The sequence below is a fragment of the Ochlerotatus camptorhynchus genome, unplaced genomic scaffold (genome assembly GCF_037179485.1).
Source record: "Ochlerotatus camptorhynchus isolate MF236.1 unplaced genomic scaffold, CSIRO-AGI_Acam_v1.1 ptg000055l, whole genome shotgun sequence".
NCBI lineage: Eukaryota > Metazoa > Arthropoda > Insecta > Diptera > Culicidae > Ochlerotatus > Ochlerotatus camptorhynchus.
In genome coordinates this window covers 2130446-2665763 of record NW_027040545.1, presented here as the reverse complement: position 1 = coordinate 2665763, position 535318 = coordinate 2130446, and the positions used below count along the sequence as shown (strand labels likewise).

At 41.3% G+C, this 535318-nt stretch overlaps 33 protein-coding genes across 56 annotated transcripts; 18 read left to right on the top strand and 15 right to left on the bottom strand.

The window, feature by feature from the left end:
- Window positions 1-7379: 7379 nt before the first annotated feature.
- On the bottom strand, window positions 7380-34598 carry spri (sprint). Of its 8 annotated transcripts, none has more exons than XM_065239367.1 (16): window positions 34524-34598; window positions 32716-33313; window positions 32506-32650; window positions 26121-26330; window positions 25247-26058; window positions 24978-25182; window positions 24666-24920; window positions 24434-24599; window positions 23815-24374; window positions 21885-22320; window positions 21722-21823; window positions 21453-21656; window positions 9162-9607; window positions 8497-8886; window positions 8237-8435; window positions 7380-8161 (listed from the first exon to the last, which is right to left on the bottom strand). In XM_065239367.1, exons 2-16 carry the CDS (start codon window positions 33165-33167, stop codon window positions 8019-8021), a joined length of 4725 nt encoding a protein of 1574 aa, XP_065095439.1. In that variant the 5' UTR covers window positions 33168-33313; window positions 34524-34598; the 3' UTR covers window positions 7380-8018. The 8 variants fall into 8 exon arrangements, with proteins under 8 accessions (XP_065095439.1, XP_065095437.1, XP_065095438.1 ...); XM_065239365.1 differs by lacking the exon at window positions 34524-34598 and adding an exon at window positions 34322-34516 and having other exon boundaries at window positions 32716-33434; XM_065239366.1 differs by lacking the exon at window positions 34524-34598 and adding an exon at window positions 34322-34516.
- A 37167-nt stretch (window positions 34599-71765) lies between these two features.
- ewg (DNA-binding protein Ewg) lies at window positions 71766-94957 on the top strand. 10 transcript variants are annotated; one of them, XM_065239363.1, is made up of 10 exons: window positions 71766-71860; window positions 73041-73368; window positions 76766-77191; window positions 77257-77385; window positions 77539-77814; window positions 78124-78252; window positions 85992-86130; window positions 86197-86330; window positions 93223-93234; window positions 93354-94957. In XM_065239363.1, exons 2-10 carry the CDS (start codon window positions 73075-73077, stop codon window positions 93543-93545), a joined length of 1731 nt encoding a protein of 576 aa, XP_065095435.1. In that variant the 5' UTR covers window positions 71766-71860; window positions 73041-73074; the 3' UTR covers window positions 93546-94957. The 10 variants fall into 10 exon arrangements, with proteins under 10 accessions (XP_065095435.1, XP_065095433.1, XP_065095436.1 ...); XM_065239361.1 differs by having other exon boundaries at window positions 85974-86130; XM_065239364.1 differs by lacking the exon at window positions 93223-93234.
- Window positions 94958-102794: 7837 nt separating this feature from the next.
- Window positions 102795-135344, top strand: XNP. The gene is made up of 15 exons (XM_065239426.1): window positions 102795-103273; window positions 113182-114306; window positions 114475-114797; window positions 129058-129654; window positions 129716-130017; window positions 130088-130359; window positions 130423-130581; window positions 132640-132850; window positions 132915-133074; window positions 133130-133357; window positions 133423-133594; window positions 133658-134054; window positions 134117-134295; window positions 134372-134635; window positions 134711-135344. Exons 2-15 carry the CDS (start codon window positions 113257-113259, stop codon window positions 134804-134806), a joined length of 4410 nt encoding a protein of 1469 aa, XP_065095498.1. The 5' UTR covers window positions 102795-103273; window positions 113182-113256; the 3' UTR covers window positions 134807-135344.
- Window positions 135345-136841: 1497 nt separating this feature from the next.
- LOC135717446 (uncharacterized) lies at window positions 136842-140903 on the top strand. The gene has a single exon (XM_065239537.1). The coding sequence runs from the start codon at window positions 136842-136844 to the stop codon at window positions 140901-140903; it is 4062 nt and encodes a 1353-aa protein (XP_065095609.1).
- A 90-nt stretch (window positions 140904-140993) lies between these two features.
- On the top strand, window positions 140994-146369 carry LOC135717445 (uncharacterized). The gene has a single exon (XM_065239536.1). The coding sequence runs from the start codon at window positions 140994-140996 to the stop codon at window positions 146367-146369; it is 5376 nt and encodes a 1791-aa protein (XP_065095608.1).
- Window positions 146370-162348: 15979 nt separating this feature from the next.
- On the bottom strand, window positions 162349-163113 carry mRpL20 (mitochondrial ribosomal protein L20). Its single transcript, XM_065239307.1, has 4 exons — window positions 162956-163113; window positions 162643-162851; window positions 162479-162567; window positions 162349-162418 (listed from the first exon to the last, which is right to left on the bottom strand). The coding sequence occupies exons 1-4, from the start codon at window positions 163040-163042 to the stop codon at window positions 162399-162401; spliced, it is 405 nt and encodes a 134-aa protein (XP_065095379.1). The 5' UTR covers window positions 163043-163113; the 3' UTR covers window positions 162349-162398.
- Window positions 163114-163269: 156 nt separating this feature from the next.
- Window positions 163270-166218, top strand: Nsun2 (tRNA (cytosine(34)-C(5))-methyltransferase Nsun2). The gene is made up of 4 exons (XM_065239306.1): window positions 163270-163460; window positions 163527-164928; window positions 164991-165485; window positions 165659-166218. Exons 1-4 carry the CDS (start codon window positions 163392-163394, stop codon window positions 165838-165840), a joined length of 2148 nt encoding a protein of 715 aa, XP_065095378.1. The 5' UTR covers window positions 163270-163391; the 3' UTR covers window positions 165841-166218.
- Window positions 166219-170497: 4279 nt separating this feature from the next.
- Window positions 170498-172498, top strand: Mccc2 (methylcrotonyl-CoA carboxylase subunit 2). Its single transcript, XM_065239354.1, has 3 exons — window positions 170498-170751; window positions 170814-171617; window positions 171676-172498. The coding sequence occupies exons 1-3, from the start codon at window positions 170617-170619 to the stop codon at window positions 172480-172482; spliced, it is 1746 nt and encodes a 581-aa protein (XP_065095426.1). The 5' UTR covers window positions 170498-170616; the 3' UTR covers window positions 172483-172498.
- A 377-nt stretch (window positions 172499-172875) lies between these two features.
- mus101 (mutagen-sensitive 101) lies at window positions 172876-178394 on the bottom strand. The gene is made up of 6 exons (XM_065239353.1): window positions 178090-178394; window positions 176954-178027; window positions 175869-176889; window positions 174376-175803; window positions 173371-173768; window positions 172876-173304 (listed from the first exon to the last, which is right to left on the bottom strand). The coding sequence occupies exons 1-6, from the start codon at window positions 178234-178236 to the stop codon at window positions 172876-172878; spliced, it is 4497 nt and encodes a 1498-aa protein (XP_065095425.1). The 5' UTR covers window positions 178237-178394.
- Window positions 178395-181322: 2928 nt separating this feature from the next.
- CCT3 (chaperonin containing TCP1 subunit 3) lies at window positions 181323-183640 on the top strand. Of its 2 annotated transcripts, none has more exons than XM_065239351.1 (4): window positions 181323-181466; window positions 181531-181592; window positions 181677-182278; window positions 182345-183640. In XM_065239351.1, exons 1-4 carry the CDS (start codon window positions 181433-181435, stop codon window positions 183285-183287), a joined length of 1641 nt encoding a protein of 546 aa, XP_065095423.1. In that variant the 5' UTR covers window positions 181323-181432; the 3' UTR covers window positions 183288-183640. The 2 variants fall into 2 exon arrangements, with proteins under 2 accessions (XP_065095423.1, XP_065095424.1); XM_065239352.1 differs by having other exon boundaries at window positions 181325-181434; window positions 182345-183639.
- A 15414-nt stretch (window positions 183641-199054) lies between these two features.
- On the bottom strand, window positions 199055-209033 carry Iru (Iruka). The gene is made up of 5 exons (XM_065239305.1): window positions 208515-209033; window positions 208313-208447; window positions 207710-208246; window positions 207504-207648; window positions 199055-199854 (listed from the first exon to the last, which is right to left on the bottom strand). Exons 1-5 carry the CDS (start codon window positions 208599-208601, stop codon window positions 199484-199486), a joined length of 1275 nt encoding a protein of 424 aa, XP_065095377.1. The 5' UTR covers window positions 208602-209033; the 3' UTR covers window positions 199055-199483.
- Window positions 209034-211731: 2698 nt separating this feature from the next.
- On the top strand, window positions 211732-266107 carry ClpX (Caseinolytic protease chaperone subunit). 3 transcript variants are annotated; one of them, XM_065239469.1, is made up of 7 exons: window positions 211732-211951; window positions 232224-232522; window positions 261907-262867; window positions 262927-263203; window positions 264610-264759; window positions 264822-265043; window positions 265098-266107. In XM_065239469.1, the coding sequence occupies exons 2-7, from the start codon at window positions 232450-232452 to the stop codon at window positions 265311-265313; spliced, it is 1899 nt and encodes a 632-aa protein (XP_065095541.1). In that variant the 5' UTR covers window positions 211732-211951; window positions 232224-232449; the 3' UTR covers window positions 265314-266107. The 3 variants fall into 3 exon arrangements, with proteins under 3 accessions (XP_065095541.1, XP_065095542.1, XP_065095543.1); XM_065239470.1 differs by lacking the exon at window positions 211732-211951 and adding an exon at window positions 230308-230532; XM_065239471.1 differs by lacking the exon at window positions 211732-211951 and adding an exon at window positions 230310-230418.
- On the bottom strand, window positions 256569-259311 carry LOC135717306 (uncharacterized). The gene is made up of 2 exons (XM_065239303.1): window positions 256902-259311; window positions 256569-256833 (listed from the first exon to the last, which is right to left on the bottom strand). Exons 1-2 carry the CDS (start codon window positions 257325-257327, stop codon window positions 256657-256659), a joined length of 603 nt encoding a protein of 200 aa, XP_065095375.1. The 5' UTR covers window positions 257328-259311; the 3' UTR covers window positions 256569-256656.
- A 5527-nt stretch (window positions 266108-271634) lies between the features above and the next one.
- LOC135717444 (uncharacterized) lies at window positions 271635-276845 on the bottom strand. Its single transcript, XM_065239535.1, has one exon. The coding sequence runs from the start codon at window positions 276843-276845 to the stop codon at window positions 271635-271637; it is 5211 nt and encodes a 1736-aa protein (XP_065095607.1).
- A 6989-nt stretch (window positions 276846-283834) lies between these two features.
- On the top strand, window positions 283835-288820 carry LOC135717443 (uncharacterized). The gene has a single exon (XM_065239534.1). The coding sequence runs from the start codon at window positions 283835-283837 to the stop codon at window positions 288818-288820; it is 4986 nt and encodes a 1661-aa protein (XP_065095606.1).
- Window positions 288821-289399: 579 nt separating this feature from the next.
- On the bottom strand, window positions 289400-470786 carry sigmar (Tumor necrosis factor alpha-induced protein 8-like protein sigmar). Of its 4 annotated transcripts, XM_065239511.1 has the most exons (5): window positions 341123-342018; window positions 340773-341060; window positions 313780-313924; window positions 291517-291671; window positions 289400-291449 (listed from the first exon to the last, which is right to left on the bottom strand). In XM_065239511.1, the coding sequence occupies exons 3-5, from the start codon at window positions 313856-313858 to the stop codon at window positions 291036-291038; spliced, it is 648 nt and encodes a 215-aa protein (XP_065095583.1). In that variant the 5' UTR covers window positions 313859-313924; window positions 340773-341060; window positions 341123-342018; the 3' UTR covers window positions 289400-291035. The 4 variants fall into 4 exon arrangements, with proteins under 4 accessions (XP_065095583.1, XP_065095586.1, XP_065095582.1 ...); XM_065239514.1 differs by lacking the exons at window positions 313780-313924; window positions 340773-341060; window positions 341123-342018 and adding exons at window positions 301231-301939; window positions 470773-470786; XM_065239510.1 differs by having other exon boundaries at window positions 340773-342018.
- On the bottom strand, window positions 351004-372826 carry Zn72D (Zinc-finger protein 72D). 2 transcript variants are annotated; one of them, XM_065239449.1, is made up of 9 exons: window positions 372530-372826; window positions 367449-367618; window positions 363440-363911; window positions 362302-363377; window positions 362008-362235; window positions 356447-356559; window positions 352345-352440; window positions 351927-352278; window positions 351004-351858 (listed from the first exon to the last, which is right to left on the bottom strand). In XM_065239449.1, the coding sequence occupies exons 1-9, from the start codon at window positions 372577-372579 to the stop codon at window positions 351767-351769; spliced, it is 2649 nt and encodes an 882-aa protein (XP_065095521.1). In that variant the 5' UTR covers window positions 372580-372826; the 3' UTR covers window positions 351004-351766. The 2 variants fall into 2 exon arrangements, with proteins under 2 accessions (XP_065095521.1, XP_065095520.1); XM_065239448.1 differs by lacking the exon at window positions 372530-372826 and having other exon boundaries at window positions 367449-367875.
- On the top strand, window positions 376033-378473 carry LOC135717305 (uncharacterized). Its single transcript, XM_065239302.1, has 2 exons — window positions 376033-377844; window positions 377911-378473. The coding sequence occupies exons 1-2, from the start codon at window positions 376218-376220 to the stop codon at window positions 378048-378050; spliced, it is 1767 nt and encodes a 588-aa protein (XP_065095374.1). The 5' UTR covers window positions 376033-376217; the 3' UTR covers window positions 378051-378473.
- Window positions 378969-382587, bottom strand: LOC135717304 (DNA helicase MCM9-like). Its single transcript, XM_065239301.1, has 3 exons — window positions 382386-382587; window positions 380774-382323; window positions 378969-380714 (listed from the first exon to the last, which is right to left on the bottom strand). Exons 1-3 carry the CDS (start codon window positions 382475-382477, stop codon window positions 379072-379074), a joined length of 3285 nt encoding a protein of 1094 aa, XP_065095373.1. The 5' UTR covers window positions 382478-382587; the 3' UTR covers window positions 378969-379071.
- On the top strand, window positions 390926-392803 carry abo (de-etiolated protein 1 abo). The gene is made up of 2 exons (XM_065239300.1): window positions 390926-391402; window positions 391458-392803. Exons 1-2 carry the CDS (start codon window positions 390977-390979, stop codon window positions 392754-392756), a joined length of 1725 nt encoding a protein of 574 aa, XP_065095372.1. The 5' UTR covers window positions 390926-390976; the 3' UTR covers window positions 392757-392803.
- Window positions 398697-402760, bottom strand: Rheb (Ras homolog enriched in brain). Its single transcript, XM_065239299.1, has 5 exons — window positions 402543-402760; window positions 401797-401868; window positions 400704-400911; window positions 400498-400627; window positions 398697-400434 (listed from the first exon to the last, which is right to left on the bottom strand). Exons 1-5 carry the CDS (start codon window positions 402589-402591, stop codon window positions 400345-400347), a joined length of 549 nt encoding a protein of 182 aa, XP_065095371.1. The 5' UTR covers window positions 402592-402760; the 3' UTR covers window positions 398697-400344.
- Window positions 409314-412940, top strand: Mdh2 (malate dehydrogenase 2). The gene is made up of 3 exons (XM_065239350.1): window positions 409314-409475; window positions 409614-410018; window positions 412091-412940. The coding sequence occupies exons 1-3, from the start codon at window positions 409410-409412 to the stop codon at window positions 412631-412633; spliced, it is 1014 nt and encodes a 337-aa protein (XP_065095422.1). The 5' UTR covers window positions 409314-409409; the 3' UTR covers window positions 412634-412940.
- On the top strand, window positions 413804-422562 carry LOC135717300 (ankyrin repeat and SAM domain-containing protein 6-like). Its single transcript, XM_065239298.1, has 3 exons — window positions 413804-414001; window positions 414060-414345; window positions 422079-422562. The coding sequence occupies exons 1-3, from the start codon at window positions 413986-413988 to the stop codon at window positions 422374-422376; spliced, it is 600 nt and encodes a 199-aa protein (XP_065095370.1). The 5' UTR covers window positions 413804-413985; the 3' UTR covers window positions 422377-422562.
- Window positions 422754-423734, bottom strand: LOC135717299 (3-oxoacyl-[acyl-carrier-protein] reductase FabG-like). The gene is made up of 2 exons (XM_065239297.1): window positions 423127-423734; window positions 422754-423059 (listed from the first exon to the last, which is right to left on the bottom strand). The coding sequence occupies exons 1-2, from the start codon at window positions 423677-423679 to the stop codon at window positions 422842-422844; spliced, it is 771 nt and encodes a 256-aa protein (XP_065095369.1). The 5' UTR covers window positions 423680-423734; the 3' UTR covers window positions 422754-422841.
- Window positions 430181-431155, bottom strand: LOC135717298 (3-oxoacyl-[acyl-carrier-protein] reductase FabG-like). Its single transcript, XM_065239296.1, has 2 exons — window positions 430574-431155; window positions 430181-430511 (listed from the first exon to the last, which is right to left on the bottom strand). Exons 1-2 carry the CDS (start codon window positions 431124-431126, stop codon window positions 430294-430296), a joined length of 771 nt encoding a protein of 256 aa, XP_065095368.1. The 5' UTR covers window positions 431127-431155; the 3' UTR covers window positions 430181-430293.
- On the bottom strand, window positions 433104-434059 carry LOC135717345 (3-oxoacyl-[acyl-carrier-protein] reductase FabG-like). The gene is made up of 2 exons (XM_065239347.1): window positions 433484-434059; window positions 433104-433421 (listed from the first exon to the last, which is right to left on the bottom strand). The coding sequence occupies exons 1-2, from the start codon at window positions 434034-434036 to the stop codon at window positions 433210-433212; spliced, it is 765 nt and encodes a 254-aa protein (XP_065095419.1). The 5' UTR covers window positions 434037-434059; the 3' UTR covers window positions 433104-433209.
- LOC135717346 (3-oxoacyl-[acyl-carrier-protein] reductase FabG-like) lies at window positions 434354-435268 on the top strand. Its single transcript, XM_065239348.1, has 2 exons — window positions 434354-434940; window positions 435013-435268. The coding sequence occupies exons 1-2, from the start codon at window positions 434388-434390 to the stop codon at window positions 435228-435230; spliced, it is 771 nt and encodes a 256-aa protein (XP_065095420.1). The 5' UTR covers window positions 434354-434387; the 3' UTR covers window positions 435231-435268.
- Window positions 443045-451024, top strand: FASN3 (Fatty acid synthase 3). Its single transcript, XM_065239346.1, has 5 exons — window positions 443045-443702; window positions 443776-445982; window positions 446053-446473; window positions 446535-449035; window positions 449097-451024. The coding sequence occupies exons 1-5, from the start codon at window positions 443433-443435 to the stop codon at window positions 450853-450855; spliced, it is 7158 nt and encodes a 2385-aa protein (XP_065095418.1). The 5' UTR covers window positions 443045-443432; the 3' UTR covers window positions 450856-451024.
- Window positions 455150-470961, top strand: LOC135717409 (arrestin domain-containing protein 17). The gene is made up of 3 exons (XM_065239488.1): window positions 455150-455488; window positions 468585-469562; window positions 469625-470961. Exons 1-3 carry the CDS (start codon window positions 455374-455376, stop codon window positions 469774-469776), a joined length of 1245 nt encoding a protein of 414 aa, XP_065095560.1. The 5' UTR covers window positions 455150-455373; the 3' UTR covers window positions 469777-470961.
- Window positions 470962-481154: 10193 nt separating this feature from the next.
- Kdm2 (Lysine demethylase 2) lies at window positions 481155-508979 on the bottom strand. The gene is made up of 4 exons (XM_065239345.1): window positions 508174-508979; window positions 495598-495758; window positions 484333-486262; window positions 481155-484269 (listed from the first exon to the last, which is right to left on the bottom strand). Exons 1-4 carry the CDS (start codon window positions 508219-508221, stop codon window positions 482734-482736), a joined length of 3675 nt encoding a protein of 1224 aa, XP_065095417.1. The 5' UTR covers window positions 508222-508979; the 3' UTR covers window positions 481155-482733.
- Window positions 508980-515476: 6497 nt separating this feature from the next.
- Mst85C lies at window positions 515477-516924 on the bottom strand. The gene is made up of 3 exons (XM_065239295.1): window positions 516627-516924; window positions 516345-516572; window positions 515477-516286 (listed from the first exon to the last, which is right to left on the bottom strand). The coding sequence occupies exons 1-3, from the start codon at window positions 516695-516697 to the stop codon at window positions 515686-515688; spliced, it is 900 nt and encodes a 299-aa protein (XP_065095367.1). The 5' UTR covers window positions 516698-516924; the 3' UTR covers window positions 515477-515685.
- Window positions 516925-517159: 235 nt separating this feature from the next.
- Sas-4 (spindle assembly abnormal 4) lies at window positions 517160-532195 on the top strand. Its single transcript, XM_065239439.1, has 3 exons — window positions 517160-518053; window positions 529973-531746; window positions 531809-532195. Exons 1-3 carry the CDS (start codon window positions 517243-517245, stop codon window positions 532146-532148), a joined length of 2925 nt encoding a protein of 974 aa, XP_065095511.1. The 5' UTR covers window positions 517160-517242; the 3' UTR covers window positions 532149-532195.
- A 1489-nt stretch (window positions 532196-533684) lies between these two features.
- mRpL44 (mitochondrial ribosomal protein L44) lies at window positions 533685-534841 on the top strand. Its single transcript, XM_065239294.1, has 2 exons — window positions 533685-533832; window positions 533891-534841. Exons 1-2 carry the CDS (start codon window positions 533772-533774, stop codon window positions 534808-534810), a joined length of 981 nt encoding a protein of 326 aa, XP_065095366.1. The 5' UTR covers window positions 533685-533771; the 3' UTR covers window positions 534811-534841.
- The last annotated feature ends 477 nt before the right edge of the window (window positions 534842-535318 follow it).

The following is a 535318-nucleotide window of genomic DNA, read 5'->3' as shown; positions in this document are numbered from 1 at the left end:
GTACACTAAGCAGGAATGTTTTACACTTTGAAATGCTGTATTTATACTAAATGGATTGTTCATTGCCGTTATAAAACCATCATAAATCAGAATGGATGCCAAATGGTTACTGAATTGTTACTTGGGCTTGATCGCTGCCGCTGCTCTTGGGTAGTCCCGTTCATTCTCCGTTGCGTTGAAGTTCTTCACGTACTGTGACTGCGAAGGAGAACAAGTTGTACCGAAAATAGCGACGTCGGAAGCCATTGTCACCATCGGTTCACTCGGTGAGTTACGGAAGACGAACAACAGTGCACTTCGATCCTTCTTCCTGATTCCGACTTGTAGGAACATTTTCTGGATGTCTCCGGAAAACGCTACCTCGCGTTCCCGAAACTTGAAGATAACATATAGCTGCGAGGGTCAGCAGATCAGGCCCTTTGAGTAGCATCGAGTTTAACGACACTCCGTTCACTTTCGCTGCCGCATCCCAAATAACGCGCACTTTTCCAGGCTTGTTTGGATTCAGTACCACGCCAAGCGGAAGGTACCACGTACGCCGTCGATCAAAATTTGCTATTTCCTCCTTCGTTACTACGTGAACGTACCCTTTCATTTCGTAGTCTGCTGTCATAGAGCTTCGAATCCTTTTGCAAGCGCTTTTCAAGACACGTCAAACGACGCTCGGCGATTATTCGACTGTCCGGGAACTCGATGGAATCTTTTCTTCAAAGCAGCCCGGTCACGAACTTCCCACTTGCCATGCGAACTGTTGTCTCCTCGATAATTCTGCGCGCTCGTTCGTCTTCACTTCCTTCCAAGTTGGGAGCCACAGCAGCTCCAAGGCTCTCCACAGAGAAAAATTCTCGAACGTAGTCGTGGAGGTCGTGCTCCACCGTGTCAGAGCCCAGGTCAGCGCATATGTGCCAGCGCCACCCAGCCGATGCGAGCCTTTACAGCGATTGGTTTTCGCTCTTTACCTTCTCGAAGCTTCGTTGTCGTCAGCAGTCGCCGCAGATGATGGAACTACTTCGAAAATTTTGCAGCTTCCAACGACTGTTCCGGTAGTCCCAGGCTCTCGACAGTGTACACTTCAGACAGATTGAAGCGCCGGTCGCATCCGGGCTCAGAATTGCTCAACGTCTCTAGCTCTGTACTCGCAAGTTTCTTGTTAATCCCGCTGGTCCAATGGATACACAAAGAATGTGCTCGCCCGCTCAGTTCATCTGCAATGGATTGCTCGACGATTGATATAGATGAACTGTCGTCTAAGAACGCGTACGTTTTCACCGACCCGTTTTTCCCGTACAGTGTCACTGGCCGTACCTTGAACAGCGTCGAAGAAACGGGCTGACGGTGGATGGCTGTTTCTTAGTGGGTTCCGAGTGAAGGCGTTTCTCACAGATATTGATACCGCAAACCTCGCTTTCACATGGCCAACGAGTGTGGGATACGAGACATCGATGGCAGAGTTTGTTGTCCTTGACGACATTCCACCGACCGTCGATCGAAAGCTTCTTGAAAGTAACACAGCTAGCAGCCGCACGCTGGACAGATTTTGGCTTCTTCTCCTTTGCCTTTAGCGCTCTTGTTCTGTCCTCGCCGATCACCAGATTGATTGCCAGCTGCTCCTGGATCCTTCTGTTCTTGGCCTGCATGAGCGTTCACGAACGCCTTTTCCTTGGTTCTGGGTTTCTCCTCTTTCACCAGCAGGTTCTCTTGATGCAGCGCCCAGTTGAACTTGATGTTAACCGGCAGTTTAACCACGAGCTCTTGTAGAAGGATGGGGTTGGAGAGGTAGTTGTCCATTCCAACAGCTTGCAGGTGGCCACACAAGTTTTGGACCGCCAAACCAAAATAGATCAACATCTCCAGCCTTTCTGCTTTGGAAGCGGGTGTACCTCGAACTAGCGTTACTGTGCTGTCTTCCGTGTGCATGGTTGACATAGCTTGCGGCACGGTGGATGGATCGAGCGACTCCTTTAAGCGGCCGTTGTAAACGAAGCAGATTTTCTGAGTCGGTATAGCCGCACGCCATGATGGAATGGATGTAGCTACTAATAAAGAGTGGCCATTCGATGGGATCGCCGCTGAACACCGGAAGCTCTCTGGAGATAACTTGTCTCGCCGCCAACTGTTGAGGCGTCCGTCCCTGAATCACCGACTGGTGTTGAACGGGCGCGAATCGGTTTAAATCCGCGGAATTCTGTACGAATTGTGACTGCCCTAACGGATCTACTAAAGGAGGCCCTATTAAAGGTGGTGCAAAGGTTCTAGGGGGTGTTCCTAATCTCCTATCCTGGCTAGCGACAGTTGAACTAGGTGTCGATCTATTTCGATCGTTATCGAGCAAGTTTCGGTTAGATTTATTTTGATCATCATGGGAACCACTATCTGAAGCCGTTGGAGGGTTTGTACTCATGGCTACGCCTTCCTGGGTTGGTCCTCGGGAGCTCCCAAGTTGTTCCGCTGAAGCGCCCAGGTTCAACACCGAGTGATAATTGTCCGCCACAGAATGCTGTTGCGTCGCCTGACGCTCTTCTACGCTTACCCGCTGTTCCGCCGCCAAGATCTGTCCGGCCGGTCTTCAGTCGGTTCACCAGATCCAGTTCTTTCTTCCTCCGGATGTTGCATACGTTGCCTGTCCCGCTCCCGCTGTTCCTCGGGTTGCCTCAGTAAATGGATTAACTTCTGTGGTGATTCTTACCGGCAAAAGGGTGATTTTGCTGCAGAAAGGTTACCCGACCGCAACATTCTTAATGACCCCCAAAATCGCATGCTCTCTGGTGTCATATAGGGGAAATGGCTCTAATGTAGGCCTATGGATCTAAGATTGGGCCCATCGCTAAAAATCTGCTATTTATCCATTCTATCTAGATGAACGCGTCATTGGAACGGTTCTAATGGATATTTTTGGTCACTATTGAAAATTTAGACGATTGCTGAATTTATGTATGGGCCCAAATTAGGGACATTTAAGCCGACATTACATCCATTTCCCCTACGCAAAGCATTGGCCAAATGGTTAATAAATTTTCACTCAGTAGTCGCATTTATTTGTGGTCATCGATAAAGTTCGATAGTTGTTTGATAGCACAAATAACATTCTCTATTCAACTTTTGACTTTTAAAGTTGAACTCGTCGCACAATGGGTCAGGAATACGGTATTATTAAATTTCTGGAGATATTTTGATTTACCAAGAATTTGAAAAATTTATCACTATCAAATACTGAACTATCGAATGTGAACCTAAAAAAACCTCGGAAAACAAGTGGCCCAGTTTCAGCGATAAATGCTCACATCAACAAATATTTTTCAAATAAGCGGTCGATTTGAGACGCAACTTTTTAATCTCTGTTGTTCGGCAAAACTGTGGTTTTGCAATGTCATTGTTTTGCTGTTTTGCTCTGATTCGACGATTCGCCGCTGCCGTGAACTTTGCCGCTGTGAGATGATGTCATCTTCTAATTGAACACAAACAACACTTTCTTTCGATATACTCGGGATTATTTATTGATTGAGCTTACATAGTTTGTTTTGAATATCGTGTAAAAATAGATGCATCCAAAAAACTGTTTACATTCTCATTATACTCATTATTTGGCAAGATTGTTAGTTATAGTGTAGGATTCGCCCGATCAAGTTCATCCAATTAGGTCCAGGTTGTTCCAGACGACCTCCGCCACACCCTAATACTGATCACACTAAACCGTGGTGGAAGAAACGAGCATTATCAAAAATATCATCTCTCCTCTTTTCTGTTTTCATTCCGGCTCATTTTTCCAGAGCACTTCCGTTACCTGGGTGGCGGAGCCTACTTATTCCCAGCGCGTCATGGCACACTCGATCGATCGGCTGGCATTGCATTGAAATGCTGAATATATAAAGTTTATCGTTTACGATTTTTGTTTGTTTGTTTAGTAAAAGTGTGAGCATTGATTTGTATATAGTGGTTTGTTTGTTTTGATTTTTTTTTTTCTTCGTTTCTAAATGAGCAAGTACATAAGTTTATCGAGAAGAGTTGTTACAAACTAGTGAATGGAATATTTTTTTTTTTTAAATGCACGCGTTACATAAGATGAAGACACACTCCAAGTTCGAGAATCATAGTTTATAATGTGTATATGGTGATGAGATGTATAAATATTGAAATTTTGGCAAATGCTATCAATGGATTGAAATTAGATTTCGAAAGATGCACACTCTGCTTCTGTTTAATAGTTTACACAGTTGTGTTTGTCACTCTAGCAATAAATTAAAAACATGGGATTTTCCGGCTATAAATCATGGTCTAACGAACGTGTTCAACATAACGGATAAATAGACGACCCAATAAAACGATCTCGTCTGACTAGCGGAAGTTATTAAATAAACAATGTGTTCCTTTTCTTTTTCCAATAAAAACAGATTTAACGTGGTCAAAAAAGCAATGACGAAAACAGTATTAAAAGGGGGTTTGACTTGGTCCAAGGTAAGTTCACGTCGTAACATACATTATTTGAATAAAATCACAAAAACATCGATACTGCTTCGATCAGTTTATAGATTGTCGGGAGCAAAATTTCACTTAGATTATTTAAAAAGTATCGTTACAGCTTAGTTAGTTAGAATTGTTTCGTAAGGTTTTTTTGCATTTGTTAAGTTTTTGGCAACATATGTTCGCTAGAATTGTCATTTCATGACGGGAAGAGAGGGGAAGATCAATCAATGGCGCGCAAACGGAGATAATACAAGTAGGGAGTGGAGAAAACTACACCGAACCTAGTGGCTAATTATGTTTAAGTCCATGAATATATGCTTGAATAATACAACCAGAATAATTGCAAACCGTTCAATTGCTTTGGATTTGGAAAGGTCCAGACGGATTGGTTTACGTAAGTACTTTTTAGATGTGCATGTTGATGAAGAAATATGGAAATAAGAAGGGGGTGAACAAAATGGGATGGCAGCTCCACTATTTACATATCACAAAAACGAATCGACGATATAAAATAAAACAATAATGGTCAATTAAGTTGCTTCCTACTTACGTGTGGGTAGTTTCAGTATCAAGAATAATCAAGAAAAATCGGTCAAATTAGATAAAACGCAACGTCAAGAGAGAGCAGATCAAACGATCTTGAATGCAATGATTTCACTTAACTCTTTCTAAAACGTCTAAAGTACAAGCGGACTACTGTTAGTTTAATTGTTTGACAGTATTTGATGCTCAAAAATTAAACCAATGCCTGCTAGATCGTTTTCTGGCTTTGCAACTCGGAATTAGAAAGTTGCAAATTTACAAACAATGATTTGAGCCAATCGATTAATGCCTAACTCATGTTCATTGGTATTGTTGCTAGAATGTGCTTAGGTGATAGGCAGATTTTTTTAACGTCGAATCAAGGGGTATTCAACTCTGCACACCTTAATCCGTGCCGAAAGCTGTGCCCAGCGCTATGCCGAACGTGGTTTCAATCAAAATGAGCTATGACTTTTTTATTATGTTTACATTCTCAATTTATCAGATGGATCAAGGCAAGCTTTCAGCTTCCTTCATTCTCATTAGTGCGTTTGTGGGGTGGAAGAGGAAGTGGAAGCCATCAAACCTGTACGGTGTTCAACCCGTCCACCAGATTCCGGCTCGATGTCCCTGCTGCCGATCGATGATGGATGAAATTGCCACCTCCTCCCTATTCAATTATTCCCGACTAAAGTAACTCAGAATTTGAACGGGCGAGAATTCAATCCCACCCTAGGAGCAACATCCTCGGGCCAGTTTTTAATAAAGCCTCGAATCAAATTTTCAGTAATGAGCAAGGCCTTACAGTTGACCGATCGGTAGACCACCAATCGTTCTGGGGTCCCTTGATACGAGCTAGTTCAACAGAAGGATGTGGATATGCCATCGTAGCCAATATCAATTGGGACCAATGACTGCGAACGTGTATAAACTGACGTTCATTGTGTAGAGGTTTGTTTTTGATTTTCATGATCACGGGATCCAACCAGTTGGCACCATAGGTACTACTATAGCTTTTGACCAACCGTCGGTAACCAGTTTCAGCCGTCTTGACTGCCTTTCGACCGGCCATGGTGTGAATGAACTAGATTGAAGTCAATCCCGAATAGAAGCTGTTCTGGATGAAATCACGAGCCGAGTTTGCCTAGATTTAAAGGGATTCACGGTTCAGAGAATACTTACAAAAACATTCTTAAATTCTTGATTAAATCGTTGTTTAACAAGTTTTATATATGACAACAAATTCACTTTTGAGTAAACAAGGTATTCAACCGAGTAGTCAACCTTAGCAACGATTGGCAAAACATCAACACTCAACAGTGATGCCATTTTATATTATATCGTTTGTGTCCTACTAGTCAAAGTGTGCCCTATCGTACCGAACAGTGTACCGTGCTGTATTTTGGCACAGTGTGCAGAGCTGATCACCCCTTGCGTCAAATGTTTTTTAGATACCATCTTTAGACATTTATTAACTTTTGAATAATTTCAAGAATGCATCTGTGTTGATAAAAAAACCAATAGTTGTTCGATGATAAGATATAAGATCGGCAAAAATTAGCGTTTTTCTTTACAAGAAACCACTTTCTCTAAAAATATTATTTTTTATGGGACCCAAGGGGGCACCGTTGATAACTGAAGAATTTCTCCACATCGGTCAAATGAAGAGCTAGACAAATGGTGTCTTCAGAAAAGTTGCTAGAGATTATGTTTTCTTCTTTCTTATCCGGCGGATGCAACCATCTACAACCTCAAACAAAAAAGTTAGATACCGGATTTAACTTCAAATTACCAGCCTAATCAACTTTTGCAACAAAAGAGGGTCGATTTTAATTATTTGATTATTTATTTTATTAATTAAATTATATCAAACATAATGCTTGTGATCCATTTTGGGCGATCTTATCGATGCAGTTTTCACGTTCTTGAATAGAATATCAAAATTATCGCCATTGTAGAGAGCTAAATTCAAGCCCAAATGTCTCATGGAAATCCCTAAGATTATTCAGGGAATGTTAAGAGGGCTTCAAGTTCAAGTACACAGGGTATCTAAATAAATACAGAGAATTTCCAGAACAATCAAATCAGAAAACTCTGTTCGCAAGTCCATAGATTCTCCAGAATAAGTTTAGAGAACTTCTAGGTCAATTTCAAAGCTTCTTCCATCAGGTTAAATACAGAGGACGATCTTGAGTATGCCTTGCATTGGCGTAGCTAACGGGAGTCCCCTTAAGAATGATCCAAACTCCATCCAGATTTGTTAGTGGTTAAAATACCATCAATTTAAATTATTGTAAGCTTCACAAAATTCAGGAGGAGGCCTGGATCATTCTGCAGGGAGCCTACCCCCTAGGCACCACCATTAGCTACGCCAATGATGCCTTATATGTGCTAAGGGCGTAGTCCAAATAGCCTGGAGAGGAAAATCACTCCACCTACAGATCGAATCCAAAAATTCTCTTGATGAAACATGTTCCACAAATATTCAAACCTTTCTTTCGAAATTAAATCATCAAAGCGAGTTTCTTTTGAATTTGACAGTCGAGCTGATAGTAAAACCCAAACAACCAAAACAGTTGTGCTTTTCCCTCCGAAAAAAATCAAATAATGGTAAACCTTCAAATTATAGACTCATTTCCCAAACAAATTATCGTCACAACATCACTTTGCACCGCACTTTTCATTCCTACTTAAACGTCGGACCTTCCGTCACTGTCAGCTGACTCACTACATATACTACGAGGAATTCAATATGTGCACAAAGGGGAAGAGGAGGGGGTGGGGGTACTAAATGTCACTAACGCCCAAAGAGAGTGAGAGAGCCAAACAATCCTCAAAATAGACCCTTATTTGTCACAGTAGAGTTTCCCAACTACTTGGGACCCAATTTTTACTTAGAATAGTGTTCACTTTACGAAACCATATCATGTATATGTATAATGCTTGTTGTTTTTTTGTTTGGTCAAATAAATAAAAAAAAACGTCTATGTATATTTTTTCACATGCTTGCAATCGAAGACTAAAAGCTAATAATGCTATTGATTATCAGTCAAACTCGTTGGCATTACAGTAGGCCAGGCAATTTTCGCGTCCACCCGTTTGTATGCGATCATGCAGTGTTTTCCGCACGCTGCCATACGCACATCCTGGGGACACTCGTTATCTTGCAGGAGGGTTTCTGTAGATCAAAGAAGGCGAACGTTACAACCGTGTTTGCACAGCTTGCTACGATTGCAAATTTTTCAATACATACCTTCTCCGTCTATCAGTTTGAAAAGTCCGTAGTCCTGTGCATTGGTTATTCGCGCCTTGTGAGCTATGATCCGGCACACCTCCCTTGTCGTTGTATGCGGCCTGATTGGTAACGTGCGCGTCTGGATCGATCCGTTGTACTCGTCCGGTATGATTACCCTCAACACGGACGAACATTCCGGAAGAGTTGATGAGGTCCACTGATGCCAGGAAAAAAAATCGGTCATTGAATTGTGGTTTAAATTCCCAACAAGAGCTCACCTCCACCGATCCGGTAAGTCCCTCGTTATCATGCAGGGAAAAGTTCTTCAGCACATGCACGGCACTGCACAGAGCCGTCAGGTAGTATCCCGCCTCCCCGCTCAGCAGTGATGGTTGAATCAGTCCCCACATGTACTCGGCTTCGATTTCGGCTCCGATGAAGCCGCAGTGGGCCACCACGAGCACTAATACTGGTAGAAAGTCATCCGCACTCAGCTGTTGTCCGTTGTAGCAGGATGTGGCTTCGAAGATCGTAGACACGGCCGTCAGCAGAAGATCCAGCTTCTCGAGGGGCAGTTCCGTTTCTTGAAGCCGCACGAATAGAGCGGAAATTTGCCGGAGGGCACTCGGACTCGGTGGAGTAACGGTGTTCTGCAATGGAGTAAACTTCTGAAAGGTTCTGTAGAAATTCAAAATGAAGTCGCCGCTTTGAACGACTCCGAATCGTTGTTCTCGTAGTAGGCTGAGGTTGAAGGTAGACGCCAGCCTACTGTGAAGACACAGTTTTAAAGAGTAGATGAGCGAGATAATCAGTTTGATAAGTTGAATAAACAAAATTGACCCAGATTACCATTAATACTCATCGATTAGAACCGAGTCTTACGCAATGATTGATATAAGTGACATCATCCAATTATTGATGCTAGAAACCGACCAAGACTTACCTTGATTCCAAACACCAACGGACCCCGTCCGGAGGCCTGCTTGACCTTCTCCACCAGCAGCTGGATGTCACCCGATTGGGTGTAGTAATCGACAAACAGCCCATATAGATGCTCGCGCAGTGGCAAAATCACCAACCGGTGCATCACTTCCTCCAGTATCGAATCTAGATTAAGGAACTCGTCCGACTTCAGCTGAGAACGCGCCTTTTGCACCTCGTTGGCAAATTCGCCCTCCCCGTGCTTGACCAGGTAGTTCTTCATCCCGCTCATAAACTGCCGCATATTCCGCATCACGACCTGCGGGGCAGCTTTCGACTCTTTGGTGCATGATATGAAGTTTGATATATTCCGCGAGAAGGTCGACTCCGTATCATCGGCCAGCGATAGGGCATACGTTCCGATCGATTCGCCGGGACCGCTGAACACAGTCTTATTGCGAGGATGGCCTGCAAACACAGAGAGATAGACATAAACGTTTGTAAAATTCAACTTTAAATATAGCCTCTGGGCCGGACTGGTTGCGCAAACAAAGCGAGTATCATCAAGTGGATGAGGATGAGACACAGAGGCGAGGATTTTATGGGAATTTTGCCACTATCGCTTTGTTTGATTTGATAGCAGAGCGGGTTATGATTTATGGGCGGTGAGCTGACATGCCGCTAAGCGATGCGCAAACGGGTGTTTTAGGTGTGACCACCACGGTTCCGGGATAAACGCATCGCGCTGTCATCAACGTGTTCAGTGGTTGGTGAATGCTTTCAGCAAATCCTGAACAAGTTAGATAATCAAAGCTAGGACAAAAGTCGAATAGTTTGCGGATATAGTAGCATTGAAAGGAGATTCTATTCTAATACCACGTTCACATTACAGCCTATATTACGGGATATATCATAATCCATAAATCAAGTTTTCACTGGAAATAATCCCAAGGCGAACCAGCCCATGGCTGAAAGCCTTGTAAATAAAGAAAAAAAAATGAAAATAAATACGTAATAGGGGTATAAAGGTTAACTATTAAATCAACTTTCTCTTTCGTTAATAAGTTGGGTACAGAATCGTTTTTGGTCATGAGCTAGATAATAGCTTCTTTCATCGATCTGTGTGCTGAAAATAGCTGGAAATGTCTTAACATGGCCGTGAGGATGCAAAGAGAAAATCAACGAAGAGAATCTGTCAATGTTACTTACGACCTAATGCATTGTTCAGCTTGAAATGTTTATGACATGCACCCTAAAAATTTCAAACTGGAAAATCGCAGCAGGCTCGGTCACCAACGGTTCATTTTCTACTTGCGCTGTCAGATTTCGTCTTGATCCTCTACTTGTATGTGGAACATGGTGTGAGAAACAGATAAGCTTTATTCTAATTAGCTGAGCTAACAATTTTGTTAGCGATTATCACCTGCGCAAACTATTAAAACCATTATCACTTTTGTTAGCTTCCACTAAGTTTAAATTTATCGGAATAGTCCGCTAATTAATTCTCTTCACAAAAGGTTCATTCACATTAGAAAAAGTCCCGTCGTATTTATGTGTCCCACTCAAGAATAATTTTGTTTTTCCTTGATGCGTTTTCCGTCGATCTTGTTTTCCGTACTGAGTACTAATGCTTCCACACCTGGCAGCGCCGATTGGGATTGAACCCAGGCCTTTTGGGGTGAGAGGCAATCACGCTTACCACTACAAAATAATCGCCTACCGGCGCCGCTTGGACTAAAGAATTGTTGCAATGTGATCAACAAATGATAACTATATGTCGGACACATACTTCCTATGTGAAAACATGAAAGCCAAGTGTAGAGTTAGGATAATTTCCGGCCTACTAAGCGTCATTAGGCCGAATTATGAAAAGTGAAAGATTGAACTTGGAAATATTTCTTGGAACATGTATCTTTGGGAGCATCCATTAAGTACGTCACGCTCTAAGGAGAAGCAGGGTTTACAAATGTGTGACATGCAAAAAACGTGACGAAGAGGGAGACGAGGTTGATTTTCGGAACTATCAACTCTATACTTTCATCTTCTCGTCTATCGTATCAAATTATGTTAAGCAGGTTTTCCACAGGAAAACATGAGGCAAATTTACTCATCGCTGAGTTTCTACACTTTTGACGATTATTAGTGAACTAAACTCAAATTTGGGTCGATTTCGCTGTGCATCACGCACATAACGATTAACACCGGTAATTCACCACGCGTCCCCTTTACGCTCCAAAATCCCGGAACCAATCGTTTCCTCACGATGTTGACTACCACCTTCCATTGATTCCCATGCACACCTTTGAACTCCCACCAGCAAATCACTCACCTTTCGTGGCACATCGCAAGCAAATCATAATTTTTCTAACCAGCTGTTTCCACGTCGAGTGGAATCGCGTTCCCTCGTTGACTTCGTCTGCGTATTCCAAATTTTTGAAGATTTTCTGATACTTCTTCTTGTAATTCAAACACTCGCCCCGTTGCTCCTTGATGTGACCCACGTCGATTATGATGTTGCCGGCATCGTTAAGGCCAAAATGTGCCTGCACATTGGCACTGTCCTCTCGGGTCATTCCGCAAGCCGCGTGCAGCGTGTTGCTGGTTGATTCGGATTCGTTGCTAGGAACGGTATCGCTCTCGCTGTCGGGTGCTTTCTTCAACGATCGATAGAGCGGGCCCATCAACGATCGATTCAGAGCATCCAGGACATCCAGGTGGATTTGCTGGATGGCAATGCTCGGTGGCTGATCACTCTTGATGGATGATTTATGCGATTCAAGAGGTTTTACCTGATCCAAGGTCATACCATACTCGATTTTCGATCCCAGCTGTATCAGATATTCCAGAGCATTCGGTTGCGGTTCAAAGAAGACGTCTATATCCTGCTCATTCACAAATACGTACTCGCTTAGATCCAGATCGTCCTCCCGGTCGTCATTGAGGATGGTGCTGAACGAGGTCACGTTATAGTTTCGATGGTCTAGTGGTGATGCGATGATTGACTTCAGCCCATATTCGACACTACTCACGTCATTGCCGGCGGCTCTGCTATCAACAACGCCGAGCCGTGTTGCGATTGTTCTGTTATCTTTTCTCGACTGGTTACAGACTATGCAACCACCAACGTCCAGCAGCCACTGGGAATCGTTGTTTTTATCAGCATGTTTGCATTTTCGATTACCGTTAGTTGCAGCATCACTAATCTGCGAGTTGCACGGTAGGTTGTTTGGAATGGGATTTACTCTAGCATATCCACTCGCACCACGCTCGGTGCCAGTGTCCGCTGCGAACGGATCTTTTTTATTCCGGCTCGCGAACCTTCCGAGCGACAACTTTTTGAACCAATTCATGGCTTATTGAGAGACGATTCTTTCCGGATTGTACAAATCGACGAAATCTGAAGTTTCTCATCAGAACAACGCCTAGATTTGCTGCAGAAAGAATTATATTGCACCGATTCACCTATGCGATCGATTTTGTGCAAGATTTCTAGTTCGCAAACATGGCCATGGCCAATAGAAACTTCTCAAACTACCAAACGGTTCGCTAAACTACCTCCGATCGTATTAACCACAACTTAAAGACTGTTCGATCGACTTCGAAAACGCATCCAGCTAAACTACCGCTGCAAACAGCGTAGCATATTCTCTCTGTTTTGATCTAACTAATACATTACAGAGGGCATCCGTCATAGGGTCCTCTCAGAGGATGCTCTCATCAGGCAGGCAGCCAGACAGACACACTATTCACCTCGCCCTTGTATTGGTGATCGATGGTCAATAGTAATTGATAGCCACTCGACTCGATTGTTTAGAATGATCGTCGAAAGAGCAAAACCGACAGAAAACTTGCACTAACTGGATTGTACAATCAATATTCAAACACATCAGCCAACACGCACTTATCGATCTGGCCTACTACGCGCGGACCAAAACACTGCAAACAATGGGAAATGCGTCTCAGCAGTGGATCGGGATTCTTGGAACGCCACCGGAAGAAAGGAAAGGCATATGACCTTGATCGGTTTTCCCCGTCCTGCTCCTGCTCTGCTGCATAGAACTGGAACAAGTTTACCTATTTAGGGTTAATGTTCCTGATATCGGCTCAAATGTCCCTAATATTAGGCCCAAACATAAATGTCGAAGGTATGCATTTTTTTTTACAATTGTCCACAAGCAACCCACATGACGCATAAGAAAAAAATAAGAACAGGAGATTTTTATCGATGGGCCCAATCTTTCAATCCAAAGGCCAACATTCCTGCCAATTCCCCTATACATTCGTTCATTCACATGAGCTCAGTTCCCTATGGCGCCATTATACTGCAATTGTGGCCTAAGCTTTCATCATTCCGTCCTCTATTCCGTAGCTAATTTATGAAATAAAAGAATTGGGAAAATCCCAACCATTCTGCGTCTTAAAATTTACCCAGGTATAAAGGTCCTATAGCTAATGGGACCAGGTAGATTGGAACGGGAAATTGTACGTTATTTTACCTACGTACACACAGCATTCAGAGCCCACTGAAAAACATATGTGATGCTAAGCGTACACCCACGGACAATGGTTTGTGACTCAGACAACGCAGGGCGCCGTTGGCGATAACAGTGATAAACGGAAGAGTTTATTCTATGCAAGTTTGTTGCTACGATACTAATTCCTTACATGTGCATTAGGGTGGCCCAAAATAACGCTTTTTCTGGAAACCTGGAGGTTCACGCTACAAATGAAAAAAACGGCAACTCTAAAAAACGTCAGCTCAAAATGAGATTTTTGAAAAAAAAAAGTAAATTTTTCTAATGCATTGAAATTAATTGCAACCCATCCCTGCTACCAAATCATTGACATTAGATCATAAGTTAACGCAATTTTAGCTATAAATAAAATACTTTTAAGCTATAAATAAAACTAATGGATGAGATTCCATTTTTTTAAAATTGACATCCCAATGTACCTTCAATAAGCTGGAATCTTCAACGAATTTGATCTAAACACTGAGATTAATGAGCACCTTAAAATCTGAATAACTCTTTGGAAAACTCTATTTGAAAACATTTACTTAATTACTTCTCCAAATAAATCTTATTTAGTGACCGTTTTTGTTTGACATTGAAACTAAAGCGATGCCAATTTAGAATCGATACGCTTCCAATCGGATGTATCTCAGAATCTGATTGGTGTAGAATAAAACGTTATTAGAAGATAATGTTCTGTATTTATTGTAGTTTAAAAATACAAGATGGGTTTTGCGATTATTATGCCTCTCGAATAAAAATTCGAACTTTGGGCTTCATACGTGCCATCAACTACTGCACAAGCTGCTGGTCAACCTCACCGGCTGCTTTTTTCCAGTATCAGGCCATTGAAATAGCATCCTTAGTCCAAGTCAGAAGATTTTCGTCCAAGTCAGAATCTGGCCTTGTCCTTGGAGATACCCGGAACATTTCCAGATGAGGCAAACTTTATAGGACTACCATTAAACTAGTTTTTGAAGTCTCATGTGATTTGAGATGCCGCATGATTAGCATTGAGGCAAGAATCGATAATCGATTCACCGATTTAATCAATCATTTGAATCGATCTTTTGAATCGATTAATTTTTTCAAAATGGCACAAAAATGTTTCAAATATAACGGATCATAGGAAAGTTGGTGCAGATTAACGCCAAGTTCAGTCATAAGTTGATATTACATTACATAAGCTATGAGAATATAGTAAATGACTATTTTGATTTCATTTGACATATAGAAGTATTTGCTCCGGATACTTGATTAGGAGAGTGATTTAACAGGTTATAATATTCGTTTTATTGGTATTAAATGAACGATTTAAAAAACGAAAGATTAACATACGAAACAAAACGATTAGCTGGTCGGAGTGTCAACTCTGCACATTGTGCCGAAACACAGCATGGCACACTATTCGGCTTTTTACGTTGACAAGTAGGATGCAATCGACATAATATAAAACGGCATCACTGTCGAGAGTAGACGTTTTGCCAATCGTTGCTAAGGTTGACTTCTTTGTTTACTCCATTAGACTTCTATATGGGGTTCTAATTCCAAGGAAAAATTCTGTGAGTATTGCCTGCACCATGAAACTAAGTTTATCTCATCCGATACGTAGCGAAAATCCCAGCGGCTCGTGGTTTCGTCCAGAATAGCTTCACACCATGATCGGTCAAGAAGGTCGATACGACAGTCAAGATGGCCAAAATAGGTTCCCTCCAGCAACGGTTGGCCAAATGCCTATAAGATCGTCCAATACGACGGTACGGTGCGGAATGCGATCGGCGAACTGAATAAACAAAAATCCTCTGAACGACGACAATATTGTGCCAGCTGCGAAGGATTTTGGTTTTGTTTTACAAGGTTGTTATGCAGACCGAACACATCATAGGGGTTGTGGATGATGGGTTTTGTTTTTCGGCCAGGTTTGAATCCGGGATGAAAATTTTATCGTTTTCTCCTACGTTTTTCTTCAGGTATCCTTGCCAGTCATTGGTTTCAATTGGTATGGACTTCGGTGCGATAGGTGGCCTACCAATCAATCAATTATAAGGCCTTGCTCAATCTCGAAAGTACATGACACATGACGACAATAAGTAATTTGTTGATCGGCAAGATCCCATGGGCGTGCAGATGAACAACAACAAAAACAACCACAGGGTACAGTTGAACTGCAGATGTGAAGTTTATCTGGATCGTGCACCATTTCCGTGGTATGACAGATATGAAGTGGGTCGACATTTTATGGTTTTGGTGGTACCTTGTGGAAGTTATCACATATGCAAAGGATCGTGAACTTGAACGTGTGTAATTGAGTGATGGTAGGAGACATCATAATCTGCGATACGATAAGCTTGGGTGATGTCTTTGAGGTTGCGTAGCTCTGAGTCGATCAGAACTATTTCGAGGATGTTGTTTCTAGGGTGGGAGGGAACTTTCATCCGTTCGAGTTCTGGGTTTGATTTTGTCGGGGAGCATTTTGCTGGCAGCTGGTGAAAATTTCGTACGCCGTCCGTTTCTTGTGGACGGGTCGTATAGGTTCTTCTTCCACTGCCCAATCCGCTCTCATTCTAATGAATATGAAGCTTAATATTTGCCATGAACCATGGTCATGAATTAGACAAATTGAAAATGTAAACACAATCACAAAAAGCTTAACTTCAGGGTTGCCAAACTCATGGGATATTGACACCTTGATTGATACACTTCGGCCTACTTCAGAATAATCGGCACAACGCTTGGCACAGCTTTCGGCACTGCCAAAACTCTTGGCAAAGATTAAGGTGTGCAGAGTTGAATACCCCTTTGGGTAATTACAGTAAGTACCGATCCCAATAGATATCCCAAAACTCATCCGAGAAGAATCCCAAGAAAGCTAATTGACCCATGAGTTTTGCATTGAGCCGATATCGATTTTGTGTGGTTTCCAAACATATTCAATAACGTTCTATGGGACTACAATACCTTTCATGTGGCGGTTGTTGCGTTCGATTCAGTCTACTGTTTGCCAAGACACACGACTTACTTTATTTCGTCACAGAAACACATTCACACACAGAGATTGTCCGATCGTGTCTAACTTAGTTGATTGGTATATGATACTCTGCCCTCCCCTTTTTCAAGCGAAAAAGAAGGGTAAAAATTATCGAAAATATGCAAAAATACGATTACAAAAAATCATGAAGAATGTATGTATAGCTATCAGTAGTAGTCATTAGCCACATAAAAATATCATGAACAAATGGGGTATCAAAATAGCAGGCCGTTACAATTTTTCTTATATAATAGGGCCCCTAAGGAATGTGTTAAAAATATAAAAGGGTTGATGCATTAAACATATGTATGTCAATGACTATGAAAATTCGACTTTTTTCAAAAAATCTCATCTCAGGTATCCCACCTCTTAATCACGTTGCGTGTCATCCTTAGCTATCATTTCGAGGTTGAGCTCCGAGGTTTCCAAACAAAGTGTAATTTTGGGCCACCCTAATGTGCATATGTTGGTATGTATTTGTATAGGCTTTAACCTATATGGCTTTTTGTCATTTTATCGGCCCACACTACTGCACCATCTAAATCGAAGAAGTGCGAGCAAGAGGAAAACAAATTTGTGCGATAACAATGAAGCAATCCATCCCCGTGTGCTATAAAGAGTAAGAGGATTAAACGTCAAAAAGGTATATTCCCAACAAACAATTTTAGCTGCAGATTAGCTTATACAGCCAAAATTTGCCTTATGCAGCTAATTTTTGCCTGTATAAGTTAACCTGCAGCTAAAATTGTTTGTTGGGTTGGCACTTTTCGTTTCTTAATATCATTCACCCTGATTTGCTTCATGAATTGACCAAATTCCCTGTAGGAAGAATTGTGTTCAGATAAGATAGCGTAAAAGTTCGCTAAAGCACCCAAAAGTTCATTTATATTACCTTATCAATTTTACTTCACACCGCTCAATCGATTTTCATTAGTTCTAGAATTTCTCGGATAAGTTTAGAGAAGTTTAGAGAGGTAGAAGGAACTTCATTGCATTTAAGAAAATCTAAGAAAACTCAGGGAACATCCCAAATATATGTGGGTAAAATTCAGAGCTGCCTGGCAGAGGTTTGAGGAACTTCTTGAAGTTTGAATAAGATCAATGGACTTTATCAGTGAAATTTAACGATTCTCAAGAAAATCCCTTGCAGTTTAGGGATTATCAGAAAGATTCAAGGAACATCTCAAAGAAGTTTGGAAGGACTTCAGAGAAGTTTGAAAGGACTTCATTTAAGTGTAGGAGTAGTATTTTAGACATTTATATTATTCACAATAACAAAAGTAACTGTATCTCAGTATACAACATCCAAAATATGCGGAAAACTTTCAAAAATATATGAAAATCGATAACAATTTAATTTCATAAATTAATAAGCCTTTTTGTGAATCTTTCAATGGATAGGCCCTTTTTGTTAAGCCGTTGTGCTTGTCATCAGAAATGGTACGCCCTTTGCTAAGCCTTTTCGCAACGTCAAATAAATTCAAAACAAATCATCGGCCCTGCCTAAAGCAGTAGGGCCTAGCTTTGGTTTGAAAATTTTCAATCATCGGTCGTTCTATGTCACTAGGCTTATCAATTAAATGAAATAAATGAATGGTTGGCCGTTTAGCAATACGATAACTAATGATTTTAAATTGGTTCACTTCTTGACTAGCCTATTGGTCCCAAGCAAACGATTAACGTACCGCATTCTAGTCGAAATTCTAGTGCTACGCAATGTTTGTTTTGATTCGCTATGAAAGTTTGACAGATAAAATTTCCTCTGTTTCGAGGGGTGAATCGATTAGCTTGGGACCGAAAAGAGTACCAGAGCTGAGCCAAAAAGTTGAGCACGTTATTTCGGGACCTTCTAGTTTTAGAGTTACCTCTATGGTTTTAGCGTGCCTATTAATGAATCGAAAAATTTCGTTGATCGGCCGTTTCGAAAATCGAGTTATTTTTAATGATTTTTCTCGATTTTACGGAACTTACCTACACGATTAATAGCTATCAACGAGAGAGGTGACACATCTAAATCTCAAGTCTAGATGCTCAACAAATTTCACACTAGCGAATCAATCTTCGAAAAATCTTCTTTCATTTCTCGCATCTACTTGCATCGCGCATCATCTTTTCGCAGGAAATCTTCAGAATCGTCATCAATCTTCTTTCAATCTACTGAGCGTACGCACAGCTAGCCACACCAAACACACAATCTTTTCTGCATCGTAGATAGAGTCGTCCCCCTCGGCTATCAAGCGGTGCTAAAGAATGGTATCAAAACCCGATTTCTTTACGTTTTGGACATAGGCCCATTTCGGTTATTTTGAATCATGCTAGAAAAGGCAAAACTGCGTATTCGATATTTTTCAACATATCATAACTAAAAATGTCACTTCCAATCAAAATGACGTTTGAGACAAAGTTGTGTGTGTGTGTGTGTGTACAATCTAACCCCCACTGTCCGGCAGTGTTATTATGGAAGAAAACTGCTTTTTATTACCCTTAAATTAAAGCAGGTTTAGTCCGGGAGTTAGAAGGTGTTAGCTCTATTGCAGCTCCAGTGACCCATTTCAGAATGCCTGGTAATTCACGACCACTCCGAGGTCACTTTTACTTACAATAAGCCCCGCATGTTCACTCTACCTTTATCAAATGGATAATGGTATCATAAACACACTTCCAGATTCAAAAATATTATTTCCAAATCTGGCACGTTATTATTTATTGCTCCAACTTTGTCTCAGACGTCATTGGAATAGAAGTTTTTGAGTTTTGATTTGTTGAAAAAAATACGCCATTTTAAACTTTTTTACATTGTTCAAAATGGCCGAACTTTTGAAAAATGTGAATGACTTCCCATAATAAGCTATTGAACAAAACTCCGCGTAGTTTGGGATTCTTTGAAAAAAATTAACGGACTTCCGAAAAGTTTAGGAAATGTTTGAAATGGTTTGGAAACATTTATTAAGATCCAAAAAAATTCAGGAAATTTGGAGAACTTCAATACCATCGACCTTCGGTAATCTGACCTACTTAATCTGAACACTATTTAGTTTAAGTCCCGCTAATCTGCACGCCGTGCAAGTGGAACGATGTGAAACGGAACGCAGGATCAAAACAAAACAGATAATAGGTCTACCAGAAACACGCTGTTCTGATGGTCGTAGGATAGAAGTTCAAATTAAAAATGTACCCCTTTAATATGCACAAAGTGTCGTTCAGATTAACGTGGGTCCACGATGCCTACTATTTAATAAGATGTCCAGAGAACGAAACAAAATTCAAGGAACCTCAAAAATGCTTTGATATCATAACAGAAGTTCAGAAAGCTACATACAAGTTTAGGTAACCTCATACAAGTCTAGATATAGCTAGTATAAGGGCGTAACGCACACTAAAACAAGTTTTCATCTACCCGATGGCCATGCTGATTTGCATGGGCGATTATTACTTTCTAGAAATCATCGAGATAAGTCATTGTTTACTAAAGCTGTTACGCTCTAGTTCCAGCTCTATCTAGAAGTAAACACCCAAACCAAAAATTTGTTACATTCAATGTTAGTTGCATTTCCTATCATCCTCCGCAGTGAACACCGTAGAGAATGATATAAGTTGGCCATGCAGACGATCCAATGATTTGTTATCTTCTTTTAATTTCGTGTTCTGTCTTCGCTTTCGACCACCAAGCTTTTTATCTACAAAATTGTAGAACGACGCACAAACTTGCATCGATTCTATCCAATTTCCCTATAGCAGAAAAAGCATGCGGAATCAAATTATCGTACTATGAGCGCTTCTCATTCGCTTTTAGCCTATTTATGTTTTGAAGCATGTAGAGAGCAGTGGATAAAGCACAGGTCTGATAATCTCAACGATCGTAATTTCGAGTCTAGTCGGCAATTCTTTTTTTTTTTTCGTCATAATTAATTTCTCTCAGTTATCCACATTTTTCGGTCTCCAATTTTCTTGCAATCGACCGACGAATCATTTCTGTGACTAGATATCTTCAGCGAAGTTTCTCATTACAATAAGGACCCTCTGATGACAGAAACAGATTGTTCGAAGCTCGTAGATGGCACCACAATCTATCTTTTTACTCTGACATTCTGGAGACTTGACGTCTCGGACAAAGTTGTGCACACGGGCTTGGCTGGTGGTCATGATTTCGATGCTAATATCCAGCTGTAAAATTTGGCCCACAACACGTAAAGCCAATGGAATAAAGCCCGAGATTTTGGCTACTGTCAAATGCTGTAGAATTTGTAATGGTTGCCTGGCACCTGGTTGTGCACCTCTTTTAAAGATGTCAAAATCCCGCAGCCTACTGTTTCCAAATTATTTGGAAAACGAACAAAAATATTGTAGAAAAACTGTTCATTCAATCTTTTTCGATACTTTCATTGCCAACCATGTAAGTTTATATTTTTCCCATACATTCCACCGTGAAAATTTGATTTATTTGCAAATGTTTTGTGGCATTTTTAAATATTAAATGACACGGAAAAGGAATCGAGTAGCATTATCTGACTAATTTTTCCATAGTCCTTTGATGTGTTTCCTAACAGTTGATAAGAAATTCATGACATTTTTTTGAAATCATCGACTATAGCTACAGCATAGCCAACGAGAAACTAATTGTTTGCACTGAACACTCAAACAAGTCAGACGGAAAAGAATGCATGCTAGAAATTTTTCCATAAAGTTCGTACTGCTTTGTACAGATAAATCGCTCGTTTGTCGAATTAATTGCAATTGATAAGGCCAACAGCCCTTAGAAGCGAAAACTCACATAGTATCTCTCGATCCCGGCAGCTTCTGGACCGCAGTATCGTGGCAACCTTCTGCGACGTGGTATTGCACTTTTTCGATCTTCCATCGCGACGCAACGACATACTGTTATAGGACGACAGCTCATTCCGTGATCCGCATCGTTCGGATAGTCTACCACCGCCACCACCGTGGACGTCCCCCACTGGCATGGTATCGGCATTGTCTGAAGCGGAAAAAGGTAAATGTTGGTTCGGTTCTGATATTTGCTTTCTAAATTTCAAAACTTACTGTCCTGAGGTAGAAAACTGTCCCATTGAGAACTATCCCACGGTTCGGAGAATACCGTGCCGTCGTCGGACTGTGCACTGTTCAGTAGGGACGTCGCATATCCTAGTTTAGGAAATTCTCAAATCAATGGTACTGTTACCAGAATAAACATCGCATATCTTACCTGCAGCCTGTTTCTCCACATTGTCATAAGCCGATTTTCGCTGAGTTCTGGTCAGTGTACCGGTGCTATTCTCAATTAAGTGAGTCCTGCTTGACTCGGCCCCATTGCTGTTCGAAGGGAATTCTGGCAAGTCAAGATGTGGCAATCGTTTGGCTATTATCTGATGAACGGTTACCGTCCGGCATTCGTCGGGTTGCAGTATTTTCACATTCCTCTGGACCATCGCTTCCATTGGTGTCAGTTGGGGAGTTTTGGGTTTTGTTTGTTCACTCAGCCAGCGTAAGTCATTATCATAGTCATTGTTTTCCGTTTGCTCGAGCGACAGCCGCTCAAAGTTCAGCTTGTCCGTCTGAGTTAGTCTGCTATGCTGCTGTTGCTGTTGTTGTTGCATGTTTCTGGTATTTTTCAGTTCATCGAGCGATGCCGCCATTAGATTCTGTGGAGATATAGACACACAATGCAATGCAATAAATTGACTAATTCGTCCTAGAAAGCATTTGCATTTGAACGGAATGACTGTGATTCGACAATGCAGAAATTCACTGCCAGTTATGGCACTAGTGCTCCCCTAATTAGACATACGACCTAGCTCATGTTCAAAATAAGTTTATACCGTGGACCCCCAGTAATCTGACCGTTTTAATCTGAGCACGTCTAAGTTTGAACTCCGCTAATCTGCACACCATGCAAACTAAAAGTCGCTCAAATGTCATTTAGTACATGGAATGGAGTGAAGTAAAATAGAACGATCCGAAATGGAACGCAGAATCAAAACAAAACAGCAAATAAGGTTACCAGAAACTCGCTTTTCTGATGGTCGTAGGGCTACTAGCAGTTCAAATTAAAAATGAACCCCGTTAATATGCACGAAGTTTCGTTCATATTAACGAGGGTCCACAGTACATATTTTTCAACATAGTCATGCAGAACAGCATGGAGACTAACTTCTTGTGGATTTTTTAATTTTATTAAAAATTCAAGCTTTTTAGAGGATTAGTGCCATACCCGAGCAAAGTCTGATATCAAATTGAAATCTAAATTTGATGTTGTGATTTCGCTGATAATGATTACTCAGGTTGCTGTCGTTTTGGTCGTTTTAACGGTTAAAAAATCAAAATTGAGAGCATACAAATCTTCCTGTGACATCACATTGAAAACTATTTCTGCTATCAGTGAAAGCAAACGGAAAACTAAATTTGATATCCATTTTTCCTGTTGATAACAAAACAAGTATTCAATTTGATGTTATGCTAAGGCAATGAAAACAAACCCGCAACAACAAATTTTTTAAAAGCAAATGTACAGCAAAATGAAAACAAAATTAGGTATCAAAATTGTCAATTGCGTAAACTGAAATCAAATTATGATTTCAGTTTGATGTTGATATCAAAACTTGATTTCAATTTGCTGTCATTTTGATGCTGGACTTTGCTCGGGTAACCAGGCATGGAAAATCATTTACATTCATTTCATGCATTCATTTACATTCATTTGCATTTAACTTTTTTCATCAACAGCATTTCGCAAAATTATGTATGAAACTTTTGTAGGTTTTGTTATTAACTACAACTTTTGCTTGTTATTCAAATCTGTATCTCTTATGCATAACGAATTAGAGCGGGCAGAACTTATTACTGTTTTTCAGTGAATATAAAATACATTCACTGAAAAACAGTAGTGAGTTCTATTCGCTCTGTTTCGTCATGCATAAGAGATACGGATTTGAATTTTTACCAAAAGTTGTAGCTAACAACAAAACCTACACAAGCTCTATACATCATTTTGTGAAATCCTGTTGATGTGAAAAGTTAGGAGCAAATGAATGTAAATGAATGCACGAAATGAATGCAAATGATTTTCCACGCCTGCCCATAACTGGTACACTTCTCCTAGTCCCAACCGAATAACATTGGCCCAATCGCACACGCACCTTCTGCCTTATATCCTGTTCCGCCGATGCCCACATCAACGGCGAATGGGCATCGATCAGGTGCTGCTTCGGAGGCTCCGAATGCCTCTGATTGCTGGGCAACATCGTCGATCTGTTGAAGGGACTTCTCCTCACAATACTGTTCAGTACATCGGCCGGATCAGCGTAGAATGGACTGTCCTGTTTACTCGACGGGCCCGTCGCACCGCCATTGTTCAACAACGGAGGCGTCTCCGTCCGGTGGTGATCGTTCCCGTTCGCATCGTACCGATTGGGAAAACATAGACCCATCCGATATCGAGGCTCAAGCATTGGATTGTGCAGTGGCTTTTCGTGCATCGAAGTAGGTGAGAACGTTTTCAGCACATTTCGATGATTGAATTCGGTAGGGGTGCTTCGATCACTACTCGCATCCCGATGCTGTCGCAACTGAATGACATTTTCGCTGCTGCTGAAAGACGAGATCAAAGATGACTTTTGCACGTCGGTTGGAATGGTTGGTGGATCGTTGTACGGCACAATTGGCCGATCAATCACCGAAGGACTGAATGTTTCTTGAGCTACAAAGGGATAAGAATTAAAATTAACTTTGATCGAAATTTATGCTTCAAAATTCTACCTGGTGATAGCAAATCGTGAACGGTCTTAAAACTAGACATTTTATCCACTTTTATGAGTGTGGTATTCCCGTTGCTGTCCTGCGTCCACAGGTCTTCATAATCACTGATTTTATCACCCAGATTGCTTCGACAGTACACCGAAGGGGATTCCAAAATATCGGATTCCTTTAAAAACAAACAAACTAAGGTAAGCATTTATTCCAAAACATGAATTTTAATCTAATGAAATACCTGATAATGTTTCGACTCCTTCCGTTTGCTGCGCCTGCTAGTACGCGTCGAATGGAACAAACCGGAACTGGACTCCATCTTAGTATTTTTCCGAAACGATAACGGATTTCCATTGCTGCCCAACGGTGATTGAATAGCCATGAGATTACTCTCCGATGTGTCGGATGTCCTGTCATCTATTTCCTGGTTCTTGAGGAACGAACCAGGAATATGACACTCTCCGTCCGGTGGAAGACGCTTCAAGGAACTCTGGAACTGAACATTTAATATGAAATCATCGATCGTGAATTGATTCCCGAATGCAGTCCTCACCGTTGTAAAACTTTTACCGGTACCGTTATTGTTATTCTCATTAGGCGATACCAGTTCAATGATTTGCGCATTCGTGTGGTTGTCGACGCTGAATGTTACCGTCGTTGTCACGGTGATATTGTTGGAAAACATTGAATTGGAATCGTTCGGTGTACTGGCAGCACTGGGTGGCTTCAGTCGCCTAGCAGGCGGTGCCGGAGGACTTCTACAAAATAAAATTGAAAACCATGCTCAGCGGCTTAAATCACAAGACGAATAAAATTACTCACCTTATGGGTTTTATGTTCAGAGTATTGGGCGGTGTAGGCCGCGGAGTCTTAAGCTGCCGTTCCAAGGTACCGGAATTCATTGTTTCATTTATCCTAGAATCCGTGCTGCCAAACAAGTTGGCATTGAAGATTTCAATCTGCTTCTCAACATCGCAGGAAACCACGGTTGGTGAAGGCAGCGGTCGCTTCGATTTGAAGGTGCTGGTTTTCCCGATTATTCCGGTTTGATTCGGATCTGATGGAGAAACTACCACTGCACTGTCTATCGACTCCGGACTCATAAGTTGATGACCCGGTCCAATTGTGAAGCTGCTCAGCGTCGATATCGTATCCGTGGGAGTTTCGCCAGGCCCGACAAAGTTGGGATTGATACTATCCGGACCGAAATTGTTGAAACTCGACTGATTCCTATTGTTGTTGAACGTCAAGCCGATGCCGCTGGACTGTGTTGCATCGGAAGGAGTGTTCAGGTGACTAGAATTGGCTGATAGTACGGTTCGCGGTTTTGGCGATGCCATAGGGTATCGCCAGAATTCCTGCCCTAGCAATGCTAGCGAGGAAAGCTGCTGCCGGTTTCTCGCTTCTCGCAGTGCTTTCGGAAGACACAGTTGTACCGGTAGTTCATCACAACACTGCGAGTAGTGGGCTATGAGCGCTGGGATGGAGTCGAATTTGAAGCGCGAGCTTTCCAAACTCAGTAGGCCATCGTTCGATTGAATCAAGTAGTGCTCAATGTACGGACCGGTTTCCAGGGGAAGACGAACGGAGACGGCCATGGTTTTCGACTGACTGGAACCACGAACAATGAAATTCTACGGAATCAAATGCGTTGTTAGTTGAAATATAATTGTTAAAACATTTGAACAAACATTACCCCTTCCTCTTTTCCTTGCAGTAGATGAACGGCACCGGAACGCTGGATTCCCGGTAGAAACCAAACCGGGTGGGTTCGCAGTAACCGTTCGACTAGACCCAGAACACATGCCGGACTGCGTGAATTGTCCGATGCCTGCGATTCACTGGACGTTTCCTCCCCCTCGGCTAGGATGCCGCCCTCCGAGCTGGAGACCAACGATGTTTGTGACTGAAAGAATTCATTAAGGTATTTAGTTCGTTCATTCCGTGGTTGGGATTTAATTTAATAATATAAATCTATTGAAGTTTTAGCAAGAATAAATGTTTTAGTTTTGAGCAAGGACTGACTAGTTAAGATGTGTGCGCGCTGTGGAATTGGAGTGGGCAGAACCCAATAATCATATTTTAACAATCAGTGGCTTTGATTCACCACGCGACTTTTCTTCTTTCAAAAGGGGTCTTTGCACAAAGTTTCCCGCGGCCTTTTCTTTTCGAAATGGACGACCGCGCCTAATGATAGGCCGAAATTTTATTCCCCATAAGGATGGAGTAAACTAGGAGCCAAAAGCGTGGCGCGTCAATCCAATCCAATCCAATCCAATCCAATCCAATCCAATCCAATCCAATCCAATCCAATCCAATCCAATCCAATCCAATCCAATCCAATCCAATCCAATCCAATCCAATCCAATCCAATCCAATCCAATCCAATCCAATCCAATCCAATCCAATCCAATCCAATCCAATCCAATCCAATCCAATCCAATCCAATCCAATCCAATCCAATCCAATCCAATCCAATCCAATCCAATCCAATCCAATCCAATCCAATCCAATCCAATCCAATCCAATCCAATCCAATCCAATCCAATCCAATCCAATCCAATCCAATCCAATCCAATCCAATCCAATCCAATCCAATCCAATCCAATCCAATCCAATCCAATCCAATCCAATCCAATCCAATCCAATCCAATCCAATCCAATCCAATCCAATCCAATCCAATCCAATCCAATCCAATCCAATCCAATCCAATCCAATCCAATCCAATCCAATCCAATCCAATCCAATCCAATCCAATCCAATCCAATCCAATCCAATCCAATCCAATCCAATCCAATCCAATCCAATCCAATCCAATCCAATCCAATCCAATCCAATCCAATCCAATCCAATCCAATCCAATCCAATCCAATCCAATCCAATCCAATCCAATCCAATCCAATCCAATCCAATCCAATCCAATCCAATCCAATCCAATCCAATCCAATCCAATCCAATCCAATCCAATCCAATCCAATCCAATCCAATCCAATCCAATCCAATCCAATCCAATCCAATCCAATCCAATCCAATCCAATCCAATCCAATCCAATCCAATCCAATCCAATCCAATCCAATCCAATCCAATCCAATCCAATCCAATCCAATCCAATCCAATCCAATCCAATCCAATCCAATCCAATCCAATCCAATCCAATCCAATCCAATCCAATCCAATCCAATCCAATCCAATCCAATCCAATCCAATCCAATCCAATCCAATCCAATCCAATCCAATCCAATCCAATCCAATCCAATCCAATCCAATCCAATCCAATCCAATCCAATCCAATCCAATCCAATCCAATCCAATCCAATCCAATCCAATCCAATCCAATCCAATCCAATCCAATCCAATCCAATCCAATCCAATCCAATCCAATCCAATCCAATCCAATCCAATCCAATCCAATCCAATCCAATCCAATCCAATCCAATCCAATCCAATCCAATCCAATCCAATCCAATCCAATCCAATCCAATCCAATCCAATCCAATCCAATCCAATCCAATCCAATCCAATCCAATCCAATCCAATCCAATCCAATCCAATCCAATCCAATCCAATCCAATCCAATCCAATCCAATCCAATCCAATCCAATCCAATCCAATCCAATCCAATCCAATCCAATCCAATCCAATCCAATCCAATCCAATCCAATCCAATCCAATCCAATCCAATCCAATCCAATCCAATCCAATCCAATCCAATCCAATCCAATCCAATCCAATCCAATCCAATCCAATCCAATCCAATCCAATCCAATCCAATCCAATCCAATCCAATCCAATCCAATCCAATCCAATCCAATCCAATCCAATCCAATCCAATCCAATCCAATCCAATCCAATCCAATCCAATCCAATCCAATCCAATCCAATCCAATCCAATCCAATCCAATCCAATCCAATCCAATCCAATCCAATCCAATCCAATCCAATCCAATCCAATCCAATCCAATCCAATCCAATCCAATCCAATCCAATCCAATCCAATCCAATCCAATCCAATCCAATCCAATCCAATCCAATCCAATCCAATCCAATCCAATCCAATCCAATCCAATCCAATCCAATCCAATCCAATCCAATCCAATCCAATCCAATCCAATCCAATCCAATCCAATCCAATCCAATCCAATCCAATCCAATCCAATCCAATCCAATCTAATCTAATCTAATCTAATCTAATACAAATGCAGCCAGTACAAGAAAGCATCCTGGAAAATGATTAGGTTAGATAACGCGTTAGGTTAGAAGGATGCGTGGACATACCGTACCAAACGCTCCGAGCCATGTGAGAGTGAATCCAACAATCATATGTGATGCAATGAATGGCCTATACAATATAGTATAATTGAAGGATCCAACCAAATGCCTTCCAATGTTTCAAAAATTCCTAATTTATAGATAAAAATGGAATGATCTCACCAAAACTGGTCTGCTTGACTGTGATCATCAATGTGAAATATCTTGGATTAGGACATGCTATTTTAACATGTACAAATATTTGTTTGACTAGAAAATACAGACATGCCAATATCTGTATTTTCCCTGATAGTTAAGCAGCACTGAATGCTTTAAAAGTATACACATGCCAGTCAAAGTTTGGGAGTTGTTCCTTGAAGCTCGTTTGGGAGTGCATCCTTGAAACAGCTGGCTACAACTAATAGTGTTAACCTATACTGGGTACCTGGTCACTGTGGTATAGAGGGTAATGAAATAGCCGATTCTTTAGCAAGAATTGGCTCTTCGACTGATTTCATCGGACCTCAGCCATTTTGTGGGGTATCTACACCCTGCTTAAAATCCGAGCTTAGAATCTGGGAATCATCGATGATTGATTCCAATTGGAGAGCTCTTTCAGCATTACGACAATCAAAAAGATTAATTACACCTTGTAATAGAATCACACGCAGCCTACTTCGTTTGAAAAAAAATAGATCTGAGTACGCTGACTGGTCTATTCATCGGACACTGTCCAAGCAAATATCATCTTAGAAAAATAAGTAAGCTGATAGATGATATATGTCCCTTCTGTAATTTTGAAGTTGAAACTTTGGACTGTGTCCATGTAGTGCATTAATTCAGCGAAGACTCCGGTTTCTCGGTAAGGGTGTCCTAATGCCTAATGGTCTACTGAACAAAATATTGCAACGAACTTCATTAAGGAAGTTATACCTTCTTGGGGTGAAATGCATAGTCATAGTGCGACTATCACTCACATTCATAGTGATATAACGAACTGACGGTGCATATATATCAAATTGGAGTATCGCCCATCTCTCCCTCTAAATATTTCTAATCTAATCTAATCGTCCCGTGAAATTTTTTACAAAAATATTTATTCTGAAAAAACTTGCTGGGTCGTTAAAATCCATTACAAAAACTGTCATTACGTTTGTTGTATGAAACATATGCAGAGGATGTAATAAATTCAACATTACATTGTATGTAAGAGAAATTTGTTCTGCGTGCAATCATATTTGAAATGGGTCGTTGGATTTGCAATAGAGGTATCATCTTACATCTACAAGGCTAATTATTGTTAAGTGGAAAGTCAATCGAGGTAAGGTAAATCCATAGTACCTATCCAACCATTGATCTATAATTACTGTCTTTGCGAAAATGGAGCATTTTTGAACGGTTAAAAATCAGAAGAAGCCAGTTCATCCCTCTTTCTAACTCAATGGTTCCAACTCGATCGGTTTCTTCAGGATTAAATAATTGGTTTCACTACCAATGAATACATACCTAATGGACCATAATGTCCACATGGGAAGTTTCAAAATCTCCTGTGAAATGTATGTAAACTCGCTCCAAATTTAGATACAAACGGATATTTCGTTTCGATCGTGTCCAACTAGGTGACCTTTATAAGCTACAAGTAGAAGGGCAGCGTATAAGGTGAAACCCGTGGACATTTAGTTACGGAAGCTACGAGGCTCGGCTACGGCTAGATGCCACGAGCATGATGCGGATCGAAAGGTTTTAAAACTTTAATAACTTCCGATTTTCACGGTTTGTCAAGGGCGTAGCAAACCCACACTACGACGATTAATAAACGTCATTTTGAACTGCTAGAATTATTTTTTTTAATTGGGTGAACCTCTTCGTCAAGCAGTTTTAGCGTGATTTTCCACCAACGATTTCACAAAACTGGACCAATCAATTATTATTTTATTATGAAACGCACCACTTTTGGCTACTTTGATCTCAAAATATGGTGGTAAGGATACGTCATTTTAAACTGCTTGAATTAAATTATTAATTGCCCACTGTTTTCGAGAGGTTCAGTAATTTGAATGAAATGAATGCGATAGATTGGAAATTTGTAAAAAGGATAGTTCAGCTAATGGATGTAAGTAACTTTTTTTCTAATTAAATGAATAGAATGGTGTAGAGCCATTAAGCCAAATGCCATTAGAACAAAGGACATTAATCCGAATGGGTCATTATGTCAAAAGCCATTAAGCCGAATGGTTTATTAGCACAAAACTAGAAAAGTGATATATTGAAATCAGACTATTCTTTGAGACAGTCTCCAACACTCTGAGACTGTTAGGTACTGATGAACATCCCAAAATGTGAACGCACAACTTTGCACAATCCATTTGAAGTTTATATGGAACATACTATGGGAAATCCATACTTATTGTTCATTGTCTTCTAGCCTTTTTCCATATTATACTGCTAAAAAGTTCTATAGCTATTCTTATGTAATTTTTTTTTCAGCTACAACTTTGCACAGTATAGGTTTTTTAGCCAATCATCAATTTAAATAGTTATTAATTGTTTAAGAGACTGAACACATTTTGACATGATCAAGCAGCTGTTTTGTGGGCAACACTGTAGGCGCTAGAAACTCCAATTGAGCATAATCATAAGACATCAGCCATCATTAATAACTTTAGTTCCTTGCATTTTATCGAAAAGTGGTCTTCAACAAAGTTGTAGCTGTAAAATTTTTGTACCAGCAAAGGTATCATTTTTTAAAGCAAAGCGATATGGTGAATTGTTGGATATACATGAACAACAAATTTGGGTTTTCCGTATAATCTTCAAATGGTTTGTGCCAAGTCAGTTTCTCACTAAATGAGTTCAAATATTGGGAAGTTTATAAAGACCCAATTTGGAACCGTTTGAGCACTGTGAAGCGAAAATTTCAAATTTTGCATCAGTCTAGTCTCCATCTTTCACAGCTGAACAGTTCTTTTGAGTTTAAATGGGCTTAGCTGAAAAAAAATTCTTGTTAAATATATTTCATAGGAGATTTTTACTTCTTTTAAATATGAGCGGTTGTTTCGAGGTACATTGAAGCAATAATTTGTAACATCTTGGATGAAGTATGCTCCAATATATGCCTTCATTTTGCTGCTATCGGAACAATACAGCTACCAGATAATGAAATGGGAACACTTATTAAAATTACTGCCAAATAACCCATTCTCAACCCATTAACCTAATGAAACTCGGCCTAGTGACCCATTCTGCCTAATGGCATTTAGCGTAATGTCGTTCGGTCTAATAATTCATCACCGAATAGAACATTCCATTCATGGGAATTTCCTCCGGGCGATGGCTCGGCATCGAATCGTAGAAAGAATTAAACCTAATTGGAATGGAATTAAAGCTCAAAACATTTTTTTTATCCAAAAAGAAGGAATCTCAAAGCTGTCAGCAATAATATTTGCTTACTAAATCGTAACAGCCCATTAGTTCATCAATTCGAATAACGAAAGCAATAGCTAATAGCTAGGAAATCGTATTACTCCTCAAGCATTGACCATTCAGCCAATGTCGATGCCTGCTGCCTAATTTGTGCACTTTTTTTTAATTCTTCCTTCGTCCCTGAATTCCACAAGTTGCACCCACATTACCACAGTAGGCGTTGGTTGTTGGCGAAAAACCACGCAAAGTAAGCCACGATTATTGGATTACCTACTCTGACAACTTTTCCAAACAAGATTAGTATAATTGTAATCACCACCTCCCACCCAACCCCCAACTCATCCACCCCGCTAATAGCTCCATTGTACTAAACTTCCATTAACTAAAGAGGCCGTCACGACAACTTACTTGATAGATGTCCTCCTGCGACAGCTCTCTTTTACTGGGCAAGAGCGGCGCTAAATCATCGTCCATTGTCTCGGCATTTGTCGTATGCTCTCCTACACCAAAAGACGATAATCGCTGCTTCGCTAACATAAACGATGTATCCGATCTGCAACGGGAGGAACGAATCAGTCATTCTAGCGTTCAGCGCTTCATGGACCGTAGCGGACTTACCTTCGACGGTTCTTCGCAGCCCATTCACCACCACCACCGCTGCTGCTATTGCTATTGTCTTTCGTGAACTTTGACACCTCAGCATAGCGCTTCCAAAATTGGCCTTCACTTGGGCTGAGGAATGTCGTTGCCGTCTCGGCTCGCGACTGATTCAGCAGCCCCTGCAAGCTTAATTCGCCTTGAGTGTCCACTTTGCCATTGCTACTACCAACACCAGCACCATCTTCGTTGTAATTGAAACACTTTTTAATTGGTAAGGAAGCGGGTCGAATATTTCTATCACTGGCAAACGACGAGGCGCCTAGGCTTTGCTTAATGCGAATGCATTCGCTGATTTTCTCCCGGAAACTGTCTTCGTTCGCGCTGTTCAGATCGATATCGTTGCCATTTCTCGCTTCCGTAGGATTAGAACCGTCATCACCATCGTTCAACACGTTAACACTGTCCTGCATTGCTAAGCCTGTATGTAGTTGTTAATCTTTCTCTTCTCTTGTTTCTTTTTTTTTATTTTTACAAAAAGACTAATCCCACTCTTTGCGATCGCCTTTTTACAAGCACATTCTCCACATGCCAACATAGGTGGCCTTGTTGCAGTTCTCTGGAAAACAACGATTACTAGATTGAACGATTTTGCAGAGACGTCGGCAGCAATGATGACTCGATACGCTCTGATTCTCCACTAAATCAACCATTGCAATCTCCGCGCACTACTGCATAGACTTGGAAAGACAAAACACGCACATATAGTAAACATAGTCTAGATTTCTTTCTTTCTGGTCCGTCTCACGCTCGCACTCAGCGCACACGTTGTGAATCATATTACTTCTCGGATTTTTAACTGAATGGAATTCCTCCCGTCTAAGGAATCTTCCGCGATACTAGCGATGAAACGTGACTGACAAGTTTTGCGATCCATTTCCCCATAGGCGATCGATTTTTACAAGTGCTAAAAGCAGTCATAACATTAAATATTAAAGCATTAGACGAATGACGGTCCGAGACGGGTGTTCATCCCACCAGATGCCGAAATCACCAAGGAAACAATTGCAACATTTTATGCTGAATCGGGAAAAAGAAACATAAAAAAGACGACCCATCGCAGTAGTGTGCGTTGGGTGGGTAGAATACAGTGCAATGCTTTCATTCTGCTTTGCGCTGTGTGGGTGGGAAACATGTTTTGTTTGTTGTTTTAAAGCTACACACACTCTAGTACGTGCATCTATCTATCACTGCAGCTTTTGATTGAAACCGCACTCTCTTCCTCAAGTCAATGAACGATAATTTCTCGCTTCAAAACTCCTAATTTGTGACTGGAGCTACATGGAACCACCTCTGCAAAACACCGCAGACACTCTAAACTACACCTAGTAGGCTACGTTTCATTGCCACAGAGCCCAAGTGGTGGATAGTAAAATACGAAAAGTAAGATATGTACACACAAACACTTGATTTTGGACTCATCAGGGATTCACACTAATACAGATTCTTCTGTCCACTCTCTACGTGATTCACAAAACTCTTTCTGCTGCTAGCCCATCATTAATTGTCGACTAGAGACAATTTTGTCTCAAGTGCCATGTTTCACACAGCCCTAAAAATAGAACACCTGCTCGAAATAAGTGACCGCAGATTCGCGCCTACTACGTCTAAACACCGGACGATGACAACGCGACAAACGACGGACCTCAACCGATCGATCTACGGCGTTGGGACCTGATTAGGAACAGACCCTCCGGAGTGAAAGTTCTGCACTTGCGAAGGCTCCTGCAGTCAGTGTTGTAGGCTGGAGGCAGGCCATGGGCACCCACCTTTTTGGTGTGTCTTGTATACGAGATATGCCTTGCTCGTGTCGAAATCCAAATGCAACTAAACCTCGCATGGAGATTTACCTACGCTACACACAATCTTAGGTCGATCCAAGGCAAACCGAGGAGCTGTTGTGTATACATTAGGGTGGGTCAACGTTGCAACCCTCTGCTCATCACTGCTCTTTTGGTTCATTTTGAGGTTATCAAAGACTGGGCTAAATTTGAACGTGATAAAGCGATCTGGATTTACAAGAGCACTTTAAATTGTGTATGAGAAAATTTAGGGGAAAAACTGCCAAAAACTCAAACTTTGTTCAATATTGCCCAATAACTTCTAATATAAATGTAAATAACTTCAATAAACTTCTGTGCAAAAAGTTATTAACAACTTATGCTGTGTTCCATTTGGAGAATTTTCACTTAAATTTGACAGTTCGAAAATTTTTAAATAAACCTGGTATACGATACCAAATTTATTTCTGACAGACAATTTTGACAAACACCTTCTCGAAAATCAAACGATCAACAACAGAGGAAGTATCGAACATTGTAATATATTTTCGATGTGTCAAATTTAAAATTCAAATTAACCAAAGGGAACACAGCCTTACTACTGGTCAGGAGCACCGCGCATACCTACAGATGTATAAGGGGCGCACTTGGACAAAAATAAATGATTAATAAATGTTTGCACCGAAGTCGAATCGATTTGCGGTCTTCGACAAAGTTTTCCCGAATAGTTTATTCAATCTAATTCCTAGGTATGGCTTAAAGTGATCTCACAAATCCAAATCGAAACCCGATTCGTTCAAATTTGACACAGTTGTTAGGGACCTAAATACACTTCGAAATACCAATGGAAAGCAGGCGCTTCTGACTTGCCATATAAACTTGACCCACCCTAGTATACATACTGGTCGTACGGCGCACGATCCAATTGGAATGTATACCCTACACGACGACGACCACGACGGCGACGGCGAACGACGGCGAACGTGTATCGATGGATGTAGAAAGCAAAGTACACTTGAACATATTAATGGAATAGATACTAGCGCCCAGCGTTGAGGTTTGCACGTGGTGGTGTAGGGAAGATAGAGATGCACAAATCCTCTGTTGATGTTAATAGATGAAGTTAAAAAATTTAAAATTGAAAATTATTTTGATTGATACCTACTGCTATTGTTCTAACATAGTTTTATAGTTCTACAAGTGACATTGCGTCTCCATCGGTATGCCGTATTAAAACGCAGGTGCATGGTCGTAATCGCCTATTTCCGTTATTTCGAGTAGAATTTCAACGTGCACAAATCAATAATACGTTTGTTTCGCTACTACAGTTCAAATGCTACAAAACAAAGCCTATAAGAGCTTAAAGAATTAATATTTACACTCATTGTTCTCAAAAACAAAAGAAAGGCTCCTAGCGAATCATTTTTCCTCCGTATGACGAAGAAAATCCAATGAGGTTGGATGGACTTGAAACTCGTATGACGGAATTTGAATCAAGAAGCACTATTAGATTTTTAACAATATCTCAACAATTTGTGACTCTGTAACAAATCTAACGTTACGAATAAATAGGTAGCTAGTTTGTTGTATGTTCACTCTTGGCGTGACTCTAGAAAATAGGCTTTTTTTACACTTTAACACTCTTGGGTCATTCATAACTTGTCCGGGGATATGACTTGACCTCGAGAGTTTTGCGTAAGATGTATGGATGTTACCCACTATACCAAGACCGTCCTCGTGAAATTAATGTTTAATTCGCAGTTCGTGTAACTTTTCTTCGATTGGAAATTGCACTACTGTTGGTGTGATTAAAATTTCAACAAAAATAGAACAAACTGTGATGCAAAAAGGCAATAACATGCATATGAATCATTACTCAAATGGCCAAAAGTGCAAATATTGTTCCAATCAAAGTATTGATATCATATGTACACTATGCAAAAAAGTTTGTCTTCTACCATCGGATTTGGGGACGTGAAGCCAAAAAACCCATGTCCATTTGAGCAATGGAAGCGTACAATAATTATGTGCCACACAATTTGGCCAAAATTAACCGCCCCTCCTCCCTCTGTTACAAATTCTCACAATGTTTCAACCATTCCTTGAAAATTACGTCCATTATTTCCAAGTTTGTTTGACGATAAATTTTATAGATTATTAACCAAAATGTGTTCTCTTATTTATTTCAGAATAATTTTTAGAAAAAAATGTTTAATAAACGTATTTATTTCATAGAAAATTTCATTCCTCTTCCGTTCTGAACCAGATTTATGCTTCCTAGGAAACTGACCAGAATAATCAAGACTACGATGGATGGTGGACGGGAAAGTAGTCAACAGTGTGACAGTTTTGATCAACAATTTGTCAAATTTTTTTGACGTAGGACTTTGTCTGTGATTTCTATATGGGGGTACACTTTGTGAAAACCAAAAATGGAACATGTAACAAAATAATGAAAGATTTTGAACGTTAATAGCTTAGCTGCCCTTGGTCCAATTTCAATAATTTTATCACCTATCGATCAGAAATATTTCTACGCATCGATAGCATTGCTTTGCAACAAGAAACTATTGAAAAAGTGATGATTTTATCACTGTTTTCATAAAATAAACGTTCTTCCCAAACCCAGTCGTCATAATCGAGTACCACTTGGTTGCACCTCATTCGGCTTTAACCTCAAAAGATACAAAAGAGCGCTGCTGTACAGCCTAAACTCATTTTCGCTTCGGACGGCGTGAGCAGACAGCAGAAGCAGCAATAGCAGCAGTAGGAAGGTGGTGGCAGGTTAGGTTCATTCCTCTACCTAACAAGCAAAAATGACTGGTCGTGGCATAGGAGGAAAAGGTCTTGGTAAAGGAGGCACCAAGAGTCATCGCAAGGTTCTTCGTGATAATATCCAGGGTATTACCAAGCGCGCCATCCTTCGTCTGGCTCGCCGTGGCGGTGTCAAACGTATCTCTGGTCTGATCATCTGATGATCTCATCTAGTCACATAACCAACAAAGCAACTACCCCTGTGTGGAAGTAGAACAAAAGGAACCAGCAAAACGGTAGCAATCAAGCTTCTAATCCTGAAGCAACTGAGTGCCCATTCGTCGTTGAGGTATCCTTCACTGCGTGCTGCCAACCCGTCACAGCTACCTAGTCAACCCGTGTCCAGCAGCAGACGGGCCGAGACTCTTGCGAGTGCCCAATCATTGATTATCCGATCCAATTTTCTGATCCAGCTGCCTACACGTCACCATCATTTTCCATAGGCTTTAAGACTGTTCTACCATCGGCCTTTTTCAGGGCCACCAATATTTTCCAAAAGAGTTAAATTTCTGAACATGTCCCAACTAAAGTTCATATCAAAAGGTTCTTTTCAGGGCAATCATAGTCATACTAAAGAGTATAAACAGAGAGAGACCCACAAAACAAAGCTCCTGCTGCAGTTAACAAATAACATTTATTATATAAGACCACGTAGTCCTACGTCACCATTTCGTACAACTCCGTGAGGCTGTCCCTTGTAGTTTTTGATGAAAGTTACGAACAAACCCTTGACTTCATTTGAATTGGTTAGGTTGTTTAGTTGACTTAAAAAAATTAAATCTACGCAGCCATTGCCAACAAAGCCGCTGCATTTTCATCAAATACCGCCGGAAACGACAGAACTTGCCGTCGCAGCGAGGGGGACAGAGTTCTCCGTACAATCGTCAACGCAGAGCTCCCCCAGTCGCCAAGATTCACTTATACGGAGAGTTGGTAATTTCCCGCACCAAACATCGACAACCGGATAAAGGAGAAGTTCAGAGCCGGGAACAATTTCGTAGCCCTAGTAGATCGCAGCGGCTATTCTTCATGCGGTCACGGGTCATGCGGATCGTCCAATCCTGGTCCTGTCGGACTTCCACAGTGTTATTCAGACTCTTTTGTCGGAGGTCCCAGTCCACCCCTGGATCCAGGGCATCCTGAAAGATGCGCCACTAAACACTACCTACATATGGATTTCCGGACACTGTGGGATCCCAGGAAACATCGCATCGGACAACTTAGCCAAGTCAGAGCCATCTTTTCCTCGGTACTCGCAAAAGGTGCCCTTCCAAGACGTGAAGAGATGGATCACTTGCACAGTGCGGACAGCGTGGGCAGACTTCCGTTCATTAGAAACATCAAAGGCGACATCGGAAAGTGGACGGACCTTGCGAACCTGCGAGACCAGAGGATTTTTTTCCAGGCTCCGGACAGGACACGCTTTAATCACACGGGATTTCAGCGGAGGACCTTTCAGGAAGACCTGTGAAATTTTCCATATCCCTTCGACGGAGGCCTCCACAGTTTGTCCGACAGCGTACGGGACATGCTTGAAGACGTGCTCTCAGCCCAAGCAGCTGTACTGCGCTTTTTGAAGGCGGCGAAGCTATATTTCAGGATTTAGCATCATCGATTCTTTCGGCCTTCGGGACATCCCCGCTGGACGGGGGTTCTCACGTCTCTTTCGTATGCTATTTACTATGTTATTGTACCAGCTTTTCATACTTTTAATTAGGTAGATAATGAAATGTTGAAGTAGCATGACATTCAAGCAATGTGGCTGGGGAACCTCTTTCTAAGGCTTCCCACCTTTTTACGGAGATTAACTAACCTACGGTTAAAAATCTCCTAAATAAAATTGAAAAAAAAACATGTTTTGAGAAGCAGTAAATTTAGATTTTTTTTAATGTATTAGGTTTCGTAATTACCATAACTGGATTCTTTGGGGGTATTAAAGTATTTGCATATTCGTTATCTTCATTAAAAATGGAATCGAAATCGAAAAATTCATAAATTTTCAGGCACTGGAACTATTTTAAACATGTACGATTACATTGGCTTAGTGCCCATCAGCGTTACTTTATATGGGGTGAGCTGTCATTTTGTTAGTTATGTGTCAAACATGTAGGGGAAATGGATGTAATTTCGGCCTAAATGCCCCTAATTTGGGCCCATACATAAATTCAGCAATCGACTAAATTTTCAATAGCGACCAAAAATATCCATTAGTACCGTCCCAATCACGCGTTCATCTAGATGATATTGATAAATAGCAGATTTTTAGCAGTTTTAATCTTAGATCCATAGGCCAACATTAGAGCCATTTCCCCTATGTGATTATTTTGCTTTAAATCTCGATTTAAACACAGATATGAAAGGCTAAGGGAATGAAAATAAAATTCATTGTGCTCAGAAAATTAATCTTTTTTAGACGATGTATAAATACCCCTAAACTCTGCAACTTGAAAGCGTTCGGCAAAATGGCGTTCGACCAAATTGATAGATTGTGCTTAAAAATTAAATTAGAAAACAATGAGATCCACGAAATAACATTTGAATTATCGGATGATTATGATATCTTTTTTGAAAATTACATGAGAAAAATCATGGAAAGAATCATAAGATTATACTCTCATCTCTGTTGAGCGCATCGTAAATTAGAACGAAATTGCTACAAGTTGACAACCAAGAAAGAAGACCCTAACGTCCAGAACGTTGTGAAGAATTATAACAAATTTGTTCTACAGTCAAATCTCCAAGACTACTACCGACTATAGTTCCTTCTATATGAATTTTGTTTGTTCTATTACTCAATATTTCCACAAGTCGATAGTTTATCCAGTACTTGAGAATGTTACTGTAACATGTGTGATAAGCTGCTTCTAGGTAAAAACCCACAGTCGATATATTTTTTCATCTGCTATCTCAGTCAATCGGGGAAATACAACTAAATCGTAACTCATCTGCAGGAAGAGCTCCTATTGTTGTTCAGAATTTAGAAAATTAGTAGGAAAATTGCTTTTTACAAATTCAATTTATTTTCAATAATACGTCTACTCAAGCAAAAGCTATTTTAGAATGAATCTACCTCCTTCCATGTTATGCAACGCCTACATTTTATCACAAAATCACCCAGCCTGCTTCGATTCAATTTTAAATTTGAGTTCCCCTCTTCAACATCATCATTTGAAACCATATCAACAAAACATTGAAAGCCACTGCAATTTCTAATCCGCGCTAGACTTGTGTTTTGTCATTAGTTCTAAGGCTTCAACCTTCTGAAGTGAAAAACTTTTTTCATTAAAAAAATTATTTTGTCCCAAGGGAAATTAAGCAATGAACACCCCATCGTCGATTCAGAGCAACCACGCGCCTCCACCTCCACGAGATCATTTTAAAATCATCGCCTGCTTAGCCTATCCGATGCGTTCAATTCATATGTAAATATGACCGAAATCAAAAGCTTTCCCCAGCCGCCTTCGTTTTAGACTACTCGATCAGCCCATTCTTTTCCTATCTAATCTTGATTCTTGGATACGTATCACATTGGGAATCTACATAAAAATAGCGCCATTACGTGCAGATAACTGCAGCACCCTTCCGACGAAGCACATTCCAACACCAGAGACTCCAAAAATAAAAACCCATGTCCTTCGTCACACCGATACATGTACGTGCAAAAAAGCACGCCGCCCGGAAGGCATATCCCTATGTACAGCGCTACTTAACCGTCCAATGCCATTTTCCCGGAATACATATGGTCCAAGAATCCATTTCCTATATTGGATCGTGGGGGAGTGTGAGCGAATGCGAACGTGAATAAAAACAAAACAAAAAAGAAGTCCGCTGCCGCAACGTTGCGGTAAAATTCTATGTATCCGACCGACGTTGTCGTCGTGGAAATAATCGAAAAAAGCAGAAGCAGAATTAAATAAAGCTCTCAATCCATACCTCTATTGACGGAAAAAGGATTCCTCTCCGCACACATTAGTGAGGCCAAAAGTTGATCCCTTACGTCCTTTGGGAACGGATTGGACTCTCAGCAGGATAGGGAAACATATCGCTACGATTCCATCATAGAACCCAGCACAGCGGTCATCGATGAGGAAATGGGCGAACCCAGAAGATTGCGAGGGATATCTCGTTAGGCATAAATATTTCATATCGGTAAATTGCTCTTCTCTTTAGTGTCGGCAAATGGGTACCCATCAAACTCCGATGTGATAAAGTCCTATTGCTCTATCGAAAAACGATATCATGTCATGTGCAGCAATTCCACGGTGAACTATGATTGTCGTTGCGGGAAATCGACTGGAGAGCCTACCTGTCTAGTAGGCCAAGTGCAAAAATCAATTCAACTTCAGTCCAGCCATTGCTACTCGCTCAGAACTTCCTTTTGTGTTTCATTTTTCGGTCTCCTGCATATTCTGTCGTGGTTTACTACGATAGAACGCAACGATTGGAGGCACATGTAGAACACACAGCTGCGCAATAGGACCCTCGAGTTTCCGTCAGATTGCACAGAGAAAGCACGTTCTTGCACAACGAAGGAACAACTTTTCACGGGTAAAGTGTGAAAATGTTGGTCGGTATAGTGTTAATGTTTTGGAGCATCTTACATTCCGGAAGAAAGAAGAAATAGCATACAGTTGGTGAGAAAATAATAAACGATCAAATATGGAACCATCCAACTGTGGTTAATTGATGGGTGGAGTACTGGAAGGTACAGCACTTTGTTTGCGTTTTACTACGTTTACATAACTTTTGTAGTAGCATTGTATAATTAGCTCCTTTTTTAAGTGCAAAATAGGTGTTTGATTAATAGAAGGAAGCTTTAGTAATAATCCACTCTAGCTTGAAGAAAAAAACCTCATTGTTCAGTGTGATTACCGAAAAGTGTTCAAAAGTGTCGAAAAACTACTCATCTGAGAGCTGTTTGTTGTAACAAGGAAAATCGATCGTTACGTTATGTGCGATGGCATACATACAATAATCGTAACTCGGGCCAGTACATAGGCAGAAGGCACACACCGTATCGTGTTCTCGAAAAATACTCTTACATGTAACGAAAAAATAAACCACCAAAACACATCTCTTATCTGAGGCTACGATAGGCTACAAATTTCGTACAAACGTCTCGCCAAAGATGCATTGCAGAAAACATACGATTGCTTTGATTTATGCTGGTGATATTCGAGAAACGACAGCAATCATAGTTGGCAATGGAACAAATCATCCGAGCAAATGTGTGCGGTCGTGCTGCCTTCAATGATGCTGGTGATGATGATGATGATGATGATGAAGATGATGATGATTCAGAGTCGAACCGGAAGCCGCATAGTATTTACGATGAGGAGCACCGAGTTTAGTAAAGTCAAGCGAAAGAGAAATACGAGTTCGAGGAACGGCTTCGAGCGTGTAGGTCACGTATGATACGGAACCGCAAGCTTTTTTTGTTGGTTGACAATTTATGTGCAATCGGGGAAAAAGCTATCTTGCGAAAAATAGAACAACGGTCACATATTTCGGTTTTTCGACAGCGTAGAGCAGCTAAGACATGATTGAAGTGACGTCCACGGTTTGGATGGATGACCGGCGATGATGTATTTGATCATAATTTGTTAGAATTAATTTTATTAATTTTACAAAGTGTGATAAATTATTTTTTGTGCAGCATATATAATACATTTTTTGTAGCCACTGACATGAGAAAATTTAATAAATCTATTGGGGCTGTTCATAAACTACGTAGACAGATTTATGGGATTCTTAACCCCCACTCCCATTAAGACTGTTGTCCATGCACAATTTTTTTAAATATGTATGGGCCGTGGATAATTGTCAACCCCTCCCCCTTGACTGTCTACGTAGTTAATGAACAACCCCTAATATGATCTTTGCAAATTCAGGAGTCAACTAAGGGGTCATATGTAAAACGATAGGAGGGAGTACAGCCGATGAGAGTAACCCAAAATTGCGTCTAATTCGCACGAATATGAAATGTTTACTCAGTTTACAAGTTCACTGACAGACAACGATTAAACAAAAAGATCAAAACTTTTACTTGTTCTACGATTTTTGAAAACGTGACAACGTTCTAAGTCCTTAATTTTAAAAATTTCAAAAGTTTGCCTTTTTCTTAAGCCTTTTTTTAAAACAAATAATTTCAAAAATCGATTTAGATTTTAAGATTTGTTTCTTAATTTTTTCTTGAAATTACTAAAAACATTTGTTGCATATTTTTCCAAGCTACATTTTTTTTAAATTTCAAAGACGCCATTTTGAACATTTTACAACATTCAAAATGGCTGAATTTTAGCAAAAATGTGATTCATTTTTACGATTCGTCATTTGGCGTGGAACTGCTCTTTGGTGAAATCTGACACTTCTTATCAAATACAAATTCCGGCAAAAGTGCTCATATGATGTGAGGTAATAGATGAATTCTCATTTTATTTGAGGTATTTTACTTTAATCAAAAACTGGACACTTCCCCGGGGGCTCCCGGAACATGGCCGGATGTGATCAGCGTGTTTCTGGACACTCCAAATTACTACCATTGAACTGGTTTTTGAATTCTCATGGCATCGCATGATGGAGTTTGACCCTAGTCAGAAGCTGGTCACTTCCCTGGGAGCCCCGTAACATGGCCGAATGTGGCCAGTGTGGTCATGGGCACTCCAAATGACTACCATTGCCCTAGTCAGAAGCTGACCACTTCCCTGGGAGCCCCATAACATGGCCGAATGTGGCCAGTGTGGTCATGGGCACTCCAAATGACTACCATTGAACTGGTTTTAAAATTCTCATGAAAGTTGAGGTATCACATAATAGATTTTAACCACAATCAGAAACTGGCCACTTCTCCAGGGGTACCTGAACATGGCCGGATGTGGCCAGTGTGATCCTAGGCACTTCAAATGATTATCATTGAACTGGTTTTTGAATTCTCATGCCCAGGCATGGACAATCATTTACATTCATTTAGAGCAGCGGTTCTCAAACTTTATTTAGGAATTTTACAAGCTCGCGACCCGCCTAAGACCAAAATGATCTTTAAAGTTCCTAAATAGATTTAAAACGCCAAAAAAGTCATTGCATTTCAGAAATAAAAGACCTCAAAACGCAAAATGACTTTTTAAAAACGTCCTGAACTTCCTCAAAATAATCTCGAAAACACTGAAATTACATAATTTTGAAATCAGATAAATTCAGCATTCAATTTCAAAACATATGATCAACTTGTCTGAATCCTTGCGACCCATCTAAGGACAGCATGTGACCCACCGTTGGGACACGAACCATAGATTGGAAAAACGCTCTATCTTTTTTCATGAACAGAATTCTGTAAAATGAAGTATGAATATTTTGTAGGTTTTGATATTAGCTATAACTTTTGTCAGTAACTTAAATCTGTATCTCTTATGCATGATGAACCAGAGCAAACAGAACCCACAATTGCACAGTGGTCCAGAATGCAGATTTAGGTGGAAGGATATGTTTTGAGCCTGAAATTGAAATTTTAGACTAAATTTCTTTTCTACAAAGTTGTTCCTTATAGTTAGGCTCTGATTTTTATGATAATGAATTCTAGGGTGGTTCTTAATGTCATTAAAATAAAAAAATCTAACTTTTTTGTTTGAATAAATTAAGGCATACATTTTTCGGCAAAGTTATAGCTGAGCTAATTTCAAGCAATTTTGTATTTCTTAAATTGACCGATTTAGAGCTATTTTCTTGAACTGAGTTAGGGTGTCTTTAAAAAAAAACCAGTAGTTTTCTTATTTCAAATTTCTCAGCAAAGGTGTCTTCAAATAACTTTTACATCTCTAGACGGTGTAAATTTTTGCGGCACAGAGCTTGTCGATATCTTTCACCGATCAAGAGTTTTTGACGTTTTTCTACTAAAAATATACCCTTTTCAAATGTTAATATCTCTGGTTGGGGCAAACAAGAAAACATTACTGCATTTGAAAGGGCGTTTATCGAAAGCCTTCAGACCCATAAGCCTTTCCTCTGTTCTGTTGAAGACAATGGAAAAAAATGTGGAAGACTTTATTAAATCAACAAGTTTAGCAAGGTTACTTCTTAGCAAATTTCAATTCGCTTATCAATCGGTAAATCTACGATAACGGCATTACAATCGCTGGGTAATAAAATCGAGAAATCGCTTGAAGCCAAGGAAACAGCCGTGGTTGCTTTCTTGATATTGAAGGAGCATTCGATAGTGCATCCTACAGCTCAATGCGTTCAGCTATGGAAGCAAGGGGCTTGGATAACTGCATTATCAAATGGATAATGGCGATGCTCACAGATCGAGAAATTTCTGCTGATCTTGGAGGTGCGCAACTAACTATAAGATCGATGAAGGGTTGTCCTCAGGGAGGGGTAGTATCACCCTTATTGTGGTCTTTAGTAGTAGACGAACTCCTTAAAAGTTTAGTGGAGCAGCGTTTCGAGGTGATTGGCTACGCAGACGATGTGGCCAATATAGCATAGAGGTAACTCTAAGACTAGAAGGTCCCGAAGAAACGAACTCAACTTTTTAACTCAGCTCTAGTACTATCTTCGGTCCCAAGCTAATCGATGTACCCCTCGAAACAAAGTAAAATCCACGAACCCCTCATTTTATCTGTCAAACTTTCATAGCGAATCAAAACAACCAGATTGTAGTACTGGAATTTAAACTAAAATGGGGTACGTTAATCGATTTGCTTGGGACCAATAGGCTCTTCAAGTAGTGAGCCAATTTAAAATCGTTAGTTTCGTATTGATTGTTGATTATAGTGAGGGGAAAGTTTGAGAACACGATTTCAAATCGGCTACAAACTGCCCTAAACATGACCTTCATTGGTGTAGGAGAGAGGGCTTAAATGTAAACCCTTCAAAAACTGTCATAGTTCCTTTCACCATAAGGAAAAAAATATGTTGACACAGCCTACTCTAGATGGAATTCGAATTCAGTTCGCGGATGACGGGCAGGATTTATTGTATTTTACACCGACGGCTCGAAGAAGGGTGAAGATACTGAAGCTGGGGTTTTTGGCCCTGGAGTCAGTAAAATTATACATATGGGACATAGTCCCACAGTATTTCAAGCAGAAATTCAAACAATCATAGAATGTGCAATCATCTGTCTAACAAGAAAATAAAGGTTTGCCAAGATCTGTATATTCTCGGATAGCCAAGCTGCTCTTAATGCGCTCAAGGCGTTCACATGTCGATCGAAGCTAGTGTGGGAATGTATTCTTTCCTTAAAACAATTGGCCGAAAGGAACGAAGTCATATTATACTGGGTGCCCGGCCATTGCATTGAAAATGCCGACAGTCTAGCAAGACGAGCTTCTGCATCAAACTTAATCGGTCCGGAACCATTTTGTGGAGTCCCTGAGTGCAGAGTTGCGACCTATCACAATCACGATCGCCAAACAGCTGATGGTAGTAACGCTTTGTACATTCCTATCAATGTGCTCGTCGAAGCTCTCTCCATGACCATCCATCAAGTTGACGAAAGAAGTAAAAAGCAACTGGTGAATGTCGTCTTCTGTTGTGATCCATCACCGATCTGTTCATTCCCGACAATCATGACACTCATCTGTGCTCGTTTTGAAGCAGTTGCTGCTTTGCTTGCTTATGTGAGAGTGTTGGTGAGTGAGCCCAACAGCGTCCGTTTCATGTTGCCTGCTTTGTTTGTAACTCACACAGTCGCACCTGCCGAGACGAACTTGGAATGCGTAGGCATTGTTTTCATTTTATTCTGTCGTTTCGCTTTTTCTCATGATCGTACGATCGTACTGCAGAAGTCTTCACTGTTTCCGTTGTGCTTTTCATCATCAGCAGCGAGTGTAACGTTTTGCTTGTGAGCAGCGACCATTACTGGTGATTGTTGTTTGCCATGGCTCTAACTCTCACTGCGTGACAAAACGATCTGTCAGTGATAGTCGGTTGATGCCAAGACGAGTGTCACGTGAATATCATGATATTTTGCATCACTGCCTGAGTGTACTATAAGGATGAAACTAAAAAGTTGGGAAACGTCCATAGTAGAATCCAACTGGAACGCCACAGATGTATCCAGACAGGCAAAAAGATTTATAAGACCAAGTGCAGTAACAGCCCGGATTTTGCTTAATCTTAGTAAAAGAGATCTTCGGGTAATAACTGACCAGATGACTGCCCTAGCAGATATCACTTATATAAATAAAATAGGAAAAAATCCGTCTAGCGAATGTCGGTTTTGTCAATTTGAAAACGAAACTCAGAACCCTTTGAAGTTTGGCAAAGCAATCCCAAAATGGCTGGGACAGCGTGCAACGTCAACAAATGTCTATCACACCTTAATTGTGAGAGGATATGTGACTACATAGTCCCAAAAATAAAATGGGTCAGACAACAAAATATTCCTAAGTAATGGACGCAGTTGTAAAAAGGCTCTACAGATAAGTCATTTTGTGGAATAAGCCGTAGGCTGAAAGTCTCCCTAATAAAGTAACAACAACAACAATAATTTATAGAATTATGTTGATAAAAGAGTGAGAGCAAATGAATTCACGAAACGAATGTAAAAGATTTTCCATGCCTGCTCAATGGGTTTTATTCGTTTCAGGTCGGAAACAAAATTTGTCACATCGGTTGTATGGCCATATCTCAGGAATGAGTTAACTAATTATAAAAATATTCGAAACCTTTCTATGGGACCGTGATACCTTTCATTTCTAGACGAATATTCCAAAAGGTCCTATTTGCATTGATCGATACTCTTCACTTACTTTCTCTTTAGTTAATAACTCAGCTGCAAAAACATTACCTGTTGTGTTTGATGTTTTGAGCACGAAATGTGTTTGCATAACCGTGGTTATCCAAATAGAAAACCTATTAAGAGAATCAATCAAACCCGATACTTACTAACTTACTTACTTAACGATCCTGCGCACCTCCAGGGGTGCAAAGGGCCTTTGTGAAAGTGTTCCATCCTGGGCGATCCTAGCTTTGGCCTTGACCTGTACCCAAGTCAAATTTCGGTTTACGTTCTTTATTTCACTGTTTAGGCTCCGCCGCCACGAGCCTCTGGGTCTGCCTCTGCTGCGATGTCCTGCTGGATTCCAGTCCAGTGCTTGCTTGCAGATTTTGTTTCCGCTCCGTCGTAGTGTGTGGCCACTTCCGTTCACGAATTTCTGTCTCTATCGACTTCTGATGGCACAAACGATGAAGCTCGGAATTTGAGACCCAATTGTGAGGCCACCAGGCACGAATTATGTTCCGCAGGCATCGGTTGATAAACACCTGCAGCTTCTGAGTGTTCTCCGCTGATGCACCCCAAGCAACCAAAAGTTCGGATAAAAGCCCTTTTTTGGCTTAATCAGCTAATCGAAAGATTATGAAGAGAATTCTATTCAACTTACTTTTTAAGTAATTAACCGAACTTCCAAGTTCACATTCGATGTTTAAGCTTCTAACAGAATGCTGTTTCACTTTTAAAAAGAACTTGAAAGTTCACAAAAGGTTCGTTTAACCGTTGGAGGGAATGCTATTCAGCCCAAAAAGAAAACTTAAATGAAATCTACAAACCAAAATAGACAGCAAATATATCTATTATTTTGCTGCTTACCACGATCTCTTCTAATTTATTATGCGCTGCTGCGTCGTCGGAAGATAAATGTTTGAAATATGGTCAAATATTTAATTTAAATTACATGTTTTTAAATTACTTACCGCAAACCTCGAACTCGAGTCCTCCTCTTTGAAACCGAGATACATACCACTGTTCTATGTGAACGAAGTGGAATATCATATGATTTTACTCGATGTATTGATTTCATTCATAAAAATTGTTTTCAGAGTAGCCAAATCTACTTTCAAGTTCCGTAAGAACTTTTTTTGAACTTCAAAGTCTCTTTCGGCCGTTCCAGATCAATGGCTGCGGAAATCAAAAAGTGGACACATTTTGTTCTGGCCAAATGCAAACAGTTCCGCAGAACAAAATAAATTGATCCGTGACGAAAAAAGCTGCTAAAAATTGACATTTCTAAAGTTGCTTACAAGTTCCAGTCAAGGTTCAAGTCGAACTTCCTTCGAACTTATCTAGAACTTTACGCGTACTTTAAAGTCTGAAAGAAATTCAACATAGATTAATTGTGAACTTTCGCGCTGCTTAAAAGTACGGTTATTACTAAGATTGAACTTTGTGTTAGAGGTTCGAAACAAGTTCTTTATTCACTTTTTGTGAACTTCACAGTTCAAATGAACGGGAACAAGAAACTTCTGTGGAACTTTCAAGGTTCCAATAAATATTGACGGTACTTTAAAGAGCATTAAGTTCTGTTTGTACGTGTAGTGCCTTGTTAATCAGCAAGAAAGTTCCACGGAACTAAATTTGAACCAGATGTGAACTTTTGAGTTCGTTTCTCAAGTAAAATCCGAACTTTAGGTTGCTTGGGACACCATGCTTCACTGGCGTATAACAGCAGAGACTTCACGTTCGAGTTAAAAATTCGGATTTTGGTGCGTCGACTGATCTAATTCGCTCTCCATACATTTCGCAAACTGGCAAAAGCACCTCTCGCCTTCTTAATCCGTGCACCTATGTCGCTGTTGGTGCCGCCGTCCGACGCTATCTGGCTGCCAAGATATTGGAAGCTTTCGACTTTCTAGACTGCCTGCCCAGCAATGTGAAATTGGAACGGTTTTCCGTGTTGACATCCAACGATTTGGTCTTGTTGACGTTGATGGTTAGACCTGCTTCAGAGGAGCATTCCACAAGGTCGTCGAGCTTACTCTGCATGTCAGAGCGCCGTTGTGCTAATAACGCAACATCATCAGCCAAATCCATAGTAATAGGCTGCCACAGCAACCCACGGTTCGGTACACGGTCAACGGCTCCAACCATGATCTCGTCTATTACGATGAGGAACAGTAGCGGTGATAATATACATCCTTGCCTCACACCCGCGATTACCCGAATCGGGTCAGACAAAGCTCCGTTGTGCAACACTCTGCATGAGAAAGCCTCATGCTGCGCTTCGATAAGGTTGACGATCTTATCAGGGACTCCCTTGCGTCTCAGAGCGCCCCACAAGTTTTCGTGGTTTAGTCGGTCGAAAGCTTTTTCGTAGTCAATGAATACCAAGTACAGGGACTCTTGGAACTCATTGACCTACTCCAAGATGATGCGGAGCGTGACAATATGGTCCACACAGGATCTTCCAGCACGGAATCCTGCCTGCTGTCGTCGGAGGATCGCGTCGATCTTCTCCTGTATCCGATTGTGGATAACTTTACACAGAACTTTGAGAACAATACACAGTAACATGATGCCTCGCCAGTTGTCGCATACAGTTGGATCTCTCTTCTTGGGGACTTTTACCAAGGGCATCCAATCGGCCGGAAAAGTCACGGTGTCCCAGATATTGACGAATAGTTGATGCAACATTTGTGAGGATAGCATGGGGTCAGCTTTGAGCATCTCTGTTGATATGCGATCGACCCCCGGGGCTTTGTTGGACTTCATACTTCGGATGGCTGCTTCTATCTCCTGCAATGATGGAGGTTCAGTGTTGACGCGAGTAACGCGCCTCACACTTGGCGGATCATGCCAAAATGTTGATGGTTGGTTGACCGTTGAAACTTCTAGAAGTTGTTCAAAGTGCTCAAATCAACGTTTCAACTGGTCAGTGGGGTCGGTGAGCAACTGTCCAGTCGCGTCTTTCACAGGCATCCTTGGGTTCATCCTTGCCCCGCTCAGGCGTCGTGAAACATCATAGAGGAGGCGGATATCGCCAGTTGCTGCGGCTTTCTCCCCTTCATCCACCCACGCTCGCTTGTCCCGTATACAGGAACGCTTAACTTCCCTTTCTAGAGCCGAATACCGCTGACGGGCCTCGTTCTTGGCTACTTGGGTTCTTGCTCGCTCTATCGCGGCTTTTGCTTCTCTCCGCTCCTCGATCTTCCTCCAGGATTCATCGGTGATCCACTCCTTCCTCTGAGTGAGCAGCACACCCAGGTTGTTCTCGCTTGTTTCAATAAAGGCATTCTTGATGCTCGTCCACTGTTCTTCTACGCTGCCACCTTCCGGAATATTAGCTGCGTGAGCCTCGAGTTCTTCGACGAACGATCTCTTCACTGCTGGGTCTTCCAGTCGGCGTGTTTTGAATCGCCGCCCGAGTATCTCCTCCCGCCGTTAAACCCGCGCGGACCTTTTTAAATGTTCATCCAGCTTTGGTGATTTTTGCGGTCAATTCGGTTAAGTGACTTTCGATGAACACCACTTAATCTAATCTAATCTAATCTAATACAAACGTAGCCAGTAAACGGCGCCGGTGGTGTAGTGGTAAGCGTGATTACCTCTCACCCCAGCAGGCCTGGGTTCAATCCCAGTCGGCGCCGCCGGGATGTTCTGAGGCATAACATCTCTGATCACGCCTTCCTTCGGATGGGAAGTAAAGCCGTTGGTCCCCGGTTCATGAGTTGATGGGTCGATAGGTAGGGTCCAGGTGTGGGAGCTGCCTTCCTGGCACGTCGGTAGCATTGGTGCTCAGCACGGAAAACAAGATCGACGGAAAAAACAAACCAAAAGGAAAAAAAAAAAAAAAAAAACGTAGCCAGTACGAGAAAGCATCCTGGAAAATGATTAGGTTGGATGAGGTCTAATAATTTTTCTTGTCTAATTAATGTTTACAGCATATCTGCGATATTATATAAACATCAATACGGCCAGGCCAACTGCGTTGTATTTGCCGCAAAGATGATTCTTGGAAATGAATGGGAACATTTCTTGGGGCTTGGGAGGCAGTTCCTCGGCATTGCTCGTGGTTATGTTTAGTGATGTGATGGAGATCATTTTTTCGCTAAAAACTTCTAAAAATTCCGACTCGCAAAACTAAACGCAGCTTATAAATACACACACGAAATTATTGAAAAAGATTACGGGTGTATAAAATCCACCAGCAAAAGGAGTTTTACACTTTTTGCACTATATTTTCAGTAAACTCAAAACACGTTAGTTTGAATGTGCGGCCTACCTCGATTCTGGCTTCCGATGAACACCACTTAGTTCCCAAAATCCATATTTTTCAGATCTTGTTCTGGCCATATCTCCAGAACCGGATGAACGATTGCAAAACTAACTTTTAATTTGATTGGTTGTTGCATCAAATTCGGTTTAGTGGTTGCCGAAAAAACGGCTTAGTTCCCAAAATACATGTTTTTCAGATGATATTCCGGCCATTTTCAATAGAAACTGACTGATCTTCCAACATTTTCAACCCTATGATATGCAGTACTCGAAAAAAATAAAGAATACATCATAATTTTTTCTGTCTTTCCGAACAACTTTAAAGTGCTGTAATTTTCCAGTATGTGCGTCTAAATTTCAACTGCAGGATCAAATATTCATAGTTCATTTTTAAAGTTTTGAGTTTGATTGGCTGAGTTTGTACGGATTTTGAGCAGTTTTGGTACAATAATTCATATTGGACTACCACATTTCAAATTGATATTGATCTTGAAGCACAACGATCCAAATGAGCTGTATTTTGTTTTCGTGTCTTAGTCCTGAGCGCCGCGTGATAATTATAGATAGGCCACCGTTATAATTTTTGATACGGCCTCAATGTAATATGTTTTATGCTATTAAATTTTGAAAGACGTATTTCTCGACAAAAAAGGTCATAGTATCAAAAAATAATACCGATGACCCCAGGTAATCTGACCGTTTTCAAACTGAGCACTAATCTTCACGCGGTGCAAACTAAAATTTGCCTAAACGATATGTAGCAGATGTAATGGAGAAAAGTGAAATGGAACGATGCGAAACGGAACGCATAATCAAAACAAAACAAACCGTCACAACTTTAGTAACACAAGATCAAGGATTTCTTAACAACCTTAAAAATATACGTCCTCTAATGCTCTTGCATTCCGTTGAAGATGGTTCTGAAAATGATATCATAATAAAAAAGTTAGAGCAAAGCAGAAGCACCCTAACTGAATTTTAAAACAATGTACATAGAAAGATATGTAGATAAGATATAATTTTGGTTTCTTGAGCAAAGTTGCTTGAAAATAAATTATCTATAACATTGTAGAAGCAAGCATTCAACTTTAAAAATAAGTTTTAGGAAAGAGGACCACCCTAGTCACCCCCTAACACCAAAGGAAGATATAAGGTTTGTTCCCGTACTTGCCTTTGCTGTAAGTCTACGCAACGCCATTTCGCAATAGTCTTTCAACCAATTGAGCTGAATTTTTTTGCCTGTCAAGTTTGGGGTTGGCCCCTCAATTGGTTGAAAGATTGTTGAGAAATGGCACCACCCATCGTGTAGATCGGGGATTCCAGTATTATTTTCTCACAGCAACTTACAGCAAGAGCAAAAAACCAAATACCTATTTTCTTGTAGACGCACTCTTCCGAAGATATCAAACCTCTAGAGGGCATATTTTTCGAGATATAGATTTTTGTCGTGAAATTTTGCGTTTTACTGGCAAGGTTTTATTACGATGATGCGACGTTTGTCCCTTCAATCCTTTGTCCCTTAGACCCTTTGTCCTTCGAGCTTTAGTTATAGATTCCATATACAGTATAAGCCAGTAAATTTCAAACATCTGAAGTTAATGTTCTAACAGCATCTAAAAAAATATGATTTTAAGAAATTGTCCATGCAGTTTATTGATGACGAACGGCAACTTACATTCAAACTACAAGTATGAAAAGTCGTACCAAAACTCCAGTCGATGTTGATAAGAATGTACCAACTGAGGCTTTGTAATTCTTCTGTTCAAAGATAAAAAAACCATTCAGCTCTTGGAAAGATGCCTTGCATTGTTTCTACCCAGTTATCAACTCAACTTTTAAGAAAGCCAACCAACCTATCAGCGAACACATGCGGCGGGATATTTATCAGAACCGAGTTTCCTGCTGTGGTCTTTGAGTGAGTGTGAGTTCGATCAGTCAGTGGTCTGAGCTCGGTGCGGTCAGGAAGAAAAATTAACATAACTAACTAATCAGTAGCAGTACGACCGTGAGTGAGTAAAGGGTGCGAAATAGTGTTTAAAGTCGTATAAATTACTGTGGATTGTCTACAACCTAGACAGTCGAAATCCGTCGCCAGCGTCCTGAGGAGTGTGCAGCAGAATCCGTGGATCATCCCGTGCAGTTCAAGTGTGAAACTACAATTCGGTCGTTCACTGGGTCACCTAGCTCTTGTTCGAAACAGTTAGCTGCCTAGTGAAGGGCAATATTGTGGTGGAAAATCGACAAAGGAACAGAAAGGGCGTTGTACCTTAAGTGATTAGTTCAACAAGGATCATCAAAATGGCAGTTTTAATGGTAACTCAGAACACTCAGGAGGAAATCTACTAAATTTTGTATTCTCTGGAGAAACTATAGCATCATTAATTTGTCTTCCAAAACTATTCAAAAATTCAATCATGTAAGTCAAACTTAAGAAGTGATGATCTATTGCACATTTTGCACCAAAGTAGACTCCTGCACTAAAAATAATCCATCCAAATTTGTTTCGCTCAGTCCAGTAAAAATAAAAATTCATCATTTTGAATGTAACAAAAAGCTGCATTTTACAATAGAGCGAAAATTTTCTTTGCGGGATTATTTTTGGTGCAAAAGGTGCAATACTAAATTGAAAATCATGTCTTCTCAAGGCAACACTAAATAACAAACCTGATTGACAGCTCCTAAGTAAAATACCATGCGTGTCCTTATGATGACTGATTGCAATTATGCGAAACTATAAATCGACAGTGAGCATGCATAAGGGCGTATACGCGATGATCGATTCTCTTCATCGATATTCTCTTTGCATTGCTACAGCTAAGCGAAACAATTTTCTAGAATTTGTTCAATGCAGAGTTGTAACAGGTTTTATTGACTATCAAAATCAACAGCAAACGCACCGAGAAACGTTAAATCTAGCGAGTTATTAACAAAAGAGAAAATCGACGAAGAGAATCGATCGTCGCGTTTACGCCCTTATGTATTCTTACTGTCGAAATGGCCAATCTGAGACAGAAATATATTCACATTTTAAATTGTGCATTTTGCTTCACGCTTCACGCAATTGATTCTAAATTGAACCATAATCATTCTCTCAAAATATGAACTTATTTGGTTGGAACCTTATATAGTACAGCACAGGCCCTTTAGAGTTAATATAGGAATTATTATAGCTTTCAAAATTCTTTGCAGGTAAATTGAACATCGTCACTTATAAGAAAAAAAATCAGTTACAACTTTGATGAAGATCACATTTCTAATGAACGCCAAGAAAATTAGATATTGGATGATTTACAAGGTGGTAAATTTCTGACTTGATCATTCAACTTAATACTCAGGTAACATGGAAATGCAAAGTATGGACAGATAGGTTGTTTAACTTTTTTAGAGACGAACCAGCCTAAGACTGAAAGTCTTTTTAATAAAGAAACAAAACAAAAAATATTTAACTAAGCTAAGACTTGCTGAACAAATTGTAATTAAATAATATATGATAAAGTACAGAGCTACAAAGAGTCAGAGAAGTTTCAGGTTGCAACCAACTGCAAATCATATAATTTGACAAAAATGTGTATTTGATCTAACCCTTTGCTTCTATCGTAGCGAGATTGAGTAATAAGCCAAATTGATTTTTTTTTTTAAATAAATTTTAGTTTAAGTCACCCTGATCTTATCAGTCGGACGCATTTCACTTTAAGCATATTCTTCTTTGTGTGCAAGAGCTAGAACGGTCAGATAGTCCAGCATGACTCACAATTACGAGTGTAAACGAACGTTGACTTATGCCGTTTCATAGGCGTATTCTTCTTTTTCCTACATGCATTGTATAATGTGTGACAAGCACAATGATAGCCCAACTAACATTACAAAGGTTTATCGAGCATTCAACAAGTCTTAATCATGTTCTTCCTCAAAAAAACCCACAATTGCTGCTTGGGACTCTATGCTCATTGAAGTCGAGAAATATTCCTACCCGAAAGATTGTCTGGACGACACCGCGAATCGCATCCCCCGCCTCCTGCTTGATAATACCGAACCTTAAGGACTAACTGAGGCACTCAAAGACTAGTTGGCGTTTTCGCACTACTCCACTAAATGTCATCAAGAGAGTCTTGTAAAATGTTATAACCCCAAATTCAAATTATCATATCTCAGCGAATGTTCCAGGGATTTTTGAAATTTCAAATGTTTTGTATAGTAAATGTAATGTACTTTCATTTTAAATTATCAAAGTTTATCATAGGGAGAGGTCATTGTAAAACTATACCCATGGTGTAGCATATTGATAGAGATGTTCATATCACGAGATTCCAACCAAATAGGATGTTACTTTCTTCTGCAAAGATATTCAAGAATACAGGGTCTTCAAAACTATGGGTAGTGTATGACAGTATTGACTCACTAGATGACACTAAAACGAAAATGATCAAGTTGCACCATCTTATAAACACATTATATAACGCTATCCACAGCTCCTACTCATATGGATGGTTCACGTCTTAAGCAAAGTTGATCAGATGGACAAGACCTATCCTAAAAAAAAGATTTGAGTTCTGAATTCCATCACCAGGCAGCGCTAGTGTGGCATTCATTTTGAACTGTTTGCTCTTGACTAGATAGAAGGTTTCCGTCTTCGGCAAAATTGTTCAGTTGGACAACATATATTTTATGGTAAACAGTTCAGTTCAGAATTTACTCACCAGGCAGCGCTAGGCTAGAGTGACATTAATTTTTCATTATTTGTCCTAACTTAACATATGGACTAAATAGAAGGTATCCGTCTTGGGTAAAGTTGTTCAGATGGACAAGACTTATCCTACGGTATAGAGTTCAGTTCAGAATTCACTCACAAGGTAGGTTAGGTTAGGTTATCTTTATTAGCGAAACTTTTAGCCAGAGGCTGGTTCATCTCTTACTCACAAGGTAGCGCTAGTGTGACATTCATTTTGAATTGTTGTCCTAACTTAAAATATGGACAAGATAAACAGTGGTGCTCATCCAACGGCCCGCTGATTGAGTTTGTTATGTGATTTCATAATAGTCATTATGCTCAGAATTAACTTTTAATTGTCCAAAAAACTTCCTAATGATTTCTGAGGACTCACCTCAGTATTTTGTCTAAATTCGATGATCTTTATAACTTTCTTTGAAATTTTTAATCATTTTAATGGACTTCGTTTCAAAAGTTTGCTTGGAATGTTTCTGGAAGTTCTTTGATATTCTCCTTGGAATATTCCTCATGATTCATAAGATACTATCCTCCGGACTGGAATCCGCCTTAAATTTTCTTCGAAACTATTATCAGATTGAAATACTCATCAGATCTTCACCTTTTCACGCTAAGATTTAAGTGTCAGAATACCCTCGATTTTTTAATCGTTCTCGAATTTTTCATAATATGCCATTATAATTTGTTTTGCAATTCCGTTAAAATTTTCCTATAATTCCGTTATACATATTTTGAAGTTGTTTTGAATTCACTTAAAACTACCATGACACTATCCTTCTCTGTAGTGTTCACTCGGCTATCGACAGAAGCAGACCACTCTCAGCGTGTGTCACGCGATCGTCTGTTTACTCGGCAGCAACCATTGTGTGGTCCTCCTCATTGTTCTTCATCAGCAGTTCTTTCAGTCGATGCGTCGTCGACTTTGAAAAGCAACCGTTTCGTGATCAATGTGTGAGTGCTGACCACGTTTTGCGTCCATTGCTACAATGGAAGCACTCTGACCATCGTTGGCGAATCTGCCATACAAGTAAACCACTGGAAGCGGCTCCCAATCTGATGGAGGAGGCTTATTGGATGGCGGAAGATAAAAATTTTATTGTGTTGTACTTTTTGACTATAGTTTTAAGATGTATGGTATAGTGAACAAGAACCCTCGGCTCTGTAAAGTTAATTCGGTTGAGCCTTACCAAATAAATTAATAAACAAAAAAAACTATCCTTATGTTTAAAAATTAATTTCGGATAAGTGATGCGAGCTATCTACAAATAAACAAACTATAAAAAAAACTATTCAACCCTGATGATGCTGTAAGTTTGAGCTTCTATAGAATGTAACATAAACTTTCCTAAGCAACCTCTTCTTGACGCTGTCAAACATATTAAATTCTTCCAAGGATTCCTTTGGAATCGAATTAACTTCAGATTCAAACTTATTTCGAATTTCAATAACAATTTTCTTGAAAGTTATGTCAGAATTCACTTGGAGTTGTGGACCTTGAATTATTCTTATTCTCTTTGAGTTCTTTTCAGAGATTATTTGAAATCATTGGAGTTTATTTTGGAATATCTTTTAAATTATGCCAATTAGAATTACCGTTTTTTTAATTCATCCAATTTCAAGACAGATCCCAAGTTTTTTTTTTTTCAACCTCAAGGTTTCTAATAAAATGTCTTACTACAGTTTTTTTCACTTTCCAAAATTCAACCTTTTTACCCATGGCGTTCAGCATAACAACATTGAGTCTTAAGTCTTAATGAGACTTTGGAAATTTTCCGAGATCGTTAACTTCAAAATATCAACTTAATTGTAGAGTTCATAAAATATGTCACATTTGTATATGAGAAATATTGTTTTGATTCGTGGAACTAAAATCAATATATTTGAATTCACCCGTTGGCCGTTTGAGACATCTTCTTATCACGGCGCTAAGAGTGTGGCCCACACTTTACATAGAAACTTGCAATATAGCCCAGCATATGCCTCCAGCTGAGCACTACATGGCAGTACCAACCGGTGGAAACTAACGATTTTAAATTGACTCACTAATTGACTAGCCTATTGGTCCCAAGCAAATCGATTGACGTACCACATTCTAGTTGAAATTCTAGTACTACACTATGTTTGTTTTGATTCGCTATGAAAGTTTGACAGATAAAATGAGGGGTCCATCGATTTTCCTATGTTTCGAGGGGTGCATCGATTTGCTTGGGACCGAAGATAGTACCAGAGCTAAGCCAAAGAGTTGAGCACGTTTCTTCGGGACCTTCTGGTATTAGAGTTACCTCTATGGCACTACTGAGATAGAAGGTTTCCGTCTTCGGTAAAGTTGTTCAGATGGACAAGACTAGACTATTTATGAACAATAGTGACTGATATGAACCGTATTCTAAACTGATTGATAAGCGTTTTAGTAGAATAATTGTATACCGTATTCCGTTGTTATTTTTGAGAAAACGTTTTTAAATAAACCAAAGGTTAAATTGAATTGCGTATTTGTGGATGACAGGAATCTCTTGAACAGAGTAGGCAACTTATGTCCAAGATTGCTGACGAGAACGATTTTCTAATTAGTTAAAATGTCAAATGAAAGCAACAAATATAAACAAAGCTAAGCATCGATATATTGGGAGAGAGTTATATCATAGAGGTAACTCTAGGACCACTGGGTCCCGAAGAAAATCATTATTATTTTTGGCTCACTCAGTACCAGAACAACGGTCCCAAGCAGTCCCAAGCTATTTCACTCATCCCTGCATGTTCTGCATGAATTCACACACCCCTGATGTTATCTGTCATACTTTCATAGCGAATCAAAACAAACATAGTGTAGTAATAGAATTTCAACTAGAATAGGGTACGTTAATCGTTTGCTTGGGACCAATAGGCTACTAAAGTGGTGAGCCAATTTAAAATCGTTAGTTTCGTATTGATTGTTGGTTATATACTATGATTATTAACATATAATCATAGAGGTAACTCTAAGACTAGAAGGTCCCGAAGAAACGTGCTCAACTTTTTGGCTCAGCTCTGGTACTATCTTCGGTCCCACGCTAATCGATGCACCCCTCGAAACATAGGAAAATCCACTAACCCCTTATTTTATCTGTCAAACTTTCATAGCGAATCAAAACAAACATTGTGTAGTAGTAGAATTTCGACTAGAATGGGATACGTTAATCGTTTGCTTGGGACCAATAGGCTAGTCAAGTAGTGAGCCAATTTAAAATCGTTAGTTTGATTGTTGATATAATTGTTTTAGTTCATCTAAAAAACTTTTCCGAAAACCGAAACCTTCTATCTAGGCAAGCTGTCAAGTGAATCCAAAAAACTCGAAACAACGTGAAGCAACAGTGAGAACTGATGAGTAAATTCTGAGCTAAACTGTTTACCATATAATAGGGCTAGCTTATCTGAACAACTTTGCTCAAGACGCGAGCCTTCGGGACGGAGTTAGGGCAAACAAATCGAAATGAATGTTACACGAGCGCCAGCTGCCGAATGAATTCTATGCTGTACTGTTTACCACAAAATAGGTCTTGTCCATCTGAACAGCTTCTGATGAAGACGAAAACCATCTCTATCTAGTCCGTCGGATGGCAAATAATTCAAAATGAATATCACACTAGCGCTGCCATGTTAATGAATTCTGAGCTGATCTCTTTACATAGGATAGATCTTGTCCATCTGAACAACTTTGTCGAAGACGGAATTATTCTATCTAGTCCATATTTTAAGTTAGGGCAAACGATGGAAAATTAATGTCACACTAGTGCCACCAGGTGAGTTTAATCTAAACTAAACTCTTTACCACAATTTTGCCGAAGACGATAAAAAAGGAATCATGATTGGAAAATCCGTTCAATTGAGCATTTTATGAGACGTTTCTGGTTCAACTCATGAATGAACTTTGACAGGAGGCGGTTACCTAACGGCTGTGAGAAGCAATATCAATATCATCAAATTCTGGCAGGCAAACCAGCTCCTATCATCTCATAAAATGGACTATATCAGAGCTTAGCAAGGACTACAAAAGTGTTGACACTAATGGGGTGTTACATCTGTGCGGATTTGGTAGCACTAGTGTATTCGCCAACTAGCACGAATCTCAGTTGCTCCGGAAATCTCATGCTGGTAGACGGCAGGGTATGCTAGTGGGCCTTTTTTGCTAGCAGCTAGCTCATTAGTGCTATTGAAATAGCAGAAGTGTAAACACCCCATAAAGCGTGCGTGCCAGCTGTGGTTAATTTCCGTGACAAATGAGGCTGGTAAGGGAGATAGATTTGAATTGGGTTGTTTAGGGGTATTGAGGTAAATACATATTCGTTATCTGTATTAAAAATGGAACCGAAATCCAAAATTTTATCAATTTTGGTACACTGGAACTATTTTAAATAAGTACGATTATATTAGCAAAAATCAGCATCTTAGCGCCCCTTGGTGGGACTTTGTATGGGAGTGAGCTGTCAACGAATAGATTTATACCCCGTACAGACTATGGCTTATATCATGTAATATAGGCTGTCTTGCAATGAGCACTCATGCATAGGATTTCCAGTGAAAACTAGATGTATGAGTGCTCATTGCAAGACAGCCTATATTACATGATATAAGCCATAGTCTTTACGGGGTATTAGCATAGATGTATGAGTGCTCATTGCAAGACAGCCTATATTACATGATATAAGCCATAGTCTTTACGGGGTATTAGCATAGAGGTATTAGTGTCAACGAGTAAAAATTTAAATCTTGATTTAAAAATCGAGATGAATGTCTACGGGATGGATAAATATATCGCTGAGCTCAGAAAGCGAAGCTCTATCAGATGAAAAATAAAAATTGGTTTATTTTTCGATGTTAAACAACCCAATTAAAGTATGCTAAGTTGATGGTTACACATGTAGTATATCTGGAATATACTGATATCAAAAATCATGCAAGCGTTCAATCGTTATAAACATTTTAAAAAGTGACAGGTATTCCGAATCACCCTGGACTAGCAGTTGCTACTAGTATTATACCCCGTTCACAATACAGCGTATATCACGTGATATACGCTGTCTTGCAATGAGCACTCATACATCTAGTTTTCACTGGAAATCCTTTGTATGAGTATTCATTGCAAGACAGCCTATATTACTTGATATAGGCTGTAATGCGTACGTTGTATAAGTAGCTGACACATGTGGTGACACATTTCACGTGATTTGTGCCAAAGTTGATCTCGAACTTCTCGATCAACTTGGATTGTACGAGACGAATGTCTTCTGGATGTGCGATCACTGTGCGGCGCTTTTTTCAAACGGCCACTTCCGTAATATCGTGAGCCGTGACGTCAATCAGACTTCTGTGGCTCCAAACGCGGTTGATTCGATGAAAGAGGACATCGAGAAATTGAATTCGGCTGTTATTGCTCTTGCAGCCAAAGTGGAATCAAAGATCCCAGTCAGCTCAACTCCACGTTGGCCTAAAAATGACCGCTTTGATTCCGGTCGTGGCACCCCGAAACGTCGCCGTACTTCATCTAGCACTGACGACAAGCCCATACTGTGTGGTAAGAAAGCACCTATCGACTCGGTCAGAACCGTGGACCTGAACGATGATCTGGTGTGGGTTTACTTATCGGCGTTTCATCCCACTACTACGAACGATGAAATTTCATCTCTTGTCTCTAAGTGTTTGTGTCTGGAAACAGACGAGAAACCTCGGGTTGCCAAGTTGGTTCCCAGAGGAAAAGATCCGTCAACGTTAAACTACGTTTCCTTCAAAGTCGGCGTCAACCAAAACAAACGGGATGTTGCCCTTTCCTGCGATTCGTGGCCGGAGGGCATTCAGTTCCGTGAGTTCGATGATTCCCGGTCAAAGAAGGTGACCAAAATCACCCGTATTGGTCCAGCACAGTGACACCAGTTCCAGGATACTTCCTTTTCAATTACTAACGTGCTGTTGGGCGGATCTGGGACGCAACAACACAGCGCTTCGGAAGCCTCTGATCCCTCCGAACCAGTCGAGCTGTTTGTAGATCTAATCATCAGAAGTCGTCCTAGCCCTGGTTTTGGAATCGGTGACGAGGTCTTCCAGCCTGTACTTACAGGCAAGTATCGATACGTTCCAAAACCTTCTTTTTCTGAGCCACCTTCCGCTTCCAGCAGCGAATCGCAACCATCCGATCCAACCTCGCCTTCTGAAAACGACGTAGTAAGCTCGATGTCTTCTGAACTCTGGATGAACCAATCTGCTTTGCAACCGGGACGCATCGTGGAAAGCTTTATGGAAGCCCCCGGTTCCTCTAACTCAGTCGTGCTGATTCCTGTCAGCGTTCATCATAGTCGTCCTGGCCCTGATTTTAGATGTGGATTGGGGGTCTTCCAACTTGCTAGAACAGGCGAGTACATAATTAATAGCGCAAATACGATGTCTGATGCCGATCCAAATTTCAGCACCTTGAATGCCGCCGAATCAACTCTCGTACCTCGGAGCCCGGAACGCGCCGTAGAAAGCCTCGTGGAAGCCCCTGATCCCTCCGTCTCAGTCCAGCCATTTGCTGCCGCCGCTCACCATAGTCGTTCCGGACCTGTAGTCGGATGTGGAGAGGGGGTCTTCCAACCCAGTCACTATGGCGAGTATCCGCATGGTATTGTTAATGTTCATTCGCTGCCTGATGCTTCCGTGATTTCTAGGGAGAACAGACGTTCGATTGTAAGCCGCAAGCAGGACATCGTGATTTTCTTCCAAAACGCCGGCGGAATGAATTCTGATGTTGACGACTACCGGCTTGCTGTATCGGATCGTTGCTATGATGTGATTGTCCTATGCGAGACGTGGCTCGATTCGCGAACACTTTCCAGCCAGGTGTTCGGATCCGATTATGAGGTTTTTCGTTGCGATCGGAATCCAAACAACAGCCGAAAATCTACTGGTGGTGGCGTTCTTGTGGCTGTCCGTTCCGGATTGGAGGCGAGAGCAATCGAAAATGAATCGTGGAACAGTGTGGAACAGGTTTGGACAGCCATTAAACTGGGCGATCGCACATTATTTTTGTGCGCATTGTACATGCCACCAGATCGAGTTCGTGATCTTGAACTCATCGAGGCTCACTGTCAATCAGTCTTCACAGTAATGGAAAGAGCGACTCCAATTGATGAGCTATTCATTTTTGGGGACTTTAACCTAGCAGGCGTTTCGTGGAGACCATCCCATAGCGGCTTCCTCTATCCAGATCCAGAACGTTCTGTATTTCATGCAGGAGCTATCGGCCTTCTCGATAACTATAGTGTAGCAACGCTTTCTCAAATTAACTACGTAGTCAACGAGAACAACCGTAGTTTGGACCTCTGCTTCGTGAGCACTCAGGACAATGCTCCGTTCATTTCCACAGCACCTTGTCCACTAGTTAAGCTTGTTCCGCACCACCCTCCTCTGATTGTCACTGTTGAGGACAATCTCGTTCGTGATTTCGATAGTCTTCCTGCTGCGGTTTCTTATGACTTTCGAAAGGCCGACCATCGAAGCATTGTAGATGTGTTGTCAAACATGGACTGGGAGAACATTCTCGATCATGACGACGTTGAGGCCGCTGCGCAAACTTTTTCTCATGTCTTGGCATATGTCATTGACAGACACGTCCCGAAAAGAATTCAACGCAAAGACTCTCACCCTCCCTGGCAGACGATTGAGCTGCGTAGGTTGAAGTCGATCAAGAGAGCAGCATTGAGAAGATTTACGAAGTATCGCACGCTTCCTCTGAAACATCACTACGTGAGGCTTAATCACGAGTATCAGCGAGCCAGTCGTCGATGCTTTCTGCGATTTCAACGAGGTATTCAGCGTAACCTTAAACTTCACCCAAAATCCTTCTGGAACTACGTGAACGAGCAACGCAGAGAATCTGGCCTCCCATCGTCAATGGAATTGAACAGTGAAGTCGCTTCCACTCCGCAGGATATTTGTCGCCTTTTTTCTGTCAATTTTGCCAATGTGTTCACTGATGAGAGACTAAGTGACGACCATGTTTCCCTCGCAGCCAGGAACATCCCACTAAATGGTCAAACGCTGAGTGCAATTGATGTCAACGTTGAGATGATTTCTAACGCTGCAACGCAGCTCAAATCGTCCTTCAACCCTGGACCCGATGGAGTTCCGTCCGTGTTTTTGAAGAAACATATTGCTTGCTTGTTAACTCCACTTCACCGTCTATTCCGGATGTCTCTCTCCAGTGGTATATTTCCATCCTTCTGGAAATGTGCACACATGTTTCCTGTCCACAAAAAGGGAAGCAAACGAGCCGTGGATAACTATCGTGGAATTACATCGCTGAGTGCTGTTTCGAAACTATTCGAGCTTGTTATTATGGAACCGTTGCTCTCTCACAGCAAGCAGTATCTGAGTGCTGATCAACACGGGTTTACTGGCGGTCGCTCTACAACCACCAATCTGCTATGCCTCACATCCTACATTACCGATAGTATGACTGAACGGGTACAGACGGACGTTATATATACCGATCTATCCGCGGCATTCGATAAGTTGAATCATGACATTGCGATTGCTAAACTTGACAGGCTTGGGGTGAGCGGAAATCTTTTGAGTTGGTTCCGTTCGTATCTTACTGGTCGCCAACTTATGGTTGCTATAGGAGATTGCAAATCAGCTAGCTTCTTTGCCACATCAGGTATACCGCAGGGAAGCCATCTGGGACCGTTGATTTTTCTACTCTACTTCAACGACGTGAACCTGGTTATCGAAGGACCTCGATTAGCATATGCAGACGACCTCAAAATATTTTTACGAATTTGCTCGATCGCTGACTGCCACAATCTTCAACATCAGCTTAATGTCTTTGCCAGTTGGTGTACTTTAAATCGAATGGTAGTGAACCCAGCAAAGTGCTCTGCCATAACGTTCTCACGAAAAAAGCAACCGATTGTATTCAGCTATGACCTGCTTGGAACGACACTCGAACGCGTGAATCAGGTGAAAGACCTGGGTGTGGTGTTGGATTCACAGCTAACATTCAGGCAACACATTTCTTATGTCATCAATAAGTCGTCTAGGACTTTAGGATTCATCTTCAGGATAGCTAAGAATTTCACCGATGTCTACTGCTTAAAATCTCTTTACTGCTCCCTCGTACGATCGACGCTTGAGTATTGTTCTGCGGTTTGGAATCCGAATTACAACAATGGTGCCGAGAGAATCGAATCTGTTCAACGTCGCTTTCTTCGTTTTGCGCTTCGTAGACTGCCCTGGAGAGATCCGCTTCGGCTGCCCAGCTACGAGAGTCGCTGCCAACTGATAAACCTTGAACCTCTCCGGATTAGAAGGGACACCAACAGAGCTTTGATTATCGCCGACACTCTACAGGGACGAATAGATTGTGAGGCTATCCTAAGGCAAATTGACCTAAACGTGCAACCCCGACCACTCCGTAACAACCTCATGCTGAGACTGCCACTGCGTCGCACGAACTACGGGGCATATGGTGCGATTTGTGGACTACAGCGTGTGTTCAATAGAGTCGCATCTGTATTCGACTTTCACCTCACACGTGATGCGCTTCGTCGGAGATTCTCATCTGTTTTCGCCGGCCGCAGTGACTGACAGAGAAAATTAGTGTATTTCCATTTATGTTTTTTTTTACATTCTGACCATGTTGCTTTGTTTTTCTTTCTGTGATTATTTGACATGTAATTTTACTATTATTATTTTTATGATTAGTATTATTAACATCATTTGGGCTACAGCCAGCCTGTTGATGTATGGCAACAATAAACAATAAACAATAATCCGGTTGTCGAATAAAATCATAAAAAAGGAAAAAAATCTAAGAATATCCCAACGATCAATCCAAAGTTATTCCCAGCAGATTTTTAAAAGTAACCCCAGAATACTAAGGGAACAGAACTCCGAGGCTGGTTAACAAAAATGAGACTGATTCTTGGAGAATCAAAAAATATGTCATTTTTATAGGATTTTTGAATAGAAATTTAAGAAAATCTCTGGGTGCATCTTAGAGAATTCTGCCTTCCTGCACATTCGATTGCCGTCAATGGATGGCAATCGATGTCCGTCGGTGATTGGCACTAGATTGTGGAACAGAGACCGACGTTAAATAAAGGAAAGAAAGATCTTAGAGAATTCTGCGAATGGGATATTTTGAAAAAATTAAAGAATTGTGAATATGGCATGACCAAACACCCCCGGGTAACTAAGTAGCATGAGACCCCTGATCAGTGTCGCAGGGCCGGCATGTTACTGGGTATTCGGAGGGGCTACGCGGACAAAGTATGAAAACACAGTAATAATCACATTTTCTAAAACTATTTATTGCCATTTTCTGTGACGTGTGGGTGTGGGTTTTCACATATTTGTGTAGTGTGTAAGCGAGAGTTTATGAAACTATTACGGTACTCATTGTTGCAGCAGAATCTCCTTCGGCGTCGCGACGCTGGCGTTGGTCCACACGGCTGCTCCTGCATTACCGTGTTGCCGGAAACTAGCAGCGCGAGCTGCAAACAATGTTGTTGCTGCTTTGGGAGAATGGCGGATCTGGTGGCAAAACATCAGCCACATACGGCTCAGCAGGCGGTGCTGGCTCGTTTGGCTGGCAGGCGTTGACAACATCGGCTAACCGTGGCATGGTCACCTTGGTCGAGCCGAGACGAGACCCTCCTTGGCAATTAAAGCCACCGGCCTGCGGGAATCATCGCTGACGGACGATCGAGGATCATTTACTATTAGGCTCGGAAACCATCTTGACTTCCGAGCCGAGTCGTGTGAGACCGTTTTATTTACGGTACGAGGTAGGAGGTACAAGGTCCTGAACGGCACTTCACACTCAACTGGTCTACACGGACGCCTGATTACTTCTGCTCACTAGAAGTTTTTTTTTAGAAGATGGCCACTCGCATGCCTTTTGCCGATCATTCTCCATTTTTAGCTTAAGGCAACGATGTTCCTCTCTTTAGTATTCGTTCGAGTGTTTTTGCAGCGGTGCTAACCCTCTCGCTACTGTGTGTGCCTTCTGGGTTTGTTCTTAAAATACGTGAATTTTCCAAACAACAACAACTCAGACAGACAAAAATCCACGGATTGTAACCAACTGGTTACAAAGTGTTCTGAGAATAAACTTATAGAAATTCCGAGGAGAATTTCAAGGTATTGTGAGAGGAGAATTTGAAAGGAATACCAAAGATAATCCCATTTACCCTAGTAGCACGCTTGTCGCAAATCGGTGGAAGAAACTTATGGACCAACTATGGTCCCACCATCAAAAGGAGAAGAAGAGAAGAATTGTTTGTAATTTAATAATCAATTATGAAAATTATATTTCGTTCTTGGACATCGCGACTACTATTCGAAAATGGTACAAAATATTGTAAATTCAAAGTTACATATACGGGAAACGGCTCTAATGTTGGCCTATGAATCTAAGATTGGGCCCATCACTGAAAATCTGCTACTTATCTATTTTAATCGATATAAACGCGTAATTGGGACGGTATTAATGAATATTTTTGGTCGCTATTGAAAATTTAGTCGATTGCTGAAATTTTGTACGGCCCCAAACAGTGTTGACAAAATCAGAAATCAATTGATATTTTTCCGCTCTCATTGGCTCGCAATATTACGCGTGATATTGGAACAAAATATCATGCTTGATATTGATTTTATAAGCTCCTTTGATATTGCGAGACTATTCACAACGTGCAGAAATCAAGCTCTCAGCTCTCGACTCGACACAAATATGATTCCATTGCACATCGTTTTCTTAGAAAGAGAAGGCAAAGTTTGCTATCTCTTTTTAATCTTCACCGATGGCAGACGCGAAGGGACTGCTGCAAGCCGTTATGGAAGTTTCGGTTGCATTCGGGTGTACAGCAAAAATCATTAAACTCAATCTCACCACAGTTTGGTGAGATTTGCAGTTGGTGAGTTTTGTTAGCTTGATATTCCGAGCTGCGATATCACAGCTTGCAAAATCAACCGCAGTAGTTTGCTTGTTGATTTTTGTCTACGAAAATCAAGTGTGATCTTGGGCGTTGGTGAGATTTGATTTTTTGATATTTTCCCAACACTGGCCCCAAATAAGGGGCATTCAGGCCGACATTACATCCATTTCCCCTATATAACATTTTATAACATGTTATAACTCTCCATTCTGAACCTATAGCATTTTTTTTCCTTGTCGGGTATTTTCATCACTGCGACCATTTTTCTGATCTATTGTGATATATTCCCCATTTTTTTATTTTAGCTATATCAAGATGCCGTATCACTATTATTAGGAGTGATCGCCATCGTTTGACTAATAGCATTATCCCAGAACGGCATTATACTTCGAATAAAGTGCACTGCCGTACTGGGAGTTGTTCTCCAAATGTCAGCCCCTTGTCGAAGAACTTACGCCTTCTATTGAAAAATTCCGGACAGTGGCATAGCAAATGTTCCGAGTCTTCCTTTTCTATGCCTCATAAGCGACATACATCATCTTGAAGTTTTCCAATCAGCTTCAAGTGATAACGGTTAGGACAATGACTTGTTATAAGACCTGCATATATACTAAGATCTTTCTTAGATAGTTCCAGGATTTTGTGGGTCACAGAAATGTTTGGATTAATGAATCGCTTTGACTGCCTAGCAATAGAAGTGTTCTTCAAGTTTTCCTTCACTTTTGAAGATTCCCACGCTTTAAGCTCCATTCTAAGAGATGAGATGCAGCCGATAAGCCACAAAAGGGCTCTGGCCCGATGAACTTATGAGAAGATCCGAGTCTTGCTAGTGCATCAGCGCTTTCATTTCCCTCAATCCCGCAATGACCAGGAACCCAATATAAGTTGACTTGATTATGACAAGACAATTTTTTAACTGATTGAACACACTCCCAGACAAGTTTTGATGTACATGTCGCCGACTTTAAAGCATTTAGAGCAGCTTGACTGTCTGACATGACACATATATTTGAACTGTTATAGTTTCTACGCAAACATATAATGGAACACTCTAAAATTGCTTGGATGTCAGCTTGGAACACAGTTGGTCATCTGCCCATAGGAACCGATATTTCTATCCCTGGGCCAGTTACTCCTGCTCCCACTTGATTGTTCAATCTTGAACCATCTGTATAAAAAACAATCGATCCTGGACGAAGAATCGGGCCACCAAATTGCCATGAATTACGCCCAGGGTCAACTACTTGAAAAGGTCGATTGAAATTGTATCTTTTCTCCATCCAATCTTCGTTGTTTCTTACTAGAGAGTTGATACTAACAGTTTTTAGAATCCTAAGATGTCCTCTAGGGTCTCCTTCAAAGATTTTCACTGACCTTGTAATCCTTAGAGGACACTTTTCGGCTTCTAATTGAACAAATTGATGCAATAGTAGCATATAAAGCAAAGCATCCAATGCCTTCGATGGTGTACTTCTCATTGCACCTGTCATTGAGAGAGTTGCTAACCTTTGGAGTTTTTCTAACTTTCTCTGACCATTATAGCATTAACCGATATTAATCGAATCAAAATATAAATCATAACCCATTCATTTTTAACCATTCCAAGCAGACGCACGATAATCATTCAATTATAATTCCAGGATCCAAGTCAACAGTGATGTATCACTCATTTCATTATTTTTAATTATAGAATGCTAACGAATGCCGGTTGAATTTTCAGTGTAATGCTATTAATCTCGCTATACAAATCCAAAATTTCCACACCATAGAGCCACTCTCTATCTTCTCACTGAAGGTGCACTCGAGATTGATCTCAATTAATAGCACTAAACCACCAATTTTAAGATGGGTTAACTGAAAATTCAATTACGTTTAACGTAAGCATTCTAAAAAAAAATCCCAAAAGTGCGATCCATCCCTGCAAGCCCGTCATAACGAATGAATGTTTTAATACATACATAGATGCGGTATGCATTATTTGTATTGATGCTAATTCATGGTGCACGTAGAAAGCATTAGCAACGAAATAATCAAATCCTTTAAAAAATCCAACCACAGAGCAGAAACGCTAGCTCGGCCACACCAAATTTCACTCCTACCATATAAATCACGATTACTGCCTTGAGCATAGCCACCAAGCAGCATAAATCCTATAAGAATTTTATGATATCCTCATCAGTGACTGAATCACTAATTTTTCTTAATTATTTGATGATTTGTGATATTGAGTGTTTTTTATTACATGAAACTGTACAGCCATTATTTTTCTATTCAATCAAATCAAATAAATTTCGGATAAGACTTCGTACATCAATAAGAATAAATTCTACAAATTGTATGCTCAAATGAATGACACTACCAAGCATGATAATCAATGTGTTAGTGCGACGTCACATCGGTGAACGTGCCCCATCCAGCTTTGACAGCAATGAACACTGTGAACAGTCAGGGTCCCCTACCAGAGAATAAATCTCTGACGTCACGCTGATCGGATCCTTAATTCGCTTCAAAGTCAATGCTACATCGATAAAACACAACAGCTAATCGGTCGAAAATTTTATGACATCCTTTTCCAAACGCTTTCATCCAAGCAACCGGGTCCCTACACCGTCAGAGGCAGAAAATTCACCAAAACAAATCGCCATGACGTCACAGTGTCTTCACATCCTCTCTGCATCAACCCACTCCTGAACCACAAACAGCCGCAACCCACGTTCACCATCGTTCGAACGAGCCTTGGAAAAATCGATACTGGCGTCGGCCATCGCAAAGAGTGCTAGTGAGGTGAAAAAATTTCGTCTTTGCAGTTTAAAGCATAATTTACAGTGAATTTGTGCAAGAAACGGTAAGTACTAGCATTATTCGGCGTATTGTTGACATCGAGCATCATTGGCGGATAGTTTCTATTTTTGTAAACTTCACGCAGGTGCGTAACGCGAAAATTTAACTGGGCTTGCTCAGCAATAATGTTGTGTTTTGTAAGAAAAGGGCAAACTCAGAATTTTTCCTGCTGTGCGCTCAATCGCTCTCGAAGCCGCGCTCCGACTCCGTAAAATTGTGCAGAACGCGGGTCATAATTTGGTAAACAATGGTTTGTTTTGGTGCCGCGGCGCTGGACTGGGCTCCAAAGTTGATAATGGCCACAAATGGGCAGTGTGAAAAATTTTCGGCAAGATGGGGGACATTGCCATCACCGACGACATCCAAGCTGTTCTCCCGTACGAGCACAAACCGAGTCGAGAATCCATCGAACCATTGTGTAAGCATCGGAACATCTATCAACACTATCCATATGTGAGAGAAAGGACTCGAATCGGATTCGATTAATGATTATATTTTCCAATCCAGAATAATTCCCCATTTTCCGTAATTCTCAGTACAACAGCTAAGGTGACAGCCCCAGTCGTGAATGTGTGTTAGTGAACCGTATGTGAAGAAAATATGCATCATATCAGTGAATTTCCCGTAACCAAATCTCGAAAACATGAATGGGGTCCCACTTCATTAATGCCAATCCAATTGAAAAGGAAGCATGGTATCCTTGTTTGATAAAAACGCACATAAAAAAGGGGTCGCCGCATGCTTTACTTCCACAATACAGGATGCGAAAAAGCGAACGAACGTGTGTGGTAATTGTAAACACAGCAAGCATGGGCGACGAAGAGCGACGGACTCGAGTTTAAAGAGCAACCACGGCACTTGCTCTCTCGCTTCAGCGCACCTACGAGGCGAAGCAAAACATAAAGCATACATTTTCCTCCTGGGTTGCATCGATATATTGCTTCGGAGGGGGTGTTCAAATGAGGCGCCGCCATCGCTCTGGTGGCAAGCACTGGAAACAGAAATGACGCGAATTTCACCCTTGGTTTTGTTTTCTCTGGTTTTTATGTTTGCACATAAGAATATTTCCCTTTATTCGACAGGGGTGAGTGAGCTGCGCATTTTCGGATGTGTGATTCACTTGCCAATGTTGTAACTGGAGCGCAGTTCCTGTAGTTTTCTTTTCCCTCATTTACACCTTGCAGCCACTGACGACCGCGTACGGCAGACAGCATCAACATGAACACGGTGGAGGAAATGGATTTGATCGAAGACGACAACATCACCGGTGCGTCGGATGATGACGACGACGATAATCCGAGTAGCCCGGGTAGTGCATACGACGACGGAACAAACCTAATCAATGTGGCCATGGAAAACGAAGTCACCGCACAGCTCGTTGCGGCCGGGGTAGTAGGCGTGGCAGCTGCTGCGGCGATCACATCGTCCAAGAAGAAGAAACGACCGCATTCGTTCGAGACGAATCCCTCCATCCGGAAGCGGCAACAGAACCGGCTGCTAAGGAAGTTGCGGGTGAGTACAGAGCGGGGAGAGAGAAGGTGTGATTTCTGAGGCAACTACGATTGCCCGGTTTGGATCAGTTTTTCATAAGCAATCTATCCTAGTATCCGTTTGGATTGTCCATGGAAATTGAGGAACAGGATAATGTCTTTAGGTCTGCATTAGATCGATTTATTAGATTGTTTGCGAAGTTTTTTTTTTGCGGGTCAATTATAGTTCCGATTTGAGTTTGTGATTCTGGAGGAGACAGAGGGAGAGGGTGAACACCTCCCGGTAATTCAGGAACTAAATAATAACAATGTTATGAGTATGTCATACTCGGATTAGTGGAGCAAGGACAATTTTTGAAATATTTAACATGAAAAACAGGAAGAATTTCGATAAGAAGTGGGATCATTCCAAGGGTATTCTGAAGTTAATTGTTTGGGTATTCCGGAATGTATTCCTAAGGATTTTCAATAAGAGGAGAATTTCAAGGGACCTCTGAGTAGAAATAAATGCTAACTCTGAAGAAAATTGCATGGGGATTGTAAGGAGTAAATTTTAAAGAGAATTTCAAAGGAAATCGGAGCATAATTCCAAGACAATTCTGACAAGAAATCCAACGGAATTCTAACATGAACTTCAAGAGAATTATGGCAACAATTCTTATGGAATCAAATGGGAAATTTCAATAGGAGATTACTTAGGGAAGTATGAGTATAATTCTTGAGGAATTGAAGCAGTAGTAGTATAGCTCCCATGGCATCCTGACAAGAATTCTAAATGAGTTCTGATGGCAATCCACAAAGAATCTAAATCTGAGGATAGTTTCGAAGGAATTCTAAGGCCAATTCTAAGGATGGTAAATAGGACATTTAAAACCACCTGGGATCATTCCAAGGGATGCTTGGGAAGAATTCCAATGGAATTTTGGACAACACACAGGGAATGCTGGAGAGAATCCTTTCTAGGGAAAATTTCAGGTGAATTTCAATTAATCGCTGGGAGCATTCTAAGGAAATTATGTGGGGCATTCCAAACGAGTCTTGGAAGCACATCTAAGAAATGCTTATGAGAGTTACTAGGCAACACGAAATATAACTCTGAACCAAAATTTCAAGACAGGGTTTCGACTACCGGAAAAAAAAAACCTGGAAAATCAGGGAAATTCAGAGAATTCCTTTTTAGTGCTGGAAAATCAGGGAATGCCAGGAAATGTCTTTAAAGATCAGAGATTTATTTCATAGTCCCCTATGAAAAATATTACTGATTTCGCTAGTCTCATACAATTTAATTACTCGGTGCAGTTTTAGGAAATTTGTAAATTAATAAAATCTTCAATGGAACTGTGAGCTTGTGGGTGCTCAAATGAATTATTTTAATTGCTTAAACAAATCACACACATAGTCTTCTCCAGCTACATATGTATTGTATGAAAATTACAGATGCATTACTGTAAGAACTGTCAAAATCATATTAATTTACACACTAGTGTTCGTGAGATTCTGTTTGGCGAAATGAATTTTGATGATTTTGGGCCGTCCCTGTGTTGAAGTGGGATCTAGAGGGACGGTAAAAATCTATTTACATCTTTGAGTAGAGCTATACCTTGTTGGATGTGACAAAATTCATGCTCCAGGATTAGCGCGTTTCTGGGTGGCGCTGTGTTTAGTTCAGTTCAACAGAAATTAAACATCTGAAATGGGTTGGAGTGTCTTTGTGTAAATGCAAGAAAGGCAAAAAGTTAAGAGATATATTTCTGAGTACTTGTAGTTCTTGTTCTTCATTGTGTGGTTAAGAGTTGGATAAAGTGGGGGCAATCCTAAGTAACCAACAAGCCTGCTTAGTAATTGATTGATTTATATTTATTAAGAAGGCTTTCAGCCTGAGGCTGGTTCGCCTCCAAATAAGCCTGCTTAGTAATAATCCGACTAATAATGTGCCGCAGGCCTGTATTAGTGGTATGTTAGCTTTATATAGCAAAATTAATCCAAATTAACGGGCCTATTGGTTGCCTAGGTAATGTGTAATACGTCCTTGTGAATGATTTCCCACCGGAGGTATCTCGCTGCAATCAAGCGTTTTGTTAAACGTGTTATCCATAACAACAGTTCAATGGAGAACTTCTAAAAATCAAGTTTTTGAGACCTTGTTCTAATACCGATACTGAAATTTTTGCTCCACTGTGCTCAAACGGTTTCAAATTGGGTCCTGATAAGCCTTCCAAAATTTGAACTCTTTAGTAAGAAACTGACTTGGCACAATCCATTTGAAGTTTATATGGAAAATACTATGGGAAAACCAAATTTTTTTTTGTCTTATCTATCTCAAAATTCACCATTTCACTTGCTCTGAAAATGATAGTTGTGCTTGATGGAAATTTTCTCAGCTACAACTTTGTTGAAGACCACTTTTCGATCAATTATAAGGAACAAAAGTTATCAATTCTCCTTCTCCCTCTCCCCATCCATACAATTGTCATCCACTAACCTCGAGAAGACCGACAGACATTAATAATGTACAACGTAAATCATAACTTGGCTCTGTAAAGTTTATTCGATTGAGCCTGTACAAATAGAGTAATTAACAAAAAAAGTTATTAATGATTCAAGGCACTAATGGCTTATGATTATGCTCAATCAACTGTTCAGCAGGCAACATTGGTGTTTCTGGCGTATAGAATAGAGCACACAAATCATGGCTACTATGCCACACTGTAGAATACAGTGTTGCCCACAAAACAGCTGCTGGATCATGCCATAAGATCGAGGGGTGCGACACATCTAAATCTCGATTTTAAATGGTCGGAAAATCTCACTAGCAAACCAATCTAAGAAAAATCTTTTTTCATCTCTTGCATCTAAACCCATCTACTCGCATCGCTCTCCACCTTTTTGTAGGAAATCTATTAAGCGCGAGACAGCAAAGCAAAAAATTTGCTGCATCTTCAATAGAGTCGCTCCCCTTGCATAAGATTATTATTCTCTTAAACAATTAATAACTATTTAATTTGACGTTTGGCTGAAAAACGATCTTTTGCCAAGTTGCAGCTGAGAAAATTTTCCATACGAATTGTAATAGAATTTTTTAACAGTACAATATCGAAGAAGACAATGAACAAAATGTTCGGTTTTCCCATAGTAATTTCCATACAAACTTCAAATGGATTGTACCAAGTCAATATTTTACCAAATGAGTTCAAATTTTGGGAGGCTTATCAGGACCCGATTTGAAACCGTTGAAGCACTGTGGAGCGAAAATTTTAAATTTATCATCAGTCTGGTGTTTACGGCCTTCTACAAAATGTCCAGCCTCAACTGAATACTGTCTACGGTAGTCTACCTTCCGGCTTACAATAAATTACCAGCCCACTCTAGTCTGCCGTAGCTTGTCAGCTTAAAAACATTCAAATTTTAAAATACTGCAGCAAACCATCTTCGAGTACGCAACCCGCGTCGGACAGCAAGCCGTCGTACTGGTGGCCACACCGGGCAAACCAAACAACATTTTCAAAGTATTCGGCGCCAAACCTCTGGAGGACGTTCTGAAAAATCTCCGCCCGAACGTTATGGACAAACTGGACGAAGCACTGGCAGCGCAGGCACCTCCTCGAGTTCAGGACGATCCATCGCTGTTCGAACTGCCCCCACTGATCATCGACGGTATACCGACGCCGGTGGAAAAGATGACCCAAGCACAGCTACGAGCATTTATCCCTCTAATGTTGAAGTACTCTACGGGCCGTGGAAAACCGGGCTGGGGAAGGGATTCCACTCGTCCGGCTTGGTGGCCAAAGGAGTTACCCTGGGCAAACGTTCGCATGGATGCCCGTACCGAGGAGGAGAAACAGAAGGTACCGTTGATCGAAAATTGGTGCTTAATTTCAGTTATTGACTAGGTTCTGTTTGCATTTCGTAGATAAGCTGGACACATGCACTGCGGAAGATTGTGATCAATTGCTACAAATATCACGGTAGAGAAGATCTGCTTCCGGCGTTCAGCGAAGAGGATGAGAAGGCCAATGCTATCGCTACGGCTAATTCAAATGTAAGTATAACGATCACTGCTGTATGGTGTCTCCGTTCGGGCTAACTCCGGTGTCTCCGTTCGGGCTATGGTATGATACTTCGATTAACATGTGGGATTCTCTCTATCTCTATATCACTATCCATCCACCCGTCCTCGATTCCCCGTACGCAGGTTGAACAGATCAAGATTCACAACACAAACGTCATAACGACCACCACATCGGGCAGCAATTCCCTGGCAAGTAGTAGCACAAACAGCGGCCAGCAGATTGTCATTCAGCACCAACCTCAAGCCACGATCACAACCTCAGCGGCCCAGCATCAGACACATCAGACGATCATCAAGGAGGCGTCCGACGGAACACTCCAGATACAGCAGCAGAACTCACCCACGCAGACCCTGAATGCGCAGGTTTGCCTCGACTCGATGGCGCTAAACGATGTGGATGTTCGTACTAATCCCTTTGGCTACCGAAATATTGATGTTGTTGCCTTCTTTAGTAACTATTCTGCTTGAGTTTCGATGTTTCGGTTCTTTCTCCTCTGTTGCCCTTGCGATTTTTAAAGTGTGATATTTATATTTGCGTTTGCGTTTGGTTTTATTCAGCTTAATTGTTTTTAACTTTATTTAGTTGATTTCAGGAAATTCCTGATGGTATTTTTATACTTTTGTTCGACTTATTTTGATTAGCATGACGGTGTTGAATAATTTTGTAAGTTCGTTGAATTCTGATTGTCACTTCTTTTCTCATTACAGTACACGCACACAGTACTTCAAACAATCCAGAATCCCGATGGTACCGTTTCCATAATCCAGGTTGATCCCAACAATCCAATTATCACACTTCCGGATGGAACGACGGCACAAGTGCAAGGCATTGCTACAGTAAGTTGAAACCAAACCTATAAGACGTATTCAAATTGACTTCGTGTTCAGGGCAAGGTTGCATACACATTTCGGATGAAAAAAATCGGAATTATGAAGTAATTAGATGATATGATCAACTTTTTTTTATTTGTAAGATGCAAGAAGAAGCTACAAAGCATGTGTTTGGCACATAAAACCTGCCAATGTTGCTTTCTGTGAGTCGCAATCAGCGGTTTTATCAATTTTCGATCATAAGATTGTGACTCTTGGATTGCAATATTGACAGGTTGTCCCATCAAGCATTGGAAGCTGAATAAGAGCTTATTCATGAAAAATGCTTCTTCAGCTAAAAAAACTTATTCAGCTATTAACCAGTTCAAATTGTTTGTTGGGGTATGTGTCAAATACATAATTTGCAATTTCTTCTTGTAAGTTACTGGTAAAACATGTGATCATAACATCTTTTGATTTAATTAATGTGAAAAATCAGTTTTTATGCGCAATTGGAATATGCAACCTTGGTTCAGGGATGCCAAATTAGACGATTTCTCACTATTTTTTAAGACATATTTTTTATTCACTGCAGACAATCTGAAGGCAATCCAATTTTAAGTTGGCATGTGAAGGTTTTAAAAAAATCAAATGGACTTTCTAATGTCGTTTTCGTTGTTGTGACGTAGTACACCAAAAGTGAGTTATTTCGGTGTACGGTACGAAAACGACATAAGATATTGCAATATGTGAATAGAAAATCGATGATTCAGTGCCAACATTTCAAAGGGGCGTAATTGCTTTTGTAAACAATGGCTTTAGCTGTCGATTTCTCGCATCTTAAAGCTCACTCCTTCAAAATAAAAATGTTAGATGGTAGAGGAAACATTCCTCTACCTATTGGTGTCATTATTTTTCATGAGTGAGCTTTTATTCGCGAGAAATCGACGGCTAAAGCCATTGTTTACAAATGCAATTACGCCCCTTTAAATGTTGGCACTGGATTGTCCGATTTTTTTTTTAATGTTTCAGTAGATTTTGATTGAGAATTATTTCATTGATGTTGTTTGCAAATTTATTCAACCCTCTTTGCTACACACTTAATCTAACTTGGTAAAATCTCCAACAGCCGATTACCTCGTCATTTACTTTTATTGATATCTCTGTAAAATATATGTTTGTTAACTGATATCTCAGCAAAATGTTATTTGAGAACTACTCGGCTGTTGGAATCTCGGCGAAACAAATCAAGTGTGTGCATACTGCCCAAGTTATGGTTTTGAGCCTTGAGATAATCCTGTTCACCATACATTAGCCCTTGTGGATCTGAACAACTTTTCTAAATATCGAATTGGGCTGTCAAGTTGAAGTGATCAAATTAAGTCAAATGCTCAACTAGCGCCGCCAGTTGAGTGAATTCTGAACTCAATATACACTCCTAGATTTTTTTGCCGAGGTGGGTACCACCGAGCAGCTTGGCATTTTATTTTGCTGGATCTCAGTTAAAAAATTGCCGAGATTCAGAAAAATTTATGTTTGTAGCTCGGCAAAATTCCCGTTTGTTAGCTTAATCTCGGAAAGTTTTGCACTGAAGTCCAGCAATGCCAAGCTGCTAGGTGGTGCCCATCTCAATTTTTAGAGGTTGATACAATTTTACATGATGTTACGAGGCTCGATACATAAGGTCTGGCCAAGGGGTGATCACTCTACACACTTATTTTGCATCAACTTTTTTCTCAGTGTGCCGCAGCTGTGCTGGCAGTGTTTAGAGTCGATGTGCGGTATAAGAGGTGAGGAGAAAGGAAACTAGTAGAAACACTGGAATAAGAGACCAGCGGAGACAAAAAACATGAATTTGGCAACAAGATAAACATCAAAGCAATCCTGGCATTACTTGCATTTGTAACTGCTTGCAAGTGACTTCGCCAATGCACCGACGAGCGAGTTCATGAGTGCTTGTTAAACGATTTTAATACTCCTCCCTAATTGAAGCAAACCATTTGTAAACATTGCAGATTGGAACCGCTTTTGACAGTTCGATTGGAATCATAACAGTATCTCCGCTGGCTCTTATTCCAGTGTTTCTAGAAACTAGTGGACTCTTTCGTTCTCGCGTCTTCTTACGCAGCAACAGACGTGACGTCACGTCTGCTGTTGCATAAGAACTTCGTTAGAATGAAAGAGTCCACTAGTTTCCTTTCTCCTCACCTTTGTTACCGCACATCGGTTTAGAGTGTCATCAGACTGATTTTTTGTTTGTATAATGGTATGTTTGGCAACCGGGTTAATTTGACAGTTCACATGTTCTGTTGTAAAGAAACAAAACAACAAGCAGTGGAATCCTATCCCAGATCCTAATTTTTGTGACTCTCGATTTGTTGCTCCCAAATTCTCTCGGAAAAAACTACACTGAACCTAATAAGCAACGGCCTCGGCCACCGAATCGAAGCTTCGAGCGAGTACGTTCTCCGGGGGAGGCACTTCCACTTTCCGACAGGACAATAATTTCTACTGGATTTGAGTATGATGAGCACTCATATGAACGCTTCCGGGAGGACTTTCTCCCGAAAGCCATCGACTTTCGACAGTCAAAGATGCGTCGCCAGCGTTCTAGTGGGAGTTTCAACCGGAATCAGACTTCCCCGGTGTAGGTGGGGTTTAATATGTCTACACGGTCAGATAGTCCAACGATCGGACAAATGGAGAGAAGTATGATGTCTCTGGCGAAAAGCAATGTCAGCCAGAGAACACCTGTAAAAGCTGGGGCGCTGTCGATGGTTGGAAAGCAAACACCGGTGAAGATTCTACCTCCGAACATGGTCCGAGTGATCATCGAAGGCGAATTCATCACGCAGAAAAAACTATCGTCAAAACAAAAATATTTGAGGTAAATTTAAACGTAAACTCAGTTTGTTCTGGCCACAAAAATAAATTAGGTTGATTTCAAACGTATTCCATGTTTGAAGTCATGTGAAATCAATGTTTAAAATAAAAATCATGTTACGTTTATTTTAAAAATATTCATCTTGAAAACAAACGTATTTGTTTGGTTTGACAGCTATGCGAAAAAAAATAAATATTTGAATTTTAAACATGCTTCTCATGTTTAAAATTAACATACATATTTGGAAATTATTTTAATAGTTGAGTGCAGGGTAAAGCAAGATAAAACGCATTGCAAAGAAATGAAGATCTTCGGGCAGGGCATCTAAATTCATGCTCTTTCACCCTGCAATTAAGGGTGACCTGTGGGTATTGGGGTCCTGAGCCGGGATGCAGGGACTCGTTGGAGGCGGTGCCCGGGGGTTCCAGTTCAGTGGAACCGGTGAAAATTTGTTATATTAGCGTCGTTTTGTTGTTATGCCACTAGTCCTCATATCGGTTTCTTACATTTGGTGTCGGAGGAGGATCCGGAATGGATTCAAAATCCATTTCGGATTTTCGCTGTCCTTTCGAAGTCACGCGAGGAGGAGGATGATATAGGGATCGGCATCAGAAACTGAAGTTGATACTGTGGGGTTCCGCCGGTTTTGTCAAGCTGGTTTCCGGATCCATCTTCGGTTTTGCCACTTTCGGGCCGATTTTTGTTAAGTTGAGCAAAGGTTACTTTAAATAATTCATATGTTTAGAGTATAAACATTTATATTTTTGTTTTAAATGAACAAAATTTTTATCCGTGATCGATGTCAGTTACGATGAGAAACGAATCATGGAACTGATGATAATGCGTAGGTCCAACCATGATACAAATATGAATTAGGAATTTTGTTAACTATTGAAACTTTTTAGTAAAATTAATTCATGCTAATCAAGGCTACTGATATTCGCTTCATTTCTCTCATATTCGTTCATCGTGTGCGACGGTACTCGAAGCATCGGTATCTCAGCAAAACTCTTGAATGATGTGGATGCCCACATAAAAGCAAATCGTAAAGAAAGCTCGGTGAGAGAGGAGTGTGAGTGCCGATGCACCACTCAAATCGTCGTGCTGCGTGCTCTTCTTCTCTTCGTCGTTCGCATCGCGAGTGGTGTACACTGTACACAAACATCATCCTCCGATCGAATGAAACCTCAGACCATTCAAAACAAAACACCGAAATAGCTTTTTCGAATGATAGCTGCAACCGGATGACGGTTGTTTTGAAATCAGATGATTTTCCTCTCGAATACAGGATGAAACTTGTTATGAGAAGGGATAGGGCCTTCAGTTGAAATGCGTAATGCTCTCTGCAGAATGACTGTCATACTAAATGGAAATGCATATGGTATTGGTTCAGCCCCATAACGCAAATCATTCAAAACGATGATGTAAATAATTCTATCGAACGTCATTTACTGATCTAAGCTGACAAACAAGGTGGAAGCATATGCATCGCTATCAGAGCTGTTACGAACATAGGTAAAGGATGTAAACCAATGTTTGGTTAATTCGTGGTGGAGGAGGTTTTCTCCACCACGAAAATTTTTTGTATCCATAATGAAATGGCTTATTATGGCTATGCAGTATGGAATTGTAGATAATCAAATTATAAATCTAATTAAAAGCACTTGCATGTCACACTATTCTTAAATGTTTGTCGTCTGAGTGCCGTATGTTTTATAGCTAATTTTCAAAAGAAAATCATCCTGTATTTGGATGACAGTCATATGGATGTTCATCATCTGACGACGAATTCAACCATAAGAAAATCATCTGAAATTCGAATGCATATTGTTAAAGGGCTCGAGCAATGCAATAATCATTCGAAGTATTGCGGATGTTTTGGTTCGGTGTAGTGCGTTCTTCGTTTGTATGACGATGCGAATGGTTTTTCGCATCAACGCGATGATCATGCTTTGATCCTCACGAAGATGCGTTTAGTTCATTCTTCAACGCGAACGGTAGTAGTTGATTCGACACGATGCGCACAGCGCACAGCGCAAGCGAGAGAAACGACACAAGCAAGCACACAAAACCTCGTTCATGAACGATAATAGCAATGATGCTCTTCATGAAGAGGATCAATCCGGGTTCATTCTTCTACGAGTGGCATTGCCCATATTTGAGAGTGAGTGACCCATTCTCAATGGGTGCATGTGGTCACTCAGCGAATGAAGGAAAGGTGGGAGAAACAAAATAACACGAATTGCTTCGTCAATATAAGCGATCGCACACGAAGAATGAACTGCACACACATTGCATAGTCCGACCATCGCTTTAGTATCAGTAACCTTGATGCTAATTTTATGAAGTTTACAACTTTTAGTAGTACAATACTATACAAAAGTTTTGAAAATGTATAAAAACATAACTCTTGCGGACGTTCTAAAATGAGCCATGTTGATGAAAAAACTAATTAATTTTTTTGAAAATATATTTAATCAGTAAAAAAGTTATAGTTATGAGCTTTTAAAACATATGGACTAAAATGAGCACTAGTAAAAGTAGGTCCAACCAAAATCCATTACCCTACCAGGTCTTTTTCAGGAAAATCGCAGATTTAATGCTGGACTGACATTCATGAGACTAACCGAAAAGTTGTGGATCCCCTGTGCTACCATGGCGAAGAGAGGGTTAATTTTGTTCAAAGGTTGAATTTAAGATAGTGTTAGTGTTTTGATATCTGGAATTAACGCCCGTGTTAGGGATTCACAATCGGCTCACAATACGCTCGATCGTCATGACAAGCAAGCACGTGATTGAATGATTTTGGTCTGGGAGGAAGACACAGGTAGCACACACGGAATTCATTTTATAGTTTGTTCTTCTTGTTATGAATTTTTTTGCAATTAAAATAAATTCAAAATATGCGTAGCAAAATTGCCTGTTTTGCTTGGAGCGTGTAGTGATTGTTTAACGTTGTTCAGTGTGCAGTGGGGAAATATACTTCTCTGTTTTGGTTTTTATTATGTTACCAAAGATTTTGACAGAAACCTTGCTTAATGGTATATGCATATGTTTGTGTGTGTGGGGGGGGGGTCCACCCCGGCGTAGTGTTTAACATCCATATCTCTCACGCCAAAGTCACAAGTTCAAATCTCACCCCCGGACAAGTCACGAATGACCCAAGAGTGTTTAAGTAACTATAATAATAATGTTTGTGCAACGTCATTTATATGTATAACTACCCTATCCGCTGTAACAGGAAATACAAATAAACAATACAACGGTGTCTCATATGCCTCCGCCATGGCAGGACGGAAAAGCAATCGGTGTTCATTATAATTAATCAATCCGTATGACAAAAACACAACGTAGGGATCCCGCCCGTGCGCGATCATATGGTTTATTAAATTAATGAATCGAGAAAAAAAACGATAGCTCATTGAATAAAATAGCTTGGATTAATAATTTTTCAATTATCGGCTCCGTAAAGCTAACGCGATTGAGCCTTCCAAATAAATGAGCTAGATAAAAAATATTGTTTCATAAATTACTCTTCGCAAGATTTCAATACCGCATTCTGAATTCTTGTTCAACTGTAAGAAAACCATCATCAAACTGCTTGGATCGCAATGATAGCATAGAGGTAACTCTAAGACCACTGGGTCCCGAAGAAAATCATTATTATTTTGGCTCACTCAGTACCAGAACAACGGTCCCAAGCAGTCCCAAGCTATTTCACTCACCCCTGCATGTTCTGCATGAATCCACACACCCCTGATGTTATCTGTCAAACTTTCATAGCGAATCAAAACAAACATAGTGTAGTAATAGAATTTCAACTAGAATAGGGTACGTTAATCGTTTGCTTGGGACCAATAGGCTACTAAAGTGGTGAGCCAATTTAAAATCGTTAGTTTCGTATTGATTGTTGATGATAGTTCGTGACAGTTTGTGTTTGGTTCGTTTTGATGTTCATATTTATAAAGTCTGGGTCTTCCTCCCAGATTTTGGCCATACAATTTTAAAAATTCAGTTACTATTGATGAAAAAAATATAATTGTAATAACACACAAATCTTACATTCATAATACAAATCTAGATAGAACTGGAATTAGGGCGTAACAGTTTTTGTAAACAATAACTTCTGCCGATGATTTTTAAAGAGCCAAGGCTCACCCACGCAAATCAACATAACCATCAGGTAGGGGAACCCGATGGTTATGGTGGTTTGCGTGGGCGAGCATTGAATTCCTATAAATCATCGAGAGAAGTCATTGTTTGCAAAAGCTGTTACGCCCTAATTCCAGCTCTATCTAGAAATATATTCAAAGATCTGTGGGGATTTTATAGTGCCAAAAAGATAGGATGTCATTTCAAATATCTTCGTTTTTGAAACTTTTCTTCCCTGACCATCGCATTAAATATTTTTAATTTTTTGTAGACATTTAGAGAATGATTCAAATATGACGCCCAATCTTGAGTTCTACAATTTGTAACAGTAGGTTAAGGGCGGGGGGCAAGATGAGGCAGCTAGTACATTTATTAATTTATTCGTTCGTCAAAATCAACAGGTTCAATGCAATTATAATGATCGTTTGCTTTTTCAAACCAGCATTAGGGCTACATTGACCCTGTTGATATTGACAATAAAAAAATTAAATAAATCAATTAGATGACCCATCTTGCCCCATCTACTGTTAATAATAGGAAAATGCGTGACACAGGGGAGTTGAAAAAATCGAAAAACTTGTGGACGTCATATTTGAATCGCCCCTAACGATGCAGCCTTGCAAATATTATTTTGGACATTATTGAAGAGTATTTTCAAGAACCCCATCATCCCTCGTAATCATCGCTTACATCTCCTGCATCAATTTTCTAGACTAATTCCTATTTGCAGCTACAAGCCCAAAACGATGGCGGAGTCCACACGATCCAAACCATCTCGGACGGCCATGGTGAAAGTATGTCGGTGGATCTGACGGAGGCCACGCTCGGTCAGGACGGACAGCTCATCATCACCGGGGAGGACGGTCAAGGTACATTTCGCTGTGTTATGGTGCCCATTAAATCGTTGTGGTCGAAACTATTCGTTCATATTTCAGAATATACTTACTCAGGCTTCCCAGTGAGTGGTATGATTACGGTTCCGGTGTCAACCCAGATGTACCAGACCATGGTCGCCAACATTCAGCAGTTGCCGAACGGAGACGGAACGGTGTGCATAACACCGATGCAGGTACATAATCAAAATCAGACAGTGAACCTTAACAACAGAACGACTCCAAATACGCAAAACGTGACCATTTCAACCAGCAGTAGCGTATCCTACAATAATAGTCTACTATCAAACAACGGTAGCATTAATATTAATCAGTTGAAAAAGCCTCGAAACGTACAAAGTATTGCCAATGCTAGCGTAGCCAATCTCCCAAGTATAAGCCAAAGAAACCAAATCGATGAACATCATCTCCTTAACCAATTGCTAGCAAACCAAAGCAAAAAAATCAATGTGATAGCCAATAACAATAACAGCAATAATAACAATAACAATAACAACATCAAAATTAGTCTCTCGAAAGAAGCAAGCGATGGTTCGGACAAAGTATGCCATAAGTCCTCCCCCGTGCTCCCTCAGAGTATCGTCATCCAGCTCAATGGCAACATCGTTAACAACAAGGATCTGCTTAGCGATAACCTCTCGGCCGTGATCGAAAAGCAGATCCAACTGTTCAAACAGGAACGCGAGGAGGCCCAGCTGAGAAGTCAAAACAAAACATCGTCGTCGTCACCCCAGCAACGGGACGATGACGACAGCTGCTCGCCTCCTACGCCTTCCGAAACTATTACCAAAATGGAGGAGGGTGATAATGACGAGGAGGAAAATCTTTAAGCGAATCTAATCGTTTAGTAGAATTATAAGAAGAAACCAAAAAAAAACAGAAGTTAGGAAAAAAAATCCCCCGACTGTTTGGAACGATCGGACACAGACCTGGACGTACTATAAAAGGACTCTTCACAATCATAATCGCTCTTTGTTTACATTTTTTGGAAAATTTTAACTATGTACCTAGTTGAGTTTTTACACGTAGAGTTTTATTTTACTTTGTTAACTTGTGCAACAACTTTTGTTTGACATGAAAAGAAAAGAAAAATAGTCAAGTGCATGCGCGTAGTTGGAAAAACAGTTGCGTTTCGAAACATTTTAATGAATTCGTTGTGTTACGTTCCGCTGATCAAATAGGATGACTTCACGGATGCTGTTCAGCCACTGTCAGTTCAATTCAAACCTTTCAACCCTTGATGGAAGAAACAAAGTTTACGTCTTCCAACTGCGAAATGTAATCATCTAGTTGCACCTAATTGAATCGTGAAAATTGCTAACTGAAACACCATTCCATCCATTCATTCGATCTTTGAAACGTTGTTGGTAGTGGTTTGGGGAATCTATCCGAATTAGAGTGCCTGTAGGCACTCTGTAACTGAGAGAACTCACATAACTACCAATGTCGCGTAGTACAATCTCTGTGGGAATCCAAATGGGTACATTTTTTTTTTAATTCTTTATTTAAGAGATTTTTAGCCTTAGGCTAGTTCATCTCTAGTCCAAATGGGTACAGTCATCATTCGCTAGTTGGGATCGAGTGGAACGACTCTTACAGATAATCGCAAGTTTGAAATTTAACATATGATCTTCACGCCTTTAAACTTAGTTGAAAACGTCGGGAAGTTTAGAGATCTTTAGGGCAGTTTTATTAATTTCAGTGTAATTCCAGGAACATCATAAGAAGGGTAGCGAGAACTTCAGGAAATATAATTGTAGGAAGATGTTTTGAGGAATGAAAGAAAATACCGAGGATTTCGCGAAGATTTCATGGACTGACTATGGGATAATAAGGGAACTCCTGTAAAATTATGGGCATATCAGCTTCAACTTCAAGGAAACTGCAGTAGCTTTTACGAAATTCTATGACTTCAGGGAAAATCGGAAAACTTGTCAAAAAACCATCTGAGAAGAACTCTGCAGAACTTTGGGAGAGTTGTGGAAACTAGCTCTAAAGATTTCCAAGGAAGCTCAGAGATCTCAAGATATTATGTTCAAATTTTTCGGGAAATTTAAAGATCTGTAAGTTTTGGGAGAGCGTACTAAGTAGTACTAAAATCTGTAAATGTAAAATTCTATAAATTGAGGACAGCACCAAGAGCTTCAGGAAAATTTTGAGAAACTATGATAAGTTCCCTGAAAAGGGAAACACAGAGAACTGCAGTTTCATTATTTTCAGGTATGTTCCGGGGAACTAAAAATCTGTAAACATTTATGAAATTCTCTACATATCTTCGAAGTGCTAAGGATTCCCTTACATTCTCCGGACATCCTTGAAGTTCACTGGAAGTCCTTAGAACTTCTTAAAAGCTACACAATTTTTCTAGAGATAATGGAACTACCTTGAAGTTCTTTCGAAACTGTTGAAAATAAATCTGATGCTCACGGCACTTCCCTTGAAATCTTTAAATTTCCCTGAACTTTTCTGGACTCCCTCAATTTCCTGAAGATCCCACAATTTTTCTAGAATTCTATCAACGTCATAAAGCCTTAAAAATGTCCATGAAGCTTTCGGATTTTTTGTAAATTTTGTGAAATTTATGGAACCATCCTAAGTTTCTCTGATTTTCTCGGAACTTCTCCAACGTTCTTCTGAGTTCTCTAGAGCAGGGTTCTACATGGTCGAAGCTCTAAAATGAACTAGAGATTTGTCTTTTTCAAGCATCGTGTTTAACGCTACATTTATATAAAACCTAGCTAGACTATCAGCACGAAACGAAAATGAAAAAGAAGCACGCTTACAATGAATGGTTGGCTGTGGATTTTCTCGTCGTTGCTTTGATCAGCACTTTCAGTGAAAGGAATGTCGGTTATCGAGATGAAACGAAACCTCCTTATGGCTTTCAATCTCTCTCACCGACACTCTATCATAGCTCTTGCTTTTTGTTTAAAATGGGTTATATCCCATTTTGGTTACTTTGTTTTAGATAAATAAGTGGTGTGTTCAAGTGTTTTCACTTAAAAATGATTAAAATATATATTTTTTTCATTTTCCGTCATACACGTCATGAAACCTCTGTTAATATGTGTTTCATAAAAGACGAAACTATCAAAGTCAAGCGCTCTTTCACTCGTTCGATTCACCAAAGCTTGAATGAAAGACTTTATTGGCGACAGAAGAAAGCGAGACAAGCGATTGAAAATTTGTTTGTGGACGCCGACTGAGGTTCTAGAATGCTGCGAAGCTGTTCGACTTCAACCTAAAAAGAGTATCTTCGTTGCATCGATTTTATGGATTGAAGCTGATATTGTGACGCCCTACCACAGACAAACAGACATAACATTGAATATTTTTCATTGTAAAACATCGTCGCTAAAACATTACCGCCATCTGTTGAGTACACTGTGGTGGGTAGTACCAAAGAAGAATACTTAGTACGCTGAACAGATGGCGGTAGTGTGTAACGTCAAACGCAAGGGAAAAGACTATGCACGCCACAGGTGATACTTTTAAATAGACCGTTAAATGCTTGTTCGATGAACAACTTGCGAGTGTTATGTCTGTTTGACTGTGGCTCTACTATGGACTTTCATAAAGTTCCCCAAAAAACTGAAGTTTGTTAAACATCTCTGATGTTTCTGGACTTCTTAAATATTTGAGAACTTCCCAAAATTTCCCGTTTTTTTTCAGAAATTGATAGATTTTCCGTAATGTTCCCTCAGAAACGTATCTGAAGCTTACGGAAGTTCTTTAAAAATGTGTTTGCATTTCCTGATGTTCTTAGAATTTCTCTGAAGTTTTCTAATCTTTCCTTATGTTATCTGAAATTCTAGAAGTTCCCGAAATTTTCCAGAAATTGCTTAGCTTCCCTTGAAATGTTTGGAATTTCCTGAATTTTTGGTAGCTTTTCTGGAATTCCGGAAGTTCCCGCAATTTTCTTGAAATGTCTTATCTTCCCTTGAGTTCTTTGGACTTTCCTGAATTTGTTGTAGCTTCTTTACCTGAAATTTAAACGAAATAAGATTTTCACTTAAGTTCTCAACATTTTCCTGAAGCTCATTAAACAAATTCATCATCATTTTAAAATCTCCCCAATAGCGACTAACCTGATGTTTGTTGTGCTTTCCCTATGTTGTTGGGACTACCAGAAAGATCTTTGACCTTCCCCTAAGTTCCCAAGACTTCCCTGAATTTATCAATATATTTTAAAACTTAATTTAGTTGCCTTTAAGTTCCTTGATATTCCATGAATCTCAAATAATTCCCGTAGTTTTCCTTAAGTTTTGAAATCTTCACGGAACGTTGCCTAAAATTCTAATTTTTCCTGAACTTATCTGGACATCCATGAAGTTTCCAAAATTCTCAGAATATCTCATAATTCCTTGGAATTCTTACAATTTTCCTTAAATGATTGGGAAGAAGATCTCTGATCGTCCTTGAAGTGCTCAGAGCTTCCTTATATATAATGAAACTGCCTAAAAATCTGTAAACTTTCCAAAAATTCACTGATCTTCGCTGAGGTTACTGCTATTTTTGGTAGCTTTTTAAACTTTCCATGGAAATAACGGAATTTTCTTAAAATCTGTTCACAACTTCCTGATGTTCATGTTTCTTCCAAAATTTTAATGAAACTCTCGGAGCAATTGAGTCTTGACAACAAAATTAATTAAAAAAAAAACGCTTAAAGTTTTATAAATTCTCCGAGTTTTCCAGAACTTGTGTAGAGTTCCTGCAATTTCCTTGAAATTTATTTAACAAACCTTATAGGTTCTTTGATTTGTTAAAATGATCTCGGAGCATCCCTTAAGATCAGTGAATTCTCCTTAAGTTCTTGGTACTGCCCTGAAATAAAAGGAACTGTCCTACGTATCCTTTAAATTTCTCCTGAATTTTCTGGGCTTCATAGAAGTTCCCGAATGTTCAATGAAGTTTTGTTCAGTTCTCTGGAGATCTCTGACCAGAGGTGGATACGATATTTTTTTATGGTTCTCGAAATTTTCCTGAACTTCATGGAGCTGTTCTGAACTTAGAGCTTACGAAAGTCTGGACTATCCTGCAGTTCTTGGAACTTTCCTGAAGTTATTGGAACTTCCCATAGGATCTCTATAATTCCCCAAAGATCTCTAGACGTTCAAATCGAACCTAATGAAATCTGAAATATTCGCTAAAATCTATCCAGCCGTGAGTGTCTGTGAGAGGTGCAGGGTCATTGGGCCGAGGTAATTGAGGCCATGGGGGGGGGGGGGTAAAAACGGGACTGCTCTCTCTTAAAGTTCCAAAAATCATAAGAACATTAGATTAGTATTAGAAAAAATTGCTGTGCCTGCAGTGCCGAGAGTGCCAGTCAGCGAACTGACATTGTTTGCTTGGTAATAATGGCATGTTTGGCAGCCCGGTTAATTTGACAGTTCAAATGTTTTGTTTTGAAGAAACAACATAAATATCAGTGGAATCCGAATCAAGAGACGATGATCTAGAGGCACTCCAGTGGGACATGCTGAAACCGGACAATCTGGCCCAACCGAAAGATAGCGATCAAGTTCCTCCGACCGCGCAAAAAAGACACCATCGAAACGCATCTGGTGGCATTCAAAATGTACACCCACTGCAGCAAGCTTCTGCTATCGATTCAAACCACCCGTCAACAATTAGGAACGAGAGAAGCTCATCCGGGGATCTTCATTGGCTGTAAAAATGGTTGCTGATTGTGGTGTCAGTACTGTAGCCCATAGTTTGTATGCTATGTTTATATGTGCATTGACGACACGTATGCGTTAAAAATCTTATGTGAATAATCATTAATGAAAGCATAATTTATCAATGTTTGCATCAACTGTCTTAGATTGGCAGATAATCGAGCCAAAGAACCAACAACTTCGGCTTCAAGTAAAATGTTGGTGGATGACGTTTCTGCCACCGGACTGGATGAAATGGCTGGTATATTTAGGCCAAACATAACAGCTCGGTTTCATAACGAACAGCTCGTATCATCCTGGTCCTAGAATGTTTTAACATAAGTCAGTAGTCATCGGTTCGCTCATGTTCAACGCAGTATCGATGCCAATGGGTGCCAAACAGTGCCAAATAGTGTGCCCAACTGTGCTTTTGGCACACTGTGCGGAGTGACCAAACCCTTGGGCACAACTAAAAACAACACCGAGCAAATGATGACTGTATTCATTCCCATAGAAACTTTTAATTAAACTCTGAGTTGAACTCCCTATAATTCAAATCATCCGTACGCCGAGGCAATAATTGTCCTCAGTAATAAATCATTTTGTGCATGAACTTCAAATGAAGAAATCCTACGTTAGTCCATACATTTCTTCCACGATCGCAGCAGCCGTCGGAGCGGTCAGCCATTATAAACCTACCTATAAATACAAGCAAATGACAATCTAGTCGGCTGAGATGCCTTTTATTCGATCTGCGAATGCGAAGCGGTAATCCCTTATTATTATAACAGAAATCAATACGCATTAATACCTATCATTATTCTGTACCTCTGGTCGTCCGTAAATACGTGGCCTTAGATTATTTATTCGAATGATGGGACGTTTAAACGAAAAATAAACCGTGCAATTTATGTTGCCAATCGATTATCTACTTATAGGGTTAGAGAAATTTGAAACATTTATTTATGCAAAAAAAAAAGTCTTATCAACGGGAACATCGAACGTGTTTTGTCTGTTTAAGGAAATGAATGTCGTTCGGTTCTCTTAGTCAGCGTTTTTCGACGAAAACCGATTAGTTCTTAAGTTAGATTACCTTTTTTGTTAGGTTAGGTTCATGTATGTTTTTAGTTTTGTGCCATTTCTTATGTTTTAGTATGCGTGTTTGTGATTTGCCTTATTTATTTTCCATCTATATTCATATGATTTCGTGTGTTTATTAGTCATTCGGTATTGTATAAGTTGTTAGTGATAGGAAAAAAATATACATAAATTTTATTTGTATCGAATAAAGAGTCAAACTTTTTAGTTACAGTCTTTTATTTAGCCGTTTTTATCATTTGGTACGCGGTACAGTAGACCCACTTAAAAGAAATGAACATACCCTAATTGTAACTTTATTATCTCTTTCCAGATGTGTGATCTAGTGAGTAGATTGTATTTGTAAAAGTTGAGACAGTAGAAAAAGTTTGATCGTGTTGGTTACGTTTTGAATTGTGATCAAAATTTAATTAATCTCGATTGCTTTGACATTTCCCTCTCTAGGTTGAAAATGGCGAAACCATGGAGACAATAACAGTAGGTCCCGGAATGCACCAGATGATGATTCAAGGACCTCCGGGTACCGAACCGCAGGTACTGCAGGTGCTAAGCTTAAAGGATGCGTCGGCACTGACCAAAGCGATGGCAGCCATCGGCGAGGTAAACAAAGAAGAGGCAACAATCATCGAACACTGAGAAACCTCTCACCCAAAACTCCCTTTGTCATCACCATATCTAGTCGTATAATTTTATTAGACCACACAGAAACAATATCGACCATCAATGCAAGCTATGTTATCTCCCAGGAAACTGAACCAACACTTGCAAAGAGTTTGCATCAACTTTCCTCTCATTCATGTGGAATATCTCTAGTCCAAGTTTTAAAGTTAGTATTCGGTTAAGCTCTGACTGTACATAAATCGAGATTTTGACTCAATTTAAAAACAATACTAAAAATAACTTCAAAATGGATAACACAATCATCGTTCATTCAATCTAGTCGGCGTCGACGGGGAAAAAATTTAATTTTCCTTCGCCCAGACAAAGCAACCCATGTAAATAGAAATCAGTCATTTTACGATTCGTTTAGGATAATTTCTGGAATGCTGTGCAAGCGTGTAAACACAAGAAACGATCTTAGTCCGAATTTGCATTCGTGTTTTGTCCTTGTTGTTAGCTTCTGTACTTTTGACTGATATTCTTCGTCTAAGTCTCAAGGTTTAAGAAATATTGATAGTTCTACTCTAGTCAAATGACATGGTGTGCAACATTAGTTTTCATAGGTTATCAATTATTATTTATCTCAAGTACCCATTTGGTTTCAAACCCCTCGAACAAACTAATCCCTCACAAAAAATAAATTGCTGTGAATAAGTCACTCTTTCAAAAACAAAAAAAAAATACAAAATTGCAATATGAATGTGTACACTTGTAGAGTTCAGATCTCTGTAGCAGCGAATGCATAAAAAACACTAGAGGAAAAGACTGATCCATCCCGAGGGATTAGACAACAACTTGAACACTCCAAAACGAGAAACTGTGATTAATGGAATGTACTAGTTTCAGTTTATTTCCCTAAATTTTATCATTTGTTTACTCCGTTTATGAACTATTTATTATTTATAATATTTATCCCAGCTGTATTTATTGCATTATTTATTGTATTTATTTTCATCTAAAGAAATGTCAAAAATTTCCATGAAAGATTAATCTAACGTTTAGATACTTATTTGTCGGGAAAAAAAAGAAACAAACAGAAAGGGTATCGAGCAATCGAGGCAGCGTGCAAAGTTTAATCTCCCAGATGATGGATTAATTTTCACAAACAATAAAACTGATTGTTCCTTATGTAACCATATTTATAAAAAAAAAATCCGTGTAAAGTGATCATGAGAGATCATTCGCCGTTTCTGGGAGATTACCTAATGCCCACCACAAAAATTCACAAACCGTGAATTCCATCGGGTGGATATTCGTATTTGAAGATGAAATATTTCAGATTTAAAAGCAAAGGAAAAACTATTTTTGTCTCTGTAATCCATGTGCAGATAAATCATCAATGTAAAATAAGAGAAATCACCATGACAAATAAATGACATGCGCAAAAATCACCACTAGTCGAGCTGAATGGAAATGGAATATCACAGTGCCGGCCGGATGATATCCCAAGTAACACAAATTCATAGAATTATGTTGAGTAAACTACTTTTCAACCAGAACCAGTCATACAATGGTTATATAATCTGGTATAGAACATGTATGTTGCTTGGCATGCATTTACGAATATGTTCAGTATGTGAATGTATTATCCGTTTTTTTTTTGCGTGTAACTTCATGACAGTTTCATTAACTTTAGGGAACAAAAATTGTATAAAAGTTCTGAGAAATGAAGGGAAGTCCACAACTAATCAGGGAGCAATATTGAATACTTCAGGATGTTCCATGAACTTTGGGGAATATCCGAAATATTCAGAGGAATTCAAACAAAACTTCGGGTTCAGGTAAGTTCCGAGAGCTACAGAAAAGTTTAGAACTTTGAGATCTTTAAGGGTAAATTACGAAAACTACAGGGCAGGTAAATGAACTTCAGGAAAATTCGTGAACTAAGAAGACGAACAGAGAACTTCGTGAAAATTCTCTGTTAACTTCAACAAACTTTAAGGAGGTTTGAAACCTTTGAGAACACAAGGACCGTTCAATTAACATCAAAAAAAGGAACTGTACAGATCTTTCAAGAATACAGTCGAACGAAAAGAATTTTAATGAAGTTCCAAGATCTTCTGTAAAATGTTGAAAACTTAATGTTAGTTTCATAACCATCAAAAAAATACGGGAACCTTCAGTAATAAGAATTTATAGGAATTTCTAAAAATTTAAAAGAAGGATACTTCCGGAAATTTCAAGAAGTCAAAGTGCTTGTCAAAAAGTCGAAGGGCAGTCCCATTAGCTTCAGGAAAATTTCAGAAACTGCACAAAAGTGTCGACAAAAGTACCAAAACTTAGGTTGAGTTATACTCCGTTCACATTACAGTCTATATCACGTAATATAGGCTGTCTTGCAATGAGCACTCATGCATAGGATTTCCAGTGAAAACTAGATGTATGAGTGCTCATTGCAAGACAGCGTATATCACGTGATATACGTTGTAATGTGAACGGGGTATTAAAAGATCTTAATACCCCGTTCACATTACAGCGTATATCACGTGATATACGCTGTCTTGCAATGAGCAGTCACACATCTAGTTTTCACTGGAAATCCTATGTATGAGTGCTCATTGCAAGACAGCCTATACGCGATATAGGCTGTAATGTGAACGGGGTATAAGGGAAGATAAATAAGCGGTTGTGAGAGCTTTGGCCATGATTTTCTGGAAAATAGCGGAAATTTTAGGGACGTTGTAACCATGGACCCAAAAGTCAGGACCAATAGCGTGGAAGGAATTTATCGAAAAATCATGGTTCTCGGTAATAGAATGGAAGTGCACGCAGTAGTAGGTTTTTTAGATTTGTGGGTAGTTATATTTTTGAGTGCATGGGGGAATGCTGTCAACAATGCTGTCGGTATGTTTACCAACAATAGCTGACGTTTTGTTTTAACCTAACTTTTTTCCTAACCTGAACTTCAGAGATAGGATTAATGTCATTGTTGATGTTGATCAAAATGGAATCAGTTTTATGACTTAATTGTTGGGGGTCCAACTAGAAATCATGCAAGGCGGACACAGGTACGATCCTTGTGTAGCGAGGACCGAATCCGCCAGTCAGATGATTGTCTGCGGGAAGATTGTTCAAAGGAGGATTGTCCGCATGAGGATTGTTTGAAGGAGAATTGTCTGCTACCGACGAGTCAAGGAGTACGTGGAGGAAGATTATCCGGAAGTCTGAAGCTCTTTATATGTTCCAGGGGAACGATACATTCGGATGCATCTTGTATCCCCATCAAATTTATCCATAAAATTCTGCTTATATATCCAGAACATCAGTCAGAACTTTTTTTCTCCAGACATCCTTATTCGATTTTTTGTCTATTTTTCAGTATATCCTGAATATCCCTGTTGATCCTTCTGTCTATTCAAAAAATTCTTTTAATTCCACTCGCATGCCGTCACAGTGTTCCCATATCTTTTTTGAAGCAACATGCATCAGGATGAGTGTCGTTCCCCAACGTTTTCCTTGAACGTCATTGATTGTCTCTGAAGATCTTTCCTGGAACTATCTTCCTGCGGACAATCGTCCAGTGGACAATCTTCCTCTGATCAATCTTCCTGCGGAGTCCGGACAATTCTCTTCCTCCAAATAATCTTCGTGCGGACAATCCTCTTTCGAACAATCCTTCTGCGGAAAACCCTCTTTCGAACAATCTTCCTGTGGACCTTTCGAACAATCCTTCTGCGGAAAACCCTCTTTCGAACAATCTTCCTGTGGACAATCCTCCTACGGACAATCCTCTTCCGAACTATCTTCCTGCGGACAATCGTCCTGTGGACAATCTTCTTCTGAACAATCTTCCTGCGGACAATCCTCCTTCGAACAATCCTCCTGTGGACAATCCTCCTCCAAACAATCTTCCTGTCGACAATCTTCCTGCGGACAATTCTCCTGCGGACAATCCTTCTTCGAACAATCCTCTTTCGAACAATCCTCCCGCGGACAATCCTCTTCCTCCGGTTAATCTTTCTCCTCGACTCGTCGGTAGTGGACAATATTCCTGCGGACAATCCTTCGAACAACCTTCTCCCGAGCAAACTTCCTGTGGATAATCCTCCTTTGAACAATCTTCCTGCGGACAATCCTTATTCGAACAATCTTCCTGGGTACAATCGTTCTTCGAACAATCCTCCTGCGGACAATCCTCCTGGGGACAATCCAAATATATGATGTTCAAGGGCCCTGGAGCTAATGAACTATTAGATTAGATAATTAACTATTTTAACTAGTTCCGCTTTTTTTTTTGTTAGCATCCATGCCTCTCACGCCAAAGTCACGAGTTCAAATCTCAAAATGGCGAAACAAAAAGAAACGTGCTAAGGGATATGACACACCTCAAACTGACTGCCACGGCAGCGGGTACCACGCTTTTTTTTTGCTGGCGCTTTTGCTGGAAGTTGTGCTGTCTGTGTCACTTTTGACACCTGTTCTGGTACAAATTGCTGTCTTTTGCTCTAGTACCGGGTGCACCAGGTACACTAAAAAAAACAGCTAGGTGAACCAAAAAAAAATCGCGTGAAGGAGGTCCTTACCCTTTGGGTCCATGCTGTTATAGTTACAGATATAAATTCCCTCAACATTTTTCAGTTACTTCACAGCGATATAAATGTGAAAAAGGTTCGGCGTTCACCACTTTGTTCACTCTTTTGTCCACGTCAAATATACTCAAGCATTCCCAGCGATCAAGAGGTCATGAAAAATTGAATAATCAACTAAGCATTATAATACTAGCAGCCCCGAGTTTAATGCATTCCTGACGTTAGTGAAAATTACGATAGCATTCAGATTGCGGGGCTGCTCTAGATAAAGCGTAGGTTGACATAATCTATACGGACCTAAAGGCGGCTTTTGACAAAATTGATCATAATGTGTTGCTCTGCAAGCTATCGCGGTTGGAATCCTCAAATCGATTGGTGTCGTGGTTGTCATCGTACTTGACTGGCAGAACGCTGTACGTTAAACATGTATCTTATGTTTCATCCGAGGTTTCATCGCCATTTGCTAGCACGTCCGGTGTCCTGCAAGGAAATTTGGGACCGTTACTGTTTGTGTTATTTTTCAATGGCGCTGCATCTACCCTTGGCCACAAGTGTAAGCTCGTATACGCAAATGATCTAAAAATCTATGCACGGTAACTCGCAACAACTCAATATTGAGTCGAACATGCTCATTTCAGCGTTAAGTGTGGCTTCTCAAAAGTGAGTAAGCGCACTTTTACTCACTTTTGTGTGAACGACGTTCTCGCACAGAGGAGTCAAAACCACTCTGTGATATTTTCAACCGGAAAGTTTTTTTTTTATTTGCATGCAATTCCTACTCCGACACGGCTGGCATTTTTTCCAAGTCCCGGATTCGGCTGAATGAGTGGCTTTTACTCAGTTTGACATTTCTCGTTTACTCAGATTTTGACAACCTAATGCATCAGAAGAAAAATTTCCTGCATCTTAGATAGAGTCGCCCCCTCGGTTCTTCTAAAAAATACTAAGAAATTCAGAGCAGTCTAATGAGCTTTAAGGAAATTCAGAAATCTGTTAGACAGTTATAATAACATAAGAAAAGTCTAGACAATTGAAGAAGTTATTAATTGATGTAGACAAATCAAGGAGTTATTTCATGAACTTCAGAAAAATTCTTTAGTGAAAGCCATAGAAATACATTGATTATTTTGTTTTGATTCCAAGAAAATTGAGGGAGCTTAAAGAAGTTCCAGACATTTCAGAAAAACTTCGAAAACTTCACAGAAGTGCAAAGATTTTCAGAAACATTGTCGAGAACTTCACATAAGTCTACACACAAAAAACAAAAATTTTTGTAATAAAAATAATGCAATTTCAATTTAAAAGTTTCCCTAAATTCGTAGTTTTAACTACGAAAAACTCAAATTGAAAATTATTTATTTTGGTTTGACAATATTTCTTTCACTTTCGACTCGTAATTTTAAAAGCTCATTTTTGAAAATAAAAGTTGTACAACTGATACGCAAACTCCTGATGAAAGGAGACAAGGCTGAGCAGATTGTTGACACCTTGGACAAGCAAATTGGAACGAATACACTTCTGACTGCAAACAGGTGGAAGTAGCGTTAAAATTCGAAATCTTTTTTTCGCCACTGAATGACCATGGGAAGCGTTAGGAGTCCACCCGCAACACGATCAAAGTTGATCAATAATCTACTGGAAATAGTTTAAAAAGTTCCTGGGATCATACGGGCGAGCGAGCGGGCGAGACACTGTACAATGCGATGTGAAGTTTTCCCCACTCGGGAGAAGGAAATTCGACATCATATATTTAATATTGATTGTTTAAAATATCAATAAACATATTTTTGTACATTTATTTCAAATAATAAAAACTTTTAAGTGAATATTTATAAGATTTTGGAATGAAAACGGACGTAATAATGATGAAAGTATTTGTTTTTAAATTAAATATATGTTATCCTAACTATACCAAAGTTTCAGGCCAAAAGTTTATTTTGAATCAAAAATAATCTGCTTTTAATTTAAACACTGTTATGCTTTTCATTTGACAGAAGTACAATTCAATTTGAAAGTTTTAACTTTTAAAAGCAGTGGCCGGGCAACTTTTGATTTGACAGTTGGCCTATTTTTGTTTTGAAAGCGAACCGCTTTCTACCAAAAAGAACCAATGCATGCTTTTAATTCTATCAATGTATTTTTTAATTTGAGCAACGATTTTTCTTTGTGTGTATGAAACTTAAGGGAAGATCCGATAACTTCAGGAACATTCATGACAATTAGCTAAATGGAGGAAGTTTAGTAAGCTACAAAATAGGGCAAATTTCAGGGGAAGTTACCCTAATAAAAATTGTATGGTTAATTTGCTTAACAACGTGTTCTGGGTATCATCCAAACCATTTGTGGAATAGTTCAATGATTTGGGTTATCGTTCGTTTATGGTTATTTTTTATTAGGGTAAGTTCCATTAGTTTTAGAAAATTAGTATGAAATTTTAAAAAGATTCCCAGATGATGAGAACTGCAAAGATGTTCAGAAAATTATTGAGGTCTTCACATAAGTTCAGAAGTTCGCGGAAGCTTAAAAATGTTTAGGCTAGTTCAATTAAATTCAGGGAAGTACAACAAAAATCATTATAACTGCAAAAAACATTAAAGAAATTTATGTGTTTATGAGATACTAATTTAATAAATCTAAAACATCAAACATTTAATTGGTGTGCCGACTACTTTTCATTTCTTAGGTCACTTTTTAGTAACTTTTTTACAATTATAAATCACTACTGATAAATCTGCATATACAGTGGGGGAAATTCGTTTAAACGCAATGTCATTTTTGCGTTTATTTTCAACACAAAAGATCGAGACAAAAAATCAAATATAGTTTGTCATAGCCCATCAGAAGTCTCGTATTTGAGAACACAATTTGATTGGAAGTTCATAATGACTTTTGAAAAAATCCCAAAAAAGGTGATTTTGGGGGGGAAATTCGTTTAAACGCACACTAACGTAAAGCCGCATTGAGCGTACCTATGCTCCTGTTATCTTGCGCATCTGTCATATTTACACTGTATAGCCCTCGTTCGCCATTAACACGAGTTTAAATTTGCGTTGCGCGGTAGTTGTTGCTTGTTTTCGGCAAAATGGGTAAAGGAAAGTATTTAAGCCAGTCGGAGCAAATACTGGTTCGAGAACTCAAAAGTCGCGGTGAGAGCAATCGCAAAATTGCACGTGTGATCCACAGATCGGAAGCAGCAATCAGGAACCTGCTGAAAAAAGGCAAGACGTATGGCGTAAAAAAGAAAACAAAGGGAAATTCGAAGATCACCAACCGTGTCCGAAACCAAATCATACAAATGGGAGACTCTGGAAACTTCTCTGCTGCGCAAATCAAGCAAGAAATGGGGCTTTCCATTTCTAAGAGGCGTGTACGGCAGATTCTACATGGAAGTGGCCACTTAAAGTACACCAAAAAAGCAAAAAAACCCAATCTTCAACCGGCCCACATTAGCGCCAGATTGAATTTCGCTAAAAAATACATGTCTTGGACTACGGAATGGGACAATGTTATTTTTTCTGACGAGAAGAAATTCAATTTGGACGGCCCAGACTGCACCGCATATTATTGGCACGATTTTAGGAAATCTCCGCAGGTTAAGTTGAGCAGGAACTTTGGAGGTGGTACTCTAATGTGTTGGGCCGCTTTTTCGATCCATGGAAAGACCCCTATTGCCACCATTTCAACCAGGATGAATTCGGGAAAGTACTTGGAGCTTCTGGAAGATGTTTTGATCCCGTTTACTGAAGACGTTATGCCGGAAAATTTCGTATTTCAACAGGATAATGCAGCAATTCATGTCAGCAAGCAATCTTTGAAATGGTTTTCTGAACGAGACACCAGTCTTTTGGATTGGCCAGCTCGTAGTCCGGATCTAAATCCTATCGAGAACTTGTGGGGCATCCTGGCACGACAGGTTTACAAAGGCGGAAGGCAGTGAACTTGAGTCAGCCGTAAGAGAAGCCTGGAGCTTGATACCTGATACAACTCTGCAGAAGCTGGTGAAATCAATGCCGAACAGAATTTTCGAAACTATTCAGAAAAACGGAAAGCAAACGAAGTATTAACTATTGTTTATTGTTGATTTTTGAACTGTGAACTCGATTTGATTAATAAAACTAAAAGTGCGTTTAAACGAATTTCCCCCCCAAAATCACCTTTTTTGGGATTTTTTCAAAAGTCATTATGAACTTCCAATCAAATTGTGTTCTCAAATACGAGACTTCTGATGGGCTATGACAAACTATATTTGATTTTTTGTCTCGATCTTTTGTGTTGAAAATAAACGCAAAAATGACATTGCGTTTAAACGAATTTCCCCCACTGTATCATTATTCTAACCCCTATCCATTCAATACCTTGCTCTTTAATTTGCACAACCGTACCGCTGTAAAAATTGCTCACGGAAAACACAAAGTCCCCACTCTTCATGGTTGCCAATCTGCAACATTTGATGTTTCCACTTCAATATTTCTCAAAATCGATAAATGCTTTCATTTGGAATTTTGACCAATATTCGAAACGCAAATCTTTTTCTATTGATTTCGTTGAAAATATGTTTACATTTCTACCCAAAAAAATTACAAGTTCATTAAAGTCTTGCCGTATCAAACGCTTGCTAACCCAAGTCTAAACCTCACTGCCACACCAAATTCAGCTGGCCACCCTGACACGGATTGAACGCCGCTTTTTTCAAGCTGTCAGATTGTATTTAGAAAAACTCTCGCCAGACTTGCTTCTTGCTGCCTCCGATCGGAATTAAAAACCGAAATATCACTAGCTATATACCGAGGGATAGCAAAAAAAGTGGATTCTCCGCCATTACAACTGCACTCAGCGTGGAACATCCTGGAAGTGCCGTAATCCGGAAGATAAGTGTTTCGTTGCAAACCTGTGCAAACAAAAGCGCAGAACGAAGACCCCGAGCTTCTCTCCCTAGCAAAGGATCCCTCCTCCTCCATTGGATAGAAGGGCAGAAGATATATAGATATACGTGTGTGTATGGTGATTTTTGTTTCGTGCAAGTGCTACGACTCAGCGGGGAAAAGCAGCTGAGGTTGGTGCTTTTCTGGATCCAGTGAAAACGGTACCTATTTAAGAGTTTCTTCGTTAGGGATTGTTTCGGAAAAGTAGGAATCTCCTAGGGTGGGACCAGATCGCCGATCCTCGCCGTCCCAGGTAAGTCACAATAGAAATCATATTGTTTGTTAGTTTTCATGTTTCCGCACATCCGATTTCAAAATTTGGTGGGCCCGTATGCAGCTACTCCCAACTCCGTGGATACTTGTTACGTTTCTCTTTGCTATGCTTTCCCATTATGGCAAAACTTTTCACACTTAAATGAGTTTTTCAATCTCAGCTTCAATTGAGGCTTGGAAGTCAACATATTTAAGATTTTTGTTTACTTGATACATATAATTCTGCTAGTTGTTGAGCTAATAAATTAAAATTGCAAACAAAACCTAGTAGGCTCAAATTATTATTATTATTATTCTTCATTATAGAGGTTTGAACATTTCATTGTCATTCGCCGCAGCAGACTCAAATAGCCGTTTACACTACAGCCTATATTACTTGATTTCAAACGTCGTACATATTATTTCCAGTGAAAACATGAGGTATGGATTCTTTAAAACGGATTTCTCTTACAAAACCTTTTGTTTGTGCATGGGAAATCTGTTTCAAACGGATAACGGTGAAAGGCTGTAGTGTAAACGGAGTATTAGGCTTTCGCTCTGATCATGGCAGCCTGAAAATAATCAGAATCAAGAATGGAAGCAAAAATTAATAGGGTAAGCGTACTAATATTCAACTTTTCTGTTTGACAATTCCAGAACAACATGTGAAAAGGGCATACAAGCTTTTTGTAAACAAACCTTTGTAGGCCCTTTTCTCACCAACCGAGGGTCGCCCACTCAAACCAGCAATATCATCGGGAAGGGGAAAGTGTCCCCTACCCGGTGATGTTAAAGGTTTGCGTTGGTGTCATATGGGTGGCGAGGAAAGGACATAAGAAGGTTTGTTTACAAAAAGCTTGTATGCCCTTTTCACATGTTGTTCTGGAATTATCCAACGAATATTCGCAAGGTAGTAGGAGCGTCCCTTAGCTATTAAGGAAAACAATGCTGGAGGCGGCTGGGTTCGATTCCCGGTCAGGTCTTGAAATTTATCGAGTAAGGTTAGGTAGGGCAAAAGATGAACCTTTTTTTTTTTCCTCTGTTCGGGACATAAAACCACTGCGACCAGTAATTTGATCTATTGTAGTATATCCCGTGTCCTTAGTTTAGTGCCTGTCGTATTACTCCATCACTATTGAGAAATGATGAAGTATTCGGTTTTGATACAGTTGTCATTCTTGCCTTTATCGCAAGGAATCGATTCTAATTGAAAGGTCCCGCTATTTATACCCTTCGGAGTGTTGAAACACCCTCCAAAGGCGCGCCCCTTTGTCAGTCAAAATTGGATTCCTTAGCAAAAAAAACAAGACATGACACCGATAATGACCATGCATCAGAACCCTAGTCTTAACCACTTCAAACTAGGAAACAACAAATAGAAGATTAGGAATCACATAGGTGAAGACTAACTAACTCATTTTTTCCTTGTTTCAAGATCATCCTCGGTCCACGCAACCCGAGGACTTATCACTATCAACAAGGCATAAAAAGTAACAAGGACTAAGATGTGTTCCTTTGATTACTGTAAAATCCTGTTCCCCTAGTTTGAAGTAGTCAAGACTAGGAATCGGTGGTAGATCTTACATCCCGTAACGTACCACGAAAAGGTGATCTACCCACGTTACGGGGCAAAGAAAGATGGACCTTAGTTGAAAAAATAAAATATCGCAAAATTCCAAGCATTTGGAATCAAGCTAATTCCATACACGTGATCCCTAATTCAAGGGTTACAACTTAAATGCGAAGCTTTGATTAATTTTCAGTTCATTACATAAAGACATAAAGAAATCACATGTTTGTGTCCAGATATTGTCAGAACTGGGTGAACAACACAATTTACTGGAACACAGTAATTTTCCAGAATAATTACAATTGGGTTACAATTTTTTGCATCTTCAAGAAGCAATTTTGCCTTGCAATAAAATTACCCTCTCAGTAGTGGATTTTTCTTGTTGTACGCCCAAAACTTGGTACAAATGTTATAATATATCATCCCGAAACAAACTTTTGCCTATAATTCTTCGAAAACATGACCAATTTTAGTGATGTTTTGGGAAAAAGTCTGACTCTAAAAGATCTTCCAAACAAGTACCAAAGTATTAAGATTTATTTTTTACGGGCTTCGGAAAGTTCATAACGAACTGTTGCCCCACCTTACTCTATTGTCGTTTTCGTTTTTGCGGTGTAGCACTGGTGTAGTGTAAGCAGGAATAAGCGCGAGTCTTTGATAGCTCAACATCATTTGTTTGTAAACAAAGGTGCATTCTATATCTACACCCTAAAATATTTCGGTGTACGGCAGTGTAGCACCGGTGTGGCTACACCGCAAAAACGAAAACGACATATGATTGTTGAAAATGGTATAGGCTTAGGAAGCTCTAAATTAAGTTGAATCGCTGTGGAAGTTTTATTTCTCATTAATCTCATTTACACCTCACAACATACAAGGAAACTGGAAGTTAACGTGCAGTGTAGCAAACAGGGGGTTCCAATTTCATGAGCGGTGTCTCAATAGCGTCCGAGATTGGTACTCTAGAAAACTTGAAGTGATAGGGCATATCAACCATCATGACGGCCATTTTTGGAATCTTTAAGAAACCTTAAAGGAGGCCTCCCTTAGCTCAGTCGGTAAAGGCGCAGCTACAAAGCAAGACCATGATGGAGGTTGCTGGGTTCGATTTCCGGTCTGGTCTAGGAATGTTTCGGGTTGGAAAATTGTTCGACTTCCCTGGGCAATAGAGTATGATTGTATTTTGCCACACAAATATACTAATGCAAAAATAGTACAGGCATCGAAAGCTCTCAATTAGTAACTGTGGAATTACATCTAGATATAGAACACTAAGTTGAGAGCACGCAATAAGCTAAAATGCGATAAGCATTAAGCCTGAAATGCGATAAGCATTAAGCTTGAAATGCGAAGAAGAAGAAGAAGTAGCTACTGTGAAAGTGCATCTAGAACAAACACTAAATTAAGGACTGGCGTAAAGTCCCAGTAGGGAATATTTTTTCTTAGGTCAACTTTACTTAACCAAACTCCAATAAAAAACTGGTTGTTGGTTATGTCGTTTTCGTTTTTGCGGTGTAGCACTGGTGTAGTGTAAGCAGGAATTAGCGCGAGTCTTTGACAGCTCAACATTATTTGTTTGTAAACAAAGGTGCATCCTATATCTACACCCTAAAATATTTCGGTGTACGGCAGTGTAGCACCGGTGTAGCTACACCGCAAAAACGAAAACGACATTAGCTAGGTATATATACTTCGGAGGTCAGAACATTAATAAATGTAGAAAATAGTTGTGTCTAACAGCTTGATTATTCATAGGCTTCTAAGATGTTCATTTCATGTCGTTACTATGGAATATCCCCCACCTCATAAAAGGTCGTAAGGTGATAGCCATGATGGAAGCCTTCGGTTCCGAATGGGATGATCGGTAGGTACTGACACAATGTCTTCAACAACGTCCACAGGTGCTGGTATCTCATTTTGAACAACGTCTTCAGTTGGGACCACCTCTTCTTCAGTCAACGGTTCGTCACGAGCCAGAACTTCATCCAGTTGTTGTACTTCTTTATGATGAACTCTTCAAGCAGCACGGTCCACACGGTAGATGATCACATGGCGCAGTAGCTTCGTTAGCTACGTTAGCGTCCAGATAACGTTGCCTTGGTTGGTTAGTGTGAGAGCGTATAAGACGACCGTTCTCCAGAAGGACAGTGTAATTGACGGAACCTTTTCTCGCGATCACCTTTCCAGGAAGCCAGAATGTTTCGTTAAGATGATGAGTCTCACCAAATCATCAGCGGGAAATTATCTCTTCACGGTGCCATGGCCTCGGTTGAATTGCTATGTACAACTGGTGTCGTTGAATCACAAGGCTTCAGCAAATCTAGGGTTGTAGTGATAGGCCTACCTAGGAACAGCTACGCGGGTGATTTTCCATCAGGTGCACTTTGGTTGGGCGTCGACCGGTATATGGAAAGAAATGTTTAAAGGTGTTGGAAAGCTGCCATGTTTCCTGCTCTTTAGTCCTCGTTTCAGTGTGTCACAAAGCGCTCAACCAGTAATTGTTAGGTGCGTGATTCCATTATCCGACACGAGGGTTTTGGGATTACCAAACCTCGCAAAGGTTTCCTGTAACATCTCCAATGTCGCCGATGTGGCACTAGTTCGTGCGCGGAAGATTTCTGGTAATTTTGAAAACCCTTCGATCAACAGGAAGGAGTAGAAAGCTTCAATCGGACCAGCATAATCTATGTGAACTTTATCCCATGGCTTTGATGGAATGGGCCACGATTACAGGTCGTTTTTGCGTTTTGATTTAGCAGCTTCAGCTCAAAACTTACAGCATAGAACGAAATCCTCGACGTTGCTATCAATGTTAGGCCAATAGACGAAACTTCGTGCGAGGGACTTCATTCGATCCATTTCCGGGTGACCTCGATGTAATTGCTGGAGAATGGGCCTTCGAAAGCGCTTCGGAACTACGACTCTATCGCCGAACATTATGCAATTCTGCACAACTTGAAGACTGCCTCAGCGATTGAAGTATTGTTGAACAACTGGATCATCGATCGCCTTGGAATGGTTGGGCCATCCTTTCATTAATGTGGAACACCACCTATTTTAGAGCGGGATCTCTTGAGGTTTCAGCAGCAATCATTTCTGACGTCACGGGGAGACTTGAAGTACAATCACTGAGAACGGCTGTGATGTCAGCTTCCATTTGTACAGAAGCAATCACATATTCCTCATCGGTTCTTACATGGAATTTCATCAGTCGTGAAAGGAGGTCAGCGTGTCCAAAGTCTTCATTCGGCACAAACTGGATGTCAGATTTGTACAGCATCAATGTGAGAGCCCAGCGTTGTAGTCGGTTGGCTTTGTACACCGGAATCCCTTTCTTGCATCCGAAAACCTATAAGAGTGGCTTGTGGTCGGTCTGAAAAATGAACTTGCGACCGAACAACGTCTTGTGGAATCGTGTTACAGTAAAAACTAGAGCCAAGGCTTCTTTCTCGATTTAAGCGTAGTTCTGCTCTGCAGCAGTCAGTGATCTTGATACATGCGCGATAGCCTTCACTGATCCATTAGAGAAACGATGCATAATAACAGCGCCAACCCCATCTTCGGATGCGTCACCTGCTACAATAATTTCCTTGTTCGGGTCAAATATTCTTATAACTAACATATATGTTTTTTTCAATTAAATCTATCTTAACCTAACAATAATATCTTACAAGCTAAGTCAACCCCATGACGAATCAAATTACATGAGAATTCAATTACTCGTTCAACTCAAATCTAGTTCCAAGAACCACTTTGGCCACATCGGGACACATTCCGGGTGTCCCGGGGGATGCAGCCAGCATCTGATTAGGGTCAAACCCATCATTCGACACTTCAACTTACATAACTAGTTCAATGGAATTCAAATTTAGTTCCAAGAACCACTTTGGGCACATCCGGACATATTCCGAGTGTCCCGGGGGAAGTAACCAACATCTGATTAGGATCAAACTCATCATGCGACACTTAAAATTACATAAGAATTCCATTACTAGTTTAATGGAACTCAAATTTAGTTCCAAGAACCACTTTGGCCACATCCGGACATATTCAGGGGGTCCTGGGGGAAGCAGACATATAGTCTAATACCAATCAATATGGGTATTTTTGGAATCGGGATAATGCCTAGGGTTCGGAAATCGATATTCGACGACATTTTGGAATCAAAGATGGCAGCTTCCGGTTTCAGAAAAAAATGGGAAATACTGCCAAATACGCATCAATAGGGTATTTTTGGAAACGGAGTGACGTCCACAGATCTGAAATCAATATCTGACGCCATTTTGACGAGTTGGGAGAAATATCGGCAGCGGATGAGGATCCGATTACAGCGCATTGTTAAGCCCCGTAGAATAGTCGCCACAAATTCGAACAGAAACGTTGTCGGATTTCCGGGCCATAACTATCGGAGTTGCCCAGTCAGAAAACTTCACTGGCGAAATGATTTCGTTTTCTTGCAGTCGTTGAAGTTCGGCATCGACCTTTGGAAGTGAAGTGCTGCATAAGCCACAGGTCTTTTTGGACAGTACACGGGACGGACGTCGGGCTTCAAATAGAGTTTTACCTTCACTTCAGTGCACCGGCCAAGTGTGTTCTGGAACATTTCAGGAAACTTAATTTTTGGACAGTGTCTTCCGGTCTTCGTATTTTGGACTATAGGCTGTAAGCCCGTTACCCTATTCAAAAACTAGACAGAAAGTACATGTTTCACATATTACAAATTAATCTGGTTTCTTAAAAATAACCTAAGTCTAATTCGAATCTCTTCTGACGTGATATTTGTAGAAATTACATCTTGTAGTCTGTTGAATTCGTTCATAAATCTACTTGTAGGCTCATGCTGCTTTCTTGACCTCAACGGAGAATCGAACACCCTTCGGCGACCAAGAGAAACCGGGCTGGTGTTGAAGCTGAGCCGATCGTAGAGGAACGGACTCCTTGTCCGTCCGCAGAATATTATGTCGGTGATCTTGTGTCTCGTACTGACTGTGTCGAGGTCCACCAGACAGCAGAGGCCTTGGTATGCTGGCAATTGTTCTCCACTCCATCCAAGGTTTCTCAAGGCAAATTTTAGGAACTTATTCTGAATTCCCTCTAGGCTTTGAATTTGCACCGCCGCAAAGTCGTGTTTGGACCTAACGAGGCTAATGTAGATAGTTAGGATTGCATGAGGATCAGTAAACTCTCGACCGAAACGTCGCAAGAACCCATGCTTTGTTGTTGGAAACCGCTCGTTAATTCTCTCATATAGATGGGAGTAGACAAGTCGCTCGAACAGTTTTAGCATCGTTGACTGAATCGATACACCCCGGTAGTTCTCAGCATCAGAACGAAAGCCCTTCTTATGGATTGGAGTTATGTGTGAGATTTTCCAATGAGCCGAGAAATAACCATCCGAAAGCGAGGAATTGAAAAGAATAGACAGGAGTTCAACGAGCTCATCCTTGAATTCCTTCAACAACTTATTTGAAAATCTCAGTGGTCCTGCTGACTTTCCTGAGTCTATATCCGACACCCCTTGTCTCACTTCTTCACGAGATAACTCTAACGATTCATCGGATTCGTTGACTGTAGAGTAGATTTCATTTGAGTGATCGTTCCGATAAACACTCGTGAAGTACTCCGCAAAAAGTACAGCGGTATCCTGTCCATTGGAGGATTTTTTCTTTATTACCGTGATTTTTAGCCGTAGGCTAGTTCATCACGTTATACAGCAGATGGTCGTGACGTATAACTGGCTCTCATTACCCAACGAATGAGACAGACAACATTTTAAAAACTTAATGTAAAGTGAGGATTAGATCGGGGCTGTGGTGAGGACTGGGTGCGCGAACAAGGTAGAGCTCCGCCGTAGGAGACAGTGCCCCGACGGCAGAAAAAATAGAAACGTGAGGAACACACGATCAGTGCAGCCACCGACGGGGGGCTAGATTTGATCATACAAGTGGGCTTCCTTCAGAAAGGCGATCAGCGCAGCCAACGTCGAGGGGTCGTAACCAAGCGTTCACGTAGCTTCTGGAACTCCGAGCAGATACACAGCACGTGTTCCACCGAGGCGGGGATGCTGCAAATTGAACAGACCTTGCGGAAAGGTGTCCCACTGAAATTACAGGAAATCCTCGCATGGCCGGTCCGGAGTCTTGAGATGATCCGCTGGTCCTTGTACTTTTGGCTGTCCAGCCAGGAGCGTACGGTTTCATTGATCTTCATCAGGAAAGTGGTCCGCGACTGGAACCATTCCTGCTGCCAGGCTTCCATAATAGTATTCACAATCCAACGCCTGACGTCTAGGAGGAGGGGTACGTTCCTGGTGTAATGGGGACGGGATGCACCAGATCCCGCCAGTCTGTTCGCAGCCTCGTTTCCGGGAACACCACAGTGTCCGGGGATCCACGTAAAGACGGTTGAAGGTGGGGCGTACCGTGTAATGGCTTGTATCCAGGGGTGGTTCGGGGCTTCGGCTTCCAGCGCTTGGATGACGCTGTGTGAGTCAGTTAACACGAGGATCGGTTGATCTGGCGGAGTGATGGCTGCGTCTAGAATAGCTGTGGCTTCAGCGGAAAAAACGGAACACTCCTCCGGTAGACTTTGACTCGTTGCAGTGTTCGGTCCTGCCACTCCGAGTCCAACTCCAGCCCGTGACCGCGATCCGTCCGAACGTGCCGCGGATAAACCGACCTGAGAAGCTCTGCAACAGAACGTCTCAAAGCTACAGAGTTATCTCCGGCTTGGAATCCACTCTTACGCCTAGTTTTCACTGGAAATCCTATGTATGAGTGCCCATTGCAAGACAGCCTATATTACGTGATATAGGTTGTAATGTGAACGGGGTATTAATCTGCTTATCTATTTTGACGACGTTTGATCGCCAACTCTTCTCTCCATGCCAGTGGACCCTGGCCACCGGGGGGAGGTCACGGTTGGCTGCAGTGCGGAGGGCTCTATTGCCCTTGTTTAGGAGAAAGACCCTTTCGTTCCCGAATGTCTTAGCAGCGAGGGTAGCGGCTTTCGTAGCAATGAGTGCAGCAGATCGATAGCGGAAAAGGAGGATTCCGCAGGCGTGGAAGGGAGAGAGAAGGACGGATACGATGCGTACGTAGGTATTGTATACCGGATCGAGGATGTGGTTGAGCTTCTCGGTGGCTAAGCAGGTTATTTCGAGGCCGTAGAAAAGTCGACTGTCGATAACAGCCCGAGCGACACGAAGATGGATCTCACGGTTGCTGGAGCGATGCGGGTGGGAGATTACCCTGACTATGTTGATGCGGATACAACAGTTTTCTTTCACCATCCTGAAGTGCTGGTTGTGAAGCTTAGGGTGCGATCCAGTACTATCCCCAGAACACGCACTGTTTTCTTGAGCGGAATGAGATGAATTGCCACCAGGAATAGCGTTACCGCTATGACGGATCCCTGGGGCACTCCAGTTTCCTCGGGGAACGGATCCGAGCGAGTGTTCCCGACAGTCACCTGGAAGCACTTTCTTACCTTGAAATGGCAAATATTAACTCTGAAGGATTATTTTTAGTCTTCTTTGGTGAAATATGCGCAGTACAGATTATCGAAAATAAACGTTATTTAAAAACTTGTTGCATAACATTTTCTCAAGTCTTGAGGTTTTTCGGTTTCAGCAGTTGATTTTTATGATGCCTAAAACTCATAGGTTGCTCAGTTTTTTTAAGGATCTAGAAGCGAAGAGTACGTAGACCAAATGACCTGGAACAGATTGCACCATGCGTGATGAAATGGCCAAATTCCAGCACAAAGCTGGTTCATTTGTCCCTACCGAACAATTACAATTCTCGATGAACATTTCAAATGGTCCTATCTGCTTTGATCGATTCTCTTCATCGGCTTTCTCTTTTCATAACCACTGTTATGCAAACAGATTTCGCGCTAATTCTACCGTATAGTTTGATAAAGGAGGTTCTTATCTAGTGTCCAAAACGTCAAATACAACAGGGAAAGGTTTTGCAGCTGAGTTATTGACGAAAGAGAAAGTCGATGAAGAGAATCGATCAAAGCAGATAGGACCATTTGAAATGTTCATCATCCTTTATCAAACTATGTGGCAGAAATAGCTCAAAATCTGTTTATAAAGCTATGGCTATCAAAAGAGAAAGTCGATGAAGAGAATCGATCAAAGTCACTTACACCCCTTTGCTTCTAACCCCTCAAATAAGACCGATTAATCTCACATTAGATTACTAATGTCATAACAAAAAAAAATCAAAACTCATTTGCACTTGAAAAATCTAAAATATTTAAATTGTGCTCAAACTCCACTCCGAAAATCTTCCCGTCAATTTCTAACCTATCTTCATTTGTTTCAATTTCAGATCCATTGAAGTTTAAAAATACTGGTGTGATTTGAGCAATGCTCCTATAAGAAAAAATCACCCCCGTCTACAGCAATGAGAACCAAAAAGACCACTAAACCGGCCCCGAATCTTGCCGCTTCGTCAAACGGAGACAGCAAGCCCGAAAGGACCACAAAACTTCTCACCACCAATGGCAAAGCCGGGGAGAATGAAGAAGATCCCGCTGATAGTGTCATATTGATCGACAATGATTCACTTGTCAGTATCGCTGAAAATGGTAATGTGGAGAAAGCAGACGGCAGCGAGTCCGAAAAGGACGATGAAGCCACCAGTTCACACAAGGCGAATGACAAGGCTGGATCTGCTGATGACAAAACTGACAGCGGTACAAAGGAGCCCACGAAAATTATCCGGCTTGTTTCGATTGAAAAACTGATGAGGCCAAACCTCCTGCCAACCACAGAGGAAGAAACTTCAAAGAAAAAATCATCTCATAAGAAAACAACGATTGAAAAGCTCAGTAACAAGCGCGCGAAGGATACAAGTGTGATTGAAATCAGCGACACCGATAACGAAGACGATAATAAACCATTGTTCAAGAAAATCAAAACAGATGGTGACGTCGTTCAGAATCTGTTCATTGATGACAGTGATGATGAAATCATATCGATCAAGAAGAAAGTTTTTCCAAAAGCCACAAAGGCTAGTAAGAAGCTGATCGATGATGATGAGGATGAAGAGGAAGATTATCAACCAGTTGTCAAAGGACAACTCATACCTAAAGCTGCCAAGAGCAAGCCGAAGCAACACGCAAAGGTCCCAGAAGGCTGCAAGAGCTTTTCATTGAGGGTTGAGAAATTACCTTCGGACCTGAAGTCGTTCATGAAAGAGCACAAGTTGAGCGGTATTCTCGATAGGAAAAATCGTGAAATTACTACATTCAAGCCGAACACAAACCACTACGGCGATTTTATCCGTAAGCGGAATGCAAGCGGGGCAGGATCAAGCAAGTCGAAGGCGCAAGATGGCAAGAAGAGCATGAGTAGCAAGAGTCTAGTTATTCTGTCGAGTGAAAGCGAAGAAGCCAATTCCGATGAACCGATCGCGAACATGGTTTCTAAATCAGACAACATTCCCAAAAATGTAAAATTTCATTTGTTTGGACCGAGTGTTTTTTACTGTGCTGGAATCATCTGACCAAGAACCGAGAGATTCGGTTCTTGGTCAGATGAGTTTCAAGGTCTTGTACTTATTCGAGGGGCACAATTCGTTTGTGCGTCTACGTTTCGTTTTTGTTTTTTTTTCACACAGAAGACTATGTCCAAGAGGTCAACCCGTTCGAAGCGTCAGCTTAATGGAAGCGACGACGATGGTGACAGTGATGGCGATTTCGAAATTAAAACTGGGAAGAGCAAAGCCACGGTTCACGAACGGAGTAGGAGGCAGCGTGAAATGCGACAAGCCAGAAGGAGAAAGGATTCATCCGAAGAGGAGGAGGAGGATGAAGAGGAAAATGACAAGGCCGGTGGAAGTGAGTCGGACGATTTCGAGGAAGATAAACCGCAGCCGAAGAAGAAACGGTCGCGTATCAAGAAGGTCTCGTCTTCTTCGTCCGACGATGACGACGGAAATAAGTAAGTAGCCCTAGTTGACGAACTTATTTGCAATCATTTTTCGTTGATGACGTTTGAACTGATGTCCTGCGGGAACATACCTATCATTTCAACGTTAACATTTTTGAAACTAGACGACATTCTATATCCTGAAATGAAACATATTGAACGTTCGGTAACTGAACCACCGACAAATCGACATGAAACTTGAACTTAAGTTTTGATCGAGAATCCATAACGGCCGATTCAAATGTGCAGTGGGATCGCCATAGAAATGTTTTATCTATTACTTGTGTTTTGATCAGAAATTTCTTTGTAATTTGAATGATCATTCATGTCGGTTTGTCGGTGATTGAATAGTGTTTGTTTTTAAATGCCGTAGGCATTCTGAATCAACCCAAATTGTTAAAAAATAAGGCGACTCTACCTCATTTGGCAAAATGTGCTACTTTATGCCCATAACCGCATGCAAGTCGGTCATCTGTAAAAAAAACCTGGAAATGAGGAAACGGCGCGCACAAGTTTTCTCATATTACACTTATTTTGGAGGGATAATTTCAAAAATAATTGTGCAATGTGATAGGATGCATCTATTTTTAGTAAAAAATATTGGATAAAATATCGTGATTTTTTTTGTATGACCAAAATCTGAGTGGGGCTGACTTGAGATTACAATTAACGTCAATGACAGTGGCGTTTCCTTAACCTCAATCTACCTGTGCACCAACTCTCAAAACATAAGCAATTCAGTGCCAACATTTCAAAGGGGCGTAATTGCATTTGTAAACAATGGCTTTAGTCGTCGATTTCTCGTGAATAAAAGCTCACTCATGAAAAATAATGACACCAGCAGGTAGAGGAATGTTTCCTCTATCAGCAAGCAATGTAATTTTGTAGAGGTAAGATTACATTCACGAGAAATTGACGGTTAAAGTAATTGTTTACAAAAGCAATTACGCCCCTTTGAAATGTTGGCACTGAATTATCAAAATATTGCTTGCAATGGATAGATATCGAGTGAACTAGAAGATTAAGTGGATTTTTCAACCGATTCGAGTATGAATATGGCATTTAATCTGGTTTTGAAATTTGGACATAGGTAAAAACGTGAGGTTACGGGACGTCACTGGTCGATGAGAAAAATAATCGCAAGTCAGTCACAACGTAATGGCGATGCTGCTTTAGTTTAGCATAGTATTGAAAGATACCAAGATCCCATAGAACATTACTGAATGTTTTTGGAATCGTTCCGCTGGTTTCGGAGTAACGACCGGAACATATTCCGACGAGTACGGGTCTTAAGTTCAGAAATTCTCAAAACCGTGCCATCAATTCACATTAGAATTCGAAAAGAAGATCAATAAGAGTCATGATTAGTAACCAGCACCATGTTGGCCACACCCGAACATTTTCAGGTTATCCCCGGGTGAAGTGCTTACACCTTTTTAAATCAAAACCCATCATGCGACACATTACTTCACACGAAAATTCAGAGCCATAATCATTGGCGGTCATATTGAGGATCATAAGAATTATATTGGCCACATGTTCCGGATACCCTAGGGGAAGTGGACAGAATCTGTCTTGATTCAAGTCTCATGATACGATATGTTGTCTAGCATTCTTAATTCAATAGAAGCAAACCTAAAAACATAAGGAACTGTTCATAAATTACGTAGACACCTCACCCCAAAAGGCCTGGGTTCATTCTGAAGCATAAAATCTCTGATCACGCCTTCCTTCTGAAGAGAAGTAAAGCCGTTGGTCGCTGGTAGATGAGTTGGTGGGTCGATAGGTAGGGTCCAGTTGTGGGACCTGCCTCCCTCATTGCAAGACAGCCTAAATTACGTGATATAGGCTGTAATGTGTACGGGGTACTAGGTTTTAAAAACAAACTAGCAAACTGACGTTTGTCAGAAAACAAGCAGACCCAATCTTGATACCCGATCCAGGTTGGAACTGAATAATAAACGAATTCGCTATAAAACGGGAACATGCTAGTGCGAAGCAAGTGACTGAACAGGAAACACCAATCTTCGAGGTGAATGATCGGTTGCAGAAACTAGTTGAGATGCAGGAGAATTTCGATAAAATCCAATGCGAAATCGAGGACGCAGCAACGGAGGAGGAATTGCCGTCGGTGCTCAACGTGAGAGTGGATTACGAAAAACTGTATTACGCAACCAAACGGTTGTACACCTGCTGGTTGCAAGAAACACGGCAGGAGAAGAGATCGAATTTCGGCAGCAGTGACGCGACGTTCATTGAACCGGAAAGTGACCTCAAGGAAGTCGTTCGTGCGCTGTTGGAGATACAAAGGACGTTGTTGACCAGACAAGCTGCAGCTTCAACTACCGTGGAGGAGTTAGCTGGCCAGTTTCATGGAATGCACGCAGCACCAATCTACATGCAGGACATCTTCACCAGCAGTGTGGACATGAAGAACCTTACGAATGCACTTAAGCTTCAGTTTCTTATGTCTCACTTGGAAGGAGAAGCGAAAAGCCTGGTGAGTAGCTATGCAATCACAGATGTTAACTACAAACAGGTGTGGGACACTCTGGTCGAACACTACGACAAGTCGAAGTTTGCTGTTTCGGCAAGTGATAAAAGCAATGAACCTCACGAACTTGCGGAAGCTCGTATCGACATCCGACGAGGTGATATGCCAGCTAAAGGCCATTGGCTCCATGGCTCATTCGTCTAGTCTTGAAGAAGCTGGATGACAATTTGCGTTCCAAGTGGGCAACACACATCGATGACATCGACAATCCCACATTCGATGAACTACTGAAATTCCTCAAGCGGAAGTGTGATGCATTCGAAACTTGTGCTGCGTTCGGCGGTAAACACTTGGATCATGTCAAGAAGAAATCTACAAGGAAGAAAAGAAGCCGATCAAGAAGAAAATCAACAGTTTCTATCAAGACCAACAATTGAAATGGCCTTAACTCCATTTTGTAAACAAACTTTGTAAGGCCATTTTCTTGGGAACCGAAACCTACATTTGCAAACATAAACCACAATCGGGTAGAGGAGAATTTCTCCTGTTCATTATGTTGGTTTGCCTTTGCGGACTTCGGTTCCCGAGAAAATGGCCTTACAAGGTTTGTTTACAAAATGGAGTTGAGGCCTTTTCAATTGTTGGTCTTGCTATGTCGTAGAGCAGCATTCATGTCCGATGTCCGAAGACCATGGAATCTACAAGTCAGTGCCAACATTTCAAAGGGGCGTAATTGCTTTTGTAAACAATGGCTTTAGACGTCGATTTCTCGCAAATGAAAACCCACCCCTCCAAATTACAAATGCTAGCTGATACAGGAAACATTCCTTTGCGTGCTGGTGTCATTCATTTTCATGAGTGAGCTTTCATTCACGATAAATCAATGACTAAAGTCTTTGTTTACAAATGCAATTACGCCCCTTTGAAATGTTGGCACTGAAGTGTTCAATATTCAAGGAGGCTTCGGTGAAGGCAAGGCGTGAATTTGTACAGCAAGCAAGACGCTGCTTCAATGGTTTGCGTTCGAACCACTGTGCAAAATCGTGCCCGTCGAAGTCTGTGTGCCATACGCCAGATTGTAACCAAAAGCAATCGACGAAATCTGAGTTTTCCTGCATCACTTCTACTGTCGAAGCGCAAATACCAACAGTGAACACAGAAGAAGAAAACGAATAAGCAAGTGGTATCCTGTTCTGCAAACGTCAAAACAGTTGCTTCGATCGTCATCGGTACGCTGCCGACTGCTGCTGTATGTGTGAAGGGAAAAAACAACCAGTTTCATGAAGTGTCATGATCGACAGTGGTTCTAAAGCATCGCTGATTACGGAGCATTGTATCACTATTCTTGGATTGGATAGGAAAAATGCGAAGGTGGTTACTTCTGGTATCGGTACCGGTGGTGGATTTGGAAATCTCGTCGCGATTCGACTACAAGCCAGCCATCCAAACGAAAACTTACGTGCTGAGTAAGCTGTCAACAAACATGCCAAGTCTGAAGTATCTTAATTTGGTACCATTAGCGGATCCGGATTTCGACAAACCAAACAAGGTTGACTTGATTATGTTGATGTGTTTCTGTCGATTGTTGAAGATGGTAAGATGAAGGGGAACCCCAGTAACATTGAATTCCGCATTTGGTTGAATTATTGCTGGCCAGCTCGATGCTGCAGTCATTCCACAATCGTCAGTTTGTGTACCGAAATGAACATCGATAAAACACTTCGACAGTTCTGGGAAGCCGCTAACACTGGATGAACCAAATGCGGTGAATATGTATCAAGCTACTTACAAACGTGAAGAATCTGGTCGATTCGTGGTGAGCCTTCCTTTCTAAGAAACAGAAGCACCGTTGGGGGAGTCACTGCCAGCAGCCATCCATCGACTGAAGGCAATGCAGCGAAATTGTTTACAAAAGCTATTACGCCCTTATTCCAGCTCTATCTAGAGATTTGGTCAGCAATGACATTAACACTATGAAACAAAAAAAATTCTATAACGAGGTTCACATTTTCCACGCAAGACGCGTCATCAAAGTCAAGCAGCGCCTAGCCTGCAGCAGAATCGTCCTTATCTGCCTATGGATAAACGTGGAAGAAGTAGCGACGTTTGAAAACATTGCCGATAGACTACAATATGGCGGCCAAATCCAAGATGGCTACCAAAAGAAATTTCATTCCGAATGAAAGCCCTATCCTTCCTCTTCATAATAACGTGTTGTTTGCAGGACGGTTCCATATGAAATTTCAAAGATGTAACATAATAAATATAAAGAGAGAGAGGATTAGTAATTTCCATTTAATTCCACTACCTTATTTGCTTATCCTTGACAGATACGCGTATTTCGTCTACAATGTGCAGACTTCTTCAGTGTCTTGTACTAATAGTCGATTATTAGTACAAGACACTGAAGATGTCTACACATAGTAGACAAAATACGCGTATCTGTCAAGGATAAGAAAATAAGGTAATGGAATTAAATGGAAATTACTAATCCTTCTCTCTCTCTCTTTATATTGAAAAAAACAATTTTACGCGGTGATAAGCGTGTGTGAAAAGTCACTAATGACACCGGCACTACGACCCTACGACACCGAACAGCAATCGTGACGGAATTTAAAACAAGTGTTTCTTATGCAATTTGGAGGGACACTTAATGTAGTCCAGCGTCAAGCGGAAGGTCCAGAAAAGCACTCCATCAAAGAACAACAGGATGACGAAATGCAAGACCACGTCAAAGAACAGAGGGATGGCAGTATGTACGCCGGTGTGTTGGCTGAAGGTGCATCGTTAGACAGCAACGGAAATGATAGAGATGATGGAAATGGACGGGCGTTCTAGGAGCAGAAAACGAAAGCAAGTGCGAACTTAAGAACTATACGAAGGAAAACAAAAGGAACGGATTGGATACACGGAAGAAAGCTGAAGCAAACAGGAAATCACCTCTCAGGAAGAATATAAAGAACAGAATGATTCTCCAGAATATATTTGTCTTACTTTTTTATAAAATCGTGTAATATTAGCTCCGTAGAGATTTTTGAAGGCATTTGATCCTAAATAAACAAATTATTTAGTTCGAATTTCTGCAAAAATTACTTGAATCGAATTTTTATCATGATCCGAATATGCGTTTACATTCTCAAAGGCAACTTATTTCTTTCGTGGTCCCTAGAACCCCCACGACGTCCGTACTCAAACCACAGGCACCGAACCGGTGGCCATCCGGCAGGACTTTGGCAACAGCAAACTATCTTACAGTCTTGGACATGTCGCAGAATGATAGCGACAAAGTGCATCCCAAAGCCTCTTCCCCTCGCTTCCTGCCTGCACCCGAAGAATCCAAGGTGGGTTAAAAACCGTAAAACGGTTGCGCGTTATAATAGCTTTTTTTACGCAGAACCTCCGGCATGAGCGCTTCGGCTTTCCGTCAAGACATCCAACGACAGAAGTCTCCATCGGTGATAAAGCACGAGCCTTAATGACACACCCTCCGTCGGTAGTAGATCGCCCAGTAAGTAAATTAAAATATAATAGGTACCTATGATTCAAGTTCTATAATAACTATTCTTATGAATCAGAACTCGGAATTCGATAGGCTCTCCGGATCTTCGTCAAGCCACCTTGCTATTGTTAAACAACTACATCAGTATATTGTTGCCCAAAATAGGCAGATTGAGGAGCTGACACGAGAGAATCGGAAGTTGAGAGCTGCATACCAACAAGCTGTACCATCCCGGCAGCCAGTACACATTCCGGAACAACCGCGGAGGGGCCATCTGCAGTTTTACCATCAGCAAGCAAACGACTGCGTCCCGCCGTTTGTTCGTGTGGTGTTAAAAAATGTGAGGCCAAAACATTGTTGAATGAGTAAAATCAGAGCTCCGGAAATGAAATGTACTTCAATAAATTTGCATCAATGCACGACAATTTGACTATTAGCGGTTGTTTCTTCTTACCTAAGTCCGATCCATCTCGGTCCACGGTCTTCGTCGGCTTCGTATTACTAGCTTATGGCGTGCTCTCCACTTACTGTTCTAGATGCACTTCTACAGTTATTAATTGAGAGCATTCGATGCCTATACCGTTTTTGCATTAGTAGGGTAAGGTGGGGCAAGATGGGTTATCTACCTAATTTATTTATTTATTTTTATTGTTATCAACAAGAGACTCAATGTAGTTCCAATGCTCAGTTGACACCTAGCCCTTAATGTGTACGGACGAATAATACTAAGGCAGAGAAAAAAGTTGTGTTTTTTTTTTACTTATTCTGGACACCCGTCCGATGAGTTTTGCTACTCTTTTCCGAAAGGAACCAGCACACAACACAAACATGGCCAACCGCCAACTTTGCGTGATTGACTTCAGTGTCATGCCAGCAAAACCCAAACCGTCCCGAGTTGACGACTCAACAAACATTAGAAGCAGAATATGAGCTTATTCAGGCAAAAATATGCTTCTTCAGCTAATAAATGGCTTATTCAACCTTTAATCAGCACCAGTGTTGGAAAAGTTCGCGATATTTCACGAAGTTCACCAAGGGAAAAGTTCGCGAGTCACAGCGAGTTTTCGCGAACTTTTCCATCACTGATCAGCACAAATTGTTTGTTGGGGATTTCATCGCGAAAGATGTTCAGCTTGATTGGAGCAAATTGCGATGATTGCAGCTAAACAACATCACATAGTCAGTGATGCAAAATATCATGAAACTCACGTGACACTCGTCTTCGCATGAACCGACTATCGCTTACAGATCGTTTTGTCACGCAGTGAGAGTTAGAGCCATGACAAACAACAATCACCAGTAATGGTCGCTGCTCACAAGCAAATCGTTACACTCGCTGCTGATAATGAAAAGTACAACGAAAACAGTGAAGACTTCTGCAGTACGATCATGAGAAAAAGCGAAATGACAGAAGAAAATGAAAACAATGCCTTCGCATTCTAAGTTCGTTACGGCAGGCGCGAGTGTGTGAGTTACAAACAAAGCAGGCAACATTAAACGGAAGCTGTTGGGCTCACTCACCAACACATTCACATAAGCAAGCAAAGCAGCAACTACTTCAAAACGAGCACAGATGAGTGTCGTGATTGTCAGGAATGACCAGTTCGGTGATGGATCACAACAGAAGACGACATTCACCAGTTGCTTTTTACTTCTTTCGTCAACTTGATGGATGGTCATGGAGCGAGCTTCGACGAGCACATTGATAGGAATGTACAAAGCGTTACTACCATCAGCTGTTTGATGATGGTGATTGTGATAGGTTGCAACTCTGCACATAGAACGTTTTCATCAAGATGGATACAATAGAATCTGCAGAACAATTCGCTGAAGAACACAACCTCAAGCACACGATGGAGTACAAAGACATCACCTACCGTATTTCGTTCTTCATTGCCGATGGAGCAACGGTTGTTAAGCTGCATGATTTGCCATTTGATATGCCAAACCATATTATCGTGGAACAGATGACGCAGTTTGGTGAGGTGTTGTCGATAAAAGATGACTACTGGAGGAACCTTTTCAACAAGGTTCCTAATGGAGTGAGAATAGTTAGAATGCGCATTTCTAAACCCATTCCGACGTATGTGACAATATCCGCAAATATCTCACATATGACCCTCGTCACACACAAAAACCAGATCCCCACTTGCCGTCACTGCAACCCAAGGGTGCACTACACCATGAAGTGCTTCGAATATGCAAAATCATTGCGTGAGGGAAAAAAACTGAAGGCACCGGAGGCACCAATTGAAGCTGGACATCCAACAACTGCAATAAGTATTTCGAGGGACGTATCGCCAAGCGAGCGTTTCGTTTCGATTGAGGACGAAATTCCAATGCCAGTCCTCACTCCAGCCAACACCGCTTTCCTCATCACCGAAACTGCTGCTGAGACGTGCTCCGCTGCTGCTGGTCATCTCAACATGTCCAAGAAGTGATTGATGTGAGTGAGAAAATTCTCAAGTCACCTAACCGGAACCAGCGAGAGATCTCCAATGAAAATCAACGCACCCGTAACCATCATTCGGAATCTGCAGTCAAACGACCGGGATTACCCAAGACTGCCGAAAGCAAGAGGCCTTCCAGGTCTAAAAATCGTCATTAAAATGGATCTAAAAAGCTACAACATTTGTACCATCAACATAATCCAACCCCACGAAACTTGCTGCTTTGCGAACATTTATACGATCAGCTGACCTTGACGTAATATTCCTGCAGGAGGTGGAAAATATGCTGTTGGAGCTACCTGGATTTGACATGATTTTCAATGTGGATGAGCGACGAAGGGGCACGATTCTGCGTCACGATTGGACAGGATTCTGGTAGGCGCAGCCATGCGGGGATGGCTAAGGAATGCTTACTTCTGCACTACTGCTTTCACCGATCACAAGGCTTACATCGTGCGGATAGTTTTACCGGACCTTGGCACATCTGCTGGTAGAGGTGTGTGGAGTCTTTTTACGAAAGTTTTGGACGAACCTGAAGCATTCCCCGAACTTGAACGAAAAGGGATATACTAGGTCCGAAACAGAAGGCATTATGCAACATGAATGGATTGGTGGATCACTTTTTAGCGTTAGCGTTGTTAGAATATACTTCGTAGATTGGATACTACTCGACACTCACGTCTCTTCTGAAATTCTCAGTTAGACTACTTTCAGGAATAATGCTGGCGAGTAAACATTGGATCCAATCTAAACAAAAGTAAGATAGGGAAGGAAATGTTGATGTAGTACTTACTTAACGAGAGGCCACCGACTTATCGACACCCTCTTAAGTGCTACGGAGTTGGAGGGTTGGGTATGGTATTCGGTTAGGATTCACCTCAAGTTGGCGATGCAACCAAAAGTATGTATTGTTTATTTGTTGTTTATTTAATCTCTCGATAGCCGGCTATCGAAAGAACATTCATTTTGTTTAGTGATCATGATCATGATCAAGTCATGACGGAGAGCTTGGGATTAAACCCATGATTTTCTGCTCAGTATGCAAAAACGATCCCTCCAAGGTCATCGAGCATCTCATAACCATAACACTTCGCGACAAAACACGGCTACGTTTTCGCTTGATATGCAAATAGCTTCCAAGGTTAATGTTCAATATCAAATATACAAATTATGGTGGCGATTTATTGTACTGTGGAAGAGCTTGGGGTTAAATCCATGATTTTCTGCTCAGTAAGCAAAATCGATCCCTCTAGGGTCATCGAGCATCTCATAATCCACAGCGCTTCGCGTCAAAGTACGAATATATGGATGAACTATCTATTATTGAATAACTATTATTTACGAAAATTACATGAAACAAATAAAATATAAACTACACACAAAACGTGACTACTAAAATCTCAAAAAAGATATTCTCACAAATATATTTCACGCAACCAGGAATCTCAAAACCATTAGACGCTATAATGATACTCTGCACATGTTAGACACAAGAAGAGGCCAAAAAGCAAGCGTCCGACACACAAAACCCGCCAAATCCACTTGCAGTCACAATCAACGATTGGCGATGGCGGAGGATATCAATTTTCCACTTCCCCTCATCGATACCCATATTGCATGGGTTTAGATGAATATTCCCTGTCCAGGGGCCGCCATATTGGATTTTGGTCCACCATGTTGGATTCCAAAATGGCAGCGGATTTCAATTTTCCACTTCCTCTCATCCAGCCCATTCCGTAGATACCCATATTGCATGGGTTTAGATGCATATTCCTTGTCAGGGGGGCCACCATATTGAATTTTGGTCCGCCATCTTGGATTCCAAAATGGCGGCGGATGTCAATATTCAACTTCCACTTAGCGAGCCTTTTCCGCAGAATCCCTATATTATTGGTGAAGATGCTTACTCCTTGTCCGGGGGCTACCATATTGGATTTTGGTTCTTCATCTTGAATTCCCAAATGGCGACGGATGTCAATTTTCCACTTCCACTTAGCGAGCCTTTTCTGCAGAATCCCTATATCATTGGTGAAGATGCATATTCTCTGCCACCATATTGGATTTTTGTCCGCCATCTTGGATTCCAAAATTGCGGCGGATGTTAATTTTCCTCTTCCTAACACACAGTGTGCAAGTCTCTGAGCTGTTCACAAACTTTGGTGAAGAAGCAGGAGCAATTCTCAACCGAAGCCAAACTGTGGGTTTAATGACAGGCAACATCAACTTAACGGAAGCTACCGAGTGGCTCACAATTGAGAACCACGTCAAGATCCTAGGTATCTTTTATTACGAGAATACCCGAACTGCCAGAGATCTCAACTGGAATTCGATCTTATCGGGTATGAAACTGCGGATTTGGGAACAAAGTCCCAGAAACTTGCCACTTACTCTAAGAGTGACACTACTAAACACGTATGTGTGCTCAAAAATGCGGTACGTGGCCTCTATCGTGTACTTGCCAAAAAAAACTACGAAGCTCGCATTATAACTGAGCTGAGAAAGTTCCTGTGGATGGGGCACCCTCAACAGTTCAAGATCTCCTTTCAAAATCTTACGCTTCCCAAAAACTGTGGTGGTTTAAACCTACACTCTCCAGCGTTGAAATCAAAAGGTCTTCTACCGAAGCGATTGGTAAAGTCATTGGATCAACTTACACTGCTAGCCGATTTTCTGGAAGGATCTGGTAATCCACCAAACGCCCCAAGTATCCCTGCAGAATTTCAGCACGCTAGGTTGGCATTGCAGGAAATATCATATCTCTCCTCCAATCTTTTGGAGAACCTGACGGCGAGTGGTTTGTACCAACATTACCTTTCGCTGCTTCCGGATCCACCGATCTTCATCGACTCGCAGACAAATTGGAAAGCGGTCTTTAAAAACATTCACTTCAGCCTGCTTCCAGCTGAGCAACGGTCAGCGTGGTATTTCATGATACATGAGAGGATTCCCCACAACCAGCTTTTTCATCGCCAAAATCCAACAATCGACCCATTATGTGCCTTATGTCCAGGAGAAATTGACACTATCGTTCATCGCATCTTCAAGTGCACAAGGAGTCGTAATGTCTGGTTCTATCAGAAGTCTTTATTAGCTCATCTAGACCCTAGGCTTCGTCGCATGGAACCAGAAAAGATTATGTATTCAGTCTTGGATTCCTTAGCAACATAATTAAGGTATGACACCGATAATGACCATGCATCAGAACCCTAGTCTTAACCACTTCAAACTAGGGAAGAACGAATAGAAGATTAGGAATCACATAGATGAAGACAACTAACTATTTTTTTTCCCTTGTTTCAAGGTCATCCTCGGTAGACAAAGCCGAGTCTTGTCACTATCAACAAGGCATAAAAAGTAACAAGGACTAAGATGTGTTCCTTGGATTACTGAAAAATCCTGTTCCCCTAGTTTGAAGTAGCCAGGACTAGGAATCGGTGGTAGATCTTACATCCCGTAACGTACCACGAAAAGGTGATCTACCCACGTTACGGGGTATTTATCATGACAATTCAAATGCAATATCCGTTTGCACTGTTTACTGCAGAGTCAGGCTAAAGTGACCTTTGGAAAATGTCCGTAAATTGTATCTTGTAATCCATCCTCTGAAAACGAAATAAATTTAATTAGTAGTGTATGACGGATTTCAAATAAAGCGAAATAAGGCTTGTACTCGAAAAAAATGCACCTTTTTTATCCGTGGGTAAAAATTGATGAAAATCTGGCTATAACTAGTTTGGAGTGAATTGTTTACATGTGCAAAATTTCATAACAATCGGTTCAGTGGTTATTGCGATGTCATCGAAACAAGAAGAAAATCGCCGGAGAATTTTGCGCGCCGTCATGGAAAATCCGACTGCGACCATGAGATGGACCGGAAGACAACTGGGAATCACCCTCGGAATCACCCATACAACCAACAATCAATACGAAACTAACGATTTTAAATTGGCTCACTACTTGACTAGCCTATTGGTCCGAAGCAAACGATTAACGTACCTCATTCTAGTCGAAATTCTAGTACTACGCAATGTTTGTTTTGATTCGCTATGAAAGTTTGACAGATAAAATGAGAGGTTAGTGGATTTTCCTATGTTTCGAGGGGTGAATCGATTAGCTTGGGACCGAAGAGAGTACCAGAGCTGAGCCAAAAAGTTGAGCACGTTATTTCGGGTCCTTCTAGTCTTAGAGTTACCTCTATGATACAACTGTGTCTCGGGTGGTAAAATCGTTTAAGGAGTACCAGACGACCGAGTGGCGGGCTGGAAGTGGAAGAAAATCGAAAACAGCTGACCCTGTGAAGGCCCGGAAGGTGTTGGATTATTTCAAGCGTAATCCGAACCTTTCAATTCGCGACGCGGCTCTGAAGCCAAAGTGTTCCGCCTGGTTCGTTCAGCAAACCATGAAACGAGCTGGGCTTCGTGTATTCAAGAAGGCACCGAACTGGCGTGATCAACAAAACACGGCGGCCAAAATCGAGAGTGGTTAACGAAACCGATGTGTGTGGTTATGGATGACGAAACCTACATCAAGGCAGACGCAAAGCAGATACCGGGGCTGGAGTTCTACGTTGCCAAATCACGGTTTGATGTTCCGGAAGACATAAGGAAGAAGAAAGTGGACCAATTTGCCAAAAACTACTTGCTCTGGCAGGCCATATGCTAATGCGGTAAACTGAGTAAACCGTACATCACAATGGGTACCATCAACAGCGAAATTTACCGCACCGAGTGCCTCCAGAAGCGTCTGTTGCCCTTCCTGCGGTCCCACGGAGGCGAGACATTATTTTGGCCGGACCTGGCATCATGCCATTACGCGCGATCGACGTTGGATTGGTACAGAGACAATAACGAGGACAATAACGTTGTTTTTGTACCAAAAACCGCCAACCCCCCAAAGTCACTTGAGATTCGTCCGGTGGAAAGATTTTGGGCCATAATGAAGGCCAAAGTTCGAACATCTTCCAAGGTGTTTAAGAACGAGCTGGAGTTGAAGAAAGAATGGATGAAAGGTCCAAAAAGGTCGGCTCCACCATTGCACAAAATGTAATGAGGGGTCTTAAGGGAAAGGTGCGGGCTTTCAGCGAAGGAAAGGAAATTGAATAAAATAATTATGCCGAAACATAATCCATATGTATTAGTTCATTCCCTGAAAGTTTCAAGAAAATCCGACTGAAGTTAAATTTTTGGCGAACACTTTTTTTTCGAGTACAGTTGCAGTTTGCTGTTAAGGAATCACTTCTTCCACTAATAAAATCGATGCCGCCATATTGAATCACTTTTTCATACATGTAAATCACGTAATCTCATTTTACGTAAGCACACCACAATCACACAACCGCACATGGAAGTTTGATGTGAAAATGTTGTCACATTCATCATCAGCTCCAGCGAACATGCCATGATATATTTATCAATTTTACTACCATCATGTAAACATGAAAGTTGAAGCATTCGAATGAGCTACGTGATCTTTCACGTAGATTGGACGTGTATATGTATGATGATCACTTACTTTTTACGTGAAATTCACTTAGCATCAACGAACATGAAAATCACGTAAATTTTATCAAAATTTAATTTGACATTGACGTGAGCCACGCGGAAATGATCGAAGATTTTTTAGAGTGAATTGCCCAGGAAAGTCAAGAAATTGTCCAACCCGAAAAACTCCTAGCCCGGACCGGAAAACTCGAATCCAGCGGCCTCCAGTATGGTCTTGCTTTGTAGCTGCACCTCTGCCGAGCTAAGGGAGGACTCAGTCCACGGACGATACTTTAGTAGGATATACTCTGGGATTCTAATGTGACTAAAATACAACTTTCAATTGCAGGAAAAGACGCAAACGCATCAAGAAAAGCTCCGAAAGCGATGGCGAAGATGATTCGCCCAGCAAAGGTCGCAAGAATATTCGCAAGTTGCTGAAGAAGTCTGCCCTCGAACAAACGACAAAAGAGGCTGAACAGGAGGAGAAGGATCGCAAGCAGCGTATCGCCGACCGGCAGAAGCTCTACAACCAAGTATACGACGAGAAGCCCGAAGAGGTGAAGGAGATCAACCAGCTGGTGCTGGACTTTGACGAGGAAACCAAGGAACCGCTCCTGGAAGTGGATAGGAACTTGGTGAAGAAGTTGAAGCCCCATCAAGCGAACGGAATCAAATTCATGTTCGATGCGTGTTTTGAGAGCTTGGAAATGGCACGCAATAGCAAAGGTTCCGGCTGTATTCTGGCCCACTGTATGGGTCTAGGTAAAACGCTCCAAGTCGTAGCGTTGGCGCACACCCTGCTCGTCAATTCGGAAGTGACCGGAGTCGAACGGATACTGGTAGTTTGCCCATTGTCCACGGTTCTCAACTGGGTCAACGAGTTCCGAATCTGGATGAGACACGTCAAGAAGGGCACGGACGTGGAAATTTACGAAATCTCAAAGTAAGTATCTAGTTGCAAATTTGTTTCAAGTTTCTCCTAAACAATATCGACACATTTGCAGATACAAAAACAACGTCATACGTGCCAATCAGCTGATGGAGTGGCACAACGAGGGCGGTGTCATGATCCTGGGATACGACATGTTCCGGAACCTGTCGAATCAAACCACTGGCCGTATTCGGAAGAAGGTACGGGAATCGCTGCGAACGTCATTGGTCGATCCAGGACCGGATATGATCATTTGCGATGAGGGTCATCTGCTGAAGAATGAGAAGACATCTCTGTCCAAAGCGGTCAACCAAATTAAAACCTTGCGGCGGATTGTACTGACCGGTACTCCCATTCAGAACAATATGAAAGAATGTAAGACCCTTAACTCATGTCTCTTGTAAGTACGGTTTAGGTAACTGACAATGTTTCTCTACACCCACAGATTACTGTATGGTGCATTTCGTGAAGCCAAAACTTCTCGGAACGTACAACGAGTACATGAACCGGTTTGTGAACCCAATCACCAACGGTCAGTACACAGATTCCACGCCGTACGATATTCAGTTGATGCGGAGACGAGCTCACGTGTTGCACAAACTGCTGGATGGATGCGTGCAACGGAGGGACTACGCGGTGCTGGCTCCGTTCTTGCCCCCGAAGCTCGAGTTTGTCGTGTCGATTAAACTGACTCCGCTGCAGTGTACTCTGTACAAAGTAAGTGCGAGGCGACGTTCTTCTGAAAGTCCTTGTAATTCATCACCTCTCCTCGTTTAACAGTACTACATGGAGACGCAAGCCCGAAAACAACAAGGAAACGATGAAAGCAAACGGTCGTCGGTGCTGTTCTCTGATTTCCAGAACTTGCAGCGTATCTGGACCCATCCACGCGTGCTACGGTACAATAGCGACCGCTACGAGTACATGCAGCAGAAGAAGGTAAGTGTAAAAGAACAATAATATTGATCTCTTCATAAGTTTTTTTTTTTCGTTTTTATTATAGAGGCTTAACCATCATGTGGTTATTCGCCTCTTTTAAAAAAAAATATTACGGTAAACGCTCCTATAGCTGCAGTACGTTAGAAACGTTAAGTTCCTATAATTGTGTATGGAGTCTCCATACCCAAAATGAAAATTCACAATATTTTGATAAAGAATGGAATATTTCCTTCGTTAAGTAGTTTAATAATAGAGAGATCATTTTCTATTTCACTAGAGAAGGGATTATTTCTTTATTTGATTAAACCCTTGCCACTACACCACCGGCGTCGCTATCCTTATTTGAATACATTTATAAAGAAAAGAATGTTTCCATCTTTTGAATGTGCTTAAAATGCTGAAATGCGTTCCAAACCATTGCGTCTTGCAGTGAAACTTTTCCAAGCTTTCGCCTCCTACATTTCGAAGTGAGAACTACTAGAAGGAGGATAGTTTCCAAATTTTCCAAGTAAAACAGACGATTTTTGGGGCAAATCGGTCCATAAAGAAAAACTAATAATTTCTCGTGGAAACTTTTGCTTGAATCGTGTAAGAAAACGTATTTGAAAACTAATTGTTATTGTTTCGGTATGGATCGGAGATGTTTTCATGGAAAATAATGCATAACAAGTTTGCACCCACAGCGAGAGGTTACCTCCTGCGCAGCTGCATTTTTCGGAAAATTGTGAATATGTGCGATTTCCACTAAGATGAAAGTGGAAATTAAGTGAATTTACTTAGGAAGGTTGTATCATGCTGGTGGTAATGGAGAATTGGTTGTATAGGACGCCAATATTCAATAAATGTTCATTTTGGCCTTTTCTAAGCAAACATATTGATACTCACAATTTTCGACGGAAAACGCTACGGAACTTGCTTTACTCAACACGCACCATACTATAAAATGGTGCCGGATGGTTTTGAAAGTGATAACAACATGACAAATCATCTTTATTTTGAGTAATTGAGCAATTTACTTCTGTTTACATCATATTTACGATGCAGCATTGATGGAGCCGCGAAATGAAATGAATATATCTGATGAAAGTTCAACTGGAAAAGTCAAAGATGCACATCAGTCTGATGGTAAAAACGTTTTCTTCTTCAATTCGAATGTTATATTGGAAGGATTTTACACAGGCTTGATGAAAATTATGATTCAACGCTAATTTTCACGAATTTTATATGCAGTCTGTCAACATTATCATCATCATGCAGTGGCGACATCTACGTCGAGCGTTTACGGCAATCTTCCAATTGAAGAATGCTCTCGCTTTGCTTGGTGCGGTGTAGATCGATCTACAAGGACTTCATTTACTCCCCTGACGATTATAGCGAAGACAACAAATCAAGAAGACTGGCAACTTTGCCAGAATTCAAGCGACAGATATAATGGCGCTGCGCTTGAGTGAAGGTGGAAGCAACGCATTGAAAATATACAAACCCTTCTTCTGAGAATGTAATCTTTGCTAACAAATTCGTTCGAAGCATTTACCTTTGAGCGGCAGATGACGCAATTGTACCTGTCGTTCATAGCGTTCGTATGAGAAAATTAAAGAGTTGCCAGTCTTCTTGATTTGTTGTCTTCGATAATAGGTAAAGAAGTGCCGAAACCATAATTTCCCCTACGATTTTCGGTAAAGATCAGAAGGAATTCAAGGGCAAATCGGTTGCGCATCGATCAAAAGATCAGAGACCGTCAAGACTGGATCTGATCAATTTCTGGACAGAGGGTTTTGACGTATCAATCTACCGACGTATTCAGTGAAAATTAAGGGTTGTTTCAAGGTCCTTCGGGTTATCTTGTTCTTGAACTCGAGGTCTTCTGGGATCTCATAAAAATACCCTGGGCTGGATCACAGGATTCCCAAGTACCAGAACATAGTCAAAGATCAAAAGATTCCAAGATTAAAGATATTCAAGTGCAAATCACTACTTGTTCGTGGATGAATGGTGCCAGAAAAGTGATCGATCGGAACATTAAAAACATATATATACATATATTCAATCTTTCGTTAGCGTGACATGATGTCGGACGAGGACTCAGTTGGTTCGATTAAGGACTTCCTCGACGACGACGACAGCGAACAGGAAGACACGTCCGAATCGGAATCCGAATCCGGCGGTGGCAGCGACGACAGTCATAAAAAGAAAAATAAGAAGGAAGAGCAGACGTTGGCGTCGGTTGCAGCAGCTGCTCGGCGCACCCGGAACAATCCCAATGTGGAGGGTGGGTTTCTTTTATTTTATTTTTTTTTTTTTCGATTGGAATCACAATGATTATTTTTTCGCAGAAGAGGATCTTCCGGTAATTGTGGAGCAGAAGAATGAGAACCCCACCGAATGGTGGATGTCGATGGTTCCCGAGGAGGAGTTAGATAATTTGGAACATTCGGGCAAGCTGCAGGTGCTATTTGAAATTCTGAAAGAATGCGAAGCTATCGGTGATAAATTGTAAGTAGATTTGTTGTATGTCTGGCTACAAAATGGATTATCAAACTTGTTGTAGGCTTGTCTTCTCGCAATCTCTCTACGCACTCGACGTTATCGAACACTTTCTGGCACTCGTGGACGAGAATACGCAAAAGGACGAAGACGAAAGGGATACCGAGCTGGACAAATATCAGGGCTCGTGGACGCAGGGATTGGACTACTTCCGTTTGGATGGATCCACCGCCATCGAGAACCGGAACTCCGCCTGTAAGATCTTTAACGACGAGAGTAACCATCGGGCTAGGTATGGATAGAGAAAGCAACTAGCGCGGATTATGATAATGATATATTAAATCTTCCCAACCACAGGCTATTCCTCATCTCCACGAGAGCCGGTGGGCTCGGTATCAATCTCGTGGCCGCCAATCGGGTCGTGATCTTTGACGTTTCGTGGAATCCATCACATGACATACAGAGCATATTCCGAGTGTATCGGTTTGGACAGAACAAACCCTGCTACGTCTACCGGTTTCTTGCCATGGTAATATCTATTTTTGTTCGTGTTTAATTCCTGTGTACACACCATAACGACTGCTCTTTCTAGGGCACAATGGAGGAGAAGATCTACGAACGGCAAGTTACAAAACAGGCCATATCAAAACGTGTCATTGACGAACAGCAGATCGACCGGCACTACAAGGAAAACGACCTACAAGAACTGTACCGTTACGACAACATCGAACCGGAGGAGGCACGTCCAACGCCGAATCTGCCGAAGGACCGCTTGTTTGCCGAACTGCTGAAAAAGTTCGACGTTCTACTATACAAGTATCACGAGCACGATTCGCTTCTGGAGAACAAGGAAGAGGAAACGCTGAACGAGGAGGAGCGTAAAGCAGCTTGGGATGAGTTCGAGCAGGAGAAGAATCGTCCTCCGGTCACCAACTATGGCATGGGTAACGCAGCTTACGGCATGGGCATGAACATGGGAATGGGACGAGGTAAGGCATTTTAAAATCCTTCAATCAATCGGTTATCTATCAAATGTTACCCCTCTTCTTAGCAATGAACGGCCCAGTCACATCCAGCAGTATTTTCGGCTTTAGAAACGACGTTCTGCTGAAGCTTCTGAACATGAAAGCCCGTCACGATAATCCCAGCTTCAATGAGGCCAACATTGCCTCCATGATTCCATTCCTAATGCAAGAACTTTGCCGGCAGATGAAAGATGGTGATCTATCGGTATAAAGATAACAACCGCATACCAATAGATACCAATAGATTTCCCCCCCTAATACCCAAATCTTGACCTTTTCAGATGTACAAAAGCCTGCTCGAATTGTACTACCAACTTGAGGCACCGAATCCCTACACCGGCATGAGCTACAATCCAATGATGATGCAACAACCCCAGCAGGCACCACCGATGATGCAGCAGCAACACCACCAGATCCCACAACCTGTAATTATGCCTAGCAGTGTCGGCGGTGGTGGTATGATGGATGCTAATGCCGCCAACTACTCTATGGAGCAGATTCGCTTTCTTCGGCAGCAGGAACAGCAGCGCTATTCTCAAATGAATGTACGACTGATCAAATGCAATTCTCTTCATCCTTGCGATCTAACTAACGAGTACTATCGCCTTTTCACTTTTTAGGAAGCCAGTAGCAGCGGCCTCAACCGGGGTTCGATCATCACCGCAGCACAAAAGCGATTCATGACTGATCCCGAGGAAATAGTAGAACTAGACTAAGTGGGACTTCCCTCAAAAGAAAAAAAAACAACCCTCGTAATTTATTATACATCTATTACATTACTACAACATAAAAACCATAGGAGAGAAATGTAACCCCGGTCCCGTAAGGATATCCCAAAAATTAAATCAAATAATCAGATTTCGATTCATGTCAACATGGTCAAAATTGGATCTCGAATTTACATGGGTCACAGTTTTTACAAAAAACCGACTGCTGATATTAGAATTTTAACAAATCGGAACACACACACCCAACATCGTCCCAGCCAACCCAGCGGAATTTTAATCCCGTTTTGTACAACGGATCATCGGATTTTCCAGCTCTCCTTCTGACAGAAACCAATTCCTACTACATCCTCCCCCTCCCTCCCAGCTAGAAGTAGCGTGAGTATAGGTACGTATGGAAAGAAATTCGTAAATTATCCACCATTTAAGTGTACGTGGCAACAGTGACTCCATTATACACCGTCACAACACAGTAGTAGAATGACGAGAGAATGTGCAAATAAATGATGATCATTTCGACGGATTAGAACCTGCGTGGTGGCTGTTACGATTCACTTCGAAAAGTCCAGGTTTCATTCATTCTCAACTTCTGTCGAAGACTACAGCAGAAGTTGGCTACAATAAGTGGTGTACATATTTCTGGTGCATTATTGGACTCGCTTGAAACACGCAAAGGACGCAAAGACTGATACGAGAAGCGAACGGACCTCAGTTGAAATACGTAATAATGCTCTCTGTAAAATGATTGTCATCGCAAATTGAAATGCACATGGTATTGGTTCAGTCCCATAATTCAGATCATCCAAAACAATGACATAAATAATTGTATCGAACTTCATTTGTTGATCTGAAACGAGCTGGAAACATAGTCATCACTAGCAGAGGTGGTACGACATTTGTAAAGCTTGGAAACCGAAGATTGTCAATTTCATAAGATCATTGATCATTCGCTGCCAGACTGAGCAGTACAGTCGACGTTTTTGTTGAACCCCCCGGTTCGACTTGCAACGACTGAACGAAATCCCTTCAGGCAACACTGCTTAACGTCATATCAAATGTTAAAAAAAACACCAATAAATTCACTCTTGTCTGTAGCGTACTAGCAACAATCAATACGAAACTAACGGTATTAAATTGGCTTAGTTACCTCTATGGTACTAGCGTCCACATGTGTTGCCTTATTTCCTCTACTGAGCCCTCATTTCCTCTTAACCTCAACAGTTTCTCTCTCGCTCGTTTCGTCATGTCAGTAGTGTGCTTTGGTCAGAAATTTTATTGTTTTTGCTGTGGTCATTCATGTCGGTTTGTCGGTGACTGCGGTGCTGCTCACAAAGCTACAAGCAAGGCCTGCCGAAAGCGCGCCGAGTACATCGAGATCCAGAAGAAAGCATCGACGAGAAACGGTCGTAAGAAGGAGCTGGAAACAAATGACCAGAACTTCCCACCGGTTACACGACGATTGTCGATGCAGGATTCGATGAGCTGCCCACCCTGTCAACCGACGTTTCCAAAGGCTGTTAAAGCGCCGCTGCAAAAATATTGACAGACGTCAACGCTGGTGGCTCGAGCTGTCAACGGCAGTGACAGTGAAACGGGGAAGAATATTTTTTTTTGGATAAAAGTTCGCGGCGTGGTCGGTAGTGTTCCTTACCGCTACAGTTAAAATTATTTTGCTGTTATATTACTTTATTATATTATTATATTAGGGAGTGCTGGAGTTTATTAAAATCTAGAAAGGAGGTAAAAAGTTCAAACTATTAAATCTAAACTTAAAACGAAACTAATTCTAAACTCCTAGGACCTAGAAGCTAACCTAAAACTTAAAGCGCAGGGAGAGGCCCCACGCTACAAAGAATCACCAAATTTGTGAGTAAAATGAAAATTATTATAATCTAATCTAATAAAATAAAATAATTGCAGTGAAGCAAACGCTAAAGCAAAAGGCTTTCAGAAACGATTCTATGACCTTTCCCCCACCTGCGCGGACAAACTTCAAAATTTGCTGTTGCAAGTGAACTCGATCGAAATGGACGAATCGAGGTTAGCGAGAGCCGTCGGACCGGTAATGGACGAGGAGTCCAGTTGCGTAAGTTGTCAACGACCGGATCGCGCGGAAAACATGGTCCAGTGTGACCAATGCGACAGGTGGCACCATTACACGTGCGCCGGAGTGAATGATAGTGTCGCGGACCGGGCGTGGGTATGTAGCAACTGCATTACCCAGCAGAAGGATGACATCGCCTCCCTTCGAAGCGGATCTAGTCGCTCCAGCACAACGTCAGCGTTTTCGGTTTGCCTGAGCCAGCTGGTGGAAAGGCAACAAGCCGAAAGAGCTCGTGCAGAGCTAGCGCTACAACGTCGTCATCTTGACGAGCAGCAACAGCTCATTGACAACGTGCTAGGAGGAGACATAGCAGGCAGCCATTGTGGTGGCGTTTCATCCAGTGGTGCGAACATTAAAGTGGCGCCGCCCGCCCAACGTATGCGCCTTCCAACTCCACCTACCCCCGGGGCTCCCTTAGCTTCGTCTGTTCGTCGATCAACACCACTGTTGGGTACACCCAGAACTACCGTACCACCGATGGGTTCGACTGCAGTGCTGGAGCCATCCGCTTCAAGGTCTCAACAGGAAAAGGAGCATCCACTAACCGCCCTTTTGGAACTCAGGAACCGTGTTGAGCAGTGCGAAAAGCGCGCCAAACCAACACCTGAGCAACTGTCAGCGTTACGTGTACAGATGGAGGTGTGCAGAACCCTTCTGGAAGAGTTCCAGTCCGGTGAAGAAGCAAGCGGACAAGCTCAACGGTCGGATGCAAGCGATCCGGTAGGACGACGACTACCAAAGCAAGCGACGACAACAAACGAGCCGCGAATGGAGAAGCAGACCGGCGCCATTCCTAAGGCGAGCCAGACGTTGGAATCGGTACCGGAAGCAAATACTAGTCTGCAGAACCCTCTCTGGCAATTGAGGGATCCGGTAAGCCAACCCAGTTTGCCTTCGGTAAGTCAACCAAACGCTGAAATGCGTCCGAACCACGTCGAACCCCCAGGTAAGCGTCAAGCCTTGAATCATATGAACGTATCCCCTTCCTACCATTGCCCCACGACCAATGATTACGAAACAACCCGTGAGCAGCTGCGAATTGACGCGCGCCCGGGAGAACTTAATATGCCCCCCTCAAATTTTCACGAGCAGCTGCGAGAATCCCTCGCGCGCCCGAATGCCTCGAAAACCTTGACTCGAGATAACCGTCAATCCGAACAACACTCAATCGGAGAGCAAACGCGTGAACCTCCCCCGCGTACGGTTGATTCGTCTCAGCCCCCTCGTCAGTCAGAAAGTACACGAAGATACCAAGCGATTCCTTCCCCAGTGCAACACGGTGCTCCCACACAGCAGCAGCTAGCAGCAAGGCAGTCCCTGGCTAAGGAACTTCCTCGATTCTCCGGTGACCCTGCGGACTGGCCGATCTTCATTTCGAATTATCGCTACACGACTGAAGCTTGCGGTTTTTCGGATGGAGAGAATATGCTTCGCCTCCAACGATGTTTGACTGGACCGGCGCTGGAAACTGTGCGCAGTCGGTTGGTATTGCCAGCAGCGGTGCCCCAGGTGATCGAGACTCTTCGTATGCGGTTTGGACGACCGGAACTGCTGATAAATTCTCTGCTGAGCAAGGTGCGGGAAATCCCAGCTCCAAAGTCCGACAGGTTGGAAGGACTCATCGACTTCGGGATGGCGGTGCAGGCCTTATGCGACCACATTGAAGCGGCGAATGAACGCGCTCACCTATCGAACCCGTCTCTTCTGCAGGAACTCGTTACTAAACTTCCCGCGGACCAACGAATGATGTGGGCGGGATACAAGCGGGGATTCGATCACGTCGATCTAAAAACCTTCGGTGACTATATGGCGTCAGTGGTACAGGATGCGACAAGTGTGGTGACCTTTGAGCCAGAAGGTAAAAGGGGCAGTGCTCGCGACCGTCCGAAGAGCAAGGGGTTCGTGAACGCCCATGCAGTGGAAAGCGCGGGGAGTTCCGGAGTTTCATCGAGCGAATCGAGGGAATCACCCAAACAATTCGACTGCCTGAACTGCAACAAAAGTGGGCATCGAGTGCGCGATTGTGAAGTCTTCAAGAAATTGGACATCGACGATCGCTGGAGAAGAGTTCGTGCGCTGTTGCTGTGCCAGAACTGCCTGTTTAACCATGGACGTCGTGCGTGTCGAGGACGAAAGACATGCGACATTGAAGGCTGCCAGTTTCGCCACCATCCTCTCCTCCACTCCCAAAGAGGACCACCAAAGTTGTCGGCACCGACGCCGAGAGTTCAGGTAGCCGATAACCATACCCACCATCACGCAATGTCATCGAAACTCTTCCGTATCATTCCCGTGATACTCCACGGTCGTAGTGGGTCAATTGAAACTTTCGCCTTCCTCGATGAGGGTTCTGACCTGACACTAGTGGAACACGACCTGGCTACTGCGCTGGGCGTGAAGGGGACGCCTCATCCTCTATGTCTTCGGTGGACTGGCGATACTTCGCGATTGGAGAAGGAATCGCGACGGATCACTATCGAGATCGCTGGAAATGGGCAGAGCAAACGCCACAAGTTGGTGAACGCGAGGACCGTCAACAATCTCAGTCTTCCCGTCCAAAGCTTCCAGGCCGAAGAAGCGGTGAAAGTGTACCCGCACCTAAAGGGCATCCCAGTAAGCAGCTATCAGAATGCCAAACCCAAGATCCTCATCGGCATCGACAATCTGCATCTGGCACTTCCGCTGAAGATAAGAGAAGGTGATGGATCTGCGCCGGTGGCTGCTAAAACAAGGCTAGGCTGGTGCGTCTATGGTCCTCGAGGAAGCAGCAATCGTGAATCGTACAGCTTCCACGTTGGAGAATGCGCCTGTGACGAGAAGCTCCACGAGACGGTGAAAGATTTTTTCGATATTGAGAACACTGGAACGGGTCTAGTGGAAACTCCGTTGACGAAGGATGATCAACGAGCGGTGACCATCATGGAAACTACAACTCGACGAGTTGCGGACCGTTTTGAGACGGGATTAATTTGGAAGGAGGACCAAGTGGAATTCCCAAACAGCTATACGATGGCACTGCGTCGACTAGAATGCCTTGAACGACGGATGGATCGTGACCCGGAGCTGAAGGAGAATCTACATCGACAAATACGCGAATACGAAGTGAAGGGCTATGCACATAAGGCGACGAAAGCGGAAATGGAAGCAGCCGACCCAAGGAGAACGTGGTACCTACCAGTAGGAGCAGTCATGAACCCCAAGAAACCGGGGAAGGTCCGTATCATCTGGGATGCGGCCGCTAAAGTAGATGGTGTATCTCTGAATAGTGCACTACTCAAAGGCCCGGATCAACTATCTTCTCTACCAGGGGTCCTATTCCGCTTCCGTCAGTATGGGGTGGCAGTAAGTTCGGATGTTCAGGAGATGTTCCACCAACTCCGGATCCGAGAAGAAGACAAGATTTCTCAACTATTTTTATGGCGCACTAATCCATCCGACAATCCAACGGTGTACGTGATGGATGTTGCAACATTCGGGAGCACCTGCTCGCCAGCATCAGCACAATTCGTGAAAAACCGCAACGCCGAGGAACATTCCGAAGCCTACCCCGAAGCGGCAAAAGCGATCATTCACGACCACTACGTCGACGATTATCTGGCGAGCTTTAGCTCCGTGGAGGAAGCAGCAAAGGTGGCAAGCGATGTGCGCTACGTTCATGGCAACGGAGGATTCAAGCTTCATAACTGGCGGTCGAACAGCAGCACGGTGCTCAACAGACTAGGCGTAGTCCAACACGATGCCGATAAGGAGCTGGACCTGATCGAAGGCGCGAAAACCGAAAGGGTGCTCGGTATGCTTTGGAGTCCGTCAACCGATGAACTGAGTTTCTCTACACAGATGAGCGAAGAGGTGCAAACGCTGATACGCACAACTACGAGGCCGACGAAGAGACAGGTGCTGCGATGTGTGATGACCCTATTTGATCCGTTGGGGTTGCTTTCGCCGTTCATCATCCACGGAAAGGTTCCCCAACGGATCAAATAGGGTCATCACACATCGCAGAACCCTCTCTGGCAATTGAGGGATCCGGTAAGCCAACCCAGTTTGCCTTCGGTAAGTCAACCAAACGCTGAAATGCGTCCGAACCACGTCGAACCCCCAGGTAAGCGTCAAGCCTTGAATCATATGAACGTATCCCCTTCCTACCATTGCCCCACGACCAATGATTACGAAACAACCCGTGAGCAGCTGCGAATTGACGCGCGCCCGGGAGAACTTAATATGCCCCCCTCAAATTTTCACGAGCAGCTGCGAGAATCCCTCGCGCGCCCGAATGCCTCGAAAACCTTGACTCGAGATAACCGTCAATCCGAACAACACTCAATCGGAGAGCAAACGCGTGAACCTCCCCCGCGTACGGTTGATTCGTCTCAGCCCCCTCGTCAGTCAGAAAGTACACGAAGATACCAAGCGATTCCTTCCCCAGTGCAACACGGTGCTCCCACACAGCAGCAGCTAGCAGCAAGGCAGTCCCTGGCTAAGGAACTTCCTCGATTCTCCGGTGACCCTGCGGACTGGCCGATCTTCATTTCGAATTATCGCTACACGACTGAAGCTTGCGGTTTTTCGGATGGAGAGAATATGCTTCGCCTCCAACGATGTTTGACTGGACCGGCGCTGGAAACTGTGCGCAGTCGGTTGGTATTGCCAGCAGCGGTGCCCCAGGTGATCGAGACTCTTCGTATGCGGTTTGGACGACCGGAACTGCTGATAAATTCTCTGCTGAGCAAGGTGCGGGAAATCCCAGCTCCAAAGTCCGACAGGTTGGAAGGACTCATCGACTTCGGGATGGCGGTGCAGGCCTTATGCGACCACATTGAAGCGGCGAATGAACGCGCTCACCTATCGAACCCGTCTCTTCTGCAGGAACTCGTTACTAAACTTCCCGCGGACCAACGAATGATGTGGGCGGGATACAAGCGGGGATTCGATCACGTCGATCTAAAAACCTTCGGTGACTATATGGCGTCAGTGGTACAGGATGCGACAAGTGTGGTGACCTTTGAGCCAGAAGGTAAAAGGGGCAGTGCTCGCGACCGTCCGAAGAGCAAGGGGTTCGTGAACGCCCATGCAGTGGAAAGCGCGGGGAGTTCCGGAGTTTCATCGAGCGAATCGAGGGAATCACCCAAACAATTCGACTGCCTGAACTGCAACAAAAGTGGGCATCGAGTGCGCGATTGTGAAGTCTTCAAGAAATTGGACATCGACGATCGCTGGAGAAGAGTTCGTGCGCTGTTGCTGTGCCAGAACTGCCTGTTTAACCATGGACGTCGTGCGTGTCGAGGACGAAAGACATGCGACATTGAAGGCTGCCAGTTTCGCCACCATCCTCTCCTCCACTCCCAAAGAGGACCACCAAAGTTGTCGGCACCGACGCCGAGAGTTCAGGTAGCCGATAACCATACCCACCATCACGCAATGTCATCGAAACTCTTCCGTATCATTCCCGTGATACTCCACGGTCGTAGTGGGTCAATTGAAACTTTCGCCTTCCTCGATGAGGGTTCTGACCTGACACTAGTGGAACACGACCTGGCTACTGCGCTGGGCGTGAAGGGGACGCCTCATCCTCTATGTCTTCGGTGGACTGGCGATACTTCGCGATTGGAGAAGGAATCGCGACGGATCACTATCGAGATCGCTGGAAATGGGCAGAGCAAACGCCACAAGTTGGTGAACGCGAGGACCGTCAACAATCTCAGTCTTCCCGTCCAAAGCTTCCAGGCCGAAGAAGCGGTGAAAGTGTACCCGCACCTAAAGGGCATCCCAGTAAGCAGCTATCAGAATGCCAAACCCAAGATCCTCATCGGCATCGACAATCTGCATCTGGCACTTCCGCTGAAGATAAGAGAAGGTGATGGATCTGCGCCGGTGGCTGCTAAAACAAGGCTAGGCTGGTGCGTCTATGGTCCTCGAGGAAGCAGCAATCGTGAATCGTACAGCTTCCACGTTGGAGAATGCGCCTGTGACGAGAAGCTCCACGAGACGGTGAAAGATTTTTTCGATATTGAGAACACTGGAACGGGTCTAGTGGAAACTCCGTTGACGAAGGATGATCAACGAGCGGTGACCATCATGGAAACTACAACTCGACGAGTTGCGGACCGTTTTGAGACGGGATTAATTTGGAAGGAGGACCAAGTGGAATTCCCAAACAGCTATACGATGGCACTGCGTCGACTAGAATGCCTTGAACGACGGATGGATCGTGACCCGGAGCTGAAGGAGAATCTACATCGACAAATACGCGAATACGAAGTGAAGGGCTATGCACATAAGGCGACGAAAGCGGAAATGGAAGCAGCCGACCCAAGGAGAACGTGGTACCTACCAGTAGGAGCAGTCATGAACCCCAAGAAACCGGGGAAGGTCCGTATCATCTGGGATGCGGCCGCTAAAGTAGATGGTGTATCTCTGAATAGTGCACTACTCAAAGGCCCGGATCAACTATCTTCTCTACCAGGGGTCCTATTCCGCTTCCGTCAGTATGGGGTGGCAGTAAGTTCGGATGTTCAGGAGATGTTCCACCAACTCCGGATCCGAGAAGAAGACAAGATTTCTCAACTATTTTTATGGCGCACTAATCCATCCGACAATCCAACGGTGTACGTGATGGATGTTGCAACATTCGGGAGCACCTGCTCGCCAGCATCAGCACAATTCGTGAAAAACCGCAACGCCGAGGAACATTCCGAAGCCTACCCCGAAGCGGCAAAAGCGATCATTCACGACCACTACGTCGACGATTATCTGGCGAGCTTTAGCTCCGTGGAGGAAGCAGCAAAGGTGGCAAGCGATGTGCGCTACGTTCATGGCAACGGAGGATTCAAGCTTCATAACTGGCGGTCGAACAGCAGCACGGTGCTCAACAGACTAGGCGTAGTCCAACACGATGCCGATAAGGAGCTGGACCTGATCGAAGGCGCGAAAACCGAAAGGGTGCTCGGTATGCTTTGGAGTCCGTCAACCGATGAACTGAGTTTCTCTACACAGATGAGCGAAGAGGTGCAAACGCTGATACGCACAACTACGAGGCCGACGAAGAGACAGGTGCTGCGATGTGTGATGACCCTATTTGATCCGTTGGGGTTGCTTTCGCCGTTCATCATCCACGGAAAGGTTCTGATTCAGGACCTATGGCGAGTAGGTACGGAGTGGGACGAACAAGTCAGTGATGAGGTCTACAAGAAATGGCAGAGGTGGATACAGATGATCGAATACATAGCCGAGATCCGAATCCCAAGATGTTACTTCCCTAGTGCTACTCGGAGGACCTACCAGAATTCTGAAGTCCATGTGTTCGTCGACGCAAGCGAGGTGGCGTATTCTTGTGCGGTCTATCTACGCACATTCAACGAAGACGGCGATCCGCAGGGTTGCCTAATCGCCGCCAAATCAAAGGTCGCTCCTCTGAAACCTTGGTCTATTCCCCGGCTGGAACTACAGGCATGTGTCTTGGGCGCACGGTGGTCGAAATTCGTCATAGAAAACCACAACGTTCCCGTATCCAAGACCACGTACTGGACGGATTCAAGAACAGCGCTAGCCTGGATTAAAGCTGATCCGCGTAACTATCGACAGTTCGTCTCCTATCGGATAGGCGAGATCCTGGAACATTCAACGGCAGCTCAGTGGCGGTGGGTACCGTCAAAATCCAATCCAGCGGATGAAGCGACGAAATGGGGAAGTGGCCCGTACTTCGATCACGACAGCAGTTGGTTTCAAGGACCCAACTTTCTACGATTGCCGGAAAAAGAGTGGCCCCGTATTAAAGAACCAGTGACCGCTACTAACGAAGAAATGCGTGCATCGATTCTGCACCACCGATCGTTTGAACCCGCAATAGACTTCAATCGGTTCTCATCCTGGGATAGGCTGCAACGTGCAACCGCATACGCTCTTCGATTCCTGCACAACACGTCCAAGAAGCGGCCGGAATACTCCGGGCCGTTGCAACAATCGGAACTTCGAGCGGCTGAAGAAACAATCCTTAAGTTGGTACAGCATGAATCCTACCCAGATGAAGTTGCCGCACTGTCGAATAAAGCGCCGAACGAAGCGGGACAGGAGGTTATCGGGAAGCAAAGCTCCATCTATCAACTGATGCCAATGCTGGATGGTAACGGATTGCTACGCGAGCGCGGTCGGATCGAGATAGCTGAACATGTTCCCTATGGCGTGCGACATCCGGTGATCCTCCCGAGGAAGCATCGCGTCACGGAACTCTTAGTGAACCGATACCATCGCTATTATCACCATGGGAACGACGAAACGGTGGTTAACGAGGTCCGGCAGCTATACACAATCCCTAGACTTCGATTGGTGGTCAAGCAAGTGAAACGCGATTGCGCCTTCTGCAAGATTCGTCGAGCACGACCAACGATTCCGCCGATGGCACCACTTCCGGCTGCACGTCTAGCGCACCACGAACGACCATTCACTTATACTGGAGTGGACTATTTCGGACCGCTGTTGGTGAAGCTGGGAAGATCCAACGTCAAACGGTGGATCGCACTGTTCACCTGTCTTACGGTGCGCGCTGTCCATTTAGAAGTTGCCTACTCACTATCAACGGAATCATGCATTTCCTGCGTCCGCAGATTCGTGGGTCGCCGGGGGCCACCAGCCGAGTTCTTCAGCGACAATGGAACGAATTTCCAAGGGGCGGACCGAGTACTGCAGCACCAAATAAACCAAGGACTGTCCACAACATTCACCGGTAGGAACACAAAATGGAGCTTTATACCACCGGGAGCACCACACATGGGGGGAGCTTGGGAACGTTTGGTTCAATCCGTAAAGACAGCGATGGTAGAAGCGTACTCCGAGGGGAAGCTAGATGATGAAGGGCTGCAGACACTGGTCGTGGAGGCTGAGAATATGGTAAACTCAAGGCCTCTGACGTATTTACCACTCGAGTCCGAGGAGGCAGAGGCACTCACACCGAATCATTTTTTGCTGCTGAGTTCGAATGGGGTGAAGAGAATCAGCGAAGGAGGCGAAGCGGTAGTTCGGGGACAGTCGCCAGAGCTAGTTCGTCGGCAAATCCTAGGTAGATCGTGGGAGCTGATTCAACGCCAACTGGAGGCATTCTGGAAGCGCTGGTTGATAGAGTACCTGCCGGTGATCCGTCGACAAACAAAATGGTTTGAGGAAACCAGAGCACTCGAACCTGGAGATCTGGTAATGGTGGCGGAGCCAGCGAAGCGGAATGGATGGGAGCGAGGACGAATCATCCATATGATCCCGAATCCGGATGGCCGGAAGCGAAGAGCAGTGGTAAAGATTGGTGGAAAAACTCCAGTGCGGCCGGTGACAAGGCTGGCACTACTCGATGTGAAGGAGAAACGTGAAGTTCCGGAGAACACCGGACTACACCCGGGGGAGACTGTCGATGCAGGATTCGATGAGCTGCCCACCCTGTCAACCGACGTTTCCAAAGGCTGTTAAAGCGCCGCTGCAAAAATATTGACAGACGTCAACGCTGGTGGCTCGAGCTGTCAACGGCAGTGACAGTGAAACGGGGAAGAATATTTTTTTTTGGATAAAAGTTCGCGGCGTGGTCGGTAGTGTTCCTTACCGCTACAGTTAAAATTATTTTGCTGTTATATTACTTTATTATATTATTATATTAGGGAGTGCTGGAGTTTATTAAAATCTAGAAAGGAGGTAAAAAGTTCAAACTATTAAATCTAAACTTAAAACGAAACTAATTCTAAACTCCTAGGACCTAGAAGCTAACCTAAAACTTAAAGCGCAGGGAGAGGCCCCACGCTACAAAGAATCACCAAATTTGTGAGTAAAATGAAAATTATTATAATCTAATCTAATAAAATAAAATAATTGCAGTGAAGCAAACGCTAAAGCAAAAGGCTTTCAGAAACGATTCTATGACCTTTCCCCCACCTGCGCGGACAACGATCGATTACAGTGCTGCCTCCGTTGCCACTCAATCAACGATTGCCCCTCACTCTGCAGAACCATCTCGGGTTCCATTTGATCTTACAAGGAACATCGACTGGCAGAAATATGCAACGGCGGTGACAATCGGTGTCGAATCAATAGATGCGCTTCCACCATTGGAAGAATATCGATTCCTAGCCGATTTGATTTACAAAAGCTCACTGGAAGCACAAAAAATAAAAGTTCCAAGTGCACCCTTTAAAAGGAGACCAGCCACACCTGGTTGGGACGAAGAATGCACAAAATTGTATGTAGAAAAATCTGATGCTTTCAAAGCTTTTCGTAGACACAAAACCTCCACTTACTTCGAGGAATATTCAAAGCTTGAGACAAAGCTGAAACAATTAATCAAAGCAAAAAAACGCGGTTATTGGCGCAATTTCGTCGAGGGACTCTCACGAGAAACCTCAATGAACACCTTGTGGAGGGTGGCTCGCAACATGCGTAACCGCTCATCTTTCAATGAAAGTGAAGAATACTCCAACCGATGGATATTCGATTTCGCTAAAAATGTCTGTCCGGACTCAGTTCCAGCACAAAATATTCTTCGAGAAGCGTCTCCTAGCGGCGGCTCTCTGGATAGACCATTCTCAATGCTGGATTTCTCTATGGCTCTTCTTTCATCGAACAACTCCTCACCGGGAAGCGATATGATTAAATTCAATCTTCTGAAAAATCTCCCAGATATCGCTAAAAGACGCTTGCTAGATTTATTCAATTCCTTGCTAGAAAACAACATTGTACCGCCTGAATGGAGACAGGTCAAAGTAATAGCCATTAAAAACCTGGCAAATCAGCGTCTGACCATAACTCATACCGTCCGATTGCTATGCTTTCGTGCATTAGGAAATTGTTGGAGAAAATAATCCTTCGGAGACTCGATCACTGGGTCGAATCAAATAACTTGCTATCAAATACACAGTTTGGGTTCCGCAAGAGCAAAGGAACAAACGATTGTCTAGCGCTGCTTTCCACAGATATTCAACTGGCCTTTGCGCACAAGGAGCAATTGGCTTCAGTATTCTTGGACATTAAGGGGGCTTTTGATTCAGTTTCCATTGAAATTCTGTCAGAAAATCTGCACAGATGTGGACTTTCTGGAATTTTAAATAATTTCTTGTACAATTTGTTGTCAGAAAAGCAAATGAACTTTTCTCTTGGAAAACTGACAACTTCCAGAATTAGTTACATGGGCCTGCCCCAAGGCTCATGTCTCAGCCCTCTTCTTTATAACTTTTATGTCAAAGATATCGACAACTGTTTGGCAGAACAATGCACGCTAAGACAACTTGCAGATGACGGTGTGGTTTCCGTAAGAGGTCCACATGCCGTGGACTTGCAAGGACCATTGCAAAATTCCTTAGATAACTTGTCTTCTTGGGCTATGAATCTAGGGATCGAATTCTCGCCGCAGAAAACTGAACTGGTAGTGTTTACTCGAAAGCGGTACCCAGCCCAAATGCATCTTAATCTTTTGGGCAGAAACATTACTCAATCATTGTCTTTCAAGTACCTTGGGGTCTGGTTTGATTCAAAGTGCACTTGGAATGCCCATATTACGTATTTGAAGCAAAAATGTCAGCAGAGGATCAACTTTCTCCGTTCAATTTGCGGCACATGGTGGGGTGCTCATCCGGGAGACCTCATAACGCTTTATAAAACAACTATTCTCTCTGTTCTAGAGTACGGCTCTTTCTGCTTTCTCTCGGCAAGAAAAAGTCACCTAATAAAATTGGAACGAATTCAATATCGTTGTCTGCGTATTGCTCTAGGCTGTATGCACTCAACGCATAACATGAGTCTCGAGGTTCTGGCAGGAGTAACACCCCTCCAGAACCGCTTCTGGGAGCTCTCTCTCAGAATACTAATCAAATGCGGAGTGACGAACACACTTATAATTGCTAATTTTGAAGAAATTCTTGGGTTGAACACACAATCTCGATTTATGAGAATCTACCACCACTACATATCATCAGATATGTGTCTTCCTTGTTATACTCCAGACCGTGTTCACTTCACCAATCGCAGTTCCTCAATTGAATATGATCTGACCATGAAACAAGCAACTCATGGGATTCCCGATCAACTTCGACCTGTTATTATCCCACGTATTTTTACTGAAAAGTACCAACAAGTCAATTGCATGAAAAGATATTTTACAGACGGGTCCCGTCTCAATGGATCCACTGGCTTCGGTGTCTTCAATGAAAACTCTAGCGCCTTCCGCAAACTTCAGGAACCTTGTTCCGTTTTTGTTGCTGAGCTGGCAGCAATCAACTTCGCATTGGGGATGATTTCCAATATGCCCACAGACCATTACTTCATCTTCTCGGATAGTCTCAGTTCGATTGAGGCTATTCGGTCGATGAAACAAGGTAGGCACTCATCTTATTTCCTTTCAAAGGTAAGGGAGCAGATGTGTGTGCTGGTCGAAAGATCATATATGATTACCTTTGTATGGGTCCCCTCACATTGCTCAATCCCAGGCAATGAGAAGGCGGACTCTCTCGCAAAGGTGGGCGCGCAGGAAGGCGAATTGTATGACAGGCAAATTTCACACGATGAATTTTACCATTTAGTGCGTCAGAGTACCCTTTCGAGTTGGCAAACCGATTGGGACACTGGAAATCTTGGACGGTGGTTACATTCAATTATTCCTAATGTTTCTTCGAGAGCGTGGTTTAAAGGCTTGAACTTAAGTCGTGACTTCCTTCGCGTGATGAGTAGACTTATGTCCAACCACTACTCGCTAGATGCTCATCTCAATAGAATAAACCTCGTGGACAGCAACATCTGTCGGTGTGGAAACGGTTACGATGACATCGAACACGCAGTTTGGCAATGTACGGATAATGACGCCGCCAGAGAGCGACTTTTGAATACCCTCGAGGCCCAAGGAAGACAACCCTATGTACCTATCAGAGACGTGTTGACAACCCGTGATCTCTGCTATATGCAGTCCGTTTATGTTTTTCTTCAAATGTCTAGTATAAGAATTTAATTCCTTTTGTCTTTTGTCTCTCTTTATTAGTTTTTGTTTGTCTTGTCCCCCCGTCTCGATGAGTCTCATCGTCGCCCACTGGTCACCCACCATAGCCGGTCGAACTCCGGACGAAGCTAGAACAGCACTACCGTTCATACTGGCGACAACGCTCTGATGAGACAATGAAACCCTACCCCAAGCTCCTCCCCTGATCCTATCCTTGGAAAATGTACCCTTCTAACCTCGAGTAAGCCGCGAGTAATCGGCCCAACTCCTACTAGACATAGAATTAAGTGAATTTTGTTACACACAGTGAACAATGAATTATCGGCTCCGTAAAGCTAACGCGATTGAGCTTTCCAAATAAACGAACTAGATAAAAAAAAATCAACGATTGGCTGCTGCGGCGGCCGCCGTCGCTCAAGTTCAAACTGCCGGAGACTCTGCAAACTCAGGTCAACAGACGACTGCTGCTCCACAGCCGCAGGATCCCCCCACAGCCCCTGGGCTAAACTGGTGTCAGGATGGACCGTCCCTTCCGCAGCCCGATGGTTCTTGGTTCACCGCAGCGGAACTAATGATCATCTTCCTCAAGATGCACAACATTGCCAACACCATTAAGAACATATCCGACCAGCTCCAAGCTGTGGTTACCTTCATGCTCACATATGGACCGTGAGCTCATCAAAATCGCTAACTGGAACGCCTTCTCGTTCAAGAAAAAAATTATCGAGTTCGTTGACTTCCTCAAAACATCGACATCGCCATCATCACCGAAACTCAGCTGAAACCGGAGATGAACGAATTTCTTTCTGGATTCAGGATCGTGACGCTGGATCGGACAAGCTCTGGGAGTGGTAAAGTGGGATTGTACGACTTTTCCCCGAAAACATCAAAAGTCGAAAGTTTTATCCCCGAAATACGATTCCCCGAATGAACCAGTTCCCCGAAAGGAACGTTTTCCCGAAAACTATTTCCCCGAAAGAACTAGTTCCCCGAAAGATACAATTTACACTGTGCGATCTATTTAAATATGATCCTTGGGTTTGTTATAACTTATCTATATGAAATTGAGAAAAATATCTCTGCTGAATATTGATAAACAGAACAAAGTCGTTCAACACCCTAGATAAAGTTTGTGGTTATGACTTGTTATGACATTTGGCGGTTTATCAAATTGATAGCTGATTGTAATGAGCATAAAGACTGAGTTTTCATGTAAAGAAGGGAAAATTGTGTCAGTTTTATCAAATATTTCGCTGGTTAACTACTTGTTTCGAACAATACCACAATACACATATCAATGTGTGTCGAAGTAAAGTGGACCCTACACGACTGTTTGCATTGACAATAATCGTATCACAGACAAACAGACATAACACACGCAAGTTGTTCATCGAACAAGCATTTAACGGACAATTCAAAAGTATCGTAGTTGGTAGTACCACCACCTGTGGCGCGCATAGTCAATTCCCTTGCGTTTGACGTTTACACACTACCGCCATCTGTTCAGTGTAGTGCCCACCACAGTGTACTCAACAGATGGCGGTAATGTTTTAGCGACGATGTTTTACAGTGAGAAATATTCAATGTGTTATGTCTGTTTGTCTGTGATCGTATTGTCAATGCATTTTATATTGACGGCAATACATCGGTATTGACAATATATCTGTATTCACATCATCAATATTATTGTCAATACTTGTAAGTATTGACAATATTTCTTACCGTGTGGGGTTCGCTTAAGACAATAGTTTGACTTTCGTTAAAACTACATGTAAAGGTCACACACTAAGATTATGTCACCGAAATCTGTGAAATTTTACCGAAATCTCAACAGCGAACGTTCGGTAAACAGTTCGGTAATTTTTCACAGATTTCCTGTAATTGTTCACCGAATGTCTGTGAAAAAATACAGGAAATCTGTGAAAAATCACCGAACTGTTTACCGAACGTTCGCTGTTGAGATTTCGGTAAAATTTCACAGATTTCGGTGAAATAATCTAAGTGTGCAAACACTTCTGAAATCGGTGTATGGTGTTTTCTTCTTGCTCCATACAATTTTGGATTCGGCCTATAAGGAGTCGCCAAGTGACTATAGCATGTATTGCATGGGGACGCATGGTATCTTTTATTTATTAGTATGGAGTTTTTTAACGTTCGTACCTATCAAACAAACACACACATTGTATGCAATTAGCTCCATGGATCATACCATATTATACGTCAAAGAATGAACTATGATTCAAAGAAGGAAAATTTCTTGCGACAAGCAAAATTTTCCCTTCTTCGTATCACAGCTCGTTCTTTAACGTTTTGAAGAATAAATATCTTACTTATTTATAAAAGTGATACCTAATCGTAATAAAATTAAAAAAACGAGCCATTAGGGGCCATACATTAATTATGTCACGCGAAATTGAGGCAAAATTCCCCCCTATTCTGCGAGTCACGTGACTCTCTCTCACCGGTGAGGTGACAATAGTCACCTCGTGTGAGGTGACTCTCCATTTGATTTGCATGGAGAGTCACCTCACACGAGGTGACAATTGTCACCTCACCGGTGAGAGAGAGTCACGTGACTCGCAGAATAAGGGGGATTAACCAATCACAGATTTCTACACGTCCCTCCTTAGGGCGTGACATAATTTGTACATCACCCCTTATACAAAGAAGAAAAATCGTTGTTTGTTTCAAGAAATGTTCCTTCTTTGTAGCACAGCTCGTTTCTTAACGTATCGCATAATATAATATCTAATTGGTTTTATCAAAGAGATATCATTTTCCTTTCTTTGTATCACGGCTCGTTCTTCAATTTTATTACAATGAGATATCGCTTTGATAAATTAGTTAGATATTTATTCTTCAAAACGTTAAAGAATGAGCTGTGATACGAAGAAGGGAAAATTTTGCTTGTCGCAAGAAATTTTCCTTCTTTGAATTGTAACCAGCGGTTACAATTAAACGTAGCAGATGACTTTGTCACCTTGCGATTATTTTTTTATAAGGTGTTCCATCCCAATACAGAACCCTATTCCCTAAACATCACAATCATGTCTGACTCTCACTGTTTGTTGGCAGCGGTTTGAACCAGCGAAATATATCGTTTGCCGCTCCGCGGCGCCGTAAATATAAAGCATGACCACAAATGATGCCACGGAAGAAAGTGACACAAAGAACATCAAGTGACAAAGACTCGATGTTTCATAGCATGGGTTGATCGGCTCAGCCGTAGAATTGTTCGCTCTCTTCTGTCCGTGAACTCCGTAGGAAGTGGAAGTGCGCGCGTGTTCCTGAAATAAAAAATAAAAAGTTGATTTATATTTATGTGGTGTTATAAAGTTAATGGCAGTAGTTAAAATCATTTAAAAGGTAGTGAAAATTAAAAGTGATTAAAAGAAGGATATTGTAAAAATTAAAGCTAGGGTAAAGTAAAGTTAAAAAGAAAATATTTTCTAATCTCCATTAGGTTTACTGCTGATACTGCATTCAATAAGTTTTTCGTGTTATCCAACGTAGAAATTAGGAAAAAGGTAATTAAATTGTTAAATTATATAATGTAACCCCGGACAGCCTATATTGTGACGTCATAGCACTAATGGGTTGGGTAGGTCCATTATCTGGGCCTTTTTTCCTATTCGGACAAGTTCCGAAACTCTCTTCCGCAGAAAGAGCCAAGAGGAGCCAAGGATAGTGGCACCGGACCATTCGGCGAGCGTTCAGACTAGTCGCCACTTTAGTCACCGATACCAGCCAGGCGATCCACGTTAGTCAGTGGTATCGGAATCGATTTCTTCACGGACAGGAAACTCCATCAGCGTCCAGGTCCACTATCCTCATCAGACATTCTTGGAAGAATCAGCGTGGAGCAGAAGATCCGCCATTGCTCTCGACGATCAAAAAGGCCACTCGAGAATAGACGAAGGACCGCCATCTTGTTGGCATCAAGCAAGTGGCATCATCCACATCGTAACAACGATTCGACGTCGGCGTTTTCATCAGCCTCACCGCCTCACAACCGGTGCTCTGAACGGTCGATTGCGCCGATTGATCCACGTTGCCACCGGTGCTTCTATCGGCGATCACCGGTTAATCGTAGACTCAACGGCGACCTTATCATCAGCTCCGTCGGCAATTCACCAGCAATCGAGACAGCAGAAACAACGCCGAAATGTCAGCGATGTCATGCTGGTCGCTACAGCCGAATCATCGATGATCCTGCTACGAAGGTCGACCTACCCACCTACCAGAAAACCGCAAGTACCCAGTGCAAGTGCATGTGACGTCACCCTAGGTTAAAATAAAAACAGCTAAAATGTTATAAAAGGCGGCTATTTTTTAGAGAGTGCAGTCCTTTAAATTTATTCCACCACCTTTTCGTTTGTCCTCGTTTTCCCCGGACCCGAAAGGGGTCTTCAGGCCTCGTCCGGGAGTTCATAGTGCAGAAATTGGAACTTCGTTGGCTTTTGAGCTTCCCCATGTGTTTTGTGTTATTCTTTTTCAGGTGCATCGTTTGTGGTTATTGCTTACTTTTAAACAACATATACGTTCCTGCTGTTAACAGGTGGCAGTTGGATGTGAGTGTGATATTTAGTTCCGTAGGCGACCCTTAGATTTTCCCCGAGTTAGTCTAGAGGCTTACAGAATCATAGTTCATTCTTTGACGTATAATATGGTATGATCCATGGAGCTAATTGCATACAATGTGTGTGTTTGTTTGATAGGTACGATCGTTAAAAAAAAACTCCATACAAACAAAGAAAAGATATCATGCGTCCCTATGCCATACATATTAGTCACATGGCGACTCCTTAAAGGGTGATACGGTCAAAATTTGGTCAATATCAACTTGACGTATTTCTTTTAATTTTGCATTTAAAAAACCTGAACACCCCTCATTTTGAAGGTGTGTGTGTGTGTAGAATGTTGCTCCTATTTTGATTTTGGAATTCACTCTTCAGTTGTCAAAATGCCGTCCAAGCAAGAAGAGCAGCGTATCAAAATTTTGCTCGCGCATCGCGAAAATCCGAGCTACTCGCACGCAAAGTTGGCAAAATCGCTAAAAGTTGCCAAATCAACCTTTACAAATGTAATTAAAGTGTTTGGGGAACGTTTGTCGACAGCCAGGAAGTCTGGATCGGGGGGAAATCGAAAACCGGAAGCCGCTGAGACGACAAAGAGAGTTGCCGGTAGTTTCAAGCGAAACCCTAACCTCTCTCTCCGAGATGCCGCAAATAAGCTGGGTGTATCGTCTACAACCGTGCATCGAGCCAAAAAACGAGCCGGACGATCGACTTACAAGAAGGTAGTGACTCCAAATCGCGATGATAAACAAAATACGACGGCCAAAGCGCGATCCCGGAGGCTGTACACGACGATGCTGACGAAGTTTGACTGCGTGGTAATGGACGACGAAACCTACGTCAAAGCCGACTACAAGCAGCTTCCGGGACAGGAGTTTGATACGGCAAAAGGAAGGGGAAAGGTAGCAGATGTTTTCAAGCACATTAAACTGTCAAAGTTCGCAAAGAAATATCTGGTTTGGCAAGTCATCTGTACCTGTGGCTTGAAAAGCAGCATTTTCATAGCTTCCGGGACTGTCAACCAAGAAATTTACGTGAAAGAGTGTTTGAATAAACGTCTGGTGCCTTTCCTGAAGAAACACGATTGTTCCGTACTGTTTTGGCCGGATTTGGCATCTTGCCATTACGGTAAAAAGGCCATGGAGTGGTACGCCGCCAACAACGTGCAGGTGGTTCCCAAGGACAAGAACCCTCCCAACACGCCAGAGCTCCGCCCAATTGAGAAATACTGGGCTATTGTCAAGCGGAACCTAAAGAAGACCAAAAAAAACTGCTAAGGGCGAGCAGCAGTTCAAGGCAAACTGGCTTTCTGCGGCGAAGAAGGTGGACAAGGTGGCTGTACAAAATCTGATGGCAGGGGTCAAGCGTAAGGCCCGGCAATTCGGATTTGGAAAAGCGGAAGCCTAACTGAATATTTTTCCTGAATTTTATACTAATTGAACTTGAAAAAGAAATTTAATTTGATTTTTTAAATAAACGATTTCACCGATTTACACGCGTTTTCCCTTGACCAAATTTTGACCGTATCACCCTTTATAGGGTGAATCTAAAATTGTATGGAGCACGAAGAAATCAATATGTGTTGAATAAAGACAAAAGTTTGACTTTCGTTAAAACTACATGGAAAGGTCAAAAGCTGCTGAAATAGGATTACACCGATTTCAGAAGCTTGACCTTTACATTTTGTTTTAACGAAAGTCCAACTATTGTCTTTATTCGACGCACATTAATATGTTTATTGTGGTATTGTTCGATACAAGTAGTTAACCAGCGAAGATTCGCAGATTCGGGGAAATTATTTTCTGGGAACTGTTCCATTCGGGGAATTGTATTTCGAGGAACTGTTTTTCGGGGAAAAGTTACATTCGGGTCAATAACTTTCGGGGAGAGTGTTTTCGGGGGACTGATTTTCGGGGAAAAGTCGTACAATCGTAAAGTGGTCATCACTACCAGAAACAACATCTGCTGCCGGCTGCTACCCAGTTTCCAGCTGAAAATGATTAAAGCATTGGGAGTGGAAGTCTCCACACCCGTCGGCCCCGTCACCATCATTCCGGCATACTGCCGATATTATCAAGATAACACGACACCGTGGAAAGTAGTCCACCAAGAGTTAAGCTCGGACCATTTTCTGGTGGTGGCCGAGGTGGGCTCCTTCGTTAATAGATTTTATGCTTTCCGTCGGAATTACCATCGGGTAAGCTGGGATTGGTTCAAACAAGCCATCGATTGATCTCTGTTTGCCGTCGAGGAGGCGATATCCCGCGCCCGGGAACAACACGTGCCAGCTCCGTAACGCCATGCGTAGGCAGTACAAGAGAACTGGACTGCCTAAAACATCATCAGCCCTCCCCAAGCAACATTGTAAGTTTTATCAAGGATTTATAGCATTCTACAAGTCTAAATCATGGTCTACAGAACCTTCATAAAACCAGAAATGTTACTTGGGTCACCAAGCTAAAGTTACTGAAAATGTAACCAATCTTTCCTGAGGAATCCGAGATCATGGCTGACGAACTTCGAACATTAAAACCACAGACAAACAGACATAACACATTGAATATTTCTCACTGTAAAACATCGTCACTAAAACATTACCGCCATCTGTTGAGTACACTGTGGTGGGTAGTACGCTGAACAGATGGCGGTAGTGTGTGAACGTCAAACGCAAGGGAATTGACTATGGCGGCGGTACTACCAACTACGATACTTTTAAATTGACCGTTAAATGCTTGTTCGATGAACAAATTACGAGTATTGTGTCTGTTTGTCTGTGTTAAAACTTTCAAAAACATGAAGACCACAGGTTTCTAAAAACATACTGAATGTGGACCTCAAGCACTTGAGTTCCAGATTCTACAACCATCTGGCACTGATTTTCAATCAGTGTCTCGTGCTGGAAGATAGCTAAAGTCATCACCATTCGGAAACCTGTGAAGGATCCTTCCTTTCCTTCAAGTTAACGACCCATCAGTCTTCTCTCAGGGTTATCCAAGCTGTTCGAAAGGACAGTCTATCATCGGCTACTAACATCTGTCGAAAATCTCAACTTGTTACTCGAGGAACAGTTTGGCTTCCGGAAAGGTCGCTCCACCGTCCACCAGCTGACTCGAGTGTTAAACATTCTCCGACGGAACAAGACTGTTCGGAAAACTTCTGTCATGGCATTGTTGGACGTTGAAAAAACGTTCGACAATGTTTGGCACGATGGCCTGTTATGTAAATTGCAGCAGCACGGTCTTCCAATCTTCCTCGTGAAGATTGTAACTCTCGCTCGCCGTACTACAAACGACTGTTCAATTTTGCGAGTCGTAGTTATCGAAATTACAATCGTTTTCTCTTTAATCGACACGTGACACGCACGGAAGCGAACCTTCGCACGAATCCGAAAAGTTTTTGGTCGTTTGTCAAGGAAGGAATCCAGGTTGCCTTGTTCCATGTTTCTCGGGAATGACTCGGCTAATAGTGAAAGAGAAAAATGCGACTTGTTAGTTAGTCATTTCAAGCAAGTGTTCAACGATTTCTCCGCTTCGCCAACACAAGTGCTGGATGCTGCTGTTGGGATGCCACGTGATGTGTTTAGTTTCGTTATTCCGCGCATTTCAGGAGACATGGTGATAGCCGCAACACGCAAACTGAAGCTCTCGTTCGTCTCCGGACCTGACGGCATTCCGTCATCAGTTCTAAAACGTTGTGTAGCCAATCTCTGCCTTCCACTTGCGAGGCTATTCGATCTCTCGGCACAGCAATGTGAGTTCCCCTGCCGCTGGAAACTTTCTTATCTGTTCCCAGTGCACAAAAAGGAGATAAACGGAATATCATAAATTATCGTGGAATCACCTCCCTGTGTGCCTGCTCAAAACTGTTCGAGATTATCATAAATGGTGCTCTGTTCGCACGCTGCAAAAATTATATCGATACAGAACAACACGGTTTCTACCCGAAGCGCTCCGTGTCCACGAACCTGGTGCAGTTCACTTCTAACTGTCTGCGATGCATGGATTCAGGATGGCAAGTCGATACTGCGTATATGGATCTAAAAGCTGCATTTGACACGGTGGACCATAATATCTTGCTGGCCAAGCTGGAAATACTTGGCATCTCGTCAACTGCTGTGGATTGCTTCAGATCTTACTTGGTGATCTGGTGTACTATGTACATGTCAAGATTGGCGCGTCGGAATCGGATGTTTTCTCAAGCAACTCGGGAGTCCCGCAAGGCAGTAACCTAGGACCGCTACTATTTTCGATCTTTTTAAACGATGTCGCCTTGCTGATACCATCAGGATGCCGCGTTTTCTATGCAGACGATACGAAAATCTACAAAATTATTAAAAGCCTCTCGGGCTGCTGGGATCTCCAAAATATGTTAGGTATTTTTGCTGACTGGTGCTTTTTTGATGAGAAATTTGATGAGTCTAATAGTACGTTCAGACTACAGAGTTATAACATGTTATAGCGCTATCTTGATGGTGGTTTCTGTGTTGCAATTATTTGACAACCGTTATAACATGTTATAACTCTCCAGTCTGGACAGCGTTTAAGCATAGAAAAATGTAACATTATTTCCTATCACCGAAGAATCGAACCAATCATGTTTGACTATGTTCTCTACGGACGCTGTCTTGCTCGTGTAGAGCACATAAAGGATCTCGGCGTTACCTTGGACTGCAGACTCACTTTCAGAATCCACTACAATGACATCATCTCCAGAGCTAATCGACAATTGGGCTTTATTTTCAAAATTGCCGACGAGTTTCGTGACCCGCTATGTCTCAGGTCACTTTACTGCTCGCTTGTGCGATCCTTATTGGAGTCAAGTTCAGTTGTTTGGTGCCCTTTCCATGCTAGCTGGATCACTAGAATTGAATCCGTTCAACGCAAGTTTGTGAGATATGCTCTTCGTTTCCTCAACTGGCGTGACCCAACGAACTTGCCACTGTACGAGGAGCGTTGCCGTCTCCTGGGAATCGAGCCATTAGAGGTGAGACGGACGGTCGCTCAAGCTATGTTCGCTGGAAAGCTGCTTACAGGTGACATTGACTGCCCAACACTGCTGTCACAGCTAAATATGTATGCCCCTGAGAGGTCTCTTCGTCAACGCGACTTTCTGTTTTTGGAACCACGGAGCCGGAATTATACACAACACGAGCCAATTCGAGCAATCAGCCGGCAATTCAACAACTTTTTTTATATGTTCGACTTCAATGTATCAGCTGACGTGTTTCGTCATCGGCTACTTGGCCTTTTCCGTACCGTTGACCGTAACTATTTAGTTTAAGTTTTATTCATTTAGACAGTAATTGTCAGTTGAATTTTTCAATAAACAATAAACAAACAAGATAATCCAAAATTATCTATCGGACAGGACGTTCCGAGTGTCTCTGAATGGAATTTCATCGGTTGCATTCAACATCGGTGCCGGGGTTCCACAAGGAAGTATTCTTGGTCCCATTCTTTTCAACCTGTTCACCTCCGATATGCGCCGATATGCCGGCTCTTCCATAGAGGTAACTCTAAGCCTAGGAGGTCCCGAAGAAACGTGCTCAACTTTTAGGCTCAATTCTGGTACCATAGAGGTAACTCTAAGACTAGAAGGTCCCGAAATAACGTGCTCAACTTTTTGGCTCAGCTCTGGTACTCTCTTCGGTCCCAAGCTAATCGATTCACCCCTCGAAACATAGGAAAATCCACTAACCCCTCTTGTATATGTCAAACTTTCATAGCGAATCAAAACAAACATTGTGTAGTAGTAGAAATTCGGCTAGAATGAGGTACGTTAAAGGCCCAAACGCAATGTGGACGGAAGCGGAACGGAAACGGAAAGTTTGACAGTTGTCACAAATGACATCAAGGTGGCTAACCGAAGTCGATTTGGTTCCAACAAGTTTTCAATCCGACAAGTTGGCTTACTCAGATCGGGCTTTTCCGCTGCCGTTGCCGTTCCGCTTCCGCTGTCATTGCGCTTGGGCCTTAATCGTTTGCTTGGGACCAATAGCCTAGTCAAGTAGTGAGCCAATTTAAAATCGTTAGTTTCGTATTGATTGTTGGCTCTTCTCTATTCGCGGATGACACATCCATCGTATAAAAGGGTAGGCTGATCGGAGCACCGACAAACCGACATGAATGACCATAGCAGAACCAGTAAAAATTTTGACCCAAGCACACTACTGACATCTGGCTCCGTGTTCGCGGGAAATATTTAGCTAAGCCATGAACCCGCATACAAAAGTTATGGATTGGTTCGCGTCTGATCTATTCTGAACAAATTATTTTTATCTAGATCAAAAATCCTATGGTTTTGACAGTTCGGAGCACTGCACATTTAATCGGTCTTTTACGATTTTCGGGCATAAGTCAGAATTAAGTGTCATGTCGGTTTGTCGGTGATCGGAGCTCTGACTGTCCTGTCTGAATATTTCTACAGCTGGAGATCCCTATAAACACGGCAAAGACTAGCCTCAGGTCATCATATTTCCACACTCTATATCTACGAGACTTCCCACATAAATGCGAACCATTACTTGACCTTACCAAAAATGGTTAAACATTGTTTATAATCCATAAACTTTAACTGAAATGGTTATGCAACTTTACATGTTTTTTGGAAGTGAACCTTACAAATAATGGGTTGTCAAGAACCATTACCATTCCAAATTCTTGTTTTCTCCATACATTTTTGGGAAGGGAATTATATTAGAATGAGACTGGATTCACACAGTCTATTGGTCAGAGAGGGTCTAGCACAAGAGAGGAGCGGACTGGCTGGTTTTGGGCCAAACGAACTATCAAAGTCAGAGCCAATCGAGCAGCGCCTATCTTGATTGCATTGGCAGTGTTGCTATAAATCACCTACACGACACGAAAATCAATTATTTTATTCATGTGTTTCACTTATACATTTTTGCCAAAACATCAGCCTTATACATTCCATAAGACAAACCACATAGGTCCTATAAGAATGCATAAAAGGTATGTGTGACCGCTTATACATTTCATTTCCAGAACAACATGTGAAAAGGGCATACAAACTTTTTGTAAACAAACCTTCTTATGCCCTTTCCTCGCCACCCATATGACACCAACGCAAACCTTTAACATCATCGGGTAGGGGACACTTTCCCCTTCCCGATGATATTGCTAGTTTGCGTGGGCGACCCTCGGTTGGTGAGAAAAGGGCCTACAAAGGTTTGTTTACAAAAAGCTTGTATGCCCTTTTCACATGTTGTTCTGGATTTGATACATGATCTTCATAAACTTTTTGCAAAGCGTCTGCTTATTAGTTTACTTATAAATTTTATGAATAATCAGCAATAGAAATTTGCCAAAAGGCATAAGGATATCTTGCCAAGGCAGTTTGTCTTGAATCCGCTCCTCTCTTATACTAGATCCTCTCTAATTGGTACTACTCCTAAGTAGACTAGTTTAAAATTTCGACAATTTTCCTCGGCAGACTTTTGAGGTTTTCCACAGAAAAACATGAGGCAAATTTAATCACGGCTGAGCGCTGAGTAAACTAAACTCAAATTTGGGTTCTTCTCATTCGCCGTGTGGTTGATAAGCTTGTACACTGAAAAAAGTTTTCACAAAGTTTCTATTAGGAATGCACATAATATTTTTCCAATATAAAAATTAATTCTTTTTAACTGAATATCACATAACATCATACATTCCATGTGAGTAATCATATAGCTTTCATTGGACACATAAGGTTCATGTGATTTACTGAAGCAATTTCGAATTATGAGATCACATGAAAGTTATGTGAAATTTACATGGATATTTTCCACTGGTTATGTGTTTTATTTTATGAGTGTAATATAGTGGGGGTTATTCCGAGAGTGGAAGTGTGATTCTCTGTCACTAGTGAGGTGACAAAAGACAAGGCAATATTCAATATCGTTTAAAAGTTTATTATTACATTTATCTTACTATTTTACAGTATTTACAGCTATTTGTTAGACGAGGATCCTGTAAAAAAAATAAGAAAGTTAAAATTGAAAGCTGCTACGTAGTGAAAACCAAGCTTACCTTCATCATCCTCTGGGACTTGCTGACTAATTAGTGCCAATGCTTCGAACGTTCTCGGCTCCCAAACTGCTAGATCGGCCAACACTTTCCTGATGGAAATACAAATAATTCAGAGTACAAATCTGCTTAGCGATTATGTCGAACATTCAGAAATACATTTATACCTATTCAGTAAAATTTCATTTCGGTACAATCCGTTCTGGAAATCAGCAACTTGCATTCCGTGCTGTTCGCAGCCCGCGTTTATCCGCTGGGTCCACAGTTCACGCATATCCTGCTTCTTCAGCTCCCGGCCCTTGGTGGCATACGCCAGGGCACGATGCACACTTCGGATTGTAATTCCGTAGCAATTTCGTGGACGACCGATGTAGTGCTGTAATTTTGGTTTCATTTTTGATCAACAAGACTCACTTTTGGTCCCACAGTGCGCGTGCGATGTTTTTCATCGTTGTGTGATTCTGAACTCAGGAAACTTACCGCGGCTAATTTGAACATTTTGCGCTTCCTCCAAAATTCGTCCGGGCCTCGCGAACGGACCAAATTGATCACCGCCGTGAAAACCATTATTGGTGTAGAAAAATTGCTGGAACAATGCAGAAAATCAAGTAAAACTGCACTCGCGAGCGAACGTGCTTTCTCCCGTCCCGGTGGACGATCAAGCAAAACAAAGTTATGTCATCGCGCACGACCCAGGTGGCTAGTTTTGAAAATAAGACCACCGCCTGTGGATCACCCTGCATATGGATGCAGGCTGTCATCTGGCATGCTCGCTCGCACGCAGCTTCTGAAGTAAACATTCCATCACCGCTCGTTTCGTCGCTTCCAATTAGCACTGCGAAGGATTTTTCGCGTGGCTTATTCGATTTGCTTGCTTAAAAAGTGAGTGTCAAGTTGTTAAATTACTTCCTGAACAATGGGTAAGAGACGTTCCAGCAATAAGCAGAATCCGTTCGCCCGGAAGAAGCGCGAATTGAAGGAAAAGGTAGGTTGTGCGAATGGATTTTTCAAAGGTTATGTTCGGAAGTTGAATTGATATTGTTTACCACAGGAATCGGAACCGGCAAGACGTGAGAAACCGTACGAGGATATTGTCCGTCAGAATGAATCGTTTGAGGCATACTACAAACATCAAAACATCTGCAAACCGGAAGAATGGGACGATTTCATGGGGAAGCTGCGATCGAATTTGCCGACGACGTTCAGAATCACCGGTTCCAAGAGCCAAGCTCACGCACTGCTGAAGATTATCAAGGATAAATTTTTCGCCGAATACCACCGCGCGGTAGCCAAGTTCAGAGAGAGTGGTGAGGAGGTACCAGAACCGAACTGTTTGGGATGGTATCCAAATGAGTTTGCCTGGCAGTTGGATCTCTCGCGTAAGGATATTCGTCGGTCGGAAGCATTGTACAAGTTACACAATTTTCTCATTGCGGAAACGAGCTCAGGGAACATCAGCAGACAGGAAGCTGTTTCGATGATACCACCGTTGGTTCTGGGAGTCGAACCCCACCATAAGGTGTTGGATATGTGTGCCGCACCGGGATCTAAAACGGCTCAGCTGATCGAGGCTTTGCATGCCGGAGGGGATAATCTTCCCACCGGGTTCATCATGGCCAATGATATCGATAACAATCGGTGCTACATGTTGGTACATCAAGCAAAACGGCTAAGTTCGCCTTGCTGCCTGGTGACCAATGCCGACAGTTCCAATTTCCCCAATCTTAAGCTCAAAAACAGCGCTGGAGTGTTGGAAACCCTCAAGTATGACCGCATCCTGTGTGATGTTCCTTGCTCTGGAGACGGAACACTGCGTAAGAATCCGGACATTTGGGGAAAGTTTAACCTCGCCCACGCTTGCAACCTACACGGATTGCAATATCGTATCGTGAAACGAGGCGCTGAACTGTTGGAAGTTGGAGGAAAGCTCGTTTATTCCACATGCTCCCTGAATCCGATCGAGAATGAAGCTGTCCTACATTATCTGCTGTCACAAGCGGGAGACGCCTTGGAAATCGTCGAAGCGAGTCATCTGCTTCCATCGTTAAAGCACAGCCCCGGCCTAACCTATTGGGAACCGGCTACGAAGGATATGAAGTTTTACAAAACGATCGATGAAGTACCTGATATGTACCGCACAGTAATCCGTCAGCAAATGTTCCCTCCGGCAGCGGAAGATGCGGCCAAGTACAATCTGGAACGGTGCATTCGCGTTCTACCTCACCAACAGAACACTGGAGGATTTTTCATCGCTTTGCTGGAGAAGAAGAAACCGCTGCCATGGGAATCGGACGCCGCAGAAGCCCCCAAGGAAACGGCCACGAAGAAGGAAGACAGCGAACCACCGCGTAAAAGAGCCAAATACCGGGGCTTCAAGGAGGATCCGTTTGTATTCTTCGATGGGACGGAGGAAATTTTCGCCTCCATCAAGGAATTCTATCAGCTTAATGATGGTAAAATCAAATTCTCTCAAAAGTGTAGGTTACTAACTGGCTGATTCAATTCTGTGTTTCAGATTTCGAACCGAAAAATCTGCTCACCCGTTGCAAGGAGGGCAAAAAGAAGAACATCTACTTCAGTTCGGAAATCCTTCGCAATGTGATTACCGATAACGAGAATCAAATCAAATTCATCAACCTGGGAGTAAAGTCCTTTGCCCGGTGCGACAATCGCAACATGAAGTGCGATTTCCGACTGGCCCAAGAAGGGCTGCCCAGTGTAAACGGCTTCATCGGTCAGGATCGACGACTGCCCATCGGAAAGGAAGATCTGGTCAAGTTGCTTTCGAACAACGATCCAACGCGGCCGCCGGAGATCATTACGCTGACGAAGGAGATCCAGACCAATGTCGAAAAACTTGGCCCGGGCAGTTGCGTGCTGCAGTACCGGGATGACGATCTGGAGCTGAACCTCGTCGGATGGCGGGGAACGAAGAGCCTGAGGGCCTACGTCGATCAGCACGACACGGTTCACATGCTCCGATTGCTGGGCGCTGATGTGTCTAAATACGGTATGTTTTCGCAACTGCAACTAGGGCAAATGACCTATTGTCATCGGGGGGTAAACCAAAATGCTCAATTTTGACCATTTTACCCCCTTTGACGATAATAGGTAAAAGTATTGCCGAGGTCTTTACCTAATTCATAAAAAATGCTTACAAATAATCATCCTTTCCACTCATAGAAAAGAACAAGTTTGAGGACAAAAAAGAGGCGGAATCGGAAAAGGCAGCAGATGATGACGAAGCAAACTATGATGTTAAAGAAGAAAAGATGGAAGAAGAGGATGAAGCAGTAACATGTGCGGAAGAAGTGAAAACGGAAAATGGAGACGTTGTGAAGAAGGAAGAGAAGGATTCGAGTTGAATGACCGGTGCCCAGTGTTCGAAAATACTCACATCTCATGTATGAGTTTATTCGTTTGGGAGTTTTGCCTTTGATTCAAATATGTATTGCTTTATATTTTAAATCACTCCAGTCTTTGCAATGTTGAGTCGAATTCGACTCAATCTTAAGTTACTCTCATCGACCGTGTGTTACACAGTAGTAAGTGCGTGAAATGGCATGACACTCAAGGGTCAATTTGATTTTGTAGATTCACCAGCGAGTTTATTCTTTCAGGAGAGCTCAATGAATGAGATTTGAGGATGATTTTCCGAACATTGCCGGTGCCTAAAGGTTTGTTAGATTGGTGCAGCAACTTCATGTGTATGTAACATTTTAGTTCAATAAACGAAACCTTCCAGAATCAAAATAAATCAAACTATCTATCAGTATTTAGTTCTATTTCATAACCTTTCATGAAGGCACCATGAAATTATCATCACAAATCCACAAAATTGTTCATGGAAATCTTTTTCAGCATTGGGCTGGTTCGTCTCTTACCATCATGGAAATCTTTGAAACTTACTCATCAGGGCTAGTAGCCAGGCCTATTCTGCGCGGCGTGTGAGATGAGGTGACAGTGAAGTAATGGTGAAGTGACAATTGTCACCTCGGGTGAGGTGAGTCTCCGTGCAAATCAAATGGAGAGTCACCTCACGCGAGCTGACAATTGTCACTTCAGTAGTGACAGCGTGTCACCTCACCTCACACGCCGCGCAGAATAGGCCTATACACGGAGAGTCACCTCACACGAGGTGACAATTGTCACCTCACCGGTGACAGAGAGTTACGTGACTCGCAGAATAAGGGGGAGTGAAGTGATAATTCTCGCGTAACATTTGAAAAGGGCCTATGTCCAAAATGTAAACAATCCAGAAAATGAATTGTAAATTTTTCCGCCAGTATTTAATTCCTATATAAATAAATTGAAGTATTTTAGGCATTTATATTGTTCACAATAACAATAGTAACTATATCTCAGTACACAACATCCAAAACATGCGAAACGTTTTCAAAAATACATGAAAATCGATAAAAATTTAATATCACAGTAATAAGCCTTTTTGTGAATCTTTAAATGGTTAGGCCCTTTTTGTTAAGCCGTTGTGCTTGTCATCATAAATTGTAGGCCCTTTGCTAAGCCTTTTCTTAACGTCAAATAAATCATCGGCCCTGCCTCAAGCAGTAGGGCTTAGCTTTGATTTGAAATTTTTCAATCATCGGCCCTTCTACGTCGCTAGGCTTATGAATGGAACCTCATCGAACGAAAAAATATATATGTTAGGCCCGAGGTTAGGCCGTTTTAGCATGAATGATTGGAAAAATTTGGTGGATCGGCCGTTTTTAAAATCAAGTTATTTTTAATGATTTTTATCGATAATGCGGAACATTCCTATACGACTGGTAGCTAATTACCAGTGCTACAGAATGGTATCAAAAATCGGTTTGTTTACATTTTGATCATAGGCCCTATTCAAATGTTACGCGAGAATTGTCATCTCGGGTGAGGTGACTCTCCATTTGATTTGCACGGAGAGTCACCTCACCCGAGGTGACAATTGTCACTTCACAAGTGACAGCGTGTCACCTCACCTCACACGCCGCGCAGAAATTCGGCTCCTATGGGCCAAAGTTGTGTGAACCAAATCAAAAAGGGTGCGAAGAAAGAAAAATGTTTCCGATGCGGAAATGTTGGACATTTTGCCAACGATAAAAGTTGTCCCGCGAAAAAACAAAGTGTGTGATAGCTGTAAGCTAGTGGGACATTTCCGGAAAACGTGAAAAACCAAAATCGAAGGATAAAAGAAGCAAGAAGAATGCTGATGAATGTGGGCGTCTTAGTGGACTACCTGTATAAAGAGAGAGAGAAAGAATTTCCATTTAATTCCACTACCTTATTTGCTTATCCTTGACAGATACGCGTATTTCGTCTACAATGTGCAGACTTCTTCAGTGTCTTGTACTAATACTCGACTAGTCGACAGTCGACTATTAGTACAAGACACTGAAGAAGTCTGCACATTGTAGACGAAATACGCGTATCTGTCAAGGATAAGCAAATAAGGTAGTGGAATTAAATGGAAATTACTAATCTTTCTCTTTCTCTGCATAAGCAAGAAGAAGGTGTGGCAAGTTCAAGATTGCCCCGTAACGTGGGTAGATCACCTTTTCGTGGTACGTTACCGGATGTAAGATCTATCACCGATTCCTAGTCTTGACTACTTAGAACTAGGGGAACAGGAATTTTCAGTAATCAAAGATTCAAGATTCCGAAGACGAGAGGCGGCAGCGAACATAGTGACGACGACGTTCAGCACATTTACGCTACTGGAAATAAACACGATCTGGTGACCTGTTACACAGGTGATGTAAAATTGGATTGGATTGTCGACACCGGCGCTCACGTTAACGTCATCAGCCGAACTACATGGCGTCATCTGAAACAAAAGGGATGTAAATTTAGCGACGTCCAGAAATCACGGAAATTTCTGCGTAACGGTAAGCTAACAGTCCACAAGACTTTCAAAACGGAAATTACCACCTGTTCGAAGCGTGTATTTCACGACGCGTATGTTGTGGATAACGAAACAGGGGCTAATTTGCTTTGCAAGAGTACATCGTTGGATCTGGGAATCTTGGAGATCCATGCAGAGGCGTTTTGTGTGTCAGACATCGAGGAGCCTAAGGTGGGAAACGTGAAGAATATGCAGGTGAAAGTTCAGATTAACAAGGAAGTTGTGCCAATTTAACAACCATGCAGGCGTTTACCGATTCCCCTACAGGACGTTGTTGACGAAAAGCTGAATGATCTATTAAAGCAGGATGTAATAGAACAGGCGCCGTTGAAGATTACATGGGCATCACCTTTGGTAGTCACGCCGAAAGATGGAGGGAAAAGTGTACGCCTGTGTGTTGACATGCGTATAACAAAGTTATAATCCCCGAACGACATCCGTTGCCAACATTTCGACGAAATAATGCCTCATCTAGACGGTTGCAACTATTTTTTGAAGATTGATCTGGTGAAAGCTTTTCACCAAATCGAATTCGATCCAGATTCCCGAGAAATAACAACCTTCGTAACTCCGCTCGCATACTACCGTTACAAGCCTCTAATAGTATGCTCCGCTGAAATATTCCAACGGGAAATTGAACGGATCTTGAAAGGAATTCGAGTATTTATCGACGACATTCTTATATATGCGAAGACGAAGGAAGAACATGACGCCAGAGTCCAACTAGTTATAAAGCGGCTTGACGAACATGGATTGACGGTTAACACCAAGAAGTGTGAGTTTGGAAAGAGGTCCGTAAACTTCATGGGTTACACCCTGTCAAAGCAAGGCATACTGCCAATGAACGATAAGATAAGTGCCATCCAGTCTTTTCGGTATCCGCAAAACTCAGCAGAAATGCGCAGCTTTCTAGGGCTAGTGAACTATGTTGGCAAGTTCATTCCAAATCTCTCAGAAATGTCGAGTACGCTACGGCAGATGACAATCAAGGGTGCCAAATTTGAATGGACTGGAGAACGACGACAGTGCTTCAAGAGAATCAAATCTTCTCTAGCTAACCCTATGCATCTTGGATACTACAGTCCACAGAATCGCACGCTGCTTATCACTGATGCTAGGTGAAATGGTTTGGGAGCCGTCTTGGTGCAGATTATCCACAACGAACCTCGAGTGATTAGTTACGCAAGCAAAAGTTTAACAAATACGGAGCGAAAATACTCGACGCTAGACAGAGGCCTTGACCATTGCTTGGGCGACAGAGCGGTTCCAAATGTACCTAACAGGTCTGGAATTCACAGTCATGACAGACCACAAGCCGTTGTTGAATATCTTCAACGAAACGTCATCCCCAAACAAGAGGCAAGAAAGATGGGTGCTACGGATGCAGTGCTATAGGTATCGCATGATGCACATCCCAGGGAAGATCAACATTGCGGACCCGCTATCACGGGTGCCAGAAGAATTGAGAAGCAAAACGTTTGACAAAGACGCGACAAAGACAGCACTATACGCTATCGCGGAGGTTAGCATGCCGGTAGCAGTGACGATGGACCAGTTGATACAGTGCTCGCAAGAGGATCCGGAGATACAAAAGGTTCGAAAAGCTCTAATTGATGAAAACTGGGAAGGTAATTTGAAACGGTACGCACCGTTCAAGGGTGAACTATGCTTTGCAAATGAAGTACTGCTGAAAATAAATTATGATCAAGATGAATCTTAACAATGGGCCTCCGTTAGCTCAGTCGGTGTATTCTATTCCTAATCCGGTCTAGGAATTTTTCAGGTTGAACAATTTCTTGACTTTTTTTTATCCATTCATTTATTTGGAATGCTCAACCCAAGGATCGGATACATTATACGATCCAACCAACAGCTGTCCCTACTCCAACTGGTTTGCTGAAAGAAAGATTTCTGCCCTGGGGCCTCATTGCATATGTCGAAACGAAGCATTGAGGCTGTGTTCCAAATGATTGGATTATTCATACGAACAGGGGACGATGTTTTGATACAGTGTAAGTAACTTTTGAAAATTTTGTCAACACTCCGAAAATTCTATGTTATTATCCTTCAAACTGATAACGTTCGATGAAATATCGCACGTCGCTCGCGCAAACTGCCGTCGTCCTCGTCTGCGCGCTGTGCTTATAATCATTATTCATAACCGCACAGTTTCTCCAGCTGTCTACATTGTACGTACTATTTACATAATATCATCCATAGGCCGCAGAAAAGAAAAATTAATATGCTCTCGAAGGCAAGGTTTCTCGTGACGAACCTGTCCCCACTGCGGCAGCTCCAGCAAGCATGCCGTGCCGTTCATATTTCCGAAGCAAACGTCCTGGCCACGGAGGTGAACCGGCAATCGCCGGAGTACAAGGTAACGTTATAGGCTTTATTCATAGTCGCTGTTACTAAGCAAGGATTTTTCATTTCGTTCAGGAAAATTACTCGCAGATGCGCGAGTTGGTCGATGAGTTGAGGTCAATCACGGAGAACGTACTCAATGGGGGTGGACCGGAAGCGATCAAGCGGCACACCAGCAAGGGGAAGCTACTGGCCCGGGAACGTATCAACAAATTGATTGATCCCGGTTCACCGTTCCTGGAACTAAGCTCCCTGGCGGGACACGAGATGTACGGTAAGGATGTGATCAATGCTGGCGGAATTGTAACAGGTATTGGCCGGATTCAGGGTGTTGATTGTGTGATCGTTGCCAACGATGCCACGGTGAAGGGTGGAAGTTACTATCCGATCACAGTGAAGAAGCACCTCCGAGCGCAGGAAATAGCCCAGGAGAATAACTTGCCTTGCATTTATCTGGTGGATTCGGGTGGTGCAAATCTTCCACGCCAGGCGGAGGTGTTTCCGGATAAGATGCACTTCGGTAGGATTTTCTACAATCAGGCAAACATGTCGGCGCTAGGAATTCCTCAAATTGCCGTCGTGATGGGATCGTGCACGGCGGGTGGTGCTTACGTTCCGGCGATGGCTGACGAAAGCATTATCGTCAAGAAGCAGGGTACAATCTTCCTGGCGGGTCCCCCATTGGTGAAGGCAGCCACCGGAGAAGTGGTATCGGCCGAGGATCTCGGTGGAGCTGATCTGCACTGTCGCACGTCCGGTGTGACGGACCACTACGCCGTGGACGATGAGCATGCACTGTACCTGGCAAGACAGGTGGTGCAGAATTTGAACCGCCCTAGTTCCTACGATGAGAGTGCCGGTTATTCGACAAAGGCGATGGTAAGAGTGAATTAATTTGAAGGGATAAGTTAACTATCATGGCGTGTATGTTTTACAGATGAACCACGATGGGCTTAGTTTCTTGCCCGATACCGAGCCACCACGTTACGATCCAGCGGAGCTGTATGGGATCGTCGGTGCCAACCTGACTCGATCGTTCGATGTGCGCGAGGTTATTGCTCGTATCTTCGATGGAAGCAAGTTTACCGAGTTCAAAAAATTCTACGGAGAGACGATCGTCTGCGGGTATGCTCGATTGTACGGTCAGCTGGTCGGCGTGATTGGAAACAATGGTGTGCTGTTCTCCGAAAGTGCCCTCAAAGGAGCACACTTTATAGAGCTGTGTACCCAGAAGAAGATTCCGCTGATCTTCCTGCAGAATATTACGGGTTTCATGGTCGGTCGGGATGCCGAAGCAGGTGGAATTGCCAAGAATGGTGCCAAGATGGTCACAGCAGTGGCTTGTGCAAATGTGCCGAAGCTGACGCTGATCATCGGAGGATCATACGGAGCGGGTAACTATGGTATGTGCGGCCGTGCCTACTCACCAAGGTTCATGTACATGTGGCCAAATAGTCGCATCTCGGTGATGGGTGGCTCGCAGGCTGCCGGAGTGCTTGCTCAGATCACCGAAGAGCAGTACAAACGCACCGGGAAGCAGTGGACCGAAGATATCGGTAATAAGATCAAAGAACCGATCGTCCAGCAGTTCGAAAAGGAGGGCTCACCGTACTTCAGTACGGCTCGTCTCTGGGATGACGGTATCATTGATCCAGTGGACACCAGAAAAGTACTCGGGCTGAGTCTGCAAGCTGCCCTGAACAAGCCGATCGGCGATACCAAGTTTGGAATTTTCAGAATGTAACGGGATCCCCGATACGACCGAACGATGATGCATGTCTTCCATTTCGAGGGTGCAACTAAAGTGCATTTATTAGTGATTAAGATTCAAGGTTTCAGACCGAACGCATTTGCAGGGATATAAGTTTTGGAAATTTTATCAATGTTTAGATGACATTTACATAATATATTTCTACCAGAAGTTGCATTTATTGCCAGTTAGCGCTGCTCATAAACGTGATTGGAATAAAGTTTACTACACTATGGAAAATACCTTTAAGGTTATTTGTTTTCTTTTTTGTATCACAATCCAACATGGCATTCTTTTATCTGTTCTATGCACAATCGCGGGCACTGTATTCAATACAGAAACATATAATTCAAAACCCTGCCAAAAATCAAATAAACTACACCTTACTCACTTTGAAATTTCCAACCGATACCTGGCCGGATCCGGCAGCGTTTCGGATGTGAGGTACGCATTCAGATACATAATGTTCATCACAGCAATGCCTGCCTCGGCCAGCGCCTTGTGGTCCCGGGCGCTGATCTTGGCCTTCTTCAAATCGACGAAGCAATGCGTTGCGGTCAGGGCGTGTTCCGAGCTGACGAACGGTGGATCCACATCGATAACGTACCCTCCACCGGATTGGAGCAACCGTATGAACTGCTGCTTCTTGGGAGCCAACAAGAGCACTCGGAAACCGGTGAATACCCCGTCGTGCTTACCCGCCTCACGGGCGATCTTATGGCGCCAGTTGTATGCCGCATTGGCCACTTGCTTGTCCATCGGCTCTAGCGGCGGTAGATCCTTTGCCTCCGGGTTTCCCCAGGCGTACTGTTCTTCCTGGAAAAAGAAAGAATGCTATGCATATTACTTTTAATCACAATTTCAGAAATTCGTTCAACTCACGTTCAAAAAGTACCCCGCCTTGCAGCTATCGTCGATATACTTGGTGCACAGCAACCACTTTCCGGCAGCGATTCCGGACAGAATCTTCTCCCCTCGGTTGGGCTTACTGCACAGAATATGGGTACAAGCGGGATCGTACTCGTTCGGTTTGGTCGAAATATCAGCATCCATCTGCTGGATTTTCTCCATCAGCTCCATTCGGACCTGGTCCGTTACCCCGGACAGAGCAAACACTGGCGCTCCGTTGTAACTCATACGGTCCTTTCCGGCACCGGTGGTGGTCGAGGTAGAGGTAGTGGTGGCTGTAGCCGTAGCTGCAGGAGCTTGGTCATTCCCCAAACCACGAGCCATGCGGAAATCGTAACCCACCGCAGGAGCGTAGGGCCCATCCAACATTTCTGCAGTGGAAGAAAAAGAAAATGGCATTTAAATGGAAATCGGGCGTAATTAGAGAATGAACTAAACAAAGCGTAAGACCGTTCCATTGAAATTACTATTATATTCAAATTAGGGGGACCTAGGAGCATTATGGACACCGTACGTATTTTGCCAAGTTTGACTTGATAGGAATCAACACATCGCTGTGTTATTTACTACACACTTTTGTCACTAATTTAGCACATTGAAACAACAATTTGAAAGTCTGTTACATTGCATTGACGTCGTAAAGCTAGCTGGGCAAAATGGACACCCATACGAAGCAGTTTTTGACACTTTCAAGTCTACACTCCAAAAATTTATCACATATCTAATGGATGAAATCCATGTGCATCAGTTACACGTTGTCGTTTCGGACTTTGTTTAGACCTCCTTTTGTTTTCCTTTCTCAGTGGCACTCTTGCCCCCACCCGACCCTATCGCTTCTAACAACGGCAGAAACAAAAGCGACCGAACTGCTGACAATGAACAAATGTGCCACTATACAATAGTGGTTATCAAATAACAGCCATCGAGTTGAACGCTATGATCACAATAAACATCTAGAGGAAAGAAACAAACACTTACCCGAATCATACCGTGGAAGTTCAGTGTACTGCGTGTCCTCTTTGAATTTCTTCACCTTCTTCGCCGAGTTCTTGTTCATGGCAATCAAATCACTCAACCGTTTCATCTGATCATCTTCAACGACACTGGCAAGCTTTGCCACTGGTTGAATGCAATCTTCTCCACCAGCACCACCACCTACTTCCCCCGGATCTTCTTCCTCTTCATCGTCGTCTTCCACGCGGGATCTTTTCTCACTGCCTTTACTTCCACCGCTTTCATCGTTGGGCTTCAATATGGAAGTTTCGTTGATTGCATTGAACACATCCTTGCTCCGGCTGGATCCAGCCTTGGAAGTGCTCGGTTGGCAGTCTTCCACTTGCTCCGCTGGCTTTTTCTTTTCTTCGAATTCATCCTGCTGAAACGGTTGAAACTGCGTGTTCGAGTACTTGGATTCAATGTAGTCTACGTACTCGTCACCCAGGTTTTCTCTCCAGAAGCGGCGTTTGATCTCGCTTAGCGGTGTACTCTTCCGGCGTTCCTTCTGTTGCTTCGGTTGATAGAATTGTTCCCACACCAGAAGCTTCCGTTTGTGGTACAGATGGTTCTGCTGGTCGGCATCCGGTCGGAATCCATACGGTGTGACCTGTTTGGTCATACACTCCGGCAGGGAAGGTGTTTTCACGTGTCCAGCTTTTCCGGTACCGGGCGTCGCAAGCAGTTCGTTCATTTTCTTTGTCCGGGGGGAAAGGTTCTTCTCCTTTTCCTCGGCTTCTTTGAGGACCTTGTAGAGCGTATTACGGATCGGAGTTTCGAACTCCATTACTCGCTGCGTGACGCTGAGCTGTTCGTATTCGGAAATACTGGTGCTGCTATTGTTTGACGTCGGAGTGGCCGGCGAGTCGATCGCGGTCAGCGCGGAAAGGCGACGATGTCTTATGACCGGCGGTGTTTCAACGAGATGACCCGGATCGAATGGTTTGCGATGATCAATCTGCGATTTAATCAGATCTGCATATTCCCCTAGCTCCTGGGAGTAGACCATACGTTCCTCATAGGTGATCTTTTTCAGTTCCGGTGTAGGCAGTCGCCTAAACTCGTACCTAACCTCGGATGTGTTCCGGGCTTTATCGACGGAAATGTACTTGTAGCTGCCCGGTTGATTTTCCTTGAGTGGATCAGCAGCGGGAGTGGGCTCTGTTGGCTCTGGCATCGGTGATGGCATAAATACTGAGTCAATATCAACGTCGTCAGTAGAGGTCGTCGGAAGGCATGGATTCTTGGTAAAATCTGGCAAATCCGACACCCGACTGCTGCTGATCGATGGATTATCGTCGGTGATGTTCTTCGGAGAGCAGACTGATTTACCTACCAGAAAAGGTTGCTCATTAACCCGTCGCTTTTGCATGAGACATTCGCGGAGCCAATCGGCACTGAGTACGGTTAGATCTGTGAATAATTCGAAATCAGCCATCAGCCTACAATGACGTGGTTTACGACAATAACAAACTTACCCCACTTGATGGCAGCTTCGTACTTGGCTCCGATCGGCTCCTTGCAGATCACAATTGGTGCCGCTTTCCGGACCAAACGATCCTCTACTTTGGCCCCAAGGATCCCACCCAAGGCAATTAGAAAGTTTCGTTCTGCTCCGGAGTACGTGCTGATTACCATAATTTCATCCTCTAACGATTTCGGATCACTTTCACCGTACAAAATCGGCTTGAAGTAGTAATCCAATGGATGGCAAATACCGTCCTGGATCGAGGTCTCCAACCAAATGCAGTTGACCGTTTCCCGACCTTTGACGCCGAAGTCGATTTCCCCTATGCTGCACGTCGGAAGCAAAATGTAATCGACGATATCGGTGTAGTTCTCGTCCACAATCATTCCGCCGCAGTTTTCGCAATCGGAAACGATCTGCAGTGCGTCTTCGTCGGAGAATCCGTAGATGAACAGCGTTTTGCCGAACATAAATTCCGACTGGCTTTCCATTTCAGAATCCTGCATGGTGGATCCACTAGAGGGCGACGGAGCGGTTGGTTGAGTCTTCTTCGGTTCCACAGGCGGAGGCGGTAGTTGAACGGAGGTGTTCTGTTGCATATATTCCTTGAGGACATCATCTTCGAAGCGACTGACTCGGCTAGGACCCGGCTTGGGATCATCCAAGCGGAGTTTAGGCACTTCCGGACGCTTGAAGGTGCTATTCATCGATTCCAAATTCTTCTTACTAGCAGGGGACGGAGGCTCGGGACCATCTTCTCCCGCTATGTCCTTCAGGTTAGGTTGGAAGACCACATCGTCTTCTTCCGGTGCTGGTGCCTTTAGTTCGATCGACCGTACCAACCACTCCAAAGTCATAATATGAGGAGTCAGCTTCTGATTTCGGATTTCCCGGAAGTCCGTCTGGACCTGGTCACCCACGATGATGTGGCTGATGCGATCGCTGAGTTCGTCAAACCGTGTTGCCCCACCGCTGTTGAGGATTTTGTTCAACTTCTCTTTGTCTTCGGTGGCGAAACCACTCAGGTAAATCTGCGACAGGGAGGAATATCTCACATCATAACACAAAACAACTTCAAAACTTCAACCAACTTACCTTACATCCATCCAAGAAAGAACCTGCTTTCTTGGCCAGAGTCAAATTTATCTGGGCCAGTACCTCTCGGTACTTTTTCTTCTGATTTACCACAGGACCTGAATCGCCAGTAGATCCTCTGCCTCCTTTACCCACCGCTTGCGAAGTCGCACTCATCACACTTTCGTTCACGGTCACATTGCGACTGTTTACGTGCGAGATCATCGACAGCTGAGTGCAATCCGGATTAAATTCCCCGGCCACCGTTAACCCAGAGTCGTCCTTCGTTGGAGTGGAAGATTTAATCCCTCGAACTTCATATTTTTCCACCGGCAGGGCATAGCCTACTTCAACGCTGTCTACAATCCAAGCAGGGGTCAAACATTCCTTCTTACATCGAATGGCTCCCTGAAATTTGTCCGAGCCGACACAGCTTTTTTCCAGTATCAAAATGTCCGTTATCGCCGATTTGAACGCTCCGATGTACTTCCCTCCGTTATCTTCGATCAATTGTTTAACCTGATTTCGCTTTTGCGTGGACAAACCCGTCGAAGTAATCGTCAGCGAGTAGAACACCGGAAGTGTATGCTTCCCGAAAACCGTATCCGTTGCGCTGACCATCTTTCGCTGGCTTTGCTCCCACACGTCCTGCACCCAATTTGGATGCATAATCTTTAGTTTGATCTCGGCGGCCTTCTCATACTTGATCGACTTCACCGTCGAGGCCACAAGATGCGTACACTTCGCCGTCAATATATCCAAATAGTAACCTCCCATGTAGAAAACCAACCGGCTGATCTCGCTTTTCTCCTCCGGCTTAAGTCCGGAACTGCAAACCGTGAGATTCCGCATAGACGTCGTCCAAATCGGATAGTTGCCCCGCGGAATCGCTTCGTTATCAGAGAAGCAACTGATCAAACATCGCGGCCCAACTATAACGGCACTCGACTGCGTTCGGATGTGTTCGAATGCCGGGCCGGAGAACTGTTCAAACACGAATACGTGCTTCTTGGTTAATTGTTCCGCTTGCAGCCGGAGGCACTCGCTCTCGTCTAACCAGCTGATGATATCTTCCATGCTGAGATCGCGTACCGACTGAAATTAGACCCACATTTTACCGCCGCTTTCCTTATGAAAGATTAACCCCAGATACTCACACAATAGGCCATATGCATGTCCTCGGTGGCATCTTTGACCTCTTTACCATCCTGCACGACAAAGTACAATTTAATCAGCTGTTTATCGGAACTTGGAGTGCTCATTGTTTTCCCGATCGAATCCTGAAACACACTTGACTGCTGCATAAATCCAAAGAATTCCAAAATTATCACTGCCAAAAATTCTGCAGGAAAATAAAATGAACGAACGGGCGATTTTTGCTTTTGAAATTTGATAGATGCACCGTCGCGATGTGCGGTAAAAGAGGTGAGGAGAAAGGAAACTAGTGGACTCTTTCGTTCTCGCGTCTTCTTATGCAGCAACAGACATGACGTCACGTCTGCTGTTGCATAAGAACACCGTCAGAATGAAAGAGTCCACTAGTTTCCTTTCTCCTCACCTCTTATACCGCACATCGGCACCGTCGCAGTCCATTGGTGGGAAATTATTGTCGGAGTAAGCTCTAACGTTGTCGGAGTAAAAAAAAACATCGTGCCGTGGGGGAGGTTTAAAGATTACAGCACAAATCATTGTTTCGCTTTTTCACAATTCGAGCAGTTTAAAATTACTATTTTAGGCCGTTCGCAATGCTGAGTTTCAAAATTGTTTTAAACTCCTCGACAATTCTATAATTTGAAACTGTCAAAAATAAAACTGCAACACGATCAGCGCAACGCACAGTTCTAAAAGATGTTTGTAATCATCAAGTTCCATAAACTTTACTGTTTTCTATGAAGTTCATAGAGTTGTTTGTGAAGCTCTTCGAAACATCTTTAAATACATACAAAGAAATTTGAAACAGAGTTCCAACTCGCTCAGAAATAAAACAGAATAGTCGAGCAGTTGCAAATTCTGGTGCAAAATAATGCTCGAATAATGAAACTGCAACTCAGCATTGCGAGAGGTGCGTTTCTGTTCTAGTTTCAAATTGAAACAATCCTTATAAAATACAACAGCATTGCGAACGGCCAAACATTGAAATATTGTGTGTGGCAGGATAATTTCTCAAAAAGGGATTATGCCATCTGTTTTCTGATTATGGTCTTACGACTGCGCCCATTGATTAAATCACACGGCGGCTCTTTATCCAGGATTCACTCCTCAATCCACTGCCATAAAATACTATCAAAGTTACACACCTGTGTATAATCCTTATGGGCGGGGTTGCATCGCGCTTATGAGCGGCGCGCTTCGACCGTAACCAAATGAGAATTTAACATAAGCGCGACAACATAAAAAAAAATCAAGTCATCCTAAAAAAAAAACAACATTTTGAAATTGATTTTTTAGTTCGCTGGGGAAATGGCCTATAGTATATACAGTATTCTCTCACTCCAACGCAAAACCACCGACAAACCGGCATGAAACTAAAACTTAACTCTTTATCGAGAATCCATAACGGCGTATTCAAATGTGCAGAGATCCCATCTGTCAAAACCATAGAAATTTGTTATCTAGATAAAAATAATTTGCTCGAAATAGATTAGACACGAACCAACTCATACATTTAGTATGTGTGTTCGTGGCTAGGATACACATTTTTCGCGAACACGGCGGCAGATGTCAGTTTTGTGCTTTGATCAGTAATTTGATGATACTTTGTATGATCATTCATGTCGGTTTGTCGGTGGCAAAACCCCATAAGGGACTGTCAAAATGTGTGTGAACAAACGTCACTTCAGGACTGGTGTCAAGGAGAATTGTTATCCTTTCTACAATCAACAGCAAACACATCGCATTGGAATCAGTTGTGATAGATGTAGTGGTTGCCAGAAAAATTTATTTTTCACTCAACATTTTGACAACTATGTTGACACGCTGAAACAACCTTCCGACACCCAAAAACACCGAAGAAACACAATAAGCACGGACACAAGGTGGCAGAGTGACTTACCCCCTGCCCTTGAAGCATTTTTACAAGCTGAATCGCTGAAAAATATAACTTAAATAATACTACCCTAATAAAAAATAACCATAAACGAACGATAACCCAAATCATTGAACTATTCCACAAATTGTTTGGATGATACCCAGAACACGTCGTTAAGCAAATTAACCATACAATTTTTATTAGGGTAATTTATACTCATAATGAAAATACTTAACACTCCTATTTGTATAAATACAAGACGACCGAAAACAAAAAGTCAACAACAAACACATACACTAACAACCGATCATCAAAAAATAAGTGTTACTTCGATGGAAATTTATAGCTATGGTTTAAAATACTTAAAAATACCTAAGAATACTTACGCGGGATTTACAACTATTTTATTGATATTAGGTATGAAGTTTAGAGTGGGATGCCCCTAGCGTGGTTTGAATATTTGGACAGCAGAAGATCTTCAGCATTATTGTTAAAGTATTGAAAAAATATTCAGAGAAAGTTCTGGAGATCTCTGAACACCTGAAGATCTTTGGAAAAATTAGGAGTAATCTGGTTTCCTGAGGGATGTCGACTCCAAACAATAACAGAATGAGATTTCGTTTCGTCACCTAGTTTTTCCTTTGGTCATCTACCATCTGTCAGATTAGAAGCTCCACAAATACATCCATAGAAATTTTAAACAGAGTTCCATTCGTGTTCCCGCTCAGAAATAAAACAGAATAGTCGGGCAGTGCGTTTCTGTTCTAGTTTCAAATTGAAACAGTCCATATGAAATACAACAGCACTGATAATCTTTAAAAAGTCAGTTGAGACAGCGAGGCAAGATTTTTGCTAATTGGAGAGTAGCATCAGCCTATAAACACCGACAAAACGACATGAATGACCTTTCAAATTACCATGACATTTTCTGATCAAAGCACAAAACAGACATCTGCCGCAGTGTTCACGAAAAATGTTTATCCTAGCTACGAATACGCGTAAAAAATGTATGAGTTGGTTCATGTCTAATCTATCGGGGACAAATTATTTTTATCTAGATTTGAATCGGCCGTTATGGATGCTCGATCAAGAGTTAAGTTTAAGTTTCATGTCGGTATGTCGGTGATATAAAGCTAGGTTCTCAGATTCCTGCACTGTTTTGCGATTTATTAGTAGACTGAACTCAAATTTAGGTTGTTCTCAATGGCCGTGAATGATTGTCTTGATTTTCAGGCGCATATGCCCTTTTTGAAAAACAGGTCGAATTTTCCAGAAGCCAACTCCGACACTACCAACTTGACCGAACTGCGCTCTGTCATTTTCTTTTATTTTCGTCCCACCAGCTGTCAAACAGTCCCGTTCGTTCGCTTCCTTCTGGCTTGTTCTCGTGTTTCTACGGTACGTGCGGTGAAAAATCAAACGTGATCGACTCTTCTTCATCAGAACAGTGCCCAGAAAATTTTTCTCACAAAATGTACGGTTCACAGCAGCCAATTCTCGTTCTGAGTAAGTGCCATTTTGTAGTTTATCGACCGCGGTGGAAGATTTCATGTATTTTGAATAATTTTAGGTCAGAACACGAAGCGTGACAGCGGCCGAAAAGTGCAGCTGGAAAACATCAATGCCGGCAAGGTGAGTCACTTCAGTGCAAGAATTTACGCCTCCACGAACATGATGAGGTTAATTTTGATTTTTTTTTTGTTTCCTTTTGTGTAGACGATTGCCGATCTGATCCGGACATGTTTGGGACCGCAAGCTATGTTGAAGATGTTGATGGATCCAATGGGCGGAATCGTCATGACCAACGACGGAAATGCCATCCTGCGTGAGATCACCGTGCAACATCCGGCCGCGAAGAGTATGATCGAAATTGCCCGAACCCAGGACGAAGAGGTCGGAGATGGAACCACTTCGGTTATTGTCCTGGCTGGGGAGATGTTGGCAGTTGCTGAACAATTTCTGCAGCAGCAAATTCATCCCACAGTGATCATCCGTGCGTATCGGGAAGCCCTGGAGGACATGATCAAACTGTTGGAGAACGACGTCAGTATCCCGTTGGACAAAGCGGACAAGGCAAAGTTGGCCGAAGTGGTGAAGTCTTGTGTTGGCACAAAGTTCATCGGTCGTTGGTCGGACATGGCAGTGAAAATTGCCCTGGATGCAGTTGAGACGGTAATGTTGACCGAAAATGGTCGCACGGAGATCGACATCAAGAAGTACGCCAAGGTCGAGAAGATCCCCGGCGGATCGATCGACGAGTCATGTGTGCTGAAGGGTGTCATGTTGAACAAGGACGTCACGCATCCCAAGATGAGAAGGTAGGATTGAGTGTACAAGAAATTCGGCAGAGTTCTTTTGACTGGTTATATTTTCTATTGTTTTAGATACATCGAGAACCCACGTATTGTTCTGCTGGATTGCCCGCTGGAGTACAAAAAGGGTGAAAGCCAGACAAATGTGGAAATCGTCGGCGATCAAGACTTCACCAAGCTGCTGCAAATCGAAGAAGAACATGTCGCCAAGGCTTGCGCCGACATCATCGCCGTTAAGCCGGACGTCGTGTTCACCGAGAAGGGTGTCTCCGATCTGGCTCAGCACTTCCTGTTGAAGGCTGGTATCACTGCCATCCGTCGACTGCGTAAGACCGATAACAACCGCGTTGCCCGTGCCTGCGGTGCTACCATTGTTAACCGAACGGAGGAACTGACGGAGAAAGATGTCGGAACCGGTGCCGGATTGTTCGAAATCAAGAAAATGGGTGATGAATATTTCTGCTTCGTAACCAAATGCGCTGACCCCAAAGCTTGTACCATTCTGCTGCGAGGTGCTTCCAAGGACGTACTGAACGAAACGGAACGCAATCTTCAGGATGCTCTACATGTTGCGCGGAATTTGATGCTAGAACCAAAATTGCTGGCAGGAGGTGGTGCAGTCGAAATGGCCATCTCGCAAGCACTGACGAACAAGCAAATTCAAGGTCCATACCGTGCCGTTGCCCAAGCTCTGGAAATCATTCCTCGCACGCTGGCTCAGAACTGTGGAGCAAACACGATTCGTACCTTGACGGCACTCCGAGCTAAGCATGCTTCGCATCCGGCTGGTTCCGGTCCGTGTACCTGGGGAATCGATGGCGAATCCGGCCAGATTGTCGACATGAAGGAGAAGGGCATCTGGGAACCATTGTCGGTGAAGCTGCAGGTCTACAAAACTGCTGTGGAAACGGCAATTTTGCTGCTCCGTATCGACGATATCGTGTCCGGTTCGAAGAAGAGGGGAGATGACGGAACTGGTGCTGGTCCAGCCCAGATGGCGCAGGGAATGGAGTAATATTGTAGGTTTTACGTTTCTTATATTCACACACACCAAGTTTACTTATAACTACTCTATGCATACACACACACACCCACAAACTCACATCCAGCTAGTTCTAGCAGGGAAAATCGATTTCCTCAGACCGTAAGTTATTCGATACGTTTCCATTTGAGAAAGCTAACACATTTTTTCCGTCGTCAATAATGCATTAATTTACCTTTAAACATGAGAAGAGCATAACGCTACTCACACTCACATGATGAACATCTGCACCCTCGTGCGCGATGGATACGTTTATCGCTTAATGATCTAATAATGTCGAGAGCGCTTGAAAACAGTGTTGTAGGTTTTGAAGAAAAAAAATACGACTGTGCTTTAAAATATTCATAACGCGAGTTTTCCGTTGATAGTGATGATCACATTTCCCACATTTTCCGGAATTATGCTGTCCTTTAAAGTGATTCAGTAACTCGTGCGTACCTGCAGGCAGAGATGCCCTTTTGAGATAGATAATATAGAATGCTTACGTTAAATCCAGTTGAATTTTCAGTTCACTGATCTTAAAATAGATTCGTGCTATTTGTTTATTTGTTTGTTTATTTGTTATGGTTGCATCAACAGACTAGAAATAGTCCCAATGATGTGTTGTAAAGAAAGTACAGATTATACAGACGACATACATATACTACAGTTACTACAGTTACAAACGAAATTAACTTGGAAAGCATTGTCAAGTTACTAAAAATTTATAAGTCTTAAATTTTACACTTAGCTGTTGGGTATCAAGCGCCTTCGGTCAGCAAAAAAGGCAGAGAATCTTCGGCGAAGCATATTCCGTGTCAAGTGGAAATCGAACATCGACGCTACTCGGTTGAACACTAGCTGCAAGCCGTAAATAGCGCTCCCTATGCTATAATTAGTTCGAAGAAGTGGAAGTCTCAGCATAAGACTGTTGCGTAGTGATCGAGGTTGAACATTAATGTTCACTTGTTGCAGAATTGCTTCGCAGTCAATTCTTCCTTGCAGAGTATCGGCGACGGTTAAGGCTCTGAAAACATCTCTTCGGATACGTAAGGGCTCGATATTGATCAATTGGCAGCGATTCTCGTAGCTTGGAAGACGAAGTGGGTATCTCCAAGGCAGCTTACGGAGCGCGAAGCGAAGAAAACGTCGTTGAACAGATTCAATTCGCTCGGCCCCATTATTGTAGTTCGGGCTCCAGACAGCAGAGCAGTATTTTGTTTTGTATTTTTTTTGTTTATTTGTATTCCTCCATCTGACAAGGTTGTCTTAATGAAGTTGGACAGGGAAAAGCCAAATTGAGTCATGGTGAACTCAAATTGGCATAAAAACCCTGTTTCTTTTCTTAAATTAAGTACATAGAAACAGAAACTAAACATTAACAATTACACAGTTCACAGCAAAAACAATGCAAAATACAATAATTACTACAGTGTAAATTAAAAACGTTAAAATGCGGTCAGTGTCATAAAAGTGTGTCAGCAACAGTGCAGCATCGTCATTGATTGTCAAGTCCTCGTGGAAGGGTCGAAAGCAACCGGAAACAAAAATGAAAACAGGTAGCACAATTCATACAGTCGTCAGGGGATGGACAGTCGCTCACCTGCTCATAATCAATCCATGCACATAACAGCTTTACAATCGATTACTTAGGCGGCGTTGAAAAGTAGCTGCAGAAGCTTCAAAGTCGAAAAGCTCAGATACATCATTGAAGCGAGAGGCCATGAACCGTATTGGGTCGTGTTGCCCGTATCGACTGTTGCGGGATGCCAAATGCAGGAAGTTACGCCGACGAAGGGGGCGTTCAGGTACATAAACGTTGATATCGGCAAGAATGGCAGGTGCATCCACCTCACTAGTTAATACTTTGGCGACAAAAACCGCTTGCATGTCAGACCTTCGTTTCTCCAGTGTTTCAATTCCTAACAGCATGCATCGATGTTCGTAGGGAGGTAGATTTAGATGTTCACGCCAAGGTAGATAACGAAGAGCTAGGCGCACAAATTTTCTTTGAACCGATTCTATACGGTCAACCCATATACTGCTGTACGGACACCAAACTATTACAGCAGATTCAAGGATCGAGCGAACCAAGGCGCAGTACAGTGATTTCAGACACAGAGGGTCACGGAATCCATCGGCAAGTTTAAAGATAAATCCAAGCTGCCTATTCGCTTTTGAAATCACATCAGCATAATGTGTCCGGAGGTTAAGTTCAGAGTCCAATATCACACCAAGGTCTCTAACCTGATTCAGCCGTTCTAGATCATGACCAGCAAGACGATAGTGGAAGATGATCGGATGACGTTTTCTGGAAAACGAAATAGTGTTGCATTTCGTTACACACAGTTCCAGTAAGTTCCGTTTGCTCCAATCCTCAAATGACTCCAACAAACTCTGCAGGTAGGCACAGTCCTCGATGCATGTGATTACCATGTAAATCTTAACATCATCGGCGTAGAAAACACGATTTCCAGATGGTAAAACAAACGATGCATCATTAATGAAAAGCGAAAACAATAGGGGGCCTAGGTTGCTCCCTTGTGGAACTCCGGATACAATCGGGAAGGCAGTTGAATGTGAGGAGCCTAATTTAACTTTCATAGACCGTCCTGACAGGTATGATTCGAACCAACGAACAAAGGCGACGGATACTCCAAATTTCTCGAGTTTTCGAAGCAGAATAGCATGGTTCACTCGGTCGAATGCAGCTTTGAAATCAGTGTATATAGCATCTACTTGCATGCCAGCGTCCATCGATCGAATGCACAATGAAGTGAATTGAGTGAGGTTCGTTGTCACAGATCTTTTTGGAAAAAATCCATGCTGGGCACTAGAGATGTAATTCTTGCTAGCTTCGAACAAGGCATCGTTCACGATTATCTCAAAGAGTTTGGAGCAAGCATTCAACGACGTTATCCCGCGGTAATTGGAAATATCACACTTGTCCCCCTTTTTGTGAATAGGAATCATGACCGAAGTCTTCCACGCGGATGGGAATGTCATTCGCTGTAATGAAATATTAAACAATTTCACTAGCGGCATCAATAAGACACTTGAGCAATTCTTAAGAATGCATGCAGGAATACCATCCGAACCGTATGACGCAGAATGTTTAAGTTTACGTATCGCTTTTTGTACGTGCTCCTCAGTGATTTGGAAAATTCCAAAGTCGAGCCTATCTGATGGTGTGTCATGGATGGCTGCATTTAGATGCGAGGACGAAATCGACATGTCCGAGAAGGCACTCTTGAAGTGATCAGCAAACAGCTCACACTTGTGGGCATCTGTGCTAGCAGAGCGGGCACCGAGATACATAGACGAAGGTAACCCATTTTCCTTACGCTTCGACCGAACAAATGACCAGAAACGTTTGGGATGCAGGCGTAGATTTCTCTGCGTACGGTCTATATAACGAGCATACATTTCGCGGTTAAAGCTAGTGTATTTATTGCTGGCCAGAACAAAACGACGTTTCAGGTGTTGTGATCGATTACGTTTGAATTTCCGAAGAGCAGTACGTCGACGGCGCTTCAATCTACGAAGCCGATTGTTTGTCCATGGAGGTTTCAGAGTAGGACGCTGAAGTGGCACGTGAGCTTCGATAACACGACGTATCTCAGAGTTGAACGACTCAACGATGTCATCCAGATCTCGTTCGTCATCCAAAAATTGCCAATCAATCACAGAAAATGCTTCACTCATCAAGTCATAGTTGACACGGCGGAAATCAAATTGCGGGTTCTCGTGTGGCTGATCAAATCTCACTGGTGACGGCCAAGAAACGGCAACCTCAATAGCGGGATGTGCAGTGTCGAGTTCTACAAGAGATTCAACCGCTTCAGAAATGCTGCAGTTAAGTAGTGCTGTATCGTTCACCAGTACTAAGTCAAGAGTACGAGAACTGGCATTTTTCACAGAGTTGATTTGCGTCAGACCATTGAAACAAAAGGCATCATATAGAGCACCATCCGAAGTTGAAAAACGGGATATACTGGAATCTATATGAAGTCCGCCATCCTCTGAAGCAGTCCAATGCATGTTGGGGTGATTGTAGTCACCGAACTGAAGCGCAAAATCATGAGGTTTCAAGCATGATATTACTGAACTAACAGAATCGCTATGAAGCTGAATGAGGGACAGATCATCTCTACGATCAGGTGGTAGATATAATACTCCAATACTGACTGAACACGTTTGCAATTTGATTTTTACCCACAGCTGTTCCAAAGCATCACTAACTGGAGCTGAGTCGACACAGCAGCACAATCTGGTAGACACTGCAATCAAAACTCCACCGCCGCGCAGCTTTCTACTGTTCAGTGGATTGCGATCAGTCCGAAAAACAGTGAATGATCCACCAAATAGCTGAGTTGATAGGATGCAAGTGTCGAGCCACGTCTCGGTTAGAACTATCACATCATACTCCGAATCTGCCGCAGCGAGATAGAAGGCATCGATCTTCGTTCGGAGTCCACGGACATTTTGATAGAAGATACGAAGTTGAGAAGAAGAATTTGAGGGAGGCATGCCAGTAATCTGTTGAGTCTGAGCGCAGACTGGGTGGATCACAGGACTACCACTTTCAATCTCAGGAACGAGTCGGTTGCGATGAACAAAAACAGCATCTTGCAGGACAAGGTCAGAGGGCCTCGATGCTTCTGGAGAATTACCTGCGACGTGCAGCGGCAACTGGATTGAACATGGTGAGGCTGGTGTGCTGTTATTGTCAATATTAGACCACAATTATCGTGGAGCAGAGACGTAAGATGGTACTCTGGAAACCAAGATATTTACAGGCAGAGAAGTTGTTGTTTGCTGACTGTACTTGCCTACGGTTTGATTTTGGAAGACCCCCTCTCTCAACTCATGCGCAGAGCTGGGACGACTGTTGAACGCTGGCAGCTTAGGCTCGACTGCGATGAGAGGACTAACGTAGATCGTACGAGAGAGCAATAGAGCGATTTCAAGCAGTAAATGTCCGTGAAGTTCTTAGTAATCTTGAAGACAAAGCCAAGCGTTCTGGACGCTTTGTCGACGACATAAGATATATGGTGTGAGTATGTCAGCTTTGAGTCTAGAAAAACGCCTAAGTCTTTCACGCAGTGCACCCGTTCGATATTCGTGCCTAGTAGTTTGTAGTTGAAAATAATCGGTTGTTTCTTGCGTGAGAAAGTAATAACTGTACACTTAGCTGGGTTGACCACCAGTCGGTTTAGACTACACCAGTCAGCAAAGATGTCAATCTGATTTTGGAGAGAACGGCAGTCGTCGAGTGAGCGGATGCGCAGAAAAACTTTCAGATCGTCTGCAAACGATAATCGTGGCTCTGTGTTAACATGGTGAACGTCGTCGAAGTAGAGGAGAAATACCAATGGTCCCAGATGGCTACCTTGAGGTATACCGGACTTTGCGCCGAAGCTTGCTGAGCGACAAGTACCCAAAGTTACTGTCAATTGGCGCTCCGTGAGGTATGAACGAAACCATCTCAAAAGATTTCCACCGATCCCTAGCCTATCAAGCTTAGCGATCGCAATTCCGTGGTTCAGCTTATCGAAGGGTGCCGTAAGATCTGTATAGATAACGTCCGTTTGGGTCCGAGCAATCAAACTGTCTGTGATGTAAGACGTTAGGCACAGCAGGTTCGTAGTTGTGGAACGCCCAGTTATGAATCCGTGTTGATCTGTACTTAGATATTGCCTGCAATGCGCATTTAGGGACTCTATGACAACCAATTCAAAAAGTTTTGATACAGCACTCAGCAATGTGATTCCCCGGTAGTTGTTTACGTCGCGTTTGCTTCCCTTTTTATGAACAGGAAACATATCCGCAGTCTTCCAGCAAGACGGAAAGATGCCGCTGGAAAGAGAGAGCTGGAATACATATGCGGCGCAGTGGATCTAAAAGACAAGTGATGTTCTTTTTAAGAATAATCGACGGAACACCATCGGGTCCAGCCTTAGTTGAAGTCTTAAGTTTAGATGCTGCTCTAGAAATCGTATCTGTAGTGGCTTCGACCATGCTGAGCGTTTGGTTGATCAAAGGAACATTACTGGCCGCGGAAGTAATGATATTAGCGGAGAGTTGCTCGGCTACAAACACACTAGCAAATTTGGCTAAGAACAGGTTGCAAATGTCTTGTTGATTTCCAGCAGTTTCACCATTAAAAATCATGGAAGAGGGTAAGCCGACTTCCCTGCGTTGCTCATTTACGAAGTTCCAGAAGGATTTCGGGTGTGATTTTAGCCGCCGTTGAATCCTCCTTTGATAGCGTTGAAAACAGAGACGACTTAACCGCTTATACTCGTGGTTGAGTCTGACATAGTAGCATTTCAGTGGCAGTGTGCGGAGTTTAGTAAATCTTCTGAGAGCAGCCTTCTTAGTTCTTTTCAACGAGCGAAGATCTTTCGTCATCCACGGGACGCGAGAGTCGATATGGATGATCTTTTTGGAAACGTGTCTGTCAATGACATATGCCAAGACGTGAGAAAAGGTTTGTGCAGCAATGTTGACGTCTACAGGATCTAGAATATGCTCTCAATCTAGATTAGACAGCACATGGACGATACTGCAATGGTCAGCTCTACGGAAGTCATATGACACAGCGTTTGGAGTGCTGGTGAAATCATGGACAATATTATTTTCGATCGCGATAACTAAAGCAGGGTGATGATGCACTACCTTGACTAAAGGTTCGGGTGCCGTGGAGAGGAAAGGAGCTGTATCACGAGCACTCACAAAGCAGAGATCCAGGGTGCGGTTGTTTTCATTCAACAGGCCATTGATTTGTGACAGCTATTGATCTTCCTATCAAAATGTTCGCACAGGGTCAGGAAATTTTGCAACTTGATAGGGAGATGAATAGCACTAATCTATTATACGATGGGTTAACTTAAAATTTAACTGGATTGTACGTTAGCATTCTAACCGCTTAACCAACCCCGGTGAGACCTTAGTCGTATACTGAAAGGGAAGGGGGGATTCTCCTCTCTGCAGCCTATCCGAGCGTCTGTTCTTCATGTTACGGTGGCTGATCATGGTCCGCGTGCCAGCGTGGGACTCGACTCAGTACTGTGCAAGATGGTCCTCTGGCGAGACTGACGGTTGGTGCAGACCCTACAAGCCAGTCGTAAAAACGACACCGCAGAAAGCTAACCATGTAAATACGGAACGGAACAGATCCAGGTAACGAAAACGGACTAACGTAGGTGGTGGTTATACAAAATTGTGCGGAATCCCAAACTACACGGCGAATGAGAACGACTCAAATTTGAGTTTAGTTCACTCATAATCGCCAAAAGTGCAGGAACTCAGCGATGAGTAAAATTTGTCTCGTGGTTTCCTGTGGAAAACCTAAAAAATCAGCCGGAAAATGAGGAAATTGACGAAAATTTTATTCAGTCTCGGAGTAGTACCAATAGACTGATTGAATCCAACCTTTACTTTTCTCAAATTCGGGAATTTTTCCCTGGAAAAACCTGGGAAAACATGAGGCAAATTTACTCATCGCTGAGTTCCTGCACTTTTGGCGATTATGAGTGAACTAAACTCAAATTTGAGTCGTTCTCATTCGCCGTGTACGCAAAGTTTCTCTCACATCGTCGGATACATGGCCGAAAGTTATTTTGTTCCGTGAATTTGAAGACGGTTAAAAAAACATGTGTTTGAACACGCCTACCGTTACGATCTCTCCTGTTCCGCGACCTTCCGAGTTCTCAACTCCCTTCTCCGGAATAGACCCAGTATGCTGATTCAGAATTGGATGCCGCGTTGTGAATTTGAACGCTGTAAACGCACTGTCTGTCGCATTATGGGAGACCTCGAACTACTCGATCTAGTCGCGCTGGCTGTTTTCCGCCATCAGCGTCGTTCTGGACCTGTGGTTGATTTCGGTGGTGGGGTCTCCCAGCCATCGTCTTCAGGCAAGTATGCATACATAATTTACAGTAATTTGCTGTTCTCAGTTGAGAAGCACTTCTACTACTGCTAATTTACAACATCCCCTTTACTGTTCGAACAATCCTGTTTCATATCCGGGACCGCTCTTTGGAAGCTCCTGGTTCCTCCAGCCCAGTCGTGCCGTGCATAGTCGTCGTGGACCTGTGGCTGGATATGGATCAGGAGTCTTCCAGCTTGCTTCGACAGGCAAGTACAATCAATATATTGACCATTCACTTCCTGATGTCGATCAAATTTTTAGCAATTAGGGCTTTATTCGTAATTGTGATGTAACGGCCAATCCTGGGAACCCGGCCGTAGAAAGCCCCATGAAATCCTCCAATCACTCCGTCTCAGTCCTGCCATCAGCAGTCTTCGTTCGTCATAATCGTTCCGGACCTGCTGTCGGATGTGGAGAGGAGGTCTTCCATCCCACTTACTATGGCGAGTATTGAATCAGATTCGATGATGGTCAGTTATTGCCTGATGTATCTGTTAAGAGTACCGCCTAGCTGTATCGGATCGTTGCTACGATGTAATTGTCTTGTGCGAAACGTGGCTCGATTCTCGAACGCTTTCCAGTCAAATCTTCGGTCCTGACGACGAGGCCTTTCGATGCGATCGGAATCCCAACAACAGCCGTAAATCTACTGGTGGAGGTGTCCTTGTAGATGTCCGTGGTGGGTTTGAGGCAAAGGCCATCGAGAACGATTCATGGAACAATGTGGAGCAGGTTTGGATAGTCATCAATCTGGGTGATTTATACATTCCACCCGATCGAGTCCGGGACAATGAACTCATCGATACTCACTGTCGGTCAGTTTTCACAGTTGATGAGATATTCATTTTGGGTGACTTCAATCTACCTGGCGTTCCGTGGAGCCCATCGAATTGCGCATTCCTGTATCCAGATCCTGATAGCTCTACATTTCACGCCGGAGCTATTAGTCTTCTCGACGACTACAGCGCAAATTAATCATGTAGTTACGAAAATAATCGTAGTTTGGACCTCTGCTTCGTAAGCATCAGGACAGGGCTCCATTAATTTCCTCGGCTCCTTGTGCACTAACTAAACCAGTTCCACATCACCCTCCCCTAATTGTCACTGATAAGGACAAACTCGCGCATGATTTCGACGATTATCGTGCTGCGATTTATTATGACTTCCGTAAAGCTGACCACTGTAGCATCAAAGATGTATTCTCTAGCATGGTATGGAAGAACATCCTTGATCCTGATGACCTTTTTTTTTGCTTTATTAGAGAGATTTTCAGCCTTGGGCTGGTTCATCTCTTAAAAACGAGGGGTGGGGACTTCAGACGGGAGTCTCCCTGATTACAGAGCTAATAGGAAAGGAAGGTGAGGTTCCAGAAGAGAACCCCGAGGATACCGAATTAGGGGATGGGTGGGAGCTCCAGAAGGGAGTCCCCATAATAACAGAGTTGGGAATTTTCCTTTAATGCTACCGATGTTACTGTCCTTTTGAATAATCGTCGTCAAGTGGTCAAGTCCCGTGTCCTGTTCCTTTGTAGTCGCTGTGTTTAATGTTAGTGCCGTCATTCGTCCATTTCCACGTCCTTGTGCGTGCTTTGCTTGGTTCGATATCTTCGTTCATTCGTGTCCGAGTCAGTATTTGTTGCCGAGGTATAGTTTTGAGTCCATATATTGGTCCGGATCATAACCGTCGTTGCTTGGGTGTTCATAGATCAAATTTGGTTAAAATCCGGATGACGTTGAGGCTGCAGCGCAAACCTTTTCACATGTCTTGGCATATGTCATTGATAGAAACGTCCCGAAGAGCATTCACCACAAAGTGTCTCACCCTCCCTGGCAGACGAGAGAGCTACGTAGGTTGAAGTCAAACAAGAGAGCAGCATTGAAAAGATTTACAAAGTATCGCACGATTTCTCTGAAAGTTCATTTTGTGAGGCTGAATTACATGTACCAGCGAGTCTGTCGTGCATGCTTTTCTATATGTACCTCGATAGTACCGTTTTACTGTTCGCTCAATTCATCAGAAAGGAGTATTGTTCTCAATGATGAAAAAAATGTTTAATTATTTTCCCGAAATATTTGATATCTGTTATTAATTTATTTATTGTTGATTCTATTAAATACAACATTTATTAGTTTAAAAAAACTATAAAAATGATTGCGCTGCAAGCAAAACAGTAAAACATGACAAAAGTTATACTGTCATGAGGCTAATGTCATCTCTCGTCTTCACTTTATTTTTGCAAAATGTTGCCGCGCACTTAATTTTTATTCAGTTCCGATCGAACGTTAAAATTTTCTCAACAGCATTGCGGCACTGTACGACACGCACCTGGTCCATCGGCATCTCGTCCCAAATCTAGGAAATGAGCTTCTTAAATTGGTCCATAGTGCTCACTTGATGTTCGCTCTGCTTGGCCAGCATGTACGACCATACATAAAAGTCCAGGGATTAAGGTCCAGGGAGCTGGGAGGCCACAAAGTCAAATTCTCCCGACACCACGCTTGGCATATTTTCACCGTCCTGTTGAAAGACGTAATGATCCTTCCAGTAGAGGTCCCGAAGTGCCGGGGCCACAAACTTCTCCAGAACCTCGGTCTTATAGTACGCGGTGCTCTGGAATTGCGGGATGTTTATTTGCGACCGGGAGATGCTGGTAAACGGCGGCGCCCATAGCCGATCATTTTGGACATTGTGCGGCTGTTGCAAGACAAAGAGTTTCTCATCAGAAAACGAGAAACTCCTGACCTGCGTACCGCGAAAGTATGAGTTTGGCTCTGTCCAGCCTCTTCTTCGTTGTAGTCTCCGTTACCCCGTGAACCTTGCGTTTCTTGTACGTCTTGTATCCCAGATCCTTCGTCATGATGGTGTGGGCAGTCCCGATCGAAACATCCAGGTCAGCAGCGGTCTTCCGGATCGAGCGGTTCATTTTTCGACGAACCCGCTCCCTCACCACCTTGATCTCGCACGGTCCTTGGCCGAGTCCGTCTCCTGGTACCCACAAACGAAGTGACAGACGACTAACTGGCGAAGAAATGAATTAAAATAACGTGGTTCGCTGTAATAGAATTTTCTTAGATGCTTGTGCCATCAGCCACTAGATGGGCTAGTATTTTTGTTTTGATTTGAACATAGTTGATTTTGTGTGCAATATGATCTTTGACAGTGAGCAAAGAGTGTATCGTTTTGTCATTTTTTTTATGCATTTCAGTTTAGAGTAGAGTGAAAGAGATAGAACCCAAACATTCTAGTACATTTAGTGTTGCCATGTGGTACAATCTATTAGTAGTGTTGCCATGTGGCACAATCCAGTAGTAGTGGTGTTGCTATGTGGTACACTGAAAAATTGCATTAGCAGGTGCGTCACCAAAGTTTTCGAGCCGCTCCGTCTGTCACTTCGTTTGTGCTGGTACCGACGGATGGTGGTATAGATGAAATTGCGCTTCACCCCGTGGTATTTCAACAGCCGGAATATGTCGCCGGGTCGCAAACAACTTTACTACGACGTCGCGGTACTCCCATAGAGGTAACTCTAAGACCACTGGGTCCCGAAGAAAATCATTATTATTTTTGGCCCACTCAGTACCAGAACAACGGTCCCAAGCAGTCCCAAGCTATTTCACTCACCCCTGCATGTTCTGCATGAATCCACACACCCCTGATGTTATCTGTCAAACTTTCATAGCGAATCAAAACAAACATAGTGTAGTAATAGAATTTCAACTAGAATAGGGTACGTTAATCGTTTGCTTGGGACCAATAGGCTACTAAAGTAGTGAGCCAATTTAAAATCGTTAGTTTCGTATTGATTGTTGGTACTCCTTCGTCGTGCGCGGTAAACAAACAACAAATGAGGCTAAAGCTGGCACCAATACCAATACACAGACTGGTATCTATGGTTTGGTCATGTTTGGCCATCAATGCCGGTAGTCAATTAGGTCATCAACCCTCTGTGCAGATATTTTCGTTGCTTCCAGAGTTGGAACTTGAAGCTTGAAGGGTTTGAAACAGTAACGACATCTCTCGGGCTTCTAGCGGAAAACAAGCTTCCTCGCTAACTCGCAAACAATATTGCATAAAAGTTCTATAGAATGTATAGAAACGTCAAAGTTATCCGATGCCAGCGCTGCGGCGAGTAGTTCGAGGAGCTGATAATATTCAAATCAGTCGTTTAATGCGTTGTTACGTTTAGTTTTGGGTAGCATCAATTCGCTTATAGTACGTTCAGACTACGAGTTATAACATGTTATAGCGCTTTCTTGATGGTGGTTTCTGTGTTGCAATTATTTGACAACCGTTATAATATGTTATAACTCGCCAGTCTGGACAGCGTTTTATAAGCATTTGGGGTATGACATTATTGATGCCTAATCTCCCGTGAGCGTGCATAAGCAAATTATGCCACATGGGCCGCATCGCTTGAAAAGCAAAGAAAAGCGAAAATTATCTTGCCCATCATTCCGCATTGACGTTGCTGACAACGCTTCCGCACGCACACACACAAGTACCAGCACAGTAAACATCAGTGACAGCATAAAGGGAGCCAGAAAAAAGTGCATTCGCACAAGTAGCACGCAAAACGGCGTGGTCGATAATCGCGATTGCCGTGATAGTAAGTTGGCTGTGTAAAAAACTGTGTTCTCGGGCGCGAGCAGCTCTGTGCGATCGAAGAAGAACGCACCGGATGGTGGATCAACGATCAAACATCGTTGAAGCTTGCCGACGATAGATTAACCGGTAAGATAATCAAAGAAAGTGAAGGTAGGAAAATTCACACTCTCCTCTCTAAAGTGCGCTCAGGCCAAGGCAACGACGCCAAAACACGATCTCCCGGACAGACGCTATCGGTGAAGAACCACTGCCTGTGGCTAAAAAGGCCTTCAAACAGAAGTAAGTCGCTTTACTCCAACAGTCGCCACATGAAAACTAAGGGAATATGCGCCCCAGGGCCTTTTGTTCTGATTGCTATTCCGCAGGTCGGACTACTCAGCTGCACGAGGGCCAGTGTGTCTGGGCTGTGCGTGATTCTGGCGAGGTCATCGTAGACACGACGGATGAGGGTTGTCCGGACCGGACTCTAAACCACGGAACAACGGGTGGTCATTGTGCTGTGTGTGTGGAGCAAGTCAGACGGACGAGCCGCGGAACATCCGTGCGGTAATCCAGCGGCGGTAAGGGTGCACCCAGCAGCATTGAGTGAGTACTCTTAAGGAAAAGTAAGCGGAAAGAAGAAGAGAAAAGATGTAGGAAAGTGAGAGTTGCAAAGGCCGAAGAAAGATAGGAAATGAGGTTAGGCAGGAGAAAACCATGCCGGCACAATAAAATTAATGTAAACGTCAATGCTAACCCAATTTTGATTTCGTTGGTGCACATTTTCCCAGTGTTTGCGTGTTAGCCCATTCAAAGGTAGTCTGCTCTACCGCTACCTGTAAATTGCAACAGCGTGAACGAAGATACACAATGAAGAGTTACGTCTGCTTGTCTGTGGGATTGCTTTCGTCCCCCTTGAAAAATCCGTGAAGTTTGCTAATCGAGATTTGTTGGTCACCATGAAGATGGAGGAGATCTGAATGAATGTATGCGCCTAAAGTAGAGTTCGGAAGCAGTCATAAAAGAACTTCTAAGCATGCTTGGCATACACAGTTTTGGTCACGAACTGCTCATTTGGTAATAACTTTGCACACAGTTGACGAAACATAGTTCTTTTTGAAGCAGTAGATAGAATAGAGTTTAAGCTTGTTATAGATACGTGAAAAAAGTAGATTTTTAGTATATTTGTTTATTCGTTGTAAAAATGAAGTGAGAAATGCTTGCTGCACATCTCGGACTTTAAGTGTATAAATTCAAATGTTAAGATTTACCTACTCTTTGCATATCTATAGTAAACTATGATCCTAATCTATCAATTACTTTAAAGAAAAACAAATTTCAACAACGGAGTGAAAAGTTATTAACAAATGAGCAGTTGGTGTGTACAACTGTGCTTCTAAGGGTGAGAAAATTGCCAAGCGAAGGACCCCTTCCCGTATCAGTGAGTTAGAAACGGATCATGAACTTGCTGGAAACTTTAAGTGATTAGGCAAGCCTGTTTTGTAGATTTATATCGAGATCAAGGAATCAAAAATATCTCCAAATGACAAAATGACAAGCGATCAACGAACCGAAAAATAACGCTATGTCAGAAGTGGAAAGCAATAATGATATAATCTTCTTCGTTCTTTTTCATGACAAGTAGCCCGTGCGACACAACTCACTCGGGGCGGTAGAAGGAAACGAGCAAATTGTTGGCAAGCTGCTTCACGAAGTAAACCCGAAGATGATACACGTGTGAGAAATTTTTTGTTATGTCTTTTCTCGATTCATATCAAGCTTTGTCCTCATCCGTGTATATTGCAACAAAGCAGGCAAGCAATATATCATTATCCTTCTACCACTCGGATCGAGCTATGTTACAGAGCGAGGGTGATTGTACCATTCCACATTGCACTATAGTGTGCCTTCAACTGACAGTCGGACGGAACGATGCGGCCCCATGTTGCTCGTGCTGATTTTGACATTGCTTTGTCGCTAATTCAGCCAGCGACTGTAGGAAGGGTTGGTGGAAAATGACACACGGCTTGCTTTGGTTCAATTTTACATGATTTTATCCTTTGTTTTTATTGAATTTGCCATTTTTGAATTTGATACAATTTACATAACCATAAAAATATGCTCCTCCACTGCAGCGCGCGCGCGTGTTTGTATGTAACTAGTTTTTTTCTTCTTTGTCATTATCATATCTTCACCTTTCTTCTTTCTTTTTTTATTTTTATTTTGCAACAAATTTTGGTTTTTTTTTAACTCGATCCAAAGTTAGCGTGGAAAATGTTGGTCATTTGACTTGAAAAAATAATACGTTGGAATAAATCATTTTACTTTCGTTAATAATAAAAAAAAAAACAATTGTTGAATGTTCATTACCATGCTTTTGTATGTAAATTCATTTCGCTTTAGTTTTATGGTTTTTGTGTGTGCTGCCCTTTTCAGCATAATTGTCCCATTCGGTAAAGCAGCAAGTTGAGAAAAACGCTATTGAAGATTTTTTTCTCTATGGGTTCTTATGGACTACATAGTTTTGGTATTTTTTTTTCAACAAAGCAGGAAACTTTTCGTGTACATTGTAAAGTAACGGTACTTGGCAATCTGTTCTAATATTTCGCCAAAAATGCTAATGGGACTGTTATGCCGCAGAGGGCAGTGTGTTGGTATTATAATCAATATTTCAGGGAGCACAGACAAGCCTATATGGGTGTTCTTCGAATGTAACAATCAACAAATCCCGTCGGACGACTTTCTTTTTTTAATTCTTTCTGTTCCTGCCAAAGACGTGTTAAAGTAGCAGCAGTTTTCTGCCGGAGTTATGCGGAAAAAATTAGAACAAAAGCTAGTTTATACGAAAAAATAATAATAATCGCTTTCAACTGTATTTTAAAGCTACTTGTAGCATCGCAACATATTATATTACTAAAGGTTTCTGTTTCCCGGTGCCTATTTTAGGTAATGTGATAAACCTTTTTTGTTTGTTTGTTTGGATTTATGTATAAATTATTACCATTGTTGGCTTTCCTTTTACATATTTAGTGTAATTATCGTTTCTTTCAAGTAGTAGCTGTATTTTTTGCCGGGTTTGCTCATTTTTTTTTTCTTTTGTTGTTTTTAGAGTTTCGAAATTATCAGTGTCTTACGATTAGTCAGTTATTTTAGTTTTCACATCGTATTGTATTAAACTACTATAGCACAGTTTAGTTATATTCTTTTGCAAAGAGTGCTGTTGTACCCTTTGGATAAGATGTCACAGAGAATGGTTTTACCAGGCGATACAGTTCTTGAAATACCAAAATGAGATCGGTTTAAAATAACTGGAAGAGGTGCGTTTTGCAGCTATTTTTTTTTCAAACGAAACTCCACGATAACCAATCTGGTATGAAACACTATTTATTCTTGAATGAATGGCATGTGCAATCTTTCCCTAGAACAAGGTATTAAAAACAGAAGTTCTTAAAAAAAAATACATTGCCATTATTAGTTAACTAGTTATGGTGTTTGGATATTTTTGTATACAAAACGGGGGTGGAGGATTCTGAAAAATCTACAAATTACCACCGTGCTCCCTTGGGGCACCTGAAGCTGTGTGAACGGTCCGAAACGAAACGAAAAACGATAAATCAAAACAGTTTTTGGTAAAAAGCATTCCTCGCAACCACCATAGCTTCTGCCATTAATCAAAATCATAATCAATATTACCATCGTCGTCACGGTACCTGCTGTTTGCGCCGGAATTGCCCGAACTACTACTTCCGGTACCGGCCGCTGACGTTGAAGCCGCATTGTTGGCCGCGGAGGTGGATGCTGGGGACGCAGAGCTGGCATTGCTTACGCGCGTCGTGTTCAAACTTGTAGATCTAGGATTTCCTAAATTGACGCTAACACTGCCACCACCTGCACCTGCACTGTTGCCACCGCTTGCGTTGAAGGAAAATATCGGCTGGCCAAGATCGACCAGTAGACTAGAGGATGGACCTCCCTCGTCGACGGAGGAAGATGAAGAATGGCTAGCGCCACCGGGGAACGCATCCGAATGCAGTGATCCTGCAAAAATTAATCAATTAATCATTTAGTCAAGCTTCTGCGTTCATTTTATAGCTGATGCAACTGCTGTTCTTTGTGGCGACATCTATTGGAAAATATCCATTACTGTTTTTCGTGAGCTGTTCAACACACGGCAGTGCAGTCAACAAACCTAGAACTCCCTTTCACAGACTACAAAATAGAGTACCGACGCTACAAAACATGTCTGGTACCTCTACTTATGCACTTTTAATTGTCCCGCTTCTAAGAATTTCTTTTTGCTCTCCTGCTGGACATGGGAGTAGACGTTACCAAAGTGAAGGATTATTATAATATTTTCAAATATTATAATCTTCCGTAGCGGAAAATATCACCTATATGCCAAAACAATCTGAGCGGAAAGGATTAATAGAACTCCCTTGATTAAATCGTCCGTTTCTCTCAGATTAAGCAATTCTGATATGTAAATATCAGATTTGTTCTGTTAACAGAGCAGGGCTTATTAGAAACTTCTCACCAACAACGCAGTAATATTCGAATTAATTGCTATGCCATTCAAACACATTTTGCAAGTTATTTTTCATTTTCCTTTATTAGTTTTCACTTGATTTTGATCAAGTAGATTTACTTTATTGGTTAGAAGTTTCGAAGCTGAAGAAGAACATGATGCGGCTTCAAACAAAGTTCTTCAGTTTTGAAAGATCGTAATATTCTGCTGAACAAAGATAAATGCATGTTTAAAGTACGGCAAATAGTGTTTTAAGGTCATATTATTTCCTCTAACGGAATACGCCCAACGGAGGAAAAGGTGCAAACTCTGCAGAAATTTCGTGAACCTCGTTCTTCTGACGAAGTAAGAAGTTTTTTAGGTCTCGTCACGTACGTTGGAAAGTTTATCCCAGATTTAGCAACCATTACTGCACCATTAAAATGGGAACTGATATGCAGTGCCAATAGGTTCGCATGGACGAAGGAACACCAACGGAGTTTTGAAAAGCTGAAACAAATGATATCCAACGCCGATAATCTCGCTTTCTTTGATAATGCTTTGCGTACTAGGGTGGTAGCAGACGCCTCACCTGTTGCATTAGACACTGTCTTGGTTCAATTTAAAGACATAACCGACAATGATCCTCGTATAATATGCTATGCCAGTAAGAGCCTAACTAGTACCGAAAAGCGCTACTGCCAAACGGAAAAAGAGGCACTTGCTTTGGTATGGGCAGTTGAGAAATTTTCATTATACTTGTTGCGTGCACCCTTCGTGCGACGCTACACCTACTAATATACCTCATGGATGCAGCAGCGCCGCGTGGGAGCTGACAGAGGCATAATGGCCATACGGAGCTGTCAATGCGGCGGTGAAAGAAAAAAGTGCAGATCATTGTGGAAAGAAAGCTGACAATAGTGTAACACGCGTCTTTAAAAACTACAATTTACTGTTTAACTTACCTAAAATAGCACATACAATTACCTTAAAACTACTTAAACTAGTGACTTAGCGTACGGTAGGCAGTTTACTTACACAATAATGAAATAATGAAAATAACTAACATTGATACGAAACATTGCTATACGTAGGAGGATTTAATGATTATACGTACAACTGCACATTGAGTCCGCTCTATAATTCGGCAATCATCGAGGAAGTTGAGGTAAAAATAATTGAATTAACCTAGTTTAAACCTAATTTTCCTAATTCACTAAAAATATACAGAAAGATACGTCTCTGAATACCGTTACGAAGATCCGGCTTACAAATCGGAAACCCTCACAAACGTAAGAAACATTATATTTCTAAATTATTGTTCCTCACAATTTTGTATACTTATAGGGAAATTTTAACCGTTTCACCCAATTATACGAGTTAAAATTACGGAAAAGTGTTTCCCTTTTGTTGCATACGCAACAATACTTGATTGGTCGTAAATTTGAATTAGAGACAGACCATAAGCCACTTCAAGCTGAACATTGTATTAGCATAGAAGTAACACTAAGACCAGTAGGTCCCGAAGAAACGTGCTCAACTTTTTGGCTCAGCTCTGGTACTATCTTCGGTCCCAAGCTAATCGATTCACCCCTCGAAACATAGGAAAATCCAATAACCCCTCATTTTATCTGTCAAACTTTCATAGCGAATCAAAACAAACATTGCGTAGTACTAGAATGTCGACTAGAATGGGGTACGTTAATCGTTTGCTTGGGACCAATAGGCTAGTCAAGTAGTGAGCCAATTAAAAATCGTTAGGTTCGTATTGATTGTTGGTATTAGGTCCTAAGTAACATTGATCGATTCTCTTTTTCGACTTTCTCTTTCGTTAATAACTTGAGCACATAACCGTTTCTTGTTGTGTTTACCCTATTAGATGCTAGTTGAAAGCTTCTTTTATCGATCTGTGTGCTGAAAATACATGTGAATGTCTTTTCATGGCCGTGGGGATACAAAGAGAAAGTCGACGAAGAGAATCTGACAATGTTACTTAGGACCTAATGCAATGTTCAGTGATTCTATAACATTCCCTAGAATTCCATTCCCCAGAATGCACCATTCCCCAGAAAAGATGATGAAATTAGTAATTTTCACTTTTCTTTTTTTTACTATTGATAATACACTATGTTTACTTTTATGGAACTATGTATTTATCAATTCCAATCCATTTTTTAGCTCTTTATAACATGACAACCTTCAAGTTTTCGAGCACTTCGTTCATCATTTAATAAGTCAAATGTTCTATTATGCAATCCAATTCAAGCCGGAGATGAACCAGCCTGCGGCTGAAAATCTCCTAAATAGAGCTTGCTTGAGCTTGATTGACCGCCCACGGTTGCTACTCTGTTACTGCCAGATCAGCTGTAATTACACAGAGAACCAATAGACGATGCTTGGGACTAGCAATCATCCTCAATGTGTAAAAACTAGTGATCTTAAATTAGGCAATACCAGCGCCGGCCGCGCCCGAACACAGGTCAAGAAAGGAATGGGAAGGATTGTGTTGACATGACACTCGCTTTGATGGAAGCCGAGAACACCTCTGCACTTCCACGAGGAATCACTGGGATGTTGGATAAGAGGGTTGGTTTTGCAGCAGGGTTCGTTTTGGTAAACGATAAGCTGAACTGATGTCCTAACGATCATATAACGCGAAGGAGCTTGGGACTAAACCCACGGTCTTCTGCTCAGTAAGCAAAAACGTTTGCCACTAGGCAGACGAGCACCTTTTTAATCACCAAGTTGCTGTTATTACCATGTAGTCATATTAACAAATAAAACGATTGACGAATCTTGAATGTGGATGGGCTTGAGATTAGACTCATGATGTTTTGCTCAGTAAGCAAAAACGGTTGCTCTAAGGCCACCGAGCCCCTCATATCACATAATACCGTTGCTCAAATTTGTGTATCCATTCAAACCCGGAACCAACGACAACAACGAGTTTCGCAAAATACACGATACACAAGCGATTTTACCATAAATCTCTTTGATATGTAAGCAGGCCACTGTAACCGACGATCTTTCAAATCCGAAAACTAAAAACTACGAAAAAGTACTTAGGCCTTCATTAAGTTCCACTTTCACGCGACGTTCAATGACAGGTCCTATCCAGGATTACATCTGAAAAATCCAAATCTGGCCAACGCCCACCTAAACCTGTTCTAATCCACCTGAAATGACTAACGAATAGAAGACTTTGACTACCCAGCCATGCAATAGTCTCATTCCGTGCCTTATAGCAACTTGATGATTCTATTGCGCTCATCTTTTGGCACCACCCAGGGGAGACTTGGTCCTGTACCCAATGCTCAACTTATCTCCATTCCACTCAGCTACTCGCAATTTTTTGTGATATAGTGGGCGGAATATTATTATATGAGACAATTCAATGCAGACGTCTTTCCAAATTTGGCAGATCGACAGGTAATCGGTGAGTTACCACGATAGTTGCTATTCAACAACTCGACAACGTCCCATCGTCAACGCCTGCTATGAGAATTTCCCATTGCAGACGCCAACGAAATGACGTCATCGAGCTATCGATCAACTACCCTGGTTATCGCCTGGTACCTTATAGCACGATGCTAGGAGGCGAACCGGAAGAATCGATGAGCTACCTCTCCCCCCTGAAAATCTCCTAAATAGAGATAATAATAATAATAATCCAATTCAACCAGTCGGAAACTGTTAAACCTTATCGAAGAATTGTTCGACCTGAGTTGAAGAATTTCTCGTGATGGATTAAAAAACCTACATGGAACGTTGAACTACCGATTACAAATTTATAACATTATTCCACTCGTTATTATGCCGAATGGTCATTACCCCGAATCCCTTGAGAAAAGAAGGGAATATTCCCTTCTTTATCGTTTATCCAAAGAATTAATTATTTCCTTTTCTTAAGAAGGGAAAACCCATTGATCCATTAACTGCCGTTATACGCATAAGAGTCCCATGGTGCATAAGGATTGCATAGAACATCGGACAGTTATGCGTATAACGGCAGTTAAGGTCTCCCAAAACCCCTTGACCCATTAAGAAGTTTTTTTCTTCTTTTTATATAGGGGAATTTACGTATTCTCGTCAATCTAAGCAGCGTCCGAACTTCTATTAGCGATTTCTCAGCGTCACACACATACATGACGGGTTTGTTTGTTGACATTCATCTGCTGCTTGCTGTTCTACCAATTCCAATAGACAGAATTGATCAAAATGGGTTGAACATGTTTTTACAACGCTCCAAACTTCTCAGGTGAGTGTGACTATTGTCGGCAGTTTCTTTTTCTTCGGCACCCTTTCCATTTGAACTGCGTGTTAACCAGCTGTTCTATTATCGGCGATTCGAAATCAGCCGTATTTTGTAGCGTATATATTTCATTTATAGAAAAATCTGGCATAACAGGATTGCACAGTAGTAAAAGTGCAATCAGATTGAAGCTGAAAAGGTAAGGTAAAGGTTTGATGGGAAAATACAGTGAAATTAACGCTTCAATTTCGGTTGCCGAAAACAGTCAATGGGTGCCGAAGCCATAATTTACCCTACACGAAAGAAGATTCCAGGAGTGACTATAATAAACAAAAATAGTAAATCTAATAGATGTCATACTTTTCTGGGGAATGGTGCATTCTGGGGAATGTTATAGAACCTGTTGAGCTTAACTTGAAGTTATTTTTTTCTCCATCTTCCACACCCTGCACTCGCATTGAACATTGGGTCTTGAGACTACAATCCTTTAAGTTCAAGTATTGGCATGGAAGCGGAAATATCGCAGACTCTTTATCTCGATTGGTTCATTTTGATGGTGGTGCTGAAGACGTCGAGAAAGATAATAAATTTATGATTTTGGTAATCCAGGAATCTGTTGCAGTTGATGTTGATTAAATTGAAGAAGCAACCCGCGATGATCCAGAGATAACAGCCGTAAGAGAATGTCTTCTGTCTGCCAGTTGGAGTAACCTATTAGCAAACCATGGGGACACCATGATCAGAGGAAATAAACTTGTTGTTCCTAAGCAACTACGGCAACGCATGTTACAGCTTGCTCACGAAGGGCATCCGGGTGAATCGGTCATGAAAAGACGATTGTGAGATCGTGCATGGTGGCATTCAATGGATCGAGAGACGAGAATGTTGTGCAGTATGTGAAGGATGTCAGCTAGTTGGACTTCCGAGCCGACCAGTCCCAATGAGTCGCAGGCAATTGCCAACAAAGCCGTGGGGTGATATTGCCATTGACTTCATGGGCCCTCTTCCTTCTGGCGAATACTTATTGGTAGTTATTGACTACTTCAGTAGGTACAAAGAGATGAAACTGTTGAAGGATCGGTGGAAATCTTTTGAGATGGTTTCGATCATACCTCACGGAGCGCCAATTGACAGTAACTTTGGGTACTTGTCGCTCAGCAAGCTTCGGCGCAAAGTCCGGTATACCTCAAGGTAGCCATCTGGGACCATTGGTATTTCTCCTCTACTTCGACGACGTTCACCATGTTAACACAGAGCCACGATTATCGTTTGCAGACGATCTGAAAGTTTTTCTGCGCATCCGCTCACTCGACGACTGCCGTTCTCTCCAAAATCAGATTGACATCTTTGCTGACTGGTGTAGTCTAATCCGACTGGTGGTCAACCCAGCTAAGTGTACAGTTATTACTTTCTCACGCAAGAACATTGATGAATCTGGTTCTTTAGTGATGTGATGTGATGTGATGTGAATGGAACCCACCATCAGCGCAAGGATTTCCAATGTCTGCGGATACTTTACCGGTTGTAAAGTTCTGCCTGATGGTTTGTTGCAGCAGGGTGAATCAGCTTCATTGAAGACCTTTGGAAGACAGAACGACCAGATGGCCATCTGTAATCACGTGACAAGGGACTGGCAAATCCACGAACCCTCGTCCAGTCAACAAATCTTTTGATTCCCTTAGGCTGACCCCCCCAACGTAATTTAATATAATATAATGATATATAAGAATTACAGTAATGTTTCACCACATGTTCAAAAATGTTCAGACATTTGGCGTTAAATGAAGATTTCAAATACACAAAAAAATGGTATGTGTGGAGAAAACTCCATTAAGAATTTGCCAAATTTAAGAGAATGTAAATTTAGTTTAAATAGATAAAATCAGATACGATCTCACCAAGTTAGTCCAGATGAATCCACAGGTAGCATCCGTGCTATTGTTGCATTGTTGTTTCAATCAAAGACGGTTCGCTTGATGGGGATCGACATAAACTAGTCCCGTCCTATGTAGAACTAATCGTCGAAAATGTTAACCGGATTAATAACCAAATAAGCATAAAAAACTCCGAGAAAAAAAAACGAACGTCATGTTCGTTCACACGCGCAGCCAACTCTGATTATGAGCACCATACAACAAATGATGAATCTGGTTCTTTAGTAACCAGAAACTATGAAGCTTTAGAAGAAGATTTTGCATGATTTACAGCTGAGGAGTGTGAAGTTCCCATGCCTGGTGTTGAGATTTGAGTCATTAAAAAATGGACTCAACGTCTTTGAGAAGTGAAGAGATTTTGTTAGTTTAATTGATTGTAATTCGCCTTGTACCAGTCCCGAAATGACGGTTCTTCACACATATTTTGACAGTTTCATATGGGGTTTGCCGTTGGAGTGAGAGAATAAGAAAAATTCCGCCATGTTTCACACATAGACTGACAGTTACAAATGAGATTTCTAGATAGGAGTAAAGAGTTACAGAACTCTCGTCAACGCCAATATATCCTAGAAAAAGGGAGATGTGCTATTTATAGCAGTAAGTTAGTAGTAGGCTACGACTTTAGATACGTAAGCTCGAGTAGAATAAATTGTGCATCTGGAAAAGATGCTTATATCAAATAACAGACTAGAGTGGTAATTTTTATACGATAGATGAAAGTATAGAGTTGATAGTTCCATTAGAGTACGGCAGTGTGAAATTGTTTATATAGAGAGTAGAAAGCGAGTAAGGACAACTTTTATGAATTAAGGTACACATCGATTTGATCATCTCTCTTTACCAAATTCCCCCGTTGGAGAGGGATGGTGAGGGGTATTCCTTGACCTCAATTTAATATATTCAAATTTTTAAAAATTACTTGTCGCTTGATACAAGAATTTCAAAATTCCCCATGGTTTGTAAGGTAGTAGACACCCTGAATAAGCAATATACTCACGTAACGTGTTGGCAACGGCATTCGCTGCAGCTGCTAGGCCTCGCTGTTCATCCGGTTGCTGTTCCGGTGCCAGACTTTTTCGGCAAATTGGGCACGTGCCATGCAACTCCAACCAAGGAATGATACATGATTCATGATAGACGTGCTGCGAGATACAATCAGAAATTATCGAAATAACCTTTCCACCGGATGAACTCTATACTCACAGCACAGGTCAGCTTCCGGACGACTTCATTGATCTGAAAATCTTCCCAACAGACCGAACACTGTAGCTTCATTTCCACCTGCTCGGCACTGATCGTAACCTTTGGAATCTCAGCAATCTTTTCCTTCTCCAGCGGGGGTGGCCCCGTGTTGTCCATCTGATTGAGCAACTGTGTCACGATCGTGTCCAGTCCTTCCCGACCCCAGGCATAATCTCCGGGATTCCCCATGAAGAACATCGGTGTCCCACCGACTCCTCCATTGGCACCGTCTGCTACCGAAATCAAAATCTCCCGCAGGATATTGTCCAGATTGTTGATATTCTGCATACCACGGCGCCTGTTCCGGTGCCGTCCAAGGCTTCTAATCGAGCCTGATCCTCCACCACCGGATGCACCTACGGCACCCGGTGCCTCACCGCCATCATCACCGAGCGCACCTACCCCATCGGAATCGGGACCACGGGGTCCACTCGAGGTTGATAGCAACAACGGGGACAAGATGCTGTTGCTGAAAATTTCGCTGGCCAGTCTTATTGCCTGAAACATCCCAATATTGATTACCATTTATAATGAACCAAATTATTAGTCACACCCAGATCTCACCTGTGGATTGATGAAATCGTTCGTCTGCATATCGCCATCTGAGCCAGCTGGCGGGGGAGACGGTGGATTGTTACTTCGATCAGCAGCTGGCAGCTCCTCAATGAAACCTTGCGAGCAGTGTGGACAGGTGAAATCCTACAAAAAAAAGGAGCAATCAAGTTCCGTGCCATCAATCGTTCGGAGGGATGTAAATCCAACTTACCGATGATACCCGATCAATTTCCACCGAGCACGAATGACAGTAGAACCGGCAGGGAGGATTTAACGAGTTTTCGACCAGCCCTTCCATCGTCGCCCCGACCTTTCGTAGTCAGATATCGGATGATCTAAAAACAAAACCGCACACACGAATCGAAACACTCACTAGCACTTCTAGATGTAGGTGGAACAACAATAATCAACTAAAAAGAACACCAAATTGATCCACTCTTCGTTTTATTTGACAGGATTTTTTCTTCAATCCGGCTGCCGCAACAGAGGATCAATTCCTCCCGGTTTGTCTTTTCTGCCAACAATGGATATCGTATCGGTGGGTACGGGAGGGTCGCCGAGCGTAACTAGCGTTCCATGCTGCCGTGGATGTTGTGGCGCACAAAAACCCGGTCGCGAATCTGCAGATATCTTTCGAACCAGATCAAGCTTCTGCGGTGGAGTAAATTTTTTGGATGTCTTCTTCCGAGACCGAGACGAAGGCAAGAAAAAAAAAACTTTAGTAAAATCCGTGCACGAACGGATGATGACAGAAGCTCGCAGTGTCAGAGACGAAAAATAATAAACTAGCATAGAAGCCGAGCACAAGTGGGAGCAGCTGGAATTGATCCGCGCGTCGGAGGTTTGTCGATATTTTTTATCGATATTTCAGGACTATTTTAGAACGGAGTCAACAAAAAATCCAACGATCAGGACCAACTCGAAGGTTTACGTCCCTTAATCCGATTCGTTTGAAAGATAAAGTATTAGGATTAACACAATAAATTATAAAGTATTAAAACAAGTGTAATGACTGTCCAAATTTATTAATACCAATGGAAAAGTTTGATTAATTCCTTGCAATAATCACTAATAATTGTAGACATCCTCAACAAAGGCACCTTAAACATCAAAATAATGGGTCTGAGGGAAAGCAGCAATATTGATATAGGCTTGATATTGATCAGTTTCTTACTTGATAACCATTTTAAAGCTTATTTCGAACTTCACAAAATGTTGGCTCAATCAAGCAATTGCAATCAAATAATGAGAAAGTCACGAACGAGTTCTCATTTTTGCTCTGGAAAAAAGGGCCAATTTTTGAGCGGTGTTGAGAGGATGAAAATAAACAGGTGGCAACTAACGATTTTAAATTGGCTCGCTACTTGACTAGCCTATTGGTCCCAAGCAAATCGATTAACGTACCCAATTCTAGTCCAAAATTCTAGTACTACACTATGTTTGTTTTGATTCGCTATGAAAGTGTGACAGATAAAATGAGGGGTTCGCGGATTTTCCTATGCTTTGAGGGGTGCATCGATTAGCTTGGGACCGAAGATAGTACCAGAACTGAGCCAAAAAGTTGAGCACGTTTCTTCGGGACCTTCTAGCCTAGTTACCTCTATGCTCTAAGACCAGAAGGTCCCGAAGAAACGAGCTCAACTTTTTGGCTCAGCTCTGGTACTATCTTCGGTCCCAAGCTAATCGATGCACCCCTCGAAACATAGGAAAATCCACGAACCCCTCATTTTATCTGTCATACTTTCATAGATAATCAAAACAAACATAGTGTAGTACTAGAATTTCAACTAGAATGGGGTACGTTAATCGATTTACTTGGGACCAATAGGCTAGTCAAGTAGTGAGCCAATTTCAAATCGATAGTTTCGTATTCATTGTTGCTATAACCCTAATAAAAATGTTATGGTTAATTTGCTTAACGACGTGTTCGAGGTATCATCCAAACCATTTGTGGAATAATTCAATCAATTGGGTTATCGTTCGTTTATGGTAATTTTTGATTAGGGAAGTGTCATGACACGACATGTCAAAATTGAAACAGCTGATTATCTGTCAACAAGCCGTTATTCCAATCGAGTAGAAGACTTTTCAAATGGCTGATGTGACTTCATTCTTCTTATAGGCAATCATAAACGATATGTGTGACCATTTAAACATTCCATTTGACACATGATCCTTATCAACTTATTTGCAAGGCGTCTGTTTATTACTTGACATTTTATTAATAATCAGCAATAGAAATATGCCTTTATGTATAAGGGATTTCTATACGTGTGTATTATGAGGTGGGTAGTGAACTACTTCGGCCTAAGCGCCCATTTTGGGACTATCAAGCAGAAAACATCAAATAAATCAATGATTTCGGCGTTAACAGGCAAATTATGTGTTTGGTACGATACTTAAGTTCAAATGCTACCGAACGAAGTCAATAAGAACGCGTGATATGAATGTTTGCACCCAGGGTTCCTTCCATTCATTTCGGCTAAAAAAATGTTTTATTAAATTATGGAATAATAAGATATTATAATAATAATTGGTTTACGTAAGCAACAAAACAAGATTGTAAAGTTTGTGTTTGACACATAAAATTTGCAAATTTAGCTTTGACAGAGTCACAATGAGTGGTTTTCTGATCGCCTTTTCGCGAAGAGTGGATGAGATAAATGACAAAATCGCTTATTGCGACGCTCATGTAGCAAATTTGGCAGGTATTATGGTCAAACACAAGCTTTACAATATTTTCTTGTTGCTTATTATCATAATATCTTATTATTCCATTATTTAATAAAACATTTTTTTGCCGAAATGAATGGAAGGAACCCTGTTTGCACCCAATATTATCAAATACAAATGAAGCGCTCCGACCGAATCAATCTTCATCTTCATCCGATAGGCCGAAGTGAATTCATTGGCGTTTCAATGCGTTAGGCCGAGTTTGGCATCAACAAGCAGTGTTAGACTTTTAACAATATCTCAACAATTTGTTTCTCTTAATCAAATCTTACGGTACGTACGGAAAGGTAAATAAATTTGGAAGCCATCAGTAATAATAAAATTCCGTTTGGTGCTAAGCTGCACTATAGATTAAGAAAAACGATATCCCAAATCATAGGACTATTCCACAAATGGTGTGGATGAAAGGGAGGGGTCAAAATCCGAACCTTCAGATAGTGTCAAAAAGCACAGTGAAGGATACATTTATTCATACAAACAGGCCGCCATTACCGAACATGGAAAGCTGGATATGGGGATTCATAGAAAGAAACGAAAGGTCTTTTTTACATGTTAGTCCATAAATATCGACAACCGCTGATGCGCGATAAGCGCGGTCCATTCCCCCGGTTGTCAAAAGTGTTCGCGATCACCTCTCGCGACTGTCACACGAGGTCCCGCACCGTCACAAGACGAAAAGAAAAAAAAAAATAATCATCAATCGAGTGTCGTGTTCGCGATCCCTCGCACGCCCGTCTTCTTGTCGTATTTTCGCGTTTCAAATTCCCGTCTCTTGCGGTTTTGAAGTGTTTTTGCTCAGTTCCGACCCGAAACCGGATTCAGGTTGTCTAAATTATAGTTATTGTGAGTGACTTTCGCGTGTGGAAAAGTTTGCGCGGATCGTGAAAACCTGCGAGCCTGGAAGTGCATCTCCAGGTAGGTGTCAGCAAAATGTCCATTCACCTGAACGATCTCGCCATTATTAGCCCCAATCCATGATTCGTTCGAAGGAAGGAATGAAAAGTGGAATTATTCTTTGTTGGCTTTTTTGCGTTCTGACGATGGGGATTGGAGAAACTAAAATGTCTGCCGCAATTGACTCGTCGGATTTCGTAATCATCATCGGAGGCGGATTGGATCGATTTCCGGTGGCTAAAGTGGACCAGTGCAGTGAATCTTTTGATAACCGAGGGTAGCAGCTTGCCAAGTGGACCATCTTTCAGCACTTCCCGGAGGAATATTTTCCTTATTGAGACGTAATTGGTGTTGTGTGGAGCAATCTTCTTACCAGCGATTTATTTTTATTTGGATTTTCCTTTCCCCTTACTCGCACTTGCACTGATCCGGACGGACGGAGAGCTTTCCTGCTCTTGTGCTCTTGACGTCGTCGTCGGTCTGTTGTGCAGCAGCTAGAGAGCTCTGGCACTCTGGTTTAGCTGACCGAACCGTGACCGAGAGGCTGGCAGCTGCTTTGAATGCAAGGCGAAAGTAAATAGTATTTCGTAACACCACCGTCTTGATAGAGCAGTTCCAGGGTTTTGCTTTTGTACCATTTTTTCCAGAGCGCGAATGATCCGTCGTGTTGCAGGGCTGATGTGATCAATCGGATTGCGGAGAGTTGCTTTTTGTTTTTTGGAAAAGCATTTGTAAACATTGATGTTAGGTGGTTTTCCTGCATTGTGCAATTCGCGTTGCATACTGCGCGGTGTTTTCGTTTTCCTTCGGAAACGTACATAATCTGGGGGAGATGGCAAAAAGGCCTCAGAAAAAGTGGGTTGCAGCACGGATTGCATCTTTTTGATTTTTCTTTTCTTGTGCGCTTTGGTATTTCAACTTCTACCTGATTTTTCGCTGCATTTTCTTGCTATAATCTTGTTGTTCCCCTGGCTCTAGTGAAGAAAGAAGTAAAGAAACGTTCAAATGCGCGTTAATCGGTTACATAATCGTTTTATTTAGGTTCAATATAAAATTATGTTATTGTTCTTCAAAACTGAGCATGGGACTTAACAATACGTTTTCAAACGACATGGACTATCACTTATCACTGCACATAAGTAGTGCATGTAGTAAAAGGATTCAGGAGAGTGGATGGCAAAACGAACTTGCTAGGAAAAATTTTACGGAACGTACATTATTATTGTTAACTTCGCAATCTCAAAAATCTTCTATGTCAGATGTTTGGAATATTGAATTTTAGATGCTTGAAATTTTTTATAACACAAAATCTGGGATGTCTGGAACATCCGGTGTATTTTCTTAAAAAATGTGCGAAATTGCACAGGTGCACGAAATGATGGTACTTTATGGTGTGTTCTGGAAAAACCTGGGAAATTCATGGAAATCTGCGTAATATTCTTGTTGTGTAGACACTCTGAATAAACTATAATAATTATCAACAACATAAAAAATCATCCGGAATCTGGAATACATTTTTTCCATCGTTTTTTTTTTTGTATTCCTAGTTTTCAGAGGCGTCGCGTGCCTCATTTGTTTACCTGTCCACCAAACTTTGTTCGTTATAGCTTACCACCACATATTAGTTATTGTTTTATTTTTCAATGCTCCATGAATTCGAGGGACATATTCTCAATTATTATATTAATCATTACCTAACGTAACATTTGAAGGGCCTATCATCTTGTGTAAACAAAACTTGTATGGCCCTTTTCACGCTAACCGAAGTAGGAGGAATTGCAAAACGTAACTAATTCTCGTTTTTATCACAAGGCTAACTCTTTCGACTGAAGTGTAATGAAGAATAACCCTCAAACACTTCCGAAAACGTTTTTTGATACAAACCAGTGTCAAAATCTAGAGAAATTTCATGAAGTCCCCTGAGTAGCAAACTTGAATTAATCAACTCTTTATTCAACAGAACAACACTATCGGAATGAAACAGGGGAAGCTCATAAGTTTTAACAGGTGCACCGGCGCAACCATCGGTAATTGAGAGATTTACAACTGACAAGAGATTTAGAGCGAGCTTTTGCACTCTCTTTCTCCATTACTCTCTTTGCCTGCAATCAGATATCCAAGTGCACAGCCAGAAATGCACGCTTTAGGCACCCATCCATCACAAAATGTTCTTCTAATTTAAACTCACACATTCAAACCGGTCTGCAAGTATGATAACGTCCAAAGCGTACCAGACTGCTGTTTCCGTGTTGCTCCCGTTTGACGCGTGACTGCTGAAAATTTCAATTACAACTAGGTAGTGGTGCAAACCGCCATGTATTGCGGAAAATTTGTGGTATGTTTCAAGCAGTGATAGAAGGTCTGTTTGGCTTACATCCGGCATTTGACCATTCACAAACTTACCACCGCCTCCCAAAAAAGCTCGCTTTTAGGTGCAATATTTAACGAGTTTTGTCATGGTAGTGATATCGACATGCTTAGAAATCAATGCATTAGGGATTAGGCAGACTATCCGAACTGAATTCAATCCTTTTTGAAGCAAACCAAGGTCACAGATTTAATTGAGCCATATTATAAAATAGTGTATTCATGGTAGCTTGTGGTCTGGAGTAAAGAAGTACAGCTATAATGTGACCATAAAATCTACAAAAATTTAAGCGCTTTTCTTTAAATCATTTACACCTGTGTCATGCACAGGTTGCACATGTAGACGCGACGCCACTGCTAGTTTTACTATATTTTGCACGTTTAAGATTTGTGACCCTTTCTTTTATACCTTCATCTCGCAAATTTCTAGAAGGCTTAGAATGTAAAAAATGTTCATTTCGGAACTTCTAAATTGAGCTTGATAACCTCAACATGTGTCTTAAATAACATTCACTGAAAAACAACAAGTTCTGCCCACTCTAGTCCGTCATGCATAAGCTATACAGATTTGAGTTACTAGCAAAAGTTGTAGCTTATATCAAATCCTAGAAAAACTTCATAAATCTTTTTAAGGAATTAAGCTAAAGAAAAATTAAAGGCAAATGAATATAAATGATTTTCCATGCCTGCTTCTATCAATTGTAAATTTCCCGCGCCTGCCCGTTTTTTTTTGTATAATAATATTTCTAATTTCTTATTGTTAGAGTTATCGCAAAGTAATCGAAGACCATACCCAATCTAGTAGTTCAAAATGTTATTGACAGCAGAATCTAAAAATTAAAAAGATACTTCATTTGTAATAGATTAAAACTAAATCTTAAATCTATCAACTTTCCACAAAGTGCAAAAGCATGGAAATAATTATAGTCCCAATATCTTAACAAATCTCCAAATCAAAGACAGGATCTAGCGAGAGATCTTATAACAAATTGTTCATTCAGGTAATTATAATTATTGTTTTACTTTCTTTAGTCTGACAACTCTCAGCTTGAAATTTTTTAAAAACTTACTAGGTTGGAAAATTTAAAGATTTTTTTTTTTGTTAGTTCGCTATTATAAAAATGTCAAATGTTCAAAAATCTTGTCTGGAATCTTGTGAAATAAAGTTCAAAGATTTTAGAATTCCAGGGATGTTTTATAAACAATTCCGATCACTAGATTTTTTACCAGTTATTATGTTATTTTTTACCAGCTTAAAACAATTTACGGCTTGTTTTCGGCAATATCTTGCCACATAAGTTTTGGATTAAAACACGTTTGCTGTCAGTTTAACCCAGGATATTTTATTTATTTATTTATTTATTTGCATCGTTAATCACATCTTCACAATATCGCTCAATAGGACGCTTTCAAATTCTGCTTAACATTGCGGTTCGGCACATTTTTCACCTTGAATGACTTCATTCCTTGTTTCTGCTTCGAAGTATGCATGAAAGTTGGCGACATTTTTATTTTACGAGCAACAGTACGTACCGAAAGATCTGGCCTCCTCCGTAATATTTGTTTCACCTACACGTCCTTCTGGTGGTTCCTCAAATCCGTATTTGTTTCGCTTTCCGTCCTCCTAGCTGTTGTCAAACGAGTATCGAACGATTTTAAAACGCTGTGAACAGTCTTTGCAGGAAAACCAAGCTTTTTGGCAAGTTTTTCTGATTGAAAATCCGGATTTTCATTGTGGCCGCACACAATTGCTTTTCAGACTTACTCTTCTTTCGACGTCATTTTCGACTAAGCTCTTGTTATGTAAACAATGGTTGTATTTTCAAAAAGAACAGACATACGTCCACCACTCTACGAAATATTTCACTCGTTGATGTATGTGTTTAGGGGTGTCCAGATTTTGTCGCGAACAAGTTGGCATAATTACCTATTCAACCTTAAAATGTTCTGCCCAATAGAATGATAGAGGGATGATGCTCTCCAAAGGGGGAGTTTGGTAAAGAGAGATGAAAAAACCGATTTGTACCTTCCTTAAAAGTTGTCCTAGTTCGCTATTCTAATATCTATATACAATCTTCACACTGCCGTACTCTAACGGAACTATCAACTCTATGCTTTCATCTACTCCATCTATCGTATAAAAATTACCACTACAGTCTGTTATTTGAAATTAGCATCTTCAACTATAGATAAAATTGATAAATAGCACATTTTTAGCGATGGGCCCAATCTTAGATCCATAGGCCAACATTAGAGCCATTTCCCCTATTTAAAAAGTGTAACGTGTTAGAGAATAGATTTATTTGTTTTACATTGTAACGTCGAAAGTGGCTGCGTACCAATCCAGGACAACATTTGAATAGTGGCACGAAGCTAGATCCGGCCAGAAGATAGTAGGGCCCTCGTGTTGCTTCAACAGAGGAAGCAGACGCTTCTGTAGACACTCCTTGAGGTAGATCTCGCCGTTTACAGTCCCGGTAGTCACGAACGGCGCACTCCGTTTGTCACATGAGCAAATCGCTTTCCAAATCATGTATTTCTTGGCAAATTTTGAAAGTTTCTGCTTCCTTACCTCCTCCGGAACATCAAACTTGTGCTGGGCGGTGAAGAACAGTAGCCTTGAAAGCTGCCGGAAGTCCGTCTTGACGTAAGTCTCATCATCCATGATGAGACAATGAGGCTTCGTCAGCATCTGGGTGTACAGTAGACAGATGCAAAATTTGAAATTTTCGCTCCACAGTGTTCAAACGGTTCCAGTTTGGTTCCTGATTAGCCTTCCAAGGTTTGAACTGATTTGGTAAGAAACTGACTTGGCACAAACCATTTGAAGTTGATATGGAAATTACTATGACCTTGGGAGGCTAATCTATACCCGATTTGGAACCGCTTGAGCACTGTGGAGCGAAAATGTCAAATTTTGCATCAGTCTAGGGTACAGTTTCCGGGCCCGTGACTTTCCCACCGTATTTTGCCGTTCGTTACGATTTGGAGCCTTTTGCACTTTGCACGTATGCAGTCCCTCCCGGTCCTTGGCTCTCTGAATGAAAGACTTGTACAGATTTAACTTTTTGGCCACATCCCTGACCGAAGCATTGGGATTCCACTTAAACGCTTTCACGACACGCTTGTGATCCCGATCACTAATAGAACATCCATTCTGACTGCATTTCTCCTTCCGTTCGATGCTCAGAGTTTCGTAGTAACGTTTAATCACACGACTATCCGTTGGCTGTACGATTCCGAGTGGTTTTCCGATGTCCCGATGAGAGAGTTTAGGATTTTCCAGGGGCTTGCGCAAAATCAATTCGCGACGTTGCGAAAAACTGACAGCGATAAAAATAAGTGTAAACTACTTTTACCCAAATTTTCAAGAGAAAATACCCAATGGGTAATTTTCCACAGCGTTTTTTTTACCGTGATGCAATTTGATGTGGGACACCCTTTATAGAGGATCTCTTTGGACAGTAATTCCACTTGGTACATATTTAGCCAAGAAAAATAAGATGAGTAATAAACAGATACTCCGTCACTAGGTACGTCATATAAATAATCATAAAGTCACTAAAGTCAGCACAACCGATAGTTATCAGCTGTTTACCCCATGCCATTGCATCAGAACTCGTGAATGTGCATGTGCATTGATTATTATCGTTTCTCATACAGACTGTTGACTGCGAGCGGCACATTGCACTGGCTATATATTCGTACATATTTCACCGTCACCATAAGTATAATACGAAGCTGAATTTGTGACGACAATCCTTTAGGGAAAGGTAGAGCATGATGTGTTTGTCAACATCAACAGAGTCAATATGTAGCTCAAATGCTGGTTTAAACAAAACTAACCATCATTGGGGTTGCATTGAACCTGTTGGTATTAACAAATAAATAAATTAATAAATGTACTAACAAACCAACCTTGCCCAACCTTACCCTATGTAATAGAGTTATAGTACAGTGGATAATGAGATGTAAACAACAAATTGTTTTGTTGTTGTATTTAAAAACTGCCTACCTTACCGTGATATTCCCAGATTAATGTTGTAATTTGACATACCAGTTTGTGAAATTAATATATATTTTTTGATCCAAGTGGATCGTGTATTTCGTGCTACCAGCAAGCCAGCTGTACTCAAAGTTAATATTTTTGCTCCGAGTAAATTTGAGTAACTCATAATGATCAAAGTAGTCTGGCCTTATAAACTTTATGTGTCATATGAGGAGGAGATTCAAACTTATTTTATTATATTCTTGTTATAAATCGTTATTTAATTAACATTAACATTAAGCTGTTAATTTCGTTAACAGCTTAAATCCCCCTGATAAGCGGAACCTAAGAACTTGGCCTAATGTGTTTGGCAAATCAGAGGTTCTGCATGTCTACAATTGTAAATTTCAGCATCTCAAATAAACATGAATATGTTGAGAGTTCAAGATGGATGAGGGCTATATTTGGTTTTATCGAAACATACAATTTTAAATATGACTTGTATTGTTTTTCTATTAATCTCGGGTCGATCTTAGTGGCAAATAGAATTGCTTATAGTTATTTTTTTTTGAAAATCATGACAACCAGCAACTAAATTAATACAATTCTAGTATAGACTTCTCTGAATGCCCAAGTATTAGTGCAGAACTATGAGGTTGCTGCCTCAAAGTTCTGCCCTAATTCTTGAGCATTCAGACAAAACGATAGTCGTAACTTTGATGCCTCTCGAAGATTCAAACTGCGGTCAATTTAACCAAAAATGTACTTCAGCAAATTGCTCATATTTTGAATCTGCTAATGCTATGGTAACGTCGACCGATAACAGGCTGCAGTAGATTCGTATGAAAACGGCTTACAAAGGATTGGTACGAAAAAGTAGGAAGGTCATGGAATCTACGGATGGTTATCCAGTGTAATACCCCGTACAGACTATGGCTTATATCATGTTATATAGGCTGTCTTGCAATGAGAATTCATACATAGGATTTCCAGTGAAAACTAGATGTATGAGTGCTCATTTCAAGATAGCCTATATTACATGATATAAGCTATAGTATGTACGGGGTATAAACCACCTTTTTCTCTGTTTATTTATACAGGTATTCCACTAAGACGCCCACATTCATCAGAATTCACCATTCGATAATGGGAAGCAGCAGAATTTAGAAATATTTATGACCGTTGAACGTCTTTGTTTGACAGTTGGGGAATGAACACAAAAAGGTTGCTGTGTTACGGTCGCTCTCATGTTGGGCAACTCGAGTTACTCAGAGTTGCTCAAAATTAACTCAAATATTACTCATGATCAAAAGTTGTCTTGCCCTCAGTTGAAAACGCTATATTGCTCACCTGAGTACTGCGGACTCACTCAGTGTGCATGTCAAATGCGTGCCAAACATTCAAAAGCAACAAATGCAGTTACTGTTCTTATCCATCGTCGAGCATTGTAATCTCATAAAAATTATCCATACCTTTTCATAACAGATTCTTAATTTTAAGCTCAAAGACAAAAACCAGCAGAGCCAGTGATGAAAGTATAAAAACCAGCACAGTATTTATGACTCAGCTGAGTTTTCAATTGCAGTAAAACATACTTTGGCGAAACATGTAAGTAAACAAACTTTGATAGAACCATGGGGGCTCGAGCCCTCCTGGCTCAGAGCTTTTGGCGGGAATCAACTGAGAACTAGCAAAACAGTTTTAAACTTGAGAAAAATTTCAAGCAGTTTTCTATTGGCTTGTAAAATGAAATCGAACGACTCCGCAGTACCCAGTTGCTCACTCGACATCGACGACATCAGTAATTTGGGCGCCGTTTTACAACAATGCCACGAATCAACTTGAGTCTATTAAGAGAAGATTATTTCGCTACCCTGCACAGACCCTGTAAACCTCCCTACTAATTAATTAATTAATTTATCTTTATTAGGGAGGCTCCAATAACCTCCCTAATTACGAAAGTCGTTGTAATTTGTTGAGCCTAAAATTGCTCAGTATTCACCGGGACATCGCTAAGGCTGTCTTCATTGCTGATCTCCAGCGGTTGGAACATTGACTGTAGTTCACTTTTGCAAAAGCTTAACATTAACACAAGACGAATAAATTTGCGAACCCACTCTTTCTTTACTAACCCGACTTCTCGCACAAACTACGGTGCAAATGAACCAATTACTAGCATGTGTACCATTTTTAAAAGATGTTATATTCATTCTATAATGATTAAGTATTAATTCTATAATGATTAAGTTTAATGTTTTCTGAATTAGTTTAAGCATATATGTATCTGTAGGATTTAAAGTTATCTGTTGATACGAAAAGAACAGGTTTTTCGGCCACTTGAAGTGGGCTTTTCCCTCTCAAATAAATAAAAAAAAAATAACCTATGATAATTAGCAAGAAATAGTTGTGTTTTGTTTTTTTTTTTGTTAATTACTTTATTCGTACAGGCTCAATCGAATAAACTTTGCAGAGCCAAGTTATCATTTTCGTTATACTTTATAAATGTCTTAAATCTAAAATTAAAGGATTTGACCGATTACTCGCGGTCTTCTAGAGGTTAGTAGATGACAATTGTATGGATAGGGAGAGGAAGAAAGAGGTTTGGAATATGATTTATGATTCTAAAATTTCACTATTTCTAAAACATGTACTTAATCCTATCAACGTTATATCAAATCTGTAATTATACAATTATTACAGAAACAAATATACAAAAAAAAAACACATACAAAATACAAACTAAACACAAGGTTAATCAAACTTACAATCTATGCTTAATATTCTTAAAAAAAACATATATTAGTTGCATAAACTCCAGATCTCGACATTAGGTTGTCTACCTTGAGCCCGAAGGGAATCGTACAACTCGGCTCTGACTCCACGGTGCTCAGCACATGACCAATAATGTCATCTGCGTCCTGGTAATAGTACAGGGTGATTCGGAATAACTGTCCCTTTTAGAAATGGTCATAACGATTGAACGCTTGCATGAATTTTTGATATCATTATATTCCAGATATTCTACATATATAACCTTCAACTAAGCATAGTTTTTTTTTCAAATCTCTCTCCCTTTACCTTAATTACCAGCCACATTTGTCATGACAATTAACCACAGCTGGCACGCACTCTTTAGTTTCAGCACTTTTTGAGTCCTGGTGATGCGTTTAAGCTCTGATATTGAACGGATTTTCCAAGCATGGTTCCTTTGTACCTCTATAATGAAGCAAAAATAAAATTTCTAAAAGATAACACACGATTTTTTTTACAGATTTATGCCATGCTTCATTATGACGTCAACGGCTGCTTGAAATCACAAACGAACGAAATTTCAAAGCCTACTATCAATACAAGCTGATATTTGTACACATTAAAAACAAAAATACTTGAACATATACCCATTTTCCATTGAGAATTGAATATTTGTGAAATCGGTGACAGTTATTCTGAATCACCCTGTAATATTTGTGATATCATTACAGTAATCATTCGCACATTGGGAGTTTTTTTTTTCGTTTGGGAGTTCGCTGATTGGGTGACAATCGCTAATCCGGGCAAGATGAATACCTTTTAAGTTTTCATAAAAAACATCTTATATTTTTTAAAATGCACATACGTACCTTACAACACAATAATGATCCGAAGATGCAACGTTCCAAACAATATTTAGAAATATTCAATTTTACTATCAAGAAACTGATGAAAATTTGCCTTTCTTTGTAATAAGAATTAGCAATCATCAAGAAATATCAGGCATAACATTTGATAACGGCACAAAAGCTTTTGTAAACAAACTTTTTTAAGGCAAACCAACAACATCATCGGATAGGGGCAACTCTCGACTTTCCGAAAGTGGTATTGGTTTGCGTTGGCGTACTTTGGTTCGCGTGTAAAGGGCCTTAGAAAGTTTGTGTACGAATGCTTTTGTGCCGTTATCAAATGTTACGCCTGATATATGATTTTGTAAACAAACACGTCTGCCGCCGAATCATTTCTTTACCTGTTTATGTCGTTTATTTTTTATATCAAGCTTCAATTTGCGAGAAATCGGCGATTGATGTGTTTGTTTACAAAAGCAATTACGTCCTAATCTCAAAGTTCTCCGGATTTATCACTTTTATCTAGATGAACGCGACATTGGGACGGTACTAATGGATATTTTTGGTCGCAATTGTCGATTGCTGAATTTAGGTATGGGTCCAAATTAGGGGCATTTAGGCCGACATTATATCCATTTCCCCTATATAAATGAATTTCTGTCTGTCTGTCTGTCTGACCCTTATAGACTTGGAAACTACTGAAAAGATCGGCGTGAACATTTGTATGCAGGGGTTTTTAGGGCAGCGAAAGGTTCTTATGATGGTTCGAGACCCCTCTCCTCTCTGTAAGGGGGGGCTCTCATACAAATGAAACAGAAATGTCTGCCTAGCTCGAGAACTAATCAAGCAAATGAAGCCAAATTTTGCATGTTGAGGTCATAGGGGGCAGCCCCTTAGATAAGAGTGGAGGGGGAGGAGCTACGTACAATATAGCATGCTTTTTTTTAATTGGCGCATAAACTCAAGCTAATATGGAATCCCGAGCAAGGCCGGGCACACTCAGCTAGTATCATATAAAACCAACTTCTGCTATGGGTGAACGTTTTGCCCCTGGGTCAGGTTATCTTTATTAGCGAGACTTTCAGCCAGAGGCTGGTTCATCTCTTGACGAATATTGGGGAATCTAGAAGGAGTTTGAAATAGCGATGGGGAGCCAGAAAGGGTTCCCTAGTTAATGAGGTGGGGACCATCACCATCATCATCAGAAGGGACCCACTAATTAAGAGGAGTGTGGACAGTCCGGCTCAGTCGGTAAAGGCGCAGCTACAAAGCAAGACCATGCTGGAGGTGGCTGGGTTCGATTCCCGGTTCAGTTTAGGAATTTTTCGGGTTTGAAAATTTCTCGACTTCTTGGACTTGCCACACAATCATATCAATGCAAAAATGGTACAGGCATCGAAAGCTCTCAATTAATAACTGTGGAAGTGCATCTAGAACACTAAGTTGAGAGCACGCAATAAGCTATTATGCGATATGAAATAAGCTTGAAATGCGAAGAAGAAGAAGAGAAGAAGAAGAAGTGGACAGTCCAGAAGAGACCTCCCTAGTAACAGAGTATTTGTTTATCAGAGTTGGCTGTCGAGGTGCTGTCGTAGTTAGTAGATGTTCCTGGTTTGGTGCAATTTGTCGATTAATTGTTATGGTGGTGTATTCAACTAGAAATTTATTTAAATTTATTTATTTATTCATTTTTTCAAGCCAGTGTAGACTACATACAATGATTATTACAGTGTTTACTTACATACTATGCATTAATTCTATTCTGCTTAGTTTTTATTTGCTGCTTGGATATAGTGATGTCAATAGTTCCGCAATGCAAATTATGCAGGCACATCATTCCATTGATTGGGCTATTTTTTGCAGAGTCAGAGTCCGTTATAGAGGTTGGTCGTTGTTCGATGCAGTGGGTCGGTATGGTTGGTTATTGTCAGTGAGTTAGGTCAGATGTTCTTATACATGTTGGCGTCCTTGATGAAACATATAACAGCTGCTTCGGTAGAAAGGTCATTGGCCAAGGCGTTTCTAAAGTTCGTCGGGATCCCATAAAGATCCCTAATTCCCTGGAAACCTGGGCAATTCACTAAGAGGTGCTCTACCGTCATCCTTGTGTTGCAAATATCAGTCTTTTCGGAACGAAGTCGTACTTCCCATATTGTGGGTCGTCCGAATATGTCCTGAGCGGAGACGAGAAAAAATCAGTTGGTCATGACGCAGGGTGGCCAGCAAACCGGGAATACCGGGAAATATCCGGGAATTTGAAAAGTAACCGGGAAAAACCCGGGAATTCGGTGAGAGAACCGGGAAAATAACTTAACCATACCATAGGAACAAATTTTTACACCAGAATTTCAGAATAAATCATTAAAACAGAGTTATCCTTTGCCAAATGAATGTCTTGCTCTATTTGCTGCATAATTTTCTTCAGTTTCCCGTGTTATTGTTTTTAGAATTTAATCACTCAGCAATATTGAAAATTGATTTTTGTCGTCTCAATTTCAGATGTAAAGTGCATGGTCCTCAACAGAAAATATTGAAGATGCTGGACTTTCGAGACAAATATTTGTAAAAACCGAAACTGAATTATTCTTTTCCGGGGGTTTAATTTTTCGTTGTTCAAAATTCTCATGACATGAATTCCAGAATTAACTTGGAATTCTGGTCTGAATTATCTTGAAATTGTTCTGAAATAAACCAGAAGACACTCCGCGTAATACTTGCCGTTGAATTCTTTTTTGAATTTCCTTGCAACCCCTTCTAAAAATTTAATTGGAATGCTTCTTAGAATTCCCTTAAGCCTATTCGGAAACTTTGATTCCTTTGAAAATAATATCAAAAATTTCTTTCAACTCTATTCAAAACAGCAGAAATCTTTCGAAATTTGATTTAGAAACCCCTGGAGTATTTTAAAGAATTTCTTTCTAATTCTCAGAATTTTTTGCAATAAATTTTGTTGGAGTTCTGTGATGAATCTTTCGCACTAGGGTTGACATTATTGCCAGCACAATCTAAGAACTCTGTTTCTTGTTGAAATCTGATCATAATTCTCTTGGAATTCTTTTTAAAATTAATCTCTAATTTTCTTCACGATACATATACAAATCTCATCAGAATTACGTAGGAATTTTCCGCAATGTTTTGTTTTTGACAACTCCTTTTTAAATCTTCTAAAATTATCTAATAATTTATTTTAGAATTTGCATTCTTCTCCACAGAAATCCTTCCAAATTCATCTAACAATAACTAGGGTTTTCATGTCAGAATAATTCTGGAAATCTGCTCAAAACTTTTCCTTCGAAGACTGTGTGGGATTTTTTCTCAATATTTGTTTGAAATCAACACTTTGAATTCTCCCTCCCCTTGGCTAGTTTTTGCACCTTGCTGTTGGTGGGCGGGCTTAATTTCATGCTAGTGGAGTGTTGGAGACGGTAGGTTTATGGTCGGCGTTGCTGGCTCATGCCGCGATAGAATGGCGTCATGGGCAGGCAATGGGGATTACTAAGCTTCCCCTCTCTGATAAACCACTGCATGAGAGAACCAAAGATCTAGTCTAGCAGTGATAGTATCACACTTGTTACTCCTTTTATTGAGAGCCGCGTCGTAGTACGCTTACGTATAGGCACTGACGTTGGGTGTGATACTGGCGGGTTTTGCCGCAAATCACTCTTATTTTATTTATTTTTTACGATAGATTTTTTGGGTTTGTAAGGGAATTATACTATTGAAGTATTTCAGAAAGTGCCCAACGGTGCTCCTTCTATTTGCGTGACAAGCTTTCATTGTTGTTTTCATTGAAGTATTACTCAGGGAACAATGTTAAACACCATTTTGGACATGGTATTGTAAATAATCTTATATGTGCTTCATTTTGATTTGGGATAAGTGTTTGAACTATGGCTCGGGATTTCCACTGTGGTGTGCTTCTATTGTGACATACCCATATGTATTTTTGTGGTGCGACATAGTGGAAACGTGAGAGCGTAATTGGAACATATACCCTATATAATGTAAATATCAGCTAGGAAACTAACTTCAAAATAAAGCATTTTAGTCACATGAAGGTGTTACCTGGGTCGAACTAAGATATAATAAATAGGTATAGGCTTAAATCAGAAGTACTTGAAACACGTTTAATTTTAGATTACAAGCACAAGTGCAGGTACTTTATAAAGCATGGGTTATGATTGATTAGGTGAATTAGAGCTTTTAATAATTTAATAAATTAGACTAATGAGATATCATAATCATCAAATGAACTTAAATAAGAAACTTCAGAAAGTCTAATGACATTAAGTAGATTAACAAAAGAATTAGGATGCGGGGGGACCGCTTAGGAGGCAACTAACCTTTAAAGTTGTAGAATAAATCTTCTTATTTAGTCTTGAACTTTAACAAGAAAACGCAGGCAGACCAATACTATTAAGCAGATTAACAAGGAGAGGAATAGTTTAGGAAATAAGTAAAAGTAAAGGTATGTGACAATTAATAGCTTTTAAACTTTTGGAGGTATTGTATTCCCCTGAGTTTGTTGTACTCGATTACTATATAATTCTCTCAATACTCGAAATCTCTTATATATGCGGTTAAAGCATTTGAGTTAACTTATTTCTTAGTGTTCAAGTACTTACATTTGTAAAAAGCAGTCAATGTTAATCTATGAACTAAACCATACGTAAAATCGATCTTTCCTTATGTGGTATTGATGCATGTTTAACTTTTCGCGGCTGTCGGAATCAACGCGCCTACGTCTACGGAGCTTACGCAGAAGTGATTCGCAAATGCGGTAGAGCTCACCAAAAGTTTTTTGAGCTTCTGTAGTATAGAATTTGTTCGGTACGGTCGCGAAATCTTGAAATAATTGATACGTGCGGTAAAATAACTAAATTGAAACAAAGCTCAACAGTAAAATAAGTAGAATATTTAGGGAGGAAACCAAAATTAATCAATTTGCCAACATAGGCTATCACATTTATTTTGGTGGCACTCTTTAAGTGATAATAAGTTGTTTTTTTTCTCTACGGTTGTTTCGCGTGGCGTTCACAATTTGCGCGATTTTCGTATCTTACGTAATTTAGATGTTTAGCTATAAACGGTTTCACTGACTCGAGGTCGTTCCTTAAGCAGTGTTGGTACAGGTTAAACCTTTGCCGACTGTCGGATTCAACGCGCCTACGTCTACGGAGCTTACGCAGAAGTGATACGCAATTCGGTAAAGTTTGTCAAACGCTTTTGAGCTCATAGAATTTGTTCGGTGCGGTCGCGAAATCTTGAAATAATTGATACGTTCTTTAAATTAACTAATTTGATACAAAGCTCAGCAGTAAGTAAGTAGAATATCTAGGGAGGAAACCAAAATTAATCAACTTGCCAACATAGGCTATCACATTTATTTTGGTGGCACTCTTTAAATGATAATAAGCCTTTTTTTCTCGCTTCGGTTGTCTCGCACGGCTTTCGGAATTCGCGCGGATTTCGTAACTTACATAATTTAGATATTTCGTTCGAAACGGATTTACTTATTCAATCGGTTTACTACGCGGATGTATCTACACGTCACAGCATTTTTTCTATAACTATCTTGAAACAATACATACGGAATCCAGTGTTCAAGCGGCCAACATAGGCTAGTCCTTCTGCTGTATTGTCAAAGATAGAAGTAAAATTTATTCAAATGGGTCAAGTCTTGAAAATTAAGCTGTCACGCAGCTCCAGCTTGATACCCAATAAAAAAAAAAAAAAAAAAAAAAAAAAAACAAAAAAAAAAAAAAAAAAGAAATCAACACTTTGAATTCTTTTAAAATTTACTAAAAATTCCAGGGTTTGTCCGCTAGATTCTATAGATTGTTATGTAATTTGTTATAACTCTTAAAATGCTTCCAAGTCCGAGCGTGACAATTAGGACTCCACGACTCATAAGTATGATATTTATTTAATTTTTCATATCTGTGATCTTGAAAATTTTTCAAAATTTCACATTTTAATTATTTTTACTCCAAATCTTGCATCACGTTGCATTGTTATTAATCACAAATTTTGAAAAAAAAAGTTCTAGTTTCAGACACTACTCAGATTTTAAAGCCCCAGAATCACATCAAATCACATTTTTTGTCCTTTCAGTAAATTCCTTTCAAAGTGTTCTTAAAAATGCGTTCAATTTGGTTTTTTTTTTTGTTTAATATTGACAACCGGGATTTTTTAAGATTTAAACCGGTAAAAAACCGGGAATTTCAAAATGAAAATTCACTGGATGACGGTTTGGGGAATCTTGCCACTTGGTGGTTTAACTAGGGGATCCCTTCTGGCTTTGATTTTACGAAGAAACGGTTCCCTTTTACTGGCCAAGCATTCCGAAGTTTGAACTTCATCCAAGTCTTGATATCAGGTCCTGGAACGGTTTTAGTAGCGAGTCTTCCAGATCGGCCGCAAGATGGTCAGCTTCACAATTCCGCCGGATGTCGCAATGCCCTGGGATCCATAGGAAGGTAGTGTTCGACGGAGCTTTCCGTTGGATCCCTTGGATCCAAGGATGTCTGGATGTCTGGGATGCCAAAGCTGTTAGAACACTTGCAGAGTCCGAAAGGATACAGAGCGGTTTGCTCATTTGCCCCTGGGTAAAAAAGTTACTTTTTTAAGTTAAAAATAAAATAAAATTTAATACATTGAACTGCATCAATACGTAGGTACTAGAAAAGACATCAAAGAACAAGGGTAGGCAATGTTTCAAAGTATTAATTGAGCAATTCCCTATGAATTCGCAAATCGGTTTATCTTTGTATTTTTTGATTTGGTTGAAAATATGCGGAAACATTCCTCATGACCGACAATGCCATTTTGCATCTTAATATCGTTATTTTGAGTCCAGCCTTATTTTTGAAAAGGGCCTGTAGAAAAATATCAAGCTTATCTTCGGAAGATTCGTACTCGAAAACTGTTTGTCCGATCGGTTTGGTGTCTTGGGCAATATTGCAGGTAATAGATGAGACTATTAAAAAAAATATGCACCCTAAAAAAATCTACCCCACCTTTTTTTTAAATTTCAGATAAAAACAATTTTTCTCAAAAAAGGATTTTGGTATTTTTTTATTTGTTGATATGTTTTAGGGGACAAAAATACCATCTATTGCAGTATAGGTCAAGATGGAGAAATGATGGACAAAAAAGTTCTGATTTAAAAAAAAACTGCAATGTTTTTAAGATTTGATTTGAAAAAAAGGTGGGTAATTTTTTTAGAGTGCATATTTTTTTCAAATAGTCTCATCCATTATCTGCAATATTGCCCAAGACGCCAAGCCGATCGGGCAAACAGTTTTCGAGTAAAAATTTTCTGAGGATAAGGTTGATATTTTTCTATAGGCCCTTTTCAAAAATAAGGTTGGATCCAAATTGGCGATATGAAGATGCAAAATGGCATAGTCGGTCATAAGGAACGTTTCTGCAAATTTTCAACCAAATCAAAAATACAAAAATAAACCGATTTGCAAATTCGTAGTGGACTGCTCAATTGCAATTATTGCATACACAAATGATATCAACCTTAGGGTGTCCGTCTTGGCCCGTCTACCGTATTAGTTAGATTTTTTTTTTTTTTCCTTTGGTTTGTTTTTTCCGTCGATCTTGTTTTCCGTGCTGAGCACCAATGCTACCGACGTGCCAGGAAGGCAGCTCCCACACCTGGACCCTACCTATCAACCCATCAACTCATGAACCGGGGACCAACGGCTTTACGTCCCATCCGAAGGAAGGCGTGATCAGAGATGTTATGCCTCAGAACATCCAGGCGGCGCTGACTGGGATTGAACCCAGGCCTGCTGGGGTGAGAGGTAATCACGCTTACCACTACACCACCGGCGCCGTTAGTTAGGAAATTGTGTTATGTTATTTGTTTTTATAATTTAATTCAATTTTTCAACAGAAATCTCCCAACTGGATAAATAAATTGCCTTAATTTTGTTTCCATTAAATACTTCTAATGATTTTCCACCCTTAATTCGTTGATGACGTGCCGATTGCCTCATTCACTGTTGAGTCAATATACCTACTTTTTGGTCGATCAAAGGCACATCAGGCAAACACGAACTTAAGCTCCGTTTCCTTTTGCTTACCGTAATCAAGAAAAACAATAACAAGCACAAAAGAGAAGAGTGCAAAAACCCTTGCGGCAAATTTACACTTCTGGAAATTTGAAGAGCATCAACTTGATCGTTCGATTCAAGTGAGCGCGATCGATCGCTGCCGTATCCTGCGCTGCCTCTTCTACTAAACCAGCCCTAGCATACGCAAATAAAGTGAAGAAGTAAACTCAGCAAGTACACGCCCGTATAATACATAGACTATACTTTATAGAGAAGCACCTAGCCACGGTGGAAAAGAGAGACGGCAGTTGAGGGTTGGCATCGCGAATGTAATCAGTACAGCAGTAAACGTGAATCAACCGTCAAACCGTACGGACAGAAGTCGCGCGCGCACACGCGTCCCGTCCGATCGTTTTTGTTGTTCAACTTTGACCAATATTTCCGTTTTATCTCCTATAGACGAAGGTAGTTATCGTTTGACTGAACGAAGGCGCTTAGTATAGCGCTAAAAATAGGACGAAAACAAATTCAGTGTTGTTTGTGTTGGAATCGCGGGAAGTGAACAAGTGTTTTTCGAAAGTAAGAGTTTGAGTAGCGTGAAATTAAACATATAGTGAATTTGTTTATTATTCAGTTCCAACCTGGATCGGGTATCAAGATCGGCTCTACTTGTTTTCTGACAAACGTCAGTTTGATCGTTCGTTTTTCAAACCCACCTCAGGTTGAGGTTCGCACTGACAAAAAGTTTGGTTTCACACTCGATAATAAACAAATTCGCTAATAGATTCACTCCAGATTTACAACAATAAATGGCGAATACGATGCCAGCAACGATCGTGTTGGCAGTCTAATCTAATGCGGTGTAATTTTGTTTTTGCACGTTTCTTAGTGGTGTGTGGTCTTTGTGAACATAAGCTTTCCTGCTATAAGTTGTTCGCTCCGAGAAGGATAGGGCTACCATGGTAAAATATTGTTTAAAATTCGTTGCAAAACAAAACTGGGCATACCATACTTTTTCGGGATAAATAGTTATCCCTCGTTGCGTACATACCCAAGTAACAATTTCAGTTTTATGGGCGTTCTGTAGACCTTGTAGAATGATATGAATCCTTTTTTTTTGTTAATTACTTTATTTGTACAGGCTCAATCGAATAAACTTTGCAGAGCCAAGTTATCATTTTTATCGAATACACCGTTTTTGGCCAAAAGTTTTTGTTCCTATATGTTCATAGTTTTGAACATTCCAATAGTTTGTATTTTTCGTAAGCTTTTATTATTATTTATAAATCTGGCAAGGACAATTTGAGATTTGTGGGTTTACATTTTTTTTAATTTTTACTTAAAATAAATAGAACTTTTTTATATTTATTTTTTTTCGAAAGACATTATTTTTCTCTACAAATTTATCTCAGACGTTATTTCGATCAGAAATGCCGTTTCCGTACTACATTTTTTTGAAAAATTTCTTGGACGCCATTGTGGAAATCTTACAAGATCCAAAATGGCCGAATTTTAGCAAAAATGTGAATCATTGTCCATAACAAAAAATTACACAGAGTTTCACTTCCGAACTTTATGTTAGTCGTAATTCAGCCTTATATTGACTAGCAACTCTTCCATTTTCTCATACGTCCGGTATGAGACAGGCAGAATCGCATCATCTGCTGCTTAAAGGTAAATGTTCCGAGCGAATTATGATAGCAAAGGTTCTATCCTCAGAATATAGGTTTGTGTTTTTGCTCATTTTTTATGTGTTGCATCAACCTTCGCTCGAGCGCAGCGCTACTGTGTCTGTCGCTTGAATTCAGGCAAAGTTACCAGTCTTCTTGATATGTTGTCTTCGATAAAAGGCAATAAGCGCGCTTGATGATTATTTGGAGAGGGTGCTTAACCCAGTAAGACAGGAGGCACATTTTATGTTGCATTCATTTCAATTCAATTCCAAAGCTTTCATTGCTGGTAGCCCTATCTGTCGTGTGTCCCAGAGAGATGATGGATTGATATACATTCAACGGTTCAATCGACGACGATGTTGGTGAGCTAGGGTGGTGATGTAACAAGGGAAAACACTTCGAAGTATAATCACTTACCGACCGGCAGCGAAGTGGGAAGGTAAATTTAAACCAGGGAGAACGCAATAAGCCAACAATAGACACCACTTTGACGGAGGCTACCGCGACTCGAAGCTTGATGGGCAAGGACAACACCCCGATAACCGCTGTCGCCGTTTCTGCAATGCCATTAAAACACTTTTCTCTATTTCTTTGCAGGAGAAACACCGAAATTCGAAGTACAGTGCATTTGAATCAATCGCGAGCAATTGTTCTATTTAGTAGAAAATTAATACAGAAGAAATCCGCAAATTGTGATCGGTTCCCGATAGTGACAGTGAATTGGATTTGAAAATTTGTGTGTGTGTGAATCAGTGGATTAAGGAAAACAAAATCAAATAATAACAACTGAAATACGAAGCACCAGCCAAGAAATTAATTCGAAATGCGTAGTGTTCGAAGCAGCCTTACCATTGGACGACTGGCTATCTATCCGAGGAATTCCAACATACGGACAGGTGAGTGTCGCTGGTCTTGACCTTGAGCGTTTTGATTCACTACTGCGGTACGATCACCGTGATCTCTAAGTGCTTTACCGCCGAGGTCTCCGAAGAGGTAACCCGTGGGCTGTTGTGGGTTTTAATTACATTCAGCATTTGTTAGGAAATTACGCTAAGCAGCTCAAAGCTCATATTAGGATTCTGTTGACAAACTCGCGACCGCGAGAGCGCGAAAATAATGACTTTGCTCACACTTGGTGCTTGCGATGAGCGTGTGTATGTGTTTATGTGTACTTTAATCTGTTTTCGTAAAAGCAGCAGCCAATGTTTCGACGGAATTGATGAAGGTGGTTTTTGTGTGTTTGTTTGTTTGGCTCAGCATTTACTCAAAAAGATGGAAGCATATCGGAAATGATGGTGCGTTCATTATCGGGAACCAGTTGAACGTTTTTTTTTTCCTCAATGGAAACATCAGCTGATACGTTATCAAAGTGAGTTTTAAATTTGCCCGGTCGATTTTTTTTTGTTTATTTCAATAATTGGTTTTGAACAACCCCTATTGCATTTCATTTACGGTTTATGTTTAAGGTGCAATTTACTTTGATACGTTTTCCAAGAAATCAATCCCAGTTTCGATTTTCGTAGATTTTGCGCGGATTTCCAACTCAGTCTGGATTCAACTAAGTATCAATTTTAATTTAATGCAGGTCACCTTAAAGTAATTTTTTTTTTAACAAGAAGTCACTTTTTCACCCAACCCAAAATAAATTCTTGTGATATAACAAATACAACTGTGGAGTTCTCAATTTAATTAATTAGTTCCCAGTGTTTTTGTTTTTTTTTTCAATTCTACAAAATTCCTTCGATTAATCTTTTGTTATCGACGAAAGGGTGGTTTTCTTAATGAAGTCATTAAAATAATGTTCAAGTATTTGACGGAATCTTCCGAAGGTCCTTTGACCCTTTGTCTGATAGCATCAATCAATCCTACGAAAGCTTCATACATCATTTTATGGAATTTTGTTGATGAAAAAAGTCAGAGGCAAATGAATGTAAATGAATGCACGAAATTAATGTTAATGATTTTCCATGCCTGACTCCACGCGTGAAGTTAACGATTTACATAGTTGGAGATGGTTAACGTCGTTGACGATGACAGGAGCACATACAGTGGTAGAGGCAACAACAGCTGCAATGTCCAAACCTATTGACTAGATGCTTACGTCAGATGGCGACTTGAGTGTGAAACAATCGATAGAACTGTTTACGCACATCTAAGGTACGTGAGCAAATCGGCGATCATCTCTTTTGCCAGTGGTAGCGGGGGCAGATACCCCTAATCATTCCACCCCAACAGGGGAGTTTGGTAAAAGAGATGATCAACCCAATTCGTGCCTTTCTCAAAATTGACCCTTGCTCGCTTTCCACTTTCTGTATACAATTTTCTTTCTATCGTACTCTAACGGAACTATCACTTCTATACTTTCACCTCCTCATCTATCGTATAAAATGACCACTTTAAGTCTGATATTTGAAGTTGAGCATATCCAACTATAAACTTTTACTTGTTTTTGACGTAGGATTACGTCTTTCGGCAACATATTAGGGGTGCAATTTCAAAAAACCAAAATTGGCCGCATTACGAAAAGTGGTCAGGTTTTGACCACATATAAATCTGTCAATAGCGGATGGATTTTAATTCTAAACAAGCCAATCGATTAGAAATTTTGCTACGAATCTGCTAAATTGAACACTTTATTAATTTTCAATAGGTCACTACTGACAATTGCACAAATTCCGACTGTTGCAATAGTGATCAAAATTTTCACCGATTGCCTGCAAACAGCGCATTCCCTAACACAGATTTCAAAATCGTATTCGATCTTGTCTCCTTGTACGGTGCTTATTCAATCACCGTCTGTGGTGGTGTCCGGTCGGTCGTCAACAGCAGCAGTGCTTTCGGCGCGTATCGTTGAATATTGTACACAATCAAAGGCTGCCCGCAAGCAGCAAGCTGCAGCCCACATGAGCGTCCATTCATCGAAGGAGGAAGAAGCCTCACCGCTACTGACCGGGATCCATCTTCGTGAGTCGCTGTGGGCCATCTATGGTAAGCGCATCACCCTCGTTCAAAACAACATACAGCTCGCCAGCCTCATCCATGTTGAACACCCTAATAGCTCAGCATTACTCAACCATGACGACAAAACGGCTCTTTTCAGGACCACCATAAATTATTGTTGTTTAAGAGTTAATTTCATTGAACGTTCGCTCGCCTTGCTGCCAGCCACATCACCCCCAAACCTCTTTGATAATGTACCAAGCATTTAAACGTTTGTGGTCAAATGCGTAACAGTATTGAAGTGGTACATAAAAATTCTCGCAATGACCAAATACCACATGACCATGTCAAATAACCAGAAACACTTCGTAAGGTTTTCTCAAGAACGCTAGAAAAAGCAAAAAATCTCGAATTTATATGATTGATCGCGGATATCTCGCAATTGGAAAAATTTGAGCAAGAAATTCCAACTATCAATATTTGCTTTTTTATTATCTATTGAATAAACCAAAAATTACGTGCGTTTTGTGCACGAAACTGCGTAATTTTGTCATCAGAAAACGAGGTGTTTCCGGAATGGGAAAACTGGTTTCCCTAACACAGTCGCCGAATATTGATACCAAGCACTGAGCATGCCAGACGGTGGGCCTTATTACGGATGCCACTTTACGGTGAAAACTTGTCACTTGTCATCACGGTGAAGTGATTCCCATTTGATTTGTACGGCAATCACGGCTCTTATTCTGAGTATCACTTGCTTATCACCGTGTAGTGACACCCGTAATAAGGCCCGGTACCGATCTTTATTTCTTTTGGTGCAAATTTTAAGCCTCTCATATTAAGAGAATTATGCCAACAACAAAATCTTGCCGAATTCTCTTAATAGAAGGAGCTTAACATATGCATCAAAAAGCATAAACGTAGGGACCGTCCGGTAGGCCCAGATTATGTGATCGATGTGTTTTCCCTAATACATTAATTTCCACACTGCTATCATCTCCATCAAATTTCCACTGCATTGTTACAAACTGGCTTCCAAGCTTCCAACCCATCGGTTCTTTTCCACAAATGACTGATAAAAGAGTTAACTAAAGAGTAAGAGCTTGTATGCTAGATATATCGTCCATGGACTTCGACAGAGCACCTAACTAAGAGAACTCTCAAGTTGCTTCTGAATTTCAACCTATCAAACTTTTTTTACTGATAACGAGTTAAGAAAATAATTCAATATATAGGGGAAATGGCTCTAATGTTGGCCTATGGATCTAAGATTGGGCCCATCGCTAAAAGTCTGTTAATTATCAATTTTATCTAGATGAACGCATTGGGACGGTATTAATTGAAAATTTAGTAGATTGCTGAATTTATGTATGGGCCCAAATTAGGGGCATTTAGGCCGACATTACATCCATTTTCCCTACTATACTTTTACTGTGAAACCAAAATTACCTTTCGTAATCCTACGTCAAATCTACGGTCGTGTCTTGGATACAACCTCTTACTTTTGTTTTTTTTTTTTCAAAAAACTGAATTTGACAGGAATTCCATTTTTGTACTACATTTTTTTGAAAATTTTTACAAGATCACTAAAGTCACTACTATTGTATCACATGCCCACTACCAGCCCTGTAGTTGTTGCTTGATACATTTTAGAGTGTTTCGTGGCAAGCCTTAATCAGTTAGACACGGTATTGTCATGCCGAAGGTGGCGGTTTAAAAAATTTCCGGGTGAGAAATTTGCCTCAAGTAATAACTGTAGAAATTCTTCAAAGGGACCGTCCATAAATAACGTAGCATATATTTGACAAATTTTATACACCCCCTCCTCCCTCGTAGCGTATTTTCATACCTAATACATGGTCGGTCACAAATTCTGAAACCCCCTCTTATGCTACGTCATTTATACATGTCTAATCTAATCTAATCTAACACCAACACAGTCAGTTCTTGAAAGCATCCTGGAAAATGATATATATATATACCTACATCATTTTTCTTGTCTATTTGATATATGTTTCACATCGAAGATGCGTCACACATATCGAAACGGCCAGGCCTACCGTGCAGAATTTAAGGGGCAAGATGATTCAGAAAACATCGGGCCTGTTTAAATCGTAACGTACTTTCCGATTTTGGTAATTATATGGTTGGTTGGTCCTTGGAAGCATAAACGCTAGAAAGGTTAAGTGATGCTCCATTTTCTTCTGATGGTTGTGGCATGAGCATTAACTCTTGTCATAGCCTTTTATGACTTATGGCTATACCGCCATTACTCGCTTTCTGAAAAGAGAAGAGGGAAAGAAAAAGGAGAAGGACAAAGGGAAAAGTATTATGTGAAATCTACGAACATAAACAATATTTTTGATTTGAAATATACAATATAGAAATGCACAACGGCGGTGGTCACTACCCGAGTCTTGTGATGTGATCCTTCGATAATCCTGATTCCCTAGATTGAAGTTGTCACGACTAGGGTTCGGTGGTAGATCTTATACCAGTAGCGCACCACAAAAAGGTGGTCTCCCAACGTTAGTGGTTTGAAAAGATAAAAATTAACAAAATGGAACGAACTCACCAAGTTTAGCCAATTGAACCTGAAGGCTGCTTGACATGTGTTGATGTATAAGTCGAAATTGTTGACGAAGCTTGAAGAAGTTCAACATAAAATAGTCCGGTTTATGGTAGTTGCGCGGAATGTCTTCCGTCGATTTGATGGATGTATGTAGTCGATTTTTGATGTGCATTGGCAAGTCTTTTCGTGGTCAATAGTCAGGTTCAACGCTGCGACACAACGAATAATGGAACTAATTATGGGACGCCTCGTGGAGGTTCTACTTGGCTTCGGAACAGCTTCTCAGCGGCAAATAATATGGACCTAGAATGAGGAACTAGAAATTGTCTTTTGAGGCTGGTTCTGGCCAGATCAGCAACCGATTATAGATTCGGAAAAGTCTCATCAAATTCTACCAGTTACTCAATATTATCCAAAGCCGTCACGAAACTTCTTTCTCCCATTCTTTGCAAGTATGCGACTCTATCGCCACTCTTCTTCTAAATTGTCTTAATGCACTTCACCCAGGTTTTTTACACATTTACGGGTACCTCCGTTTTGCCCACGAATCGGTTCCAGAGGATTCCCTCCTCGACACTTCATTTTTCGGAATGGGTTTCCCTCCACTAGGACACATTTCTAAAGATTTTTTCCCTAAATCACGAACACTAAAATATACTTTTGAAATCATCAACCGCATTTGAAACTTCATAAAATCATACAAATTCACTCGAAAAAAGTACAGCTGTAAAAATAAAACACGTCAACTTTTCATCGCGGCCTACCACGATCTTCTTATGCTACGTCATTTAAGCATGTTCCCAAAAACAATTAGAAAAGCTGAAAGCTCGTGTAAGAGCGTTAAAACCACGAAGAAGAAGACCAAAGTAAATTGAACCTTGGGGCGAATGACGGATGGTTAAGCCACGACCATTTACATTTCAAGTAATGGAGCACACAGACTTAAAATAATACAAAACTCATAAATTCTCGTGACGATCTACAGCAGCACGCACAACAATGATCGATCATTACCCGAAATGCTAAAGTATTGTGAAAGATCATCGCCTCCCAGTCAAGTGCGTTCAGAAGATATGGTGACCGATTTGCTAAAGCACAACCGCAACCCTGATCATATACGAACGTGGCATCTTCACGTAATCATCATGATTAATGAACCGGCTGGCTGCAGAGTGCAGACGGTAGCTGTTTGACATTAACTGTCTCTCTCGCTGCAGTTGTTTGCAATGAGTCTCGTTCCACGCCAAATTGGGTCAATGTCATCCACTCGATCCCTACTGGGAGGGATCACCGAGATAAAAGCACAACACAGCTCCCATGGCAGGACCGGTATGCCATCGGAGGCTCGCTGTTGACATTGCTCACGCAGTTGCATACTCTCTGCAGCATATGTAATGAATATAAGCATTGCGATAATTGGCCGTTTCTATATGGAACTTGAACCACTAAGTCTGAGTGTAGTGAAACTCGTTTTACAGCCTACCTGGCGCATGGCTGAAATGCATCGAACTATGCAAGCTACGACAGTGCACTTCTGCGCTGGAAAACGACCCGCACAGATTGACTTTTAACCAAGGATCTCATATTCTCGCTGACCTCCGGTGGGACAGGGTTTTCGCAAGGCGAAATTCGTCGGTTCGGCTAGAGGTGAGAAATTTGCGTGCACTCCAGTCATTCATGCTTGCGCACTGCCCGCAACGGTCGGATGCATTTGCTATTATTTCCCATCAGACTGCGCAGCACCGGTTCACGCGTTGTTGCATGCTGATAGCCTTGTCGAAGAATTACAATAGCACATACACAATTGCGGGCTGTTTGCATGGGGCTTATGTTCAAGGTCACATTCTGCCAGTCTGAAGGGAAATGAAGAAAAAGCAGCTGGTTTCAAAATATTCTTTTAACCGAATCCGGTGCACGATCCCGAGCACTGGAAACCATAAATGTAGCTACCAACCTTCACCACAGGGTAATAAAAAGAGGCGAAACATTTCGCAAATGTTGCCAATTGGCCTCCCATTTGCCACCTACGATGAGTTTTATAAATCGTGATAAACACCACGAGTTCGACAAGTCAAGTTCGTTGAAGCTTCTTCTATGGCTATTGAGCTGGCCGCGTATGGCCCGTCGGCTAATTATCAATTCCTCGTACGAACCCGCACGACGTCGGTAATAGTGGCAAAGTAATGGCTGCGATGCTGGCTGAATAATCGTGAATTGTGCGTTTGTTTTGGTTTGTGCTATGCGAATGATTATGATTCTTGCATGACCAGGTGGAGTGGCAGTGGCGATTGCCGGTTTTTGTATATAAAAAAAGCTTAAATATGCTCACTCATTGCTGTCTAGGACTGCTGGGATCTCTGTCAATAACTGTAGACAAATTAGCATAACTAATACGTCATTGCAGAAAATGCTGTGCCACGTAGAAACTCTAACGAATTTTATTTATGTCGAATGATTATTGATTGATGTTTTTTTTTTCAATGATCAATCAGCTTGATTCATACCCAAAAATATTAAGCTGCCTAAAAACGGTTAGGTTTTTTTTTTTGTAATTGCTAAAGCAAAACTAGTTCTCCCAATTGGTTCTGTCAGGGATACAACCCTGGATTTTGTGTGTTTTTGATGATATCTTTAAACTGAGATTTCTTCACAACATTGTAAACTTTGCAAGATCCCGTATAGTGTTAGGATACACTCAGCTAAAAAGTTGTGTAACTTTCTTTAAAGGATTTATAATGGAGATTTTTAGCCAACTGGTTAGCTCATCTCCGATCTGAGTAACTGATTTTTCGCAGCTAACGAGGTTTGTTTTTTTTAATGTGAGCTTTTCTCGATTTCGCGACAAAGATGCATACTTGTTTGTCGATAAGCAGAATAATAGCTGAATTGCAGCTTTTCCCAATGTGGGATAAAAGTCTAAAGTAACGCACTAATTTCCATTTGCGTGTGCAAAGGATAAGTAAAAGTTACCTCATTTCGTATAGCGTCTAATAGTTGAAACTAAGTTGGTATGAAATTCCAGCAGTTACTTGAAGTATTTTAGAGAGTTGTTGCAGCTGGCGCCATTACTATTTTTAAGAGGAAATTTTACGTTGCTCTTATGGTTGTTTATTATTAGTGACGTACAAACTTCAAACCAGAAACTTTTTCAGGTCCTACTTTCATGAAATTGAAACAATGTTACGCAAATAAAATCAATTGTTTAGTTAATCTCCATGAAAAACATGAAGAGTTTCGACGATATTTCTTCTCCTGTTTTCTTTTGGTTTCACCAATGGAAAAGACTACCTAGTAGACGATCGATGTGCAAATACGCAAAGTACTCCGCGACAAGCAGTGAGTAATGGGTTACCTGATTAACTTTTTAATGTTGAATTCATCAATGATTATTTTATTTGAAACCATTTTTTTCATTAAATCCTAAACATGAGCATGAGCATGACCGAGCCGAAAATTTGAGCACGTTATTTCGGGACCTTCTAGTCTTAGAGTTACCTCTATGGTAGTAGTGTTGCCATGTGGTACAATCCAGTAGTAGTGGTGTTGCCATGTGGTACACTGAAAAATTGCAATAGCAGGTTAGTCACCAAAGTTTTCGAGCCGCTCCGTCTGTCACTTCGTTTGTGCTGATACGTTCCTTCGAAAAAGTAATCGAGAAATACTTCTTGGGCTGTGTACCAATTGCCGAGTTAAATTTAACTCGTGGTTAAACATGACATTTAGTAAGTTATTTTCAATGTTCGAAAATGCCGGAAATTGATCAATTTCCAAACAGAACTCAGCCACGGGTACCAAAATTTAACTTCTAGTCAGTCCGAAATAACCACGCTCGTATAGCAGGGTTATTCGATAACTCATCTGTCACTTTTAACCACGAGTTAAATTCAACTCACCCATTGCGACACAGCCTTGGAAGTAAAATTAGTTGCCTCTTTATAAATTCAGGCTCTTTAGGTTGGATCTTCATGCGAAATTTCGGTATTGGTAGTCAATATTTCGCGATCAGAACATTTTAGCTTGAAATCCTTCCATTTAATTCTCGGTACATCTTTAATCTATTGATGGAATTAAAAAAATCTTAATATGAACCCTGATGAATGTGGGCGTCTTAGTGGAATACCTGTATAATGAGATTATATCTTATCCCCGACCCGACTTGAAAAGACGATTATATCTCATTATATCTTAATATGGTTTTTTAAGATTTCGTGCGTTTTGTGAACGCACATTCATTATTTTGCATAAGAACACGGGGACGGGGTGTTTCTGTGGTGATAAAAAGGATAAATGTGATAAATTATCAGACGGTACCTCTATTTATGCTTTTAGATTAGCTATGAAAGTCCCTCCTACTTGGAAAATTATGCTATAGAACGGTTTATACAACCCCAGTTTTTTTTTTGCATAATTCTTCAAGCAGGAGGGACTTGGAATGCTTATCTCTTAGCATAAATAGAGGTACCGTCGATTTTTTTTCAGTACTAGGTACTGAAATTCGACAGTGAGCGTTCAAAAGGGCCTACTTGTAATGTTCGATTCTCTTCATCGATTTTCTGTTTACAGCTAAGCGAAACAATTCAAGCTGAACATTGCATTAGGTCCTGAGTAACACTAACAAGATTCTCTTCGTCGACTTTCTCCTTGAATCCACTCGGCCCAGGTATTTTCAGCACACATATCGATAAAAGAAGTTTTTATCTAGCATCTAATACGACAAACACAACAAGAAACGATCCTGTGCTCAAGTTATTAAGGCTGTGTTCCATCTGGTGAATTTTTACTTAAATTTGACAGATGGAAAATTTTCACATAAACCTGCTATTCCAGCAGACTTATTTCTGACAGACAAGGAATCAATTTGACAGACGCTTTCTCGAAAATCGGCTGATGTACAACAGAGGGATTTTCGAACATCTTAATTTATTTTCGAAGTGTCAAATCTAAGTGAAAATTTTCCAAATGGAACACAGCCTTAGTATTTTTTTTTATTTGTTCAATCGGTAGATAAAAGATGTACCGAGAACTTATTGGAGGGATTCATGGCTAATTGATATCATCTCGATCAACTATGAAAATGTTGCATAACATTGATGCAAAATTGTGCACTCCGTTTTTGTGTGTGCATTTATTTTTAGCGTTTTGAAGATGAATCGCTGAGGATCAATCTCATTACCATAGAAGACTTTTAAGAGTACAGATATCAGCTCTCACAAAACTTATAACAAAGAAACTGGAACTTCACGTTTATTGCAGTCCAGTACACAAGGAGTATCAATTTCATGAGTGATGTCACAACCGTCCAAGATTTATGTCCTAGAAATCTTGAAGTGATAGGGAATATCAGCCATCATGACGGTCATTGTTGGACGCTTCAATGAATCACCTGAAGAAAGCCTTACTCATATCTGATTGTCATTTAGGAACCAAATTTAATAGAATATGTTTTCGCATTTTTATGAAGTCCTGAATTTAATCAAGTTTTACTAAGTAGGAAATCCAAAATATGTACATAGGACCGAAATCATAGGTTACTTCTACTGTATTTTAAATCAATATCTAGAAAAAATGCACGAGAATTTCACTACACAGCTTAACGTAGTCTACGTCAACCCTGCGGTCGTGTCTTGTACACAATCCCACCATTGTTGGTATTATTCTTTGGTATTTTTCCTCTTATGTCATGCTGGTCAATACAAAATTTTGGTACCAGATCAGAATTAGGTATTCATTAGTTATTTTCTCCTGCTCGGGTAATGGTGATTACTGTCAGAAACGGACCAGCAAATTGAACATTAAACGCAATTCTAGGAAATACTAGAATTGTTATTTGGAAAGCTGCACTAACAATCTTTTTCTTACGTAAGATTTTTATGAACCCCCCTCCCCCCATCATAAGAGATCGTAAGAAATTTGAAAACCCCCCCTCCCCCCTAAATGCTTACGTAATTATTGAATGGTCCCTTATCCCCTACAAGACTCAACTATGTTCTTGCATTCGGGTGCACACCTTACCGACAGTATTGTTTTTCTTATGTTCTAACTAAAACCGCAAAATTGATCACGCGCGATCGAGGATATTAACTGGAACAAACAAGCTCATCAATTAATCATTTTGTTCGACCATTTTCCACAGAGATGGCGCTGTTCCGCTGGTAGGAAGTGATAAAAATCCCCATATAGAAATTGAGAGAAGCGGGAATAATTCGCTTTCGGCGCATATTCAGGTCAAAAAAGTAAACGACAACCTAAAGAAATTAATCAGGGACTTTGTAGTTCAGTTTTTTTTTCCCGGAAATCATTGTTAAACAAACTACAATTAAATAAAAATGATTTTTCCCCATACAGTTTTACCTGCTTTACTACCAGCTCCCAGAGAGCCAAAAAATTCAAATTTGAGAGAGAAAATTTGCTCTAACGACCTCAATCTCTCAACATGCCATGTATTTTGTTGACACTCGATTTGTAATTTCCCTTTCACAGATTACAAAATAGAGTACCTGACACTACAAAACATGTCTGGTACATCTATATATGATACTTTATGCCCCGCCCCATACATAAAATTCGGCGGGAAATTCTGTGAGGGGTGAGCTATTTTGTGTGCAGAATGTGTAAAAAAGGAGGACAGATTGTGTGTAGTTTCCGATCGATGTCACCGCAAACAACTGCAGTGACATCTGATGGAAAATGAATGCAGAAGCTTGACAAAATGATTAATTACAATTACCATGGCAGCACCAACACAACGTTAAACAAATTTTGGAAAATTTCGAAAAAATATACACAACCACATAAAAACACAAATGCAAAATCAACCTCCATAAAACCTTCATCGAACTCTTTGAATCACAACACATTTATAAACAGCGAAATTATCTGCAAATTTATGATCATTTCTTTTTCTTCCCGGACGCATACATAGCATTTTATAAATTACGATTAGGCACAAGTTCGTTTGACACGCAACTTACCGCCGAGTTCAGCAACAACCACTTTTACCTTGCACTATAGTAGATAACCGCTGAGCAATTTAGCCAGTGACGCTTATCCAAAAGTATTTAAATTAACTTCACAATTCAACAGGCATTGCGAAGTGTGCCTACTACTTCTGTGAGTCTTGTCACTATTAACAAGGACTGAAAATCCTGTTCAACTAGTTTGAAGTTGTCAGAACTAGGAGGTAGGCCTAATACCAGTAACGCACCACGAAAAGGTGATCTCGATAAACTCGCAGCCAAATTTTGATTTTTCTGAAAGTTGTGAGTTGGTTGGTTGTTCCTGTTTATATGGCAGGGGATGGTTGTGAAATCGGGATTTTGATTTCTTCGTGGTCGTCTTTTCAACGTGTCGATGAAGGGTGGAAGTTTCTGCGCGTGAATTTACAAAATCTTTTTCAGTATTCAGTATAAATACGCGTTAAGTTTTTTTTTCCATATATATCAACGAACTGTTCACGGTAAACGTCTAACTAAGAAAGATTGACGAGCCAAATTTACCTACCTTCGGTCCCTAGCTCAATCGATTGGTGTCAGCAAATTCATTCTGGAACGTCCGGTGACCACGTTGTCGAGCTCCGTAGTAAGGTGTCTATATAGTTACGTTGACTGCTCGGATAGTCGTTGCAGCTCACATGCTTTGTTATACTGCTGATGTTGCAGTTCGTGGGGAACATGAGATCCTCATCATTTATTTCTTTAAATTTGATTTACCAAATAACGCATCAAAAACCATTAATTGAGGAGCTCGGCTAGCTATTGCTTACTGAATAGAAGATCGTCAGTTTAAGACGTGTTGATCGGAAATCCATATCGAATCCTTCTCAAAAGCAGTTGTTGTCGTCGTGGGTGAGGTCGCCACCGGAACCGAAATCTAGTAACAGCAATTTGAACGAGAATTTGATCGTAATTGTTTTGTGATATAAGAAGCTCGGTGACCTAGTGGTGACCGATTTTGCTTACTGAGCAGACAATTATCGGTTCAATCTAAAAAAAAAACGAAACCTGTTGCAATCAAAACCATGATATCCAACATCCCAGTGATTTATCGTAGGTGCAGAGGTGTTCTCGTCTTTCATTAGTGCGAGTACTACGTCAACATATTCCTACCCATTCCCAACTTTAAAATGGGCTCAATAAACTGCAGTGGGTTTAAAAGCTTATTGGACTAGCCTTGATTTAAAATCTTATGAACTATTTGTCAGATTTTAAAATAATGTTGGTATTCCAATTGTGCAAAATCCTTCTTGTTTAAATTTGTGTTAGGTAAACCTGTTTTTAACATCCTTATAGAGGAAAACTAACACTTTATACAATATACAACCTAAAATCCATTGTAAGCTCTGTCTATCTAAGCTATTAAATCACTATTTTATAATTCTACTAAATCACTATTTTATAATGAAAATAATGTAATATCTATAGCTAAAATGTTTGCAATTGCGTCAATATGGGGTTTGTAATGTCTGGAAGGGTTTTTTTTTCCAGACCATTCTAAATATCTGGATAACAGTGGGGTATCCCAAGTTGTTAGCTGCCCATCGGTGTACCCCCTTGTTTGTCTTTTTCATCAGTATGTCGCTTAGTTCGAGATCAAGAGCACATTGCTCTCCAAACCGTGTGTTCTCAATCCCTCAATCCATTTGTTACAATTTGTAACCCCTAACCTCGAGATAGCCGCGAGTAATCGGCCCCCGCTTTACTAACGCTAGTTTTAAGTAATTTTGTGATTTGAACAAAGAATATCGGCTCCGCAAAGCTACAGCAAATGAGCCTGGAAAAATTAAATGCATTATAAAAAAAACAGTGGGGTATCGATTTTGTCTTGATCTAAAGCGCACAAGATGCTTAATTATGTTAAAATAAACCTAGACACCGACTCAGAAAAAGATGCCATTACTATTTTAAACTTTTCATGATATTTGCAATAAAATATAATAATAAAAAATTTCAGAACAACCCTAAAATATTTTTTAATAATGAAGTAATGAAATTGGGTTGTTAGCGGAATGCTTAAATAAAACAGCAAAAAAAGGTTATCTTTCATTTAATTCCACTTAATTAATTAAGTTAAGTAAGTGGAATTAAATGGAAGATAACCTTTTTTGCTGTTTTATTTTTTAATACATTTATTTTGAACGCAAAATGTGAATTCAGGAGCATCAAATTACCTACTTAAAAAGAATGTTGGTTACGATTTTAAATAAAAAATTGCATTACGTCCGGTTCCACTGCATTTTGGTCCTGGGCAGGGGTTGAAACTGTTGAGGTTTATACTACACTCGCTTCGTTGTCGGGCGCGACAGTTTAAAAATTATCAAATAACTATCATATGATATCTGACCAGAAATGTTATTACTAAAGGATGTCCACGATGAAATTGCTACACTATGAAATTGCTCTAACTTTTTAACCGTTGGGTAGAATTTAATGAAAATTTGGGTGGATTTAGTTCATAGTGCATTATTTACATCCTGCAAGTTTTAAAGTCCTGTGATCAAAACTTGCGGAAATGGAGTCGAAAGAACAGCTCGTGCGTGATAAAATCTTGCGCATTCATCACGAGAACAAGGATCTCTCGCATCGTTCCATCGCTAAAACGTTGGGAATCGCGAATTCCACGGTGTCGCGAGTGATTGAGCGGTTTGAGGAACGGTTGACCACCGATCGGAAGCCCAGAAGTGAAGGAAAAAGTATTCCGTACAACACCAAAAATCACAACCGCGTAGTTGGGGCCTTCAACCGAAATCCGAACGCCTCCGTTAGGGATGTGGCTAAGAAGCTGCACCTAAGCCGAAGTTTTGTCCAGAAGGCCAAAACTAAGGCTGGGCTTCGAACGTTCAAGGTACAAAAGGCCCCTAATCGCGACGAGAAGCAGAACAAGTCCGCCAAAACCCGTGCCAGGAAGTTGTACCTCAACATGCTGACGAAAGTTGAATGCTGCATCATGGACGACGAAACATATGTGAAGGCCGACTTCAAACAGATCCCCGGCAACCTGTTTTTCACGGCCAAGGATAAGTTCAGCGTTCCGGAGCATGTCCGCACTCAGAAGATGTCCAAATTTGCGAAGAAATTCCTGGTTTGGCAAGCCATCTGCACGTGCGGGAAGCGGAGTGCACCTTTCGTGACCCAGGACACGATGAACGGACAGGTGTACATAAAAGAGTGCCTCCAGAAGCGGCTGCTTCCTCTCCTGAAGGCCCACAACGTCCCAACAATCTTCTGGCCGGATTTGGCCTCATGCCACTACTCCAAGGACGTGCTGAAGTGGTATGCGGACAATAAGGTCAATTTCGTGCCGAAAATGTTCAACCCTCCCAACACTCCGGAGCTCCACCCCATCGAGAAGTACTGGGCGATTATGAAGCAGCACCTTCTTAAACGACCTAAGGTAGTGAAGACAGTCGAGGAACTGAAGAAAGTATGGGTTTACATGCGAAAAACGGTTGATTCACAGGTTGTGCAGAATCTTATGGCCGGGGTTAAGGCCAAGGTGCGGGCATTTGCGTATGGACTGTAAATAAAATACGAGTAAAATGGTAAAATGAAGTTTAATAGTTATTTCTCAATCTCTGAAAATTTGATGGCAATCGGATGAAAACTCGAATTTTGCGAATCAATTTTGTGTGTGGCAATTTCATCGTGGACACCCTTTAGGAGGACATCGTTGCTTGCTATTTTCAGAATTCACACAAGCACAACATCAGCAGCTCTTATTATGCGAAAAACTAAAATACATTCGTGACGGTCATCGGCGACAGTGTCTTATGTCAGAGCCTGTCATATGACATTTGAGTTTGGTACTGTTCTTTGAGCGCTTGGTTTGTAAATTTCGGAAGCAAAGGCGGTCGATTATCACAGAAAATGTGTCGACTACGGTGACCGCTTACAAGACTGGTCCTGGGCACTCGATATGACTACCGTTGAACTTGTTTTGAATTCTCATGTGATTTAGGGTATCGCATTAACGGCTTTGGTCCAAATTATAAACTGGCCACTTACCCATAAAATGTCCGGGTGTGGACACTCGATATGACTACCAATGATCATGAATTCTCGTATTATGGGTTTTGCTTTAAGCCATTAGGGGCTGTTCATTACCGTAGCGTGTGTGACTATCTAATTGGCATAACTACACGGTTGATCACTAAGCATCGATGATTGGCGAGTGAAAAAACCCCCCCTAATAAACCGTGCACCGAAAGCGCGGTGTTGTTAGCATCCTTAGTCTCTTCACGCCACAACTGACTGAAGTTCGATTCGATCACTTTAAACAATGATTATCAGCACTCGCCGCCGGCCGAAGTCGTTGTTGATTCTGGCATTGACCGAGGTCGGTGACTTCTGGTTGATTATTTGGAATGAAGCACCCGCATTCAACGTTGGTAGGAGAGCGAACGAGACAAGTGGGATGACGGCAGATGAGATTTCGACTGTTTTGGTTAGGATTTGTGATCTTAAGGCTTAGGAAATCCAAGTGCAGTATTACTTTAATTATTTTTTCATGTAGCTTTTGTACGGAGCATCATATCACTTACTGGTCGAGGTCAATTTAATCACGACAAATCAAACAAAAAACAAAAAGTGAAATGTGCTAAAAATCTCAAACAAAGTCAAACGAGAGACATGTCAAACGATAACGGGTATGACGACTGCATCGTACGATACTTCAATTGAAGGCAACTCAATGAACACACGTGCAACAATCATAGACCAAAAAAAACAAATGCGTCAGGCTCGGATGTTTCTATTTATAATGTTTGTTTACTGTTGGATTGGTGGGTGATGACCGTTTTACTTATTAGCATATTGTCCCGTATCAGCGATATCAATATGAGCTGAGTGCGACAGATGATGGCCTGATCGAAGGAGGCGTGTCAAATATTTGAAAATTGTGGATGACTTAATTCGTTGCTATGGTCTAACCAGACTCGTTTCGACTGGAATTTCCAGATCAAATACACAATACTGCAATCAACACACTCTTAACGAATGTCCAGTGCGACCGGATCGCGAGGTTCAACGTCTTTGTCTAAGCGCATGTGTACGTCAAGATCAAGGTCGGCTGGCAGTTTTTCCCTCCCTCGTCCAAATATTGAATTAATTGTACAAACTTGTTTTCATTTCGCTTTCGCAGGTGCATTACAACGCGCATCTTTACCAGAAAGAAGTTCATCATCGTCCGTAGTGTTTTTTTTTTCATCTGCTGGTTAACTGGTGGTCTTCAGTAGCCTATTGGAAATTCAAATATTATGGAAATTTTAGACGCCGCCGTCGTCGCCGGTCGATTAGTTAAAGTGCAAATGAACGCTGCAGACGAAGACTGTTGCGGCTAATGCATTCGGATTTCGCGCAGTGATCTGATGATAACTTATCGGCTGAATCGATGTTATGCGAAAGAGGTGACAAAGGCGGAAATGTCTTTGGCACACATTTCATTGTTTTGATTGTTTCTGGTTGTTTGACGATGACGATGATGGGTTATATTAGGTCAAAAAGACGAGGCAGGCTGCGGTCGGAAAAACGTGACAACATTTTGAACTTACACATGGTTGCTAGATATGTGCTATTAGGGTGGTTCATTACAGGACATTTTTCAGCTACAACTTTACTGATGAGCACATTTTAATTCAACATCAAAAGTAGTTTTCATACTAGTTGCCGTAGGTAGCGTCGAACATTTTTTTTTCTATCAAGGTCCCCTAAAGTCTCATATTTTTTAGACATTTTTAGTCATACCTTTGGTATCAGATTGAAAAACATAAGAAAATTCTGCAAAGTCATAGACTACAAACATGTTAAGTAATATTTAGTGCTATCTGGAAGAAAGGATTCTACCGCTTTTTCATGGAAAACGTGAAAAGGTAAGTAGAGGGAGCTTAAAATTTGCCTAGTTCTACACAAAATTTAAGTAAGCAATAAATAAGACTGCTTTGCTGATTTTGACTGCCCTATTTGATAACTTTTAACATTTATATTTAAATCTCCTTCGCTTTTCCACTGGTTTCATTGCTTTCAAATATGTCAAAAAATCCATCTTGATGACGATTTTGAAACATATATTTATAAGAAATAAATAGTAAACCAACCTGACGAGTATAGGGATTGACAATATTGAGCAAGCACTATAATGCTGATAAAAGCATATCAGTGCCATCTGGAAAACAGCAAAGCTGTTGAAAATTTATTTGGATGGGACAACCTAGTTTTGGTATTTTTCAAAATATTAACTTTTTGTACACCGTGTAAAAAGTAGTTCATATGCTCCTCAGTATCCTATTGTTTTCTACTTTATTTATGTTATAGCGAACTTTAACGCTTACACCTTATAAGTGTCAAAAGAAGCCCCGTGCGACGATCCAGATGATTTAAAAATTCCTCCGACTCCGACCCGTCTTCACAGTCTTGCTAATTGTACACCGTTTGAAAAATTAATGTAAATTTCTGTGAGATATAGCGCACATAAAATTAACGCTAGATTTGGCGTAAATTTACGCGATATTCCGTTTAAATTTAGGCACAATATAAATTAGCAATATTGTATGCAAGCTTGTAAAGGATTTCGCTGTATATGCCAAAATTAAACGAAGGGAGATTTTACAGGATAGATAAAATTCAGAATTTTTTTCTTTGTAGACTAGTCCATATTACCATAAAAATCTATAATCTACTTAATGAACTAGCCTTTCAGGCTTAAAGGGAAACATTTTATATGAACTTCTTCGTTTTCAGAAATGGTTTTTAATACGGATATTGTAAATAAATGAAATTCCGTGCAATTGTGATACATTTCGTTAACATTGAAAAATTCAACTCGAAATTTGCTGCTTCAAACGATACGAAACGAAACAACAAACAAGTGAAACAGCTTCAAAATATTCCGCGGACTTCCGTTTCGAAGCGAAACAAAGGGAATAACTCGATATATCGTACACCCTTAAAGGTTGAACTCGAAAAAACCCGGAACCACTAAAAACGCTGCCATTATGTCCTTTTTTGAGTATTTTTTTTTTAATTTTACTGAATCAAGCTAAGAGTGTGAATAATCACAGTAAGCATTGGTTGTCAGGATATTTCATTTGTTTACATCATGGCTTCACAGGAGCAAGCACGTCGCGATTCGATCCTGCACGCTCGAAACGAAAATCCCGGTCTATCCGCTCCTGGCAGTTTTTGATCAAATTCCTGGGCAGGAATTTTATACCTCGGTTGATCGAAAGAATGTAAAATCAAAAAGAAGTCGAAATACCCCAAAAAGTTCCTTGTCTGGCAAGCAATCTGCAGTTGTGGATTGAAAAGCGAAACTTTCGTTACTTCTAAAACTATGAACCAGCAAATTTACCTGCATGAGTGCCTACGAAGGAGGCGACTGCCTTTTCTAGAGCAGCATGAGGTGGATTGCCTATTCTGGTCGGACTTGGCAAGCTGTCTCCACTCAAATTCCACCAAACAGTGGTACAGCGAAAATGGCGTCACAGTGGTTCCCAAGGAGATGAATCAGGCTAATTCTCCGGAACTAATGCCATTTGAGGAATACTGGCCCAGGGTGTCCATACAACCGGGGAATCCGGGAAAAAACCGGGAATTTGGGGTTGCCGGGAAAAAACCGGGAATAATCCGGGGAAACCCAAATCGCACCAGGAAAGATCATATAAGTAACAATTTTGGTTTTATCATAGTCTTGTCGGCCATAATTTGGTCTTGAAGAATCATTTAAACCTTTATAAAACTTGCAATGTCACTTGGAATCAATCAATTTTATATCATATACATACAATATGTAAAGTATCAAAAATCCCCAAATTACAAAAACTATATTCTTTTCTTTCACTCGCATTCTGTTCGCGCACGGGGTAAACGATGATTTTGCCGTTGTTCCTACTACCATAGCTTACAGAGTAATTTTCTAGAATCTGTTGGTGTCATTAGAAGAAAATGTTTGAATTCTTATGCTGCAATTTTCCGAGTGAAGAAGTTCTAGTATAAAGCCTGAGCGAGGCATATCTTGTTACGAAGCTACTTGAATGTAAGAAGCAGATTCATGCCAATAAATAAATGTCCGATCTCAAACTCCTTACATCAGGGCTGGTAGCAGGTCACTTTTTAGTGACTTGGTCACTATTTTGTAGCCAGTCGCTAAAAAGTCACTTTTTATACCAAAAAGTCACTAAAGTCACTATTTCCCTAAAAATAGTCACTTTTTCACTACTAAAATGAGTAAAATTTAAAAATATCAACAAAATGTTTAAATTGAGTACTTGGCACTAAGAGAGTCTAGAGTAGTTTTAACAAAATATACATATTTGTTATTTTTTTATCACCAGGACACCAGGAAAACTATTGGGAAATGCTTTCAATTTCGATTAAAAATCGAGGAAAATATACCTCCTTTCCCAGAAAATAAATTGTAAACCTTGGAAACTTTAAGAATTTTGTAGCTAGGGATAACATCAAGATATATCAGAGAAGAATACCAAAGTACATACTACGGAAGTCTCATGTAAAATTAGGTGCTCTGAGGACCGATTTCTTCATCTCCGCTTAAATATTAAGCCAGGTTTACCTGTATAGTAATACCTGAGTGCATTTAATGAGAGTTCTGAGAAGAATTATATTTTCATATTGGGTGAACTTTTTTTATAATATATTTTAAATTGGGTGAGGATTCTAGGTCAAATTCTAGTAAGAATTCAAAATTAGTTCCGAAATTCCAAAAGATTTCTAAAGAGTTCGAAATAAATTTCTAGAATTTCAATGGAATAGAGTTTTCAAGGTTCAATCTCAAAAAAATTCTGATAAGAGTCACAAAGTTATTTTGTGATGGATAGTTCCGTTGTAGTACGGGAAACGCTCCTATAGTTGCGGTACGTTAGAAGCGTTAGGTTCCTATAGTTGTGCATGGAGACTCAATATACAACCTATAGGAACCTAACGAGACTAACGTACCGCAACTATAGGAGCGTTTACCCTACGGCAGTGTGAAAATTGTATATACAAAGTAGAAAGCGAGCAAACGACAATTTTGAGGAAGGTACGAATCGGGTAGTTGTGTACGTCAGATGGCGACTTGAGTGTGAAACAATCGATACAACTGTTTCTGCACATCGGAGGTACATGAGCAAATTGGCGATCATCCCTTTTGCCAGTGATGGTAGGTGGAAACACCCCTCACCATCCCTCATTTTAACGGATGAGCTTGGTAAAGGAGATGCTCTATCCGATTCTTACCTTCCTCAAAATTGTCCGTTGTTCGTTTTCTACTTTCTATATACAAATTTCACACTGCCATACTATAACGGAACTATAAACTCTTTACTTTCATCTTCTCATCTATCGTAGAAAATGTCCATTTTAATTCTGATATTTGATGTTAAGCCAGCATTTCCAACTACGAAAATGATATATTTCCAAAAAATTTGTTGATTGTTCTGCAAATAATTTCCAAAATTCAATATTATTTTTGTAAAAGCTTTTTAGCCTCTAAGCTTAAGAGAAGTGAATTATTCTAAAAAAGTTCTTGAGATCATTCTAAAGAAATTATGTTTTTTTTTATTAGAGAGATTTTTAGCCATAGGCTTGTTCATCTCTTAAAGAAATTATGTGAAAAGTTCTTAGCGAACTATCAAAGTTAACTTTGAAGTTATCTGTGTAAACTATCAAAGATTTCGAACGCGGAATCAAATTCAAGATTATAAAACAACAAACAAAAGTAAATTATTAAAATCCTTTCAAATGTTCTTCACAGGAGATTTCGTTATGAGATTCGATTAAATTGAAGGAATTTATGAAATTTGATTTTAATTTCCATAAAATAAAAGTTTATTTCAATATCAAACCGTATTTGAATTTCTAAGACTGTGAACCATTTGCCGAGTTAAATTTAACTCGTGGTTAAAAGTTATTCTCTATGTTCGAAAATCCCTGTGCTGTCGATCGACCGTTTTTCGAGAAGAACTAAGCCACAGTTGTCAAAATTTAACTTCTTGTCTGTCAGAAATAACCACGCTCGGATAGCAGGGTTAATCGATAGCTTTCCATCTGTCAAATTTTAACCAAAATTTAAAAAAAAAATCAACCAAATTGTTAAGAGTCTAAGTTACCAGTTAGTATTTACAATTGACTATTTGGTCACTATTGCCGTAACTAAGATGATTGGTCCAGAAATAAATTAAAAATAATTTCTGCACTTTATGCTCACCAGCTACATCAGATTATTTAGGTAGAATACCTCAGTTAGTCTGTAAAACATACAGATCTGACTCCATACCTCTCACGCCAATGACAAAGTACTTAATTATCTTAGAGATAATTCATCCAGCTCAAACCTTTCTAGGGGTAATCAACATTATCATGAGTTCAAATTTAAGTCACAAATGATCCAAGAGTGTTAAAGTGACTATATTGAAAAAGAATAACGATCTGAACTTGAGGCATTTTGGAAAACCAAATAATCAAAATCAATGATATTGTGGGGTTCCCCATGGTTTACCATAGAATGGTAAATTAAGAATTAAGTCGAATCATCGTATGCCTTGTTGAGTCTGCAGAACTTCAAGAACAGATTTGCAGGATGATTTTGATAATCGAACAATGTTATTTTTTAACACAATTGATAATTTTAAATTATGTTATGGACGGAGACTCAAAATGCTCAACAGTGAAAATCGGACAGGATTTCGATAAACCTGTAAAATATCTCCAAGACAATAATGAAAATGAGAATGATAAATATGTTAGTAACACATCTTTGTATCCCACAAAATGTTGTTTGACTTATAGATCGTTAAGATCTAAACTCCAGGAAGATTAAAAGAAAATAATGCTGCGTTTTTCCTGTTCAGGTACCATTAATACATGATTTTTCCGAATTAACAAAACAACATTTAGGCTCATTTTTGCAAGACTCTTTAATTTTATACGAATTCATGATTCCATGAAATTTTGGAAAGCTAGATCATCAACATATTAATGCAAATCTCATCTCATATTTTTTCAACAGAATAGACGTATTGTAGAGCAATTCTGCTGACAAAAATATATGATTATCTATAAACGGTTAATTTTAAACGTCTTTTTTGTATAAGGCAGAGGTTTTTTAATTAACCGGGAAAAAACCGGGATTATCCAATTAATAATGATTTATAAGATCCTTCAACCATTTGTTTTATTTAAAAAAAAATCTTGTAAAATGCTCATGGTGTTTTGGAAATTTATAACATTTGTCAAAGCGGATTGCATTCAACCACAGATTAGTTCCATATCTTTAATATCTTTCCGATCAATAAATGGTCACTATTTTATTGTTTTAAAGTCACTATTTGGTCACTTTTTTCGTTACTGTAGTCAATACTATTGTATAAAATACCCACTACCAGCCCTGCATATTGTAGAGGAATTCTGCTGACAAAATTTTATCATTATCTTTTTTGTTTAAGGTAGAGTTTTTTTTTACTAACCGGGAAAAAACCGGGAATTGCAAAATGGAATTTGAATGGATACCCTGCTGGCCAATGTGAAGCACATATTGAAGAAAAAGGGTGGAACTGCAATTGACCTGAAGGACTTCAAGCGAAAATGGAATTTGGCAACAACAAGTGAGAACAGGGCTCGTGCAAAAGAAGATGGGCCGTGTACGAAGAAAAGTTTATGCAATGGGCTATGGTAAGAAGGAAGTCTGAAGCAATGGTCTTACAAAAAGCATAATACCTACTAAACTATGAAAATAAAACGCATTTTTAAACACCAACAAGATTTTTGTGTACGGTTTTTTTTTTCTTGTTCAACCTTTAGGTGAAATTTATTCATTAATGGGTAACAGGTACTCTTTAAGTGGGTAAACAATATACCCATTAATTAGTTAGGCCCCTTTTCTTCAAAATGGGTGAAATTTTTTTCTGTAATGAGTCAACTTTCAAGCGTGTAATGTACACACTCATAGATTCATTTTCCTTTTTTTTTCCATCCCATTCTTAGCCGATTCAAAATATATATTTTATTATAAGAAGAAGATAGAATACATTTTAGAAGAATAATTAATAAAGAAGCTGCTGATCTTCATACTTAAGGTGAAAGTAAGCAATGAATAAATGAAAAATTTATAAAAAAAGAAATATTGCTGTGACACCGCTTCAGAATAAAATAAGCTGTCGTCGATGTTTTCCTTTTATTATTTCGCCCAAAACGACGAGAGCTTTTTCCAATCTGAAGTGAAGTCTCGGAGATAACCATTTTTGAAATTTTCATTCACTCACTAGGTCACTTTCACGTTAACCTTTTTTGCTACCAAATCCCAATTCACTGTAAAATGTATTGTTGTATTATTAAAAGTATTTTATAGCATTCATATACTGCCCATAATCGCATATCAGTCCCATATGGATAGGAAATCAAGCAAAGATGGGACTGATATGTGATTATGGGTAGTATAGCAGGGCAGTGCAGTATAAGATCTGCGATTTGAAATAATTTTAGCCACCCTAATGTCCCCTTAAATTAGTGTAATTCAGCAAAATCAATCAATTCAGCCCATGGAAAGGTCAAAGAGCCCTTTAGCCCGTATGCTGTAGAATATCTGGAGGTACACGATCGTTTCATTGCTATCATCGAAAATCCTAGTATCTGAACGGAAATCTCCGGCTGGCAGGAAGGTTGGCATCAAGCTCTCATCGAGCACAAAATCTGTCATGTTGACTAAACCCTGCAAAGCACAAAACGATAACCTTATACTCTTAGAGGAGTAAAATTACCGAGCACAGTGACAATTACCTCGTATGGACATTTGTGTAGCCAACTGATCTGCGATTTGGCGACTTGGTACATAAAATTCATCAGCAGATTGTTTCCGGTACCTTGCTCGAGCATGAAGCGGCATAGGTCAAAGGAGTCGTCAAACAGCAGCGGTTTGTATGTGTTGTATTTATAGTTCAACACGTAGGACAGGAACAATTTGTTAGCTGGTCGTTGGATATCCACGGCCATGTTCAGCTTGGTGGGTTGATTTCTAGCTAGTTTTGCTTTGCACGTTTTTACCACAGTGTAGCCGTACGGTTGATCTGGACAGATCATTTTTAGGACCTTGATTGTAAAAGGTCGCGAAGTGTTTTTACCACCTATGGATGAGAAATCTAGGTCTTTCTGTGCAAACCCTAACCGGACGACCGTCAGGATCAGTACAACTTGGATGGTATACATTGTGCTGATACGTGTAGAGTAAGCTAGCTTTTTCAAAATCTAAATTTGTTCTACATTATAGCTGTTCGTGCGTTCCACTTATTCTGCTCCAACAACCATGAATAGGTTTCTCATTTAAAAGATTCCTCGATAACAAAAACGTATACGGCATACTACGATGGTGCTAACCAAAAAATGCAATTAATATGTTTACCAGTAGAACTTTCATGGCCTACTGTATTCCACAAACAAACATAAATGTTCCAGGTCACCTTTTGCAAAGCGAACCAACTGTAACCTTTATCTATGAGTTTCTGACGCAGTGGCACGCGAACTCACCAATGATAATTACAATTCAACGCTGCTCGCTCGTATCACAGACGTTCAACGGACGTGCGACGGTCAGCTCCATTTTTACAATCTCTTTGTGCCAGCAGTACTACTGTTTCCAATGTTGATATACCGCAGGCGGGTTTGCCCCTGAATTAAGTCGTACCCGGTTGAATGTAAACAAATAATCGCAAAAGTGAGTCAAACAGAAACAAAAAAGCTTGCTTGGAGGAGTGATCGAAAGACGACGAAGACGCCGCCGACAAGAGCACCGGAGGTATCATTTGCGTACGGTTAATTCAATAAGCGCTCTGCGCCTATGGACGGATGATAACTGATGACGCATTGCTTGACAATTGCCAAGCGCAATGACAACACGTCGACTGGATATTGTGTATTTTTGTGCGGCGTCGACCCTCTCCGCGTTTTGATGGATGCATAAAATTTCGTCAAACAAAGCACGTGGTTTTTGCGGTTAGTGTCTTCGCCACGCAACGACATCGCCTGCTTGGTTCAGGCTAGGAAGACGTCGCCTACTGTCATGTATTTGTCGCGAACCTTGTTTGTACTTAATGCGGCGATTATTACTTTGCTCAGAGGTCGTTATATCAAATGATCTAATCAGCTAATATGTACCCACACACATATGCACACAAACTCACGCGTAAAGCTAGACGGACAGATTACCACATTACATTGAGGCTGTATGGTGAAAAGAGAAGCCTTTACCCCCCCTGTGCAATAATAGCATAATTAGTCAAAGTTTCTACACCTGTTGTAGCCCTTACAATGATCATTAGATTCTTGTCGGTTACATAAGTCCTTTATTAAGGTTAATATACTTTCCGACGGCCTCGGAGAAACGAGCCGAACCTCTTTGGCTATTAATTTACCCATGGGTTTTCGTAGAAAATAAAATGTATAAAAACGGGTTTACACATTTGTTTTCCAACGCTTTGATGTAGTCATTATTCATAGTTCTCATAGACTCATTTTTGTTTGCCGTCTAATGACAGTCAACCATATACTTACTAATGCTGTACGTTGAAACAATTTCTTCATTTAAGGCCGCTTTCCCTACGAAATACTTTGGTGAGGCTGAACGAAGCTTAAAAATACTTAAAGTACTGCTATGAGACTTTTGTACCTTATCAATCGTTGATGTTCTTTGATGTCGGCCTTTGTAAGTCTAATGCAAACGCATGAAGTATCCCAGAACGCGTTTTGATTCTAAACAGTTGTTTGCTAGTAGGCTGGTTATTTTTGTTCATCCGAAAATTGGGAAACAGCTGATGACTCTTCATAAAAATATCCAGAAATCGTGAAATATTTATATTCAGTGACCAACTAGGCATTAAGCATACTTATTGATAGTTGTTTCTTTATAATGTAAATTTTTGACGTAGACTACGTCCGTGATTTCTATAAGGGGGTACACTTTGTGAAACCGAAAATGGAACATGTAAAAAAAATATGAAAGATTTTGAACGTTAATAACTCAGCTGTCCCTGGACCAATTTCAATAATTTTATCACCAATCGGTTAGAAATATTTCTACGCATCTGTCGAATTTAAGACTTTATCATTTTTCAAAATGTGACTATTGAAAATTACACGAATGTGCAACTGTTGCTATGATAATTTAAATTATCACCGATTGCCTGCGAAAAGCGATTTCCCTAACACAGAGTTCAAAGTTGAATTCCATCCGGTCTCACCAAACGGTGTTTACACACAATGTAAGGCTGCCTGCAAGCAGTGAGCTGCAGCCCATATGAGCATCCATAGAAGGAGGAAGAAGCCGCACCGCTATTGTTCGGAATCAGTAGCTCTTTGTAAGTCGCTGTGGGCCATCTATGCCAAGCGTCCTACGTCACCATTGCGTACAACCCCATAGGGCTGTCGCTTGTAGTTTGTTTAAGCTTTTGCCTATTAAGTAAACTAACTATCGAACGATTAATGAAATATAAAATATTTTCGACCAATACACTTATGATTTTTGTGAATTCCCGCAGGAAGCTTCTCGGACTTCCCTCGGAAGATTCTTCCGACTTCACCCGAAAGTCTTTTCACTTATTACCCGGAGATTCCTTTCAACGTCATTCGAAAATTTCATCCAACGCTCCAGGGATATTTCTTTAAACATTCCCGGATGATTCTTGCAACTTCCCCTTTAACGTCTTAGTGGCTTTCTCTGGGAGTAGACATTGTTTGCTATTTTCTTTTCTTTTCTTTTCTTCTGAAATTTCCCGGAAGTTCTACCAAACTATCTGCGAATATGTTAGGCAACTTGTCCTTGTCCTACCGGCTTACTTTGTAATTTTTTTTTCTGGCTCATCCGAGAAGGTTCTATACTGATTTCAGTAGGAAGTTCATTAGAGTACATTTCCTCAACAGTCTTACTGGGTTCCTCTAGAAGGGTCTTCTGACTTCGCCTTTTTTTCTATTTCGCTCGGAAGATTCAATCTAACATCTAACCCCCAGTGATGGAAAAGTTCGCGATATTTCATGTAGTTCACCAAGGGAAAAGTTCGTGACTCATAGTGAGTTTTCACGAACTTTTCCATCACTGCTTACCCCGGAAGACTTTTCGGACTTCTTCTGGACTTTTCTTCAAAATGGGTTCACTTTCAAGTTAACGTGTAGAATTCCCATTTATATGGGACTGTTATGCGAATAGCGTCAGAAAATCTACTCTGCCGCTATTCGCATAACAGTCCCCCTTTTCTTCGTTTATTTTGTTTTCAATACTCAAATCAACTTGAATCTATTACTAAAACTCAGGCTTACAACTCGTTCCTGAATTTCATTGGCCTAACTGCGATCGATTCTCTTCATCGATTTTTTCTTTTGTTAATATCTCTGCTAGATTAACATTGCTCGATACGTTCGATGTTGCTTTTGCTAGCTAGTACAACCTTTCACTACACGGTATTGTGATAATTTCGGAAAATTGGTTCACTGAACTGAGGTAATACGAAGAGAATCGATCATCGCAGTTAGGCCTTTTTGATTCTGAACGATAGATGCCTTTCTTATTTTTAGTTGCTACTGCACGACTCCATAGTTCAGTATGATTCGTTTCACCGTTTTATCGAACCGTTTGAAATTACCTTCTAAAAATGGTGTGTAAACCATCCTAAACAGTCAAGGTCATCTCCATTGAATTCAAATCCGTCACCAAGTACCTTCAAAAACCATCATGCGCGTAGGTAGGTGCTCTTTTGACATAGATTCCCGTCACCTCCAAGCCGTCACACTCATAAAGCCCATACTGATCGGCATGGTGTCTAAGTAGGCCTTCTTTTCTTAACCCCTCTGTCAATGGTTTTGACTCATGATGATCATTTACTATTTTCGGGTGGCACTCGAAGTCACCTCTGGCCCCTAAGCAACCAGATTCAAATTGCTTAGTAATTTGGGTCGGCCTACTTGATGGTAACCTGCGTCGGTTTTGATGTTCTGCTTTTCATCACCATTAACCGTAACATTTTGTGGCTATTACTGCTGTGATGAAAAGTGTATCGCCGGTTAATGTGTTTCTACGGGACACTTGCGTAATCCGAAATGGTACCTGCATTTTTTTTGTAAATACCAAGGTGCCAAAGAGAGTGCTGTCAGTCAGACGATTCGACTGAGAAGATGTGGGTTCAATTAACTTTCCGAAGGCTCGACAGGTATTGCCTCAGGGAAGGTGGGTTTTATTGCTTTGATTTTTGATATAAACAGGTAACCGCAAAAACTGTGCAAAGTAGCGAGTGTGTGTGGGGTGGTAGGAGGAAACAAATTACCTTCCAATCAGCTGTAGCGTTTTGTTTTATTATTTTTTGTCTCTGCCTTGGTTTCTTGTGCGAAGGTCAGCATTATGCCTACTACGGTCTATGGGTGGCTGTGGTAGCGCAGCCTACTACAATAATAAGGTAGTGCTGATCAGGTGCCATAAAAGCGGTCGATACAAGCGGTTGCATGATTGATTTATTTATGCTTCTATTCGATTGATCTATACAAATAATAGGCGGCGTGGCCGGAGTGAGAAATAGCTACACTGTTGCGCACGCTTGTTCAAGAAAACCACAACGTTTTTGAGGGCATGTCCATCGGTGATGAAGTTGTTATTGCAGAATGTATTCAACACATTTGTAACGCTGCTGTTCACACTATTTAGCGGATACTAGTTGGGTTTCTTAAGACCTAAAGCTATAGGCCATAAAAAGAACACAGAACATCCTCAGAATACTGAATCGTACCCTTCTCTCTCTCTCTCTTCCAGGTTTACTCTGTCTGGTAGCGTCACACCAGCACAACAACCAACACTGTGCTTTCTCAGACCACACCCAATGCTGCAGTCAAGCCGGCAGTGCCAACCACCCGAAAGGACACAATCACCAGCACCTGCGACGGTTCCACGTTTCGACTGCATGTGAAACATCTTCCAAGGATGGCTCAAACACACCCGGATCCGGCTCCGGGGGTGGCTCTTCCGCCTCCAGTTCCGGTGGTGGTAAAGATGGCAACGGCAAGGAACCTCCAAACAAAAAGAACGTTCTCTCCTGCCCAAAGTGTGGTGACCCTTGCACCCACGTGGAAACCTTCGTCAGTTCCACAAGGTTCGTAAAATGTGAGAAATGTCATCACTTCTTCGTTGTGCTTAGTGAAGTGGACTCCAAAAAGACCATCAAAGACACAGAAACCAAGGGTCAACGGAAACCACCGCCACCGCCGAAAAAGATTATGGAATACCTCGACAGGCACGTCGTTGGTCAGGAGCTGGCCAAGAAGGTACTCTCCGTGGCTGTGTATAATCATTACAAACGAATCTACCACAATCTTCCTTCACCGGCGAGCAGCGGAAGTCAATCGGGAGCGCAGCAAATTGATTCGATGTCCCGCAGTGGAGACTTGCTACACATCTCCGGCATTGGTCATACAATGATGAGTTCTGCCCCCTCAGAAGTGCCCCGTCCACCTCTGACTTCATCAAATGCCTCGCAAGCACATCATCCGGGCTCAGAATTACTAGACAAGAAAACCCACGAGCTTAAACTGGAAAAAAGCAACATCCTAATGTTGGGACCAACTGGTTCGGGAAAAACACTGCTAGCGCAAACGATAGCCAAGTGTTTGGATGTCCCATTTGCCATCTGTGATTGTACCACGCTGACGCAAGCCGGCTACGTCGGTGAAGATATCGAAAGTGTCATCGCCAAACTGCTGCAAGATGCCAATTACAGGTAATTTTGTATTAAACAAACATTCGTTTCAAATAATTAACATGACTCAACTGTTGCAGTGTGGACCGTGCTCAGACCGGTATTGTGTTCCTGGATGAGGTCGACAAGATCGGTGCCGTTCCCGGAATCCACCAGCTGAGGGATGTCGGTGGCGAGGGAGTCCAGCAGGGTATGCTGAAAATGCTGGAAGGAACCATCGTGAATGTGCCAGAGCGGAATTCACCGCGGAAGCTGCGGGGTGAAACCGTCCAGGTGGATACGACCAATATTCTGTTTGTGGCGTCCGGTGCGTACACGGGACTGGACCGGTTGATCGCCAGGCGACTGAATGAGAAGGTAAGCAAACTGATTGTCTTGTTGTGAGACTGGAGCACTTGCGAATAGATTGCTAACTATGTGTAACAAGAACCAACATAAGGTAAACAGGTATAATACGCCCGCCTTAAGGAAAAACGGTTATATTTGTACCGTTTTCCCTTCAATTAACAGAGTAATGACGATGATCCATTGCTTTAGACGTTAGAAATAACTTTTAATCATTTTTTTTCCTTCGATGGCAGTTAACAAAACGTTTGGGAAACATATTTCGACAATACCCAACATTCTAGGCTCTTCAACTACGCGGGGCAATATGGTCAATCTATCATATAATTTTCTTCTACAACAAAACGACCGTATGCTCTATACTAGAAGTATAGTATGCCACACAACGAAATAGTGACATGCCCCAGAGCGTCAATATTAGATGCCTCAGACTGCATAAAGATGGAATAAATATATTTTTAAATATGCTTACCAGAATGACGTAGATACAGTAGAGTGTTCCCATCAAACACTTGGAGTGCCGATCGATTGATTAGCATTTATGTTAATCCTGGATTCGATGATAAACAAGAGGCAAATCGCCCCGTGGGCGAACCAAAGTAAGAAATTAATCATTTTACAGGAAATGTTACATTTCATGCTATTTTTTTTTCAAATGAGGCAGACTTTTAAAACTTCCATTGCCTTACTTAAAACAACCCAGTCTTCAGCTGTCAAACTTGAATAGTAGAGTGCTCTCACTAATTACTTTGATTGACTTGATGTTCATAGAAATATTAGAAGTCGGGAAAGCACTGTATTCCAAACCGTTTGCCAACTCAAAAGCGAACTACTTATGGAGATGAACAGTCAAAATGGCGGAAATCCAAGCCTAAGAATTTCTCGAAGGTCCAGAATTTTTAAATATTGCTCATTTGAATTATATGACTTTAAAGTCTAGACAATTTTCCAAAGCTTTTCAAAAATAGAAAGTTATAGAGCCTTGAAAATATTAAACATTTCGTGGATCGAGGATTCACTTCTGTTTCTATATTTACGAAGTCCCATAATTTTGTATTTTTTTCTCAGATCTTGAAAAAAAACTTATTTGAAAGTGCCAGAGACTTCTAACTTGAATCTCTTAAAAATTCGGCCCAGTAACCCACTCGGCCCAAAGGTTTTCGGCCAAATGTCCCATTCGGTCTATTGGCATTGGGTTGAAAAAAAAAAGTACTTGATGTTCCAAATCGAAAACACAAAAAAAAAATATTTAAATTCTGGACTCATATTTTGCAAGAAGCCAGTGTTAAGGGATAAAGATACTGCGCCAAGTATTAGTCCGAAAAAAATCAGAGCTCCGTAGTCCAAATAAGCCCAAAACCTCTGACTCTGACATAGGAGAAGCATTTGTATTGAAACCGTAAATTCTTTCATTCCAGTATTTGGGCTTCGGCATGCCAGCCAGCTCATCCGCAGGTCGCCGTGCAGCTCAAGCTTCGGCCGCACCCATGGACAACGATCAAGTTGAACGTGATGCCAATCTGAAGAAAGTACAAGCTAAGGATTTGGTGGAATTTGGAATGATTCCCGTAAGTTGCATTTTTACACTACATTTTAGCTACCTGTTAACATTAAATTTTTCTGTTGATAGGAATTTGTCGGTCGTTTCCCGGTGCTCGTTCCATTCCACAGTCTAGATGTGGACATGTTGGTGCGCATTCTGACCGAGCCTCGTAACGCTCTGGTGCCACAGTACAAAGCCCTGCTGGGTATGGATCAAGTTGAGCTTACCTTCGAGGAAGATGCCCTCAAGCAAATCGCTCAACTAGCCATGGAAAGACAAACCGGTGCCCGTGGATTAAGAGCCATTATGGTAGGGTTCGGTTATACGAAACATTACCGAAATCTAATGAATGCATTTTCACAGGAAACGCTACTGCTGGAACCGATGTTCGAAGTGCCTGGATCGGACGTGAAAACTGTTCACATTACGGAAGATTGTGCGCGAGGTCAAACCGAACCGGTCTACGTCCGTCGGAACCAGTCGAATTCGGCCAGCAATGGACCGGATGCCCCGAATAGTAACAGCACGTCCCAGGCCTCGGAAGAAGAAGAGAACACCAAGCTTCGCGTCAAACAGTAAGGCGCCCCTCATGTGATAGAATATGCACGTACATCTAAGCATCATACAGGTAGGAAGCTTCGATTTCTATTGTGACAACATAATTCTTTTTCCATGTGCGTGTTCCGGTCGCACTCGATGCGATACGAGACAGTCGTGGAATGGACATAAAAATTTGAAAATAGTGCAAAAAAATGTAAATAGGAAGTAACATAATCCCGACACTTCCCGGTTCGGGAACAAAGCAAAAACACAGAAATTTAAGAAACTAGTGGTGTAGATTGTGAAATTTTAGTGATAAATGAACGCTTGAAAAAGAAAAGCAGAAGCAACAACGACAAACCGTTGTTTAGTGGTGTTCAGGTTCCTTTTCGAGAGAGCGAGACGTTATTTTGATGCTCCCCTCTTCCATCGGTTACACAAAATGTGATGGTTCCTTTGGTCTTCTCCGTTCCTTTGTAATTTCAACTATTGACCCACAAAACATCCTAATCCTAAGCTTCTAATTCTCCGGTTTTGTCTTTGTTACATTTTATATGTCTCGTGTTATTGCGATCTTCCAAAAAAAAAAAAAAAAGAGGAGACACATCAGGTGAAATTCTATTTCGCAACCACTTAGTTAATAGTGTGTAATAAACAAGTGAATTAATAGACGGTCTTCTAGATGGAGCCAGAGTGTATATAATTTAATTCTGCTAGGCGTTAGTATGTATGAGTAAAACTGCATTAACAGCAAAGAGAATGAGATGAACTATAGGCTAGTGGTAGATAATTAATTTCTCTCGTGAAAAGTGAATATATTCGAATTGTTTCGATCCGTCCAGTTGTGTGCACTAAGTAGAAAATTTGAGAACATCCATCGCTTTACTTTTCCTGGTGCTACGTTCTTCGATGAAACTTTGTTTGGTCCAACCATCGGCCAGATTGTCCTGCCCGGTTCGAATTCAGCATCATCAACTTTTTGAATGCTGAGTTCCATAGTTCATTCGTCTCCTCCATACGTCATTTTCATACAAGTACCCCAATGGTTTATTTCAAAATGGTCCCAGCTCGCGTCGCTCGAAAACTCCCTGTGCTTGCAGTCCCCTCTCGAACATCGTCCACGTTTCATACCCATAGAACTACCGGTCTTAGCTGCCTTGATACATGGTATGTACACTTAATACGAAGGTGAAGTTTACTAGACTTATTAAAGGTTTTGTCGAAGACAACATATCAAGAAGACTGACAACTCTTCCATTTGTTACAATACGACCGCTATGAAACAGCAGGGTGTCGACTACGTGTAAAACCTTGTAAAATCAGGGAATATCAGGGAATTCACTGTTGGACCTGAAAAATCAGGTAATCTTAGAATTTCATTAAAATTCAGAATACAGAAACTTATTAATAAGTATGACTGAATTCGATAGTAAATAAACAGTTTAATTACTCGGTGTAGTTTGAGGATGGTTGTTCATTTCAAACTTCAAATTGAGTTGTGAACTTGTGGTTGCTCAATGTTGAGCAAAATTTATTCAAATAAAAGGATATTTCGATTATTTTGGGCCTAATATAAATTGAGCTCCCACTGGGTGTTGGTACATTTTTTAATTGAACTGAGATCCTGTAGACGCTAGATGTTGTTAGGTGTTTGCAAAATTTAACCTCCAAATCGGTATGTGCATCTTTAATATATGTTACACCTAATTGCGTCTGACCAGACTTATCCTTCAAGTAGATTGGTGCCTTTTTTCGATCCAGCTGTGTCCAGCAAAAATCAATCCTTATGAGTGCATTGGAGCCCCTTTGAGCAAATGAAAGAATGGTAAAGAGTTAAATTTAGGTTATCTTTATTAACGGGCTTTCAGCCATAGGCTGGTTCATCTCTTCGGGGGGTAAGGAGTTAGGAGAAGAGGTTGATTTTTTTGAATTGTTGTAGTTCTGGTTCCTTATTGTGTTCTTAACAGTCTGATTAGCTCATTTTTTTTCCTTGGAGTAGGTAGATTCTTTTTATTCTCCTTCTTCGCATTTCAAGCTTATTGCTTATGGCATAAAATGCTATTAGCTTATTACGTGCTCTCAACTTAGTGTTCTAGATGCACTTTCATAGTTATTGATTGAGAGCTTTCGATGCCTGTTCCTGCCTGTTTTTTTGCATTGATATACTTGTGTGTACAATCATACAGTATGCCCAATAGAGTGATGCAAAATTAAATTTAAATTTTTGCTCCACAATACTTAAACGATTCCAAATCGGATCCTGACTAACCTCTCAAAATTTGAACCCATTTGGTGAGATACTGAGATGGCACAAACCATTTGAAGTTTGTATGGGAATTACTATGGTAAAACCAAGATTTTTGTTCATGTCTATCTAATAATTCACCATATCGGTCTCCTTCAAAAGCTTTCAACTGTACTTGAGGGAAATTTTCCCAGCTACAACTTTGTTGAAGACCACTTTTTGATTAAATGCAAGGATCGAAAGTTATCAATGGTTCAATGCGCTGATGTCTTATGATCATGCTCAATCAACTGCTCAGCAGGCAACATTGGTGTTTCTGGGGCGTTGAATAGGACACAAAAATCATGGCTACTATGTCACACTGCAAAATACAGTGTTGCCTACAGAGCAGCTGCTTGATCATGTCATAAGTTTACCAATCTCTTAAATAATTAATAACTTTTTCCTGTCTCGTTTTATATAGAAACAATCTTCAGCAAAGTTGTAGCTGAGTAAATTTTCTATTAAAATGGCTATCGAACTGTTTCGCAGCTAAATATGGAAAAAGACTAGAAGGAATGAACAAAAAGTTGAGATTTCCCATAGTAATTAACATGTAAACTTCAAATGGCTTGTGAGAAGTCTGTTTCTAACCAAATGAGTTGTAACTTTGGGCGGCTAATCAGGACCCGATTTGAAACCATTTAAGCACTGTGGAGCGAAAAAGTCAAATTTTGCATCAGTCTAATGCCCAAGGAAGTCGAGAAATTTTCTAATCCGATAAATTCTTAGACCGGAACCGGGTACCGAACCCAGTCACTCCCATCATGATCTTGCTTTGTAGCTGCGCCTCTTCCAACTGTTCTACGGCACGCCCATATTAGCATATTTATGATTGAACAATGATTCAAAGATACGTAGACAAGCATTACCTTGACAGCATAAAGTGGTTTTATTTTCTCAGTGAAGTTTTAGTATTGTGATGTTGCTGGAAGATGGAATTTACTTACAGAATTTTGAAGGTAAAAGCGTTGTTCTTACGATTTCCCACCGGAAGAATCCGGCCGCAAAACGAGAAAACAAAATATAATGGGATTAAAGACAAGTGTTTCATATGTAAGGTTTAGGAGAACTATGTGAATTTCTTCCCCTAGCGTTGAGTTCGGAAACAATTAGAAAAGAACTTCTAAGGATGAGAAAATTTCCATGCCAAGCACCTCTTCTCGTATCATGGAGTAAATCTAGGTAAGAAACGGATCATGAATTTGCTGAAAACATCAATCATAGTCACTCGAAAGCTTTATTCAATCTGAGATTGAACTGTACCAGTATTTCCTTTTTTTATAAATTGCATACAATCTTGAGCATAGAGGAAATATGCCAACACCATATCGATCCTGCTGCCAGTTTGCTGGAAAACAGTTCTCCGGATTTCTGAATTGTTGTTCCGATTTCTTATAAGATTAGTATACCATAAGATATATTGTTCAAAAGAATTTGTAATATGATTGTATTTATTATTAGCAGCGAAATATCATTTATTATTATTATTGATCAAAATTGAGCTATTATCGAATTTTTGGCATGCAAAGAACGTTCTGTTTCCGTTTCTCATACAATATTTAAAATCTGTATTAACCATTTTCCCGGTGATTCTAAATATCCAGAGGACCATTGTCTGGCCACCCGGTAGCAGGATCGATATGGTGATGGCATATTTCCTCTATGCTCTAAATCTACTTTTAGGAAATGATGATGATGATGATGATAGTGGTCTACCACTCATTATAGCACGGAAATAAGTCCGATAGCTGTGGGTTCTCCTCACTGTTGAACTTGATCAAGCGTAATAACCTCTGATTGTCATCAGCAAATCGCTGTATGAAAGGCCAAAAACGAATGGATGGATTGATAGGCAATTCGCCTATTCCTTTCCTTGGGACTGTTAAGAATCTCCTTCCAACAACTTGATCTACAAATTGGTCAGAAAACGAGCCATCCACCAGGAAGATACCCCAATGAATGGGAAGAAGAGCCCGCCTTTTATCCACGAAATGTTAGTAACAGGGAGTTGACATCTTCACTCTCCCCATCCAAATCGCCTACTCATCCCGAATTTTTGATGTAGAGTTATATATAATATAATAATCAAATAATTAAAAGCATAACGTCTACAAAAATATACGAGTCGATTGAAATCTGCCGAAATTAAATGAGTGCTAAGTTGATTCTTAACATAGAAGCGTAGATGCATAGGTGAGGAATAAGAGAATGGAGAGTCAAAGGTGGTGTTGATATGCAGAATTAGAAGTCGTCGAGATTGAATGCGCATGTTTAAACATCGTTGATCCAGTTATCTATCATATAAATTTGCATTTCATCTAGTTATGATTATTTTCTACCTATTTTACCTTTTATGTGATATCAATCATCACAGAAGCCAATCTTGAACTTTAGACCAGGTCCATTAACAATACACTCATTCCGAGAAGCAGCTCATACTCATACTCATACTGTATAGCCATCTTCTTCTTATTCAGGTTCGCTCACCACCCGGAATGATATGGTTAGTAATATCAAATAGTGTTACATGCAAACGAAAAAGAGTTACAACCATGATTAGTTTTTTAAAGTAATGGTGTCATCTGAAAACCCAACTAACCATATTGTATCTTAGTGACATTGTCTCACTCTGTGACTATATGGTTACTTGGAAACACCAAATAATATATAGAGATAAAGCTCAAAAATACAGTTTTAACTGATAGTACTTTATAAACATCTAGCTAACCCATATTGGACCCTGCCAAGCCACGGCGCCTGACGGTAATCCCGAGCAAAGTAAAATAACAACCTGATATCATCTTGAAAAAAAGTCTTGTTATTCCAGATATCATTTTGTTTTCAGTTGTTGTCGCATAACTAATTTAGTTATCAACCTCGACTAATTTTGTTATAAGTTGGTATCATGAAGGAATATGAAATGATGCGAGATTAGTTCAAAACTTCAAATATTATCCACATGGTGAAAAAAAAAACACTGCCAATGTAAGGCTTCAATACCAAATCGATAAAAAATTGGAATTTTGTTGAAAAAATTGGCATGGGTTACAGGATTTGTTATCAAGATGTTTTCGATGATAACTAAAACAGTCATTTTTGTGATATCTCAGAAGTATTCTTTTGTTATAATTTTTGTTATGTTGGCTGTTTATTCAACACGCACAGTTATCAAATCTTGATAACCGGGTATCAGAACTTGTCAGCAATTTGGTATAATCCTTGCCCGGGATGTGGGCCATAAGAATGGTTCATCGGTTACGAAGTGAAGTACTTCTTAAACTAAAACGATACATTTCTCAATGTTCCAACACCCGAAACCCATCTTCCCCGGCAAACACGCCCGGACATAAACGAGAATATGGGTATACATCTTCACTATCGCAACTACGGATAATCATCGAAAGTACTTGCATTTTACTCAGGCACTTTTGAGCAAACTGCAATCACCTTCTCATTCTCGAAAGTCAAATTGTGCCACTATCAACCTGGCACAACGATGCCCAATTGACTCACTGATCAAAGCGCAGGGTTTAAGTCTACTTTTAGAATTGATCTTTTTCCCGGTGATTACGGATATCCATAGGACCATTTTTCGGCTATCCGGCAAAGGAATTGAGATGGAATATTTTCAATACACTCATGATTTTTCCACACTTGGACCCTACGGCCCTACCTATGACCCATCAACTCATGAACCGGGGACCAACGACTTTTTTTTTATTTATTTATTTTTATGGAGCAGGGAAAAGCCCGCTGGACTAGAGCATTACAATGTAGCCCATCCTCCAGCAGGCATTAAACCTCATCACCTTTTTTTAAATTACAAAAAGGAAATTTTCACATGATTCGAGACATCTCCAGTGAGTTTGCACTATTTTAAGGAGATGAGGTGTTTATAAAAATAGCTCAATGGATTGGTTTTCGGTTGATTTGTGTCGAATTAAAATCAAAATACGTCCAATCTGAACTGCGTCTTTATTAATACTCTAAAACACTGAATCGAAACTTCAACTTAGTTCTCTCTGTTGTTGGTAGTGAAGCTAGGGGGCTCACGATGTGCAAGGGTTGAACGATCATTCTCCCCCCGTTGATTCCACAGGATCAACCAAAGGAAGAAGGCAAACTTTGGTAATAGCTCGCCGATACTCTCCCGTCGATGTTTTCACAGTCACTACTCGTACAATCCCATCCTTCCCTGGGTGGGTAGATTGGATGCGGCCGATACGCCACTGATGGGGTGGTGCGTTGTCGTCCTTAAGTACCACAAGTGATCCAACCTCAAATTTGGTGATGCCGTTATGCCATTTTGGGCGTGATTGAAGATGATGCAAATATTCTCCCGACCAACGCTTCCAAAAGTGCTCCTTCATTAGCTGTATGTGTTGCCAACGGCTAAGTCGGCCGATTTTTTCTTGGTCGTAGGATGGTTCCGGAAGACATACAGCAGATCGCCCGATAAGGAAATGTGAGGGTGTCAAAACTTCGACGTCGTTTGGATCATCGGATACTGGAATGAGCGGTCGACTGTTCAAAATAGCCTCTGTCTGTGCCAGGAATGTAGACATTTCTTCGTAAGTTAACTTGGTCTCGCCAACCACACGCTTCAAGTGATGCTTCGCCGATTTAACGCCCGCTTCCCAGATACCACCGAAATGGGGACTTCGTGGGGGAATAAAATGCCATTGAATACTCTTGGTAATGCAGAAATCGTTCAGTTTTCTCTGGTGGCCTTGATCTTCGAAAAGTGTACGCAGGGCTGCCAGTTCGTGGTTTGCTCCAACAAATGTGGTTCCATTGTCGGAATAAATGTTGCTAACCATGCCACGTCTGCTTATAAATCGTTGCAAGGCAGCAACGAAGTTGTCTGTTGTTAGGTTAGAAACCAACTCAAGATGAATGGCTTTAGTTGCCAAACAGATGAACACTGCAATGTACGCTTTGTACTGAACAGTCTTTCGCCCAGCTTCTTTAAGTATAACTGGACCAGCATAGTCCACTCCTGTGTTCGCAAACACTGGTGACGGTGTGATGCGATAATCTGGCAGATCTCCCATATACTGACTTGACGGTCGAGGATTGTTTCTACAGCACGCGTAACAGGTAACAATAGTCTTCTTGATCAATGATTTCGCATTAACCGGCCAAAATCTTTCACGTACAATCGACAGCAGACCGCGTTGCCCAACGTGCAAATGTTCTTCGTGGAGCTTCCTTACCAGGGTACGAGTAACTTGATGCTTATCTGGTAGTAGGATCTGGTGTTTACCGTCGTACGGAATCGATGAATACTTGAGCCGTCCTCCAACTCTGATCAAGCCATCCGAATCTACAAATGGGGATAGTCCGCTATAGTTGTTCCGCTTCTGTGAACCACTGGATAAAACCTTGAAAAGATCGCCAAATGCTTCTTGTTGAACCAGTTTCACAACAGTACGAAGTGCTTCATCCATTTCCTGAACTGTTGGTTCTGAGAGATTCCTAGTCTTCGTACGAGTGTTCGCAATGAACCGCAATACGTACACCCATGCCCTTTGCAAACGTCTAAAATTGCTTATTCTGTTGAAATTGATCGGTGGTACATTCTTCACTACGCTGACCGTGCTTATCCGTAGTTCAGGTATCTCGATGGTACCATCGTACTCATCTGTACGAGGTTCTGGTTCTCGCAGGATCGGTGATCCTTTCCACCACAAAACATGCTCCTCGAGTGCTTCAGGCAACAGACCTCGCGAAATCAAATCGGCGGGGTTGTTTTCAGATCGCACATACTGCCAGTCGTAATCTTGCGTCAACTCGATGATAGTTGCTACACGGTTGGAAACAAACTGATTCATAGCAAGCGGTGACTTTTTCAACCAACACAAAACCACTTGCGAGTCGCACCAAAGTGTCACACTTTTGAACGAGATCTTCATAGCTGCGATCGTCTTCGTCACGAGGTGAGCCAGGAGTAAAGCTCCGCACAATTCCAATCGTGGAATAGTGGATGGTTTCAGCGGAGCGACCCGCGACTTGCTGCAAACCAATTCAATATTGATTGTTCCATCAGGGAAAACGCATCTGGTGTAAAGTACTGCACCGTACGCCTTGTTAGAAGCGTCCGAGAATCCATGGAGTTCTACGCCGTTGCCCGTGTCAGAGATCACGCATCGCTTCTTCTTCATTTTGTTCACCACCGGAAGTTGCTGCCGGAAGTTCATCCAATCCTCCATCTGCTCCTGTGGCAGTTCTTCATCCCATGCCACACCTAGGCGCCATAGATCTTGCATGACCAGCTTCGCCGTTGTGATAATCGGCCCAAGAAAACCCAACGGATCAAACAGATGGCCAATATCAGAAAGAACGTTTCGCTTCGTTGGCGGAGAACTGTTCCTGGAATCCAATGCCTTCACGTAGAAGCCGAAATAATCCTGGTTCGGATTCCAAATGATTCCTAATGTCTTGATCGTGTTGTTTATAGCCGCATTTTCAAAATCCATTCGGGTCTCCTGAAGCTCTTCCGGAATATTGTTGAGCACAGTCTGATCATTAGAACAAAACTTATGAACACCGAAACCTCCTCGCTTCAGCATTTCCGATAGCTGCCGGTAAATCTCGATCACTTCATCCGCTGTTCTTCCTCCAGTAAGAAAATCATCAACATAGCTATCTTCTACCACTACTTTCGCCGCAAGCGGTAGATCGTGTTCCTCATCCTTGGCTAGTTGAACAAGTACCCGTGTTGCAAGATACGGTGCACTGGAGCAACCGTAAGTAACAGTTGTCAGTTCAAACGTCGTGATTTGGTTTTGTTCGTCTAGCCACAACGTTCTTTGATACCTCCAGTCATCCTTGTGAACTCCTACCTGGCGGTACATTTTCGGAACATCCGCTGTCAGTACCACTTGATGGGAGCAAAAGCGTAGTATAATCGATACCAGATCGCTTTGTACGGTGGGACCTACATTTAACGTGTCGTTCAGCGACAGACCAGACGTTGTCTTCGCCGAAGCGTCAAAAACTACACGGAGTTTCGTCGTCGAGCTTGCTTCTTTGTATACCGCGTGGTGCGGTAGAAAATATCCATCACAAGGATTGTCCGCCACTTCCACCATATGACCCAATGTCAGATACTCCGACATGAATGCTGTATAGCGGATCCTCTTCGAATCGTCGATGAATGTACGTAATAGCTTCTTGAATCGCCGATGAGCAGTTTCATGGGAGTCGCCAAGTTGATCCTTTTTATTGTTGAATGGAAGTCTAACGGTGTACCTACCGTCGTCATCCCGTGATACTGTTCGTTCGAAATGCGTTTCAACAGCATGTTCTTCTGCAGTGAGTGAAGACGCGTCACCACAAGCTTCGAGTTCCCAAAACTTCGTCAAGGTTTGATTTAAATCTTCATTGGTTACCGCTAGATGGCAAACGGTACGTTGACGCTTGTTGCTGCTGGTGTACACTGAGCCACTAACGATCCATCCAAGTTGAGTTTCCACCAAAGTAGGGCATTCGTTGTTTATCTTCATCCTTCCTTCCTTGAGCAGATCGTAAAATAGCTCGGCACCAATAATCAGCTGAACCTCATCAGGTACGTGGAAAGATGGGTCAGCCAATGAAAGTCCAGCAGGAATCGGCCACGAGCGTATATCGACTTCAACCATCGGCAGATTAGCGATTACCTTGGGAACCACCAGGAAGTCCAAAACAGCTTCGAACTGGTTTACACGAGAAATAATCTTCGTCCGCAGCTTATACCTGACCTGAGTCTCAGCATTGTTCAAGCCAGTAATAGGTAGATCGATCCTCTCCCAAGCTATATTCAAACTCCTAGCGAACTTTTCAGACATGATGTTGGAGTCGGATCCCGAATCCAGGAGTGCACGACACGCCTGTTTGAAACCTCCTGATCCACATACCAGAACGTTTGCGGTTGATAGCAGCACTTGTTTCTTCATGGTTTGTAATTGGGCACAGTTCACAGATCCTTGGGTTTGAACAGTAGATTGCCCATTGCTACTAGTTGTAGCGGTAGCTGAAACTTGGATAGGCGAATCTTTCCTGGCATTTGTGATGTCTTCGTGGAGGAGACTATGGTGCTTTCTCCGACACGTCTTGCATGATTGCTCACACTTACAATCCACCGTACGATGACCGCGACGAAGGCAGTTAAAACATAAGCCACATATCTTCACTCTGTTGTAACGATCAGCAACACTCAACTTCTTGAATTCTTCACATTTGTAGATTGCATGATCACTGCTGCAACAGGGACAGCATTCCTTGACTACTTGAACGAAGTTCTTCGCTGATAAGTTCCTCGATTCCAGTTTTCCCTTTTGCTTCACTATATTTGGTTGCACCCGGTGCTCCGGATAACCCTTTACTTTCTGTAGTATTCGGCATCGTTCACGAAGGAAATCCATCATCTCGCTGAACGACGGTCGTTCATCTTGGTCTAGCTGCGACTCCCACAGCGTACGCGTGACCTTATCCAAACGCTTGGCAATTGTGTTGATAAGGATCATCTCTCCTAGTCCTGCCACGGGCAGTTGAAGATTCTTCAGTGCATCGACGTGTTTCGAGCAGCTTTCGATCAACTTTCGTAACTCTTCTCCGTGTTCACGTGTCATTCTTGGCAACATCTCCAATGCATCGATGTGCGTATCGATGATCAGCCTTTCATCTTCATATGCGTGTTCGAGCACCTTCCATGCTGCCATGTAATCATTATTATTGATCACATCCTGGTCAATTTTATCGGAAGCACTTCCAATAAGCGAGTTTTTCAGATGATAAAGCTTGATCGCAGGAGACTCGTTCGGATACCTGTCCATGATAGTCTGGAACATGCATTTGAACGAGTACCAGTTCTCGAGGTTTCCATCGAAAGTCGGCAACGGTACTTGCAAATGCGGGGCAGCAGCATTCACCACAATCGGTTGCTGTGGTACGAGCGATGCTACTGGGAGTTTCTGCGCTTCTTGCTTCGCTTTGTCTTCATCATTCTTCAGCTTCGAAATTGCAGTCTGGATCTTCACGAACAACTTGTTGTGGTATTTATTATAACGGAAATACTCCTCCGTGTACTCCTTTCGATGCTCCCGAGCGACGATATCACAAATCTCAAAATGTATCTTCTCGTTGTCATCGTAACACCGACGTATATTTTCCATCTGCAAATTGAGCCAGTGAATATTATTCGACTCGAGATTCGACTCTTCTTCTAGCTCTTCTGCAATCTGGAATAGCTTCACCTTCAACAGATCGCGCCGATCCAACAACCTATCGAGATTCTGCTCCATTTTTTGCTGCTCTAATCGTTTTGCTTGCGCTGCTTTCTGTTGTGCCACTGTTCCCGCAGGTTGACAATTCGACACCGATCCAAGCAGAGCATCCAACAAATTCTTCGGGGTTATGTTTCGCAACACTTTTGGGGTAACATCGCTGGGGTTTTTTCCACTCATGTAGGGTAAAGTTTCTATACGAGCACTTGCTGCACGGCAGCATCCAAAGTTCTGGTTTATGTTCGACTGCTACAAGCAGCTTAAACACTTGCACTTGCTGCACGGCAGCATCCAACGTCCTAGTGCTTTTGTTCAACTTCAACGCGAAAACATGCACTTGCTGCTTGGCAGCATCTAATGCCCGATTTCTTCGAGCCTCTAACAGCTTCCACTAGCACTTTTGTGCTTTTGATTAGTTGCTACGAGCAACTTCCACGAAAAAAGTACTTGCTGCACGGCAGCATCCAATTTTATTTTTGTTTCGTGCTCCGGACACGTCACAACATGATTCGCACTCGCACACACACAACGGTAGGACCGCGGGTACGAAGCGTCGAATGGCAGAGTGCCGAATTATTTGCACACGGTGCAAATTTGCGGAAAAGTACACTTTTTTCACTGAATTTCGGCCCAAACCAACATAAAAACCATCAATATCCGGCTCGAAGGACCAAATGTTTATAAAAATAGCTCAATGGATTGGTTTTCGGTTGATTTGTGTCGAATTAAAATCAAAATACGTCCAATCTGAACTGCGTCTTTATTAATACTCTAAAACACTGAATCGAAACTTCAACTTAGTTCTCTCTGTTGTTGGTAGTGAAGCTAGGGGGCTCACGATGTGCAAGGGTTGAACGATCATGAGGTGATGAAAGCTTTTCTAATATTTACACAGATAGGCAGATGTAGTATCTAAGGACGATTGTCAGTGCACAGTTCAACAGATGAAGGGGACAGTTGCTAGTGAACGGAACGTGGACTGCGATGAATCGGCCAGACGTCGATACCATGCTGACAGAAAGTTGGTGATCAATCTGACCGAAGGGCAGATGATGACCGCTGGGAGCGTTGGAACAGCTAAACGTCAGGAACGAAAGATGCCAAGCTAACATTGCGGATCTGGAACCATTTGTTGTACAAACAATTAGGGGCGCAGTATCACTCTAAGTCCTGACCTGACAGAGACCTAGTGATCAACCAGACCGAAAATGATGGCCGCTTGGAGCGTCAACTCAGTTACATGTCGGGGCGTGTGATGCCTTGCTATCAATGTTGCTGACAGAGAGCTGATATTCAAACCGACCGAAGCACAGATGAGGACCGGTGGGAGCGTCGACTCCACTAGACGTCGGAAACGTAGGATGCAATAGATGCCAAGTTAGCGATGTCACCGAGAAGCAGATATTGCGGATCTGGAACTATTTGTTGTTCGATCCATTAGGGGCGTAATATCACTGGCTTCGGCCAGACATATACCAGTCTAAGTTACCTGACAGGGAACTGATGTTCAACCAGACTGAAGATGATGGTGGCTAGGAGCGTTGAATCAGTTACATGTTGTTGCGTAGGATGCCATGCTATCAAAGATGATGACAGAGAGCTGATGTTCAACCCGATTGAATGACAGATCAGGGCCGGTGGGAGCGTCGACTCCACTAGACGTCGAAATCCTAGGATGCCTTGGATGCCAAGCTGACAGAGATCTGGTGAAAGCAGCTGGGAGAGTTGACTCAGATAGACATCGGAAGCGTAGGATGCCATGCTTATAGAGAGCTGGTGTCTAGGGGCAAGCCAGCTGTACTCCGAGTTAATATTTTTGCATCGAGTAAATTTGAGTTACTCATAATTACTCAAAAGTGATCAAAGTAGTCTTACGTCAACAAGTGAAAACATTTTGAATAAACATCATCTGTCATCAGTTTAAATAAACATCGACTGAAATCCAACGAACGCTTGTGATGAGGTTCCGGACCCGATTCCGATGATGGCGGATGATACTGTGCTTATCCTATCAGCAAGGTTTTTGGTACGGTTACTTGTGTACCGTTGATTAGTGAGATGGCAGTTTGATAGTGGGCTGGTATGTAGATGGATTAGTACAGGTGACACAGAAGGAAGAAGTGTTAGTTTGTTTACTAAAATGAACATGGCAAGTTTTGCTATTATCAATCCTCCTCGTGTTTATTCGCGGAATTCACATCAAAGATTGATCACTTGCGTAGGAAATCAATTTAGCAAGGCAGGTCCAAATCCGTCCGTATTTTGATTTTTTGGCATCGTTTATGGCATAATGGTAAACTTTTTATGAACATTAACGGCAAATAATTCACCAACACTAGCGGACCGTGAGTACTGTGTCATCATTCCATCTTGGGCTGGAATGGCAGTTTCGTGGTTATGTGGAACTGATTCCGATGCTGAGGTGGTTCGTTCTGACTATGTCGGTCATTGACAACAAGGCCACGCTTTGTCGAACCGATAAAGAGATTCCTCCTTACTGAGTAGGGACGTCGGATAAGCATCGCAGAACCTTTCAATCCAACACCTGCGAATCCGTGTCACAATTTTGCTAAGATCTAAGATTTAAATTCTATTTGTGTAATTTATTGAGTTGATACAAGTACTGAACCAAGGAGTGGATGAGTTACCTATTCAAGAAGGATGGGACATTTTTCATTGAATAATCGAGTAATAAAATGATTTATAAGAATAAATGAATGCCAGATTCTTATTTTCATTAAATCCTAGATAATGGCATTTTGCAAATATCAAAAAAAGTAAATTTCTTGCTGCAATTTCATTAATGTGTAATGTACAATGTCCAGTTGGAATAATAAAAAATAATTAAATATAACCTGTAACCCAGAAACTGCTACATTGCTGCATTTAATTTTATCACTGCCCCCGTAAAGATCATTGGAATATTTTGAGAGCCGTGGTTTTTTAATTCAAGGCCGGGTAAACCAAACGTCTTCTAGTAAATATGTCCAACTAGAAGGCTTATGCTGAATTTGAAAACAGTATGGAACAATTAATCGTTTAGAATCGATTGGTGATGGGCTAGACTACATTCCGGAGGACGAACAGCGACGTAATTTGAGAATGATGTTCCGGTATCAAACGGGGTTAGAATGTATTGTTGTTTGACAACTGGGAGAAGAGCACAACAAAACAGGACGAAAAAAACATGGCTACTGAGTCAATACTAACAAAATTTTGAGCAGCTCGAGTTACTCAGAGTATTTAAAATTAACTCCGTTCTAACTCATGATCAAAAGCTGTCTTGCCCCTAGGCTGGTGTTCATTCAGACCGATGGGCAGATGACGACCCTAATAAAAAATAACCATAAACGAACGATAACCCAAATCATTGAACTATTCCACAAATGGTTTGGATGATACCCAGAACACGTCGTTAAGCAAATTAACCATACAATTTTTATTAGGGGACCGCTGAGAGCGTTTGTCAATATGAATCGACTCGCATTTTGCTCGGGACTTTTCCGGTTTTTTTTTGTTCCGGCTGCCAACCACAGGTCCAAATGGATTTTTACCTGTTCTAAATAAAACAGTGTGTTAATTCAATCTCTCACTCATAAATTCCCATGCAGCCCGAAAGTGTTAACTTCTAAGTTAAAAAATACATGACTCTGTTACTTTGTTAATTCTGGTGCTATGAAACCATAATAGGACCCGAGCTTAAAACAATATTCACATTGATTCGAAGTATCTCTGGTATCATTTAATTTTTTTTTAATTGCTTTATTATTAGGGTAGAGTAGTAGTTCGGCCTAATCGCCCATTTTGGGCCTATCGAGCAGACAACTTCAAATAAATCCATGATTTCAGAGTTAACAAGTCAATTATGCGTTTGGTACGATACTTTAGTTAATAAGCTATGGAACGAAGTCAATGAGAACGCGCGATATTAAGGTTTGCACCCATTATTCCCATAAACAAAAGAAGCGCTCAGACCGAATCATGTTTTATCTTCATCCGATAGGCCGAAGTGAATTCATTGGCGTTTCAATGCATTAGGCCGAGTTTAGAATTCGTAGGCCGAGTTTGACGTCAAGAAGCAGTGTTAGACTTTTGACAATATCTCAACGATTGGCTTCTCTTTATCAAATCTTACGGTACGTACGGAAAGGTAAATTAATTTGGAAGCCATCAGTAATAATAACATTCCGTTTGGTGCTAAACTGCGCTAGATTAAGAAAGACTACGTGCGGATTGTGCTTAATAGGCCGGAAATAGGGTAGTTAACCCTACAGCACTTACTTTCGGTTTTTTTACTGAATATTAACATCCGGGAAATGTTTGAGATGTAACCGGGAAAACCCGGAATTTCAAAATATAAAATTCACTGATATGGTAGATTGACAAACATGAGACGGAACGAAAAGTTGTGGATCACCTGTTCTACCATGGGAAGGAGAAATCCGACGAGAATCCGAAAAATGGCCGCCGAAAAATGACAGTGGTTATTTGTTGATTCTATAAATCTTGTCCTTAAGTAAATATTGGAATAATATTCCTTCCATTCCATTTTGCAATTTTAAGGACGATTACGACTAAAGATTACGTAATTATTGAATGGCCCCTTATCATGTAAATTTTGTACGCCCAAGTGCTATTTCGTGGTAACATACCTGTCGCCGATACCCCTCGTTGCGGCGAATTGGTGGTGAACCAATTGACTGAACCCTCGCGAGCGAAACACTGTTGTCGGGCGAAGTGAACGATAGAAGTAAACAAACAGAACAATACGAGGCGAGTTAGTCAGCAAAATTGAAGAAAACTTGATAGTGCAGTGAGATAAAATCGAGACGTTTTTCGTAAGTTTAAGTAAATTCAAAATTCGAAGACATTGATTAAACAACGTTTATTATAGCCACCTAAACGGTTTATTCAACCCTTGCTGAATTTGCCACGTAGTAAGTGGTAACTTAGATATTATTGAGGTATGTTTTCCCTGAAATCATAAACATAACACTTACCTTTGATTTGTCGCGTAACCTAAAAAGGACCTAAAATACTTACCCTTGATTGTACTTACTATTAGATTGAACTGGAATCGTCCTTCCATGGCAAACGTTGACCTGAAATAATCTGTAAAAGAACACTGAAAATGTAAGATAATTATTATATAATTACCTTTGTATCACCACTAACATAACGTAATAAATTACAGCTTTGAAGCTGCTGAGTACGCAACTAGAAGAACGGTGTTAGTTCCGACTTACGGGAACATTTCTTCAAAGATTTTCATCCTGAGTCGGATGATTGTTGCCCATCGGAGGAAGGACATTCCGCAACAGTAGACGGCCCACTGTTGAAGACAACTAGCCACAACGAGTTTGGACTTGGAGTGCAGCATAGAGTGCGGGCAGTGCAAATAAAGTCGGTATCTGTATTTGATTCTGTCACCGTCGCCGGTCGCGAGCTTTGCTGTTAGTTGTAGCGAGTCGTCAGGGAAGTCTTGAAAAGCTTAGGATAGTTAGGTCGATCTCGAGATGTCGGACGGAACCGAAATGAATGTCAACATTAATTCGGGAAGCAATGATAAACATTGCAGAAAGTGCAATCGTGCCGATGTCAACGATGATATGGTGTGTTGCGATGAATGCGAATCGTGGATACACTTTCAGTGCGCGGGTGTCAGTGAATCTATTGCGGAACCGGATAGGAGTTATAAGTGCAGTGATTGCCTGGCAAATTGGGATGGTGCATCGAAGTCTGCTGTATCATTCAACGAGTCGTCTGTCAGCAAAAGCAGTCGAGTGTCGCAAAAATTGCAGCTCAGCCTACAACTTCTTGAAGAGCAACGGAACTTGAAGAAAAAGCGAGCGGAAGAAGAATGCAGGAGCCGAAAACTGGAAGAAGAAGCAAAGTTGAAGGAAATGGACGACGAACAGGAATATCTGAGGCAGAAATACCAGCTGTTGATGCAGATTGGCGATGAAAAGGATTCGTCGAGTAGGAAAAGCGGAGTCAGCGTGAAGAGTAGGCGTGAACGGATGGAGAAATGGCTTAATAAGGGAGCCCAAGTGGACGGAACTGGACAGTCGAAACCAACAACGCCTGGACATAAAGCTACCCTGCCGGTCCCAACTGTCAGCCAGGTGAATCCTGAAATCCAAGTGGTATCAACAACAACGGTTTCGTCGACGATAGGAAATTCGAGCAATTCAGTTCCACTGAATCTGGGTATGCTGTATTCGGATCCAACGATTCCTGTTCCCGGCAGCAACGTCACAGCTCTGGCGAAGTCCTACGAGTCCTTGGTAGTGCAAACTATACCAGGAAGCACATCGTCATATCAGCCCACAATTTCAACGATTCCAGAGACAGTAGTGGCAACAGCTGGTGGAAGCTTGATCACGTCTGTAGTCGCTGCACCTGCGTTTACTTCGTCGATAGTGTCGACCGTGCCAACAGTACCAACGATTCCTACAGCGACATTGACAGGAATAGAAAATCCGCCTATCAGTCTTGGTATTGCTCCGGTCTACTCGTATCCTGGAACGAGTACAATGCTCTCGAGTACAGCTGGGATGATTCCGTCAATGTCGTATGGTTTGAGTGGAATCTATGGAAATCCGCAACAGTATCCGGCTCCAGTCACGGCATGTTCGTTACAGCAGTTGCCGAGTTCGATTTCGTCTAATACAGTACCAGCAGTTTCTTGGAATCCACCTGTTCCTTCCACGAGTTGTTCGTTCCAGTATCCAACTTTGGCCAATGAAGCCTTACCCGCAAATCCACTGTTGCTCGCAACCCCAACCACTTTTAATTCGTTTCCGGGAATTCTAAACAATCCAAATGTTTTTCCCGGGAACTTAGCATCATTTCCGTACCCAGCCACAACTACTGCGTTTCCAGTTACAAGGCCGGAAGTAACGCCCTCAGGAATACCAACATCGCGGGGAAACTACGGGACTAGGATCAGTTCTTCAGCCTGTTTGGCAGGACCAACTAGTGCCCAATTGGCAGCCCGGCAAGTAATGCCACGAGAGTTGCCGAAGTTCAGTGGGGATCCCGAGGAGTGGCCTATCTTCTATAGTTCATTCAAGAACACGACGGAGGTCTGCGGATACACGGATGCCGAGAATCTAGCCAGACTGCAGCGTAGTTTGGGAGGATCCGCACTGGAGGCAGTTAGAAGTCGACTGCTCCTACCCGAGTCTGTTCCGTACGTGATGGAAACGCTGCATAAGTTCTACGGAAGACCAGAGATACTGATCAGTTCTCTTCTGAAGAAGGTGAGGAACGTGCCGCCACCGAAGTCGGATAACTTAGGCACCATCGTTGTTTACGGCTTATCGATTCAGAATCTCGTCGATCACATTATTCTGGCCGATCAGCAAGCGCATTTATCGAATCCGATGCTGCTACAGGAGTTGATCGATAAATTACCCACCTCGCTGAAGATGCAGTGGGGGACCTTCAAGCAAGCATTCGTACACGTCAACCTGGCGACGTTCAACAGTTTCATGTCGGGACTAGTGAATCTAGCTTCCGAGCTGAACATCGGAGTGGACTCTGCGCAAAATCACCACCGGCAGCCCAGAGTGGAAAAGTTGAAACAAAAGGAGAAGCTGTTCACTCACGCGAGCGAGGCACCGAGCGTGCCGAAGAAGGAGAGTACAGTCGGAGAAAGTACGTCAAAAGCGTGTTCCTACTGCGAGAAAGACGGCCATCAGATCCTGAACTGTTCCAGCTTCAAGTCGTTGGACATCGGAGGCCGATGGAAGGCAATGCGGCAGAAGAACTTGTGCCGATTGTGCTTGATACCGCATCGAAAGTGGCCGTGTCGCTCGAAAAAGGAATGTGGGGTGGATGGATGCCGTGTTCGACACCATATGCTGCTGCACAGTAGTAGCAACGATGCTGCCGACGGTGCAAAGTCAGGCGAGACGGTTCACCATAATCATCACCACACGAAATCGTTCTCTCTGTTCCGTTATCTGCCAGTTACGCTATACGGAGATGGGAAGCAAGTCGAAACTTTCGTGTTCCTGGATGATGGATCGTCATCGACGTTGTTAGAAGAAGGAATCGCAGCACAGTTGGGTATCGAAGGTGAACCAGACAACCTGTGGCTGAGTTGGACCGGAAAGATCAGTAGACACGAAAAGACATCGAAGAGGTTAAGCGTGAAGATATCCGGTGCTGGGAAGAAGGAAAAGTTTCAACTAAGCAACGTACGAACAGTACACGAGCTAGGACTTCCAAGTCAAACGTTGCACTACACAGAGCTGTCAAATACATTCCCACATTTGCAGGGGCTTCCCGTGGCCAGCTATGTCAACGTCAAACCGGGCATGATCATCGGTCTTGAGCACGTACGGTTGCTGACTAGTCTGAAGAATCGTGAAGGCAATAGCAGCGAACCAGTAGCAACCAAAACACGATTGGGATGGTGCGTGTATGGGAGGAACAATGGAAGCGAAGGTTCAATTGAACAGCTGAACCTCCATGCCTGCGAGGAGATGAGTAACAGCAATCTACACGATTCAATGCGAAAGTTCTTCGCTGTTGAGGATGCCGTTTTGACGAAGCAGCTCGAATCCGAGGAGGACAAGCGAGCACGCAGCATCCTAGAAGCAACAACGGTACGGAGAGGAACTCGTATGGAGGCGGGTTTGCTCTGGCGTAAGGACAACGTGAACTTCCCGGATAGCTTTCAAATGGCGGTAAGCAGGTTGAGAGGTTTGGAGAAACGGTTGGCAAAAGATCCAGAGCTGCGCAGAAGAGTAAACGAGCAAATAGAGAGCTACGAACAGAAGCAGTACGTCTGTAAGGTGTCGTCGGAAGAGCTGGAGAACACGAACCCTGAGCGAGTCTGGTTCCTTCCGTTAGGAGTGGTGACGAATCCTAAGAAACCGAACAAAATCAGAATGGTGTGGGATGCTGCTGCAAAGGCGGGTGGTGTTTCATTTAATGACATGCTGCTAAAGGGTCCGGATCTTCTCGTATCACTCGTGGAAGTTTTGTTACGATTCAGGGAAGGCAAGATTGCGGTGTGCTCCGATATCCGCGAAATGTTCCTGAGAATCCTGATTAGGGAGGCAGACAAGTGGTCGCAGTGTTTCTTATGGCGTAGCAGTCCAGAGGATGAAGTGCAGGTCTACGTGATCAACGTAGCGATGTTCGGTGCAACCAGCTCTCCATGCACGGCGCATTTCGTTAAAAACAAAAACGCTCTCGACTACGTGGAACTATATCCCAGAGCAGTAGATGCGATCATCAATAACCACTACGTGGATGACTTTCTCGACAGTGTCAACTCGGTGGAGGAAGCAGTACAGCTTGTCGAACAAGTGCAGCTCATCCACGCAGCAGCAGGCTTCGAATTCGGCAAAATCCTGTCTAACTCGCAGGATGTTCTCGATCGTCTAGGGGAGACTGGATCGTCAGCCTGCAAGTCGCTGAACCTAGATAAAGATGAAGTCTACGAACGCGTCTTAGGAGTGGTGTGGGTCCCTTCAGCAGATCATTTCACATTCGATCAGACAGGGCTCAAGGAAGTTTTGGGCAGCAACGGGGTGGTTCCAACGAAGAGGCAAGTTCTACGAACCGTGATGAAGCTGTACGATCCGTTGGGATTCGTTGCGCACTTCGTTGTACAGGGCAAAATCCTAATGCAAGAGATCTGGCGAATGGGTACCAACTGGGACGAGCCCATAGAAGAGCAGCTACACGATCTATGGAGTAGATGGATCGAGCTGTACGAAACAATTAATGAAGTGGAAGTTCCTCGCTGCTTTTTCGGGCATCTTCTGCCGAAGGAAGTTGGCGAAATAGAAATCCACGTGTTCACGGATGCTAGTGTCACAGCATGTGCATGCGTAGTATACTTGCGGTTGTCGGTCAACGGAGGTAGCTGGTGTTCGTTGGTAGCAGCAAAGACAAAAGTCGCGCCACTTCGAGCGCTCTCAATCCCTCGCCTGGAACTTCAGGCTGCCATGATGGGATCACGTTTGTTGCAAAACGTTTGTTCGGCGCTCACTCTCAACATTCGGAAGCGTTTTCTGTGGACGGACTCAGCTACTGTTCTGGCGTGGCTGCGATCGGACAGCCGCCGATACCATCAGTTCGTATCTTTTCGGGTTGGTGAAATTCTTTCGCTCACGAGTGTGGATGAATGGCATTACGTACCCTCAAAGCTCAACGTGGCTGACGATGCCACCAAGTGGAATTCGGGACCATCGTTCGATCCAGATAACCGTTGGTTTCAAGGCCCAACATTCCTACGAGATGCAAAAGAGCAGTGGCCAAGAGAATCAGCAGTAGTAGTAGACAAAACGGATGCGGCAAGCGAAGAACTTCGCATGGTAGCCGTACATCAAACGGCTGACGAGGTAGTTGTCGTTGAACGCTTTTCGAAATGGAATCGTTTAGTCCGAACGATGGCCAACGTTCACCGTGCGGTAAGGATCTGGAAGCGAACTATGTACGAAGAAAGTCGACGGCAAGGCCTCGATCGAGACGATTTCGTGAAAGCAAAGGATACACTTTGGCGCCAGGCTCAAGCGCATGCGTATTCGGAGGAGGTTCACGAGCTAACAAATGGTTACAGCGTTGGAAAACGAAGTTCACTGCACTCCCTGGTTCCATTTTTGGATGAATACGGAGTCGTTCGGGTAGGAGGTCGAATCGGAAGCGCACCACACATTCCATACGCAGCGAAACATCCCGTTGTGCTGCCAAGAGATCATCGTATCACTTTCCTTTTGGTGGATTCTTTCCACCAACGGTTCCTGCACGCCAACGGGGAAACAGTCTGCAATGAAATACGGCAGGAGTACTACATACACAAGCTTCGGGTGCTCGTACGAAAAGTTGGCCGAAGTTGTCAGTACTGCAAGGTGAAGAAGGCAGTTCCTGTACCACCGATGATGGGGCCACTGCCAAGGGTGCGCCTAACACCATTCGTTCGACCGTTCACGTACGTCGGCGTGGACTACATGGGGCCCTTCGAAGTCAAAGTCGGACGCAGCGTGGTGAAGAGATGGATGTGTCTGTTCACCTGTCTCACAGTACGGGCTGTACATCTAGAGCTGGTGCACAGTCTCTCATCGATCGCCTGCGTGATGGCCTTCAGGAGATTTGTAGCCAGACGGGGCGCACCACTGGAGGTATTTTCGGACAATGGCACAAACTTTGTTGGAGCCAATCGCCAGTTGTCAGAAGAGAAGCAGAAGATCCAGGACATCATCGAGGACTGTGCCGCTACATTCACAAATGCGAATACCCAGTGGCACTTCAACGTTCCGGCAGCTCCGCACATGGGAGGACCATGGGAACGTATGGTCAAGTCCGTGAAGGTGGCGATGAAGGCTATTTCCGATAGTCAGCGACATCCTAGCGACGAGGTGTTGGAAACGATCATGCTGGAGGCTGAAGCAATTGTAAATTCGCGACCGCTGACATACGTGCCCTTGGAGGCGGCAAACGAAGAGGCACTCACGCCAAACCACTTTCTGCTGTACGGATCTACCGGCATAAAACAACCAGCGACTGATCCTGTGAACGGGAACATCCTTCGAGACAGCTGGAAGCTTGCGCAGCACATTGTGGACGATTTCTGGCGCAGATGGGTGCGGGAATATCTCCCAACGCTTACGAGGCGAACGAAATGGTTCGAAGCAGTAAAGCCGCTGGAACCTGGCGATCTAGTCGTGATAGTAGACGAACATGCGAGGAACCGATGGGAGCGGGGACGGATTCTGGAGATTTTTCCGGACAAATCAGGTCAGGTGAGGCGTGCTACGGTGCAGACTGCTAGGGGAGTGTTTGCTAGACCTGCGGTGAAGCTAGCGGTTCTAGACGTTGCCGGCAAGGACAAGATGATAGACGAAGTCGCTCCGGATACGGAAGTGGTTCACGGGTCGGGGGATGTCGCCGATACCCCTCGTTGCGGCGAATTGGTGGTGAACCAATTGACTGAACCCTCGCGAGCGAAACACTGTTGTCGGGCGAAGTGAACGATAGAAGTAAACAAACAGAACAATACGAGGCGAGTTAGTCAGCAAAATTGAAGAAAACTTGATAGTGCAGTGAGATAAAATCGAGACGTTTTTCGTAAGTTTAAGTAAATTCAAAATTCGAAGACATTGATTAAACAACGTTTATTATAGCCACCTAAACGGTTTATTCAACCCTTGCTGAATTTGCCACGTAGTAAGTGGTAACTTAGATATTATTGAGGTATGTTTTCCCTGAAATCATAAACATAACACTTACCTTTGATTTGTCGCGTAACCTAAAAAGGACCTAAAATACTTACCCTTGATTGTACTTACTATTAGATTGAACTGGAATCGTCCTTCCATGGCAAACGTTGACCTGAAATAATCTGTAAAAGAACACTGAAAATGTAAGATAATTATTATATAATTACCTTTGTATCACCACTAACATAACGTAATAAATTACAGCTTTGAAGCTGCTGAGTACGCAACTAGAAGAACGGTGTTAGTTCCGACTTACGGGAACAATACCTACGATATGTTCCATGCTTTGTATTTAAAGGCGATTGTGATATAAATTATAAACACCGATGGTTTCAATACACCTCCGCTTTATTTTCAACTCCGATCAAAATATCATCTGTTTGTTTACATTGTTGGTGGTGTGCTTGTACTCACTCCAGCAGGCACCTCGAACCACAAGTTAGACAACGATTATCCATTTCTAACAATACACAAATGTTTCTCTTCCTTTCTCTGAAGGCAATCATTACCTACATATGTTGTCTAGAATGTTTGCACTGGATTTTCTTCAAATCAATTTCGATTGGTTATACGAATTTTCGTCCGGTGTCCATTATGTGTGTATCTACTCAAATTCTTCTTCTCTTACTCGCAAATCAAATAAAGGAAAAACTGGTCCTTCTTATGTGAGTTTGTTTGTGTTGGTTTGTAATTCCGGTCGTAAAATTATATCTTCGTTTCTTCTTGTTGTTCTAACAAATACATTTTCAAATTTCTTCCCTAACCGCGCACAAACGAGTAACGTGAAATCCAGCTGTTGAGTTTGCCTACATAATATGTCCTACGAATATTTTCCTATTAATTTGTGAGTGTGGTTGCTTCTTCTTAAGTACATTCGAAAAGTTGAGGAAAATTTGTTTTCCCACTTTAGACCTCGGCGGTGCGGGTCGTTGATATGAGTTGTTTTCTGTTACTTGTTCGGTTTTTGCCTATTCAAAAAAGTCTATGTAGATAAGATATATGACTTAGAATATCTGTTTTAAATTTATATTTCAATCTTAGACAATAGCAAAGTTGCTGTATAGTTTTTTGCCTCCCTCTCCGGGTACCTAACAGTGTGCGTAAAAGAGCGCAGTGTTGTTTCTTTTGTTTCTTCAAATATCATTCATTAATGTTGTTGTTATTTTCTTTTCAAGATATGAGTTATTTATTATTTACACACTCATCTAACAACAGGCAAGTGTGATGAACGTCGGCTCTGACTGCGGATGAAGAAACCGAATATTGAGATTAGGACGACTGTATACAAGCATCTCCAAACATAACACAAAACTGTGCGTTGGTAGTCGAACTTCGTAGACCCGGCTTGACCACTCCGAATTTCATTTTTTTTTCTAATCTCTGCATACTGCAAAATGTTGAAACGAGTTTTATAAAAGTACGTAGATTTGATCTGACTAACTCTGTAACAGTCGCTGCCATTAGTTATCATCACCCCGAAGTTCAACTACCCATTCCTACCAGTAATGACTAAGACATTTTCTTTGAGTGTAATCTAGCTTCGTATCATCATCATTGTTGTGCAACAGTACGATTGTAATCCTAGCTTTTGGAACTTATAGTAATAACCTCATTGATAATACTATCAACGAAAGGATGATAATTTAGCTCCGAGTATGCTGATCCGCCATTCTAGTGACTGGCAAGCGACGGATCAGCAACAAGCCTTAACACACCTAATTCAGAACAACAAATAAATTAGCATTATTAGAGCCATTGCAGTAAGCGTGTTTTTGGCTTGGAAAATAGGCCCAGGTTCCTAGCAAATAATACCATAGTTTCCTGCTTAATTATCACTACACGCAAGAATTACCACCCTAATTCTCACGTACGACGCGCTAATCTACACAAAAAGTACAAATTATCGTCCAAACAAGCTCTGATTTATAGGTTCACTTACGGTGCCTAACATGCTACAGCAGCGCCATTAAATATCTCCGTTCTCCATCGCTTTGTTCAGATCGGCGATGATCTTATCCATGAGGTCCCGGTAGGGCGACTCCTGCCGGAATGCCGTCTCCAGCAGGGACGGATCTCTGAAAAAGGCAAACACCTCCTCGATCCGGCCGATCGACTTGTCCGTCAGGTGCCGCTCGACGCAGGATTTGAGCAACGCTTGTACCTCCTGTAGCGATTTGAGCAGATAGTTGAGATCGAAGCTGTAGTCCACTTCGTAGAACGAAATGATGGCCATCTGCAGGGTTTGGAACTTGGCTCGGAATCGATCGGCCAGCTTCAGTTCGTCCGCGTTGAACTGACCGTTGCGGTGGAGGACGGCAATTTTGATCACGATTTTGATGACGTTCTTGACTAGACGTTCCGCGTCCTTCTTGTTACCGGTCTGAAATGGGAAGCGAAAGCACGATTCAGTACAGTTTTCAACGATGTATTTGTGGGGAAGTACTTACGTGTGTCTTTGCTAACCGGTAGACGTTGTCCAGCAGCGATGCGGTCGTTCCATCGATGAAAACCTTGGCCACATTCTTGCTGGCCATGCGGGATAGGATCTTCTTCTGCGCCCGCAGACCGATGTCTTTCGCTTTGAATGCATTGTCGGTCATAACTGAAAAAAAAGGGGGAAGATGATCTTGATCAGTGAGAAGCATTGAGGTCCTTATTTTTGCGTTCCCAAATACAGTGTCCGCTCGATTTTGGCAACACGTCACCCATGCCTTAAATTTGATTGTGCTCAATAGTTTAAAATCTTAAACTCGGTTTCATTTTTTTCTTAGATTGTCCGGAGAATACCCCCTATTGTCCATAGAAGTCGCAAAACATTTTAGAAATTCCATCGAAAAAAAAAAACTTCAAATACACTCTACATTTATCTTTGGTAAAGGGTGATACGGTCAAAATTTGGTCAATATCAACTTGACGTATTTCTTTCAATTTTGCATTTAAAAAACCTGAACACCCCTCATTTTGAAGGTGTGTGTGTGTAGAATGTTGCTCCTATTTTTATTTTGGAATTCACTCTTCAGTTGTCAAAATGCCGTCCAAGCAAGAAGAGCAGCGTATCAAAATTTTGCTCGCGCATCGCGAAAATCCGAGCTACTCGCACGCAAAGTTGCCAAATCAACCGTTACAAATGTAATTAAAGTGTTTGGGGAACGTTTGTCGACAGTCAGGAAGTCTGGATCGGGGGGAAATCGAAAACCGGAAGCCGCTGAGACGACAAAGAGAGTTGCCGGTAGTTTCAAGCGAAACCCTAACCTCTCTCTCCGAGATGCCGCAAATAAGCTGGGTGTATCGTCTACAACCGTGCATCGAGCCAAAAAACGAGCCGGACTATCGACTTACAAGAAGGTAGTGACTCCAAATCGCGATGATAAACAAAATACGACGGCCAAAGCGCGATCCCGGAGGCTGTACACGACGATGCTGACGAAGTTTGACTGCGTGGTAATGGACGACGAAACCTACGTCAAAGCCGACTACAAGCAGCTTCCGGGACAGGAGTTTTATACGGCAAAAGGAAGGGGAAAGGTAGCAGATGTTTTCAAGCACATGAAACTGTCAAAGTTCGCAAAGAAATATCTGGTTTGGCAAGCCATCTGTACCTGTGGCTTGAAAAGCAGCATTTTCATAGCTTCCGGGACTGTCAACCAAGAAATTTACGTGAAAGAGTGTTTGAATAAACGTCTGCTGCCTTTCCTGAAGAAACACGGTTGTTCCGTACTGTTTTGGCCGGATTTGGCATCTTGCCATTACGGTAAAAAGGCCATGGAGTGGTACGTCGCCAACAACGTGCAGGTGGTTCCCAAGGACAAGAACCCTCCCAACACGCCAGAGCTCCGCCCAATTGAGAAATACTGGGCTATTTTCAAGCGGAACCTAAAGAAGACCAAAAAAACTGCTAAGGGTGATCAGCAGTTCAAGGCAAACTGGCTTTCTGCGGCGAAGAAGGTGGCTGTACAAAATCTGATGGCAGGGGTCAAGCGTAAGGCCCGGCAATTCGGATTTGGAAAAGCGGAAGCCTAACTGAATATTTTTCCTGAATTTTATACTAATTGAACTTGAAAAAGAAATTTAATTTGATTTTTTAAATAAACGATTTCACCGATTTACACGCGTTTTCCCTTGACCAAATTTTGACCGTATCACCCTTTATGCCATTTAGAATTTAGAAAAGTGTTATCCCAAAATTTCCTTGAAGATAATCACTTGAGCATCAAAATAATCCTTAGAATTTCCTTCAAATGCTTCTCAAAATGTGACCTCTTGGAATTTACATGGAAGGAGTAGCAAACCTTCGCCACAACTTGTTTCTGATTGGAATAAGTCGTATAGAAGTTGCTACAAGCGAATTGCGACAAGTGTGTTGCTACACCGAGAAAAGTTTGCATGTAGCTTTCATTGGAAATGCACATGATTTTCATCCATAATCAAAATCAATGGAATTCATCTGAATTTCACATAACATTTATGCGATCCCATTAAATTTATGTGATTTTGCAAATGAATTTCATCCGCCTCATAATATTCATGTGATTTTGTGGTGGGATTTGCTGCTATGTGATCACTGGAAAGTTATGTGAAATTCACATGGATTTCATCCATTAGATATGTGATAATTTTTTTGAGTGTAGGGTATCTTGAAACTCTCCTTAGATTTTTTATATCTTCAGAAAATGTGCTGGAGTTGCTTTGGAAATCTGCTAAAAATTTCCAGCCAAACATTAGGATATTTGCAGGAATATTTTGAAAAACATACAGGCGAAATTGCTCTAATGTTGGCCTATGGATCTAAGATTGGGACCATCCCGAATAATCTGCTATTTATCAATTTTATCTAGATGAACGCGTCATTGGGACGGTACTAATGGATATTTTTGGTCGCTATTGAAAATTTAGTCGATTGCTGAATTTTTGTATGAGTCCAAATTAGGGGCATTTAGGCCGACATTACATCCATTTCCCTTACATATTGATTTCGATCATCTAAGAATTTACTAAAAATGATCTTTCTCTTACACTCCTTGTTAAAGATGAATCCATCGAATCAACATACTTGTAGAACGTTTTTTTTTTCTGTGTTCAGAACTAGAGCTATCGAATGAGTACGAAAGAATTGCTTTTTAAGATTAGCATTAGCATCGAACAATTTCTACAATATCGTAGGTGGTACGAATTCAAAACTATTAAGAGCAAGACGGATATCTATTACTGGACAAGATAGCAAGTAGGAAATAATTACTATCTCCAAGATAAAGACATATTCCGTTCCAACAGTTAAGGCTTGTCCTGGCCACGTCTTTACAACTGGTAGGGATAGGGTATGTTCGTCCAACATTTACTTAAGAGAGATGCAGAGAACTCTACGACCCTTAAAAATGTCTCGGGAATTTAGGAATTATGTTAGCAAGGAAAGTAAGCCATTGGATACACCCAGTCAGTGTTGCTGGCAAATGTAGGTTTTACGAAAGAATTGGGTTTTAAGATGTACAATTTTGATTGCCTTACCTTAAAATATATTTCTAATTCCTAATTTTATTTAATGTTGTTACCTATATCAAAAATTCTAAGTCCGATACTAAGTTTCTCGAATATTTAACATAGAATCTTGGATATTTGTTCAAGCTCGGAATTTTGAACATTTCCTTAGCACGGGATATCAAGAATGAAGCCTGCGAACTAATATAAATAGCAATGTCCCAGAGTTTTGGAAATGTGTCAAGTCCAAGATCGTCCAAGATTTTATTAAATGATCTAAGATAAAATCATGAACAACCCTAAGCCTCAGACACGTGATTTTTTGTAAATTGTTGCAACCTTAACCCTCCGTTACTCGCGCTGTTCTACTTTGTTCAACACATATGAGTTTTCCATTGCCATTTAGTTGCTGAGTTAACAATCGATCTGAAACCAGCGTGTATTCCTCAAAAAACTTGTTTTGAACTAAACAAGCTAATTTTTGATCACAGTAAACCCCCAAAAAAATGAAGATAATGTTTATGGAAACCGCGTAAACGGTGTCCATACTACATGTAATTTATTACAAATGGAATATCTCGAGATCCTGATCAGATAGAAAATTACTGTCTTCGGCAAAGTTGTTCAGGAGATTATAACCTTTTTGCTGGTTGACAGTAATTCAGAATTTTCTCACTACGTAGCGCTAGGATACATGTGAAATTCTCACATGTGGTATACCTCGAGATCCTGATTAGATAGAATGTTACTGTAGTTGTTCAGGAGGTCAAAGCCTATTGCTTGGTGCACAATAGTTCCGAATGTTCTCACTACGCGGCGCTAGAAAAAAAGTTAAATTCTTGCACATAAAATATTTCAAGATCCTGATCATATAGAAAGTTACTGTCGTCGGCAAACTTGTTCAGGGGGTCATGACTTTTTGGATGGTGGACCGTAGTTCAGGAGTTTCTCACCCCGCGGCGCTAATGAACATGTGGGTGATTCCTGCTCAAGTATATACATCACCTGTGGTCGATGTCATCGACATCGTGGCATTCTGAACAAACGACTTTTGACGTTGGATAACGTCTTTCGGCTACATAAGGGGGTACAAAATTGAAAACAGTCATTTTGGATGCGTTACGAAAAATTAAAAGATTTTGAACGATAATAACTCAACCGTCTCTCGATAGATTTACGAGATAATGGCATCAATTGATTGGAAATATTTCTAGCAGTTTGCTGAATGTTTCAAAACTATTGATTTCATTCTGTAAACTATTGAAAAATGGTTAAAAGTAAACCATTGTCTAAAGATGGTGAAAATCGATTGATTTTTTTTATATTCTTATACTTTCGCCAACCGAGACATCAGATGCGAGTATCTGACACCTCTGATATTTTCTGTTCTACTATATAAGCGTCCAACAAGGTCGCCCGTTCCATCATTGTCAACAACATCAGCCCAACAAAACGGCCCTCTTCAGGGCCACCAAACTTTCGCAAAAAAGTTATTAAGGAATATTCCTAAAATATAATATACACAATTAAGTACAACACATAACAGACGTTATCCAACGACAACCTTGCGGTCGTATCTAGTATATAACCCTTCCAACTTTTTCGGTTTTGCTCTAAGTGCCTAGATCCGTGTAAAAACCAACGCGACACGTTCTTGAGCGCTATATTTGTGACAAATGAAAATAATCATTTTGGAATTGATCCTCATAATCATCCCCACCAAGATGAAGACGATTGTCTTGTCCCCCGTCTCGATGAATCTCATCGTCGTCCACTGGTCACCATAGCCGGTCGAACTCCAGACGAATCAAGAACCACACTATCGTTCATACTGGCGACATCGCTCTGATGAGACAACGAAACCCTGCCCCCAAGCTCCTCCCCTTTTCCTATCCTACTACAATGTACCCCTCTAACCTCGGGTATGCCGCGAGTATTCGGCCCAAATCCTACTAGACATAGAAAATTAAGTGAATGTTGTTACAAACAAAGAACAATGAATTATCGGCTCCGAAAAGCTAACTCAATTAAGCCTTACAAATGAACGAACTAGATGAAAAAAAAGAAGATGAAGACGAATATTAATATTGACAACACAGAGGCGATAATGAACATCCAGTCACGAATGACGAAAAACAAATCTGGATCAACAATAGAAAAGGGCCCATCATCATTTGTAAACAAACCGGTCCAAAGCCCTTAACTCACAAAGCGAATACCGCCCACGCAAACCAATACCATCAGGGGAAACTTCTACCTACATTTCTAGATAGAGCTGGAATTAGGGCGTAACAGCCTTTGTAAACAATGTCTTCTCTCGTTGATTTCTAGGAATTCAAGGCACGCACAAACCAACATATTCATCGTGTAGGGGAAGTCTTCCCCTACTCGATGGTGATGTCCATTTGCCAGGGAGAGCCATGACTTTCGAGAAATCCTCGAGAGAAGTCATTGCTTACATAGCTGTTACGCCCCAATTTCAGCTCTATCTAGATTTGATGTTGACTTCGATACTCAGAGGCTGCCTTGATCAAGAGAATGCTGTTATGTCAACATTCAAGCTGAACATTGCATTAGGTCCTAAGTAACATTGATCGATTCTCTTCGTCGACTTTCTTTTTCGTTAATAACTTGAGCACCTAACCGTCACTTGATGTGTTTGTCGTATTAGATGTTAAATAAAAGCTTCTTTTATCGATCTGTGTGCTGAAAATACCTGGGAATGTCATTACATGGTCGTGGGGATGCAAAGAGAAAGTCGATGAAGATAATCTGTGAATGTTACTTAGGACTTAATGCAATGTTCAGCTTGAATTCAAATTCATGCAGGTAGTTCGTCTATCTGTTAGGGTTGTCTTCATTTTCAGCAAAGTTGAGTGTAGAAGAAATTCGACAGTGAGCATGCATAAGGGCGTATACGCGATGATCGATTCTCTTCATCGATTTTCTCTTTGCATTGCTACAACTAAGCGTAACAATTTTCTAGAATTTGTTCAATGCAGAGTTGTAACAGGTTATCAAAAGCACAACAGCAAACGCACCGAGAAACGTTAAATCTAGTGAGTTATTAACAAAAGAGAAAATCGACGAAGAGAAACGATCATCGCGTTCACGCCCTTATGCATGCTCACTGTCGAAATGATTTTTATCAGCACTTCCCTCAAACATTGAGCTTATTTTGATGCGAACTCATACTGCACTGGCAGTTTGAAGTTTATATGGGAAAAGTGAACTTTATGTTCTCAACGTCTTAGCCCTTCGTCATAGTGATTTAAGTGTATGCTTGATATCTTTTCTCATGTAAAGTTTGCCTTTTTATTATACTTCAAGGTAATTAGTAATTAATTGATTTCGAAGAAAACATTTTTTTTATATGATTAAACAACATTTTTTTATATGATTAAACAAGCTTTCTGGGCAACACTGCATAGTAGCATGAATTTTTGGCCCTATTCTTCGCAATGTTGCCTGCTGAGCAGTTGATGCAGCATGCCAGAAGAACATCATCATCGTAATCAATTTATTACTAATTATCCTAACCTCCAATTGTGGTCTTGAGCAAAGTTGTAGCTGGGAACATTTTAGATTACTACAGATAGCTAACGTTGCCATATATCAGTTGAAGGGTTTACTTTTACCATAGTAATTCCCATATAACATTCAAAGGGCCAGTGCAGTATGAGTTTGCATCCAAATGAGCTCAAATTTTGGAAGAATGATCAGGAACCGATTTGAAATCGATTGAGCTTGGTAGCCTTCTAAAAATTGTCTAAATTATGAAACATAATTTGACAATCTATTACGGTCTTGGAGCCTGCATCAATAATTTAAAAAATAATCTGATTTTATTCAATTGAGGTGATTTTTCGGTTTGGTACCTTAAACATAAAATCCCGAAACTGTGTTTTCAGCAGCACCTATTGCTGAAATTAGCCATGCCAGTATTGCTTTTTTAGAATCTTTTGCTGTTTTATGAAACCGGGGAAAATATGATGGGCACTCGAAAAAAACGGGAATTAAATTTCATAAATCCAGTGGCCATCCTGGTTTTAAGGCTGTATTCAGCGAAAAATATGCTGGCCATATCTCCGGAACAAATACACCGTTTCCAAAAATATTCCATAGCGTTCTATGGGACCATGGCACCTTTCGATTGGCATCTCAAATTTTTGTAACACGCACATACCTACATTTTCCGATCTCGTCGAGCTGAGTTGGATGTGGGACTACTTTCATACGATGGTCTTAGGACTTGAACCACCTACGAAATTGTGCAACTTGCTTAATGCGAATGCGAATGCGCACTGATATAATTGATTGTTTACTTTAACTCGAGATTTCACCTAAATTGTATATTGTCTATCAAACATCTGCTGTTATGGCGGTAAACTTCAACTCGGATTAACTTTTAATCCCGTCCCTGTTTGGATGATCTGCAAAATGATTGCTTAGAGTCGTGTGGATTAAATCTGATGTCGACATCAAGGCAGCTGGACATTATTGATGGGGATTTAATCCGAGGATAACACCGGTTCTAGCTAAAGTTTACCAGAATTCGCCAGTTTCAGTCATTCAATTTGCCATTAACGAGCATATCAATCATTTCTTTATGAAGTTGTAAACATCGCCAAGCTAAGCATGTGTGCTGTTGTTTTTTTGGCAATGTTATTTTTTTTCATTTATGTTAGTTGAAATTGATTTTCCCTCCAGCTATTAGAGTGTGTGATCCATTATCTGACCGTTTTCTCCCGTCTCGTTTCTTACTATTTATTTACTTAGGATTACCAACCACGTTAGCGTCACCGATTGTGTTTGGTCCGTTCTGTTCGACCAGGGTTGTAGTTTAACAGTGCTTCTTCTAGCGTCTCTTGATTCCCAAAATTTTAACAACATATGAATGTTCATTTCAACCTTACAACCGACGGTGATTGGACTCAATAGGAGATAAAATTCGAGTCGCATTTTCCCACCGTATGTTTTGCAACAAAAGGCCCCAAGCCGTCCTTCGTTTATATCACATGGGATCCGTTGTTTTCCCGGGATACCATTTACAGCAAGCGCAGTGTCAATAAATCCCACGTAGGTATACGAACGAAACACCATCATGCTCTGCTCTAAAAACACCAAGCAACCCATGTTTTATTTTCACAGTAAAGTTTTATGTTGTCAAACGGAAACGCTTTTTTGCCGCAGGTATGGATGACAGGTTGAACAAAGTGTGGTGGGAATAAAAGAAAAACATGCGTTTTGCCCGAATCAATTGTTGCGAAATGAAGCAGAACAACAATTGGAAACGTTCAACCAGCCAAGCAGGAATACATACATTATTGACGCTTTATCAAGACTAAAGGTAGTCACTAGACGGATGGCATGTCATGTTTGTATTTTTTTTAAAAATATAAATAGAGTAGATGTATCAGTCATGGCTATACGTTCCTATTATGATATATGAAATTCCCGAAAAAGAACACATATGGGTATGGCCATGATGGGTAGATATACCCTATTTGAACAGATGAAAAAAACAACAGGGAACGCAGCAGGCTCTGTTCGAGGGTAGTTAATTTTAAATATTCCTGTCACGTTCTTGTTTCGTATTCAATTTTCTGAATGCTTTGTGACTGCAGAATTAGTGATCAGGAAAATTTTCCAATAGTTTTGCGTGTGTACGAAAAACGAGTAGATTTTGCATTCGATTGCTAGTAATGTCCTAAACAAAAGGATAAGTGAATTAACAAGTGGTTTGCCGAAAACTTATGTCGGCGATGAATTTGGCCCAGAGCAACATGAATAACATAAAGCAACCACAAGCAACCCCGGTCAAGCGACGATTCAGCAATCACGATCAACCGATGGCTCAGCAACTCTAGTCAACAGATGACACACGTAAGACCAGAAATGCATAGGTAAGCTAACACAACTTTCAATATTAACATGCCATCCCAATGGATCCCTACTCAAACGTGCTAGCAGTGCTTTTTTAACCGTTATTGGTGGTTGTGTCTTCTGGCATGTGAGCAGTGTACAACTCAGCCTCAAAAGACTGCAACGTGTACTAAAATTATTTAGAAACATTACAAAAGTATTTAAAAAAAAACCAAATCTATAATGTTACATTTTCCGGTTGAGTGTAGATTCTTGAACAAAATTTTGTACATTTTTTTGTTCATAAATTAGTAGGCATTCCTTGCGCATGGCGCATAAATATTGAAATGTACCGCTCCTACTACAGTTCCATCATTTTTAATCCTGGGAATTAAACGATGCGAACACACCAAACACTTGTCCGTTTGTATCGAAAAGCTTTTAGCTAATTAGCCGAGCTGGAAACAACACGCCACACAAACCCTTCACTTTTGATTCTATTTTTATTTTTGTTTGCACCGCTTTGGGGGGATCGAAAGCAAGCGTGAACAATTCCACAGTTCACCGCGCTTTACATTATGTATAAGTTCAATCAGGGGGGCTTTTCCCGTCTTCCCTTTCTCTCTTACCCTTTTCAGTCAACGGTCAGAGACCGAAGATCCGAAATTTTCACTCACTTCGCGGAAGGATCTTCTAAATGCATATGCCTCTAGAAGGTACTGTTTCAATTAAGGTTTTTAATTAGAGAATGATGCAGAAACAACAAGAAAAACAGCTGAACTGAAAGAAGAAAAAAAAAACTTAACATAAAAAAGAAGACGTACCTGTATCAATCATTTTCCTTTGAAAACAAGATATCTAAAATTAACGGAAACGATACACGTTCCCCGTTGATGTAGCAACTCGGAAACAGGATGTGCTTGGTTATTGCTTTCCTCCACTGATGACAGCAGCCTTTGTAGATGGATTCGTGATGGCAGTCTTATTCTTCTTCTCCAATTTTCCCCGGTGGTTACCTTTCTTTGCACTGCCGCCTTCAAGTGAGGTTGTTTGCACCGTCAATCGAGGTCACACACGGCCACACCGGTCAAATTGTAGAAAATAATAATTGTGTTTTCTCGCGATTTGCGATGATGACGACCCGCGTCACTCACAAATGGCGCTGGGGTGGCCTTCGGAGAGCCTCTATGTCCGTCGGTTGGCCGTCCTTTTTTTTGTGGGAACTGGTTGTGGTTGGTTCTTCTGCTTCTTTCTATCGGTTTTCCGTTTGTTCGGCCGTTTCTCGCAATGCAGCAATTCACTTTCAATCAATCAAATTTATAACAGCCGTTCGCTCGTTCGTTAGTTCGTTGTAGCCGCCGTCGTTCTGTTCCGTTCGATTGGTTTGCTGATAGGTTTATTGTCCGTCCGTGTTTCGGTTCGTGGTGACACGAGAATGCTTTTTCCCCATTAAAACGTTTGATAAACGAAAACCGATATCAACTGAAGATTTGGACAACAGCTTGCGTGCGACAACAAAATATAAATTGGGTTCTGAAAAACGAAAACAAAAGGAAAAAAAGAAAATGAGGCAATACGTCACGAAATAGGAAAAACTGAAAGGTTTATAAAATTATTAAAAGTATAAATGAAACTAACGGTAGAAAAATATAATAATGAGTAATGATTCTAACAGAGCTTATCATATTCTATAAGGCAGGGGTGTTGATAAATGTGTAAGGTTCTTATTACAGTTAGATCTTGATTGACATCACGCAGTTCTTACCTTTTTTGCATTCCACAGGATTCATTCTGACATCCTCAATTGTGAATCATGGTATATTTAGTATCAAATACACAAGAGCAGAAAGAAATAAGATTTGAAACCCCTAAAATGACGCGAACATTTTCCGGTTGTTTATCTAGCGCCCAGCCACTTGATACCATGTTTTCTAGAGAAGTTCGCAAGTGCAGGATTTTATGGCCAAACTAAGTATATTTCCAGGTACATTATCAAAGGATTTCCGTTCGTTGGAGCTGTGGTTCGGGTTTCCGGAGTTTTTGGTTCCGTCGGAAGTGTAGTATGTATTTTCTTCTGCGTGAGCGGATTAGTTTTTCACCATGCGTTAGATGGTCAGATGATGTTATGTGTATCTTTGGATTAGGAGCGGAATCGCGATCGTTCTGTTACCCCTGTTGTGGAGTTTCAATGCCAGCATGCAAACGAAAGGATACGATTATGGCTATAGAAGACATATGGTGAGACCTTTCCATTATTGTTATTTTTAACATTATATAGGGGAAATGGCTCTAATGTTGGCCTATGGATCCAAGATTGGGCCCATCGCTAAAAATCTGCTATTTTTCAATTTTATCTAGATGAACACGTCACCCGAGCAAAGTCCAGCATCAAAATGACAGCAAATTGAAATCAAGTTTTGATATCAACATCAAACTGAAATCATAATTCCCTGTCCAAGGATGAGAGGCTTGTTGATGATTTGTCAAGAGTTGCTATGATTCTTTTTGCAATTTGTTAAAATTGTAGTTTTTCTTCAGTTCATTGATTTGAAAGGTTCAAGCGAGTTAATTTCACGGAGCCGTAAATTGTAGTTTTATCATAATTTTTATATTACCTAGCATAAAATAAAATAGTAATTTTAAATTCGCTTTTGTAATGCTAAGGTAAATAGTTTGCTTTGAGTGTAAAGTTAATTTATAAGAAAGCCCTCCCCTTGGCTAGTTTTTTAACCTGGACGTTGGTGGGCGGGCCTAATCTTATGCTTCATAGTGGAGCGTTGGAGACGGTTGGCTTAGGTCCGGCATCGTTGGCTCATGCCGTGACAGAATAGCGTCATGAGCATGCGATGAGGATTACTGAGCTTCCCCTCTCTGATGAACCATTGCATAAGAGAACCAAAGTTCTAGCCTGAAGTGATAGTATCACACTTGTTACTCCTTTATTTGAAAGCCGCGTTGTAGTACGCTTACGTATAGGCACTGACGTTGGGTGCGATACTGGCGGGTTTTGCCGCAAATCACTCTTATTTTTTTACGCAGATAAATTATTTGGGTTTGCAAGGGAATTATACTATTGAAATATTTCAGAAAGTACCCATCAGTGCTCCTTCTACTTGCGTGACAAGCTTTCGTTGTTGTTTTCATTGAGGTATTACTCAGGGAACAATGTTAAACACCATTTTTGTACATGGTATTGCAACTAATCTTATATGTGCTTCATTTTGATTTGGGAGAAATGTTTGAACTATGGCTCGAGATTTCCACTGTGGTGCGCTTCTATTGTGACATAACCATACGTAATTTTGTGGGACGACATAGTGGAAACGTGTGAGCGTAGTTGGAGCATATACCCTAAAGGGTGATACGGTCAAAATTTGGTAAATATCAACTTGACGTATTTCTTTCAATTTTGCATTTAAAAAACCTGAACACCCCTCATTTTGAAGGTGTGTGTGTGTAGAATGTTGCTCCTATTTTGATTTTGGAATTCACTCTTCAGTTGTCAAAATGCCGTCCAAGCAAGAAGAGCAGCGTATCAAAATTTTGCTCGCGCATCGCGAAAATCCGAGCTACTCGCACGCAAAGTTGGCAAAATCGCTAAAAGTTGCCAAATCAACCGTTACAAATGTAATTAAAGTGTTTGGGGAACGTTTGTCGACAGCCAGGAAGTCTGGATCGGGGGGAAATCGAAAACCGGAAGCCGCTGAGACGACAAAGAGAGTTGCCGGTAGTTTCAAGCGAAACCGTAACCTCTCTCTCCGAGATGCCGCAAATAAGCTGGGTGTATCGTCTACAACCGTGCATCGAGCCAAAAAACGAGCCGGACTATCGACTTACAAGAAGGTAGTGACTCCAAATCGCGATGATAAACAAAATACGACGGCCAAAGCGCGATCCCGGAGGCTGTACACGACGATGCTGACGAAGTTTGACTGCGTGGTAATGGACGACGAAACCTACGTCAAAGCCGACTACAAGCAGCTTCCGGGACAGGAGTTGTATACGGCAAAAGGAAGCGGAAAGGTAGCAGATGTTTTCAAGCACATGAAACTGTCAAAGTTCGCAAAGAAATATCTGGTTTGGCAAGCCATCTGTACCTGTGGCTTGAAAAGCAGCATTTTCATAGCTTCCGGGACTGTCAACCAAGAAATTTACGTGAAAGAGTGTTTGAATAAACGTCTGCTGCCTTTCCTGAAGAAACACGGTTGTTCCGTACTGTTTTGGCCGGATTTGGCATCTTGCCATTACGGTAAAAAGGCCATGGAGTGGTACGCCGCTAACAACGTGCAGGTGGTTCCCAAGGACAAGAACCCTCCCAACACGCCAGAGCTCCGCCCAATTGAGAAATACTGGGCTATTGTCAAGCGGAACCTAAAGAAGACCAAAAAACTGCTAAGGGCGAGCAGCAGTTCAAGGCAAACTGGCTTTCTGCGGCGAAGAAGGTGGCTGTACAAAATCTGATAGCAGGGGTCAAGCGTAAGGCCCGGCAATTCGGATTTGGAAAAGCGGAAGCCTAACTGAATATTTTTCCTGAATTTTATACTAATTGAACTTGAAAAAGAAATTTAATTTGATTTTTTAAATAAACGATTTCACCGATTTACACGCGTTTTCCCTTGACCAAATTTTGACCGTATCACCCTTTATATAATTTAAAATCAGCTAGGAAACTAACTTCAAAATGAAGCATTTTAGTCACTTGAAGGTGTCACCTGGGACGAACTAATATATATTAAATACACTGGATTCGCTTTTTACGCGGGTGATACGTCCCGCGTAAAAAAAAACCACGTAAAAAAACCGCGTAAATTCCGGAATCCGCGTAAAAAAAAACCGCGTAGATTCCGAAATTCGCGTAAAAAAAACCGCGTAAAAAAAGACTCTAGTGTATAATGATAAACCGCGTAAATTCTTATATCCGCGTAAAAAAACCAAAATCCGCGTAAAAAAACCGCGTAAATTCCGGAATCCGTGTAAAAAAACCGCGTAAATTCCGAAATCCACGTAAAAAAAAAAAAAAAAACCGCGTAAAAAGCGACTCCAGTGTATAGGTCAAATTAAAAAACAACTTGAAACACGTTAAATTTCAGATTACATTCACAAGTGCAGGAACTTACGTAAAACTACATAATTCGTATAAAATGTAAGTAGGGTAAATGTTGGCTTCGGCACCCATTGACTGTTTTCGGCAACCAAAATTTAAACGATAATTTCACTATGTTTTCCCATCAACGCACTTCCCTGAATGTGTCCAAACGATTGTTTAGCCTTTCAGCTTCAATCTGATTATATTTGAACGATCGAGCAATCCTATTATGCCAGATTTTTCTTCAAATGAAGTATACGCACTACAAAATGGGGTTGATTTCGAGTTGCCGATAATAGAACAGCTGGTTAACACGCAGTTCTAATGGGAAGGTTGCCGAAGAAAAAGAGGCTGCCGACAATAGTCACACTCACCTGAGAAGTTTGGAGCGTTGTAAAAACGCTTTCAAAACGTTTTGAAAAATTCTGTCGGTTGGAATGGATAGAGAAGCAAGCAGCAGATGAATGTAAACAAACAGACACATCATATATGTGCGTGACGCTGAGAAAATGCTAGTAGAAGTACAGACGCTGCTTAGATTGACGAGAATACGTAAATTCCCCTAAATCATCAATCACTCAACGAATCGATTACGTAAGTAAATATACTTCCAACTAATTAAAAATGGAAAATAACATCAAATTGAGTCGCCAACTAATTCAGTTGAAACTAAACTGTTGACAATTGAAAGCATAGTTAACTTTAACAGAGATTGCTTAGAATAAAGATAAAAGTAATAAGCGCAGTATTAAACGACATTAAATTTGAATCTGATACGGTAGGCCATATAACAGAGTCGATAGCCATTGCAAATCAACCATCTCTACCTGCTTATTTTCCTAACTTTCACTATTATTGCTGTTACTCTGACTATCCCCTATGTTCAACAGCTTTCCTTACTATCCGGTATCGTAAACAGGATTCATTTGACCCCTGTGGTTATTATTCTGTGATGCCAAATCTATACCTCTACCCTGGTGCAGTATGGACAGCGATTTTTCGCTGGTGACTTGGCCCTATGACCCCCTTCTGTGCTTGAAAATGAAAATGAAAATGAAAGTTAATTCATAAGAAAGTTGTAACAGTTGTTTTGCACTTCGAAACTTGACGGGTCATACCTCTAACATAGTAGCAGTGACAGTGTCGCATGTCCTAACAACAACTGCCTGCGACTAGTGTTCGAGGGGCCGACAGGGCTGAATACGGGTCAATACTAACAAAACTCTAACATTAACATGACCTCGAAACTATCGTTCATCCATTGCACTAATAATTATAATGTAGTTGTACTTTCCTAATAACCCATCTATCACAGACAAACAGACATGACACTCGCAGGTTGTTCATCGAACACGCATTTGACGGTCAATTTGAGTGCTTTTGGTTGGTGGTGCCGCCACCTGTGGCGCACACGTCGGTTCCCTTGCGTTTGACGTCTGCACACTAGCGCCATCTGTTCAGCGTACTATCCATCACATGATACTATTAATACAAATAATATTAAATGTGTTATTTCTGTTTGTCTGTGCATCTATGCTTCTTTTTCGTTGAGTGTGTGTGTGTGTGGGGAGGGATATTAATGTAACCAATACTAATACCTTTCTCTCTGTTCTTTTATTCGTTTTCTATATCTCTTCACCATCACCCCATATCCCATCATTTTGACGAGAGATAAGTTACTTGCATAGTGCACGCCCAAGTCGTACTACAGGGTAATATGCTGAGCGTGGTTACATTTGCTAAGCGTTACATTTACATGATTTATCACATATATATGGTCGTAATCTAATACACAGTTGATCACAATACGAGCCTAAAAGCTGCAGTGACCTAGTGAGCACCATAGCTCGAGTCGTCTGTTAGTATTGTGTATCGCATGGAGAGCCCAATTCTAAAAAAAAAAAAAGAAAACATCACACTGAAATCATAATTTGATTTCAGTTTACGCAATTGACACATTTGATACCAAATTTTGTTTTCCTTTTGCTGTTCATTTTTGCTCTTCAAAAAATGTTGTTGCGGGTATGTTTTCATTGCCTTAGCATAACATCAAATTGAATTCTTGTTTTGTTATCAACAGGAAAAATTGCTCTCACTGATAGCAGAAATAGTTTTCAATGTGATGTCACAGGAAGATTTTTTTGCTCTCAAGTTTGATATTTTAACCGTTAAAACGACCAAACGACAGCAACCTGAGTAATCATTATCAGCGGAATCAAAACATCAAATTTAGATTTCAATTTGATCTCAGACTTTGCTCGGGCATTGGGACGGTACTAATGGATATTTTTGGTCGCTATAGAAATTTTAGTCGATTGCTGAATTTATGTATGGGCCCTAATTAGGGACATTTAGGCCGACATTACATCCATTTCCCCTACCAATCACATGATCGGACAGTTTGGCACGGTATATCCACGCATCCTTCCACCCCTGTAGATTCACGAAATGCATCGTTTTTTTTTTAACTTGAAGCATTTCGCAGAATCAGCTTTGCGGCCAATACAATGCAGTAGGCTGGTTTACAAGCATCAATATTGACAAGAAAAATTATAAGGCGTCGCGTATTTTGTCTACTACTTGCAGACTTCATCAGTGGTGTTGAGTGCTTTGCACTGATGAAGCCTGCAAGTAGTAGACGAAATACGCGTATCTGTCAAAAGATGAGAAATTATAACGAAATTAAAAAGAAATAAATCGACACATTCAAAAAGATCTTCGTACTTTGAATAATTGTGTATGCCTGGTATCTTTCATAAATCATTCTAAAAACTCATTTGTTTACCCATATCTTATTTTAAAAATTTATGATACAATTCATAAGTTGATAATTTCGCGTTTCCACAGTTGGCCTAATTTGTATTTGTATTTATTTAGTGTTACATTAGCCTGTAGTTGACACTTTTTACCAGGTCAAGGAAGAATACATTATTTGAGCTACAAATCGTGACAAATGTAATTAAAATTGAAGTTAATGTAATGCTATACCTATGTTAAACGTCAATTACTGTCTACCATGCGTGTTCACGTGTTTAGACATCGCTTAAATAGGACTAAAGTCTGTTGTTGTTTGGTTGCAAGTGGCAAATCGTTCCAGGTGAGCGTCCCTGACATTAGCAAACTCCTACGAGCCGACGTGGTTTGCCTAGGAAAGATGAAGCAGCGAGATCGCTCGTGCGTTGCAGATGTTGTTGCAAATAATCCGGAAGTGCCTCAAGATACCCCTGTCTTATGAAGAAACATATTCGATTGTGGTAGTTCTTTGGGAGGTAGTGCCCCAAAATGGTATTACGTACAGCAGCAGTGCTTTCTCGATGTCGAATGTTGTACACGAAGCGTAGCGAGGCCTTGAAGCATCGGTTTAATTGTTCTTTGAAGGCTACAGAGAGTCCATTATAGTAGACTACATTGCAGTACGTATAGAACTGTATGATATCTGACTGCACCAGCTTCATGCGTGTTTGTGTAGATAGCACCGGGGCAAATCGCCTGAATGTACGTAACGTTCCAAACACTTTTGATGTTACATCGTTGATCTGCGCAAACCAGTTCAATTTGTTGTCCATTCGTAGTCCAAGGTTGACGACTGTATCTGAGAGAACAATTGGTTCTCCGCAGAACATAATTTGAGATTTTTTTCGGATTAGGGTAGAGAACGTTATAACGCCTATAGCCTTGCTGCCAGATCCTAATTGATAGTTGCAATCAGTCTACTGATATCATCTGTATGTCCAGAAATGGAGATTTGAAGATCATCGGCGTACAGTTGGTATAGTGGTATAGTGCATTGAGGCAGGATCCTTGCGGGGTGCCATCGGGTACCAGGCGCTCAGCAGATGTCTGGTTTCCAATTTGAACAGCTTGATTACGATGACTAAGAAAAGCTGTAATCAATTCCTCCGCTTCATATGAGAAATTAAATTCCGCCAGCAATTTATGTCTCAGCCCTTGATGGTCTACGCAATTGAAAGCTAACGACAAATCAACTAGGACCATAACGGTACAGTGGTTTTGGTCTAGATTGCTATATATGTCATGTGTTACTTTAGTAAGGGCGGTTGTGGTGCTATAACCTTTTCTATATCCAGACTGATGTTTTGCCAGTAGTGGCATATTTGGGTGGTCTAGGTGCTCAGTGATCTGGTAGTATCTTCTCCAACGCTCCCGGAAGGACACTTATTGGTCTAAAGTCTTTCGGTTGACCCGGGCTAGCAGTTTTAGGAATCGGTGCTACTAGTACTTTTTTTTCAGATTGAAGGATATATCCTAGCCTCAATGATAGACCTGTACATATGCACGCAGCGGCAGAAAATGTGGACACAGCATTTTCACGAAGCAAATCGGAATTTCATCCGATCCCGTTGCGTTGGTCTGGATTTCAGCAATTTTCCTCGATACTTCTTCCACGTTGGTGTGATTAAACCTAAATCGTTGTAGGAGGTGCGTTGAACTTATTCGCTGCTTACAGGAAGAGACGGATCACCCAGACCTGGACCAGGAACAGAACGAAGGAGATTGTCGCCTTCGGAAAAGTACCGTTTATGCATATCTGGATCTGCCTGTTCAACAGTGACATTCTTCTTTGCGTTGTTGTGTATTCCTTCTCGACGCAGATTATTCCACAATTTCTTCGCTGGGAGATCACTGGAAAAGTTCCCATCGGCGTAGCGCTTCTTGGCGGCAAAAATTAGTGATGCAACACGATCCCTTTTTGCGGTATAATCAAGCCATTCGTTATTACCCCTTCTTCTGTGCGGATTACGCGAATAAAGTGCGTGAGCGAGATGTCGGATGGAGATTGTGTCAACTATTTCCTGAGTGATCCATGGTGTTCGTTTGTCGTGAATAGTGATGACGCTTTCTGGAACATGAGTTTGCATTATGCAGGATGCCAGACACTTGCTGCGCTTTCATCTCAACGTCGTTGATGTTGTAGACATTTTGAAGATCCAGCTCTAGGAAATCAGCTTGCAGACGTCACAGGATTTACCCTTCTGAAGTTCCTAATGTTGATCCGTTGCGGGGGTGTTCGAAATCAGAAAATCGATTTCATGGTCGGATATGCTGGTAGTGGTTGCCTTGGATGCAATAATAGATTGTGGCGAGTCGGTCACTTGCAGACCAATTGTTATGGCGCTCGTTTCTGCAATCCGTTAGGTTGAAGAAAGTGTGTATACGCGTTAGTGCTGTTAGGTTGCCGAACTGTTGTGTCCCAGTAACATTGATGTTGTAATCCCCGAACAGGAAGATCCTATCAAACCCAAAGTATTGGAGATCGAAGATGAGTTTCTCGTACGATTGTGCAAAAAGTGGGTTGGAGCTAGACGGACGACGCCAATGTTTAAGTCATTTATATTGTTGCAAGTCATTCTAGTCTAGAGGTAATCGGAACATCAGGATCGAATGTTGATTTCAGCACAGTAGTGTATTTCATGCCTTTTTGTATGTACATACCAACTCCGCCGCAAGACCGTGCTCCACGTCCTCTACCGGTTAGCAGGGAGTGTTTGACGAAGTTGAATCCTGGGAAGCGTATGGTGCCGACTGGAGCTGTTTGTTTAAGTTTCGTTTCGCTAACAGCGAAAAAGTGGTATGGTGTCCGGTTTATGATGGTTTTGCCACTATCTGCGCAAGCGTTCTCTAATATACAACAATCGTCTATTATCCACGATGGTATGGTACATTGTTGTACGAGCCCAATGCTCGCTTGGCGTGTCTCCGTTCACCAATTGTCTGGAGTCCCAAGGGTGGAGATGGACCGAATTCAGACCGGTGAAGCTATCCTCGATCAGCATGCAATCTACCGACGTGATAAAAGTATCGGACTCACTGACGCGAACAGAGATGCGTGTGCACTCTCCAACTGTACGTTTTCAACTCGTTACTCGAAATTTCCAAGAGATGAACTAGCCTATGGCTAAAAATCCCTAAAAAAAAAAAAAAAAAGTTATGTGCTTGTACCGCAACCTCTCAGTATCAGTCGATGTGAACAAACACAGCTAGTGAAGTAATTGATGATACTTATCACTACGGCCCGGTGGTCGGAGGTGAGGTCGGCAGCTCAACTGTTGCATTTCATACTGTACTGAAAATACTTCAGCATGTAAGGATGCACAACAAAAATGAGCTGTGTTTGTTCACATCGACTGATACTGAGTGGTTGCGGTACAAGCACATATTGTCGATAATAGACGATTGTTGTGCATTAGGGAACGCTTGCGCAAAAATACTAGGGTGGGAAGCGGATTCGAAACTCAAATGTCATTACATCCATAGACCATATATGTCCACCGTTGTATAATTGGCAATGCACCCGTGTACTGAATGGGAATTGTGGGTTCGAATCCCACCGGTGCCTTAGATTTTTTTCGCAAATTTTCTCTCACACACACGTCTTTTACCGATTATATGTGCTTACCTCTCAGTATGTTCAAACTTTTTTACAAACATTAAATTGACTGCAAGTTTCTAAACCGTAAACATTATCAACATGAAGTTCAAGACCACGGACATTCAGGTGCCCGATTCGTAGGTTTATGTGGTTGGTTCTTGACATATTGGATAAACGTGAGGATAATCGTCAGCGTATAAGAGATTTACTTGTGTCCCATCCCATCTTAAGGTGTTAGGCCTATATAATGAAATAGCTTTTAACAAAGTGGCCGGGAAAACCGGGTTGAATTCAGGAGTTTGATCTGAAATTTAAAATAAGTTGTTTTGCTTCAAGCATTTATAAATCAAATTCTGCTAATGAAAATTCTAAGTCAGATATCAACTCGCAATTCTAAACTTTCGTTAGTACGAGATACCAAAAATTGAATCTGAGCTCTAAACACGTTTTTTTTTTAAACAAGTCCGGGTAGAATCATTGAAAAATTGCAAGCCCCATGCACTTGATTTATGCTAGCTTCGCTACCACCAATTTCCATAGAATTTTCCTAGCAATTCCCGTAGAAGTATATGTAGAATTGGAATTATTGAACATCCAATTACTTATTTTGGAGGATAGTGGATTTAGGTTCTTTTTGAATTATTATCAGAATTCACTTGGAGTTCTCATCGAAAACTGCATTCGCTCTAAATGTCTCAGATGACTGATTGAGTTTGTCAGCAACCTGTTTCTATTCGGCATTCTTTCCGTTTAAATTTCGTGTCTAACAGTTGTACTATTCGGCAACGCGAGATTAGCAAAAAATTTCAATATAGGGTAAATGTTGGCTTCGGCACCCATTGACTGTTTTCGGCAACCAAAATTTAAACGATAATTTCACTATGTTTTCCCATCAACACACTTCCCTGAATGTATTCAAACGATTCTTTAGTCTTTCAGCTTCAATCTGATTATATTTGTACGACCGAGCAATCCTATTATGCCAGATTTTTCTTCAAATGAAGTATACGCACTACAAAATGGGGCTGATTTCGAGTTGCCGATAATAGAACAGCTGGTTAACACGCAGTTCTAATGGGAAGGTTGCCGAAGAAAAAGAGGCTGCCGACAATAGTCACACTCACCTGAGAAGTTTGGAGCGTTGTAAAATCGCTTTCAAACTGGTTTGAAAAATTCTGTCGATTGGAATGGATAGAGAAGCAAGCAGCAGATGAATGTTAACAAACAGACACGTGATATATGTGCGTAACGCTGACAAAATGCTAATAGAAGTGCGGACGCTGCTTAGATTGACGAGAATACGTAAATTCCCCTATAATTTATCTAAGTCACTTGGAAACGAAAAAAAATCGTCGCTCGAGATTTCTTATTATCTTATGAATTTTCATACAGAAAAAAGACAGCTCGGGAAACTGACACCGAAGAATAAAACAAAATGCACTCTTTCTATCAGAGTATTTCCAATTTCCACTTCAATCATCGTCATCATCACACAGTCCCACTTCCAACGCCGGATAAGATCCCCATTTCATTTCGAATTACGATTCAATTTCGGGAATTATATTTTGCGTCATCCTTCCTGCTAGGGTCTTTTCTCATATAGATCTAACTAGAGCTAGGATGGGATCAGAAGATGAGCTCCATTTCTCAACGTGACACATCGATGGTGGCATATCGTTTTTTTTTTTTTCTTCCGACCATTATCTCCTATTTGTCATCTCTCGTTTTATGTTTGCTACTCCTAAATGCGTATTAGGAGCCACGGTTGGATTGTAACCCATATCCTTTTCATTCTTAACGGCTTGTGTCCGAAACATTTCAACAAATGAAGAACATTCAAGCCTACTAAGGCGCAGAAGACACGGCTTATCAGTTTAGATAGATGGAAATACTTACACAAACAGTTTGCACATTCCGCAGCAATCCGCTGATAAACGATCCACGTTTGTAACTCTAATATACTGGCAGCACTCATAGCTTTGACGGTTTGGTAGTTTATCACCTAGGCCACGTTATCGTTACAAGAATGTTGGAAGAATGCCTGTGAAGAAGAAGGAAAATGGAAAAGATTACATTTACTAAACCACTATGAATGTTCTTCTTAATGAAGAAATTTGAAATAAATATCTAATCATGTCTTAAAAAAAGAAAAGACTCCTACTTATCAAAATTAACATAATCGTATTACATCCCAATTTATTTTCGCTCAGCTACTTTAGTTCATGTTTGAACCGTTCCAAACTTTACCAAGAAGCAATTTAATTTAAATAACCTTGTTCAAGGTGACCTAAATTCATACTTGCTCAAAATAAACACTTCAAATAACGTTATGACGTAGCCTAATTTACCACAAATTACAAACGCCACTACTGTCGTGTGTTTCTTCACTGCCTCGTGAACGACCGACGGACGTTGAGACAACATAATTTCCGGCAAGTGTCATTCAAACCACACACCATCGTCGTCGTCGTCATCATCATCTGTGAAGCAAAATGAAACCCACAAAGATTAATTTCGCACCCATCCGCATGGATGAAAGTGGAAATCTCCGAAAGGCGAAGCGCAAAAAGCATATTTCTGTGGGATCTTACCACCACTCACCAGTAGGTTATGAATATCTGAATGCCTAGATCTGAGTTTAAATTTAAAATGTATTTTTTGCTTGTCGCTTCACACTTCGGAAGACGACGAGCCTACTTTGGGCAGTTACCTACTATAGCAGTAACTACGTTTTAAATTTGGCTTTTTATCGTGATTGATTTTTTTTTTTAATGTTCTCCAATGAACAGCAGGCGCCGACAATTGAAAGATTGTTATTTCGTTACTGGCATGTTTTACTGAACAGCTAAAGCAAGCTTTGACGTTTCAATCTACTGGTTCAGAATGTGTCATAAAGTGTTGGTTTTTCAAGAAAAAGCGAATTCACGTTTAAATAACATTTACTTAACCAAAATGCGAATAATCTTGAGATAAGTCATATCTGAAACAGTCATAAAAAGTACGCTGCGACGCAACAATCCCACAAGAGCAGCTGTTGCATCTATCATATATATTTTTACGCGATGTGTGATGTCGTTAATCTTCTCGTCGTTCGCTGGAATGATTCATTTGAAATAGCAGTTTGGGAATCTACCAGAAGTGGTTTCGTTTAAATATTCTGATTTCGTTCCTTCTTGACATGTGCATTCGTGCGTGGGAGAATCTTCTTCCGTGTACCTTTTATCATAACGACGCCAGCGCCAACTACGATGCTCTTTCTCGGCATTTAGCGCCACTATAACCGCAGCAAGCCAAGCCTCGGTAAGCTTTTGGCACTGGCTGCTGGGAGAAATAAATCACCACTAATGAGCTTGCGCCTTCCGTTCTAAGAGGATTTCTTGGACCAGTTTTTGTTGTTGTTGTTGCCCGGGGTTGTGTTTCTTTTCTGAGCTGAGTACTTAACTTAATGATGTGCAAATAATGGTCTGGTTGAACGATGACGGTGTTCTTCGTGTGTAGCATCCAATAACACCCTACGTCCACGATACACCTTTGGAAGGTTAGGTTCTTGCGGTTTGTGTATCGTAGCAACCGTAACCTCTTCTTGTAAGTTACAAGTAAAACATGTCATCATACCATCTTTTGGTTTTATTGTTCCGAAAAACATTATTTTAGCTGAAATGAGTGTTTGCAACCTTGCTTCCAATGAGTGGAAAATCCTCAGAACTACACCCAACCGGGAAATGCAAGATTCGATATCATATTTGCATGAAAAGTATCCAGAATTTGTAATGTTTTGAAATAATTTTGTAATTTTTTTTTTTTTTTTTTAGTTTTATTTATTTATTAGACTCAGTCGTGTGTGACACTTTGCGGAGCCAAAAATCCGTATTTTTTTAATTAAGGGGTTACGCCACCCTAGGATTTTCAAAAAAAGGTACTCTGATGTGTCAAGAATAAGGGACAATTGGTTCCATGTCGAACAAATTAAAATTCCGAAAGTTATAAGCGAAATTACAAAACTTTGCATCACGCACCTGAATCTGTACCTCAAACTTCAACCGTGTTTTTTTTTCGATACAACATTTCTCTCCGCGGCCCACACGATAGCATCTGCAATTTTGACTCAATTTGATCTAGACTTTGACGATTGCATTCTCTGATTAATTATCTAGAGAAGTACATACGAACTTTTCAATTGATCAAAAAATGCAATTGTAGTAAACAATTTTAGAAACAAATTTCAGGCGAAAAAACTGATTTTTTGCAAAAACAAGTCCCATGTGCGTAAAATTCAAAAAAATTTCATCTCCGTATGTACTTCTCTAGGTATTCTTATATAAAATAAGAAAAACCACTCGTTTTTGTTCTAGGTTCATATTTAAGACGAAGAAAGTGTGGGCCGCGTAACACTACACGGGAAGCAGTGCCAGGAACTCGCAGTGCTGCCAACTGCCACACATGGTTTCCCCTTATGAAAAAATACTGTAAGCGCTGCTGTAAGAGCTGCTGATGGTGTGCTTGTGTGAATTCTGAAAATAGCAAGCAATGATGTCCTAGTAATAATATTTCAGATCAGAAATGGTTTGATTTACACCAAATTGAGGAATTACAACGAAATTACACATGTCATATGATAGCTATTTTGATAATTTTCTTTTAGCTCGAATGTTATTCTACCGCTCGTGTTATGTGAGAGAGACGACGGTAGAGCATGAGTGTTCGAATACAAACAGACTGTCGCGCACGACAACTGACCGAGTGTAGTGAAAAACGTCAACTGTTTCAACCCCTGGTACCAATTACTCGGTGGGCTCGAGGTTAATGGGTAACAATTTCGGTTGGAAGGAGCTAGGTAGGAAACAGGTTTCTGAAGCCTCATTCAGATACAACTCTCGAACGGTTGACCGAATGCTGGCTGGGTAGGGGCAAGTAGCACAGAAATCATGTTTTTTTCTGTCCACGTGGTATATGGACCCTACGACAATTTAGGACCGGCAATTGACAGTCCTTGACGTGTCTTATTATCACATGCCACCTTCTAGTTTGCGTGAGTCCACCCTACCTACATTAAATATGGATGTAGAACAAAACCCCAAAAATACCTCTGTGGAAAAAAGACATGCCAAGCCAGTATCGGTAAATGGGATTAATAATGTAATTTAGGGCTATACTTGTCGATTTTCAACAGTCGGAGGTGTACTGAACCCATCCCCTGGAGAATAATATCAAAAACGTCCCACCTCCATTACATCATTGTCAACGATCGTGTGTCCCTTGAGACACTATTGCCACCACCGTCAGGTCAATTTCCATAATCAACAGTAATGGCGTTTGGCTGTTCTCGTGACTTGTCGCCCACCAATATCCCGGAGTGGAAAACTCAGAAAAGCTTCTAGCTTGGGTTTCCTTTTCCGTTCTGTGTCCTCCGCACGTCGTCGGTTGTCGGTATCCTCATTATGTGATTATTATGTTGTTGTTCGTTGTTGTGCATGGCAACGAACACCGTCGTCATCGTCGCCAACTTGTGATCCCTAGGTCGGTCCCGGCGCCGCACTGTTTGAAGGAAATGGGTGTACGTCAAGGCATTAACCATTTTTAGAGTAATCAATATACCTAGTTCATTATCACGGGGTCTACAACGAACAAGAGAGCTCATCGACATGAAATTCGTGTTTCACGGAAATGGCACTCTTATGTTAATTGGAAAAGTTAATGAAATCATTTTCGGTGAGTGTCGGTCTGAACATTTTTTAACACAATCCGGTGTATGTGTTAACGTCAATGACGGGTTTTAATCAATTCACTAAACAGGCCCATCATACTGGGAAGACTTGAGGGGAAGCTTAACGCACCGAGAAAAAAAAAACACGTTTTGATTATTCTAAAAATATCAGCTTTTTGCTCTTTTTTTCTAAATCATCATGGCAAACAATTGGACTAAAAAAACCCGCAAAAGTCGACCTTTCCTTTTTTGTTTAGAGTTCAATTTTTTTAGATAGAAAAAATATGTTCACATGTAAGTTTTTTTTTTTTAGAAATCTAAGGGAAAACCTGATTTTCTAGGATTTGGTATAAGCATCTTTCCCTTAAATTCAACAAAAACTCAATGAACAGTTATTTACCGAACCAGCACCCAATCGGTAAAAGCCCTGCGTAGTATGCCCATTTTATATAATTTGTGTCAATTGGGTTGTTTAATTTCGAAAAACATACCGGTTTTTATACATCATCTGAAAGAGCTTCCTTTTCAAAGCACATCGATATTTTAATTTTTTAATTTTTTAGCGCTTAATCTATTAACTATCAACTCGCTCGTATACAGAGTCCCACCGAGGGGCACTAATACGGTGATTTTTGCGAATGTAATCGTACTACAGATTACGAATATGTATTTATATAACAGTATAGTGATGACAATTTCAGAAAAGTTAGCATTTTACGGGTGTCCCATTACATAAGATGCAATGGTGCGAAGAAAACTTATAACGCGTCTTTCTCGGCATGCTGATTTGTGGTATGGTACCATGAGCGGCAGTAATAGTCTCGTGTAATTTCAGACTCATAACGAGTTCCATATTAATGTCGGTAAATAAAAGTTGCTCCAAAGAGCCGACGACAGCCAAATAGCACAGAAAAGAAAAAAAAATGTCACATTCAAACTACCGAACCGGTACCGCGAAAAGCAGAAACCATAAAACAGGTGATTATTGTTCTAGATGAATAGACTCCTTTCTCGAGTGCCTCCACACTCCTCTGAGCTAACTGTTTTTTTTTTCATATTCAAACAAAGGCAATTCAGATGACTGGGAGTTAGCATGTAAAATGAGTCATATAAGTTCACATTTTTTTTCGGCATCCAACATTAACGGCTTCACACCTCAATGTCTGCTCCACTAGAAGGAATAATAAGGCCAAGAATAATGTGAACCTGTTGCTCCTGCTCCCGGCTGTTTGAACTCCGACCAAAGGAGAGAATCATTCTCCATTTCTTGGCACGTGATCAAGTCTAGCAAAATCCACTTGGTATGCTGCCAATAGCCACCGGACAACACCCGAGTGCTGGAAGTGGTGGATGTTCAAGTGGAAAATCATTACCATTACAAACTCGATACTAGCGTGTTCTACGTTTCACCGGTTCAATATCGAACGAAGCCTTGTTAGATGAAAAAGCTTTTTCTCAAGAATAAGGGAAAAATCCTCCTTATCACGTTCTTCACAGCAATCCTACACACCTCAGTAGGCGATATGTACGTACCCATATAGAAAAAAAAGACAGAAACTCTGGAATAAGCACAATTTCCTCTCAAGTAGAACCACGTGATCATTCAATAGGAAAGCCTTCCTGCTTCAGTGAATCTATAACAGGAATTGAGTTCATTGCACCTCTTCAACCTGGTAGTATATCGCCTTTCCACTTCTGGTTGAATTGAACGTATAGCAATGAAAGGCTTACGTGTCATGGAAAATTAAACTTATCAATGCACAACAATAGATATAGAAAGCCACCAAGCGAACATAAAGAATTCGATGAATTATTAAACCGCATCGAATACAGCATGTGTTTATATGGTTCACGACTAACGAGATCAAAGTGTGCCATGCTTCCATGTGAACCCTCATCCTTATACGTGAGAGAGAGCGAGAGAGAGAGTGGGAAAATGATTTAAAATTATTATGCGGATGGTCTGTGTGATTCGATTCGCAAGACCCCGACCATCCTTTCCTCGGACCGATGGTGGTGGGTCGGATGGGACACACAGCATCAACGACGACGAAGCCGCAGAGAATGTGGTGAAAGAACATTCCACGCATTCCACACACAAAGATCCAGTTTCGATCTGGGCTTTCTTGGCTCTTCGAGTCACCGCAGCAGCGGAACTGGTTTCTTCAATGGGGCAGTAACAGATGATTCGATGCGTAGGTAGGTAAACTGGGGGAAAAACAAGAGCATCCGGGTTGTCAGATGTTTCGCGGATGCGGAGTTTCCCGAGCGAACGTTGATAATGAAACATATAAAGAAGGCTGCGTTTAAAAAACGATAACAACGGTAATTTAATGGACAGCTAATAAAAAATACCGATTTATTCCAAGTTAGTAGGTGCCTCGCAAAGGTTTTGTTTGAATTTGAACAAGATGCTTAATAATTGAACAGTGAACTTTGTTTTTGAGACGAAGACACCTTAAAATGGTGCGATTTTGACAGAACGACTCACAGCATGCCATGTAAAATATACATGGAACCATGGATACTCATAACAAGGTTCAGAAGATTTTAAATCAAATACAAAACGTGCGGTCCAGTTATACCCACTCGATATGGCGTAGCCTCAACAAAACTGGGTCAATCGTTTTATGTTTAAATTAAAACCGCGTCGTAAAACACCAACACGTCTCTTGCTCGCGAAAACAATTTGCAGCGAAGCATGTTCATCCTAATTAATATATTCTTCGTCAGTTTGCGCTTTGGGGTGGCTTGGTAGCTAGCTGCCTTTAACCTGGTGGACTGATACTTCTACAAGGCAATTTTCAGCAGCTTATTGGATTCGATGTCAAGGAAACAGCGTTATTAAGACAACATCCGCAGTTTGCTGAGGATGTTGGAATCCCGTCGTTTCTGGCATCATCGTACTTCAACACGTGTCTTTGAATCAATACCTATAATTTCGAGATGAATGAAACTTGAAGCCTGGTTAATAAAGATAATAATAATACCTATAACTTAGAGATGGTCGGGTATGTAATTCGAACCGTATCCGGTGAACCGTATCCGATTCATACAATGTTTAAGAATCCGTTCCGAGCCCGAATAATTATTTTTCTGAATACCCGTGTCCGACCCGAACCCGTCGGGTACGCGTACGGGTTGAGTTTTGGGTAAATGTTCTTGATCATCTACAGTTCATTGAACACATAAACTTATTTGTATGGTTTCTGTTTTTGTTAAGGCAGATGAATAGTGATACACTGACTGATTCATACTCGTTTTTAGCTGATCCATAATGATGTAGTCAGTGTATATGTTGAAAAAAATTGCCAAAAAGTTTGTTTTGATGCTCAAAATCATTACTTTCTTAATTGGATAAGATGCTAGAAATACCCGGACCCGACCAGTTCTCGACTATTCCACGTTTGTTGTTACCTGTACACAGTGGAAGCAATCAGATGCTATAAAAAATTGGTTTTTGTAATTATGAATCCATTGGATGTTATATTATAATACAGCAATTCCATAGAAAAAAGTTATAGTGGGTCTCAGAATTTCATGAAAATTGGTATAGTTCTTCCTTATTAAAAAATATTAGACTCGTATTTTTTTATTGCGCCATTAGGGTGACCATTTCCGTGTTAGAGTGGTCCAAAAAATCATTTTTTTTCAAAAATGTCTTTTTTCAAAAAATTATAACTTCTGAACCTCTTGACCGATTTTTACGATTGACCCTTCAAATGAAAGATGTTTTAATGTAGTTTTAAGAAAAATTATGAAACACTCAGAGATATTTGATTTTGTAGAAAAAAAATGTTACAAATGCTTTTTCTTGATTTTCACTGCGAGGGTCTTCAACAACTTCTTATTTTAGTATTTTTAATTGAAAGATCATTTAATTTTACATAACATATCAAAAAATTAGCGATGTCGAAGAAGCAGTTTTGGAGATACAATTTTTTTTAAATAAAAAATTATTGTTCCGCAATATATGCACCATACGTGCATGGAAACGATGAAGACGCAAGGTAGTTCACAATGCGTCTCCATCGAGTAACAGCAGCTGTGACTAATGAAATCTATGAGTAACTTACAAGCTGGGTGCAACATTCAGTTCAGCCTGGAGGCTGTCCATAAACCACGTAGACCAATTTTTAAACATTGCAGATCCTATCCCCCCTCGTATACTTTACTAAAATTTTAAAATATTTTTACCGAGCGTATACTGTGGCTGGACTCCCCTTCCCCATTGAAGTCTTCGTGGCTTTAAAACAGGCCCCAGTTTGACATTATTAATTTTGGTATCAAAATTCTGGGAGAAGTACTTAAATGCTACAAATAATGACGAGGTCGAAGAAAAATAAGTAAAACATGAAGCATTTATTTTCTTTAATTACAATTTCACACATTTTTCTTCCGTTGAAAATGAATACCGTTTGACAATAATATACTTTTCGTTTTGAGGCTTAAAACTATGGAATGACTGTGTCCCCGAAATTTGGTTCACATGTATATAACGGTTTTTCAATTTTCTTTCCATTTTATTGTAATCGGATTCCGAAAAAAAAACTGATAGTGTATTTTTGAATCTGGCTTAGAAATAGCCCATGAGTAAAGTTCTTGGGCCGTTGTTATATGGTGGCCTTGCAAACTCGCTTTCGCAGCGTTTCGTTTTAATACTCCTCCCAAAGCATCACAAGGGCCCTTTCCATGACAAGTTGCGAAAAAATTCCACTCGGCAGCAATGCCAAAATCTTTTTGCATGTTGCATAAATTAAAAGCGGTCATCTTATTTTTATATTGGCTTCCTGATCCACCTGAGAAAAAGTAAATCTGTTGTAAGCTTGGCAATTTACATTTTATGAACGCTAGACAATGCGTAAGAAATAAACGAACTGCGACATGATTATGTTTAGTGAAATCAGCAATTGCAATAAAACTAGTAAATTTCAAATCGTTAGATTCTTCGTCTTTAAAATAAATAGCACAAGGGTGAATAGTACATTGGGCGTTCGCCCAATGAAAGCCTTGAACTGCATCCTGCACAACGAAAGAATAATTCTCCGAAAAATCACAGATTATGATGCACAGATATGTAGCTTTCAAATTGCTTTTGACATGTTTCATGTAATTTGCCTGTTGCTCAGCTATAAAGTTATGCGGCAATAAATTGAATAATTTTTCTAAAAAAGTATCAATAAATTCCTGTGTGTCCATTTCAACTAAGTCCATAATGCATCTCTCTACTTGACGCCATTGTTTGAATTGTATTGATTTAACATGTCCGTTACTAAGAATAGTCATTAGTTCTGTGGCCAAAATTTGCGTTCCTGAACAATTTTTGCAACACTGCAGCCAGAATTGTTCACTTGGATTTTGACAAATTATTTTTTTAAACAAATCGTGATAGGAATCAACACCATCTGGGAGTGATTGTCTGCTTTGTAGTGTTTTAAAAATAAGTTTAACGTCCTGATGATATATACAAACGCATACGGTATGCGTGCCACTTGTCCCTGCCAAAATGCAGTGTTTCGGACGGTTACTGGCGAACATGGAAAATCCTATTTTAATATCAGGATATGTATTTTTGATCCTAGAGCCACAGACAAACAGACGTAACACTTCATTGTGTATCTTCGTTCATGCATTTAACGGTTGATTTGAATATTATCAGTTCCGCGAACTACTCGCCCCAGCGCTGGCATCGGATCACTTTGACGTTGCTATACATTCTATAGAACTTTTAAGCAATATTGTTTGCAAGCTAGCGAGCAAGATTGTTTTCCGCGAGAAACCCGAGAGGTGTCGTTACTGAGGTCATATGTTTTGATATACTATGTTTTCAAGATAAACTTTTTCAAAGAGTTACGTCTGTTTGTCTGTGCTAGAGCCCTCGTTTTTTTTTTTTAACCCACTTATAAACGTCTTACCAGAATGAATTCGAGGTTGTGACTAGTAGGAAACTTTGATTTCTAACTGATCATTTCTTTCATAACATTCGTTGTTTTATGTGAAGCATTATATCGTACCTACGAGTGAGTGATATACCTACGAGTCTAAGCTGTAACTCATAGGTATATCACCTGAATATTGCGAATTGATACAAACACCACCAAACATTTCCAAATGTCACTAACACCGCGAAGCCTATTGGGCTGGAGCTTATGTAAAAGTCATTGCCTACGAACGAGTGATATACCTATGAGGTACAGCTTGGACTCTTAGGTACTGATGCAACATGCAAAAAAATTTTGGCATTGCTGCCGTGTGGCATTTTTTCGCAACTTGTCATGGAAAAGGCCCTATGGGAGGAGTATTGAAACGAAACGCTTTAAAATTTGAGTATATGAAGGGAAAGGTAGGATCTGCAATGTTTAAAACTTGGTCTACGTGGTTTATGGACGGCCCGCAGGTTGAACTGAATGTTGCACCCAGCTTGTGAGTTACTCATAGATTTCATTAGTCACAGCTGCTGTGACTCGATGGAGACGCATTGTGAACTACCTTGCGTCTTCATCGTTTCCATGCACGTGTGGTGCATATATTGCGGAACAATATTTTTTATTTAAACAAAATTGTATCTCCAAAACTGCTTCTCCGACATTGCTAATTTTTTGATATGTTATGTAAAATTAAATAATCTTTCAATTAAAAATACTAAAATAAGAAGTTGTTGAAGACCCTCGCAGTGAAAATCAAGAAAAAGCATTTGTAACATATTTTTTTCCTACAAAATCAAATATCTCTGAGTGTTTCATAATTTTTCTTAAAACTACATTAAAACATCTTTCATTTGAAGGGTCAATCGTAAAAATCAGTCAAGAGGTTCAGAAGTTATAAATTAAAAAAAAAAGACATTTTTGAAAAAAAATGATTTTTTGGACCACCCTAACACGGAAATGGTCACCCTAATGGCGCAATAAAAAAATACGAGTCTAATATTTTTTGATAAGGAAGAACTATACCAATTTTCATGAAATTCTGAGACCCACTATAACTTTTTTCTATGGAATTGCTGAATAAGTACTTGTAATATACAAGAAAAGGCTGTAAAGTATGTGTTTGATACATAAAACCTGTCAATGTTGCATTCAGAGCGTCTCAAACAGCGAAACTTTTAAGCATTGAATTATGATGCGACTTTGGAATTTGACTCCAAAATTTCAGGTGATTTTGAGAAGTGTGTCAAGAAAATTCTAAGGAAAATTAAAGATGAATCCTAAGCCAACTCTGAAGAGTCTACTATGGTGACAATCCCCATAGAATTCCATGGAGCTCTAGAATAAATCAGAAAGAATTTTAGGGAGGATTCAAAGAGAATGAACCCTACAGCAAAATTAATGATGATATGACTACATTCCTGAAACTATGCTTAATGATTCCTAGGGGATTTTATTCTTATTATGATCAGCAAATTATATGCAGAATTTAAAGCCAGTTTCAAGAGAATTTATAAGAATTTTGATGGTTTTTTAAGGAATTTCCGGAAGAGTTTGAAGTTTCTTTGAGTAGTGTTCCAGGAGATTCTGAGAAATCTGTGAACTCAAAGAACAGTTTAAAAGATAATTCCAAGAGATCTTTTTAAGGACATTTTGAAAATAATTTCAAGAAAATTCAGAGGTGAAATCCAAGGAAATGTTGGAGAATACTTTTCTAAATTAAATAGCATACCAAGATCTTTCGGAGAAACATTGTAAATTGTAAACGAATTGTAAAGAAAATTTTGTCGAAAATGTGTACGAAATGTAGAGTGAATTTCTAGAGTTTTTGGAGAAAATACCTGTAGATTTCTGCACTGCATACCGAGACTGTTATGGAGCAAATTTCTAATTTCTATGTAATACCGAACAGAATCTCATATGTAAAAGTAATTATAAAGAAATTTTAGAATGATCCCAAAGAAATTCTTGAGACATTTGCAAAGATATCTTGAGATAAATTCAAATGAAAAAATAAGTAAATTCAAACATTAAATCAAAAATTTCAGGTTACATACACAGAAATACAGCGGGATAGGGCTCGCATAGGCAAAAGCGTTTCAATCGACGGAGATGAGTTCGAGGTGGTGGATGAATTTGTGTACCTCGGATCATTGGTGACGTCGGATAACAACTGCAGCAAAGAAATTCTTCTGCGTATTATTGCCGGAAGTCGTGCTTACTACGGACTCCACAAGACCCTGAGGTCGGGTAAACTTCACCTCCGTACTAAATGTACCATGTACAAGACGCTGATAAGACCGGTAGTTCTCTACGGGTACGAGACGTGGACGATGTTCGTGGAGGACCTGCAAGCACTGGGTGTTTTCGAACGACGAGTGCTTAGGACCATCTTTGGCGGGGTATGCGAGAACGGTGTATGGAGGCGAAGGATGAACCACGAGTTGGCGCAACTCTATGGCGAACCATGTATCCAGAAAGTTGCGAAAGCTGGACGGGTACGATGGGTGGGACACGTTTTTAGAATGCCGGACAACAATCCCGCAAAAATGGTGTTTGCCTCGAATCCGGCCGGTACAAGACGAAGAGGAGCACAGCGAGCAAGGTGGTTATACCAAGTGGAGCAGGATATTGGAAGTGTGGGACGGTCAAGAAATTGGAGACAAGCAGCCACGAACCGAGTGAATTGGCGTAACATTGTGATGCAGGTGCAATCCTGAGGGATGTCGGACCAGGATAAGTAAGTAAGTCACACAGATCCAGGACTAACAAAAGTTCTCAAAATTTTGAGACTTTGACTGAAAACAAATTTCAAGATCCAGGTCTTAGAAAACTGTTGAAGATTATGGGGCTGATAATTTCATAAAAGCGTAACCATAAGAATTATGGTCTAAAATTAACAAAAAATCACTAAATATTTATTGTAATTTGTGCATTGGAAACGATTTTCTGGACTAAAAAATATGTTTACTGCATGAAAAACAATTAAAATTATTTGTGGGAAAAGTTTAAAGTTGATGTTCTAAAATAAATAAATATTAAAAAAAAATGTGGCCAGTTTTGAAAAGTCCATCTACGTTAGTTAACTTTTTTATAATTCAATAGAAAAGTCAACTTTTTATAATTCAATACAATTCACAAGGATATCAAATTCACGCACGAGGTAGAAAACGACGGGAAACACGCATTTCTAGATCTTCTAGTCATCAGGGAATCATCATCATCTTCTTCGCTTGAATACGAAATTTACAGGAAATCAACAAGCACCAAAAGAGTTATCCTCTATACTTCCAACCATTCGTTCCCGCAGAAAATGGCCGCCTTCCACCATATGATTCATCGGATGCAGACTCTGCCACTCAGTGGTACAGGAAAGGTTAAGGAATTACAGTACATTTTCGAAACAGCGAGACTCAACGGATACAAGGAGACCACAATCCTGGTAATCATCGATAAAAAAAAACTTGAATTCTACAAAGGAGATTATTTACAACCCTCACCGTAGCACCTGAATCCTTGAAACGAGTGTCCGTTCGATTTGATCAAGATATACTTGTAAGCTAGGACCACAGTTAAAACAATTCGGATTAGATTTAGTTTTCACCAGTAGACATAACCAATTAAAATCATTGTTGGGATCCACTAAAGACCAGTGTATGTTTTAGGCAAAGCAGGTGTATATAAAATAAGCTGTAATCATTGTAACAAAGTATACGAAATGATTTATTAATTCCAAAAAACATATTTTCGGGCAGAATGTGTTTCATTATCCTTAATGATGATTGTCAGTGGCGGAGGAAACTCCTCTCTTCCATTCGAGATTTCCGGTTTGAAACCTGAAGGTGCCTAATAGGGTGGTTCAAAATATTGATTTTGCTGCACCCCGCTCAATCGATTCCAAATCAGGTCCTGATCATTCTCCCAAAATTTGAGATTCACGCCATACGAACTAACTGGCGTTCATCATTTTGATGGTATATCAATGGTATTTTTTTTTATAATAACGGTCAGAGGAACAAACATTTGTGTACTTGGGGCGAATAATAGGATTAAAAAATACAGGCCACCCGAGCAAAGTTTGATATCCAATTGAAATCAAAATTTGTTGTTCTGATGTCTAATAAACTACTCCTGCATTCAATTAAATCAATTTGACTACTGATTTGCATTCATAATATTTTAATGAATAGTTAAATGAACTTCAAATCTTAACCCTGGACAAGTCACGAATGTGGTAAACAAAACAAATAAAAAATAAATTAATAATAATCAGCAACAGGATAATCTTTTTTTTATTTGCGTTTCGTTGCGTGTGTAACAGAGTAATTCGTAGATTGCATACTGGCAACTGTCATGTATCAACTTTAACGTTCTTATTCTGATTGCTTAAGGTTCAATTTACTTTGATGCATTTTTAAAAAATTCAAAAGCGTTTTTTTTTTCGACGCTTTATTTTGAATTGTTAAAAGCTCGCGTAATTTTGTGTAAAATATCAAAAGGAATCGAATAGTGCGAGCTTTTTGTAATCTGAAATAATGCGTCGGAAAAAAAACTGCTTTTGAAATTTTCCAAAAAGCATCAGAGTAAATTGAACCTTAAGGAAAACTATTTGGGAGTGAATATCCAATCAAAGTTCAGAACAGGAAAAGCATGACAATTACCATTGCCGGCCACGCCCATCTTCTCCGTTACTGGGAAAGGAAGGATATTGTTGATGTAGCATCTACTTAACGGAAGGCCAGCGACTCACCGACGCCTCCATAGATGCTACGGAGTTGGATAGTTTGGTAGGAGATGGGTCAGGATTCGCTTAAGCAGGTGATGCGACCATAGTAATTGGGTTTGTTCTCGAGGAGCTTGGGAGTAAACCCACGATCTTCTACTCAGTAAGCAAAAGCGGCAGCCGCCAAGCTAGCCGAGCTCCTAAATTTAAATTCTAATCCTGTTTAAAATAAAATTAAACAAACAAAAAGGAACCGTCTCACCCGAATGATCCAATTTACTCCGGCCATGTGTGATAAAAACACAGATGCCCTTTGGGGGGCCACTTCTGAGGACGGTCGATAGTCATGGAGATTAACTCGCACTCACTGATTCAAAACTATTCAAAACTCTTTTAACGTTAATTACAATATCACTAAAAAAAAATTCTTAAAACGTGATAGATCTTTATTTACACTTATCCACACACAAAAACTTATATTTTTTGACTTGTTACAATTAAAAAATATGCGGAAACACATAAAATCAGCGTTAGCGAAAACAAAACCCCAACATCATCACTGTGTAAATACGAACTATTTTTTTTATTTTTTATTAAGGAACTCAAATTAAATGTTCAATAAGACGTTAACAGCAACATTTGTAGTTAAGTTGCTTTCATTAAAAAACTTTGGACTTAATAATGAATGTCGATTTGCTTTCAATTTGTTTACGGATAATGCTCGTATACTGGGATACTGTTAAAGGGCGAACACGAAATTATTGCGACACATTCAACAGGGCATAACTTTTTTACCATTGGGTAAAAATCAACCAAATTTTGCACACTTTCTCATTGATGTGTATTGTGTACATGCTGTCAAACTCGAAGTCGTGTTTTTCGATTCAACGAAAATGGAGGTGAACCAACGCGAGTTGAGAGAACAAATTCTTTCAAAACACCTGGAATTTCCTGACCTGTCGCACCGGCAGTTGGGAAAAATGTTGAACATTCACCATTCAACCGTCTCCAGAGTGTTGAAGCGGTTCCAGGAGCGGTTGACGTTGCACCACGGCAAAGGAGCTGGAAGAAAACCGGGACCGGAGAACAAAAAGACGGAGGGAAAGGTGAAGCGGATGATTAAAGCAAATCCCAACGTCTCAAGCCGTGATTTGGCTAAAAAGATCGGCATGTCGCAGAGCTACGTCCAGAATGCAAAGAAGAGAGCTGGACTACATACATACAAGGTACAGAACTTCCCAAACCGCGATGAGCGGCAACAATCGACGGCTAAAACTCGGGCACGGAAGCTCTACGAGAAGATGCTGACAAAATATGGCTGCTGTGTGATGGACGACGAAACGTATATAAAAGCCTATTTTAAACAAATTCCGGGGTTGGAGTTTTTCACCGGCAAGAGCAAGTTCGATGTGGACGACAAATTTAAGAATAAGAAAATGTCGAAGTTCGCCTCCAAATATCTCATTTGGCAGGCCATCTGCTCTTGCGGACTGAGGAGTGAGCCTTTCGTGACAAAGGGCACAGTAAATGGCAAGATCTACAAATCTGAGTGCCTCGAGAAGCGCTTTTTGCCGTTCTTGCAGCAGCACGACGAAGCTCCGCTATTTTGGCCAGATTTGGCATCATACCACTATTCTAAAAGTGTCCTGGAGTGGTATGAGGCCAATTCTGTCCATTTTGTTCCAAAGGACATGAATCCGCCAAACTGTCCGGAGCTGCGCCCGGTGGAGCAGTACTAGGCAAGCGGGAACTTCGGAAGAGCAAGAAGACAGTCAAAGACGAGAAGGACATTTTAAGAAAATGGAAAAAAAAAAACTGAGAAACTGGTACCGGATGACACTGTAAAGACTTTGATGGAGGGCATCAAGCGAAAATGCGTTCAATTTTACACTCAAGGCTCCATCGATTAACTTTTCTTTTGATTTTTGAAGTAAATATATGTATAAAACCCTAAAATTTTGGTTTGATTCTAAACATTATAAGAAAATTGGCATGACATTTTCGGTGTCGCAATAATTTCTTGTTCGCCCTTTACTAGTGAAGTGAGAAAAGTCACGTCGTGGTGACGTGTCACTCTTTTTGATGTGCACAGAGAGTCACGTCATCACGATGTTACTTTTCTCACATCACTAAAGACAAAAGTCACTTCGACTCTCGGAATAATGCAGTATGTCATATGAACTTTATATCAGAAAGGTTTCGGCATCGAAATCAATTAATAGTTGGTAAAATTTCACATTAGAACAGATAGCAAACTTTTCCGTATTGTCATTATGGTAAAGGGCTAGGATGATTAATACAAAAACTTAACTATCCCCCTGGTAATTCTCATATAAACTTCAAAGGCCAGCGCAGTACACGTTCGCATTAAAATGAGCTCAAATTTTGAGAGAATGATCACGACCCGATTTCGATATTTTGAACCACCCTAGTGCCTAGATGTAAAAATACTACACAGGACAATTCAACGAACTTGCCCTTTCCACCGACACCAACCGCAGCCTTGGTCCTGCTCTACCCGATCGAATTCTAGTTTCATACAACACAAATGTGGTCCTGACATGCGGCGCTGGTGCGGACTCACCACAATAATCGATTCGGTAACCATAGCTTCCCATTGTTTGGGAGCATAACAGGCAGCCGCATCAGTCCTCAGTAGCAGGCCTCCAACATCATGTATAGTTGACCGTGGTGGGAGAAATGTCATGCTGCCTTCTCCATGGGGAGTCGCTCATAATTTTCCCTTGGGATGTAAATACACATTTAGCACCATTAGGTCATCCATTTGCATGCTTCGCGAAGCAGTGATTCAACTATGGTTCAAATTTGCCTATACTTACATTTAAAGTGGTTTGGCTCAAGTCTTAACTCGTAGTTAAGTAGTAAACCGTCCACCTGTGTTGATTTGTTCGATTCAGTCAAATTGTTGGAAACTTTTTTAATTCCAATTAAAACTTTGTGGTATGATATAATACCAATGACTGATGCTATGATGCTTAGGAAGCGAATCGCTTCAGACCAACAATTTCCCCATCAAATTCTACGTCATGCAATGCTTACGGTTATAAACGAACCAACATGCAATATTGTTGCCACTTTGTGTACGAAGTACCTATCTACGATATGATATGAAGCCACCTAAAATGATATCATAAAACATTCATTACAGGTGCCGATCCTGTCATAGTCATCAACCATAGCAGAAAGAACAGAGGACGGGCGTTCAACATCACCAGTAGTCAGTGTGTCAGCCAGCAGCGATCCAGCAACAACACCGATTCATTGACGTCGATGGCTTCTGTTTGGTGAACGAACCGGCGAACGAAAGATGAGCCCCATTTCGATCCAACGAAGCCTCGTCTTGTTGATTTGTTGATGATACATGGAGGACGACACGGTGCTTCTATTGGTAAACACGTCAGGCAATGAACATTAATTTATCTCGAAGCGATATTCGATCATGCATGAGAGTTGTTTACGTTTTGCACGAATGCCATTGGTGTGTGTTGTCATTGAAGTCATTGAAAACGTTGCAGCTTTCAAAATATGTTGTTATTACAAATCACGTCAGGGTTCCCTGACCCGCCAAATCTGAATCTGTGCTGATACACCGAGCATAGTTTTCGAAACTAATGAAATTTATCCGAATTTCACATAACATTTATACGATCACATGAAATTTATGATTTTTCATATAAATTTCACCAGTCACGTATTTTTTATGTGATGTGATCACAGAAAAGCTATGTTAAATTCATGTGATAATTTGTTTGAGTGTAGCATTACCATAATCATGTTTATCTAAATGAAATATCGATCGGTACTCAAGTGACACACTTCACAAAAATATCTGCTTCGATAATTTCTAAACAACCAATTCCAACTAATAACGGCGTTGCAAATTCCCTCCCCTCGGATTTCAGTTTTCACACTGAAAATATGTGTTTGGCATCGTTTATAAGCTATTTCAGGCGCGCTCTTCTTCGACAAGTGCATTAATTAATTCAATTCATCAGTCCATTCGCACGGACATGCCAGACACCATAACAGTACACAACACATCTGGTGTCTGTTGTTTGTGATTATAGAAATGCATTAGGCATTTGAAAAATATAAAAAAGAACACCTACTCCACAACCTATATAAAACAAGAACGGCTAGTTGGGGGGGGGAGATTCAACGGATCAGGCAGTTTATGATGCTGAATTAACCTGATGCCGCGGTAATCGTGTGGTTTAGCAAGGGAAATATTCCAGAACCATCTGTGTTTGTTTATTTTTAATTCTGTCGAAGTCGAAACCATTTACCCGAGGAATGTTTTTTCTAGAATTTAGTGGAATTCGGCTAACGATAAATTTGGAAGGCAGTATAAAGTTCGATCAGAGACAGAAAATCTAGCGAACAACATCGAAATTTGCGAAGCGAACTTTGGCCACGGCTAACGAGATCAATATGAACAATAGTGTCGATCAAAGTATGCGGTGTTGTCATCCTTTGCATTCAACAAAGCAATCTGTTCTGTGCTGCTCCGAAAAATATGCACACCCTTTTCCGCATTACATTGAAGTTTCTTGTTCAAGATCGTTTTTCATGTTCAATGTGTAATTTGAAGAAAGTAGAAACCGTATCTTTCTTTTGAATAAGGTTCGCATCCGCTTTGATTGCTGATTTTCTGTTTACACGTTCCGATCATTGTGCTATAAAGCGAATGAAATATTCACATTAAATTATCGAAAAAAAATCGCATGACGAATTTTATCCCAAAGCATCGTTGCATGGCGAACGGTTGGTTTTGTTTTCGATGGCGCTGATTTCATCTGTTTTTCGAATATTTTTTAATTGTACCAAATCAAACAAATATTAGTTTTCGCGTGTGGATAAGTGTAAATTAAGATCTATCACGTCTTAAGAAGTTTTTTTTTGTGATATTGTAATTAACGTGAAAAATCTGGGACAAGAATTTGTTTCGAGTAGCTGTGTTGCTGTGGTGTCGCGTCGGTCGGTTTTTCATTTCGCTTGTTTTTGGTGTTGGTGATTGGTGATAAAGTCCCAAGAAGAGTTTTACCGGGTATTTTTTTTCTTTTCTTGGTGCTGGCGTTCCGGAGGATGCACACGAATGAGGTGTCAAGCAAAAATTCGGTGCAAATGAAAAACTTCGAATTTGACTCAAAATGTCGTGTTGGGTTTTACAACCCAACACGACATTTTGAGTCAAATTCGAAGTTTTTCATTTGCACCGAATTTACAAACAACGCGGAAGATTTTTTCGATTGCCGCGAGTGAACAAACCGGTCCTTTTTCGTCCCAGAATTTGGTTAGATCCATCTGATTTATAATCAATCATAAATGCATATTTCCATATATTACTAAATACGCGCCAGATTTCGAAACATCACATTTCGAAATCTGGAAGTGTGTTTGCAGTACCATTATTCATATGATAACGGTAGTGTTTACATGCGGGGCTTATTGTATGTGAAAGTAACCTCGGAATAGACGTGAATTACCAGGCATTCTGAAATGGGTTGCTGGATCTGCAGTAGAGCTATCGCTTTCTAACTCCCGGACTAAACTTGCTTTAAATTATAACATCAAGGATTGTTGTAAGCAAATTTCTTCCATAATACCACTGCCGGCCAGTGGTGGTTAGATTGAATACACACACACACACAAAGCATCGTTGCATGATGACGTCATCAACGCAAATTTGACAGTTCATAAAAGAATAACAGAAGATCCTTAGATGAAAAAGAAGAGCATTTCCAGATCAAATAGCAACCATCAAATTTATTTCAAACTCGACCTTCCCCGATTTGCATGAAACTTCGCATAATTGTTTGTTATCATTCACATTTGAGCTTAAATTCAGGAAATGTTCAGAATTCCGAGTTTGAGGAAACATTAGAGATATCAGACATAAAAATTAAATATAACAGAATTTAATTAAAATAAAATTTAAGTCTTAAATCAAATTCCCAGTTTTTCCTGGATGAATTCGATTTCCGATTAGTTCCCGGTTTTGCCGGTTCAGTTGCCACCCTGGAATTTTATACAAATTTTAAAGATAACGGACTTGAATGTCTTGATTACGATGTTGAAAACAAAAATCAAATATTAGTGATCCATCAACACAGTTCTGGTTTGTTCGCAACTCTTCTTGTCAGACTTGACCGCTGAATCTTTTTTACAATGTGGATCGATGTGATTTTTTAAAAGCAAAACATACGTCCTAAAAAAGTGCTACCAGTCCTGCAACTGTATCTGTACATTTGATTCTTAATTTGTATGGATCGTGGGCATTTGCAAAACTCCTCCTTTCCCTAAACTGTCCCCGTGGTAATGGATGCCCATTTTCAGAGTTGAAAAACTTTACTTAACAACTTAAAGGATTTGGGATTGAGAACCATAAAAAGATCATAAACTTCAGGCACATCGGAGTCTCAAACATTTTCAATGTCCTGAACTGATTTTACCGATCAGTCTCGTGTCGTGAACTCAGACCGAAATCTCAATTTTTTTTGTGAGTATGAAATCTTCAAGTCGATTTCAACACTTCTAGAAGATAGCTATCTGCGGCGCTGGTGATATAGTATTAAGCGTGATTACCTCTCACGTTCCAGCAGGCCTGGGTTCAATCCCAGTCGGCGCCGCCGGAATGTTCTGAGGCATAAAATCTCTGATCACTCCCGTGATCAAATCCTCGTTCATGAGTTGATGGGTCGGTAGGTAGGGTCCAGGTGTGGAAGCTGCCTCCCTGGCGTCGGTAGCATTGGTGCTCAGCACGGAAAACAAGATCGACGGAACACAAATCAAGGGAAAAAAGAAGATAGCTTTTCATGGATATGTATGGATTTTGACGTAGGATTACGTCTTTCGTCAACATCTGGGGGTGCAATTTGGAAATTTGTCTACGAATCTGCTAAAATGAACATTTTATCAATTTTCAATAGATCACTATTGAAAATTACACAAATGTCCCACTGTTGCAATGGTGATCAAAATTATTACCGATTGCTTGCAAAAAGCTCTTTCCCTAACATAGATTTCAAATTCGAATTCCATCCAGTCTCCAGTGCTTTCGGCAAGTGGCGTTGAACATTGTTCTCCAGTACACAACAAAAGTCTGCCCGCAAGCAGCGAGCTGCAGCCCACATGAGTGTCCATTCCCCGAAGAAGGAGGAATAAGTCACACCGCTACTTATCGGATTCAGTAGCTCTGGGCCATCTATCCATTATTAAAAAATACTATCCACGAACGATAGCCCAAATGATAGAACTATTCCACAAATAGTTTGGATGACACCAAAAACACGTCGTTAAGCAAAATAACCATAACAATTTTATTAGGAATGCCAAGTGCGTCACCCTCGTTCCAATCAACATACAACTCGCCAGCCTCATCTGTGTTGAACACCCTAATAGCTCAGCATGACTCAACCATCACGACAAAACGGTGCTTTTCAGGACCACTATAAATTGTTATAGATGGTTGGTTGGTTGGTTATCTTTATTAAGGAGATTTTCCCAGAGCCAGACGCTGGTTCATCTCCGGAGAATCGTTATAGAGTATATTCTGGACGTTTGTGGAAGTCATCAATCGGATGCCAGTTTCCATAAGTTTAAATCTAACATACCTACCATGTATTTTTAAGGAAACATTGGGGATGCAATTCCAAAAACCAAAGTCGGTCGCGGCATGAAAGAGATCTGATTTTGATCCAAAGATGATGGATTTTAATTCGCTAATCGATAGGGATTTTTTATACGAATCTGTTAAAACTAAGACTTTATCAATTTTCAAAAGGTCACTATTGAAAATTGCACGAATATGCGTCTGTTGCTATTATAATTAAAATTATCACCGATTGCCTGCGAAAAGCGCTTACCCTAACATAAAAAAATCAATATCGAATTCCATCTGATCTCGCCGAACGGTGTTTATTCAATCACCGTGTGGGGTTATTGATGGTTTCCGGTCGTCATCAACAGCAGCAGTGCATTCGGCGCGTGGCGTTGTACATTTTTCTTCAGTACACAACGAAAGGCTCCCAGCAAGCAGCTAGCTATCAACGCTGCCCTCAGTAGCCCTCGAAGAAGAAGGAAGAAGCCACACCGCTACTGATCGGATTCAGTTGCTCGTCGTGAGCCGCTGTGTGTCATCTATGCCAAACGCGTCACGCTCGTTTCAAACAACAATTCGCCAGCCTCATCCGTGTTGAACACCCTAATAGCTAAGCATTACTCAACCATCACGACAAAACTGTTCTTTTCAGGATCACCATAAATTATTCTTGTTTAACAGTTAATTTCCACATCACCCCCAGAGCTCTTTGATAATGTACCAAGCAACCAAAGTTGTGTGATCAAATGCACAGTATTGAAGTGGTACATAAAAATTCTCGCAATGACCGAATACCACGTGACCCTGTCAATTAACCAGAAACACTTCGAATTAAAGGAAGGTTTTCTCCAGGACGCTGGAAAAAAGCAAAAAGATCACGAATTTGTATTATTGATCACGAATATCTCGGTTGGGAAAATTTTAGCAAGAAATTCTTCCAATCGCTTTTTCAATTACGCTTTTTTAAACAGAAAAATACGTAATTGTGTCAATAGAAAACGTGGCGTTTCCATGATGGGAAAAGTTGTTTCCCTAACACAGTCGCCGAATATTGATACCGAGCACGTAATCCTACGTCAAATCTACGTGTCTTGGATACAAATCGTGTCTTGGATACAACCTCCAACTTTTTTTCAAAGAATTTAGAAAAGTCCATACATTTTTCATTCGAATCATCCCAAAAGTTTCTTTCAGGATTCTGAATTATGGTTGTCTATGCATACCCAAGATTTTTTTTTCCAAATACAGCTTTCGTAATTCTCTGCATACCACTTTAGCAGTCTCCTTTAGAAAACTCTTAAAGTTCATTGTACAATATTTCTCGCGAAAATGTGCTTAAATTTCTCTCCATAATTCTCTCCAAAAAGTTACCCTTTCGAAAATTTACAATTGGAATATGCTTTAGAATTCCCTTGGAGTACATCTTGGAAATCTAAACAGAATTATCATGGAATTCTCGTCGGAATTTTACCAAGAAATTACCTAGAAATTCAGCTCAGCTTCCTCCCAAAATTCACATAAAATTTTCATCAGGAATCCTGTATAGATGTTTCTCAAAAATTGTCAAGGATTCTCCTTGTGCAAGTAATAATCTATGTCTTAAGTAACCATTTTTATCAAGCTAATGCAGGGTGGCCAGTGAATAGAGAAATAGGGAAATCCGGTAAAAAAGTCTAAAATCAGAAATCACCAGGGAAAACCCTGGAAAAGCCCGGAATTGATGATAAATCGGGAAAATGTATATAATTCACTGGTCCTTAGAATGTTTCCAAAGCTGAATTCCATGGACTGAATTTTAAGTATTTTGTCACTGAAGAATTAAGACCATTAGAAGGAGTTCTAGGAAGCCAAGGTAATTCAGGATCAGCGACAAGAGAGTTTTGAATAGAACTTGCCTAGGAGTGTGTGAAAAAAATACCAAGGGGATGTTGTGAAGAGTACCTTTAAGTAGAATTTTTAGATAGTTCTTATGAGACTTTCAAGACGATTGTGAGGAATGGGGAAAATTATAATGAATAGGGGAATTTACGTATTCTCGGCAACCTAAGCAGCGACCTTCTTTCTATAGCCTTTTTCTCTAAGGAACGCACACATATGCAGTATTGGTTTGTTTACAATCTTTTGCTGCCAGCTGCTCTAACAATTTCAGTCGAAAGAATTGTCAAAAACTGTTTTGAAACGCTTTTACAAGGCTCCAATCTTCTCTAGTGAGAGCGAGTATTGTCGGCAACCAGTTTTTCTTCGGCAACCGTTCCATTTGAACTGCATGTAAATCTGCTGTTCTATTATCGGCAACTCGAAATCAGCTACAGTTTGTAGTGCGTGTTTCTTTTTTCAAGAAAACCTTGCTAGATTGCTTTTTCTCAGTGGTAAAAATATGGTCAAATTGAAGCTGAAAGCATAAAGAATCGTTTGCATGCATTCAGCGAAGTGTTTTCGTAAGAAAATCCAGTGAAAATAGTGTTTCAATTTGGGTTGCCGAAATAGTCTGGCATGCCGAAGCCGTCATTTCCCCTATAATGTATAATAATAAGTTAATAAGTTCCAAGAAAACATTCAAGAGATTTCTGATGAGGGTTCAAAGAAAAAAAAATTTCTCCCTAGTTGTTAGCTGCCCATCGGTGTACCCCCATGTTTGTCTTTTTCATCAGAGTGTCGCCTAGTTCGAGATCAAGAGCACATTGCTCTCCAAACCTTGTGTTCACAATCCCTACCTTGCCATCCATTTGTTACAATTTGTTACCCCTAGCCTCGAGATAGCCGCGAGTAATCGCCCCGCTTTACTAACGTTAGTTTAAGTAATTTTGTTATCCGCAAAGCTACAGCAAATAAGCCTAGAAAAATAAACAGAATATTTAAAAAAAAAGAACGGAAGAACTTTAAAGCTATTGCCTAATTAAATCTGGATAAATTTCAAGGATATTTTGAGGATAATTTCAATTGAATTCTAAAGAGCATTCCAAAGGAATTTCGAGGAGCACACTAAAAGAACAGAACGTTGAGGTCACAATTCCCAAGAAATTCTGAGAATATTTTCAAGGGAATTCCGATAATAATACAAAGGACAAACGGAAAATATATTCCATAGAATTCTGAATTTCAAATGAATTTTCTGAACAATTCAGACATGACCTCTAAGGTAATTCTGAGCAGAATTCCAATATACTTCAAAGGTGAATTCTAAGGATAATTCCAAGCGAATTTGTTTGACGGGAATTTTATAATTATTATTAACATAATTTATAAGGTGATCTGAGTATAATTTTTAAAGAAAGATACTCAGGAGGAGCCCTGGGGAGAGTTTTCTAGTCTATTCTACAGTACTAGGATTCCTGAGAAGAATTTTGATTAAAATATTGAGAATATTTTCAAAAGCCTTTAATTCTCAGAATAATATTAAAGTAACTCTATGGAGCATTCTGAGAAAATTATTATGGGAGTTTCAAGCGGATTTGGAAGATAATTCCAAGGTGCGAGAAGAGTTCCAAGTATATTTCTGTGAGTTTAAGAAGAATCTCATGGTAATTCTGATCAACATTAATTAATTAGGTAATTAAGGAAAACAACTGTTGACTTTAAATAGGTTAATATTTAACCTTTTGAAAAGTGGCACATAAGTTGATAAAGTTGAAATTTGCATGACTCAGAGATCTTAGGAATTTCATAAATTTATATTTTACAAACTTTATAATAAGTTCGTGCAAAAAAAACAAGTTAGAATTAACGATATATGCAAGCAAAGGCTGGATTGGAACTCGGTAAGACATCGTAGCAGAAGCATACCTAGGTGCTCATGGCTGCTGAGCCTCAACAAGGAAATCAAACAAGTCGGTAAAGCAAGCAGCCGACTGGGATGGAAGTCTTTCACATTGGCCGTTTGCTCCACTGTAGTTGCCCGGGATACTTAAAGTAAGTTATAGAAATAATTATGAGCTCTACAACTATGCGGCATTTTTAAGAAGATTTCTACGAAATTTAATTTATGGATGACCCCTTTATAAACAACAAAAAACATTTCTGAAAGCATCAACAGTTTATTTATCTGAAAATATACCGAAACATTTGTTTGAGGCATTACACTTTATACGTTTGCCAAAACAAAAGAGCACAATTGTAACAGAAATTATCTACAATTTTATGCCAAGCGGTTCGCCGCCCTGATAATGAACGTTAAATGTAAACATAAGAAAATGTTTTTTTAAACAAACATTTAAACGATTATAGAATCGCCAAGGCATTCAAATGACTGTGCACGCTCCTCCATCTGGTCCAAATGACTTCAATCTAGAACTAAAGTTAATCTATTTATAGAATTTCCGTGACTGCTTCCATGCCTCTAAGCACTTACGTTATTAATATACGCGTAAGTATGTACTCTAAATACAAGCATATGATATGCCGCTATGAAAGCACCCTTTTCATCGCTTCTAACGCGATTTTAGCTGTTGGTAAGATATTATTTTCCACTTATTTTACTTTTCCTTACCCTCCACATTGCGATCTAAACATTCCGTTGGCGAACGCAACGAAAAATAACGACGATGAAAAAAAAACGTCCTGAGCAAGGACTCGCAGCAACAGCTGCAATTCTGGCGGTTTTGTACCTATACACATGTAGGGTTGGTCTACGCAATTTACAGAATATGATGTTTCCGCTCGTGTAACCGACGTGAATGCAGGTTCTTTCAAATTTTCCCCTTGACTCATATTACACACGTGCTACCCCCAAATGTTATATATATGTAATAATAGTACGTGTCTTTTGGCAACCGTTCTGTGTTTACTACAGCAGCTTATCCCATTCCATATCATTCCTTGAGCTCACTCACCGCCAACAAACTGTCAATGCCAAAGAGCATGTTTTGGGAGAGGTGAGTGCACATAGTAGACGGTAAGAAAAACGTGATTGGTACTCACCGGTTCTTCCTTGTTGTGTCCTTGCCGTGTAGCACCAACAACGGCAGCTGGATATCCTTCGATTTTTCTCTCTTGTTGTGTTGAGAGTTTTCTCTGTTTCGTTCCTCGTTGACACCTCAAGGTGTTTTCCAATTCCAATCAAATCGATGAAATGTGTACTAATCACTGTTTACAACCCTGTATGGAACTTTGAACTCGTTTCCAAACCCAAATAATCTGGTAGCATGCATTGATGTTGTTTACAAACTTCTATCGTCTTCGAATTATTCATCGATATTTCTGTGAAAACTGAGAAAATATATCACCTATTGACACTTGTAATCAATGATAACACACATTGATGAACGAACCCATTCGTTTGGCATAGACACACTGTTGCCTCCTTGCCTGTGTTTACTCTCTCTGCTTTCGAGACGAGACACTTATATCACTCATTCTACGATGTATACGTGTGTTGTATTACACGCCTATTTGCTCATTTTTTCTTTAATCAATGCCCCTTTAGCACGATGATTTCGCATTCATCATTGTCCTATCTTCATCTACTGCATCTGTACACAACACTTCGTAACCGTCACCGTAGAAACACGCTCTCGTTTTCAGCCTACTGAGGTAATGCACTTCTTGATACACTCTCTGTATCTACCTATTACGACAATCATAAATAAATCATTTTACTCATTGCACGAGAATCACAGCTAATTGCACAAAAGGTAATAGCGAAAACAACAAAGGCATCTATCTAACACACTGCCACCCACCAAAATACCTATTACTTGTGGATCGCGCGCAATCAAACTCTGCCGACGCCGAGGTGTCTACCGGGGTCTTCAAAACTTCCCAAAAACAACTCACTCAGTATCTAAAACATACTACGAGACTGCACCATCGCTTTATTCATCCAAATTGAATCAGTTCACCGACAGACAAGCTTCGGCGTTTCGTTTCAATCGAGATGATTCTTCTCTCATGTGACTCAACTCCACTCAAGTTTTGCTGATTTTTTTTTGTCTGCCAATAAGCTATAAGGTCACGTCGAAACTGCTGCAGCAACTTGTTGTTCCGTTGACTTCACGATCAAAGTAGCCAAAAAATGCAACACCAGTTGAGCGCTGCCTTGTAGCCACCTGTTATTCACTTTTTATCGCTTATTTTGAACAAATGGATTAACAGTCACTTTTCAACATGGGTATTCAGTGGGGAACCATACAAGGAAAATTCAGGATGAGAATCACACGTCTGCTCCATCAGGTAGTGTCTAATTGACTGAATTTGGTATGCTCTTTGGAGCTCCAGCTATCCGTTTGTTTTGTCGCTTGGTTGCTACTGGCTGCAGCATTTTCTCTTTGGATTGCGCTCACTCTCACCCACTTTCGAAGGAACTCAGAGAAATTGTGCTGCTGGGCGATGGCTGGTGCTAGCCATCTGTGCTGAGGCGATGCGATGCTGTACGGTTGATTATTCGCTGGAAAGTAAGTTGACGCCAGAATTAACATGGGACAGTCCAGTGAGAGTTTTAATTTTCAGTCGTATACACAATATTTAAACAAACATGCGTCTCGTCTGTCACTAGTGAGGTGACATAAGTCACGTCGTGTGCAGTGACTCTCCACTTGATTTACACGTAGATCACCTCAAACGACTCGCAGAATAGACCTAGACATTTCTAGGGTTCAGTTTAAAAAAAAACGTATCTGGTTTTGTAAATGTGGATTCCTCTTCGGCTATATTACTTCCCTCACTGGGACTACACGGCGGCTCTCAACTTTGTGTTCTTACGAGCTCGTTTGAGCACTACCACAATTGTTAATTGAGAGCTTTCTAAGCCAAGGATTTCTGCTCAGAATTACCATTTAATCTTAATTAACTTTACCAGAAAACTCTCCTCGTACCTTGGAATTCTCTCGAAACTCTTCTAAGAATATTCTTGGAATCTTTTTTAAAGACCTTTGAAACTATCATGAAAACTAGATGACTTTAAAAAAGTTCTGATGTCTCCTCAGAAATAACTTGCAATTTTCCTCATAAATCGTTGGAATTCTCCTCTGAATTTTCTTGACACATTCTCCCCCTTAATCGGCGCTGGGAATGAGGTGAGGTGACCCTCTGTCACTAGTGAGGTGACTCTACATTTGATTTGCGCGGAGAGTCACCACAGCTTTACACTCAAAACTATTACAAAAAACTAAAAAATTATTTTCTCTTTTGCGTAATATGGATATGAGAACTCAGTTTTTTAATACCAATGAATTATCGTAAGCTGGCAGTTTTGATCTCACAACTACTGACAGCATGGCGCCACCTTTCTGGGGGTAAAAGTTATTTTAAAAAAATGTATGAAGATTTAAACATTTTTGCAAAATATCGATTTTTGAAGCGAATACAGAACAGTTAGGTTAGTTCGGTCAAAATTAAAGCCAGTGTACCAAATATTTTTTTCAAAAAAGTTCGGATTTCGAGAAAATTAACTTTTTACAGTTTCTTGCATACAAAATAACTTTGGTTTACTAACGACATCTGTTACGAAAAACAATCATCCATTGTCGAAAATATTCGCTGAATCTTGACGATTTTTACATAATATATGATCATACAATTTCAAAAAAGATTACCTAGGAATTACCCTTACTTAGGCATGGAAAATCATTTGCATTCATTTCGTGCATTCATTTACATTCATTTGTCCCTAACTTTTTTCAATAACAGAATTCCGCAAAATAATGTATGGAGTTTTTGTATGCTTTGTTATTAACTACAACTTTTGTAAACAACTCAAATCCGTATCTCTTATGCATGACGAACTAGAGAGAACAGAAGCCACTACTGTTTTTCAGTGAATGTATTTTACATTCACTAAAAAACAGTAACAAGTTCTGCCCGCTCTAGTTCGTGATGCATAAGAGATACAGATTTAAGTAATGGGCAAAAGTTATAGCTAATAACAAAACCTACAAAAGCTCTATTTATCATTTTGTGGAATGCTGTTGATGAAAAAAGTTAGAGGCAAATGAATGTAAATGAATGCATGAAATGAATGTAAATGATTTTCCATGCCTGCCCTTACTATGGACTATGGAAAGTATTGGGGTATTCATTTTCGATACAACGAAATCAGACATACTTGATCTTCTCACATGAATCCGCATTCAACTGTGAAATTCCCCATCATTCGAAGCGTTCTGAGACCTTGCAAAAGACGCCCTCTCATCAATCAAAATAGCTTTCAGGAGAATCTTATTTCAATTAAGACGTTCCGTATCATTTGAAGTATTGTTGGACCCCTTAAAAGAGGCGCCGTCTCATAGGTCTCACATCAATCCTCATTAAAATTATAATGTTCCGTATCTTTGGAAAATTCTGGGATCTCTTAAAAGATGCGCCTCTCAGTAATAAAAATGGGGCTTCTTAGTTAGAAAAAACAAGCGATGATACTAATATTTGACCATGCATCAGAACTCTTTTTCTTCTTCTTCTTTGCATTTCAAGCTTATTGCATATCGCATATTGGCTTACTGCGTGCTCTCAACTTCTAGATGCACTGCCATATTCTATAATCCTTCTATAATTATGTGACAAGTACAATCATACTCTAAGTCCAGGGAAGTCGAGAAATGTTCTAACCTTAAAAATGTCTATACCGGACCGGGATTCGAACCCAGTCACCTCCAGCATGGTCTTGTTTTGTAGCTGCGCCTTTATCGACTGAACTAAAGGAACCCTGGTACGTACCTTTTCTTGTTTCCAATCTCAAACCTGTCAACAAGAAGAGCTTAGGGTCATAGTTCGATGTGGTAGATCTTACATCCCGTAACGTACCACGAAAAGGTGATCTACCCACGTTACGGGGAACCTACTGTGTTACCTGAATCATAACGCGTGATCGTATAGGGAAGAGCGCTACTTCGTCGAAATCGCCCATTTCCGTTCTATCGAACAAAAATCATCAATAATATCAATGATTTCGTCGTGCACAAATGAATAATACGCTTGTTCCGATGCGTTAGTTCATTAGCTAAAACATACATTTTATTAGAGCGCATTGTACGAATATGTACGCTCATTGTTCTCAAAACAAAAGAAGCGCTCCTAGCGAATCGACCTTTTCTACCATCATCCGTAGGACGAAGAAAATCTAATGGCGTGTCAATGCGTTAGGACGAATTTAGAATCAAGTAGCAGTGTTAGATTTCTAATGATACCTCAAATTCGTTTGACTCGTTATCAAATCCAACGGTACGTATGGAAAGGTGAATACATTTAGAAGTTATCTTTGATGAAAACATTCCATGCTTTGTTCAAACCCTTCCAAAAGAAGAGAGGTAAAGTGCGGGATGTGCTTAGTAGGACGGAAATAAGATCAAAAACCCTACTTCGTCAAATTTTACGTTCATTATGATATGTAAAATTAGACGAAGGAAACGATCTCTTAGATACAAAGTATATTCGTTATAAGTCAGGTAGCACAGTAGGAATTCCCTTGCTTGAAACTCTCCTTAGTATTTCCTTGAAATTTTTCTCAAAATTATGCTCGGAATTAAGAAAAAAGAAGTAAATTTAATTTAATTTCACTGCTTTAATTGCTTCTCCTAGACTATTTCATCTTCAAAGTTCAATCGTAATCAGTGTCTTGTACTAACACACAAGTTTCACCAGCACACCAGCACTCATCAGAATTCATTTCTCCTTCCAATTAAATTTCCTTGTAATTTTCCTCGCAATTCCATTCATACTCTCCTAAGAATTCAATTGGAATGATCCCTCAGAATTTTCATTGAAATCTTTTCAGAAATCCCTTTGAATTATCCTCATTTCCTACTCAGGGGCTGTTCATAGGGGAGGGTTGATAATTATCCACCTCCCATACAAATTTTAAAATTGTTGTATGGACAATTGTCTACGCAGGGGGCGGGGTGGTTCAAGAATCCCAAAAAAAAAACTTCGTAGTTAATGAACAGCCCCTCACAACATTGGAATTCTCCTCATAAATACCATGAATTCTCCTTCAAATTCGGTTGGAATTATAGTAAGATTTTTTTATGAATTCCCCTGTAATTCTTCTCACATTTAATTATGTTCCTCTTTAGCATACTCTAAATATTATTCGGAAATTTCTGGAAACTCTCCTCAGAATTCTATTCGAAATTTTCCCTGGATTTCTTTGCAAAATTTCCATTGAATGATATTAATTCCACTAAGCACTGCCAAGGGATTCTCCTTAGATTCCACCTGATATTAATAGTTCCTTCAGAACTACCTTGAAATCAATTCTCCTCACACAAATACCTTGAGTTTCAGGAAAGTTCTCATCAAATTCATTCATGAAGCTTCGATTTTTTTTTTCAAATCTGAGTCATTGGAAATTGTTCAATGTCCATCCTAAATATGTATTGTGGTTCCAGATTCCTAAAAATGTATTCGTCCAGGATGACCAAACATTGTCTAAGCTTAAAATCTGGTTAAAAATTGGCAGATACGAACGACTCAAAATTGAGCTGTTTTTCACTCAAAATCGCAAAAACGCAGATCACTCATAGGCTGAGTAAAATTTTCCTCGATTTTCTTCAAAAAAAAAAGCTCGAATGTAAGAAAAATCGATGATATATTTACTCCGGCTATGAATATACTTATGGATTGAGTAAAAATTTCCTCGATTTTCCCCATTTTCTAGCTTTTTTTAAGCAACTCGTGTGCGCGATTTCGAGTGAAAATTGACTCAATTTTGAGTCGTTCTCATCAGCTGTGCATGTTCCAGCATCTAAAATTCAAGCCTCAAAAACTTTTGAAATTTATGTTGTTACTGAAGATAAATCCTTTCCGGCATCAATAAATTCAATAATAAAAGAAAATACAATACAAGTAATTATAGAAGGTTTTTAAATAATGAAATGAATTTTTAAGTACTTCAATATATTCACGAACTTTTACTGCCTGATGATGATCATAATTCCTTCAACTCACCTCGAACATCTGCCAGTCGGCAACATGGAGCCATCACAGTCAACTGTTCTCCGGGACGCATTATTACCGTCTGCCCTGAGGAAGCCCTTATTCCGCTCATCGTAGTCGAGCCCCTCCTGCCAGCGACCAGCAGTCGTCCCGGCCCTGCGTTTGAGATGGGAGAAGGGGTCTTTCACTTTCCTGTTATTGGCAAGTATGATCAATAGACTGATGCAAATTTTGACATTTTCGCTCCACAGTGCTCAAACGGTTCCAAATCGGGTCCTGATTAGTCTCCCAAAATTTGAACTCATTTGAAAATAAACTGACTTGGCACAAACCATTTGAAGTTTATATGGAAATTACTATGGGAAATCCAAACTTTTTGTTCATTGTCTTCTTACCTTTTTCCATATGGCACTGTTCAAAAATTCAAAAGCTATACTTATGGAGAATTTTCTCAGCTTCAACTTAGCAGAATGTAGTTGTTGAGCCAAACGTCAAATAAAATAGTTATTAATTGTTTAAGAGATTGATAATCTTATGGCATGATCAAGCAGCTGTTTTGTGAGCAACACTGTATCTTGCAGTGTGACATAGTAGCCATGATTTTTGTGCTCTATTCCAAGCGCCAGAAACACCAACGTTGCCTGCTGAACAGTTGATTGAGCATAATCGTAAGACATTAGTGGCTTGAATTATTGATAACTTTTGATGCTAACATTATATTGAAAAGTGGTTCAGGACAAAGTTGTAGATGAGAAAATTTTCTACGAGCTCAGTTATCATTTTTTAGAGCAGAGCTATATGGTAAATTGTTATATGGATATGAACAAAACATTTGGTTTTCCCATAGTAATTTCCATATAAACTTCAAATGGTTTGTGCGAAGTCAGTTTCTTTTCAAATGAGTTCAAATTTTGGGAGACTAATCAGGACCCGATTTGGAACCGTTTGAGCACTGTGGAGCGAAAGTGTCAAAATTTGCATCAGTCTAATGATCAACCGACGAATATATAATCGCCTAAAAGTATCTTGGTTTCCAGCGGCCCTACTCGAACATCCTTCCTCCGTCGACATCTACCAGCTCCCAAATGCAACCACACGCTGAACCTTCCATTGTCCGAACAGCGGAGGTCGGACATAACGATTTACTATCAGAACGTTGGCGGTATGAACGGCCTCGTGGAAGATTATCATCTGGCCGACATGGATCACCGTTACGACATTTTAATTTTGAGCGAAACATGGCTTAATTATCGAACCATTTCAAACTGTCTTTGGTGCCGGCTACGAAATATTTCGCTGCGATCGAAACACGAATAATAGTAGGAAAACTACTGGGGGAGGCGTCCTTATCGCAGTTAATTCCAAGCTGAAAGCAGAAGTTATCGAGGACGATTTCTGGAACACGGTTGAACAAGTGTGGGTGGCTATTCAACTTGGTGATCGTCAATTGCTTCTCTGTGCAGTGTACATCTCTCAAGATCGAACCCGTGAAATGGAGCTTATTGACGCACATTGTCGATCCGTCTTGGTCGCTTCAGACAAAGCAGGCCGACGAAGTTATTGTTCTTGGCGATTTTAACCTACCGGACATTGCATGGACTCCAACCCATAGTGGTTTCTTTTGTCCTGATCACGAGCATTCATCTTTCCACGTAGGAACCATCCAGCTCCTCGACAGTTATAGTACCGCAATTCTGTCACAAATCAATGGCCTTTTGAATGAAAACAACCGCACCCTGGATCTCTGCTTTGTGAGTGCTCGTGATACAGATCCTCTCCTCTCCACGGCACCCGAACCTTTAGTCAAGGAAGTGCATCTTCACCCTGCTTTAGTTGTCGTAATATTGTCCATGATTTTACCAGCAGTCCAAACGCTGACCATCGCAGTATTGTCCATGTGCTGTCTAACCTAGATTGGGAGCATATTCTAGATCCTGTAGACGTCCACATTGCTGCACAAACCTTTTCTCACGTTTTGGCATATGTGACAGACACGTTTTCAAAAAGATCATCCATATCGACTCACGCGTCCCGTGGATGACGAAAGATCTTCGCTCGTTGAAAATAACTAAGAAGGCTGCTCTAAGAAGATTTACTAAATTCCGAACACTGCCGTTGAAATGCTACTATGTCAGACTCAACCTCGAGTATAAGTTAAGGTTAAGGGGGTATTCCCAATCTTTTGCCTTTTTTCGGCCTGTTTTTCAATTAATTTTTTTTCAAGGAAAATGAATAGTAATGCGCCTAACTCTTTGGGATTCTTGTTTATTGAACATTAAAGTTTACAAATAATTTTTTTTCGACATAAAAAAAGACATTATTGACGTCACAAAATGGCGACAAACAGACCCCTGTTCGCCGCAAACGCCTGGACGGGCGAAGACTTTTCTCTGGAACGGCTTCATCTGAAACAGATTTCGTGATGAAATAATAATCTGCATAAGATTCTCTGGAGCTTCTCCCGTTGGCAGCAAAAAATCTTGCAAATTAACAAAATGGCGGCCATATGAAAAAACAGGCGATTTTTAGCCCGCTTTTTTGCAACTTTAAGGTGCTTCAAACAATGTTAAATGTTAATATTTTTGGCTGAAAGTGGGAGAAGCTCCAAAGAATTTAATAAGGAACAAAATGCGCAAAGATTCAAGTCAATATCTCTTATAGTTTCTGAGAAAAATCTTCGCCCGATAAAAAAAATGTGGTTTCGAGAAAAACGCGTTTAAAGTTTTGACTTTAGTTAAAACCATTTGGGGGTTCTTACCATTAGTCAGCTATGCCTGGACACCGAATTCGCTGATCGGAAAACGGCTTGGGGGGATGAAAGTATATAGTCTAAAGTACAAAAAAACGTGAAAAAAAAAATTTGATTTTTTGAAAAAAAAAGATCGGGAATACCCCCTTAAGTCGTATCTGTTTTCAACGCTATCAAAGGAGGATTTGCCGGCGCCGGTGGTGTAGTGACTGCTTTCTCACCCCAATGGGTTCAATGCCTATCCTACGCAGGTGTGGAAGCTGCCTTCCTGCACATTCGATTGTCGTCAATGGATGGCAATCGATGTCCGAGGTTAAATAAAGGAAAAAAAAGAAGAACAAAGGAGGATTCAACGGCGGCTAAAATCACACCCGAAATCCTTCTAGAACCTCGTAAATGAGCAACGCAGGGAAGTCGGCTTACCCTCTTCCATGATTTTTAATGGTGAAACTGCTGGCAATCAACAAGACATTTGCAACCTGTTCTCAGCCAAATTTGCTAGTGTGTTTGAAGACGAGTAACTCTCCGCTAATCTCATTACTTCCGCGGCCAGTAATGCCAGTAATATTTTGGCTTGGTTCAAACCGTATCTTCCATACAAAAAAAAAGTTTACGGTACGAACGCAAACAAGAATATGGGTGATTATTTTCTCAAAAATTCACTTGACAAGACATCAAAATTAAAAATTTCTTAGTTTTTAATATACATTCCGTATTCATTTAGCTTACCTTCAGTTCATTTGATTGGATACTCTAAATTATTTAAACAAGTTTGAAAGATACTTAACATTAACATTAAGTATGAAGAAGAAATTACCAAACATATAATTTAAGGAAAAAGATTACTATTACATCTGCTAAAGAAACACGTCCAAAAAAACGCTAATTCATTTATGACAACTGTATATAGTTGATTGATGCACCCACGCTATGGGCCAACGCAGTTCACTACGTAAAAGTAGATTGAAGGGCGAGTTCGGATCAACACAAACAATTCGACAACGGTTCGATTTGTTCCTTCAAGAAGAAAATACTTCAAATTTGTTTATTAGATACTTGCTATCATGGATTCCACTGACTGACTGATTGACTTACATCTTTTCAACAGGTTGACATTTGTGTTTAAGATGTTGTCGGGGGTTATGATTTTTTGTTTTCATACCGTTCCATCAGATTCATATTGAATTGTAGTATAGGTAGTATCGTTTCCTATTGTTTCTTTCATTTCTGCAATCAACCTTGGATCACTAACTAAGTATTATAGTCTACCGCTATCATCGTTCCATTTCACGGACTGCGCCATTGTTGTGTATGTGTGTGTGTGTGTACTATTGTGTGTTTGTATTCGTGGTTCCAGTTTTTTTTCCCTAGTGCATCTCACTTCACAAAAAAGTGTATCAGAGGTGCGCTACACATATTGGTTTTCGTGATCCTTTTCCCTACTATGTCTCATCCTGTCCGTTACATCGCCTTACAGTTTCAGTAACTGCGGGGTATTACTAATAGGATACTAAATTGATACACACTGCCGTTTCATTGCATGTGGAACGGAGGATGCATGGTTACTTTTGAATATCATACTGTTTTCAGTTGCTCAAAGAGGACTTTTTCCCAAAGGATACGAAATGTTCATACAGTGTTAATGTTAGTTACAATTTCTATCTGATTTCGATTGAGGATTAAATACACTTATGATTTTTGCTGTTGCTGTATTCCAAAACGTTATTTTGCTTTTCTTTAAAGTTAGTCTTACAATTCATCTTTCTCACTTCCTAAATTTGATAGCAAAGGTTATATTTTAGGAATCAAGGATAGGAAACAAAATTTCAGAGAGGATTTTCGTTTTCAAAATTGACTTTGACAACAAACAGATTGCCTAGGATTTGGTTTCTTATTTCTGACTGATTCACCTGAATATGATTCCTGATGAGGGGGCGAATAAAAGGAAATGGTGGCGTCTGGCTACGTCTCTCGTATCAATTCAAATATTGCATTTAATCTTCGAGGACGAACAAATTTCAATTTAGGTATCCAGATTTTTTTTTGTTATCATTTTATGATGTCCATTTTCCTTTTTTTTTTTTGGTCTTAATCTTTATTATGTCTGATTCCATTCAATGAATTATTTATGTCATTACCATGATAAGATAATATGTTTCATAGCAGAGTTAAATCCAATATTTGAAAGTTTTACTGTCTTAAAAGTTTGCTTTCGAAGATTTTTTCCTTCTTTTCACGTCTGTTAAAATTCTAGCTGAAAAGTACCTACCTTACATATCAAGGGAGAAAACCTACAAATCTACTTTCCACTTTCGGTGTCCATGTCCACGACGGCATTGTTGGTGGCACCCTCACCTTTGTTCTCTTCTTTCTTGACCATTTTACCATCAGCTGGAACGGGAAATAGAACCAATTGATTATTGTAATCTAGAAGCATAATTTCGTGGCCGAAAACTTACCTTCACTATCAGCTCCCTCGGTACCGGAACGCCTACGCTTGCGGTTGAAGCGCCAGTTGCGATTTCCGACAAACTTCGGAGGCGGCAGCGGTTCCATTCCGAGCACTTTGTGAATCTGCCGGAAGGCAATGAACCGTAGGAACATCTGAGCCGAAACGGTGATATCTTCGCGCTGCTGTTTGCTAAGGTTGGCAAGAGCATCCTCCGGTTCCTTTTCGCACGGATCCAACATTCCGGGACCGTTGATCAGAACCGACGAAGCAATCGCTTCCATCACTCGACGCATACACTCACCGGGAGTTAGTGGTCCACCGGCAGATGAGATGACCTTCTCGATGATCAGTTCAGTGGCCTGGTGGAGAAAATAAGATCCGGTTTACAAGGTGTCCACAACAAACAGGAAGCAATCGAAACTTACCCACTGCGAGATGTTCCCCCAGATGGGAATTCTCTGGCAAAGATCACGCATGATTCTCATAATCATCACACAGGACTGCAGACCGGTAGCTCTAGCCTTAATTGGTTGAAGAAAGATAACAGTAAGAACATTGATCTGTGCGAAATTTAAATTATTCTATCTCAAACTACTCCTAATATCAGCTATAGCTCCAAATTTCAAATACCCCGATTTTACAAAACTTCAAACCAAAACAAATGGGACTCTTTTGATTGCTTCACTCACATACACACGAAAATGGGTTCGTTTCTAGTAAATTGCGCTTTATATGTTTGGTGCTTTGGTCTTAGCTAGGAGATATAAATTTGTGCTTGATTTGTTCCGTTTGTTTAGTATCTGTTCCCCGGCGCGGTTTCGAAAAAAAAAAATACGAAAATCATGGGTTTCTGTACTGTAGAGTTTTGTATGAAAAGTTTATCCGTTCTCTGAGAATACTTTCCACCGCGGGTGTCTGATATATCTAATAAACGTGCATTTGTCAACAGAAGTTGTACTACAAGGTTGATTTGAAATTTGAAGGTGAGTTAGGGTGAAGTCAGTTTTTTTTTGTTTGTTCATAATGTCACATCACTAGGTCTTCGTCTTGTTAATAACGATTCTTATTCTTCTTTGGCTTTATTACTTCCCCATTGGGACTTAACGCTGACTTTCAAGCTTTCAACTTAGTGTTCTAAGAGTTGTTAATTGAGAGCTTTCTATTTATATGTCTGTACCATTTTTGCATTATTAGGGGTAAGGCGGGGCAAGATGGATCATCTATCTGATTTATTTATTTGTTTGAATGTCAACATAAACAAGCTCAATGTAGCCCCAATGCTGGTTTGAAAATGCATACCATCATTGGTGGTTGCATTAAACCTGTTGATGTTGACAAACAAATACATTAATAAATGTACTAGCTGACTCGTCTTGCCCCATCTTACACAACAATTGTGTGGCAAGTACAATCATACTCTAAGCCCAAGGAAGTCGAGAAATTTTTCCAACCCGTAAAAAATCCTAGACCGGACCAGGAATCGAAACTATTCGCCTTAAGTATGGCCTTGCTTTGTAGCTGCAGCTTTACCGATTGAGCTAATGGAGGACCCAACATAATTTCGAAACGTAATTTTTTTTTAAGTATTCCGATCTTGGAAATGCTTTTGTAAAGCGTATTTGTCGTTCTTTGAAATATGAGCATTTCTATAAGTTTATTTTTTGGTAATGATTTTTGGCATCGTGTATTTATCAATAATGATGGGGCCTCCCTTAGCTCAGTCGGTAAAGGCGCAGCTACAAAGCAAGACCATGCTGGAGGTGGCTGGGTTCGATTCCCGGTCCGGTCTAGGAATTTTTCGGGTTGGAAAATTTCTCGACTTCCCTGGGCATAGAAGTATGATTGGACTTGCCACACAATTATACCAATGCAAAAATGGTACAGGCATCGAAAGCTCTCAATTAATAACTGGAAGTGCATCTAGAACACTAAGTTGAGAGCACGCAATAAGCTAATATGCGATATGCAATAAGCTTGAAATGCGAAGAAGAAGAAGAAAGAAGAAGAAGATGATACAGATAGTTCTTCAAACTAATTTGTATCCGGAAAATCTAGTCCAGTCCAAGGGTTTTGAATTTTTAGGGTTCAGAATTGTATTCATTTTTGTCGTTTTGTCATCGAAATTGACGGGCTTTTAGCCTCCAAAAGAATTGGTTTCCCATAGTAATTTCCATGTAACTTCAAATGGTTGGCGCCAAGACAGTTTCTTACAAAATGAGTCCAAATTTTGGGAGGCTAATCAGGACCCGATTTGAAACCGTTCAAGTAATGTGAAGCGAACATTTGGTCACCCTAATGAATTGATCACTTTTTTGGAAGTTCCGGATCTTCGGAGGACCACCTCGTGGACCCCAGGCTAGGGCTGGCAAATGTCAATTTCAATGAAAGATCTCACGTGCTATTTACAGAGATACTCTTGTCACTAACATCGGATGAGATATTTTTTGTCATGACCAGTGCTGTTAATTTTCACATCATTCGATTGAAGATGAACCAATACAACCATTCAATCTATTCTGTGCAGGCTTGCTGAAACTCCTCAAACTCACTGGAGGTTTTACAACACTCTTGTCCTGCGAGTTTAGCCAGCCCTCAAGTCGAGTGAGTGGCGGCAGGAATATGGAAGAAGTAAACAAAAACTCCTCGAGAGAGAGGGAGAGTGAACTTCAACGAGAGGATGATTTGAAGTGAGGTGCGCTTTTCAAGACTCCGGATGACTTTTTTGTTCGACGCAAGAAGCTCAGAGTTCACCCAGAGTGAGAGTAAGAGCGTGTGATAGAAAACATGAACATGAATGGCAGCAAACCTCACTCTCATTTTATCCTCCTTCGCTCACAAGCTCTGAAGCTCAGCGGAATGATTTGGCAGTAGGCGTTCTACTCCTCAGAAAAATGCTACGCTCGGCTCATTTCAAACTCGCGAGCGAGGCTCTATCAAGCATGATTCTGTGAAAACGAATTCTCACATAACCATAATTTGAAAAGTACCTTTCTCATTCGAAGCTCATCGTCACTCACTATCATTTAATATACGACAGTGAAGTACGGAAGAAACCCAGCAAAATGGTCCCAAACAGACAAGTCGATCCGATGTCAGATCAATGTAAGGCAATTTAAAGTCGATGTTGACCCAATGTCGTGCTGTTGTCAGGTCAATATTGGGTTTATATCGGGTCAACATCAAGTTGGGGTTTGGTAGAAGACAGGTTGGTGTCGGGTTGGCTTAGCTTTTTCGCCGAAATGTCGACCAGAGCTCCGTTTATGTGTAGGTTACTCTCAATTGAATGATATCAAGCGTTTCTCAAATGAGAATGATCCATGCCTTCGTCAAATGACTAAGCAACTGATATCACCCATTCGAAGGAGGTCCCCTTTGATAGCGAATAGCTGCTTTTCTCATTTTCATCAAAAATGTTCAATTGATTTTGAGAATTTACAGCACTGGTCATGACAGAACGTGACAGTGTTGCAATTACTAGCACACTTATTGATTGTATCGCGGAAATCTTAAAAATATATTCTCTCTACCTTACATATTGTTGTTTGCCTAAACTCATCTAAATCCGTTAGAAATGTTGATCTCAAAACCGTATGACAATTATTCTCATGAATGCTTGATCATTGGAAACTGGCAAGAAACCTAGTGATAGATAGTTTCGTCTCGTGAATAATGAGAGGACCTGTTTTCTCATTGTCATACGACGGCCGTGATATTTACCAGCACTGCCCCACGGTAAATAATGATGGCTTACAAAAACCCGGTGATTTTTAAATTAAATTTGCATTAGGGTGCCAATGAAATGTTGGGGTAAAAAAGTTCAAACTTTGTCCGCTTTGCGGCAGCCTTCAATCATGTCCGATTGAGCCCAAATTTTGCATAGAGGCTTTTTTTCAAGGCAATGAAAAAACTATTGGCACCCTAATGGGCATGTAAGGGTTAAGATGTCGTGGTCGACGAAGATTATCAGGTATCTAACATTATAAACAGTATGCGCCCATAAACTACGTAGCTGGTAATGAATATTAAATGTCACGGGAAGCTACAGAGAGGTTCGGCTGAAGAACATGATAGCGGTGTGCAAGAAATGCAATGAAATAGAAGATAGGACGCCAGTCGTCAATTTCAAATAATTATATAATAAATATATAATAACCTATGTCGTTTGATAATGTCAGGTAGTAGTGATGATGTTGATGAATTAATGAACCCGCGAAATTAACATCTTACAACTTCTGTTGACGGCACTTGATGGAACACATTTCAGAGGCTATACTACTCGAAATTAAATGAAAATCGTTACAGTAAATCCTACTACAGCTACTGCTCAGTAAGAATTAAATTTAAATGAGATAGAAGGTAGGCTAAGTAAGTTGAGTTTCGAATAAACTCATACATGACACATTCTGGGAAAGGGTTCAGAACCCAAAACTCAAAGGAAATATATAATAAACCACTGTTGTTAATTGCTGTTGTTGTTTAATAGGTAAAGGTAAAAGATAATGAGTAAAGAGTTTCAATTACACAAACCTGGAACCACTTCGCGTGTCGCAGGGCGGCTAGTGCCTGGAGACAGGGCTCTCGTGGCAGTAAATCTTCCGAGCCCTGGTTGACCTGCTCGTTTGCAGCTGTACTGTTTGCTTCTGTGTATTTTTAATGTTTTTTTTTTTTGGTTTCCAACGGATTTTTTTTAGATTTTTTTTTTTTTTTCAAGAAAAGTAACATAAAAAGAAGAAGGTAATCGATTATTGACAGGGTGTTTGACCATATTTTTCTTTTGCAACCGGAGCACAAAAGACAAATCACTAGAGAGATTACTTGTTTCCTTTGTTTGGATTTTTAAGTGGGATCAATGATAGTCATCTGCTTGTAGTTGGGAAAATTGGAAAACGGAATAAGATTTGGCATTTGGAATTTTGTAGTTGATCGCAACCATATGCGATAACTACCATTAATCGCTTATGGAAAGAACAATCAGGAAAGGCAGATTCAGATGGTCAAAAATCCTGTTTACTCATGTTTTGAACTCGGGTTATACAGACAGAGAGATGTTTTGGAGCTCCTATAACAGTTAGATATACTTTTGATGCTTTGGTTTGTTCGGTTGTTCTGTGGTTGGTGATTGAGGGGTATTATCTGGCTAGATTTATGTGCACCTAGCTAATCCATGAAGCACTGCATTGTTTTGTCGATTTGGCCCATCAATGCATCATCATCCAAACACCAACGCTGGATGTCATCTTTCGAGGGAGGAAACTGATTGATAATATCGGCTGATGCAGAAATACGATTAGCTTGACTACGATACACGTGGTACAACAATCAATGACTGATGACATCCAGTTTGCTTGTTTTTCCTCTGTGCACTGGTCGGTGTATGATTGTGTTTCTAGCGTCTTCTCGGTTCTTATCGACTATAGGATTTGATTGGGGATGGAATATCTCGAACAAATTATCCTTCGATGCTTGGACTCGGTCTTGTAGTAGATGAGTTGTGCTCAAGAAACGGCAGGATACTTTCAATCCATACGAACGATACGGTCGATTACGTCAGATATTTTGTTCTCCATCGATATAACAAGCATGTCGCGAAAAATAGTCTAATCCACATCCCAGTCCTACCATACAAGACCCTTATACTCTTTTATGCATAGCATTTCCCGGTGGTGCATTAGTTCCGGAGTTCAATGACAATTCACAGAAACACACACACAAATTTTGATGGAAGGGGAAAAACTCGTATCGTATGACTTGATATCGATTAAACTATTTTGACAGCACATTTTTATTTTTGGTTATCATTTGTGCACGTTTATGCAGGCCATCGGATGTAGACTCCGTAGGTATATGTACTTGACAATCCATTATTAGGTTATCATCGACACCGTTAACAGAAAGAGAGGAAGAGGAGGAGGAGGGTGAGCAACAGTGCAATGACTTTCTTCGTGGCGCGGTTTGTGTGTAGATCGAATCATGTTTGGTTACCCTTCTTAGATACCTGGAGGAACACATTGCATTTTTTGCGTCTAAAACATTAATTGTAGGTAAGTACTGTATTCTAATAATGGGTAAATCGTGTCTTCTAATAATAATACATTATGTACATAAATAGTGTTCCTTTAATTAATTTCTAAAAAATACATTAAAATAAGAACGTCAAGTGATACAATAACGTTTCTTCGACAAAGTTGTTTGAAATCAACTCAGAGCTTTCCATTTCCTTAATTCCATTTTGACAGTGGAATAGGATGCGCCCAAAATAGAGCTGGACCGACACAGTCCATCGATGATCCTTGTCTTGATTAAGTATCGGCCTGTTCATTCCCCCTTATTCTGCGAGTCACGTGACTCTCTCTCACCGGTGAGGTGACAATTGTCACCTCGTGTGAGGTGACTCTCCATGCAAATCAAATGGAGAGTCACCTCACACGAGGTGACTATTGTCACCTCACCGGTGAGAGAGAGTCACGTGACTCGCAGAATAGGGGGGATTGTCTTCAATTTTACAGTGTCCGGGAACCCTGTACAACATTACCTGATTTCTAAGGTGTATATTTTACCAGAAAGACTTTTCTTTTCTCAACAACTTTGACTCAGACGTCACTTCGATCAGAAGTGCCGTTTTCAATACAATGCAATACAATTTATTGAAAAATGACAAATGCCATTTTGAAAAAAATAAATCACAAGATCTAAAATGGCTCAATTTTCACAAAATTGCGAAAGATTTCCCATAACACACAATTTATTATGCAAATCGGAGACTTTCGAGTTTTTCCGACTCATCATTAGACGTGGAACTGCTTTACTGACAAATCCCAGGCCAGTGCCAGTATTGTCAGCTCCTGGTGAACTGTCAATTTTTGAAACATCTGTGAGAATAACACTCTAGAGCCTCCTTCATTTCATATTTTGAGCTCACATGGTGTGGAAATTCAAAGTTTGATCTATCTGAAAACTTCGTAGGATACGTATGTAGGTGTCCCTTGAAATCAACGTCACAGAAATGTTTTATATTAAATCAAATTGTTTAGTTACTTCATACGTAAAGTTTACGATTATCAGAGTTGGTAGAAAATGCTATACTAATATATCAACGTGAAGCTTTAGTGCGATAATTTATTAGCTAGAGAAAGTTCTGAATAGGATAGACTCCCAGGAGTGGAACTTCGGATCAGAAAGTGGCTCCACTTGTAATTTGCGAACACTAGCGCACCTAGCGGTAGAAGGCATCTTCTGCCTGCAGTTAAGATAGGCAGCATGCTATAATAGTGTGAGTGCACATAGAAAGCCCGTGTGGAACGCTACCACACACATCGCTTGTTGAGCAGAAAAACTAACCACGCTTTGATTCACCGATTTGTTTGCACTTCTCCTTTTGTTCTGTGATAGACTGGTAGTTTCGCTAGAGTACGGCAGTGTGAAAATTGAGCGAAGAGCCATTAAAGCGACAGTACTCCTTTACCTAACTCATACATTGATGGATGAGGTATGTTCGCAAACCCACACGCTCATATACTGTCGTGGAACAATTCTAACGACGTTTATCACTACCTAAAGCCCTAAATGTTTTGTTTGTGGTTGTAGTCTAAGAGCACTCTTCATTGCTTCTTATTGCACGAATTGATGTAGAGGAAGCAGATCGACAGTGAGCATTCATAAGGGCGAATACGCGATGATCGATTCTCTTCATCGATTTTCTCTTTGCATTGCTACAGCTAGGCGAAACAATTTTCTAGAATTTGTTCAATGCAGAGTAGTAACAGGTTGTATTGGCTATCAAAAGCAACAGCAAACGCACCGAGAAACGTTAAATCTAGCGAGTTATTAACAAAAGAGAAAATCGACGAAGAGAATCGATCATCGCGTATAGGCCCTTATGCATGCTCACTGTCGAGATGTAGTATGCCGTGCAGGGGTTGAAACAGTTGACGTTTTTTACTACACTCGCTTCGTTGTCGTGCGCGACAGTCTGTTTGTATTCGAACACTCATGCTCTACCGTCGTCTCTCTCACACAACACGAGCGGTAGAATAACATTCGAGCTAAAAGAAAATTATCAAAATAGCTATCATATGACATGTGTGATTTCGTTGTAATTCCTTAATTTGATGTAAATCAAACCATTTCTGATCAGAAATATTATTACTAGGACATCATTGCTTGCTATTTTCAGAATTCACACAAGCACACCATCAGCAGCTCTTATTATGAGAAAAACTAAAATACATACATTCGTGACGGTCTTCGGCAACAGTGTCGTATGACAGAGCCTGTCATACGACATTTTAGTTTGGTACTGTACTATGATAGCTTGCTTTGCAAGTGTCGGAGGCAAAGGCAGTCAATTATCACAGAAAATGTGTCGACTACCGTGACCGCTTACAAGACTGATGCCGTCTGAGGCTTTTGAGGGTGTCCTTTGCGTTGCTCCTGTTATTGAAGCGCTAGCAAGTCGTTGTAATTTTCTAGTTGTTGTTGAGCTGATGTCTCTATAGATTTAATAGAATTTAGTCCAACATACTCTAAGGATGTGTAGGTAATCCCCACATTTTCCAAAAAAAAATACAGGTTAGCAATCAAACCTTCATTTAAAATACGTTAAAAATATGCTATTCGTATATTTCTGTTTGTTTTGAATCTTGAAAGCTTCTCATGGTTCAGAATCTGGGAAAAAATTCCAAGCCCTGAATGTCAAAAAAAAACTCCCCTAATTTTGAAGATTTCATTTTTTTCTAAATCGTGAATCAAGAGAACTTTTCTAAGCATAAGATTCGAAGTTAGAAGTCGATCTCGAAAAAAATTCCTTCTTGGAGATCTTCACCGGATTTCTTTAGGATTAACCAATTTATTACTAAGGAATTCCCAAAGAATTCTTTTGAAGTAAACTCAGTATTCACTATGTATCTCCTGAAGTTCCCATTAAATTATCTTCGGAATTCTCTCTAAATTCAACTCAGTATTCTCTAAGAGCAGTCCTGTAAATTCCGTGAAATGCTCCTCAGAATTCCATAGGAACGTTCTTTGATTTCTCTTAAAATTATTTCAGCAATAGCCTTGAAACTCTCCTAATTATTCCTTTGAAATTAACCTCAACACATTGTTGGAAATTTCCTTAAAGCTTTCCAAGGAATTCCTATGCAATACTTCATAGAATTCCTGTGGAATCATCCTCAAAATTGTAATTGCATTGTTTTCAAAATTCCCTTTGGATTCCCCTTCTCTTGGAACTCTACCCACAAGTACCTTGAAGTTTTCCTTACAAATTGCTTAGTCAAAAGTATTTTTTGAATTACTTTTGAAAATTACTCAGAATTCTTTTGGAAATTTCCTATGAATCCTACTCAGGATTAAACTCAGAACTACCTTGGAATTTTCCTAAGGTTTCATTTGAAGTTCTTTTTCTAGTCCAGAACAAGTAATATTTAGTTGTCCGTTACCTGTCAGTATGTTTTTATAGAAATAAGACACAATTTACAATTTACAGTGCTGGATTTCAGCAACTTAAATTCCACTTGCCGGAGAATTTGAAAGGGTTCTCTTGAAACCCAAAGCAAACATTCATATATGAAGTAGCATTAGAGGGGCGGAGGAGACGATTTCGAGGGAAAGTTGGTTAAGAAGTTGTGGCCGGCCATGTATTAGGGGGGAAGGGGGATTCAACAATAGGCTACGTCATTTATGGATGGTCCCAAACACAATCGCGATCTACACACAACTCCGCAGAACGCCAAAAAGAGAATGCTCAATGCACCGAGCTTTCTCTTTCTGGTGCATTGAAAAAAATATCAAGAAACTGAACTTTCCCATATTTCTTTCGCATATAGGCGGAAATTTGACCGATTTCGAAACACCAATTTCCCAGTTTCTGGAACCTGAACACTATTCGGCTATTTTATAGAAAAATGCAAGAAAACGAAACAACAATTCCAACCGACTTTTCTTCTTCGACAACTTTCGACCGCAGCAGAATGGTATCATTGAAACTGGTAACTCGAAATCGTGATTTGTCTTCTGGCCGATGATAAACGAATAAAAGGAAGATAGCAAATGCCTTGACGAGAAGGAGGAACCTGATGTGTGAAACTTACCTTCGCGGAGCAGTGGGGATGTGAGAGAGATTTTCACCGTTATTGTTCCGTCCGATACCAGAACGGCACCCTCGACCGGAGCCATGGTGACGGTGTACTTTTGCTCTTCGGTGACCTTCTTGAGCTGGATGGGCAACTCGGTTACGACGCGTTTCAGCAAAGAGGTTGTAGGTTTTTCAGCACACAGTACAACGAGTTGAACCGTGTTGTCACCGTGCAGGAGGAGTCCTGATGAAAGAGAAAAAGGATTTCTTATGTGATTGAACATGGCACATGCACATAATGCGAACTTACCCTTAGCTAATAATCCAACGCGCATAACTCCCTTCAGCAGGCGAACGTTGCTTCCTTCGGCTTCCTTGTGGAAGGATATCATCGCATTCGCATCAGCCTTGTTTTGCTCGTCAGCTTTGCCTTCCTTCTTTTCGGTTTCAGCTTCCTTCTTTTCCTCCTTGACGCCGCCAGTTGTCATCGCATCAGATACCAGCTTCAGGGCCCTTTCGGTGTGTGAAACAATACGCTGGATGGTTTGAAGTTCTTCCTCCTTCGGATAAATTTCCGCGTGACGTGCCACAACATGACGATCGTCGGACGATTCTGGACGACGACCTGGCAACATTCCGAAGAACGGATGACGTCCAAACTGACGCATTCCGTGTTCACCGTCATCCATTTCGGCCTCAGCCATACGACGACGGTTCCAATATTCCTCCTGCATAGCCTGACGATGGGCACGAGCTTCGGCCATCTTTTTCTGCTTCAACGTTGGCTTAATGTCTACGAACAGATCTGGTTGAACTTTTTTCTTATACTGCAAACGGTGACGACGCCCCTTCATGTGCATTTCCTTTGCATTGGGATCGTTGAATTTGCATTCGCACAGCTTGCAACTGAAGCTGACGAGTTTGCCTTCGTCGTCCTTGATTTCCTCAATGTACTCACTACCGACTGGCTTAACATGTTCATCATGTTCATCAATGTCACCCTCTTTCTTCTCCTCGGTGTTGGGAGCAGGGTCACAAGCCGGAATCGGTTTTCCAAGCTTGGTATGCAATTTCACAACCTTCTGATGTTTGGCACCACGGACATGAGCGGCATAGGCATCATTTCCGGTACACGTCACATCGCATAGCTCGCAGTGCAGACTGTTCGGTGGCCGTGCCGGAGTTGCAGTGCCCGGCTCAGTAGCTTGTTTCAAAAGAAGTTCTCGTTTCTTGTGCTTCTGACCTTCCAAGTGCTCCCGGTAGGTTTGTGGACCGGCGCAACTAATCTTGCACACGTCGCAATAGTGAATCGGTTGTGGCTTTGGAGGAGGCTTGTTGCGGTTCTTGAACGGATGCATTCCCAGCTGACCGCCGCCTTTCTTGTAGCTGATGGAGAAATGGAAAGATTGAAGAAGATGTTTGTAATGATTTGATTTGCTTGAACTTACCCTTGCCATCCACCGCCGGTTCCCTGCTGACCACCGATATTGGCTGGCTTAGTGTTCTGCTGTTGAGCAACGTACATGCTTGCAGCGCTGTAGAGGGCCGTTTCGTAACCGGAATAGTTGGAGCTCTGACCGACGGTTTGAGCTGTTGCAGCCGATTTCGGAGCGTTGTTAACCGTGGTTACCGTGTGAGAGTAACCAGTGGTTTGCGGAACGTAGGCCGTTGGTTGACCTGTGTATTGCGCGCCTGCGGTCTTGGCCGTTTGAATGGTGGTGCGCGTCGGTTGAGCGGCGTACGTGGCTTGGGTGGCTGGTTGGAAGTTGATTACCTTTGCGGCACCTGCTGCCGAAGCGTCATACGCGGTCGGTGCCGCCGTATAGCCTGTAGCTCCCGCTTGCTGGTAGTACGTCTTACTGGTGTCGTACGTTTGGGTTGTACGACCGTATCCGTAGTCGTACGTCGCCGTTGCAGTTGCTGGAATAACAATGGAAGTGGTGAGGGTTTATTATGAGTTGTTCATTCGTATTCCGATGAAGTACAGTCCAGATCATAACATATCTATTTATCGGTATAGAGGGTTTCACATTTATTCCAAATTGCCATTATGCCAAATGGGCTAAGTGTAGGGTGTTTACAACTTTTCAATTCCCGGTTACGAAAATCAACCCAACTTCAATGGGATAAGATAATGCACCTGTCACTTGAACGATTCAATCCCACGGGGTCACCGGGTCAAAAATCACCGTTAAGAGATATTAATATATATCTTACAGCAGAATTGCTCTACTATACGTCTACGTTGCAGAAAAAAAAATTAGATGGAATTTTCATTAACATGATGATTACCTAGATCCCCAAATTATCATGGAATTATGAATTCGCATAAAATCAAACAGTTTCTTGCAAATAATGAACTTGTCTCTATGTTGGAAAAAAGCATTATTTGTCAATACAAGAGACCTGAGCAGGAGAAAAGCAGTATTTAAAGTTGTTCAAATCATCCTGGAGTTCAGATCTTGAAGTTCTACAAAGATGTCTTACCAATATATGCATCATTCTCCAAATTGTCCTGGAGATATTTTACAAATTAATCGATTGCCTTTTGGGCATCGCGATAACCTCATAACATCATTTAAAATGTTTAATTGTGCTAAAAAAACATAATGTTTTTGGATTCTCCCAATCATCCCGGAGGTCTAATCTTGAAGCTTTGCAGACTCAACAAGGTATTCTAATCTTGTGAAACTGTCTTGCACAAAAAGCAGCCATCTTATGTAATATTATTAATTAGTTGATTGTGTCCTGGTCTCGGACACTTGCATGTCAAGTATGATCAGATGTGGATGGAGTTCAAGATCAGAAATTTTTTGATTGACATGAATATGTTTCTCTATTTTCAACTAGGCTTCAACTATTTCGAACAATTTTACCTAGTATCTCACTTTTCGGCATGACCATTTTGTATGAAAATCGGCATGCGTTGTTGTTATATCGAACAGCACTATAGATTATTATTTCGGATAACTTTTGGCCCATAGGAGTATAGTCTGTAGTTGTGACATCAAAATACGTAGTTGTCAAAGGATTTCAAATGAGAATTACAAGGACATTCCAAGTAGAATTTTTGTCAAGAATCCCAATGTGATTTTAAGAAGAAATCCAAATAAATTAAGCGATTTGGAGGATGCTTTGAGAATGCAAGGGAGTTTACTGAAAAATCATAGAATTCCTAAATAGTTCTGATTAGTTTTAAAGGCAATTCTGAGCCGGCAATTCAACAACTTTTTTTATATGTTCGACTTCAATGTATCAGCTGACGTGTTTCGTCGTCGGCTACTTGGCTTTTTCCGTACCGTTGACCGTAACTATTTAGTTTAGGTTTTATTCATTTAGACAATAATTGTCAGTTGAATTTTTCAATAAACAGTAAACAATAAACAATGTATTCCAAGGAAATTTATAGGAATATTTTAAAGATTAATTTGCAAAGGATAATTGTAGAGTGCATTTAAAGGAATTATCGTTATAATTAGTGTAGAGTAACTTCTAAGAGTTTCCTAGAAGGGATGCCCAAAGAGGTATGTAGAGAATTTATAATTTTTTTATGGAAGAAAATATCGACGCCAGAAGGAATTATAAGAAAATGAGAAAATTCCATAGATTGCCCATGAAGAATTACATTTTATATAAATCTTGAAATTATCTAGATGATTCAAACATTGAACAAAATTCAAGACCTGGGCATTTTTTATGATACCCGAGCAAAATGAGGCACCTTGAATCAGTAGAAAATTAATTGGTCAATAACTCGGTTAGGAATGATTTTTCGACCTACCTTGCCATTTTTTGCTACAAATGTGGTCTACTTTCATCAATATTCTAAACTCACAATCAATATTCTAAACTAAGATTTAAAAAACATTCTAAGAAACCAGAATGTGTAACTCTGAAGTTGAGGATATAGAAAGAATTTGAAACTGTGCTGCACTGCCCTGTGTAGTATAACAGTCCGATTAGCATTTTTGGTGAAAATGAATCGATTGTCTAGTTCCATCACTTTACCATGTACATACACGAAAAGTTTCCTACTTTATTCAGAAAGTGTCGCAAATGTTGTCCCATAGAAGAAAAAAATCTTCAACGGCGTTTTTCTCAGCTTGCCGTTTTAACGAATGGGACAACTATGCAGAAAAGGGCAGTGCATGTCGTAGGTACGGATATTCCAGGTTTTCTACAGAGCTAATCCGCTTCCAGAGTCGATATTCAGGTCACAACTTCACACCATTCACTATTAGAGGCAAGTGCATGTAAATGATTTTCCATGCCACAACTACAAGAAGTGTTCGTTCGACTGGAATGATGTTGACTTTTAGTGCTGTTCGGCTATGTCAGCTTGGAGTGTTCAAAACGATTCACGGCAATGCTTCCTGTCGGGTACACCAGAAAAACCCGCGAGATTCTGAGAACTGAAGATAATCTATATACGATCATCTTTGAGAATTGAAGATAAAACCGGAAATTGTTGAGTAACTATAATTTCTATGAAGATCCAGAGCATCATAAACATTGAAAATTTCGGTTCCTACGAGCCTTCGAAACTGACAAAACTTTAAGATTGGAGATCAGGATACATTTGGAACATTCTGAAGGATTTCGAAAATTATTGTAGTTTTTAATGTCAAATTCTTAGAGTCCCGAAAGTTTCAGAAGTTGTGTGCATGGTATAATTATTATTTCAAACTCAACTCTGGCTGCCACCGTGAGATTTATGAAGCTCTTCTAGTTTTCTGAAGTTCCGGTAACACCGGAATTTTCCAAAATTGTAGGAGTCTTCGGAAAGTAAGATGGATGAATCTTCCGTTCACCATTCACTATTCATAAAGCTAAAGTCCTATGAATTTTTCCTGCAACGAATTCTCGTTTTTAAATTAGCTGAGTATAACTTAGAGCTATTGATAGTTATAACAATGTAGAAATAAAAATGTACTACTATATAGCTGGTTAATGCATCCGTGAATGTCATTCATATTTACATAAAGGATGACGCTCACATAGCCGGCCAAAATATGTTAGCTACCTGCATATCTACCCGTTTTTTCTTAAATATAAAACAATTAAAATGTATGTTCTTGGCACAAGTTTGACAAATAATGCAACTGTACTGTTATCGCATAGTTCGTACTATGCTTTCCGTACAAAAATCAATTTGTTCTACTGCTGCAGCACTTCGCTCTTTATAGCTTTATACCTGCACTTGCACTATGCACATTATAACTTTCTTCGTGATATGGATTTTTGGAAGCCGAGAGGGGGGGGGGGGGGGGACCACCAGAAAAGAAATCAACTAAATAGCATTCACAAGAGAGGCAATGACCTCCGGCACACCGTGCGTTATTAGACACGAAATGTGAAGAAAAAAAAAATGAAAAATGGCATAATTTGAAGGAATGTTTCCTCATTGAGGCAGGAAATATACATGCATGAATGAATCGTACAATAATCCACACTTACTTGCGTATGTTCCCGGGGTAGGCGCCGTTTGATAGGCCTGGTCGTAACCGGTCGGACGTGCTGCTGCTGCGGCGGCTGTTCCGTAGGTCGCTGCTGCTGCCGGTGCGGCCGCTGTTGCTACTGCATAACCCGTCTGCGTTGTCGGGTAGGCTGTTCCGGTGGCCGTCGTACTGCAGGTCACAATCGTCGTCGTCGTCGCCGGGGAAGAACAGAACACAACAAACATCAATAATAGCTGGCAAATTCGGCTCAAATTCAATACTAATTGCACGGAATTCAAAACTTTGCACACTTTTCTAGCCGGAATCGCAAAACGCGCATCCAGCTAACCAGGCTGCCGACCACAAATCGGATCGATCGATTTTTCACGTCCAGAAGCAGACCGTCTCGGGAAGTGTGAAAATGCTGTGGCTCAGGCGGCCATTATGAAAGGTCGAAGAGAAAAATAATACTGTGCCGGTCTCACGCTCTCCCTCTCACTCGTTTCTCACCTAACGGAGCGTCAAGCTTTGATTTTGGATTGAAAATTATTTCTCCACTGTTCTTCCATAAGGGCCAATGTCGCAAACGTAAACAATTACTAAGTAATGAAGTCTCGAATTTCTAGAGAATGAAAACTCGACCAAGTAATACCAAGTTCAGACTACAGAGTCATAACATGTTATAATAATTATCGACAAGAAAATTATCATCAAGATAGGCTTATAACATGTAGAACCTATTGTTACATGCAATAAATTTTAACAATATAAATTCGCAATCTTAAATTGACACCCGCGGCGAATATAAGAACTAAAAACATGATGATGGTTTGAAAATTCCTTCACGGTGAGGTATGGGAGAGAAGTTTTTAAATGCTTGTTTAAGAATTTTAAATAAATTAGGTAGTGCAAACCGGGGTTAAAACGTTCAAATCTATCAATCTATACAAAAATTGAGACAAAAAATAAAAATATTGTTTTTTGAGTAAATTGAGTAGCCCTTGAAGATTTAAACCCCTTAGTGAAAACCACATTTGATTAAAATGCTTACATTCACGTTCACTTTAACTATTTACTATCACTACCACTTTTTATAGACTGAAGAAGTTTGCAAGTAGTATACGAAATACATGTGTTATTATGTGTTTTTAAGTGATAGTGAAAGTGAATTAGTGAAAATGAAAGAGAATTAGTGAAAGTTGTAGAATTAAAAGGAAAAACAACGTAATAAGGTATACAATTATTCTACTAAAACGCTCAATTTAGATGCTAAATTAATTTCATACATGCATTTTAAAAATACTCTCCCATACCTCACCGTGAAGGAATTTTGAACCATTATCATGTCAAAATGTTTCTCTTTTTCTACTAGCACCAACTTATAATCTCCTCACTTCTGTAGTTCACTCTTCATCTTTCCTGGCATCGTCCAAAAAGGTAACCAATATGCATTTGATTACAGTCGAGGGGTGAGTAATAAGAAAAAAGAGTAATATTTAATAAGAAAAATACAATTTTATGACATTAATTACAATCAGAGAAACAAGTTGAGCATATTTCGTAACCCTGTAGATACTTAGGGTATACCAGGTAGTCACTTAAGGGGGTGGCAAATTTCTAACCTAAAGCCTTTCAAAAACGATCTACGTAGTTAATTAACAGCTCCTTACGAAGATAACACAATTATTTCTGTGATGCTTCCCTCGTAATAATTTTTGGAATACATTAGTTGCCTTTTCTGAAACAAAGGCGTAAGCGTTGGACGAAAATATTGTTAATATAAGATTTATAGTTGGACGTATAGCCAATATTACGTTTCGTGTTTTCCAATGAGCACTTAAACGAAAAAATTTCTCTGCAAATCATATACGCTAGACAATAGCTAACTAAACATGTTTACTTTTAAATTAGCGAAAGGCATTTGTTAACTGATATGCATTTCATGTGTCAAACCAATTCAATACCAACAATTGAAAAGGCCCCAACTCTATTTTGTAAACAAACCTTATAAGGCCATTTTCTCGCGAACCGAAACCTACATTCGCAAACGTAACACACAATCGGGTAGAGGAGAATTTCCCCTGCCTGTTCATTTTGTTGGTTTGCGTTGGCGGACTTTGGTTCGCGAGAAAATGACCTTACAATGTTTGTTTACAAAATGGAGTTGAGGCCATTTCAATTGTTGGTCTTAAATTTTCAAATGCGCTTAAAATGCATAATTGTTCATCCTCGTGTTCATCTGGTTCATTTCCGAAAAAGCTTCAGAAACCACGTTGACAGTTTTGAAGAGATTTTTTTTTAACTATTATAAAATTATTATTACAAAATATTCTAATAACAAAATATTCTAATACCAAAACAATCGAACATAGCAGCAAGTGGGGTTTAATTCCGGTTCAGTACCATCCTCAGCCCACATTACTTCAGTCGATAAAAGCGCAACTATAAAACAAGATCATACCGGAGGCGGCTGGGTTTGATTCCCGATCCGGTCTAGGATTTTTTCGGGTTAAAAAATTTCTCGAATTTAGAATATGATTGAACTTGCCTCACAATAATACTAATACAAAAATTGTACAGGTTAGGAAGCTTAAACGCTGTCCAGACTGGAGAGTTATAACATGTTATAACGGTTGTCAACTAATTGCAACACAGAAACCACCATCAAGATAGCGCTATAACATGTTATAACTCTGTAGTCTGAACGTACTATTAGACGTGCTCAAAGAACACTAAGTTGAGGGAAGGCGTAAATCCCAGTGGGACGTAATAGAGCCAAGAAGAGAAACCATCCTCAGCCGGTGCATCCCGAAAGTCTCCATTAACACGTAATAATCCCTCAAAATGTTTTTCGCTCATATATACACTCAGGTCTTTTTTACACGGGGGATACGTATCGTGTAAAAAAAACCTACGAGATTTTGATTTTTCACATGCTTAAATGTTTTTAAAAAATCGGATTTTGATGCCATTTGTAATTATAGCATTATAGTATGCTATGGTCCATATAGACATATTTTAAAAATTTCTGTATTTACACCAAAAATTGTGATTTTTTTAAAGTACGCTATTCGATTACGGATGAAACGGATAATGTGATTGGAATCAAGTCGATAGGTTGTATCGTTGTCGAGAAATCGTTAAAAACGTACCGTGCAGTGCTGCAAAATCTCGACAGTACACGGTGATATTGACAATTCTGCTTTGGTCACTCATTTGAGCAAACATTCATAGTCAAGGCAAACCATGTTAATTGTCAATGACAATGGTGTCAGTGACGAACATGTGCAGATTTGTTTATTAGCTAAATTTGTAACGAAATTAAATGACTTGAGCAAAACAATTACATGGATCCATTTCAGTGAACAAGTATCTACGTCCTGAGCTACTTGGATAACAATAATGTGACACAGAATGTACTAAATTACAGTTTTTGTTACCAAGTGAATCTTTGTCATTGACGAAAAAATGAATGAGATTTTGACGAAGGTTTTTTTGAGGATCAAGTCTGTCAGTGACTATGTGACGAACAATTTTGTCAATATCGCGCGAAAGTCTGTCAATGACAATGACAAATCTCAGCACTGGTACCGTGTAAATCGCGAAAAACTGTGTAAAAAAAACGCGTAAAAACCCGTGTAAAAAAAAGACTTCAGTGTACTATAAAAAAATAAAAATCAATAATTTTCAAAGTTATATCACCACTAATATGTCAATATGATACTCGATTGTAAAATGTTACGCTTTCTTACAATCAAAATGGTAAACAGACTAAGCGAAACAAATTCTGAGGAATTATTAAATCAAGAAGACTAGCGACTTTGCCAGAATCCAAGCGACAGATACAGTAGCGCTGCACTTGAGCGAAAGTAGAAGCAACGCATAGAAAAATGAGCAAACCGTTCTTCTGATAATGTAATCTTTGTTATTAAATTTGCTCGAAGCATTTACCTTTGAACCGCCGATGACGCGATTGTACCTGTCGCATAGCGCGGTCGTACGAGAAAATGGAAGAGTTGCCAGTCTTCTTGATATGATGTCTTTGGTCTATTTCATTGATGTTGAGTCTACTTTATTGAAAAATACGTGATAATTCCACTATCTTAATCGCTTATCCCTGACAGATGCGCATATTTACGTTGTATAAAGCTTCCCCTACATTATAGTGATGTTAATCCGCGTGGCCAACTAAGAGTTTTAACAAATTGAAGTTTGATTCTTTATTTACAAAAGCACTCTCGCAAACAAACACCACAATCAGAAAGGGCAATGTTTACCCAACAAGATGGTGTTGTTCAGTGGAAGTACTACAAAATTTAAACAAATTGACGTTTGAATCTTGGTTTACAAAAGCAGATACGTCCATATAAAAAAAGTAATCGAGATTTCGATTTTTCAATTTTATACGCGTATCTGTCAAGGATAAGGATTTAAAGAAACGGAATTAAATGTAAATTAACAATCCTTCTATTTTTTATAGAAGCCCACATTCATCAGGATTCACTTATTATAATAAAAAAAAACTTTGATGCGTGACCAAGCGACTTAAACGTAGCATTTTTTAGCCTAACTATGATTTAATTCAAATTTACCGTTAAATTAAAACGTTTTGTTATTACTCTGATAATCTCAAAAATGTTTTACAACCTTTGCCTGAAGTAAGTTTCAATTAAGGATACGACAGAAATAAAGATATGTCGTTAGTAAACTATAATTATCAGAGATTTGTCAAATAAAGTTAATATTATTTTTAAAAAATCCCGGGGCTATTAACTATATTACCCGTTTGGCATTAAAATAATTTATTTGCCTGCGAGTTTTTCATTTGACGCACCGTCCTCACTCACGCTCTCTTGTCACTTTTTCATTCTCTTCCTCTCACACACGTTCGCTTCTCAGATGTCATTGCGGCGCAGCCTGCTTGCATTCTTCTTCTTCATCTGCTTCTTCCGCACCGAAAGTTGGCATTGAAGGAAAATTTTCCACTAGCCAAGATTTGAACACATTTTTCTAGGTTCGCGGAACGTCACTCACGGCGATTCTTTATCACTTTCGGGTAATCCGGCATCTGGGCTACACTTTTACACTAGATTTACTTACCCATACTGCGTTGCACCATGCGGAAATCCAAAATAGTTGTTAGTGGCCATACTTTTTCAGCACATCGACTTTTGTCCACTCTCAGCAACTGATGTACGTGAGCGTGAGATAACTGCGAGCACGATGACAACAAAGCTCACACTCACTACTCACTGGAATAAAAACTCGGCAAATGTGGCGATGGAGGCTTCTTCGCTCGTGCTCACTCTGCGCTTGTTTCGAATGGGAAAACGCGAAAACAAGAATCTGTATGGTGAACTTTTCTGTTTCACGACTCGTGATCTTCGTCCACGGGGACTTGACGAAACGGATGCCGAACTCAACCAAACAAAAAGCAACGCCAGTCTGATGTAGTGACATGAATAACAGGTCGGGCAGTGATAATTTGTCGTCTTTTTCATGCTACCGTTGTTCTTATGAAGCAATGAGTGTGACGTAACTCTTCGTAGGGAAAGAACAGCATAAGAAAGAAAGAGACGCCACATTTGCATTGTTAAACCTGCTCTCCAAACATTGAACCTGATGTATGGGGAATAAGCTAACTGTCACTGTCAATATGCAAATTCACCATATATATAGTGGGTTTTCTCTACTTTCAAGGTTGTCCAGACCAAGATGACTTCAATAGGGTTTTTGATGTAATTGGGTTGTTTAGTGGTATTAAGTTAAATACATATTCGTTATCTGCATTAAAAATGGAACCGAAATCCAAAATTTCATCAATTCTGGTACGTTGGAACTATTTTAAATAAGTGCGATAACATTAGCAAAAATCACCATCTTAGCGTCCCTTGGTGGGACTTTGTATGGGAGCGAGCTGTCAGCTAATAGATTTAGTGTCAACAATCAAAAATTTAATTCTTGATTTAAAAATCGAGATGAATGTCTACGGGTTCGATAAAAATATCATTGTACTAAAAAAACGAAGCTCATTCAGATGATGTCGACTCATGCTTGAGGTTGGCATCCAACGGAAACGGTATTGTTGATGAACATTGAGTCTCGGTGAAATGAGTCGTTTCACCATTTTGCTGATGGTCGCTCTCGATCCCGATCGTGTTCTTTATATCGCCCATTTCAATTAGAGGAAGCTTCCTCGGAGGAGGTGAAGCTTCTAGGCAAGCGACATCTGACGAAAGGCGTTTGATGACTTCTGATGCCAGTGAATCATGCAGCTTAGCAACATGCCGCGTGAAACTAAAGATGTTCCAGTTCTCAGAGGCATCGGCGATGGCTGTTAGCTTTGTGATCTGCCCGACCAACGTGCACAATGGACATGTTATGTCAGCTCTGAACTGTCCTGAGTTTGAAACCGTGGCGATCGAAATTTTCAAGTTGGACATAAACTCCTGGAGGTTGAGGCGATATTTCCTAAGAATAAATTAGTATTTAAAAAACAAAACGAAATTCAAACATGTAATATGTAAAAAAAAAAGCTTTAAGTAATGAAATATGAAGAATAAATATATTCTGAAAAAATCATACAAATGCAAGAAACTTCATACAATATAGTATAGTATTAAATACATAATTGAATGTGATTACATAATATTATGACATACGGATTAGAAAAATGTGCCAAAATCTTTAGCCGAAGTCTGTTAAGCTCATCGGTAGCGGACTCGTGTCTGAACTGTCCATGTGAACTTTTCCCGATTTTCATCACCGGATGGATAAACGTCTTGACCCCATGAGTTTGGATGATGTTCGCTAAGTCCATTAGACATAAAATCTCCCCCTCGAGGAATTTAAATTGATGAGGTCGGCCTGCAAACCACCCATACACGCTTTCAAGCGAGGGACCACCAGCATGCGCTTTTGCGATTACATCCTCTGCCATCTCTCGCAGATCTTGTTCGACAAGCATTATCTCTTTCCTGGTCAATCTACCAAGCGACTGATTGCATAGGTTAGACGTGCTCAATATAGTTTTTATATGAGTATAAATGCTTCCATACATTCCTTCCAGTTTTTGCCAGAAGTAATCCTGCAATAAAATTCGGTGTTAACTAAACAATTAAAAATGCAGGTAAAAATGCTAAATAAAAACTTACCTCATCCATGATGAACTGTAATAATCTCGCGAAAATAAATTTACAAATTTTAAAAACAACCCAGGAAATAACCGCAGAATACAGATTAAAATATACCGTAAGTAGGGTAATAAGCTATATAAAAACCTACAGCAAAAAAATCGCTGATATCCTGGGTCACATAAATAAACCAAGCGTTCTAAATAATTTGGCAGGTTAGTTTGGTTTGTTTACTCATTTGAGAGGTTCAGATCAATAAAAAGCAGATCATACTGTCAAAAATGAATGATAAAATCAGATCATGGATTGGTCTATTATAAACAACATATGATGTAAACATTCTTGGAAGTGGTGCCAGGATTGATGAAAAACTATCTGTTATGTGGAGACTGCCTGGGTGGCAAGGTGTTTGGAGTGTGTCGGAGTGTGTTTTTGTGGGTGTTAACACAAGGTGGCAGAGTGACTTACCCCCTGCTTGGGACCGAAGATAGTACCAGAGCTGAGCCAAAAAGTTGAGCACGTTTCTTCGGGACCTTCTGGTCTTAGAGTTACCTCTATGCTACTAGTGAGTATATGAGCTATTCTCAAATTTGAGTCAATTGAACTTAATTTTGGGTAGAAAATACACACGAGTAAGTAATTATTTTTGCCGTAGCCAAATGCAAACTACTATAAGCGGTTTACTGAAAATTAGCTTATTGAACGGAACATGGGAGATGAGTGAAAAGAACTTAATTTTGGGTAATTTTTCGGTTCCGTGTTAAGAAGAGTGAGTAGCTCGATTGTCAAGTTCCGTCCCCACATCCCTGCGAACACTTCGACAGTGAGCATTCATAAGGGCGAATACGCGATGATCGATTCTCTTCATCGATTTTCTCTTTGCATTGCTACTGCTAAGCGAAACAATTTTCAAGAATTTGTTCAATGCAGAGTAGTAACAAGATGTATTGGCTATCAAAAGCAACAGCAAACGCACCGAGAAACGTTAACTCTAGCGAGTTATTATCAAAAGAGAAAATCGACGAAGAGAATCGATCATCGCGTATACGCCCTTATGCATGCTCACTGTCGACTTATTTCTGTTAGCTGTCAAATCTCCAAATTCACCACACGAAAGCTCCGAAAAAAAAAATTGAATTATGAGGGAGAAAGCTCCGAAAGCTCTTACTGTTCAAAGACTTTTATAAGGTACTATCCAACAGGCAGCTTGCTGGTGTAAGAAGCAAACATATTGAACATTGCTGAGCACTCAAGTGACGACGTCACTCTACCACAACATTTCTTACACTGCGAACAGTGAGATTGACGTCACTGCCAACAGCTGTATCGTGAAAAAAGATAAACATTGCAATGAAATACGTACTCCACTAAACATTTGCACATTTCACTAACACCATTAAGCCTGTTAGAGTTGATCTTATATAAACGGCTTTGATCGCTGTTTTCCATTTTTCTCATATTCATGGCAACGTGCAGGGAAAGCGGTCGTTTTTTTCATTATCGTGTCGTTGGAAATAGTTTATAATTATTGGATGATTTTCCAAATTTGCATCGATTCCGGCTGTGGCACTGCTTAATAGCTGCGATACAAAAGCATCACATGCTAGTTTAGTGATTATTGAGAAATTTGCGAGTCGGAAAGTGCAAACTAACCAATGGCGATGTCAGCACCACAGCAGCAGCAGCAGCCACCATCAAAAGTGGAATATTTTTACGTTTATGTGGCCGAATCGGAGTTCTCAACCGTCGGTTATTGGATACAGCTGGAACCGGATAAATCGCTTAGCTTGGAAAGCTTGCGTGGGTATTTTTCGACTTGCTTCGGAATCAAGCACAAGATTGTAAACGCTTGCAATGGGATTGAGGTACGATACATCCGGTACCATAACGGGTACTTCCGGTTCCCGCCGGGATTAGACCTGAATAATACGCGCTTTGTGGCGTATTATTACAGCGACGTGGACGATATTAGATCGTTCATGGATATGGTTGACTCAAATGATGATGTAGGGGATGCTGGAGAAATGCCTACGTTGACATTGAAAACTCCTGAGCTTCCATCGGAGGGGAGTAACAACGATGATTCAACACTGTTGGGACGTACGATGGACATTTTCCTCATGGACAGTGTTTTACGGAGAGGGGCTCAAAGTACTCCCGTTAAAGGGAGTAGCAACGGACAGATGCCGCCAGTACGGGAAAATGTATCATCTACATCGGATGTTATCCTGAACGAACCTCCGGTGGAAATGATTACGATTAACGACACAAAAAGTACGCTTCAGTGTCCTTTTCCACCACCTCCGGGACCACCTAAGGATAATCCGATGCTATCGCCCTCAACATCGTCCGGTATAAGAGCCAAGCTGGGACCCAACGTTTCGTCCACTTCCGATGAGAAAAGAAATAACGCAATCAAACATGAGAGAATCACCATTAATGACTCCAGTGGTTTCCAGCGGGAGCGTAGCTCTGTAATGGTTACAGTTAATACAGCTCCCCAGTCCAGGAATATGCTTGATCGGTACCAACATACCCGTCCATCTCCCCAAAATGTGTATACAAAAACCCCTCTGAAAGTTACCTTTAAAGGCCGGGGCCGTCAAGTTCAGCGTAACAAGAAGATCCTGAAAATTGAAGACTATAAAGGTCGAACGACCGCTTTACTTACCAAAAAGAAGTGGACCGAAACTGCAGAACCCAGAGGCCAAAAGCGTCGCTCGGAATCGGGTGATGAGCTTGAAGAACGCTACGAAAAGCGACGCCGCTATGAAAATCAGTATCATAATTACCAAAAGCCGGAAACGAAACCACTTCCCGCCTACGGGAATGACCTTCTTGAGATAAATGTACTCCTCGTGGGCTTCCACAATCAGCGCCCGATCGATCATGAAACGATTAAATATTTTTCGGATTTTGGCATCGTGACAAACCTTCAGGTTTCACCCCAAGAGAACCGGCACAGTGCGACCGAGTATTATGCGTTCATGAAAATCCGTACGAATGATGCTTTATCGCTGTTTTCCGATCGGCACCTTTACAACAGGACCATCATCTATGCCATCCGGGTGGACGGAACACGACCGCCCTTGAAGCTCACTTGCAAACTTTGCGGTTACTACGGTCTCAATGTGGGCTATTTACATTACCACCTAGAAGGTCAGTGCCACCAGCACCATTTGACCAAACGGCTGGAGTCACGAGCTGCAGAATTAGGTCATAAAGTCTATCTGGATAGCTACTATCGAATTTCGTCCGGCGAGCTGTTCGTGCAGTATCCCGGTAAGTAAACCGATTTGCTTCCCATTTCTGATTGCACAAATTTGATGAATGACATCCGCTTTGCAGCCAACAACGTCCAGGAAATGGTCCGCCACGACTACTGGAGACGGTGCTATCAACCGGCTACCTATTCTTCTGGCGCAGACGCCAGACCGGATTATCGGAATTATTACAGTAGTGCAGATAATGGGGAACGTTATTATTAAACCGGTTATTGTTAATTGCGTGAACAATGTTCGTGAGTTGATCTCACAGGTCACGGCGTTGAAACTGTGAAATCGAATGCTATTTTATTCAACGCTAGCAGAATCGTTCTGAGCAAGGCGTCATTTTACTATTTAGAGTGTAAGCTGTCGAAGAGAAAAACTCAAATCGATTGAACAAACATGGTTAGCATGGCTCTCTCGCCATTTGAAACGAGATCGGAAGTAGAAGATAATTATCGCTAGAATCAATGTTCTGCGAATCAGAATCAAAAACAAGAGATAAAATTCAACGTCAAATCGAACGTTGGTTGATTGAAAAGAAAAAAAAAAATGCTTTATAGAAGCTATCGAATACGTTGAGCAATTGAATAGAACTTTGTCGCTAGAAGCGCTTCGTGTGAATTGCTGAAAATAAAACCGTGAGCTATGTTTGAGAGGTTTTATTTTATTTCATATTATGGAAAATCATAAAGATGAGACCTATTCATTTGTTTCTAAATTTCCGGCATTTGATCTGTTTCTCAAGTCAACGGGAAATTATGTGCATGTTTTCAGCTAAATTGGCGGATATTAGATAGGGTGATAAAACTGCAAGTTTCCGTCTAATCGATTGTACGATTTTTCACCGAAAGTAGTAGAGCCTTAACTGGCACATCCACCCTAGTTACCTATTTACAATCAGATAAACTTATTTACTATGGTACACTGCAGCAAAGAGACACACGAAATGGAAGTTTTACACTCTATCTAAAATATATATAGGGTAAACGGTCCTATAGTTGCGGTACGGTAGACGGGTTCGGTTCCTATAGTTGTGTATTGAGTCTCCATGCACAACTATAGGAACCTAACGCTTCTAAGGTACTGCAACTATAGGAGCGTTTCCTCTATACATGGTTCGGGTTAACGGGCGTTCGGAATAGTGACATTCAGGGTATTACTACAGTCATTATTTTATTCCAATCATGATGAGTCCTGAAGATAGCACAGCCATCAGAGCACAGTTTAAATTCGATCGTGTTCAAAAATCCACCGACTCCAACATTTCCAGTTCCGCATCAACGTCCACCGGTCCTCCAAGCGTTGCTACGACTTTCAATTCCGGTACCTTGACGTCCATCTTCCAAGATTTTCTTACCGCAGACAACGACGGCGACGATAAGTGCGATTGCTGGGACTCGTAGGCGCTATCATCCTGTTGCTTCTTGCCGTTTGGACCAGGTTTGGAAGTTTCTCCGGCGTCATCCAAGTTGCTCTTCACAAACTCGAAGGCACGGATTTTGTTCAACGTTTGCTCAGAGAGCGATCGTTTTTGCGGGTTGGTCGAGCTCGAAGGCTGTTCCTCCAGTGCTAGGATCTCCGTGTCGAAATCCAAATCGAAATCCGAGGGTTGGCTTACTAGCATGGGGTTCATAACTGTTGCTGTGGGAGGCCTTTTGAAGCGGTATCGAGATTCGGATTCTTCTGTGGGTTCGCTTGATTGCAGTGGCTTTGTCCGAGTCGATCGCTTGAACTGGAAGCGGGACTCTTGGGCACTGGATCCATCTATGGGTCTTTTAAATCGAAATCGAGACGAGTCATCTTCAGAACACGAATCGTTCGAGCTAATGAGAGGTTTTGCAAGTAATGAATGATCTTCACTAAACTTGGCAGGTTCACAAGGGGACGTTACCGGCGATTTAAATACGTCGGAGTTTTCAAACACGCTCATACTGGAATTTGTCGTTTTAGCACTAACGGTAATGCTTTTCTCTTCGAGGTCTTCGTCCTCCAGTAGGTAACTAACGTCTAGCATGGTTCGGAAGGACTCTTCCCGGGAGACCCTTGATCTACCACTGGCTAGAGGGTAGTTCGTATCCAACTGACTGCTTCGGACGACTGTCTCAGGTTTCGCCGGCTGAGTGGCTTCACTCAACTCGGACATGAAGTTCTGTCGCAAACTGCTGAATATGCGGTCCAATTGATCATTATTCAAATTTTCCTTCAACTTTAGATCAGGTTCGGTGATCGCTTTTTTCGATTTAGATTTCTTCGTAGCTTCCGGAGGTTTATCAACATTCGAAGAATTTGATTCCTTCCTTATTTTCTTTACGTTGTTTTTCCGCATTTGGGTAAAGGAATATTTCGAGTAGAGATCTCCTTCCTCAAGTGGTTTTCGTTTTTCCACGACAGGTTCCGATTCCTTGACTGCTTTCTCGTCGTTTTGTTTCTTGTTATTGTCCAACTCGCTGAGTACTCTCTCATCGAATTGAATGATCTTCTGGGTGGACAATGAATCCCATTTGCTGGCGGAAGTAGCTTGCTTTCGCTTTTCGACCAGTTCCTTCTGATACTGTTCCACTCGGTTTTGGTTCACCTGTTCCAACTGGACGTCCTTCACGATATCGGAGAGAAGCAGCTGGTCCAGAACTTCGGTGATCTCCTCTCGTGTCGGCCCGATGGGAAGCTCTTTGCGTATCAGATCAACCGGCGGTACAACCTTCCCAAAGCTCCAACTTGATTCCATCAATCGAATTACGGTGATGGCATCCACCGGAGTGACCTCGTCCCGGAACAGCAACCGAGCGTGTGCTTGCGACAAGCGGACTAAACTGTCCAGCAACCGCACGGTAGTCCGCGAAGGGTCACGAGACGGATCCGCTCGGCACAGTTTGTAGTAGGCTCCTGTCGAATCAGGATAAATTAGTACGAACGCTTTCTCCTAAAATCGACCGCCAACTCACCCAGAATAGTGTTTGCATCGTCCGTGATCCGAGGATGAATATCTTTGATGGCAAGAAAATGCGTCTGTAGTCGTTCCAAATCCCAATGACCATCCGGAGAGGTTTCTTCAAACTTATCCCTCACATCGTCCATAACTGACAGGGCCAGAATGTGATTGGCCACTCTCACATCCCAGTACTTATTCCGGTCGTCCGTCAGAATCAGCACCAGATCAAATCGACTCAGCAACGGTCCTCCAATGCCCAGATTAGCGCTGCTATTGGCCTCCATCTCAACCATCGAGAACAGAGTCTTCGGATTGGTTGCCGCCAGCACCACACATCTCGTGCTCAACTTGCACACCAATCCGGCCTTTGCCATACTAATCGTCTGTTGTTCCATCGCCTCGTGGATCGAAGCCTTGTCCGACTCTCGCATTAGATTAAATTCATCGATACAGCAGACGCCCCCATCTGCCAAGACCAACGCCCCCGCTTCCAACTGCCACTCACCGTCTTCTTTCACTGCCGCAGCCGTTAATCCAGCTGCCGAACACCCCATGCCAGTGGTGAAAACCGAACGCATCGATACCTCTGAAGCAAATTTCAACAGTCTTGATTTGGCCAACCCAGGGTCACCCACCAGCAACAAATGTGAATGGCCTCGTATGCTCGCTCCACTCCCCAAAAATCGTTCCGTACAGCTAGCAAGCGACAGGGCAACCGCCAACTTTACCGGATACATCCCATGGATTTCGGGACAGAACGACTGCACCAGCATATCTCTGGCCGACAGCTCCCCGATCTCCTTGATCGTATTCTGCCACTCCCCTCGCACGAACACCAAGTGCTCCGGCAAATCCTTTCCCAAATTCATCTTATTTTCATCCTTGGAAATGCTGTTTGCATTCATAGCGATCGTCACTTCAGTCCGTTTGCTCTGCACCAATGGACTCCAACGACGCTCTATGGTCCCAACGACGGTTACACAATCACCAGGTTGACAATTATCCACCAAATCATCCTCCAGCGTAACTAGCAACGACGCTGGCACATTCCGTTCGCTCATAATCTCCTGGATGCGAATTTCCTGGTAATCTCGGCAGTAATCCGGTTGAGGTTGCGCGCTCTTCTGATGCGGTATTCCCTTGCATCCGGTTTCACCCGCTAGCGGACACGCTCGAGGTGGATCAAATACGTAGCTCTTTTCGTACTGCGCTTCCAGAATGAAATCGTTCTTACACCGACTGCAAGTGTACTCCCTTTTGAACTCGAGAAACCGTGCCTGAGTCATTCGAATGATACTGCCCTTCACCTGTAGGAACTGGCCGACGTTATCGTTGTTCGGGAAGGCCACCTTTCTGACGGCTTCGGCGACCGTTTGCGGCATGTTAACGAACCGGACGTGGCAGTTCTGTTTGATTTGGAAACCCGGTTCGAGGAACATGTTCCCCTCCACTAGTGACTTCTGTGCATTCAAGAGGCAAGTGTTCCATTTGATCAATTCTGAGCAAGTGTTTCGCAACAGGGAACTGTACAGGGCTGATTGCTTCCGTTGAAGGTGAGTGAGGCTGCAAGATATTGCAATTTAATGATTAAAGGACGACCCTTGTAAACAATGCGTGCCACATACTTTACGTTGATCGAAACATTAACCATATCGTCCGGATTATTCAGCAGATTGGTGATTTCCTCATCGTAGTGTTGCTTCAAGTATTGCTCCATGTTGTGACAGAAAAGCAATAGCACTTTTTTTTTTCTTTTAAAAACTAGGTATTAAACTAAAGTAGTTTTAGGATTTCATGAAAATATTGAACTCGAATCATTTCGCGCGTATGTTTCGAATGATGTCTTTCGTGTTTTTCAGGTTCTGATGATGATCGCCCAATATGGGATTTGATATTTGGTCGAAAAAGTATAGTTCGATCGCAATAGACGATTGAAGTTGTACACTCAAAAATAATAGTAACACAGTTGGATTAAATTTAATAGTTTTTTTCGAATAACCTCTAAATAAACAATACTTAACATAAAAAGAGCATCAGTTTTTATACTAACAATGAATAAACGGACTCTAAAGGTCCAATGCAAATATCTACTGTCGCTGAAATCAGCGTGAAAGTTGCATACCTGATATGAATTAAAGTGGATAGCAAAACGGTTGAGGACTTGCACTGGCCGCCGGAGATGTAGACTGTCAGCTTTCCGAACGAGGAGGAAATGGTTCTGAATCCAACGAAAAGTTGAGGTGAGAAGTTTTTAGTTGCTTCTGGATAAATAGAGAGAGAAGGATTAGTAATTTCCATTTAATTCCACTACCTTATTTGCTTATCCTTGACAGATATGCGTATTTCGTCTACAATGTGCAGACTTCTTCAGTGTCTTGTACTAATAGTCGAGTATTAGTACAAGACACTGAAGAAGTCGGGGGTGACCCCGGCGTAGTGGTTAACATCCATACCTCTCACGCCAAAGTCACGAGTTCAAATCTCACCCCCGGACAAGTCACGAATGACCCAAGAGTGTTAAAGTAACTATATAAAAAAAAACTGAAGAGGTCTGCACATTGTAGACGAAATACGCGTATCTGTCAAGGATAAGCAAATAAGGTAGTAAATTAAATGGACATTACTAATCCTTCTCTCTCTCTCTCTCTTTATACAGGTATTCCACTAAGACGCCCACATTCATCAGGATTCTTCTGGATGTAATTTGCATTATTTAAAAATTTCGGATGTTTTTGCCAGGTTCAATTTTCTGTGGCTTCTGAATCATTGATTTATAAACGATTTCATTCTTCCAAATACACCCTGTTTGCGACCGGGTTGCATCAGTGCGGACACATTCTGACCTTTCGATCTGATATGCCCACCAGGAGGGAATCATGCCGGTTCGATTGAGATTATTATGGCCCATCGGTTGAGTCCATAATCAACAAGATGCTGTAGATTGCTATTATTGCATGTGAATGTCATGTCATCGTAACATGTTACAATTTGTGTTTAGGTATGACCAAGCAGACTAAGGGACGTAAGGATGGCGGAGCACACCGAATGGGATGTGCTTATCAATCTAAAGAAGGAGCCCAATCAATATGAAGGTTTACATTGACGTTTTAATCTGCTTCTCGACGGTGCCTGGATTCACTGCCCATTGGAATCTTCGAAATGGATAGTGGTTCATGGAGAGCATGTGAAAATCTGGGGCAAGCATGCTCAGATAACGACGTTGACCTGCTCATAATAAACAATAACAATAATACACATATTGTTGTCATATTGTTTCAAATTGTGCATCAGTTATTAATTGTGGCAATAAATTTATCTTTTTCAAACTTTGTTAATATTATTTGATTATTTGAATTATGTTGAGCTGGAAATAGACAAATAACACACAATGCATTCTCCTAAATAAACCGTTTATATGCATTGTAAGTTATACTTCCTTTTTATACTATGGCACTCATAATCCACTTTTATACTAAGTTCGAATTCTCTCTCGTTATACCTAGCCAAGCGCAGAGTTGGGCAGAGTTGCGATTTAGCGTAACTTTTATACTATTTAGATTTGAATATTTGTTGAGAGTACACGGTAACACACTCTAGTAAAAGTATGGACGACTGTTACCACAAAACTGAAAAACAGCTAAGAGGAAGGCGTACGGAGGCGAAAACGAACCACTTTTCTGTCAAACGCAAACCAGCTCGTGATTAGACAATTTGAAGTGCGTAAGATAGAGATAGATATAGATAGAGATAAAAGAGTTAGAAGCCTTGTCTCCTCTTCCTCTTAGAAAAACAGTTGTTCCAATCGAGCAAAGCAGTGCATTTTGACTGACATTAATACTTTTACTTAGAGAACTTTAGTAAAGGACCATCCAATCCACGGATACACTTGTACGACCTACTATGAGCATGAGCATTATTTGTATAATAATTATGAGCACTATACAAAAACTATACAAGTCTGGAGGGCTTTTTGAATAGCTCGTATGTAATAAACGTAAGCAAATTGACATTTTAATGCTATCATACACTACTCTGCTTACTCTTCTTAAAGGCAAAATTCGGACCAGCTACATTTTTTTTTTTTTTTTTTTTTTTTTTTTTTAACTCTTTATTTGTTCCAAATTCAAAATAAATTACATTTCATTTTTAACCTAGGTGCTCCAGTTACTACACAGCAAAAAAAAATGTAATATCGATCAACGTAATTCAAGCTGATGTATGAAATAATGATGTAATAGCAAAACGCAGATACAATATTACATCAATGGATGTAATTTTGTTCGCAAAATCGATGTACATCGTACAATGTGATATTACACAACCGATGGATTGACCTGGTTGCAGCAGTTTCGATGTAATATTCAACAACTTTTTTTGCTGTGTACAGTAACTTACCAGCCTTAATTGTTATGATATATATCTAAGTGTTTTTACATTGTTCCTGTCTTGGCAATTCAGTATTTTAAACAGGTTTTTTAAACCTGCATGTCAGTATAACAATTGATAGCTTAAAACTAAATAACTAAACCTAAATCTTATCTAAGTATAAAGGGAATTAATCGTTGCAATTGAGGATTGTAACGATTTTTGCCGGAAATTATTAATTATTTTGTTGGACATTTGTGCTAAAGTCTCAACATTCGAAATTCTATGTACTTCGGTAGTACCAACAATCAATACGAAACTAACGATTTTAAATTGGCTCACCACTTTAGTAGCCTATTGGTCCCAAGCAAACGATTAACGTACCCTATTCTAGTTGAAATTCTATTACTACACTATGTTTGTTTTGATTCGCTATGAAAGTTTGACAGATAACATCAGGGGTGTGTGGATTCATGCAGAACATGCAGGGGTGAGTGAAATAGCTTTGGACTGCTTGGGACCGTTGTTCTGGTACTGAGTGAGCCAAAAATAATAATGATTTTCTTCGGGACCCAGTGGTCTTAGAGTTACCTCTATGGTAGTACCATAGAGGTAACTCTAAGACCACTGGGTCCCGAAGAAAATCATTATCATTTTTGGCTCACTCAGTACCAGAACAACGGTCCCAAGCAGTCCCAAGCTATTTCACTCACCCCTGCATGTTCTGCATGAATCCACACACCCCTGATGTTATCTGTCAAACTTTCATAGCGATTCAAAACAAACATAGTGTAGTAATAGAATTTCAACTAGAATAGGGTACGTTAATCGTTTGCTTGGGACCAATAGGCTACTAAAGTGGTGAGCCAATTTAAAATCGTTAGTTTCGTATTGATTGTTGGTAGTACTGTACCAGGGAGGCAACTTCAAAATCATCTTCAGAATTTTGTTCTGAATCCTTTGAAGTGCTTTTTTCCTGGTAGTGCAACAACTAGACCATATTGGCACAGCGTAAAGCATGGCCGGTCTAAAAACTTGTTTAAATATTAGAAGTTTATTCGTCAGGCAAAGTTTGGATTTCCTGTTTATAAGAGGATACAAACATTTAATATATTTGTTACATTTAGCTTGAATGCCCTCAATGTGATCTTTAAAAGTTAATTTTTGGTCAAGAACTAATCCAAGATATTTCACTTGGTTTGACCAGGAAATTGGAACTCCGTTCATAGTGACTATGTAACTACTACTAGGTTTCAAAAACGAAGCTCTAGGCTTGTGTGGAAATATTATAAGTTGAGTTTTGGAAGCGTTGGGAGAAATCTTCCAGTTTTGTAAATAAGAAGAGAAAATATCTAAACTTTTCTGCAGTCTGCTGCAAATAACACGAAGACTTCTTCCTTTAGCGGAAATGCCTGTGTCATCAGCGAACAAAGATTTGTGGCAACCCTGAGGCAAATCAGGGAGGTCCGAAGTGAAAATGTTATACAATATAGGCCCAAGAATGCTACCCTGAGGAACTCCTGCTCTTACAGGTAGTCGATTAGATTTGGAATTTTGATAATTTACCTGCAGAGTTCTGTCAGTTAAATAATTTTGAACTAATTTCATAATGTAAAGTGGAAAATTAAACTTTTTCAATTTAGCAATTAAACCTTCATGCCAAACACTGTCGAATGCTTTTTCTATGTCTAGAAGAGCAACTCCAGTTGAGTGGCCTTCAGATTTGTTTGAACGAATTAAATTGGTAACTCTCAAGAGTTGATGAGTAGTTGAATGCCCATGGCGAAATCCAAACTGCTCATCTGCAAAAATTGAGTTCGTATTGATGTGAAGCATCATTCTATTCAAAATTATCTTTTCAAAAAGTTTACTTATTGAAGAAAGCAAACTTATTGGACGGTAGCTAGAAGCTTCAGCTGGATTTTTATCCGGCTTCAAAATTGGAACAACTTTTGCATTTTTCCATTTATCAGGAAAGTATGCCAAATGGAAACATCTGTTAAATAATTTTACCAAGAAAGACAAGGTACTCTCTGGGAGTTTTTTGATGAGGATATAGAAAATTCCATCATCACCTGGAGCTTTCATATTTTGAAATTTTTTAGTTATAGACCTTACTTCGTCCAAATCAGTCCCCCAGGAATCATCAAAAATATTTTCCCGAGAGAAAATATTCCGAAAATCCCGAGCAACCTGATTCTCAATAGGACCCAAACTGAAATTATGGGAACTCTCGAATTGCTTAGCAAGTTTCTGAGCTTTTTCCAAATTTGTGATCAAAATTTTACCACCTTCTTTAAGCGCTGGAATTGGCTTTTGAGGTTTTTTCAAAATTTTTGTGAGTTTCCAAAAGGGTTTGGAACTCGGGTCTAATTTAGAAACATTATTTTCAAAAGTTTTGTTCCTCAGGGCAGAGAATCGCTTTTTAATTTGTTTTTGCAAATCCCGCCAGATAACTTTCATGGCAGGATCGCGCGTTCTTTGAAATTGTCTCCTACGGACATTTTTAAGATGGATCAAGAGCTGAAGATCATCGTCTATTATAATTGAATCGAATTTAACCTCGCATTTTGGTACTGAGGCAGCTCTTGCTTCAACTATAGAAGTAGTCAGAGATTCAAGAGCATAATTAATTTCATCTTTGGTTTGCAAAGGAATGTTTGGATCGAAGTTATATTCCATAAATGTTCGATATTGCTCCCAATCAGCCCTATGGTAATTGAAAGTAAAGCTGTTGGGATTAGAAATTATTTCTTGGGATATTTCAAAAGTTACTGGAAGGTGATCAGAACCGAAGTCAGCATGGGTAACCAATTGGCTACAAAGATGACATGAATCAGTTAAGACCAAATCAATAGTTGAGGGATTTCTTGCAGAAGAAAAGCATGTTGGGCTGTTTGGATATTGAATAGTGTAATAACCTGCAGAACAATCATCAAACAGAATATTACCATTGGAATTGCTTTGAGCATTATTCCATGAGCGGTGTTTTGCATTAAAATCACCAATAATGAAGAATTTAGACCTATGACGGGTAAGTTTCTGAAGGTCACCCTTGAGAAAATTCTTTTGCTGGCCTACGCATTGGAATGGCAAATAGGCAGCTATAAACGTAAGTTGTCCAAATTTTGTTTCAACAGAAACTCCCAAAGTTTCAAAAACTTTGGTTTCAAATGAAGAAAGTATTTTGTGTTTGATTCGTCTATGAATAATGATGGCAACGCCACCACAGGGTCCATCAAGACGATCATTTCTATAAATTAAATAATTTGAGTCCTTCTTAACCTTATGGCCAGGTTTAAGGAACGTTTCAGTTATAACGGCAATATGCACGTTATGAACTCTCAAAAAATTAAATAGCTCGTCTTCATTATCTTTAAGAGATCGAGCATTCCAATTTAAAATGTTTAATGCTTTAAAATCCATTACTGAATTTTAAAGTCATGACAATATTATTAGCAAATTTTACTCCAGTTTGAATAGCATCAAACATGGAGTTAGATTTAAGCATATCAGAAATCATGTCAATTAATGAATTCTGTAAAAATTCCATTTTAGGAGCAGTAATGCTTCCTAAGTCAAAATTGTCAAAATTTCCGTTAGAACGTTGGTTAGTATTTGATTTCTACCCGCTGCAATAGCAGCATAGGTAGCTCCATTAACTCGCTGAACATTGTTAGCAGCGAGGGGAGTAGGTACAGATGAAACATTTGAAGCAGGGGTGATATTTGTACCTACGGGTACGAATGTAGAATTTGTTCCTCGCTGACCGTTGTTAACAGCAGAGGAATTTATACCTGGTCGGAAACGTGGAGCGTTTCCTACCTGTCGGTTAGAACGAGATTGTAGGATCGCTTTGCGAGTCTTACATTCCCAAAAATTGGATTTGTGGTTTTCACCGAGGTTTTCACCACAATTTGAACATTTAAATTTCTTAGGATCTTCCTTCACAGGACAGTCGTCCTTTGCGTGAGAGGAATCACCACAATTCATGCATTTAGCTGGCATGTAGCAATTTTTAGTTCCGTGACCCCATCCCTGGCACTTACTGCACTGAGTGAGGTTTTGGAAATTTCCTCCAGTCTTCCTGAAGTGTTCCCACTTCACTCGGACATGGAGCATAAGGCTAGCTTTTTCTAAGGCCGTAAGGTTGTTTAGTTCACTAGACTTGAAGTGAACTAAATAAAAATCATTAGAAATCCCGTTGCGCGAATCGCCAGGACGGGATTTCATTTTCATTTTGATTACTTGAAGTGGCACAACTCCAAGTAATTTTGCCAGTTCATCTTTGATCTGATCCAGGGATTCACCACTGGGCAGTCCTTTCATGACAACCTTGAACACACGTTCAGTTTTGGTGTCGTAAGTAAAAAATTTGTGCTTCTTCTCAGTAAGATACTTGAGAAGACATTTAAATCCGTCCAAGGTTTCAGCCAATACACGGCATTCACCCCGACGTCCAATTTGTAGTGAAAACTTAACTTTCACGAAATTCAAAAGTTCCATGCGAAGAGCATGGAAATCGGTAGTGGTTATCACAATAGGGGGAATCTTTTCCTTCTTAGCATTAAGCCGGGAAAGTTTACTAGAATTTTTCTTGGATGATGGATCATTCTCATCATCCGTGAGCAAATCAAATTGATTACTCAAATTAATTTCTTCAGAAGGGGGGTCAAGAGTTTGCCCCTTTCTTTTGCGTTTAGGCGCCATGGCGGCAGTAAATTTTTTATCCAAATCGACTTCCAAGCAGATTACTATAAGAATCTGAAGGATCGAAGAGGAATTTTCCAAATCGATATCCAAGAAGGATTACCTCGGGTAGGGTCCAAACAAGGATCGAAGAGGAATAAGAGGAGTTGAACAAGGTAGAAAATTTTTCTCATTTCTGTTTCATTTGCTCATCAAAAAAGTTATTTTTCGTATGTGCCAACCAATCAAAACTAGAAATATTCAGAGGGAGAGATGGGTGGAGCTCGGGGCTGAGAGAATGTTTTGAGCCAAATCTGAGCCGATCGAACATTCCCATTAGATTTTTTCCGGGGATTTCTTATTCTTACTAGATTGAATTAGAGAATATTGCAATCGAAAAGAGATTCAATCTCCTATATGTTTCGTGTGCTTCTCAAATTCAACTAGTTTTTGGAATCAAAAACAATATTCTAACTTTATTGATTAATTGATTGACTAACGTGCTAAATAATCATTGATTGCCAATTAACCAACTAAATTAATGGCACCAAGAATTGTGCAAAATATTGCGATGCCATCAATTATTATTTAGCACGTAAGTCTAATTAAAAATAAAAGTCATGTGATGTGAAATGCTAGCTTCTAGCAAGGGTTTCAAGATAATTTAGGTACAAATCCCTGCTGTCGAATGAGTATTTCTAATCAAAACATACCCGCATAAACGCGAACCATAACTTGACCTTACCGAAAATGGTTAAACATTGTTTGTAATTCCTGCTGCTAAACTTTAACTGAAATGGTTATGGAACTTAACAATAAAGTTTTATCCTTTTGTTTTATTGTTTTTTTTTTTTGGAAGTGGACCTTACAAATAATGAGTTGTTAAGAACCGTTACCATGGCGAGTTTTCTCAAAACTTGTTAAACTTAAAAAAAATAAATATTTTTTTCTTAGCGTGTATATTAGAGATTTTTTTTTCTCTCTGGTGTTGCGATAAAGACGCCAGTTCGACTTGAAGAGCACAACCCCCACATTGTTTTCTGTTGATTGATAAGAAGATAGAAGTGTCATGTTTTGTTGTGATTAATTTCGTTCCCATACAGATTACTCCGTTTGCATCACGGGTAATTTTCGGTTTATTAGATTGGCTTTGTAACCCGTAATGGCAACGGAATCGAACTCGGCAAAGTCCGATGGTGATCCTCCGGAGTTTGTCTGTACGGAGCGGATAAAATTTCGTAAACTGCGCTCGCAAAACATCGTACACCGGTTGCGCTATCGGGAGATAGGAATGGGAGTGAAGACACCTCAGCATTCGGTACGGGAATTCTACCAGAATGTCTATCCCAATCTGACGGTGGTCAATGTCGAGAAGCCACCGTGCTACTTGAGAAAATTCAGCCCGGATGGAAGGTATCTGATCGCATTCTCGTCGGATCAGGCTTCGTTAGAAATCTACCAGTATATGGGGTGTGCTGCGGCGGCCAAATTGTTTCAGGACTGGGAAACACCGGAAGTGATTCTGAACGATGGCACCGGTGGTCGGAGCTACGAAATTCGCAGTCAGATATTTGAAAATTTATTCAAGGTGAGATTTTATGGGTTGGTTGGATTTTTATAATATTAAAATGAATTGTTTTTAGCTCAAGCACATAGTCAACATGGAAAGTCACCAGAACCAGTTGAATCGCGAGTGCAGTCTGTTCACCAACGATGGGAAGTATGTAATCATTGGAGCGGCGTCGTTCATTCCAGAGGATAACCACCCTCGATTCTACGAGTTGTACACGAATAACGAAGCTATAAAACCCACTGCCAGTTGCCCTTTGGAGGATTACACGCTCTATATCATAGATTTACACAACGGTCGCATTTCCGACTCAAAGGATTTCAATGTAGATAAAATCATACTGTCGCATAATCAGGGTGTTTATTTGTACAATGATACGTTGGCAATATTGTCGATCCAACATCAGACGGTTCACATTTTTTCGATTGCCGACGGTACATTCATTCTCGAACGAACGATAGGAAGATTCTGCTGCCCGGATGAAGGCTTGCTGTACAGCATGGGTACATCTGGAGGCCGCAGTGGAAATAATTCGAACTTACGAGCTTTCCGTGAACCAACAATCAACAGTTTGAAGCATCGAATGTTGGTTTTCCTCTTCAGACAGGCCAAAGGAATGGTGGATTCTGGTGAAGATAGATTAGCACTACGAAAGTTCTACCGCAGATTTGATGAATACCGAAACTTACGGATGTGGAAGATGCAACTGCTGGATGATGACCATTTGCTGATCAAGTATTCTAGTGAAGATGTCGTTACGCTGAAGACGCTGGAACCGAACAATCACAATAGTTCGATGTTCGTGGTGTACAACATCTGGAAGAACAGAATCATCGGCATTTATGGCAATCAATCGCCCGAGCTGCTGTTTCTGTATGAAAATTTCTGCGACAGCTTCCGGAATGCCAATCAGGCCCATCAAACGCAGTTCACCTGCTCACCGGCCAACAACATCTACAGTAATCTAATCCATCAGCGTTTCAAACAGACTATAATCGGTGCTCGTGGCGGAGGAGTCCAGGAGGCAACGAAGAGAATTCTGGCTGCACTGCCAATCAGCGCACAAAGCTACAGCAGTTCACCGTACTTGGATCTCAGTTTGTTCAGCTACGATGACAAGTGGGTATCGGCTATGGAACGGCCGAAGGCGTGTGCCGAGTTCCCCATTCGGTTTTTCGCTCGCGATTCTGGGTTGCTTAAGTTCCGCATCTATGCAGGAGTTCAGAACCAATTGTCCAATTCGGGCTCTCGAAGGTTGGTAGCGTTCACCTTTCACCCGACGGAACCGTTCGCTATCAGTGTGCAGCGGATTAATACGGATTATATAGCCAATTTGCACATCAGACATCCGGGAGCACGGATGATGCGGTGACATGGGGTCCGGCCGGGGGAGTATTCTGACTGACATAGTCTAAGGTTCATGTTGAGATATACCGACTTAATTTTATGTAGATTTTTTTATATTTAGATGAGTATAAAATGAAACATTTTTATAAATTTGTAAGATGGTGTTTAAAGCTGTTCCGTTTGATGACCGCCTTTGAATTGTCAAGCGGTGCAATCCGATATTGACGAGCCCCTATTGCAACCTGCTGGTAAATTCTAATCAAATCTATCGCTTATGGTATCTAAATCCGTTAATCCCATAGCACCGAGCGTGACTATAGTCGCTATATTCATAGTCTGGCGGATAGAATTTCGATTTATCAAAAAGCGGAACCAATTTAATATATTGTAGACGAACAATTGAAAAGGTACTATCAACTTTTAAAAACAAAACGTTGATTATTCTTTCCTCGCAAATTACCAGCATCATCGGATAGGGAAAACCTTCCCCAACGAGTCACGAGAAAAGGGGTTCCGAAGTTTTGTTCGCAATAACTGATGTGCTCGTTTCTGTTGTTGGTCGTGATTTGCTCGTTTGGTTCCGCTATTTGACAGCTCAATTGGCTCCCGAGATTCTATTCGCCAGACTATGAATATAGCGACTATAAGCGTGACTGGAGCGATTATGATTGAGCGTCACTTTGTTGCCACTGGTGTAGTAGCTGGAGGTGCATCGTTGGACAATGACAGCAAAGCAACAGAGAGAGTGATACTATAGAGGTAACTCGAAGACTAGTAGGTCCCGAAGAAACGTGCTCAACTTTTTGGCTCAGCTCTTCGGTCCCAAGCTAATCTATGCACCCCTCGAAACATAGGAAAATGCGCGAACCCCTCATTTTATCTGTCAAACTTTCATAGTGAATCAAGACAAACATAGTGTAGTACTGGAATTTATACTAGAATGGGGTACGTTAATCGATTTGCTTGGGACCAATAGGCTAGTCAAGTAGTGAGCCAATTTAAGAACGTTAGTTTCCACCGGTTGGTATCACCAACAATCAATACGAAATTAACGAAATCTATAAGGTAGGGTAATCGGAGCTCTGACTGCCAAACTTCAGAGAGGCCTGGACGTCCTGTCTGAATATTTCAACAGCTGGAGATCCGTATCAACGCGGCAAAGACCCAGGTCATCATCTTTCCACACTCTAAATCTCCCAGACTTGTTCCGTTGGTGAATAATAAGATCTGCCTGAACGGCACAGTGGTGGAATGGTCGAAAGAGGTAGTCTACCTCGGCTTAACACTAGACAGCAAGCTGATTTTCAGGGAGCACGTTGATAAAACCAAAATCAAGTGTAACATCTTGATAAGATCACTGTATCCACTCATCAACAGTAGGTCTACTCTATCCCTGAAAAATAAGCTTGCTGTCTACAAACAAATCATCCTTCCCCTCATAGAATACGGGATGCGAATCTGGGAGAGTTGCGCCAAATGCCATCACCATAAACTCCAAAGGATCCAGAACAAGATTCTTAGGATGGTCCTAAACATTCCCCGCGGACTAGAAACTCTGAGATCCACCTCCTAGCTGGAATTCAGAAATAGGAGAACGGAGAGTATTCATCCTGGAAAGGTTCAGAGACACCTGTTTAAGATCACATCATCAGATCATACGTGATCTACGTGATCTAAGTTATACTCGTAGTTAGGTAGGTTTTCACTTTTTTTCAATTCAAACAAAACACACCCCAAAGGGGTATTCTGTAAACTAGTTGAAAAACGCAAATATTAAGTTAGAATATCAAATTAAACAAAGATGAAGAGCCTGGTAGCCTTGTAGGCTAATCAATTAAAATTTTAAATCAATGTACTATACCAATCAACAGAAATAAACATAATTTTACTAAAAAAAAGGTTTTCTTCGTCATTTACTTTTGAGCAACGAACGGATAAGCATCGGACACGACGTATGAGTGGACCAGCACGTATCGCACCAATACGAAGACGACGACGAATGTACCCACATCGACTGGAGGAAAGGTGTTCCGCAATAGGCAGCATGACTGGGCCGCCGTCATCTGGTCGGCATCGACTTGGAGTGGTGTGAAAGAGCCAACTAGCGTTAGTTGTTCTTTCACAACAATCCAATTCAATGCTAGCTAGAGCACGGCTTGGTCTGGTGTGAATGCTGCCATATACTTGCAACCAGGATCGCTCCAGCCCGTAGTAAAAACGTTGCATCACTTCTGATCGACCACAGATGTCTCATGAGATCCACCGCTGTGGGCCATCATCGTTAAGTGCGTTGCGCGTCACCACAGCGTTACGCGTTACCATCATCGGTGTCGTGAAGCAATGTCATCTATGTACCAGGTCCGGGCATGTGGATTTGCCTTTTCAGGGCCAACAACCAACATACAAACGGCCCTTTTCAGCCAATTAAAATACAGAAGGAATTAAGATAATAACTTTCGAATAATTGAAAGAACTAAGAGCAAACACATTTTTTCCGACCACTCACAGACTTTGTGCTACATATTCCAGATCTTAGATGTAAAGTATTCATCACCCATTTCTCTTACCATCGGCCTATACTTACTGGTATAGGTAAGTAGTAATATGTAATATCATAGAGGTAACTCTAAGACTAGAACACAGGAGTGGAACTTTGGATCAGAAAGTGGCTCCACTTGTCATTTGCGAACACTAGCGCACCTAGCGGTAGAAGGCATCTTCTGCCTGCAGTTGAGATAGGCAGCATGCTATAATAGCACAAACGAAGTGACAGACGGAGCGGCTCGAAAACTTTGGTGACTAACCTGCTATTGCAATTTTTCAGTGTACCACATGGCAACACCACTACTACTGGATTGTACCACATGGCAACACTACTACTAGATTGAACTAGCATTTTCACCAAATGTACTAGAATGTTTTGGTTCTATCTCTTTCACTCTACTCAAAACTGAAATGCACAAAAAAAATGACAAAATGATACGCACTCTTTGCACACTGTCAAAGAATCATTGTACACAAAATCAACTTTGTTCAAATCAAAACAAAAAAACTAACCCATCTGGTGGATGATGGCAAAAGCTTCCAAGAAAATTCTATTACAGTGAACCACATTATTTAAATGGATTTCTTCGCCAGTTAGTCGTCTGTCACTTCGTTTGTGATAATAGTGTGAGTGCACATAGAAAGCCCGTGTGGAACGCTACCACAACACATCGCTTGTTGAGCAGAAAAACGAACACTTTTTGATTCACCGATTTGTTTGCACTTCTCCTTCTGTTCTGTGACCAGAAGGTCCCGAACAAACGTGTTCAACTTTTTGGCTCAGCTCTGGTACGATCTTCGGTCCCAAGCTAATCGATGCACCCCTCGAAACATAGGAAAATCCACGAACCCCTCATTTTATCTGTCAAACTTTCATAGCAACAGGTTCTTTTTATGTTTCTTCCATTTTCTTCTACTCACGATACGCTGCATACAATTCAAATCCTCGGTGTTAGTTACACCGCGCCGACATCCTGCCGCTCCGACTTCACACCACCCGTCACGTCCGTGGTCTGTGGTGACACACTGTGCCTGCGGAATAGTCACTCCAGACGAATTTGCTGGCCGATGCGTCGCAGAACTCGATGGTCGATCTCAGCTCGTCACGAACCCCGCCTTAGGTCGTCCTCGATGTCGGCTGACTGCCCGAGGACCTGCAGTTCAGTAGCTACCTAGGTAGCGACAGCCTTTCGCTTCGATACCGGCTCGGTTAGGACAATCGATGCAATCAGGTGATGTATGACACATTGCCTCACCGGGTCGCTTTCGTCCGGCTGAGATCGCCTTGGTGGGAATTTGGTGTCACAGCGAGGCGATACGTTGATATAGCCCGCAAACACGGAAAATCAGGCTGCAAATAAAAGCCCTAAGACAGATACAACATCAGTCTTCCTGTACATATTGGGGCTCAAGAACAACTCACTTCTCTTTCGAAGGCTTTTTTGTCCTGCAGCCGTGTTGGACGAAGTGAGGGCGATCCCTATGCGCTTTCTGATCGTAATATCCCGTACCTCTCGTGCCCGGGTGTGCGATCTTCGAGAGGTTTCCCGCGTGTAACAAGATGGCGAGCACGTGCAAGGCCTATGACGAGCAATCAATTTCGTTAGCTTGCTATTGAGCAAAAGGACTTACTGTCGACTTACTCTTTTCCGACGGGGTGTGCTGTTCCGCCTCTCGTTGTTCTACCCTGGATGAGTGTTTTCCGCACTGGGTATTTCGCACCGGAGATGGGGTTTTGCCTTTGCGCTAGCGGCGAGTAGTTTTTTCCTTGTCTCACAAGATGGCGCTTAGCCGTTCGGTTCTGACGCACGATGGCATATTATGATGTTGTTGATTAGACGAATCCTGGGAAAGCATCATCCTCATCATCAGAGAAACCTCTGAAATCCAAGATGTTGAGTTGATCATCGCTACTTGAATCACTAAGAGTATCTTCCGAGTCTTCATATTCTGATTCGTGATTGATTTAAATACTTGCTTCTGTTATTAGCCACCTTTTGCCAATAATCCGCCGATCGACCACTTCTTTCTGCATCCTGTCTTACACTGGTTTTCTATGTGAAGCATAGTCTTAAAACTTTTCTTCTTCTCCGGGATCCCATACTAAAAAGAACTTTCCTCATAATCTGTTATGATGGTTTTGTTTTTATGAAAATAAAATGATGTTCTATCCCTCTATCATAGCTATATGATGATCCATCGTGCAGATAGCTAATATCGTTGTCTTCTTCAAAACCACATCGTCTTGATCTATAGAGAAAAGAAAATCGCCACTCGATTAAGCCAAATTCAAAGGTCATACTTGTGTGATGTCGCATTCCAAAAGTTTTGAGCCAAATAAAGATTTGTTTTACAGCTGTTAGATTCTATTATTTAGATAATCAAGTTATAGTTGAACTCATAATTATAAACTTCACTATTATTTTATTTTGGCTAGTAGTTAAAATCCAACAATTTTTTCGTCCGCTACATTTCAACTGGCCTCTACTATAAAATGTTAAGATACTGACAACCAGCAATCCTCAAGGTTATGCCAATGCCCAGGGTTAACATATCTGCGTACGAACTTGTATTCAAGCAGCTCTTCATCCTAGTAATGCTTTTCTTCTCCGTTTCGTGCTTCCGTCGATTGTTGCTTCTTAAGCTGCTTCCGAAATTTCCGCTTGGGATAGAAATTCATCCGGTGCCCTTCCATCCTACTAACAAAACACACGTTCTTGTTCTCTTGGTAGAAGATATTCCCCTTCCGATTGAGGAAATCCAGCGATGTAGGAATTTCATTCTTCACATCCATGTACACACCGCGCACACCAGTATAAATATCGAAGCCAAACTGTGGTGGGAATTTCTCACGAACCACACGCTTTCTTTACCGCATTTTTCCAGCACCAACGCTAGATCTTTGTCGGGAACTTTTGGTACTGACTGCCTTTCCATCAACAAAATGGAACATTAATTGTTCGGGGTTATGCAGAGATTTCTATAGATTTAAAGGACAATATCGAGTTGACTGAAATTTAAGATTGCCGATGACTGTTAGAAACAATACTTATAGGTATAGGGTAGAGAACTACTCAAATCAATTTTTATCTTCATCCGATAGGCCGAAGTGAATTCATTGGCGTTTCAATGCGTTAGACCGAGTTTAGAATCCGTAGGCCGAGTTTGGCGTCAAGAAGCAGTGTTAGACTTTTAACAATATCTCAACGATTGGTTTCTCTTTGTCAAATCTTACGGTACATACGGAAAGGTAAATACATTTGGAAGCCATCAGTAATAATAACATTCCGTTTGGTGCTAAACTACGCTAGATTAAGAAAGACTAAGTGCGGGTTGTGCTTAATAGGCCGGAAATGGGGTAGTTAACCCTATAAGACTGTGATATCGCAATGAGAAAACATGTGGGTTTTAAATTAAAAATAATTCCGTTTCATTTCCACTAATTTAATTTCGTCTACGTTTCCACTGCAGCAGCGCATGATTTTAATGCTTTCCTAAGTGTTACAACTACATTTTTTTTACTGGTTTCCAATGAACAAAAAATATGTATAGACTAAAATATATTAATATAAGTGTACGATTTCTCAATAATATACCTTCTCGAAAATAAGCGTTCCTATATGTTCATTGTATGTGTTTGAATGTACGTGTCTACATGTCCGATGTACATGAGCGAACTTCCTTCCGAACTGTCCTCGCAAATCCTGCTACTTAATCTCCGATGAATAAAAGTTATACTTGCATTGTAGTTACGTGGTGACGCATTCCAGCGCAAAGCGTTAAAATTAATAACAGTGACTACGTGGCAAAAAAAAAAGTTCATCAATAGGTCAAAACCGATTGTTTTAAGGTCGATCGAACCTGATACAGTATGGCCGGTTGTGCACTCAAAAATATCCACACGTAGCTTCTGCCTGATAACATGTTTTCATATGTTTTGAGTGTACCTATTTGCAGCAAGCAGAGATGCCATGCCATTCCTTAATTTTACGAAAGATATTAAACCTCACTTTACATGGTGTTGCTGAAAATCAAATTCCGTGCAGATGACGCGCTCCGCTAGTTACGCTATTAATTTATTAGCTCATTTGTGGAAAGCGTGTGATAGTGCGAGTCCTGTAAGTAGGAGTTCACTTTTCTTCCCATTAAAACAACTACCACTGCATAAGTGTTACTTCGTCTTCTGTTCTCTCACGCTCAAAAAAGTGTACGAATGTATGTCTGTGTATGTATGTGTGTGTGTGTTGTAATTATGTTATCTATTGGTAAATCCTATCTATGAAAATCCGACTCGCATTAGCATTCTTTCCCAGTTGCAAAGTAGTGGTTAGGTACTTTCTGTGTCATCATTTTACTTTCATCCCTTTTTTCGCTCAATTAGTATAACTCGAACACATTCTAAGAACTACTAGGTTTAAGGGTGGTAAATTTGTTTTAAAATATATTTTCAATAGGTTCTTTTTTACACAGTTTTACCTCTAATTTCCCGAAGAATCATACCGACGGTGCCTTAGTTGAAACACACCTATAAAACTTCTCGCCCATCCTATTCTTATCTGACCGCATAATGATATTGTTTGTTACACTAAACTCGGATGTTACGGTATGAAACGACTTGTACGTTTGAGAGTGTATGTGTGTGTGTGTGGGGGGGGGGGGGGGGGGTGTCTGTATTGCATATGTGAAAGTGTGAAGGAATCTTTTCCCATCTTTACAGTTCCGTCTTCTCGCTTGGGTGACAGCTTTCAGCCGAACCAATCGCATCCAAAATCATATATTAAACTCTTCAACATATAAAATTCCAATATTTGAAAAATTAAACAGTTAACGGAAACACTTTGCATCAAACAGAAAACATTGCTTGTTGCTTGTTTCACAATTGCTAATTGTTGCATCATTCGATTTGCGCACAAACCAAAAATTAAGGTACTACTCGAGTCGCCCGTGGTTCGTCGTAGCCAACTGTGAGTGGCTGATTGACCACGGGCGGAGAAAATGATTCAGGCTACTGCGATTGGGCTAGTGAGAAGGACTACTGGGATAATTTGCATGACATCCTCACCTGCTGTTCAGGAAATTGTACAGCTGCTCTTTTCGCCGGTGTTTCCATTGTCGCGCTCGATCTGCTGCAACAATAGGTGGAATATGTCGGCTACGGACTGAGAAAGGAAACATTGAATTACTATAAAATCATCGACCTTGACAAACTGAGCAGTCCTTACCTCATTTTGCTTGGCAGATGTCTCTAAGAATTGTGCCTTCCAACATTCGGCTAGCTTTTTGCCTTCCTCGGTTGAGACGGCTCGTTCCTGGTGCAAATCGGTCTTGTTTCCTACCAGTACCACGGGGACGCTGTAACAACGCAATCGAATCTTAGTATTTTCGATTTCAACCGCAACGGTTGTAGGTACGATTCAAGAAAACTTACTAAGCCTTGCCCATCACGTCCAGCAGCTTCTCGTAGATGATCTGAATGACCTCGAACGACTTCTGACTGGTGATGGAATACACCAGCACGTACCCATGGAAGTCCATGCTGTACTGGGCAGGGAATATGCTGTACTCATCCTGACCGGCTGTGTCGACCAGTTTCACTTCATAGTCGGTCGAATTGACGCGGGTGATTTTGGTGAAGGCTGTAAAAGTGAATAAGATGTGCAGGGTTGTTTGTTAAGATAAATTTGAATTCGCGTTAATCTTAGCATCAAACTCGCGACAAATCCGCGCGAATATGTTCGAACTTATTCTAGTATACCTGTATTTTGGCTATTAGTGGCAAATCCTGCCTTCAGACCAATGTTCATCAATAGATATCCAATCTTAGCTATGTTTTGAAGATGAGACTTTCATAAACTTTTCCAGAGCTTTGTTTAACTGGCACCCTTAAACCAGTAACCAGTTAAACAAATTATATATGAGTGCCGTTTAATTTAGCTGTTCAAACTAACGGGGTTCTATGGTATTAATATTCGTAAATCTATAACTGTGAGAATAGGAACATGGAATGTAATTTGACTAAGACCCACGTATTAAAGCAAGCAGTCGTCCAGGAGGGAAGTCTTTCACGTTGTCCTTTGGTCGACTGAAGATACCAGGATACTTAAGGAAGTAAAATGCACTTAGATGTATTTTATACCAGTTTGTTAAATGAAATGTATTTTTACCCATGCGTATCCAACATGTTCCACCTAATAAAATAAATATTGCTCCCATTTCATCATTTCTAGACCGATTTAGATTAAGCAACTTCCAATCGATCAGGAAGGAAAACCATTAGGAGTTGTTCTATTCATACGTAGGTACAGAAGAAACTCCAGTAAGTTAGCTGCTAAAGAAGTTGTTTCGTACCTCGCAATATTCTAAGTACTTAGATTTGCGCATTAGCAATCAATGCACCTCGGTACTTTCAGTTTTCCTATCAATAATTACAAAGTCTGGATTAGGTGTACCGACTAAAATAGCCGCTGTTAACTCCTATCTCTAATCAAACCGCATTGACATTCCAAAAAGATAATACTTACTGTTCTCGATGGTCGGATCGTACGAATCCACAAATTGCCCTTCGACGAATTGAATACTGAGCGATGACTTCCCTGCAAAAATGCAAAAGAAAAAAAAAAAGAAAACAAACATCAGCTGAGATTCGACATACACGACACCAGCGCATATTGAGATAGGTAGTAGGAAGCAATAAAGCGCCAGCCAAGCCAACAGCAGACAGAAACCATCGGCGAGAGTTGCTTCAATTTAGATGCCCAATATTTGAACATTGTTTATTTTTGTTTCCACTTAGCGCCTTGCGTTGCATCGCTGGCTCTTCCCTCACTTACACTCAGTGATATCGTGCACTGGATTCTAGCAAATCCGAGAGACATGATCCGCCCGGTAGTCATCCAAACAAAGGATTTTCCCGGAGGGAGAACGCAATTTGCTGAAAATTGACCCCGCAGAGTTAAGCGAATTGTCTTATCGCTCGCAATTTCAGCCTCACACCCGATTTTCGCTCATCTGTGCTGCTGATAACAGAGGGATGGGGCACTACCTCAGTACAGCAATGAAGAGAACCTTGCAGTGAAATTCCCAACTAGAAGCTGCGTAAAAGCAAACTTCGCAATAAAAACTTGTCCTATACAATCCTCGCGCACACACACGGGGGAGGGAGGGACAAGAATGATAGTTGAAAAAAGAGAGCCATCAATCACCGCAGTTTCCTGTATATTGTGACAATGGATGGAGGAGGATCGCTGTCCGTTCTTCAGGTACATACCTACGGATCGGTAGCCCATCATGGCAATGTTTCGCTCCTTGGCAGGCATCTTCCCACTATATATCCTCCGGACTGGAAACCGTAAACACTAGCTAGTAATGAACACACTGCTGATATTCCTCCTGCTTGCTTGTGCTGGGGAAATTCTCGCGATTTTCTTTCCACTGCACGCGAAGTGATTGAATCGAAACGCGAACTTCGCACACAATTTTTGAGACAGACAGACAGTTTTGATTTTTGATCACCTCGGCGTCAGCTTCGTGGGTCCGTCAATTGACAGTTGGTGTGATGTTTTTTTTTGCTTCCCGAGTGGTATGAGGTGTTACAATATGGACTATATACACTCAAAAATATTACTATTCAAGGATAGATTAAAATGTAATCAATTTACAGTTACGCAATGTTTATACATTGATCTGATAAAGTTTCACCCCAAAATTATACTAAGTTCGAATGATGGAGCAAAATTCGTTCAGTGTATACCAATATTTTTATACACAAGAAGAGTAGCAAACACAAAAGTCGGAGTTGCAAAACCAAAATTACAAGTTATCAAACCTAAACCAGCACGATGGATTAATTAATTGATGAAATCCGATAAAGAGCAGCTGCGGTTGTCCCCGACGTTATGCTGAAATGCATCGGCATCAAGGTATCCGGCGTTGGCTACGATTAATACGATGAATTGATCAATCTCTACGTGAATTATGGCAGATAATTTTAATTTATCTTTTTAGCTAGTCGCGTTCAATATTTCATTCTTACACTCGAATCTGCTTCAGGAAATAAACCTTAAACGGCTGCCTCAGTGAAACTCCTGTTCAATTAGCTGATGTCCGTTACTGGCAACACCAATCTGTGGATGGTGGACTCCCATTTCCCATTTCAAAGCAGTCCACAGCTTGGCACATGACCTTCGCTCCGCAAAGGCAGGAATTCAATTGACTGCGAAATGGATCTTCCCAAGACTGGCCGGACAGTGACGTAATCGAAGCGACCACACAGATCCTTTGGCTTCCTACCATTACTATTGATGCTGTCATCCATCGTGGCCAAGTTTACTAATTTACACATTCGGAACAGCAGGTGGAGCCTTGTTCACGGATTCATTCTACGATTACCAAAATTCGAGCTTGTCCCTGATTGACCTTCCTTCACCAAAAACCTCGCTTTGCTTGGTGCCAGCTGTTCTATACTCCTTGTGTTAATGTCATCCCGATTCGATCTGCCACCACCGTATCTTGTGCAGTGTGTGACTGGAGTGAACCAACCGGTGATTGAAAAGTCCGAAAAGTGACCGGATACAACAAACTTATGTTGTTGCAAAACATCGTTACCAACTTAACAAACAGGACATCAATCGGATGACAATGATGGAAAATCAGAACTTGCAGTAAGAGATGAGCTTCGTGAAGGACGAGGATACCATGCAGTTGATCAAGATGGAAAAAGAGGTAGGTACATGGGATTACCACATTCACAGTGTGATTGGCATTTCATTGGAATTTCGTTTTAGGCATTTACACAAATTAGGACGACGAAGAGGATTCCAAACACAACCAAATGCGAGCAACTTCCCTGTAATGCATGGGGAGATGTCGGGGAAGAAGCAGCTGGTTTTTGTAAGGACGGGTACTTACAACCGTCCAGATTCATATATAAACTGCTCAAGAGCATTCCATCGAAATAGTATGGTAGGTTTTCTTGTGCTTTAAAAGTAATCCTTAAAATAGTGATTTAATTTCAGATCCCAGCACAAAATACTGGATCTTTGCATTATTCGATGAGGATGTTGGATCGAAGGCAAATATGTTCTGTCCGGATTCTCTCAAGCCGTCATTGACCATGAATTTCAGAATGAGGAACACCATCGACAACTACCGAGTATTTCATACATCCTTCGCTGTTCGCTGGCTCCAGGCAGTAGTTCGAGTTCTCCATAATGCAGCTGTAGATGGCCATGGCGTGTTCTATCGCGGTACGGTAGCGAAGTCATCAGGCACGGCACATAGACTTGTTCTTATCTATACGATGTTGGCAACGACAGGCAGAATAATAATGGGTGTATTGCATAGGGCTGCGACACGCCGAGCAGGATACCAAGGAGAAGGTGTGGGTGCTAGCCAAGCAACTTCGATTAGATCCGTGTTGCAGTTCAAATTAAATCACTAACGATACCACTACGGAAGTGGTCGCATCAACAATGGAAGCAAATGGAAAAAAAATAAATTTCGTAGATCATATATTCCAATGCTACGAGGAAAATAAAATATTTTCATTTTTTGCTTAAATTGTTCCTTAAATTGATACTGAAGAGAAATAAAAAAATAATGTGTGTGTGTGTGTCATCCTCTATCCCTCACCCAGCCGGGGGCGTTGGACAAGTAGAACTGCGAATAATTTGATCAAATCTCATGCTCCGTAATGGTGCCCTTTATGTTGTGAAGACTAGTACTTCAAAAAGGGTAACTTTTGAGGCAAGACAGGGTGTCCTCAACAAGTTAAGGGAACAGGATGCACTAAATGTCCACAACAGGTACAGCAAAACATCACATAGACGCCCTTATTCACACTAACTACTCAGGGGGTAGAAGGTCAAGAAGAGCCACCGCCGCCAACTAAAGCTTGAACCGGGTACCTGGGACTCCCACGATATACCCGCGGCAATGGTCAGCAGACGATGCCCTGTGCGTATTTAGTATGTAATATGTTTTATTTGGATACACAAAATGTTTGAAGTCATGCGTCATCTAAACCATAATTTGCATCACCACAAATACACTTGTCAACAATCTTCAACTGGAACGTTCTCACCAAATCACTTCACCCGGGAGCGCATTCCCGATGCTTCCACGCATATTTTTTTCCCTCCACTCCAACCACACAACAACCAAATATCACTTTTCTTTTTTCAAGTCACTCCGTGCACAAAAGCAATGCACATCTCAAAACCCTGACAATAGTTCAGCGCACTTCTCATCACCGCGTAAATAAACAGAAATTTCACTCGCGATGCCACAAATTTCTGGTCCGGGAGAAACAATCAAACCACGCCAATTTTGCAAACATGATGAATCATGTTTTCTTTCTCGATTCTAAAACTTCTCGGAAAGCGAGAAACCAACACTCACACACGTATAACCGTCCGGGAGGCAGAGAGCCAGCGCTAATCCGGCAAATGCAGCCGAAAACTATGAAAGCGAATGCACGCACAAAACAGAGAACGAACTTAACACACAACCGTATCCAAAGGCGTTAGAAACTCGACTCCCAAGAGAAATAAAAAAATAATGACGGTAAAAGTAACTTCAAACCCTGAATAAACAACGGTTATTCATATAAAGAATTCATGCGCTTTGCATGCATAAATCACTTTTATACTAAGTTCGTATTCTCTCCCTTTATAGCGAGTTATGCGTCGGGTAGGAGAGTTGCGATTTAGCGTAACTTTTATACTATTTAGATTCTAATATTTTTTTAGTGTAAGGGAAAATTCAAATACATACAGCATGTACACAGCAAAAAAAAATGTAATATCGATCAATGTAATTCCAGCTGATGTATGAAATAATGATGTAATAGCAAAAAGCAGATACAATATAACATCAATAGATGTAATTTTGTTCGCAAAATCGATGTACATCGTACAACGTTATATTACACTACCGATGGATTGACCTGGTTGCAGCACTTTGGAAGTAATATTCAACAACTTTTTTTTCTGTGTAGGGGTAGCGTACCAGCTAAGCTTTCTCCTAATTGACCATACGATCTAAAAGCTCACAATTTTCATGGAAATCATATTTTCTTCCACAGAAACATAGTTCCAAAGATTAACTGCATGATTGCGTTATGAAATTTAGAAAAACTTATATTGAGCTTGATTTAAGCCGTATGGACAATATTGACACCACGGGGTTTCAGCTGTACTCGCGACCAGCCTACCGTGAAATGGGATGTGAGAAGCGAGATGTACGTCGCCGGTCAACAGGGGTAGTGAATGTTTACGTCGGTTCGTGGAGAAGTTAAGAGGGAGCCCGATGGTTTTGTTTTATCGATCAACTTTATATGAAATATATCAAGAATTGGTTGCCTGTAAATTAATGATTACCAATTAATAATATCGTCCGGCCATTTTTCACAGAGATGGTGCTGTTCCGCTGGTAGGAAGTGATAAAAATTCCCACACAGAATTTTTTTTATTGAATATTACATCCAAAAAACCAGGTCAATCCATCGGTTGTGTAATATAACGTTGATGTAATATTGTATCGACTTTTTGCTATTACATCATTATTTCATACATCAGCTTGAATTATATTGATCGATATTACATTTTTTGCTGTGCATATCGAAATTGAGAGAAGTGGGAATAATTTATTTCCGGTGCATATTTAGGTCAAAAAAGTGAACGACAACCTAAAGAAATTAGTCAGGGATTTTGTCGTTCAGTTATTATTGTTCAGACATTATTGTTAAACAAGCTACAATTAAATAAAAATGATTTTTCCCCAAACTGTTTCACCTGCTTTACTACCAGCCTACCAGTTGTTCATCGAACAAGCATTTAACGGTCAATTTGAAAGTATCTCAGTTTATAGTACAGCCACCTGTGGCGCGCATAGTAAATTCCCTTGCGTTTGACGTTTACACACTACCACCAACAATCAATACGAAACTAACGATTTTAAATTGGCTCACCACTTTAGTAGCCTATTGGTCCCAAGCAAACGATTAACGTACCCTATTCTAGTTGAAATTCTATTACTACACTATGTTTGTTTTGATTCGCTATGAACGTTTGACAGATAACATCAGGGGTGTGTGGATTCATGCAGAACATGCAGGGGTGAGTGAAATAGCTTGGGACTGCTTGGGACCGTTGTTCTGGTACTGAGTGAGCCAAAAATAATAATGATTTTCTTCGGGACCCAGTGGTCTTAGAGTTACCTCTATGCTACCACCATCTGTTCAGCGTACTACCCACCACAGTGTACTCAACAGATGGCGGTAATGTTTTAGCGAGAATGTTTTACAATGAACAATATTCAATGGGTTATATCTGTTTGTCTGTGACAAGAGGTTAAAACTTTATCTAAAAAACATGTTTAAAAGTTCCATAACCATTTCAATTAAAGTTTAGCAGGGATTATAAACAATTTTTGAAAATTCTAGATAGAGCTGGAATTAGGGCGTAACAGCTTTTGTAAACAATGACTTCTATCGATGATTTCTAGAAATTCAAGGCACGCTAACGCAAACCAATATAACCTCCGGCTAAGGGAACTCTTCCACTACCCGATGGTGTAGTTGATTTGCGTTGGCAAGCCTTTACTTTCTAGAAATCATCAAAAGAAGTCATTGTTTACAAAAGCGGTTACGCCCTAATTCCAGCTCTATCTAGAATTTCGTAAGGTCAATTTATGGTTCGCGTCAGGGTGCGTACTATCATAGAGGTAACTCTAAGACTAGAAGGTCCCGAAGAAACGAGCTCAAATTTCGGCTCAGCTCTGGTACTATCTTCGGTCCCAAGCTAATCGGTGCACCCCTCGCAACATAGGAAAATCCACGAACCCCTCATTTTATCTGTCAAACTTTCATAGCGAATCAAAACAAACATAGTGTAGTACTGGAATTTCTACTAGAATGGGGTACGTTAGTCGATTTGCTTGGGACCAATGGGCTAGTCAACCCGCATAAACGCGAACCATAACTTGACCTTACCGACAATAATTATAAATTGTTTACAATCCCTCCTAAACTTTAACTGAAATGATTATGGAACTTTACATGAACGTTTGTGTGATAAAGTTTTAACCTTATGTATTATTGTTTTTTGAAAGCGGACCTCACAAATAATGGGTTGTTAAGAACCATTACCATTCAAAATTCTTGTTTTCTCCATACATTTTCGAAAAGAGAACTATATTAGAACGTTTTTACTTATGGTTTGAGAACATTAATGGTTATGGTTATGATAGTCAGTAAGGTCCATTAATGGTTTTGTATTATCGCTCAACTTTACGTGGAATATATCGTGGATTGGTAATCAGTAATTTACAGGCAACCAATTCGCGATATATTCCACATAAAGTTGATCGATGTTACAAAACTATTCATGGACCTTACTGACTACCACAACCATAACCATTAATGTTCTCAAACCATAAGTTAAAAGGTTCTAATATAGTCCTCCTCCCGAAAATATATGGAGAAAACAAGAATTTTGAATGGTAATGGTTCTTAACAACTCATTATTTGTAAGGTCCGCTTCCAAAAAACCATAATACATAAGGTTAAAACTTTATCATTAAACGTTCTTGTAAAGTTCCATAACCATTTCAGTTTAAATTTTAGCAGGGATTATAAACAATTTTTAACCATTTTTGGTAAGGTCAATTTATGGTTCGCGTTTATGCGGGAAGTAGTGAGGTAATTTAAAATCGTTAGTTTCGTATTGATTGTTGGTACTATCTGCTTCTAATTCAGTGGATTAAAAAGTGTGTACTTTGTAGTCATTATTGTGTATTTTGCGGCTACCGTGTATTTTATATTAATTCCGCCACTGGGATCATGAACATTATCCGTCACATGGCAGAACGACTGTTTTTGACACAATCGTACCCTTTCGCTCACACTCCAGGCTGGCTCTCTTTCTCGCTTGCAACGCGGATGTTGTTTGCGCAAGAGGGGAGCATTGCGTACAGTCGTGGGGGGTGCTAAAAAAAGGGAAGAAGGGGGATCGATTCATTCGATTTTTCTCATTTTTCTACTGCTGCCAGAATCAGCACTGTTCATCCGCTTGCGTGTGCTGTGGAGTGTCGATAATCTCTTCCGAAAAGTCAATTTTCTGTAAAATCGTGAAAAATGTTCGCCCGTACACTGAAATCTGTTGCTGCTCAGGGAGCCAAGAACTTCTCCACTACTAGCCAGGTGAGATGGGGGTCGCATTTATTTCAGGGATAGTCAACAAATTTCAAGCAGGATCGGTTCTGTGCTGGGCCGGTTTGATTTTTCGAGACTTTACGTAACCTATTGTTGCAAGGTCAATGAATTGTGTGCAATTTTCAGAACAATGTCAAAGTGGCCGTTTGCGGTGCTTCCGGTGGTATTGGCCAGCCCCTGTCGCTGCTGCTGAAGCAGAGCCCGCTGGTGACGGAACTGTCCCTGTACGATATTGTCCACACACCCGGAGTGGCTGCCGATTTGTCTCACATTGAAACCCATTCGAAGGTCACCGGCTACAATGGTCCGGAAAATTTGGAGAAAGCTCTGGCTAATGCCGACATTGTTATCATTCCGGCCGGTGTCCCCCGCAAGCCCGGTATGACTCGTGATGACCTGTTCAACACCAACGCTTCGATCGTCCGTGACCTGGCCGCTGGTTGTGCCAAGGCTTGCCCCAAGGCCCTGATCGGTATTATCTCGAACCCGGTCAACTCGACAGTCCCGATTGCCTGCGAAACCCTCGCCAAGGTAAGTGAACTTTGTAAATTTTGTTATTTCAAATCATATGTATTGTGCAACAAGTCAATCCCCTTGTATAGATAACAATTCAATAGGCAACAATGCAATAACAGTTCTCAAGCTATATATACAGGGTTGTGCCATTTTGTATTTTTTTTTTGGCACCATATTCAAAGCGGTTCATAATAATTCAATCTTTATTTTTGAAATTTTGCTTTTTCAAATATTAGTTCCAGTGCTCTAGGATGATGGTGTACCAAAGTTTTTAAAAATATCTTGTCAAAATCGAGATGCGATCGAAAATAGATTAGTGCGTCATCATTAGGAACGCATCACATTATGGTGCTGGCACGGTGACATGCACCCCATAATGAAAGAGCATATTTTCATTATACATTACACATTTACACATCAATTATCACATCAGGCAACTTCGATAATTTGGTGGTGGCGAATGTTATCATCTTCATTTAGCACATTACACAGTAGCTCAGAAATTGAAGTAAAATAGCTACAAGAATGTTTACTTTGATCAGTACATTAAAACGATGAGATGCATCTGGCAGAATCCTTAGCTTAATCAATTGGACAAACTTGTTGTGTTATGTATTGAATTGGATCTATATCAAATACTCATTATGGGATTTAAAACCTTTTTGGAAATTTGAATGACTGTAAGCATTCATAAGGGCGTAAACGCGATCATCGATTCTCTTCGTCGATTTTCTCTTTTGTTAATAAATTAAAGTTTCTAGGTACCTACGTTTGCTTTGCTTTTTATAGCCAATACAACCTGTTACAACACTGCATTGAACAAATTCTAGAAAATTGTTTCGCTTAGCTGTTGTAGCAATGCAAAAAGAAAATCGATGAAGAGAATCGATCATCGCGTATACGCCCTTATGCATGCTCACTGTCGAAATATCCAAATTTAATCAGGCTTCCAATATTTTATTACACCTGTAGAACATCAAGATCTAAACTCCAGGATGATTTGGAGAACTTTTATTATGCTTTTTTTTAACATAAAGAGTCAGCGTTTAAGCACTAAGCGTACCTTTCCAGGAAACTCTTTTTTTCTATATATTAGATTGTATTGTATTGTAGAGTAATAATTGAGCTAAAGAAATGATATGATTATTGAGGTTCTGTTGGATCACATACAATGGAATGATTTGAAAATTTCTGCAAGCGCTGTAATCTCCATATTTGTGTTTCATTGGCCAGAAACAAAATGGAAGGGAAAAGTCCAGATAAGGCGAGATGATTGATTTGTATAGCTGTATTTCACTGGCAATAGTTAAATCGTTTTTCAATCGACATAGAGTGTAGCACAGAGTGTGGCTCTACGAAGCGGAAATTTTGTATTTTGATAGGGAGATAATAGCACTAAACTATCTATTTTAAGATGAGTTAACTAAGCATTCAATTGGATTTAATTTAGGCATCCTATATTAAAAAGTAACGAAAAAGTCCCAAAAGAGCGATCCACATTGTCATCTGCAAAAAGATTAATGTCGCAAAATCGTAAAACACGTCGCAAGTAATAAATATACATAATCAATAACAGGGACCCTAATACATTTCCCTGGGGCACTCCAAGGTTATTTCCCATGGGACTAGAAATATAATCATTAAAAACAGTCAGTTGAGTTCTGTCCGATAAATAGCTTTCAAACCATTTATATGAAGGACTCGTAATCCAAAGCGCTTGATTATACTTAACAATAGGGACCTAGAAATTGTTTCAAAAGCGCGTTTCAGATCCAAAAAACCAGCAACAGTCGTATCTTAACGCTTCAAATTGTCTTTCCACTTACACACCAAATTCAACGCTGTTTCACAAGAATGACCTTAACGATATCCTGATTGTTCTGGTATCAACACAGAGCTGCCATTCAAATACTCCAAAAGCTGGCCTTTAGCAACAAGTTCTAAAATTTTCGCTAATGTCATCCCAACTGGAACTTTGTATCGTCATTCCTATTGAAGCGTTTGGAGTTATCAGTTTAGATCAATTACCATTTTTGATATTTTCAACATAAATTGTTTAACACTTCATCTTTTCCGTTTAATTGCAGGCAGGCGTGCTGGACGTAAAGCGCGTGTTTGGTGTTTCCACGCTGGACATTGTTCGTGCCAACACCTTCATCGGTGAAGCCGCCGGAGTTGACCCGCAAAAGGTTAATGTTCCAGTCATCGGAGGTCATTCCGGTGTGACAATCATCCCCGTTCTGTCGCAGGCCACCCCGTCGGTTAGCTTCCCCCAGGACAAGGTCGCCGCTCTGTCCGAACGCATCCAGGAGGCTGGTACCGAAGTCGTCAAGGCCAAGGCAGGAGCCGGTTCGGCTACCCTGTCGATGGCTTATGCTGGAGCACGTTTCGCACTGGCTCTGGCCCGCGCCATGAACGGCGAGAAGAACGTCATCGAATGTGCTTACGTTCGTTCGGATGTTACCGAAGCTAAGTACTTCTCCACTCCCCTGCTCCTGGGCAAGAACGGACTTGAGAAGAACCTTGGACTGCCCAAGCTGAATGCTTACGAACAGGAACTGCTGAAGAAGGCCATTCCAGAGCTGAAGAAGAACATCCAGAAGGGTGAAGACTTTGCCCACAAGAAGTAAAGCGATCCGATCAGTAGGCGGCGCGGTTTACATACATCATCGAAAAACATATTAAGTACAACAACAAAAGCGCATTTGGCATGCTACTACCAGAGAAACAAAAACTACCATCCCCTTTAAAGTCATAAACATAAGTCACCGCGTGAAATCGCAATGTCTTCTCTTTGAAAGACGAAAAAGAAACACAAAAGTCGAATGAAGTGGAAAACCTCATATCCTAAAGAAGGTATTGGTCCTAGTAGAATTAGGAAAGGAAAGGATACAAAACATAGAGAATAAAATTCGCAAATAAAGTGTTTGTTTGGGCGATAACTCGCCGTAGGATGTAAAAAATCAAATCACTCCAATCGAATGTGTTTCAATCGAAAGAAAACACCAACCGCTTGTACATCGGCGTTAATTGCACCGTCACGTGATTATGCAAATAAGTGTCTAGATGTAAATGAACGAAAAGTACGCTCAAGTCGTGTGTTTTTGCATTAACCACTGTTACTGAAGCGAGTGCGTGCGCAGCAATCTCCATAACACAGACAAGCAGACATAACACTTGCAACTTGTTCATCGAACAAGCATTTAACGGACAATTTAAAAGTATGGTAGTTGGTAGTAACGCCACCTGTGGCGCACATAGTCAATTCCCTTGCGTTTGACGTTCACACACTACCGCCATCTGTACAGCGTAGTGCCCACTACAGTGTACTCAACATATGGCGGTTATGTTTTAGCGACGATGTTTTACAAATATTGTTATGTGCAGTGATGGAAAAGTTCATCAAAGTTCTCTATGACTCGCGAACTTTTCCCTTGGTGAACTTCGTGAAATATCGCGAACTTTTCCAACACTGGTTATGTGTTATGTCTGTTTGTCTGTGTCCATAAGTTCAAAATTGAGTAAGAATTTTCTAAACATTTAGATCGCATTCCCAGGTTTGAAGACCATGGACCATGTCATGTTTAAAGATCTCTGACATAATCCCAGCATGAATACAGACAAAACAAACTAAAGATTTTTTTATACCATGACGAAAAATTTGATCCTTTCGGGAAGAAAAGGGTTAAACAGGTTTAACTTCGAAAATCCTGACAGTCAGACACAATAGGCAATTTGATGTAGGAAAATCGGATGCATTGTTCGCGGAGCTTTATGCATTGTACAATAGCCAAATATTATGGCAAGTGATCGGCAGTGACCACCGGACAGCTTGCACTACCTATTGTTCCATTCTTCCTGTGCATCTCTTTTCGACAAGAAGGCAATATCAGTGTGTTGTGGCGTCCTCAGACTTTATTTTATTCGTTGCGATTATTAAATTCCTTCTATTGTGTTCCGCCTGTGTTTCGTCCCAAAAAGAATGTATGAATCTCGTGGTATGTGATATAATTTCCAATTCATTTATTACGATGAACTAACCCTAAGCTTCTTCAGCTTCAGCATCGGTGTCCGCCTGTGCACCGTCACCTAAAATATCGGTATTTTCCCCAGAAGCGCTGGATGCTCAGGATATCTCGTTCGAGGCGTACAAACAGGCAAAATGTTCCAACACTCGAAAGCGTAGCTTTTCACCCATGAGGAATATGAGATCTCCCGATATTTCGCCGATTGCGATGACTGTGGTGGATACTACCTTTCGGATTCCTCCGCGTGTCAACACTCCGGAGGCGAAGCTGGACAAACGCTTGACGGATGAAGCCCGCCGTCATCCGATAAAATCGTGAGTATTTCTACACATTGAATGCAATTTGCTGAGCCGATTACGGTTCAAAGTAGAATTTATCAAAAGAAAAAAAAACGGCCATTTTCGAAGCATATCTTTTGAAGTTATTTGTGGCTCACGGTTGACAACTTTGGATTATAAGGAGAAGTGTGATACACGCCTACGTAGGGGAACTATATATACGTACCACCAAGGCAATTTTCTCTTACCTTCTAAGCACCAAATAATTGATTTAGCTATTCTGACGCGTTTTCCAAGTTTTACACCATTTCAATATATAGGTACCGTAAGTGCACGGGCGGATTAATTAGAATATATTTTCAGAATCATCGCCAGGACTAAACGACCCGATGATGTCCTCGGCAATTTTTTCCGTGATTTGATCAATCAGCATAGCTAATTCCAGTACCATTTCTACTTGATAAATTCACGTAAAAGTGGCAACGTGTCGTTTTACTCTGGTATGCATTACCATTAGTTTTTTTTTTTTTATAATGTTAAAACATCCTTTTGAAGTGTTGATTTATTATATTAATGACTCATTTTTATGGAGCTCAGGGGTAACATGTCTTCTTCTAGGCTTTTTACGCTTCTATGGCGAGTGTTAGCCGGATGTTGTTCGAGAAGTACTTCCACAGTTATTAATTGGGGTGTAAGTCCTACAATTATTTATGACATGTCATTCTTAAGAATTTTTATTTATTTTTTTTTTTTATTTCTTTATTATCGAGATTTTCAGCCGCAGGGTGGTTCATCTCCCGTTTAATGGTAACATGGAGAGGGCTTTTGAAAGATCCAGTGAGGCCCCCCTTGGCAATTGAATAATAAATAGTTACAGTGGTTCATGCCATATTATACATATTATAAAGATGTAAAACAAAATCGTAATCCGTTAAACGTTGGCAAATGTGGGTTGCTGAGATGATAACAATATTGATGTTAGGAGAATAGTCCGTTAGGTGTTTGCAGGATGATCAGTTGTGAAATGGCAAATCTCATAGCGTTAACAGAAGATCAGTTTTTCAAATTTGTGTGTATAGTTCGGTGTCTTTCAGGAAGCACAGTAAGGCAGATTCGTATGAAGGATCGTTACTTAGAACGTCTCGCACTCCAGCGTGGATACCATACAGACGTCGATGATCCTCATACTTGGGACAGTTCCCAAGTACAAGAACTGATTGTTCTGTCTGGCATATATCGCACCGTTTGTGCCTGTCTGGTACTATGGAATAATCGTGGGTGACTCGAGTGTGACCCGTTCTTAGACGCGATAGGGTTCGTTGGTCTTTCCAGCGGGGCTGATCAGTCCATTTCTTGATGTCACCTTTCACCTTTCGCAAAAATAGCCATCTTTCTTGTTGCCAGCTTTGGGCCCAAGCATCTTGGATGATCGCTTTAACCCATGTTTTGACGTCATCAGCTGGCGTTTCATTGGTATACAAATTTGACTCTTGACCGACAGACGCCAGATGGTCAGCGGTTTCGTTTCCAGCTATTTCGACGTATCCGGGTATCCAGGCAAATCGAAGGTTGCTATTAGCCGCATTGTGTATAGCTTGGATCCACGGGTGGCGATTCTTGTAAGACTCGAGCGCCGAAAGTACACTTGCTGAGTCAGTGAGGATTGCCGTAGGACACGATGAAGCTCCAGAGGTAGCTAAAAATATGGCGACAGCTTCGGCTGTGAACACGGAACATGTATCAGGTAGGCGATGAAAGTAGGTTATATTGGGACCGGTTACCCCAATTCCCACGTGGCCCAGTGCTTTAGAGCCGTCGGTGAATATGAGTTGGTGATTGGCAAGTTTGGTAGAAATGAATTGTAGGTATGCTTTGTGAAGGTGAATAGAGTTTTCTCCAGCTCTGAAGTTCCTTTTTATTGTCCAGTCGATGTTCAATTGAGGAGAGTTCCAATCGCTGTCTCCTACCCAGTGAGCCTCAGAAACTGGAAGGAGCTCTTGATTGGTCAAATATTGAAGGAGTTTGTTCGCCTCCGTGAAGAGGAACACTCCCTCATTCTCACCGATGGTGCGTTCAAGGAAGCTAACTGCTTTGGAACAGGTAGCGATGGTCATCAGATGCCTAAAGGGAAGTACAACGGTTTCGATGCAAGCAGCTTTTTCTGGAGTGGATGGGAGTAGCCCTGATACGGTCCTGATACAGCGGTTGTAGATCGGTCCCAGCATTGCGACCATCAAGTCGGCCGCACGGCATGTGATTTCGATCCCGTAGAGAAGCCTGCTTGTTACTACGGCGTTGGATATTCGAAGTGCAATGTCTCGGTTATTACATTGATGGCGACTGGTGATAACCCGCAGGAGCCGAATCCGGGACTGGTAGTTCTCTCTAACTGCTGTGAAATGTGGCTTAAAACTGAGCCGGCGATCGAGGAGAACACCGAGGACTCGACATTGCTTTTTATAGGGTATTTCCTCCCCGTCAATCGAAATGGGCCACTTCCAGGGATGGTGGTTACTCATGCAGAGGTGGGTTATTGCACTCTTATTGACGGAGAGTTGGAACCCAGCATTTTCGGCCCATTTGGCAACAGCACTTGTTGCCGTCTGAAGTTTTCTTCGGATTTTTTTTTTGTATTTCCCAACAACAACCAGTAGGATGTCGTCCGCATATACAAAAATAAAGACACCGCTTGGAAGGCAGTCAAATACTCCATTCATAGCCACTAATAATAGTGTGACGGCCAGAACGGAGCCTTGTGGCACACCCGTTTCCTCAGGAACTTTTTTACTTCTCGTGTTTCCTATCGTCACCTGGAACGTTCTATTGATGAGAAAGTTTTGGATGGAGCCAAGAATGTGGCCAGACAGGCCCCATTCTTGCAGCATCTTTAGTACTCCGGGAGTCCAAGCACGATTATATGCTTTGAAGAGATCTAGAATGGCAACGTCGACATGTAGGTTGTCTCTTTGAGCTTCATCGAGAACCTGGCCCAAAGAAGCAAAGTATGTTCCTGTACCAAAGCCTTGTCGGAAAGCATGTTGTCTATGATCCAGGAAATTGTTTTCTCGAAGGTACGCTGTCAGTCTTCTGTTGATGATTCGTTCGTAAATCTTACAGGCACAGCTGGTTAATGCGATTGGACGGAAGTCCTTGGGATCAATTGATGATGATCCGTTTTTTGGTATGGGGATCACCAGGCTGTGACGCCACTGTTCTGGGAAGAAGTCATTTTGCCAGCATTCATTTAATTTTTTAAGAAGCATTTTTTTGCAACGAATCGGAAGGTGCTTTAGCATAGGGTATCCAATGTCGTCAGGGCCTTCAGATAAAGAGTATTCTTTTATGTACCTACTTTATTTTTTTAAACCTTTGTTCCAAATTCAAATTATTTTTCAATCATGTGAGGGGCTCCAGCTACAAAAGTAGCTTGTCAACCTTAACTGTTAATGATATAAAGTCAATTATCTATAACTCGATATCGAGTTATAGAACCATATACACTTGGAAATTATTACCGAATTATTATTACCACTGTCAGCCATGTTTACATAATCGAGTCTTGTCATTGCGGTAACGTTTTTCTTGTTTTGAAGCTCTAAAATTTTACCGAACAGCTGTTGAAAGTTCGGTAAAAATTACCGAAGTCGGTAATCATTTCGAAGTCCTGAGTGATTAGGGATTTGGGCGTAATTGCTTTTGTAAACAAAGACGTCAATTGCCAATTTCTTTTGAGATAAAGCTCAATCTCATAAACAAACTATACCAAATGATAGAGGAATCATTCCTCTACCTCATAGCGTTATTAGTTTTCGAGATTGAGCTTTTATTCGCGAGAAATCTGTGATTGACGTGTTTGTTTACAAATGCAATTACGCCCAAATCTCAAATTATTCCGGAAGTATGTAGTATAGTATGGATTTCATGGCTACTGTGATGGGGATTTCCTAAGACATTGTTGTTCTATAGTTCGATAATTCTATAACTCACTGGTCCCTTAAATATCGGGTTTTTTTTATCTAGTTCGTTTATTTGAAAGGCTCAATCGCGTTAACTTTACGGAGTCTTTTCGCTACCAAATTTACTTAATTCTTAGTCTAGTATGAGGCCCAATACTCGATGTTAGAGGGGTACATTGTCGAAGGATCAAGGGATGAGCTAGTGGTGGGGTTTCGTTGTCTCATCAGGGCGATGTCTTCAGTATATGAACGGTAGTTCGGTAGTTCGGTTCTTGACTCAAATTCGTCTGGACCGAGTGTGGTAACCAGTGGGCGACGATACGATGAGACTTCAATCACCGACGAACCGACATGCCACACGAGCATTTCGTTTGTCCACAATTCGAATTGTCAATCGAGCGATTTGAACTTTCAAACGGGCAATCAGATCTGTCAAACGAGGTGAGACGCAAACCAAGGCAACATAAATTATACGTGGGTTCATATATTTACTCATGGTATGACGCGATCGGATGAGTAGATGTCGGTAGTGTTTACACGCTAGCTTGAAAGTACCCATTAATGAGTAAAAAAAGACCAATTTTTAAGAAAAGTGGCTTAACTCATTAAATGAGTAAACCCAATATTACTCATTAATGAGTATTTGACGTATACTTCAAAAAATGGGTACTTTTTAGCTTTCATGTTCTTAGTGGATATGAATAAAAAATACCCATTTTATCAACAAAATTGTTTTTTGGGCTTCCTGCCTTTAATGATTTAACCGAATATTAAGAGTAATCAAAAGAAAAAAAAGGAATCTTTTATATTGCACTAAATATAATAAAATATGCGTTATAGGTTGTAACCAGCCACCCTTTAAACGAGAAAAGGTTGTTCCGGCCTCGATTCCGGTTGTTCGAATTTCAACCCTCGTTACCGTCTTCCATTGCCAAACCATCCTGATTTTCGATGGAATTCCACTGGTTCCACGGCTACCCTGTATAATTAGTTGAAACGCAGTACTAGACGTTCATTCGCCAGTCTCCACTAATCGAAGCTAAACCTGAAACGGAACTGAGAACGGACACATCACACTTCTAGCTTGACTTCTAGCTCTTACCTCGTGAAATTCACCTCGGGTTGCTGTTTTTCGTCATGTTGCTGCAATAATGAGACTTCTGTCCGGCGCACTATTTTCACCCGAATTCACACCGGCCAGATGGAATCTGCTAGCACAATCAAACTTCCGTTCGAGCTTCCTTAGCGTATCCTCTTGAGTCGTGCTTTTTTTTCGACATGTCTCCGAAATGCAAAATAACAATAATGTGTTTACCCATTTTTATTGCAAGAAGACATTTTTTAAAGTGAATGAAAAGTAACCATTTTTCATTTTTGGAAAATACCCATTTTTTGACAACTTAGTATGGATTCCAAAAAAGAGTAAAAGATACTCATTAAATGGGTACTTTGAAGTTAGCGTGTAACGTATTTTAAATATGGCATCTTGTAGTACGTTCAGACTACAGAGCTATAACATGTTATAGCGCTATCTTGATGGTGGTTTCTGTGTTGCAATTATTTGACAACCGTTATAACATGTTATAACTCTCCAGTCTGGACAGCGTTTTGGACATGAATTTGAAATTAGCTTGTATGAGCCCTCACGTCGGTTCGTCGGTGGTTCAATATCGACTGTAGAGAGTTAACTGTGTATGTTACGGTGTTCTTTCCATTGTTCTTGCCTTAGCGGCGCCGGTGGTGTACAGGTAAGCTTCATTACCTCTCACCCCAGCAAGCCTGGGTTCAATCCATAACATACGCAGCATACGGGTTCCACGCCAAAACGGTCGGTCACCGAACTCGACTTTCTTTGATTTGGATGACACATGGCACATATTTTCGGTATGATAGACCAAGGCTGTATTCCATTTGGTGAATTTTCACTTACATTTGACAGATGGAAAAGTTTCAAATAAACCTGCTATTCCAGCAGAGTTATTTCTGACAGACAGGAATCAATTTTGACAGACACCTTCTCGAAAATTGACCAATCAAAAACAGAGGGATTTTTGAACATTTCAATTTATTTTCGAAGTGTCAAATTTAAGTGAAAATTCACGAAATTGGCGTTGACGGCGACTCTGTAGCTCTTTACTCCTATGAGAAAATCCATAAGCAAACGTCAGACTGTGCGTGAAACATGGCGGACTTTGTACTATCCTTTCACTCCACCGAAAATTCCCATAGGAAACTGTCTACATTTGCTGGAAGAGCAAATTTTTCGACAGTGCCGTCAACGCCAATGGAACACAGCCCAAGTATTTACCGCAGGTCATAATATGGCCAATGAGAACGACTCAAATTTGAGTTTAGTTTACTCATAAATCCCATAAAGTACAGGAAGTAAATTTGCCTCATGATTTCCAGGTATGTCGAGGAAAAAATTCCCGAATATGATAAAAGTAAAGTTTGGATTGCCTCAGTCTTTTGGTACTACTTCAAGACTCAGTAAAATTTTCGTCAATTTTCCCCATTTTCCGATAGATTTTTGAGGTTTCCACAGAAAAAAATGAGGCAAATTTACTCATCGTTGAGTTCCTGCATTTTTCGCGATTGTGAGTAAACTAAACTCAAATTTGGGTCGTTCTCATTGGATGTGTAGACCACTAAGTTGAGAGCACGCAATAGTAGAATCCAAGTGAAATTTATGCGTCACTAGTGGCGGGTACTAGTCGATGGTGATAAATTTATGACAGCCGGTTCAAATTCCAAAGTTTGAATGATAAAATATTGAAAAAAAGAACTTCAAAATAGTGAGATACGACCATTATTATGGATGGTACATGTGGGACATTTGTCGACTAATGTAATGTTATGTAAGTTTTCATTGCAATGTTATTGAAAGATAATGAAAATGCGTTTTTGACGCACCGATATTATTTAGGTTATGTTTTGTATGATTGCAGATTACCATCCCGAAATCGACGTCCAAGTCAGTGTGCTGGATATACTGGATTATGTTGTGGACGCCGTGGCAGCGGATTTAAAGACCTAGCATATTGTATGCCTGGGCTACACCAGTAGATCAACAGCAAAGCAAAAATTGAGGGGAATGGGTTTGTGCTGCAAAGTTCCCACCCCACGGGGAGCGGGCACATGAAATTAATCTCAAATTATTACCCCACGACAACAAACTTTGGGACTTACATTCAACAAAGTCTACTTCAACAAAATTATGGGATCATATGGTCTGTCCCTGATCCGTAAACAGTGGCAACCTTTCTCCACTGTGCGAATTTGTTGCTCCCCGAATTCGGAATCCGAAAAAGTTTCCTTTCTCGAATGTTTCAATAAATAAGGGAATATTTATTTCATTAAATATTTTGAATAATAGATCTAGTAATAAATGGAACTCCGGTGAAATGCTTATTCTGCGACATCGTTTTCAAGAAATGGCATTCCGGGAAATATCAAATTCCAGGAAATGTCACTCCAGGAAATGGCATTCCGGGAAATGTGATACCATCGTTTGTCCTAATGAATAAAAAATAAAGTTATACTAATATTTTTTGAGATACCAAGAAGAGGTAAAATGTACTCTTATTGTTGTGCAATACTAAAATAAAACTTTTTCACGGCATTCTGCCAAACAACTATTAGGTATGTCAAGCGAGTGTATGCCAAACGGCATGTTTTCCAAAATGTGAGAGTATTTTTTCAGCACATTACAGTACTCCAAAACCGCAAATCAGCGAACGAAAAAAAAAAAAACAAATTCCAAGTGACATCACTAAAAAAAAAAACCCCCCTTTCGGCTTTCTATGGTTCCAGATTCTTCAGTTCCACCAAACAGCCCGCTCCGGATAAACGCAAACCGGTGTACGCAATCGGAACACCGCTGGTAAAGCGCGAGCTGGAGCATCGATTGTCGGTGTCCAACATCCTGCGCGATCTCAACTTGGCCAAGTACATCGGCATCTTCAACGATGAGGAAATCGACTTCGAGGTGTTTCTCACTCTGTCGGAAAAGGATCTGCACGATATTGGCATCGATTGCCAGCAGGACATCGAGCTTATTCTGGGCAAGGTGGCCGAGTACAATATGAACAGTGGAGGGATTGATTTTTAGTTATTGACATGATTGAAAATGTAGATATTTGTTTTTTTTTAAGTTGCCATTCAGAAGTTAAATTTAGAAGATTGTGCATCATAGTCTATTAAGTGTGTTAATTTATAACAAATGAACATCGAGCATTGAAAAGGATACTTTAAAGTACCGTACCGTAGGTGTAATAAATAAAACAAATAATATACGATGGACCACTTAGTAAAACAATTTCTAGTCAATTGATTCCTGATGAATGTGGGCGTCTTTAGTGGTATAAAGAAAAAGAGAATGATTAGTAATTTCCATTTAATTCCACTACCTTGATTGCTTATCCTTCACGTATTTCGTCTACAATGTGCAGACTTGTTTAGTATAGTCGAATTAAATGGAAATTACTAATCCTTCTCTCTTTATAATTTAATCCACATTTTCCGAAAATTTGCAACTCTGCTGAAAGTTTTATTTAGCTGTATTTACAAGCACGTTTTATCGTGGACACAAAACGTTCTTTCCTCCGTCGACACAGAGGCTCGTTCCGGTAATGAAGCTGGCATTATTTGCGGCTAGGAAAGCTATAGCGGCAGCCACTTCAGACGCTTGACCCACTCGCCCAAGAGGATGATCGTTTTCACATTTCTTCAGATATGCTGCATAATCTTGCGGAGTCATACCCAAACGACTGTGGAAATCCGTTACAATAACCGCTGTAAATCATATGGTTACTAATGGTTTGAATGAAAATGCAAATTTCGAATGAACGTAGTAGTGTACCTGGATTGACCGAATTGACTCGCACTTGTTTCGGTGCCAGGTCAAGCGCAACACATCTTGTGAATTGGTCCAGTGCAGCCTTGGAAATGCAATAGGCCAATAAGTTCGCGAAAGACCTAGTTCCGGCGACACTTGATACGTTGACGATATTCCCTTTGCTTTTGATAAGATAAGGCACAGCCAGCATCGTCAGATGATAGACGGCTTTTAGATTGGCATGCATAATATCATCGTATTGTTCCAGACTGGTAGTTTCGATGCCGCCAGACCCTCCTTTACCCGCATTGTTCACCAGGACATCGAGTTTGCCGAATTTCTTGATGGTTTCTTCAATCACACGACTGTTATCCTCGGTTTTAGTCACGTCGGCTACCAGAAGAAATGGGTTCTGCTTTCCCACAGCCTGGCATTCTGCTCCAACTTTGTTAAGGTTTTCCGCGTTTCGTCCAGTCAAAACCACCGTAGCGCCTAATTTGGATAGGTATTTGGCAGTAGCAGCACCGATTCCGCTACTTGCTCCTGTGATGAGTACAACTTTACCGGAGAAATCCATTCTGATAGAATTGAGTGATACGACTGAATACCGCACTAGTTGATGGTAGGCATTATATTCTTTTGAACTAATTGCCTATCTACTATTTGCATTGTTCAAGTACAACGGTCGATCAATTGGTTCGTTCACAGCAATATCTTAATACAAATATTGTATTTTGCATTTGAAACTGGACTCGTCAAAAGTACATAATCGCTAATAAAAGTGCGCTTGGTGTCTTTCTAGTTGCCATGACCTAAACGTAAAGAGTCTTTACTAAAGACCTTCGTTCCTCTGACTTTGGATGTTCCTTAAATTTTTTTATGCAGTTGTAATACAATTAACTCTCCCTAACTCGAGGTTGAAGGGACCGTCGAGTTGGGGAGGTAAATTTTAAATATTTGTGTGGGAAGAGTGGCCCAGGGACTACCCCTGCGCTTTGGTCAGATAGCGTATAGGGCGTCGCTGTGCCAATTTGGTCGTGGCACATTTCGAGTATGAGAGAGCGATTGCAGTTTGCTCAAAAGTGCCTGAGTAAAATGCAAGTATTTTCGATAATTACCCGTAGTTGTTACAGTGAAGATATACACCCATATTCTCGTTTATGTCTGGACGTGTGTTTCATACAGAAACATTTTTATTTGATTTTGTGTGGTGGATGGGTTTCGGGCGTGGACGAGCATATGGGTGATAATATTAGGTTTACGTTAGGATAACGTTGAAAACTTGAGAAATATTTCGCTTCAGTTTGAGAAGCACTTCACTTCGCAACCAATGAACCATTCTGACGGCCCACATTACCGTGCAGGCACCGTGTGTTGGCAGGGTCCAATATTGGACAGTTTGATGTTTATAGAGTACCATCAGTTAAAACTGTATTTTGAGCTGTGGAGGCAAACCAGCCCAAGGCTGAAAGCCTCCTTAATAAAGCTAAATAATAATAATAATATTTTGAGCTTTATCTCTATACATTCTTAGGTATTTCTAAGAAGATTATCATGTTGGTGTACGCTGATTCAAAAAGGAAATGGCATTAAGTGGTATTAACATTGGCGTTGTTGAACATGTGGTACTTGAACAACATTTCATGTGAGTACCAAAGTAACCATATAATCACAAAATAACTTTTAATGTAGGTTCAGAGTGAGAAAAAGTCACTGAGATATGGTTAGTTGGATATTCAGATGATTATTACTTTAAAAAAACTAATCCTGGTTGTATCTCTTTTTCGTTTGCATGTAACACTGTTTGATATTACTAACCGCACCGAGCCTTCATTCCGGGTGATGAGCAAACCTGAAGAGGAAGAAGATGACCACGACGGGGAGAGTGGGAATGCCAACTCCTTGTTGATAACATTTCGTGGATAAAGGGCGGGCTCTTCTCCCCTCTCATTGGGGCATCTTCCTGTTTGGGGGTTTGTTTTTTTGACCAATTGGCTGATCAAGTTGCTGGAAGGAGATTCTTTATTGTTCCGTAGATGCGTATAGGCGACTTTGCCTATCGATCTACCCAATCCGTTTTTGGCCCTTCATACAGCGACATGTTGAGGACATTCAGAGGTTATTAAGATTGATCAAGACAAACAGAGAAGACAGCCCACTGCTGTCGGACTTAGTTTCCGTGCTACAATGGGTGGTAAACCACTATTCTCATCATCATCATCATCATCATCATCATCAGGAAGAGTGGTCGATGTAGTCTAGATTTCCATCGATTTAAGGAGAGATCCAGTAAGGGAGAGTTCACTGTATATTATTTTTTAATATATTTCATGCTTTAAGCAGGATCACTTTCCAACCAGCAAATATAAGAACTCATCACGGCCCAACTATGGCACTGCTTCGAAATTGTTTTTTTAATTGATAGTGTTTTTATTTTATTGTTATTGTAGAATTGTTTTTAAAGATTTCCGGCTCCGTAAGTTTTATTAAGACACTATTAATGATAATCCAGGATCATTTAGTGATGTGTGCATGTAAGATTGTGAACATTAGCTGCTGTAAAAAAGCATATTATGAGCAAGAACAGGAGGACGATGGGGACTTTAATGCCTCGAGATATAAATCATTTCACTAATCCATCGAAGCAGAATTTGGTGAGGCTTGTCCTTATTATTTTACTCCGATTGTTTCAAAATTCATTACATATTATATATATGCTGGGATTTGCGAGGGACCCAATTGAAGCGATTTGGATAAAGAGAGTGAAATTGTCCACTCCTTGTTATTAAGATTTCGTGGATAAAGGGCGGGCTCTTCTCCACTCATATGGGTATCCTTCTGTTTGACGGCTTGTTTTTTTTACCAATTGAATGATCATGCTGCTGGAAGGAGATTCTTTATTTCTCCGTGAGGCGTATATGTGACTTTGCTAATCGATCCACCCAACCCGTTTTTGGCCCTTCATACAGATACATAGCATAGTGAGGGAAATCAGAGGTTATTAAACTTGATCACATCATGGAGGAGAGTCCACTGCTTTCGGACTTAGTTTCCATAACTGGTTAGTAGTCATAACTGGTACATCTATACCACAGACAAACAGACATAACACATTGAATATTTCTCACTGTAAAACATCGTCGCTAAAACATTACCGCCATCTGTTGAGTACACTGTGGTGGGTAGTACGCTGAACAGATGGCGGTAGTGTGTAAACGTCAAACGCAAGGGAATTGACTATGCGCGCCACAGGTGGGAGTACTACCATAGAGGTAACTCTAAGACCACTGGGTCCCGAAGAAAATCATTATTATTTTTGGCTCACTCAGTACCAGAACAACGGTCCCAAGCAGTCCCAAGCTATTTCACTCACCCCTGCATGTTCTGCATGAATCCACACACCCCTGATGTTATCTGTCAAACTTTCATAGCGAATCAAAACAAACATAGTGTAGTAATAGAATTTCAACTAGAATAGGGTACGTTAATCGTTTGCTTGGGACCAATAGGCTACTAAAGTGGTGAGCCAATTTAAAATCGTTAGTTTCGTATTGATTGTTGGTACTACCAACTATGATACTTTAAAATTGACCGTTAAATGCATGTTCGATGAACAACTTGCGAGTGTTATGTCTGTTTGTCTGTGTCTATACCCTAACTGATTAAATTCATGTAATAAAGTTTCCCCTTGATAAAGGCCAAAAAAAATGAAATAAATGTACTTAGATTGTCCTGAGAAAGCCGCTTTAAAGTACTACGCAAAAATAACCCAATTACCCCAAAAATCACAACTCGACAATGTAGCATTCTACTGGAAATTTTCATAAGGTTTCAGGGAATATTATTTAATATGAAATCAATCAGTTTTAACTTGCTAAAACGGCTTGTCTTCCGATTCGACACAAATCCATACATCCACACGGAAAAACGAGTTTATGCATTGATGATTATTTTTTAACCACTTTTGGGAGTTTGTTCGAGCTGTCATAGAGTGGTTGAAATTTATAGCAAAAAAGTGTATACAATCTAGACATTTCCAGAGAAAACCATTTTGCAACATAAGCGTCTAAATTTTATTCACCAGTGGCTGAAAAAAAACTTGACAGCAATTATTTTCCGAAACCGCAGCGGCCATCATTCATCAACTTTTCGCAGGTAGATAGATTATTATTATAATATACATACAATTTAAAACTAACTTATAGTTTTGTTTTCATTTCCAGAGTGCGGTGAGAACTCCAAGATGAAGTCATCATCGTCTAGTGAGCATCAGGAATTGCGGCTTCCTTCGCAATCAAGTGCCGGAACGAAAATAAAGTTTTCTTCCGATTCTGTTTCCGACTTTGGAAACAGGACAGAATGTGCGGGATCAGGCCAAAGAGATGGTCGATGATAATAGTAAGTATATCTAACAAGGTACATTGTTTTGTTATTTCAAAACTTTTGATCCCCACTACATAGGGCTTCAAACGGCAGCACAATGATCCGGATCGAGTTCGCCGGGCAACGGAACGGGAAGGTCGACGAAAGGATCGCGAAAACAAGGAAACATCCGATTTCGGATTGTGCGAAGGTGTTCCGTGATCGGACTACACTGCTTTGTACGCAATTAAGATAGATTCACCAGGAGCAGCATGTTCCCAACATTGAATCACCACCAAGGGCAGAAACAACACCACCACAGCAGAGTATCCTCCTGACCATTTCCAACCATTGCCGATATGAACAGCCTCGCGAATCACATGATGGATTCTGCGTTGAAACCAAGGGGACCAGCCGGCAGCAGAAGAACGGAGTATTCCCCGGTCACCGTGTACAAGGTCACTAAGGCGGTGGACCAAACAGCAACACGAACCAGAATCTTGAAATAAACGTTACTTTTTATTGGATTTTATTCGATTGTAATTTATAATAATATATGTTTAAAATAAACGAAATCAGCCATTTAAATTCCTTCTAGTGCATACAATTTAACCACTTTTGAGAATAACGTCTTTATTCATTAATGATTAAAATTTAATCACTTTCGAGAAAAACGTGTTCATTCATCCGATGAGTAAACAGCGTTTATTCATTTTATGAATATGTGTGGGTTTTCTCGAAACTGGTTAAAGTTTAAACATTAATGCATACTTTTTTCTTAGCGTGCATAACAATCCTACACAGAAACAAAATCCATTGGCAAAAATACTATATTGATGGTTTAAATTAAATACTCACACCAATAGATTTGTGCAGAAACGAAATTCATTTAATTTTACTATTTTTTCTATCAAAACTACTATGCCGTTCGAGTAAGCATAGTAGTTTTGACCGAATGGTAGTAAATTTGATTATATTTTTAGTCAATTATACTGAAATCATGGTAGATTTAACGGCATTAAGCGTAGTTATACTGAAAATAAGTGTTTTCTGCAAAATAGTATTCCTAACTATGGTCTTTGTTTCAGTGTACCAACCAACATGTGACATGACCAATTGATTTCTTACTCAAATTTCCACCATCTTGCATTAGATATAATTTAATGTCGTTTTCGTTTTTGCGGTGTAGCACTGGTGTAGTGTAAGCAGGAATAAGCACGAGTCTTTGACAGCTCAACATCATTTGTTTGTAAACAAAGATGCATCCTATATCTACACCCTAACATATTTCGGTGTACGGCAGTGTAGCACCGGTGCACCGGTGCTACACTGCCGTACACCGAAATATGTTAGGGTGTAGATATAGGATTCTGTTTTCCAGTAGAAGTTCGTGTTATGTCGTTTTCGTTTTTGCGGTGTAGCTACATGTAGCTACACCGCAAAAACGAAAACGACATAACACGAACTTCTACTGGAAAACAGACACAATTTATAAGATTACTGTCATACAAGCCAATGACCCCACTTACCCCCATGTCCAACTTCCCCAGTATAACTTAAGTTATAAAATAGTCATTACGTATTTTAGAAGAAAAATTACTTAGCTGGGCGTCGGATGAGAAAACAACAATCGTCTTATGGAACGCAAATATTTTTTAATGTAGCGGAAACGAATGGGAACTCTTACCGATCACTATCTCGTAATGCACTTTTTCAACATCAATCGCGATCAAACATTAAAATCGCGTTTAAATATTAGATGTATATTTGTTAATGTTTTCGCACAAGAATGCGATGGAGCAAAACACGTACACGTCATTTTTGCAGCATGACCTACTGCGATTCAATCAACTGGCCAGAATCTGATTTTACATCTTGAATACTATAGGTTGGTTGGTTGGTGGCCTTTATTAAGGAGATTTTTCGACAGACGCTGGTTCATCTCCGGCGTGAATACTATGAGCACAGACAAACAGACGTAACTTTTCTTTTCATCAAATTCATCAAATGGAACACAGTCTAAGAAGTCATGTCCTTCTTCTTCTTCTTGTTCTATGCTTTTTTACGATTCTGTATCGTAGAGTTCTACATGCACTTCCAGCTATTAATTGAGAACTGAGCTTTCTATGTCAACCAATGCATGAATTTGTATATTGTGTGGCAAGCACAATGATACTCTATGCCCAGAGAAGTCAAACAAATTTCCAACCCGAAAGGTTTCCTCGACCGGACCCCGAATCGAACCCACCGCTTCAGGCGTGTATATCTTTACTGACTAGGCTATCTGAGGCCCAACTTCTTGAGTACACTCCCCCTTATTCTGCGAGTCACGTGACTCTCTCTCACCGGTGAGGTGACAATTGTCACCTCGTGTGAGGTGACTCTCCATGCAAATCAAATGGAGAGTCACCTCACACGAGGTGACTATTGTCACCTCACCGGTGAGAGAGAGTCACGTGACTCGCAGAATAGGGGGGACTGCGTCGTATTGAACCAGGAAAGTGATTAAATCCTGAATAGACATCTAATCTAGCATCTGATAAATTCTTAATTTTCCTTCAAGGTCTATTAGTTTAAATTTTCAAAAACGGCGCCAGCCACGTCCTTACGGTCATCGGTTAGGGATACACCGAATACACCTCCATATCTCCTCTTAATTTAGCAGTCAAAACATGTATTTATTTTCCATAAATCAACGCAAAATTTTAACCAGTGATTTGCAAAAAGTATTTATTTCAAATATTTATAAAATACACCCAGAACTGGAACCAAGAGTTTCTTAATGTAATTTGAATCACGCTACTCATAGCATTTGATATGAGGATTGCTTTATCGTGGACACAAAATGTTCTTGCCCCCGTCAACACAGAGGTTCGTTCCCGTGATGAAGCTGGCAGTGTCTGCGGCTAGGAATGCTATAGCAGCAGCGACTTCCGACGCTTGACCCACCCGACCAAGTGGGTGGGTTTGTTCGCATTGCTTCAAATATGTTGCATAATCAGCGGCATTCATACCCACACGATGGTGAAAATCCGTTACAATAACCGCTGCAAACAATAAGAAAAATAATGGTTTTACATTCATCGATGTAATAAATATTGTAGCCTACCTGGATTGACCGAATTTACTCGGACTTGCTTCGGCGCAAGATCAAGTGCAACACACCGCGTGAATTGATCCAGGGCGGTCTTGGAAACACAGTAGGCTAAAGCGTTCGGGAAAGATCTCGTCCCGGCGACGCTTGATACGTTAACAATATTGCCTTTACTCTTGATAAGATGAGGCACAGCCAGCATCGTCAGGTGATAGACGGCTCTCACGTTGGTTTGCATAATATCGTCGTATTGTTCCAAAGTGGTAGTTTCAATGCTGCCGGCCGCCCCTTTACCAGCATTGTTCACCAGGACATCCAGTTTACCGAATTTCTTGATGGTTTCTTCAATCACCCGACTGTTATCCTCAGTTTTGGTCACGTCGGCTACCAAAAGAAATGGCTTCTGCTTTCCCACAGCCTCGCATTCTGCTCCAAATTTGTTGAGGTTTTCCGCATTTCTTCCGGTCATAGCCACTGTAGCGCCCAATTCGGTTAGGTATTTGGCAGTAGCAGCACCGATTCCGCTACTAGCTCCCGTGATGAGCACTACTTTACCGGAGAAATCCATTCTGATTGACTTGTGCGATATGACTGTTTTCTACGTGGTCTGCGATTTACTTGCATTGTTCAAGATAATGACCAATGCTTCTGGCCAACGTTATCTTTATAGAAATGTTTGTGCGTGTTGGTCAGCTTGAGTTTGCATGTTAAATCATTATGTATATATTTGAGTATGGGAACGACGGGAACCATTTGATAATGGATCAATAGCTGTTTGACGGATGTCTCTCTCTAACTCATGGAACGCAGGTGAGAAAGAGACTTTCTATCTATAACCCTTCATACATCCTGACGATCTCTTTCTAAAATTCGCGAAATGATACATTTTCCTATATCAAAGATGATCTTAATTAGGACAAACGAGATTTTGCTAGATTAAGTATAGATTCTGGTAATTAGTAGGCAAAATTTCATAAATAGATTCCTTCTTTAAGAAATAGTGGCTACGAAATTTAACAGGTAGACCTGGACTACATTATCTAGTAAACATATGTTGAAGGTATCTGTGCGCCAATATTACTAGCGTGGATTTTTCCGGTAAAGTTGTGCTCATCACCGGAGCAAGTAAATTCGGTACACGGTCACGATGAGGAACAGTAGCGGTGCGGTGTATTACATCCTTGCCGTACACCTGTGACTCCCCGGATCGGACTTCGATGAGGTTGACGATTTTATCCGGGACTCCTTTGCGTCTCAGGGCGCCCAACGGTTTTCGTGTTTGATTTGGTCGAAAGCTTTTCGTAGTCAATGATTACTCTTGGACTCTTGGAATTCGTTGACCTGCTCCAGGATGATGCGGAGCGTGCAAATATGGTCCACACAAGATCTTCTGGCACGGAATCCAGCCTGCTGCGCCGGAGAGTCGCGTCGATCTTCTCCTATATCCGATTTGAGAACAATACACGGTAACATGATGCCTTGCCAATTGTCGCACACCGTCAGAGACCCGAGCAGGGACCTCCATTAAGACCTAAGAAACGATAAATACTCTATAACCCATTGTGCAATACTCGATGAACATTTCAAATGGTCCTATCTGCTTTGATCGATTCTGTTCATCGACTTTCTCTTTCGTCAATCACTCAGCTGCAAAACCATTCCTTGTTGTATTTGACGTTTTGGACGCTAGATAAGAACCTCCTTTATCAAACTATGTGGTAAAATTAGCGCGAAATCTGTTTGCATAGCAGTGGTTATGAAAAGAGAAAGTCGATGAAGAGAATCGATCAAAGCAGATAGGACCATTTGAAATGTTCATCGAGAATACTGAATGTCCAGGGCCACATATGCTTCATTATGAAATTTTCTGATATCTCCTCATGAACATGGATTCAAGGACTAGCATCGGATTTTCAATTAGGATTGAGCTAAACATCGCATCTTGCGACATATCCAATCAGAAAAGAGCTTGATCATGAGCTGGGTTATTTAACCTAAAATTTCGTATGGCTACTCCGTGATTGACAAAAGCCATTAAAATTGCACACTGATCCGAATTAATGGGGCTTGGGATGTGTTATCCGTTCTTTTTTGATGGTTCTATTAGTTTATATGGTCAATAACGGCGTCAGCCACGTCCTCCCGTCATCGGGAAGGGGAAGAATTGTTCGACATCCGTTGTTACTAGAGACCGAATATACTTCTGCATATCCTCTTCATTTACTTGCTTGGTATGCTAAATATAAAATATGTTTGTATTTTCTATAATCATCGTTAAAGTTTAGGTAGTGATGGGAAAAAAGTATTTATTTCAGATACAGTAATGACCCGATTTTATCAGCTCCTTCGCGCATCATACTTTTATCTTTCGAAAATTTCACATAACCGTAATTCCAAATCTTTTTCATTCATCTTCAAGATGGATGTTTGAGGAATACTTTGATGCAATAAGACCATGCATGGATTCACGATTTTTTTTTTTTTTTTTTTTTTTTTTTTCCTTTATTTACAAGGCTTTCAGCCATTGGCTGGTTCGCCAGGATTCACGATTTCCAATAAGAGGGCTGACAAAATCGGGTCATTAAAACTATTAATAGTTTCTTAATGCGTGATTTAACGCTACTCATAGCTGTATGAGGATTGCTTTATCACTAACTGGTAATGTTCTTTCCACCGTCAACACAGAGGTTCGTTCCCGTGATGAAACTGGCAGTGTCTGAGGCTAGGAATGCTATAGCAGCAGCGACTTCCGGCGCTTGACCCACCCGACCAAGTGGGTGGGTTTGTTCGCAGCGCTTCAAAAATGTTGCATAATCCGTCGGATTCATACCCACGCGCTGTTGAAAATCCGTTACAATAACCGCTGCAAATAATATGGAAGATAATAAGTAAACAAAAATCGATGTAATAAATAATGTAGCCTACCTGGATTAACTGAATTTACTCGGACTTGCTTCGGCGCAAGATCGAGCGCAACGCATCTCGTGAATTGATCCAGTGCGGCCTTCGAAACACAGTAGGCCAAGGCGTTCGGGAAAGATCTAGTACCGGTGACGCTTGAAACGTTAACAATATTGCCTTTGCTTTTAATAAGATGAGGCACAGCCAGCATCGTCAGGTGATAGACGGCTCTCACGTTGGTTTGCAGAATATCGTCGTATTGTTCCAGGCTGGTAGTTTCAATGCTTCCAACCGCCCCTTTACCGGCATTATTCACCAGGACATTCAATTTACCGAATTTCTTGATGATTTCCTCAATCACACGACTGTTATCATCAGTTTTGGTCACGTCGGCTACCAAAAGCAAGGGCGTTTGCTTTCCCACAGCCTCGCATTCTGCTCCAACTTTGTTGAGGTTTTCCGCATTTCTTCCGGTCATAGCCACTGTAGCGCCCAATTCGGTTAGATATTTGGCAGTAGCAGCACCGATTCCGCTACTAGCTCCCGTGATGAGCACTACTTTACCGGAGAAATCCATTCTGGTTGACTTGTGCGATATGACTGTTTCCTACGTGAGTGGATTGCATGACAATTTTTTCTGTAATCATTTACATTTTACTTGCATTGTTCAAGATAATGATCAATACTTTTGGCCAGCGTTATCTATAGAGATGTTTTTGTGTGTTGGTCAGCTTGAGTTTGCTTGTTTAATCATAAAGTCTATATTTGAGTATGGGAACCATTTGATAATGGATCTATAGCTGTTTGACGGATAGCGTTCGTCGTGCAATACAATGCACTGCCCATAGTAGATAGGAAATTATTTACAGAATAAAACGCTGTCCACCCACTAACGCAAATTTCAGTCATAACGCTCATCTCAAGCAGCATGGATTTCTCCGGTAAAGTAGTGCTCATCACGGGAGCTAGTAGTGGTATCGGTGCTGCCACTGCAAAATATCTAACCGAGTTGGGCGGTTCGGTGGTCTTGATCGGAAGAAATGCGGAAAATCTCAATAAAGTTGGAGCGGAATGTCAGGCTCTGGGAAAGCAGAAGCCTTTTCTTCTGGTGGCCGACGTCACCAAAACCGAGGATAACAGTCGTGTGATCGAAGAGACCATCAAGAAATTCGGCAAACTGGATGTCCTGGTGAACAATGCCGGTATAGGAAAGTATGCAGGCATCGAAACCACTAGCCTGGAACAGTACGACGAGATTATGCAAACCAACGTGAGAGCCGTCTATCACCTGACGATGTTGGCTGTGCCTCATCTTATCAAGAGTAAAGGCAATATTGTTAACGTTTCAAGTATCGCCGGGACTAGAGCATTCGCGAACGTATTGGCCTACTGTGTTTCGAAGGCCGCACTGGATCAATTTACGAGATGCGTTGCGCTCGATCTTGCGCCGAAGCAAGTCAGAGTAAATTCGGTCAATCCAGGTAGGCTACGCCAACTATGAAGTAAACACGGGTTTGTAAGTTTCTTGTTATCATTCTCAATTTTATTTTCAGCGGTTATTGTAACGGATTTTCATAATCGCTTGGGTATGAGTCCAGCCGATTATGCAACATATCTGAAGAATTGCGAGAAAAGTCACCCACTTGGACGGGTAGGCCAAGCGTCGGAAGTGGCTGCTGCCATTGCTTTCCTAGCCGCAGATACTGCCAGCTTCATCACGGGAACGTGTCTCTGTGTTGACGGAGGAAAGAACAATCTGTGTCCACGATAAGGCTTAATAAAACTATGAGCAGGGCCATTCTGATTGTATTTAAAAATGTGCAAGCATTTGTTTGAAAGTGTTCGACATTTCTTTAGAGCCGAAAATTTACTTCCCATAGGAGAAGTCTACATCGAGAAATACTGTGCTATTAAGAAAATTAAGATTTCATATAAGATTTACTAGATCGCCCTACACGGAGAAAAAATACTACCCAACATTTGAATTCTTTTTACTCGATTTTGAGTTGAGCACTTGCATATGTTATTGTTTTCAAAAAAGGAACGAGAGATTCGACCCAACTATGTAGTTCAGCCAAATAAGTTACTTTTGAGTAAATGGCATTCTCAAATTTAAGTGAATTAAACTTAATTTTGGGTAGAATATACTTTAGAGTAAGTAATTTTTTTGCTGGTTTTAAATGGAAAGTACTAGGGGGCCTCATAGCCTAGTCAGTAAAGGCACGGTATTACCAAGCCGGAGGCGGCGGGTTCGATTCCCGGTCCGGTCGAGGGAATCTTTCGGGTTGGAAATTTTCTCGACTTCCCTGGTCAGAGCAGCATTGTGCTTGCCACACAATATACAAATTCATGCATTGGTATTGGCATCGAAAGCTCTCAATTAATAACTGTGGAAGTGCATTGAGAACACTAAGTTGAGCGCACGCAATAAGCTAATATGCGCTAAGCAATAAGCTTGAAATGCGAACAAGAAGAAGAAGACTATATGTGATTTACTCAAATTTGGTTTATTGGTCTGAACTTAGGAATTGAGGAAAAGTACTTAATTATGGATAGTTTTTCATCTCCGTGTACCACCACTTCAAGCGTTCCCATGCAGGGACGCCAGATTTGAAAACATGTCTCCAGTTTGGAGACATTTCATGTTGTAATTGAAGAAGACTTTTGAAGGATTTTTGATTTTTAAGCAGACATATATATACGATGATTTTGACTTCATCTTTAAGCTCCTCATTTAAAATGTCGAGTATGAATAAAGAGATATTTTGAATGCTTGCTGATTAAAGTTCCATTTTGGGAGAATAATAATACTTCACAATACTAATAATATTTCACAAAAGCCGGCGCCGGTGGTGTAGTGGTAAGCGTGATTTCTCAGCCCAATGGAACTGGGTTCAATCCCAGCCGAGGTCGGTGGGATTTTTCTGAAGCATAAAAATCTCTGTTCACGTCTTCCTTCGGAAGGGAAGTAAAGCTGTTGGTCACGGCCCATGTGTGTTGTGAATGGGTGCGATATCCTACGCAGGTATGGATGCTGCCTTCTCACATATTCGATTGCCGTCAATGCATGCCAATTGATGTCCGTCCGTGATTGGCACTAGATAGCGGAACAGAGACAGACGTTAAATAAAGGAAAGAACATTATTTCACAATAATAGTTGATCAATCTGAAGACTTGAAAAATATTCAGAGGACTTTATTGAAATCCCCGATCAGCTGAAGATCTTTTAAATACTTCCTAACCAACCTGCCGTCTTCGGAAAATATCTGAGAGATCCCATTTTTAATCTTTGATCAAAGTTCTCTGAACAACCAATAAGTTTCAAATAAAGTATCCAGATTCAAAATATTGCCTTATGAATTTTAGCCTCAAGATATCGGTATGAATTCCATTGATTTGTCTTCTGGTTCATAATGTTGTTAAAAAATAATCTGGTTCCGCAGCCCAGATTCGAACCATGAGCATTGAAGTTGATCGACCAGTCGATTCAACCATGATCTCAGAATATCCATAAATTTCTCCAAATTTCCGGAAAGATCCTGAAAATTTTCTAATAATTTTCCTGAACACCTAGGCGGATACGAAGTTCCCAAAACTTTCATGAAATTTAAAAAGCTTTTTTGAAATGATTTCTCCTAGTGTGCTGAACTTCTACAATATATATCCTGAGGTTCTACGAAATTCCCTGAACTGCTAACAAGTTCGCTGAATGTCTACAAAGTTTGCCAAACTTTTAAGAGATCCATGAACTTTTACGAAATTCCCGGCACTTTTGTGAAGTTTTACAAAGCTCCGTAAATTGCTAATTTTTTTTAAATTTCTCGAAGTTTTTTTCATAAAACTTCTACTTTGACTGAACTACTATGAAATTCAGTGCACTTCTACAAAGTTCTGTGGGGAAAGGTTAATGCTTTAAGTGGGAAGAGAAAAAACCGGGGAATCGCTCTTAAATATGAAGGAGGAATTACCCGCGATTCAGATACTATTGCCGATGTGCTTGGAGAATACTTTGCCTCTCTATCAGGCGTTGAAGGCTACGAAGAACGCTTCCGTAGGAAAAAAGTTGCTTCGACACCCCCGATAGCCAGCATGCCAATTCCAGAGGAAACAATTTTTCCGGAAATAAACGAACCCTTCCGGATGAACGAGCTCGCTCTAGCCTTATCAAAGGCTAAAGGCAATTCTGCGGGCCCGGACGAGGTGGGCTATCTTTTGCTCCGGAATCTACCACCAGAAGGCGCAAGCTTCTAGATCTAATCAACCAGGAGTGGCTGCACAACTCCCTGCCTCAGGATTGGAAGCACAGTCTTGTGGTCCCGATCCTCAAGCAAGGAAAGCAAGGCAGACAAGCTAGTGATTCCAGGCCGATCTCCCTCACATGCTGTGCCTCCAAAATCGTGGAAAGGATGGTAAATAGACGACTGATGAACTTTCTAGAATCCAGGGACCTACTTGACCACCGTCAACACGCCTTTCGTCCAGGACACGGTACATACACGTACTTCACCACACTTGCCCAAGCCCTTGATGACGCTACCTCGAGCGGACACCATGTCGAACTGGCAGCTTTAGACATAGCAAAAGCATATAATAGAGCTTGGATGCCAGATGTCATCCGACAAATGGCTGATTGGGGCCTTGGCGGGCACCTGATGCATTTCGTGAAGAATTTCTTGGCAAACCGCACCTTTCAGGTACTTCTGGGAAACCACCGTTCCGCAACATTCCGAGAGGAGACTCGCGTACCGCAGGGTTCGGTTATCGCGGTCACCCTTTTCTTAATTTGTATGAATGGAGTTTTCGTTAACCTTCCTAAGGAAATTTACATCTTTGTGTACGCTGACGACATTATCCTCCTGATCACTCACAAAACCATAAAGGCACTACGTAGAAAGATGGGCGCTGCCACAAGGGCAGTCTCCCTGAGGACATCACTTACTGGCTTCCAACTCTCAGCCGAAAAATGCACACTAGTGCACATCTGCTCTCACCATCATGCCGTCCTTAACACTCCCATCTGTATCAATGGTACAGCTATTCCCATCAGGAGGTCAGCCCGTATTCTCGGAGTTCGAATTGACCGATATTTGACCTTTTCTGCCCACTTTGACGAAGTCAAGAAAGCCTGCAAGACACGTCTTAATCTGCTACGATCCATCGCAGGTCGACACCCAGACAGTAACCGGCCCATTCGTCTTCGAGTTGCTAGAACAATTTTAGAATCACGTCTCCTTTATGGAATCGAAGTTACCTGTCTCGCTCGCGAACAACTTATTACGAAACTAGCCTCTACATACCACCAAGCAATCCGTATCTCATCCGGCCTACTACCATCCACGCCTGCAATTGCAGCTTGCGTGGAAAGTGGGGTACTACCATTCAACCTTCTAGTTACTCAGACCATCTGTAACCGATCAATTAGCTTCGAGGAGAAGACAGCTGGCTCAGATGAAGGAGTTTTCCTCCTTACCGAGGCCAAACAACTCCTTTCAGCCACCACCAATCTGGAGCTCCCCCCGGTGTCTAGCTTACATTGGTGTGGAACCAGAGATTGGAACCTGCCCGGGCCCATTATCGACTTGGCGATAAAGAAGAAGTTCAAGGCAGGATCAAACTCTACGGCACTTGTGAGATCCGTCGCGGAACTCCAGAGAACCAGATACTGCAACCACACTATCCGTTACTCCGATGGATCGGTTTCCCGTGAAGGGGTTGGCATCGGCATCACGGGACCCCAAATGTCCGTACTTCATCGACTTCCAGACCAGTACACTATATTCTCGGCAGAAGCGGTCTCTGCTTTTATTGCTGCTACCACTCCCTCAAACAAGCCGATTGCCGTATTTACGGACTCCGCAAGTGTAGTTTTAGCCCTCAACTCAGACTCTATTAAGCACTCATGGATCCAAGCCATTCAGCGATATGCCCCCAGAAACACTACATTTGTATGGATTCCGGGACACTGCGGCATTCGTGGTAATACGGAGGCGGATCATCTAGCAGCTTCTGGAAGACGAGCCCAACTGTTCACCAAGGAGGTTCCATCAGGGGACCTGAAAAAATGGGTTGCCAACAAAATCTGGGACTTATGGTCAAATACATGCTCCCAATCAACTAGCATTTTCCTTAGAAAAGTGAAGGCTGACACACGAAGATGGCAAGACCCCCCTGACCACCGAACTCAGGTTGTCCTGGCAAGACTCAGAACAGGCCATACCAGTGTCTCGCATAACTTTTCTGGGAGCGGCCCGTTCCGGAAATTTTGTGAGCTCTGCCGCACCAACTGTTCAGTGGAACACATAATCTGCCACTGTACTCAATACGAAGGCTCACGAGTGCTGTACGGCATACCGGGCAGCATTAAGGACGCACTGAGTAACGACCCGACTAGAATCACAGCATTAATGGGCTTCCTCCGCGAGGCCGGCCTTTTCGACCAAATATGAAACCTGCCAAAAACCCGACCACCGCAATACAAATGGACTTTCTCTTATCACCCAACATCTCAAACCAAAGCAAGATCCTCAGCAACTTAACAACCAAAACTCCGAAGAAAGACAGCACATTGACAGCCTCAGTATTTAACTAGAGGAGGCCTCTTATAGACCTCCTAACATGATAAAAAAAGAAAAAAAAAAAAACTTTGTAACTAGATGAGGTCCCTTCTGGACCCCACACTATCTTTTCAGAGACGAATCAGCCAACGGCTGAAAGTCTCTATAATAAGGAAATCAATCAATCAATCGAAGTTTTTTCTTAAAACTTCTACTTTGACTGAACTACTATGAAATTCAGTGCACTTCTACAAAGTTTCCTGGATTTTTAAGAATTTTATTGATTTTCTGCGAAGTCCTCTGAAGTTCTACAAAGTTAACTGAACTTGTACGGAACTATTTAAAAGCTATTAACAAAGTGTCCTGTATTTTAAAGAAGGTCCCGAAACTTTTATGTAGTTTGCTGAAAATAAACAAAGTTCCCAAACTTGTACAAAGTTCGGACTTCTACGAAGTTTTCTCTAATTTTCACAAAGCTCCCTGAATTTCTATTAAATTTTCAGAAAGTTATTGAACTTTTACGAAGTTCGACACAATTCTCAGCACTTCACAAATAAGTTTCCAGAAATTCTACGCAGTGCCCTGAACTTCTAACGAAGTTTTTTTTTAATTCTACGAAGTATTTTAAAGACCTATGAAGTTCCTTGAAGTTCTACAATATTCACTGAATGTTTGCGAAGTTTCCAGACCGTCTATGAATCTCGCTGAAGTCAAACGATGATCTATTAACTTTTTCGAACTGTCCTTGACTTCGAAGAAGTTCCTTGAACTTCAGTATAGGCTCAGTTTTATGAATCTGAAATATTGAGGACTTTCCACTGCTAGCAAATTTCAAAAGTAGCAGTGAAGACATCCGAAGAAATTTTGTGATTTTTTCTAAATAAACCTTGCATCCCTGATCTCAAGGATCTTTCTCGTTCGTTTGCTGCTGTATCGTCTACTCCTTCATTGCCACGATGGTTGCATATTGTGTTGGTTTGTGATGTGTGCTGAATGATCATTTGCCGCCGTTACGTTATTCCCTCTTATGGGACTACACGCAGGTAAATGCACATAAGATATTCATTAAAATATCTTTTGAAAATTAGCCACAAGCAATTCTCATGATGTTCAATACGATACATTATGAAATCAAATTTATTGGGCAAATCAATTCGTAGGAATTTCTTAAGGATTTGGTAATGAAATCATCATAATGCATAGCTTAGTTCATAATGACACATTAAGAATTTCGAAAATTGAAGCATACACTTTCAATTACCTACATTATGAATTGTGACACCAAGCGAATGAAAATTGAAATGCCGAAAAACTGTGTTTACAGATTCCATTGCTGAATAAATCATGCATTGGATCCACAGTAGAATTCTAAATTACATGAAAAGACGGCGTCCTCACTAATGATTCTGTTGACCCCTGCCTTATTAATGGTAACTTTTCGAATAATTCTCGCTGCAAAAAAAATTGACATAACTTCGACTTGTTTGCATCCAGTACCGTCTTCAATAGCCACTTCCATCTTGAGTTTTGGCTCTAAATATTATAACGTCCCTTATGATTTTTTTCAAATAAACACTCTTCCAACTTTCATAATGCGCATAATGAAATTCAAACATGTGGTGCATGAATGGTTTATGTCCAAATAATGAAAACTGAGATGTCTTATATGCAACGCATAAGTGACTTATGAAAGTTTAGTTTGCTTCATTTTTGAGTTTACATAATGTTTGAATTTTGGTTTTCTTATACTCATTTCCCTGCGTGTAATACACACTGCAATCTGCCCAAGTATCCACCAAGCCAGTTATTGGTAAGGGCTGACCACAGCTAGCTTCTGAAAACAGGACATTCCGACATTCAAGATGACAGATCTATAATTAAGATATTGGATTTGAATCCAATATGGAAGCTAGCGGACAACGAATTCGCGTTTGAACCAATGCCATAATAAAAAATATACCAACCCGAACGATAACCCAAATGATTGAACTATTCGACAAATGGTTCGGATGATACCTTACTATGATAAGCAAAATAATCTTAAATAAATATTAGGGTGGGCTTGACGAGTAGAAGCTGAGATTTGATGTTCACTACCATTTTGGAAACCAAGATAGCGAATGAAATCCAAGTATTGAACAATTGCATTTATAGTGTTGTGGAATTATTTAAATCATAAGATACGCACATGAAATGGCTATGTTTTGCAATTTAGGTGCGAAACACTTCTTAGCGACGTGCAGATTTTGTAAGGGGCTGCAACCAGTAATGGTTACTCAAACGGTACTCAATCTCTTCATTGTTTTATGATAGATACAAACATTTTTGATGCAAAGATCAGAAACGCCACACACGAAATCTCAAAATGGTTACACCTTACAGGTTCGATGTTTAAAAATATTGGTCAAACATCCAAATCTGAACGAAGTTCAATATACTTCCAATGTATCAAGCTAAACCGATATGAAAGACCGAAAAATTAATGTATTCAAATTATACAAAACAAAGCAATGCCGTCAAAATTTACATAAAATTCAGTTAACTTACCACGATAAGCATATTACCGAACATGCGACGCTACCCGAATACCTTGGACGAAACATTGTATAAACTGAAAAAAAGAATGCACGTTTCCATCGGCCACTCCGTGGGGTCAGAAAGGTTAAACATGCCTTCTCGGAGTCTTCACTGATTATATACAACGAACGTCAATGTGTACTTGTGACGGGCAACACTATCATCCCCATCGCAATAATGTCCCGAGATTTCCGTTAAAATTATGCTTCTGAATCTAGCTGAACTGTCCAAGGAGCATCCATAATCTGCAGAACGATGCACACCTATTGCAGTTGACGCAGGAAGCGCACGCAAATTCCACTTTAGGTACCGCGCACGTTTACCGGTCAAAGCTTAATGAAAGTAAAGCGGAGTTAATCAGATGCATGGAATCGTTAATCGAAAGTCGCCCCGTATTGGCCGTGCAGGTCACCGCTATAAAACGGTTACCGCCTCTGGTATTTCGTTCACAAGCGTACTGGTCATTGCGCCGCTGAGTTCTTCTGTGGCTTTCTTTCCGAACTGTCTCCGGATTGTGTGCAAATTTATCGTTCGTTACTCGTCTACGCTACGGTACGGTTATTTCAACGGTTTGCAAGTTCATTGTCAATGAATAGTGGATTCCCAGTTTGACCGGATACGGACGCAGGACTCAGGCAGGCGCTTAAGGAAGGATTCGGACGGAACTGGAAACGCGCGCATCGTGTGGATTAGTTTGTGGTGACGTGGATTAAGTGTAGTTTTGGGGACGGTTTTGGTTCTTTGGTGGAGAGGAACTAGTGTTAAGTGCGATTATTTGATTTGGAGCTTCCAGTGAAGTGATTTGTGTTGGGACTGAGAAATAGTACAAATTATTACAACAATGGGTTCAAGAATTGAAAACCCTGCGATCGAACACCGTGCTAAGCCGCCGGCTGCGGGTGCAGAGATTGTCATTTCCGGTATTTCTGGGCGTTTCCCGAATTCGGACAATGTCAAGGATTATGCCTACAATCTGTACAACAAGATTGACATGGTAGACGATTTGGAAACGCGTTGGCGTCATAGCAACGTCGAAATTCCTCGCCGCATGGGCAAGGTGAACAACCTGGAGAAGTTCGACGCCACGTTCTTCGGAGTGCACTTCAAGCAGGTAAGTCTGTCGATTTGTAACGTAAATGTCCAAATCACCAACACGTATCGAATTCATATCGTCAAACCCATAGGCCCACACCATGGATCCGCAATGTCGTATCCTGGTGGAACACGCGTACGAAGCCGTCATCGATGCCGGTGTGAACCCGAAAAGTCTGCGTGGATCGCGAACCGGAGTGTTCGTCGGAGCTTGCTTTGCTGAATCGGAGAAAACCTGGTTCTACGAGAAGATCTCATCCGGGGGATTCGGTATCACCGGTTGTTCCCGTGCTATGATGGCGAACCGTATCTCATACACCATGGGATTGAACGGTCCTTCCTTCCTGCTGGATACGGCTTGTAGTAGCTCTATGTACGCCCTGGATTGTGCGTTTAATGCCATTCGCAATGGTGAATGTGATGCAGCAATTGTTGGAGGTTCTAACCTACTGTTGCATCCGTACGTAACGCTGCAGTTTGCTCGTCTCGGTGTACTGGCCTCTGATGGCTACTGTCGGCCATTCGACAAAGATGCTTCCGGTTATACACGTTCAGAAGCTATCTGCGTAGTCTTCCTACAGAAAGCCAAGGACGCTAAACGTGTGTACGCAGATGTCGTCTACTCGAAGACCAACTGCGACGGATTCAAAGAGGAAGGTATCACCTACCCATCGGGAACGATGCAACGTAAGCTGCTTTCCGAGTTCTACCAAGAAATCGCCATTGATCCATCGACCGTCAATTACGTAGAAGCTCACAGTACCGGTACCGTTGTTGGTGATCCCGAGGAGTGCGCTGGGTTGGATAAGATTTTCTGCACAGGTCGTACGAAGCCGCTGCCGGTCGGTTCTGTCAAGTCTAACATTGGCCACTCCGAGTCCAGCTCAGGAATCTGCTCCATCATCAAGTCTGTGTTGGCATTTGAAAATAGAGTCATCCCACCTAACATCAACTTTGGCGAAATCAGAAGTGATATTCCATCGCTGGTTGAGGGTCGTTTAGCCGTTGTAGCGGAGAATACGCCTCTGGAAGGAAACTTGATTGCTGTGAACTCATTCGGTTTTGGAGGTGCCAATGCACATGCTCTGCTCAAGGGTAACTCGAAGGTAAAGGTCAACGGTGGAATTCCGGAGGATAATCTTCCAAGATTGGTCACATGGTCTGGTAGAACTGAGGAGGCCATCGATGCTATTCTGACTGACATGAGTAATAGACATCTGGACGCCGAATACGTATCTTTGGTGCATAGCGTTCAGAGTGAGTCCATTCCCGGCAATGTGTTCCGAGGCTACGGAGTTTATGCTAAGAACGGCACCGAGAATGCCCTTTGCTTGGGACGCGACTGTCAGCACTACACCGGTCTGAAGCGTCCACTGGTTTGGGTATTCAGCGGAATGGGATCACAGTGGACCGAGATGGGTACTTCGCTGTTGGAGATCCCAATCTTCCGAAACTCCGTTGAAAACTGCCATCGCGTGCTGGACAAGAAGGGATTGAATCTGATGGAAATCCTTACCTCGAAGGATTGCAAATACGAAAACATTCTGCACTCGTTTGTCGGAATTGCCGCTGTTCAAATCGGTATCGTAGATGTCCTCCGATCACTGGATATTGAACCCGACTTCGTGATTGGGCACTCTGTCGGTGAATTGGGTTGTGCATACGCTGACGGGTGCTTCACGGCTGAACAAATGATTTTGTCCGCATACTCCCGAGGTATGGCCAGCTTGGAGACAAAAACCGTGTTCGGTTCCATGGCTGCTGTTGGCTTGGGTTACCGTAAGATCCGAACCATGATCCCACCAGGCATTGAGGTTGCCTGTCACAACGGTCCCGACTCGTGTACCATTTCTGGACCTAAAGAAAATGTAGAGGCCTTTGTCAAGGAACTGACTGGCAAGGGAATTTTTGCCAAGGAAGTTCCCTGCTCGAACATTCCCTATCACAGCAAATACATCGCTGAAATGGGACCGAGGCTGTTAGCCCGACTGAACGAAGTGATTCCGGAACCGAAGAAACGTTCAGCTAAATGGTTGAGCTCCTCGGTACCGAAGATCCGTTGGGATCAACCGGAAAGCCAGTACTCCTCAGCTCACTACCACACCAACAACCTGTTGAGCTCGGTTCTGTTTGAAGAAACGTCCGCTCTGCTCCCGAATAATGCCATGACCATTGAGGTAGCCCCCCATGGACTACTGCAAGCTATCCTGAAGAAGTCTATGCCAAATGCCGTTCATATTGGATTGACGAAACGGGGCAACAAAGACAACGTACAATACCTGTTCAACGCTCTTGGAAAGTAAGTTGTTTTTTTTTTACAGTAATCATTTGTCCGTATATCATATAACTCTCATTCTTAACACGCCTAGATTGTACGTCAACGGGTTGGATATCCCGGTGTCTCGCATGTACCCTCAAGTAGAATATCCCGTTTCACGGGGAACTCCACTAATCTCTCACCTGGTACGTTGGGATCACAGCGAAGACTGGTTCGTTACCAAGTTCGAGATGCAAAAGTCATCCAAGAGTGGAGAGCGTCGCGTAAAGATCAAGCTCAGCGATCAGGACTTCAGCTACATTTCCGGTCATATCATAGACGGACGTGTACTGTTCCCCGCTACGGCATACCTGCATCTGGCTTGGGAAACTCTTGCCATGGTTAAGGGTCCCATGTACTTCGACTTGGAGGTAGAGTTCGAAGATGTCAAGTTCTTGCGGGCGACTTCCATCGCCAAGGATCAGGAAATTGAGTTCACGGTTATGCTGCAACCAGGTACCGGAAGATTTGAGGTAAGTTCTCAGTTCGAATACACTTTTTTAACCCGGATTGATACTATAATATCGGATATAGATCACGGAAGGAACGGCTGCAGTCGTAACTGGCTACGTTAAGCACGTCGAGAACATTCAATTGTCGGAAATTCCGGATCCACCGGAGAGTGACTTCCCCATGCTGTCCAGTCGTGACTTCTACAAGGAACTCCGCCTTCGCGGTTACCATTACAATGGAGCCTTCCGGGCGGTGCAGGAAGCTCGAGCTGACGCTCGTTGCGGAAAAGTCAACTGGGAGCTGAATTGGGTATCCTTCCTCGATTGTTTACTGCAGTGCTGTATCGTCGGTAAAGATACTCGTTCCTTGATGATCCCGACAGGAATCGAGCGTATGCGCATCGATCCGAAGATGCACCTGGCGATCGCCAACACAATGGAAGAAGGACAGCAAGTGTTCGACTTCAAGTACTCTGATGTGTTGAACACAATCCGCTGCGGTGGAATCGAAGTCATTGGACTGCAAGCAAGCACCGTCGGACGGAGGAAGCCTCCAGGTTATCCAGTGTTGGAATCGTACCAGTTCATCTCGCATCTTCCAGCACCGAAGATGTCTAAAGCCGATGCCGTACGAGTGTGCGTTCAGCTGGCCTTGGAAAACATTCCCGTACCGAAGGTTAAGGCCGTGGAGACTGACTTCCACAACGATACTCCGATTACTCCATTGTTTGCTGAAGCCCTTGGAGATCTTCCGCTCGTCACAGCTGACTTGATGTTCCTCTCTCAGCAACAATTAACTCTGGCCGGAGTGCACGTTGAAGATGGTAAACTGTCAACTCAATCCAACTGCCTATTCCTAGTTTCCGTCAACTGCTTGGGTCGCCCAGAATTGTTCGAAGAAGCGGCTGGTAGCTTACATGACAGTGGATTTATTCTATCACGAGAAAGTGCAAATCTTGTACTTGACAGCGTAGTTGCGCCAGCCGGATACCAGCTGATTGCGTTGATCCCGGTTGAAGATGAGACATATGTCCTGCTTCAACGTATCAAGCGCAAGTACATGGGAAGCCCAACCATCGTACACATTCCTAATGACGACAAGTTTGAATGGGTTCCGAAACTACGGGAAGCTATGAAGCACGGTTCCGTGATTGCCGTGTCTCAAAGTGACAGCATGTCTGGAATCATCGGTCTGGTTAACTGTATCCGTAAGGAACCTGATGGTGGAATGGTGAGCTGCGTATTCGTAGATGACCCGAAGGCACCGTCATTTGAACTCGACAACCCATTCTACAAGGCACATCTGAAGCTTGGGCTTGCCTTGAATGTATACCGTAATGGTCGTTGGGGAACTTACCGTCACTTGCAGCTACTACAGCCCATTGTGACCAAACCAAGACGTGATCATTGCTACGCCAATGCTCTAACTAAGGGAGATCTTTCGTCGATGACCTGGCTGGGTGGACCGTTCAACCAAAGTAGACCAAAGGGTGAACTAGTTAAAGTATCCTACAGCTCGTTGAACTTCCGTGATGTGATGTTCGCGTCGGGTAAATTGACGGCCGACTTTGCTAATTTGTCTCGCCTCGAACAGCAGTGCGATCTGGGTTTCGAATACTCCGGTATCGCAGAAAGCGGTCGCCGTTTGATGGGTATGCTTACCACCGGAGCTATGGCTACCCATGTTGAATGCGATGAATCACTGACGTGGGCTGTTCCAGACAAATGGACCCTGGAAGAGGCGGCTACTGTACCGGTAGTCTACGGTACCGTGTACACTGCACTGTTCCTCAACGCAAACATCCAGAAGGGACAGTCCATCCTGATCCACGCTGGTAGTGGAGGGGTTGGTCTAGCAGCCATCAATGTGTGTCAGGCATACGGGTTAGAGGTCTACACTACAGTAGGCACGCAAGCAAAACGAGACTTCCTGTTGCAAACATTCCCGAAGCTAAAGCCAGAAAACATCGGAAACTCTCGTGACACTTCCTTTGAGAAGATGATTATGCTTCGCACCAACGGTCTAGGAGTTGACTACGTTCTGAATTCCTTGTCGGAGGATAAATTGCAGGCCTCGGTTCGCTGTTTGGGAAAATACGGCAAATTCCTGGAAATCGGCAAATACGACATGGCCAATGATAGCAAGCTGGGTCTGCATAGATTCTTGCGAGCTTTGTCATTCACGGCCATTTTGGTAGATTTCCTGTTCACGGCAGCACCAGAGGAAAAACAAGTACTACGCGATCTAGTCGAAAAGGACATCAAGGCCGGAATTGTCAAGCCCTTGAAGACCAATGTCTTCCCTGCTAGTGAGATCGAAAATGCCTTCCGTTATCTGGCCAGTGGAAAACACGTCGGCAAGGTGCTGCTGAAGATTCGGGATAACCCGAACGATGAATACTCTGTGCCGATTGCATATCTGCCACGAATGTACTGCAATCCGGATCATTCGTACGTGATTGCTGGTGGTTTGGGAGGATTCGGCCTTGAGCTGGCCGATTGGTTGGTACTTCGCGGATGCCGCAAGCTAGTCATGAGTTCTAGCCGTGGCATTAGCAAGGCGTATCAAGCCTACCGAATCAAGTGAGTTTGCGATGCCTGTACTAGGTTTGTCCTAATCTAACTATTCTCGTTTTCGTTACAGAATCTGGGAACAATATGGAGTCAAGGTGTTGGTTAACACCGAAAACATCACCACCAAGAAGGGATGCGAAGCATTGCTTTTAGCTGCTACCAAATTGGGTCCAGTCGGTGGTATTTACAATCTGGCAGTTCAACTGCGTGATAGTATTTTCGAAAATCAAAGTGTACAAACGTTTATCGAATGTATGGGCCCGAAGGCGATGGCAACCAAGTACTTGGATGAACTCAGCCGGAAGCTGTGCCCCGAGTTGTCATACTTTGTAGTGTTCTCCAGTGTGTCTTGTGGTCGAGGAAACGCTGGTCAGAGCAACTACGGCATGGCGAACTCTGTAATGGAACGTATCATCGAGCATCGTCATGCAAACGGTTTGCCAGCCAAGGCCGTTCAATGGGGAGCAGTTGGTGAAGTTGGTTTGGTGGCTGACATGCTGGAAGATAAACTGGACATGGAAATTGGAGGAACTCTGCAGCAAAGAATCTCCTCCTGTCTTCAGGAGCTGGATCCCCTGCTGACAACTCCGGAACCAATTGTCGCCAGTATGGTTGTCGCGGAGAAACGTGTACGAAGCAGTGGAAAGGACAACATTATAGAATCCGTTATGAACATTATGAGCATCCGTGACATCAAATCCGTATCGATGGATACTACGTTGTCCGAGCTGGGTATGGACTCTCTGATGGCTGTAGAAATCAAGCAAACTCTAGAACGCGAATACGAACTGTTCCTAACGCCTCAGGATCTTCGTTCGTTGACCTTCATGAAGCTGCAGGAGCTGACCGAAGCCAAGGCATCCACTGACGACAACGTTAAACTGAAGCTGGCCAACGAGAAGACTCCGACCGGTGTGGCCATGTTACTACGTAACTTGGGTGATGAGTTCAACAGCGAACATACGATCCTGCGTCTACAGTCGGAGAACGACTCCAAAAAGTACAACGCCTGCGTCATCTTAACCCCTGGAATCGAAGGTGTCGCTGGTAACGCCTGGCACAGCATCGCGTCCCAACTAACCCTGCCCACGTTTATCACTCAGCTGACCAAGACTATCGACATGGGCAGTATACCGGAAATTTGCCAATATTTGTCCCAGGACGTGATCGAGAATGTGTTCAAGGGAGCCGAACACTTTTACCTGGTGGGTTATTCGTTTGGTGCTTTCATTACCCTGGAGCTGGCTCGATTATTGGAAGAAACGGGTAAACGTGGTAAGATCTTACTTATCGACGGAGCACCCAAGTTCCTGCACAAGTTGGCTCTGGATCAAATGTCCGAAAATTGGACCGAAGAAAGTGTTCAGATTGTTCTGTTCGCTGGTATTCTCAACACCATCTACCCCGATGAGACGACCGACGTTTTGCCCATCATCAGTGGATGTCCCTCGTTTGAAGCTCGAATGGACAAACTACTTGAGCTCACCAAGGATCAAAATATCTACTCCGAAGCTTACCTACGAATGATGACGAAGGCCTTGTTCAACCGCATCAAGATCACACTGCTCTACGATGTCAACAAGATAACTCCTCTCGAGTCTCCAATCACCTTGGTACGTCCAACTGAAGTGTCTGTCGTGGACATCGAAGAAGACTACGGACTGTCCGAGTATACCAAGGGAGCGGTCAGTCTCAAGTTCCTGGAAGGCAACCACATCACCATGCTGGAGAACCCCAAGCTGACGCAAATTATCACGGAGTCGGATCCGGTGCTCGAGTCCGATCGCTCCTTCCAGAAGTACCTCCAGAGCAATGTAATTGCCGAGTAAGAACCTCCGAATCGTACGAATCGCGCCAACCGAACCCAAAAACGACCATTTCACGTTTTCTCCACATTGTTGTTTATCAACCCAGGCACACACACTTCGATCCAATATTAATGATCCGCATGTAGCAAGCACTTTCTGCATTGTGTTAATAAAAGAAAAGTTAGTTTAATGCTGGTGTTTGGTTTTGTCTTAGATCAACGAAATCCCCTGTTTACCAGTATGAGTCACTTGCGGGTCTGTCATTCGGTTTGTTTTCAATAAGATGAACATATTGGTATTGGAGGGGTATTGAGGTAATGGAAAGGTGCTTAATGATGAGCTAATATCTTAAGGTTCAGCTATTTTGTTACGTAGTAACAATTTTAAACACATGTGACTACATATTAGGAGTTGAGCTGTCAATTCTATTAATCCGCCAACAAGCTCTGTCACTCGAGTCAACATAATATATTATAGCGAATTTGTTTATTATGCAGTTCCAACCTGGATCAGGTGAACGTATCGAAACGATAGAAACACGAGAATTTTTACAACAGGGAATCTATTTTCTTGTATTTTGACAGTCGACTGCGGCGCCGATAGTGAAATAGTTTTTGCACGGTCGTTTTTGCGAGAGAAGAAGAACACGTCACAGACAAAAAGAAGCCAGTTGTTCCATAGAGGTTACTCTAAGGCCAGAAGAAACGAGCTCAACTTTTTGGCGGTTTGCTTGGGACCAATAGGCTAGTCAAGTAGTGAGCCAATTTAAAATCGTTAGTTTCAAATTTATTGTTGGTTGTCCCTCTTCCGCTTAGGTCATGAGATAAGCCATATTGTTTAACTCTTCCCCATTTCAGCAGTTCAACGCCAAATGACGAATCATAAAAAACTCGACTTTCTTCAATTTGCATGACTGTTTGTTATGGAAAATTATTTAAATTTTTGCTAAAAGTCGTCCATTTAGGATCTTGTAAAATTGTCAAAATGACGTCTTTGAAATTTTCCAAAACAAAATAGCAGGGAAACCTCACTTCTGATTGAAATCACGTCTAAAATAAAGTTACAGAGAAAAATAATATTTTTTCTGGGAAAAAAAATAGACGTCACATTTAGTATGACATTTCGTTGCCATAATTGGTGAGGGGTATTCGAATGAGGGTTTCAAAATTTCCCGAGAAACGGAAATTTTGAAAATGCAGCTAAGTAAATTGCACCTTAAAATGCTGTAGGAGTTCTCCGTTCAGTCCGTAAAACAAGCTCCTTCTGAATTATTTTGTTTTTTTTGCCGCTGATGTACCACCCTTGGAGGGAATATTTAAGATGCTATTCAAGAATTAGATCGAAGACATCATATCAAGGCAACTGGCAACTTTTCCAGTATCCAAGTAACTGATACAACAGCGCTGCGCTCTAGCGAAGGTGGAACCAAAAAATTCGCAAATACATAACCTTTCTTCTGAGATTGGAATCTTTGCTTCACGTCTTTTTTTCTGTTCCCACTTTTCAATTAGGGAATCCAAAAGTCTTTAAACATTGTACAGTTGCAAAATAGTCCGTCCTCAGCATTCCTTGAGCTTCTTTTCGAAATTTTAAGAACTCTATGAGCTCTTTTGAAATTCTTCTCAGAAGTCCTCTGGAATTAGTTTTAGAACTATTCTTGACTTTTACTCAGAACACCTTGAAACTGAAATTCCCTTAGAGTTTCAGAAGATTTTCCTCAAAAAAAATATTCCCGGAATGAGCTAGAAATTATCGGTACTCCCCTGAAATTTTTCTCAAAATCCCTTTGGAATTTCACTCAAAATTAAATTTTCTCGGAATTATCTTGGAACTATCTGCAGGATTCACTAGAAATTATACGCAGAATTTTCTTAGAATACTCCCCAGAAATCCTTTGGAACTGTCCTCAATATCCTTGAGGTTCTTCTCGGATTTTTTAGAACTCTCTCATCTCAGAAGTCCACTGAAATTATATTTAGAACTCTACGTGATTTTTTTTCAGAACACCCTGGAACTGAATGAGCTAGAAATTATCCTCGGAAATTTTGCTTAAAATCCTCAAAATTTGATTTTCTCGGTATTCTTTTTGAAATTATCTTGGAACTATGTGCAAGATGCACTAGAAATTATCGGCAGAATTTGCTTTGAACTCTTCCCAGATTTTTTGTTTTTTTTTAAGCATTATTAGAGAGATTTTTAGCCGTTGGCTAGTTCATCTCTATAAAATGGGAGGCCCCAGAACTCTCCCCAGAAATATTTTGGAACAGTCATAAGAATTCAATATCCTTGAGGTTCTTCTCGGAATATTTTAGAACTTTTTTTTCTCAGAACACCTTGGAACTGAAATTTCCCTTAAGTTTCAGAAGAATTTCCTCTGCATTCTCCAGAAATTCTTCCCAGAATGAGCTTGAAATTATCCTCGGAATTTCCTTGAAAATTTTCTCAACATCGCTTTGAAATTTCATTCAAAGCTTGATTCTCTCGATATTCTTTTCGAAATTATCTTGAAGCTATCTGCAGGATTTACTTGAAATTATTCGCAGAATTTTCATGGAATCATCCCCAGAAATCTTTTCTTTTAGAACTGCCCTCAGAATTCAATACCCTTGAGGTTCTTCTCGGAAGTCAAGTTGAAGTTGTCCGCCCATTCACCAAAACTTTGTAGTTTTTCTACCAGAAATGTTCAATAAAGCTTGCCCCTCCATTCACCAGAACTGTGTAATTTTTACATCAGGAATTTTCAATTCAGCTTGCCTCTCCATGCAGCAGATTGTTGAAAATCTTAAATTTTCAATACAAACTTGCCCCCAGAAAATTTTACACCAGAAAATTTCAATTGATCAGAACGATGCAAATTTTCCACCGTTAATCTATCTATATCGGCGTGAAAATTTGTATGCAGGGGTTTTTGGAGCAGGGAAAGGTTCTTATGATGATTAAAGACCCCTCCCCTCTCTTTAAGGGGGGCTCCCATACAAATGAAACAGAAATTTCTGCATAACTCGAGAACTAATCTAGCAAATGGAACCAAATTTGGCATGTGGAAGTCATAGGGGGTAGCCCCTTAGATAAGAGGAGGGCTACGTACAATATAGTATGCTTTTTTTTTAAATCGGCGCATAAACTCAAGCTAATATTGAATCCCGAGCAAGGCCGGGCACACTCAGCTAGTGTTCAATAAAAATTGCTTCTCCAATCTTCTGATTGGTGCAGATTTTCTTTTTCCCTTTTTTCACCAGACATTTTCAATACAGACAAACAGACATAACACATTTAATATTTCTCAATGTAAAACATCGTTTCTAAAACATTACCGCCATCTGTTAAGTACACTGTGGTGGTTAGTACGCTGAAGAGATGTCGGTAGTGCGTAAACGTCAAACGCAAGGGAATTGACTATGCGCGCCACAGGTGGCGGTACTACCAACTACGATACTTTTAAATTGACCATTAAATGCTTGTTCGATGATCAACTTGCGAGTGTTATGTCTGTTTGTCTGTGTTTTCAATATAGCTTGCTTCTCCTATCATCAAAATGTTGTAGGTTTTCCAACAAATATAGCATGCCCCTATTTTCAGATTTTCCATCATACATTTTCAGTAAAGCAGCTTCTCTTAATTCATCAGAATGGTGCAAATTTTACACCAAAAATTATTATTAAACTTTGCTTCTCTATTCAGCAGAAGGATGCAAAATTAATACCAAACATTTTCCAAAAAGCTAGCCCATCTCTTTACCAGAACGGTGCAGATTTTCTACCAGAAATTTTCGATATAGCTTAATTTTAAATAAAGCTTGTACCTTCATTTACCAGACCAGTGCAAGTTTTCCACCAGAAATTTTCCGTTCATTTATTTTATCAGACCGATGAAAATTTTGCACCAGAAATTTTCAAGAAAGCATGCTCCTCCATTCACCAGAACGGTGCACCAAAAATTGTCAGTAAAGTTTGTTTCACCATGCACCTTTGTGGTGCAGTTTTCAGACTTTCCTCTTTATGCACCAGAATGCTGCAAATGTTTCACCATAAATTTTCAATAAAGCATCAGAACGATTAAAATATAAGCTATTAAGGTATTTCAATTAAATGGAAATTACTAATCCTTCTCTCTTTCAACATATGACGTCACCAAAGTCTCACACATTCAAACCGCAGTAGTAGTCTCACCTCACGATCAAATCTATGCTCCCAACAATCGAAGACGACTCATAATGATGATGATGATGATGATGACGGCTAATGATGACAACAGCGCACAGATTCGGCTCGGTTGCTCATCATCCCCCGTCAGTTCAATCCCGTCAGCCCCAGATATAGCACTCCCTGAATCACGTCGTATAGAACGGGAAACAGGGATACCTTTTGGTAGTTTTGTTAACATTATTTGAACACTTATTAGAATAAGAGCTTCAAATAATAATAACCTTTGGTCGTGATTGAGTTATGCTCAGTTGTTGTGCTTCAGTGAAGAAATTCGTGTACTAGTGAGCTAATATCAAGGTGCTGAAGAGTAGTGCTAAAAAGGTGCCACTGCAGAATGGGCCTCAAAGAATGTCAAATCGAATTGGATAATCCCTGGAATACGTACTATGCCGGCCAGACAGTAAATGGAAAGGTCACGTTCACATTCGACTCGCCGAAAAAGATTCGAGGTAATTGAAGTGGTAACTCCCGACTAAAACAGAGTTGAAAGTAGCTAGTTGCAGTTTAGAATACCATACGAACCATAAATAGCAATTTGATGACATCATCCGAAAGCTGATGATGGACACCGCTAGACAGATTCTTCAATACATAAGCAAGGATGCAGCGAGGATCTGCTTGGATGAGTTTGTTTCTTGTTTCATGACTAAAGCCCCTGGGTGTAATAATTACTGTGTCAGGAAGTGGCGACCTTCAGCAGTTCTTCCGACCAACCAACAATGCCGAGATTGGAAACTGCAGCTCTGAAGGTGTTGCCTATGTGTAGCTACATACCAAGTCTTACGAACTACTACCAATGCATTTTCGGTGTGATCCAATCAGTGCTTGCTAACCGAGTACTAATGGTCACCGTGACACACAATATGACAAAACCAAAAACCGGAGTTCAGATTCAGACATAAGGAGGATGGTGACGTCGTCACTTGACCAACTCCCTCAATTTACCGGTGCAGGTTACGAAGATCAATTGATTAGAAATACATTGGGTTAGATAAAACGAGAACATTTTGTAGCACATATGTAAACGCGCCTGACTCGCACACATTGTGTGGCGTTTAAGAAGCATGCTCGCTTTTGGCTCTTGAGCAACGAGTGGAATGATAATTATTTTTATAAATAGGAACCGCTTCCCCTCGGAAAGCGACTCACGCAAAAGACCCCATTTAGTGTGCGTGTGCATCTGTCGAGCCTGGGAGGTGTCGATGATGGCGCGTAAGGTGGTTTGGTGTTGTTTTTGATCTTAGCATTCACCGAAAACGGATCACCGGTTATCATGTAATGCGTCATGGAATATATTTCAAATAACTTTGATTACAACAACTCCTATAAATCGTCCCGTCAATGCAAGTTGTAGCAGTAAGGCGACGAAATATTCGGTATGCACTGTAATTTGTTTTGGTAGCTGGTAGTTATTGTACTGCGTATTGCAATGCATATAGTAAAATACATTGTGGTAAACTTAATAATTTTTCTTGCTACCGTGAAGTGCCATAATATCACGCGGGGTCAAACTTCGCTCATTTTGGCCAATATGTGTTTTGTGATAGTTTCTTCATTTATATTTTTCCCATATACTAGTCAGTAATGTCAAATTCAGTTCAATCTAAAATATCCACATTACACATTATTTTGGGATTTTTCATAACTATGCCGAATTAGGGTCTAAGTTGCGCAAAGTTATGATACTTTACGGTACAAAATAAGTGGTTATTAATTTATATTTGTGTCTCAAGGCACTGGTATGTACCTACAATCTTCTTTTTTATTTGAGCTTATATTATATTGTCCTTACTCAGATAAGCAAATTTTGTTTAAATAAAAAAAATACAGTCATTCGAACATCTATCTAGGATGGGGCAAGACGAGCACCACAGACACCATTTTATTAGGGTTTTTTATGGTAACTAAATTTCGAAACTGATGAAGCCTGCAAGTAGTAAGGTGCATATGGAAATTTTTTAGTGGAATATACAACTGCAAAACTATTTTTCTAGTTTCATAATTAGAACTATTTTAATGCGAGCATGGTTTAAGAGTTGAACACGAAAAAATCCGGACAAGAAAATCTTGTTGGGGTTTTAAAATGCGTTTTATTTTTTATAGTTCAATGTAGCAGCTATACATTAGTAGCTATAATACTTATTGTAAGTCCTTTTTTTAGCCTTCCTTCTTCCTTCAATTGCAGTTCCACCTTTTTTCTTCAGTACATACTGACACAATTGACCAGTACTCCTCAATTGGCCTTAGTTCCGGAGTATTGGTCGGATTCATCTCCTTGGGAACCACTGTGACGCCATTTTCGGTGTACCACTGTTTGGTGGAATTTGAGTAGTGGCAGCTTGCCAAGAGCGGCCAAAATAGGCAATCCACCTCATGCTGCTCCAGAAAAGGCAGTAGTCTCCTTCGTAGGCACTACTCCTGGTAAATCTGCTGGTACATGGTCCCCGAAGTAGCGAAAGTTTCGCTTTTCAGCCCACAACTGCAGATTGCTTTCCAGACAAGGAACTTTTTGAGCAATTTCGACTTCTTTTTAATTTTACATTCTTCCGGTCAACCGAGGTGATCGAAAACTGGAGTCACATTGCGAATCTCGAAACGAAAGACTTTTTGAACGAACGCTTGTATAAAAAAGTTTTTCGTTTCAAGATGCGCAATGTGGCCTCTGCCAGAAGCGGATAGACCGGGATTTTCGTTTCGAGCGTGCAGGATCGAATCGTGACGTACTTGCTCCCGTGAAGCTATGATGTACACACTTAAACAGAGACCCTACGATCGGTAAAAACAAATTACCGTCTTAAGTGGACCCTACACGATTACTTTTATTGACAATAATCGTATTGTCAATACATTCTATATTGACGTCAATATATCGAGATTGACAATATTTCTGAATTCACATCATCAATATTATTGTCAATAATTCCCCTTCGCGTCAATATATTGATGCGTGTGGGGTTTGCTTTAGATCGGTAATGCTAAAAATTACAGATGTTTCGGTATTTTCTCGCTTTTTTGCTGAAAACTGTAAATGAAATGACCGAATTTCGGTAATTTCATTTTAATTTAACGAAAACGGTAAACATTTTTACCGGCAGGTCTGTAAATCAGCTTCATCACTGACTTCGGTGAAATATTTTACTGAAGTTTCGGTAAACAAAGCGTCCCACTACTGAGTTCGGTAACGGTCTCGGTAAACGTCAAATCCACCATATTGTTTTTTTCGATCGACTTAAAAAGCGTTCGTGCTTGTGAAAAATAAAAAGAGCCTGTTGTGCAACACCAAGATGAGCGAATCTTAGATACTTTCCATAAGTAATTAATTTTCGTTTTCTAAATATATACCGATTAGAGATGGCCGATGTTGTTGCTTTCTTTTTCTGTCGGTCCAAGTCCCTTTCCCGTTGGCGACGATTTGAAAACAGCATTTGGAATTTTTATCCAATGCTTTCCTGTTTTCATTGTAGCGCCGAATCCTCCCGACAAAAACTTGTTTTTGTGCATTGGTGGAGCAATTTGTAATGGGCTGCAGTGACCGCTACCTTGCAACAATTTAAAAGCAAATTACAGTTGAGTCGGTTACCTTTTCAAAAAATTACAGATCTCTCGGTAATTTTCGATTTGCATATCGTCCTCAAAATTACAGTTCTACGGTAAGGTCGTCTACAAATCAAGCAATGTACATCGGTAAACGTTACCGATCGTTCGGTAAATTTGACAGCTAATTTTGCTGATCCAGTTTACAGATTTTTCGGTAATGTTCTCGATTACCGAAAAAATTACCGACCGTTCAGCTGTTGAGAATTCGGTAAATGAATTACTGAAGTCAGTGATTTTTTTCTAAGTGTGTAAACAAATGAACTTCTTATCCTGACAACGTCTAATACGTCTGAGGGCCCAAACATCAGAGTCTATCCGATAGACTCTATCGGTATCCTACTGTTAGTGCAAAGGATTTCAAGAGAAAGTTTTGTAAACCTCTAAGGCTTGTGCTGTGAATGCTCTGATGGCAAGCCTACAACTTGTTGATAATATTTTCAGAGGATCCCAAGAAAGCTTAAAACCCAAAATTGCAAAATAAATCATCTAAACTGGTCGAGAAATGTCTAAAATACATTGATTTAGAAATTCTGACTATCAATAAGCCTTCAGGTGTTCTAGCTTTGATTTCAAAGATAAGGCCAACGTACAATGGATAAGTTTTCAGGTTTTTTTTACAGTTAACCCAAGCATTATCTGTCAAAAAAACCCGGAAACTTATGCATTGTGCGCCAGCCTTTACTGCCGCTCTTCGCATGTCCGTCCTATAGCGAAAATCGGCAAGTCGGAAAAGTCGCGTTTTAAGTTTGCTTCGTACCATTGCTTCTTATGTGATGGGACAACCAATGTGACTGTCTTTCCAAACAGTTTCAGAACAAAATTGACGAGTTCATCCAGTATTATGGAAATATGGATAGTTAGCTACCATTTGCATTGAAAAACTCAGTTTTGACAACAACGACAATAGGACCGACATGCGAAGAGCGGCAGTTTACTCCTTTTGAGCTTCCCCTCGATAATTGCCCAATACTGTTAGATCAGACGGGATTAGGAGCAGTTGGGAAGAATCTTTCTCAATAAGGTGTTTCATGCTGCCAGAGGGCGAGCAGTCTTCAATCGAAAAAAATCGACTGAAGAATGTATGGCGGAATTCACGTTTAATTAAACATATCAATCAGCCATTCCATAGCAAAACGATATAGTGGTTCTCAGAATTTCGTAAAAATTGGTAGTTTTGTTCCTTATCGCAAAATATTAGACCCATATTTTTTTTGTCATTAGGGTGACCATTTCCATGTTAGTAGGTTGGTCCAAAAAATCGTTTTTTTTCAAAACTGATTTTTGTTTTTTGAATATATAACATTTGAACCGATTTCAAAGATCGAAATATCAAATAAAAGGTAGTTAAAAATACTTTTTAGGAAAAATATAATGATATTGTGGGATTTTTTATTGGAAAACATTTATTGTATATGTTTTTAATGGTTTTCACGAGGGGGGCGACTCTATCTACGATGAAGGAAAAATTGTTTTATGCTGTGGTTAGCTGCGCGCACGCTGAGTAGATAGTAAGAAGATTTATGACGGTTCTGAAGATTTCTTGCAAAAAGATGATGCACGATGCAAGTAGATGCGAGAAATTAAAGAAGATTTTTCGAAGATTGATTAGCTAGTGTGAGATTTGTTGAGCACCTAGAATTGAGATTTAGATGTGTCGTCCCCCTCGGGTTTTCATGGTTTGTAGACGGAGGGCGCAATATGTTTTTTTTAATTTTTCCTTGAAAATTTAGACTATTTACGTTAAAAGTTTAGACTATTGCGTTATATGTTTTTGATGTTATCAAGTTTTGGGTTATCGCTCAATACTCCTATACGACTAGACTACCATGCGTCATGACCATGTTACAGTCGCTATAAATCAATGGGCATAAGTCTTTCTGAGAGATGTTTCCTAAACTGCAGTAAAGTTCCTTGAGCTTTTTCAAATTTTGCTGAATTTCTATGAAGTCTTATTTGAAATTCAGAAAGTTTATCTATATAATTTTCAGAAAAAAAACTGGAGTATGCTAAACTTCTATGATGCTCTTTAACTCCTAAGTGTCTAAGAGAGGATCTGCAAACTTCAGAGCTGTCTACAGATTTGCAGAGGGTCAGATAACTTCAGCGAAGAGCTCCGATTGGAATGGAGTTTTCAAATAATTAAAATTTAAACTTAGTTGAGTTCAGACATAGGTAGTGGAACTATTTTGTTCCAAGTTCGCGCCAGATACAAAATCTGAAATGCAAATCCGTAATTCTCGTGACACCCGAATAGTCGCAACAAATCTGCAATTTGCCAAATATCTGCCGCACAAAAATAAATGCGTTAGCCATGCTTGGCATACATAGTTTTGGTCACGAATTGCTCATTTGCTAATAGTTGACGTAACATAGTTCTTTTTGAAGCAGTAGATAGAATAGAGTTTAAGCTTGTTACAGATACGTAAAAACAAGTAAATTTTAATTCTAGTAATAAACTGTATTTGTTTTTGCGTTGTAAAAATGAAGTGAGAAATGTTCGCTGCACATCTCGGACTTTAAGTGTAAAAACCATTGGCGTTGATTCAAATGTTAAGATTTACCTACTCTTTGCATATCTATAGTAAACTATGATCCTAATCTACACTCTAAAAAATCTTCACGTCCGATTTACGTGAAATATCACGTACCTGATCTGTATTCAGAAAATCTCATATGTTACGTGATGTTAGTAATTTTGACCTGCATTGCATGTCATGTCCACTAAAAATGTTGGTGACATCGACCGCATATTCACGTAAACAGATTTCGGGTATTTGTGTTTGTGTGTTTGGGACTTCGATATTTCCGCAAAACGGGATTTACGTGATTTTCAGGTACGCAAACAAAATCAATATGGCGTCACCGAGCGTGGTGGAAGAACACTTCAAAGATTTAGCTTGCTGCAAATATTGGACGGTAATTTGATTCTTTTACATTAATTGATTTATGATTATATGTCGCATTTTTCTAGTTTTATAATTTCAGACGGTGGCATCAGCATTTTGAGTCTGCAAACCTCAATGTTGTTAAAATTTTATCAGAAATAAAAAAAACTCATACACGTTTCTACCTCATAATAATCAATTAGTCAATAATTTACAATTTTATGAGTAGATATAAGCATTAAGGCCGGCGCACAATAGATACGTTTTCAGGTTTTTTGACAGTTATTCCATGCATTATCTGTAAAAAAAAACCCGAAAACGTATCTATTGCGCACCGGCCTTTAATTTCAACACGTGGATTTTATATCTGCCCGATAAAATTGCATAATATTGACTGCTTTTATATATACGTTCCATTTTTATCATTCAAAATTCACGCACAAATTACGTGAAAATCATTTTAAACAAAACGGAATGTCACGTAAAAGTTACCAGTTGTCCAGTAGTTTTCACCCCGATTTCACGTAAGCAGTATGTGAAAATCAGGTCTTACTTACCTGAATAATCACGTAGATAATCGAAGGTGGATTTTGATCGGCTACGTGTAATTCCGGTAAAAGTTACGTGAAAAATAGGGTGGACGAAAACCACCTATGTTTTTACGTAAATCGGACGTGAAGATTTTTCAGAGTGTATCAATTACTTTAAAGAAAAACAAATTTCAACCGAGGGGGACGACACATCTAAATCTCAATTCTAGGTGCTCAACAAATCTCACACTAGCTAATCAATCTTCGAAAAATCTTCTTTAATTTCTCGCATCTACTTGCATCGTGCATCATCTTTTTGCAAGAAATCTTCAGAATCGTCATAAATCTTCTTACTATCTACTCAGCGTGCGCGCAGCCAACCACAGCAAAAAAACATTTTTTCCTTCATCGTAGATAGAGTCGCCCCCCTCAATTTCAACAACTGAGTGAAAAGTTATTAACAAATGAGCAGTTGGTGTGTACAACTGTGTATGCCTAGCATGGTGTTAGCATGCGTGGGCGACCTACGAGTTGCGCCAAATCGACAATCATCGACATTGTTTACAAAAGCAGATACGTCCTTGCGAAAAAGCAATCGAGAAATGGCTGTAGTGACAGCCTGCCAAATCTGGCCAAAACTTCACAGGTCGTTTCTGGGGTTTTGTGCGTTTTTCCAGGCACTCTTGTTAGTATAGCATGGTATAGCTGCGTGTCCATTTTCACAAAACCAGGGATTTTGCGCCTGTAGGATCCCCTGCCATATTATCAGCTTCTGGGAGAATTCATTACGCAGGTAATTATTAAAACATTTTGACTCGAGAAATTAATGTATCCTGTATTTTGCATCAGGTCTATTGATTTTCTGTACTACTTTGTCTGATATCTTGCTGCAAGTTTCGCAGAAGCGGTCATCGGTGAATACAGCATATCATGCGCTTTACGGATACTTTTTGCTTGGTCTATCCAAAGCGAAGCTTGAAATCATCGATCGGAAGCTAAAGTCAACCATTTCCAAATGGATTTCCACGTATCAACAGAACGGATTTCATTCCCGAAAGGAATACGAACGCGACGTGAAAAAATTTGGTGCAGATAAGTTGACATGGCTGGTTGAATTGTATCGCTGCAAACCGACTCTTTATCTAACGGGTGGCAACTAAAATTTTGGAATTTTTTCGAGGCCTCTATGCTCAACAACAAACGAGCTCAAAGAGAAATAAGAGTGTGTAAGTGTTAGCTCTCTCTCTCCTCTTTCTGCTAGTATTTTCTGTTTTGTTTATGCTTGCTCAGTTTTGCTCAAAATGCCGTCGAAACAAGAAGTATTTCGCGAGCGCGTTGTACAGTTCTACGAACTGCACAGAAATCTCGGCAAAAAGTATATGGTACAACATTTTAAAAGCGAAAATGTTGCGGCTTCGACTGTTTACCATATCCTAAGATCCCCAACAACTGCTCGCAAGCAAGGTAGTGGAAGACCAGCCAAAATTATGGACGCAAAAGGACCGAGAAAGACATTTCTAAGCCATGGTTCAAGCCCTCTGGTTTGGCAATCAATCAATATGTGTACCAGAACGAATGTTTGAAGAAAATTTTGATCCCGTTTCTACAAAAACATCATGCTGATGGACAATATGTGTTTTGGCCGGATAAAGCGTCATCGCATTACGCCAAAAAAACACAATCGTTCCTGAATACCCATTCGATCCCATTTGTACCCAAAAACCACAACCCGACAAATCTGCCTCAGTGTCGCCCAATCGAAGATTTCTTCGGGGTTGCCACGAAATGCAAACAGTTGATTGGTAGAATCAAGAGATGCATTCGCAAAGTTGACATGAACGCTCCTGTTCCGACATCAAACGGAAGCTTCGCCGAACATCCGATTACGGACCGTTTTCAAATGTTCACTATTTTTTTTCAACAATGGACAATGTATCTTTAATTTCAATAAATCAGATCTTCTTCAAGTATGTTTGTCTTTTTTTGACAGCTTGAGAAATAAATTCCAAAATTTTAGTTGCCACCCGTTAAACGAAGCAAAGCGTTTGCATGAAGACACGTTCCGGATCGCCATTTCTGCATCATCAATTTGTCGAATCCTTCGCCAGGAAGGGCTTAGCTGGAAAGCACTCGAGACGCGAGCTATTCAAATACGTAGACGTCGTCCGGTTTGCCTCAGAAATGAGTGAAATCAAATGGGATTACCGTGCGGGACCGAAATCCGTACACCTAAGCACAAGAGAATCATTTACGGTCAATACTAAATAATGCTATCACATTATGCTCTGTATCACATCTTTTTCCTTTACATTTATCTTTATTTTTCCAATATTTGCAAACACCAGGTCTTAAAATTACCTTCAATTATTAGAAAAAAGGATTTAAATTGCACATATCTTGAATCAAAATCCGTACAGCGTTTTACGATTGAATCAAAATCCGTACAGTTTTGAATCGAAATCCGTACACTGTGTTGAGGATGAATCAAAATCCGTACAGTCATGAATCAAAATCCGTACATGAATGTAAATCGATCCAAATCAATGAAAAAAAAACGTGTTGCTATCTTGAATAAAGTATTTTTTTTTGTAGTTGCTTGGCTAAGAGTCCAAAACAGCTATATTCGTTTAAATACACTAGTTTACAGCATATTTGAACTTTGTACGCTGATGGTCATTTCCCATGTAAAATCGTGCGCTGAATCCAAAAATATAGTCAAAAAAAATCTCGGTAGGATAGTTTTGAAGATATAGGGGTAAGAGAGGCATAGTGAACAGGTGGGGCATAGTGAGCATCGCGTGTGCTCCAGCTTGGACTTTCGGCCGTTCAGAACAAATTTGTTGGCTGTAGGATCAATATCTTAATGATATTGATCCTACTACCAGTTGATTTGTTTCATGCAGTTGGAGATCCAGAGCCAAAGTACGGGATGCTCACTATGCCCCGCATGTTCACTATGCCCCTCCTTCCCCTAGCTAAAAAATGAAATCTCACGTTAAAAAAAAACTTAAACACAAATATCTCTGGCTGCAATGAAGTGATATTATTTATTTTAACGCCAAATTAAACGTGATAATTTTTTTTTTTCGATCGTTATAACACTATTTTTCCGTGAGAGTAATGGTAGAACCACCATAAACATTTTAATTAACATTGCTTAAAAACTTAGCAGAAATTCAATTTTTCTTAGGAAAACTTAAAAAACAAACTATTAACTAACAACAATACCATCAATCTCACTGACAATTGATGTTCAATTGATCGAACGAAAAAAATTCTTACCTCTAATTTAGCGTTAAAATAATTGATATAATCTCATTACAACCGGAGATATTTGTATTATAGTAATCAAACTTGTTTAAAGTGAATTTTCATTTTTAGCTGTATCTCAAAAACTATCCTACTGACATTTTTTTCGACTACATTGTTGAATTCAGTGCACGATTTTACATAAGAATCATTCTTCAAAGGTTCAAGTTCATTTTTTTTTACTTTTAATTTTTTAACTAATGATATCAGCGTTAGATTAATTGATGCTCCAATCGATTCAAAGGAGAGGTAACTGAATTCTTTTTATTTAAGAAGGTAACTGTTCTGGAGTTTATGCTAACTAATATCATGTTTAAGGATTAATTTCTTCCAAATTTTATTCTTTACCAGTGCTTTGGGTTAAATATTTTTACTGGAGTTTTCCTCCGATCAAAACTTCGAGGTTTTTGAAATTTGACATGTGATAACGTGCAAGATGCGCCATACTTTGGAACTCCATCAACTCACTGGCATCAAGCGATAAATTAACCGGTTCCTAAGATGGTAGCCCTATAATGGCGGATAAGTAAAAGAAAAATACAACCATCTTAGAAACCAACAAAAAAAGACAATGAACTGACATCAAGGATTAGTTTTTCGTTTTGTGCATGAAAATTAAAATTGGTAAAATAACGACTATAACTTAATTTAATTTGATACGTCAAGAGAGTAATAATCATAAAAATACAGATCTTTCATTGCTTCTTTTCCACAGCTTTCTTCTGCTTCTTCTCCATTGTTACCATTGCCTTTTCATGTTATAATGCTTTCTTGCTTCCAAGCCTAATAAAAATAACCATAATAGAGAGCTTAACGACGTGTTCGGGGTATCATCCAAACCATTTGTGGGAAAGTTTACCCATCCGGGATAAAGTTCGTTCATGGTATTCGTTTATTAGGGAACTTTCTTTGCTCTTCTTCCTTTTCTTCCTCCTCTTCCTCTCTCGCTCAACCTTTTTCTTTTGTCGTTCCTCAATCCTTTGTTTCTTTGCGTTCTCTTTATCAATTTTCGCCCGCACTACTTTCATGTGTATTTCCGGTCATTCCTCGCTGGTAGCTTGGAATGCTCTCTGGCCCATTTCTGTCTGCTCTCTGTAAGGGAGCATCCAAAAATGACGTAGCATATTTTTGATCAATTTTATACTTCTCCCCCTCCCTCGTAGCGTATTTGGCTATATCCAATACATGGCCGGTCACAAATTCTGAAACCCTCACCTCCCCCCTCAAATGCTACGTCATTTATGCATGGTCCCGAATTTGTATATGCGTGTTGGTGATATCCTGTAGGGGAGCTGCGTTGTTTTACTTTTCGGCTGGTTCTTGACGCTCTTCATTAAAAGATATTAATAATATAACATTTACAATACGAATAAAATAAGAGAGTAGCGATTCAATACGGCATCTCTTATGGTGGTGAATTGAACGGCAAAATCCCTGGATGCTTCTCGGTAAGATTTCTCCGCACGCATCATTGCCACAGTCTTCTCAAAATCCTCCGGCGTGTATTTAGTTTCCATATCTGCTGAAAAACATTGGATAAAGTAGAATCGTCATTAGTGATGCACAAGTGTACGGATTTAGAATCAGCTGTTATATATGGATCGAAATCCGTACAGTACTAATTTTGATAAATAAATACCATATGAACGATCCATTGCTTAGAATTGAGATATAAAACGATAAACACTAACCTTTTCGATCGACCTTCAGGAAACTACTTGCAAAAATCACTTAAATACGCTTAACAACTGGAAGTAAATCCGAGACATTTTCTTAGAAAATCGTTAAGAGCGCAACCGATTGACAGAAATGCCCGACACGTGATAAGGTTTTTATTTTTCTTATTTTAATTGCATGTTATACTGCTTAATTGTTGAAGTAAACATCAAGCTGATGCATGAATGAACATGAATATGTATTCATGTATAATATTTACATTGTTATGATGCATATAAATAAACAAATTCAACAGGGTGTACGGATTTCGGTGCTGTACGGATTTCGGTCCCGCACGGTATCAAAATTTAATCTTCCTGGATGAAGTTAGTTTTGATAATAGGTCAATGCTTAGATCTAGAGGATACGGAGTAAGAGGCGAACGTTTGATTTGTAGGGGTGAGTTTGTCAGAAAACCCAGAATGTCACTGTTATGCTTCGTTGGACAAGAAGGGTTAACTGGAGCATTCTCGATAGAAGGGAATTTTAACAGAGCAAAATTTTTCGAATGCTGTAGAAAATTTGCTTTGGAATCTGGAACGGTTCAGTGCTACCCTGGGTTCCATTCTGTTTGGATTGCGACGCTGCGATAATTTCCTATCTCCGGTCATTGGGCATTTATGCCATACACCTGCCATCCTACTGCCCTTTTTTCAATCCGATAGAATTTGTATTTGGAATGATCAAACGAAAACTGAAGAGGACGTATCAAGAGAACCACAATGAAAATATTGATCTAGCAGTGACGGAAGTATTAACAGACTTCTCGAAAATTCTCACCAAACTGTAGTGAGTTTGAGCTTCAAGATTTTTTCTGTACGCCCAAACACGAACCGAAACTTCCATCACTGCTGGCAGTTTGTAAAATCAATATCATGCTTGATATTGTATTCCAATATCACGCGTGATATTGGGAGCCCTTGAGAGCGAATTGAAATCATTTGAGTGAGGATTATGCCATCACGCTTTCAAAACATTTCAGAACTGACCACTAGGAGCGCTGGTATAAAATATACTGTGTTTCCGGATTCTAACTGAAGCACACTTTATTATAGCGTTAAAGCACTAAAATTTTCCTCAATTCCTAAGAAACAAACGGTAACCCGAATGGTAAAATTATTCCACAAATATTGTTTGGTTATTCCATAGTAATTGCCATATAAACTTCAATTGGTTTGTACACAGTAAGTTTTTAACCTTTTGAGTTCAAATTATTGGAGAATGACCGAAACGCGATTTGGGACCGTGAAGCAATGTGGAGCACCCGGACACAACCTAGTGAGATAATCTTCAACTAAGCTGGCCACCAATCAAGAGTGCCTGCATTATTTTACCAAAGACACCGAACCATCTATCGGGTCGAGATCATAAGATCGCACAATCATTTTCCGTGAATGATCAACTTTTTGCATGTGTCGGCGTTGCGTGTAAAGCATGGAAATCTATACAGCGCAACGTATTTAGATCCTTCATACGATAAGATATACTTATTTTTTTCATTCCATCAGGCATTGTGATCAAATTCTCCGGCGAAGCGGAAACCAAATGGAGCCAAACGGAAACAAAGACCGACCAGGAAGGCAAACAGTATGAGTCGACAACCAACCTTACCGGTCAGGAGGAGTACTTCCAGATCCAGTATTATCTGCTGGGAGGTAAGAACAGCAAAGAAATCGATTTGGACGTCGGAACCCACAGCTATCCGTTCACCTGCGCTATGCCTCCAACTCTTCCTTCTTCGTTCGAAGGCGAATGGGGCTTCGTCCGGTACACGATCAAGGTCACTCTGGATCGACCGTGGAAGTTTGACCAGGATATCAAGATGGCCTTTACCGTCATCTCACCGGTAGATCTTAATTCGAATCCCCGTGTCAAGGACCCCTTTAAACTGGAACTGGAGAAAACATTCTGTTGTTTCTGTTGCGCTTCCGGTCCTTTGAGCGTGATCGTGCATATTCCGGTGACCGGATTCGTCTCCGGACAAACGATTCCATTGACGATCGAATGTGACAATGCCAGTAATGTTGGAGTCGAATCGGTCAAGTTGATTCTACGCAAACTGCTGGCCTTCCATGTGCTTACTCCACGTCGCGAAACGAAGAAGAAGAAGGAAGTTATCTCGGAGATTTCTGTTGGTCCGGTTGAAGGCGGAAGCAGCCGAACGTGGAATCAAAACATTCAGATACCGCCCCTACCGCCATCGAATCTGGTCAACTGCGGTATCATCGACATAGACTACGATATCAAGGTGGAAACGGTCGTTTCCGGCCCGCACGCCAATCTGGATGGAAACATCCCGGTCGTATTGGGAACAGTACCGCTGAGTTCCTTCCAGCCACCGCCACCGTACACGGATAATCCTCCGGAGGTGGATCCCTCGATGTTGCCAACACAACCGGTAAGCCCGGCTAGTCCTCCGAATGGTGCCGGTGGAGCTCTTGGATGGAATATCGCCGATGGCGGAGATAGTTTATATCCCAATATTCGTGAGTACTTGGTTGAGAAATTAATTTATTTGATGTTCAATTTTGATCCTCTCTTTCTTCAGCACCTCCTACCTTCGCGGAAGCCACGTTCAAAGCACCAAACATCTCTAATAAAAATGATAGCGAGTTTACCCGATTTGTAGGCCCAGCGGAGTACGCTCCGCGCTATCCAACGTACGCTTTTTCGCCATCAGCCCCGCCAGTGGATCTGTAGACTATCTACACAATTTATGTGTATTTAAATGCGAATTGCAACACAGTTAAAACCTCAACGTTCAAGGGAATTCTTTAGTTTTTCGTTAAGTTCACGATCATCATGATACCCTTTGTTTGACACTGCTTTGTCACTTTTAATCACGATAAAAAAACGAGCAAGGTAAAGTAGGAGTATCGAACAATCACAGACCCAGTGGGGAAACAATCAAAAATTTTGTTAATATATTTTGCTATTAAAAGATGTAACAGGCGAGAAACGCACATTATAACAACCTTCAACATTTCTAAGCAAAGAAAAAAAAACTATGAAACACGTCATAGATACCGTTAAAGAACAATATTACGAAGTATATAAATATTTTAGCAACTATCTTCTCGCGATATGTGGCCTAGCCAAAGGGCGAAGCAATCCTTAATAACCACTTAACAGCTCTACTTTCATATGACTACTAACCGACACTAGGTGCATATACATCTTGAACACTAATCCCACTATAAGCCTTACCATTTTTTACCGGTAGTTTAGAAAAGAAAAAAAAACGCTCGAATACTGCAGGAATCGCACATCACATCTAGACCAACCACGCAAATGCTTCCTATCCGTCGCACAATATATTAGGACTATGATTTAGCTCGAACCAGCACAACTTCATTCCTTTTTAAAACAACCACACAAAAATGCCAAACAAAATACAAGAAAAGGAACACAAACGATATCCAAGGACTGTAACCAAGAGCCGTTCTTTATAGAGTGCCTAGCGTAAAGGTTTTTAGGAAACGGAAAGGAATGAAACAGAGGAAATGCCAAACTAGAAAAAAAAAAACGTCGCGATCAAGCTTCTTAAAGCAAACAAAAAATACAAATTCGGAAAGCCAGTCAATTTTGTGAGAACAAAAGAAATCGAATATTGCAGAGTGCCGGTTGGAAACAAGTATAAGCTGGAATTGAAATTTAAACAATTTACTAATAATGTATGTATGCAGGAGGCATTACTTAAAACAGTTTGCTTCAAAACACACCACACTACCGTATGTGAGGTTAGCATACCGTTGTATTGTAGGGAATATTACTCAGAAATTTAGTGAACATAATTTGTAGGTAGTCGTTGCGTACAACTCTGCTTCCAATGTTTTCCGTTGATCGCGCTTCTGTACACTTAGTTTCTTCGGTTCTGATATTTAATATAGCATTTTCGTATTGTAACATTTCGGTTCGACTTATTGAGTCAGGAAAAAGAAAGAAATCCGGAATTTCAAGTATTTCTGTTAGTTTTCAAGATATGAAAACTTAATAATTTTTAATAACCTAGAGTTTCAACAGCTTTTTAACTTTTTCAAGTTTATTTTGAACTCTCTTTGGTATTCCTTTATAATTTTCGTCATAGAACTCTATGAATTCTTCCCAGAAATTTCTTCGAATATGTCCTGCACTGCCCATAAAAGCATAATTATCCCATCTTTGCTTAATTTCTTATTCATATGGGACAGTTATGCTTTTATGAGCATAATACATTTGTTTGCAATGTAATGCAAATTAAATCTCGTCAAAAGTGGTTTACCATTTTTCAAAATGTCCCAAAAAAAATTTTTAAACTGCAATGGGGCAAGAGTGCCATGCGTCTTAAATAGAGTGAAATCGATTAATGCTTGTTTATAAACAAAGCTTTTTGATTATTAATCATTCTAGCAACAGATGTAATTGGTTTTGTCTAATTTGGTGAAAACGAGCTTACCGTAGACTTAATTGCACAATGAAGCAATTTCTATGAATTTTTGAATAATTTAATAAATGTAGCGAAAGAAATTATTAACCTATTATAACTGCTTCAATAAATCATTATTAGTGATGCCTCAATGCAGGCATTGAAGGATTTTTGTTTATGGAATTTTTATTCCATTGCAATTGTGTTTAAGAGCTTTGATTGGTTTCTCGGGATCGAGTTTCAGGAAAGCTTGAGTTTCAAATAGGGACGGATCGAGGTCTGCCAAGACTTGCGGGTTGCTCGAGGACCATTTTCGTAGCTTAAATCCACCTTTCGCCAGTAATTCGTCCAGTTCCTTCCTTGTTTGGATTGCTTCTTCGATGGTTTGGGCGCCTCCTATGTAATCGTCGACGTAGAAGTTCTTCAGCAGTGTGGGTCCTCCTAGTGGATAATTCTGTCCTTCGTCTTCGTAAAGTTGCCAAACCGTAGGTCACCGTTAGCAGTTCACATATTTCGATGGGACCACCAAGGACAAAGCGCCAGAATATTCTCTGCAGGGTAGTGTCTTTAGGATCGACTAAAATTTGGCGGTACATTTTTTCAATGTCTGCGACAAATGCAATTTGGTACTTGCGGAAACGAAGGATGAGGGCGAGTAGTTCGTCTTGCACTACCGGCCCTACCAAGAGAGCATCATTTAAGGAGTATCCAGATGATGAATGTATCGATCCATTGAACACGACACGCACTTTCGTTGTCGTGCTTGATTCCTTCACGACAGGGTGGTGAGGAATATAAGATGCCTGGGAAGGCTCGTGCTCGCTGCTTGGAACGATTCGCAAGTGGCCCAAGGATTGGTATTCGGTAAGGAAATTCTGGTACTCCATTTTTAAATCAGGATCTCGATCTAGACGTTTTTCAAGCGACATGTACTGACGCAAGGCGACTGCTTTCGACTCACCCAGCATTGGATCAAAATCGAGGTGGCGTGGTAAGCGAACCATATATCTACCATCGTGTGTGCGGGTGACGTTGGAAACAAAATGCGACTCGCATTGTTGTTCTTCCACAGAAAGGTTTGGTGTGTTGCTAACTGCTTCCATTTTCCAGAAACGTTCGACGGCGTCTTGAAGCGGATCTGATATGGACACGTGGCAGGCGGTGACAGGTGGAACTGACGACGGCATCTGATTCCTCCCAACAACAATGCAACCGAATACACTCTCAACGAGCATGTGCTTCTGATCCTGTTCAATTTTGGTGCCAGGGTTGACAAAGGTGCAAAAGTGCTCTGCTCCTAGGAGCAGATCCGAGGGGGGCGACACATCTAAATCTCAATTCTTGATTCTTAAAAAATCTCACAGTAGCGAATTAATCTTCGGAAAATCATCTTGCATTTCTCGCATCTTCTCGCATCTACTTGCATCGCGCATCATCTTTTTGCAGGAAATCTTCAGAATCATCATAAATCTTCTTTCTATCTACTTAGTGTGCGCGCAGCTAGCCACAGCAAAACACAATCTTTCCTGCATCGGAGATAGAGTCGCTCCCCTCGAGCAGATCGATTGCTCCAGTCTTATTGAAGCTGGGATCGGCAAGGAATAGGTGTTGTGGAATACGCCCGTTTCTAGCTGGAAACGTCACAGCAGGCAAGTCTATCGTGATGCGAGTTAGAACGAGAAAGTCGAGGTCAATTTCAAAATCATTTTTCCTTGAGCAAATGGAAGAGTGAACGCTATGTTTCACGTTGGACGGCGCTTCACCAACACCGTAAATGGGAACGTTGACATTTCGGCGCCTTAGCTTCAAAAGCTGACAAAATCTCTCGCTCATTATGTTAGACTGAGAGCCACTACCTAACAATGCACGTGCGGGGTGCGTATCACCGTTTGAATCGACGACCAAAAGTACGACTGTTCCGGAGAAGTCGATAACATACAAATACCGTCTTTTAGTTGTGCCGAAGAAGAAACTTTAAGGCTGAAATTTATTTCAAAAGACTCAATGAGGTTATGTTTATAAAAGTGTTTTCTACTACTCACAAAACGGTATTCTTTTGTAGTTACCGGTTATCGACTATCTCTCGCTTCTTTCATGCGATGCGGACGATAATTCCTGACCTATCAAAGCACAACATTAGTTGCTAATTAACAAATATAGTTCCGTCTTACACTTATAGCTTTCTTTTGAATTTCTCCACCTAATTTCTCGTTCACAGATTAAAACGTTTTACACAAGCAATTTTCGTTTGAGAGTACATACAACGCGTTTTTCAGTTTTCGTCGAATGACACGTCATCTTCTTCCTATCATCGGACCAGTTGTTTAGGTAACCGTGTTCCCAGCTCACCTATTCGCTGCCCGGTCGAGGGGCCTCCACCACAACGACGGTGGATAGCAAAACATTCGAATTAGAAAGTGGTGTGGTGTGTGTTGTTGACTGGGGATGGAGCTCGTGCATGTGTAGGCGGTTGAGGTGACTGGAGCTTGGTTTCGATTTGATGATGGCCTAGACGGATGAAGAGCTTGGCTGTTAGGGCGTTGCGCAGACGAGAGGCTAGGAGCTTCGTTGTAGTTATTGGTGGTGTGCAGCATGGTATGGTCACAGACAAACAGACGTAACACTTCATTGTGTATCTTCGTTCACGCATTTAACGGTTGATTTGAATATTATCAGTTCCGCGAACCACTCGCCGCAGCGCTGGCATCGGATCACTTTGACGTTTCTATATATTCTATAGAACTTTTATGCAATATTGTTTGCTAGTTAGCGAGTAAGCTTGTTTTCCGCGAGAAGTCGTTACTGAAGTCCTATGTTTTGAGATACTGTTTTCAAGAAAAACTTTTTCAAAGAGTTACGTCTGTTTATCTGTGGTATGGTGTCTTCTCTGGCAGTGGAGGGGCAGAATTTTTTTTATGGAGAATTAGATTAGACGCCGATTAGCGGAAAACCATTATACCGAACGCTATTATACCGTATGGAGTACTAGCATAGAGGTAACTCTAAGACCACTGGGTCCCGAAGAAAATCATTATTTTTGGCTCACTCAATACCAGAACAACGGTCCCAAGCAGTCCCAAGCTATTTCACTCACCCCTGCATGTTCTGCATGAATCCACACACCCCTGATGTTATCTGTCAAACTTTCATAGCGAATCAAAACAAACATAGTGTAGTAATAGAATTTCAACTAGAATAGGGTACCTTAATCGTTTGCTTGGGACCAATAGGCTACTAAAGTGGTGAGCCAATTTAAAATCGTTAGTTTCGTATTGATTGTTGGTACTAGGTCGATGGTCGTTTAACCGAAACTGAATTTTCAGTCATGCTTCGGCATATGTCATCGGTATTTTATGAATTGGTATAAAAATACAACATGTTTATAAATAATTTATCCAGGGTGCCAGAACCGTTCAAAACTCTCAAGTTTCAAGTTTTTTTCTAGTGTGTATGTGTGTGTCATCCTCTATCCCTCACCCAGACGGGGGCGTTAGATAAGTAGAACTGCGAATAATTTGATCAAATCTCATGCCCCGTTATGTTGCCCTTTACGTTGTGAAGACTAGTTTGAAGAACTAGGGTAACTTTTGAGGCAAGACAGGGTGTCTTCAACAAGTTAAAGGAACATGATGCACAAGATATCCACAACCGGTACAGTAAAACATCACATAGACGCCCTTATTCACACTTACTAGAAGGTCAAAAAGTGCCACCGCTGCCAACTAAAGTTTGAACCGAGAACCTGATGGGACTCCCACGATATACCCGCGCCAATGGTCAGCAGCAGTGCAGTAAATTCTCAACATCGATTTTGATGAAAATGAGAAAAGCAGCTATCCGCTATCAAAGGAGACCTCCTTCGAATGGGTGATATCAGTTGCTTAGTCATTTGACGAAGGCATGGATGATTCTCATTTGAGAAACGCTTGATATCATTCAATTGCGTGTAACCTACACATAAACGAAGCTCTGGTCGACATTCCATGAGCATGAGCATGATTGACCGCCCACGGTTGCTACTCTGTTATTGCCCGCCCACGGTTGCTACTCTGTTATTGCCAGACCAGCTGTAATTACACAGAGAACCTGTAGACGATGCTTGGGACTAGCAAACATCCTTAACGTGTTAAGAGATGAACTAGCCTCAGGCTAAAAATCTCTAAAATAAAGACAAAAAAAAAAAAAAAAAAAAAAAAAAAAAACCTTAACGTGTATAAATTGGTGATCTCAAACTAGGCAATACCAGCACCGGCCGCGCCCGAACACAGGTCAAGAAAGAAAGGGGTAGGAATGTTTTGACGTGACACTCGCTTTGATGGAAGCCGAGAACACCTCTGCACTTCCACGAGGAATCACTGGGATATTGGGTAATAGGGCTGGGTTTGCAGCAGGGTTTGTTTTGGTAAACGATAAGCTGAATTGATGTTCTAACGATCATATAACGCGAAAGAGCTTGGGATTGAACCCACAGTCTTCTGCTCAGTAAACAAAAACGTTTGCTACTAGGCAGACGAGTTCCTTTTTAATCATCGAGTTGCTGTTATTACCATGTAGTCATGTTAACAAATAAAACGATTGACGAATCTTGAATGTGGATGGGCTTGAGATTAGACTCATGATGATCTGCTCTAAATCAACCGAGCCCTTCATATCACATTATACCGTTACTCAAGTTGTTATAACTATTCTAACCCGGCACCGATGACAACGAAAAGTTTTACAAAATACGATACGATAAACAAACGATCTTCCCATACATTTTTTATATGAAAGGAACGGGGACCGCGTTTTTCTGCTCAGTAAGCAAGCCACTACAACCGACGATTTTTCAAATCCTAAATCTAAAACCTACGAAAGTGTACTTAGGCCTTCATTGAGTTCCACTTTCACGCGATGTTCAATGTTTCGATTTGATCTTTACGCATGGTTCAGGCAATCATAACAATCTATGAGCGACGTGACGATTGTTTAGGCCCTGGTTAAACAAGCTATTCAAATGAAATCACGTTCTCGAATTTCACTTGGTATGTAATGAACAGCAGAAATATGCGATAATTCATAAAGTTTCAGATGGTTAATTTTAAATATACTAACGGCACTGCCTACGGCGACTACGAAAACGACAACAGCGAATTCTAACTTACCATTTGTCTAGGATACAACACCTTTGCCCGGCACGTCCACCTGCGCTTCATGTCTGCTATCTGTCACTGTTTGCAAAAATATCTAATAGCAATTACCTTTTTTGTAATACTTCCTGCTTTACCATGGTCATCTGGGAGGAGGTTCGCGTCTAGTGCTTTCTCCAGGAGCCGTTCATGGCCACAAGCTACCGCCCGTCCAGTCTTGGGCGTATCCAGCAAGGCATCCCCCAGCTTGCTCACAATCTCCGACAGCAGACGAGCACTTTGCAAGCTGTAAACACGCTGATTCACGGCAACGTCGGCCACTGAATCACCACCAAAACTCGCGGCGGACACATTATCAGCACTTTCCCCAGCTAATTTGCCAACCGGACCGTGCTCAAACTCGCACACGGTGACGAGACTCTTGATAGAACAACTACACGCCGAAAGCGTAACATCCGAACACTGTGAACCGGTCTCCTGGTAGGCAATGAAAATCACAAGCACACTTACATATCGCTGATTACAAAAAAACACACTCGTGCAAAGAAACGGATCCAATAAACGTCACTCTCGTGAAAGCAAACCCGTCGTCTTCGAACGGCAAAAAAAAAGGAACTCGGTGAGCAATTTTGTGAGACGGAATTTCCACTGAAAATCAACCGGGAATGCACGAACTTCACCACACAGAAGCACTTTTGATACACTTTCGGCACAGACAAACAGACATAACACATTGAATGTTTCTCAATGTAAAACATCGTCGCTAAAACATTACCGCCATCTGTTGAGTACACTGTGGTGGGTAGTACGCTGAACAGATGGCGGTAGTGTGTAAACGTCAAACGCAAGGGAATTGACTATGCGCGCCACAGGTGGCGGTACTACCAACTATGATACTTTTGAATTGACTGTTAAATCACAGACAAACAGACGTAACTCTTCATTGTGTATCTTCGTTCATGCATTTAACGGTTGATTTGAATATTATCAGTTCCGCGAACTACTCGCCGCAGCGCTGGCATCGGATCACTTTGACGTTTCTATATATTCTATAGAACTTTTATGCAATATTGTTTACGAGTTAGCGAGCAAACTTGTTTTCCGCGAGAAGCCAGAGAGATGTCGTTACTGAGGTTTCATGTTTTGAGATACTATGTTTTCAAGAACAAGTTCTTCAAAGAGATACGTCTGTTTGTCTGTGGTTAAATGCTTGTTCGATGAACAACTTGCGAGTGTTATGTCTGTTTGTCTGTGCTTTCGGTATCAATTTCGGTTGGAAACACTTATTTTTTTGCAAAAACAGTTGCGAGTGAACCAACATCAACACCGACCGTGCCGAGCTCTTTCACGCAGCTAACAGCGCGTAAATAAACTGAAATTAAAAATTATCCCTCGCGATGCCACAAATTTCTGGTTCGGGAGAAAAAAAAATTAAACAACGCAGATTGCAACATCTCTTCTGATGCTTGCAAACATGACAAACCACATAAACGGAGCTCTGGACGACATTCCGGCGAAAAAGCTAAGCCAACCCGACTTCTACCAAACCCGAACCCGATGTTGACCCGACAATAAACATCAGCACAAACCATATTCCAAATCAATTTATCGCGCCCGGGACACAAAACTATTCAAAACTGAAATTAAAGACTATCACTCGCGATTTCTCCAATTTCTGTACCGGGAGCACAATGGAAGGAAACAAAACAAACAACGCAGATAAACAAAGAAACAAACGAGATCTCTTCTGATGCTTGCAAACATGATGAATCACGTTTTCTTTCTCGATTCTAAAGCTTCCCAGAAAGCGAGAAACCCACCAATCACACACGTATAACCGTCCGGGAGGCAGAGTGCCAGCGCTAATCAGGCAAAAGCAGCCGAAAACTACAAAAGCGAACGCACGCACAAAACAGAGAGCAAACTTAAAACACAACCGTATCCGAAGGGGTTCGAAACTGAACTCAGTTTCAAGTTTTTTTTTTCTAGTAGTATTAAAATTAAGTCTTACAATCCTCTGATTTTCCACTTCCGCATCTTTTTAATTTCCCTAGAAATCTCCTTTGGTTTTGTTTTTTCCGTCGATCTTGTTTTCCGCACCTGAGCACCAATGCTACCGACGTGCCAGGAAGGCAGCTCCCACACCTGGACCCTACCTATCGACCCATCAACTCATGAACCGGGGACTTACGGCTTTACTTCCCATCCGAAGGAAGGCGTGATCAGAGATGTTATGCCTCAGAACATCCCGGCGGCGCTGACTGGGATTGAACCCAGACCTGCTGGGGTGAGAGGTAATCACGCTTACCACTACACCACCGGCGCCGTTCCCTAGAAATCTCAAACAACATATTTTTTTTTTAATTTTCCCAAGAATTTTCTTAGTAACGAGTTTCAAGTTATCTCATTCAAATTATTGATAAAGTTGACGGGAATCATGCTCAAGAACATTAGGAAGAAAACCATAATTAATAATTAACCAGGGTGGAAAAGCGATAAATTGGTTCTACAAATTGTTTAACCTAAAACTTGCAAGAGATTAAGATCCAAAGAATAGATTTTTTAAGGTTACGAACTCATGTTTTGCTCGATATGTGAATTTTATTTTCACCAGAGAGTGGCAGATTTTTAAAATTCGGAGCCTAATATAATTTTAAATTTTCCTGCTTCGGGTAAATTTTGAGCATTTTGAACATATTTTTTTTTTAAACCAAGACTTATAAAAGGATCAAAACCTTGCAATAAAGAACTTTGAGTGTGTTGGTTTATTTCCTTTTAATTCCGTTATAATTGCTTATCTTTTGACAAATACGCTTATTTCGTCTACTACTTCATCAGTGCCAAGCAGGCATGGAAAATCATTTGCATTCATTTCGTACATTCATTTACATTCATTTGCCTCTGACTTTTTCCGCAAACTGATGTATAGAACTTTTGTAGGTTTTGTTATTAGCCACAACTTTTGTTAAAAAGTCAAATTCGTATCTCTTATGCATGACGAACCAGAGCAAACAGAAACCACTACTGTTTTTCAGTGAATGTATTTTACATTCACTGAAAAACAGTAACAAGTTCTGCCCGCTGTAGTTCGTGATGCATAAGAGATACAGATTTGAGTTAATACCAAAAGTTGTAGCTAATAACAAAACCTACAAAACCTCTATAGGGTAGAGCGCTACGTCGTCGTAATCGCCCATTTCCGTTCTATCGATCAGAAAAGATCAATAATATCAATGATTTCACCGTGCACAAATCCATAATAGGTTTGTTCCGATACGTTAGTTCATTAGCTACAACATAAATCCTATTGGAGTGCATTGTATGAATATTTACGCTCATTGTTCTCAAAACAAAAAAAGCGCCCCTAGCGAATCTCCCTTTTCTACGTTTATGCGTAGGACGAAGAAAATCTAATGGCGTTTCAATGCGTTAGGACGGAATTGAAACTCGTAGAACGAATTTAGAATCAAGAAGCAGTATTAGATTTTATACAATATTTTAACAATGTGTGGCTCTTTATCAAATCCAGCGGTACGTATGGAAAGGTGGATAAATTTAGAAGTCATCTTTGACAGAAATGTTCCATTTTTTGTTTATACTCGTTCAGAAAAGAGAGATAAAGTGCGGGTTGTGCTTAGTAGGACGGAAATTAGATCGAATACCCTACTTCATTTTGCGGAATGCTGTTGATGAAAAAATTTAGAGGCAAATGAATGTAAATGAATGCATGAAATGAATGCAAATGATTTTCCATGCCTGGTGCCAAGTGCTCAACACCACTTGGCACTGAAATCTAAAAAAAATCAGTCGCAGAGAGTTGAGGGGGGACTGTCCCCCTGGCTTCGCCTATGACTTTTGCCCCACCTGACCCTACTGAACTACTGAATGCTAAGGAGCGTTACAATACATTGCACATAAGATCTTCGGGTACAGAATCCTTCATGCTACATCGAGCTTTTCCAGTATTCGATTTAGGTCAATCGGGTCAATATTTCGACAGAGTTGATGAGCATGGTTCGGCCGCTTAGGAGTTAAAGTCTGCTGTTTTTTTTAAACTTAATCAGTATATATTGACTGTCACACGTAAAATAGCAGCAAGCTGCTAGGCGGCGCTAGTGTTCTAACGTATGTATATTGGTTTGAATATTAACACAGAAATTTTGCTCGAGCTTGAATGTTTGTCTGTGGTTTTCCGATAAAATAAAGAATTACTTACCAGATAGAAAACAGGCTATTCCGTTGAAATCATTGGCTGTTCGCTTTCTAAAACATGTACTCCTTTGGTTTTCGACTCCTTCACAGTGACGAACATTTTGACGCATCGATTCAAAACAAGCAGCTTTCGGATTTTGGGCAAAACATACATATGAAACGATAAGCCACCTATATAAACTCTTGGGTATGATCTTCATACTTACGAAGTAGCGACGAGCCATCTTGGCGATCCTGTTGTCATCATTTTAGTGTCAATGGAAGGGCAAAGGATTTCTCTATAGACTCCACCTGGTTGGCGAGAGATGGGAAGGTCAGTAAACTAGAACGGCTATTATTCTCTCAATTTATTTACAAATAGTATAGGTAGGTGTCTCCAGGGATTACGCTACACACTACACAGAATGTTTTCCTTTCCATATGTTCCATAATGCTTAGTTCCATCGTTTTGTGATTCTCTACTTGGGGCTAAACTATTCTCTAATCGGTTTTCTTTTACCTAAAAGGAATAGGTATTGTAATATGTGTGTGTTTGTGTTTTCTGTGCATTCACCATAAGGTTTCTCTTCTACTAAATATTCTGTATAAACGCGGGAAGTTCTCACTGTCACAATACGTGTGCTACACTTTAGAAAGTCTAGCATAGATTCGTCACAAGTAATGTTTTGTATTTGTAAAAATGGCTCCTTTCATCGCAACGAGTAAACCTAATCATAACCTAACGTACTGAAGCATTCCTACGCGATTCTCACTAATATATGTATGTTCCAATAGAATAAAGTCCTCCTCTAGACAACGTGTAACTGAGCGGGTTCTATGCGCGTATAAGGATACCTATAATAACCAATCATCACAATCAATCACGAAGAACAAACGACAATCGCTACTAAGACTGTTTTCTAGATCAGACATAGAGAAGGAAAGCAAGGAAAAGAGGACACATAAAATGATCGACGGATATAAATAGATTTACGACAACTCTTCTTAAAGGATTAGCAGAGAAGGTATCATTTCTTGAAGGGTTGGCCGAAACGCATTTATCTTACACCATAAGTACCACGGGTTTGCTCTACTACGATGCATCATTAACACGCACGCACATACTCTCTTGTTGTGCTTCAAAAGCTGCTGCTACACTTCTAGCATCAATGCTCGAATACTACTATTATAAGTGTTTGTTTTTCGCGGAAAAACAGAAATCTTTCACTTAAACCTTAAACGTCAAAGCAAAATTAAACGAATCCTTAATTATTGCTACACACGTCGTTACAGCAAACAAAACATAAATCCCTAGAATCGACACGAGGAAACTAAACTCTCGATCAACTTAAAACGTAGTCTTTGGTTTCGGTTTGTGTGTAGACCAGAGGCGAGTGAAGATCTGATAAATTCAGCTGTAAAGCTCGAATCAATATATTTATATATTTGATAATACTTTCCAAAATTTTCAAACACACCTCCACTACGCCGCTGGCGTAAACCTTATGTTCTAAAAAAAAAACAAACAGAAAAACTGTTCTCTCTTCCATACAACACGCGGACACACAACTACACATACGGTTCATATATTGCGTTCACACTATTCTAAGTTCTAAACTTTGTATCCTTAATCGTTAATACAATCCACAATAATTGTGATTGAGAGAAAAATTGTGAGGGAAATCATCACTAGTTCACAGGGTCCTCGCCAAAACTCTTGATCCACGGCCAACAATCACCATGTAGGTACATCCACGCTTCTTTTGTTCGCGTATCTCACTATATATCATTGTTATTGTACCTGCGAGTTAGGCTGTAGGAGTGATTGCAGCTTGCGGTTCCACAAACTCTCAACTAAATTCTAAACATGATGGCAGCGAGCGCGGTAAGAAGCGTATTTTCTTTAACGGTTGTCATCGTCCACCTCATCTTCTACTGAGACGTTTTCCGTTTGTCCACCAGCTTGATGTCGTGCAGCTGGAGCTCGTTCTTCGAAGTCGATGCAAACTTAATGACCGCTTGGGTCGTCACTTGGGGCACGTGACTCAGATCGAGTCGCGTCAGGGCGTCACACTTGGTCAGATAACCGAGGGAATTTTCCGTAATAAGTTTACAACAGCTGAGATCCAGCTCGATCAGCGTTTTCACCGATGCTGGAGCAGTGCCGATTTGGTATATTCCGGCATCGGTTATCCTCTGACAGGAGGACAGATCCAGATGCGTGAGACTGGGTAGACCTTGGGTGATGTAACGTACTGCAACGTCGGAAATGTCCGTACCGGCCAGTTTGAGCACTTTAAGATTGCGCAGCCTTGACTTGGAATCGGCTAGACCTGGACGGGAGTCCTTCGGTGGGGATAAAATCTCCCGGATGGCAGAATCATTGAGTCCGGCTACGAAGCTGAGATCGAGAATCTGCAATGGAGGACACATGCAGGTATGCAAGCCAAGTACCGCCTGAATAGGTATTCCCTGGAGGGATAAATGCTTCAGACCGGGGATTCTGGAAATAAGCCAGGTAACCTGTCGCTTTCCTAAACTAATCCAATCCATGATCAAGTGTTCAGGTTGACGGCGCACAATGGCCGTAAGTAGACTAGCAGTAAGTTTGTACTCAGCACAGTTCATACGTTTCCACAGTGCTGGGTCCACCGAGATGTTGGACCAGGTTTTGCACACCAACGAACACGTCACCAGCGTTTCCGGTGGCAAATAACGGAATACTGCCAACAGGCAAGTCGGATCCAGTGCGTAGTTGCCCGGTTGCGACAGAACGGGCGTGTGGACATGTGCCGGTCGCACCGGATACAGTGGCTTCTTCATAGTCTTTGTCGACGAACTATGAATTTGATGGGCCAGCTGTGTCCTCAAGGATGATTTCTTCCTCGGTATACTGTGATTGTGTTCACTTATGTCCACGGAATCCTGCACGCTACTACACATACTGTTCCCGTCATCGCTCTTCCGCCGTTTCGTCATTACCATTGCACCGACCGGATGTGCTCCACCCGTTGATCCCTCGCCGTCCCGCTTCAACGTCACACCACTACTGTGACCTGCTTCCATCGGTTCTTCCTTGATCTCCATTTTGACCGGAGCGCTCGCCGGCATCAAAATGCCACCCATGCCCATTTTCTGACCATCCTGTTCCGATCCACTGGACACATCCTCGTCCTTAATTTTCGGTTTTCGCTCCAACAGAATGTTTCCTCCATTGCCACCGACAATTACCGCGTTTCCAGAAACCGCGAAATCGTACAGCATGTCATTTTGGAATCGGGGAACAACCGGCGGACCAACTGGGATATCACCCACCGAAGTGCCGGTGACGTTACTACTCACAGTTTGCTGAATCACCGATGTACCACCTATCCGTCCGATGTCAGCATTGTGGACCGACGAAGCGTCACTGCTGACGGACATTCGACGGATCTCCGAAGACTTCTGACGCGCTCGGAAGTGACGCGGCTAAAACGAAATCAAAAGGTTAAATTCCAATACCTACATCACACTGACCACGAATCAACTCACCCGATAGTCGGTATTCTTTCCCGACTTGCAGCAACTGGGACACTCCCAGCTGTTCGGCAGATCCTCATTCACGATTCCGTTAATCTCCGGGGCCAAGCGCTGGGCGCAGTCCGGATGGGTAATTTCGTAGCAAACTGAACACTCCATCAGCGACGATGGGCCTTCCTGCATTTGTGCCTGTAGTTTTGCTTGTGCCGGTGCCGTTATCGGCGCTTGCCTCCAACCGTCCAGATGACAGTGGATGCATTGGGCCGTCACCGGTAGCATCGGTTGGAGACACTGGCGCATCATGCAGGTCTGTTTCGCTCTTCCTGGGCCTCCAAACTTCACCATATCCAAACAGAAACTACACTCGCCGCAATCCGACCGTTGACAGGCTTCACAGTTTTTGCACCGAGTTCGCCTCCGCCGTGGTCCGTTGCCATCACGTTTTTCCGCACTGGATCGACCGCCACTGCTGGCGTGACCACTGTTCTTTTTGTACGGACCGCGAATTGCTCCGCCTCCCGGGCGGGTTGGCTGGGGTGACACGAAATTACGATCATCATCGTGTTGCTGTTGATTGGACGGTGCGGCCATTAACGTTCCATTGCTGTTGGCGTGCTCATCCGGTCCGACTGGCACATGTTGACCGGAGGAAGAACTCTCCATCGGTGAAGCCAGGTGCTCTTCTGGGTGAGGTTGTGCTGTCGTTACCATATCCTGCGTATTCTCCTCCTGACTGGGCTGAGAACCTTCGCCTTCTTCCTCGTGGGAAATCGGAGTCTTCATACCTCCCTCGCCAGCATAGTATTCGTACCGCTCCCGCAGGTACGAATTATTACTCTTATTAAGATCCGGATGCAGCACCGGTATTCCAGTAATTGCCTGTTCAGGATTGTCTTTGCAGTGGCGTTCGACCAATGTCCTTACGTCTTTGATGAGAGCCACCGGGTCTTTGATGAGATCCGGTACGTTTTTCTTCTGCGGTGGTAGATCGTACAAATACATGACGATTTCCTTCAGTCCAAACAGTTCGTAGTGGGTTAAATGGACATGTATTTTCCCGACCAGTTCCGGTTCCCGGCCTGGTTCTCCTTCCAGATGAGAGTGCCCCAGCAGGGTGTAGACATACTTGGCCAACACATACCAAAGCATCTCCGTGAAGAATGGATACCGGAACTTTTGCGGTACCTTCGTGTTGTCCTCGACTTGGGCAATCTTCAGCTGCTTCACGATCCCGAATGAGTGGAGAAAGTTTCCTCCGAATACTAGCGAATCTGTCGGCGTATAAACGGCATGAATCCACCCGGTCGGAATGAAGAACGTATTACCTGCCGTCAGGTACACCCTCGCGCACTTTTCCACCGTATCACCGAAAAACACATCCGATTGCTTACCGGACAGGACCCACTTTTCGTACAACTGTAAGTTCTTCTCCGTCGGTGGGATCAACCAAAACACTTTACTTCCTTTCAGAATATGATACCACACTGACGTCCCACCGAAATCCACGTGGAAATCCGTGTAGCAATTCTTCACCGACATCAGACAATACTTTTGCACTTTGGGGTACATCATTTCGTTCAGCACATTGGTCGCTTCAACCTGCGACTCCTTCAGCTGCTTCGGCCACACCACATCGACCCAGTCGATCTGACGCACAATGTGCGGACTTTGCACGTAATTTTCCAGCTTTGTATGCGAGAACTCCAGCGAAATCACATTCAGCAGTTTCTTCTTGGTTTGGTCTTCGTAATACTTTTCCCACTCTTTCATGGTCATTTCCACGTTCTTCTGCGTATTGACGTCCATCACGTCCAGAACGCGGCGCGATCCGACGCACATCCGAACGTCGTTGATGGTGAAGTTGGGTGATGGCACTTGCAGTCCGAGGCCGGTTTTCTCCTTGAACAGCAGCGGTATGTTGAAACCGTACTGCTGGAGGAAGCTGCAATGAAGAGAGAATTTGAAGAGGAGTTATTAGATTTGGTGAATGTTGTTTTGGATCAGAGGATGAAGACGATAAAATCGGTTCGGATGTCGTCCAACGGACATTTGCTGCTTAGGTCCTTCGGATTCTCCCAAATATTTATTCAGTGCATGCATACTATGGGATGGACAGTTTCCCGCTTTTCTCAGATTCCCAGATATTTTCAGCACACAGATCGATAAAAGAAGCTTTTATCTAGCATCTAATACAACAAACACAACAAGAAACGGTTACATGCTCAAGTTATCAACCAAAGAGAATCGATCAATGTTACTTAGGAACTAATGCAATGTTCAGCTTGAATTTATTCAAAAAGAAACCACTCGTGATAACGATATTGTCTCGATCCATTATACAGAGTGACTTGTGCGCTCATGGTCAATCCGAAACAGGGTGATGGAGGACCTCAAACCATGCAAAAAAAATGTTCTACACTATGCCTCATTTCTTGCTTATAACGAAGATATTAAGGTTTTAGTATTTGTGACCATCCTATCTTTGAACCACCCTAGCGACAAAGTGAAACCTCTCAAATTTCTCATGCCATGGTGACCAGTAAATTCCGATTAGCAATTTCCCATTTTTCCCGGTATTTTGGAAAATTTCCCGATTGTCCGTTATACATCACTAGGTTAAATGGGTCATTACTAAAACAGCATCATTTTTCGTGGGTCGAATTTGGTTCTGCGTTCGAATTCTTCAAAATTTGTCTAAGAAATGTATTTATAACAGTTTAGAAATTATCTGCAGATCAATCCAAAAAAGCATGGAATTCATCCTTAGATTTTCTTTGAAGCTTCCTTCCATAATTCTTCGCTTGAATTCACCTCAGAATTGTCTTGATATATTGTTCAGAATTATCTTGGAGCTTTCCTCTAAGTTCTTCTTAAATTTTGCTTAGAAATTTCCTTAAAATTTTGTTGAAATTCGTTTCGTGATGCCCTTGGAATTGTTCGTGATCCTCATTCCCTTAAAATTATTCTCAGAATGTCATGATCCTCTTCACAATCGACTTGGAATTTTTCACAGAGCTACCTAAAAATTCTACTCTGAACTCACACTAGGAGTTATAGCCTAGAATCTCTAGGAATTTGTTCAAAACTCCCTTTAATTTTCTCTTAAGTACCTTGGTATTAACCCTGACATTCATTCTAAAATATTTTCAAAATTCCTTCGTAAAAAAATCTAGTCCAAGATTCTTAAAATTTGTTAATGATTTTTTTCAGAAAAATTCCGATTTGTCATAGGAATTTCCGGTTTTTCCCCGATGACTTCGAGTTCCCCGCATATTCCTGGATTTCCCGTTTTACTGGTCACCCTGTCATACAAGTCAGTAGTCTTCACGAGACTTTGAAGCTTCTTAAGATGCGTGCTGTGAAAAAAAATCTATAGGGTAAGGTGGGGCCAGATGGGTCAGCTAGTTCATTAACTAATTTATTTGGTTGCCAAAATCAACAGGTTCAATGCAATCTTGATGATGGTTTGCTTTTTCCAACCAGCATTGTAACTACATCATGGAATCGTCTCAATGATGAAAAATAAATTCACTGATATTCCCTGATTTTCCAGTCTTTGTCTAAAAAATTCCCGACAGGGTTGAAATTGGACCTGTGCGCCGATCAATATTTTGGCGGCGGCGGCGTAGACCGGTGTGAACCTTATCAACTGGTAAAAACCCTACTATTGATATGCAGCATCTTACGGAGCCTCCTTTAGCTCTACGTCATGTAGTCAGCTTAGGTCCTCCTACACACCTGGGCAAGGTGCTTCGTCTTAAGGCACTCATACAAGAAGAGTCCTTAAGAGATAATATGCATACAAGTTCTGAGCATAAAATGAGTTTGAAGGCTGTCAAACGCAAGTCGAATAACTACACTTGCTTACGAAAGCAACCGATAATTCAAACGACACATGAATGTGTTGTTCAACAAAGTTTTCAGTGTGTTACTATATTCGGTGAACGGTGTGCAACGAAGTGAAGTGACTGTGAACCAGCAGTAGAGCACAACCGGAACGGGGCGGCGGATCGTTGAACGTGAACAAGGACCGGCTTGAGGAAGCAACATTTCAGCGAATTCAGTGGAGTACGCATAAGCGCAGGAGGAAACACTACCGTCAGCGTCATCGATGCCACGACTGCTTTCATTCCCAGGAGGTCGGGGTCGAGGATTATTATTATCGAACTCGCAGGAAGATCGTCACAGTATTAGGAGTGACCGACGATTATCACCGGAACATCGGCATGAGTCACCACCACCACCGCACTACGTTCACGAGTACGTGTCTAGTGAAGCACGAAGCAGGGAGGAGCGAGCCAGAAGTAAGAGAAACACGAGCCAGGGAAGCAGACGCAAGAGAAGCGCGAATAAGGAAGCAGACGTAAGAGAAACGCGAGAAAGGGAAGCCGAAGCACGAGAAACACGAGCCAGAGAAGCTAGCTAGGGATAGAATAGGATAGCTAGAACGCACCAGCTAGGGAAGAGTACCACAGGATTCGGGTTGATCTACTGGATCGTCTGCTTTGCCAAGAGAGGCCTCTTGACGGGATGATGAAACAAGAATGCTGAAAGCGGTGCATAATTCGCCATTCAGCTTCGAGGAGAGAACGACACCACTTCGCTCAACGTGTTTTTGGATCGCGTCGAGATGCCAGATCGGAGGGAATGAGCGCTAGGACACTGCTGATTTCTATCAAGCATTTGTTTCAGGAAGACTCATTCGAATGGAATACCCGCGCAACGTCACAACACTTGTTACCGTCATGGGCCGCTTTCAAGCGGGAGATCGGCAAAGAGTTTATGCAAAGGGGATACTCCCAAATTCTTTGCCTGGAACACATTTTACGTTTCCAAGGAGCCAGCGAGTCTTTTGCGAAGTATTACCGAGACATTTCAGCGCTTTGCGCTATGCAGCAATCGTAACAGCAGCAAGACCACGATCGTTGCAAGAGATGGTGGAGATTTGTACCAGCTACGATGAGACAAGAATGGTCCTGAATAGGCAACGGTGGATTTCCATTCCACACAGTGCACTACTGGAACCGAACTTTGCCACACCGGCATCCAGAAATAGGCCTGCAACAATGTCTCAGCAACATCCGCATCGTTTCAATAGGGTGCATGCAGTGGAGGAGGAAGGAGACATGGATAAAGACTGGAGCTTGCAGCAATCCGATCCTCGGCATGGAGCCTCAGCAAACACTGAGGAAGACAATTGTCAGTACAAGCTCATTGGGCAAGTGAACACCCTGAAGATGAACTTCGAACGGAAGAGTTCCAGACCGAACGAGGTAGCACAAAACTAGCGGCAGCGCAGATTTGTTTATGAACAGCACATTAACATACAACCGATACTGACTCAGCAACAGCAACATCTACAGAACGCGCCACAGTCGATGCCGCGACTACAGCAACAGGCGGATCAATCTTATATGAGGATACCAATTCAAAGACTTCATAGCTCACTCCTGTGTATCAAAGGGTCATCCGAACTACCTCCGGTCTACTCCCGTCAACTCCGGGTTCGGCAGCATGTGTCGAGGGAGGAGTCCTTCCTTTCGACCGCCTCATCGCCCTCACCATCTGCCGGCGAGCCGTCAGCTTCATAGAAAAAAAACTACTGCATCGAGCGACGGAGTGTTCCTCCTAGAGGAAACAAACCAGCTCCTCGCTAGGACTGCCGACTAGGCGCTCCCCCTAGTGTCCACGGTCCACTGGGTTGGAGCCAGGCGTTGGAACCTGCCCAAAATCTCCATAGACCCAACTATCAAGCATACCTTTAAGGCAGGCTCTAACCCTCTCGCCGTTACCCAAGTACACAGGGACCTAATATACCGTCGCTACAACAACCATACGATCCGCTATTCCGACGGCTCGATTGCACAAGGGAGAGCTGGAATTGGGGTATCCGGCCCCGATGTAAGTGTGTGCCACCGTCTCCCTGACCAATGTAACATTTTCTCCGCCGAGGCAGCCGCCGCCTACGTCGCCATCACCACACCGTCTAGCAAACCCATCGTTCTGTTCGCGGATTCCGCGAGCGTGGTAGCCGCCCTTGAAACCGAGTACCCCACACACCCGTGGATCCAAGCCATCATCCGGTGTGCTACACCACCGTCTCCTGGATACCCGGTCACTGTGGGATCCAGGGTAACGTCGATGCCGACCACCTCGCATCTTCAAGTCGACAAATGAGCAAATTAACTAGAAAAGTTCCAGGCCCGGATCTGAAAACCTGGCTTTCCAAAATTACATGGGAGTCTGGCTGGACTCACGAAATCTTTTTACCCGTAAAATTAAAGATGAGACACGTCGCTGGGATGACCTACCTGACCACTGCTCTCAAGTGGTGATCTCCAGGCTTAGGTCAGGACACACCCGTATCTCACACAACATAACGGGAAATGGCGAATGTCCATTGTGCCAGATCCACCATTTGGTGGAACACTTTATATGCCACTGCCCGCAATACCAAGGAGCTAGAAACCTGTTCGAGATCCCCGGCAGCATCCAAGACGCCCTCAGTGAAGATCCTTGCCGCTCAGCGGCACTAGTGGCTTTCCTCCGCGAGGCAGGCTTGTTCTCTCGAATATTACTACAGCCGACCGTGACATTACCTCCGAAAGCGGACCCCTCAATGATGCATGCTGTCATACCCTCAACTCCGACCATGAGGACAACTACCTGTACACCACACCCCGACCAGCCCGAACACTTTCAACAACCACGACCACAGCTAAGAACAAGGACTTCCTCTCCACCAGCCATCCCAGGAAACCCTCCATCTCCCAACGTAAAATGAGTCAGCATCAAAAGACAATAACCGTACCTTAGATATAACTCCGTATCACATAAGTACTCCATATTAAAAGGACTCCCTTCTGGAGCCTCCCCCATCTTTCAGAAGTGTCCCCTCCGGACACTTTTTTTTCAATTTTTCAATTCTGTAATTTGGGGAAACCCCTTCAGGGGTTCCCGGAGATGACCCAGCGTCTGGCTGAAAATCTTCTTAATAGAGACAACCAATCAACCAAGACTTCATAGACCTTCAAGAAGCATCGTAGAACTTTTTAAAACTTCGTACACATTCAATGAACTGCGTTGAAGTTCTGAAAACATTCTAGAAGTGTAGCAAATTAAAAAATACAACAAAGTTTATAAAAGCACTGCAAACTTTGTAGCAGTTCATTTAACTTCATTGAACTTCACTGAAATTCAACTGAACATGACACTTCAGATAATTTTGTAGAAGTTCAGAAAAATTTGTAGAACCTATCAAATATTGTGAAAAATTAGCGAACTTTGTAACGAACTATTTTGCTTCTGCGTTCGCAGCTTAACCACCACTTCCCAACAAGGAAGACTGCGAACGTAAGTTCTAGTCCGGCCAGAGACTCTTTTAACATAGCAGGTCAAGTTTCCGGACTCAAACACTTCACTTCATTTGACTTCCAATCCCAACTAAAAACCAGAAAAGCAGGATTCTTACGAAGGCTCGACCAAGGTGAAAATAGCTCACTATTCAATAATGTAACAAAGGGAAAACGACTAATGTACAAACCCAATCACTTCAAAGGAGATTTCGTATACCGTGGAGTGAACTAGTCAACCCATTTAGGGTTTTAGGGCTACAGCATATATTCTGAACAACATCTCTAGCTCCTATTTTTGTCCCGGGACCTGAATTTGCCCTAGCGTAATAAATTTCTTATTCTACAGGGGTACAAGGTTTCGATCTGACCTGAATATTCCGCAGTTCCTCGGTTCTGATAGGTTGTTGAACGGCCGGCTTGGTTCCGGTGGCCGTCCGCAGGTGGCGTTGCTTTGTCGACTAGGGGATACCGTGATTCGTGACACCGGTATTGAGTCCAACGACGCAAGAGGGCGTCTTACACATGTGGTACAGCGTAACGTGAAGGTAACCGACCGATTTGACCCAGTTTCCGGTGTGGAGATCAGGGCTCTACATTTTCGAAGCTCTAAAATGAACTCGTGTTTTTTTTCTCTCATACATACGTGTTCGACGCTTCATTTCTATAACGCCTAGCTAGACTATCAGCTAGAAATGATAGTGAAAAAGAAGCACGCTTAGAAGGAAAGCGTTTCCTTCTAAGCGTGGCTGTGGAACTTCTCGTCGTTGCTTTGCTCATCGCTTTCAATGTAACTAACGTCGATTTTCTAGTTAAACGAACCTCATTATGGCTTTCAATCCCCTTTCACGAACACTCTATCACCGATATTTCAATTTGTTTAAAATGCGTTATGTCCCGTTTTTGATCATTTTTTTTAGATAAATATATGGATGGAAGATAAATTAAAAATATTACGTGTAATCTTCACGTGTTTTCACGTGAGAAATGCTTTAAATGTGTTATTTCATTTTCCGTCATATACGTCATGAAACCTCTGTTGATGTGTTTCATGAAAGAGAAAACTATCAAAGTCGAGCGCTCTTTCGCTCATCCGTTTCACCGAAGCTTGAAAGGAAGACCAATGGTGCGACGGGAGAAAGAGAGACAAGCGATTGAACATTTGTTTGTGCACGCCGACTGAGGTTCTAGAATGCTGCGAAGCTGTTCGACTTTAACAGAAAAAGAAAGCCAGCAGTCTCTTCGTCGCATCGATTTGGTCGATTGAAGCTGATATTGTGACGCCCTGGTGGAGATTGCCTTTAGTTGGGAAATGGTGAAAGGAGTTTTCCCAACTAGGGGTCGGCCGATGTACGCCGATGCCGTGTGCTTTCGAGGATCGCCAAAACCATTGTGGGACGCCGGTTTAAACATTTTTCGGCAGTTCACTCCACAAGCTAACCGGTACTTTCTTGGAGTTTTTACTCCCACTCAAAGTAGTTTAATTTATCTCAAGAGCCACATGTGAAAAGGGCATACAAGTTTTTGTAAACAAACCTTTGTAGGCCCTTCTCGCCAACCGAGTGTCGCCCACGCAAACCAGCAATATCATCGGGAAGGGGAAAGTGTCCCCTACACGGTGATGTTAAAAGTTTCCGTTGGTGTCATATGGGTGGCGAAAAAAGGGCTTAAGAAGTTTTGTTTACAAAAAGCTTGTATGCCCTTTTCACATGTTGTTCTGGATCTTTTCTAAGAATATTTCACTATTCTAGCGTTCTTGGACACAAGTCAAGCACAGTTTCTATCATTTTTGTTTTGTTTTTGCTTCTTCCTAATCCGAAGGCTTCAGCAATCTCCACTAAAGAGATCAAACCCTTTGGTGGTCAAATGTGGCGTGATCTAGCATCAATCGCTGTTTTCTTCTTGCTTCTACCCACTGAGATCTCCCACATTTTCATGATTTTTATCAATAAGAGTTGCTGCAGTTATGTACTCAAGCTATTAACGAAAGAGAAAGTCGACGAAGAGAATCTGTCAATGTGACTTAGGACCTAATGCAATGTTCAGCTTGAAATTACTGAACGTATCGTGGAGCCAAAACTTATCGTGCGTTTCTTACGCTCGTAGTTTTCGCTTTGACGGAGAGATGGTACTGCTCGAATGCTGTCAGTTGTTAGGGTGGTATTCAACGTTACAGCGTTATAGAAATTTAGCGAATTGATTTGATGTTTCTTTAATCTCATTAGAAATGTTCAGAGGACATCTTCGACATTCATGAAATTTGTGCTAAATTCGGAGAATTTCGTAGAGAACCCCCTAACCCCCTTAAGTACCCTACGTAAGAATTTCAAGATCACAGGTAGTTTCATTTTTATAATTAATAACGCCAACATATAAATAAATTAATTTTTGAACCTGAAAACTCGTCGGTGGGACAAAGTATGATCAAATTTGTTTTGAAGCAGCCAACACCTTACTGTCGAAATCGGTTTGTTTTGATTTTTGCTGTAAGTTACGAAGCGTTTGAGTTTTTTTTTAATATGGCCAAATTAAGCAAACAATAAGTCTGTTCCTATACTTGTAAGATTCTGTACAGCAAAAAGCATGTTTCCGTACTTGCTGCGCTACATTATTTTCTTACAGCAACTTATAGTAAGCTGTAGCAACCTACAGTAAAAGCATAAAAGCTAGTACGGGAACAGACTTAATTTTCGGTCGCAAAATTTGTAGTTTTTACACCGCATCACAGAACATAAAATCTGATCAATATTATTTTGGTGGATATTTTGGATATTTCATTCTACCTTAAGGCCGTTTTAGGTCTATTGGCCACCCGACCAATGGTGAAATATCACAGCTAGCTCTATCCTGCAACATGTCATCCTCTAGTTGTTTATAAGAGAAAAATTCAATGCTTTCTTTAAAAAAATCGGAAAAATGTAAATCCATCACATAGGGGAAATTAATGTAATGTCGGCCTAAATGTCCCTAATTTGGGCCCATACATAATTTCAGCAATCGACTAAATTTTCAATAGAAACCAAAAATATCCATTAGTACCGTCCCAATGACGCGTTCATCTAGATAAAATTGATTAATAGCAGATTTTTAGCGATGGGCTCAATCTTAGATCCATAGGCCAACATTAGAGCCATTTCCCCTATTTGTTTATGATGAGCAACGTAAAATGGGCGGTATTGTATGACAAGCACTGGTCCCCCAGGGAATTCGGCAAATTGTCCAATCCTTCAACCGGTCGCTTTACGCTTGCGGCTAATTGCTAGCTCCAATGACGTGGACGTGATACTTCAGTTGTGCACCATTTACACGATCTTTTTTGCGAGTCGATTTCTGCTGTTTCTATTCACACTCTCGAAGAGAGTGAATTCTCAAGCTTGCACTGCACTTTTCAAAGACTAGCATTTTTGTTGTGTTGCTCTTACCATTTTCCCACACATTTTTTCTCACTTCATTTTGCTTTCATCTGTCGAATCGAAAACATTAGCTTTGGGAGGAGAATGCAGTCAAAAAACGGCCGTTTTTCACCTTCAGCAATACATTTCAAAAGTAGCTATTTTGTTGCACTACGAAACGAACATAAATTTGTTTAATTGAATTTATTTGCATACTGTTATAAATCCATTTCTTTCACCTCTACCTCTAAAACAGACTTCAGTAACTGCTTCTAACTACTAATCGAACATCAATGTAAGGTTTGCCAATGTGGCTCATCAGTGGTCTAGCCAAAAAAGCCACACTCTACTCTTATCTCTACTTCCCTATAGGTAGGATATGGTGGATGTACCAAAGTGGCGAGCGTATCCGTGGAACTCCTATAACCGAACCGATTTGCCCCGGTTGTTCGTTGCCGACAGCATAGATTTACGAGTAGGTATGTAGCATATGTAGCAAAAAGGAATAAATAGTTGGTACGTGTTTGCCTTACCCGACGGAGAGATCACTGCCTTTCATCTCGCGCACCATCCCGGACTGCGCAAAACGGGGCGATTCCAGCTTCTCGGCAACGCTGAAACCACGCGCTCCCTCGTAGTCATCGTCGCCTAGGGCCCACTCGTCCGAGTATAGCTTACGTTGCTTCCGCTCACGCTGTTGGTGCAGCAGGATGAAAAGGACGAAAAAATCGGTGTTAGTTTGCTAATCATAAAAAATATGCCAGAGGAATGATTTCTTTGCATGTGGAGGACGGGGAAATGAGGAATGGAATAGGCGGTGGTTGATGATGTTTCCGATACCACAATGGTGGATGATTCGACACCCAATCGACAGTGATAAGGCATTTACGATGGTGAGGCATTTTGGCATCTGTTGGTCGGTGACACGTTTGCGAAAGTTATTAGTTGGAAATGATATCACTTGGCACTGACCAAGTTAGCAAGGTCAAAATAATGTGTGTAGCATTTTCCGATTGGACATACTGATCATTGAGGATTACAGTAACGAAAAAGGGGCTTTGTCCATGCCCATGAAGAGCGTAACTGCAAATTTGGTTTGAATAACATAATGGCCTACTTTTCCTAGCTAAAATAACAGTGTCGAAAAGTACTACTTTTCAGCACCCAGGGAAAAATAGCTATTTATGCAACAAGTTGCAAAAAGAAGATTTTTTCAACACGAGTCGTAGTTTACCGAGTTGGATAATTACGACGAGTGTTTAAAAATCGTGATAACTTTTCGACACTTCTTTTAGTTATGAAAAGTAGGCCATGATGTTATTCAAAACAGTGTCTAAAAGTGACACTTTTCAGTATGAGTGCTAGCAACTCGTTTTAAAATTCGATTTTTTTTTTGGTGAACTTTGTCGATTGTAAATGGCATGTTTTGCTATCATCAATCATCTTCGTGTTTATTCGCGAAAATCACATCAAAGATTGATCACTTGCGTAGGAAATCAATTTCGCATTTGTGACCAGCTTCCGGTCGTATGAAACAGGTCCAAATCTGCCATTAACGGAAAATAACTTACCAACACTAGTGGACCGTGAGTTCCAAACCACCTGCAATTTTCCGCCTTGCTGAAGGCCCACGCTCATTTAATCCGTTATTGATATACGTAGCGTAGATCTGACAGCTAAAAATATTGTATATCTTTCAGATTTTCCGCACGCATCACTAAAGGGCCACCCACAGTAGATCCGGCTCTGACGCGTTGCGGCAAAGTGACAGCTAAATCTATTATCTTATTGTAAAGTTTACGTCAACGCAACGCAAACGGATCTAATGTGGGTGGTCCATAACGGATGCAATGTATGTTGGTCTAAGCAGAGTCGATGTTATAATAAGAGCAGGCCTGAACATACTCGTTACAGCTAAAAAAAATACTACTTTTCGAAATTATGAAACTATGAGATATTTTAATAATAATTTGTATATGTAAGATGCAACAAGAGGAGCTAAAGATTGAAACCAGTCAATTTTGCTTTCAGAGGGTCACAATTTCCTCTTTTAGCTGTAATGAGTAATCGTCATAAGTGAGTACTATTCGTTACAGCTAATCGCTAATTGTGACTCTAACCTAATTGTGCTTTTAACTTTATAAAATACTCCAATTGACAAAATTGTATAACTTCATTCTTGATTTCCTGTACTTTACTGTTCGATTGAGCAACATAAGCGGACGCGATTCCACTCAGATGATATCCCATAAGCCATAGAAGGTGGACCTGGAAATCTCTTCGGACGGATTGTTGGTTGTCAGTTGTTTGAAAGTGACATACATCTCATCGATAGTAGCCTTTTGAACACCTGGAACTTGAAGTGATCGCTCAGACAGGTTTTGATTCTCCTCGGGGACTGCTGTTGTGAAATGATGGCCGTGTAAATCAAATGGCAATCACTTCATCGCGAGTTATAAGTTGTAATTTCACCGGTAATAATGGCCATGGTCGTAGTTTTTCTGAGTGATATTCGCAACGCCATTGTTTCCATCTTAAGCAGTCTTAATAAGACTTCTCTTTTTGTTGATAAAGATAGCTCATAGATCTATTGCACCGAGGCCTAGCTCAGATTGTACCCGGAGGACAATCTTAGCCTTTCTTAATGACATCATGACGTTTCTATTCCTCTTGCATATAAGCTTCGTGGTGATGTTCCTACTGATTGTGGATGCCACTTATCAAAGTTGCCAAAAGAAGGAAGCCAAATGAATTTTTTTGCGATGAATAGCAGTTTATGAGCCGACGATGTTGGCATAAGGACACTATCCGCTCTTGAGCTTAAACGCAGTGAATTCCAAAAAGAATTCCAAGAGAGTTCAGCGTTAAACTTTTCCTGTTAGCTTGGACAATAATATTAGTTTAGTTGAAGATGCTAATTTCAAATAACAGACTGTAGTGGTAATTTTTATACGATAGATGGAGTAGATGAAAGCATAGAGTTGATAGTTCCGTTAGAGTACGGCAGTGTGAAGATTGTATATAGATATTAGAATAGCGAACTAGGACAACTTTTTAGGAAGGTACAAATCGGTTTTTTCATCTCTCTTTACCAAACTCCCCCTTTGGAGAGGGATGGTGAGGGGTGTCCCCCCCCGCCACCACTGGCAAAAAGAGATGAAGACCGACCCGTTCAAGTACCAACTGTGTGTTTGAAACAGTTCTACCGATTTTTTTCCGCACTTCAATTGTTATTTGAAGGAAGGCATCCAGTCGTAGGTTTGGAAATTGCAACTATTGTTTGTAATAATTGTAATAATATTAGGCAATTTCATTTTCAACAGCTGGATATCCTTGTTGGTGGATGCCATCATGCTACTCATGGAAATTCAGCAAAATGCTAAATACTGGGAGAAGCAGAAACAAACGGTGCCATAAGCCGCAATCTCAAAACAGCTACAATTTTTTTCTGCAAATATATCCATCCGATCAGTGATGGTATCAAGCCTGATGGTCGTCTTGAATCATCTTTACAATCCGTGCATTCTGTAACACCGGACAGAATTATACAATCCAGCAAGTCCAGCATCACTAGTTGCGTATGAAATTATTGCAGAAAATATATGTCAATCGGTTTCAGCCCACCGATGATGAAATTTTGCAACACAAAAATCAGGTTGCTATGTGTACTTGATGTTGATCAACGCGAGTTACTCAGAGCGGCTCAGAGTTACTCAACATTAACTCCGATTTTACTCATGATCAAAAGCTGTCTTGCCCCTTGAGAGAAACCGGGCTGGTATTGACGTTAAGCCGTAGAGGAACGGACTCCTTAATGGTCCGCTCAGTATGCTGCAGAAGAATATTATGTCGGCGATCTTGTGTCTCGTACTGACTGCGCCGAGGACAGCAGTGGTCTTGGTATGTTCTCCACTCCATCCAAGGTTTCTGAAGGCACATTTTAGGAACTTTTTCTGAATTCCCTCTAGCCATTGAATTTGCACCGCATACTGTGGTCGCCATACCACGCTCGCAAAGTCGAGTTTGGACCTAACGAGGCTAATGTAGATAGTTAGGATTGCATGAGGATCAGTGAACTCTCGGCCGAAACGTCGAGTGAGAGCAAAGAGTTGCAGCGCTTCCTTAACAACTCTGTTGACGTGATCATTAAATGTTAAGGATTGATCAATCTGTAGGAACTAATACTTGAACAAGTGAAGGTAATGAGAAATGTAGTAAACAATTTGCATACACCATGGTTATAATTAAATTAATAATAAGAGTGTTTGTGAATGAAATAAATGTCAGTTTAACAGTAAGACATAAAAAAATAATAATTGGTCGAGAAGGAACATTTAAGTAATTTATTACAGTGTAGAGGCTATTCAGGACACACTTCACAAAACGCATAAGGAAATGGCGTTGCGATCAATCGTTCTGACGATGACGGAAAAACGCAAATGAAAAACGCTAAATCAGACCGGAAGAGTGAAGAGAGATGAGGAGAGAAAAAAATTCAGTCTGTAAACTATTGTTGTGGAAGACAGTCGTGTGCACAACTGCTGCTGATTTGAAGGTGAAATACGACATGGCGTCGTCGGTAGGTGAGTATTAGTTCCTACATCGTGATGCTGATGCGACGAAAGCTGGTAATGATGTCTCAGAAACCCGATGAAGCGGATCTCAGTTTCCTTACACGTGTTGGTTCAACTGCCCGTCTTTGTGAATTCGATGAGGGTAAGGAGTTTGAGCAAATCGTTGCCACGGTAGCTGAACATGCAAGGAATCGGGATGTACGCACCACAGCTCTCAAAATGCTTAGCCGGAAGGGTACTTTTATTGACTTGGTGGATAAGGTGCGGGAAATCGAGACTATCCGGCTGAACGAAGAATATGTCACGCGAAGATACGGAAATTAAGGACCGGCACTGGTCGCACCAGTTAGATCTTTCTCCAACTGGGATGCCGCTCGTCAGCAAAGATATCCAACTGACTTCGGTTTTCGTGGCGGCGTTTATCAACGAGGAAGTTATCGTGGTAACGCTACCCGAGCAGGAAGGATGCACAGAGGTGGACATTTTCAACCCGAGATGAACAGAGGACGATTTCAATCCCGGCTGAATAGAGGCGGAGGTTTTCGAAACGCTTCATCGGGAAGAAATTGTTGGCGCTGTGGTGGAGTTTATCATTCACCGGGCAACAAAAACCGAATGTCTGCGAGCTTTGGCCAGTTCTGCCGTTTTTTACTGGACTTACAATGAGGAAGTGGAGTTTGAGTACCTGAAGAAAAAAGCGCTAAAATCCATAAAAACCTTGGGATACTACAATCCGAATCATCGTATTGAACTGTTTGTGGACGCATCACCATCCGGATTAGGAGCAGTACTTATTCAGTATGATGAGGCTAACAATCCAAGGATTATAGCATGCGCATCGAAAGTACTCTCTGAGACCGAGCAGCGATATCCTCAGACTCAAAAAGAGGCGTTAGCTGTTGTCTGGGGTGTTGAAAGATTCAATTACTACCTGCTAGGGAAGACTTTCGTAATCTGGACGGATGCTGAGGCGAACCAGTTTATATTCAACACAAATCATCGGTTGGGGAGAAGAGCAGTTTCTCGCGCCGAAGGCTGGGCGCTGCGTTTGCAGCCATACGATTTCATCATCAAACGCGTACCAGGAGATGAAAACATAGCTGACGTGCTATCTCGCCTGGTGTCCGAGACGCAAGTAGCAGAACCTTTTGATGGAGACGATGACAAGCACTTTCTTTATGCTTTGGATTCAGAACGGATGGAAATAACTTGGTCTGAAATCGAAGTCATGTCCGAGGAAGACATCGAGCTGCAAAGAGTGCGAGAAGCTTTGAAGTGCAAAAAATGGCCTAAAGAACTACGATCGTATGAGGCGCAGAGGAAGTACCTATTTTGTATGGGGTCATTATTGTTCAAGAACGAGCGTGTTATATTGCCGGAAAAGCTTCGTGCAAAGGCAATCACATCAGCTCATGGTGGTCACGTGGGCGAAATGGCAACAAAACGGATCATGCGACAGTATTTTTAATGGCCAAAGATGTCCAATGAGGTAGCACGATTTATCAAAGACTGTGAGATATGCATTCTACTGTCTAGACGTAACCCACCTTTGCCATTAACAACAAGGGAGATGCCGGATGGACCATGGAAGATCCTCCAAATAGATTTTTTGACGGTTCCTCAATTCGGGACAGGCGAATTTTTGGTTGTAATTGACACGTTTTCTCGGTATCTTGCGGTTGTAGAAATGAAAGCGATGGATGCGGGGAGTACAAATTCTGCACTTTGTGAGATTTTCCAGACATGGGGTTTACCGATAGTAATCCAGAGCGACAACGGTCCTCCCTTCCAAAGTTTGACATTTAACTCGTTTTGGAAGGAAAAGGGAGTAGATATACGCAAAGCAATACCTCTCAGCCCCCAGTCAAACGGGGCGGTTGAGAGGCAAAATCAAGGTATCATCAAGGCGCTGTCTGTTGCGAAACTCGAAGGAAAGAACTGGCGAACGGCACTCCAAGACTTTGTTCATCGACACAACACGCTCGTGCCACATTCGAGGCTGCGAGTGATTCCGTTTGAGTTGATGACAGGATGGAAATATCGGGGAATATTCCCTGGCCTTTGGAACAAATCTGAAAGCAACAACATTGATGTCACCAACGTTCGTGAACGGGATGCAGAGTATAAACTATCCAGCAAGCAATATGCAGATTCTGTACGTGGAGCAAAAGAATTCAATATCAGGTTTGAAATGTGGTTTACGATACAAATGTTTAATTAATCCTTAAACATGAACTTATTTCTATTCATCTTGAAAACAAACATAAAAAAAAACCCACACGTACAAAATACAAACTAAGCACAAGGTTAATCAAACTTACAATCTAAGGTTAATATTCTTAAAGTAAACATATATGAGTTTCATAAACTCCAGATCACGTCTAGCCAAAATATCCTGAACTGGAACATTAGGTTGTCTACCTCGAGCCCGAAGGGAATCGTACAGCTCAGATCTAAAGTAGTGAATATGAGAGTATTAATTAATTACCGGTAGGTCAAAAACGCTTATTCATGTGAACGAATAACGAATATTACCCGAACCCGACTTGTTTGTTTATTTTGTTACCCGTACCCGACCCGAACCCGACATATATTTTTTTTAGATACCCGTACCCGACCCGAATCCGAAAATTTATTTTTTTGAATACCCGTACCCGACCTGAACCCGTCGGGTACGGGTACCATCATGTGACTGGATGAAGGGCAGAATTCGCTTCTGGAGACTTTCCGTTTTTCTAAACCTCCGAGTTCATCATTTTCTCAATAACGAAAACCTTTATCTTCTGGCCGCAACTGCAAATGCGACTTGTTAACGGGTGTCTTTCAACAACACAGCATGGGTTCTTGAAAGAAAAGTCAGTCATCACGAACCTGTTTGAATTCAGTTCCATGGTCACGGATTGCATATCCAAAGGGTACCAAATCGACTGTGCAATAGAGATGGTCGGGTACGGGTATTTTTATCCGAAACCCGACCCGTACTGGTTCAAGGCCACCGGGTAGTTGGTAGATCCGGATGACGTCGGGTAAAACATCTACCACCGGACAGAGAGATCTCTCTCTTTAACTTTTTCAATGGAGCATGGTACAGAGTATTGGAGACACAGCCAAGGAAACTCGGATCGCGAGCCCAAATGCCCAAAAGGGAGGGTTGGTTATTATCCACGGCCTATACAAATTTAAAAAAGATAATTTTCTACGCAGGGGGATGGACAAGAATCCCAAAAAACTGACTCAGCTGGCGGACTGAAATTTGGGTATTTTCTACCACCCAGCTTTTTTCAAGTGTGCCTCAGTAACCACCATACAAGGGGATTATTTTGAAAATACTGGCGTCCCCAAATGATCAGCAGTCACTTTCTGTCTTCCACTTCAAGTGTGATTAAGAAAAGCTGCCAAACAAGGATTTACCTGCTGAGGACTCTTGCTTAGAGACATCTCACGAACAACCGATCTATTCGTAATGCGCGTTGCCTAAGCGGTGACAGTTCACTCAGACCTATCTGGCAACTGATCTGATGAAGCTCAGAGACTATAGTCCCGCAAATTATCAGGTAATTACGGTGACATGCCCATATTTTAATAGGCTCAGTTTTGACCGATCAGGGTGGATTCTATCCAAATTTGGATAGTTTCAGCAAATTCTGAACAGATCGCTGCCCATGGGATCCCCCCTTAAGCGGGCGAACGTAAATAAGAGAACGATGTCCCTCTCATTTTTTCCTTGCAATAATATCAGAAATTTAAGCGATTCGTCTTGTTGGTGCCTATCTATAGGCTATGTTTAGGCGAATTGTAACATCTGAAATTAAAGAAAATGTTAATTTAGCGTTTCGCCTTGGTGGTTCTTTCGCGAAGGCAAACACGTTGGGGCTTTTGAAGGTGAAGATGATGTTTTGTTATCTGTTACAAAATGTAACGGTTTAGTAAAACAATCAAAAGTCTACATACAAACGATTAGATAAAATTGATTACCTGTTCCATGAATGGGTTGAACATACGGATGAGATGGTTTTATAATTCGGTGAATCGCAGTAATAAAAAAAAAAGTCTTCAGATCATCGATGGCGGTTCTCATGAGCATTTTGATGTAGCAGCAAGAAAATCGTTCAGATTGTTCCAATTTCTGGGACTCAACGTACAGGAAACCATAGAAGATTTTCAAAATTTCAAAGCATCTTTACCGTTCTGCGTGCTGCTCTGCCATAACAAAATTTCACTCTCGTGATGTTCTTTCATTACTCTGGCAAGAAAAGATGGTTGACCTCATATTCATCATTTGTTATTTTTGCAGTGTACTAATGAATTGAGATCAGCAAGGTAAACATATGTATTTTTATTCTCAGGCTCATGGCCTTATTTGAAAAACAGTGTGTCGTCGTCACTTACAATGTAGTCTGTTCGTTTGAACCACTTAACTATTAAGAAAGCCACAATTCAATAAGTAGAGGTAGGTCAATATTCGACAACGGCAATTCCATCCGCACGTGATCACGGTCTTGTGAGTTTCACACTTAGCACACATGACATGACCTCCAATCAAATGTCTAGCAAACTCATCAAAACTTCCACGCCGCAATGGGAACAACTGTGAAGCGCGTGGTTGTTACTTTTGTTGTTGTTGTTATTATTGTGATAGCGAAGTTAGCATCTATCTAGACAGAAAAGCTTCCACCGACCCCGGCCCGCTGCAGAAGCGTCTTCTCGTGTTGCACTGTCGGTATACATATTCTCTGGCGTCGCTCCCCGTCCCCGGGGCCGTCGTTGCAGCTTACTGCACATGTTCACCGAACACGTAATCGCTGTTTACATTTCACTTTCCTCAAAGTCGACTCGGTTCGGTACGAGTCAGCAATAATTGCCAGCCAATAGTCAGCGAACTCTCGGGGCAAAAGCAAATCTGGACATCGCTTTTCCCGACCATTTGATTGCTAGAGTTTTGAGGCCGAGAACGTCTCGATGAGCGGTTAGCGTGTTGTTGTTTTCCTTTTCGCGTATCCAAAATTCACTGAACGTAAATCGGCATTCTTCTCACATCGTCATCGCCTTAACCATATCCCATTCTCCGCTCAGCTTGACTTCGTAATTCGTTTTCAACGTCGAATCAACCTTTGCATGTGTAGTAGATTCCATCCAAATCCCAAGCATGTAGGTATTACTCTACCTGCGAACCAGTCTCCACTGCTCCCCTTCATCCAGCTTCCACCGGTAGATAGGTAGTGGATCCCCCTTTGAGTATACACGAAGAGAGATTATAAACCGAGGAAGGTATAGGTATCTGTTTTTCATTCTGTTTATTGGTGGTACATTTTCGGCGCGATTCACTCTCCTTCTCACTCTCGCCTCTGTTCCAACGATTCTCAGAGTTGAGACTTCTTAGGAGGAACAGGAATGACGAAACCGAACATTATTTTTATTTATCGCATGCTCTAAAGCTCCGCACTTCATGTGTCATAGCCATACGAATGGAACCTGCTTACGGTACCAATGAAATAATTCGATGTTTCGCAGCCAACGAGCGGACCAAAAATATACACATCCGACCTGTGCGACGTACTCCACTAGGAGTGAATCAGATTCAGCAGGGTAGCAGAGAACAGTTTAGGACTTTGCGTTTTATTGAGCTGACGCACTCGTTGTCGTGATGTTCCGGGTTGCCAGTCTGCAGGTGGCTTCTTCATTGCTATCATTGATGCTTTGGCCTGATTCGATCTGCAGCTGTTTCACGAAATGGTTAACATGAACTTACTTAAGGTAAATAAACATTTCAAACTTGGACACTTTCACCTGAAGTATGCTGGCCAAAGTGAAAGACTTCCATCCTGGGCTGCTTGCTTGCCTGGGCTCAGGTCCAATTATGAGGCTCCACCGCCATGATCAGCTGGGTCTGTCTCAGCTGTGATGATGTCCTGTCGGATTTAAATTCAGCGCTTGTTTGCAGATTTTATTTTCGCCCATGCATAGTGAGTGGTCGACTCACCTCCACTTAAACGTTCACGAATTACTGTTGATATCGGCTTTTGATGACATCAACGACGGAGCTCAGCATTAAACATTCAGTTGTGAGGCCACCAGGCACGAATTATATACCGCAGGCAACGGTTTGCAGCTTTTGAGAGCCAGCACAGGTTTCACATTGGACTTGAAAATTCTGATTTTGATACGTAGACTTATGTGGTTTGATCTTCAAACTTCCCTTCTTGATTCGTACACCTTGATCAGTGGTCTGATGTGGTTTTTCAAATACTGGAAAAAACTGCTTGACTGGCCATCTGTGAGAAAAAAGTCAGAGCGTTATATAGTAATAACCCGATTATAACAGCCCCTCCCCCGCGCGTCAGACATTTATCTGCCTGGGCCTAGGTTTAATAATCTGTTTCCGGTAATTATTCACAGAGGACGGTGCAGTGTAAAACATATCTGGTACCTCTATACCTATAAGCATTTAGATTAACATTCGAAGTCCCTCCTTTTTTACATACTCTGCACAAAAAATACTTTCTTAGCGGCAGGGAATCCTGAACGTGGCAGGTCGAATCATCCTGGCTATGTTTGTCCAGGCGACAATCTTGTCACAGCAGAGATGGAAACACTGCTGAGAGCCGAACTTTTACATTTTACTACAGCAGAAGGCTACTGTAACTGTATACAGGGTTGCCACATATACAGATTATCTGGATCATTTCAGGACCAAGAATCTGTATATACAGATATAGAGATTTTTATCTAAAATTTACTGAACTCCAAAAAAATGTCATTATTTTTTGTCATTGAGCATAAATTGTATTCCATGTGCACAAAATACATGACCTATTTATGGATTATTCTCATGTTCATCCAGTAACTTAAAGCATCACTAGGGTATATACTTTATGTTCTTAAAATTAACTAAGTAGCTTAAACAAAAATATTGTAATAAATTTGATGATATCGAAATGCCAGAAAGTGTAATAAATGCAATAGTTTTTGGTATAAGAAGTAATATTTAATGTATAAATAAGAGGTAGATTTAATTTAAAATGTTTTTTTTCACCTAGAATAATTCAGTTACAAATAGTTTTCAGTTGTGAAAAGCTCAGTGTTTTAAAATGATTGCCAATTAAGGAAATTATTGCATCTGGTATCAATTAGTTGATTCAACGACTGTAACATTATGCAGTTATTAGCATCTATGCAATTTTTTGATGAATTGGGAATGTGTGCAAAGTAAAGTAAAATTCCCAATAACAATTATTTGACGAAAGCCTTTTTCATGAACTCAACGATTGATACAGAGTTTATGCATCAAGATACAGATTTACAGATTTTTTTCAGAAAAAATACAGATTTAGATGTGGCAACCCTGGCTGTAGAGTAGTAGCCGTGTGGGCAGCGTTGCCAGATTTATTAGAGAAGTTTAAGCTCTGCCAGACAGATTTTTTGAGAAATCTGGCAGCTTCCTATGTTAATTTGCTGAGCCAGATTTTTGCCAGACATTTCTTTCGGGCTTTGCCAGATTTTTTCAAAATAAGCCTGGCATCTCTGCGTGTGGGAGCACACTTCGGTAACCTTCGGCATTTGCCAGTTTCGATCGTATGCTCGCTCATTCGTTGTTGTAGAGCCAGAGTACAGCAAGGCAGCCAGCAGAATTTTCAGTGTTCCGACGTACAAGCTTACCATCGGACGTGGATTTTCGGATGTTGTGTTGCTCTCTTGCTGGGTGCTGACCAAGCTCGTCATCGTCGTCGTATCTCGTATGCCTCTGCCCATTTTTCGTACGAGCGCAGGGCTTGGCGTTTTTCTGCTGCTGGCTTTCTTTCGTGTTTGCCTGCGCTTTGCTTCCCACCTCTACTGCCTCTGCCCTGTCAGCCAGCCACCAGCACCACACCACAACTCAGCCTGCTTCTGCTTGCTCTTGGGCAGCTTCGCTCATTCGCTGCCGCTGTGCTGCTGCTGCTACTAGGCTCGCCGCACTCGTTCGTAGTCGAAGCATGATGAAAAATGAATGAAATCATTCTCTCGAAAATGCCGCAATGCATGTGATGGCGGATCGACGTCGTTTTTTCTGCCTCTGTTGGGTCTCGTCGTGTTGACTTTCTTGGCGACTCCCGGGAAGGTCGAAACATTCAACCGAAACACATCGGTCCTAGGAACGCTTTGCAGGATTCCGTGAAGGACAATCTTCCGGATCATCCACCATTTCGCGTGATTCTTTCAATGTGCTCAGTGCTCCCATCAAGGTGTTCCATTTTCGAGGCATTTTTTTCGTTCAAAGAATTTTTCCACTATGGCGTCTACGGTCGCCTTCTCGGGGCTTAATCAGCATGCACTTGATAATCGGTTGTTCCATCTTGGCTCAAACAACACCCCGCAAGTGCCATACCTCAATTTCTATGTGTATGCTACGCAACACACAGCCGCATCGGGCAGGAACTGGAATCGGTCTCTTTTTTTTTTCTTCCCTCTTCAAAACGTGGAATCGGAGGGTATCAGAAACAACGGGAAACGGGAGGAAGGAGGAAAAATGTGAAAAAAGAAGAATAAACCATCACTTACTAATTGCCTCCGACTTTTGGATGGCGATATCGACACTTTATCAGACATTGTTGTTAGATATTCCGGTGGTCTATTTTCAATGTACGGCACCTCCACCGCGCACACACGAAACGAATGGCCGCTTGGGGCCCCGGAATCCCACCGCAGCAGCACCGACCGCCGATCGAACGCAAAATTTTCAACCACTGATTTTTTCTTTTCCTTCGGAACTTTACTGCGATTTAGCACAACACATTACACCCAATATTATTTGCAAGAGTGGCTCCGCCACCCAGCCCAGCAGGTTCTGCCAGGAGCCCCGCACTTCACGGAAACACCGAAAAATAAAACTGGAATCGAGAACTTTAAAAACGGCCTATCAATTTTCCACTCCTTTTCACGGACTTTTTTCTCTCGTTTTTTTTTTCTTTCCGATGAGCTTCTTCCACTGGCAGCAGCGAAAATACACACACGACCTGACAGTTCGGCTGACGTTCTCTCACTACTTCAAACGTCGCTTCTGCCAGGCTGGTAAAGCTAAGCGCTGCTGCTGTTTCGTTTCGTCCGTCCGTCACCGCTTTCCTCCCACAACTTTACCCGCTCTGCGTCGCCACGTCCTCGAAGTCCACAATCTGCGCTCTGCAGCACACACTTTTTCGGTTCTTCTCGACTCTCACACCTTCCTCACTTTTGGTTTTGGTTTCTCTCTCAAAATTTACGTATATCGACTTTGGCTGCTGGGTCGGTCCGCGACCGCGGCGTACGCGCGATATTTTTCGCTGTTTCTTTTTCTCTTCCCGCAGCAGCACCATCAGCAGGTATAAGCAAAGCACCGGGGTTTCCGACGAAAAACACCGTACTGATCACGCACGCACCTACACGTCCACTCGGTTGGAGCGCTCGTCGCGCAATGAATGTGTGTGTGGGCGACGTCGCTTGATTCGCTCGCTGTGGCCTGTGGTAAGTGTTGCCAGTATTTTTTTTTGTCCAATATCAATCTGTATATTCACTGTAAAAAATCTTTATAATCTGTATCTGGGCTGATAAAAATCTGTATAATTTCTTTATTATAATCTTAGTGTTTACCCCTTTGAGTTCATTCAAAGTTCAGAAAGAGTTTTTTTTAGTTGAGAATCTTGTAAAATTAATTAAGTTAGCTTTCTAAAGAATTTAACTTGAAATCCTAGAATACTGATATTTTTTAGAAATTTGTACGTTTTCTATAAGCCTGAAAATACAAAACAAAAACTAGTTCCAGTAGTGAGAGACTAACCTGCTTCGGGCTGAAAATTTCTTTGATGAAGAAGTCTCGGATGAAGTAACAATCACATTTCGCAAGAATTTGATTTTCATATGTCCAAGATTACGGAAATCTTTATCTGATAATTTGTTATTATTTTCAACTCTGTAATTGAAGTTAATAATAATGCATTTTAATGATCGACATTTTCTCAAATTCTTCTAATTAAACCAAATTTCAACTTTTTTTTAACATTTGGCAGGTTGAAAGGATATTGAATTCGCTTGTTGTTGCTCAACAAGGAGTACTCAGTATTTTTTGTAAGTAAATACCTGTAAAACACCTTGAGATTCAAACGCTATTCAAATGACCAAATATCAAGTTGACTCTTTGAGCTACAAACTATAATCAATCAGTAACTGCATGTTTACCGATTCGGTAAATCCAATAATTGTACTAACCATGGTACCTGTCACCTCGCCTGTCACCATGTTGGTTCATTAAACAATAAGAAAGAAAAACTATAGCATCCCTTCTAACGAGAAATCAGAAATTAGAAAACTACAAGGGACACCCCTATGGGGTTGTACGCAATGGTGACGTAGGACAACGTGGTCTTTTATAATAAATCTTATTTGTTAACTGCAGCAGGAGCTTGTGTTTTGTGTAGGAATAGGAATTTGAGCACGAAGAGCTACTGAGGCTTCTTCCTCCTTCTATGGAGCTCAAGTGGGCTGCAGCTTGCTGCTTGCAGGAAGCCTTTCGTTCTGTACTGGAGAACAATGTTCAATGCCACGTGCCGAAAGCACTGCTGCTGCTGCTGCTGATGCAGATGACCGGACACCATCACACACGGTGATTGGAACGGAATCCGATCGGCGATTGAGGCCAGTCTTGATAGCTAGCTGCTTGCGGGGAGCCTTTCGTTGTGTATTGGAGAACACCACCACTCACCACCACCAATAATAAACACCGTTTGGTGAGACCGGATGGAATTCTACTTTGAAATCTGTGTTAGGGAAATCGCTTTTTACTGGCAATCGGTGTTAATTTTCACCATCATAGCAACAGTTCACCATCATAGCAACACCATCATAGCAATTTTCAATAGTGACATTTTGAAAAATAATAATGTTTTAAATTTTGCAGATGCGTAGAAATATTTCTGATCGATTGGTGATAAAATTATAGGCGAATCCAATGGAAATTAAGCGATCGTTTCAGCCTCTGGTGGTGAATAAGAGAACCATCAAAAGAGTGATGAGGGCTGAAATTTTCGCCGTGAAGCATAGGAAGAGGCAAAGGTTTTTTTACCTTTTCTGATTAATTTATCTATCGCAAGTGCTTGTAATCATCATCCACATGGAATATTTTGTTTTCTGAATCGATTTTGGAGTGAACCGGCCTGTGCTTTCACATATTTTTGTTAAGAAAAGTGAAGATTTATAAAACTACCCCAGCGGTTATGATCTTCCGGATATTTAATGTGGTGTTATTTGACCTGTAAATCCGTTCAAATATGTGAAAAATAATAAAACAAGGCCCCTTCCGATGGAAATATGCAAGATACGCATAACAATATGCGTTAATTTGAGATGTAAAAAAATTAATTTGGATCTAAACAAACGGTTTCGTTGACGTTTCCTCTCATAATCGCCTAGCGTACTCTACATTGGTGGTGCATAGAAACAGCCTATTGAAATTGGTCGGGGCAGCTGAGTTATTAAGGTTCAAAATCTTTCATAATTTTGTTACATGTTCCATTTTTGGTTTTCACAAAGTGTACCCCCATATAGAAATAACAGACGTAGTTCTACGTCAAAATCTTAACATCAGAAGTCCGTTGAAAATTATCGAAGATAATAAAATAATATTTTATTTAATGAAAAGTGCGATTTGGGTTTGGTGCTCATAGTTGCTCAAATCGATTATTTATTGGAATTAATAAATACAATCAAGAGTTAAAAATAATTTCCGATTATTTGAAAAATCTGTAAAATCTATTTACTTTTAAAAAAATTTGTGATCTGAATTTACAGATAATATTGCGCGTTTCACACCAAATTAGACTAATAAGCGCGTTTTCACTTATTAAAAAGTGTGATAAAACTGCAAGTTTACGTCTAATCGTCTTGGTGTCTTAGGTGCACTTATTTCTTATGATGCAAGCAATAAGTGCTCCGAAGATATCAAAACGATTTGACAGAAACGTCCACTTTTATCACACTTTTTGCATTTTTGGGACAGTCCAGTTTCAGATGCAATCAGCAATATTATTAAGTATCAAAATATTGATACATCTGTGCATGTGGCATCACTGCCTGTGTATGTGGCCGAACCGGTACCGGTTGTAGAACAAAAATATGCATCAACAATAGAAAAGGGCCCATCAGCATTTGTAAATAAATTGTTGCAAAGCCAATTCCTCACAAACCGAAGGCTGCCCACACAAACCATCAGCATAATCGTGTAGGTGGAAGTTTCCCCTATCCGATGATGGTGTTGGTCTGCGTGGGTGGCCTTCGCTGTGAGTAAAGGCCTTGGAACGGTTTGTTTACAAATGCTGATGGGCCCTTTTCTATTGGCGTTGACGGCGACTCTGTAGCTCTTTACTCCTATGAGAAAATCCATAAGCAAACGTCAGACTGTGCGTGAAACATGGCGGACTTTGTACTATCCTTTCACTCCACCGAAAATTCCCATAAGAAACTGTCTAAATTTGCTGGAAGAGCAAATTTTTCGACGGTGCCGTCAACGCCAATTGTCCTGAAGGAACGTTATTCGTCAACCGTATGGCAGTGTTGCCAGTCGTAAGTTGTATACACGATATTTGAAAACAACGCAAATTTGGGTAGAATCCACCCAGATCGGTCAAAACTGAACCTACCCAAAAATGGGTAACCTGTGTTGGAATGGGAGTTACAATTTGACAAATGAACAAAATCGATATGAATCCGATCGACGTTGTTGATTTGTCAACTTGTTACATATTTTCATAAGCTTTTAGGGAAAAACTATAGCATGTGAAATGACCAACTATTGAGCCATATGAAAGGGGAACCTTCCCTAATAAAAATAACCATAAAAGAGAGCTTGACGACGTGTTCGGGGTATCATCCAAACCATTTGTGGGATAGTTTACCCATCCGGTATACAGTTCGTTTATGGTATTTGTTTATTAGGGTTTCCAACAAGTTAAAAATATCAGAAATTACAGAAGATATTACAAAATACTAAAAAAATGTGATTTTGGTTTGGTCAGGGCTGGTAGCAATAAATGCGTTCAAAAATAGCGATTTTAGTGACCATGTTGAAGAAATAAGTGACAAAATCAGTGGTGAAAAGTTCGTGGTAAACAAAAAAGTCAGCTGATCGCAACTGTCTCACGGCTGTCCATGTTAATAATTAAAGAAAGTTTATGAACAACCATGGTATAAGCAAAGAGGTTTCGTTTCTCCGTTGTGTGCTGTACGAAATTGCGGAATTCGGGCACTACGCACGGTTGACGCTACGTATTTATGGGGTGTTAACATCTGTGCGGATTTGCTAAAACGTGTTTACTAGCCAACTAGCACGTATTTCAGTTGCTCCTGAAATCTCATGCTGGTAGACGCTGATGCCCTGTTTACATTATGCTAGTTGAGATTTTTTGCTAGCAGCTAGCTCATTAGCATAATGAGAGAGAGAGAAGGATTAGTAATTTCCATTTAATTCCACTACCTTATTTGCTTATCCTTGACAGATACGCGTATTTCGTCTACAATAGGTCGTATGAATAAAAGCGTTTACTTTACTTTTCCCGTAAGAAAATCACGGGAAAGTAAAGTAAACTCTTTTTATTCATACGGCCCAATGTGCATACTTCTTCAGAAGAAGGCTGCACATTGTAGACGAAATACGCGTATCTGTCAAGGATAAGCAAATAAGATAGTGGAATTAAATGAAAATTATTAATCCTTCTCTCTCTCATTATACAGGTATTCCAGCATAATGAAATAGCATAAGTGTAAACACCCCTTTAGGTTGTTTACCAAAGTCACGCTTTTCGCATACCTATTGATGAATCTACGTTACCGTCCGCCAGCAGATGGAAATGATGTGAAAATGATAATGACGTTTTGCTAGCTGTCAAATCGTATGGAATATTTTTTAGTACATCATCACTTTTGTGGTTTTGGATTTCAAACCTAGGTGTCGCATGCACTGGTGCAGTTTCGCGTAGATTCATCAATAATCAATTGATGAATCTACGCGAAACTGCACCAGTGCATGCGACACCTAGGTTTGAAGTCTAAAACCACAAAAGTGATGATGTACTAAAATTATTCCATACGATTTGACAGATAGCAAAACGTCATTATCATTTTCACATCATTTCCATCTGCTGGCCGACCGTAACATAGATTCATCAATAATTGATGAATCTACGCGAAACTGCACCAGTGCATGCGACACCTAGGTTTGAAATCCAAAACCACAAAAGTGATGATGTACTAAAAAATATTCCATATATGTATATATATACGATTTGACAGCTAGCAAAACGTCATTATCATTTTCACATCATTTCCATCGGCTGGCGAACCGTAAAGTAGATTCATCAATTACACATACTGTCACAAATTCTAAAGGGCCGCACCCACATTAGATCTGCTTGCGTTGCGTTGACGTAAATTTGACAGTTAGGCAATAGATTTAGCTATCACTTTGCCGCAACGCGTCCGATCCGATGTCGAAGCCACTGTTCTTTTCCTCGAAGTGGGGAGATTTACAGTACCAAATGCCTGCCGGAAGTGGCCGCCTTTATCCGGACGCACCATGCGAGAGAGGATGTGGTGTTTTGGCCAGACATGGCATCGGCCCAATACGCGAAAAGCTCGTTGGAAGAGATACCGAAGAACCCGAATCGTCCGAACGTTCCTCAGCTGCGGCCAATCGAGAATTTCCGGACCAACCTCAAACGCAGGATCTATTCCAACAATTTTGTGGCCAAATCCGAGAAGCAGCTGATCGAAGAAGCGAAGAAGGAACTGAAGAATATCCCAACATCGTTCGTTTTCAAAGGTCCACCTACTTAGGAAGTGATCCAGGAATTCCACGCAACAGCCTCAGAAAGCGTCCCGTATTGACCCTCGCGTCAACTTGAAGAAACCAAGAAGTAGCGGTAATGTTCCGAAAGCCACTCCAACGGGTTTCAAATAATTTGATTTGTAGTCGCTAGTTTGATGGTTCCAATTTACCTGAGAGATTAGTGACGTTTAACACACGCATACTAGCGAGTGTATCGCCGTGTTAGGTTGTGTATTAATTTCCTCTGACTATCTCTTTAAAAAGATAAAAAAAAAATCCACTGACTAACTTAAAAAATGTATGAAATTAGATCTGTCAAAATGTGACAGCGATTTGCTATGCGAAATTTCACTAACACGCTCTCACATATCGCACCAATACAACTGGACGTCAAAAGCTCTATAATTGATTGAACTGCATTCACGACGAACACACCTATTCGGCATATTGAAACACAAGCTCTATCCCCCATATTCTCGTTATCGTTCGAACCGTATTTTTCATAAAAAAAACTCTATGGAAGATACACGGTTCGAACGTTAACGAGAATATGGGTGCATATCAATCTCTACATTTCCGTTCATATGTGCCAATGTCGCAAACGTAAACAAAGTCCTTTTTCGCGAATTTGTCGTGAATAAAAACTTGCTCAAGTAACCAACCACCATGATTGTGTAGATTTACACACTAAGATTTTTTTGCCGAGATGGTCACCACCGAGCAGCTCGGCATTTTATTTTGCTGGGAATTCAGCAAAAAATATGTGTGTTAGCTGCTATCTCGGCAAAACTCCCGTTTATTAACTGAATATCGGCAAATTTTTCACTGAGATCCAGCAAAATAAAATGCCGAGCTGCTCGGTGGTGCCCATCTCGGCGAAAAAATCTAAGTGTGTACGTGAAATTTCCGAAAGAAGCCATTGTTTACGTTGCGTCTACAATTCTTTTGCCTATACGATTCCGGCACTAAAATGTGGGCAATTCTGATGGCTTTCGGATCAGACAACCCAACCGATTCGAGATTGAAAATTTCGTCTATATTTCGTAATTTGCACCCAAAAAAAAAGTATATCAACAAACTTGTCGACCGCAAGCTAGCGAACCTATCGGATTAGGATCATACGCCTTACACCTAAGTATGAAAAAAGAACATTCATTGTACACGACATGTATCGATTTTAGTAGATCAAGACCACGATTCAACAGTCGTCCTTGGATGACACACTACATCTCAACGTCCATACTGTTCAAATCGCTCACCGTGGCCACGTTATTATTATTCTCTTCGAAATCGAGATCATCATCATAGTCTGGCAGGTCTGGGAGTGGTTCATCTTCCCCCATCGCAGCTTCATTGGAACTCCGGTCGGATTCCTGCTTGTCGTGCTCTTCTCTCTCCTTCATTGCCGTACTTACCTTGGTCAGAATTTTTTCTAGCACCTGTGGCGGTTGCCAGAGAACCAGTGCCGTGCAGGGCTTCTCGATTCTTTGCAGAAGCGCCTGGGGCAGGATTTCTGCTCGATTGTCTAGTTTGCGTACTTCCTCGCAGAGCGCAATTCGCTGAGCCTTCTTGAGTCGTTCCTCGAGCTCCCGAGGAGACATGTACACGTGGTGGCCGGTACCTCCAGCCGCCGTGGAGGTGGAAGGGCTACATTCGCCGAACGACATGTCATCGTCCAGCGAGGAGGACAACGGCGAGAGGGATCCTACCGTGTCCCCAGCAGAAGCACTGGTTTCTATGTTGTGCGGTGTGTACTCGGACGATAAATGCAGATTGTTAAAGTGGATAGCCATGGATTCTTCGGTGAAAAATTGTTTCGATGGTCTGCGGAAAGAGAGGGACGATTGAGAAATCCGAATTTGTTGCATCTTCGGATACTTACATTGGAACTACGTCCGGTTCGGTTTTCCTTTTTCTGATATCGGAGTATATGGTGGAGGCGGAACCTACCGGATGGTACGCTCCGTGTTGTATCGGACTTGGCCGAATAACGGCATTGAATTCCATGAGCTGGCCGGGTTTCCCACCGTAGGACCAGGGCATGTCGGCTACGTTGAACGGAACCCCGCTAGGCGATGGCATGATTTGCGACGGACTGATGCTCGGATTGCTGCAAGAGGGGGAATGAGGAAATGTTTTCGAAACTGGGACACTGATGTACTACCGGATTTTCAACGGCGTGATCTTTCTCGTTCCGTGGTTGAACCCGAAATGATGGAATGGCGAAGAAGACATTCTCGAAAATAAGGACGAAGGAGGGGCAAAACAAAAAAGAAAATGTTCCTCCCGGAATTCTCTGGAACCCTCTGGAAGCGAAACTATCGAACAACTTTCACAAACTTTTCCTGTTTGAAACTTTCGCTAAGCGTAGAAATATTGAAGAAAAATCGTAAAACAAGCAATAATTTCACACAAAAATATCACTACTTGTAAATATTTTGATGCTTTGCAGGATGGCTGATTTGTAATTTTCTCGCCTTTTTCATCGTACACATGTCAAAAGTTCTGTTTTGGATGCAATTTTGTTTTCGCACTCTCTTTCGGCTCGCAAAATGCTTGCCTCTCTCTTGCTTTTAACGGGCTCTGAATTGTACCGACGCCGACTGTGCCGAACACGATTTCAAAAAGTCTTCGCAAGGCGCGCTCCGCGTCAACCGGCAACCACAACCTGTCAGTCAAGTAAATAAACAACGGTTTTGTGCGTTTGCTGCGCAAATAATAGAAAAAAATGTTGTTTTTGCTCGTTTTTCCGTGAATAAAAATCCATTCATTAATGTGCCATGTCCGAGTCCGATTCTCCGCGAAGTATTCTTGCCCGGTTGGAACAGTTGAAACAATGGCAGGAGGAGCAGCAGCGCGTTCTGATGCAGAAACAAATCGCCCAGCGGGAATTGCTCAGCCAGGAGCAGCAGAAAATGTACGCCATTCTGGGGCTGGATCACAGTAGTTCCGGAACGGCCCCGATAGTGTTTCACGAGGAATCCGATAGTGACGATCCAGAGTACGAGGAGACAAATATGCAAAGACAGTTGGTCGCGGAACAGAGGAAAAAAGTTATCGAATTGAAGGACAGTGACGACGAGGACGAAGAGCGAAAGATGTACAGAAAACGATCGTCGCCGTGGGAAGAAGCGGCGGAGGGAAAGAAAGTCCCGACGAAACCCTTCCTCAAGCGGGGCGAAGGGTTGAAAGCTAGGTTTAAAGTTGATCCCAATGTTTTTAAGCTTGACAATCTTCCCAAGTATAAGTATGCTAATCTCGCAAAATCTAGAGCGCAAAGTGCGAAGAAACAGAAGCAATCCGAAGAACCGGAAAAGGTGGACAGGACAGACGACCGGCGAAGGTCGGAAGAACCGAAGCCGAGTCGAAAGCCAACCAAGCGTGAAGAGTCTCCTCCGCTGAAAGTGGCTCTGGATATTAACAAAGTTCAAGATAAGAAGTTGATTGTGGAACCGGTATTTCTGAACCCCCACCGGACGGGATGCCCGGAGGAGGTACAAGAGGATGCGGTGACAGACAGTGAAGAAAGTTTACTGCCCAGTTTGGAAGCATTGAAGCTTAGACAAGCTGTAGCGGAACAGCAGCAAAGCGGTAAGTGTGAAGTTGGATAATTTTATCTTATTTGGTAAATATTTTTAATTACCTTGGATTGTGGCGACGTTGATAGTTTTTCACAAATAAACCTGAATATTTTTCCAACAATATGTTCGATACACTAACAAATTGCTAGTTTAGGGTGAGTTCCATTTGGTGAACTTTCATTTAAATTTGACAGATGGAAAATTTTCAAATAACCCAGCTATTGTAGGAAAATTATTTCTCACATACAAGGAATCAATTTAGATAAATTTGACAATGTACTTGAAAATCGGTCGGTCAAGAAGAAAAGAATTTTTGAACATTTTAATTTATTTTCGAAGGGTCCATTGTATGTGTCCATCATTATAACCAAAGGGTTATTGTATGTGTCCATCATTTGGTTCAAGGGTTCAAATTTGGCATAATTCGTACGATAGCGGTTTGTAGCAAATATGCTACTATTTCGTAGATGCCTAGATGGTGTATATAAATTTAATTATTTACGATATCGTTTAGGTACGAAGTAAATCATAGCAAATTCACGACACTCTTTTGATGTTTGGATACTTATGAGCATACATCGAGCTGTGTAAGATGGCAGAGGAAATATAATCCAACCTAACTTGCGGAGTGCATACAGTAGAAACTGCTTTTGAACGGACCCTATTCTTTCTTGGTGTGTGATTGAAAACGAAAACCAGACTATGCTGCAATATTCTAATATCAACCTCAAGAAACCGTAGCATGATAATCGTCCTAATAATATAATAGTCATGTCCTGAGTGCTCACGAAGCAGAGGTCCAAATTACGATTGTTTTCGTTAGCTACATGGTTAATTTGATAAAGCGTTGCTGCGCTGTAGTTGTCGAGAAGACTAAGCTCCTGCGTGAAATGTAGATCTGGATACATGAATCTGCTATGAGATGAACTCCACGAAACGCCAGGCAGATTGAAGTCACGCAAAATGAATATCTCATCAACTGGAGTGGCACTTTCGATAACTGTGAAAACTGACCGACAGTGAGTATCGATAAGTTTATGACTCGATCAGGCGGAAGGTACAGAGCGCTTAGAAATAGTGTCGATGGCCGTTCTCGATGTCCTTTGCCTCCAACCCGCCACGGACAGCTACACGGACACCTCCACCAGTATATTTACGGCTGTTTTTAGGATTCCGATTGCTACAAAAGACCTCGTAGTCAGGACCGAAGATGTGACTGGAAAGCGTTCGAAAATCGAACCAAGTTTCGCACGGGACAATTACATCGTAGCAACGATCCGATACAGCTTCAACATCAGAATTCATTCCACTGGCATTTTGGTATAAGATCAAGACGTCCTGCTTACGGCAAAGAATCGAACGACTGTGTTCTCCCTGGAAATCACAGATACATCAGGCAACAACTGACCATCATCGAGTCTAATTGAATACTCGCCATAGTGAGTGGGTTGGAAGACCCCCTCTTCACATCCAACAGCATGACGATCGAAGGCTGTTGAAGGCATGACTGAGACGGTGGGATTGCGGGGCTTCCATGGAGCTTTCTACGGCGCGTTCTGAGTTCCCAGGATTAGGAGTTACAGAGGCATTATCACAATGACTAATTACTGAAAATTTGATCGACATCAGGCAGTGAATAGTCAATATATTGATTGTACTTGCCTGTAGAAGCAAGGTGGAAGACTCCTGATCCATATCCAGTCACAGTTCCAGAACAACTATTCTAAGCGCTGGCAGAATTTGGCACGACTGGGCTGTAGGAACCAGGAGCTTCCAAACAGTGGTCTATTGTGCGTCCCGGAGATGAATTAGGATTGTTCGAACAGTAAAGCGGATGTTGTAAATGAGCAGTATCAGAAGTGCCCCTCCACTGGAAACAGCCGGCAAATGTTTGAGGCGTTGCACTACTGGAACACGGAAGCTGATCAGGCAAATTATTGTAACTAATGTATGCATACTTGCCTGAAGACGATGGTAGGGAGATCCGACCACCGAACCAGACCACAGAACCAGAACGGGAAACAGCTGGCGCGACTGGATCGAGCAATTCGAGGTCTCATATAATACGATCGGCAGCAGCATACTGGGTGTAGTCCGGAGATGGGAGTTGAGAACTCGGAAGGTCATGATCATGATCATGATGGTAGACGGCATCCACCGTCTTCAAATTCACGAAACAAAATTCCTTTCGGCCATCCGTTACTGCTTTAGTACCACCAACAAGTGGTTTACAGATGAGTGAGCCTACATTGCCTACCAGGCGGGATTCATGGGTGCCCGTGCTACCACGGACCAAATTTTCGCGATTCGGCAGGTTCTGCACAAATGCCGCGAATAAAACGTGCCCACACATCATTTGTTCATTGATTTCAAATCCGCATACGACACAATCGATCTAGATCAGCTATGGTAGATTATGCACGAGTACGGATTTCCGGATAAACTGACGCGATTGGTCAAGGCGACGATGGATCGAGTCAGAAGTCCATCCATCTTCTTGGCTTCGCCGATGACATTGACATCATGGCATGGAACTTTGAGGCGGAAACGTACATCAGAGTGAAGGCTGAAGCTAGGCGGATTGGACTTGCCATCAACGCATCAAAGACAAAATACATTAAAGGAATAGGTTCTAGGGAAGACAATGTTAGCTTCCCATCCCGAGTTCGAATTGACGGTGACGAAATCGAGGTGGCAGATGAGTTCGTGTATTTGGGCTCACTGGTGACCGCCGAAAATGATACCAACAGAGAAATTCAAAGACGCATTATGGCTGGGAATCGTGCTGTCTACAAGACGCTGATTAGACCGGTGGTCCTCTACGGCCACGAGACCTGGACTATGCTCGTGGAGGACCAACGTGCCCTTCGTGTTTTCGAACGGAAGGTGTTGCGTACCATCTACGGTGGAGTGCAGATGGATGATGGAACGTAGAGGAGGCGAATGAACCACGAATTGCACCAGCTGCTGGGAGAACCACACACATTGCAAAAATTGGGCGACTACGGTGGGCTGGGCACGTCGTAAGAATGCCGCACGACGACCCAGTAAAAATGGTTCTAGAAAGCGACCTAACAGGAACAAGAAGAAGAGGCGCGCAGCGGGCAAGATGGATCGACCAAGTAGACTACGAGGCTGGCGATGTGTGGCCATGGATCGAGTAGAGTGGAGACGACTTCTTCGGACAGTAGAGGACAACAAGGCCTTAGCCTGATTGGTAAGGTAAGAGCCTACATTGCGGCGCCGTTTTAATAGTGGTTGACGCATAAGATCGCCGGAACCCAAGTGTGTTGGAGTTGTCAATGCAATTCGTTTCGACAGCTGAGCGATCTGCTGTCCTTGCTTAGCTATTTCCTTCCTAAGCTAAGCGTGTGCGATTTCTTGTCTTCCGGTGATAGAATTAATCACACTACCAAACGACGAAACAGCAGTTTTGAGCCGAGCACATTTCATCAACTTGGCACACTCGTTGCACATCCAAAACAAGTTCGGGCTAGTGCGGACAATCCCTAATAAAAAATAACCATAAACGAACGATAACCCAAATCATTGAACTATTCCACAAATGGTTTGGATGATACCCAGAACACGTCGTTAAGCAAATTAACCATACAATTTTTATTAGGGATGTTCAGAAAAGCCTTGTTCAACTTTGTGCTGCCACACTTCAGGTGAATCATCCTGTCGCAAAACGCCATACAGGAGACGGATTCTTCAGCACATTAGTCACAGCCGGAAGTCATGCTGACTCAGTTTCTAAAACTAATTTAGATAAATCGGTGGAGATGCTCTAATACGCAAGGAGGAGTTGGATTCTGCAGTCGCTTCTGCACTGACAGATGGGTGCAAGGTAGATGCGGATGTGGTGTATGATTAGAATTGGGGGCTCTCGCACCGGAACATCCTCCCCCGCCTGGAGGCCACGTGCCTCAATCCGATGTCAAGATACAGACTCAGCTTGACCACGCCGCAAGGTAACAGTCCGGACGATTCCAGCTGCATCTGGATGAAGCTTAACGATGCGTGCCAACTCCCATTGAGCCGGCGGAGCGTTCTCATTTTTCACCAACACCAGTTGATCCTCTTTAACATTCGTTTCCGTAACTCGCCATTTAGTACGCGGTTGCATCGCGCGGCGATGAACACATTGCTTGAGAGATCACTGGCAACCTCCAAGTGTACAGCCTTAGTCGACATGCACACAAAAACCGCCAAATAACCTTTTGTGACTTTGACTCCTCTAACGCACAGCGCATGAATCTTGAATGGGCCGGCGTAGTCAACGCCAACGTGGGTAAATGCGCGGGTTGCCATTACACGAGGCACAGGCAAGCTGCCCATGAACTGATTGGCCGTGTGTCCCTTCATTCTTAAGCATCGAATACAGTTTTGAACTGTTCGTCGTACTGCTGCCTGTAGTCCGATCACCCAGTACTGCTGATTTACTGTAGCTGTAAGCAGAGTGGGCCCCGCATGGAGATTTTGCAGATGAAGTTCTCTCAGAAGAAGTTCCGTTACTCGATGGTCACGTGGGAGAATGATCGGATGTTTCACATCGAATGAGTAGGGAGAATTCTGAAGACGGCCTCCCACGCGCATCGTTCCAGTATTGTCCAGGAAAGGGTGTAGTGCTGACAATCTGTTCTTGGCCGGCAACTCCTTTTCCTTTGCGAGTAATTCCATTTCCTGCTTGTACACATCGAATTGTGCAGTTCTAGCTATCTGCGCCCTTGCCGCATACAGTTCGCCGGGTGTCAGCGTAGGTTCACATTCCATTCCCTTGGTAGCTTGCACAAATCTATTTACATACGCAAGTGCTCGAACAACCAAATTGAAGCTTGATCGCCGTTCAATCAATCGACGTCGACGTCGTAGTTGTCTCGAGTAGCTTTCGGATTGGTATGCAGTACCTTGAGTTTCCGCACTTCCAAAAGGTTTTCATCGTCGACTGGATCGTAGGGTTCAGCATTCCAAAATTCTTCATCCTTGCATAACCACTGCGGTCCGTTAAACCACAAATCAAACGATACAAGTTCACCTGGAGTTAAACCACGAGATGCACAATCCGCTGGGTTGTCTTGACCGCTCACGTGGTTCCAGCGATCACGAGGTAAGAAATCCAGGATCGCAGAAGTACGGTTGGCTATGTACGTTTTCCACTTGCGAGGATGAGCAGACAACCACTGAAGAACTATAGTATTGTCTGTCCACGCCCGATGCTCCACTTCCAGATGGGAGAGTGCTTGAGTAATTCGCTGCATAAGTTCTGCCAGTAAGGCTGCTGCGCAAAGCTCCAATCGGGGCAGCGAAACTTGTTTAATCGGCGCCACTCTTGTCTTTGCAGCCACGAGGTTCACCAAAATGTTTCCTTCTTCGTCTCTTGCTCTGCTGTACACCACAGCACCGTACGCCATCTCGGAAGCATCCGAAAACCCATGTAACTCTACCTTGCCGTTGAAGCTCGCGATGAATCGTGGAATGCGAATCTGTTCGACGAGGTGAAGGTTTTCCTTAATATCTATCCACATTGTCTCGATAGCAGGAGGAAGTGGATCATCCCAGGAAATATCACTCAACCACAGTTGTTGAAACATAATCTTGACCTTCACAATCACTGGAGACAGCCATCCAAATGGATCGAAAAGCCGTGAAGAGTCCGAGAGTAACTGACGTTTACTATTCACGCTATCTGGTGAGAGACTAACCTTGAAGGAAAAGACGTCTTCCTTAGGCAGCCACTGTATCCCTAGTGCCTTGACAGCGTCTGGATGCTCCGCCAGTTTAACGTCTATTGGTGCTTGCTCTGCATCTTCCCCATCTCGTAGAAGTTCTGAACGATTGGATGTCCATTTACGTAGGTTGAATCCCGCCGATTTCATGATCTCGATAACTTGGTTCTTTAGCTCCCTTGCTTCATCCATGTTCTTCGCACCTGATAGGAAATCGTCGACGTACATATCCAAAACAATCCTCTCCGCTGCGCCTGGATACATCAAGCTGTAATCCTTCGCAGCTTGTCTCATGGCTTCAATTGCTAGGTATGGTGCAGACTTCGTGCCGTATGTGACAGTACAGAGACGATAATGTTTGATTGGCTCACTTGAGTTCTTACGCCATACAATCCGCAAGTAATCTCTGTCTAGTGGATGCATCCATACTTGACGGAACATCTTTTCCGCATCTGCTGCGAACGCCACCTCATTTGACCGAAAACGCAAATGAACAGAGAAGAGTTCCTGGTTCACGTTTGGTCCGGCTAAGAGCCGATCGTTGAGAGACACACCAGATTCGGACGCACTGGAGGCATCAAAAACTACCCGAAGTTTCGTCGTCGTGCTCTCTGCTTTCATCACTGCATGGTGAGGGAGGTAGAAACTTTCACTAGCTTTCACGCTTACTTCGTTTTCCGGTACCTCCTCCATATGGCCTAGAGCGAGGTATTCTTCGATAAAATCCGAATACTGCTTGTGGAATTCTGGATTCCGGTCGAAAAGTTTCTCCATCGATCTCAACCGTTTGATGGCTGCCGTGAGTGACTCTCCCACAGGCATACCAAAAGTACCGCCTCATGACAGTATTCCAACGGCTGTCGCTTTCTTTTCCCTACGACAGCCTTGAGATTGAGCTATAAGCGACAGCCCACAGTGAGGCTGTTATACGACATGCAACGTTGCCGTCTTGTGCTGTTCACGACAGCTTGTTCTTAGTCATGTATTTTGTTCGTTCGGCTATGACAGCCTCGGATGGTCATTCGTAACTTTCCTCGTACATACAACAAGCAGTCCGTCAAACTGCCGATTCGTTGCTGCTGTCTTTGAAATTTTGTTTGTGTGTCGTAAGACTGCTACTACACTACCAGTGTGGCGCCGGAGCTCGTTCGGTTGCTATCACGTTCGTGCTGCCCATTGCAAAATTTTCATCCGATATTTTTTTTTTAAACGCACGGTCTCCGGCGAAAAATATAAGCCTACCCGACACCAACCTGACTTCTACCAAACCCCAACCCGATGTTGGCCCGACATTGACCCGACATAAACACAGAATTTACCCGACATCGACCCGACATTTGGCCGATGTTGACCATAAATTGACCTTACATTGATCCGACATCGGGCCGACATATCTGTTCGGGATCATTCTTCTGGGTTTCTTCCATACTCCACTGCCGTATATCAATTGTATATAATGTCTCGTGACAGCCTTTTCGTGACAGCCACTTGGGTAAGCTGAGGGATGTCGTCGGTTTGTGAAGGCTGTTATGACGACAGAAACATTGAGAACCTGGTCATAAAGAAATGCATAAATACAGCCCATTCGGTTCACTACGTTCCAAGCACGATGATTTTAGCAAAGCGGGTATAGATGCGACTGTTCTAATACAGCTTTCATTCGTTCGTGTGTGCGCTGTTACCAATACACTTCGAATTCAGATCTGAACGTACGGTAGCAAGCGGTAGTAAAGCACACAAAGCAACAGTCAATTCAGGTATAAACCAACTGTCGCGAGGAGGCTGTACTTTTTGGAAGCCTGCTCTCCCAACGCAGGCTTCGAATCGTCGAAAGGAAGTCGCACGATGAAGCGTCCCGAATCGTCCCGAGAGAGTGTGGACTGGAAGAACTCAGCCGCCGCCTGTTCCGAAGGAGTAAGCTGTTGTGGCTTTGGAACCTCCTCCTGCTCCCAAAACTGTCGCAATGTGCGGTTGATGTCCACCTCGGCATGTAGATTGATGATGGAGAAATTGTTAGGTACATCTGTCGTATAGATAGTTTGATTACCAGATACGATCCACCCAAATATCGTGTTCTGGGCCACAGAAGTACCGCATTTGTCCTTGACTTGCCCCGATTGGAGAATAGCAAGAAAGACATCCGAACCCAAAATTATATCGATTGGCCCCGGCTGGTTGAATGCCGGATCCGCTAGCGTTTCCTGAATCTCCTTCTCCAACAGCTTCGTGTTCACCTCGACGCGTTGAGCAGGCAACGTTGACGTCAGCTTACCCATTACGAACGCACTAGTTCGTAGAATTACCGTTTCGTTGAACCGATTTGCCATGATAAGCTTTACGACTCCACGAGTTGTCCCTGCATGCTGTTGCCCTAGTCCAGAGACTTCGCTTCCTTATTAGTTCTGGTGGAACCTGAGCCACCAGTGAGTTGACTACAGGATCTGAATCTTGCGCTCCTTGTACAGACTGCTTCGGCTCGGTAGAACATTCTTCATGCTGATCTGATCCATCTCCCTTTGGGCACAATAGCGTATGGTGCCGTTGTTAACAGTCCGCATTGCGACACACCGATTTCGAGGTACACACTCTCACTGAATGCAAAGGACGTAGACAGTTATAGCACAACTTCGCCTGTTGTACTAGTTCACGTTTGCACTGTAGGTCCATCTTCTTAAAATCTTCACACAGATAAATCGGATGCTCACTGGAGCATTTCGCGCACTTTTGTATCACTGAGTTCGTATACAACGACTGCATCCTTTTCTCCGGCTGAGACATCTTCTTCACAGGATCCGCTGCATACTTCGAAAAGGCCATACAGGTTTCCAGCGCGTCGCACCGGTTGTCCAAAAATTTCAGGAACTCCTCGAAGGACGGATTCTCAACGTCGATTATCTTCTGAGCCCACAAGGATCTGGTATCCTTATCCAGCTTCTCCAACAACAGGTGGATCAGCCACGGATCTCGCTGATTGTACTCCTCTCCCAGAGCATTTAGTTGTCGAACAACCTCATCCGAAGTTGTGACCAGTTTGCGGAGGCTTGCGGTAGTGGCGGTGTTGACCACAGGCTGGTCAACGAATTCACGAACAAGAGCAAAAACCGTATATTTTTTCTTGTCGTAGAAGCTTGAAAGAGCCGCCCACGCTTCCTTGTAATTAGCGTCCGATATTGGGAATGAACTTACCAGACGTTTGGCATCACCCGCCAGATACAACACCAAGTACTGCATTTTCAACGAATCGCGCAGATCGTTGCGTACGTGGATTATCTGCTCAAAAATATCCTTGAAGGCTCTCCAATTCTTTCGCTCACCATCGAAAGTTGGTACACTGATCGGAGGAAGTCGCACATTTAGGAGGGGTGCATGATTCGACACCTGTTCTCCTCCAGCTGGATCCACACCACGACCATTATACGCGAAATTTCTACTGCTGCTTGCCATCGATTGGTTCACCATCAATGCTCGCTGAGTTTCCAACAGCATTTGCATCGCTTCCCGAAGATCTCTGCTAGAACCAGCCACCGATCGGTAGCTTGCAGTGGAGCCCCGATTTGAACTGGTGACGGAACCTTCCTCGTCGCTTTCGTTGTTGCCCTGGGAAATGTACCGCTCAAGGGCATCCTTCGCTCGATAATAGTACGTGTTGAATTCCTCCCGAAAGTTATGCACCGAGGTAATTGCTTCCGGGTCCGTTTGATTCTCCTCTATCTCGCTTTGCGTCTGCCGGAATTTTATTGCGAGCTCCTTAAGCTGCTCGAGCCGATCTTCCACTTCCCCATGCGATGCATTTCGCTCGTGGATTGTTTCGGCTGCAGCTGACTCCCCCTTCATTTGCACCAACTGAGCATTTCTACGACCGATCAACTTATCCATCACGATTCGCGACGTTATCCGACGACGAAGGACCAAATGTACAAAACCGAATTCCGACGGAACACGGAGACAAGGAAAAAAACCGACGATGTCACTTTGCTAATTCAACTTTTTAATTTTCTCTGTTTTTTTGTTGTTTACAGTTCGATGGTTTTAAGCGAACCCTACACGATTGCTTTTATTGACAATAATCGTATTGTCAATACATACTATATTGACGTCAATATATCGAGATTGACAATATTTCTGAATTCACATCATCAATATTATTGTCAATAATTCCCCTTCGCGTCAATATATTGATGCGTGTGGGGTTCGCTTTACATGTTATGTTTTTGCAAGGAAAAAACATGTGCTAATCGCTTCTGCACTGACAGATGGGTGCAAGGTAGATGCGGATCAATGAGCTGGATTACCGAGGTGAAGCAATCACTCACACAACCACTGTACGATACACGCAAGTACACGCAAGTAGTGACGTCACTACTTGCGTTTACGTTGATTTTTTGGTTTACTAATACAACCCTATTTCACGATCTGCGCCACCTCTCTCTGTACCTCATTGGATGCGGATGTGGTGTACGATTAGAATTGGGGGCTCTCGCACCGGAACAGACGATTGACGAGTGCACGGATGGATTTGAGTTCACTCACTCGACAAAAAGTGACACAACAGCGGGGCCCTGTTTACTAAAAATGAACACATGAATAATACTCGCGTAACATTTGAAAAGGGCCTATCAACTTTTGTAAATAATTTGCTAGGTCCTTTTCACGAGAACCGAAGTACGCCCACGCAAACCAAGAGCACTATGGGGAAGGGGAGAATTTCCTTTGCCCGATGGTGTTGGTAGTCTACGTGAGCGTATTCGGTTCGCGCGAAAAAGGCTTAACAAGTTTTGTGTACATAAGTTGATAGACCCGTTTCAAATGTTACGTGAGTATTATTCATGTGTTCATTTTTAGTAAACAGGGCCCCGCTGTTGTGTCACTTTTTGTCGAGTGAGTGAACTCAAATTCATTCGTGCACTCGTCAATTATAGTAACGAACTGCACTTTGCACTAACAAACCGGTACAACTTTACAAGTCTACTGAACGGGGAAAACGAAGAACGATAGAACCGACCATAAATTTCACGTGTTTTCGTGTCTGGCGGATAGAATCTCGGGAATCATCGGGAGTTGTCAAATAGCGATATCAATCGAGCAAATCACGACCAACAACAGAAAAGAGCAAATCAGCTATTGCGAATAAAACTTCGATGAGGCATAACAATCTTTGGTCACACGCAAGCAAAAGAACGTAAGAATTCCATAAGAAACACTTATGAATTTTAGCCATAAGAAATGAGTGTGAATTTCATTGATTTGGCTTATGAAAAATAATGTTGACAAAAAAAAATAATAAATCGGAGCAGACTGTAACCGGAAAATAGACGTTGAGGTTAGGGGGCCCGTGTGTTGACCACTCGTCTGTCAACGCTTGGGAAAATGAAATGGTTATAGGCGTATAAGAGCTACCTCATGTTACCCGAAAATCATTCATAAGTCACGCTTATGAAATTCATATATGTTGTTCATAAGTCGAGCCTTATGAAATTCTTAGGTCTATTTGCCTCAGTGCACGTCTTCCTTCGGAAGGGAATTGAAGCCGTTGGTCCCGGCCCATGTGTGTTGTGAATGGGTGCGATATCCTATGCAGGTGTGGAAGATGCCTGCCTGCACATTCGATGTCCGTCGGTGATTGGCACTAGATTGCGGAACAGAGACCGATGTTAAATAAAGGAAATAAGAAAAAGAAGAAGAACAAAACTTCGGAAATCCGTTTCTCGTGACTCAAGGCTCGCTTTCGCAAACTAACACCATCTTTGGGTTGGAGACTATGGCTTATATCATGTAATAAAGGATTTCTTGCAATGAGCCCTCGTACATCTAGTTTTCACTTGAAATCCTATATATGAGTGCTCATTCATACATATGATTTCCAGTGAAAACTAGATGTATGAGAGCTCATTGGAAGACATTCTATATTACATGATATTAGCCATAGTCTGTACCGGGTATTAGGAACAAATTTGGGCTTCCTTAAAGCTTGAACAGCTTCCTAAAAGCCTGCTGATATAGGGTGAGAAGTTCCAGTTCCGCAAGTCTTCTACCCTAGTTTTGATGATTTGTCCTATCTGGAAAAAAAAATTAGGTTTTTCAATAAGCTTCCTTCGCCTAAAATATCTATCAAAAATCCCACCCATAATTTAAGGTTTTATAACAAAATATAACGTTTTCCAAAAACTTCAAAATCCAAGAATATTATATTTTTCTACCAGCTCCCACCCACCCGCAAGTCCTACCGAATCTCCCATGGAAGCAACAGCTGCAAAACGACCCATCACTTCTCCGCCAGCTGAAGGAGCTGAAAGACCTGAATCTGTTTGAACTGCTCGAGCAACGGTTAGCGTCCGGCAATACCAGCCTCGCCTCCGATGCCAGTACCCTGCTGAAACTGCTGGCAGAAAACAGTGTAGACGTATCCGGAATCTTAGGGCTTTCTGATTCCACGATCGTCCCAACATTCGCTGCGCCGAAAAACCCGGAGGAACCTTTAGTCGAACCGGAAGAGGTCTCTTCATGCTTGCAAATCCACCCTGTTCCGGATCCCAAACGGCACTTTCTCAAAGATGATGATTACTCGAGTGGCTCGAGTAGTTCGAGTGGTTCCTCGGATAGTGAATCAGACGATGATGAAGGTAAAATACATGTTCACTTTGCGGACGACCCGGACAGGTCACATGAGATCGACACGGACGTGGAATCGCAACTCGAAACGGTGAACTTCAGTCGGATGTCTACACCAAAGGATAAACCGAAAGATCGTAGGTCAGCAGACGCGGAGGACGAACCAACGGTAACCGAAAAAGGTGACCAAGAGCAGAAACGAATCAGGGAAGATATTCTGGAGAAGAGTGAGCTGCTTAAGCAACGGTTGACCGAATTGGAGACTGAAATTGAGAGCTTCCGTAAGGAAAATTCCGAATTGATGCGAATGAAGCAGGAACACGAGCTGGAGAAGATCAAGCTAGAGCAAGATCGCGAGGAAATGATGGAGAAACTGAATGATGAGCGTATCAAGATGGAGGTTTACTTTCACGACGAGCGGATAAAGATCGACGATGAGAGGCAGAAGGCGCTGAAAGAAGCTTTGAAGCCGACGAAGAAAGAGAAGGAGGAGATCCTAAGACTGAAGGAACAGATAGCCGACATGCAGAAAGAATCGAAAGCCAAGGAAACTAAGCATGCTTCTTCGTTGGCACGATTTAGATCTCAAATCAAAAATCTGGAGAAAGATCTCAGGGAAACCCAGCTGGAACTGGAAGTTATCAAAAAAGATAATAAGAAACTAGAAACTGAGAATGCGCGTCTCAAGCGACAAAACAACAATCGTATGCTGTTGGAAATCAACAAGAATTTGGCCAAGCTGGCTGCTCCATCAGCGGAACCATCTAGTGAATCCCGAAGGAACTCATCGCCGGAAAAGCCGCGGAAAAATACCTGCTTTGCCAAAATTAAGCCTATTGAGGTTTTGGAGAAAAATATAGCTGGAAAAGTGGCCAAAGTTAATGTGATAAGCCATCCGCGAGGAAGAACGGAGAGTAGAAGGTCGAAGCTTTCCAGTAGTGAAAGTGAGACGGACTCTGAACCTGCGGTATTGGAGAATTCGTCGAGTTCGAGTGAGGATACCAGTTCTGGAAAAGCAGAACGATCGCGGTCGTCGTATTTCCAGGGTAAGGCGAAGAAGGGTCTGTTCCAAGCTGAGACCAACGATCAAAATCAACTAGGGACAGACAAGAGTCCAAAAACTGCCGAACTCATCAACAGTCTCAAGCGGGAAACGGTCAACGAGGATGGAAGTAGAGACATATGGTACCCTAACGGAAATTTGAAAAAGATTTCACCGGATGGGCTCGTGATACGGATGTTGTACTTCAACAAGGACATCAAGGAGACAAACATGAGCGAAGGAACGACCAAGTACTATTATTACGAAACAAATACCTGGCACACGACCTATCTGGACGGATTGGAGATACTGGAATTTCCTGAGTAAGTATATTCTTCTGGCTGGGGAGGTTGTTTCCGATAGTAATCTAGAAAACGTTTTACAGTGGTCAAACGGAACATCGCTTCAAGGACGGCTCAACTGAGGTGCATTTTCCGAACGGGTCGATCCGCACGACAAATCCGAATAGTGTGGACATTGCTGAAGAGTGGAAGTATCCCGATGGGTCGACGGTGATCATCAAGAAGAACGATGACAAGGTGATCAACCTTCCGAACGGGCAGGTGGAGATCCACACGAAGGTGCATAAGCGACGCATCTATCCGGACGGTACGATCAAGTTTCTGTATCCGGACGGGAGCCAGGAAAGTCGGTATTCGAATGGACGCGTCCGACTGAAAGACAAGGATGGGAAGCTCGTTTCCGACACGGGAGGAACGGGTTGAATCGGACAGCAGTACAAGTAAGTGGCAAGATGATTGTTGTAGATTGTAATACATTTTATATTGAAAAAAAAAGAAGATTTCTTCCCGGGTGATTTATGCTAGAATTTGACAGAACTTTATCCCAGGAATTCCTCAATGCAGATTGTTCGTTGTATTTTGTCGTTGTTGCATTGTTTTTAATTATTCATACATGACTCATATATGACGACAAACGAGCTAATCCAGGGTCATATTTTAAAACAACAAGTCGCCTAAAGGCCGGAAATCGATATCCGATGCCATTGGTCTATTTAAAAAGTGACGCGAGAAATCTTCTTAAGTGTAATATTGTTGTAAAGTTATGATAATTCCACTTTTGAAATGACAATTTATGCCAAGTTGGCGATTGATTTTCAAAATGGTGGGTCTTTTATAAAATGGTATTGACAATTGGGTTTGAAAATGGGCCAAATTTGCGTGACTTAATTAATGGACCATCCCATATAAGATGGTGGTAGATTTTCAAAATGGTGGATTTAACATGGCGGGTCGGTGATGAAATTGTCGATCTTATTAAGTTGTCGATTTAATATCGTTTGAATTCTGCTATTGCAATGACAATTCAAATTTCAAGATTGTGGATGATTTTCAAAATGGTGGATAACTGGTTCCAAACGTAAACAAGCCATAAGAAACCTACAGGGTTTGTCTACGTTTGGAACCAATTTCATACAATAATGATCAGTAGGCTGATTTGACACCCCTTCCCCCTCAGGTTAATGCAACATCAAATTCAAATCCACGATGGTGATTGAATTGTCATTAGAGCGAAACTGCTTATGTAAACAATTACTTCAACCACAGATTTCTCGCAAATTAAAGCTCACTATTGAAAATTAACAGCTGGGATCACTGCTCTACCTGTTGGTGTCATTACTTTGCATCAGGCTTGCAATTGCTCATTACAGCTAAAATGCTGTTTTTCGGTATTATGAAACAATGGGATACTATAATGATAATTTTTATTTGTAAGATGCAAGAAGAGGTGGTAAAGTTTGTATATAACATATAAAATTTGTCAAATTTGCTTTCAGAAGGTCACAATTAGCGATTTAGCTGTAACGATGAGCAATGCGATGAGCGAGCAATCAGCGATCATGAAATCGCTAGTTGTGACCTTCTGAAAGCAAATTTGACAAATTTTATATGTCATATACAAACTTTACCACCTCTTCTTGCATCTTACAAAGAAAAATTATCATTATAGTATCCCATTGTTTCATAATACCGAAAAATAGCATTTTAGCTGTAATGAGCAATTGCAAGCCTGCTTTGCATGTGTTAGCTTTTAATCGCGAGAAATCTGCGGTTGAAGTAATTGTTTACAAAAGCAGTTTCGCCTTTTTGAAATGTTGACATAGATTTGTTTCAGTGTATTATGTGATATGTGTATTAAATTTGGCCGATAAGGCATCAGCTACCGCGAAACGAAGAAAAAGAAAAGACGACGAGTAACTGTCAAAACCGATTACAAAATCAAAACAAACTGCATGCGGGTGATCACGATTTTCAACCTGCAACCCGTTCAATTTTACAATTTTATCGCGAAAAAAGTCCTGAAACATTTATAAAATATCTATAGCAATGTCCTTCATTGGCATCAGCAGCAGCCTGGTGCGCTCCATTCCGCGCTCGCTACTTTTTGGTAAGTGTTATCTTTGCTTCCGCAGACGGTCAACATATACAGCGTTCGATTGTTTTAGCAAACCACAGTCGACAAGTGCATCGCTGGGTAGGCCCAACCCTGAGGGAGCTGAAACACCGTCGGGAAAAGATGGGCCCGGAAGCCGAACTACCCCGCTCGTCGCATAGCGATTGGAACTACAAAGCCGAAATATTTGCCTTTGGGAAACGCCTATCGGAGCAGTTCGATGCGGCTGTCCTTCAGCAGGCATTCACTCACCGCTCGTTCATTGCGCAAGAGGAACAGAAGCAACTGGACGTGGGCATTGAGCAGCCGGAACTGGGACTTAAAGATAACCGACAGTTGGTTCAGCTCGGCGAGCAGCTGATTCAAGAGTACGTGGAAGCGTTTCTGCTGACGACACTGCCCAAGCTTCCGACTGAGGGAATCCGGGCGATTGCTAATGGTATGACTTTTTCGGATAAACTGGCCGATGTTTCTAAGCATCTGGGAACGAAGGACATCATTTTGGCAGCTGAATTCCCCGTGACGGAACAACTGTTGGCCGATACCTTAAAGGCGGTTGTGGGAGCGCTTTACATATCTTCTGACGAAGAACGCGCGTTTATGTTTGTTAGAGACTTTGTTTGTACGCAGCTGAACCAACAGGACGTAAACGAGTACTGGAACTTTGAAGATCCACTGGAACTGCTGAAGGAGTACTGCAAAGAGAAGAAACTAGGCGAACCAGAACCCCGTTCGATTGGGCTGGTTGGAAAGAATACTCTACTGGCCACGCATAGGGTGGGCATTTACTGTAACAAACAGTTCGTCGGTTCGGGCTACGGCGAGGATGTCGATACGGCCATCGATGAAGCGGCGCGGGACTGCTTGCGGCAACTCTTCGGTACCGAGTTGAATCGGAAACCATTTGACTTCGGTTTGCAGCTGGCTGACGTGGCGAGGCATTTGAAGCAACGTGCGGGCAAGCAAAACTGAGTTGTTCGGTAAATAGTGTTACTTGTGAAATATATAGTTGATTAAATCTTGTAAAATACAGAAAGGGTTTCTTTTGTGGAAGAAATTTACTTGTCCCACTTCCGTAATTTTCTGGTGACATTAGAAATCATTCCACGGCATTTTTATAGAATATGAATATATTCATATAATCACCTCTTCCATAATTCGATTGTAACGGATCTTTTGAATAGACAAAACAAAATTTTGGTGTGGAAAATCCGTTTCGATCGAAATACGGTGTAGACAATACTACAGTATTGTCTACACCACTGTGTCGGTGCTTTCATCCCGGCTTCCATCTATTAACGTCTCTTTAAACTGTTCCCCTGGTAGAGGAGAATTAAGTTCATTCGAGACGAGAATGTCAGTGGTGAACTGCGAAATGTATCGCAAATACCTTTTTTCGTGAAGAAGTCTGCTCGAGGAATTGGTACCTATAGCATATGTTAGTGGCTTATGATCAGTAAGGATGCAGAACTTACGACGC

What these genes read in the sequence shown, in the direction of transcription:
- Rheb (XM_065239299.1), bottom strand. Translation starts at nt 402,591, where the DNA reads ATGCCTGCCAAGGAGCGAAACATTGCCATGATGGGCTACCGATCCGTA. An exon ending in GATGGGCTACCGATCCGTAG is followed by an intron (nt 401,869 to 402,542) that starts GTATGTACCTGA and finishes GCATTTTTGCAG; the next exon opens with GGAAGTCATCGCTCAGTATT. An exon ending in GACGTGATGGGCAAGGCTTA is followed by an intron (nt 400,628 to 400,703) that starts GTAAGTTTTCTT and finishes GCGTTGTTACAG; the next exon opens with CGTCCCCGTGGTACTGGTAG.
- Mdh2 (XM_065239350.1), top strand. Translation starts at nt 409,410, where the DNA reads ATGTTCGCCCGTACACTGAAATCTGTTGCTGCTCAGGGAGCCAAGAAC. An exon ending in ACTTCTCCACTACTAGCCAG is followed by an intron (nt 409,476 to 409,613) that starts GTGAGATGGGGG and finishes TGCAATTTTCAG; the next exon opens with AACAATGTCAAAGTGGCCGT. An exon ending in CCTGCGAAACCCTCGCCAAG is followed by an intron (nt 410,019 to 412,090) that starts GTAAGTGAACTT and finishes GTTTAATTGCAG; the next exon opens with GCAGGCGTGCTGGACGTAAA.
- LOC135717346 (XM_065239348.1), top strand. Translation starts at nt 434,388, where the DNA reads ATGGATTTCTCCGGTAAAGTAGTGCTCATCACGGGAGCTAGTAGTGGT. An exon ending in AGTAAATTCGGTCAATCCAG is followed by an intron (nt 434,941 to 435,012) that starts GTAGGCTACGCC and finishes TTTTATTTTCAG; the next exon opens with CGGTTATTGTAACGGATTTT.
- LOC135717409 (XM_065239488.1), top strand. Translation starts at nt 455,374, where the DNA reads ATGGGCCTCAAAGAATGTCAAATCGAATTGGATAATCCCTGGAATACG. An exon ending in CTCGCCGAAAAAGATTCGAG is followed by an intron (nt 455,489 to 468,584) that starts GTAATTGAAGTG and finishes TCATTCCATCAG; the next exon opens with GCATTGTGATCAAATTCTCC. An exon ending in TAGTTTATATCCCAATATTC is followed by an intron (nt 469,563 to 469,624) that starts GTGAGTACTTGG and finishes CTCTTTCTTCAG; the next exon opens with CACCTCCTACCTTCGCGGAA.
- LOC135717446 (XM_065239537.1), top strand. Translation starts at nt 136,842, where the DNA reads ATGGACGAATCGAGGTTAGCGAGAGCCGTCGGACCGGTAATGGACGAG.
- Nsun2 (XM_065239306.1), top strand. Translation starts at nt 163,392, where the DNA reads ATGGGTAAGAGACGTTCCAGCAATAAGCAGAATCCGTTCGCCCGGAAG. An exon ending in ATTCTATCAGCTTAATGATG is followed by an intron (nt 164,929 to 164,990) that starts GTAAAATCAAAT and finishes TCTGTGTTTCAG; the next exon opens with ATTTCGAACCGAAAAATCTG. An exon ending in CGCTGATGTGTCTAAATACG is followed by an intron (nt 165,486 to 165,658) that starts GTATGTTTTCGC and finishes TTCCACTCATAG; the next exon opens with AAAAGAACAAGTTTGAGGAC.
- Iru (XM_065239305.1), bottom strand. Translation starts at nt 208,601, where the DNA reads ATGGAAGGGCTGGTCGAAAACTCGTTAAATCCTCCCTGCCGGTTCTAC. An exon ending in AAATTGATCGGGTATCATCG is followed by an intron (nt 208,448 to 208,514) that starts GTAAGTTGGATT and finishes TTTTTTTTGTAG; the next exon opens with GATTTCACCTGTCCACACTG. An exon ending in ACGATTTCATCAATCCACAG is followed by an intron (nt 208,247 to 208,312) that starts GTGAGATCTGGG and finishes GGGATGTTTCAG; the next exon opens with GCAATAAGACTGGCCAGCGA.
- ewg (XM_065239355.1), top strand. Translation starts at nt 73,075, where the DNA reads ATGAACACGGTGGAGGAAATGGATTTGATCGAAGACGACAACATCACC. An exon ending in GGCTGCTAAGGAAGTTGCGG is followed by an intron (nt 73,369 to 76,765) that starts GTGAGTACAGAG and finishes AAAATACTGCAG; the next exon opens with CAAACCATCTTCGAGTACGC. An exon ending in TGGCGCTAAACGATGTGGAT is followed by an intron (nt 77,815 to 78,123) that starts GTTCGTACTAAT and finishes TTCTCATTACAG; the next exon opens with TACACGCACACAGTACTTCA.
- sigmar (XM_065239510.1), bottom strand. Translation starts at nt 313,858, where the DNA reads ATGAGTGCTGCCAGTATATTAGAGTTACAAACGTGGATCGTTTATCAG. An exon ending in GGAATGTGCAAACTGTTTGT is followed by an intron (nt 291,672 to 313,779) that starts GTAAGTATTTCC and finishes CTTTTTTTTCAG; the next exon opens with TTATGACCGACAATGCATTC. An exon ending in ACCGGTTAGCAAAGACACAC is followed by an intron (nt 291,450 to 291,516) that starts GTAAGTACTTCC and finishes TTCCCATTTCAG; the next exon opens with ACCGGTAACAAGAAGGACGC.
- LOC135717345 (XM_065239347.1), bottom strand. Translation starts at nt 434,036, where the DNA reads ATGGATTTCTCCGGTAAAGTAGTGCTCATCACGGGAGCTAGTAGCGGA. An exon ending in AGTAAATTCAGTTAATCCAG is followed by an intron (nt 433,422 to 433,483) that starts GTAGGCTACATT and finishes TATTATTTGCAG; the next exon opens with CGGTTATTGTAACGGATTTT.
- mRpL44 (XM_065239294.1), top strand. Translation starts at nt 533,772, where the DNA reads ATGTCCTTCATTGGCATCAGCAGCAGCCTGGTGCGCTCCATTCCGCGC. An exon ending in TCCGCGCTCGCTACTTTTTG is followed by an intron (nt 533,833 to 533,890) that starts GTAAGTGTTATC and finishes CGATTGTTTTAG; the next exon opens with CAAACCACAGTCGACAAGTG.
- spri (XM_065239367.1), bottom strand. Translation starts at nt 33,167, where the DNA reads ATGCAGGACAGTGTTAACGTGTTGAACGATGGTGATGACGGTTCTAAT. An exon ending in TGCAAGGAAAAGAGGAAGGG is followed by an intron (nt 26,059 to 26,120) that starts GTAATGTTTGTT and finishes TTGATTCCGTAG; the next exon opens with AATTTCATTGTTCGTGGTTC. An exon ending in AACAGGATATAAGGCAGAAG is followed by an intron (nt 22,321 to 23,814) that starts GTGCGTGTGCGA and finishes ATATCTCCACAG; the next exon opens with AATCTAATGGCGGCATCGCT.
- LOC135717444 (XM_065239535.1), bottom strand. Translation starts at nt 276,845, where the DNA reads ATGGAGCAGAATCTCGATAGGTTGTTGGATCGGCGCGATCTGTTGAAG.
- LOC135717298 (XM_065239296.1), bottom strand. Translation starts at nt 431,126, where the DNA reads ATGGATTTCTCCGGTAAAGTAGTGCTCATCACGGGAGCTAGTAGCGGA. An exon ending in AGTAAATTCGGTCAATCCAG is followed by an intron (nt 430,512 to 430,573) that starts GTAGGCTACAAT and finishes TATTGTTTGCAG; the next exon opens with CGGTTATTGTAACGGATTTT.
- LOC135717304 (XM_065239301.1), bottom strand. Translation starts at nt 382,477, where the DNA reads ATGGAGCAATACTTGAAGCAACACTACGATGAGGAAATCACCAATCTG. An exon ending in AATGTTTCGATCAACGTAAA is followed by an intron (nt 382,324 to 382,385) that starts GTATGTGGCACG and finishes AATATCTTGCAG; the next exon opens with CCTCACTCACCTTCAACGGA. An exon ending in CGATGCAAACACTATTCTGG is followed by an intron (nt 380,715 to 380,773) that starts GTGAGTTGGCGG and finishes CTGATTCGACAG; the next exon opens with GAGCCTACTACAAACTGTGC.
- LOC135717445 (XM_065239536.1), top strand. Translation starts at nt 140,994, where the DNA reads ATGCGTCCGAACCACGTCGAACCCCCAGGTAAGCGTCAAGCCTTGAAT.
- XNP (XM_065239426.1), top strand. Translation starts at nt 113,257, where the DNA reads ATGAGAACCAAAAAGACCACTAAACCGGCCCCGAATCTTGCCGCTTCG. An exon ending in TGCAGTGTACTCTGTACAAA is followed by an intron (nt 130,360 to 130,422) that starts GTAAGTGCGAGG and finishes CTCGTTTAACAG; the next exon opens with TACTACATGGAGACGCAAGC. An exon ending in AGCGCTATTCTCAAATGAAT is followed by an intron (nt 134,636 to 134,710) that starts GTACGACTGATC and finishes TTCACTTTTTAG; the next exon opens with GAAGCCAGTAGCAGCGGCCT.
- Mst85C (XM_065239295.1), bottom strand. Translation starts at nt 516,697, where the DNA reads ATGTCTTCTTCGCCATTCCATCATTTCGGGTTCAACCACGGAACGAGA. An exon ending in ATCACGCCGTTGAAAATCCG is followed by an intron (nt 516,573 to 516,626) that starts GTAGTACATCAG and finishes CCCCTCTTGCAG; the next exon opens with CAATCCGAGCATCAGTCCGT. An exon ending in GAACCGGACGTAGTTCCAAT is followed by an intron (nt 516,287 to 516,344) that starts GTAAGTATCCGA and finishes CTCTTTCCGCAG; the next exon opens with ACCATCGAAACAATTTTTCA.
- LOC135717443 (XM_065239534.1), top strand. Translation starts at nt 283,835, where the DNA reads ATGCCACGAGAGTTGCCGAAGTTCAGTGGGGATCCCGAGGAGTGGCCT.
- CCT3 (XM_065239351.1), top strand. Translation starts at nt 181,433, where the DNA reads ATGTACGGTTCACAGCAGCCAATTCTCGTTCTGA. An exon ending in GCAGCCAATTCTCGTTCTGA is followed by an intron (nt 181,467 to 181,530) that starts GTAAGTGCCATT and finishes GAATAATTTTAG; the next exon opens with GTCAGAACACGAAGCGTGAC. An exon ending in ACGCATCCCAAGATGAGAAG is followed by an intron (nt 182,279 to 182,344) that starts GTAGGATTGAGT and finishes CTATTGTTTTAG; the next exon opens with ATACATCGAGAACCCACGTA.
- LOC135717300 (XM_065239298.1), top strand. An exon ending in CGCCGTCATCCGATAAAATC is followed by an intron (nt 414,346 to 422,078) that starts GTGAGTATTTCT and finishes CTATGGTTCCAG; the next exon opens with ATTCTTCAGTTCCACCAAAC.
- Mccc2 (XM_065239354.1), top strand. Translation starts at nt 170,617, where the DNA reads ATGCTCTCGAAGGCAAGGTTTCTCGTGACGAACCTGTCCCCACTGCGG. An exon ending in GGCAATCGCCGGAGTACAAG is followed by an intron (nt 170,752 to 170,813) that starts GTAACGTTATAG and finishes CATTTCGTTCAG; the next exon opens with GAAAATTACTCGCAGATGCG. An exon ending in GTTATTCGACAAAGGCGATG is followed by an intron (nt 171,618 to 171,675) that starts GTAAGAGTGAAT and finishes TATGTTTTACAG; the next exon opens with ATGAACCACGATGGGCTTAG.
- LOC135717306 (XM_065239303.1), bottom strand. Translation starts at nt 257,327, where the DNA reads ATGTATACCATCCAAGTTGTACTGATCCTGACGGTCGTCCGGTTAGGG. An exon ending in TACACAAATGTCCATACGAG is followed by an intron (nt 256,834 to 256,901) that starts GTAATTGTCACT and finishes TGTGCTTTGCAG; the next exon opens with GGTTTAGTCAACATGACAGA.
- ClpX (XM_065239469.1), top strand. Translation starts at nt 232,450, where the DNA reads ATGCGTAGTGTTCGAAGCAGCCTTACCATTGGACGACTGGCTATCTAT. An exon ending in CTGCAAGATGCCAATTACAG is followed by an intron (nt 262,868 to 262,926) that starts GTAATTTTGTAT and finishes CAACTGTTGCAG; the next exon opens with TGTGGACCGTGCTCAGACCG. An exon ending in TGGAATTTGGAATGATTCCC is followed by an intron (nt 264,760 to 264,821) that starts GTAAGTTGCATT and finishes TTCTGTTGATAG; the next exon opens with GAATTTGTCGGTCGTTTCCC.
- FASN3 (XM_065239346.1), top strand. Translation starts at nt 443,433, where the DNA reads ATGGGTTCAAGAATTGAAAACCCTGCGATCGAACACCGTGCTAAGCCG. An exon ending in TCGGAGTGCACTTCAAGCAG is followed by an intron (nt 443,703 to 443,775) that starts GTAAGTCTGTCG and finishes TCAAACCCATAG; the next exon opens with GCCCACACCATGGATCCGCA. An exon ending in TATCAAGCCTACCGAATCAA is followed by an intron (nt 449,036 to 449,096) that starts GTGAGTTTGCGA and finishes TTTTCGTTACAG; the next exon opens with AATCTGGGAACAATATGGAG.
- mus101 (XM_065239353.1), bottom strand. Translation starts at nt 178,236, where the DNA reads ATGCAGCAGTCAAGTGTGTTTCAGGATTCGATCGGGAAAACAATGAGC. An exon ending in CGAAGCTGCCATCAAGTGGG is followed by an intron (nt 175,804 to 175,868) that starts GTAAGTTTGTTA and finishes AATTATTCACAG; the next exon opens with ATCTAACCGTACTCAGTGCC. An exon ending in ACTTCCACGGTATGATTCGG is followed by an intron (nt 173,769 to 174,375) that starts GTAAGTGTTTGT and finishes CTTCCACTGCAG; the next exon opens with AAATGTTGGATGGGCCCTAC.
- LOC135717299 (XM_065239297.1), bottom strand. Translation starts at nt 423,679, where the DNA reads ATGGATTTCTCCGGTAAAGTTGTACTCATCACAGGAGCAAGTAGCGGA. An exon ending in AGTCAATTCGGTCAATCCAG is followed by an intron (nt 423,060 to 423,126) that starts GTACACTACTAC and finishes TATGATTTACAG; the next exon opens with CGGTTATTGTAACGGATTTC.
- Zn72D (XM_065239448.1), bottom strand. Translation starts at nt 367,674, where the DNA reads ATGTTTGTTGTGTTCTGTTCTTCCCCGGCGACGACGACGACGATTGTG. An exon ending in ATCCCCACTGCTCCGCGAAG is followed by an intron (nt 356,560 to 362,007) that starts GTAAGTTTCACA and finishes AAAAATACACAG; the next exon opens with AAGCAAACAGTACAGCTGCA. An exon ending in CGAGGGAGCTGATAGTGAAG is followed by an intron (nt 351,859 to 351,926) that starts GTAAGTTTTCGG and finishes TTCCCGTTCCAG; the next exon opens with CTGATGGTAAAATGGTCAAG.
- Sas-4 (XM_065239439.1), top strand. Translation starts at nt 517,243, where the DNA reads ATGTCCGAGTCCGATTCTCCGCGAAGTATTCTTGCCCGGTTGGAACAG. An exon ending in AGCGGAACAGCAGCAAAGCG is followed by an intron (nt 518,054 to 529,972) that starts GTAAGTGTGAAG and finishes TTTTTCTACCAG; the next exon opens with CTCCCACCCACCCGCAAGTC. An exon ending in GAGATACTGGAATTTCCTGA is followed by an intron (nt 531,747 to 531,808) that starts GTAAGTATATTC and finishes AACGTTTTACAG; the next exon opens with TGGTCAAACGGAACATCGCT.
- abo (XM_065239300.1), top strand. Translation starts at nt 390,977, where the DNA reads ATGGCAACGGAATCGAACTCGGCAAAGTCCGATGGTGATCCTCCGGAG. An exon ending in TATTTGAAAATTTATTCAAG is followed by an intron (nt 391,403 to 391,457) that starts GTGAGATTTTAT and finishes AATTGTTTTTAG; the next exon opens with CTCAAGCACATAGTCAACAT.
- mRpL20 (XM_065239307.1), bottom strand. Translation starts at nt 163,042, where the DNA reads ATGGTTTTCACGGCGGTGATCAATTTGGTCCGTTCGCGAGGCCCGGAC. An exon ending in AATGAAATTTTACTGAATAG is followed by an intron (nt 162,568 to 162,642) that starts GTATAAATGTAT and finishes TATTTCCATCAG; the next exon opens with GAAAGTGTTGGCCGATCTAG. An exon ending in AGTCCCAGAGGATGATGAAG is followed by an intron (nt 162,419 to 162,478) that starts GTAAGCTTGGTT and finishes TTTTTTTTACAG; the next exon opens with GATCCTCGTCTAACAAATAG.
- LOC135717305 (XM_065239302.1), top strand. Translation starts at nt 376,218, where the DNA reads ATGGCGATGTCAGCACCACAGCAGCAGCAGCAGCCACCATCAAAAGTG. An exon ending in GCTGTTCGTGCAGTATCCCG is followed by an intron (nt 377,845 to 377,910) that starts GTAAGTAAACCG and finishes TCCGCTTTGCAG; the next exon opens with CCAACAACGTCCAGGAAATG.
- Kdm2 (XM_065239345.1), bottom strand. Translation starts at nt 508,221, where the DNA reads ATGTCTGATAAAGTGTCGATATCGCCATCCAAAAGTCGGAGGCAATTA. An exon ending in CCAAAAGTCGGAGGCAATTA is followed by an intron (nt 495,759 to 508,173) that starts GTAAGTGATGGT and finishes CTGCACCAACAG; the next exon opens with CGTGAGCGGAAGCAACGTAA. An exon ending in GGCAGTGATCTCTCCGTCGG is followed by an intron (nt 486,263 to 495,597) that starts GTAAGGCAAACA and finishes TCTTCATTGCAG; the next exon opens with CTTCCTCCAGCAGTACGGTT.